General features: G+C 38.7%; 24 protein-coding genes and 5 long non-coding RNA genes across 42 annotated transcripts; 18 read left to right on the top strand and 11 right to left on the bottom strand.

The window, feature by feature from the left end:
- Positions 1-68054: 68054 nt before the first annotated feature.
- Positions 68055-80015, bottom strand: LOC135717904 (uncharacterized). 2 transcript variants are annotated; one of them, XM_065240230.2, is made up of 10 exons: positions 78584-80015; positions 77688-77793; positions 77365-77511; positions 76969-77141; positions 76551-76687; positions 76327-76420; positions 75744-76076; positions 73164-73338; positions 72770-72891; positions 68055-70890 (listed from the first exon to the last, which is right to left on the bottom strand). In XM_065240230.2, the coding sequence occupies exons 2-10, from the start codon at positions 77770-77772 to the stop codon at positions 70570-70572; spliced, it is 1587 nt and encodes a 528-aa protein (XP_065096302.1). In that variant the 5' UTR covers positions 77773-77793; positions 78584-80015; the 3' UTR covers positions 68055-70569. The 2 variants fall into 2 exon arrangements, with proteins under 2 accessions (XP_065096302.1, XP_065096304.1); XM_065240232.2 differs by having other exon boundaries at positions 76969-77126; positions 78584-80013.
- A 10635-nt stretch (positions 80016-90650) lies between these two features.
- Positions 90651-93640, bottom strand: LOC135717905 (caspase-8-like). The gene is made up of 6 exons (XM_065240233.2): positions 93576-93640; positions 92783-93123; positions 92523-92563; positions 92323-92428; positions 91360-91858; positions 90651-91251 (listed from the first exon to the last, which is right to left on the bottom strand). The coding sequence occupies exons 2-6, from the start codon at positions 93093-93095 to the stop codon at positions 91116-91118; spliced, it is 1095 nt and encodes a 364-aa protein (XP_065096305.1). The 5' UTR covers positions 93096-93123; positions 93576-93640; the 3' UTR covers positions 90651-91115.
- Positions 93641-95455: 1815 nt separating this feature from the next.
- On the bottom strand, positions 95456-106725 carry atg9a (ATG9 autophagy related 9 homolog A (S. cerevisiae)). Its single transcript, XM_065240234.1, has 16 exons — positions 106588-106725; positions 106059-106117; positions 105408-105548; positions 105042-105085; positions 104413-104477; positions 104140-104289; positions 103888-104029; positions 101525-102273; positions 101280-101433; positions 101004-101183; positions 100588-100827; positions 100141-100376; positions 99844-99961; positions 97450-97627; positions 96953-97115; positions 95456-96864 (listed from the first exon to the last, which is right to left on the bottom strand). The coding sequence occupies exons 3-15, from the start codon at positions 105508-105510 to the stop codon at positions 96967-96969; spliced, it is 2508 nt and encodes an 835-aa protein (XP_065096306.1). The 5' UTR covers positions 105511-105548; positions 106059-106117; positions 106588-106725; the 3' UTR covers positions 95456-96864; positions 96953-96966.
- A 2652-nt stretch (positions 106726-109377) lies between these two features.
- LOC135717907 (NLR family CARD domain-containing protein 3-like) lies at positions 109378-123690 on the bottom strand. Its single transcript, XM_065240235.1, has 5 exons — positions 121648-123690; positions 117070-117243; positions 116816-116992; positions 111131-111177; positions 109378-110688 (listed from the first exon to the last, which is right to left on the bottom strand). Exons 1-5 carry the CDS (start codon positions 123627-123629, stop codon positions 110162-110164), a joined length of 2907 nt encoding a protein of 968 aa, XP_065096307.1. The 5' UTR covers positions 123630-123690; the 3' UTR covers positions 109378-110161.
- A 10732-nt stretch (positions 123691-134422) lies between these two features.
- Positions 134423-200410, top strand: myo10l1 (myosin X, like 1). The gene is made up of 39 exons (XM_065240236.2): positions 134423-135088; positions 157096-157194; positions 167733-167891; positions 172413-172600; positions 173130-173264; positions 174013-174137; positions 174808-174821; positions 175042-175126; positions 175218-175324; positions 175413-175542; positions 175622-175740; positions 175896-176042; positions 176153-176253; positions 176364-176430; positions 179043-179135; positions 179222-179290; positions 179377-179459; positions 179677-179785; positions 179958-180038; positions 180395-180519; positions 180604-180840; positions 183045-183300; positions 183384-184190; positions 184500-184623; positions 184736-184979; positions 185115-185210; positions 185300-185393; positions 185481-185536; positions 186664-186806; positions 187601-187795; positions 188596-188753; positions 189447-189570; positions 189672-189969; positions 190062-190269; positions 190410-190546; positions 190624-190747; positions 193169-193645; positions 193937-194128; positions 196168-200410. The coding sequence occupies exons 1-39, from the start codon at positions 135068-135070 to the stop codon at positions 196270-196272; spliced, it is 6132 nt and encodes a 2043-aa protein (XP_065096308.1). The 5' UTR covers positions 134423-135067; the 3' UTR covers positions 196273-200410.
- Positions 200411-201131: 721 nt separating this feature from the next.
- Positions 201132-207630, top strand: pttg1ipa (PTTG1 interacting protein a). The gene is made up of 7 exons (XM_065240237.2): positions 201132-201492; positions 202043-202095; positions 205267-205375; positions 205644-205746; positions 205988-206053; positions 206657-206703; positions 207293-207630. Exons 1-7 carry the CDS (start codon positions 201294-201296, stop codon positions 207337-207339), a joined length of 624 nt encoding a protein of 207 aa, XP_065096309.1. The 5' UTR covers positions 201132-201293; the 3' UTR covers positions 207340-207630.
- Positions 207631-207807: 177 nt separating this feature from the next.
- Positions 207808-210116, bottom strand: LOC135768823 (uncharacterized). Its single transcript, XR_012337101.1, has 3 exons — positions 209986-210116; positions 209712-209859; positions 207808-209002 (listed from the first exon to the last, which is right to left on the bottom strand). It is a non-coding gene; the product is annotated as an uncharacterized lncRNA (long non-coding RNA).
- A 1045-nt stretch (positions 210117-211161) lies between these two features.
- LOC141282400 (uncharacterized) lies at positions 211162-212303 on the top strand. Its single transcript, XR_012337017.1, has 2 exons — positions 211162-212051; positions 212093-212303. It is a non-coding gene; the product is annotated as an uncharacterized lncRNA (long non-coding RNA).
- Positions 212304-212688: 385 nt separating this feature from the next.
- Positions 212689-215353, top strand: sumo3a (small ubiquitin like modifier 3a). Its single transcript, XM_065240241.1, has 4 exons — positions 212689-212842; positions 213684-213812; positions 214064-214135; positions 214320-215353. Exons 1-4 carry the CDS (start codon positions 212822-212824, stop codon positions 214380-214382), a joined length of 285 nt encoding a protein of 94 aa, XP_065096313.1. The 5' UTR covers positions 212689-212821; the 3' UTR covers positions 214383-215353.
- Positions 215354-215489: 136 nt separating this feature from the next.
- Positions 215490-241530, bottom strand: abcc6a (ATP-binding cassette, sub-family C (CFTR/MRP), member 6a). The gene is made up of 31 exons (XM_065240240.2): positions 241191-241530; positions 240170-240346; positions 237608-237733; positions 231291-231428; positions 229875-229994; positions 228606-228667; positions 228366-228497; positions 227698-227904; positions 226657-226834; positions 226412-226573; positions 225520-225612; positions 224693-224896; positions 224396-224542; positions 224176-224263; positions 223547-223616; positions 223322-223448; positions 222906-223082; positions 222651-222818; positions 222378-222570; positions 221490-221568; positions 221156-221273; positions 220864-221071; positions 220449-220759; positions 219534-219733; positions 219287-219413; positions 218871-218972; positions 218585-218731; positions 217457-217615; positions 217124-217290; positions 216758-216952; positions 215490-216547 (listed from the first exon to the last, which is right to left on the bottom strand). Exons 1-31 carry the CDS (start codon positions 241230-241232, stop codon positions 216439-216441), a joined length of 4533 nt encoding a protein of 1510 aa, XP_065096312.1. The 5' UTR covers positions 241233-241530; the 3' UTR covers positions 215490-216438.
- Positions 241531-257962: 16432 nt separating this feature from the next.
- coq7 (coenzyme Q7 homolog, ubiquinone (yeast)) lies at positions 257963-259809 on the top strand. The gene is made up of 6 exons (XM_065240242.1): positions 257963-258147; positions 258590-258768; positions 258876-258990; positions 259084-259223; positions 259342-259410; positions 259502-259809. Exons 1-6 carry the CDS (start codon positions 258057-258059, stop codon positions 259577-259579), a joined length of 672 nt encoding a protein of 223 aa, XP_065096314.1. The 5' UTR covers positions 257963-258056; the 3' UTR covers positions 259580-259809.
- Positions 259810-276344: 16535 nt separating this feature from the next.
- On the top strand, positions 276345-284394 carry notum2 (notum pectinacetylesterase 2). The gene is made up of 12 exons (XM_065240342.2): positions 276345-276564; positions 276957-277288; positions 277860-277912; positions 278562-278657; positions 278762-278822; positions 278906-278982; positions 279079-279178; positions 279758-279946; positions 281136-281236; positions 281325-281472; positions 281754-281801; positions 283280-284394. Exons 2-12 carry the CDS (start codon positions 276978-276980, stop codon positions 283578-283580), a joined length of 1485 nt encoding a protein of 494 aa, XP_065096414.1. The 5' UTR covers positions 276345-276564; positions 276957-276977; the 3' UTR covers positions 283581-284394.
- An 8862-nt stretch (positions 284395-293256) lies between these two features.
- On the top strand, positions 293257-296311 carry ccr7 (chemokine (C-C motif) receptor 7). Its single transcript, XM_065240343.2, has 3 exons — positions 293257-293453; positions 293561-293601; positions 294834-296311. The coding sequence occupies exons 1-3, from the start codon at positions 293438-293440 to the stop codon at positions 295887-295889; spliced, it is 1113 nt and encodes a 370-aa protein (XP_065096415.1). The 5' UTR covers positions 293257-293437; the 3' UTR covers positions 295890-296311.
- An 8659-nt stretch (positions 296312-304970) lies between these two features.
- LOC135717914 (uncharacterized) lies at positions 304971-308497 on the bottom strand. The gene is made up of 4 exons (XR_010520454.2): positions 308400-308497; positions 307524-307738; positions 306583-306799; positions 304971-305515 (listed from the first exon to the last, which is right to left on the bottom strand). It is a non-coding gene; the product is annotated as an uncharacterized lncRNA (long non-coding RNA).
- A 3499-nt stretch (positions 308498-311996) lies between these two features.
- Positions 311997-313777, top strand: cycsb (cytochrome c, somatic b). Its single transcript, XM_065240243.2, has 3 exons — positions 311997-312141; positions 312965-313145; positions 313247-313777. Exons 2-3 carry the CDS (start codon positions 312977-312979, stop codon positions 313390-313392), a joined length of 315 nt encoding a protein of 104 aa, XP_065096315.1. The 5' UTR covers positions 311997-312141; positions 312965-312976; the 3' UTR covers positions 313393-313777.
- Positions 313778-317722: 3945 nt separating this feature from the next.
- LOC135718050 (uncharacterized) lies at positions 317723-323071 on the bottom strand. The gene is made up of 10 exons (XM_065240345.2): positions 322311-323071; positions 321557-321742; positions 320877-321050; positions 319845-320417; positions 319590-319754; positions 319313-319407; positions 319128-319178; positions 318594-318975; positions 318330-318494; positions 317723-317837 (listed from the first exon to the last, which is right to left on the bottom strand). The coding sequence occupies exons 1-10, from the start codon at positions 322501-322503 to the stop codon at positions 317800-317802; spliced, it is 2022 nt and encodes a 673-aa protein (XP_065096417.1). The 5' UTR covers positions 322504-323071; the 3' UTR covers positions 317723-317799.
- A 2385-nt stretch (positions 323072-325456) lies between these two features.
- On the bottom strand, positions 325457-327641 carry LOC135718051 (uncharacterized). Its single transcript, XR_010520539.2, has 3 exons — positions 326710-327641; positions 326365-326468; positions 325457-325527 (listed from the first exon to the last, which is right to left on the bottom strand). It is a non-coding gene; the product is annotated as an uncharacterized lncRNA (long non-coding RNA).
- A 4322-nt stretch (positions 327642-331963) lies between these two features.
- On the top strand, positions 331964-340767 carry nfe2l2b (nfe2 like bZIP transcription factor 2b). Its single transcript, XM_065240244.2, has 4 exons — positions 331964-332064; positions 335028-335249; positions 335875-336027; positions 338492-340767. The coding sequence occupies exons 1-4, from the start codon at positions 332029-332031 to the stop codon at positions 339656-339658; spliced, it is 1578 nt and encodes a 525-aa protein (XP_065096316.1). The 5' UTR covers positions 331964-332028; the 3' UTR covers positions 339659-340767.
- Positions 340768-341524: 757 nt separating this feature from the next.
- On the bottom strand, positions 341525-345754 carry mtx2 (metaxin 2). Its single transcript, XM_065240264.2, has 10 exons — positions 345586-345754; positions 345150-345197; positions 345016-345062; positions 344786-344858; positions 344602-344678; positions 344430-344522; positions 343966-344004; positions 342289-342414; positions 342122-342198; positions 341525-342041 (listed from the first exon to the last, which is right to left on the bottom strand). Exons 1-10 carry the CDS (start codon positions 345623-345625, stop codon positions 341837-341839), a joined length of 825 nt encoding a protein of 274 aa, XP_065096336.1. The 5' UTR covers positions 345626-345754; the 3' UTR covers positions 341525-341836.
- Positions 345755-350241: 4487 nt separating this feature from the next.
- lnpk (lunapark, ER junction formation factor) lies at positions 350242-358630 on the top strand. 2 transcript variants are annotated; one of them, XM_065240245.1, is made up of 14 exons: positions 350242-350301; positions 350756-350804; positions 350899-350940; positions 352911-353098; positions 353203-353261; positions 353361-353401; positions 353500-353583; positions 353696-353747; positions 353843-354043; positions 355856-355961; positions 356089-356159; positions 356276-356440; positions 356695-356772; positions 357470-358630. In XM_065240245.1, exons 2-14 carry the CDS (start codon positions 350778-350780, stop codon positions 357661-357663), a joined length of 1308 nt encoding a protein of 435 aa, XP_065096317.1. In that variant the 5' UTR covers positions 350242-350301; positions 350756-350777; the 3' UTR covers positions 357664-358630. The 2 variants fall into 2 exon arrangements, with proteins under 2 accessions (XP_065096317.1, XP_065096319.1); XM_065240247.1 differs by lacking the exon at positions 356695-356772.
- Positions 358631-359153: 523 nt separating this feature from the next.
- On the top strand, positions 359154-362241 carry atp5mc3b (ATP synthase membrane subunit c locus 3b). Its single transcript, XM_065240248.2, has 5 exons — positions 359154-359230; positions 359441-359528; positions 360241-360318; positions 361278-361468; positions 361946-362241. Exons 2-5 carry the CDS (start codon positions 359490-359492, stop codon positions 362058-362060), a joined length of 423 nt encoding a protein of 140 aa, XP_065096320.1. The 5' UTR covers positions 359154-359230; positions 359441-359489; the 3' UTR covers positions 362061-362241.
- Positions 362242-366502: 4261 nt separating this feature from the next.
- chrna1 (cholinergic receptor, nicotinic, alpha 1 (muscle)) lies at positions 366503-375296 on the top strand. Its single transcript, XM_065240254.2, has 9 exons — positions 366503-366661; positions 368537-368679; positions 369131-369175; positions 372799-372908; positions 372999-373194; positions 373284-373521; positions 373752-373975; positions 374079-374318; positions 374445-375296. The coding sequence occupies exons 1-9, from the start codon at positions 366613-366615 to the stop codon at positions 374571-374573; spliced, it is 1374 nt and encodes a 457-aa protein (XP_065096326.1). The 5' UTR covers positions 366503-366612; the 3' UTR covers positions 374574-375296.
- Positions 375297-375651: 355 nt separating this feature from the next.
- Positions 375652-397545, top strand: wipf1b (WAS/WASL interacting protein family, member 1b). The gene is made up of 9 exons (XM_065240253.1): positions 375652-375724; positions 376010-376090; positions 388266-388348; positions 388464-388593; positions 391929-392072; positions 392420-393166; positions 393362-393568; positions 395499-395612; positions 395762-397545. Exons 3-9 carry the CDS (start codon positions 388301-388303, stop codon positions 395812-395814), a joined length of 1443 nt encoding a protein of 480 aa, XP_065096325.1. The 5' UTR covers positions 375652-375724; positions 376010-376090; positions 388266-388300; the 3' UTR covers positions 395815-397545.
- A 544-nt stretch (positions 397546-398089) lies between these two features.
- gpr155b (G protein-coupled receptor 155b) lies at positions 398090-410689 on the top strand. 4 transcript variants are annotated; one of them, XM_065240249.1, is made up of 17 exons: positions 398090-398229; positions 398685-399137; positions 401252-401430; positions 401512-401732; positions 401813-401981; positions 402064-402219; positions 404098-404181; positions 404560-404680; positions 404891-404975; positions 405674-405764; positions 407776-407983; positions 408063-408134; positions 408219-408322; positions 408900-408995; positions 409079-409143; positions 409220-409357; positions 409703-410689. In XM_065240249.1, exons 2-17 carry the CDS (start codon positions 398720-398722, stop codon positions 409749-409751), a joined length of 2256 nt encoding a protein of 751 aa, XP_065096321.1. In that variant the 5' UTR covers positions 398090-398229; positions 398685-398719; the 3' UTR covers positions 409752-410689. The 4 variants fall into 4 exon arrangements, with proteins under 4 accessions (XP_065096321.1, XP_065096323.1, XP_065096324.1 ...); XM_065240251.1 differs by having other exon boundaries at positions 409663-410689; XM_065240250.1 differs by having other exon boundaries at positions 398101-398229; positions 398621-399137.
- Positions 410690-412122: 1433 nt separating this feature from the next.
- Positions 412123-416455, top strand: ola1 (Obg-like ATPase 1). 2 transcript variants are annotated; one of them, XM_065240257.1, is made up of 11 exons: positions 412123-412241; positions 412842-412939; positions 413191-413334; positions 413422-413549; positions 414174-414349; positions 414443-414523; positions 414972-415069; positions 415151-415291; positions 415616-415712; positions 415824-415946; positions 416097-416455. In XM_065240257.1, exons 2-11 carry the CDS (start codon positions 412842-412844, stop codon positions 416196-416198), a joined length of 1188 nt encoding a protein of 395 aa, XP_065096329.1. In that variant the 5' UTR covers positions 412123-412241; the 3' UTR covers positions 416199-416455. The 2 variants fall into 2 exon arrangements, with proteins under 2 accessions (XP_065096329.1, XP_065096328.1); XM_065240256.2 differs by lacking the exon at positions 412123-412241 and adding an exon at positions 412597-412750.
- Positions 416456-419467: 3012 nt separating this feature from the next.
- sp3b (Sp3b transcription factor) lies at positions 419468-424455 on the top strand. 2 transcript variants are annotated; one of them, XM_065240258.2, is made up of 6 exons: positions 419468-419904; positions 420207-420304; positions 421111-422287; positions 422383-422563; positions 422654-422850; positions 423207-424455. In XM_065240258.2, exons 1-6 carry the CDS (start codon positions 419898-419900, stop codon positions 423482-423484), a joined length of 1938 nt encoding a protein of 645 aa, XP_065096330.1. In that variant the 5' UTR covers positions 419468-419897; the 3' UTR covers positions 423485-424455. The 2 variants fall into 2 exon arrangements, with proteins under 2 accessions (XP_065096330.1, XP_065096331.1); XM_065240259.2 differs by having other exon boundaries at positions 419470-419943.
- Positions 424456-427653: 3198 nt separating this feature from the next.
- On the top strand, positions 427654-497211 carry dnah9l (dynein, axonemal, heavy polypeptide 9 like). Its single transcript, XM_073815272.1, has 84 exons — positions 427654-428363; positions 428508-428651; positions 429124-429272; positions 429393-429609; positions 430640-430739; positions 430833-431044; positions 431141-431383; positions 433494-433661; positions 433750-433866; positions 433946-434083; positions 434355-434479; positions 434685-434880; positions 435389-435493; positions 437366-437538; positions 447134-447356; positions 447627-447956; positions 450521-450775; positions 450919-451088; positions 451211-451433; positions 451507-451623; positions 451741-451827; positions 453816-453974; positions 454166-454249; positions 455325-455483; positions 455592-455714; positions 455792-455914; positions 455992-456216; positions 456418-456509; positions 456610-456736; positions 456824-456982; positions 460071-460196; positions 460282-460389; positions 460473-460604; positions 460689-460849; positions 460934-461090; positions 461258-461403; positions 461483-461599; positions 462064-462202; positions 462296-462388; positions 462926-463120; positions 463211-463288; positions 463569-463701; positions 464221-464348; positions 467802-467950; positions 468075-468225; positions 468747-468878; positions 468962-469135; positions 469407-469611; positions 469793-469958; positions 470054-470156; positions 470249-470488; positions 470764-470925; positions 471016-471209; positions 471506-471668; positions 472547-472670; positions 472747-472889; positions 473040-473201; positions 473490-473723; positions 475244-475390; positions 476843-476956; positions 477070-477213; positions 477406-477588; positions 479617-479718; positions 480159-480293; positions 480382-480555; positions 481123-481358; positions 481657-481779; positions 482029-482233; positions 482439-482603; positions 486055-486195; positions 486331-486501; positions 486622-486744; positions 486824-487017; positions 487306-487454; positions 489418-489545; positions 489623-489850; positions 490052-490243; positions 491298-491417; positions 491580-491822; positions 491901-492083; positions 492658-492773; positions 494724-494836; positions 496665-496805; positions 496920-497211. Exons 1-84 carry the CDS (start codon positions 427998-428000, stop codon positions 497165-497167), a joined length of 13542 nt encoding a protein of 4513 aa, XP_073671373.1. The 5' UTR covers positions 427654-427997; the 3' UTR covers positions 497168-497211.
- Positions 497212-502369: 5158 nt separating this feature from the next.
- Positions 502370-560000, bottom strand: kcnh7 (potassium channel, voltage gated eag related subfamily H, member 7). Of its 7 annotated transcripts, none has more exons than XM_065240260.2 (17): positions 559635-559991; positions 557976-558206; positions 534305-534460; positions 526767-527228; positions 524258-524278; positions 523665-523688; positions 523272-523486; positions 516064-516489; positions 515582-515981; positions 515298-515497; positions 513622-513874; positions 509190-509395; positions 507085-507190; positions 506478-506681; positions 505961-506105; positions 505667-505814; positions 502370-502655 (listed from the first exon to the last, which is right to left on the bottom strand). In XM_065240260.2, the coding sequence occupies exons 1-17, from the start codon at positions 559708-559710 to the stop codon at positions 502371-502373; spliced, it is 3558 nt and encodes a 1185-aa protein (XP_065096332.1). In that variant the 5' UTR covers positions 559711-559991; the 3' UTR covers position 502370. The 7 variants fall into 7 exon arrangements, with proteins under 7 accessions (XP_065096332.1, XP_065096333.1, XP_073671462.1 ...); XM_065240261.2 differs by having other exon boundaries at positions 513622-513865; XM_073815361.1 differs by lacking the exon at positions 506478-506681 and having other exon boundaries at positions 513622-513876; positions 515297-515497; positions 559635-559992.
- Positions 560001-560086: 86 nt separating this feature from the next.
- LOC135717927 (uncharacterized) lies at positions 560087-565641 on the top strand. The gene is made up of 3 exons (XR_010520455.1): positions 560087-560215; positions 565250-565304; positions 565571-565641. It is a non-coding gene; the product is annotated as an uncharacterized lncRNA (long non-coding RNA).
- Positions 565642-575167: the final 9526 nt, after the last annotated feature.

Genomic DNA, 575167 nt, shown 5'->3' with positions numbered 1-575167 from the left:
CATTTGAAGAAATATGTAGGTGTTTATGTTTGCAATAAGCCCTTAAACGGACAGACTGGAGCGATGAAATCATCTGAAAATCTATTAATAATTGGAATAGAAAATAAGTAGAGAAGATGTCCGGTGTTCTGTCGAAGTCTGTTCCCTCTGTGTTTCTTATAGCCTTTTTATCACGTTATGTTTATAATTTATTTAGAATAAATGTTTTTTATACTGAAAAAGCAATATCACAAATTTTTAGATTTAATATTTTTTTCATTTTCTATTATTTCTTTTTATTTCCGTATATCTTAGCTTATGTCTTCTTCCTGTTTGTTCTAAAATTATGTTTACCAACTTAATAAATATATAAATATAGCCCACACACAATGTAAAGTTTTATTTAAATATAAACGGGCATTTTTAATTATAGTTTAAACATAATACTTTTATAATAGTTTTAGAACAAACACGTAGGCTATAAATGTAAGGAAGAATTAATAGAAAACACGAAAATGATGATTTTTTTTTTATAAACGTTATTATATACAACACATGATAGTATTGCTTTATATGTACTTTAGCGATTCAGACTGTAAAAATTATTGATTTAGCAAAAAAAAGAACAATACATATACATTACATACATGCATATTAGTTGCCAAGCCATTTATTTTTTATTTATCTAAAAAATAAACGTAACGTGATTAAAACGCTATAAGAAACATTGCACTAAAGGGAAACAGGGGAATCGGACTTCAACAGAAAACCAGATCCATAACAATCACGGTTTAATGCTAAAACACTTCTCACCGCTACTGCGGAGATATCACTTTCTGCAACCAGTTATAACCAATATTCCCAGCACTCCTTTGGCATTTTAAGAATGCGTCAGTCACCAGCTAAGCAAGCTTAGCTACCATCGAATCACAACACCCTAAACAAACTACACAATCAGAACTTGATTCGTATTTCTGAAGGAGGGACTTCATAGAACAAGGAAGACATCAGCCCGTTTTTGTAAAAAATACCGCGTTTTTTTACATGTGAAACATGAAGACATATTGCGCACTGTAAACACAAACAAAGCTTCAAAAACACGGCAAGAACGGGACCTTTAAAAGTCAGCCTGGAATCCATCCATAATCCCAGATACTTTATAACTTTAACCCGTTCTAGTACCTGCCCATATAGTTTGTTTTTCATTTCGGGGATATGGTTTTTCTTTTTTTAAACTGTTAGTTGAGTCTTGGATATTGACAACCGGAAACTCCACTTATTGCCCCGACTCTCCACTTCATTAACTGTCGTTTGTATACCTTGAGTCACTCAACCCTTCATCTGTCATTTATTACACAAGAAAGTTGATGTTTCTTCATGGTGTTGTAAGGATTGTCAGATACAGTGGCAACAAAAGTATGTGAACTTTTTGGAATTTCATGGTTTTCTGAATAAATTTGTCTTGAAATGTGATCTGATATTCACCTAAGTCAAGGCTATTGACAAATATGTCTAAAAATAATTACACAAAAAATTCTGATCTTTCATGTCTTTAGTGCTTGTGGAAAAAGTATGTGAACCTTTGATTTAATGACCTTCTTACCACACAGCAAAAATTGGAGAGTTAAAATTTCAGTGTTAAACATTTCTGAGTTGAATTCAACACCTAAAGTGTAACTTAAACATATTTGGAATAAATTGTTTTTCAGAGTTGGAGTTAATAATGCAGGTGTTAACCCAACTCTTTGGAGATGTATTTACACTCAGTCTTCATTTCCATGTGTCCTGCAGATTGAACGATAAGTAAAACTAAATTGTTTACACTCATTTTTAATGCACCTCTGTAAGTTTATCTTCTCTTTTACCATCTCTGTTTAAAACCTAAAATTGCATTTTACATCTAACTTGTTAAATTTGTTGGCTGTTATATTTAAAGTCACCATCATTGTGATCAGTGTTTTCATTTCATTGGCTCATTTGCATTTTAATGGTCACAGCTAAAGATGGCAGACTTTTGCTTGCACCTACAAAGTCTGGGAGTTCTAGGAGATGTCTCACCAATCTGTAAAAGGGCCGAGACCTCAAAGCTCCTTGGTGATTTATAAAAGAAACCACCATCATGCTAGTAGTTGTATCAGATACTATCTGTCAAATGATTTATGGCCCCCGTCAATCAAAATTAGACTCTTTATAGTTAAGGCTCCTATCCTCCAAAATTCAAACATACCAATGGTAGGGTTATTTCAATTACAATCTGCATAGCTTATTTATGAGATCATATTTAACATCAACATTCAAATATGAATATTAGGATCTTCTTTATCCAGCTCCATTTTCATTCTGAAAACCAACGAGAATCTTAAGACATGTATTCAATGTAATATCATTCAATATTTTCAATGCTTGAGCTCCTCCTCCTTTGGGATGGTATAGAGGGGTTGCAAGTTTACAAACATTGCAGGGTGCGCGCGCAACCAAGGGGCAGAAAGACCGATTGGTGAGCTGATCTGCTACTGCAACAACCTTAATTATTGAAGCGTTCTTTAATGTTTGTACATAAATAAGACTTGATTTTAGTTGTATCTGTTTTTCTGTCTTTATTTTTGCAGTGTTACTGTGATACATGTATGAATTATAATTTTATAATTATAATGCTAGTAACGTAATAGTCGCATCTACTGGTATGTTAACATCAGGCACCCAGCACTGACTCTGTTGGTACTATTTTCCACGCAAAAATTCCTTGGCATTTTGACTTACAGACACCGCTACTAGCATACAACACAATGCACGTCTCTTCTTTCTGCCCCTCGGTTGCGCGCGCAACCAGTTAGTGACGTCGCCGTGCAACCCGTCTATTAGTAAAGCTTCTTGTTTGCGGGCCCCTCCTCTAAGGAAGTTCCAGGAAGAAGGTAAGTAAGGAATAATTGAAGACGGGCTGTTGAATTACAGTATAAGAAAATAATGCACGCCCACACCGCAGGTGTGCATTATTTTCAAATAATTCAAAGGACCAGAGTCAATTATTTTACTTATACTACGGTTACCACAAACATTATGTTGGTGTCTATTTTCAAGACATTTGGCAGGTCAGGTGTGCGGTTTACAGAAATATAATCAACACCAAAGGAATATTTCTCATCTAATCAGAATAAAGCTTTCAAAAGCCCCTGTGATCTAAGACAAAGAGAATCAATATTAACTAACAAAAATCATTATTTTTCTAATTTTCATTCATTTTTTGTTATTTACAGGCCCAAGAGTTTAAAGGTGCAGTGTGTAAATTTTAGAAGCATCTAGTGGTGAGGTTGCAAATTGCAACTAACGGCTCAAAACACTGCTCACCCCTCGCTTTTGAAACCCATAGAGAAGCTACAGTAGCCGTCACCGGTAAAACATGTCATCGTCTGAGACAACTTAGTAAAATAAGTTTGTCTGTTAAAGGTTTCTGTAGAAACATGGCGGCACAAAATGGCGACATCCACATAAGGGGACCCTCTGTGTATGTAGATAAAAACGTCTCATTCTAATGTAATAAAAACATAACGGTTCATTATAAAAAGGTCTTTATACACCCCTGATAATATAGTTTTGTATATTATTTTGCATTTCTGTCAAGAGATCCTTCTAAAAATTACACACTGCACCTTTAAGACTGACAAACTTTAATCACAATGGAATGTGCACCTTCCATCTTGTAAACAAAACCCATTGTTTGGTTCTTTGTATTGAGAGTTACATCCCTCACTTTATCACAATGATAAATTACATGTTGCATGTTTTAAGAAAGACATTGACACAATTTTTTATTAAATGTTTATTGAAAAAGTTATTATAACATGTATTAGAAAGAATAATGCATTTAACCTATAAAGGAACAAAGAGTGACTTACCATCAGATGGGATGTCTTGGAGATACGTCAGAGAAGAATACAGCGAAGGTGAGCCTGAAGATGAAGAAAGAAGGAATACCATTGCATTTATGCATTTCTTTTGAAGGCATTCCCAAAAGACTGTGACTTTACCAAGAAAAAATTTGGACTTGGCAACTTGTCAAAAAAGTTACTTTGAAATAGGGTATTAAACTTTGTACTTTTATTTTTTACTGGAAAAGCTCATTTCTATACGATCATTAAATTGTATTACTAAAACTCATAAAAGGCAAGAAAAGGCTGCTTGCTTCCATTTGAACCTTAGCTGTAACGAATGACCCACGCAGGAAGTCTCCGGAGTCCTGACCAATTGATGTTTATGTAATTTATCACTAGCTTGCCAGATAGATGGGGGTATAGTGATTATTGTTCTTATTACAGACAGAAATTGCTAGGTTCGACTATCCAAGTCTAACCTAAATAAATAATGAGGCTAAAGGAGTTTTTAACCAACAACGTAAAACAGGACCTACACAATATAAGGCAGGTGGTCATAATGTTATGGCTGATCGGTGTATATTTATAAAAATACATTTAGACAACGATTGCTATCCGGATGTAAGGAAACTTTTTACCAGCATAACTAAAATGTTTAAGAATCAAATCAGCTACCCTGCCTATAAATAATTTAATGTAAGAGCAATTGAAAAATAAGTATAAGATATAAGTTATACAAGTATAAGTTGGTGAGATCTTTTCTTTAAAACCCACTAAAAAAGTAATTGCAATACTATTATCTAGGCAATACTTTACTTTTAAGTGACTTTGGCCTCATTAGGAATTACATGTTTATTAATATCTGACGATAAATTCTGTAAGAAAGGGAAGTGTAAGGTCTTCCATTTCACCATTTCCTTAGTTAAAAATTTTTCCTTTGTTTAATATGTTGGTGATATCAAGATAATTAGTTTTTATCACTGACAGAAATGCCTCCAATAATATTGACGTGGGAGAGAAAAAAATGACAGACTTATCTTTTATTTTTAACCAGATGAAAAAGCTTAGGGGAGAGACAAGGTAAACACGTTATTTGAAGATAAACTAATCCGAGTTGTTCAAGCACTGATCCCAGAGAGACCTCAGTGACCATCTGGTGAGCTGTGAATAATGCACCCTTCCACGACACCCTGAAGGATCTCTCAGAGAGAGAAAATTTGAACCATTGGAGGGGAGCACCTGTGATGCCTAGCGATGATAGGGTGGCAAGTAAGATCTGATGATTGGCTGTGTCAAAGGCTGCCGATAGGCCTAGTAAAATCAGAGATTCCAACTTAGCTAGCCGTAATGCTTCTGTGGTCGCTAACAGCGCTGTTTCGGTGAAGTGGTAGTGTAGAGTTATTCTTATTCAACCGAAGGGTGGGAAAATACACTTTTGCTGTGCTTTGCACATACAATAAATAGCAAGGGATTCATGCACACAACAAGAAAATGCTGTAAATGGCTAATTTTGTAGAGGAGAACCTCAGGTAAAAGATGATTTAGCATTTGTGGCTCCTGTGGCAGTTCACGGTCAAGTTTCATGTATGTTTAAAAAAGGCCATTTCATACCTCATTATTCATTCGAAGATTGTTGGATATGTGATGATAAAAGAACAAAAATAAACAACTTTTATTTGATATAAGACTTGCACATGTTTGTCATATTTGACCAATATGAAAAATATGAATATTAAATAATATACAAATTCGGGGGGTCATGTAAATTAATTGTAAATAACTTTCTTACAGTAAAATATATGTCAAAGCGATGCATATCTGCAGAAAATAGACATTCTACCATACTGAAAATTCCAGCTAAGAACAGCATAGGATGGTGGGCTGGTTTTAGCTGGTCTCCCAGCTTGGTTTTAGCTTGTTTTGATGGTGTAGCGAGCTGGTCTAGCTGTGTTTTGGCCACTTTTTAAGCTGGACTTATCTGATCAGGATGGGAGACCAGCTGACTCACCAGCTTGACCAGCTTTGCCAGGCTGGAAGGACCATCTTAAACCATGCAACGACACCACGACGCAGTGGTATGTCCAGAGATGGGAAACATTTCAAAGACACGTATGGCCAAACCACCCAAACACACACTCACCCTATCATCAAACGTGTCAGCATTTCATTCTTAAGACAAAGACTGAGGCCTAGTGGGTATTATTACTTCCAGGTGCCCCTTAGACAAAGTATAACAATCTCTAATGAAAAACCCAAGCCGCTTCACCACAGTAGTAGTGAAAGCGCCGATGTTGTAAACCAAGGTGCTTGCCATTACACGCTTCTGCGTTTCAAAAGCAGGGCCCTTCCTGTTTCCCGACCGCGCCCACCTTACAGTGCAGGCCCTACTTCTAACTCTAAAATGAGACCCTGGGGTTGACTTCGGCCCGCGCCCACGAAGCCGGGTCCGTGAAGCCGGGGTCGCCAAGCCGCTAGTCCCGCCCAGGGTGCTGCATCCAGAGTTAGGAAACAAGCGAATCTAATGGAAGCACCTGGGAGCGACCTAAACCTGAGTGTAAAAAAGGCTAATCTTCCTGCTAAACTGCCGAAGCAGTTTTAAGCTACTTAAAAACGGGCCACGCTTCTTATGAAACTATGCCCATCCCCCGTACGCCGACGACTTAAAAGTGGAGCTACTCACGGCGTGCGGTGGCGTCTTCGGCATCATCACTGGATCCTGGCAGGCGAGGGGTCCTCAGGCGGGAGTCGTCGCTTGCCGGGTACTCCGCAGCGCAGCGTCTCAGCCGAGTTAGCTGACTCCCTGTGAAAGAAACGAGGAGCTGCGTCATGGTGTCGACGGATCGACACCACAACGCAGTGGTATGTCCGGAGATGGGCAACATTTCAAAGACGCGTATGGCCAAACCACCCAAACACCCGCCCACCCGCCCTATCATAAAAACGTGTCAACGTTTCATTCTTAAGACAAAGACTGAGGCCTAGTGGGTAGTATTACTTCCCGGGTGCCCCTTATACAAAGTGTAACAATCTCTAATGAAAAACCCATGCCGCTTCACCACAGTAGTAGTGAAAGCGCTGATGTTGTAAACCAAAGTGCTTGCCATTACACGCTTCTGCGTTGAGCTAGGAAACAAGCGAATCTAATGGAAGCACCTGGGAGCGACCTAAACCTGAGTGTAAAAAAGGCTAATCTTCCCGCTAGGCTGCCGAAGCAGTTTTAGGATACTTAAAAACGGGCCACGCTTCTTATGAAACTATGCCCATACCCCGTACGCCGACGACTTAAAAGTGGAGCTACTCACGGCATGCGGTGGCGTCTTCGGCGTCATCACTGGGTCCTGGCAGGCGAGGGGTCAGCAGGCGGGAGTCATCGCTTGTCGGGTCCTTCGCCGCGCAGCGTCTCAGCCGCGTGAGCCGGCTCCCTGTGACAGAAACGAGGAGCTGCATCATGGTGTCGACGGATCGACACCACGACGCAGTGGTATGTCCAGAGATGGGCAACATTTCAAAGACACGTATGGCCGACACCACCCAAACACCCGCCCTATCATAAAAACGTGTCAACGTTTCATTCTTAAGACAAAGACTGAGGCCTAGTGGGTATTATTACTTCCCGGGTGCCCCTTAGACAAAGTGTAACAATCTCTAATCAAAAAACCCATGCCGCTTCACCACAGCAGTAGTGAAAGCGCCGTTGTTGTAAACCAAGGTGCTTGCCATTACACGCTTCTGCGTTTCAAAAGCAGGGCCCTTCCTGTTTCCCGACCGCGCCCGCCTTACAGTGCAGGCCCTACTTCTAGCTCTAAAATGAGACACTGGGGTTGACGTCGGCCCGCGCCCACCCCCCACTACAATTCCGGGTGCGTCGAAGGGCGTAGCAAACACGAACAGCGCACACCGGGTGCGCATCAAACGGCCGCCGCGAAGCCGGGTCCGCGATGCTGGGGGCGCCAAGCCGCTAGTCCCGCCCAGGGCGCTGCATCCAGAGCTAGGAAACAAGCAAATCTAATGGAAGCACCTGGGAGCGACTTAAACCTGAGTGTAAAAAAGGCTAATCTTCCCGCTAGACTGCCGAAGCAGTTTTAGGATACTTAAAAACGGGCCATGCTTCTTATGAAACTATGCCCATCCCCCGTACGCCTCACGGCGTGCGGTGGCGTCTTCGGCGTCATCACTGGGTCCTGGCAGAAGAGGGGTCCGTAGGTGGGAGTTGTCGCTTGTCGGGTCCTCTGCCGTGCAGCGTCTCAGCCGCGTGAGCCGGCTCCCTGTGAAAGAAACGAGGAGCTGCGTCATGGTGTCGACGGATTGACACCACGACACAGTGGTATGTCCAGAGATGGGCAACATTTCAAAGACACGTATGGCCGACACCACCCAAACACCCGCCCACCCGCCCTATCATAAAAACATGTAAACGTTTCATTCTTAAGACAAAGACTGAGCCCTAGTGGGTATTATTACTTCCCGAGTGCCCCGTAGACAAAGTGTAACAATCTCTAATCAAAAAACCCATGCCACTTCACCACAGCAGCAGTGAAAGCGCCGTTCTTGTAAACCAAGGTGCTTGCCATTACACGCTTCTGCGTTTCAAAAGCAGGGCCCTTCCTGTTTCCCGACCACGCCCGCATTACAGTGCAGGCCCTGCTTCTAGCTCTAAAATGACACCCTGGGGTTGACTTCGGCCCGCGCCCACCCCCACTACAATTCCGGGTGCGGCGAAGGGTGTAGCAAACACGAACAGCGCACACCGGGTGCGCATCAAACGGTCCCGCCCAGGGCGCTGCATGGCGAGCAAGGCCATTCCTGTTTATCCAGTGCAGGCCCTGCTTCTAACTCTGGGATGAGACCCTGGGCGAGCTGCGGCCCATGCAAATCTAATGGCAGCAACATGGAGCAACCTAAACCAGAGGGCCTTATGGGCACAACGGCGGTCAGTGTAAAGTGGGCACATTTTGAAAAGGCTCACCTTTGCCCTTGACTGCCGAAGCAGTTTTAGGGTATTTAAAAAAACGGGCTACATTGTCATGGAACTGTGCTCATCTCTCGTGCGCCGAAGACTTAAAAGTGGAACTACTCACGGCATGCGGTGCATCTTCAGCGTCATCACTGGGTCCTGGCAGGTGAGGAGCCCGGCGAAAATCTTTGGTCGTCGGATCCTCCGCCGCGCAGCGTCTCAGCAGCGCAACCCGGCTCCCTGTGAAAGAAACAAGGCGCTGCGTCATGGTGTCGATGCTTCGACACCACGACGCAGTGGTATGTCCAGAGATGGGCAAAATTCCAAAGACATGTATGGCCCGACCAACCAACCACCCTGTCATTAAATGTGTAAGCCTTTCATTTTTAAAAGAAAGAGCAAGGCCTAATGACCATTATTTTCGTGTGCCTCTTAGACAAAGAATAACTATCTCTAATAAAAACCCATGCCGCTTCACCACAGTATGAGTGAAAGCGCCGGTGCTGTAAAAAAGGTTCTTACAATTACACGCTTCTGCCTTTCAGAAGCAGGGCCATTCCTGTTTATCCAGTGCAGGCCCTGCTTCTAACTCTAGGATGAGACCCTGGGCGAGCTGTGGCCCGCGCACGCCCTCCATCCCCAACTGCCTACTCCGTTTCAAAAGCAAGGCCATTCCTGTTTATCCAGTGCAGGCCCTGCTTCTAACTCTGGGATGAGACCCTGGGCGAGCTGCGGCCCATGCAAATCTAATGGCAGCACCATGGAGCGACCTAAACCAGAGGGCCTTATGGGCACAACGGCGGTCAGTGTAAAGTGGGCACATTTTGAAAAGGCTCACCTTTGCCCTTGACTGCCGAAGCAGTTTTAGGGTATTTAAAAAAACGGGCTACATTGTCGTGGAACTATGCTCATCTCTCGTGCGCCGAAGACTTAAAAGTGGAACTACTCACGGCATGCGGTGCATCTTCAGCGTCATCACTGGGTCCTGGCAGGTGAGGAGCCCGGCGAAAATCTTTGTTCGTCGGATCCTCCGCCGCGCAGCGTCTCAGCAGCGCAACCCGGCTCCCTGTGAAAGAAACAAGGCGCTGCGTCATGGTGTCGATGCTTCGACACCACGACGCAGTGGTATGTCCAGAGATGGGCAAAATTCCAAAGACATGTATGGCCCGACCAACCAACCACCCTGTCATTAAATGTGTAAGCCTTTCATTTTTAAAAGAAAGAGCAAGGCCTAATGGCCATTATTTTCGTGTGCCTCTTAGACAAAGAATAACTATCTCTAATAAAAACCCATGCCGCTTCACCACAGTATGAGTGAAAGCGCCGGTGCTGTAAAAAAGGTTCTTACAATTACACGCTTCTCCCTTTCAGAAGCAGGGCCATTCCTGTTTATCCAGTGCAGGCCCTGCTTCTAACTCTGGGATGAGACCCTGGGCGAGCTGTGGCCCGCGCACGCCCTCTATCCCCAACTGCCTACTCCGTTTCAAAAGCAAGGCCATTCCTGTTTATCCAGTGCAGGCCCTGCTTCTAACTCTAAGATGAGACCCTGGGCGAGCTCCATCGCCAACTGCCAACTGCGTTTCAAAAGCAAGGCCATTCCTGTTTATCCAGTGCAGTCCCTGCTTCTAATTCTGGGATGAGACCCTGGGCGAGCTGCGGCCCATCCAAATCTAATGGCAGCACCATGGAGCGACCTAAACCAGAGGGCCTTATGGGCACAACGGCGGTCAGTGTAAAGTGGGCACATTTTGAAAAGGCTCACCTTTGCCCTTGACTGCCGAAGCAGTTTTAGGGTATTTAAAAAAACGGGCTACATTGTCGTGGAACTATGCTCATCTCTCGTGCGCCGAAGACTTAAAAGTGGAACTACTCACGGCATGCGGTGCATCTTCAGCGTCATCACTGGGTCCTGGCAGGTGAGGAGCCCGGCGAAAATCTTTGTTCGTCGGATCCTCCGCCGCGCAGCGTCTCAGCAGCGCAACCCGGCTCCCTGTGAAAGAAACAAGGCGCTGCGTCATGGTGTCGATGCTTCGACACCACGACGCAGTGGTATGTCCAGAGATGGGCAAAATTCCAAAGACATGTATGGCCCGACCAACCAACCACCCTGTCATTAAATGTGTAAGCCTTTCATTTTTAAAAGAAAGAGCAAGGCCTAATGGCCATTATTTTCGTGTGCCTCTTAGACAAAGAATAACTATCTCTAATAAAAACCCATGCCGCTTCACCACAGTATGAGTGAAAGCGCCGGTGCTGTAAAAAAGGTTCTTACAATTACACGCTTCTGCCTTTCAGAAGCAGGGCCATTCCTGTTTATCCAGTGCAGGCCCTGCTTCTAACTCTAGGATGAGACCCTGGGCGAGCTGTGGCCCGCGCACGCCCTCCATCCCCAACTGCCTACTCCGTTTCAAAAGCAAGGCCATTCCTGTTTATCCAGTGCAGGCCCTGCTTCTAACTCTAAGATGAGACCCTGGGCGAGCTCCATTGGCAACTGCCAACTGCGTTTCAAAAGCAAAGCCATTCCTGTTTATCCAGTGCAGGCCCTGCTTCCAACTCTGGGATGAGACCCTGGGCGAGCTGCGGCCCATGCAAATCTAATGGCAGCACCATGGAGCGACCTAAACCAGAGGGCCTTATGGGCACAACGGCGGTCAGTGTAAAGTGGGCACATTTTGAAAAGGCTCACCTTTGCCCTTGACTGCCGAAGCAGTTTTAGGGTATTTAAAAAAACGGGCTACATTGTCATGGAACTATGCTCATCTCTCGTGCGCCGAAGACTTAAAAATGGAACTACTCACGGCATGCGGTGCATCTTCAGCGTCATCACTGGGTCCTGGCAGGTGAGGAGCCCGGCGAAAATCTTTGTTCGTCGGATCCTCCGCCGCGCAGCGTCTCAGCAGCGCAACCCGGCTCCCTGTGAAAGAAACAAGGCGCTGCGTCATGGTGTCGATGCTTCGACACCACGACGCAGTGGTATGTCCAGAGATGGGCAAAATTCCAAAGACATGTATGGCCCGACCAACCAACCACCCTGTCATTAAATGTGTAAGCCTTTCATTTTTAAAAGAAAGAGCAAGGCCTAATGGCCATTATTTTCGTGTGCCTCTTAGACAAAGAATAACTATCTCTAATAAAAACCCATGCCGCTTCACCACAGTATGAGTGAAAGCGCCGGTGCTGTAAAAAAGGTTCTTACAATTACACGCTTCTCCCTTTCAGAAGCAGGGCCATTCCTGTTTATCCAGTGCAGGCCCTGCTTCTAACTCTGGGATGAGACCCTGGGCGAGCTGTGGCCCGCGCACGCCCTCCATCCCCAACTGCCTACTCCGTTTCAAAAGCAAGGCCATTCCTGTTTATCCAGTGCAGGCCCTGCTTCCAACTCTAAGATGAGACCCTGGGCGAGCTCCATCGCCAACTGCGTTTCAAAAGCAAGGCCATTCCTGTTTATCCAGTGCAGTCCCTGCTTCTAATTCTGGGATGAGACCCTGGGCGAGCTGCAGCCCATCCAAATCTAATGGCAGCACCATGGAGCGACCTAAACCAGAGGGCCTTATGGGCACAACGGCGGTCTGTGTAAAGTGGGCACATTTTGAAAAGGCTCACCTTTGCCCTTGACTGCCGAAGCAGTTTTAGGGTATTTAAAAAAACGGGCTACATTGTCATGGAACTATGCTCATCTCTCGTGCGCCGAAGACTTAAAAGTGGAACTACTCACGGCATGCGGTGCATCTTCAGCGTCATCACTGGGTCCTGGCAGGTGAGGAGCCCGGCGAAAATCTTTGTTCGTCGGATCCTCCGCCGCGCAGCGTCTCAGCAGCGCAACCCGGCTCCCTGTGAAAGAAACAAGGCGCTGCGTCATGGTGTCGATGCTTCGACACCACGACGCAGTGGTATGTCCAGAGATGGGCAAAATTCCAAAGACATGTATGGCCCGACCAACCAACCACCCTGTCATTAAATGTGTAAGCCTTTCATTTTTAAAAGAAAGAGCAAGGCCTAATGGCCATTATTTTCGTGTGCCTCTTAGACAAAGAATAACTATCTCTAATAAAAACCCATGCCGCTTCACCACAGTATGAGTGAAAGCGCCGGTGCTGTAAAAAAGGTTCTTACAATTACACGCTTCTGCCTTTCAGAAGCAGGGCCATTCCTGTTTATCCAGTGCAGGCCCTGCTTCTAACTCTAGGATGAGACCCTGGGCGAGCTGTGGCCCGCGCACGCCCTCCATCCCCAACTGCCTACTCCGTTTCAAAAGCAAGGCCATTCCTGTTTATCCAGTGCAGGCCCTGCTTCTAACTCTAAGATGAGACCCTGGGCGAGCTCCATCGCCAACTGCCAACTGCGTTTCAAAAGCAAAGCCATTCCTGTTTATCCAGTGCAGGCCCTGCTTCTAACTCTGGGATGAGACCCTGGGCGAGCTGCGGCCCATGCAAATCTAATGGCAGCACCATGGAGCGACCTAAACCAGAGGGCCTTATGGGCACAACGGCGGTCAGTGTAAAGTGGGCACATTTTGAAAAGGCTCACCTTTGCCCTTGACTGCCGAAGCAGTTTTAGGGTATTTAAAAAAACGGGCTACATTGTCGTGGAACTATGCTCATCTCTCGTGCGCCGAAGACTTAAAAGTGGAACTACTCACGGCATGCGGTGCATCTTCAGCGTCATCACTGGGTCCTGGCAGGTGAGGAGCCCGGCGAAAATCTTTGTTCGTCGGATCCTCCGCCGCGCAGCGTCTCAGCAGCGCAACCCGGCTCCCTGTGAAAGAAACAAGGCGCTGCGTCATGGTGTCGATGCTTCGACACCACGACGCAGTGGTATGTCCAGAGATGGGCAAAATTCCAAAGACATGTATGGCCCGACCAACCAACCACCCTGTCATTAAATGTGTAAGCCTTTCATTTTTAAAAGATAGAGCAAGGCCTAATGGCCATTATTTTCGTGTGCCTCTTAGACAAAGAATAACTATCTCTAATAAAAACCCATGCCGCTTCACCACAGTATGAGTGAAAGCGCCGGTGCTGTAAAAAAGGTTCTTACAATTACACGCTTCTGCCTTTCAGAAGCAGGGCCATTCCTGTTTATCCAGTGCAGGCCCTGCTTCTACCTCTAGGATGAGACCCTGGGCGAGCTGTGGCCCGCGCACGCCCTCCATCCCCAACTGCCTACTCCGTTTCAAAAGCAAGGCCATTCCTGTTTATCCAGTGCAGGCCCTGTTTCTAACTCTGGGATGAGACCCTGGGCGAGCTGCGGCCCATGCAAATCTAATGGCAGCACCATGGAGCGACCTAAACCAGAGGGCCTTATGGGCACAACGGCGGTCAGTGTAAAGTGGGCACATTTTGAAAAGGCTCACCTTTGCCCTTGACTGCCGAAGCAGTTTTAGGGTATTTAAAAAAACGGGCTACATTGTCGTGGAACTATGCTCATCTCTCGTGCGCCGAAGACTTAAAAGTGGAACTACTCACGGCATGCGGTGCATCTTCAGCGTCATCACTGGGTCCTGGCAGGTGAGGAGCCCGGCGAAAATCTTTGTTCGTCGGATCCTCCGCCGCGCAGCGTCTCAGCAGCGCAACCCGGCTCCCTGTGAAAGAAACAAGGCGCTGCGTCATGGTGTCGATGCTTCGACACCACGACGCAGTGGTATGTCCAGAGATGGGCAAAATTCCAAAGACATGTATGGCCCGACCAACCAACCACCCTGTCATTAAATGTGTAAGCCTTTCATTTTTAAAAGAAAGAGCAAGGCCTAATGGCTATTATTTTCGTGTGCCTCTTAGACAAAGAATAACTATCTCTAATAAAAACCCATGCCGCTTCACCACAGTATGAGTGAAAGCGCCGGTGCTGTAAAAAAGGTTCTTACAATTACACGCTTCTGCCTTTCAGAAGCAGGGCCATTCCTGTTTATCCAGTGCAGGCCCTGCTTCTAACTCTAGGATGAGACCCTGGGCGAGCTGTGGCCCGCGCATGCCCTCCATCCCCCACTGCCTACTCCGTTTCAAAAGCAAGGCCATTCCTGTTTATCCAGTGCAGGTCCTGCTTCTAACTCTAAGATGAGACCCTGGGCGAGCTCCATCGCCAACTGCCAACTGCGTTTCAAAAGCAAGGCCATTCCTGTTTATCCAGTGCAGGCCCTGCTTCTAACTCTGGGATGAGACCCTGGGCGAGCTGCGGCCCAAGCAAATCTAATGGCAGCACCATGGAGCGACCTAAACCAGAGGGCCTTATGGGCACAACGGCGGTCAGTGTAAAGTGGGCACATTTTGAAAAGACTCACCTTTGCCCTTGACTGCCGAAGCAGTTTTAGGGTATTTAAAAAAACGGGCTACTTTGTCGTGGAACTATGCTCATCTCTCGTGCGTCGAAGACTTAAAAGTGGAACTACTCACGGCATGCGGTGCATCTTCAGCGTCATCACTGGGTCCTGGCAGGTGAGGAGCCCGGCGAAAATCTTTGTCGTCGGATCCTCCGCCGCGCAAGGTCTCAGCAGCGCAACCCGGCTCACTGTGAAAGAAACAAGGCGCTGCGTCATGGTGTCGATGCTTCGACACCACGACGCAGTGGTATGTCCAGAGATGGGCAAAATTCCAAAGACATGTTTGGCCCGACCAACCAACCACCCTGTCATTAAATGTGTAAGCCTTTCATTTTTAAAAGAAAGAGCAAGGCCTAATGGCCATTATTTTCGTGTGCCTCTTAGACAAAGAATAACTATCTCTAATAAAAACCCATGCCGCTTCACCACAGTATGAGTGAAAGTGCCGGTGCTGTAAAAAAGGTTCTTACAATTACACGCTTCTGCCTTTCAGAAGCAGGGCCATTCCTGTTTATCCAGTGCAGGCCTTGCTTCTAACTCTAGGATGAGACCCTGGGCGAGCTGTGGCCCGCGCACGCCCTCCATCCCCAACTGCCTACTCCGTTTCAAAAGCAAGGCCATTCCTGTTTATCCAGTGCAGGCCCTGCTTCTAACTCTAAGATGAGACCCTGGGCGAGCTCCATCGCCAACTGCCAACTGCGTTTCAAAAGCAAGGCCATTCCTGTTTATCCAGTGCAGGCCCTGCTTCTAACTCTGGGATGAGACCCTGGGCGAGCTGCGGCCCATGCAAATCTAATGGCAGCACCATGGAGCGACCTAAACCAGAGGGCCTTATGGGCACAACGGCGGTCAGTGTAAAGTGGGCACATTTTGAAAAGGCTCACCTTTGCCCTTGACTGCCGAAGCAGTTTTAGGGTATTTAAAAAAACGGGCTACATTGTCGTGGAACTATGCTCATCTCTCGTGCGACGAAGACTTAAAAGTGGAACTACTCACGGCATGCGGTGCATCTTCAGCGTCATCACTGGGTCCTGGCAGGTGAGGAGCCCGGCGAAAATCTTTGTTCGTCGGATCCTCCGCCGCGCAGCGTCTCAGCAGCCAACCCGGCTCCCTGTGAAAGAAACAAGGCGCTGCGTCATGGTGTCGATGCTTCGACACCACGACGCAGTGGTATGTCCAGAGATGGGCAAAATTCCAAAGACATGTATGGCCCGACCAACCAACCACCCTGTCATTAAATGTGTAAGCCTTTCATTTTTAAAAGAAAGAGCAAGGCCTAATGGCCATTATTTTCGTGTGCCTCTTAGACAAAGAATAACTATCTCTAATAAAAACCCATGCCGCTTCACCACAGTATGAGTGAAAGCGCCGGTGCTGTAAAAAAGGTTCTTACAATTACACGCTTCTGCCTTTCAGAAGCAGGGCCATTCCTGTTTATCCAGTGCAGGCCTTGCTTCTAACTCTAGGATGAGACCCTGGGCGAGCTGTGGCCCGCGCACGCCCTCCATCCCCAACTGCCTACTCCGTTTCAAAAGCAAGGCCATTCCTGTTTATCCAGTGCAGGCCCTGCTTCTAACTCTAAGATGAGACCCTGGGCGAGCTCCATCGCCAACTGCCAACTGCGTTTCAAAAGCAAGGCCATTCCTGTTTATCCAGTGCAGGCCCTGCTTCTAACTCTGGGATGAGACCCTGGGCGAGCTGCGGCCCATGCAAATCTAATGGCAGCACCATGGAGCGACCTAAACCAGAGGGCCTTATGGGCACAACGGCGGTCAGTGTAAAGTGGGCACATTTTGAAAAGGCTCACCTTTGCCCTTGACTGCCGAAGCAGTTTTAGGGTATTTAAAAAAACGGGCTACATTGTCGTGGAACTATGCTCATCTCTCGTGCGACCAAGACTTAAAAGTGGAACTACTAACGGCATGCGGTGCAACTTCAGCGTCATCACTGGGTCCTGGCAGGTGAGGAGCCCGGCGAAAATCTTTGTTCGTCGGATCCTCCGCCGCGCAGCGTCTCAGCAGCGCAACCCGGCTCCCTGTGAAAGAAACAAGGCGCTGCGTCATGGTGTCGATGCTTCGACACCACGACGCAGTGGTATGTCCAGAGATGGGTAAAATTCCAAAGACATGTTTGGCTCGACCAACCAACCACCCTGTCATTAAATGTGTAAGCCTTTCATTTTTAAAAGAAAGAGCAAGGCCTAATGGCCATTATTTTCGTGTGCCTCTTAGACAAAGAATAACTATCTCTAATAAAAACCCATGCCGCTTCACCACAGTATAAGTGAAAGCGCCGGTGCTGTAAAAAAGGTTCTTACAATTACACGCTTCTGCCTTTCAGAAGCAAGGCCATTCCTGTTTATCCAGTGCAGGCCCTGCTTCTAACTCTAAGATGAGACCCTGGGCGAGCTCCATCGCCAACTGCCAACTGCGTTTCAAAAGCAAGGTCATTCCTGTTTATCCAGTGCAGGCCCTGCTTCTAACTCTAGGATGAGACCCTGGGCGAGCTGCGGCCCATGCAAATCTAATGGCAGCACCATGGAGCGACCTAAACCAGAGGGCCTTATGGGCACAACGGCGGTCAGTGTAAAGTGGGCACATTTTGAAAAGGCTCACCTTTGCCCTTGACTGCCGAAGCAGTTTTAGGGTATTTAAAAAAACGGGCTACATTGTTATGGAACTATGCTCATCTCTCGTGCGCCGAAGACTTAAAAGTGGAACTACTCACGGCATGCGGTGCATCTTCAGCGTCATCACTGGGTCCTGGCAGGTGAGGAGCCCGGCGAAAATCTTTGTTCGTCGGATCCTCCGCCGCGCAGCGTCTCAGCAGCGCAACCCGGCTCCCTGTGAAAGAAACAAGGCGCTGCGTCATGGTGTCGATGCTTCGACACCACGACGCAGTGGTATGTCCAGAGATGGGCAAAATTCCAAAGACATGTATGGCCCGACCAACCAACCACCCTGTCATTAAATGTGTAAGCCTTTCATTTTTAAAAGAAAGAGCAAGGCCTAATGGCCATTATTTTCGTGTGCCTCTTAGACAAAGAATAACTATCTCTAATAAAAACCCATGCCGCTTCACCACAGTATGAGTGAAAGCGCCGGTGCTGTAAAAAAGGTTCTTACAATTACACGCTTCTGCCTTTCAGAAGCAGGGCCATTCCTGTTTATCCAGTGCAGGCCTTGCTTCTAACTCTAGGATGAGACCCTGGGCGAGCTGTGGCCCGCGCACGCCCTCCATCCCCAACTGCCTACTCCGTTTCAAAAGCAAGGCCATTCCTGTTTATCCAGTGCAGGCCCTGCTTCTAACTCTAAGATGAGACCCTGGGCGAGCTCCATCGCCAACTGCCAACTGCGTTTCAAAAGCAAGGCCATTCCTGTTTATCCAGTGCAGGCCCTGCTTCTAACTCTGGGATGAGACCCTGGGCGAGCTGCGGCCCATGCAAATCTAATGGCAGCACCATGGAGCGACCTAAACCAGAGGGCCTTATGGGCACAACGGCGGTCAGTGTAAAGTGGGCACATTTTGAAAAGGCTCACCTTTGCCCTTGACTGCCGAAGCAGTTTTAGGGTATTTAAAAAAACGGGCTACATTGTCGTGGAACTATGCTCATCTCTCGTGCGCCGAAGACTTAAAAGTGGAACTACTCACGGCATGCGGTGAAACTTCAGCGTCATCACTGGGTCCTGGCAGGTGAGGAGCCCGGCGAAAATCTTTGTTCGTCGGATCCTCCGCCGCGCAGCGTCTCAGCAGCGCAACCCGGCTCCCTGTGAAAGAAACAAGGCGCTGCGTCATGGTGTCGATGCTTCGACACCACGACGCAGTGGTATGTCCAGAGATGGGCAAAATTCCAAAGACATGTATGGCCCGACCAACCAACCACCCTGTCATTAAATGTGTAAGCCTTTCATTTTTTTTTTTTTTTTTAATATTTTATTTATTTACATTTTCAATTTTAACAAAAAACAAACAAACAAAACAGGGCTCAGATGCAGTAATTGCCAGTTATTACAGTCACATTTAGTACAGCAGTAGAAGGAAAAGTTATTGATAGAAGAACACAATTAGTTGCTACAGTTTGTTTTTTCAAAATGAGTTAGAAACGGATCCCAAGAACGTGAGAACGTGTCCATTTGAGTAATGCGAAGTCTTTCCATTTGGATTATGGATAGCATATCAACTATCCATACCTTAAAGGAGGGAGGAGAGGGGGACTTCCATTCCTTCAATATCAGTCTCTTGGCAACTATCAATCCCAGTTCCAATGGTTGCCACATTGAAGTTGGAATTGCCCTTGTTGCTTGTGAACAGCCAAAAATAGCAAGTCCGGGTTCAGGCTGAAGGGGCCTCTGATATGCTTTAGAATACCAGTCAAATATTTTAAACCAAAAGTTTGTCAGTGAAGAGCAAAACCAAAAAGCATGAGAAAGTGTTCCCTCTGACATATTACATCTGTCACACACTGGGGAAACTGATGGAAATATTCTATGTAGTCTGACTTTGGAATAGTGCAAACGGTGGACAATCTTAAATTGAATTAGTTGATGTCTGCTGTTTATAGAGCAGGAATGGATATTAGACAAGCAGGTGTCCCACATAGATTCAGGTAGTTCCACACCTAGCTCTTCTTCCCAAACATCCCTAGTTCTCAAAGTGTGCGCAGTTATACAGTCATCAAATAGACATACAATTTTTGATATGAGATGCTTGGAGAAAGGAGGGCTCTTACAAATATCATAAATGTCATGCTCCAGGGGTAGGTTTTGAAAATCTGCAATTTCTGATTGAGTGTAATGCCTAACCTGTAAATACCGAAAGAAATGAGAATTAGAAAGATTATATTTTTCCTTCAGTTGATCGAATGATGCAAATTTGCTGTCAATGTACAGGTTGTTAAGTGAGGTCAAGCCCTTCCTTCTCCAATCATGATATGCTATGTCATGCCATGGAGGTAGAAAACCATGGTTAAAGCATATAGGTGTTTGTACTGATGTATTTGGTAGTTTTAGAAAACACCTAACCTGGTTTAAAATTCTTACTGACTGTTTTACCACAAAGCATAAATTCTTATAGGGCTGTGAATTTTTGAACTTGGAGAATAACATGGCTGACAACGAAGAGCTATTCACAGAGTTGGCCTCCATCTTGAGCCACAAGGGGGTTGCAGGCGTCTGACTATCCAAGGATCCTTGCCAGAACATTAATGCCCTAATATTGGCAGCCCAGTAATAATGTTTAAATACAGGAAGGCCCAACCCTCCCTCTGATCTAGACTTCTGCAAGTATACCTTGGAAATTCTGGCTATTTTGCCATTCCAAATATAGGACAGGACAATTGAGTCCAAGTCCTTGAAAAAGGCTGCGGTGAGGTAGATTGGGAGATTTTGACATAAGTATAAAAATTTTGGAAGGGAGATCATTTTAATTGAGTTTATACGTCCGATCATTGATAAAGGAAGAATTTTCCAACGTTCAATATTTTGCTTTAATTTTGAAATAAATTCTGCAAAATTTAATTTAAATATCAGTTTTGGATCCTTAGGTATGGTTAAGCCGAGATAGGTGAAATGATCATTAACTATTTTAAATGGGATACTTTGTAGAAACCCTGGTGAGTAAATATTGGAAAGAGGCACAAACTCACTTTTTGACCAATTGATCGTGTACCCCGATATTTTACCAAAAGACTTGATCAGCTCAAGAAGAGGGGGAACTGATTTTTCAGCATTGTGCAAATACAGTATTACGTCATCAGCATACAGACTGATAAGTGTTTCCACACCTCCAACCTGAAGCCCCTCCACTTGTGGATGCTCTCTTATTGTTACAGCAAGGGGCTCCAGTGCAATAGCAAAAAGTGCCGGAGACAATGGACATCCTTGCTGAACTGAACGTTGCAGAAAGAAAGGGGCTGATCGATCGCCATTCGTCAGAACAGAACAGCACGGTTTTGCATATATCAACTTCACCCAAGAGATAAAGGTTTCCCCAAATCCGAACCTGCGTAGTGACTCAAACATATATGGCCACTCGACCTGATCAAAAGCTTTGTGTGCATCAAGGGACAAAATAGAAGCTCCATTAGTGCCACTAAAATCAGAGTAAATAGTATTGAGCAGCCGTCTGGTATTAGAAAAGGAGAGTCTGCCAGGAATAAACCCTGTCTGGTCAGGGTGGATAATAGAAGTCAGATATTTGTTCAATCTGGTAGCCAGGATTTTAGTTATTACTTTGCGATCAAAATTTTGAAGTGCAATTGGCCTGAAATTTGCAGGATCAGTCTCGTCTCTGCCCTTTTTTAAAATTAAAGAGATATTTGCTTCATAAAGGGTTCTTGGCAGCTTCCCATTGTTTTTAGAATTATATATCATCCTGAGCATAAGTGGCGCAAGAGTATCGCAAAATCTCTTATAAAATTCTGCACAGTAACCATCAGGTCCAGCAGCTTTGCCTGATGGAAATGACTTTATGGCGTTGATGACTTCCTGCAGTGTAAAATCTGAATCAAGACACTTAGCAGCGTCATCGCTCAATTTGGGCAATGATATGGAGTCAAAGAAATCATTCAAATTGGATTGCGAAACATTGTGTTTGGAGGAATAAAGCTCAGAATAGAATTCACTAAAACGACGGTTTATGTCAGAAGGATTGGTTAGGAGAATGCCTGTTTTAGACTTAATACTACGAATTGCTCTTGAAGCCTGGGCACTTTTAAGCTGTTGTGCTAACAGTTTACCTGGTTTATCCCGGAGCTCAAAGTGTTTTTGCTTCAATTTCAAAAGTAGATTCTTAACTTGGCCACTCATAATGTCATTATATTCATATTTAAGCTTCAATATCTCTTTGTAATGATCCGGTGATTTAGAATTTTGGTAAGTTTTTTCCAAAATAGGAAGAGCGTTGTTAATTTCAAGCAGTCTCCTCTCCCTTTCTTTTTTAATGGCTGAGGTATAGGAGATTATATCACCACGCAGAACGACTTTTAATGTTTCCCATAGGGTCTCGTCAGACACTTCACCGTTATCATTCAATTCTAGGAAGTCTTTCAATTTAGAGGTTATATTCTTGACAAAGTTGTCGTCGTTTAGAAGGTTTGGGTTGAAACGCCAGGAATAAGTCCGTTTTGGAAGGGAAATATTTAATGATATTGTTAAGGGGCTATGGTCAGAAATCAAAATATTATGGTATTTGGAATCGGCAATTTGAGGGATAAGGTTGGAGCTAGCCAAAAAATAATCAATCCTACTGTAGGATTTATGCACATGTGAGTAGAATGAGTATTCTTTATTTGTAGGATGCTGAATCCTCCAGATATCTACCAGATTTCTAGTTTTCAAAAGGTTGTTTAGAAGCTTTACAGATGCAATTTCAGGTGCTGGTCGTGTCGATGATCTATCTAGGAAAGGATCCAGATAGCAATTAAAATCCCCGGCTATTATAATGTTTGAGTCACTATTGTCTGGGAGCAGATCGAAAACCTTTCTGAAAAAATTTGGCTCATCCGTGTTCGGCCCATATATATTAAGCAGGGTTAATGAGAATGAGTTTATCGTGCCAGAGACCAATAAGTATCTACCAAGAGGGTCATTGAGGACAGAGGTTACCTGGAATGGGATATTTTTCCGAAACAATATTGCCACACCACGGGCATGTGAGGTAAATGGCGATTGATATATCTGAGATACCCAATTACATTTCAACCTATGTTGCATAGTTGCTTTGATATGGGTCTCTTGTAAAAAGATTATATCTGCAGAGAGAGATTTCAAGTGTTTAAAAACTTTCCCCCGTTTGACTAGACTGCCAAGCCCTTTCACGTTCCATGAAATTAGTTGCAAATCTCTGCCTCCTACGTCTATATTACCTTGTATTTGAGTCATTTTGAAAAAAATGCGAACAAGTACAAATGCCGTTGCAATACTGAATACAAGTAAATAAAACAAATGCATCTGAGCCAAACAAAAACATCAATAACATCAATACAGACCCATAACCGCCCCCCCTCCCTCAATTCCGCGCCCCCCGAACTTGGCACGCATCCCCCCCAATTGTTCAAAACAGGAGCTGCTGGACAAATAGTAGGCCGATCCAGGTAACGCCCCTCACCACAACGTAATACAATTTTGAAAATGATAAAACTGGTAAAAGTTAACACTCTTGAAAAACAAAATAAAATACGCCTTTGAAGAAAGTTGTCTTGCGCCCTAATGTATATATAATTGTTATATATCTGGGCAGTCGCTTAATGACACGCAATAGGAAAAGTGGTAAACAATGTGGCGTCTTAGCACAAAAAAGCGAACACGCTCACCTTAAATAATAATGAAAAATAAAATGTGTTCACATTTTTAACCATCTGCCGCAGTGCTACGTTCCTTCAGTGAACGAGCCGCCTCGGCTGCCACTGGATCGCTGAAGATCTCCGGAGTGTTCTGCTCATCCCAGTAAACGTGAAGCCTGGCCGGGTAGCGCAGGTGATGTTTAATTCCTCCGTCTCTCATGGCTTTCATTACGTCTCGGAAGGCACGGCGTTGACCCATCACTTCACTGGTATAATCAGGGAAAATCAGAACTTTGTTTCCCTTGTACTCCATTGATTGTGTCCTGCTGAGGCGTAGAATTAGCTCTTTCTCTTGAAAGTGATGTATCCGAGCCATAATGGTGCGCGGCTTACCGCCCGCCGCTGGTTTGGGCTGCAAAGAGCGATGCGCACGATCAACTTTCACTGGATGTGGAAAGTGCTGCTTACCTAGCAGTTCAGGGATAAGTTTGGAAACAAAGTCAGTTGGTTTTCCTTCTTCTGTATCCTCTTTTATACCAACGATTTTGATGTTGTGTCTGCGGGACCGTGCTTCTAAATCTAGTAATTTGGTTTGAAGCTGACTGGCGTGCTTTGCTAAATCTTCACATTTAGTTTCAAGCATTTCCACACGCTCTTCGAGCGCACTGGTCATTTGCTCTTGACTAACCATGCGGTTTTGCAGGTCAGTTTGCACGGAGAGTACAGACTGAAACTTGGTGTCGAATGCATCAAAACGCTCATCAAGCCTCTCCAGAATCGTCTCTGACATTTCTTTACATATTTCCTTGCATATCACGTACATGTGGGTTTTGTCGATGGACGTGATATCTGACGTGACAGCTGGAGGTTTAGCGGAAGGCTCGTTGGGGCGACTGTCATTAGCACTAGCCCCGCTAGCATTAGCACCGCTGATGTATCCATCCATAGTCTTGGACTTCCCAGGAGGGTTTCTTTGCCGCGACATTTCCAGATTAGCAAAGTTCAGCAGATGAGATAGGCGAACGAGCAAAAAGTGTCAACTTTTGGACAGCTTTATTATGGTTTTCGGTGAATTTGCAAAAGTTGCGGTGAGGAGCACAAGCCAAACACGTCTACATCCTACTCATGCGCACTAGCGCCCCCTAAGCCTTTCATTTTTAAAAGAAAGAGCAAGGCCTAATGGCCATTATTTTCGTGTGCCTCTTAGACAAAGAATAACTATCTCTAATAAAAACCCATGCCGCTTCACGACAGTATGAGTGAAAGCGCCGGTGCTGTAAAAAAGGTTCTTACAATTACACGCTTCTGCCTTTCAGAAGCAGGGCCATTCCTGTTTATCCAGTGCAGGCCCTGCTTCTAACTCTGGGATGAGACCCTGGGCGAGCTGCGGCCCATGCAAATCTAATGGCAGCACCATGGAGCGACCTAAACCAGAGGGCCTTATGGGCACAACGGCGGTCAGTGTAAAGTGGGCACATTTTGAAAAGACTCACCTTTGCCCTTGACTGCCGAAGCAGTTTTAGGGTATTTAAAAAAACGGGCTACTTTGTCGTGGAACTATGCTCATCTCTCGTGCGTCGAAGACTTAAAAGTGGAACTACTCACGGCATGCGGTGCATCTTCAGCGTCATCACTGGGTCCTGGCAGGTGAGGAGCCCGGCGAAAATCTTTGTCGTCGGATCCTCCGCCGCGCAGCGTCTCAGCAGCGCAACCCGGCTCCCTGTGAAAGAAACAAGGCGCTGCGTCATGGTGTCGATGCTTCGACACCACGACGCAGTGGTATGTCCAGAGATGGGCAAAATTCCAAAGACATGTTTGGCCCGACCAACCAACCACCCTGTCATTAAATGTGTAAGCCTTTCATTTTTAAAAGAAAGAGCAAGGCCTAATGGCCATTATTTTCGTGTGCCTCTTAGACAAAGAATAACTATCTCTAATAAAAACCCATGCCGCTTCACCACAGTATGAGTGAAAGCGCCGGTGCTGTAAAAAAGGTTCTTACAATTACACGCTTCTGCCTTTCAGAAGCAAGGCCATTCCTGTTTATCCAGTGCAGGCCCTGCTTCTAACTCTAAGATGAGACCCTGGGCGAGCTCCATCGCCAACTGCCAACTGCGTTTCAAAAGCAAGGCCATTCCTGTTTATCCAGTGCAGGCCCTGCTTCTAACTCTAGGATGAGACCCTGGGCGAGCTGCGGCCCATGCAAATCTAATGGCAGCACCATGGAGCGACCTAAACCAGAGGGCCTTATGGGCACAACGGCGGTCAGTGTAAAGTGGGCACATTTTGAAAAGGCTCACCTTTGCCCTTGACTGCCGAAGCAGTTTTAGGGTATTTAAAAAAACGGGCTACATTGTCGTGGAACTATGCTCATCTCTCGTGCGCCGAAGACTTAAAAGTGGAACTACTCACGGCATGCGGTGCATCTTCAGCGTCATCACTGGGTCCTGGCAGGTGAGGAGCCCGGCGAAAATCTTTGTTCGTCGGATCCTCCGCCGCGCAGCGTCTCAGCAGCGCAACTCGGCTCCCTGTGAAAGAAACAAGGCGCTGCGTCATGGTGTCGATGCTTCGACACCACGACGCAGTGGTATGTCCAGAGATGGGTAAAATTCCAAAGACATGTATGGCCCGACCAACCAACCACCCTGTCATTAAATGTGTAAGCCTTTCATTTTTAAAAGAAAGAGCAAGGCCTAATGGCCATTATTTTCGTGTGCCTCTTAGACAAAGAATAACTATCTCTAATAAAAACCCATGCCGCTTCACCACAGTATGAGTGAAAGCGCCGGTGCTGTAAAAAAGGTTCTTACAATTACACGCTTCTCCCTTTCAGAAGCAGGGCCATTCCTGTTTATCCAGTGCAGGCCCTGCTTCTAACTCTGGGATGAGACCCTGGGCGAGCTCCATCGCCAACTGCCAACTGCGTTTCAAAAGCAAGGCCATTCCTGTTTATCCAGTGCAGGCCCTGCTTCTAACTCTAGGATGAGACCCTGGGCGAGCTGCGGCCCATGCAAATCTAATGGCAGCACCATGGAGCGACCTAAACCAGAGGGCCTTATGGGCACAACGGCGGTCAGTGTAAAGTGGGCACATTTTGAAAAGGCTCACCTTTGCCCTTGACTGCCGAAGCAGTTTTAGGGTATTTAAAAAAACGGGCTACATTGTCGTGGAACTATGCTCATCTCTCGTGCGCCGAAGACTTAAAAGTGGAACTACTCACGGCATGCGGTGCATCTTCAGCGTCATCACTGGGTCCTGGCAGGTGAGGAGCCCGGCGAAAATCTTTGTTCGTCGGATCCTCCGCCGCGCAGCGTCTCAGCAGCGCAACCCGGCTCCCTGTGAAAGAAACAAGGCGCTGCGTCATGGTGTCGATGCTTCGACACCACGACGCAGTGGTATGTCCAGAGATGGGCAAAATTCCAAAGACATGTATGGCCCGACCAACCAACCACCCTGTCATTAAATGTGTAAGCCTTTCATTTTTAAAAGAAAGAGCAAGGCCTAATGGCCATTATTTTCGTGTGCCTCTTAGACAAAGAATAACTATCTCTAATAAAAACCCATGCCGCTTCACCACAGTATGAGTGAAAGCGCCGGTGCTGTAAAAAAGGTTCTTACAATTACACGCTTCTCCCTTTCAGAAGCAGGGCCATTCCTGTTTATCCAGTGCAGGCCCTGCTTCTAACTCTGGGATGAGACCCTGGGCGAGCTGTGGCCCGCGCACGCCCTCTATCCCCAACTGCCTACTCCGTTTCAAAAGCAAGGCCATTCCTGTTTATCCAGTGCAGGCCCTGCTTCTAACTCTAAGATGAGACCCTGGGCGAGCTCCATCGCCAACTGCCAACTGCGTTTCAAAAGCAAGGCCATTCCTGTTTATCCAGTGCAGGCCCTGCTTCCAACTCTAAGATGAGACCCTGGGCGAGCTCCATCGCCAACTGCGTTTCAAAAGCAAGGCCATTCCTGTTTATCCAGTGCAGTCCCTGCTTCTAATTCTGGGATGAGACCCTGGGCGAGCTGCGGCCCATCCAAATCTAATGGCAGCACCATGGAGCGACCTAAACCAGAGGGCCTTATGGGCACAACGGCGGTCAGTGTAAAGTGGGCACATTTTGAAAAGGCTCACCTTTGCCCTTGACTGCCGAAGCAGTTTTAGGGTATTTAAAAAAACGGGCTACATTGTCATGGAACTATGCTCATCTCTCGTGCGCCGAAGACTTAAAAGTGGAACTACTCACGGCATGCGGTGCATCTTCAGCGTCATCACTGGGTCCTGGCAGGTGAGGAGCCCGGCGAAAATCTTTGTTCGTCGGATCCTCCGCCGCGCAGCGTCTCAGCAGCGCAACCCGGCTCCCTGTGAAAGAAACAAGGCGCTGCGTCATGGTGTCGATGCTTCGACACCACGACGCAGTGGTATGTCCAGAGATGGGCAAAATTCCAAAGACATGTATGGCCCGACCAACCAACCACCCTGTCATTAAATGTGTAAGCCTTTCATTTTTAAAAGAAAGAGCAAGGCCTAATGGCCATTATTTTCGTGTGCCTCTTAGACAAAGAATAACTATCTCTAATAAAAACCCATGCCGCTTCACCACAGTATGAGTGAAAGCGCCGGTGCTGTAAAAAAGGTTCTTACAATTACACGCTTCTGCCTTTCAGAAGCAGGGCCATTCCTGTTTATCCAGTGCAGGCCCTGCTTCTAACTCTAGGATGAGACCCTGGGCGAGCTGTGGCCCGCGCACGCCCTCCATCCCCAACTGCCTACTCCGTTTCAAAAGCAAGGCCATTCCTGTTTATCCAGTGCAGGCCCTGCTTCTAACTCTAAGATGAGACCCTGGGCGAGCTCCATCGGCAACTGCCAACTGCGTTTCAAAAGCAAAGCCATTCCTGTTTATCCAGTGCAGGCCCTGCTTCTAACTCTGGGATGAGACCCTGGGCGAGCTGCGGCCCATGCAAATCTAATGGCAGCACCATGGAGCGACCTAAACCAGAGGGCCTTATGGGCACAACGGCGGTCAGTGTAGAGTGGGCACATTTTGAAAAGGCTCACCTTTGCCCTTGACTGCCGAAGCAGTTTTAGGGTATTTAAAAAAACGGGCTACATTGTCATGGAACTATGCTCATCTCTCGTGCGCCGAAGACTTAAAAATGGAACTACTCACGGCATGCGGTGCATCTTCAGCGTCATCACTGGGTCCTGGCAGGTGAGGAGCCCGGCGAAAATCTTTGTTCGTCGGATCCTCCGCCGCGCAGCGTCTCAGCAGCGCAACCCGGCTCCCTGTGAAAGAAACAAGGCGCTGCGTCATGGTGTCGATGCTTCGACACCACGACGCAGTGGTATGTCCAGAGATGGGCAAAATTCCAAAGACATGTATGGCCCGACCAACCAACCACCCTGTCATTAAATGTGTAAGCCTTTCATTTTTAAAAGAAAGAGCAAGGCCTAATGGCCATTATTTTCGTGTGCCTCTTAGACAAAGAATAACTATCTCTAATAAAAACCCATGCCGCTTCACCACAGTATGAGTGAAAGCGCCGGTGCTGTAAAAAAGGTTCTTACAATTACACGCTTCTGCCTTTCAGAAGCAGGGCCATTCCTGTTTATCCAGTGCAGGCCCTGCTTCTAACTCTAGGATGAGACCCTGGGCGAGCTGTGGCCCGCGCACGCCCTCCATCCCCAACTGCCTACTCCGTTTCAAAAGCAAGGCCATTCCTGTTTATCCAGTGCAGGCCCTGCTTCTAACTCTGGGATGAGACCCTGGGCGAGCTGCGGCCCATGCAAATCTAATGGCAGCACCATGGAGCGACCTAAACCAGAGGGCCTTATGGGCACAACGGCGGTCAGTGTAAAGTGGGCACATTTTGAAAAGGCTCACCTTTGCCCTTGACTGCCGAAGCAGTTTTAGGGTATTTAAAAAAACGGGCTACATTGTCGTGGAACTATGCTCATCTCTCGTGCGCCGAAGACTTAAAAGTGGAACTACTCACGGCATGCGGTGCATCTTCAGCGTCATCACTGGGTCCTGGCAGGTGAGGAGCCCGGCGAAAATCTTTGTTCGTCGGATCCTCCGCCGCGCAGCGTCTCAGCAGCGCAACCCGGCTCCCTGTGAAAGAAACAAGGCGCTGCGTCATGGTGTCGATGCTTCGACACCACGACGCAGTGGTATGTCCAGAGATGGGCAAAGTTCCAAAGACATGTATGGCCCGACCAACCAACCACCCTGTCATTAAATGTGTAAGCCTTTCATTTTTAAAAGAAAGAGCAAGGCCTAATGGCCATTATTTTCTTGTGCCTCTTAGACAAAGAATAACTATCTCTAATAAAAACCCATGCCGCTTCACCACAGTATGAGTGAAAGCGCCGGTGCTGTAAAAAAGGTTCTTACAATTACACGCTTCTGCCTTTCAGAAGCAGGGCTATTCCTGTTTATCCAGTGCAGGCCCTGCTTCTAACTCTAGGATGAGACCCTGGGCGAGCTTTTGCCCGCGCACGCCCTCCATCCCCAACTGCCTACTCCGTTTCAAAAGCAAGGCCATTCCTGTTTATCCAGTGCAGGCCCTGCTTCTAACTCTAAGATGAGACCCTGGGCGAGCTCCATCGCCAACTGCCAACTGCGTTTCAAAAGCAAGGCCATTCCTGTTTATCCAGTGCAGGCCCTGCTTCTAACTCTGGGATGAGACCCTGAGCGAGCTGCGGCCCATGCAAATCTAATGGCAGCACCATGGAGTGACCTAAACCAGAGGGCCTTATGGGCACAACGGCGGTCAGTGTAAAGTGGGCAAATTTTGAAAAGGCTCACCTTTGCCCTTGACTGCCGAAGCAGTTTTAGGGTATTTAAAAAAACGGGCTACATTGTCGTGGAACTATGCTCATCTCTCGTGCGACCAAGACTTAAAAGTGGAACTACTCACGGCATGCGGTGCATCTTCAGCGTCATCACTGGGTCCTGGCAGGTGAGGAGCCCGGCGAAAATCTTTGTCGTCGGATCCTCCGCCGCGCAGCGTCTCAGCAGCGCAACCCGGCTCCCTGTGAAAGAAACAAGGCGCTGCGTCATGGTGTCGATGCTTCGACACCACGACGCAGTGGTATGTCCAGAGATGGGCAAAATTCCAAAGACATGTATGGCCCGACCAACCAACCACCCTGTCATTAAATGTGTAAGCCTTTCATTTTTAAAAGAAAGAGCAAGGCCTAATGGCCATTATTTTCGTGTGCCTCTTAGACAAAGAATAACTATCTCTAATAAAAACCCATGCCGCTTCACCACAGTATGAGTGAAAGCGCCGGTGCAGTAAAAAAGGTTCTTACAGTTACACGCTTCTGCCTTTCAGAAGCAGGGCCATTCCTGTTTATCCAGTGCAGGCCCTGCTTCTAACTCTAGGATGAGACCCTGGGCGAGCTGTGGCCCGCGCACGCCCTCCATCCCCAACTGCCTACTCCGTTTCAAAAGCAAGGCCATTCCTGTTTATCCAGTGCAGGCCCTGCTTCTAACTCTAAGATGAGACCCTGGGCGAGCTCCATCGCCAACTGCCAACTGCGTTTCAAAAGCAAGGCCATTCTTGTTTATCCAGTGCAGGCCCTGCTTCTAACTCTGGGATGAGACCCTGGGCGAGCTGCGGCCCATGCAAATCTAATGGCAGCACCATGGAGCGACCTAAACCAGAGGGCCGTATGGGCACAACGGCAGTAAGTGTAAAGTGGGCACATTTTGAAAAGGCTCACCTTTGCCCTTGACTGCCGAAGCAGTTTTAGGGTATTTAAAAAAATGGGCTACATTGTCGTGGAACTATGCTCATCTCTCGTGCGCCGAAGACTTAAAAGTGGAACTACTCACGGCATGCGGTGCATCTTCAGCGTCATCACTGGGTCCTGGCAGGTGAGGAGCCCGGCGAAAATCTTTGTTCGTCGGATCCTCCGCCGCGCAGCGTCTCAGCAGCGCAACCCGGCTCCCTGTGAAAGAAACAAGGCGCTGCGTCATGGTGTCGATGCTTCGACACCACGACGCAGTGGTATGTCCAGAGATGGGCAAAATTCCAAAGACATGTATGGCCCGACCAACCAACCACCCTGTCCTTAAATGTTTAAGCCTTTCATTTTTAAAAGAAAGAGCAAGGCCTAATGGCCATTATTTTCGTGTGCCTCTTAGACAAAGAATAACTATCTCTAATAAAAACCCATGCCGCTTCACCACAGTATGAGTGGAAGCGCCGGTGCTGTAAAAAAGGTTCTTACAATTACACGCTTCTGCCTTTCAGAAGCAGGGCCATTCCTGTTTATCCAGTGCAGGCCCTGCTTCTAACTCTAGGATGAGACCCTGGGCGAGCTGTGGCCCGCGCACGCCCTCCATCCCCAACTGCCTACTCCGTTTCAAAAGCAAGGCCATTCCTGTTTATCCAGTGCAGGCCCTGCATCTAACTCTAAGATGAGACCCTGGGCGAGCTCCATCGCCAACTGCCAACTGCGTTTCAAAAGCAAGGCCATTCCTGTTTATCCAGTGCAGGCCCTGCTTCTAACTCTGGGATGAGACCCTGGGCGAGCTGCGGCCCATGCAAATCTAATGGCAGCACCATGGAGCGACCTAAACCAGAGGGCCTTATGGGCACAACGGCGGTCAGTGTAAAGTGGGCACATTTTGAAAAGGCTCACCTTTGCCCTTGACTGCCGAAGCAGTTTTAGGGTATTTAAAAAAACGGGCTACATTGTCATGGAACTATGCTCATCTCTCGTGCGCCGAAGACTTAAAAGTGGAACTACTCACGGCATGCGGTGCATCTTCAGCATCATCACTGGGTCCTGGCAGGTGAGGAGCCCGGCGAAAATCTTTGTTCGTCGGATCCTTCGCCGCGCAGCGTCTCAGCAGCGCAACCCGGCTCCCTGTGAAAGAAACAAGGCGCTGCGTCATGGTGTCGATGCTTCGACACCACGACGCAGTGGTATGTCGAGAGATGGGCAAAATTCCAAAGACATGTATGGCCCGACCAACCAATCACCCTGTCATTAAATGTGTAAGCCTTTCATTTTTAAAAGAAAGAGCAAGGCCTAATGGCCATTATTTTCGTGTGCCTCTTAGACAAAGAATAACTATCTCTAATAAAAACCCATGCCGCTTCACCACAGTATGAGTGAAAGCGCCGGTGCTGTAAAAAAGGTTCTTACAATTACACGCTTCTGCCTTTCAGAAGCAGGGCCATTCCTGTTTATCCAGTGCAGGCCCTGCTTCTAACTCTAGGATGAGACCCTGGGCGAGCTGTGGCCCGCGCACGCCCTCCATCCCCAACTGCCTACTCCGTTTCAAAAGCAAGGCCATTCCTGTTTATCCAGTGCAGGCCCTGCTTCTAACTCTAAGATGAGACCCTGGGCGAGCTCCATCGCCAACTGCCAACTGCGTTTCAAAAGCAAGGCCATTCCTGTTTATCCAGTGCAGGCCCTGCTTCTAACTCTGGGATGAGACCCTGGGCGAGCTGCGGCCCATGCAAATCTAATGGCAGCACCATGGAGCGACCTAAACCAGAGGGCCTTATGGGCACAACGGCGGTCAGTGTAAAGTGGGCACATTTTGAAAAGGCTCACCTTTGCCCTTGACTGCCGAAGCAGTTTTAGGGTATTTAAAAAAACGGGCTACATTGTCGTGGAACTATGCTCATCTCTCGTGCACCGAAGACTTAAAAGTGGAACTACTCACGGCATGCGGTGCATCTTCAGCGTCATCACTGGGTCCTGGCAGGTGAGGAGCCCGGCGAAAATCTTTGTTCGTCGGATCCTCCGCCGCGCAGCGTCTCAGCAGCGCAACCCGGCTCCCTGTGAAAGAAACAAGGCGCTGCGTCATGGTGTCGATGCTTCGACACCACGACGCAGTGGTATGTCCAGAGATGGGCAAAATTCCAAAGACATGTATGGCCCGACCAACCAACCACCCTGTCATTAAATGTGTAAGCCTTTCATTTTTAAAAGAAAGAGCAAGGCCTAATGGGTATTATTTTCGTGTGCCTCTTAGACAAAGAATAACTATCTCTAATAAAAACCCATGCCGCTTCACCACAGTATGAGTGAAAGCGCCGGTGCTGTAAAAAAGGTTCTTACAATTACACGCTTCTGCCTTTCAGAAGCAGGGCCATTCCTGTTTATCCAGTGCAGGCCCTGCTTCTAACTCTAGGATGAGACCCTGGGCGAGCTGTGGCCCGCGCACGCCCTCCATCCCCCACTGCCTACTCCGTTTCAAAAGCAAGGCCATTCCTGTTTATCCAGTGCAGGTCCTGCTTCTAACTCTAAGATGAGACCCTGGGCGAGCTCCATCGCCAACTGCCAACTGCGTTTCAAAAGCAAGGCCATTCCTGTTTATCCAGTGCAGGCCCTGCTTCTAACTCTGGGATGAGACCCTGGGCGAGCTGCGGCCCATGCAAATCTAATGGCAGCACCATGGAGCGACCTAAACCAGAGGGCCTTATGGGCACAACGGCGGTCAGTGTAAAGTGGGCACATTTTGAAAAGACTCACCTTTGCCCTTGACTGCCGAAGCAGTTTTAGGGTATTTAAAAAAATGGGCTACTTTGTCGTGGAACTATGCTCATCTCTCGTGCGTCGAAGACTTAAAAGTGGAACTACTCACGGCATGCGGTGCATCTTCAGCGTCATCACTGGGTCCTGGCAGGTGAGGAGCCCGGCGAAAATCTTTGTCGTCAGATCCTCCGCCGCGCAGCGTCTCAGCAGCGCAACCCGGCTCCCTGTGAAAGAAACAAGGCGCTGCGTCATGGTGTCGATGCTTCGACACCACGACGCAGTGGTATGTCCAGAGATGGGCAAAATTCCAAAGACATGTTTGGCCCGACCAACCAACCACCCTGTCATTAAATGTGTAAGCCTTTCATTTTTAAAAGAAAGAGCAAGGCCTAATGGCCATTATTTTCGTGTGCCTCTTAGACAAAGAATAACTATCTCTAATAAAAACCCATGCCGCTTCACCACAGTATGAGTGAAAGCGCCAGTGCTGTAAAAAAGGTTCTTACAATTACACGCTTCTGCCTTTCAGAAGCAGGGCCATTCCTGTTTATCCAGTGCAGGCCTTGCTTCTAACTCTAGGATGAGACCCTGGGCGAGCTGTGGCCCGCGCACGCCCTCCATCCCCAACTGCCTACTCCGTTTCAAAAGCAAGGCCATTCCTGTTTATCCAGTGCAGGCCCTGCTTCTAACTCTAAGATGAGACCCTGGGCGAGCTCCATCGCCAACTGCCAACTGCGTTTCAAAAGCAAGGCCATTCCTGTTTATCCAGTGCAGGCCCTGCTTCTAACTCTGGGATGAGACCCTGGGCGAGCTGCGGCCCATGCAAATCTAATGGCAGCACCATGGAGCGACCTAAACCAGAGGGCCTTATGGGCACAACGGCGGTCAGTGTAAAGTGGGCACATTTTGAAAAGGCTCACCTTTGCCCTTGACTGCCGAAGCAGTTTTAGGGTATTTAAAAAAACGGGCTACATTGTCGTGGAACTATGCTCATCTCTCGTGCGACGAAGACTTAAAAGTGGAACTACTCACGGCATGCGGTGCAACTTCAGCGTCATCACTGGGTCCTGGCAGGTGAGGAGCCCGGCGAAAATCTTTGTTCGTCGGATCCTCCGCTGCGCAGCGTCTCAGCAGCGCAACCCGGCTCCCTGTGAAAGAAACAAGGCGCTGCGTCATGGTGTCGATGCTTCGACACCACAACGCAGTGGTATGTCCAGAGATGGGCAAAATTCCAAAGACATGTATGGCCCGACCAACCAACCACCCTGTCATTAAATGTGTAAGCCTTTCATTTTTAAAAGAAAGAGCAAGGCCTAATGGCCATTATTTTTAGTGTGCCTCTTAGACAAAGAATAACTATCTCTAATAAAAACCCATGCCGCTTCACGACAGTATGAGTGAAAGCGCCGGTGCTGTAAAAAAGGTTCTTACAATTACACGCTTCTGCCTTTCAGAAGCAGGGCCATTCCTGTTTATCCAGTGCAGGCCCTGCTTCTAACTCTAGGATGAGACCCTGGGCGAGCTGTGGCCCGCGCACGCCCTCCATCCCCAACTGCCTACTCCGTTTCAAAAGCAAGGCCATTCCTGTTTATCCAGTGCAGGTCCTGCTTCTAACTCTAAGATGAGACCCTGGGCGAGCTCCATCGCCAACTGCCAACTGCGTTTCAAAAGCAAGGCCATTCCTGTTTATCCAGTGCAGGCCCTGCTTCTAACTCTGGGATGAGACCCTGGGCGAGCTGCGGCCCATGCAAATCTAATGGCAGCACCATGGAGCGACCTAAACCAGAGGGCCTTATGGGCACAACGGCGGTCAGTGTAAAGTGGGCACATTTTGAAAAGACTCACCTTTGCCCTTGACTGCCGAAGCAGTTTTAGGGTATTTAAAAAAACGGGCTACTTTGTCGTGGAACTATGCTCATCTCTCGTGCGTCGAAGACTTAAAAGTGGAACTACTCACGGCATGCGGTGCATCTTCAGCGTCATCACTGGGTCCTGGCAGGTGAGGAGCCCGGCGAAAATCTTTGTCGTCGGATCCTCCGCCGCGCAGCGTCTCAGCAGCGCAACCCGGCTCCCTGTGAAAGAAACAAGGCGCTGCGTCATGGTGTCGATGCTTCGACACCACGACGCAGTGGTATGTCCAGAGATGGGCAAAATTCCAAAGACATGTTTGGCCCGACCAACCAACCACCCTGTCATTAAATGTGTAAGCCTTTCATTTTTAAAAGAAAGAGCAAGGCCTAATGGCCATTATTTTCGTGTGCCTCTTAGACAAAGAATAACTATCTCTAATAAAAACCCATGCCGCTTCACCACAGTATGAGTGAAAGCGCCGGTGCTGTAAAAAAGGTTCTTACAATTACACGCTTCTGCCTTTCAGAAGCAAGGCCATTCCTGTTTATCCAGTGCAGGCCCTGCTTCTAACTCTAAGATGAGACCCTGGGCGAGCTCCATCGCCGACTGCCAGCTGCGTTTCAAAAGCAAGGCCATTCCTGTTTATCCAGTGCAGGCCCTGCTTCTAACTCTAGGATGAGACCCTGGGCGAGCTGCGGCCCATGCAAATCTAATGGCAGCACCATGGAGCGACCTAAACCAGAGGGCCTTATGGGCACAACGGCGGTCAGTGTAAAGTGGGCACATTTTGAAAAGGCTCACCTTTGCCCTTGACTGCCGAAGCAGTTTTAGGGTATTTAAAAAAACGGGCTACATTGTCGTGGAACTATGCTCATCTCTCGTGCGACGAAGACTTAAAAGTGGAACTACTCACGGCATGCGGTGCATCTTCAGCGTCATCACTGGGTCCTGGCAGGTGAGGAGCCCGGCGAAAATCTTTGTTCGTCGGATCCTCCGCCGCGCAGCGTCTCAGCAGCGCAACCCGGCTCCCTGTGAAAGAAACAAGGCGCTGCGTCATGGTGTCGATGCTTCGACACCACGACGCAGTGGTATGTCCAGAGATGGGCAAAATTCCAAAGACATGTATGGCCCGACCAACCAACCACCCTGTCATTAAATGTGTAAGCCTTTCATTTTTAAAAGAAAGAGCAAGGCCTAATGGCCATTATTTTCGTGTGCCTCTTAGACAAAGAATAACTATCTCTAATAAAAACCCATGCCGCTTCACCACAGTATGAGTGAAAGCGCCGGTGCTGTAAAAAAGGTTCTTACAATTACACGCTTCTGCCTTTCAGAAGCAGGGCCATTCCTGTTTATCCAGTGCAGGCCCTGCTTCTAACTCTGGGATGAGACCCTGGGCGAGCTGCGGCCCATGCAAATCTAATGGCAGCACCATGGAGCGACCTAAACCAGAGGGCCTTATGGGCACAACGGCGGTCAGTGTAAAGTGGGCACATTTTGAAAAGACTCACCTTTGCCCTTGACTGCCGAAGCAGTTTTAGGGTATTTAAAAAAACGGGCTACATTGTCGTGGAACTATGCTCATCTCTCGTGCGCCGAAGACTTAAAAGTGGAACTACTCACGGCATGCGGTGCATCTTCAGCGTCATCACTGGGTCCTGGCAGGTGAGGAGCCCGGCGAAAATCTTTGTCGTCGGATCCTCCGCCGCGCAGCGTCTCAGCAGCGCAACCCGGCTCCCTGTGAAAGAAACAAGGCGCTGCGTCATGGTGTCGATGCTTCGACACCACGACACAGTGGTATGTCCAGAGATGGGCAAAATTCCAAAGACATGTATGGCCCGACCAACCAACCACCCTGTCATTAAATGTGTAAGCCTTTCATTTTTAAAAGAAAGAGCAAGGCCTAATGGCCATTATTTTCGTGTGCCTCTTAGACAAAGAATAACTATCTCTAATAAAAACCCATGCCGCTTCACCACAGTATGAGTGAAAGCGCCGGTGCTGTAAAAAAGGTTCTTACAATTACACGCTTCTGCCTTTCAGAAGCAGGGCCATTCCTGTTTATCCAGTGCAGGCCTTGCTTCTAACTCTAGGATGAGACCCTGGGCGAGCTGTGGCCCACGCACGCCCTCCATCCCCAACTGCCTACTCCGTTTCAAAAGCAAGGCCATTCCTGTTTATCCAGTGCAGGCCCTGCTTCTAACTCTAAGATGAGACCCTGGGCGAGCTCCATCGCCAACTGCCAACTGCGTTTCAAAAGCAAGGCCATTCCTGTTTATCCAGTGCAGGCCCTGCTTCTAACTCTGGGATGAGACCCTGGGCGAGCTGCGGCCAATGCAAATCTAATGGCAGCACCATGGAGCGACCTAAACCAGAGGGCCTTATGGGCACAACGGCGGTCAGTGTAAAGTGGGCACATTTTGAAAAGGCTCACCTTTGCCCTTGACTGCCGAAGCAGTTTTAGGGTATTTAAAAAAACGGGCTACATTGTCGTGGAACTATGCTCATCTCTCGTGCGCCGAAGACTTAAAAGTGGAACTACTCACGGCATGCGGTGCATCTTCAGCGTCATCACTGGGTCCTGGCAGGTGAGGAGCCCGGCGAAAATCTTTGTTCGTCGGATCCTCCGCCGCGCAGCGTCTCAGCAGCGCAACCCGGCTCCCTGTGAAAGAAACAAGGCGCTGCGTCATGGTGTCGATGCTTCGACACCACGACGCAGTGGTATGTCCAGAGATGGGCAAAATTCCAAAGACATGTATGGCCCGACCAACCAACCACCCTGTCATTAAATGTGTAAGCCTTTCATTTTTAAAAGAAAGAGCAAGGCCTAATGGCCATTATTTTCGTGTGCCTCTTAGACAAAGAATAACTATCTCTATTAAAAACCCATGCCGCTTCACCACAGTATGAGTGAAAGCGCCGGTGCTGTAAAAAAGGTTCTTACAATTACACGCTTCTGCCTTTCAGAAGCAGGGCTATTCCTGTTTATCCAGTGCAGGCCCTGCTTCTAACTCTAGGATGAGACCCTGGGCGAGCTTTTGCCCGCGCACGCCCTCCATCCCCAACTGCCTACTCCGTTTCAAAAGCAAGGCCATTCCTGTTTATCCAGTGCAGGCCCTGCTTCTAACTCTAAGATGAGACCCTGGGCGAGCTCCATCGCCAACTGCCAACTGCGTTTCAAAAGCAAGGCCATTCCTGTTTATCCAGTGCAGGCCCTGCTTCTAACTCTGGGATGAGACCCTGAGCGAGCTGCGGCCCATGCAAATCTAATGGCAGCACCATGGAGCGACCTAAACCAGAGGGCCTTATGGGCACAACGGCGGTCAGTGTAAAGTGGGCACATTTTGAAAAGGCTCACCTTTGCCCTTGACTGCCGAAGCAGTTTTAGGGTATTTAAAAAAACGGGCTACATTGTCGTGGAACTATGCTCATCTCTCGTGCGACCAAGACTTAAAAGTGGAACTACTCACGGCATGCGGTGCATCTTCAGCGTCATCACTGGGTCCTGGCAGGTGAGGAGCCCGGCGAAAATCTTTGTTCGTCGGATCCTCCGCCGCGCAGCGTCTCAGCAGCGCAACCCGGCTCCCTGTGAAAGAAACAAGGCGCTGCGTCATGGTGTAGATGCTTCGACACCACGACGCAGTGGTATGTCCAGAGATGGGCAAAATTCCAAAGACATGTATGGCCCGACCAACCAACCACCCTGTCATTAAATGTGTAAGCCTTTCATTTTTAAAAGAAAGAGCAAGGCCTAATGGCCATTATTTTCGTGTGCCTCTTAGACAAAGAATAACTATCTCTAATAAAAACCCATGCCGCTTCACCACAGTATGAGTGAAAGCGCCGGTGCTGTAAAAAAGGTTCTTACAATTACACGCTTCTGCCTTTCAGAAGCAGGGCTATTCCTGTTTATCCAGTGCAGGCCCTGCTTCTAACTCTAGGATGAGACCCTGGGCGAGCTTTTGCCCGCGCACGCCCTCCATCCCCAACTGCCTACTCCGTTTCAAAAGCAAGGCCATTCCTGTTTATCCAGTGCAGGCCCTGCTTCTAACTCTAAGATGAGACCCTGGGCGAGCTCCATCGCCAACTGCCAACTGCGTTTCAAAAGCAAGGCCATTCCTGTTTATCCAGTGCAGGCCCTGCTTCTAACTCTGGGATGAGACCCTGAGCGAGCTGCGGCCCATGCAAATCTAATGGCAGCACCATGGAGCGACCTAAACCAGAGGGCCTTATGGGCACAACGGCGGTCAGTGTAAAGTGGGCACATTTTGAAAAGGCTCACCTTTGCCCTTGACTGCCGAAGCAGTTTTAGGGTATTTAAAAAAACGGGCTACATTGTCGTGGAACTATGCTCATCTCTCGTGCGACCAAGACTTAAAAGTGGAACTACTCACGGCATGCGGTGCATCTTCAGCGTCATCACTGGGTCCTGGCAGGTGAGGAGCCCGGCGAAAATCTTTGTCGTCGGATCCTCCGCCGCGCAGCGTCTCAGCAGCGCAACCCGGCTCCCTGTGAAAGAAACAAGGCGCTGCGTCATGGTGTCGATGCTTCGACACCACGACGCAGTGGTATGTCCAGAGATGGGCAAAATTCCAAAGACATGTATGGCCCGACCAACCAACCACCCTGTCATTAAATGTGTAAGCCTTTCATTTTTAAAAGAAAGAGCAAGGCCTAATGGCCATTATTTTCGTGTGCCTCTTAGACAAAGAATAACTATCTCTAATAAAAACCCATGCCGCTTCACCACAGTATGAGTGAAAGCGCCGGTGCTGTAAAAAAGGTTCTTACAATTACACGCTTCTGCCTTTCAGAAGCAGGGCCATTCCTGTTTATCCAGTGCAGGCCCTGCTTCTAACTCTAGGATGAGACCCTGGGCGAGCTGTGGCCCGCGCACGCCCTCCATCCCCAACTGCCTACTCCGTTTCAAAAGCAAGGCCATTCCTGTTTATCCAGTGCAGGTCCTGCTTCTAACTCTAAGATGAGACCCTGGGCGAGCTCCATCGCCAACTGCCAACTGCGTTTCAAAAGCAAGGCCATTCCTGTTTATCCAGTGCAGGCCCTGCTTCTAACTCTGGGATGAGACCCTGGGCGAGCTGCGGCCCATGCAAATCTAATGGCAGCACCATGGAGCGACCTAAACCAGAGGGCCTTATGGGCACAACGGCGGTCAGTGTAAAGTGGGCACATTTTGAAAAGACTCACCTTTGCCCTTGACTGCCGAAGCAGTTTTAGGGTATTTAAAAAAACGGCTACATTGTCGTGGAACTATGCTCATCTCTCGTGCGCCGAAGACTTAAAAGTGGAACTACTCACGGCATGCGGTGCATCTTCAGCGTCATCACTGGGTCCTGGCAGGTGAGGAGCCCGGCGAAAATCTTTGTCGTCGGATCCTCCGCCGCGCAGCGTCTCAGCAGCGCAACCCGGCTCCCTGTGAAAGAAACAAGGCGCTGCGTCATGGTGTCGATGCTTCGACACCACGACGCAGTGGTATGTCCAGAGATGGGCAAAATTCCAAAGACATGTTTGGCCCGACCAACCAACCACCCTGTCATTAAATGTGTAAGCCTTTCATTTTTAAAAGAAAGAGCAAGGCCTAATGGCCATTATTTCGTGTGCCTCTTAGACAAAGAATAACTATCTCTAATAAAAACCCATGCCGCTTCACCACAGTATGAGTGAAAGCGCCGGTGCTGTAAAAAAGGTTCTTACAATTACACGCTTCTGCCTTTCAGAAGCAGGGCCATTCCTGTTTATCCAGTGCAGGCCCTGCTTCTAACTCTAGGATGAGACCCTGGGCGAGCTGTGGCCCGCGCACGCCCTCCATCCCCAACTGCCTACTCCGTTTCAAAAGCAAGGCCATTCCTGTTTATCAAGTGCAGGCCCTGCTTCTAACTCTAAGATGAGACCCTGGGCGAGCTCCCTCGCCAACTGCCAACTGCGTTTCAAAAGCAAGGCCATTCCTGTTTATCCAGTGCAGGCCCTGCTTCTAACTCTGGGATGAGACCCTGGGCGAGCTGCGGCCCATGCAAATCTAATGGCAGCACCATGGAGCGACCTAAACCAGAGGGCCTTATGGGCACAACGGCGGTCAGTGTAAAGTGGGCACATTTTGAAAAGGCTCACCTTTGCCCTTGACTGCCGAAGCAGTTTTAGGGTATTTAAAAAAACGGGCTACATTGTCGTGGAACTATGCTCATCTCTCGTGCGACGAAGACTTAAAAGTGGAACTACTCACGGCATGCGGTGCATCTTCAGCGTCATCACTGGGTCCTGGCAGGTGAGAAGCCCGGCGAAAATCTTTGTTCGTCGGATCCTCCGCCGCGCAGCGTCTCAGCAGCGCAACCCGGCTTCCTGTGAAAGAAACAAGGCGCTGCGTCATGGTGTCGATGCTTCGACACCACGACGCAGTGGTATGTCCAGAGATGGGCAAAATTCCAAAGACATGTATGGCCCGACCAACCAACCACCCTGTCATTAAATGTGTAAGCCTTTCATTTTTAAAAGAAAGAGCAAGGCCTAATGGCCATTATTTTCGTGTGCCTCTTAGACAAAGAATAACTATCTCTAATAAAAACCCATGCCGCTTCACCACAGTATGAGTGAAAGCGCCGGTGCTGTAAAAAAGGTTCTTACAATTACACGCTTCTGCCTTTCAGAAGCAGGGCCATTCCTGTTTATCCAGTGCAGGCCCTGCTTCTAACTCTAGGATGAGACCCTGGGCGAGCTGTGGCCCGCGCACGCCCTCCATCCCCAACTGCCTACTCCGTTTCAAAAGTAAGGCCATTCCTGTTTATCCAGTGCAGGCCCTGCTTCTAACTCTAAGATGAGACCCTGGGCGAGCTCCATCGCCAACTGCCAACTGCGTTTCAAAAGCAAGGCCATTCCTGTTTATCCAGTGCAGGCCCTGCTTCTAACTCTGGGATGAGACCCTGGGCGAGCTGCGGCCCATGCAAATCTAATGGCAGCACCATGGAGCGACCTAAACCAGAGGGCCTTATGGGCACAACGGCGGTCAGTGTAAAGTGGGCACATTTTGAAAAGGCTCACCTTTGCCCTTGACTGCCGTAGCAGTTTTAGGGTATTTAAAAAAACGGGCTACATTGTCGTGGAACTATGCTCATCTCTCGTGCGCCGAAGACTTAAAAGTGGAACTACTCACGGCATGCGGTGCATCTTCAGCGTCATCACTGGGTCCTGGCAGGTGAGGAGCCCGGCGAAAATCTTTGTCGTCGGATCCTCCGCCGCGCAGCGTCTCAGCAGCGCAACCCGGCTCCCTGTGAAAGAAACAAGGCGCTGCGTCATGGTGTCGATGCTTCGACACCACGACGCAGTGGTATGTCCAGAGATGGGCAAAATTCCAAAGACATGTATGGCCCGACCAACCAACCACCCTGTCATTAAATGTGTAAGCCTTTCATTTTTAAAAGAAAGAGCAAGGCCTAATGGCCATTATTTTCGTGTGCCTCTTAGACAAAGAATAACTATCTCTAATAAAAACCCATGCCGCTTCACCACAGTATGAGTGAAAGCGCCGGTGCTGTAAAAAAGGTTCTTACAATTACACGCTTCTGCCTTTCAGAAGCAGGGCCATTCCTGTTTATCCAGTTCAGGCCCTGCTTCTAACTCTAGGATGAGACCCTGGGCGAGCTGTGGCCCGCGCACGCCCTCCATCCCCAACTGCCTACTCCGTTTCAAAAGTAAGGCCATTCCTGTTTATCCAGTGCAGGCCCTGCTTCTAACTCTAAGATGAGACCCTGGGCGAGCTCCATTGCCAACTGCCAACTGCGTTTCAAAAGCAAGGCCATTCCTGTTTATCCAGTGCAGGCCCTGCTTCTAACTCTGGGATGAGACCCTGGGCGAGCTGCGGCCCATGCAAATCTAATGGCAGCACCATGGAGCGACCTAAACCAGAGGGCCTTATGGGCACAACGGCGGTCAGTGTAAAGTGGGCACATTTTGAAAAGGCTCACCTTTGCCCTTGACTGCCGTAGCAGTTTTAGGGTATTTAAAAAAACGGGCTACATTGTCGTGGAACTATGCTCATCTCTCGTGCGCCGAAGACTTAAAAGTGGAACTACTCACGGCATGCGGTGCATCTTCAGCGTCATCACTGGGTCCTGGCAGGTGAGGAGCCCGGCGAAAATCTTTGTCGTCGGATCCTCCGCCGCGCAGCGTCTCAGCAGCGCAACCCGGCTCCCTGTGAAAGAAACAAGGCGCTGCGTCATGGTGTCGATGCTTCGACACCACGACGCAGTGGTATGTCCAGAGATGGGCAAAATTCCAAAGACATGTATGGCCCGACCAACCAACCACCCTGTCATTAAATGTGTAAGCCTTTCATTTTTAAAAGAAAGAGCAAGGCCTAATGGCCATTATTTTCGTGTGCCTCTTAGACAAAGAATAACTATCTCTAATAAAAACCCATGCCGCTTCACCACAGTATGAGTGAAAGCGCCGGTGCTGTAAAAAAGGTTCTTACAATTACACGCTTCTGCCTTTCAGAAGCAGGGCCATTCCTGTTTATCCAGTGCAGGCCCTGCTTCTAACTCTAGGATGAGACCCTGGGCGAGCTGTGGCCCGCGCACGCCCTCCATCCCCAACTGCCTACTCCGTTTCAAAAGCAAGGCCATTCCTGTTTATCCAGTGCAGGCCCTGCTTCTAACTCTAAGATGAGACCCTGGGCGAGCTCCATCGCCAACTGCCAACTGCGTTTCAAGAGCAAGGCCATTCCTGTTTATCCAGTGCAGGCCCTGCTTCTAACTCTGGGATGAGACCCTGGGCGAGCTGCGGCCCATGCAAATCTAATGGCAGCACCATGGAGCGACCTAAACCAGAGGGCCTTATGGGCACAACGGCGGTCAGTGTAAAGTGGGCACATTTTGAAAAGGCTCACCTTTGCCCTTGACTGCCGAAGCAGTTTTAGGGTATTTAAAAAAACGGGCTACATTGTCGTGGAACTATGCTCATCTCTCGTGCGACGAAGACTTAAAAGTGGAACTACTCACGGCATGCGGTGCATCTTCAGCGTCATCACTGGGTCCTGGCAGGTGAGGAGCCCGGCGAAAATCTTTGTCGTCGGATCCTCCGCCGCGCAGCGTCTCAGCAGCGCAACCCGGCTCCCTGTGAAAGAAACAAGGCGCTGCGTCATGGTGTCGATGCTTCGACACCACGACGCAGTGGTATGTCCAGAGATGGGCAAAATTCAAAAGACATGTATGGCCCGACCAACCAACCACCCTGTCATTAAATGTGTAAGTCTTTCATTTTTAAAAGAAAGAGCAAGGCCTAATGGCCATTATTTTCGTGTGCCTCTTAGACAAAGAATAACTATCTCTAATAAAAACCCATGCCGCTTCACCACAGTATGAGTGAAAGCGCCGGTGCAGTAAAAAAGGTTCTTACAGTTACACGCTTCTGCCTTTCAGAAGCAGGGCCATTCCTGTTTATCCAGTGCAGGCCCTGCTTCAAACTCTAGGATGAGACCCTGGGCGAGCTGTGGCCCGCGCACGCCCTCCATCCCCAACTGCCTACTCCGTTTCAAAAGCAAGGCCATTCCTGTTTATCCAGTGCAGGCCCTGCTTCTAACTCTAAGATGAGACCCTGGGCGAGCTCCATCGCCAACTGCCAACTGCGTTTCAAAAGCAAGGCCATTCTTGTTTATCCAGTGCAGGCCCTGCTTCTAACTCTGGGATGAGACCCTGGGCGAGCTGCGGCCCATGCAAATCTAATGGCAGCACCATGGAGCGACCTAAACCAGAGGGCCTTATGGGCACAACGGCAGTAAGTGTAAAGTGGGCACATTTTGAAAAGGCTCACCTTTGCCCTTGACTGCCGAAGCAGTTTTAGGGTATTTAAAAAAATGGGCTACATTGTCGTGGAACTATGCTCATCTCTCGTGCGCCGAAGACTTAAAAGTGGAACTACTCACGGCATGCGGTGCATCTTCAGCGTCATCACTGGGTCCTGGCAGGTGAGGAGCCCGGCGAAAATCTTTGTTCGTCGGATCCTCCGCCGCGCAGCGTCTCAGCAGCGCAACCCGGCTCCCTGTGAAAGAAACAAGGCGCTGCGTCATGGTGTCGATGCTTCGACACCACGACGCAGTGGTATGTCCAGAGATGGGCAAAATTCCAAAGACATGTATGGCCCGACCAACCAACCACCCTGTCCTTAAATGTTTAAGCCTTTCATTTTTAAAAGAAAGAGCAAGGCCTAATGGCCATTATTTTCGTGTGCCTCTTAGACAAAGAATAACTATCTCTAATAAAAACCCATGCCGCTTCACCACAGTATGAGTGGAAGCGCCGGTGCTGTAAAAAAGGTTCTTACAATTACACGCTTCTGCCTTTCAGAAGCAGGGCCATTCCTGTTTATCCAGTGCAGGCCCTGCTTCTAACTCTAGGATGAGACCCTGGGCGAGCTGTGGCCCGCGCACGCCCTCCATCCCCAACTGCCTACTCCGTTTCAAAAGCAAGGCCATTCCTGTTTATCCAGTGCAGGCCCTGCATCTAACTCTAAGATGAGACCCTGGGCGAGCTCCATCGCCAACTGCCAACTGCGTTTCAAAAGCAAGGCCATTCCTGTTTATCCAGTGCAGGCCCTGCTTCTAACTCTGGGATGAGACCCTGGGCGAGCTGCGGCCCATGCAAATCTAATGGCAGCACCATGGAGCGACCTAAACCAGAGGGCCTTATGGGCACAACGGCGGTCAGTGTAAAGTGGGCACATTTTGAAAAGGCTCACCTTTGCCCTTGACTGCCGAAGCAGTTTTAGGGTATTTAAAAAAACGGGCTACATTGTCCTGGAACTATGCTCATCTCTCGTGCGCCGAAGACTTAAAAGTGGAACTACTCACGGCATGCGGTGCATCTTCAGCGTCATCACTGGGTCCTGGCAGGTGAGGAGCCCGGCGAAAATCTTTGTTCGTCGGATCCTCCGCCGCGCAGCGTCTCAGCAGCGCAACCCGGCTCCCTGTGAAAGAAACAAGGCGCTGCGTCATGGTGTCGATGCTTCGACACCACGACGCAGTGGTATGTCGAGAGATGGGCAAAATTCCAAAGACATGTATGGCCCGACCAACCAACCACCCTGTCATTAAATGTGTAAGCCTTTCATTTTTAAAAGAAAGAGCAAGGCCTAATGGCCATTATTTTCGTGTGCCTCTTAGACAAAGAATAACTATCTCTAATAAAAACCCATGCCGCTTCACCACAGTATGAGTGAAAGCGCCGGTGCTGTAAAAAAGGTTCTTACAATTACACGCTTCTGCCTTTCAGAAGCAGGGCCATTCCTGTTTATCCAGTGCAGGCCCTGCTTCTAACTCTAGGATGAGACCCTGGGCGAGCTGTGGCCCGCGCACGCCCTCCATCCCCAACTGCCTACTCCGTTTCAAAAGCAAGGCCATTCCTGTTTATCCAGTGCAGGCCCTGCTTCTAACTCTAAGATAAGACCCTGGGCGAGCTCCATCGCCAACTGCCAACTGCGTTTCAAAAGCAAGGCCATTCCTGTTTATCCAGTGCAGGCCCTGCTTCTAACTCTGGGATGAGACCCTGGGCGAGCTGCGGCCCATGCAAATCTAATGGCAGCACCATGGAGCGACCTAAACCAGAGGGCCTTATGGGCACAACGGCGGTCAGTGTAAAGTGGGCACATTTTGAAAAGGCTCACCTTTGCCCTTGACTGCCGAAGCAGTTTTAGGGTATTTAAAAAAACGGGCTACATTGTCATGGAACTATGCTCATCTCTCGTGCGCCGAAGACTTAAAAGTGGAACTACTCACGGCATGCGGTGCATCTTTAGCGTCATCACTGGGTCCTGGCAGGTGAGGAGCCCGGCGAAAATCTTTGTTCGTCGGATCCTCCGCCGCGCAGCGTCTCAGCAGCGCAACCCGGCTCCCTGTGAAAGAAACAAGGCGCTGCAACATGGTGTCGATGCTTCGACACCACGACGCAGTGGTATGTCCAGAGATGGGCAAAATTCCAAAGACATGTATGGCCCGACCAACCAACCACCCTGTCATTAAATGTGTAAGCCTTTCATTTTTAAAAGAAAGAGCAAGGCCTAATGGCCATTATTTTCGTGTGCCTCTTAGACAAAGAATAACTATCTCTAATAAAAACCCATGCCGCTTCACCACAGTATGAGTGAAAGCGCCGGTGCTGTAAAAAAGGTTCTTACAATTACACGCTTCTGCCTTTCAGAAGCAGGGCCATTCCTGTTTATCCAGTGCAGGCCCTGCTTCTAACTCTAGGATGAGACCCTGGGCGAGCTGTGGCCCGCGCACGCCCTCCATCCCCAACTGCCTACTCCGTTTCAAAAGTAAGGCCATTCCTGTTTATCCAGTGCAGGCCCTGCTTCTAACTCTAAGATGAGACCCTGGGCGAGCTCCATCGCCAACTGCCAACTGCGTTTCAAAAGCAAGGCCATTCCTGTTTATCCAGTGCAGGCCCTGCTTCTAACTCTGGGATGAGACCCTGGGCGAGCTGCGGCCCATGCAAATCTAATGGCAGCACCATGGAGCGACCTAAACCAGAGGGCCTTATGGGCACAACGGCGGTCAGTGTAAAGTGGGCACATTTTGAAAAGGCTCACCTTTGCCCTTGACTGCCGTAGCAGTTTTAGGGTATTTAAAAAAACGGACTACATTGTCGTGGAACTATGCTCATCTCTCGTGCGCTGAAGACTTAAAAGTGGAACTACTCACGGCATGCGGTGCATCTTCAGCGTCATCACTGGGTCCTGGCAGGTGAGGAGCCCGGCGAAAATCTTTGTCGTCGGATCCTCCGCCGCGCAGCGTCTCAGCAGCGCAACCCGGCTCCCTGTGAGGCGCTGCGTCATGGTGTCGATGCTTCGACACCACGACGCAGTGGTATGTCCAGAGATGGGCAAAATTCCAAAGACATGTATGGCCCGACCAACCAACCACCCTGTCATTAAATGTGTAAGCCTTTCATTTTTAAAAGAAAGAGCAAGGCTCTTATGGCCATTATTTTCGTGTGCCTCTTAGACAAAGAATAACTATCTCTAATAAAAACCCATGCCGCTTCACCACAGTATGAGTGAAAGCGCCGGTGCTGTAAAAAAGGTTCTTACAATTACACGCTTCTGCCTTTCAGAAGCAGGGCCATTCCTGTTTATCCAGTGCAGGCCCTGCTTCTAACTCTAGGATGAGACCCTGGGCGAGCTGTGGCCCGCGCACGCCCTCCATCCCCAACTGCCTACTCCGTTTCAAAAGCAAGGCCATTCCTGTTTATCCAGTGCAGGCCCTGCATCTAACTCTAAGATGAGACCCTGGGCGAGCTCCATCGCCAACTGCCAACTGCGTTTCAAAAGCAAGGCCATTCCTGTTTATCCAGTGCAGGCCCTGCTTCTAACTCTGGGATGAGACCCTGGGCGAGCTGCGGCCCATGCAAATCTAATGGCAGCACCATGGAGCGACCTAAACCAGAGGGCCTTATGGGCACAACGGCGGTCAGTGTAAAGTGGGCACATTTTGAAAAGGCTCACCTTTGCCCTTGACTGCCGAAGCAGTTTTAGGGTATTTAAAAAAACGGGCTACATTGTCCTGGAACTATGCTCATCTCTCGTGCGCCGAAGACTTAAAAGTGGAACTACTCACGGCATGCGGTGCATCTTCAGCGTCATCACTGGGTCCTGGCAGGTGAGGAGCCCGGCGAAAATCTTTGTTCGTCGGATCCTCCGCCGCGCAGCGTCTCAGCAGCGCAACCCGGCTCCCTGTGAAAGAAACAAGGCGCTGCGTCATGGTGTCGATGCTTCGACACCACGACGCAGTGGTATGTCGAGAGATGGGCAAAATTCCAAAGACATGTATGGCCCGACCAACCAACCACCCTGTCATTAAATGTGTAAGCCTTTCATTTTTAAAAGAAAGAGCAAGGCCTAATGGCCATTATTTTCGTGTGCCTCTTAGACAAAGAATAACTATCTCTAATAAAAACCCATGCCGCTTCACCACAGTATGAGTGAAAGCGCCGGTGCTGTAAAAAAGGTTCTTACAATTACACGCTTCTGCCTTTCAGAAGCAGGGCCATTCCTGTTTATCCAGTGCAGGCCCTGCTTCTAACTCTAGGATGAGACCCTGGGCGAGCTGTGGCCCGCGCACGCCCTCCATCCCCAACTGCCTACTCCGTTTCAAAAGCAAGGCCATTCCTGTTTATCCAGTGCAGGCCCTGCTTCTAACTCTAAGATAAGACCCTGGGCGAGCTCCATCGCCAACTGCCAACTGCGTTTCAAAAGCAAGGCCATTCCTGTTTATCCAGTGCAGGCCCTGCTTCTAACTCTGGGATGAGACCCTGGGCGAGCTGCGGCCCATGCAAATCTAATGGCAGCACCATGGAGCGACCTAAACCAGAGGGCCTTATGGGCACAACGGCGGTCAGTGTAAAGTGGGCACATTTTGAAAAGGCTCACCTTTGCCCTTGACTGCCGAAGCAGTTTTAGGGTATTTAAAAAAACGGGCTACATTGTCATGGAACTATGCTCATCTCTCGTGCGCCGAAGACTTAAAAGTGGAACTACTCACGGCATGCGGTGCATCTTTAGCGTCATCACTGGGTCCTGGCAGGTGAGGAGCCCGGCGAAAATCTTTGTTCGTCGGATCCTCCGCCGCGCAGCGTCTCAGCAGCGCAACCCGGCTCCCTGTGAAAGAAACAAGGCGCTGCAACATGGTGTCGATGCTTCGACACCACGACGCAGTGGTATGTCCAGAGATGGGCAAAATTCCAAAGACATGTATGGCCCGACCAACCAACCACCCTGTCATTAAATGTGTAAGCCTTTCATTTTTAAAAGAAAGAGCAAGGCCTAATGGCCATTATTTTCGTGTGCCTCTTAGACAAAGAATAACTATCTCTAATAAAAACCCATGCCGCTTCACCACAGTATGAGTGAAAGCGCCGGTGCTGTAAAAAAGGTTCTTACAATTACACGCTTCTGCCTTTCAGAAGCAGGGCCATTCCTGTTTATCCAGTGCAGGCCCTGCTTCTAACTCTAGGATGAGACCCTGGGCGAGCTGTGGCCCGCGCACGCCCTCCATCCCCAACTGCCTACTCCGTTTCAAAAGTAAGGCCATTCCTGTTTATCCAGTGCAGGCCCTGCTTCTAACTCTAAGATGAGACCCTGGGCGAGCTCCATCGCCAACTGCCAACTGCGTTTCAAAAGCAAGGCCATTCCTGTTTATCCAGTGCAGGCCCTGCTTCTAACTCTGGGATGAGACCCTGGGCGAGCTGCGGCCCATGCAAATCTAATGGCAGCACCATGGAGCGACCTAAACCAGAGGGCCTTATGGGCACAACGGCGGTCAGTGTAAAGTGGGCACATTTTGAAAAGGCTCACCTTTGCCCTTGACTGCCGTAGCAGTTTTAGGGTATTTAAAAAAACGGACTACATTGTCGTGGAACTATGCTCATCTCTCGTGCGCTGAAGACTTAAAAGTGGAACTACTCACGGCATGCGGTGCATCTTCAGCGTCATCACTGGGTCCTGGCAGGTGAGGAGCCCGGCGAAAATCTTTGTCGTCGGATCCTCCGCCGCGCAGCGTCTCAGCAGCGCAACCCGGCTCCCTGTGAAAGAAACAAGGCGCTGCGTCATGGTGTCGATGCTTCGACACCACGACGCAGTGGTATGTCCAGAGATGGGCAAAATTCCAAAGACATGTATGGCCCGACCAACCAACCACCCTGTCATTAAATGTGTAAGCCTTTCATTTTTAAAAGAAAGAGCAAGGCTCTTATGGCCATTATTTTCGTGTGCCTCTTAGACAAAGAATAACTATCTCTAATAAAAACCCATGCCGCTTCACCACAGTATGAGTGAAAGCGCCGGTGCTGTAAAAAAGGTTCTTACAATTACACGCTTCTGCCTTTCAGAAGCAGGGCCATTCCTGTTTATCCAGTGCAGGCCCTGCTTCTAACTCTAGGATGAGACCCTGGGCGAGCTGTGGCCCGCGCACGCCCTCCATCCCCAACTGCCTACTCCGTTTCAAAAGCAAGGCCATTCCTGTTTATCCAGTGCAGGCCCTGCTTCTAACTCTAAGATGAGACCCTGGGCGAGCTCCATCGCCAACTGCGTTTCAAAAGCAAGGCCATTGCTGTTTATCCAGTGCAGGCCCTGCTTCTAACTCTGGGATGAGACCCTGGGCGAGCTGCGGCCCATGCAAATCTAATGGCAGCACCATGGAGCGACCTAAACCAGAGGGCCTTATGGGCACAACGGCGGTCAGTGTAAAGTGGGCACATTTTGAAAAGGCTCACCTTTGCCCTTGACTGCCGAAGCAGTTTTAGGGTATTTAAAAAAAACGGGCTACATTGTCGTGGAACTATGCTCATCTCTCGTGCGCCGAAGACTTAAAAGTGAAACTACTCACGGCATGCGGTGCATCTTCAGCGTCATCACTGGGTCCTGGCAGGTGAGGAGGCCGGCGAAAATCTTTGTAGTCGGATCCTCCGCCGCGCAGCGTCTCAGCAGCGCAACCCGGCTCCCTGTGAAAGAAACAAGGCGCTGCGTCATGGTGTCGATGCTTCGACACCACGACGCAGTGGTATGTCCAGAGATGGGCAAAATTCCAAAGACATGTATGGCCCGACCAACCAACCACCCTGTCATTAAATGTGTAAGCCTTTCATTTTTAAAAGAAAGAGCAAGGCCTAATGGCCATTATTTTCGTGTGCCTCTTAGACAAAGAATAACTATCTCTAATAAAAACCCATGCCGCTTCACCACAGTATGAGTGAAAGCGCCGGTGCTGTAAAAAAGGTTCTTACAATTACACGCTTCTGCCTTTCAGAAGCAGGGCCATTCCTGTTTATCCAGTGCAGGCCCTGCTTCTAACTCTAGGATGAGACCCTGGGCGAGCTGTGGCCTGCGCACGCCCTCCATCCCCAACTGCCTACTCCGTTTCAAAAGCAAGGCCATTCCTGTTTATCCAGTGCAGGCCCTGCTTCTAACTCTAAGATGAGACCCTGGGCGAGCTCCATCGCCAACTGCCAACTGCGTTTCAAAAGCAAGGCCATTCCTGTTTATCCAGTGCAGGCCCTGCTTCTAACTCTGGGATGAGACCCTGGGCGAGCTGCGGCCCATGCAAATCTAATGGCAGCACCATGGAGCGACCTAAACCAGAGGGCCTTATGGGCACAACGGCGGTCAGTGTAAAGTGGGCACATTTTGAAAAGGCTCACCTTTGCCCTTGACTGCCGAAGCAGTTTTAGGGTATTTAAAAAAACGGGCTACATTGTCGTGGAACTATGCTCATCTCTCGTGCGACCAAGACTTAAAAGTGGAACTACTCACGGCATGCGGTGCATCTTCAGCGTCATCACTGGGTCCTGGCAGGTGAGGAGCCCGGCAAAAATCTTTGTTCGTCGGATCCTCCGCCGCGCAGCGTCTCAGCAGCGCAACCCGGCTCCCTGTGAAAGAAACAAGGCACTGCGTCATGGTGTCGATGCTTCGACACCACGACGCAGTGGTATGTCCAGAGATGGGCAAAATTCCAAAGACATGTATGGCCCGACCAACCAACCACCCTGTCATTAAATGTGTAAGCCTTTCATTTTTAAAAGAAAGAGCAAGGCCTAATGGCCATTATTTTCGTGTGCCTCTTAGACAAAGAATAACTATCTCTAATAAAAACCCATGCCGCTTCACCACAGTATGAGTGAAAGCGCCGGTGCTGTAAAAAAGGTTCTTACAATTACACGCTTCTGCCTTTCAGAAGCAGGGCCATTCCTGTTTATCCAGTGCAGGCCCTGCTTCTAACTCTAGGATGAGACCCTGGGCGAGCTGTGGCCCGCGCACGCCCTCCATCCCCAACTGCCTACTCCGTTTCAAAAGCAAGGCCATTCCTGTTTATCCAGTGCAGGCCCTGCTTCTAACTCTAAGATGAGACCCTGGGCGAGCTCCATCGCCAACTGCGTTTCAAAAGCAAGGCCATTCCTGTTTATCCAGTGCAGGCCCTGCTTCTAACTCTGGGATGAGACCCTGGGCGAGCTGCGGCCCATGCAAATCTAATGGCAGCACCATGGAGCGACCTAAACCAGAGGGCCTTATGGGCACAACGGCGGTCAGTGTAAAGTGGGCACATTTTGAAAAGGCTCACCTTTGCCCTTGACTGCCGAAGCAGTTTTAGGGTATTTAAAAAAACGGGCTACATTGTCGTGGAACTATGCTCATCTCTCGTGCGCCGAAGACTTAAAAGTGGAACTACTCACGGCATGCGGTGCATCTTCAGCGTCATCACTGGGTCCTGGCAGGTGAGGAGCCCGGCGAAAATCTTTGTAGTCGGATCATCCGCCGCGCAGCGTCTCAGCAGCGCAACCCGGCTCCCTGTGAAAGAAACAAGGCGCTGCGTCATGGTGTCGATGCTTCGACACCACGACGCAGTGGTATGTCCAAAGATGGGCAAAATTCCAAAGACATGTATGGCCCGACCAACCAACCACCCTGTCATTAAATGTGTAAGCCTTTCATTTTTAAAAGAAAGAGCAAGGCCTAATGGCCATTATTTTCGTGTGCCTCTTAGACAAAGAATAACTATCTCTAATAAAAACCCATGCCGCTTCACCACAGTATGAGTGAAAGCGCCGGTGCTGTAAAAAAGGTTCTTACAATTACACGCTTCTGCCTTTCAGAAGCAGGGCCATTCCTGTTTATCCAGTGCAGGCCCTGCTTCTAACTCTAGGATGAGACCCTGGGCGAGCTGTGGCCCGCGCACGCCCTCCATCCCCAACTGCCTACTCCGTTTCAAAAGCAAGGCCATTCCTGTTTATCCAGTGCAGGCCCTGCTTCTAACTCTAAGATAAGACCCTGGGCGAGCTCCATCGCCAACTGCCAACTGCGTTTCAAAAGCAAGGCCATTCCTGTTTATCCAGTGCAGGCCCTGCTTCTAACTCTGGGATGAGACCCTGGGCGAGCTGCGGCCCATGCAAATCTAATGGCAGCACCATGGAGCGACCTAAACCAGAGGGCCTTATGGGCACAACGGCGGTCAGTGTAAAGTGGGCACATTTTGAAAAGGCTCACCTTTGCCCTTGACTGCCGAAGCAGTTTTAGGGTATTTAAAAAAACGGGCTACATTGTCGTGGAACTATGCTCATCTCTCGTGCGACCAAGACTTAAAAGTGGAACTACTCACGGCATGCGGTGCATCTTCAGCGTCATCACTGGGTCCTGGCAGGTGAGGAGCCCGGCGAAAATCTTTGTTCGTCGGATCCTCCGCCGCGCAGCGTCTCAGCAGCGCAACCCGGCTCCCTGTGAAAGAAACAAGGCGCTGCGTCATGGTGTCGATGCTTCGACACCACGACGCAGTGGTATGTCCAGAGATGGGCAAAATTCCAAAGACATGTATGGCCCGACCAACCAACCACCCTGTCATTAAATGTGTAAGCCTTTCATTTTTAAAAGAAAGAGCAAGGCCTAATGGCCATTATTTTCGTGTGCCTCTTAGACAAAGAATAACTATCTCTAATAAAAACCCATGCCGCTTCACCACAGTATGAGTGAAAGCGCCGGTGCTGTAAAAAAGGTTCTTACAATTACACGCTTCTGCCTTTCAGAAGCAGGGCCATTCCTGTTTATCCAGTGCAGGCCCTGCTTCTAACTCTAGGATGAGACCCTGGGCGAGCTGTGGCCCGCGCACGCCCTCCATCCCCAACTGCCTACTCCGTTTCAAAAGCAAGGCCATTCCTGTTTATCCAGTGCAGGCCCTGCTTCTAACTCTAAGATGAGACCCTGGGCGAGCTCCATCGCCAACTGCGTTTCAAAAGCAAGGCCATTCCTGTTTATCCAGTGCAGGCCCTGCTTCTAACTCTGGGATGAGACCCTGGGCGAGCTGCGGCCCATGCAAATCTAATGGCAGCACCATGGAGCGACCTAAACCAGAGGGCCTTATGGGCACAACGGCGGTCAGTGTAAAGTGGGCACATTTTGAAAAGGCTCACCTTTGCCCTTGACTGCCGAAGCAGTTTTAGGGTATTTAAAAAAACGGGCTACATTGTCGTGGAACTATGCTCATCTCTCGTGCGCCGAAGACTTAAAAGTGAAACTACTCACGGCATGCGGTGCATCTTCAGCGTCATCACTGGGTCCTGGCAGGTGAGGAGGCCGGCGAAAATCTTTGTAGTCGGATCCTCCGCCGCGCAGCGTCTCAGCAGCGCAACCCGGCTCCCTGTGAAAGAAACAAGGCGCTGCGTCATGGTGTCGATGCTTCGACACCACGACGCAGTGGTATGTCCAGAGATGGGCAAAATTCCAAAGACATGTATGGCCCGACCAACCAACCACCCTGTCATTAAATGTGTAAGCCTTTCATTTTTAAAAGAAAGAGCAAGGCCTAATGGCCATTATTTTCGTGTGCCTCTTAGACAAAGAATAACTATCTCTAATTAAAACCCATGCCGCTTCACCACAGTATGAGTGAAAGCGCCGGTGCTGTAAAAAAGGTTCTTACAATTACACGCTTCTGCCTTTCAGAAGCAGGGCCATTCCTGTTTATCCAGTGCCGGCCCTGCTTCTAACTCTAGGATGAGACCCTGGGCGAGCTGTGGCCCGCGCACGCCCTCCATCCCCAACTGCCTACTCCGTTTCAAAAGCAAGGCCATTCCTGTTTATCCAGTGCAGGCCCTGCTTCTAACTCTAAGATGAGACCCTGGGCGAGCTCCATCGCCAACTGCCAACTGCGTTTCAAAAGCAAGGCCATTCCTGTTTATCCAGTGCAGGCCCTGCTTCTAACTCTGGGATGAGACCCTGGGCGAGCTGCGGCCCATGCAAATCTAATGGCAGCACCATGGAGCGACCTAAACCAGAGGGCCTTATGGGCACAACGGCGGTCAGTGTAAAGTGGGCACATTTTGAAAAGGCTCACCTTTGCCCTTGACTGCCGAAGCAGTTTTAGGGTATTTAAAAAAACGGGCTACATTGTCGTGGAACTATGCTCATCTCTCGTGCGACCAAGACTTAAAAGTGGAACTACTCACGGCATGCGGTGCATCTTCAGCGTCATCACTGGGTCCTGGCAGGTGAGGAGCCCGGCAAAAATCTTTGTTCGTCGGATCCTCCGCCGCGCAGCGTCTCAGCAGCGCAACCCGGCTCCCTGTGAAAGAAACAAGGCACTGCGTCATGGTGTCGATGCTTCGACACCACGACGCAGTGGTATGTCCAGAGATGGGCAAAATTCCAAAGACATGTATGGCCCGACCAACCAACCACCCTGTCATTAAATGTGTAAGCCTTTCATTTTTAAAAGAAAGAGCAAGGCCTAATGGCCATTATTTTCGTGTGCCTCTTAGACAAAGAATAACTATCTCTAATAAAAACCCATGCCGCTTCACCACAGTATGAGTGAAAGCGCCGGTGCTGTAAAAAAGGTTCTTACAATTACACGCTTCTGCCTTTCAGAAGCAGGGCCATTCCTGTTTATCCAGTGCAGGCCCTGCTTCTAACTCTAGGATGAGACCCTGGGCGAGCTGTGGCCCGCGCACGCCCTCCATCCCCAACTGCCTACTCCGTTTCAAAAGCAAGGCCATTCCTGTTTATCCAGTGCAGGCCCTGCTTCTAACTCTAAGATGAGACCCTGGGCGAGCTCCATCGCCAACTGCGTTTCAAAAGCAAGGCCATTCCTGTTTATCCAGTGCAGGCCCTGCTTCTAACTCTGGGATGAGACCCTGGGCGAGCTGCGGCCCATGCAAATCTAATGGCAGCACCATGGAGCGACCTAAACCAGAGGGCCTTATGGGCACAACGGCGGTCAGTGTAAAGTGGGCACATTTTGAAAAGGCTCACCTTTGCCCTTGACTGCCGAAGCAGTTTTAGGGTATTTAAAAAAATGGGCTACATTGTCGTGGAACTATGCTCATCTCTCGTGCGCCGAAGACTTAAAAGTGGAACTACTCACGGCATGCGGTGCATCTTCAGCGTCATCACTGGGTCCTGGCAGGTGAGGAGCCCGGCGAAAATCTTTGTAGTCGGATCCTCCGCCGCGCAGCGTCTCAGCAGCGCAACCCGGCTCCCTGTGAAAGAAACAAGGCGCTGCGTCATGGTGTCGATGCTTCGACACCACGACGCAGTGGTATGTCCAAAGATGGGCAAAATTCCAAAGACATGTATGGCCCGACCAACCAACCACCCTGTCATTAAATGTGTAAGCCTTTCATTTTTAAAAGAAAGAGCAAGGCCTAATGGCCATTATTTTCGTGTGCCTCTTAGACAAAGAATAACTATCTCTAATAAAAACCCATGCCGCTTCACCACAGTATGAGTGAAAGCGCCGGTGCTGTAAAAAAGGTTCTTACAATTACACGCTTCTGCCTTTCAGAAGCAGGGCCATTCCTGTTTATCCAGTGCAGGCCCTGCTTCTAACTCTAGGATGAGACCCTGGGCGAGCTGTGGCCCGCGCACGCCCTCCATCCCCAACTGCCTACTCCGTTTCAAAAGCAAGGCCATTCATGTTTATCCAGTGCAGGCCCTGCTTCTAACTCTAAGATGAGACCCTGGGCGAGCTCCATCGCCAACTGCCAACTGCGTTTCAAAAGCAAGGCCATTCTTGTTTATCCAGTGCAGGCCCTGCTTCTAACTCTGGGATGAGACCCTGGGCGAGCTGCGGCCCATGCAAATCTAATGGCAGCACCATGGAGCGACCTAAACCAGAGGGCCTTATGGGCACAACGGCGGTCAGTGTAAAGTGGGCACATTTTGAAAAGGCTCACCTTTGCCCTTGACTGCCAAAGCAGTTTTAGGGTATTTAAAAAAACGGGCTACATTGTCGTGGAACTATGCTCATCTCTCGTGCGACGAAGACTTAAAAGTGGAACTACTCACGGCATGCGGTGCATCTTCAGCGTCATCACTGGGTCCTGGCAGGTGAGGAGCCCGGCGAAAATCTTTGTCGTCGGATCCTCCGCCGCGCAGCGTCTCAGCAGCGCAACCCGGCTCCCTGTGAAAGAAACAATGCGCTGCGTCATGGTGTCGATGCTTCGACACCACGACGCAGTGGTATGTCCAGAGATGGGCAAAATTCCAAAGACATGTATGGCCCGACCAACCAACCACCCTGTCATTAAATGTGTAAGCCTTTCATTTTTAAAAGAAAGAGCAAGGCCTAATGGCCATTATTTTCGTGTGCCTCTTAGACAAAGAATAACTATCTCTAATAAAAACCCATGCCGCTTCACCACAGTATGAGTGAAAGCGCCGGTGCTGTAAAAAAGGTTCTTACAATTACACGCTTCTGCCTTTCAGAAGCAGGGCCATTCCTGTTTATCCAGTGCAGGCCCTGCTTCTAACTCTAGGATGAGACCCTGGGCGAGCTGTGGCCCGCGCACGCCCTCCATCCCCAACTGCCTACTCCGTTTCAAAAGCAAGGCCATTCCTGTTTATCCAGTGCAGGCCCTGCTTCTAACTCTAAGATGAGACCCTGGGCGAGCTCCATCGCCAACTGCCAACTGCGTTTCAAAAGCAAGGCCATTCCTGTTTATCCAGTGCAGGCCCTGCTTCTAACTTTGGGATGAGACCCTGGGCGAGCTGCGGCCCATGCAAATCTAATGGCAGCACCATGGAGCGACCTAAACCAGAGGGCCTTATGGGCACAACGGCGGTCAGTGTAAAGTGGGCACATTTTGAAAAGGCTCACCTTTGCCCTTGACTGCCGAAGCAGTTTTAGGGTATTTAAAAAAACGGGCTACATTGTCGTGTAACTATGCTCATCTCTCGTGCGACGAAGACTTAAAAGTGGAACTACTCACGGCATGCGGTGCATCTTCAGCGTCATCACTGGGTCCTGGCAGGTGAGGAGCCCGGCGAAAATCTTTGTTCGTCGGATCCTCCGCCGCGCAGCGTCTCAGCAGCGCAACCCGGCTCCCTGTGAAAGAAACAAGGCGCTGCATCATGGAGTCGATGCTTCGACACCACGACGCAGTGGTATGTCCAGAGATGGGCAAAATTCCAAAGACATGTATGGCCCGACCAACCAACCACCCTGTCATTAAATGTGTAAGCCTTTCATTTTTAAAAGAAAGAGCAAGGCCTAATGGCCATTATTTTCGTGTGCCTCTTAGAGAAAGAATAACTATCTCTAATAAAAACCCATGCCGCTTCACCACAGTATGAGTGAAAGCGCCGGTGCTGTAAAAAAGGTTCTTACAATTACACGCTTCTGCCTTTTTAGAAGCAGGGCCATTCCTGTTTATCCAGTGCAGGCCCTGCTTCTAACTCTAGGATGAGACCCTGGGCGAGCTGTGGCCCGCGCACGCCCTCCATCCCCAACTGCCTACTCCATTTCAAAAGCAAGGCCATTCCTGTTTATCCAGTGCAGGCCCTGCTTCTAACTCTAAGATGAGACCCTGGGCGAGCTCCATCGCCAACTGCGTTTCAAAAGCAAGGCCATTCCTGTTTATCCAGTGCAGGCCCTGCTTCTAACTCTGGGATGAGACCCTGGGCGAGCTGCGGCCCATGCAAATCTAATGGCAGCACCATGGAGCGACCTAAACCAGAGGGCCTTATGGGCACAACGGCGGTCAGTGTAAAGTGGGCACATTTTGAAAAGGCTCACCTTTGCCCTTGACTGCCGAAGCAGTTTTAGGGTATTTAAAAAAACGGGCTACATTGTCGTGGAACTATGCTCATCTCTCGTGCGCCGAAGACTTAAAAGTGGAACTACTCACGGCATGCGGTGCATCTTCAGCGTCATCACTGGGTCCTGGCAGGTGAGGAGCCCGGCGAAAATCTTTGTCGTCGGATCCTCCGCCGCGCAGCGTCTCAGCAGCGCAACCCGGCTCCCTGTGAAAGAAACAAGGCGCTGCGTCATGGTGTCGATGCTTCGACACCACGACGCAGTGGTATGTCCAGAGATGGGCAAAATTCCAAAGACATGTATGGCCCGACCAACCAACCACCCTGTCATTAAATGTGTAAGCCTTTCATTTTTAAAAGAAAGAGCAAGGCCTAATGGCCATTATTTTCGTGTGCCTCTTAGACAAAGAATAACTATCTCTAATAAAAACCCATGCCGCTTCACCACAGTATGAGTGAAAGCGCCGGTGCTGTAAAAAAGGTTCTTACAATTACACGCTTCTGCCTTTCAGAAGCAGGGCCATTCCTGTTTATCCAGTGCAGGCCCTGCTTCTAACTCTAGGATGAGACCCTGGGCGAGCTGTGGCCCGCGCACGCCCTCCATCCCCAACTGCCTACTCCGTTTCAAAAGCAAGGCCGTTCCTGTTTATCCAGTGCAGGCCCTGCTTCTAACTCTAAGATGAGACCCTGGGCGAGCTCCATCGCCAACTGCCAACTGCGTTTCAAAAGCAAGGCCAATCCTGTTTATCCAGTGCAGGCCCTGCTTCTAACTCTGGGATGAGACCCTGGGCGAGCTGCGGCCCATGCAAATCTAATGGCAGCACCATGGAGCGACCTAAACCAGAGGGCCTTATGGGCACAACGGCGGTCAGTGTAAAGTGGGCACATTTTGAAAAGGCTCACCTTTGCCCTTGATTGCCGAAGCAGTTTTAGGGTATTTAAAAAAACGGGCTACATTGTCGTGGAACTATGCTCATCTCTCGTGCGAGGAAGACTTAAAAGTGGAACTACTCACGGCATGCGGTGCATCTTCAGCGTCATCACTGGGTCCTGGCAGGTGAGGAGCCCGGCGAAAATCTTTGTTCGTCGGATCCTCCGCCGCGCAGCGTCTCAGCAGCGCAACCCGGCTCCCTGTGAAAGAAACAAGGCGCTGCGTCATGGTGTTGATGCTTCGACACCACGACGCAGTGGTATGTCCAGAGATGGGCAAAATTCCAAAGACATGTATGGCCCGACCAACCAACCACCCTGTCATTAAATGTGTAAGCCTTTCATTTTTAAAAGAAAGAGCAAGGCCTAATGGCCATTATTTTCTTGTGCCTCTTAGACAAAGAATAACTATCTCTAATAAAAACCCATGCCGCTTCACCACAGTATGAGTGAAAGCGCCGGTGCTGTAAAAAAGGTTCTTACAATTACACGCTTCTGCCTTTCAGAAGCAGGGCCATTCCTGTTTATCCAGTGCAGGCCCTGCTTCTAACTCTAGGATGAGACCCTGGGCGAGCTGTGGCCCGCGCACGCCCTCCATCCCCAACTGCCTACTCCGTTTCAAAAGCAAGGCCATTCCTGTTTATCCAGTGCAGGCCCTGCTTCTAACTCTAAGATGAGACCCTGGGCGAGCTCCATCGCCAACTGCCAACTGCGTTTCAAAAGCAAGGCCATTCCTGTTTATCCAGTGCAGGCCCTGCTTCTAACTCTGGGATGAGACCCTGGGCGAGCTGCGGCCCATGCAAATCTAATGGCAGCACCATGGAGCGACCTAAACCAGAGGGCCTTATGGGCACAACGGCGGTCAGTGTAAAGTGGGCACATTTTGAAAAGGCTCACCTTTGCCCTTGACTGCCGAAGCAGTTTTAGGGTATTTAAAAAAACGGGCTACATTGTCGTGGAACTATGCTCATCTCTTGTGCGACGAAGACTTAAAAGTGGAACTACTCACGGCATGCGGTGCATCTTCAGCGTCATCACTGGGTCCTGGCAGGTGAGGAGCCCGGCGAAAATCTTTGTTCGTCGGATCCTCCGCCGCGCAGCGTCTCAGCAGCGCAATCCGGCTCCCTGTGAAAGAAACAAGGCGCTGCGTCATGGTGTCGATGCTTCGACACCACGACGCAGTGGTATGTCCAGAGATGGGCAAAATTCCAAAGACATGTATGGCCCGACCAACCAACCACCCTGTCATTAAATGTGTAACCCTTTCATTTTTAAAAGAAAGAGCTAGGAAACAAGCAAATCTAATGGAAGCACCTGGGAGCGACCTAAACCTGAGTGTAAAAAAGGCTAATCTTCCCGCTAGACTGCCGAAGCAGTTTTAGGATACTTAAAAACGGGCCACGCTTCTTATGAAACTATGCCCATCCCCCGTACGCTGACGACTTAAAAGTGGAGCTACTCACGGCATGCGGTGGCGTCTTCGGCGTCATCACTGGGTCCTGGCAGGCGAGGGGTCCAGCAGGAGTTGTTGTAAGCAAAGTCCAAGGACCTGGGGCCCCCATGCCCCAACATTTGAATTGCACAACAGTAATATTTAAAACATAATTAAGTTAGACATATATAAACCTGATTAATTTTTTTTTGAACAGCTTAACATTATACAAAATTGTTACAGTTTGGTATAAGACAATTTTTTTGTTTCAAAAAATACAACTAGTGCCTGTGTCTTATTCAAAATGATACAAAATCATTCTCTATAAAAAAATAAAGGTTTTGGTTTTACCTTAAGCCAGTGGTTCCCAAACCTTTTTTACCAAACTTAGATTACGATTCAGACTCATCTAACAAACTGAACTAACAAATACAAATTGGTTATTGCCTGGATTTATAATGTGAATTACATAGCTCTGATTTTCATACTTACTGTGAGATACAACAAGCATATAGACTAGACAAACACTACAGATGACATTTTGATGACATCGATGAGAGAATATTATTTATGTATTTTTTGTGTGATTTAAACCTCTGCATGGTGTCTTTATAGCCTATCATGTTTCTACTTTCTACTAATTGTGGAACAAAAGATTATGCTTGTCACTGTTCAAAAACCACACCACCAATCACAGTGTAAAGCCTAAAGTTACAAAAGGCAACCTGACATCCAAGTACATTTCTTGCAGTCGTGAGAGCATAGAGAGAGTCGAGCGCTCATCCCAGCACTTGCATGTGTGACTAGATTTGTGTGCCCTGAGCAGAGGTGCACTTTTGCGTGGTATTTTTCGCCCTTGAACTAGCCTATATATGCGCCCTCGCAAGGATGCTTTTCCGTGCATGAATATTTTTCTGCATGCATATTCGCACATCTTTCACTAACGCGTGGCTTATATGAGTGGCTTAGATTTGGGTCTGAATAAAAGCAGCATACTTTCGAAGCTATGCTTTCCACGCCCCATTTTAATTACTCCGTGCTCCCCAGTTGAAAAACAAGCCTTAAGCAAGAGTCTTCTTTTTGTCCGTTGTCTGTTTGGTTTTTTCTATGTATCTGGGGCGAAATCATTAACCGCTTGTGGCCCACGCAATTGAGTGGTTTGCGTGGTGGATAAACACGCCACTGTGTTTAAGAATTGTGCATTATTTTGTATATTTCTTTTATTATAATGTAATCGGAATCAGAACTGGGAATCGTTAGGCAGAACTGGAACCTGAAAATGTCTTACGATACCCAACCCTAATCCTGCCTGTAGGTTTGTGCACATATTAATTTTACATATTCCCTATTTTTAATGTACTGTATGCATAAATACAAAATACAGTGCATATCTAAAGTAGTCTATAACTTAATAACTGATTTAAAAAGATGATTCTGTCTATCAAGACTTAATTTGCTGTTATATTCCGGGCATTTAACTCTATCTTTAGCCCATATTATAACTGTGGTGAGCATTTAGTTAAAAGCTGTAGTAAGTGGCAAATTTCTGCAAGTTTTTATATTCCAATAACAATTTAAACTGAAAAGCATAAATACTCTGAAATAAACCGTTTCTGTGAAATAAAATGACTCATTCCGTGAAATGAATTTATGGTCATACCGAAAACCCTAATGTGTGTTAACGGATATGTGTTGGCCCTTTCATGTTTTGTTTAAAGAGCCCCTTTCAACTTTTTAACTCTAGTTACAGTATAATGTAGCAGTTTGAGCATAAAAGGGATGTGCATATTTAGAAGATAAGAAGATATTCCCTTGACCGAAGGCATTTTTAATGTAAATTAAAATGTTTTAGATGTCTCCTTATATGAAACACCTGATTTCACTCATTAGGCTCCTTAATAAACACACTAATGAGCTGATAAACTGAATCAGGTGTTTTTATATAAGGAGACATCTAAAACGTCTGGGGGGGGGGGCGAGGACTGGAATTGAGAACCACAGTACTACAGTAAACGCCTGAGATGTAGTTTTAAAGTTATTTCCATGACCTGATTACGTGGATGTGTTAATTTGAATAATGCCTGCCCACTAGCTGCTTATACCCACCCACTGGCTGTTGCCAAGGAGACCTGATTTGTTAACTAGTCCAAATCTGTTTGCTAACGGAATTGCAGAGTTATTGATTTCAGTATGTCTATAGAAGAAGCTATTTTTTATATGAGAAGGTAAAATAATATTGTACAGTATGCAGTTTGTAGATTTATTCCTAGAGTTGTGTACCAATCCCATGCTGAAAAATGTTTGTAAGCATATACTGTATGTGAGTTTTGTCACGCGTATTTACACCTTGTTGTGTGGAAAATTCAGTAAATCATACAAAACCATATATGTTAGAGTGTAATCATTTCAAATCATAAAGTACAATGTTAGTGTTTGTCTTTTCAGAGGACTGTAAAATAGATCATCTAGATCAGTGATTCCCAACCGGGGGTACGCGTACCCCAGGGGGTACGTGAAGAGTTTCCAGGGGGTACGCGAAAAGATTTAGATTTTGCTTTGATCTCATTTACTTTTAATTAAAATGTCTTTCGTTTGTCCAGTCATTGACATAAGATTGATTTTTGTGAGGAAAGCATTGTAAAAAGGACAACTTTAAATGTCGTTTTAATCTTATCATTAATATTATTAGCCGTCCTGAGTAAATGCGCTGCATGCTCCAAAACGCATTAGCGATGTCCAACTCAAGAACGATTTGCGTGTGATTTACTGCAAAAGCGCAAAAGAGACCTTGCCAGGACATCGCAATGAAAATGCGGACTGCGGAGTGTGAAATTCCAGCTAAAAGCACACTAAGAACCGGAGGACGAAAGATGAAGGGTAAAATAAGTTTTGAAAAACCTGATTTGACTTCTCGAAGTTTTGAAAAACCTGATTTGACTTCTCCTCGTGACTTCTCCTCCTCTTTTCTCCAGCAAATTAAACATAGCATAGGTTTGGCAAAACTATATATATTTAAAAAAAAAAGTATGTTCCTCTGGCAAAATTTAATACTCTCCTCACATTAATGTTGCTCGTAAAAGGAAAACTTCTTCAAATGCATATGCAATAAGGTCGCAAAAGTGACACCTTTTCAGAGATAAATTTCTACTGCGTGTCTTTATTCAGATCAGTCGTTATTAACGCCAAAATTGTGGTTTGCGCAAGCTGTTACTAAATCTGGCCCTTAAAGGGGTCATATGATGAAATTTTTTACATTTGTAAAATAAGTCTTTGGCGGTCCCAGAGTCCGTATGTGAAGTTTTATCTCAAAACACCCTACAGATAATTAATTATAGCATGTCAAAATTGACATTTTATAGGCCTGAGCAAAAATGTGCCGTTTTGGGTGTGTCTTTTAAAATGCAAATGAACTGATAAAATGCAAACACTGATCGCAATGATGGTGGTTTGTTGAAATAAACATGCTTCATCTGTCAGTGATTTTTACTTTAATGTTTAAAATTAATTAATTAATTTTACTAATTATTTGTCTTTAAATTACAATTTTGGTTTAGTTTCGATGAAGGGGTACTTGAGCCTTACTGATAGGGCTGTGGGGGTACTTAGGGCTAAAAAGGTTGGGAACCACTGATCTAGATTTTGTGCGCACGTTAAATGAAGCCTGTTCACGTATACGAAATATTTTTTTACTTCCTTTTAATAGACAATCTATTTATAAATAAGTATGAATGTATATATAAACATGCCTGTAAGAAATATGGATCCACAAAAAAACACTGTCTACCAATTCAGCACCATTCCCATGGACAGCAGCTGCTAATGTTATATGTGAGAAAGGTGTTAGTCTTCAAAGCACGCTATGTTGAATTAGAAACAACGTTATTGAGAAAGGCAGCACTGAGTATAAATGTAACAGGTATTATGAGGTTTTAAGTAGCTCTGTCTCTCAACACTTACTACTTGTCGAATTAGAGCTACACGGGTTTAAACAACGGTTCAGTTTGGTGTCTGGAGATCAACTGTGTTTAACATTGTAATGCAATTCTGCACCAAGGTTTGCCGTCATGCTTTTGCACAGTGAAAGAGGGTAACAGGCAGGGCTGGACTGGTAATCTGGCATATCTGGCAAATGGTATATAAAAAAGTGATAGACCAATGGCTGTCTGCAAAATGACGGTGATTACACTGCAATAAAATACATTGTGGGCAGAATTTTTAGGTAGCTACATCAAACTTTTAATCACAGTTTTTATCAAACATATTTTACTAATTCCAAACCAAATTAATTTTAATAACTAGACTAAAAAAAAAATAATTCATTTAATTTAATAATTTTTTTAAGGTAAGTGGTTGCAATCAATTTATTTAAGCTACATTTAAACAAAAATGTTATATTTTATTTTACTTTACTAATTTTTTTTTTTAAATGTAACTTAAATAAATTGATTGCAACCACTTACCTTAAAAATTTATTAAATTCAATGAATCATTTTTTTTCAGTGTACCATCAATTTTGTAAATAGAGCATTTATAAGTAATAAATTATTGTTATTGATGGCTGGCTGGAGAAAAAGCACCTTATATTCAGGTGTGCAGAATTATTACCAGTAGTCACATTTTCTTTTACAGGTAAAATGGGCCAAAAAAAGCTTAACACACACTGGACATACTGTCCATAAGAAAGATGCCATGCATGGAAATTTGCAAAATTGAGGTGTCACCATTAGACAAGAAATCCTGATTCGGGCAGCAAGGTTATAAAAATAGGATGAAAGGAAAAGATATATACAAAAATGAATGTTAGTTTTAAAATTACTGTGGTTTGGAATTGGTAAAAGGTGTTCAGGAAAAAGTGATCAAAATACTCTGCACACACTGTAATGGGACTCGTGGTTCTGCCGCAAGACTGCCACTTTATTGTAACATTTATCAGGTCTCAGTGTTATCATACACAGCAAAAACGTCAGTGTTAATTCAACTCCCATAGTGTTAAATTTAACACTTTTCCAGAGTTTATATAATCGACACCAGTTCAGAGTTAAAATAACACTTTGGATAGTGTTAATATTTTAACACCATAATAGTGTTAAAAATTTAACACTCAGAGTGTAGTTTCTTAACACATTTAAGAGTTCTTTTTACACTAAACATGAGTTATTCCTTTTCACTGGGGGTGTTAATTCCTAATATTCACGGTGTTATTTTATGACACTTTAAAGTGTATTTTTAACTCGATATAGTGTTACCCCTTACTCTTAAAGTGTTAATTTATATCATTGTGTTTTTAACACTTTAAAGTGTATTCATGACAATTGTGTTACATTCAATGTTCTGAAAATGCTTTTTCACTACAAGAAAAAAGAAACTTGCAAAGAATTCATCGTTTTTAATAAAAGCAAATATCCAAGCACCACACAACTTGAACTCTATGCACATTTACAGAGAAAATAATGGTACAATATAAAGACTTTCATCTCCACCATAAGCACTTTGTAAGTCAAAAGGCTTGTAAATTTGAAGACAGTCTGCTTTTATCACATCTTTTTCATCACATTCAAACACATTGTAGGCATGAAAGTGCTCACTGAAATGGTCAACCATAAGCTTGTTCACTATGAAGTAGATCACACTATTGACTAAAAGCATTTTTTTTATTCTGCAAAACACAGGCATTTCCTGTTCTGTACCACTGCAAATTACTAACCCGGGTCTGTACTCTACCCCACTGATCTTTACCCAGTTAGTAGAGAAAATGTCTTTTGCTACAGCGGGCAGGGCTTGGGCAAACATTTCACCATTTTCATCATTGTCCACATTAAATGTTTTCAAAGGTCCGTACTCAACATGGTTTAAACGAGATGTTTCCCAATTGGATGCTATGGATATTTGATGTTTTTTGGCAAGTGATACTGTGATGTTCTTGAAGTTTTTAAGTGTGTTTTTGAAAACCCTGTGTTTTGCCTCAAATCTCATACTCCACATATGTATTAACGGTCCAATTTTTCGAATACAAGACGGGTAATGTAGCATAAAATGATGTTTAGGAATCAGGTTTCTACTTGGATACAAGTGTTTGAACAAGTCATGATGTTCCATTATTAAATGCTTCAAATGCACAGTCATGCCTAGTGTAATAGATGGAGAAAATATGATGTTAATTATTTGCAATAAGAGCAACAGCAAAGTCCAGTTCTGGTTTCCTTCTGGCACAATGTCACCAAAAATCAAAGGAATGTTTCTTACCAGACAAAGAGTCTGAATAGAGTTGAGTCCTATATTATTGCCTATACTGTCCAAGTTGACCCTTGTCGGACGATTTTTGCGCTCCAAGTAGCCATAGTCAAAAGCATAGATTCATGACAGAAGACCAGGTTTTGACAAAACATTTTCAGAGAGATATTCAAACAGTAACTTTATCTCATACTGAGCCACCCCTTCAAGTATGTCATGCATAATGTCCAAAGAAAAGTTGTGGCAAACATGGAAGTACTTTAGGCTGTTAAGAGTTGAATTCTTCTTTAGACCAAACACACACATCTTTTGTGGATCTGATTGCAACTCACTACAGTGCATTTCAAAAAGCTCTTTTCCACGCAAGATTATCTTTGGGTCATCCTCTTTGTAAACATTTTGAGAATCATCTTTTTCAATCAAACACAAACGACAGAAGTGACGTCCACTGAAAGACTCTGTAAAACCCATTATTCCATGCATCCCCAAGTTGTCCCCAGTTATCTGACAAATAGTGCCATAGACCTTTTCAGATGAGAAAGGCAAATCAATGCCATGACTCTCCAATATTTTGATGTCATCAATCAAAGGCTGTAAAATAGGATCAAAGCCATATTTTTTCACATCTTCCGTGTGAAACAATGCAACCAAATGAATGTTCATCAATATGGAGTTTAACTTCGGAGGCAGATTTCGGAGGACAAAATAGAGAGCACCAACTTTGTGAACACCACGTTTTGAACCCAGTGGGTTAGCAGTCTCAAAGTCATCATAGTAAAGTTGAATTTGCAAAGAAGTCTGAGTTTTTGAGAACAATGGATGTGACTTAAAATAACTTCCATCACAAAAGTCTTCATATCTGTCTTTTGATACGCATGGTTTTGAAAGTAGTTCACAAATATAAGAATTGCGGCAGATAAATTTAATGGTTTCCAAAATTGGAATGTAAACAAAAGTGTCTTTCACTGGTACCTGATCATAAGTACCTGTATTTTTATTTCGCCTTGTATCAAATCGAACTCCTAAATTTTTTTCCACTGGCTCCACAATTCCCCATTTTTTGTTGAAATACTTCATTCTTTTAGTTTCAGTATTAAAACTTACAAATGGGTTTTCAAAATTCTCAAAACTCTTTTCCAGTGTAGATCTTACAGGGTTATCTGTTGGCACAGCGGACAGTATTTCGTGCTTAACTTGGGAGTGCAGTCCACCAGCAAGTTCTTCCAAATCACTAACAATTGATGAAACTATACTATTTGCCATACCACCACCATGGAGTTTGGCAATAATTGTAGCACAGATATCTTTTGTGTTTTCTGTTAAACTTTGACCAGATCCATTGTTGTCAAAAAACCCAGCATCAAGGCTCTGCATAACACTTGTTCCTGCAACTTCTGTACTATTTTGTAAACTGTGAAAATCAGCCTGAAATGACTCTGAGGTTTCTGCATCACCACTTTGACAATAACACTTATGAACACTAACTAAATGGTTTTTTAAACCTGAAAATGTTGAAAACTGACGCCTACAATCATCTTGTGCACAAACTAACTTAAACTTGGTGCCTGGATAGAAACTGTGGCCGATTCGCAAATGAGTTATTAGGCCCTGGCTGGTAGCATGCAATGCATGACAAATGAAACATTTGAACATATTCATATGTCATTTAAAAGTTTGGCCCGCAACTCACGAACTCTTGGAGACTCATCTGTTGTGGTAACATCAATGTTGAAGACAGTTGTTTGCAGAAAAGTGTAGAAATGGACCAAGGACTCGTCATAAGACAAGTTAAAAACGTAGTGGGATTTAAACAGTTCATCAAAAGCACCCAATGAGCTGGTGGCTTGGCAGAGGATGAGCTGTTTGTCAACGGCGATGTAGAAGGTATCAATCGTCTTCCGAGTTCGGCCAACTGCAAGGATGTACGGTTGTTTACCCTCTCTTTCCTGCACATATTCATTGATGCCGCAGCATGACTAAAAGAAGAAGAAAAAATTATTATAAATGTGTACATCTTCAAGAGAATCTGGTACTTGCTGGTCCATGTTAATGTAATAGACTTTGTAAACTGTCCCTGTGATTCAAGATCATTTGCGTCGCTGGAAAAAACATTCCTCCCAAATAATTGGGACATACTGGTCAGTAATATCATTTAATTTGGAAGGAACTAGACTTGCTGCGATAGTCGGTGTTACCAGTGTTCAGCTGCAACACCGGTTACGTGCACTTGACCACCACAGCCCCGACCGTCGTTTTGATGTTGTATAGTAATAAAAACAATTTAGTTCAGTTAGAAATTACACTACAATTAAAAACTGTACATGTCTGCTCCATGCAGTGTAAGCTGAACGAGAGTCGCAGCACATATCAACAGCAGGAGTCAGATTTTACCTCACGGTCTGACAAGACAATGGTGTAAGATTTGGTTTCAAAGCAAACATTAAAGTGCATATTTAGGCGAGTATGTCTTTATACTTAAAGCGTAACTAAACCCCTGGTCAGAGGCTGACTCCACCCACTGCAATATTTGAAAAATGCAAGAAAAGTGGGCAGATCCCAACGGAGATAGAGGGGACGAACTAAGCTCGTATCAAGTGTGTGGTGAGATCGTAACAAGGGCGTGGTGAGCTTGAACCTGCTTACGTCACGAGTCATTTCTTGGACCCAACATCCAATAGGAAAATTCAACTGCAGTAGCCACCGTTCAACCTCAAGAGGGCAGCACTCAGACGTTTTTACACCATATATTGTAGTATTGAAACACTTTATATGCAAATGTAAAAAAACTTACTAAAATCAATGAACAGCACTAATAAAGCATCATTCTTACAGATCATTATTTAAAAAAAGTTGGTTTGGGGTTTAGTTACTCTTTAAGAATAATAATTAACCCAACACTCAAGCAATTGTTGCCCCCTAATTGGCGCTAATTTAAAAGTGAAAGTAAAATGGTCACGGCCATTCATAATGGTGCGTTACCACTGGAGGAAACCGCTTTTAGCGATGCACTTAAAGGACAAGTTTGGTATTTAACACTTAAAGTCCTGTTTTCAGACTCTGAAATTTGCGGCTGCCCCGAGAATTTTCGTGTGTTTGCCGTTTCACCTCCCACCTCTATAATGAGTTTATAGGTGCACTGAGACAATCCTTCCTAAAATGCATTAAACTTCCATTTACAAAGACATGAAACTCACCGAGTGGTCAGGGGTGTTCACTGATATGCTCACACAAAAATCGCTGCAAAAGATGCTTTTCAACAGGTTTTATCGTAGTTTTTACCAACTCCATTGACTTGTATTGGATGTGCTGTGAGGTACGGTATTACTCTGCCTCGGGAACCTTCTTTGTATTCTTGCAATTGGCAAAGGTGGATTATCGCCACCAACTGGGCTGGGCTCTATTATTCAAGCTCTCAGCGGAAGAATGTACGGGTGTGAGGCGTTTGGAAAAATAGGTCCACAACTTAACAACGAATGCTAAAACACCTGTTGGAAAGCATCTTTTGAAGCGATTTTTGTGTGAGCATATCAGTGAACACCCCTGACCACTTGGTGAGCTTCACGTCTTTGTAAACGAAAGTTTAATGCATTTTAGGAAGGATTGTTTCAGTGCACCTATACAGCCATTATAGAGGTGGGAGGTGAAACAGCAAACACCCAAAAATCCTCAGGGCAGCCGCATATGTCGAAATTTCAGTAAAAATTGTTCAATTTCATCATAAACGATCTGAAAACAGGGCTTTAAGTGTAAAATACTGAACTTGTCCTTTAAAAGCAACATATAGAAAGGAAAATCTATCAAGTGCATATAACTAAAAACTTGCCTGGAATGTACAATTGAGGCATAATAGTGTACCTTATGAAAATGCACCATTTTGTCCACTGCATCACTTGGACTTATTTTGGTCCTCTTCCGTCCAGCTGTGGGTGGCAAGAGATGGAGAAGCAGCAGCATAGAAGCGATGTCACTGTCCCAGTCTATCAGGAGGAAAAACACGGCATTAATAAGGAAAAGATAAAACTAGCTAACTAATTTGTATTATGAACCAGCGTTTCCGCTAAATTAATTCTGCCGTGGTGGTCTGCCACACAAAAATCATAACACCATGGCTGCAGCTTTAAAGTGAGATCCGATATTGTGCATTCTATTGTGTTATGTTTAAGCCCCACTAAAAGCATAAAAAACATTCTTGCACTTTCTAAATCATATTCCTTTCACAACACTGAACCATGCATGCTGTGTAGCTTACCTGTTTCATCGTTCTCTGCAAGTTTCTCAGCAGCTTTTAGAAGTCGGCACAGCTCAGTTGTCTGAGTCAGTTTTTTGGCCTCTTTGATGACCTTGGGCTTGAATGACGTGTCCCACTTCTCAAGCATCTTGGAGGCTGTTTCAGCACCAAATAGCAGCAGGAAGTCTTGATTCACCTGTTGATTATACATACATATACACATATATATGGGATATGTAACTTCGGTCCTGGAGGGCCGGTGTCCTGCAAAGTTTAGCTCCAACCATAATTAAACACACCTAAAGCAGCCAATTAAAGAACAAGTTCGGTATTTTACACTTAAAGCCCTGTTTTCAGATTGTTAATGATGAAATAGAACGGTTTTGACTGAAATTTCGACATATGCGGAGGCCCCAAGAAATTTCGGGTGTTTGTGTTTCACCTCCCACCTCTACAATGGGTTTAATGGTGCACTGGAACAATCCTTCCTAAAATGCATTAAACTTTCGTTTACGAAGACGTGAAACTCACCGAGTGGTCAGGGGTGTTCACTGATATGCTCACACAAAAATCGCTGCAAAATATGCTTTCCAACAGGCGTTTTAGCATGCGTTGTTAACTTGTGGACCTATTTTTCCAAACGCCTCACACCCGTACATTCTTCCGCTTAGAGCTTGAATAACTCTTTCATCGCCAGCGTTTTTAAAAAAAGTTGCCAGCCAGCGCCAGCGGTTTTCATGATTTTCACCAAAGTTTAATGCCTTCCAGAAAATATTCTTCTTTAAATAAATAAACATACAATATACCAAATGAAAGAACAGACCCTCTGCTTTCAAACAAAAAAAAACGTTTCATCCTACCTTTAGTGGTTCTTTTGCAATCAGCTTTTGAATATGGGCAGGTTTTTGCAAAAACACCATATTTTGAGCAAAAAGCAAAAATAATTCAATTTTTGTGACGGACTTTTCATAGAGATCCCATCCAGAGCGATCTTTAAAACAGACACGGACATGCAGCCGCTTGCCATAGGGCAATACTTCCGGTTTTAAAAAGTTGCGGAAGGGCCCAACCTGGTGGATAATAGCGGTATTGCGGAAAGACGGAAAATCTCGTCATTGGCGGGGAAGCGTTTTCTCTTAATTGACGAGATATCTCGTCAATGGCGGGGAAAGAGATAATAGACACTCCAGCCCAGTTGGTGGCGCTAATCCTCTATTGCCAATTGCAGGAAATAAAAACAAAGTTCCCGGCTGGGAGAAATACCGTACCTCACAGCACAACTAATACAAGTCAATGGAGTTGGCGAAAACTACAATAAAACCTGTTGGAATGCGATTTTTGTGTGAGCATATCAGTGAACACTCCTGACCACTCGGTGAGTTTCACGTCTTTGTAAACGAAAGTTTAATGCATTTTAGGAAGGATTGTTCCTGTGCACCATTAAACCCATTGTAGAGGTGGGAGGTGAAACACAAACACCCGAAAATTCTCGGGGCAGCCGCATATGTCGAAATTTCAGTCAAAACCGTTCTATTTCATCATAAACAATCTGAAAACAGGGCTTTAAGTGTAAAATACTGAACTTGTCCTTTAAGGTCTTACTTAGGGCTGGGTAAAAATATTGATTCATCAATGCATTGCAATTATTTGTCTCAATTCAATATCGATTCATCAAATCCTATGAATCGATTCAGCCCCCCCGGCCAGTGGCGGCGCTGTGGGCAACACTGTAGTGAGAGCGTTCCGCGTGCTCGAACTGATTTTGCCAAGGGGTTGATGTCCTCAGGGCAACATATTGTGTTGACCCAAGGACAAAATTTTTCTAAATAAAACCTAAACCTACCCCAAACCCCAACCATAACCAAACCCTAAAATCAGAGGGACATGATAAGTGAAAAACAATGGTCTAGAAACAGCTAATCCTTGTCGTAAGCTTAAACTTAAAACAAACTGTAAACTTATTTCTGAAATTCGATTGGTTGATTGAAATGTTGTCCCAGGGTCAACTTAATGTTGCCCTGAGGACATCAACCACTTGGCAAAATCAGGAGAGCCGTTCCGCGTTGTACAAGATGTGCTTTATCAAAACAGAAAGATCAAAGATGGCAAACAGCAGCACTTCTTTCAAGCCTGCACCATCAACGTGATCAAACATTAGTAATACTACACACATTATTTAAAAATATACTCGGGTACTTAATTGCTTGTGTATTTACTTATTATTGAATCGATACCAAAGCAAGCAAATCAATATCGAATAATCAAGAATCAAAATCGAACGGAGTTGTGAAATTCCTAACAATACCCAGCCCTAGTCTTACTAGAAACTTTTAGGCAGGTGTGGTGAGGCAAGTTTGAGCTAAACTCTGCAGGACACCAGCCCTCAAGGACCGAAGTTATATATGATGGCAGGGCTCAGTGCATTGTTAATGGCCCGCTTAATGATTTTTATCAATGTGTGGTATATTAAACCTGTGTAAATCAGAATAAAGATCTTGGGAAAAATAATACAGCCAATAAGACAGGAGTGTAAATGATTATGGTGTTTTCATGGCTAACATCCGGCAAAACATTGGATAATAAAACAAATATACAACTCACCAGTCCTTTGACATCTAAAAAGCGTGGAAATGTTTTGAAGACATCTGTGCTTCTTTGTGGGTCATGCACTAGGTCCTGACGGTGCTGAAACGTCATCTTCATCTTCTGAAATACACTTGCTTCATCAGGAGAGTGAACAAGAAATGAAATGGCCTCCCTGCAGGCATCTCCATCAAGCTGCTGAGGCAGTGTGGTTGCTGATCTTCGGCGCTTTGGTCCTTGTGCTTGATGCACTGAGGCTTCCTTGACTGGCCGTTTTCCTGAAGCCCTGGAAATGGTTTTAAGGCGCCACGCTAAATATCCAGTGCCCTTTTCCCCATCATAAAAATGCTCCTGTTCCATTTAAATGAATAAACACAAAATCATCTTACAGAAAGTGCAGATGCAGCATTGTGAAACAAAAGAACAATTACTTTAATTTTAAAAAAATCTATTAATGTAGGGCACTATCATCGATATTATTGTTGATGACTTTTTTTTACTTTATAAGCAACTGTAGTTATTTTATAATGAACACTACATTGCCAAAGCCCTTTTCTGTAAATCTGGTGCTGTGTTTTCTCAATAAGATTGTAAAACTTACATAGCCCTTTGGAGAAAAAGGATCCTTCAGTGAGGGAAAGAGAGTAATAATTCCCAGGGCATACTTCTCCTTCTGCTGACGGGAAGGAATCCTACTATAGAGTAAAGAAAGTCAATCTTTAATATTTTTTCTTTATATAGTACAAGAAACATTAGTTATATCATTAACAAGATTACAGCCTTTTTTAACATTCCTTTGTAATAAAAACCTTTTTTAAATCATACCCATGTCTCTCAGTAATATCACTCGCCAATATGTTGACAAGCTGTCTCCGAGTGCGGTGCATTAGTGAATTTTCTGACTTGTACTCTTCAAGAATATCCTCTCCTCCAGGCTTCTTAAGCAAGGCCTTTTCGACCATCTATTCACATAACAGGAAAAGAAAAATATATTTTATTGTTCAATTCTTTCTATTAGATAAAATCATTAGAAAAAAATATACCACAACGTGTCTGTAAAGAGGGTGAAAGTTCAGATGAATGTCGAAAAACAGCAGTGTGGTGAAAGGTAAAATTCTAGGAAGGGGCAAATTAATAAAAAAAATTTATTTTATAAAAAAGCAAGTTTGGAACCAAATGCTTTGATTGGTGATAATCTCAATTTAGTGATAGTAAATCAAAGTCGTTTTCAGGTCTCAATTACCTCCTTTGCTGCCTCTGACATCGAACCCTTTGTTGCAGAACTGTTAGTGTCTTCTTTGCTGGATCTATTTCTGCCTGTGGAAATACCCAGTTCTGTGGGGTCACAGTCACTTGAAGAAAGTGACATGGTATCCGTGAGGGAAGATGGTGTAGAATGATCTAAAGGAGAAAACTCTTTAAAAAGAGATAATTTGATTGACTTAACCTTTTGTGGCTTTATCCATTTTAGTATAAACATTTTAAGTAACCCTGAAGTATTTAAAAAAATATTTTTAGTAATCAGTAACAAACTTGACCCAACCTTGCCCACTGCCATGTTCGTTCCATAAAGAAAGGTCAATGTAAGCTGCATCAAAGAGCCCTGGCCATTAACATAAGTTTTCTTAATGACACCTACCTTCATCTGAAATGCTGTCACGTACTGTCAGGCATATGTCTGGATTGGCCTCCAACAGCTCTAGAAGAATGTCTTCCTCTACTGCTGTGTCAGTTTCATCAAAAATGTTAAGTTGAGCTGTGTCAGGAAGCCCAAACTTGTTTTTGACTATAAAAAGAGGTAATGTAACCAGATAAAGTCACCTGGACCAAGTTGTAAATCACACATTTTAATAAACTGTTAAATACAGCCAAAAGTATTTAAATACACAGACAATGTTGTGCGGTGATTTGTCGCTAAATTGGCTACATATTTTGTTTGCCCTTTAAAGGATGGCTATTTACCTTCCCTGATGAATTCTAAATAGGTGAAGCCTGAGTGCAATTTGATGTACTTCTTGATACTGTGGTATTTCACCTTCAGCAACATGGTAACATCCTAAAACTGCACCTAGTGAAAAAAAGCAATAAGTGGTTCAATCTTAACTGCAAGGAGATGTTAGCTTATGTTTAAACAAACAGTGAAGATTGCTTATCATATGCAGGAACAAAAATTCTGGTTTGCAAGCATTATTAAAAGTTGAAAACTTGTCGTTTTGTAGACACTTGTCATTTTTCATGCTTTTAATCTGGATCATGATGTTGCTGTTTCAGCATACTTTTAACCATTTAAACCTACAGTCGGCAACTGTGGAGGATTGAGAAGATTTCAAATGTTTACAATTTTCATGCCCCTCCCACACTACCACCGAGCAACCCCCCATCGAGCTCGTCATCATCAATGCGTGTGAACCAGTATTACCCATAGATATGTATTGTTACAGCGGAGTCTCTAACGTCATCACCTGGCAGCCATCTTACCTCAGACAGCTCGCCCACTCGTAGCATTGAGTTTAATGGTGCTTGTACTTTTAAATGACCATAACTTGCTCAGTTTTCTACCGATTTTCAAACAATTTGGTTTCTTACAAACGTTATTAGCGTGGCTATAATTCTGGATACTTAAACACGTTTCATGAAAATTATTCATAAGTATGCAGTGTCATAGGTACATCTCTGACGTTTTTAACAAACCAAACCGTTTAGAAATCGGTAAAAAATTGAGTTAAATTGAAGTTATGGCAATTTAAAAGTACCTGCATCATTAAAACACAATGCTACGAGGGAACGAGCTGTGAGGTAAAATGGCCGCCAGGTGCGTACGTCGAAAATACAATCGATGGTTAATAAAGCACAATTACCTGTCGAGATGTGGCAAGCTCTGCATCCAGCTTGAACCCTTTAAAATCTCGTAAATCCGGATTCAAATGCCGGTCCGATATTGATCCTAGTTTTATTCCGGGCACGGTCGCTTTCTATGTTTGTGTTTTTTTCCTTGGTTGTTCTCCTAGCTCTGGTTGTTAACCACCGAGGAATCGGAAATTTGTTAGTGAATGTTTTCTCTGCCATCACGCTGCGTTTAATCCAACACACCGGTGAACTTCAGGCGGATGCACGTGATATTGTAATGCGCGCGAGGGGGAAGGGTGGATCTATGGCGTGTGTAGGAACTGTGATTGACAGGCAAATTTACACAGCCCTGCGCCGATTGAACCGGGAGCAGTGGATTTTTGCCAACCTAATAATATGCTTTAGTCTAGGTGGAAGTAGAAGCGCGGGGTTTTTTCTTAAACAGTCTAATTGATGTTATTATATCGGAGCATAGTGTCGGTTTCAGTTAATATGATAAAAAAATCTTGCCGACTTCAGCATTAAGCAAGTAAATCACAGCAGAATTAGTTTATTTTGGGTTCATACCACTTGTACCGTTATTCGTATTTTCCCCGCGTCACTGCACGCGGACATGCATCAAGCATTTTAAAACTGACGACGACACCACATAAAATGGCGTTCATTAAACGTTACTAGACAGAAAACACCATTAAGTTGTTAAAACACTAACGTCATTTCACCGTTTTACAGTTGTTGAACTTAGACTGTTAAAGACTAACGTTTAAGCTTCCTTATAAATTGGTTAATGTTCTCAACATTAAAACAGAATATTCCTGACAGAAATGTACTCACACCCCTTAACCGTCCGCAAATTAAAAAAATTAAAAGCAACTATGGACTGCATCACACCCCACTTAACATTAAAACATTGTAATAAAGACTAACATTCTTTATAAATTGATGTTTCTTACCTTTTAAACCGAATAACGTTATTCCTGACAGAAATGTACTCTCTCACACCCCTTAACGTTAACCGTCCGCAAATTAAAAAAAAAATAAAGCAACTATGGACTGCATCACACCCCACTTAACGTTAAAACATGGTAATAACGACTATCATTCTTTATAAATTGATGTTTCTTACCTTTTAAACAGAATAATCCTGACAGAAACGTACTCTCTCACACCCCTTAATTAACTTAACCGTTCGCAAATTAAAAAAATAAATAAAAATCAACTATGGACTGCATCATACCCCACTTAACGTTAAAACATTGAAATAACGACTAACATTCTTTATAAAATGAGGTTTCTTACCTTTTAAACTGAATATTCCTGACAGAAATGTAATCTCACACACACCTTAACCGTCCGCAAATTTAAAAAAGCAACGATCGATTGCATCACACCCAACTTAACCTTAAAACTTTGTTTAAATAATGACTTACAACCTTTATAAATTGATAAATGAGGTTCTTACCTAAGAAACTTTGAATATCCAAATCCCACACGGTTTTCTTCAGTTCGTTAAATTCACTGCCACGGTAACTTGGGTGTTGTGACGACAACTTCCCGCTCGTCGTCTTTGAGCGCGAAAAAAGTAACTCAAAATTAGTGTATGCTCCTGACTCCTTGAAATAACGCCCCCCATAGAGCTTTTTTAGCACTGCAAGTGTTAAAATAACACACAAATCAACACTCATTCACTCTGAATAATTTACACTGGGAATTTAACTCAAATTAACACTATAGATTTTGCTGTGTAAGGTGGTCAGAATGGTTAGTTTAAACATTGTGCACACTCACAGGCTAAGACAATTAGCCGATTTTTAAAACCTGCAAAGCCTTTTACAGTGCTTGCATTTTTGTAATGTCACGTGTCAGCTCTTATGCTTTTCTACTTAATCATGGGCCAGTCTGGGCCAAAATGCCAGTACTTTATTTTTTGCTTCTGTCATTTTTGAATTGTTGAAACCTAGCGCTTTAGGATCACAACCAGTATAGATTATTATGTGCATATACAGGTATGTGAGTTTTGTCACACGTATTTACACATTGTTGTGTGGAGAATTCAGTAAATCATACAAAACCATACAATGTTACAGTGTAATCGTTTCAAATCATGTTAAATGAAGCCTGTTCACGTATACAAAATATTTTTTTACTTCCTTTAAATAGACAATCTATTTATAAATAAGTATGCATGTATGTATAAACATGCCTGTATGAAATATGGATTCAGAAAGATCGCTGTCTAGCAATTTAGCACCATCACCATGGATAGCAGCTGCTAATGTCGTAAGTAAGAAAGGTTTTAAAGTCTTCCTAGCAGGCTATATTCAATTAGAAATTAAGTTAATTAATTAATTGAGAAAGGCAGCACTCAGTATAAATGTAACAGGTGTTATGAGGTTTTAGGTAGCTCTGTCTCTCTCCACTTACTACTTAGACTCGCACTTTTACTGCGGCACGGCTCTTGTCAAAAGTGTTTGTATAAGCGGGAACTGCTTTATTCGTTTTATACACTTTTAGGCATTTACTTGTCGAATTAGAGCTACACAGGTTTAAACAGCGGTTCAATTTAGACATACAGTAGGCTACACTCGGATAAATGTAGTGTGTTTACACAATAGAGTTTGGGTTGCGCTGCGGAGAACGCGTTATGGTATTTTATTTTAGCGCAGATGTTTGGAGACCGACTGTGTTTAAAGGAGCATTTCCCCCATAGAAACATAAATTTTTATTGAATGTGTGTCATATTTGTAGTCGAAATGTAACATACATTTAGAATTTGGTGCCTATTTGACCGAGAAAAGGGGTGTTTGATTTATGATTTTAACATCATTAAAAGAAGGAAGTGCAACACTGAAATCTATATGTCTCCTGTCTCAGCGGCAACTGAGGAAACGATGCATGACCATTAAAAAGCATGACTGGGGTTCTAACTCGCCAAAGCTTAATGCAAATTGGTGAAGTGTCCCTTTAACATTAGCCTAAAAAGAAATTCTGCACCACGGTTTGCCGTCATGCTTTTACAGTGAAAGAGAGTAACAGGTTACGTGCCAGACAACTAGTCCAGTTCTCTTCAGTACACAGCTAAGCTTCACCGAAAATGACTACAAGTGGCCACGATTAGACTGCTGCACGGTGCTCTCACTCACTCTAAAGCCCCAATGTGACATAAAGCGGTTTTACAGTACAGACACTAAACATCTATTATATATGCAGACACTTTTTTTTTAAAGTTTTAAAATACTGATTATTTATTCAGGGGTTTTACCTTTATTTCTGAATATGGAAAGATTACAGAAGTCTGAATTTTTGTGACCCCGTTGCTGCGGCCATTACAACACATCCGAAGTGTAAGGTGGTTACAATATTACAATTGTGAAGCATCTTACTCAATTCGTCCTTGGGAATGTGTTTCTGTTATATTTGTTTCTTTTTTTAATCTCTTTGAATCTGATTCAGGCTCAAACTGTAAGACAATACCGATGACATAGGCAGTTTACAGAGACAATTTTGGCACATATGGTGTATGTATACTGCAACTAACAAGAAACACTACTGTACTTAAAAATTGTACACGATACAGTAAGTGTATATACACTTACCTGTAGGCCAGTGTAAGTTAATGACCGGCACATATGGTGTATGTATACTGTAGCTAACGAAAAACACTACTGTACTTTCAAATATTAAACACGTTAAGTGTGTGGTACCTGCAGGCAAGTGTAAGTCATACTTATACCATACGTATATGATAACTAAGAACAAACATTACTGATGTGATATTTTGGTACTCAGTATCTTTGTCCTTTAAACCAAGCATTAAATAACCGTATGCATTAACTACTGGGTACATTCACTAGTACGTCCATGGTAACTGTATGGAAACAGGACTGTAAAATAAAGTGTTGCTTTTTACACAGTTATTTCATAGGACCTACCACCTAAGATATAGCATCATATACATGTCACTTAAAGTAAACATTGTTTACTTAAAGACAGAGTACCAGAAAATTACAAAATTATTACATTATGTAGTACTAAGTACTTTGTTTTCCTCTCCAGAATTTTCCACAATTCGTAACATTTTAAATCAATATACAAAATATACAAGTACAATAATACTTTCTATTTATGACTGTAAAACTTGCCAATCAATATTACAGCGCCACTCTCAGGCTGAATTACAGAATTACACCAAACCTCTGCCAACTGTTCTGTCCAGTATGTGTTTAGTTTTGAATGTAAAACTTAAGACTTTGCCCCCACCCCCCCAAAAAACTATTAAGCACCAGCCTCCACAATATACGGTATATATAATACAGTACTCAGTATTTCTAATGACATTTGTTAGAGTTATTAAAAATTGTTGGCCTTTACATCTGCTTTTTGGGTCTATTTACATCAAATTTGTGGACATGCAAGTGAAGTTACACCATATGATATGTTGAAAAGTATTATATACAGTATATACTACAGTATTCAGTATTATTGGTTAGCATTTCGAAAAATGGTTGGCCTTTAAATTTACTTTTTGGGTGAGTTTACATAAACTCTAACAAAATCATTTTAATTAATTATGTAATGCTTTGTAAGGTTTCTTTTTATACCTTACTGACATTTCATGAATATAAAAGTGAAGTAACAGCATGTGACATGTTGAGAATATAGTACAATATTTCCAATCACTTGTTACATAAACACAAAAAAAATGACCAAGAAAATTCACTAATTATTATATTACCCAAAGCAATTGGTGTCTAACACGTTTCTATTGTAATGCTTGGTAAGGTTTTCTTTCCTACCTCCCTTGCAGTCTCTCCCTGAGTGTTGTCAACCTTACTGTTCTGAGGCTCACCCTAGAATGACCACACACACTGCAAACTGCGTTCCATAAAGCCTGAGCAGAGTTCTCTGTGACGTCACGCATTCTAATATAATGTCTGGTTCCTAGCGAAAGAAAAAAAAAGGGAAAAAAGAAAAAAATCTGGTTCAAAGCGGTTCAGCATAATAAAAATAATGAATAATATGTGCTTTTACATTTATATTTACATGGTATTTGTTTGTCTAGGAGAAAACTTTTTTACCGATTTTATTATTGTTTCTTTATTATTATTATTTATATATTAATAAATAATATAATATAATTTTTTAACAAGTAGCCTACCATGATGCTGCAGTACAGGTAAACCCCGGGTCAACTGAATCCCGGTTACCTTCACTATTCATGTTTCACAATGCACACACATATACGTTTACATTACTGTGTTAAATTAGTGCATATTTGCAGTGTCGGCAGAAACGATTGGCTAAATAACAATCTGAATAAATATAAAAATCTTAGATTATTAATTATTATTAATATATTATTAATTCAGATGTTTTCCCTCACCTTTGACAGTATTTCAATTCTCTGCTGAACGAATAACGTTAAACGACTGCGGCTTGAGTGAGTTGAATGCGTGAGTGAATCCGCTAAATGTTTCGTATCTGTGCCGGAAAAAACGAGAAGGGTATTCCTGCACAACTGGAAGCTGCAGTTTTAGGACCCCAGTTCTATGACCGCAGTTCTATGACCCTACGTTTTTGTGACAGCGCCAACTACCGAACTGGATGAGCAAAACCATTCATTTGAGATGGACGACATGGAAAGCAATCAGACTGTGAGTACCGATTTAATGACGTTTTATTTTATAACGTTTAAACGATGCAAAGTTTACATAGCGCGAACTGAATTAATAATTAATTCCCACGAATTAAAAATTTGTGTGCTAGTTTTATAAATAACTACGACATTCTTAGTCCGTGGCCATATTTCATTTCATAAATCCTTGTTGAGTTTAACGTTAAATGACTACATTTATCTAGCCAGCACATTAATTCAACTTAACAAGATAATAAGAGCATGTTGATGTGCAGTGTGTAAGATTTATCTTTAGTTTAATGTGTTAGTGGGAAAACCAGTTAATTATAAAATAGCAGTTCATAAATAAGTCCTTCCAGAAAAATGCAGAGTTTTTTTGTCATTGTTGCGGGCAAAAATCCTTGATCTTTGTTTTCTTAAAAAATGCGATGGAATATGTGGGATATTTATGATATTTTATGCGATGAAAGTGCTGGAACTTGCAAAAATTGCGGGAAATCACGTCACCTCATAACGTTCCCATGGCAACAGGGACAGGCTGCGCTTGTGTGAAGTAAATGCAAAATTTTTCAACTTTCTGCTAAGATATATGTGACTTTTTGCTACGAAAATGTGGAGATTATTAAATCATGCAAGCCCCGCATATTTTGCGCACGGAAATCTGTAATTTATGCGGCGAAAGTGCGGTGTATTTGAAAAAATATGAGGACTTTGGCTAATTATGCACTAATCTTTGGTTAGTTTTGCTTTTCTCTTTTGTGATATGTTATGCAATTTCATTGGTAATGTGTTGAAGTAAGTGTAAAATAATATGAGGCCTATAATAAATAGGCCTTCTAAAATTAAACAATCTCTCTCTCTCTCTCTCTCTCTCTCTCTCTCTCTCTCTCTCTCTCTCTCTCTCTCTCTCTCTCTCTCTCTCCCCAACAAGTACATAGTACATAAGTGTTAAATCAGAGATATATATTTCAGTTGAGCATGTTAAACAAATGTTCCTTATTTAACATTCTCTCTCTCTCTCTCTCTCTCTCTCTCTCTCTCTCTCTCTCTCTCTCTCTCTCTCTCTCTCTCTCTCTAGAGTTCAAGCCTGCAGCCATTCTTTAATTGCAGCAGCTGATGGATTGACTGATTGCATTGTTATTGGTTGCATTGTTTGTTGCAATGTTATTGGTAAAATCACATGTAAATATATAGATATATACATATAAATATGCATTCTTGAATGATTCTTGAGTCTTGTCTTGCCTCTATACAACCTTAAAAAATTGGCTGTAATTTAGTGACTGCATATGCTGATTCCATCTTTATTTTACCTGATAATTAGGTTTAGGGTTATAATTCAAGAAATTAAGACTAATACATTTTAAAATATACATTTTTCATTTATAGTTTGTGTAAATTTGTTTACACTGAAAATTGTCACTTAAAGCACATTTGGTAATTAACCTTACATTTAAAATTACATTTATGAAGAAATAGTACTGAGATTACTATATTGATATAATTATGTACAAACGTTATTACAAACTAAACCACCAGGGGCCCAGAACTGCGGACCTGAAACTGCAGCCGCCGCTATATCATCCAGTTCGGTAGGTGGCGCTGTCACAAAAACGTAGGGTCATAGAACTGCGGTCATAAAACTGCGGTCATAAAACTGCAGCCTCCGGTTGTGCAGGAATATACTATTGGAAAAAACTAGTTCTAGACCAAACAAAGCGGTAACCATAGCAACGTTCTGCCTTCTCGCGTGGCTAATATTTACTGCTTTGATGAAAATAATATTACAGCGATATGTTTTGCAATAAACCTCCATCTTGGCGTTGTACACATTTCAGCGCTGTCTTGCAGTGTTGCCAGGTTCACGTGTTTATTTACAATATATTACTTATATATTTTTTTTGCTTAACGTGATTTACCGTTTTGGCGCTCGACCGTTTATGGCTTTGGCTCATGAAGCGAAGCGAAGTTTTTGGTGTTATTTAAATGGGAAGGTGTCGATTGAGAATGAGGACATGCGTCACGGTAGCTTGCTGTCACGTGACAAATTGAGCCCGTCCACCATTTTGGGAGGGCACGCTAACGGTTGCCAGGAGCAACAGTGTATGATCAATTCAAAGACGGAGCGGGAAAGAGCAGAAATTGTAATATAAATTTCGAGGAAAATTTAGCAGAAATGGAGAAGAATGCGGCAAAAGGGTCCTTACAGGGAGAAGCTTACAACCAATGCCAAACAGAGGTATTTAGAGAAGCTTTGCGGATATTAAAAACGTTGATCCATACGAGGTGCCTGCAGCTGAATGGAAGAGAGACCTAGACTCTTTACCACTGCACGTATTTGGAAATTGTTAATTACTTGGTTTTCGGCATCAGTTATTACACTATGCAAGAATTTAAAAGCCTGAAGTCATTGGAAAGCTACGAAACATTCTGCTGCGGCTGGGTGCGCGACTTGGTCATCTAACGTTACAAGCCTTCAAATTGTGAAAAATAACATTGTACTGGCAAAGGTAAGTTGCTTCACCTTTAGTCAAGTCACTTTTATTTATATAGTGCTTTTTACAATCCAGATTGTATCAAAGCAGCTTAACAGTAATAACAGGAAAATAACAAAGTTTGCTTCTGTGGATCAAACAGTGATGTATCATCCAGCTCAGTTAAGTTCAAATGAAGTAGTGATATATATAATGTTCGTTAATGTATTACATGCAGTGATGTACATTTTATGTCTTTGTAAAAGAGTACAAAAATAGTGTCAATGCAGGAAGATGAATTATTTTATTGAATATAAGGTGAATATTACTTTGTATGTTAATGAGTTTTAACACACTCTCATCGACTCGGAGATGCGGTCAAAAGTAATGTCCTTTCTTCTTACATCCACCCAAGAAATCCGACGTCGTCTTGTCACATCGGAGACATGCTCTCCTTGAGTCTTTTTCCATTTAGGGAAACGAAAAAACCGTAACAAATGGTTCCTAGACTTTCCACGACAATCGTGGGAGACACTGGTGCAAATTTTTTACACAGCAGTGTTTTCCAGGCATTCTAAAATAGCGCGACAACCTCCTCTACTACCAATACAAACAATGAACGAGTTTGGCGGGTTACCACCCAAAATGGTGGAAAGGGGAGGATGACTCGGTCTCTGGGGGCGGGGCACTGTGTCGTGACGACATCTCCTCATTCTCAATAGCAATTTTTGATATTTGAGGTAAAACACTTTGATTTACTTCGGTTTGTAATGGGATCTTTCTTGTCCGCTGATTTTTCGTGCAAGATCTTGCAAACCTAGCGCTCGTGCCTTTATTTTCTGCACCGTGCATACAGAAAACTTTTTCCCATTTTAGGCATTTTATTTTCAAAAGAGAGACATGTTAATGTCCATGATATACTTCATCAACAACTATTCTTCAGTTCGGTTATGTACACTGCGCAGATTTTCTGTATATGCTAACAGTCACCCCCTGCATTTTGGGGGGAGTTAATTAATTTAGTGGTAACGTTAGAATTCGGTTGTCACTCCGATAAATTACTTATTAAGTGTGTGTGTAACCACAGGCCGTAGCTTGAACATTTGGGGACCAAAATAATTTGCGCTATTTATCAAAACATACCAGATAGCAATAAACATATAAGTTAACGTACGTCCATCTGTAGCATATTAAAGTGTACTTACCAAAGGCGATGGGTCTCTGAGTGAAAAATCCTAAAAGCTAAATCTCTTCAATCATGTAGTTAAACAGTCATGTAGATTCTCAAACGCGAGTTGTATGAGATGATGACAAAACCGCCAAAATTTGTTTTAAGACTGCAGGCAATGCAGCTTCGCAGAAGGAATCATGAACGAACCTACAATACTGTATGCTTACTGTAACCATTTTATATTATTTATATTTACCATATATCATATTACAACCACACTGGATATTCAAATTTTATTAAACAGACAGAGCTGCTTTTAAAACATAATGAAAACATTCAGGGGGCGTGCACTTGGAGACTTGCTATTGGCTGTTGTATTTGAATCAATAATGAGTTCCCAGCAAACACAAAAACGTTATAAATACGTTTTTTTCAAGTTATGAAAAGGTTGTGATAAAGTTATTTTCCGACGTACGAACAGGACAAATGTCTTTTTTAACGTTATAAATACGTATTTTCACAACGTTGAAAAAACATTTTAATAACGTAATTAGCATCACACCACAGCTTTTAGAGGCGTTAATAACACATTTAGCTACAAAGACAAATCACAAGAAATATAAATGTAATCAAATTTCCAAGAACTACAAAAGGATTTAATTTAATGCAACATAATATGACAAAACATCTTTAGATAGCAGTGATATATTATAAATATTATGAACAAACAAATAAAACCTAGCAAAAAATTAACTAAACAAAATGAAAAAGAAATGTAGCACTTGGAACGGTAATTAAAATTATTGTAGTCTTCATAATGATATAATTGTCAAACAATATATCATCACTGTCGGACAGAAACCTCTCATTGGGTCATTGTTATTTTATTTCAGAAATTGTTGATCACACTTTATGAGGATTTTACGTATATTTACCAAATTAAAAGATCCTCAACAAACTATCAATAAGAACACAACCATACCCAGGACTTTCTGAGACTAACTTTATTAAACACTGCTATATAATATTTTATTTAAAATAAATGAGAAAAATAAAGTGGGTTGAATCCAAGCTCTAGAAAAATGAAGTTAAATTGAGCCTTACATTCAAAAAGGCTGAGATGCATTTCTCTAGTCCAGACCTTTTAAAAAAAATTAAATACAGAAAGCGGGGTATACACAGGTCTTTCACATAGTTACACAGGGCCAAGCAATTTGTGGTTTTGGTATTTTTCTCTCACTGTCAGATCTCCTGTAAATTTTTGAAAAGTTTTGATGTGTTTTGTTAGTCATTTACTTACTCTCATGTTGTTACAAACCTGTATAAATTTCTTTGTTCTGATGAACACGAAGAAAGATATTTTGAGGAATTCATCGTAAAGTCTAGAAATTGTATCTAAAATATAGCACAATTTTCTGCACTGAGATTTTTTAATCCCGTGCGAATTGACCATCAATATTACAGAAGTCCTGTGGTAAAATTATAGTACGCCACCTACCCCCTTTAAACTAATCCTGTCCGAATAGGGGCTTAATTTTAAATAAATTGTTAAATAAGTTATTTTGAGGTGGGTCACAGACACACTGTTTACAGCTATTGTGAGCAATTGAATTGACATGACTCATGCCTACAAGGAAGACACATCAAACAATATCATGTTTCTTTTAAAGTTTTTGATTGTATTATTGATATTTCATTAACTGAATAATCTTTGATCCTTTATTGTTTTATATCCTGCTAATTTTTGCTCAGCATGGATCTTTAGAGGCATCTTGAGATTGATGAAGACCTGGAGAAAGATAAAGTGGCTCAGCTTAAGTTTCTCTGCACTGACCTATTTCAGAAGAAGCGTTTGGAGACAGTGACTGATTTTAAAGACCTCTTTTAAAGATTTGAGGAGCAGCGACTGCTCAATGATGGGCTGCTTATCCCTGAGCTTTTCATCACCATACGACGCCCTGACTTTCTCAAGATCCTAAACACATCCAAAAAGGAGGTGGAGCATTATCTGGCATGTGATATCTATAAGGGTGTCTCACCTGTAAATATGGGTCTGTATCTTTCTGGCCGGGTTTGGGTCAGCCATCAAACAATAGATGTGTCTGCGGCGAGTATAACATTTTTGGCACGCCTTAGTTCTGCACGGGTCCGGGTCCAACTTTCATAGGAGGGTCAGAGAGCTTTTGTATTAATTTTAAATGCTAGAGTCTGATCTTTATTATTACATGACATTTATGAAATTAGTTTTTATGTATGTACAAGACCTTTAAAGGATTATTTCATGTCATTGCCACTTTTGTTTAAAACCTTTAGGGAAATTAACCTATAAATGGCTTGTTTATATTGGCACTGATATTTTTTAAAAATATATAAAAAATAGAATTTTAAAATCAAAATATACACCATATACAGAATAAACAGATGTGGTAACATCTTGATATAATTTTCTAAGTGGATTAATGTGTCTCATGTTATTCAAACCCTGTCTCATTTACTTCATATATTCTGCATTAGTTGTCTTGTTCATTGTTATTCTCTGTTATTGTAATGATTGGAGTCTGCTTTTTTGACCAAATGCCATGAAAAATAATCATGCACGTGCACACAAGGCAAAATATTATTCAACTATAATACTTCTAACAAGAACAAATTCATAGGATAGGTCAACGGTTGTTGAGGATCAGAACTGATAAATATCCAGTTTGCATCAAAGACATTCTGAGAAAAAAAACATGATATAAACCCCCTCTATGATTATTTATATTGTGTTAATATGGCACATATGATATTATCGTAAATAATTTAGCAGCTGTTTAAAATTTTGCCTTAAGAGCCACAATGGTTGCAAACTCTCTTTCTGCCTTCCTTACTCGTCTTTTAAGCAGAATACATTGGCTAAAAAGTGAATAAAATTAAATAGACAATAAAGATTAATTGGACTGATAATATTGTTTATTTGCCAAACAAATCCCAGTTAATACCGTGATAATTCAGTTATCATGATGTCATCTGGACACAATAGAATGGATAGAAAACAGGAATCACATTTTTTACAGTTTGTGTAATTTGTCAAAACAATTGAAAAAATTTAATCTTAGCCCCTTTTTAAAAAAAAAACATTAAAATGTTTTTTTTAAATCGTTAAAAAAAAAATATCATGGCTCAAAATTCCCATCATGTAAACAGTATTGGTTCTCATATAAAAAATGAAATATTTCTATAAAGAATATGTTAAAATCCTCTGTTGGACTTCATTCATTGTTTCACTGTGTATTAGGTACAGGAAGAATCAGTTTCTTCCTCATGGCAACTTCATGGACAGGCATTTGTTTGCACCTAAACCCATGTTGGCTGACCTCATCATTCACAGAAAGTAGTATTGTGTAGATGTCTGTACCCCTGAGAAAAGAAAAAATTAAACAGATGTTTTTAATATTACAAACAATTCTGTGCATTTTCTACATACAATAATTGTATATTCTTGAAATGGAAAATGTAGTAACTTACTGAGGACAGTGTGTTTCTAGCTGCCGGCAAAGTGATTGAATAAACCAAGAGCCTGTTTCTGCATTTCTATAAGAGTAGTGACCGTCGGTGGTTGATCTGGCGATGAGGAAATCTGAGTCAGCTGGGATTGAGACATCAAAACCCTCAGCATCCACCTCCAGCTCCAACTCCTCTCCTGACGGGTCATCTGCTTGGACTTTCACAATGTTTTGTTTTCTATTCCCACGACAAGCTTGTATGAAAAACAGTTTGGGCTTTCCAGCTAGGCTCTTACAGTTAATGCCATTGAAAGGTTCACGTATTTCATCAACAGAAACAAGGCCCACATCGGTTCCATAGACTCCGTCTTTGCTGCCGTGGCTAAGGACGCAGCATATGAAGCAGTCCCCATCTACTCTCTGGCCAAGATCCATCAGGAGATCTTTCATTTGTGCTGCAGTTTTATTTCGGTGTACCACCACACGAAATCCCAACCAGTTGAAAACTTTGTCAAGAGACTCTGAGGGTTAAAAATATAATGATTATCTATTTTATATAGATTAATTATTATTATTATTAAAACTAAATTTCATGGCCACTGTTATAGTCAAAAATTTAAATCTGAATATTTCACATTCCTTGAAAATTCTGTCATCACTTACTCACCCTCAAGTTGTTCCATATTCTGTATAAATGTATTTGTTTTGCTGAATGCAAGAAGAAATTTTGATCCATGTTTGTAACCAAAAAGTTTTAGAGCACCATTGACTTATTTTATCCTACTATGGAAGTCAATGGTGCTTAAAACCTAACATTCCTCAAAATATCTTTCTTAGTTTTAAGCAGTACCAATTAATTTATGCACGTTTGGAACAAGTTGATGGTTGGTGAGTAAATAATAATGGGACATTTTTAAGTGAACTATCCCTTTAAAATAATAGTTTAAATAGCAATGTTAAATAAATGTTTAAAATAAAAACAAACTTTCGTCCATATCTGATCCAGGCCTGTCATTCATGGTTGCAAAATGTACATTGTTGATGATTACACAGGTACCACGTGGAATTTGCGATATTTGGTATTGCTTGATCTGAAATAGACACATGTAGATACATTGGTGTACAATAACTAAACATACTTGACTCTTTTATACCTTACTCTTAAATCTTTAAATTATAAGTCACCTCTACTGATGTTTCCTGGTTTGGATATTTCAAGCTGGTGTCTGTAAAACAAAAGCAGGTGTCAGCCTAAGCCACCAGTGTTACTCAACCAGGGACCTTATTTAATTTTTAAATAATTCAAATTATTATTATAAAATGAAGACTAGCATTAAACTTAGCATTAGAACAAACATTAAAATATGCAATATCAAAATATTTGTTAGTGGTTGGTACATTTTATAACAAAATGAATGGAAAATGGACGTAAATTTACCATGTACCCCGGTTTGAAGGTGCAATAATGCAATGATCCGCCAACAATGGAAAAGTCTCCACTATATTGTCCTGTTTTAAGAGCTTTATGAATTTGCAGCAGGTTTCCTCTCCTTTGCTCATGAGTTTGTCGAGCAGATCGATGATCATGGTCTCTCTGGATCTCTTCCCGACATCTTTGAGGTTCCTGTACTCGCGCTGAGTTATAAGTTTTTCTTGCTGTGCGTGCTGCACGATGACGTCAGCTTCTTCACATAAAGTCTCCACGAGGAAAACCTTATTTTGACGAATTCGCTCGCAGAACTCTCGTTTTGAGGCCATTGGTCATAATCAACTGAACTCTAAATACCTGGAGAATAAAAGATGTTCTGTACAGTTACGCGATCATATTTACTTATAATGATATAATAACTTGAAGTGCATAGAGGACATCATACAATGCGTTTATTAAGTTATTCACAATACGTAATTTTTTCAACCAAGACTGTATTAAAGTTTACGCCGTTACAATGTTTCATAATGTAAGACTTTTTTAATTCCTCGTAAATCAATAAAATATAACTCGGAACTTCTGATAACAATCTGTCAAAGTACGTTAACGTTAAACATCTTCAATGTCTTCCTGATATTTCTTTCGTTTTCTTTGTCTCAAACAAACTTGTGAAAAAACGCTCTGTGGCTTATTTGCAAACATCTTTTTTTTCCACAATTAAGTTTCGCAAATGTCGATCTGTTTTGCTTTCAGTCATGTTACCATGTAGTAGCATATTTTATGGACACATTTGATAATTTACCGCTCACCTTAGGTTTTCCGTGTAGATACCCGGAGTCGCGGTGTCCCGCCTACATGGTTAGCGTGGTTGCCAGATATTCAGTTGTTGCCAGATATTGTAAATATGATTTTACAGTATGTATGCGGTTTATTCCAACAAGGGTAATACATTGTTAAGCTTTGAAAGGGTATAAACTTTTGTCATCAAAAGTCATTTTGGTTTAGAGGGTATATACTTTTACTTTTTTTAAATAAAGAGAAGATATTATGATGGTTTAATGTGGATTGTTTAGTATTTGTGTGGTACCATAGATTTGGCAAAAGTTAAAATATTATTAAAGACACAATTTTTAATAATAATTAACACACTCAATAAACCCCCAATAAACCAACAATAACTTTTTATTATTATTATTATTATTACTATTAATTAATTAATAATAATAACAACAATAATAATAAACTATTTGCCTGCCAAGTTATCAACTTAATTATTTTAACTGTATGGCTATTTAATACATAATGCACTGGTGAAATACTGAGCATCTAATTCTTTTTAGGGACAGTATTAGGATGTACAAACTAAGGTCTGTAGGAATGAGGGATCCCTGCCATTACAGACTTAGATATGCAAAGCAGCTTCTAATTTACTGGTATAGATCAACTTACTGTTCCTGGTGGAGTATACTGCACTTAAAATACTAACTATACAATTAAATAATGACATATTATATAAGAATTACATTATTTTGTGGAGAAAAACTGATCACTGACCACAGTTTCTACATTTCAAAAGTACAAAATAACATCCTGAATTTCTGGGTAACATTTAATACAATGTTATAGGGTGTAATAAATAAATCTGTTATTGTAGAAACGTACCTAACACTTTTTTCTTTTATAATAAGGAAACTACAAGCCTACTTAGACTACTAAAAAGTATACATGCAGAACCAAAATGTTCATCTCCTAATCAGTTGCTGCTTTTCAAACCACAAATGACTATAGCAATAGATAATATAGTATATAATTATGAAGGTTTTGGTAGTTTCTGTTGGATATATTACTGATCATATACTGGATTAATACTACACTGAATTCTTTTGATTATTATGAGAAACAAGGCCGAAACAACCGATAAACATCATTTTAGATTAGAGAAGTCGTCCAGCTGTCATTGGCTATATTAACAATAAGTTAGTTGTGGTAGGGAAAGCCAAGGCCAATCGAAGTAATAAACAGAGTACGTCATTTTAAGATTTGAGGAGAAGTCCAGCTGTATTTTGCTATATTAACAATAAGGTATCTGTGCAAGCTAGGCCAAGGCCATGAAAACCAATAAGCAAAATACGTCATTTTAGATATGAGAAATGATTCAGCTGCACTTTTGCTATATCAAACAAGTAAATTAATTGTGGCAGGCTGAGACCAATGAGACAAGTGTACATCATCTCAGATAAGAAGTGTTTGATCTTTGAGGGGTGTTGATTGTCTCACTTTGTTGGCCCGAGCGAATAAAGTAATTTTTGTTTGGCACCTGGAACCTTTGTCTCGTGAATATTTTTCTTATGAAGATTCAAGCTAAGGCTTTTTGCCACCACAAGGTCCATCTATAAACCTTAGACCAAGAAATGTAAAGCGATCAAAAATGCCCATAGTGGTTTCAAAATGGCCCACTAGTGTTCTTCTGAGATCAAAACTGGCCTCGAACTTCAAAGCAATGTTAGTTCAATATCATCAGATGGCGATTTAACATACAGTACTTTAAACATTGATTGTCTCAACCAAAATAACAATTTGAAAGAAATATCATCTTACTCTGTGGAATCCTAAAGTTATATATTTAGGTTTTTTATATATTGAATGAAGTGTGAATAAATTGTGAATAAGTGTGAGAAAACACACAGTATTATATTTAAGCGTAAATAATTTTATTTTTGGGTGAACTAACCCATAAAATACACAAACTATTAAATACATTTTATTGATGAATTTACAACTGTACAAGATGCAAATATACAACACAGTCTAGAAAACTCTAAATATAGATGATGATGATGAAGAACATTATGGAAAATGCATAATTGCTGATGAGTAAGTTAAGGTCACAGAAGCTTTTTGCAGGCCAAATTTACCAGCACATACTGATTCAAAGTCATGCACATTATACACTCTCTACACAAGCATGATGTATGCGAGCAATATGAAAGATGGTCAGTCACATTTTGCCTTTCTATAGCATAATTCTGTTCTATAAATAAGATTTACACAAGTAACATAAGTTACACAAAGTTTTCTCTCTACTTCCCCTTAGCAGTCCGATTGTGAAAATGAAGTGTGCAGAGACCTGCACGTTTCGCATGCTTTTTGGACAATGTCAGTAAAAACAAGACAGTCCTGAGATATCTGAAAAATAACCCAATACACATCCACATCTAGTCTCATCAGACATTTTATTTTATGCACCTGAGCCAAGGGTGCTAACTGAACTGTTATTAACAAATGTTGGGATTTTGCTCTAAACACACAAAATACTGAATCTAAAACAGTATGTTTATAAAAGTCCAAATATTAGCCCACTGCCTTTAAACCATCCTTTGGATTAATAAAAGATAAAGTGCATTCTTATTTAATATTGTGCAAAAAATAACAAGAGAGAAAGAGAGAGCATGCGCCATTTTTATCAGTGCTTCAAATGACCCTAAGTGGTTTCCCCTCCCTCATAAATATCTATTTCTGAAAATAAAATCTTATTTTGCACAGCTTTAAAGCTTGTAATGGCACATTGCATATTATAATTAATTGTGTTCCTCTGCACATTTCCTACAATAACACAGATCAGTTTTGACAAGAGAACTAAAATGTGAAGGTTAAATAAACACCAACTAATAACCTGTATTTGACATTTCACTCAATGTTCCTTTTGGGAAAGTAATGTCAACACCCCCGCTTAATATTTCATTTTGTAAACAGACTTTTCGAATTACAATGAAAAGCCAAAAAACATCTTAAAAGGACAAAAAAAACGATTAGTATAATCTGAAACTATTAGTAAATCTTTACAAGAAAATTATTTTACAGTATCAGAATCTGTCAGTTTTGTAATTGCTTAGTTTGATGACTATTTGGGTATCTGATGATGTAATCCAATGTAGTGGATTAAAGTACAAATCCCTATTAAGATCAAATCTAACATGATGTCATGGTGTGACATAATGTCTGAACTCTTCAGTGCTGTCCAAGAGTAAATAAATATAACTTGTGGTCAGTGTCCAAAAGTAAATGGATCCTATGACTTTCTCTTCATCCATGATTTGCCTGTTAATTCACCAAAAAAAAGTGTATGAGAAAGAAAATAAATATGAATCACGTAGATTCCTTGCAAGCATTGCTTTAAAGTTTATACCTGTCGGTTGTAGGTTACACCTTATGGATCTGAGGTGGTAGCTCCTCCTCAGGCCCCTCTTCGGGCACTGGAGCGTGCTGCCGGCCAGTTTGCGTCTCCTCAGACCACCCTCCCATGGGCATGCGAGGTGTCCTTTGGACTCGAGAGCTTCCGGAAATAAAATCTGTGGGAATGCAGATTATCCTTCAACATGGCTCATCCATAACAAATATCTATATTTTACATGTTAAAAGCAAAATAATAGACTGAAAACATGATTTGTCAAGTATGATAGCATTAACGTCTGCATTAAACCAATCCCAGTAGTAAACACAAACACACCCAGAGCAGTGGGCAGCTTTAAATCAAGGGCATCTTAGTCGCAACCTGCCGGACATGAGACTCAACCTTCGGGTTACAAAACTGACTCTCTAGCTATTATGCTACAACTGCAGCATAGTTTCGAAACACTGCCATTTCTTGTGCACATTTCAATCGCAAGAATTATATTGAAGTACCTCTGCTCTGCTGTGCCGCCCCTTCCTGGTGTGAGGTGGAGGTACAAGGAAAAGTGCTGGAACGGGGAAAGTTGCGTGTCGACTCCAAGTCCTCATTGACACTCTCGCAGCTCTCGTCACTCTCCTGCCGGTGCCAGGTGTGTCGAGATAGCTCACCGCGAGACTGCTGCTTATGCATCTAACCAAATACACAAGCATTTTCATATAGTCACTTATAATAATAATTACATGTGACTGTTTGTAAATGAGAATTGCATTAGCAGCACAAAAGGGCATGGGTTCAATCCCAGGGAACACACATAGGGGTGTGCGTGGCACAAACTAACATGGGGTTAATTGTAGCACAGACAATTTACATTGTTGCACAGGGTTGAGTGATTTGTTTTTCAAACTGCCACAAGAGTCACACAAATTTATGGAAAGGTATAATGTTTTTTGGTGGCATGCAAGTAAATATTTTCATCATATGTTTTTTTCGGTTTCTAAGTTGGGTGTGTAAGATACTAGGGATGCTCCGATCAAGATTTTTGCAGCCGATACCGATCATCGATTTGTAATCTTCGTGATCGGCCGATACCGATTCCGATTTTTTTTAAAAAAGCTGATATGCAAGCTCTTTGATGACTGTAACTGTTACATTTTTTCTAGATAAAATAATACCACGGATGTTGCCTTTGTTATATTACTTGCAGTAATTAGGTATATTATTGTTTTAATAGAGACTCAAATAAATAAGCACAACAAATATTTATTCGGCAAAGAGAAATTTAATATGGCTTTAAAAAAGCTTATGTCTCCTAAAATTACTGAAAATAAAACACTTCACAGTCTTTAATGTATTAATTAAATATACATGCATTCGTATGAAGTATAAAAGTTCTTTAGTCAAGAGCAGAGAGTGATTTTATTGAGAGATGAATTAGGTTACTGCAGCTTTAAGACATGAGAGAGAGAGAGATCGCTCTGTTCACGTGCACTGATGACAAGCTGCTGTGTGTGGGCGGCGGCTGAACGCAGACAAGCAGCTGTGAGGAAAATAAAAGTTTAAACGCTCAAAACTTTAAAACGCATGCAAATAATAAACTTTTGGCATGAGGATGCAATTGTCCGTGATAGATATGTGTTGTATACACTGTTTGATGGGGATGTGAAGACGCCTCGCGCTGTTGACCGGTGTCTCTGTAAAGGCAAAGAGAGACATACCAATCTGCACGCCGCACATGAGCAACGGGTTGTAAAAATGAGCAACGGGTTGTAAAAATGCTCCCGCTACATAAAAAATGTCTTTAATTGCAGCCGCATTCAGGATCCTTTTGATGACAAAAGTAAACAGAAAAATCGGTTTATGAGATCGGCAGATTTAGCGAGCACCGATCGAGTTATTTAATGCCATTATCGGCCGATACCGATCGGCGGCCGATCGATCGGAGCATCCCTATAAGATACCAAAGCCAATGTTATGTAATCTTAATAAGGGTCTTGTTGACTAAAACATAGCATAATTTGAAATTTGTCTGCAGCTCTTAGCAACTGTTTTGGTAGGCTTGAAAATATTTTCACCCAGCGGGGTTAGTTGTAACGCTGTGTTACAACTAACCCCTCATTACTAACCATATGAAAACAGCCAATGTTAGCGTAAACGACATGAAAACAGCTAACATTAGCATAATTCTTGTATTTGTTTTAAATAGGCTACACACTAATGATTGCTGGCTGCTAACAAAATAAATGTGCCTGTTTTATCAAAAATTGTGTGTCAACATTTATTTTTGTTTATGTCTTTAATATTGATAGAATAAGGTCACATCAAAGATTAAAATCACAATGAAATTAATGGCTAAAATCAGATTTTGATGATCATTATCTCAGAATTTGATTTTGAGACTTTCGTATGGTTTTTACGAACTGGATCACATATAAAAATGTTACATATTTAGACATTTGTATCCATTTATAATTGAACTATGTTTAGATGAGGGATGAATAGTGTAGATACCCATTTATTATAGACAGATATATAGACAAGTCCCACTTCAAGTATATAGACAAAATAGTATTGAAATATTTGCCTGCAAACTTAATTTTTAGCAAGTGTTACAACTAACCCCCTGCCTGTTACAATTAACCCAACCTATGGGGTAAGTTGTAACGTTTGCACTTCTGTCATGTTTGGTGTAATTGTCAAAGAATGGTAAGAAATAGAAACAAACTTCAAATGTTCATTTGTAGCAAAGATGTGTGTGTTGCTTGTGTAAAAATAGAATTAAATCAAACTCAAATATTTTTTAATGATTGAGCCAAAACCAAAAAGCGTTAGGTTGTGCCCCACTCTCCCCTACTATTAAAATGTATACCTTGAATACAATTTCTCAGTCCTAATGAAAAATGCTTTACCTCGTGCATGACAAGAGCATGAATGCTCATCTCTGTAGAAGCATATTCTGATAAAACCATACTGGTCAGCTGACCTTCCCAGGCACTACTGCCAGAGCTGATAGTACGGGCATCCGTCCTGCATGGGGACAAACAGAGAACAGAGGCAGAAATAAAAAATGTAATTATACAAAATAAAAAAGATTGAAACAGTACTCTAGTCAATAGTCCAAGCTACATGATGTACGTTTCCTTAAAGTGTATAATATTGAATATTTTAGATGTCAATGCTTAGCACCAATCAAAGTGCCCTCTTACCCTGAGCCTGTCATGGCCCTACCGGCCGCTACAGCTGGATGGTCAGGTCGTGGGAGCCTGGCAGATGGGTAGCTGCCACGCAGATGTATACTCGCGCTCATGGGAGAGAGAGATCGGAGGGTGGATGCCCCTTCACTCACTCCAATGGATACAGGATTGATGACGCCGTCTCGACCCAGATGTATTGAGGACAGAGAGGGGGGTCCCATCAGAAGATTCGCTATAAGACTGCGAGGCTGGAATGGAAAGAGAAAGGTTGCGGTTCACCATATAGTAAGATTCATTTTGGAGTGATCATATGTGATCATATCACAGTGTCAACTTCAGAAATACCCGTGACCATTTGAAGGAATTTTTTCATTTATGACTAAAACCTCCTTTCTATGCCAGATATTAGATGCATGTAAAAAAAAAAGGAGATCCCCAGTCATCATAAGCATTTTGTACCTCTGAATCAGACTGTATTGAATGAGTTGAGGCAAAGATAGGATTTTCTGGTATGATTCCCTGCTGCCCCCCAGTGGCTTCTCTGTGCACCTTCTCTTTCAGCTGGCTGATGAAATGGGTGCTCTCTCGAGGGGGTTGCCAGTGTGGGTTTGTGATAGCAAAGTGCATGAGCGACAATTCTGTCTTCCCATCCTCAGCTTGCTGATAGATGGAGGCCTCTGTTTTCCCAGCAGACATCCACTACAAAAGACCAAATAGGAGGATATCAGTCACATTTTGGGTTAATCTGACTGTCTGTCACATGAAGCCAGACTTTTGATGTGGCACTCACAAAAAACAAGATGTTGTTTTCTGGTGGACCGAGAAAAACGGCATGAAACATTTAAAAGTTGTCAAACTAGCTTGTCCGCCCTTACCGCTGGATGACCATGTTGACGGACGTCCATCTGTGCAAAAGAACAGGTGTCACCCACGCCAACCACATCCACAGTAAAGTTTCTGAAGAAATCGATGATCTCCAAAGATTTGCGCCGCAGGCAAAAAATGAGAATAAAGGGAGTGATGACAGGACTCAGTAGCTCTTCAAGAATGAATACCTATAAGAAACAATAAAAGAGTGTGTGAGGTGGGGTGAGGTTGCAAATGTTTTTGTTAGGTGAGAAATGTTTTATTCAAGGCACGTCATGACTTACAGCCTTGTACTGAAAGAGCTGCGCAAACTCATCTCTGGTCTCGTAGCGGTGGGCGTTACCCTGCCAGTGATCAGGCATGTAGTGGACGTGTGCCAGGATCACTTTAAGCAGCTGCTCTGGACAGAACACCATATGCTTATCTGGGATAAAAGACCTGGAGAAGAATAAAAAAATCAATGATTGGATATCACAGACAGGGTCACATATTCCATAGTCCATTATCCTGCACAATGTTATTTTCCCACCTGCAGACTGTGATGCACACTCCAAGTAATGTAATACTGCTTAGCACGTGCTCCACGGCCAGTACGTCTTCATCATAAATGGTCAGAGCGATCAATACCGCAAGTATGGATCCAGCAAAGAATGCCACATTTTTGGCCACCACTGTGAGTAATGGTGACATGAAGCAGTTCATGTACTTGGAGGAGGCCTTGTAGCCCTTGCTGAGGCGTGACATCAGCTCGTGGTCCAGTTCGTTAAAGTGTCTGAGGTAAAACCGGCCATACAAGGACCAGCATCGAGCACCCAGACTTCCCGGCTCGCGCTTGATCACCTCGGTGTAGCTGAAGAACGCGTAGAGAATCTGCCAAATTAAAATGACTGGGCACAGGAGAAGGTTGGCAATTCCGATCCACAAAATCCTTGAGCTTAGACGATCCGCCAGCTCCAAACGGTTTCCTCCACGTTTGTACTCTGGCTTCAGACTCCACTCGTTCTCAAACAGAGATCCAGGGCCCCAGAAGAAAATCAGCTCAAAGTTGTACTTGAGGCCACGGGTGTAGAAAACCGTGTCGCCCAACAGAGGTAACTGAAAACGTATGGGTAAAAGTGACTTATTGACCATAGCAACCATGTAGTTCTTAAAACGCAGTATTCGGTGATAAATGTCGAGCTCTGTCAGTTCTTTTTTGTGGATGCAAATCTGATGCTCTTTCTGTATCTCCACAATCCGTGCTTGCACCTCCTGCCAGGTGAAATATGGAAGGTCTGTCTGCAAATACACAAGGAACACAAACTCAGGGACAGTTTACATGATAAGGTTTACAACTGTAAACAGTATATTTTTTGTGGTTTGGCTGTTCGTTTACAGGACAATGACGCTTTAGGGTCCTGAAAACACAAACTTTTTATAACAGCACCTTGTTGTCCCCTATTGTAGACGCGACGTCATGCACATGTGCTAAATTAAGTCTATAGGCATGCGCTAGTATAACTGAAACAACAATGGCTGCCTAACTTGATTGTTTGTATTTATCGCGTTGTAAAAGAATGATTATGTGTGCAGGCTTGTAGTGTTTCTTTACAAGGTAACATCGCCATCCACTGGCCTGGCATGCATAATGCAACGTATATTCGTGGATCAGTGTAACCTAGATATGAACCGGTATTAAAATTTTCCACCAATACCAATTATTCCGACAAATATCTGCCAAAAGTGATAGTTTGGTGGTTATATTAACTTGCATTTGGTACATTATGAAGATGTTATTCATTCATATAATGACCATTAATATTGAACATTAAACTAGTGATGTTTCTTTTTCATTTTCAATAAGTTCAAATTCATTGCTTTTTCTTGTTCTCTTTTGATTGACATGATAACTCCATGATAAAGGCCATAATTATCGACTGTTTTTAAACTTTTGTCCGATAGCATTTAAAATAGCTTTTTCCAACCGATACCAATTATTGGCCGATATATCGGTGCATGTCTAGTGCAAACAGTAGTGCTGGGCAAAGATTAATCGCATACAAAATAAAAGTTATTTTTAGCGTAATATATAAGTGTGTGCTGTGTGTAATTATTATGTATATATAAATACACACACATTCATGTTTGTGAGGTAACTGAAAACATACTCCTTTTTATTCTTTTTAACATAATCAAAAGTGTTTTTATTGAAATTTGAAATTATTTTTATTGTTATTTTTAAATTCTCATTTATCTTTGTTTTTATTGTGATTTTATCGTGTGTCTCTTATTTTGAATGACCTCTGTGTATGAAATGTGCTATACAACTATATATATATATATTTTTTTTTTATGTAATATTTAGTATATACAAGTAATATATATATATATATATATATATATATATATATATATATATATAAACATGTTCAGAAATGTATACATGTATGTGTGTGTGTTTAAATATACGTTATAATTACACACAGTACACTACACACATATATATTATGCAAAAATTCAGTTTTATTTTGTATGCAATGAATCGCTATCAACCTTTGCCCAGCACTAGTAAACTTTTTTTTGACAGCGTTGTCATGTGTAAATGTAAAAAATCTTTCAGCAAACGCTTTTTGCTACAATGTCGTTAAATAAACGTAGCCTCAGTCTTTATATTTACCAAAGTCTAAAGGTTTGGGGTTCGATTCCCAGGGACCACACATACTGATAAAAATGTATACCTTGAATGCACTGCAAGTCGCTTAGGATAAAAGTGTCTGCCAAATATGTTAATGTAAAGTATAACAAAAAAAACTATATACATTTTTAGTTAACACAACAAATGAGAATTATATTCTTTTCCACTGCTTAAACTTTTAATAAATGTGCAATGAAAAGAAGTAGCAAAAAGCTCACCGTGGTGATTTTTAGGGCATTGATATAGAACGAACGGATCTCCCAGTAGCAACAGATGTTGTAGAAAAACTTGATAAGACGATGGAGCCAAAAGACCCCTGATATGATAATGATGAATATGACCAAAACATTGTTCCGGATCCTAAAACATAAGTAAAAATAGACATTCTATGATAAGCCAATTATAATTGTATTTATAAAATTAATGATCATGTCATGACTCATTTATAAAGTTTAATAATATTCACCTACCTAGCACTGCACACATCCACTGGAAGAAAGGCATCTGGGAGTGTAACCTTTGACGAATCGGTGTGATTAACAAACTTGTTTGCAAAGAGTATGTCATAGTCCACACAATTACCCAGGAACACTGTAAATGCCACCACAAACACCAGTTGCCTGAAACAAAGATTGGACATATTATATAATAGTTAGTTTGGATGTTTATGACACCTGGAGACAATAACAGGCATTCATTGTATACTAAGAATGTAAATAAATAAAAAATTATCAGTTACTTACACAAGCTCAAAAATTTCACCCAGGAGCATACAAGTAAATCCATTCTTCTGGTGTAGATTATAGACGTGTTAAACGTTAAGAAAAATATGATTTACATTTTGATTGCAGCACATTCATGTAAATATTAGTGATGCACCGATGTATCGGCCGCCGATATTTATTGGCCGATTTTTGATGAATTTGAAACCATCGGCATATCGGCAATAGCAAGAGAAAGGCCGATACCGATTGTTTATTAAGTAACTGCATAAAGAAATCCATTATATGTAAAAAAAACGAGTTAATGTTGTTTATAAAAGAAATGCTGAATAGCAAAAACCACCTTTGAAGGTTGTCATGCTGTCTTATTATATTTGTTTTAGCTTAATTTGTGCCTCTCTTATTATGTTGGTCAGTTGAATGTTAATTAGATCAAATCCATGTTCAGTAAAAATAATTTGATGCAGAAATAAACTAGCTAATATACCAACTGTATAGTATTGTATACAAGTGTTTAATATCGGTATCGGCCAGAAGTTTTTTGTTTAAATCAGTATCGGTCCAAAAAAATCCTATCGGTGCATCCCTAGTAAATATAAAAATACATTACACCCATAATCAAATTGTTAATTTGAATGCATAAAGGATATTCTTTGGAAGAACAGGTCCAGATTTTCAATGTGGTGCCATGGAGCTACAATAAAAATAAGGCATAAAAATTAAATACAAAAACTTACAATTTATTGTATTGTTTGAATACTTATAATTTGTGTTGGACTGGACTAAGTCTTCTATTTGCATGGCTTTGTTAGTCAATCATTTTGTGTAACTGTAAACATGTTTGTATTGATCTATGACTCTGTGACAGTGCCTGTGTGTGTAAACGTGCACTTCTATAAACAAACTGCTTTTAATTATAGACATTACATGGTATTGTAAGATGAAATACACAACATATATTTTGGCAAACAAACTGTCTTGCTTTATTTATAAGTGTGGGGTCTTGTCTAACTTACATTTGGATCCCTCGGGAACATGTACCAGCAGATTCTCTTCTCCTGGAGGTGAGTCACTATAGGACGCCTCCAGGCGCTGGTACTCTGTGTCAAAGTGGGCCATCCCCTAAAACTCCAGTCAGACACTATCCCTTCTGATGCCTTAAAAAAATGTTTCAAACATGTGTTTGTTCAACTATAGCATACTAAACTGTACAGTTAGCATATTGTAGACAGTTGTTGTATAGATATTTGTTAACGTATACTGTATTCTGTAATAGCTACAGTGAATTGTTAAATTATAATGTATACAGTGTCAAGCTTTAGTAACTACTATAATAAACTGTAGTAAATGTGGTATAATGTAGTGTATTATAGCAATTACTACACTATGTTTATAACAAGTGCGGTGTCTGTAGTGAAACACAGCAGCCCACAAAAACATCTCAGGAGTCAGGACACTACACTGACCTCATTGCACAACACAGCCGGACGACGCTAATAAACATGAACTTAGCCTTATGACAAAAATATATGATGAAACCCCTGACCTTTAACGTTATTAGCAATGTGAACAACATTAAGCTAGCTTTGTCACAGCTTTGTTACCGGAAGGAACATCTCCAGGTTTAAAATGTAAATGTATTATTTATCATCAGGGTCGCAACTTACCTTGTACCTCCCGCCATTTCATAGAAACCAAAAAGATTACAGTGGCAATCCCGCTGTCCCTATAGATGAAATAGCATACATGTAAACACATGCAGTCCGCTGCTAACTAAAAGCACAAAATCACGCTAGGTACAGTAACGTTTTGTTCTTTATAAAAGTGGGTGTATATATACACACATTCCCCATGGACGCAATCCTATAGTACCTCATTTTAAATCATATTAACACTGACTGAAGATATTAGGTGTGTTCGACTTCAAAAGGCGCTGCGCAGACCAATAGAGCTTAATATCTCAAAGTACCGCGAGAACAAATCAAAAGCTGAACACTTTCCAATTCCTCTCGCGGTATTTTGATGTCACGCCACGATCGGACTGCGCAACCAGGAATGAAATCGAAAAAAAACCCCACTTAATGTTAATGTCAACAGACGGTTTAGGAAAAAATACGAGGAGCGTCATCATTTTTGGAAACACCTACAAATGCAGCAAGAAACAGATTCAAAAGAAGATGAAATTGGAATGCTTACCTCATGCGAGTTTGAGAAACAGTAAATTATAATCGCCCTCTATTTTGAATGTCAATTTCTCTTTTGTTTTTCCATGTGAAGCATTTTTGGTTTCGTTTCTTTGCGCAATATACAGATGCGGCGTCAGCCGTGTGACACATTTACTGTCCAATCAACAGCAGGATTGGGTGCGAAGGAGCCAATAGGATCACGAGGCGGGTGTTCCGTTCAATGGTATCAAAGAAAAGTATGAAATCAACATTATGAATTTACTTTATTCCACATGTACAACCATCATAGTTATTTGTAAAAAATATATATATAATTGCACCACGTAATTAAATTAAATAGTGGGTACTTGTTAGATTTTCAGAAAGTTTTCATATCAGTGCAACACATAAAGTGAAAATTTAAGGTTATGCTGTAAAAAAGCCATTTTATGTAGAAATGTTTGGTTTTATATTGGTGGTTTGATGATATTTTCTAAAGTTCATTACTTGTAGATAAAATGTACTAGTCTTTACAAGGACTGAAAAATGTCAAATGCTTACATTTATGGAATGTTCTTAACTCAGTACTCCATCCTGTAAACATAATTGGAATGTTGCTCAGATTCAGACATCAAATTTTTGGATAAGGTCTGTGCATTTAACCTGAGTATTATTTTATGTAATCTGACAGTGATTATCAACTTAAAAATAAAGTTTTTTTGCAAGAACAGGACTATGTAACCATGGTAGCCTACTTAGAAAATGTTGTGCGGAAAAAAAACTGATCCAAATAGTCTGCTGTGCGCGTTCTCGTACTCCCAACGTCAGTAACACAGTTTGGCTATATCCGACAATCGTGCAAATAAATCTGCGATCAAATAAGCTGCTGACATACCAGAGCCCACAGCCAAGATGGCCGCAGCCATACCAGAGCCCACAGCCAAGATGGCCGCAGCCATACCAGAGCCCACAGCCAAGATGGCCGCAGCCATACCAGAGCCCACAGCCAAGATGGCCGCCGCCATACCAGAGTCTGAGGCTGTTTCTCAATTCCAAGAACGCAAAGAACGGACTTGTGTTCTCGTGGAGACTGGTCTTGCCAGGCGACCTCGAAAGAACGAACTCAGAAGGTCGCGAGAACACAGAACGCACTTGTGAGAATTGAGATGTGTGCGATCTTTCTGCTGGTCACGTGACCTCCCCAGATTTCAGCGCGCAAGTCTGCACTCGATGCATCCTCGATATCAAGAACTCATCCGGGTATTTTCATGCGTCCTCTGTACTTGTGTTCTTGAGAATTGGAATTGAACTTCGACTGTTAATGATGACGTAGAGCGAGGACACAAGGACGCAAGATCGCTAAAGAACGCATATTGAGAAACAGCCTGAGACTGAGTCCTTTGTTCGAGAAATATCCCATATACAGGAAAGGATGCATATGTATCCTTTGCGCTCTTCGCATGCTGAAATCACCCACAATCCTATACGCGCAGCACCGAAAGCACACATTTCATTGACGCAATGACCTGCACTTGCTAGCCTGTTCCATTTAACGTGTTCTCCGAATGCTTAAGAGCCTCTGAAGGAAGTGACTTGTAAGGACTAGTCCTGCCAAGGAAGTATCCTTGAGATTGAGAAACGGCTATCGTCGCCATGCCTTAGCCCTCTCACGTTATGGCCGCTCTCTTAAAAATATTTGTGGGAGAGTAGAAAGGAGTAAGGCCAAGAGGACAGAGTATGCCGGCAGCGAGGCTGTGAGGACCGAGTACCCCACCAGCGATGCTCAGTGTAGTGAGGATGGGACCAAGAGCATTGAGGCATTTTTTGCTCATCCAAGACCCACCTCATGGCTACAGAGGGTGTTTTTTTAAACCCTGTATTCCCTGATAGGTCGAAGCCAATTCATCCATGTTTCAAGCCCACGCCAGTGCTCCACTGCCCAGGTTCTCCAGTGCTCCACGGACCAGGTCCTCCAGTTCCACGGCCCATGTCCTCCAGTTCCACAGCCACGTCTGCTCAGCCAATAATGCCATTGACCCACCCAGCCCACCCCTCCATTCAATGTACCATGAATGGGTTAAGGAACACCCAGAGGTGTTCCTAGAGTGTACTGTAATGAATGGGAGTGTTCTTATTCATCCCACCATAATGTGGACTATGACCATTCACACTCTCTTCTCATTCTACATCCACTTCCTGTTTGTTATACAGTATATGTTTATTTGTTTATATATAGCCATGCTACTGTAACTTTGAATTTGTTAAATAATTATTTTATTTTATTGTTTTTGATTTATGATTTTATAAAAACAAAAAGGGAAAAGAGCTTATGTTTAAACACTTAGAGTTATTTAGAAATGTTTTCATATGCCTTGTGCATATATATTTCTCTGTAATACTTTGTAGTGCATCTGCCCCTTTAAGGGAAGTGCGCATGTGTAAAAAAAAAAGAGAGAGAGCAAAAAGTTTGTAGAGTGTGTGCGTTAGGCAGCTGTTCGTGCTTCTCTGCCGATGCTTCCGAATAAAATATGAAACGTGAATTATTACCGGTGTAACCCGTGTTTTATTTATGTTTATCCACGCCGAAGAGACTGGAGTGTTACAACAGAAAATAAGGGTTACACTATTTTCATATTACCATTGCGAAGTATTGTCAGTGTTACTGTGTACTACTGAGCATTTATGTTCATTGCCATTGTTCATTCTTACCATGTTTCATGTTTCCACAAATCATGTTATTGCCTGTTATTTGATTAGTGCTTTTAGATTACCCTTTTGGATTGGTTGTTTTAAATAAAGTCTGGCTCATTATGCTGTGGTTATAAGGATATTTTTGCTGACTCTCTAACTTACAGTAAATACACTGGAGCAGATCTGTTGTATTTAAACTCATCTGACTCCTGCACTTATCCATTAATGTAGTGTATGTCACATCTGTATATAAAATATAGATCATAAATCATACAGATTCATGAAATGTCCACTTTACTGTATGTGGTCCAACTCAAAAGCCTTTTTATTGATTTATAGTAGTTTTCTGTATTCATCTAGTTTACATATGCAATATTTTGTACATTGACAGTTATATTTATACATTTTATACAAATCAGCTAAACAAACACGCCCCTACCCCAATTGAATCTTGACCTTCTTTTGATAGACCCGCCCCACACATACACAAACCAGGCAACAATGTTAGTTAGAAACGCCCCTTACTGCTGATTGGCTACAAGTGTGTTTTGGTAGTCGGCCCGACTCCATTTTCCAAAGTGTTTTTAAAAAATCATGCACCGCGCCCTTTAATTATGAAAAATATTACTAAATAAATAATTAAAACTTAGATGCAAGGGTGTTTTGAGTGTACACGCTAGTCATCCAGAGTCAAAATATCACACCCCATATCTCCACAATGTTCTTGTAGGGAGACACGGCTGGGACCCTACAATGGACTGTGAAAGTCCTAATCCTGCAGTGGTCTTAACAAAATGCACCAACTAAAAAATGCTGAAATAGAAAGTCCTACTTATTTGTTTACAATATTTTACTGATGAAATGATTTTTATGTACTATTCGCATCACTGCCTGCTCGGAAAGCTCACATGAAGTTAAATCTGACATAGAGACGCTCCGTAACGAACCATAAATCCAGCATATAGAGGTTCAGTGAATTTTGTGTTGAATGTGTGTAAGTGTTTGAGTGTTTGTGTTTCTACTGAGCCGCTGTAGAAGGACAAAGTGCCAGCTGACCAGTCTAGATAAACTCCTACTCTATTAGAGCAAGGTGAAGGAGCGGGTATGTCTGTTTTCTTACTATCATGCCAGGTGGTAAATCCATCATGAGTACAGAAAAGACACCAGGATTTATCATCATTCCCAAACAAACTATTCATCCCTTCTTTTCTGTTAACATCTTTATGGGTCACTGCTACACGAGTCCAGGTATCCCATTCAACCTCCCAGTAACAGCGTTCAGTCAGAGTCTCTTCACACATAACCTGAGCACACTCATTAAATCTCTCTGGATGATCAGGATACGGCTGTGGATCATGCACACATGTCACTTTTCTGTTTTCCTCAGACAGCATGAGATTAGAGTTTGCTGTGTTTGGATTCAGTCGGAGATCACAGGCATCTGAACACAAAAACAGACATTTAAAAACACAACATCACTACACTGTAAAAAGTTGGATCAACTTAAACAATTATTTCAATTGGTAACACCAAAAAAATTAAGTTGTTTAACTTAAAATTTTACTTAAGTAGAAAAATGTAAGTTGAAGAAAAAAAAACTTACATTTTTAAGGCGTTACCAATTAATGTAATTTTTTTAAGTTGATCCAACTTTGCACTTTTTACAGTGTAAATACATTTTGTGTAATGTGCATGTGTGTGTGTGTGTATTATTTGCATGTTTTAGTATATCGGTTGTGTTGCTAAATGCACACCAAGTCCAGTACAGTATAAAAACCATTATGTCTAAAAATCCCTACAAAGAAAATAAACTGTGTGTGTGTGTGCACATGCGTGCGTGCGTGTGTGTGTGTGTGTGTGTGTGTGTGTGTGTGTAGACTTACACTTGCGTAGTCCTGCTTTAATTCTGAATGCTCCTCCATGTTCCAAACTGTACACACACAAAACACACAAACATGATGGGTTTCCACTCTGCGAAATTATCATTTTCACGTTTAGCGCCACGTTGTTTAAATAGCAAATGCATTCGCGCCCCCTTTTGCGCCCATGGGCATTCTGGTCTGAAAACGAGGTGTGTTCAGGCGCATTGTTGGGGCGTTGCTATTTTTAGGCAACTAAAATAGACTACGCCATTGAGCAACAAAAACCTGGTCTAAAGTCTAAAGTCAATGGCGCAATATGTTTTTGTTATTTAAAGAGCACATTAGTAATATGCGCCTATAAACGGGACGACAACGCAGGTTTGCTTATCACATACATGAATGTGCAGCAGCACAAAAACGCTTTTAAATATGAAAGATTAAAGGATTGAATGTAAAAGATTATTATTGAGTCTCTTGGACATAAATGAGGACTAATTATGAGACGTTAGAAGGCACAAAGAGCTGCTTCACCTGTAGCCTGGTAAGTAAATAAATGCTTTGCTTTAAACAAATGCATCTATTTTTAAATGCTAACTTACGGATTTATTGTACATGATGACACTGTACCTGTGGATATGGTGAGATGAGAAACATTTTAAGAAATGCTTTGTAAAAATCCCATGGCGATGTTCTAGTGCTGAAACGCCTTGACTCTCTGCACGTTTGTAAATCCTTTATCTCTTGTTTGTATTTTTAGAGTACAAACCTTTTCTTGCATATTTGCAAATTATTTAACAAGATTACATTGATTATGTAGGATATCAATACATTTACAGCAATTCAAAGCCTGCTATTTGTACTTCTATGACTGAAAGAAAAGGGCTTTTAAAGGTTTTAATTCAAAAAATTAAAATGTCAATAAAAATGAAAACAACAAATTTATTTTACATTATTCTTTAACTGGTCTTCTTCCTCCGCTTAGTTTTTCAGTTTACAGGGTCCGTCATCTGAATAGGGATTAAGCACAGCACCAGCGCAACTGGCTTTTGAAGGGGATAAGAGATAAGACTCTCATTGGTTTATTGCACGTTACGCCCAAAACACACCCATTATTCATTAGGAAAATTTGTACAACCCTTTTCGACCATGCGCTCTGCGCACAAACCATTTTTCGCGTCGTTAAATTAGCAAAAGTGGCATCGGACACCCATTTAGACGATGCACTTAGATCGTTAAAATAGGGCCCGATGTCTGTGTTTTTCTGTTCCTCTCTACTAATATAAGAGTCAACATTTTATATTCAAATAGAATTTAAAATATATATAAAAATATACAGAAAATGCTGAATACCTATTTTTAAATATGTTTACAAAATTTATTTTTCACCAGTATATTTTTTGCCATTTTTTGTATATTTTGAAATATATTTGAAAAAGTAAATATATATATATATATATATATATTACAGTTTTTCTTGATTGCTTTGACGCAGCCGTCAACTTAAACTCCACATGTTCAAAACAGTTAACACACAGGCATAAACAGTGGCACTCGTGGTCAAACTGACACATTTTGTTTGCAAAAGACTCTAACCGCACCAAAACATTTAAAATATGCAACAAAAGCAAAATTTGCCTTCAAACAACACAACTTGCACACAACTATATGAAGCTATAGTCATTCATTACACAGTGGACAACAAAATACAAAATACTCTGCAAATCAGTTCACCATTGCCTGTCCATGTAGCCTATTGCCAGTGCCATTTGTTGTCTTATATAGACTGTGTCAAGTTTGCCTTTTGGCCAAAAAAATTGGATCCAGAATTAGAAATGCTGTGATACATTTTTTATTGATTCCATGACACACATTTTTGTCAAACCATATCTAAAAAAAACTAATACTGCAAATATTATAGAGAATACATCTAAACCAAAACGCAATAAAAGACATAGTCACTATTGATACCCAGTCTCTTCTGTCTTGACGATGGGGCCACATGGCCTCATCCAGATCACAAGATCACATTTAATATCCTCTCTTGCAAGGCACCTTGCAAAAAATCTTTTTGCATTTCTTATCCAACCTTGAGCAAAGGATTAAACTTTCCACCTCCAAACACTGAAGAACTCCTCTATGGGATTCAAAAATGGGGAATATACTGGGAGGAACAGCATCATACGAGGTTGTACACCAAACCACACATTGACACGCATGTTTATGACATTACATAAAGCCTTAGACCTCCTCCATCCGTGCTGGCAAAGAACAACACAGACGTGATATCTTTTTTATAAGGCATGCAGATTGATTGCTACTTGAAGATTTTTGTGAAGGAGTGTCAAACAGGTGCTTCAGTGAGTTTATACTGATCTAGGTAGTTTCTTATAGTTAGGAAAAGATGGTTTCTGATTGGTTACCATAACTAAAAGAATGGACTTTGGACTGCTTGAATGACATCCGTGTTTAATGTTTTGCAAGAGGGTGGGAAAAGGTGTCAATCCAAAGAGAAAGTGCTGAGAAAGTGATGATGAAAACTGAGTTTCTTTAACTTTGCATGTTACAAACCTGTATACAAGTAGAAAGTATTAAGTAATTTTCAACTGCAAAAATTTATTTTATAAAATTGTACATTTCATACATACTTAACAAACATTTATATTTTGGAAAAATATATATTTTGCCATATGGGTTGTAAATTTGGAATGTATTTGTTGCCCTTGAACTACATTTTTGAATATGTTAATATATGAAGGTTAACTTAACTTTGACCTGGTTAAAGAAACTAGGATCCACTCAGTTTTCATCATCACTATCTCAGCAAAGCAGAAGGCACTTCTTGCAAATGTGTTAACTCTTTCTCGTTGGATTGTTTCACCATCTCTCCTCGGTAAAGCGACTCGTTCAATTCCTACATATCGTAGGGAAGCAATAGGGTGGTTAAATTCAACAAAATGAGCAGCCAAGGGATAATTCATATTTTTACATCGGATTGTACTGCGATGCTCTGAAATACGTGTTTTCAATTCACGCGATGTTTTGCCAACATATGATTTACCGCAAGGACATGTTATGAGGTAGATAACTGCTTTTGTTTTACAACTTATAATTCCTTTAATAGGAATCGGTGTCCCAGATTGCGGATGTTTAAATGAAGTACAACGGTAAGTGTAGCTACATTGACTACATGAGCCACATCGATAGTTACCTTCAGAAATTGGTGTTAATGTCGTTTGTGTTGTGACAGGTGGAGAGGATAGATATGATCTTAGATGATCTTTCAAATTACGTCCGCGCTTGAACACCGTGAGAGGCGGATCCTGAAAAGATTCAAGACTTCTATCAGTTTTTAAAATGTGCCAATGTTTGTTAATTATTTTCTTAATTTGTTCCGATGTTTTAGTATATTTTGTAGTAAAAACCACAGAGAATCTTTTTTGATGTTTTTCCTTCTTTCTTAACAGATCAAGTCGAGATCGTCCCTCAATTTTTTTCTCAGCTATTTGAATTTATTTTTTTAGGGTAAATTGGCTCTACAGTGAAAAGATTCTTTTAAAATATTAAAATTCCTATTAAGATCGTCTGGTTTGCTGCAAATTCTTTTTATCCGGCACATTTGGCTATAAGGTAGGCTGTTCTTTAAAGGTAAAGAATGATAGGAATCAGCTCTCAAGAAAGTATTACGAGCTGTAGGTTTTTTGTAAAGATCTGTATAAAGATAGTTGCCTTCTTTGATTATCCACAAATCCAGAAAACTAACCTTATTTAAATCAAACTCCATAGTAAATGTCAAAAACTTTGAACAGCCATTTCAATATTGAAAAAAGGAATGGAGTTGTGTAACATCACCTTTGAAGAGACAGAAACAATCATCCAAATATCTCTTCCAAATCAATATGTTGGTCGAAAACCCATGATTGGAGTAAACAAATTTCTCCTCAAAAAGAGCCATATAAAGATTCGCAAAAGAGGGTGCAAATGTACTACCCATTGCCACGCCTCTCTTTTGAATTTAAAAATCATTCTGGAATATAAAATAATTATAGGAAAGTACAATTTCCGATAGTGTCTTAATACATTCATTAGAAGGAATTAAATCAGTACGCTCAGATAGAAAGTGGACCATAGCCTCAACACCCTCTTTGTGTGGAATACATGTATATAAAGATTGAACATCAAATGAGACCAGTAAAATGTCCTCAGGTATTGGATTAATGGAATCTATGAAAGACAACATATGCATAGTATCCTTCAAAAAAGAGGGCACGAGTCACTTTACTGAGGAGAGGTGGTGATCTTGACTGCATTCTACTTAGGCGTGAAGCATATTGGATACATACATTAAGAACTCTTGTACCTTACGGTCTAAATGTTGACTTTAAACAAACAGAAACCATCTATTCCTACCTATTAGAAACTGCCTAGATCAGTATGAACTCACTGAAGCACCTGTTTGACACTCCTTCACATAAATCTTCAAGTATAGCAATCAGTCTGCAGGCCTTATAAAAAAGATATCACATCTGTGTTGTTCTTTGCCAGCATGGATGGAGGAGGTCTATGGCTTTATACCGCTCTCGCCTTGTCAATGTGTGGTTTGATGTACACCCTTGTATGATGATGCTGTTCCTCCCAGCATATTCCCCATTTTTGAATTCCATAGAGAAGTTCTTCAGTGCTTGGAGGTGGAAAGTTTATGATCACCATCCTTAAGAGCAAATGCCCTTGCAATGCCTGCTGCTGCCCAAGAAATAGGTGCAGGGGAATGTCAAGGTTGGATAAGGCATGGAAGAAGATTTTTCCCTAGGTGCATTGCAAGAGAGGATTTTGAATGTGATCTTGTGATCTGGATGAGGCCATGTGGCCCCATCGTCAAGACAGAAGAGACTGGGTATCAATAGTGACTATGTCTTTTATTGCGTTTTGGTTTAGATGTATTCTCTATAATATTTACAGTATTAGTTTTTTTTTTTTTAGATATGGTTTGACAAAAATTTGTGTCATGGAATCAATAAAAAATGCATCACAGCATTTCTAATTCTGGATCCAATTTTTTTGCCTAAAGGCAAACTTGACACAGTCTATATAAGACAACAAATGGCACTGGCAATAGGCTACATGGACAGGCAATGGTGCATTAATTAGCACTGAGTATTTTGTATTTTGTTGTCAACTGTGTAATGATTGACTGACAGAGCTCATATACTTGTGTGCAAGTTGTGTTGTTTGAAGGCAGATTTAGCTTTTGTTGCATAATTTAAATGTTTTTGACCATGAGTGCCACTGTTTAGGCCTGTGTGTAACGGTTTTGAAAACGTGGATTTTAAGTTGACGGCTGCGTCAAAGCAATCAAGAAAAACTGTAAAACTAAGTAAAAAATATTTAATTTAGCTTTATTTTCTGCAAAATTTATTTAGCATATATTTAAAACATACTGTATTTTTTTGCCCAGAAAAAAATATATATTTTTGCCGTATGGACCTCTTGTCTTAGGACAACTTTGATTAATCTTTTTGATCCACTTCAAATGTTGACTTCAAATGAACATTGTGTGAATAAATGTGAATTATTTATAAAAGTTTCTATATAAATAAATATAAAAAAACAATGGAGTCACATTTAAACTCTCTGTTTCTCTGTCACACACACACGCACACATGCACACACATACACAGAGTATTGTGAGTATTAATGTTGAGTTCATACTTGAGTGTCTCCAGTGTACACTTCGGATCATTGAGTCTTTGAGAGAGCACCTGAACTCCTAAGTGTTGTGGGTGATTGTAGCTCAGATCCAGCACTCTCAGGTGTGATGATGGGTTTGAACTCAGAGCGGAAGCCAAACAACAACAACCTTCATCTGTCACCATACAACCTGATAATCTACAGAGAGTAATAATACTGTTTAGTTTGTCTTTTTTCTGTTATAAATAAGTAAATCAGTATATAAAGATGAATACCTCAGTGTGTGTAGTTTACAGTTGTGACTTTTGAGAGCATCAGAGATGAGCTTCACTCCTGAATCCTTCAGGTCATTGTTACTCAGGTCCAGCTCTCTCACGGGTGAGTTTGAGGATTGCAGAAATGAAGCAACAATTTTAAAGCACTCAACCGTGAGATTACAGTCAGTAAGTCTAGAAGAGAGATGAAAAACAGCACGCAAGGACATGACAGTTAAATCTTTAATTTCTTAAAGGATTACTCCAAATTCCTTAAAAAAATTCAGTTAATTTACTCACCCCCATGTCATCAAAGATGTTCATGTCTTTCTTCAGTCAAAAATAAATTACTTTTTTAAGGAAAACATTCCAGGATTTTCTCCATATAGTGGACTTCAATGGACCTCAATAGTTTACAGTTTCAATGCAGCTTCAAAGTGCTCTAAACAATCCCAACCAAAGCATAAGCAGTGGCGGCTTGGAAAGAGAGGCACAGCCTACTCATACATTTTAGGTTGAAAAATGAAAGAAGTACCATACAATACATTTTTAATATCATTTTCAGTTATTAATTTTGTCTTCAGATTGTGTGTTTATTGTAATTTCCCCGTTACAAACCATAATATATTATTGAAGTCGAAGTCCCCCTTGTGGTACTACTGCTAGTCCACGTAAATGGACAGAAAGGGGAGAGACACAATCTATAGCAGACTTTGGCTTCCATTGATGAAAAAAATCAACCAATCACCATTGAGCATTTTCCTGCATCAGCAGTTTCTCTGTGGTTAAAATACAGCCTCCCTAGGTTTATTGACCAATCACCATGGAGACGTCAAATACGCAATTTCATTGTAATATGTTTGAACGGCACAGCACTGTCACTCTGATGGTGTAGTAAATATGGATGAAATAGTCAGAAAAAATGAGCAAAAATTCTGTGACTATCCCACGGAACTTTGTGAGATCACGTTGTCTTTTGTTTAACTTTAATGACTTCAACAGGTATACTGTTTATTAGGCAGGCTTTAGACCGAATGCATTAAAATGTTTACATTCTGTTAAGACATAATCAGTTGTTTACCATGATACTCACTAAGACAGCTACATTCACAAATGTTATGTGAATTTGTCCGTTTAAGCCAAAAGACGAACATGGGCTTATTTAAACTCTGTGCACACGCCCTACGGGTGGATGAAGCGTTGTCCCGCGCACGATGCATCGGGTCTTCAAGTTCAAGGCAGTGAATTTAATCATTATTCAGCTGTATAATAGTCAGCGTTTGACTACTTACATCTTTCTTGCACTTCCACTTTCTGAGGAATCGCGCAGCTTTTCTCCTTTGAGTTGCACCTCTGTCTGTGATTTGATTCGTCATCTGGGAATCATTTTGACTTTATCTTACTTTATGGGGCGCAGCGCAGCTGTTGGCTTGTGACATCACACTACCGCGAGATTGATTTAAAAGCATACTGAGGCCCTGTCCCAAATGGCGCACTTCATGTGGACTTTCGGTCTCGTGGCCTTAAATTGCGCGTGCTTGCTTAGTCTACGAGTCCGTAGGGTGTCCCATCTGTCATTTTTACACTCCGAAGTGTGCTCATCAGTGCCCCCTTTGAACCCTTGATGCGGTCTTTGGCGAAGCCCGCACTGTAGCAGGCGGACTCTACCAAACCAGAAGTCCTTGCGAAAGACAAATCAGACCAATCAGACGACGGAAGGGAGGAGTTCACACTGATTGGCAACTTATTTTGCTATTTCCGGTGTGAGGCTCAAGTCTGTCCCAAAATACAACTTCGGTGCACCCTCTTGGACTCGCGCCAAGGGTCCCTAGGGTCTGCACTTCATGTAGTCATCAAAGCCACAAGTCCGGAATGTGCCATTTGCAGTGGCGGAACTAGAATTTTTTTAATGGGGAGGCCAGGGGGTGGCCAAAGCTACTTTAGGGGGTCCATAGTCCATTAAAGAAAATGACGTGTAACCATATATCAAGAAAGCATAAATGATTATTTTGATTGCATTAGATGTAAACATAATAAGGGTGAATTTTAAATCTTTCTACTGTATTTCTAACATCTGATTTACTGTCTGGAAAAAGGATTCACCCAAAAATGAAAATTCTGTCATCATTTACTCACCCTTATGTTGTTCTAAACCTGTATTTTATTTTAATAAACACAAAAGAAGATATTTTGATAAATTATGGTAAGCACACAATGAATGGTATATCCATTGAATTCCATCATGCTGTTTTTATTCCTACTATTGAAGTCAATGGTTATAGCTGTGTGTATACCATCATTTATCAAAATATCTTCTTTTGTGTTCATCAGAAAAAAGAAATTCGTACAGGTTTAGAACAACATAAGGATGTAAAAATGATGACAGAATTTTCATTTTGTGAACTATCCCTTTAATGAAGCAAAAGATCAGGAAATCTAAACTCCATGATAAACCTTAAACTTATTTCAAATAGCAGAGCTCAACACAAAGGATGTTTGGATTAATCTTTATTTACGAAGATACAGAAGATGCAAAAGTTTTCTTTTTTCTTTTGATATTTAATTAACTTTAATGACAGAGAGACTTCAACAGGTTAGGCTAGGACCGAATGCAATAAAATGTTTATTCGTTTAAGACGTACATAACCAAATGTTTAGTATGAAAATCACCAAGACAGCTATTTTGACATATGAGCATTTGTCCGTTTAAGCAAAAAGACGCGAACATGAAGTCGTTTAAGCTAAACTCTGGCTGTGCACGCGCACTATCGGATATGCGCAACGCGCTTTCAAGTTCAATGTGGCAATCCAGTCGAATTAATCATATGCAGTAAAGATCACGTCAAGAATGAAAACATGGTGCTGGGTTTTGTTGTAAAAAAAATTGGCAATCTTAGACTTTATTCAGTCCACAAGAAAATTACCACACTTCCAGCATATACGGTGAAATCATGTAGTATTAGCAATGTATGACGTCACTTACATCATTTTAAAGAGAATCCAAGCATTATGTAGACATGACATTTATCTTCTGATGTATGAAAAGTATTCGTTAAGTTACAGTTATTTTTCTGACGCGTTTTGAAAAGACATCACTGATGGACAGATAAGAACGCGCATTATTTTCTTAATTTTGTGAAAAGCACAACATTCAGTTTTTATAGACACACAAAAAAATGACACTTTAACGTTTTAAATTATGTATAAATCATATCTGTATGTCCAAAATCAGAAGAGTAATCCAAGTCTCTTTGCGCAGTGATTGAAAAATAAAGAGTTTGCGCCGCGGCAGGGAAGGTTAATATTCAGAATGTTTTTAACAATGTGCTGCGCTGTCACACGTCGAAAATAAACATAGCGATTAAGTGAAAGTAGCGCATTAAATTTGGGGTGGCACACGGGGTGGCCAGTGCCATGTCAAGGGTGTCCAGTGCCACCCTTGACACCCCTCTGGCTCCGCCACTGGCCATTTGGGACAGGGCATGAGTCAATAGGCTTCTTCATGCGGCACCGCAAGAACCGACAGCCGGATGACAAAGTACCGTGAGAATGATTCGAGAAATCATACAAAGTCTAATTTCGTCTCGCGGTACTTTGACGTCACCCGGCTGTCGGTTCTAGTGGCGCCGCATGAAGTCGAACAAGCCTATTTACTACTGAATCGGTCTGCGCGGCGCCCCAAGAAGCTAAACGAGCGCTGAGCGTTGGGTTAAATAAGACGAATGTCAGAAAATTACAGAGGTCCGGACTTCAGGGACCTCAATGGTGGGTACAGCCATGCACATGAGGGAAAAAAATAGGGCAGAGAAGAATGTCTATTTTAGCAATGCATACCCTCTATTATGAAGTCCCTCCTTCATAAATAGGTAATAAGTTCTGATTGTGTAGCTTGTTTAGTGTGTTGTGATTCAACAGCAGCTTAGCTTAGCCAGAGCCTTTTAAGCTTAGCTAGCGACTGATATATTCCTGGCGGCAGAGGTTAGTCAGAAACTCTTATTTTGACGTCATTCAACCAGAAAATAGAGGGCTGTAGTCCAAACCGGCCTTTCGCTGTAGTCTTTGAAAGGGGACTTCTATTAAAGAAAATATATAGCTTGGCATTGAACTTTGAGCTTTATCATTTTGCAGGTATTATTTATGCTCTAACAGCAACATTACACTTACACAATATCTAAAATGGGACCTTTAAACTGTATAGAAACTGTAAACTATTAAGGTCCACTGAAGTCCACTATATGTAGAAAAATCCTGAAATGTTTTCCTCAAAAAACTTAATATCTTCTTAACTGAACAAAGAAAGACAAGCATCTTGGATGACATGGGGGTGAATAAATTATCAGCAGTTTTTTTTATTAAAGTGGAGTATTCCTTTAATAACTGACCATTATAACCACCTGACTAATTTCCCATTTTAAATCTACAGTTTGACCAAATGTATGTGAACAACTAATTTCTGTAGCTGTTTCTTCATCTTAATTAAAAAACAGATGTTTGGTGATATGGTTTGGCTCTCAGTTGCAATTTGTGTTCAACCAAATCAGGTCATCTTTGTGCAGTCAACTTTTTACTCAAATACGGGAAACATAAATGTACACTCACATAGCTCTTGTGCAGTTGCTGACAGCTGGTATGAGTCTTATTTTCCCCTCCAGTGTTGTGTTGTATTTCTTCAGATTCAGCTCATCCAACACCTCCTCTGACATCTGAAGCATGTAGGCTATTGCTGAACAGTGAGCAGCAGAGAGTTTCTTCTCTGAGTGTTTATCCGATCTTACAAACTCTTCAATCTCTCTGTACAGAGTCCGATCATTCACTTCAAGAAGACACAGAAACAGATTGATGGATCTTTCAGCTGAGAGATTATTCTGTTTAATTTTATCCTTGATGTAATGTGTGGTTTTCTTCATAGTTTCTGTGGTGTCAACCATGTGTGTCAGTAGATCCTGTAAGAGTCTCTGATTGGACTTCAGTGAGATGCCCAGCATGAATCGCAAGGAAAGATCCAGATGTCCAGTTTTACTCTGAAGAGCTTTATCTACTGTATCTCTATGCAGACTATGAACAACATCATGAAACTGTAGTGTGTCAACATTTTTTGTGACATAATAATAAAATGCATAGAGAGCAGACAGAAATTCCTGAAAGCTTAGATGTATGAAGCAGTAGATTTTCCTCTGATGAATCCCAGATTCCTCCTTAAAGATCTCTGTACAAATCCCAGAATACACTGAGGCGTCAGTGATGTCTATGCCGCATTCTCTTAGCTCCTCCTCATAAAACATCACATTACCCTTCATTAGCTGTTTGAAAGCCAGTTCAGACAGTTTTAAAATCAAGTCTCTGTTGGACTGCAGGAGTTTCTCTGGATCTCTCTCATCATACTTCTGATTCTTCATATTCATCTGAATCAGCAGGAAGTGGATGTACATTTCAGTCAGACTTTTGGGGATTTCTGCTCTCTCATTATCTTGATTCAAGATGTTTTGAAGAACAGTGGATGAAATCCAACAGAAGACTGGTATGTGACACATGATGTGCAGACTTCTTGATCTTCCAATGTGTGAGATGATTCTGTTGGCTTGATGTTCATCACTGATTCTCTTCATGAAGTATTCCTCCTTTTGCATGTCATTGAATCCCTGGATTTCTGTCACACGGTTGATGTATTTAGATGGGATTTGATTGGCTGCTGCCGGTCTGGAGGTGATCCAGATGAGAGCAGAGGGAAGCAGATCTCCTTTCAAGAGATTTGATATCAACACAGCCACTGATGAAGTCTCAGTCACATCAGACACTTTCTCACAGTCTAAAAACATCTGTGTCATTCTGTTTTCATCCAGACCATCAAAGATGAACACCACTTTACACTCGTGATACATCTTTGAGTCCAGATCTTGAAGTTCGGGATGAAAGTCAACCAGAAGTTTGTGAAGACTGTACTGATGATCTTTAATTAAGTTCAGCTCTCGAAATGGAAACACAAACATAAAATCGACATCCTCATTGGCTGTTCCCTCGGCCCAATCCAGAATGAACTTCTGTACAGAGACGGTTTTTCCAATTCCAGCGATGCCTTTAGTAAGAACGTTCTTGATTTCTTCTTTTCTTCTTCTTTTCTCTGGTTTATCTTCTGGTTCAGGTAAGGGTTTAAAGATGTCATTGCAGTAGATTGTTTTGTCTTGTAATTGTTGTGTTCTGATGTTTTTCTCCATGTGTAAAAGCTCATGTTCTTCATTCACTCCTTCACTCTCTCCCTCTATAATGTACAGTTGTGTGTAAATCCTCTTCAGGAGGGTTTGATTTTCTTGTTGTTTGATTCCCTCAAATAAACTTTCATATTTGTTCTTCATGCTGGTTTTGTATTGGTCTTTGACTCTCTGCAGAACGATTCTCACTTGTTGATGAGAATCCTGATGCAGGTCTTCAGTTTCCTCCAGCAGGATTTGTTTTGTGCAGAGCTGCCTGGGCTCAGAGTTCACTGCTTCATCACTGAAATTAGGACGATCTAGCATGGACTCCTTACTCTTTATAGACACACTGCTTGGTTCTGGAGATGCTGCAGTGCCCTCCTTCATCTCCATATTTTTGAGATGGTGGTCCTTATTTTCTCTCTTCTTATAGAGATTTCTCCAGAGAGAGGTTTTATGGGCAATGCTGTTCCCTTTTCCCTCTGCAACATAAAGTCACCATTAGACACACACATACACTGTATATAGAGATGTATGTATGTACAATCTTTTGGCGGAGCATAATGCTAATAACACAATAAAGGTAATTGGTTTGAATACCAGCGAACACATGGTCTGATCAAATATATTCCCAATTGCAATAAAGATAAATAAACAAAGCACATGTCATATAAAATGTCATGTTAAAACAAGTTACTAACATACTACAAACTTTAAAATAAATCACAGCTATACACAATAATTTTGCATAATAATTTATGTCAAAATATCCAAGATATACAATTTGTTCAGCTTGACGCAGAGGATCACATGGATTTTTTTTATTGTAATATGTTGTGGCGATATAAACAAAAATGTTAAAGCACTTATTATAGCGCCACCTGGTGTGTATGTGCACCTGAGTAGTGGGGAAATTTGGGACCCTAATAATAAAAAAATAATAATCATCTTCATCATAATAATAAATATAATAATAAATGAATAATAATAATTAAATCTGTATGAATGCAATAGGGTTCTGGCACCTTCAGTGCTTGGGCCCCTAATAACAGATTAACACAGAGTATTAAACAACTCAGAAACTATATATACACAATAAATAAAATTGAATTGAATATTTAGGTGTTTGAAGTGATTTAAACAGTGAATAATTTTTCAATGCTATTGGTTCAATTGATTTAAAGTTTTGAAAAGCTTTCCATCACTAATTATAACATCCACAATGACGCAAGTAACCAGATATCCCAGATGATAAACATCCAACTGAGAACAATGATAAAACAAGGCATTAAACCAATGGCAAGCTACATTGAACAACTGAAGAACATGGGACTGGCAGGGCAATAAATTCATAGCAAGAACAAATGACAAAGCAGAAATCAATTAACTGATTAATCACTGTGGAAACAAATGGGGAAGTGGATTTCAGTGAAAGGGAACAGAACAGCTAGGAAAACATGAGGAGAACTGAGAAACAATGGAAGAACAAAAGTCTGAAATTATTGCGAGCATACAATCTGCTGCCGTTAATATACAGGTTGTTTACCTTATTTTTTTCCAATACGCTTGAAAATGGAGGTAAACAAGTGCATACAGGACTTTGGTAAACACATTAAATGGAATGTATTGAAGTAAAGGTCCATTTCAGACTGAGCTTTAGACCAGTGGTAACTACTGTATAAACTGTGGTTTAATAAAAGTTTCCCAGGGGTCACCAAGCTTACTCTAGTTTGAGGGTTACAGCAGAAATAAAATATTTAATTTAAATGTCAAACAACACAGTGAGGACACATTCACCCATCAGCAGCAGAATATGGTTGCCAGTCCTGTATTTTAACATAACATGTAATATGGTTGCATTCACACGCAGGTTGGTTATTTTCAGAACTGAAATTAACAAAGATGTTGATATGAAGTGCGCGTCATATGCTGCCCTTTGCAAACAAAATATTTGAATAATAAAAATAAACTAAGCTGCGGTCACTGTGTGTATAGGCATTGAGGAAAAATGTACACTATAGAGTTATGTAAATCCATAATAGTAGTCGACATTGCTGGTTTTAAAATCAAGGACACAGCAAAATGTACATTTCTTGTTCTAATTCTACACTGCAATGCTCAAAACAACAGGGGAACAAGTCAAACATGAACAAATATGGCAAAGTAATATAGGGAGGAGAGAAAAATGTATAGAAAATATTTTTTATCTCACATTTGGTAAAAAGGGCAAAACAACATTAATTTAGTTAAATTATTAATCTTAAATGTTTTGGTGTATGTTTATCAATTTTACACGTTAACTTAAGTTAATCATAGAAATAATTTATGTTAATAGAAATAGTTCATGCTATTTTATCTAACCAATCATGTAATCAATTTGTTTTTACTCTTTATTCCTATCAGCTTTAAACCTGTAGTAGTAATGGACATGTATTGTAGTTATATATTATTAAAATCATCTCACCAACAAACATCTATCTATTAAAAAGGTTTTAAATCTACTTGCCGTTAGAAATTATCCCGATGCTTGTCAACCATTCAACCTCACTTCGCTCTTCTTTCACTTTTAACTCGTCCAACCTGTTTTGAGTAACTCCCTCCATATACACCTGCCAGGTGTGATATGAACAGATCTGATAAGAAGGATCATGTGTGTATACTGTACAAATATCTGCACTTCCTGTAGGAATAACTTGTCAAAATGAACATCTGATGACACATCCCAACAAACCCATTTGAAACTGACCTGTTATGTGAGTTTTGTATGAATTGTTTAGTATAAATATGAAGAAGGTGTTAGGAGATTAACCCAAAACCAATGCTATAACTCTATAGTTTACAGTGTTTGGGTTAGTTACTCAAACAATGTAATATATTACTCATTACTAGTTATTCCTTTCAAAAGTAATATTATTACTTATTCCTGCCAGCCAACAGTAATTAGTTACACTTCTAGTTACATTACTTTTCCATTACACTTCCCAAAATTGATAATTGCATATTTCTTGCAGACTGTGAAACTATGAAGAGTACAACTGGCTCAAACAATTTTTTAATCAACTTCTGGAATTAAATAAAGCAGTAACATACTAAAATCTGCAACAGGGCTTAAGCAGATGGAAGGAACCAAACATGTTGGCAGAACAAAAAAGACCTTCTTGTGTTGGTGACGTTGGGACAAAAAGTAACTTGTAACAATATTGTAACTGTTATGTATTATTACAATTTTCTTTAGCAATTAGTTACACTAGTTACCAGGGAAAGTATTGAAGTAACTGCAGTACCGGTAGCTTTTAGTATTAGCTTGTGTATTCATAAGAGCATACCTGCACAAAGACTCATCATGGAGAAAATTGGCCATCAGTTGAATCCTTTGAAATCAATCTTTAATAGGCTATGACGGCCATTATTGTTTTCACTTTAAAATGCCCTTCGGAAGAGGAAATATATCCCATTTGAAATGTCTTACTTGCCTGTCAAACTTTTTGTTTGCATATCTCTGAGCACTCTGCTAGTTTTGATAGGCAACACTGCATCCTACATTAACACCATCCAGACCAATGAGAATGGAAGGCAAACAGCGACTACCGTATGTTCCTCCTGAACCGACTAAACGTGGCACCAAAAAAGGACGTAAAAACCAAAGACGGCTATGAAGTAAAAATGTCTGGATCAAATAACAGCTAAAAGCAGAGTTCATGGCTTTTAAAGCTAACTTGCTATGGCTAGCCTCTAGGAACTTGCCCATTCTACCTTAAAATTGGAATAGAAGAATGGGTGTATAAAAAAACACACACTTGCAACTCTGGAAATATGAAAACAGCTTTGCCTGGTTATGTAATGTCTCCCCCGTGTGGACAGTTGTTGCATCATCAATTGACTGTCTTCTGTAAAAACAAATTCAAACTTGTGTTCACTTGATAGTGATTTATCCATTATATAGACCATTTTACAAGATGTAAACAACACTGGTCCAGAAGCACTTCCTGTTTCCTTTTTTTAACACTAGATAAACGTTGGGATAAAATAAACCAACAGAACATATAAACCTGAATTAACTGAAGTTAAACAAACATCTTAAAGATACTAATACATGTGAAATAAAATAAATAACTGTCACAAACTGTAATAGGAAGTGTTTCTGGACCAGTGTTGTTTACATCATTTGAACTGGTCTATATACACATATATATCTATATCTATATATATCTATATCTATATATATCTATATCTATATCTATATCTATATATCTATATATATATATATCTATATATCTATATATCTATATATATATATATATATATATATATATATATATATATATATATATATATATATATATATATATATATATATATATATATATATATATATAGTGTATATATAGGTTGTGGCTAAAGGAATATGTGATCTGTCTGACCGTAAATCCATCTTTCATAATCCTAGTCATTATGAAAGTCAATCCAAAACATGCTAATTGAACTCAGAGGGTGTGGAATGTATGCTAAAACACCATTTAGAAGAACAGTACCACTTAGGGTCCACACATGCTTAAACCACACTACACACAGTAACATTTAACATGTTGCATATGTCCTGAATGACTGTACCAAGGTGACCTTCATCTGTTTATTAGCGTTATTGAGAGCAGATTCAGATGAAATCCTGTCACACTGAAATTGACAAGCGCAAGGATGGGGAAAGAGGGTAAGTGGAGACCCCTTTTACCCAGCATTGAAGTCATTCCTCTGGGGACACTTAATTAAATTGAACTCCAGCTGGCTAGTGGTAACAACATGCATGATCCATGCACACACGGTTTTATTCTTTTAGTGTCCTGTTATCCTTCACCCGTAAAAAGTATGAAGCAGAAGCATTGGTCTGGATATGTGCATGTTTCCTTCCTACTGTAAATCTCCTTTTAGAAAAAGAAATTATGTTGATAAAGAAATCTTAATTGACTTTAGTGCTAAAAGTTTCTTCTGTTTTAGGTTTTGGGTTAGGGTTAGTTAGTAGCTATATTAGCTATAGAAAATGATAATAGTATTATATGAAAAAGCTGATAAGAGTTACATAACTTTCTGTTCACACATAACGTATTCATGTATGATCTTTCCTTTTGGCTTCATATATAATATCAGAACATGCACATACTGTAAAGAGAAACTATTGTGAAAAGCCATAGAGAAACTATTTAATCTCTTTAGTAGTTTACGTAATTGTGTATCTCTAAATAAGCATACATTGCGCACATTTGATAAACAATCTCTCATAAGCCGCTTTAAATAAAAGCATCTCTTAAATGAATAAATGTATATGAGAAGGAAGCATCTGCTGGAGGAATAAATGAATAAATGTGTACCAATATAATAACACTTTCAGATTTTTTTGCAGATTCAACATGATGATCAATGACAATGATGTCTGAGATCATAAAACACCCTCAACCTGTCTATCGCACCACCATTATATTGTACTTCCAGACACAACTCCAAGCACTTAACTAGCATGAACAGTCTCATGGCTGTCTGGTCCAGTAATGGCTATTGATTCATCCAAGATCAATACTGAAAGAGTGAACAGGCCTGTGGATCTAAAATTGTTATAAAATTACCAAAAAGTTATATTTGTTTGTTTGACTTTCTGTCTTATCAGACTCTAAATGTATGATTTCTGCCATGTTTTTTGTGAAAATGTTTTACTGTCTTTGTTTGATTCTTTCCTTGCCTGTGCACACTCAAACTGATTTTGCCAAGTGGTTGATGTCCTCAGGGCAACATATTGTGTTGACCCAAGGACAACGTTCTTCTAAATAAAACCACAACCCTAACCATAACCAAACCCTAAAATCAGAGGGACATGATAAGTGAAAAACAATTGTCTAGAAACAGCTAATCCTGGTTGTAAGCTAAAATTATTTCTGAAATCTGATTGGTTGATTGAAATGTTGTCCCAAGTTTAACATAATGTTGTCCTGAGAACATCAACCACTTGGCAAAATAAGGAGAGCCGCTTGGGCACAGACACACATATACTGCCCAGATTGCAATCACAGAATTAATTGGTTCTCTGGTGTGTTTATTCTATAAAATGGAAATTAAACAGAAATGATATATTTCATAATGCATATAGTGTAGACAGATATGGGAAAGAGGGAAATATCGTATCGCTAAGAGCACTATGAGACTGAAGTATCTGTTAATTCACAGTATTCGAAGGATTTATAGTAATGGGGATTGGCTACTGCCTTTGATTGATAATGATCTGTTTGTTTCTCACCCAATGACAAGAAGAGTATCGACAGGCTTCTGGGCACAGATACAACTTCAGCCCTGAAATGTAAGAATGCAGAGAGAACAGAGAGCACAAAGAAGAAAATTAAATGATTTAAAAAAGTAAATAATATAAGTTTCATAAAATTAAAATGTGAGTTTGCACATGTACATTATTGTTGAATGTTTAGGGATTCTTAAAAGGGTCACCAAAAAAATTCCAATTTAGGGTCAATCCCTGATCCATAATGGATAATATGCGATGCATAAAATGATAGTTTAGCCAAAAATAAAAATGATGTCATCATTTTCTCATCCTCATATTGTTCTTAATCTGTATGGATTTCTTTTTCTGATGAACACAAAATAAGATATTTTGATAAATGATGGTAAGAACTAGTGATGGGGCTGACCGCCTATGCCTATGCCGAGTCTGAGTCAAGACTGAGCCCTTGAAGGGTCGAGATAGAGTCCGTTGGTTTTCAAATAGAGTCAAGCCTGAGTCAAGACAGAGTCTTTGAGGAAGCAAGTCAGAGTCGAGACCGAGTCCTTAAGGAGTTAAGACCGAGTCGAGACCAAGACCATAAAAAACATGTCAGTTTTCATATTCATGATTTAATATCACCCCAGTTAATAATCAACAGTTAGGCCTACAGACTAAGCTAGATTGGGAATTGTTTAGAGGAGCAGTCTTAACGTCTTAATATGGACTATGCTTTTACTATCATAAAAAAATCCCTACCACATGCATCATCTTCTGCCTATAGATAAATAAACAACTCTGATGGCTGTATCTTTGCATTGCACAGTGGGATGTCATTTTCAAATAATGCCCATCAACATTGCATTTTATTATTATTATTATTATAATTATGTGTTGTGTGGTTTTTTAAATGAACATAAAAAAATGCGCTGGTCTCGAGGACTCGGTCTGAAATTACGAGTCCTTCTCCTCGGTCTCGGGCCACCCCTGCTGAAAAAACCAGCATACCAGCAAGACCAGCATATGTTGTGTTTTGGTGCTGGTTTGCTAGTGAACACCAGCTAAACCAGCATCAAACCAGCATCAGCACCAGCATTAGCACCAGCTAAACCAGCACCATACCAGCATAAGCACCAGCTAAACCAGCACCATACCAGCATAAGCACCAGCTAAACCAGCACCATACCAGCATTAGCACCAGCTAAACCAGCATTAGTACCAGCATCCCATGCTGGTCATACCAGCATATGTTGTGTTTTGGTGCTGGTATGCTGGGACCACCAGCTAAACCAGCATAGACCAGCATGATTCCCATGCTGGTCCATGCTGGTTTGATGCTGTTTTTTTCAGCAGGGTACTAGTGATGTCTTTGCAGGAACGAGTCCGAGACGAGTCCGAGAAAGCAGAAATCAGACTTCAGTACTACATCACTAGTTCTTCTGCTTTCTCAGACTCGTCTCTGACTCGGTCTCGGACCACAGTGGGCGACTCTTTTTATGGTCTTGGCCTCGACTCTGTCTCGACTCCTAAAGGACTCAGTCTCGACTCAGACTTGCTTCCTCAAAGACTCGGTCTTGACTCAGACTAGACTGTATTTGAAAACCAACGGACTCGGTCTCGACCCTTCAACTCGGTCTCGACTCAGACTTGCTTCCTCAAAGACTCGGTCTTGACTCAGACTTGACTAGATTGTATTTGAAAACCAACGGACTCGGTCTCGACCCTTCAAACACTCGGTCTTGACTGGGACTCGGCATTAGGCGGTCTCGTCCCCATCACTAGTAAACACACAGCTGATTGTAACTGACTTCCATAGTAGGAAAAACAAATACGATGTAATTCAATAGGTACCGTCAATTGTGTGCTTACCATCATTTATCAAAACATCTTCTTCATCATTTATCACATTACTTCCATAATATTAGTTCCAAAGGGTCTCTACTATGAATATACTATGGATACTCCATGCGCCTACAGGAGAATGTATGTGTCCAATGCACATGCGTCCAATGTCTGTGTACATGTACGAAATAAACTATACTCCGTCTCTCTGATGAGATAACAAAAAGTCACTTGAAGGGATAGTTCACCCAAAAATGACAATTCTGTCATCATTTACTTACCCTCAAGTTGTTTCAAACCGGTATAAAGTTCTTTGTTCTTCTGAATGCGAATGAAGATATTTTGAAAAATGTTTGAAACCAAGCAGATCTTGGGCACCATTGATTTGAAGAAGAAAAATAATACTATGGAAGTCAATGGTGCCCCGGATCAGTTTGGTTTTAAATAAAATTCAAAATGTGTAAATAATAACAGAATTTTTATTTTTGGTGAACTATCCCTTTAAAGTTACTCAACAGCATTATATTGCCATAGAAACATGGCATCTGCAGTTACATAGCTTGTCAATGATGGTAAATTGTTATGATTATCTTCTTTGTCTTTCACGTTGGAAATCAAGTTGGAAATGGCTAGACCTCACGCTCTAAGAAATGTTATTTCAAACCCAGCGTTGGGTCAAAAAGGGCGACAATCGCAACTCTTGAGTTAAAATGACCCAGAAAATGTTTATATTTGACCCCAAAAATGTGTTAAAGCAACCCAGCATTTTGCTTTAAAAGATCCCAGCATAAGTTTAAGAGATGAGTGCACAGGATGTTTAATTGGAATTTTAAAGATGGAAAACTATTCAATAATGTTTTAATAGCAGAAGCATTAAAATTTCATTGAGCTTATGAAAGAGCATTCTTCAAAATGAATGTATTTCGAAGTGGTCCAAAAAATAAATTCAGCCATTTAAATATTATAAAATGTGTTTTAAAAGCCATTTCTATATGTGCCATTTCAAAGATTAAAAAAATCTATGCTGCATAATTCTGAAAGTTGCACAACCTGTTATTCACACAGTCCAAGTGCATCCTCCTATTGCACAAAAAAAGTTGAAATAATGATAGTCCTACCTCAGGGCTTGTCATATAGCATATCAAATTCTTCTCATCTATCCATTAAATGCCACACAATGACATCACCCTGGGTATCCAATTGATAGCACATTAAAATGACATTTGATTCCTATGTCCAGATTGTCCATACAACTCTTGCTGTTTATGTATTGCAGTTTTGGGACCTTCCAGTGTATGTGTTTCTTGTTTTACTGTTTTAGGGCACCTCATGGGCATCATGAAACATGGGCTTGTTGAAAACAAAGCATCAGGTGACTTATTAACTGAATTCTTTTCATCCTGTATTAAGATGTCACAGTAGGAGAGTGATGACAGTGAAGGGGGAACCATATGTAACAACCCACCACACTTAAAAATAGTCCAGCCCCATTCAGCAGGATGGAACAAAAGATACAGGCTTCCTCTGAACGTGAGGCTCTGTTACTGTGGTGTGACCCTGGCCCGTGTCCCACAACAGGAGGCAGGGGATAAAAGACCAGAGGAGACAAAGAGGCGGCTGCAATCCGGGTGTTATGCTGCAGGCCAGACCGCTGACTGGGAGAGGCCCCTAAAACCTCCAGGGCCTCCATACAGTGACAGGCAGGGGCCACACAATAGAGGGGCCCAGGCAGGGGAGGCTCACACTTGGGTAGAGTAAGCCACAGCTGGGCCACTGTAATCTTACCATCTGGAGGACAGAAGAACATGGGTAGTTTCAGTAATAGTTAAATGGATAAACAGAAATGTTATTTTTGGTTCTTTGTTGCAAAGAAAATCTTTCAGTATTAATTAAGAAGTTAAGTCTGTGGTTCATCTTTCATGTGCTGTCACTAACAGTATAACTGGTATATGTATTATGAGAAAAAGAAGAAATCTGAAAAGGTGTATTCGTTTATATGTTGTGAATGTCCAACCCAAAATGTGCCCTGATATTTCATCTTTATGTAATATACCCAATAAATACAAAGAAAAACCTAGTTCCAAAATTCAAATGTGTGTGTTTGTGGTAAGACTGTTTAAAATGAATTATTACATTATTTAATGCTAATATTATTTTAAAAAGTAGAGTAAGCATTTTCTTTTTATCTGACAATAATACAATAAAAAATATATTGAACAGAGACAGGACCCTTGTAGCCTTACACTCTCAGAAAAAAGGCACAAGACAAGATTTACCTTTTTAAAAAGTACACTTTTGCACATAAACGGTGCATATTAGTACCTCTAAGGTACACATTGGTACCTTCGAGGTACATATTGGTACCTATCTGTACCAAAATGTTACATATTTTTAAGTCCTTTTTTAAAAGTACTGTCCCAGTGACAACTTATGTAACTTTTATTCTGATAGTGCACTGACTGTACCTTAAGGTCTGTACATCTTATATAAATATAACATTATAAATAATTTGACCTTTAATAGCATGACATAATGTCAGGTTGCTAAATTAATTGGTATAACCCTTCAAAAATTAATGATGACCTTAAAAAGTCATACCCTAAGTGATACTATTTGAAAATATCTTTGAAAATAATTAAGACCCGTACTAAAAAAAAGCTATTAGTTTTTTTTCACTTCATTATTTATTAACCCTTGAGACTTTCATAGTTCTTCAAAATGCTAATCTAGAGATTAGGTCGATTACTAATACCTTAACTGTGCTGCATCAGGATTACAGTTTTCTGTCTAGCTGTGAGAGATAAGAGTTTAATTGTTTAATTCCTTTTCCACCTGTTTTGATTTGCATGCTCATTGACCAAACTCACATACGCATAGTTTATTTACATTCACATTTATAAAGTTATTTGCAAATATTTGTATTTCAGAGGCAGTGACACTCTCATCTCTCTAAACATGCAAATATGTATTGATAAGTTATCATCTCTACCCCACCCACTGCACTCCATCATCACACCATCTGTGACTAGAGGATGCAGAGATATGTGTCGCTAGCGCTACCATGGAAACTCATCTGAGGGGCATGCATGGCAGTACCACCAACACACACAAACCAACCAACCACACAGATGAACAATATTTAGATGTTATTTATGTAGCCTACTTTACTGTATTGTAAGCCATAGCTGGTTTTATGTGTCAACAAGGCTTGAGGGCGACATAGGTATTAGAATATAGCTCGATGCTTGATTCTTTTATTGGCAGTAAGCTTTGATTTTATAGTCTTGCAGACACTGCATGTCATGAAGGCGTATTTCCTCTAGTTTTACCTCAGGTATTCACGGTAAAAGCGCGAACTTGAGGGGCCGTCTTTACGCACGGTGCGCCGCCCCACCGGAGACGCGCGTGCGGACACGGACTCATTCGCTCTCGTCCGGATGCCGGAGTCATCGCGGCACGCGCGTGGACAGTGGTTTTTGATTTACTATAAAGAAATATACTGAAACGAAACACCTGACCGTTTTATTTTTTATACCATCTGTCGTTTCCCTCGCTACACGCTTTGCCAGTTCACACAGGAATGCAGTGCCCCGTGCTTCATACACGTTCGTGAATGGAAAGCATCTGCATAACAGACATAAATCTTGTCGAACGTTTCTCAAACCCTCTGCATTTTTGTGATTGATCAGCTGGGCACCGGGACAGCGTCCTCCTGCAGCCTTTTTAAGGGAAGATGGAGACCTTCTTCGCGGAGGTGAGTTCTTTTTTTTGATGGGTTCGTTTAATCTGTCGTGCTTTCTGTGCAATATGCAAAGCAACAGATTATGTGCAATATTCAAGAATAAAACATATTAGATAATCTTGTGTGTGCAGTGTACAGAATGCACATCTGGGTCCACACCTACCTTATTGGTGTGTCATGCAATACCACTAATAAAAGTACCCTACCCTTTATATACAATTTAAGTGCACCTGTCATTTCACAGGCTGTCATTTTCAGGTTTATTAAAATGGTCCAGTGATTCATTTGACACAGTAGTTGATGGTTTGGTGATGTCGCGTGCGTCGGTGTCTCGCGCTCGCCCCTTCGGAGGGGGGAAGGGGCTCGCGTTGAAGCAGAGGCAGGGTCTTTAACTGCCATCATAATATCTTTGCAAAGATACTCTGCAAGGTTTTAAATCTTTGCACATTTTGCATATTATGCATGCTTGTTGTCCTAATATATTCCTAAACCGGCGCGTGGCCGTGTCACGAAGGCTTTTTGGAAATATTTGAGATTATTTCCAAATGCCATATCTAGAGCACTCACCTTGAGCCTCATATTAGGAATGGTTGAGAAACGTATGATCTGCAAGTTTGCTTCTCAGCCTTGATGTCTTCATGTATGGATGATGGTGGTTCTGTGCTCTGCAGAATAGGCCTCACATGAGCATTTTCAGCTTTTCGACCTCTTTTAAAAATAGATTGCAATTCCCAAAGCTTACTTAACTGTGATATACCACGCTTTCCCTTTTTTCTGTAAATTGAACTCTCTTAAACTGAAACACCTGCATTCTGTCTTGTACCTAATGCAGAATTGCAGAATCTTAATAAGCCATTTATCCTCTTGAGCACATGCTATGTGTCTCAAATGGTTTTAAGCAGTCAGCATTTAATCTGTGTCAGAAAGAACAGCACACCAAAACAAGGCTTAGAGTAAATTACATTAAATGATGATTATATTAACCAGGAAGTGTATGTTATGTTTACAGCCTTACATGGGTGAGAGGTACAGCAAAAGAAGCCCATCTAATGGTGCATTGGAAACTTTAAAGGGGACATATCATGAACATCTGACTTTTTCCACGTTTAAGGACTATAATTGGGTCCCCTGTGCTTGTATAAACATAGAAAATGTGAAAAAGATCAACCCAGTTACTTAGTTTTGGTAAACTGGTCTCTACAAGCATGTGAAAAATAGGTAATTGAAATAAGGCTCCCCCTGTGATGTCAGAAGGGGATAATTCTGCCCCTTAATCTGCACTATCCAACCACGACACTGCCATTTAGTGCAGAGATCAGCTCATTTGCATTTAACAGGGGACACTCAAAAATGGCACGTTTTTGCTCACACCTATAATGTGGCAATTTTAACATGTTATAAAAAATTATCTATATGCTATTTTGAGCTAAAACTTCACATATGTACTCTGGAGACACCAAAGATTTATTTTACATCTTATAAAAAGTATTGTGAAATGTCCCCTTTCCTTTAATTTTGAAACAAGGCAGGAGAACATGATTTCAGTATATCTTTCACTGTATAGTATGTGGAAGGACCATTATTAATAATATAATTTATGGGGCATAATCAATGCTACCATATAGGATTTTGTATGTTGACTGAACAACGTGCCTTCAGTTAACTAAAATAAGTACAGTTAGATTTGTAGGGTTTCCAAAAAATTTAGTACTTGCAAGTTTAGATGCTAGGGAAGGAGTGGGGAACCCTGGGTCCAGGAGGGCCACTGTCCTGCAGAGTTTAGTTCCAACCAACCCTGATCAAACACACCTGAATTTCATTTCCAAGTAATCCTGAAGACTTTAATTAGATTTTTCAGGTGTGTTTAATTAGGGTTGGAACTAAACTCTGCAGGACAGTGGCCCTCCAGGACCAGGGTTCCCCACCCCTGTGCTAGGGTGTTGTTTGTGGTTGCCATTGTGTAGTTATGTGATTTCTAAGACCCTTACACCTGGTATTAAGGTGTGTTTTTAATTGGATCACAAGTGGATGAGAAAAGCACGTTCCCATTCACACCTGGTGTTATTCTGTCTCTTTTGTCTACTTTCGACCACTTCTGTCCTGAGTACTGTGAAGGGATGGACTTTGGGTGAGTCGTTAAAACATGAGCAGGAGAAATGATGGATTTAAGTTGCGCGCTAATATTATGGCAGAGTTCCGTTGCTTGTGTTGATAGTAAACATGCTGCACAGTGTTTCGTACATGTATATGCCAGGGCGTTCTCAGATATTTCAGAGCAATGGACTGAAATAAGCTCATGCAACTTGAAGCAAAAATGAAAAAGGCAGAGAGTAGACGCTTTCGTTAAAGTAATGATAGCCTAAATATCGCACCGAACACTGTGGGTTCGCACTAGAAGTCAGGACCCATGTAAAAACATTGTACTCGGTACATCAAACATTAGATCAATAGGCGAAGAGAAGCCAGGCTTTTGTGGCTATTCGAACACATTCAACCACATTTGAAAGCATTTTCGACTACCTCTGAAAAGTTTACAAGCTCAAAATAGCTGAGATGCCACCTACTTTACACCTGTATTTAGTGTCGTCGACTTATGATCTGATCAACCAAAATGCATAACAATACCAGGTGTAAACTGGGTCTATAAGGTATCCTGACTGGTTATTGGTTCTTTGATTGCTAAGGTGCTCTGGGTGGTTGTTAAGTTGTTCTGGGTGGTTGCTAAATCAAAGGAGCCCACTCTCCGTCTATATGACATTATGGTTCCTGAAACTTGAGTGATTTTAAAGCTAACATTTTGAAATCATATAATACATTTGAAATGCAATGGAAATGTAACCACCTGGCCATACAGGCCCGACCAGCCTGTACATTTTCTTGTCTTGGCCCAAAACCCTGATGTGTCAACCGCTCAACAGCATCTAAAGGGGCCCAAAGCATCATTACAGACTGAAAGCTTGGTGACCCCTTAAAGCAGAATACACAAACAAACTATTACTCATTTTCATTCTCTCTCTTTTGCATCTTTTTGTGCATCCTCTTTTTCTGCTGTCTGCTCTCTGTAGTGACAGTTCAGGTTATCATCTTGATGACTCAACACACCTCCTGTCCGCACAGCAACATTGCATGGGAGACCTGTTTTACTGGGTCGCATGGTCCTAGTGCCAGTTAAATTTAATTACATACATAGTGTTGTACATAGATTAACTACATTTCTATTATCAGAGAGGATTTAAATTGATCCGTCAATAGGAATAGGTTGATGAAGACGTGTGTCATGATGTGGACGTCATTAATAATTCTCTAGGAAACTTGTTCCTGCTTGAGACTTTGATTTAACTTTTGGTCCATGAAATAATAACAGAATTTTGGCAATATTGGTCCACCTGCTTACTTTTTTATAGCCATTAATTCCATGTTTCATTTCCATGCAGGACAAATTTCACAAAATCAAGCACTGCAAAATTGCCGTAGAAATAGCAGCAGGTTTTGAGCTCAAACCTAGGAAACACTAGCCTGACTACGTCAGACTTTGTACTTCCGCTAAATTTCATTACGCTTCTGTACTCAGTCTGAGATACCTCCCATTCAAACCGTTTTCCTCAGGTCTCAAAACAACCGGCGAATCAATGAACAGAGGGCGGGCTGAGAGCCGTGACGTAGACGCTAAGCGCCGAATGTACGGTTGTAGTTTGTAGTGGACATGGAGGCACAGAAAGCTATTTGCTCTGTTGTGGAGAACCGGCACTTGCCAACTTAATCCCGAACAAGAAAAGTGTTTGTTAAACATTTTGAATGGAGATTATGTTGTTGCCCTACTCCCGACAGGTTTTGGGAAAAGTTTAATTTATCAACTATTATCGATCGTCAGCAAGAAACTGTGTGCAGCACAGCTTGACGTGCACAACAATCGAGATATCATGGAAGGAAATTTCATTGTTCACAGTTAATGGTGGAGGACGCGTGGGCAAACATTCTTTGGTGACGTTCCTGATTAACCAGAAAAAAAGGTAGGAAGATTTAATTTACATATGGCTATGGCCGTCTGGTGGAAGAGTTTGAGAGGAGAGAGGGGCGTTCCTCCACTTAGACGTGAGTGGAAAGACACCGTAAGGATAGTGTTCAACTAGCTCTGGCCCGATTTACTTTACATAATCTGCAGAAGTCGTTCATAGCCATGTTAACTTCGGTATTTCGCTCGATGGGTTTGTTTTCACATCATGCGTGTGTTTTACAGCAGAAATTTGATGCGGCTGAGCTGGCGCATAACGCACATCATATCCAAACGTTATGTGATTGGCTTACGTTTAGACCAATGATTTTAAACTTCAGACAAGCCCCTCCCATGAGAAGGAAAACGATTGTCAATTATGCCCAGCCAGACTCTGTCTATGAAGCGAAGCAAAATAGCAGAGGATGGTTCTACCAGGCTAAGGAAACACATATACTGATAAAAATGTAAACCACCGTAAGTCACTTTGGATAATAGCATCTGCAAAATGCATCAGTGTAATTGTCTGATGTCATTACAATGCTCATTCCACTTCAAAGTAGGAGCATGCTGTTTCAATGTAACCGTGTGTGATAATATTTTACAGCTATAAAAAATCTAATTTAGAGATCACCAAAGAGTTGATTCTGTGGACTGTTTAATAAACTGGCTTATGCTGCATGTCCATTCAGTCCATTCAGTGATGCTGAAAATGCCAGAACTAAGTTGTGAAGACTAAGTTGTGTCTGGAACAATTATATATAACCCGTGGTGTTTAATACACAACCAGTTAAAGGTGCAATGTGGGACTTTTAGCAGCATCTAGGGGTGAGACTGTAACCAACATCTCTGTCCATCCCTCCCCTTTAAAACCCATAGTGAAGTAATGGTAGCCGCCACAGGACAAAGACGTCATCGTCTGAGACAACAGTGACAAAACATGCTCTGTAGAAAAGTTTGTCCGTTTAGGGCTACTGTAGAAACTTGACGGGACAAAATTGGGACTTCCATGTAAAGAGACCAGCGGCGTATGTAGATATAAACGTCTCATTCTAAGGTAAAAAAAATACAGTTCATTTTGTAAGGTCTTTATACACCACTAATAATATAGTTATGTATACAGTATATTGTAGGGGTGGCACGGTCCATGAAAAAAATCCGAACCGTTCGGTTCGCTTGTCTCGGTTCGGAGCGCGTGTGTACCGCACGGTTCAACGGTCCATGGCATGCGCAATGTAGTCTCATGCCCTGTATGTGACCTCAGATAGCGTGTTTCCCTTTCGCGCGAAAGAAGAGGTGACTCGTTTGGAGTATAAGTACTGCGGGTTATGTTACGTGTAGAAATGGCAAGTGGGAGAGAAAAGGAAGTCTGCCCGCAGTTGGAGGATGCGCCAGCGTCGTATAAGTTTGGTGTGTGGAAACATATTTTTATTTCATGTTACTTATGATGACAGCGGAAATAAAACAATAGATAGAACTGCAGTCTATGGGTTGAATATGCTCCAACAGCCACAGGAGATCGCCTTCTCTCCGACCATTTATCTAATCTGAGGTACTGACAACAATGTTTTACGTCTTTTCATATTCAGCGCTATTTTTAGCCTTTCATTGATAAAATTAAAGCGGCTGATTTCCGCGTAGTTTCATTTTGCTAGCGTGTGAAAGTTGCGCGATCTTATTTCAGAAATTGCCCCTCAAAGTAATCAGAAGTGGTCAAAAGTGGACAAAAGAGACTTAAAGAGATTTTAATATTACAGGTGCAAAGGTTATGTTTCTCTCTCGTCCACATAAACTCTCAGTATTAAAGCAGCCTCTCAGTGATAAATCTAAGAGCTACACTGAAGTTGGCATTTTAATAAATGCAAGTTATCTTTGTGTGCTAAAAATGCACATAAAGTTTATGTAGATGGCAATACACATTCTCTTTTTTGCCAAATAAATGAAAAGCATGTTGAAATCATCAATGTCTTCCCTCTTGCTCTATCAAAATCTCATCTGGCTTTCCTCAGAGATGGTCCAATGTGCTTAAAGTCAAATTCAGTTTGTGCATGATTACATGATATAACTTTTTTTAATACTGTATCCTAAATTATGGATAATTAATACATTAATAAGATAATACATTTCTGGAGTGTTAAAAATTTAAAGAAAAAATAACAACAAGAACCGTACTGAACCGTGAACCGTGACCATAGAACCGTGATACGAACCGAACCGAGGGTTTTGTGAACCGTGCCACCCCTAGTATATTGTATTGCATTTCTGTCAAGAGATCCTTTTAAAAGTCCCACACTGTGCCTTTAAATACTCCTTTGCCCAGACTAAGGGTGTCACGATTTCAATTTTAAATCGAAATTGATCGAAATTAAGTCACAAACTCGAACTTCGAATAAAAAAATGTAATTGTCGATGCTGCCACGCCCCCATGTCACGTCCAGTTGGCTTGTCAAGCGGAAAAAAAACATGTTGAGTGCTGCGAGTCAACCTCCTTTAACTTAGCTAGCTACAGCCAGTTGAAGGCGGAGTCCACGATGTTTGAAAAACGCTTTGGAAAAGGAGACGGGCCGACTACCAAAACACACTTATAGCCAATCAAATCAAATCAAATGCCGGGTTGCGTATGTGTGGGGCGGGTCTATCAACAGAAGGTCCAGATTCTATTGGGGTAGGGGCGTGTTTGTTTAGGTGATTTGATTCAAATATCAACATTGGCTTTCAAACATCATGGACTCCGCCTTTAAAAGATAGTAGGAGACACCACGCGAGCTGCTCTTTACATGGGAAACAATAAACAGTAAGCGCCTCCCGCCTTCAGCTGAACTCAATTAGAGCACACGCGCGTGCACAGAACGGCGTCTGGGTCTGGACCAGTTGTTTCTTTGAACTGAGATCTGTTTAAGTTTCACAACAACTTGTTGCTTAAGAGTTAAGAAAACAGCATTTAAACAGGACTTATTGGGGTATAGTTTACAATCTCGTCTGACGGTAATAAAAGCACTTTTTTAAGTGCAAAGTACTGACAGGAATGTTCGTCTGACAGGAAGTTTTGTTTTATCAGGTATGTGTGTCGTGCATGTACCATATTTTTACTGGCAGCATGACTAACATGGCAGGGCTTCTCTGCTTTCAAGGTCAGATATTATATTTCATAAAAGCCTAATCTAATATGGCATAGCATTTTTTGTGATTTCAAAAAAAAACAAATTCAAAAACTGAAAATCGAATCGTGGCCTTAGAATCAAAATTGTAATTTAATTGAGGATTTGGAGAATCGTGACACCCCTAGCCCAGACCCAGCCAGTCTAGTAATCACAATAAAAAAGTCTATTCTGTACTGTACTGCACCTGATTTCTTCCCGGTCAGAGCAGAATTCATGTTAGCTTGATTTCCTCTTCATGGTGCCATGGATTGCGTGTTCTTCCATCTCTCTTTCTCTTTCTCTCTCTGGTACTGGTACTAAGTAAAGCAGTCACTGGAGATGTGTGACCTATATTTTCTCAGTAGCTTCATCTGAAAGTGGGTGCCTTGATTCATTCCAGTGCGAATCACTTTCTTCTGTATCTCGCTCTCCCATACTGTTCCCTTTGCTGCAATGCACTAATTTCACTGCTTGTTTTTGAAGTGGGAGCTCTAGCATTGCCTTTTAACTCTGGAGTATCTCTTGTGGCAGAATTAAGAACAATTCTTTATTGTTTGATTTCTATAGTATTATTTATGGTTTAAATAAAATGTATTATTATTACTAGTAAGTCAATGCTTTAGTGATTTATGTTTTCATGGATTAAATAAATCATGTTTTAATGATTCAATGAGTCATGCCCTTAATGATTCAATGAGTCATGCCCTTAATGATTCAATGACTCATGTTTTTATTGATTTAAAGGGATAGTTTACACAAAATTGAAAATTCTGTCATCAATTACAGACCCTTAAGTTGTTCGCCTGAAAAATCCGCTCCCCTTCTCCCTCTCATAATGGGAGAGGGAGGGTGTTACTGCGCCGAGTCGAAGTACTCCCAAAAGTGCTGTTCGCAATACAATATAGTTCCTCTTTTAAATTCGCTTAGAAAAGCGCTACGTTTTATTTTGTACCACCAAACTTGCTCGTATAACTACTCGTCTTAAATAGGAAAAACGTTGATGTGTTTGGTCACTTCTAACTTTATCTCTGAGTGGTACCATTGAATGAATAGGGCTAAGCTAAATGCTATCGAAGTGTCGCAGATAGAGGGATGTATCAACTCTTCTTAGTTAAGGTAATAACATATTTTAATATTGAAAATGAGTAGACTATTCCTTTAAATTTTTCTCTTATATCTAGGTAAAAGGCATCTGACTTAATTAAGGGGTAAATGATCCAGAAACTATTTTATATGTCAATTTACAACCATAGGACGTTTTCCTTAAAATGAAAGGTAGTGATATTACCTTATTTGGAAGGGTAATGAATAATAATGATGAGCTCTGCTCTGATTGGCTGTTTCACAGTAAGGCTCACATTTGTTTTTAGTCATTAGTCACAGATTTTGAGGAACAACCGATTGTTTGGAGAATGGAAATAGATGTTTCTGAGTGGTTAGTTTATTTGTGTTTTTTCAGTATGGACCTGCAGAACATAACTGTGACGTCAAAATTAAAACCTCAGCCTAAACGCTGTTTTTAGCATTGTAACAACGTTGTAATTAATTTAATGTGTAATTTAAAGGGATAGTTCACCCAACAATGAAAATAATGTCATTAATGACTCACCCTCATGTCGTTCCAAACTCGTAAAGACCACAGTTTAAAGGGATAGTTTGGCAAAAAAAGATATTAAACCCATGGATGATAAACAAAGGTCTTCTGAGGGTAATCCGCGCGGTGTTGTTGTAGAAATATCCATATTTAAAACTTTATTAACTAAAATAAATACCTTCCGGTAGCGCCGCCATCTTAGTCGTGTCCGCATTCAGGATGAGAGCTTACGCAGCCTACGGAGGCTACTCTGCTGCTGCTCTGTGCCCCCGCCCTCCGAATTTGTCATACGTCACTAAGAAAAGTGCGTACACTACGCTAATACTCTCTCCTGAATACAGAGGAGTCTAAAATGGCGGCGCTACCGGAAGGTAGTTATTTACGTTAATAAAGTTTTAAATATGGATATTTCTACAACAACACAGCGCGGATTACCCTCAGAAGACCTTTGTTTATCATCCTGGAGCCGTTTGGATTTATTTTGTGAAGGATGGACGCACTTTTTTTGGACTTGAAGGTCGTGGACCCCGTAACATTACATTTAATCAACTGAAAGATCTAAAACATTTTCTAAAATATCCGAAAATGTGTTTGTCTAAAAACAATGGACATATGCAACTCGGACAGCTTGGGGGTGAGTAAATCATGGGTTTAATATCATTTTTGGCCGAACTATCCCTTTAAGATGTTTTAGATTTAGTCTGAGAGCTTGTTGACCCTTCATTGAAGATCTATGTACAGTATACTATCCATGCGAGACTAAAGTCACGTGACTGCAGTGATGCGGATGACTTACGACATGGCTGACGTGTTATCTGGTGCGCCCCAGCAGGGTTTTTTTGTGCGCCCATGCTTCGTTACAGTCTGAGGGAAATGCACACTGTAAGTTTGAAAAAAAACTTTGCAAACATGTCAACCCGCGTCACTGCAGTCACGTGACAGACGCGGAAGAGAAGACAATGCAGAATAAAGTCGTAATTTTTGTTATTTTTGGACCAAAATGTTTTTTTGATGCTGTAAAACTGACCCACTGATGTCACATGGGCTACTTTGATGATGTTTTTAATACCTTTCTGGACATGGACAGTATATCCTACATAGATTTTCATTGACGATATGTCATTACCATGCACAGGACTCTTTAAATTCATCTATGGCTAGACAAATACAGTTTTACATTTTATGACACCTTTAAGTTTGACAGCATGAGGAGGATATGCGGAAACATTAAATGTTCATCAAAATCAAGATGGAAAAAAACACAGACAGACTGAGATCTGACAGTGCATGCATGTGTGAGTGTTAGTTAGCACAGAGAAGCAATGAGAAAAGTTCTCCTGACCCAGATCAGCCTCCTCTGCCGGCCTGAGAAGAGCAGATCTGACAGACCGCTCCAGGGAAAGTGCAAATCTCTTTCCACCAGAGTTGATGCATGTGTGCCCCTTGCTCTGACTCCAAAACCTCCCTTTTCTCTCTCTCAGCGCCTTTATCAGGTCGAGTCATTCTTCACGTCCCTTGTGTATAATTAGAAAGGTCTTTCATACTGTTGCACTTGTCTGGAGCAGTAAGCTTTGTATGAGACAGTCAGAATATGTGAGAGAAGCCGGGATGTTTCAACCACAAAAGTCTCTTATGATTCCAGGGCTTTAATCTGGCTACAGCCAGGGGTTGAAGATATGATAATAATAATAATTCGTTACATTTATATAGTGCTTTTCTGCAGCACTCAACGTGCTTTACATATGAAAGGGGGATGATAAGTAATTTAAAGATATTGGGGGCTTTTGACACTTTTTAATTCAAAGCTGAGCTTCGATTCCTGTCTGGAGCATGCATGTGCATGCATTATTTAAGTTATTTGGTAAGTGACAACGAGACATAGACAATAGACAGTATGGACGTATGATATATGCAAAGAAATGTGTAAATGTGTGACAAAGGAAAAAAGAGATTGTGACACACCCATCAAAAACAAACTGGGTTGGCTTATGCAGCACACATATATGCGAGCTAAAAATATACACTCTTGCTGCATGTGACCTTTTCATCCTCTGTATTGGCATTCAAACATCAGTTCAGCTTTACTCTATATCCCTATTCCAATCTACTGTATCTAATTCCACAATGCAATATTTTAATATTCGTCCTACTGCCCTATCCACTTCACTATTGCCTATATATACATATATACAACTAGCACCTGCTGTCACGACCCTGTTGCCATAGCAGCCGTTTATGCCTGAACTAAACCCTCTGATGGAGATAGTAGCAGCTTGATGGGATTACAGTAACATAATAGGTTAGAATTGTCAATTTGTCATTATTGTATATTGTAAACCTCTCAGATTTTCAGGTCATCTGTTTGAATGTTTCCAGGAGATCACTGTTATGTGGCACAAGCCTGACTGTAGTCATTTGGTAGATTACCATCCTGTTTTCTCCTTCTTGCTTGCTGTAAGCTATATCATTATCAGAACGCAAACAGCAAGGTCTTCACTATAATTAACTTCCTTTATCATTAAAACCCCAGTTTCGCCTTTCCTGATTTAGCACCAGTTGATTACACTGTGATTTCACCCTGCTGTGATTAGAGTCGAAATAGATGACTTAAAGGAATAGTTCACCCCGATATGAAAAAGTATTTTCTAGTAATTTACTCACTGTCATGCCATCTCAAATGTACTGTATATGACTTAATTTCACAAATTAATAATTTTATATTCGAATGCTATCATGCTATCTTCTCATATGGGGGTGAACATGTCAAAGCTTCAAAAAGCACATCCTTCCATCATTAAAGTAATCCATTCAGTTAAAGGTGCAGTGTGTTGATTTTAGTTTCATTTAGCCGTGAGATTGTTAATTGCAACCAACTCGGTCCACCCCTCACCCATTCCTTTCAAAACACATAGAGAGGCTATGGTCTAAGACGGGTGTAGGCAAGTTCGGTCCTACAGAGCTGCAGTCCTGCAGAGTTTAGTTCCAACCCTAATCAAACACACCTGAACGAGCTAATCAATGTCTTTAGGATTTAGACAGCAGGTTAGATTATCAGTGCTTAGGCTAAAATATGCAGGACTGCGGCTCTCTATGACCGAACTTGCCTACCCCTGGTCTAAGACAACACAGGGGCTGTTTACACTTGGTATTAAGATGTGTTTTCATCGATCGGATCACAAGTGGACGAGAGAGACACATTACGTTTACACCTGGTATTTAAATCCGTCTCTTTTGTCCACTTTCGACCGCTTCTGTCCTGAATACTGTGAGGAGACGGTCCGTGAGACGGTGGGCGAGTCTCTCTGCTGTCATTCAAACGCGAGCGGGAGTAATTATGAGTTTATATGGACGCAAACTAATATTATGTTGGAGTCCACTGCTTGTTTAGCAAGTATACATGCTGCACAGAGTTTTGTACGTGTATATGTTAGAGCTTTCTCTGAATTTTCAGCGCAATTGATGAAATAGGATCGGGCAACTTTCACGCTTTCAAAACGAAACTACGGAGAACACCCGCAGTAGTTTTATCAATGAAAGACTAAAAAAGCGCTGTTCACCGTATGTTCACACCAGAAGTCAAAAAAAGACGTAAAACTTGTGTTTAATACCTCAGATTAGATAAATGGGCGGAGAGAAGGCGGTCGCGTGTGGCTATTCGAACACATTCAACCACATTTGCATTCTGCAACTCCAAAGCGATCCGATCGAAAGTGGTTTCGACTACCTCTGGATGTGATCCGATCGACGAAAACGCATGTAATGCCAAGTGTAAACAGCCTCACAGTGATGACACTCGCCTGTGGTGTGAGAGACCCGGGTTTGAATCCAATGTATAGATCAGTGCGGTAACATATGGTGGCACTTAAAAATGTCAAATCTCATTGGTGTGTTTTGTCACGTGACACACAAGAACCAATGAAATGTGATGTTATTGACGTGCTGCCATATTTGGACTTCTATCCCACCCTTTCCAGGCCAGAAAACATAAATCTCCCTTGATAGTCGATTAACTCCTCTACTACCCTGGTGAACTGTCTGACCGCTTAAAGTTATCTCCGCCTCACATCACTTGCAGATGCATAAATCTGTCAGCAAGACATTGAAAGAAGAGATACAGGCGTGGGGGAGAGGTGGTCCTTCAGTCAGGTGTCTTATTCGTCGGTCTCCAGGGTTAATAAGTGGACTTGCTTTTAAATCAAAGTGAAAAGGGTGAGAGAGATAGGGATGAACAGAAAGAAATTAAGACGGGACCAAAAGAATACTGTAAGTGAACACAGCTAAGTGCAGAATTCAAAAAGATTACCAGTTTTTAATTTCTGTTGTGTTAATGTCACACTACACTGTCAGGAAAAAAGGTGTACCCTTTTTCAAAAGTAGGCTACTCCTTTGCACCGAAAGAGCTCATATTAGTATCTTAAAGCTACCAAATATCTGTACCTAAATGGTACATATTAGGACTTTTTTAAAGGGTGCTGTTAAAGTGACAGCTTGTAACACAACAATTGAGTGTGAAAAGGCTTATGCCTGGAGTAGGCCTATAGTTTTTTTTTTTTTTGCGAGCGTACATGCACAGTCGAACACACAGCCACCTCTGCAAGCCAGCCAGGGCTCGATTAATCAAACCGCGCCCTGCACGGTACAGTGCGATCACACTAGTCAAAAGAACCAGGCTTTGGGGGTCAAATGCACCTAGGTGTGGCTTGGATAGCGTGAGTGTGCCCTGAAACAAAATGTGACTGCAAAAAGTGGGCAATTTGGGTTTTAGGGTTGGGTCTGGGTTTAAGCGTGTTGTGTTTGTGTCAATGAGAGGAAGCAATAGGAGGAAGCAAAAAATAGACTTAGAAAGGACCAAATCATACCTAAGGACCAGAATATTACAGTTTTGGGATGACCACCCAGTTTAAATATCTAGCAGCCTTGTACATCTAGATTGTGTTGTTAAAATTAATAAAGAAATGATGAAGCAAAAGCACTAAGATGTGCGTGTCTTTGGTGAATGGATATTAAAGCCATAAGTTGAAGACAGATCAAAGATGAGCAGCAATGTAAGATGTCTAATTTTCCTAACACACAATTTTTCGCACAAAATTTAGTTCATCCACTTTATCTATTCATTTCCTCTCTGATTCGCTCATTTTTCTCTCTCACTTGCTCGTTTTTCTCTCCATCTCCTTCTGTCATGTATAATTGATACTGTATCCACACAGGAAGTGCAGTGTAATGGGATTTTCACACTATTGTGGGTGAACATACATGAGGTTGGGAAACATGAGTGAGGTTATTTTTTATTTAAATATTATAAAATATTAAAATGTTTACGAGGCTATTATGTGATAAAAAAGTCAGATAAAGTATAATAGAGAAATAGAGAGAATAAAAAAATGGATGAAACCCAACTAGAACCTAAATATTAAACAATATATGAAGAGTTTTCTTCTCTGAAGTAACTCTGACATAGATTCAGACATAAAAAACAAATTTCATACCGTACAGATATTTGGTTACTTCACAGGTTTCGTTCGGCTTCTATCTTTCGAGCTTCAATTTCTTCTGCATAGCTGCCAAAATCAAAGCCTGGGAAAATGTGACAAATACCTGTGCCAACAGTAACTACAGGAGCGGTTAAAGTTCTCCCCACAGGGCAGAAATACAGACAAAGTGCTGTATAGTATTATACTGTAAGAAAGGGAGGCATGCAACTGAGATCTTGATACATAAATATCTCAGAATATCTTCACACATGAATTTCTGCTCTCTGTTTTTGACAAGTTGCCAAGCTTGCCACTTCCTTAGTTGTGTGAATCCAGATTTTTTCAGGCACTGAATCTCACACTCTCTTTTTCTCAGTGTGAGTGTTTTTGTTTCCGCTCATGAAATTTGTGAAAAAGTAGCCCTTCAGATTGTTTTAACCCTTGTGGTAGCATTGTTCACAAAAAGGTTGGAGACCCCTGTTATCGAGGTTATAACTAGGGGTTTCGCCATGCTTGTGCAGTTGCCAGTTAATTTGAGGCTGGTATACACTACATGACTTTTGCTTAGTTTTTCACCCTGATTTGCAGTCTGGACAAGTAAACAATAGTTAAAGGTACAATTTGTAGAATCCGCCACTATAGGGTGCGCGATCAAAACAATAACAATGACATAGATTAATGACGCTCTGAAGCAGTGTGGAATGATGGGATTTGTTTTCTTTAACTCAACCACTGATGCCCATCAATCAGACAGGAATGAGAAATCATGTTAATGGATGAGGTAATCAAGTTCAATGACGAACATTAATGACAGTAATGTTCAAGACGAAATTGTTAGTCATAGATGTTATAGTATTAGTCCAATTCGATGGTGTGTTAACTAGGGGCAGTGGCGAAGCTACGGGTGGGCCTGGCCGGGCCTGGGCCCGCCCACTTTGAGTTGTGGCCCATCCAATCAGAAGGCCATTTTCCAGACAAATGTGTAAATAATTTAACAAAAATAAATAATAGTACTACGAATAGACGTCTTATCACACTATAATTTCATATATGTAATACAATTATAAATATAATTAAAATATAAGTGCAAGTTTGCATGTTCAAGCAGTTTCGCAGTTTTCTTTTACCCTATTGGTGCACACGCTTGTCAACATGAAACGTTGAATATGATTCGTCAGTCATTGTTAGTTCCGCCTACGCGCGATTGAACTGAATTTGAAAACAGCGAGTCGCAAATCATCAAGTTTAACAACCTTTCCACGATGAAATCTGCTTATGCCTGTTTACTTTTGGAGACGGAGACTATTACATCACTCATGGAAATGTTGGATTACTGAGGACATCTTTTCAAACGTCAACAAAATGAAACGAGCACGTATTACGTTGATAATGACTTCATGCTGTGTTGAAAGACCTATAACGTTACGCTCATCGATGATAAATGCTCGTCTGAGAAATGTATTTCTGCTTTTCTTTGCGCGAAGGGACATTATGATCATATTGGACTTTGTTATTATGAACCAGAAGCCCCGTCTCAGACTACAGGACATGTAATGGTGAGTTTAGACATTTTCTTAATGTTTATAGTGGTGTCATTATTATTTACAGTTTATAGTCAGGAGTATTACTCCAATCAACTATTTAGGGGGCTGTATGATTTAATGTTGTTGGAATATTTACACTTAAATGACAACACATGCAATTTTGTATTGCGCCATGTTGTTTGATGGCCATTGTCTCATTACATAACAATCTTTCGAACGAGTTCTTTAGTAAAATCACTATCTGTTGAATCTGTCGTAGCCTATGACGCTTTCACGTCATGCATTTTGCTGAGGAGGAATGACATATTGTTCGGATCTACGTTCACGCAACGTAAATAACGTAAAAACTAATTCCGTTACTAATTCAGTTTATATTGAGTTCTGTGTTTTCAAGTGGGTTAATAATTTGGTGGGGCACTGCTCATAGACTGTATAAAACAGGCACAGCCCCACCTGCCCATATACTGTAGACAAGCTGGTTGGTTATTTAAGTTGTTTTATAAATTTCCCCTTGAAACATTGTGCTGCCTGCATGGCATTAAGGTAACTTGGCTTAGGTAGCGTGCACCAAAGCTTTTAAACCCGGCTGAAAACGCCTGGAGGACGCCAAATGCCAGCTGTTTTTTCAGCCAAGCGCTTTGGTTGCTGTGATACTTGAGCTGTGAGCCGGTTGGTTGTTGTGATATTAGTCCCGCCCTTTCACCCACTGTGATTGGACGGCTGTGTGAGAACTTACATTGACAAGCTAAGCTTTTCATCCAGAGTTGAATATTTTTAGACCACAGCACGGAAAAAATGGACAGCTGCTGGCTGTTTTGAAAAAAGCCGCACTTACATTGGGGAAAAAAATATACGCCGGCCATGGGCGTAAACACTCCCAATTTATGTACATTCTATGCTTTGCCCACCCTGTTTTATAAAGGCCCACCCACTTGAACATTTCTGGCTTCGCCACTGACTAGGGGTGTGCCATATCATACCGTTCACGAATCACGATAATAAAAAATTGTAAATGATAAAAAATGTCATATCATGATATCAATGATACAGTGACGCGATGACGTATGACACATTTACGTTCCCTAACGTGCAGAGCAACAACACCTGAGAGCAATAGCAGCGAGGGGGAGATACTAGCAGCGGGTGATATGCGGCCAAAAAGTAAACTAAGGATTTAACCGAGCATCGCTGTGCAAATTACTTTAGTTACTGTTAAACTGAAGTGTTAAGGAGTTGTGTTATAAAGAGAAAACACTGTACAACTGTGATGACAGTAACTTACTTTACTGACTGAATTTAAATCCAAAAAATTTTCACAAACGTTCACATTCTAGTTGTACTGTACTACTGACGCACGTTTACTTAATATTTAATTAGACAGGTTCATCTTTTCTATTAATTTTCTATTAAATTATGTGATCTGATGAGTTTAAAGCTCCGTTTAACCCTATTTGTTTCACGACTGCCGCTAGGCGTGAGCGCATTGTCAGCTACTGGGTCCTAAAGTACCTCCAACAGACCTTAGACACAGACAGATGACTTGCTGATTTCTCCTGTGTTTATATGAAAATCTGATTTATTCACTTGTGTTTTTATCTGAACTGGATTAACATTTATCTCATGACCCCAAATGTGCCATGCTGTGTGATTGTGTCACTACTATTACACTTTAATGCTGCTTCTACCACCTTATGACAATGGATTTAAACTTGAAATTAGGTAGTCTGTCATCAATGACAGGTCATTGGATGGAAAATGCCCTTCCTTTTCCATAACTTTGTATATTGTCAGAAATATCATTACCGCAAAAAATCTTAAAATATCATGATATAACTTTGAGGCTGTATTGCCCACCCCTAGTGTTAACACAGCACAGAATTAAGTGTTCAGATCAACAAACTTACCATAAACAAGCGAGTAGCCTGACAGACACTAGACACTAACACATACTTCCGCATTTGTCCATGGCACTGTTTTCATCTGGTTTTTATGTCAGTAAAGGTGGTAACAAAGGGTAACGTGGATATTAACGTCATTGACAGGCGACTGCACTGCCCCGTGCCACTGTTTAGAATGGCAATTTTCTCATAATATACAAGTAGTTGAAAACATTAGATATATTTTTAGTAATAGGGGCGGCAGTGGCTTAGTAGGTTCATGTAGGTTGTCTGCAAATCAAAAGGTTGGTGGTTCAATCCCTGGCTCCACCTGACCAAGTGTTGAGGTGTCCTTGAGCAAGACCCCTAACCCCAGCTGCTCCAGGTGAGCTGGATGGCGCTTTGCATGGTTGACACCGCTGTCAGTGTATGAATGAGTGCGTGAATGTGAGACAAAACTTGTAAAGCGCTTTGAACGGCCATTGGCTAATTTTAGAAAACATTGTGGCTTATGACTCCCATTATATCTAAAGAATCTGTACTGACATCCAAATGCATTGGCTTGCTTTTTCTTTTGTGTCTCAGCACAGAATATCTACAAAAGTAGATATTCACAAAATTAGATATATACAAAACTTCTGTAGTCCACACTTTAATTTGTTTAAATCTGGTAGTGTGCAATCCTAAGTCACGTAGTGTGATGCCCGGTTTTCTATGTAAACGTTTGCATAGCTGGCAAGTATATGATGTCTAGTGTTTTAAAATCTGTTCAGATTTAAAGAGTTGTGTTCTCGTTACTTAATGAGTGTTGAATGAATCTTCAAGCTGCATTTTTACTAGTAATGAAAGAATTCATAGGGGTGAGGGTAGAACGGCAGACGTATAAAGGTGGTCAGATCATCAATACCACTGGTTTCTCTGGGGCTTTATGTTCCAGACAAACTGTGTTACATCCCTCCCCCAACTACACCATGCTCACTTCATATTACCTCAGGGATTTTGTGTGTATATGTGTGGCGATGGTAGGTGTGGTGAAAAAGATAACAGTTCAACCTCATGCCATTCCAGATTATGTGACTTCCTTTCTTTAGCTGAACACAAACTATTATTATTAATACATGATGGTAATGTATGAGTTTCTTTATTCTGTTGACCACAAAAGAAGATATTTTGATCATAGACGGCTAGCACATAGTTGAAGGTACTCATTGACTTCCATAGTAGGAAAAACAAATACCATGGAAGTCAATGGGTACCGTCAACTAGGCTTACCATTTATGATCAAAATATCTTCTTTTGTGGTCAACTCATACAGGTTGGAACAATACGAGGCTGAGTAAATTCTGCCAGAATTTTTATTTTTGGTTAAACTAAGAGACTTTATAAGGCTTTATAAGTAGACCTGCAAAGTCTGGACTTGCTGTCATTTAGGAAGACATTTCTTTTTTTTTTTTTTTTTTTTTTTTTTTGCTGTTCCGAGTGCTGAAGGCTCTCCTCACATTTGTTTTTTTTTTGTTTTGTTTTTTATTATTATTTGCCCATAGAATTACATTGATAGCAACAGTGTCAGGGTACAGCAGTGCCAAGTACAACTAAAACAGTGGCAAGAAAATCCGAAAAAACAAGCGAAAATGACAACAAAAAAAGGTAGATACAGGGAAAAGTAAAAAAAGCCAAAGGAATTAGAAACACTCAACCCCGAAACAACAACACCGCCTCACAACATTCCAAAAGTTGTAAGTATTGGATAAAGGAAAAAAAGAAAAGAAAGAACAAAATATCATGTATAATTATTCCTTAAACCTTTTCATATATTCCCAAAGGGGAGACCAGAGCAGCCAAAATTGTTCCGATTTTTGCTGTTTATCATAAGTGAGCTTTTCAAAAGGTAATAGTGTGGCAATTTGTGATATCCACATTTTAAGGGATGGAGCATGTGAATCGGACCAAAGTAACAAAATGCATTTCTTTGCTAAATATACCTAAATGATAAATAACTGTGTTGTTTTTTTATTAAACAGAGTATTCACCTTAAAATTAAGTAGATATACTGCTGGGGTCATATCAAAGTTCACTCCAGAGAGATCTTTCAATACATGATGCACTTTTTCCCAATAAGGCAATATTTTGTCACAGTACCAAAAACAATGAATGACAGTGCCCTTATGTTTGTTACACTTAAAGCACAGGCCTGAGGTATTGGCAAACATCTTTTTAATACGCATTGGTGTAAAATATACCCTATTAAAAAATTTAAAGTTGAGCTCATGCACCCCAAGAGAAGTGCATTTAGGGTATACATTATTGCATACGACATCCCAGTCATTTTCCTCAATAGGCTGGCCTGTGTCTTTTTCCCATACTGCCTTAAGTGCTGGAAGGCTTGAGATGCAGTTATTAACTAGAATGTCATATATCCTTGATATCGATCCCTTTAACTCAATTGGGTTTTGTAAAAGGTCCTCAATAGCAGTTATTTGCATGTTCAGCTCCCCTTTATCTACAATTGTTTTCAAAAAATGACGTAACTGGAGATATTTATAAAAATCTGACTTTGGAACTTTGTATTGATCCACAATTTGCTGGAAAGATTTTAAAATACCCTCTGTAAATAAGCAAGATAGTTGGGATATTCCCAGCTTTAGCCATGTTGAGAGGCCAATATTTTGCAATGTTAAAGGAAAATCAGGGTTAAAACAAATTGGAGAGGATAGGGAAAGGAAGGCGGGAATTTTTAAGTATGTCTTAACATCTCTCCAGACTCGGAGAGTGTTTGCTGTGGTAAAATGTTCAGAAATTGTTTTAATCTTAGTATACTTTTTGATAAAAGGTAAAGATTTAATTGGAAATGGGGTGCAAATTGATGATTCCATATTATACCAAATAGAGTTTGTTCTCTCTGTACTCCATGTGATCATATTTTTTATCTGGGCTGCCCAATAGTACAATTGCAGATTTGGCAGAGCTATCCCACCCCTATCTTTCGGCTTAAGCAATTTTGAGAGTTTTATACGGGGCAATTTGTTATTCCAGATAAACTTTGAGAGGTGTTTGTTAAGATCCTTAAAGAAAGAACTAGGTAAATAACTAGGTATAGATTGAAATAAGTATAACAATTTGGGAAGAACATTCATTTTTATTACATTTATTCTGCCCAGAAATGAAATTGGAAGTAGACACCATGTTTTCAAGTTAGTCTTGATTATTTCTGTAAGTGGAGTGTAATTGTTATTTATAAGATCATTAAGTGAGGCTGTAATAAAGATTCCTAGATATCTGAAGCCTTCCTCTGATATTTGAAAAGGAGATATTAATTTTAGATGATCTAGTGAAGGGAGATTTAAAGGTAATGCAATGGATTTAGAGAGATTTATTTTATAGCCAGAAAGACTACTGTACAAAGAAATGCAGTCCAGAAGTGTTGGTATGGACTGTTCTGGTTTAAGCATAAATATTAGAACATCGTCAGCATATAGTGAAACTCTATGATTAGTTTCACCCAATGTAATGCCGTGGAAATTTTTACTTTGCCTAATAAGCTCTGCAAGGGGCTCGATTACCAAAGCGAAAAGCAGGGGCGAGAGAGGGCATCCCTGTCTTGTACCCCTCCCTATACTGAACGGAGTTGAAGTGGTACCATTCACGACCATTGTGGCCTTCAAGTTAGAGTAAAGCAACTGGATCCATTTAATAAAGTTATGACCCATGTTAAATTTCCCTAGAGTGGCAAACAGAAAGTCCCCCTCAACTCTGTCAAAAGCTTTTTCGGCATCGAGGGAGAGAACAAGTGCAGGGTGCCCTTTGGTTTGAACAAAATTAATAATATTTAAGAGTCGGCGTATGTTGTCAGTGCCATAACGTGTTTTCACGAATCCAGTCTGATCTGGTTTGATTAACTTGGGTAGTATGTTTTCCAGTCTGTTTGCTAAAAGCTTTGCCAATATCTTATTGTCTGTGTTGAGTAAGCTTATTGGTCTATATGATGCACAGTCTTGAGGATTTTTATCTTTCTTAAGAATTACACATATATTCGCCATTTTCCATGAATCAGGTATATTATCCTGCTCTAAAATAGCTTGTAAAGCAGGCGGAAAGACATTTCTAAGAAGGTCTTGAATAATTTTTTTTGAGTGCAGAACACAAACAGTGCTTACTTCATTGTGTGTGTGATACTTTACTTGAAAAAGAGCTGGTTAGATATGTGGAGGTCAAACAGTTTAAATCAGGCTATATTCTGCATCTGGGCATTGTGTGCATGGGGTGTATTGTGAGTGTGAAAAGCCATCCACACTTCACCCTGAAAGTTGCAAATTTAAAGTGGTGAATAGCAATGTACAGATTTTGTTTTGTTGGACAGGTCCTTATAAATCTTGTGTGTCTGACTGTTGTGTGTGTTTCACAGGGTGCTCGGGTGTGGGTGAATCATAAAGATCAGCTGCTTCCGTGTACTGTGAACTCATGTGGAGATGCGACACTGGTACTCACCACTGACTACGGCGAGGTAAGAACCTGTAAAAAAAAACACACACAGATGATGGCCTTTATGGATAAATGTGTGCTGCGTGAGTCAGATTAAACTGGCATTGCATTGTGCTGTGAATGTCATCAAAACAGAACTAAAGATTGTGTATGTGTGTGAATATGTAAATGTTTGTGATTGTGTGGGTCGGGTTCTCTCTACATTTGGGAATTAAATGTCACTGCAAAGTCTGTAAATCACACAGTATATTGCGGGGTTTTATCATTTATAATTCTTTGGAAATCACAGACATGTGCGTTCTTCAACAGGGTGTCTTAGTGACTTGAGCTTAAATCAATATACCCACCCTCTTACGAACATTCATGTGAAAGACTGTGTTCAGCAACTGAATCTTCAATATGTATTATATGACCATCAAATGCACTTAGCTACTTAGTTTCTTTTGGCTGTTCTGGTGCAATGTGATAGTATATTCAGAAAAATAATCACTCTGCAGAGTGTATAGAAAGAGCACCGGCCCTAACAGAGTTATCTACTAATACATGTTGTCATGGCAACTGGGTGTCTTGCAGAAAACCGCCCATACATCTCATATGATGCGCAGTGAACTAGTTCATCTAAAAACCTTTTATAATTGTGGGCAAGTAGCAGACGTTCTTTTAAAAGTTTATTGGTTATGTCTCTCAAATTGCAAATTCCAACATTTTCTCGGGAAAGATCCATGCTTGGTGTCTACTTTCAAGCAGGTCATTCAAAGACTAAATAGATTGTTTCAACTGAAAGTTTCTATAAAATGAGAGAAATCTCTCAAATTGTGCACCGATCTCAAAACATTACAGCAGGCAGAAGTTGTTCTTCTGTTTCTGGGTTTAATTGTAATTAAACAGTTGTATCAGCAATTAAACAACACACGCTCAGTGCTAATGGAGGTACTGTAAGTAGTTGTGATGACTGTGGGTTGTTGGCTGTGATGCCAAGCTAATAATAACAGCTGCACTGCTCTGGATTCAGTTGAGATAAAGAGACTGTACAGCAGAAAAGTTATGTATACACTCACCTAAAGGATTATTAGGAACACCTGTTCAATTTTTAATTAATGCAATTATCTAATCAACAAATCACATGGCAGTTGCTTCAATGCATTTAGGGTTGTGGTCCCGGTCAAGACAATCTCCTGAACTCCAAACTGAATGTCAGAATGGGAAAGAAAGGTGATTTAAAGGTGCAGTGTGTAATTTTTAGAAGGATCTCTTGACATAAATGCAAAATATTATACAAAACTATATTATCAGTGGTGTATAAAGACCTTTCACAATGCACCGTTATGTTTTTATTACCTTAGAATGAGACGTTTTTATCTACATACACCGAGGGTCCCCTTATGTGGAAGTCGCCATTTTGTGCTGCCATCTTTCTACAGAAGCCCTTAATGGGCAAACTTTTTTTACTAAGTTGTCTCCGACGATGACATGTTTGTCTGGTGGTGGCTAATGTAGCTCCTCTATGCATTTTAAAAGCGAGGGGTGAGCAGTGGACTGAGCCGTTGGTTGCAATGCGGAACCTCACCACTAGATACCGCTAAAATGTACACACTGCACCTTTAAGCAATTTTGAGCGTGGCATGGTTGTTGGTGCCAGACTGGCCGGTCTGAGTATTTCACAATCTGCTCAGTTACTGGGATTTTCACACACAACCATTTCTAGGGTTTACAAAGAATGGTGTGAAAAGGGAAAAACATCCAGTATGCAGCAGTCATGTTAATGCTAGAGGTCAGAGGAGAATGGTCCGACTGATTCAAGCTGATAGAAGAGCAATTTTGACTGAAATAACCACTTGTTACAACCGAGATATGCAGCAAAGCATTTGTGAAGCCACAACACGCACAACCTTGAGGCGGATGGGCTACAACAGCAGAAAACCCCACCGGGTACCACTCATCTCCACTACAAATAAGAAAAAAGGCTAAAGTTTGCACAAGCTCACCAAATTTGGACAGTTGAAGACTGGAAAAATGTTGCCTGGTCTGATGGGTCTCGATTTCTGTTGAAACATTCAGATGGTAGAGTCAGAATTTGGCGTAAACAGAATGAGAACATGGATCCATCATGCCTTGTTCCCACTGTGCTGGCTGGTGGTGGTGGTGTAATGGTGTGGGGGATGTTTTCTTGGCACACTTTAGGCCAATTGGGCATAGTTTAAATGCCACAGCCTACCTGAGCATTGTTTCTGACCATGGCCATCCCTTTATGATCATCATGTACCCATCCTCTGATGGCTACTTCCAGCAGGATAATGCACCATGTCACAAAGCTTGAATAATTTCAAATTGTTTTCTTGAACGTGATAATGAGCTCACTGAACTAAAATGGCCCCCACAGTCACCAGATCTCAACCCAATAGAGCATCTTTGGGATGTGGTGGAACGGGAGCTTCATGCCCTGGATGTGCATCCCACAAATCTCCATCAACTGGAATATGCTATCCTTTCAATATAGACCAACATTTCTAAAGAATGCTTTCAGCACCTTGTTAAATCAATGCCACATAGTATTAAGGCAGTTCTGAATGGAAAAAGGAGGTCAAACACAGTATTAGTATGGTGTTCCTAATAATCCTTTAGGTGAGTGTATGTACAGATACATGTAGGTTATGCATGCATTTACTGTATACACTATATGAAGAGCTCAGATGCAAAAGCCGCTTAACGCCATCTCTGTCAGCAAAAGGAGATAATGATATTGGCTCTCATGGATGCTCTCAGCACATATTATACATTCATCAAATACTTTCGCTTTAAATCCACTGCCTCGGGTCATGGAAAAATTCTGGTTTGTTGGTAGAGTATAATAAGAATTGGTTATTTACAGGAAACATGTCAGAAACACTTAGGGGGTTTTGCATCTGAACTCTTCATTTATTATCACAACCTTTTCACAACCTTTAACATACTTGAGGTTTCATTGTGTTGAAGTTTGATTCTGTCATTGGCAGATTGCATTGTAAGCCCTTCACATTGAATATGAGGATATGGAAAAGTTTGCTTGACGAATTCAATATTCATTTGAATTTACTATCAGTATATCTGGAAAAGTATTGTGTGTGTGTTTTGTGTGCAATGTGTGGGTTTGTGGCCTCATTGGTGCATGAGTATCTGCTTCCTACCATTCATCTAAGCAAACACATTTTTTACAAGATTTAAGATGAACTCTGAGGCACAAATATAGACTATGACCTAAATTTGAGAAACGAATAAGGACTAAAAAAAGCCCACACACAACTCTGGGCTACATGGCTGGAAGGCTTCTACACCGCATCTGTCCCTAAGTTTCACCTGAAAATGAAAATTCTGTCATCATTTACTCACAGTCATGTTGTTTAAAACCTGCTTTATTTTGTATTTTTCTGAACACAGAAGAAGACACTGGGATCATAAATGGTAGGCATACAGTTGACTGTACACATTGATTTTCATAGTATTTGTTTTTCCTCAACTGTGTGGACACCATCATTTATGAAAATATTTTCTTTTCTGTTCAAAAGAATAAAGAGTTTTAATTAACCAATATTAGGGTGAGTAAATAATGAGAGAATTTTCGTTTTTGGGTAAACACGTATGACGGTCAGTGGCTTACTCACATGGGTTAAATGTATAGTTGGGGATGGCATGAAGCAATGCAAAAGTTCTTCTGTTCTGTATCCCTCTGATTTTGGGGGAAATATATGTGTTTCTCTGCTGCTGGTATGAATGTAGGGCACTGGTGCTTATAGTCTTTCGCTCTCTCTCTCTCTATTTTTTTCTGCCCTCTTCTGAATCATGCAAAGAGGCTTCAAACATCAAACAGCTTTGCAGGGATATCCATGTGCTGAGGAGAGAGAGAGATGCCAAGTCTGTGTATGTGTCTCTGTGTATGTGGGTGGGTGGAGAAAATGGAGCATGAAGGTGTCCTCATCTCTCTTTTCAAGCATCCACACTTATAATCATCACAGGCTCGCAACCAAAAACACACACATGCTTATACTGTATTTAAGGGTTACAAGCAGTGTTGGGCAAGTTACTTCCAAAGTGTAATACATTATATATTACAAATTACTGTCATTTGAAAGTAATTAGTTACATTACAATATTACTGACTCTGAACTGTAATGAGTTACACTACTTTTGCGTTACTTTTGAGTTACTTTCATCAAAATAACAGAAGTATGACTAGGCATTATAAAAGGTTAAAATGCAGTTTATTGATGCTTATAAATCTAGAAGTTATGTGTTGGCCCTCGAGCTTTGAATAGGCACAGTGAAGACTTATGGCAAAAAAACAGTAACAATGACTGTCAGAATCATAAACATGGACAAATGATCTGGTAAAAGTCTGGTAAATTATGGTAGACATACCAAACACAATAAAGCTAGAGCCCACTATAATGCAAACTATAGACTAATTACATGGCAAGACAGGCGACCTCTTTTCATTTCTATTCTTTAATTCACTTTTAATTCAGATTCACAGCACAAACCTGGCATGCATTGGGTTGACACAACTTATCAAAAAGTGCTATTGGAGGATCAGGCCTCAAGGAAAACAGCTCATTTCAGTACAATATAAGGATTACATGTAGACTAACATATAAAACATAGACAAACAGAGGAACACTGCTTTTTGCCAAACATTGCATATAGGCTCCCATACAAAGGCTGGTAAAAACTTTAAACAGTGATGTTTAAATATACTATTTAAATAACCATGTTTAAGTCTACATTAATGTTATGTTGTAGTTTAGGTTGCTGTTTGTAATAAAACTGTAGATAGCATAGGAATAGCCTAGCAATCTATTATGCATATGGACTGTAACCATAGCAACGTTAGCTTACCTTGTCATTGCTGGTGTGGTGAAATGGATTTTACTGGCAAGATTTTTAAAAGTCTCTTTACTTCTGAGGTTCAAGCAGCACAGGAGACCGATAGAAACTTTCTGTTGCTTTTACTTAGTGCTCTCATTCGCAGAATTTTGCGTGTGCGGCGCTACCGGACCTGATTGCGACCACTTTAGTCAATGCTTATACAGCCGCGGACTTCCCAGATTCGGCTCTTTAAGAAACGCGTCAAATACAAAATTAAAGTAAAAATGAACATGCTGCATACAGCACCTGGAAACAGACATACGCTGCGTCCCAAACCGCCTACTTCCATACTATATAGTAGGCAAAGAGTACGAGAAGTAGGGCTTTTCGCCTACTATATAGTATGGAAGTATGCTGTTTGGGACGCAGCCATTACTATTTTACCCGCAGCTTTTTCCTGTGTGGATGCTGGTCATGCGCATTGGTCAAAAATAAAAAAAATAAAATAACACGTCTATTTTTGAAATGCATTGTTGTAACGCGCTCGTTACTAAGACTGTAACGAGTAAAATATTACCAAAATTTTATTAGTAATGCGTTATATTACTGCGTTACAGCAAAAACTAATATATTACTGTAATATATTATATTTTGTAATGCGTTACTCCCAACACTGGTTACAAGGACATTCATTCCATTGGGGTTTTTTGTTTTAACCCAAAGTAAATGATCAAACATTCTGGCACTTTTACATTATACATTAAACAGAATGAATTATGGGAACCCCTTTGACGTGTGTAAAAATATGATACATATGTTGATATATATGTTGATCATAAAGAATTGTGTTGTATGTAACGTGTTCAATCTCAGGGAAAGTTACAGTATTACTGGCAGCTGTTTGCCAGTAGATTTAAATGTGTGTTATTACTGGCAACATTTTGTTCAAATTTAAATAAACATTAAACATTAACAAGTCTTTATTTTAAGGAAAAACAGAAAAAAGTTGATGAGGATTGCAGGTTCCCAGAATGCTTTCCATAAGGCTGTTATTTTATAGTTTTATTCTGTAAAGACAAACTCTGTTAAAGTCGCCATGAAACGGAAGTAGCGATTGCCTTATTTTCCCCGTGGTGACGTATATCCGAATGAAACGGCTTTTGAGATGAAATAAGGCAGGGCTGGATTTGAATTTGTCCATCGAGATCTGATTGGATCGTTTGAAGTTGGGTCGTGTTGCTAATTGCTAATCGCTGCGATCTTCTCCCGGACCCCGCCCACCTGCCATACTTTTGAACGGAAGTGAAGAGAGATCGTTTTGAGGAGGGGAGGAGATTTGCATTTTTGATTAAAGATTATGAGCACACACGAATTTTAAAAAAATAATGAAGCTCACAGATAAGTCATTTGTTAATAATACCACAATATTAAAAAAATATATATAGTTTTTCATTTCAATTTCATTGCGACTTTAATGTTTAATGCTCATACAACTTTGATCAACTGTTGCCAGTAAACAACATACATTTCAATCTACAGTTAGTTACTGGCAAACAGCTGCATAACTACAGCTGATATTTTACAGCTGCTTTTACATTTGTAAATTTGCTATCATGTGACCCTGCCCCCATATTTATCACCTGGTCTATTAAAAGGACACTGCTGTTTATTAACAAGATCTCAGATAAGTATTTTAACCATTATAGTGCCATAGCTTTGTTTTTCAAACCATTTATCGATTTCTCACTTATTTTTAAATTGATGGTTCACCCAGAAAAGAATTCTGTCATCATTTACTCATCCTCATGTTGTTTTTAACCTGTTCATTCTTAAAAAAATAAAGGTGCTTCGTTTACATTTAGGCATTAAGCAGATGCTTTTATCCAAAGCGATTTACAAATATAAGGAAACAATCAAGGTATTTGTCAATGGGAGGCAATAATAAATGAAGTGCTTATACCAAGTTACAAGTTTTTACAATTCCGAAACAATACGTTTTGAGAGAGAGAGTTAGCTCTCTTTTTTTAAGATAGAGGTTTGTCTACAGTCAGTATCAATCTGTCAAGTATTTTTGGAAAAGATGTTTTTTTTTAATGTAGCAAGATATGTGGCTGATTGGACTCCTATAGAAAGATCATTCCACCAGCAGGGAGAAGTAAATGAAAATGAGCGGGAAGTTCCGGGAACGTGATTTAGTGCCCTTTTGTGAAGGTAAGAAAAGGTGCCGCTCCTTCGCTGTATGGTTCTAGATAGGGTGCAGGAAAGTGTGAACAATTCCATAGAACAGAAAGTAGGCAACATCAGTCATGGAGTGCCCATGTCCTGCAGAGTTTATACACGATTCACAAATCGATCTTTAGGATGAAAAAAGGTTCTTCCGATTATAAAAATGTATAAAAGAATTGCTTCTTTAAAGAACCTTTGACTGAATGGTTCTTTAAAGAACCAAAAAAGGTTCTTCTATGAACACAAAAAAAGATATTATAATGAATGATGATATTCCCACAGATGCACACCAGTCCTAACATGTGAATGAGTTATTTTGCTGAACTAAATTTGCCACAGTTTATTATGAGGATGATGCAGCATTATCACAATCTGGCATCCTTTCTACAGCATCCACAGACTGACACCTGAATCAGCTCTTTAAAATGACAAGAGTGTGCTCCACTGCACCTTGACTCTGGATATATGCATAATTTAATGTTATTGCAGCAGGCATAATAGAATTTTGTGTTTTTTAAATATTTCATAATAAAAAATCTCTCTATAAAGAGCTCCTATGGTCCGATTTACGTTTTTAAATTTCCTTTGGTGTGTAAGTGTGCATTAGTACATGTTAACGATATGCAAAAGGTACATACCCCAAATTAAATGATGACGTTAGTTATCGTCGCCAACGTAAATCTCTTTTGTTGGACTACAACAAACACACGGATTGGAGGCAACAGTTTACTTCTTGGGATTGTTGATGTAGAGAAGACCGACATTATCATAATTCCTCCCGCTTCGGACTCACAGCCTGTAAGTTAACTCCTGTTAGCATTGCATTGTGAGCGAATCTTTCAAACATGGTAAGGAGCGTCACATTTCTGGCTGACATCAGAGGTATTCAGGCCAATCACAACGTACAGATTAGCTGTCGCTTTTCAAATCAATGAGTTTTGTACAAAATCCATCCATTTTAGAAAGACAGTAAATCTGGGGCTACAAAAATGTAAGGTATGTGGAAAATAATGTGTTTTTTGAACCATAACACAATGATAACACGCGAACACATTGTATTATACCAAATACACAAAATAACGTTGTTTTTAGCAGTGAAATAGGTACACTTTAAAATCTATTATAAAGCCTTAATTAGGTAGGTTTGCTCTAAAAGGAATTTAAATACAGCCCTGTGCTGTTTCAGAGCTTAAGCACCTGGTTAAGCTGGATGGCGCTTAAAGTACTCTTCACATAATTGCTATAAAAGTGTTTATTGGATTCGACTTCTTTAAACACACAAATACCCACAAACACACAAATATTCCTAATCAGACTTGGGTTTTAAATAATGTCTGATTTTGAGCCGATTCTGGAAGGTTAATGTTATTATCGTCAGTCGTATTGATCAGCAGTGACTTGTCTCAGCTCATTACCTTTGACCTTTACTACCCAATCACGACATCTGCCAGCTTCAATATAACAGCATGTAACTAACAGCATACATCAGGCCCTGTGTCTAACCTTCCTGCGGGATATTTTAAAAGTGTGTGTGTGTGTGTGTGTGTGTGTGTGTGTGTGTGTGTGTGTGTGTGTGTGTGTGTGTGTGTGTGTGTGTGTGTGACTGACATGTGACTGACTTAATGGACTTGAGTAGAAACAGTACATTAATGTATAGCTAACGTATGCTGTACACATACAAGATGCACACATGCATTAGTGGCTGTATTGATGCTTAATCTAGTTATTTTGATCTGGGCCATGCTCTTTGGTTGCCATGGCAATGGGTGGAACAAAAATGAGACTGCTGCAGAACTGAGAGAGAGAGAGAGAGAGAGAGAGAGAGAGAGAGAGAGAGAGAGAGAGAGAGAGAGCACATGGGGAAGCTGGTGTCCCCTTTTGTTGTACAGAATGATGTCATCAAAAATTCATTTTTTTTGGTGTATATGAGAAACACAAAACTTCAGTCCCCAAAACTTAAAATTTTGATTTCATGGGGACTCTAAATAGCAAACATGTATAAGTGATTAACCAAATTTTTGAGTGACATTTTACCATTCCAAAAATCCTTAAATTGGATATAATCTAAAATGTGGTACAAGATTCAGTCATTAGCATTCTTTTCCCAGTTTGTTTCCCAGGGGACAGTACATTTCAAATATGCATATCCGGTGAAAGTAAATGTCACATATAGCATATAAATGACCTCAAATCTAACAAACATTGGCTAGAAGCCAAAAAAGTATTATTTTAATTTTATGGGATCTATAATATAACCTCCTCCAACCAGACACACAGTTATAAATATATCTTTATTGTTAAAGGAATAGTCAATTTTCTTAAAAAAAAATTTTACTCACCACCATGTCATCCAAAATGTTGATGTCTTTCTTTGTTCACTCGAGAAGAAATTATGTGTTTTGAGGAAAACATTGCAGGATTTTTCCCATTTTAATGGACTTTAATAGAGCCCAACACTTAATACTTATCTCAACACTTAATAGTTTTTTTCAACTGAGTTTTAAAGGACTCTAAACGATCCCAAACGAGGCATAAGGGTCTTATCTAGCGAAACGATTGTCATTTTTGACAAGAAAAATAAAAAATATGCACATTTAAAACACAACTTCTCGTCTAGATCCGGTCGTGATGCGTCAGCGTGACCCCACGCAATATGTCATGACGTCAAGAGGTCACAGAGGACGAACGCGAAACTACGCCCCAGTGTTTACAAGTGTGGAGAAAGAGGACCGTTCCTGATACTAATTAATGTATTTGTGTCAGTTTATTGTTTACAATGGTACAATGTGCGTTTCATATATGTAACACGTGACCTCTCTACGTCACTACGCATTTACGTGAGGTCACGCTGGGGCATCACAGGACGGGACCTAGAAGAGAAGTTGTGGTTTAAAAGTGCATATTTTTTTGTCAAAAATTACAATCGTTTCGCTAGATAAGAGTCTTATGCCTTGTTTGGGATCGTTTAGAGTCCTTTGAAACTCTGTTGAAAAAAACTGTTAAGTGTTGAGTTAAGTATTTAGTGTTGGGCTCTATTAAAGTCCGTTAAAATGAGAAAAAATCCTGCAATGTTTTCCTCAAAAAACATAATTTCTTCTCGACTGAACAAAAAAAGACATCAACATTTTTGATGACTTGGTGGTTAGTAAATTATCTGGATTTTTCTTTTAAGAAAATTGACTATTCCTTTAAGACTTATTCCTTTCAGCTGGATTAAAACTAGGCCACACTGTACTTACTGCTTTATAAGAAATGGCCTGGTGGGTATAAAGTGCAAAGAAAAGCCAAACTGCACATTGAAACTGTAAGAAACAGAAAAGCTCCATCCAGAGGAAACCCTGCTGTCTGACTAATGCATTATTCAACTGCAGGCATTCCCTTTAAGATGACCCAGTAAGGCCTCCCCGCCCTTTTTTGATGTACTAGTCACGCATGTTGGCATGTCAGCACATTGTAATGTGTGCGAGCAGGTTGTAATCTGTCGCTCTGTTTCAGGTGGTATACCTGCAGCATGCGGAGGTCAACAGGGAGAAGGTGTTCACCATGCACCAGAGCAGCATTGATGGAGTGGAGGACATGTCAACCCTGGCGGATCTCCATGAAGCTGCTATCATGCACAACCTCCATCAGCGATACCGGAAAGACAACATCTATGTAAGCATCATAAAAACACATCACAGTGGACCACCAGAGCTTAAAAAGTGTTGTTGTTGCCTTGTCTCAGAGAAAGCATACATTTGTGAGGGTGAATAATTCGTATTTTTAGCTTACTTAGAAATCGGTAAGTCTTGTTTAAATGCGAATGATCTATACGTTGTGTATGATCTTAAGTGCTGTCACGTTGGCTTCACGTCGGTACGTAAGACGATAATTGGTTCTCACGTTTTGCCACCATTTTAGGTATACAGTACACCTAGGATGGCATTAGGGTGAGTAAACGATGGGCTTATTTTCATTTGTAGGTGAACTATTCCTTTAAGGCATGGTGCCGATTTGGGTACTATGAATGCAAGTGTAGCAAGTGTAATTTCCTGATCCTGTCCCTCCTTTTTCTTTCCATTTCCTGATCGCCCATACCATTAAAAAGCAAAAATGCCACACATCATGATGTATATATTCAATGATTTATGTCAATCAGGGATTTATATCAATGATTCAGGCATTTTTAGGGATTCTCTAGACTTTTGTTTTGGTAGATGTTATGTGTAAAATAGGTCAGGATGGCCGTTAGCACAAAATAGGGTCAGTGTGTATTTCCTGTGTAATCAATATTGTATTATTTTGTAGTTTTGAAGTTTAAGAGGGACGGTTTTCTGGTTAGATCTGAGAGGAACTGAAGTTTCCTGCTTTAGTTCAGGAGATTAAGTCGAAAAACCTTCGTCAGAGACCGAAAGGAAAGACTGTTTGATTAAAGCGTTTCCCTTCTTCAAGAAAAACATCCGAAACCTATTCCCCGAACTTGATTTTCCAAAGAAACAGATATGATTTACAATAAATGATAGGCCAAAAGTGGATGCAGTAATGCTCCTACTATACAGAGCACAGTTTTATTTAAACTTTTTAAAATAATGACTAACAAGACCATTTGAAATAGAGAAAGCCAGATTTGAGTTTGGATTTGTGAGACACTTCAAAAACAGTTAATGATTTGGAATCCTGGAGGCTCCAACGTGACCGGGAGCAGCAAAAACAAAACAAAAAATCATCTGTGGTAAAACACTAATCGGGACATGGCCCCTTTTGATTGCAGAGGGTTCAAATCAAACTTAAAATCTATGTGTGGCCAGCCTTAGCCACCTCGTAAAATACATACAAATTGCTATGAGATTGTGTCTGACACAGCCAAACACACCTTAGTATTGATGACAATTCACACAATGTGGACTTGCCACCTTAAAAGCAATTGTAAAATGCCTATACTGTATACACCCCAATGACCGCTCATCATTAATATGGATCTATTTGCAGCAATGAGCTAAGATAATGGGCCCTATTTTAACGATCTGAAACGCAAGTGCGAAGCGCAACGTGCAAGTGACTTTGTGGGCGGATCTTGGGTGCTGTTGCTATTTTCCCGGCGGGAGAAATAACTTTTGCGCCAGGCACAAATCAATAAGGGGTTGGTCTGAAGTAGGTTCATTATTCATAGGTGTGGTTTGGGGGTAACGTCAAATAAACCAATCAGAACGTCATCCAACATTCCCTTTAAACGCAAGGGCGCAAGTTCCATGGCGGGTTGCTATTATTATGACGGATTTACCAGGCGCACGCCAGGAGCGGTTCACAGCCGAGGAGACCCACGTTCTTGTAAGAGCAGTCAAAGACACAGAAGTTGTTTTGTATGGGGATGGGAGAAACCCGCCCAAATCAGCGTAGGTTAAACAGACGTGAGAGGAAATAGCTACAATTGTCTCATCAGCTGGCATCCCCATCGTTGCCCCAAGCGCTACAATGATGTCAGGAGACGGGGGAATCCCAAGCTTGCCAGCATAAATCGGGCACGCCGTGTAACGGGAGGTGGATCTGCCTCTACACAGACGCCAGCAGAGGACATCGCTGCGTCCACCCTCACCGCTCAAAGGGTTTGGGGGCTTTGAAATTGGACCCAAGAAACGCAAGCAAGGTCCAACCCCAAAGTACTCTTACAAATCAAGTTCATATACATTAAGGTTTCTTATGAAAACATTTTAATTATTATTTACATAAAATAAACAAAATACAGCCACACAACAAACTTATGAAAATATTTTAATCGTTACTTGCATGATAATTTTTTAACGCAGCCACACAATAATAAAAACTATCACCACAATGCTCACCACTATGATTCCCCTTATCTCGTGTATTAATATTTTTTTGTGTAACAATTTATGATTTGCAAAAATAACTGTTGCATCTTTGTAGATTAGATGCAAAGTGTATGTGCGTTGTGCACGTTATACATTAGTGTCAAGCATGCGCCCTTAAAATAGCATAATGAACAACGCGCAACGCGCCACTGACTTTAAACTTTTTTTTTCTGGTCAGTGGCGCAATTGTTTTTTGAAACTGCAAAATAGCATCAGGGATGGTTTGCGCCGGAACACGCCTCTTTTTTTGCGCTGAACCGCCCAGGGAGCGCAAGCTCATTCCCTAGTTTGCCGACGTGCATCTGTGGAGGGAAAAACCAACTGTGCACCGGTGCAAAATACGAATGATACATGCGTCACTGAAAAAGTCAATTGCGCTGGGTGCAAGATAGGGCCCCTAGAGTTTGACTAATAACTATATTACTGTACATACAGTATGACCCTAAATACCACAATGCATCCTATTGTTTTCCCTATATTATAAAAGATCATATAACTCAACATGAAGGACTGCCCGGTGGCCTGGGGTAAGTGTGAAAGAAGTCTGGGCCAGTAAACAGTATTGTCACTAAATGGCAATGGCCCTCAGTCACTAAAATATGGCCATATGTCTGTATGTATTCTTATGCAATGTTACCATCGATACTTTTCATTTTATGCGTTGCACATGTTAACTTCTCAGCAATGTCATGAGGTTTGTCCTACCTAATTGGTTGTTGTGAACAAAAATGAATGTTGCTTGTTTACGTCAGCTGGTAGAGCAAAGATGATGGGGGCACCGGCTAAAAACATAATTATTTCACATCTTGGAAGCAGACATTTACTTGAGTAAATCACAACGAAAGAAACAATGCAATGTTTTGCACAGTTTGCCATCATTTTACAGGTAAAGCAGAAAAGCCAGGAGCCTTTTTTCATTGGAACATGTCTGTTGTATATGTATACAATTATATTTGACTTTTTAATTATTATTTTTAAATATGTGACAGACACTGACATTTTTTTAGTGGGGCCAGTGAAAATTTTGGCAGGGCAAGTGAAAACCTGAACCACTGTCCCAACTGGGCCAGTATAAAAAATTATTTTGAGCCCTGTATAAGAAACCATGCATTATATTTATCCCGAAATTGGGAAGAAGTTTTAGATATTTAACTTGGAAAGCCCCGTGGTGCACTGCTATAGTTTGTAAATGTGCTGTAGATATAAAGTTGTATTATATTACAGTTTGGGGCTATTCCAGCACAACAAAGCGAGGTAGATCAAGCAATCCAAATACATTTCATACTATAATCCAATATCTCTCTTTAACAACTCTTGAGTATGTGTTGGGAATGAAATGCCAAGTTTAATGAGACACGGGTGACCTTTATCTCTGTTGGTCAGTCCCTAATCTAAATATTATGCATATCCCACAATGGTGTAGTTATTGCACCTGTAATATCTTGAGCAGATCTTGAACAACATTGAAAATAGACGATCAAATTTTTAATTTGAAGGCTTTGTTTATAGGGAGTATTATGGATCTTTGCATTGCACGTCACATGTATGGAGTGAATGTGAAGGAGCTGTGTTATTACATCTCTGTAAATGCATACTGTAATTTACCTTTCCCAGAATGCATTGTGCTGTCAGTGTCTGGGGTTGATGGCTAATAGCAATGGTTATCTGCTTTATCTGAAAAACACAGCTTTATGCATGAGAATGGCTGTTCTCTCTAGCACCCTCTTGAGGTTATAGTGTCAAAAACATTGATACTCTTCAGTCCAGTTTTAAGTGTGCATTTAGACTGGATTTTTACAAATAGGGTCCCATTGTAACTAAGCTTTTAGAAAAATAGGTTTATATCCTAACAGCATCCTTTTTGGTTTATGATGGGATTATCTATTTAACTGACCAGCAGAAGCTTGGGAATTTTTTTTTCACTATTTTTGCGTTCTGTTGTGTTACGTATGTCTAGTCTCACTTGGCTTCTCTTCAGCCTTCCAGGAAAGTCTCAATTTAATTTCATCACGTTGTCGTTGTTAACATCAGTAAATCATATTACTGCTAGTGGCCGGAGGGTATCTGCGTTGTTGGTATCCTTGATGTATAAAAATTATTACACAATCACACACACATATGCCCACCCGTAAGCACATTAATAATTCCATTATCTCCTTATGCCGTCGATATTACATAGGATGAATTTTGTGTCGTCACACACTCACAGATAAGGACACACAATCCTCCTGTGGCCCACTGACCCTGAAACAACCAACGTCTGATGTCAAAATATATGACCCACCGATTATTTATGACTCTGTCTGTCTCTCTCTTTCTCTCTCAGACTAACATAGGTTCAATACTAGCAGCTGTAAACCCATATAAGCAGATCAAAGGCCTGTACGAGATCTCTGCAGTGGAGCTGTACAGTCAGCATCATCTGGGCGAGCTGCCGCCTCATATCTTTGCTGTGGCCAATGAGTGTTATCGCTGCTTATGGAAGAGACATGACAGCCAGTGTGTACTGATCAGGTAATATAAACCCCATTGAATATTCGGGCATTTCATTACATTGCCCTTTACAATAAATGGCAATAATAAACACTGACATTTACATAGATGCATTCACCAGAAGTCTTTGTGTGCATTAACGCTATATATTTTAATAGTATTTGTGCTTCTCCGTAAATAAATACATCAAGCAATCACCCGTCCATGTATCCTCATCTCTGCCAACACTGTCTGTAAAATATATATAATTGGTTTGTGTCTGAATCAGTTTGTTTCTTGTTTGAGAGAATCTGTAAGCACGTCTGAAAGAGATACATATTAGATATTTGCTAATCTTATTTGCGTTAAACCTAAATGCTGAGTTTGAGTGCTTGTGGCTAAGACTGTCTGCCCCAAACTGCTATCAGCTTTCACAGCATTGCAAATTTAATCATTCAGACTCACAAGTAAATAACGCAAATGTCACTAGAAGGTCAATTATTTGTGTGTGTGTGTGTGTGTGTGTGTGTGTGTGTGTGTGTGTGTGTGTGTGTGTGTGTGTGTGTAACAGTGGTGAAAGTGGAGCTGGGAAAACAGAAAGCACCAAACTATTGATACAGTTCCTGTCCGTCATGAGCCAGAACACAGCCGGGGCGCCACCTACAGAGAAGAGTACACGTGTGGAGCAAGCCATCGTACAGAGCAGGTGCATCCCTTCTGAAATCAGTGCTCAGTGTTCTCAATAATGATTCATTTGAGGTTTAACTTTATCTCAGACATTTTTCTTAAAATTCATTTTTCAAAGAGAAATAATGTGAACACAAATTAGATGAACACAGATTAGAACTGTCGATATACAGTAGAGGTATAGAGTTATATGCTGAAACTAATAATAGTTCGATTTTAGAAGAATACTGAAAAATGTTCACAAGCAAATCTTTTGCAGAATATCTTTAAAAAATCTGAACAGGTTGTGGCATTGTTCACATTTTTAAGATCTCTTTTAAAACTACATTGAAGAAAATGGTTGGGAACATCATAGGCGAAGTTGGGGGGGGGGGGCAGGGGGGGTGTTTCCCCCCAGACCAGAGACACTTATGATTTTGTTTGAGCTATTAATAAAATAGCAATATAAGAATTTATATTTTATTTGTCTAATCTTTATAGTTTAATAGTAAACTGAGTAACTTGAAATTGATTTAAACCAAATTTTAAAACGTCTTTCGCTAATCTCAAAGAATTGCAGTACCATTGTTTGGCGGAACTTTAAAAAAAAAGTAAAACTCCGCCTATGGGTAACATATGGACAAACCCAACCACTAGGTTAAATTAATCCAAAAATAATTCAAATGTGACCCAGCCATGGGTTGAAACAACACAGCATAGATAAATTTGGATTGTCGATTTTTGCCCAGGCATGACTTGACATTTACACTTTTCTCTCTTTTGTTCAGCCCCATCATGGAAGCCTTTGGAAATGCCAAAACTGTCTACAACAACAACTCCAGTCGCTTTGGGAAATTTATTCAGCTTCATTTTTCTCAAAGCGGGAACATTCAGGGTGGATGCATCGTCCACTGTATCCTTCCTACTGTAAACATATGTGACCCAGGACCACAAGACTGGTCAGAATGATCAGTGTTTTTGAAATTGTGATTTATACATCATCATCTGAAAGCTGAATAAATAAATTTGTTAAGGTAGGAATATATATGGCCGAGATACAGCTATTTGAAAATTTTGAATCTGTAGGTGCAAAAAATCTATATATTGTGAAAATTTTTCATTAAAGGTGTCCAAATTAAGTCCTTAGCGACACATATTACTATTGGTAAATACATTTTTTATATATTTATGGTAGGAAATTTACAAAATATGTTCATGGAGCCAGATCTTAATATTTTTGGCATTAAAAAAATACATAGTTTTGAGCCATAATGTTTTTTTTTTTTTGCTATTGCTACAAATATGTGTCTTATGACTGTTTTTGTGACCCAGGGTAACATATTTATACGTGTTTTATGTTTAAAAAGACCTTTGTTCCTTTAAAATTGACACTGCTTTTTTTGATGTGGTCAGTGTAGCTAATTAAAATATTTCAGTGTAAATTAACAATCTTTCTAGCCAATCACTGTACAGTATCAGCTTGTGATCAATCCAAAATCTTGACTCATTAAATAATTATATTGTATAATGTACTAAAACTTACTCTATCATGTGCCTGTATTTCCTTAATTTTTTCTCTCCAGATTTGCTTGAAAAGGTAAACCTGCCCCCCTGGCCATAAGAAATCATCTTAGCTTATCTGTGATAACTTATCTGTTATAACAACTGCCAATTGTATACACTTTAATTTGCAATCGGAAAGTAAGCTATTTTTGGCAAATGTGAAAGACTTCTCATTGGCCACTAGGTAAATAAGTGACTATTGTCTGTGCTATTTGTAAAGAAACTCAGCATCTGTGATCTGATCTGTGTTTTAGAATCGAGTGGTCAGGCAGAACCCAGGCGAGAGAAACTATCACATATTTTACGCTTTGCTGGCCGGAACAAACAAAAGCCAAAAGGGTAAGCAAATACATAATATGTTCACAAACACGTATTTAAATAAAGATGCACTTGTAGACCTATTTATTTATTTGCCCTCTGTCTGTTATAGAAACATATTTACTGGAAGACTCCCCTGAGATGTTTCACTACCTGAGTCAGTCTGGATGTGTAAAGGACCGTAGTCTTGATGACAAGAAACTTTTTGATGATGTCATGGTACAATACTCAGTAATAAACCTAGTGAAGTGATGAATGTTTATCTTGACATGTATTTTTTCAATTTTATTCCTTTGTACCTTTGCAGGAGGCTTTGAAAGTCATGGAGTTCACAGAAGAGGAGATCAGAGATATGTTCAAACTGTTGTCTGGAGTTCTGCAGCTTGGCAATGTGGAGTTCATGACAGCAGGTGGCGCTCAGATCACCACCAAGCAAGGTGAGAACTGATATTCATTTCTTAATGGAACATTGACACCTCAAATGTGTTTATTAGTCATTTTATCTGTTTCTTGCAGTTCTCAGTAATGTGAGTGATCTTCTGGGCCTGGACTGTTTCCAGTTATCTGAGGTTCTGACCCAGCGTTCAATGATCCTCAGAGGAGAAGAGATTTGCTCCCCATTGACAGTGGAACAGGTATGATCCTGTGTAATAGTTAGATATGAAGAGTTTCGTTACAAAACACGATAAACACCATTAGTTACCACCAAAATAGACTTACAGCAAATAAAAACTAGCATACTTCAGTGGACTTATCGAACCAGTTTACATATCATAATTCTGATTGGCAGGCGACAGATTCTAGGGATTCGGTTGCCATGGCGCTGTACTCACAATGCTTTTCATGGATCATCATGCGAATTAACCAAAAGATAAAGGGCAAAGACAATTTTAAATCCATCGGGATTCTCGACATCTTCGGCTTTGAGAACTTTGAGGTATGAGGCAGCTTCACACAATAAGACACAGATCATCCATATCCATCCAGAAAAGACTCATACATTCATATATTTATTGAAATATAACCCAAGTCTGTGTGGTTTTTAAGGTAAACCGGTTTGAACAGTTCAACATTAATTACGCCAATGAGAAACTACAAGAATATTTCAACAAACATATCTTCTCGCTGGAGCAACTGGAGTACAACAGGTAAAAGTGTGAAAACAACCCCAGTACCCAGTTGGTCTTCTTCCGTTTGCCATTTTGCATTCATATAGTTTGCAATACTTGTGCAAAAACTGATAGACTGTTTCCTACAGGGAAGGGATTCATTGGGAAGCCATTGACTGGATGGACAATGCAGAATGTCTGGATCTGATAGAGAAGGTAAACAAATCACAGTCTCCTGTCAGGAGACATTCAGTTTTATTTAGCCGGACTTTATTGGTTTAGGTTGTTTTTTTAGGTTGGTTTGGTTTAAGCAAGGCCACTGCTGAATCATAGACCGTAAAAAATATGGACGTAGTGTTCGTGACGTTGTAAAGATCTTTACTATTGTAAAGCCAATAGTTTGCAGGGGCCTGCCATCGTCATCTTTACTGTGCGTCACCGCACATCACTTGCGGATAACCGAAAATGGGTAAAGAGGCCAGATGTGGGTGAAGCTGAGGTGGCTGGTTGATGAACCACGCCCACCTAGCTCGACTGAAGTGACAGACGTGGCGTGTCGTTATGATTGGCGTGGTTGAATTGGGTGTGCGCGCGTTTTGGCAGAATTTTGATACCGTGGCTCCGCCTCTGGCTACACGGATGATTCCTTCTGTGCCTGCCTTGGCTCACGGGTCGTTTTGATGCAACATGGCAGCACCCCATGGTCAGACATTTTTGGCTTCAATTCATTACAAACTAAGGAAACGATGTAGTGTGATCCATCTTGTTTTTACAGTCCATGGTTGCCCCTCGTGCTATACAGTATTCTGGAAATATTTGCAATAACTTAATACCATGTAAATAAAAATAAAACAAAAATTAAATATGTAAGGAGGAATAATTGAAGATTCCAAAATAATGCACACCCCAGTAGTAATGCGGCCAGCGGTAAGCAGGGTGTGTAGTATGTCTGAATTCATAGTATTCAAAAAACTTTAGTCGAAAAGTACCCAGATGGCCTATCACTTCCGGCAAGATTTTGAAGTGTGCATTCGATGGACACTTTATTATCCCATGTGAGACCCAGGAAAGGAGTCACCCAACGCAGAAGAAGAATGAGAGGTGTTATCATAAGAGCATCCAAGTTAATAGCAGATGTGCTATGTCCGAAGTTCATTCATACTACCCATATTCATACTGTATTGAAAGCACTGTTTTAACGAATAATGAGTATGTACTTCATCTAATTCAGTACGTAGTGTCACAGTATGCGATTTCGGCCGCAGGGACAGTGGTTCATATAAAAAATTGTATCTGAGCAACTGAGATGGTGCCACCTAGAGGTTTGGAGTACATGCATTGCCAGGGGCGGATTTAGTGATTTGGGGGCTCAAGGCGAACCATTTGTCGGGGCCCTAACTATGCACCCTTTATGCACCCTTTACTGTATTTTTCTCTTTTTCATCGCTATCTCTTTTTTCCTCTGAGTTACATAAGTTTCAGCCCCCAATGAGGTTGAGATTAATACTGTTTGATAATATGATTGGATTTTATACTAACCGCAGTACTACATAGTAAAAAAGACGTGTATAACAATTATGTACTTTTTATTTTACTTTGTGTACTTAATTTCTTTAATACATTTTCATTTAATGCCACATTACATACAAAATATATTTTAAATTAAAATACTTTGTATTCAAATGAACATAATATGATGAGAAGAAACATAATATGGTTTTAAAATAATGCAATCATAGGTGTTAAGAACTCGAAATAAGATAAACAAGGGGTGAAATTTGACTTTCTATATGGATGGTAAAGTGTCATGTATTGCTTCTGCATTACATTAGGTAAACAGTTTTTATATTATTGAACTATACAGATGTCATCTATGTACACATCTTGTACTTTGATGTTCGCTAGTGATATGCAGGGCAAAGCCGAAGCATGCTCCCGTTTTCATATGAGATTTAAATGAGACTAAAGCGATCACGAATTCGTGTGCAGATTGGGGATGAATTACAATCTTTAGTGGTGCTTGGCAGACATTTCGGCGGACTAAAGCTTACTGTACCTGAGATTACACGCTAATATTATATAAACTGTAGATCCTGTGTTATTTGCGGAGCATACTTACCGGCAGACTATCAGTGTCCGTGGCCGAGAGAGAGCTGTGTCTGACGGAAAAGAGGTTGCTGAAAGCAGCACAGACCGTGGCAGTGTTTGTGTGGAGAAAAGCGGAGACTTTTGCAACATTTTTGTGTGAATCATCTTTTCTGCTCCATTGGTGTAGCTACGTTTCACTCTTAGTTTATTTCCTTGCAGCTTCGCTCTTTAATGTATCAAACTCACTCGCTGCTGCCTGCAGCTCTGCTCGCTTTGTTGATTTGAGCTACGCGCCGATATATCCGGTAGTGCATGGAATGATCCACTCTAAACTATAATGGGGGGCGCATTCATGCAGATGTAATAATAACGTTCAAACCTTTTATGGGAATATACTGAAAAACACAAAAGATGTTTAAATAGAATTCGTAATTAAACAAAATTATGATAGTTTTCTGGGAATCTTGATGATAAGCAGGGGCAAAAAGTGGCAGCTCACCAAGTACACCCCTGCATTTTGGGGCCCCTTGGTAAGGCGGGGCCCAAGGCAACTGCCGACCTTTGCCTAATGGTAAGTCCGCCCCTGTGCATTGCAAACCTCTACAAAAGGGAGTGGTGGCCCTGTATTATTGTCACATTAATACATTCATCCATACAAAATGCAGTTTGATTTAGTATTACAGTTGTTTACAGTTTCAGGTTTGTATTGACTATCATGTTTATTTAATGTGTTTGTGCAGAAACTGGGCATGTTAGCTTTGATTAACGAAGAGAGTCGATTCCCAAAAGGCACTGACTTTACGCTGCTGGAGAAACTACACAGTAGACACTCTGTAAGTTGTATCTTCATCATTTTCAATGCTTTTACCGTGATAACTTAAAAATGTTCAGGAAAAGCACATCCATTTTTTTTCCACAGACAAATCCCTACTATGTGAAGCCCAGACTGGCAGACCATCAGTTTGGTATTAAGCATTATGCTGGAGAGGTATGACAGAGAGAGTGTTAATGTTTGATGTATTTCAGTGGCACCATTGTTTTTCTTGTTTTCCCTAAATCTGTTCCTCTCTGCAGGTCTTGTATGATGTGAGAGGGATTTTAGAGAAGAACAGAGACACATTTCGAGATGATATCCTGAACATGCTGAAGGATAGTCGGTAAGATGCACAAATGTACAAACATATCATTGTGAGACAGTTATGCTCTTATGTACACACACACACACACACACACACACACACACACACACACACACACACACACACACACACACACACACACACACACACACACACACACACACACACACACACACACATGCATGTTGCATTTGTGAATACCTGTGAGTAATTATTTGTGTGTGTGTGTATGCAGACTGGATTTCATCTATGATTTGTTTGAGCAAGTGAGCAGCAGAAACAGTGAGGAGACTCTTAAGATGGGCACGGCCAGAAAAAAGCAAACCGTCAGCTCTCAGTTCAGAGTGAGTTTTAACTGACACAAAAACCTATTTAACCTCTTTGAAAACCCAGCTGAAGTCATTTTTTGTGAAGGACATTTAGTGAAATATAACATTGATATCTTGTTCTCAAACAATAAATCACTTCACATAAGACTTTTCAATCTTTTGATTGGTTGTCTCACTTGACACTCAGGACTCTCTTCATTCCCTAATGGCCACTCTCAGCGTGTCCAACCCATTTTTTGTGCGTTGCATCAAACCCAACATGGATAAGGTGAGAACAACCAGATCAACCAATGAGACGCCTGAATATTAGTAATGGCAAGACTGCTCAATAAAAACAGTAAGCGGGGCTTTGACCACGTACAGATAAAATGTATTTTATTTAAATGTATTATGTTATGGAAGCCAAATCAAGTGTATACTTGATTAAGTGCTTGACAAGTGAATACCTACCTACTTTTAGTACTTTTGGATAAAGCATTACCCAGCAAGCAATTTTGGCTTTAAAAGACGTCTAATAACATGACTGCTATTGCTTGCTCGGTAGCAACTCAACGCTAGTTCAATAATATGCTATTTCTCACACATTATATATTTATTAATTCATTCCTTTGTGCTCCCCTATAGAACCCAAGCAAGTTTGACCCAGATGTGGTTCTGAATCAGTTGCGCTATTCTGGTATGCTGGAAACGGTGAAGATCCGCAGAGCTGGATTTCCCGTCCGGCGCACATTTAAAGATTTCTTTAGCAGGTATTGTGATATCACACACAACTTTAGTTTCTAGTAGCTTTGCATTTTTTTCAGAGGGTTAATTGTTATGTTTCTGTACATCAGGTACAAAATCATTCTTAAAGAGAAAGAAAAGGCAGCCGTGGCCTCCAGTGGAGATGAGAAGAAGAATAGCACAGATCTGCTGACGCGCTATGACTGGACCAAGAAGGGATGGCAGCTTGGGAAAACCAAAGTGTTCTTAAAGGAGCCCCTAGAACAGAAGCTGGAAAAGGAAAGAGATGAAGTGCGGAGTAAAGCTGGACTCGTCATACGAGCCTATCTTCTGAGATACACCGCTAGGTGTGTGTGTGGGGGGGATTTCTTGCTTTGTGCATCAAATTAATTTGCTGACGATTCACTGACTTCATTCATTTGTAAGTAAATTTAGCTGTGGTCAGGTTTCTAGTAATAGGGTAAAGTATTTTGCTCATTTGCTCAGATGCAAAACCCTCTAAGTGCGTCTGATGTTTTCTTGTAAATGGGCATGTTTTATCAGATTTTTAACATTTTCCTACCAGCTTTTTTTGATGCCAGCCAACGCCATCATTTTTCATGATTTTCATAAAAGTTTAATGTCTTTCAGTAAATTTTCTTCTTTAAATATATAAACATACAAAACATCAAACAAAAGAACAGACCTTCTGATTACAAACAAAAAATCCTAGCATCATTTGGTCTCTTTTTTCATCCTATCTTCATTGGTTCTCTTCTATCACCTCTCAAATATGGGTAGGCTTCTTTAAAAATACTAACTTCTGAGCAAAAAGCTAAGATAATTGCATTTTTGTAAAGGCTTTTGTTAGAGATTAGATTCAAAACAAAGAGTTTTTACTGTTTTTGAATCAGTGGATGCTTCATTGTTATATAAGTTGTGTAAGAGTGCCACCTAGTGGAAATAGTGGAAATATGGATTGCCGTACTCGTCATGGGCAGGGAAGCGTTTTCTTTATGGAGTTAATGGCACCTTAAAGATTTGATTTGACAGGAAATATGTCGGGAAGCTAAAGTGTAGGAAGACGTCAATTTTTTATACTTTTTTTTAGTGTACATGCCAAACTGTACATTTTGAATTTTATCAGTTTATCAGTTTATATATATTCTGAATGCAAAAAATGACTTTGTTACTAAGTGTTTTTGTTTTGTTTTCAGTAAAAATATTTAAAATGACCTAGGAAAATAAGTTTTTAGACAAAAAATGTAACCTTCAAGTAAATTAGTGCCCAAAACAAACATAAAACATTCTCTTGAAATAATTGTACTTTTTTCATAAACGCCCAAAACAAACAAAAAACATTCTCTTGAAATAAGTTAACTTTTTTCATAAACACTTAATTCAAGGCAGATTTTTTTGCTTGTTTAAAGACTTATTTTCCTAGGTCATTTTGTTCATCAAGAAAATGCACTGAAAAAAATTATTTTTAAGAAAAAAAAATCTTTTTTGTCTTGTTTCTTAGTAAAAAATCTACAAATTCTTAAATTAAGATGCTTTTTCTTAATGAACAAAATGACTCAAGAAATTAAGTCTAGTTTTTAGACCAAAAATATAAAATTTAAGTGATTTTGTGCATAAAACAAGCATAAAAAATCTGCCACTTGGGTAAGCAAAAAAATCTTGAAAATTTTTCTTAAACACTAAATTTAAGAAAAAATCTAGACAAATTTGCCTACCTCATTGGCAGATTTTGTTTTGCTTGTTTTATGGACAAAATCACTTAAATTTGACATTTTTGGTCTGAAAACTAGACAAATTTTCTTGGGTCATTTTGATGATCAAGAAAAAGCATCTTAATTTAAGAAATTTGTAGACATTTTTACTGAAAACAAGACAAAAACACCAAGTAAGAGTCATTTTATGCAGTGCTCAAATCTTCACTGCAAACAAATTATTTTCAAGAAAAAAATTCTTAGTATTTTTTTTTTTTGTTTTCAATAAAAATATCTAAAAATTCTTAAATTAATATGCTTTTTCTTGATGAGCGAAACGACCCAAGAAAATAAGTCTCGTTTTTAGACCAAAAATATCAAATATAAGTGATTTTGTGACAAGCAAAACATCTGCCAAAGGGATAAGCAATTTTTTCTTGAATTTTCTTGAATTTAGTGTTTTTAGATATTTTTATTGAAAACAAGACAAAAATACTAAGACATTTTTTTCTTGAAAATAATTTTTTGCAGTGTAACATATTAATACTAAAAGGAAAATCTTTAATTTTGATTACATGGGGCCTTTAAGGTTGTGGCGGAATAAACATCTTTTGTGTGATATTTTAGCTTTTAACTAAATATGGTAACTTATTCTAGTACTGTCATAATCAGCTGTGATAAATTATCTGCACCAAGTATGTTTCATCTGCTTTTACACATGAAACAGTTACAGCCAATGTGATTTCGGTAGGGGTGGAGCTACGGAGCATGATACCACAGTAGAATACAAAACCAAATTTACATGCTTACGATCACGTCATGTTTTGTAAAGCCGCTTGTACTCTATTTCCTTGCTACAGAAAGAACTTTAAAAAGGCTCGGGCCAGCATTATGACAATTCAGAAGAACTATCGCGCTCATCTCTATCGGCGGCGGTTTCTACGAAAACGTTCAGCCGCACTGGTCCTTCAGAAACACAGGCGAGGGCAGGTGGCCCGAGGAGTCTGTCGCAAACTACGAGAGGAGAAGAAGAAGAGAGAGGAGGAGGAGACGAAAAAGAAGGAGGAAGAGGAGAAGAAAACCAATGTGAAGGAGGGAGAGAAAGAAACAGCACAGGTAAGACAAGCTCTAGTGTTTAATGTTACAATTATAAACAGTATTCTTTTTTTATTAACCCCACCTCACTCTCTTTTTCTCAGTCTCCACAATCCATAGAGGAGGAGACCCGGCAGATGGAGGAGATCCTGCGTTTGGAGAGAGAGATCGAACGTCTACAGAAGCAAAGAGAAGACGGCGTGTCCATGCTGTGCGAGACCTCAAGACAGGAACTTTGTTTACGTCGTGATGCTGAGGCCTTGCGTCAAAAAAAGCAGGCTTCCCGTGCCGCCACGGAATTCCTCGACCTGCTAGACACCGGAGGACCAGAGGTCATCCCTGGTGAACCTAAACAATCCACCTCCAGACCGACAACCACCACTGAGGAAGAGGTAGATGAAGGCTTCCATGCCGAGGAAGAGTGCATTCCACTGCAGGAGTTCCCTCCTCCAATAGAAGGTCCTGTAGATCAGGAGATCTTAGCTACTCTGCCACCTCCACCTCCTGACTTTGCCGAGGGCATGGTGGCACCGTCCGCTCCCAACCTTCCACCTGGGGCTCCTCCCCCACCTCCTCCACCACCTCCGCCTCCTCCTCCACCACCTCCTCCTCCACTCCCTGGTGAAACCAAACAGGAACCTCCAAAGCCTGCTGAGTCAAAAACAGTTGATGATGCAAAAAAGGAGGCAGAGGACGTGGATCGCACCAGCAAGCTGACCGCAGCCGAATCTCTACCGGACACAGAGGAACCCATCTATAGCCAGGTTGAGACAGGTGATGGCGAGTCAGACTATGACCAGGATGAGCTGGAGGACGGACAGAGCAGCACTGCAGCGATGGACGGAGAACACGCACGCAAATCTACCTGCACCAACGCAAGCCAGGAGTCCTACAACCGTAGTTCAGATTCAGTGAGTTGGCAATGCTCCTGAAAACCACCCTTAAGTTCCCAACACATATGCTGATATAGTTTCGTGGAACCATAAAAGTTTAATAAACGTACTTGTCTATGTTAAAGGAATAGTTCGCTGAAATATGAAAATATTTAATCTTGTGACCAGCTTTCATTTGAGTGTTTTGGCATGAGACACGCAAGAACCAATGAGATTTGGAGATATCGATGTGCCGCCCTATTTAAATTTACAGTGCTTTTTATTACCAGGTTCAAATAAGATTTTAAATCCTATTTTGACCATTCGTCCTTTCTGTGTCTGTCCCAGTATGCCGACAGTGATGAAGATCATGACGGTGGTGCAGACACAGACGAGGAGGTGTCCAATGGTAGAGTCAACATCTTGAATGGGAACGGACCTCCATATTTCCACAGTTACCTTTACATGAAAGGTAAGAAATCGCGTGATGACATCATCACGTACCCCTAAACATCATCAGATTTTAGGAAGAATTGTGTCTATTACATGCATCATAGAGAAACATGCTTACATTCTCTCCACAGCCGGTCTGATGATCCCGTGGCGCAGGCGTTGGTGCGTTCTGAAGGACGAAACCTTCATGTGGTTTCGTTCCAAGCAGGAGTCTTTAAAGTCGGGCTGGCTGTATAAAAAGGGAGGAGGTTTGTCCACGCTCTCCCGCAGGAACTGGAAAATGCGTTGGTTCGTCCTGCGTGACACCAAACTCATGTATTACGATAATGACAGCGAAGAGAAGCTGAAAGGGACCATCGACATCCGCTTTGCCAAGTATGAATTTGTGGAATGCAATTCAGTAATGTGATATCATTAGGTGGTGGTTTTAAATTATGATGTATGCGTTGCTGTGCCGTTATGTTGTAAACTGTTATTTGTAACTAAAGAATTTGTTTGCTCTATTTCCAGAGAGATCGTGGATAATCATGAGAAGGAAAATGCTCTGAACATCGTGACAGATGAGAGAACGTACCAGGTGTTTGCCGAGTCGCCAGAGGACGCCAGGTATGCCGACAGCATCAACTATCATGCTTGAGAAACAAATCAGTTTTTTTTCATATCGTCACTACAACTGTTTGCTCTATTACACTTAGCGGCTGGTTTAACGTGTTGAGTCGGGTCGCCACCGCCTCACCAGAGCAACTGCTGGAGATGTCTCACGAACAGGCCAACCCGAAGAACGCTGTGGTCTGTGTTCTCATCCTCCATGTAAAGCTTTCATGGTAAAAACTCACATGCCTATGACAAAATCTGTTGTTGGTTTCTCTCTCTCAGGGCACATTGGATGTTGGACTAATAGACTCGGTGTGTGCTTCGGATAATCCCGACAGGTAAGGTTGTGTTTTATAAAATTCATCTGTAAACACTGGCTATGAAATGACATCTGTAGGTTGTAAAAGTGAAAATACTGCAGCGCTAAATGACCAATAGAGAAATTTTTCTCGAATGCTACAGTAATAAGCATCTTATGTCTTACAGTATATAATTTTAAAGGAATATTCCATTTTCTTAAAAGAAAAATCCAGATAATTTACTCACCACCATGTCATCCAAAATGTTGATGTCTTTTTTTGTTCAGTCGAGAAGAAATTATGTTTTTTGAGGAAAACATTGCAGGATTTTTCTCAATTTAATGGACTTTAATAGAGCCCAACATTTAATACTTAACTCAACACTTAACAGTTTTTTTCAACGGAGTTTCAAAGGACTATAAACAATCCCAAACGAGGCATAAGGGTCTTATCTAGCAAAACGATTGTCATTTTTGACAATAAAAATAACAAATATACACTTTTAAAGCACAATTTCTCGTTTAAATCCGGTCGTGATGCGCCAACGTGACCCCACGCAATACGTCATGACGTCAAGAGGTTACAGAGGACGAACGCGAAACTCCGCCCCAGTGTTTACAAGTGTTAAGAACGAGGACCGTTCCTACGTTGTTGTATGTCAACTGATACTAATTAATGTCTTTGTGTCAGTTTATTGTTTACAATGGTCCGCAAATGTGCGTTTTATATATGTAACACGTGACCTCTCTACGTCACTACGCATTTACGTTAGGTCACGCTGGACCGGATTTAGACGAGAAGTTGTGCTTTAAAAGTGTATATTTGTTATTTTTATTGTCAAAAATAAAAATCGTTTGGCTAGATAAGACCCTTATGCCTCGTTTGGGATCATTTAGAGTCCTTTGAAACTCCGTTGAAAAAAACTGTTAAGTGTTGAGTTAAGTGTTAAGTGTTGGTGTCTACTAAAGTCCATTAAAATGAGAAAAATCCTGCAATGTTTTCCTCAAAAAACATAATTTCTTTCCGACTGAACAAAGAAAGACATCAACATTTTGGATGACATGGTGGTGAGTAAATTATCTGGATTTTCCTTTTAAGAAAATGGAATATTCCTTTAATATTATCATTTTATCTCTGGTGTAAAAATTATGTTTTCTCCCCATTAGGCCTAATTCATTTGTGATCATCACGGCCAATCGTGTGATTCACTGTAACTCAGACCTGCCGGAGGAAATGCATCACTGGATCAGTCTGTTGCAGAAACCCAAAGGAGAATCCAAGAGTGATGGACAGGAGTTCCTGGTCAGAGGTGGGCTTTTACTTTAAACCATAGTCAGCATTCAAAGTGGACATTATTATCTGTTTTTGTGCTACAACTTTTAAACTTCTTAAAAGGTACCCTGACTATGAAGACCTTTATGCTTTAATACTTTATATTTGCCTACTACTACTAAAATTCATTGAAAGAAACATTAAATATTTTCATTACTTAAAAAAACCCAACATGTAATACAAATTTTATCCTATAGAGGCCGCCATTAGGTTTCACCTCCTGAAATTGATAACGCATAATGATTGTTGTGAAATATTATACAGTTAACTTTAGTAAATTCTATGGTAGCTTTCCCGCACACACATTCTTACCTCTTTGATTTTCTTTCCTTAGTGTTTTCTGTTTTATTTGTAATTTATGTTAATCTGTGAAATGACTAAATAGGAGACCTGATGGTGTATTTTTAATGAAATGCAAACCAAATGCCGCCACCTGCTGTCTGTTTGCGTTTATAACGCTCTTTTTCTATTTCACATTATTTTATAATCTAACCATTTGACATCATGTATAGTGACGAAAAACAAAATGATAGCCTACAGCCCGATTACATAGTTTTTTTCCAAGTTTATTAAAACTATGACATTTGTACTGTTTTTATTTTCACATTCATATTGCCAAGTGTAAATCTATTAAACCATACATGTATTTATAACCGGCGTACCTTTCAAGCCCTAATATTTACAAATAAAGTGTTATCATTATCATGTTGCCACCACCTAAAGGTTAAGCAAAACCTCAATGTACTGTATGTTTGTTTGTGTTTGATTCAGGTTGGCTGCACAAAGAGATGAAGTCTGGGGCCAAGAGTTCTGCTCTTAAACTGAAGAAACGCTGGTTCGTCTTAACCAGCAACTCTCTGGACTACTTCAAGTCATCTGAACGCAACGCATGCAAGATGGGCACTCTGGTTTTGAATAGCTTGTGCTCTGTGGTCCAGCTCGAGGAGAAAAAGTTTAAAGAGACAGGTGACCAGCAAAAAGTATTATATATGGTTATATTTTAAATCATTTTAATAATTTGGTACTCATTGTCATGGATCACAAAATGCTACAGGCCATTACAATGTAATATTTTTCTGTAAACTTGCCTTATAAAGACACTAACTGTGTCCCCATAAATCATGGTAATAGCATAGTTAACATGTCATTATACACTATTCATGTACCCTTAAACCACATTTGCAAACCCCCCCCCCCCCATACACACACATGCATGACTGTCAACACTGTTACTCTACAGCCCTTTATACACAGAGATTATGGAAAATACACGGAATACTGCCAATGATTTTCCAGAATCTGTGAGTGTGTGCATTCACACACATACCGTTTAGATCCCGTAAAGACATGTGACGTATTTAGTAGATTTTTTCCACAGCAATGTTACTAGGTCCTCTTTACGGGAGCGATACCAGAACACTTACAGGACGTGTTTGTGTTCCCACAGAAGCCTCTTTGCCAATTTTATGGAAATTGTCTGGGAAAGGGTGCTGTGTGAATGGGGTTTCCCTTGGTAACAGAGGTTGACGGTAACAGAATTGACAATGATTTTCAGCTATATAAGACCAATTTACAAAAAAATATTATATTGTATGGCCTGTAGCATTTTGTGATCCACAACAAAGCGTTCCAAATATTTGAAAAATTAAAAATATAACCATTTAAAAAAGCAGAAAAGATAATGAATTTGGACACCAAATGTACATGCAATTACTTTGTAAAATCTTCTATAAACTCGGTTTACTTCTTGCTGATCTGGATTGCAGGTTACTGGAACATCATAGTTCATGGTCGTAAACATTCTTATCGTCTGTACACCAAGATGCTCAATGAGGCAATGCGCTGGGTATCTGCCATTCAGGGTGTCATTGAGAATAAACCACCCATTGAAACACCCACCCAGCAGCTCATAAGAGACATCAAGGTAAAGATACTTGGACTGTTAACTCTTTCCTGCCAGCGTTTTTTTTCTTCTTAAAGTTGGAAGCCAGCGCTAACATTTTTAATGATCTTCACAAAAGTTTATGCCTTCCATAAAATGTTTTTTTATATATATATATATATATATATATATATATATATATAAACATACAATATATAAAATGAAAAACCAGACCCTCTGCTTTCAAACAAACAAACAAAAACGTTTCATCATATCTTCGTTTGTTCTCTTTTTATCCCCTCTCAATTATGGATAGGTTTCTTAAAAAAAAATCAAATTTTGAGCAAATGATATTTGCATTTTTATAGAGGACTTTTGTTAGAGATCAGATTCAGAGCAATGACCAAAACATACACAGAGTTTTTACTGTTTTTGAAGTCATGGATACTTCAGTGTTTTATAAGTTGTGTAAGAGTGCCACCTAGTGGATAATAGCGAAAATATGGATTGCCGTAAAAACCTGTAATTGACAGAGAAGCGTTTTCTCTTAATTAACAAGATAACTTGTCAATGATGGGAAAGAGTTAAATTTATTAAAGCTATTTTTAGCTTTTATGTTTTGTTATGTGCATTTCCTGGGAATTGAACTTATTACCTTTTGTAAGCACCTTGCTCTACCATTTAAGCTACTTACAAGCCCTATTATGACTATCTTAATGTTTGACACTTGTACAGGAGAACAGTGTGAACTCTGAGGCTGTGGAACAAATGTATCGTCGAAACCCCATCCTTAGATATACCCAGCATCCCTTGCATTCACCTCTCCTGCCTTTGCCATACGGAGAGGTCAGCGAACCTTGTAAGTCTATCTCAGCTTCATTTCATAAACTTAACATGTATTTGTATCCTTTTTTTGACATTTTCTCACATTTTACTGACATTCGATTCTTCTCTCCAAAGTGCAAAAGGAGAAGGGATACGGAAGCCTGCAGGATGAGGCAGTGAAGATCTTCAACTCGCTTCAGGAGATGGAGATAGTCTCAGACCCTGTCCCCATCATCCAGGGCATCCTGCAGACCTGCCACGACCTGCGGCTGCTGAGAGACGAGGTGTACTGTCAGCTGATCAAACAGACCAATCACGTGCCCCAACCCAACAGTCCGGCGAACCGCGCCCACTGGCACCTTCTCACCTGCATGAGCTGCACCTTCCTGCCTAGCCGTGCCATCCTGCGATACCTCAGATTCCACCTAAAAAGGTAATTGAGAAGCACCCTGCTCTTTTTCTTAAATAATTCCATTTTGTGGGTCACCCCCTTCATTTTTGGCATCTCTTGTAAAAATATTTTAGGGTAAGGGAGCGCTACGCTGGCACAGAGATAGAGAAGTATGCACATTTCATTGGTGAGACCCTGAAGAAGACAAAGACCAGGGAGTATGTGCCCTCTCAGGAAGAAATCGCCGCCCTGCTGATCAGGCAGGAAATGACAACTACTGTATATTGCCATGGAGGGGGATCTTGCAAGATATCCATCAACTCGCACACAACAGCCGGAGAGGTAAGATGTCGGCTGTATTGCTGACCAAGCCTCTTCTCTTTGTGCATTGCTTTGTATTTTCCTTGCTTTGTAAATGAGACAGCACACACAGCATGTTATAATGAAAGTTAACCATATATTTTAAATGTTACCGTATCAAGGTGGTAGAGAAACTGATTCGTGGTCTGGCGATGGAAAACAGCAGAAACATGTTCTCACTGTTTGAGCACAACAAGGTGGAGAGTCGGGCCATGGAGAGCCGTGTCATTGTGGCAGATGTTCTTGCCAAGTTTGAGAGGTAAACCATGACAATTTATCACAAAAAAAACATGTTATGGCATTTTTATTTTTATAAATGCTGCTTTGGGCCCTTAGGTTGGCAGGTGGTGAGGAAGAGGATGACGATGGTCCCTGGAGGCTGTATTTTAAGCTCTATTGTTTCCTGGATGTTGAAAGCATGCCTAAAGAGGGAGTAGAATTTGCCTTCATGTTTGAGCAGGTGAACAGCAAAAGTATATTTAGTTTAACAATCAGAGCATTATTAAAATGACATTTTAATTTAAAAATGTTGTTAAAGCAACAGTAGCTGTGTTTATTATCCTATAAATTGCGCAAATTGAAAAAGCAATTTTTTGCGGCCAATGGAAACATGGCAATTTCGCAAATTCATATATATTGCTAAAAAGATTTTACGCTTGGGTGACTCTGAAAGGCAAATCTAAAAAGGAATATTTCAAAAAACTGCAATGCAAAGTGCTGTTTTTACATTTACAGTTTACTTGAAGTACGTAAAAGTCACTATATCATTCTTTTAAAATTATGCGGTATGTTTGGTCGGAGGACAAGACAGAAGAGCTGTGTTCGACTTCATTTGGTATCACAAGTGATCAAGTCGCACACTGAAATATTTTGTCAAGCAAAAGTAGCTGCGGTTCCATTTCTATTCAAATTGCGCAAATTGAAATAGCGAATTGAAACAATGCTCAATGGAAACACGGCTATTTCCATATATCGCAAAAAAGATTTTCCACTCGGGTGATGTGGTTTTTCAGGCAATTCGAAAAAGGAATATATCACAAAACTGAAATGGAAACCATTAGGTGTGATCGAGATCATCCGGCGCTGCGCAGACCGATCGTCAAAGATTGCCGCTTGCAGTCGTGGGAGTAGCAGAAGACGGAGCCATCAAGCCGGATACCTGCTGCTTGCCGTGTTTCCTTTTTTTAATCGCGAATGAAGTGAATTAGATGGTGAATTTGATAAAAACAAACCTTTTATTATAAAACGGTTAGTTCCAATCCTTGATTCTGATTGGTCAATAGGTGTGCTTTATTCACGATAAACCACTGATATGACCGCTTCACCCAACGGTTCTGTTTATCACTGCGCCCTTAGCAACACCCTTAGCAACCACACGTATCGGTTTGTTGTTTTTATTTGAGCTTTCATGCATATTACACATTGGAACACATTTTTGTTCATGGTCAGGGACTATTTTTTTTCTAGCGGAAGGAATGCTTTTTATTGATTTAACTTCATGAAAGTTGCACAATTTGTTTTTTACTTTAATATTGTGTGGTAACCGTTTTATAAAAGCAATAAGGTACTTGAGGCAAGTGCTGTATCGTGAATAAGTAACGGCTGACATTTTATAGCGAATATTTTTATTGCTGCTTTTTTCCTGTTATAAAAATATGAATTTATAATGTTTATTAGTTGAAGTGAAGGTTGGATCGCATGAAACGCACGTGATTGTTGTCACGGTTACCCTCGAAATGCTCCCGCGGTACTTTTAAACCATACATAAGTCGGACAAAATTAGTAACCGGCATGCACTGCTTTAAGTCAGCCGCCGATCGGTCTGCGCAGCGCCGCATAAGGTTGAATACACCTATTGTTTTCGCATTTACAGGTCACCTGACGTGCTTAAGTCACATGATCATTCTTGTCAAATGGCGTCGTATGTTTGGTTGGTACGTTTTAGTCGCATAACATCGGTTAATGGAAGTGGCATCATTTCTCAATAGTTTTTTGTCGACATTTAAAAAATAACGTTAAAGTTTTGCACAAATATTTAATGGAAACGCAGCTAGAGTTTAAAGAGAATACTTTAAAATATATAGTAATTTACTTTCATCAGTTACAACACATTATTGTAATGTAACATTGTAATGTAAACATCATTACATTAACATTATAACAATGAAGTGTTCCTGTAGCTTAACAGGCTAGGTTCGATTTTTAAATAACACACAAACTGATAAAAAAGAAAAGCTAGTGGAGTCGCAGAAGCCCCTCCCTTGATGCGATTTTCTGCATGAATGTCTTAATGACTAGAATACCACACAAGGCTTTCACATGCGAATGAAGCGAGTAAAATCAAAATGTTCAAGCGGCAAACTAGACGCGGTAGACACGAATTTGACGTCTCAAATGCGGCTGTGTGAACCCACAGTAAAAATATATAAACATACAAATATTTCAAATGAAAGAATAGACCCTCTGCTTTCAAACAGACAATAAACAAACAAACAAAACGATTCATCCTATCTATATTTTTTTCTCTGCTTATAAACTAAATATGGGTATTTTTCTTTAAACATACATTTTTTTGCAAAAAGCTGAAATAATTGCATTTTTGTGAAGGAATTTTGTTAGAGATCAGATTCAGAATGAGTACCAAAACATATACAGTTTAAAATTAGTAAAATTGTTTTGGCTTCAGTTTTTTCATAAATTGGGTAAGTGCATCCATCTAGTGGATAATCACGGTATTGCATATAAATTCATCAGGAACACGTTTTTTATGCAAATGTTTTCTCTTAATTGATAACTCGTAGTAATAGTCTGTTTTTCTTTTCATTGCTCATGCTGTCTCTCTATCTGACGTTCACTCTCTCTTTTTTCACATTTTTCTAAGGCTCACGAGAGTCTCATCAGTGGTCATTTTCCCGCCTCTGAGGAGACCCTCCAGCACTTGGCGGCCCTGCGCTTACAGTACATCCACGGCGATGTGGCCCGTACACCCTGGAGCCTGAGCAGCGTGTACCCGGTCGGGCGTCTCCGAGCGCGGATCTTTCAGTCCACTAAAGCAGGGGTCGCTGGCGCACAGGCTGGTATCTCAGGGCCAGGAGGTCATACTTTAGAAAGACGTAAGCCCAACTTCCTGGATGGAACCCTGAGACGCAGCTTAAAGACCGGGTCGACGAAGAAACAGCGTGTGGAGGAGGAACAGATGCTGGAGATGTTTGTGAAGGAAGAGATGTCGGCCACTCTCACAAGTGTGTTGGAGAAATGGAGTCGCCTGCAGGGGATGCCTCAACACCAGGCCATGCTCAGTTACATGACCATCATCAAAGAGTGGCCGGGATATGGATCAACACTGTTTGATGTGGAGGTGCTGATCATTTAAGACTCAAAATATCCTTAAGAAAAGACCAGGTTACCTTTAACTGATGTTCCTGTTGGGCTTTATTATCAGGAAGTGGTTCCACAAATGTATTGCCGGAAAATTCTTATGTGGCCCTGTCTGTGAAATCCAGGCTTAAGTCTCGTAACGATAAAAAGAATTTGCATAATATTACTGTAGCAATTTGCTGTAAATGCAATGTTAAGTCTTGGTATTTGTCTAGTGTCAATAATCAGCATAATAAATTGTGTATGTGTGTTCTCATGTGTCTATGTGCAGTGTAAGGAGGGGGGCTTTCCTCATGACCTGTGGTTGGGTGTAAGTGCTGAAAACGTCTCGGTGTACAAACGTGGTGATCCCAAACCACTTGAGACCTTCCAGTACGAGCACATCGTTTTCTTTGGAGCACCTCAGCCCAGCACATACAAAATCATTGTTGATGAAAGAGAGATGTTCTTCGAAACGCCTCAGGTAACCGACGACAACATATACATTTGGAAAAAAATGGTCCCTAGCTGTTAAATAACTGTACGTTCACACCGCCACAGACTTAAGCTTTCAAAGTTACCGGAAGTCATTCATTTACAATGGAAGCTAGCTTCTCTCAGCTGCAAGGAGCGTCAAATCCATCTGCGTCGCGTTTTGAGCGACCAGAGCGTCAATCAGAAAGTTGAAAGAAGCTCAACTTTATGGTAATTAGCTATTACACGGGTCAGCAGCAAGCAGCGGTAAAATGCCAGCAACCATCGGAATATAGCCTAGACGTTTTTGATAGCTGATTCTGGAGAAACATACGATGTAAACTTTCATTCCTACAAAAACATTAGTTCCGAGAAACAGAATTCAGAGCGGCCAAAGCATCAATAAGCTTCCCTGTACTTTTTTACAAGCGTCCTTGATTCGGCGGCCTGAGCTTCTTTGGAAGCTCAAGTCTGCGGCGTTGTGAACGTACAGCTAGTACACCGTTGTACCTTAAGAGTTCGTATTAGTACCATGACTGTAAAAAATATGGACGTAGTGTTCTTGACGTCAACCATAGGTTTGTGAAGAGCTTTTTTAAAGCCAATATTTGACGGGGCTTCCCGTCGCCATCTTGCCATCGCGTCACTGCGCATCACTCACGGAAAACCGAAAATGGGTAAAGAGGCGGGACTTGGGTGAAGCTGAAGTGGCTGGTTGCTGAAACCATGCCCGCCTAGCTCGACGGTAGGGACAGCAGTGGCAGTTCACCTGAGTTACACAAACTCACAGTTGTCATGAAGGGAAAAATTAGCTATATAGACCAAAGCACATTTTGTACCAGACTGTAAAAAAATTTTTTGCTGTAAAGTTGGGCATTTTAACATGGGGGTCTATGGGAATTAACACCCATTAGGAGCCAGCTCTAGTGGTCAGTCGATGAATTGCAGTTTAAATCTCTTCCGTATTGGCTTCATCAGAGAGATCGGAAGGTTTCCCCTTGATTAGTACCTCATATTGGTTTCCGAATGTATACATATCTGTACCTAAATGGTATATATTAGGACCTTGTTAAAGGGCACCTATTATGCAAAATCCACTTTTACAAGGTGTTTGGACATAAATGTGTGTTAGCAGTGTATGAACACATCTGCCCTACAATAAAAAAAATCCAACCACTCCTTCTTTTTTAATCCCCATTAAACCAAAGCAGTCATGCGGTTTTAACTATCTTGTTAATATGACGTCACACTGATAAAGCCCCCCCACAGCCACTGACAGGCAGTCCTGCATTACCATAGTTTCCGCCCTCAGTGAGTTTTATGCTGTCTGCCTTATCTCAATACTAATAAGATACTATTGTCTCAGACTGTTTTAATCAGATCTATTTTAACTAAAAGCGTTCACTGTTTTTTGTAAGGGAGTGAGGAGCAGTAGCTTATTTGCATTTCAAGGCACAGACACGAAAACAGCACATTTTGCTCACGCCCAAATCGGGGCATTTTGGACATGCAATAACAAATTATCTGAGGGGTATTTTCAGATGAAACTTCACAGACACATTCTGGGCACACCTAAGACTTATATTACATCATATAATAATATGTGCCCTTAAAAGGGTACCGTCCCAGTGACAGCTTGGGACTATTTTTTGACCAACAGTGTACCTCTGTATGTTGTTAAATCATAAAATTGAAACGATGACAAAAACTATTACAGTGGTTGCTATGAACTACTAGAATGACTAGTTCACCAAATTATCAAAATGTATAATTTACTCACTCTCATGTCATCTTAGTTGTATATGACTTTTTTCACCCAAGCTTAATCTTTTTTTTTATTAAAATGCTAAATGTGAGAAAAAAGATTCATATTTTGAGCTTAACAGCAAGTGATGTTTGTCAAACCCATGGTTAACAGATTTACAGTATAGTGACCTATGTGTCAAACTGTCTTACCATTATTCAAATTGGTTTAATTTGCATGAAGAGTCAATGAGTTGCTGTTTTAATAACAGTGATTAACCATTGTGTTTTATTTTGTGCTTTAAGGTGGGTGAAATCACAAAGATCATGAAGGCGTACATCAACATGATAGTTAAAAAGCGCTGCAGTATCATGTCTGTCACCAGCAACAGCAGTGCCTGGATGAGGTGATCAACACCAACCAGAGATCTTAAAGCAGCCAGGAGGATGATAGTGTGTTTACGGTGGAATAAAGGGCTGATCGTGGATTCAGAAGAGTGAGACAGCAGAGATTTCAACTCTATGGGGATTATAACTTAAACTCCCTTTGTCGTACCTGTCTCGTATACAACAGCACACTCCAGCTATTTAGTTGTTGTTTTTTTATTTCACTTTTACGAAGCACAATGACGCCTCACTGTTCTCACCCACCCTACTGCCAGCACTAATAACTAATAACCAAACCCGGTTAGTTCTCACTATCCTTATTTTTCAGTCTGTGATGGTGCAGTTAACAGTTAACAACCTGTAACTTTATTAACCAGTAGTTTTCCTGAGGTGTGGATGTCATGTTTGTGTATAAGAACAGAGTATGGATTATAGAGTTCCTGGTTCACCTATGGAGCCATTTTGCAAGTGCGGTACGCAGCGATCACACTAGTCAAACGAACCAGATTTGTGGGTATGGTTCGGTACGCATAGTGTAAGTAAACCCTAACGCCATGACTGATGATGGCCGTTTGGAGAGCTTCTGGAGTACAGGCAGTAAGCCAATCAGATACCAGTATATTTGGAGTGCCTGTTCTGTGGCCAGCATTTTGTGGAAATCAGCCAACAGAGCCCTTACAGCACTGACTGTGTGCACACATTTAAGACTATTCACGCATTATCAATGTAACAACAAACGTCTTGTTTTGTATTAAATGGCAGAGTCTATACTTAAATATGCTAATGTGTTACATTTGAAAGTGAGTTGATGTATTTACATGCACCATTTTCCTTCTTTTTTACTGTAATTTTGCCAGTCATGCAATGCTTGTGTAACTTATGCTGTACCAGTGCACAAAAGCATACCCAGTGAGTGCAACATTGGCCTAAAAGCTTAACGTTAAAGAGAAACGGTCTATGCTACAACTTGGGTAACTTGGGTGCTGTATTTCGGAAATGTGAACAGAGATTGGATTATTGTTGAGTATCATATAAAGCAGTGCCAAGCCTGTATATCCATGCAAGGAATGCAAAGGCCCCAAACTATTATTTGTGGCATGTGGTATTGGGGAACGACATTTAAAAAATATATGTGATATATATAAATTGAATTATCTTAACATTCAATATAAATTACTTGTTAATATTAATAGGAATATATTATGAAAAATCCACTTTTACAAGGTGTTTGGGCATAAATAAAATACCCATTTAAAGGTGCTCTAAGCGAATTCACGCGTTTTATGCCATAAAACATTTTTTGTTTCATACAGTAAACATCTCCTCACTATCTGCAAGCTGCCTGTCCTCTGAACACACTGTAATGTAAAAAAACGCGGTCTCTGCAGACAGCCCGGGCTCTGCAAACTGCAACAAAAACAGAGTGGTCAAACCTACCACTACGAAACATAAAAAAGTGTTCCAGCCAATAAATGACAAGAAGGATTTGGGGGTGGGGTTGGGGCGCCTTCCTGACTCGTTCAGAAAGCACAGAAGGGAGGGGAGGAGTTAGCTACGCTCCATTTTGTTTGACAACACTTTGAACTTCAACAGGAAGGGACGTCAAACAGATTCGCTTAGAGCGCCTTTAACCAAAGCAGTCTCATTACTGTGCGATCACACCAGTGGCGGTAGAGGCGGCAAACACGTGCTATTCACGCAAAGTTGGACGATTGAACATTTTGAGTTTTCTCGCTTCATTCGCGCATCATTCCAGACATTCACGCGGACATTTCTCCACTCCCTCCCTGTAATTACATCACTATTAACTCTTTCCCCGCCATTGACGAGATATCTCGTCAATTAAGAGAAAACGCTTCCCCGCCAATGACGAGATTTTCTGTCTTTCCGCAATACCGCTATTATCCACCAGGTGGCGACTTCCGCAACTTTTTAAAACCGGAAGTATTGCCCTATGGCAAGCTGCTGCATGTCCGTGTCTGTTTTAAAGATCGCTCTGGATGGGATCTCTATGAAAAGTCCGTCACAAAAATGGAATTATTTTTGCTTTTTGCTCAAAATATGGTGTTTTTGCAAAAACCTACCCATATTCAAAAGCTGTTTGCAAAAGAACCACTAAAGGTAGGATGAAACGGGTTTTTTTGTTTGAAAGCAGAGGGTCTGTTCTTTCATTTGGTATATCGTATGTTTATTTATTTAAAGAAGAACATTTTCTGGAAGGCATTAAACTTTGGTGAAAATCATGAAAAACACTGGCGCTGGCTGGCAACTTTTTTTTAAAAACGCTGGCGGTGAAAGAGTTAAGGTGCGAATATCCGCCAAAGTTTAGATTTTTCAACTCGCCCATTTTCCGCGGCAACACTCAATTCGCTCAGTTCCTCGCTATTCGCACTGTGCCATTCGCACGTACCATGCCGCAGGATGCCCATTCGCGTATTTGCATTGACTTTAACATGTAAATCACTCGCGCTTGCCGCCTCTTCCCCGTCTGGTGTGGATGCCACATTAGACATGCTGTTTTGATTCTCTTCTTAATGTTACGTCACACTGATAAAGCCCCACCCACAGTCACTTTTTGACTGGTTAAATTTACCCAAACGTTTGTTTGTTAGCACATTGTAGCGCTAATGCGTCTAAATATACTATAGTCTCAGGCTGTATTCACAACAATTACATCACTTTTTAACCAAAACCGCTCACTGTCTGTTGGTAAGGGAATGAGGGGCTGTAGCTCATTTGCATTTAAAGGTACACACATGAAAACAGCACTTTTTTGGACATGTACAAATAATTTGTGGGATATTTTAAGCTGAAACTTAACAACTTTCTAGGCACACCTGAGACCTATATTACATCTTTAAAATAATATGTGCCCTTTAAAATCTAGCACAAAGACTAAAAGCCACACAACTCGCATTTTGATTTCATGAGGACTTTAAAGAACAGCTTGACCAACCAGCAAAGGATCTCACGTTTGGCATATCGGTTTCTCAGATGGATCAACTGCTTTGTACCAAACCTGCCTATCAAACATCACCATTAACTTTTAATAACATCTCGTATACAGAGACACACATTTAGAAGTTTGCAATCTTTTATCGTGAATATTACTTTGCTTGTTGGCATTTTGTCATCTACCGCAAGGCCCAAGCGAGTTTGTTTCTCGTCATGGTAGATCTTCATACATTAGGTGTTCTTACCCATTTTAGACTGTTGCCAAGCAGCCACAGAGAAACAGGCAAGAGACTCTTGATCTACACAGAATGAGTTTGTCTGTTGTTTTTTTGTGCGAGTATAATCCTGCAATAGTATCTGTGAAATGTTGCTGTTTGATATGCAAATGATATTTGTCAGTGTAATGCAATTATTTTGTGAATGTGTATGTCTGAATTTACCAGTTATTGAAAAACAGAAGAGAAAGGGATTATTATGAAGAAAGTGTTTAGATGTATGGCTATTTCCGAGTGTGAATTATGATCATATTTATAAAATATTTAAATATAGAAGGGGTAAGGGTTTGGTGTATTTATCTGTTATGATTTGATATACAGTATTTCTTGTGATGAGGTGTAACAAAGAGTGTGTATGTGTGTGTTAGAAGCAGGTGGTGTGCTCATTTCTGTTACCTCACAATCAACAGAACAAGTAAACAGTATGACTGACAGAGAACAGCCGAGAAGATGTGCTAGTTTCACCCTGCCTCATACAAATATACTAACACACTCACACGACACACACATGCACACACTTCACATAAAGATCAGTATTAAACAAACACACATGGCATGGTTGGTTCTGTCTCTCTCACACATTCACACAGGGGTCCTTGCTCAGCTGCAGGCAGCCAGTACAAGGCCTGAATGTAATTTACTCAACGTCATTGTTCGTGTACAATAAATTATACAAAAAGGAATAATTGTGCTTATTAGAACATACAGAGAGAAAAGATGTTTCTTTTGTAACTGGCTTTACAAAATAAATTATTGTATGTTACTGCAAGTTGTGATTTATTTTGTGCTTTTGTGTAATATCATATTATAAGTTTCATGATTTGTTTACCAATTGTTTGACAATTTTATTATGCTGCCTGTTTTTTGCTATCATACACCAGGGGACGCCATTTCTCTTTCATTTTATTAATAAATTCATCTGGATACTTGTTTTGAGTTGTCATTGTATTTTGTTGTTTTGGCATTGTGTTTTGAGATACAGCTAACGTTAACGCTTAAATCTCGCGAGATGTTGGGTTTAGGCTTGGGAGTAGGATTAGGATAAAATAGCGAGTCTGGCTAGATTGGATAAAAAACTAATCCCATTAAATGTTGGGTTTATGGTTAGGTTTTGAGGTTGGATTAGGATAAAAGCGTTAATTTTGCCCGTTGCTGTATCTCTTCTAGCCACCACCACGATACAGTAGTCACGCAAGGAACTTATTTAATACGTTTAATGACATATTATACAATAAAATATAGTATAATGCGTAAAATATTATTAAATTACCCAAGCACTTGTAGTTAAACTTGTAGTTAAGTAACTTAGTTAAAAGGGCTAAGTTTTCTATCTAAACCGATGCACGACAATTTTTTATATTTCTTTTATTAATTAGAGAACAGATAAACATCCTTACAGAAAAACCGTCATCAAAGACAGAAACTTCTTTGAAGAAATTTTAGGGAATAAATAAAAAATAAATAAATTAAACAGAAGACATTTACAAGAATCGTAGTACCACATGAATAATATAATAACAACAAGTAATTGGACTATCGTCATTGGAAGCGAAACACGACGTCATCATTATCCGATTAATATTCATAAGCCACTCCTTCACCATAGTAGGAGTTGTATTTCAACCTCCAAAATCCTGTTCCCTTCCCTGCTGTTTCATAAAAAAACTACATAACCTGTTCGTAACTGCTAGGTCGCGTTAAGTTTCGATTGTTTCGCATTGCCACAATTCATTACAACAAACATTATCTCGTTTTTGGCTTTCAGTAAATAGAATAGTTGATCTTTTTAATATTACTCATTTGGAAGAAGGGAAGATGGGATTTATTTGTTTTTTACTACTTGTCTTTGGTTTAAGTTCAACGCTGGCACAGAATAACGTTACTAACGCTACCCAGGCACAGCCTACACCAGTGGCCAAGACTTTAACACCGGCAAAGACTACACTACCACCGGCAAAGACTACAGCACCGGCAAAGACTACAGCACCGGCACCGACTACGGCACCACCTCCAAGTAAGATAAACAAAACAATGTACATTTTAATTTACATTTTATAGAAAATGCCTATAAATCAATTAACACATTTAATTAATATGTCTTTAGTTTTAGTATACATTTTTCTATTACATTTGTATGTTGGTTAGTAATATTTGTAGAATTATTTATATTCTAGTTGTTTCCAGAGCCTGTATGTTAGTTTATTACTGTTAAAGTTTAATACTGAACATTTACTGCCAATGGAAGGCTAATACACTGTCATCCCTAGTAAATAATACCTAGTAACAACATTACATGGAATTCCCAGGCATAGGTTTCATAGCTAGAGATGTCCTGGGAAACCATTGTCTCAAAGGGTTAATTAAACTATAAAGTCATGCACTCAGTGTCACTGCTAAGGATATTACAAAAAAGTAAAAACAACATATTAGAATTGTAAGCATTTTTAGGAGACATTGGTATGAGATTTTTAACTTAAACATAAAAGATAAGAGTGTCTCCAAAAATGCACATTAAGAAGAAATATAAACTAATGTTTGTTTACCCTTTCTCCTCATTTGTTTAGGTTGTGAACGCAAAAATGCCACTAATTGTGAAGAATGCTTGGCAAATGTGTCTGTGAGTTTGGAAAAACGTTGTATTTGTCTTTCTTTCACTTTCTATCCTAATCCTTATTTTGGCCTGTTTCATTGGGATTATGTGTGCACTGTGCATGCTTACTAAAGGGTAAACATGTTGGTAAACTGACCTAAATTAATCTATATGTGAAATATCTGACGACACCAAAAACAAATGCAAACACAATAACATTAAAAAGCATTAAATCACACTCAGAGCGTCAGAAGAAAGAAATGTACTGGATTGGCTGGATGTTTTCAGACTCGTGAGATTATCACCCATCTTACCTGTGGAACAGGTTTGGGCTGTTCTGGATGTTTATAGCTCATAACATTCTTTTCTGGAGCTCAGTCACAGGAAACTGCCAGTGCCTCCCCCTCCAAACCCTTACAAATGGTGTGTATAAAGTCAGTCATGCATCATTAAGGCAGCCAAAGCAAGCATCAATATTATTTTGTTCATAAAATCGTCCAAAAAGGGAAAACATTTCACTACTGTACATATGTACCTACTCTTTTACCTTCATTACAGTCGAGATAGTTTCATAATCATTATTTACATTTAAACTTACTGTAGGCATTCAGCAGATGCTTTTATCCAAAGTGGCTTCATTTTACGGGAAGCAATACTATATAATACAATGTACATCTTACAGTCATAATCATAAAGGGACAGTGTCCAAGACAGGGCTTAAAGCAGGATTTATAGTCCTGCATAGGACCTGACATGCAATTCTCCAAAATTGTAACCAAGCGTCTGTTCTACTTTTCTGATGATGAAATTTGCATCATGTGCACTGTATGCGGACCCTCTTAAGCCAGGACTATGCCTTAGTTATAAACATACCTTACAAAAAACATGGTATGCATCTTGAGACAAAGCAATGGCACTGATATATTTCATGCAAGCTGTTTTCAGTTAAAGGGAACCATTCTCTGCAGGCATGTGAAAAATAGGTCATTGAAATTTGTCTCCCCTTGTGATGTCAGAAGGGGATCTTATTATAATAATACCGCCCCTTAATATGCAACTATCTAACCATGGCACTGCCATTAAGTGCAGAGAGATAATAATTGATAGCACAATTGAGTTTCAATTTCAACAAACTACCATTATGGCGATCAGTGTTTGCATTTTATCAGCTCATTTGCATTTTAAAGACACACCCAAAAACATATTTGCTCACACCTACAAAGTGGCAATTTTAACAGGCTATAATTATCTATATGGTAATCACATAAGTACTCTGAGGACACTATCTTAAAAAAGTATTGTGAAATGTCCCCAGATTTTAACATACATCAATGTTATTGTTTTGTCTCAAGATGCACACCAGTAATGTTTTTGTAGTATAACTAAGGCCTAGTCATGGATTAATCTAAAACTTCCGGGAAACTGACCCTTCGACATGCATTTTAGTCAAGGGCTTAAAGGGACAATTTACCCAAAAATTAAACGTTTGTGACTGCTTAATTACCCTCATGTCGTTTGAAATCCCAGTGTCTTTCGTTGTTTTCAGAACCCAAGGGCAGACTTTTTAAAAAGGAGTGGATGTTGACCACCTTGGTGCCTCAACTTGTTGTGGATATTGTGTGTTGTTTAAGTTGTTACACTTTATTTAAAAGTAGATTGCCCAAATAACAGTTTAGACCACTTGAAGATATACTATAGACTTACATTAAAGAAGAGACTTGAGCTATATGTAGGGACTAGAATATTATAGAGACTTGCTGAGCTCTTGTGCAGGGGCGTCGGACTGGGGGTAAAACCAGTACTGATTCCCAGGGCCCCAAAGGCAAATAGGGCCCTTGATAAGTCTGGAATATATTATGGGGGTGGGGCATGGGGGCCCATCAGGACTGCCTATGCATTGGGCCTGAGATCTTGTGCAACGCCCCTGCTCTTGTGAATACCAGATTCCAAACTGGCAATCGGCCACAGCATTTGAGCATTGTAAACTTAAGGGATAATTAAAATTCTGTCATCATTTACTCATCCTCTTGTTGTTCTAAGCCTGTATGAGTTTTTTTTTCTGAGGAACACAAAAGAAGATATTTTGAGAAATGATGGTAAACACGCAGCAGATAGTCACCATTGACTTCCATAGTAGGAAAAATATATTTTGGAAGTATTGCGATAAATGATGAAGAAAATATTTTGATAAATGATGGTATGCACACAGTTGACGGTACCCATTAAATTCCATCATTTTTTTTATTCCTACTATGGAAGTCTATGGTCATTATCTGCTGTGTGTTTACCATCATTTCTCAAAATATCTTCTTTTGTGTTCATCAGAAAAAAGAAATTCATACAGGTTTACAACAACATGAGGATGAGAAAATGATGACAGAATTTTCATTTTAAAGTGAACTATCCCTTTAGTTAAGTTCACTGCAAACTCTAAAATCCAGAAATTGTGTAATATAAAACATACTAGCATTTGAAATAAACTGTCAACAGCTCATGTTAAGAATTTAACTATGTCTTGCTTGTTCTCACGATCTGTTATCAGGTCGAGCAAGGCATTTCTCTGTGTTTTTTTTTAAGCTATGAAATGACATTTGACGTTGACATTCCATATTTGTGAATATGCACACAGATGTTTAAATACCAGAAACACAGGTTAATGACGTACGTTATTCTATTGAGTTGCCATTTTTAACCATGAAAGCTCATCACTACTGATGTCATTTTTATTGTTGTCATCACAGTTATCTATTTATACATTTATAAATAAATTATTAACGCAATTCCAGCATCTACAGCTATATTCATGGCGATAACCAGTTAAGCTATATACAAGTTAAAGGTGCACTGTGGAACTTTTAGAAGGATCTCTTGACAAAAATGTATATAACTATATTATGAGTGGTTTATAAAGACCTTACAAAACAAACTTTTATGTTTTATTAACTTAGAATGAGTTGTTTTTATCTACATATACTGTGGGTCCCCTTACATGGAATTCGCCATTTTGCACTACTTTCTACAGTAGCCCTAAACGGACAAACTGCACTGTTATCTCGGACAACGACATTTTTACACACATTGGGGAAAGGGCAATTTGACATGTCCAATTCACATAACCAGCATGTTTTACCAATAACTGTTATACTAAATGCATCTTCCTACACTGTTTAAACAGTCTTTGTTTTCAATACATTTTAGTGTCTATGGTGCATCAAGACTAAAAGTTGTTTGACATACCCTGCCAAAAATATCTTGCCTCCCCAAACCCTCTGCCCACTCAATGATGCTCGCTGGGGTCTTTGCTCAAGTAAGACATTTTTCCTACAATTTCTGTTCTTCACTATAATATATTATTGATGCATGGTGCAAGTATTTAGAACAAAACTTAAATAAATAATTCACCCCAAATTGAAAATTAATCCATATTTTACTAATTTTTAAGCCATCCTATGTGTGTGTATTTTATAGAAAACAAATATAAATTCACACACTGGATTGCATATGAGTAGATACCACATCACCTGGTGATGATTTTAATACTTAATAACCTTTCTTCTTTTTGTTATGAAATTTAGTGAACTTCCAGAGCTTGATAATTGCATTGTCAGTGATTGGGGCGATCCTCATCATTGCCCTTTTTATCTGCATATTCTGTTGCTGCAAGTGTGAGAACATTGGGTAAGTCTGAACACATAAAATTTGGTAACCTAATGCATGTCATATGATACAGCATAGCACTGCATTGATAAACTTATACCCTCCATTTGGGCATTACTTGTTCCCCACCTTTATGTATGAGTAAAGAGAGATAAGTATGAAGGAAATTTAGTATTATGTTATTTAAAGGAGGTTATCATGCTGAATAGTAGACATTGAAGGTGTCAGTTTTTTTTAATATAGGAAGCTTTGTCTTTTACAGATCCTCTCGATTTGACAACAAGATGAACCGGCGGGCAGATAAAACAAAGACAAAACAAGAGCAGAGGTAAGAGACCAGAATCAAATGAAGATCAGCCTCCTATAATGCTGCTTAGTGGTTAAACATCATGGCTATTAATTTTAAAAATTGCCATTTTAAACCCCTGGAAAGGTGATTCATTAACATGCTTATTTAAAGCATTAAGCTTTGTTTTTATTCCATAAGAATATACTTAGATGTGTCATTATTTGGGTTATACAATATTATTGACCATGCTGGGAACACTGAGCCTCTTAGTGGTCACTGGTCAACCAAATATACAAAGTTAAAGATGTCAATTTTATGTCTTTGAGAGGAAGTTATTTCATCTTGGGTCATTAGCTGAAAGAAATTAATATATTTGTCAAATATATTTGCCATAATTGTCCTCGTGTACCTTAAACAAGCATATATTTTGATTTATTTGAAATCATAAGCAACATAGCTAAGGTATTCAACCTCTTTCCTTGCAGACAAAAGACATTTTGTAATGAGGAACTTAGATGTGACAAAAGATGTGAAACCTGTTTAACAACTTTAAAGGGCACTAACTGTCACCCTTGCCTGAAGGGTGTGTGTGCGCGTCATTTTAGTTTAATGAATTCATGTCCTTGTCTTTTTGTGCAACAGAAAAGAAGAGTTAAAGACAAGACATGACGAGATTCGACAAAAATATGGTGAGTTATACCATCAAAATTTATACACACAGCACCATGACAGAAAAAAACTAATGTGATTGTCACAAATTTTTTTGTAGTTGTATTTTAACATGTTCTAAGAGGGGTTGTGGCTAGAAGGGATACAGCTACGGCCAAAATGCTGTTTTCGTCCTAATCCTACCCCCAAACCTACCCCTAAATCCATCATTTCACAGGGTTAGGCCATGGCTGTATTCTTTCTAGCCAAAACCAATGTTTTTCATCCTGATCCTACAACCAAACCTAGCCCTAAGCCCAACAACTCAGGAAGAATTGGCCGTAGCTGTATCCTCTCTAGCCTTTGCTTACAGGAGAAGCCATTTTAAAGTGTCTTTATGTAGTTGTGCGCCCTCTACCGGTGATAATTCAATGTGTCCTATCGATTTACAATTTATTTATGTGACTTTTTATCATTTTTGATTACTAAAATGTATCTTTCAAAGATAAATTCTTAGAATAGGATCAAATTAAATTAAGATCACGAAAAGCCACAAACATCTTCCAAAAAGGTATTTTAGATTGTATTGTTTGATTTGTGTTAATTTGGTCTTTTCCCTCTCTCCGTCAGGTCTCAGCAGAGCAAGTCCGTATGCCAGATTTGAAAATCCCAACTAATCGGTTTCAATGTTTTATGGATAAATTCTTTAACCATTTAAAAAGCATTAACAGGAATGAGATTCTTCAGTCACAGAATACAACTTAATGAGCCATTCCACCGAACCGGTGCCATTTGCATGTTGTAACTCGTCAAAATTGAAGTTCATTTTTATCTTTACTAAACATTGAATGTAGGAACACTAGAATCTCTGCTTTTAACATGATTTCTGAATGGAAGATGTACGTATTTTAGTTGAAGGTAACAAGATTTTTTTAGCATAGATTTAGCAAATACATAAAATATAACTGAATATACACTGAAAAAAAAAATCCTTTCAATTTACGTAATTTTAATGTGTACATCGGTCCCACATAATCCGATTGTGTAAAACCAACATAATTTTCCTCATTTAATTTTTATGTGTCAGACCAAAACATTTTAATTGTTTTAAGTAGTCTAATATAAATATGTTGACTCAAAGTGCTATTTCTCTTTACTATAACACATTTATTTTGTAATGTTTAAGTAATTTTATTATGTAAGGGGACAAGATTTTCATCTGTAATTCCAACATGCTTTTTTAATGCTTATATTATGGGATTATGTAACTCTAAAGCAATTTCATTATGTCTCTGGCCCCAGAATAATCACCCATAATTATCCAAATGTTATTTATTTCTTTTTTAAATACAAAATACATTTGCATTGGCATAAAAAGCAAAGAGTTTTGAACAAATGTTTAGTGATATTGAGGCAAACCACTGCTTTCAGATCATCAATTAATTTAAATCACTACACATTAATTCATTAACAGTCAATAACTATTACAACAATCAGCACATGCAGTACATACAAAGGGGCAATTTCCCAGACAGGTTGTAGATTAGTCCATGACTAGGCCCTAGTTATATTAGAATATTTTTTACAAAAAAAGTTTACAAACAAACCTACATTACAAAAACAACACTGGAGTACATCTTGAGACAAAACAATGGCACTGATATATGTCAAGATATGTCAGTGCAATATGTTTTCAAATTAAGGCATTGCAAAAGTCTGGGACTAGGAAAAGCCCCATCTGTGAAACTGACCCAAATGTTTAAAATAGTTACTATCACAGTAGATTTAGAAGTGCTAAAGCACAAACACTGCATTCCAAAGAGACATGCAAAACAGTAAGTACTATTATTTTTTAAATGGATTTACAAACTGGAAAATATCAATCCTTCAGAAAGTCAGAGCTACAGCATTTGTATAAACTGATAATCAAAGATTCAACAAAAACAAAATACAACAACCATTTCCAAAATCAACTCTGAGCAGCAAACTGTTAATGTTTTAATAAGAGAAAACACTTAAAAAAGATAAATAAAAGGAACATAAATGAGCAGCACAGTCTTTCTGATCCTTTCACTGAAAGAAACGGTTCGTTTAAGTTACGCTCAATGCAGTTCCATTAAAATCTTTTGGATTTCCTCAAAAATAAAGCGGAGATCAGGATAGCTCAGGTTTAAGGCATACATCAGCTCAAACAACATGGCATGATGTTGCAACACCTTCATGGCTTCCAGGACTATACAAAGATCCTCTTCTTCATCACAAGAAGCATGTTGTTTGAGAGCACAAATCCCAACAGTGGTGTCTTCAAATGACCTCACTGATGCTGACTTCATCCATGCCCTGTACAAAACAGACCAATTTAGTTAAAGAAACAGAAAAATGTTACTGTTACAATAAAAGTGTCATTGGAAATTAGTACAATGCAAACAAATATAAATGTAAGTATACAGACCCATGTGCATTGCCACAGCATGTTACAATTGGTTACAAATATATGGGTTACAAAGCAAGGCAGCTGCACTGTCCACTGCTCTGGGTGTGTGTGCGCGTTTACTAGACTGGAATGAGTTAAATAAAGAGGCCACATTTCGAGTGTGTGCTACCATACCTGACAATCACAGCAAAAGTGAATTCTCTCATTCTCACTCTCATGTTGTTATAAACCTGTATAAATGTCTTTGTTCTGATGAACACGAAGGAAGACATTTATTTTGAGGAATGTTTGCAACCAAACCGTTCATGAGCCCCATTCACTTCAATAGTATTATATTTCCCCACTATGGAAGTGAATGGGGCTTATGATTGGTTTGAGTACAAACATTCCTCAAAATATCTTCCTTAGTGTTCAACAGAACAAAGACATTTATAAAGGTTTGTAACAACATGATAGGGAGTAAGTGATGAGAATTTTTATTTTTGGGTGAACTACCCCTTTAAATCTTCCCAGGTGTTTTAATGACCCTTGTGCCATGTAACTAAAACATACTACATTTTCTGTACTTCCAACAATGTTTACACATTTTTATGTCTATGAATCTATATTACTTACTTCTGTCATTTGATCATTGATTGTTCCAAGCCTTTTTGCTAGCTGTCCTCCTTTCTGATAGAAGAGTTTCGTCAGGTTTTTGGATTGGAGGTCCAGGTGACACGCAGGAACATTAGACAGTAGTGATTCTTTTAAATTCAGCATTTATCTGAAAACAGATTAACCAACCATTGTATATTTGAGTACTGCGAGTCAAAGAATAATACATGTATATTAGTTACAAAAATAAGATTTAGCTACTAACAGCAGTAAAACAGTGATAGGAATTACTTACCAATGCTTTTGAGTGTGTGCAAGGATGATAGACCTATAAGAGGAAATATTCAGAGGTGAAATCAACACATAACCTCAAATGATGAAGGTCACACATACACAGAGCAATAATTAAATAAGTATTAACGTTATATCAGTCATACAAAATTTTGACAAAATGAGACCTTAAAACAACAAGGTGCTCTTCTGAAAACGTCAGCTTTAAGGTGTGGTCACTTCAAAGCGATTTTTTTTCAGTTAATATAACAGACGTCACGCGAGGCATTTAAAAAAAAAGCTTTTTCTAATAGAATCAAGTGTTGCTCGTGGCGTAGCGAAGTCACGAATAACTGACGCGGGTCTGTTCATCTGATTAAGCAGACAGTTTGTTTCATACGCAATGTCATTATTAATGTAGTCAATTGATATCATCTGGTAAATTACTTACATGGATAACTTTACTCTGGACAGAATAACGTTTGGTTAGCGTTTTATTTGTCCTGAACCGTTTCCATAGAACAGCTGAGTAAAAAGTGCCTCAAAAGTCAACTCAGAGCTGACAGTTTTCAACTCAGATAAAACTACCAAACGTGAAATAACGTTATACAGCTGACATTTTTAAAACGCTGTTTTTCTTTATGAGCCTTACACTTACTGACTGACTGACTGACTGACTGACTGTAACGTTAACTTACTCCACCAACCTCCTCCAAACTAATTTTTACTACAAGTCATTGCAATGGCTACATATTGTAAAAAAACCTGTCTATCTAGTGAAGATGTATCACGTATAACGTGAACATAAATAAATAATAGAACTTACTTTAATAACGTGGTGTCCGTCTGAGAGAGTTCTTCTGACTGACTGCTGCTGAGTCTTCATTTTGGCGCCCAAAACAAACGATATTGATTCTCCTTTTATGGCAATTGACGTCCTTTTCATTGAGCTGTACTGCCACCTTCTGCTCAGGAGGTGCCATTTTGTGTGCAAACTCAATTTTATTGCTTTAAGTATTCAATTCAATCAATTTTAATCAATGTGAGAATAATGTGTTCATTTTACATTTAAACAAAACATTTTAATCCTAATCAATTAAATTATGTTTACACAAGGAATATAAATATTTTGTGTTGCATATACATGTTTATTTTATTTAAATTCAAAGACCCACCAAGTCCATTTTTTTCAGTGTATAATGGGATGTGTGTTAATAGTAGAGAGAGTTGCAGTGATTTGCCTGAAAAACCATACATCAAAAAATGTATATAGGTAACAGGAAAGTATGTTAAGATTGATTGTCACAGTCATAGCTACAATATTTTAAAATATAAATACATAAAAATAATAACTTTTGATCCTCTCATGGCCTTCAGAAGGTCCAGATGATGTAACTTCCTGCTGAAAATCTGTCTAGTGGAATATTCCTATATAGTTTTTCAGAGGGGAGAGCGATTTGGAATGACAGGATGGAGTGAAATTCTGGGGACATGGCTAAAATGTGTATTTTATCTAAAGTATTATGATTTTTTAAAATATTTAAAGCAAAGATGAGTTATGGAGACACAAAAATTGATAAAATTTTTATGCTTATATTTAAAGGTTAACCTTAGATAGAGAGCGGGGATGCATAACAAATGCTATTTTTTCAGTGTTCTAGGTAGTTTTTATTCATGTTTTAAATTAAATAGTTAAAATCTGCTGTTAGATTGGTGTGAAGGACATTTTGCTTAATAATTAAATGTATTTTAGAGTTGCATTTATACATATATGTCCTGAAGACACAAATGTTACCAATTCAGTGGAATGGCTCTTATAAAGATATTTCGTATTCAGTTATTTTATTCTGTATATTTTTACTTTCTAAGGTAGGCTGAACTTCCAGAATGATGGTTACCTTTTTATATATTAATACAAACTGCCTGTATTTATTTATATTAATTTAACACCTATGTTTTAAAGTTGTTATAATCCTAGTTGTTTCTGTCAGATAGTGATAGATCTTTAAAATGCTGATTCAGCAGAGTCCCACTAGCACTGAATGGGATCAGCATTCGGGGGCTGTGTGGCCATTGACACATTTTTCTTATGTCGATTGGGCTGTTTAGTGTCCATGCCTTGTGAATGATAGCACATTCATTTAAAATTAACAAAATAAAAACGTCTCATTATAATATGAAAGTAAACGCTAACTATGGCTCTGTCTTTACATGCGTAGGAAAGAGATTTCAGTAACCTGCCTTGGTTTTATATCTCTTCCACTTGTTTTGAATGACCACTTTTGTAAAAATCTATATGTATATGTCGTGAATTAATGTTTTCAATAAAATAAATCAATGTTGTTTGTTTGTCAATCTCTAATCAATGCATGGACATATAAGTCTATTACTAAAACTAGGCCTTCATCTATGTTACCATTTGTTATACCAGTTATAGTTATAGTAATATGTAATCTGAGTTTAATGTCCATCACATAAAACATGAAAACACAATTGGGGATACTGCATTATTGTTGATTTCTAATATGAAAATATTTGACCTCCACTATAATACAAATAACTTTGAAACAATACTTTCACATGTATGTCTTTTATGTAAAGTTTCTATGTGTTATAAATCTATTCACGACAACAGGGAAATTGCTCAATGGCTGTGCATAAACGGGCCTGTGCACAAATTCGCGGGGAGCTTTGCGCGCTCTCGCGACCGTGAGGAGCATCACGTGACCCGAAACGATCCAATCATAGTAAAAGTAGGTAAAGGAAGCGCGTCCCCGTCGGCTGTGTTGCTCTACGGTGTGGAGAGAGCGCATCTTGTGTTCGGTATATCTTAATAATACAGCCTAACAGACATCTTCAAAATGTCCGAAGACAAGCCCAAGGTGAGTATCTGATTTACAATGATAATATATTTTTAAAACGTGGCTTAAACGGTGCCGATTGCTGTCGAGTTTTGTGCAACCTTGCTGTGATAGTCAGATTGCGCATTTATGCGCGAGAAAGGCGGTCGGCGAGCAACCATTGTTTTATTTTCATTCAAACCCCATCAGATTTCGTTCCCGTGTTTATTTTTATTAGTTCGTGTTTTTTAACGGCAGGTTAAAGTGTAGTTCATTCAATGTACGCCATTGTTGTGTGCGTACCGCGCATTTTCTTCCCGGCGTAATTTAGCGTTTGCGGGTTTTTCCTTTGTGAGAGCGGAGTGGCGCTGACCGGCCACGTTACGCCACTGGCGTAAGAAAAGCCACAAGAACATCGTGCCAAAATGTGTAAAAACCCAGTAGTACAAAACGGAAAAACTCGACGGATAAGTGATATTTTTACGTCAATCAGACGTATACAAAAAGTTTCTTTCGATTTGTCGGTGGCGGAGTCGCACCTCGTTGCGCCAGATGCTTAAAAATGGCGCACAGACAGAGCCACAACAGTGCTTGGCAAGGCGGTGAATATTCGGTACAAATACGAAACGCGCTATATTTGTGCATTTGGATTAAACGTAGCCTACCGGTCTTGCACGTGCTAACTTGATGGTCATGATGTACAGTACTGCATGTATTTTTCACAACAAGAAAACTTTTCGCATCTCCTGTATTTTAAAGGCCTTCTGTGCCATTCCACAGCATTGACTCTTCTGAAGTACATTTAACTTTTGAGATGCATAAACCATGGTTAAGTTTTGCACAGTTTGATCTTGCCTGATCACTAATATGTTAAATATTGCAGGAAGGAGTGAAGACCGAGAACGACCACATCAATCTCAAAGTGGCAGGGCAAGATGGCTCAGTTGTCCAGTTCAAAATTAAAAGGCACACACCTCTCAGCAAATTAATGAAAGCGTATTGTGAGAGACAGGTAAGGCCGCTTCACATATCTGTACTACTTTTATTAAATGTCCTGTATGTGGTAGACACCTGGCAATAAGAACTACAGTGTAGGCCATCCATGCAAATGAACCATTACATAAATTGCATGTTTTTGAAACAATCACACAATAGGCTAATTGCTTCTACATAACTACACGCTTTAGTTTATGATCGATATATATTCATTTGTTTAAACCATATGACTAAACTTATGTAAATTATGTTGTTGCTTTTTTTCAGGGTTTGTCAATAAGACAGATTAGATTTAGGTTTGACGGGCAGCCAATAAATGAGACAGACACACCGGCGCAGGTAAGTGCAATAAAATAAATATTTTTCTTGCATTTTTACTGAATTACTAATTCCTAGAAAGAGTTAACCATCAGAACCATGTTCTTAATATGAAAACATACAAATCTGCTTAAATACAGGAGCGTAACCATTTGATTCCCTACCTTAAAGTTGCCATAATGGTTTTCTCCTTTGTTTTTAATAGTTGGAGATGGAGGACGAGGACACGATCGATGTATTTCAGCAACAAACTGGGGGCGTCTGCTAAAACTCCACACCACCCGGACCCCGCGCCTATCTATTTTATTCCTCATGTTTTCATCCAAACGTTTTCACATTATTCCACCCCCCTCTTTGTCTCTCATCTGTCAACTCTAGCTTTCCTCGAGCGGGCATCAAAATGTGTTTCCAGTAATCAATATTTATACGCATGAATTAGACAGCTACTTTGGTGGGGAAACTCAAGATGGCTGCCGGGGGTGCAGTTGTTATGATTGTCCACAAGCCCCATCAGCTACCTGTTTTGGGCTCCACATTGGTCTGAACACTGATCCGCAAGCCCCCGGATTGATCGAACAGGGAACCGTTGACCCCCATAGTTATTTTGCCTGATAAAAGGAGGGGAAGTTTATTTTTTCCTCAAATTTTTAAGAGCTTTAAGTAGGGCTGTTTCAACTCGGATTCTGTTTGTATGTTGTAGAAATATGTTCGACCAGTGTTGTATTCATCTGCCTTTTTAATTGGGGCTGCTTCTCATATGGACTCACTGCGTGGGTGGGAGGGTCTGTTCTTATTGGCCAATTGAAACTAAAGACACAATTTATAGCGACACCTTCTGGACCAAATCCCAAAGGTACTCGGATTGGCTGACTTGGGGGCGAGATTATACCGACTAGTTTATACTTTTAAATGTCTGTAGAAATATATCCACTTAGCATTCCCATATCCTCATCTTGATTGAGGGGGCAGGAATGATGTAAGACCAATATATCTTTTCCTTTTTTTTAAATCCCCAAAACTGCAACCAGGTCTTGAAGCAAAACAAAAGGGAATCCTTTATGGCTTTGTTGTGAGGGACAAACATCTCTGCAAGGTCTGCTCTTTGAACATCCCTACTCTAAATAAGAGGGTTTTAAAGGTTGACACAAAGGTTTCCAGATGTTGGCATCCTTCTGTACTGATTTGTACATTTTTTGTTGTCCTTTACTACTGTAAACAATAAATATAGTTTGGTACTCATTTTTTGCTGAGGCTTTTTCATGTCTGGAAAAAAGTGTACGTTGTTTTTCAGGTACTGTGTAGCATGTTGTAGAGAAGCTTATAAGCACCATGCATTTTTTCAAGGTTTTCTTTATTCAGTTATTTCACATATATAAACATACAAAACATGAGATTAAATATAAAACACATAAATAAGTTTGGTCGTGTCACAAAGGCACTTGAATGTCTTGTAAGACAAATTGCAATGTTTTTATGCCAACTTGTAAAATATATTTCTCCAAAAAATCTCTACAGTAACAAAAACACCTTGGGACTTAAAAGTGCTTAATAAAAATCATGCCTTCAAAACTGTAAACAGTTTTTTCTTAATGTATTAAAGCTGCTGCTATCAGATCAATACAATAGTAATGAAATTATAACAATCGTTCATAGTATGTACCATTACATTGCTTCATCCAGCCATTGTTGCTTATTTTATGTGTTTACTTTGGCTGAAAGGAACAAACACCACATCCTATTTAGGCGGTCATACTGTTTCTCTCTAGATCCTCTTGTAAAAACTTTAATTAGTGTCTGGAATTTTGAGGGAATTTCAGGTCAAGTATGTTGGTAAACATTTCTCCTTTTACACATGTCCTATGTATGGAACTACTGGAGCTTGTAAATTGTCTCCTAAAGCCAGACTTAATAAAATTGACTTAAAACATGTTAGCTTTCACATTCATGTTTCACCAATGGTGCTAAAACATGGGCAGTAAACACATGTAAGTGCGCTTTGTTAAATGCAATATATTTACAGGATTCTGTCAGTGCACTTTCTAAATGATAAAGAAAGTGCAAAGCACCAGTCTTTAACTTCTGACAGAAGAGGCTGAGTTTCTATGCCCGTGGTGAAGGCAGTAAACCTGAGTTTACATCTTAGCTTAAAAACAGATCACGCAAAAGCATTTTTATTTATGTGGGGAAAACTACGTCAAGTTTTCGTTCTTTTCCCATGTTAGGCACCAAATCTGGGCTCCTCTATGTGCACTGCGCTTCTTTGCTTTGACCACGAGAGGGCGCAAGAAGTCAGCCGGTGTGTGACGTCGCATCAGTAGACGAGTTTACAGGATCCCGGCTTCTCGACACATGTAGTAAAACTGTCCTCTCTTCTCAATCAGGTTAGTAGGGGAATCCATCTCCACGATATGTCCTTTATCCATAACAATTACTCTGAGAAAACAGTGGAATAAGGTAATATGTTAAAAAAATCCTCTCAAAATGAGGTGTAATAATATTGGAAACGATGCGAAACGAAGTAACGTTACTCCAATAACTTAGACATGCGAAACGATAGGTTTGTGAGAGAAAACATTAATATTTTGAGGATATACCGCAAAAATTATCACCAGAACAAATGCATATAAATGTAAAATGACATACTTTGTGTAATCCATAATGGTGTTGAGTCGATGTGCTATGGTAAGTACCGCACAGTCCTCAAACTGGCTGCGGATGGTAGACTGGATCAGGGTGTCTGTTTCCAGGTCCAATGCAGCCGTTGCTTCATCTAGCACCAGAATTTTTGTCTTTCGGAGGAGAGCTCGTGCGAGGCATACCAGCTGCCTCTGACCAAGACTGCAGAATCAAAAGATAAAACAAATGTATTACTTTTAAGTAATTCATTAAAATGTCATCTTAGTGATTCCATAATTCTTAAATGATCAGTTTATTACTGGCACAGTTTAAGTACCAGATCGAGATTCTATATTTAAAATCATGCATTTGAGCATCTTTGTACGTTCATACCTGAGATTTTCTCCTCCTTCTGAGCACTCATAGTTGAGTTTATCTGGAAGTCCAGACACAAAGTTTTTAAGGTGAGCCAATTCCAGCGCATTCCATACTTCCTCGTCAGAATAGGCATCAAAGGGGTCGAGGTTCATACGGAGAGATCCAGAGAACAGCACTGGGTCCTTATTGAATGTTAAAATTGCGAAAAGATTCATGATAAATTGAAAAAGCTATTACATGTTGTCACCATCAGAATATTTGCAACTTTACAGTCATTTTATTTCTTTATTTGAAACGGAAAACTAAAAACACTACTTTATTAAGACCTACAGTCACGGTTATATCTACCTGTGGAATGATGGTAATGCGGGATCTTAGGTCGTGAAGTCCAAGTTCTGATATGTTGATTCCATCGATGTAAATCTCCCCTTTTGCTGCCTCCAATATCCGGAAAATTCCAAGAGCCAGAGATGACTTTCCGGCTCCAGTTCTTCCCACAATACCAATCTGCGAGGATAAAAGAAAACCAGACTGTTCTGCATTGCTTCATCTACAGGCAAAATAAATTGCTTTTAAGTTATTATCAGTTATAATTTGCATTACCAGAATCCGACCAAATGTTTATGAAATTAAAGTCTTTTAAACTATTTTATTTCTGTTACATCATCGAATGCTTTGTCTTTCCTTAAACTTTAAAAATAATTGTCAAAAAACGATGACTTGTATGACTTTATAGTTGTACAAACATAAAATATGTCAGTTAAAATCTTCAAGCTACTCTTTTTCCATTGGATAGTTAAATTTATTGTTCATTGCCCTAAAGCAATCATTCGTATGAGCATTCAAACTGGCCACATAAATATGCGTTTGCACCAGGGATTAAAGGACCAATGTGTACATTTTTAGCAGCATCAGGCAGTGAGATCGTGAATTGCAACCAACGGCTCAGTCCACAGCTCACCCCTCCATTTTGAAATGCATAGAGAAGCTACGGTAGCCGGCACAGGACAAACACGTCATCATCTGAGACAACATAGTGCCAAAACTCGCTCTATAGAACAGTTTGTACATTTAGGGCTACTGTAGAAACACGGCTGCACGAAATGGCAACTTCCATGTAAGGGAACCCGCGCTGTATATAGATAAAAGCTGTTCATTCTAAGGTATTGAAGACAAAAGAGTTCATTTTGTAAGGTTTTTTATAGACCACTGATAATATAGTTATGTATATTATGTTGCATTTCTGTCAAAAGTTTCTTCTAAAAGTTGCACAGTGCACCTTTAAGTTCGATTATGCACCTGTGCAAATGCCATTTTAGAGCTATGGTGGATCAGAAGTTTAAAAACGGTCAGTTTTAGTCTTTTTCTTACACAAAGCTGTTGTATTGCTTCTAAAATCTATAAATACAGTGCATAAGTCAATTGTTTTCCAAAGTAAACAGCAGCCTATTAAAGTGTTTTAAATTCAACTCATACCTTTTCGCGCTCTTGAATGCGCACAGAGATGCCCTTCAGGGCCAACTCAAGGCCTTTGCGGTACTGAAGGCCATAATCACGAAACTCGATAGTCCCAGTTTGAGGCCAAGATGAAGGCAAAGAACTTCCTTCTATGGTCCAAGCTGCCTGTAAATGATAACATGGATGGCAAATGGGTATGACTATAAATGCTTTTATTATTATCTATGCTATGGACCTATAAAAAACACAATGGCTGAGAATATAAGCCTATCTATTGAAAGAAATCTGTCTATATTTGTCTTACCTCTTTCGGTGTGTCTGCATACTCTTTCACTCTTTCAACGGACACTATGTTATTTTCTACATCTGTCCATGACCTCACAATCCAGCTTAGGAAACCAGTCACCTGAGAGAGAGAGTAAAAACAATTCAGCAGTTTATAATGAAAGGGTTGAAATATCTGGTTTGTTTGGTCTCGATGTAACCCAGCCAAACTACGATTAATAGCTGTATTTTCTTCTCTACATTTTAATTTGAAAAAGGCTGACCACAAATGAAAAAATATGCTACAGCAGCTCTTGTGCAAGACGGCTATTTTGAAGCTGAGGTTTGAGGGTGAATGTTGCAAGTGAGAGCCACATGCAATCGCTTCGGTCGCTCTCATAATATTTGTGCTTCTGGTGTTTGATTTTGCCTAGAGACATTCATAATGATTCACACCTGAAGTGAATGTGACACTGCCAGGCCAACCATCCCAGGGCTTAGCTTCCCTTTCGCCATCACCGATAGAATAGAAGCAGCAAGAACGATTCCGTTGCCCAGAAACTCCAAATTCACACCCAGCCACCTGCACAAGAAAACATCAATGAATACTTCATGAAAGAATGCATCCTGAATTAATGATATTTGTTGATGACCATAGATTGGTATTGTGAGTGTACGTGGATGAATGTTGGTGGTGTCTCACCTTGTGGCTACGAAACGGGGAAAGTAAGCAGTTTGGTTGTGGTCCACCTTGTGATTGGCATCCATGATGAAGCGTGACTGCTCATTAAATGCCCTGATGACGCTGACACCCTGCACCGTCTCGTTCAAGTGTGTGTAGATGGGAGAGCGACTCACTGACTCTAACCGCCGCAGCTGGCAGGACGTGGCCACGTAGAAACTCTTTAAAGGGAAAAAAATTGTAGTGTAAAATAACAATCATGCCATCCAGGACTTAAGATGATTTTTAAAAATCCTGGTTTTCCAATGATTTGTGTATTGTTAGTGTCAGCAGGTGGGATCTAAAATATTCTAGAATGCCAGCAATTGTGGTTCGCAAACCAGCCTCCTTTACTTAAATTCCTTAAAGCATTAATCCACACAGCTCCAAGGGGTTAATAAAGGCCTTCGGCGGGTAATAGAAGCAATTTTGTTTAAAAATATCCATATTTAAAACATTTTCTTGGTTTAGACTTATTCGTGACTGGCATTGTTTTGGTCTCTCCTCTATTCGTCACTACACCACTACATATCATACGCTTTTTACGACAAAACTGTCATTGGCTTCTAATGGAAGCTAGTTATTTTAGTTTATAAAGTTTTAAATATGGATATTTTTCTTACAAAATCGCATTGATTATCCTCAGAAGGCCTGTATTTATCCCCACAGAGCCATGTGGATTACGTCTGTGAAGGATGAATGCACATTTTTGTCATTGACCCTGTTTTCCAGCGTTATAAAGCTTGGAAGAGCCAGGGCATATACTAAAATAACTCAAATTGTGTTCGTCTGAAAGATTATGTATCTCGGATCACTTGAGGGTGAGTTAATCATGGGGTAATTTTCATTTTTTGCCAAACTATCCCTTCAAACCCTTGAATGCTGATTCAGTTGTACCTGTATGAAACCATAGATGAATGCCATAGGGAGGATGATGACAGCAGCGAAAGGAGTGGCCATCAACACGATGATACAGACTTCCATTAGTTTAAAGAAGTAACTAAGCATCATTTTCAGCCCATCTGGGATCATATTGTCTATGGCATCTGTTTCCTTTGCAAAGCGATTGAGGAGGTTGCCGCTAGGCGTAGACTCAAAGAATGACATGGGGGAGTGAAGTACGTTGTTCAGAAGGTCTAGGTGAAGGTGACGAGAGGCAATGATGCACCCTAAGGAGATGGCAATAGTGGTGCCAAATATGGCGATTCCTGAAACAAAACAAAATTTTGAAATTTGATACTGTAGTGAGGCAACTTTGTGTAATCGAATCAAAAGAGAAACAGTTGGGGGAAGTCCCTGGGACTGTACTGACCTTGGGTAAAGCCGAGAGCTCCGTAGACTCCCAGTTTCATATCTGTGTTTAATTGGGTACCATTGATGACAGGCTGATCAGCCCACAAACTTAACCAGTAATTATTGGACAGGGATGCCGCTTGTTGAAAGGCATACAGGAATACAATGGAAACTATTAAAGGCAAACCAATGGTGCGGAAGTATTCCACATACATCTCAAGTTTGACCTGTAGCAGGCGTAAAAAGACGTGGTTAAGATGTGGTTCATTCGTGGGGGTATTAAAAGCAAGGTTTTGAAATAATGTTCTTACTCTGCCTATGCGTGCTTTATCAACCTTGGTTAGCTTCCCAAGGTCTTCTGGGATTTGGTCCTCATCAGAATCAGGTAGTGGCTCAACGCTCTGCATGGTAATGCTGTTTGTGTCACCACTGAAAGAGATGCAAATGCTTACCACATCTGAGTCTGTAAATGCTGCAGCTGTTAGTGGTATTGTTACTACAGTAATAATGTCTGTGCTGACTGGTGCACTGCCACAAAGCTTGAAAATTAGTTTCATACTCTTACTTTAATGAACAATCCTGGTCAACCTGGATAACCACAGCCATTCAGTACAAATATCAGAATTGTAATTTGTTTTTTCATACCCAATGAGCTGCTCCTGGGACAGATCCCTAGAGAATGGCATGAAGTCAGTAACACTCAGCCTTAAGGACTTTCTGGAGCCTGCAAGTGAGCAATTTCAGCATTAATAAAAAATACTACAAACTTGGAAAAAACAGATAAAGGATCGGTAGCCTGAAAAGTTGTCTATCTAATGCAGAGTTCACACTGCATGATTTTCAAACTAATCGGGTCACAGATGTTTTCATACTGCGTGACTATTTGGGGTAGAGTTCAGTCGCTGCTGTTTTAGACTGCATGACGGATTGGCGACAGGAGGAACAAGAACTTTGTCCCGGTCCGCAAACTACGTCTCACAACCAAACGCACGCAAGGAGTGACGCAAAGGAAACAACGCGAGGTCACACATGCAAGTTCTCACGTGAGACTGGGATTATTATTAAAAATGGTAGCCCGCAAGAAGCTTACCATACAAATTGCATGTGTGCTCATTTGCAGCAGAAAGAAGAAATAAAGATTATGAAGGAGAAAATAGTTGGAGAGACTCCTCCCCGAACTTCCAGCTGTCCTGTAAGTTGCTCTCTCATTGACTGTAGGTCATCGCCGATGTTATTTTCCGTCAAAACACATTTCACCTGGCATGATTTTGACAGGTGTGTATGCCAAATATCTCACTGTTTGCAACTGGTGTTGGCGACTCGTCTGCGATTCTCTCAGAACGCGTCTTTGATCATCACACTGTGTGATTGTCACTTGTGTGACTGGCACACAAGCATCGATTTATCTGTGATTTCAGGCATTTGTCTTCGAGTCAAAATTAGGGCTAAAATCGTGCAGTCTGAACTCGGCATAACTAAGAGCAACTTGGCAAAGGAAAACATGAAAATGTTTAACAGCACAGTAAAAAATACCTCTCTGAATGGCTTCTGAAAGGCACTCTTTTCTGTCAGAGCTCGCAAACGTGTGAATGAAATCAGCAAAAGCTCCATTCCTATTCAGAAGCTCCTGGTAGGAACCCCGTTCAGTGATCTCCCCATCTTCCAGAACCAGGATCAAATCCGCCTGAGGCAGAAAGCTCATTCCATGGGTCACCAAAACCCGTGTCTGTTAAAAAAAACCTCATCATAGGTATTGCAATATTTTTTTTTTGTTTTTTGTAGGTAGAACCTTACAATAATAATCACCTTGTCTCTTAGTATGCCTCTTGGCCCAATTACTTTGTTAAAGATGTGCTGACCAACATGTGCATCTACAGCAGATAAGGGGTCATCGAGCAGATAGACATCAGCTTTTCTGTAAACAGCACGAGCCAGACTCACCCTCTGTTTCTGTCCTCCTGATAAATTCAAACCCTGGTATAAAAGAACACAACAGATTTATATATATATACACATGCACTTTGACTAATGGATCTTTGTAACTTGAGGTGAGGGTCTTACCTTCTCTCCGATCTCAGTGGCGTCTCCTGCAGGCAGATTGTCTAGATCGGGCAAAAGAGCACATGCCTCGAGGACTCGCTGGTACCAGCTTTCTTTCTTTTCACGTCCAAACAAAATGTTGTCCTGCAGGCTTGCATTCTGAATCCAAGCTTGCTGGGGAACATAGGCAATGGAGCCCTAAAAACAAAGATGTGATGAAATTCAGAGAAGACAGTTAGTGGTGAACACAATAATAGGTGACATAATTCCTGGCATGCAGTACATCCTATCGCCTGTATAGCTCTGCATCTCAAATGTCTTAGGCCACCATCAGCTTTGCAGTTTTAACATTAATTTAAATGACCATGCATATATATATTTCTGAGTCTCTTTATTACGATACAAATATAGTGATTTCCAATGATTAGTGTATTTACCCTAACGGAAACTGTCCCGCTTCTTTTTTCAGTATCTCCAAGCATGGCAGACAGGAGCGAGGATTTCCCACTGCCGACGTGGCCGACAACAGCAACCAGTGAGCCGCATGGCACCCTTACACTGATTCTACACACAAATACAAGTAAGTGAAGCGTTGCTGAACCTTGGACACTACTTGCCTGATTGTATTTTCAGGTGCCCATTGAAAACCTGGGTAATGATACCTTTTTAAACATGGAGGACCATCTTTAGACCAGCTGAAGGTTCCATTCCCAAAAACAACACCATCCCCATCTAACAGAAAAAAAAAACAAAAATATACAATGACAAAACTGCTATATTATGCTTTAATCACTCGCAATAGTATATACTTTCTATATTACACTTCAAAGACTGCTTCCGAGAAACTAGACTTCCCTCTAGCTTGTAAAATCATACACTCTCTTCAATTGAGTCTAATTAGCTTAATCTTCAAAATAACAGTTTTCAGAAGCTATCCCAAATGCTTATGATGGATGGGACCCACAAAATAAATAAAATCAAAGCAATAAAAATGTTATTTGGACTTAGTGTGGCATAGGCATAGAGATGCCACACATTTCAGTGCAGGCTGATCCATTGAGTGTTCAGAGATCTCTGATTGCCCTTGCCATTCAGATGAAGTGAGATAGCACTAGCATCTAACTGTGACATTCAGAAGCTATTACCAAACTGTTGTTAATCTCACTTCCGTTCATACTTTTATTGACTGAAGGAAAAGAGGGGCAGAGGGAAAGTTTCACAGGGCACAGAGTTTGTTTTTAGATTCACTGAAATGTTGAAAGAAAAATTATGTCATCACGTGGTTTCTCACCAGATTTCAAAGTTTCTCTTGTCACATTGTCTAGTTTGAGTTCAGCTTGACAGAGAAACTTTCCCAGACGCTTAAGTGATACGATAGCCTGCAACAGAGAAATTAAATGATAAGAATTTTCGATTAGTTATCTATCAGAATTGTATTTATAAATAGCAATACTCTGTAAATAATCAGGACAGATTGATAAATGTTGAAGTGGTGTTCATGGGAGCTTTACCTGCATGGTTGTGCTCATGGCAAAAGGAAGCTGGCTTAAGGGAGTTTTCAGTATGTTGATAAGAGCCATTGACACAAAGATTTTCTGAGCATCCAGAACATTTTTATCATCAATGAGCACGTAGACTCCAAACATGGCGAAAGCAATCTAGCAAAGAAAGAAATTTGCAGTCAAAACTCAACTGTACTGATACAGTAGTGATTTAATTTTACAGTGAACACTCCTATGCAATTTGGGTCTTTTCCACAATTGGTCCTTTGACAGCCCTAGATACACTTTGACCCTCTATTTTCTCACCAGGAATGATGAAGAGTTGAAAGATGCAAGGGACACTGAGTATAAGATCTGAGATTTCTTTAGAGTTTTCAGCTCCTTCTCTCTGTATCCCAGGACTTGTTCCAGAAAAGCCTTTTCCCAGGCATAGAATTTGAGGATCTTAATACCGTTCAGAATCTCGTTCATTAACTTCACCCGTCCATCTATGTACTTCATTTGTATCTCCTGTGGAATAAATATATACTGGTCAACAGTCATCAAAACAAGTACTTGTAAGACAATATTATTAAAACTAAATAAGTTTAGTTATTCGTTCAACACTTGAACTCTTTCTACATAAACTTGAATGCACTGGCTGACCTCAAACCATATACGTTTTACTACTGTGAAATGCACAGATTGCTGACAAGAAATTCCTAAGAACACAATAGCTTTAAGCTGACTTAAGCAGATTTGCTTAAGCATCGTGCCAAAAGTGTTTTGTTTTCTGAAATGAAAATTTTAGCCTCTATTGCTATTTGCCAGCACTGCGGTTTGCTTTGCTTCTGAGGGAAAGTAGGGAACTTCAAAGGAGCGAGAGAAGTTAGAAACCTGCCCGCACACTCACTTCACTATCTAAACCAGCTGTGGAGCCTTGACGCTGGCTTACTTCAGCACTCAGAGCTCCTCCACAGGCTGCTGTCTTAGAAAGCATCTTAGTGGTTGAGCTGATCGAGGATCTAAACTAATCTTCACCTCTGTCTTATGTAATCAGAATTTTATTCAAAATCAGCCATTCCTTTGGAAGACAGAGCATCAGGTAACAGGTAAGTGGAAGTTGTGAAACGTGTGTTTCAACTCTACAGTACCTGGAGTTTGCTTCTCTTCCTTGCAATGAATCCATTCAAAGGGAAAATGAAGATCACTATGGCGATGCCTGCTAGAGCAGATGGTCCTAAATGCTAAAATAAGCAAAACATGATAAAGCATGAAAAGGCTATTTTGGTGCATCACATAAGTCTTAATAACACCTATTAAACCTAAAACCAAAAATGGTAAGATTACTTAAAGGGATGCTCCAGCTCAATATCAAAATTGTCTATCGTCTTTCGGACTAGCACATTTGGAGTTATTTTAGTAAATGTCCTTGCTCTTCCAAGCCTTATAATGGTAGAAAACAGGGATCAGGGAACAACTTCTGACTTCAAACAAAAAAAGTGCATTCATCCACTACAGAGGTAATCCACACGGCTTCAAGGCGTTAATAAAGGTCTTCTGTGTGTAATCAATGCCATTTTGTTAGAAAATATTCATATTTTAAACTTGTAATAACATATTTTAAACATCTGTAATAACTTGCTTCCAGTAACAATGCCATTTTGGACTCACATGAAATGTGTTCGTCTAAAGGATGATGGACACGTGTATATCGGATTGCTTGAGGGTGAGTAAATTGTGGGGTAATTTTGATATTTGGCTGGAGTATTGCTTTAAAGCAGGGGTGGGCATTCCTGGTCCTGGATGCCACTGTCCTGCAATGTTTAGCTCCAACCCTAATTAAACACACCTGAATGATCATTTCCAAGTCACCCTGCAGCCTTTGATTAGATTTTCAGGTGTGTTTGATTAAGGGTTAAAACTAAACCTTGCAGGACAGTGGCCCTCCAGGACCAGGAATGCCCACCCCTGCTTTAAAGATAGGCAGTTTATTAAGAGAGAAGAATAATAAAGAATGAAAATAATGATGTATGGTGCCCTCACCTGCCAAAGAAAGAAGAGGCAGAGAGTGACCTCAATAGGTGCCAACCACACTGCATTGAAATACACCACAAAATCCATCAACTTCTGGGTATCAGCAGAGACCAGATTCACTATCTCTCCTACTGTGCACGTTCTGCGTGCTGAACTGTTCATGACAAGAGACTGGGAGGAAAGAAAAACAAAATTACAATAAGGACTGAAGGACTTATTAATCAAAGGAAAGTTAAGCTGGTTAGATGGCCTACCTTTCTGTATACCAGCCCCATGACAGCTGTTTTAACCCTCATGCCCACAGTAAAGCAGGTGTATGTGTATTGATGGTTGAAGACAGACTGTAAGCAGGACAATAGGAACATAAGTGATGCGTAGAAATAGCCCTTCCACAGCGGAGCGTCCGGGTCTTTCATGAAGCCCAACAATAGACTTGAAATAAATGAAGAAAAAACAAGTAAATCAATACACTACATGAACTAATGTGCTGATGTAACCAAATATTTTGGTTAATTCCAGTCTAAGAGACCATAGTACCACTGTGGTTGAGATAAAAGTTTACGGTAAAGTTCAAACCCACAGCTTTCTTTGAAAATGTAGAATGGTTGATCTGTTGGGCCTAACAAGTAGAACCATGTTTGGCTGGGAAAATGTTATCTGAATGTTAACCAAATGCTACAACGGTTGGTTACTCTGAAAGCAGAAGACCTTGAATTTTTCCACAGTTCTCACCTAAGTCCGCCTTTTTTTTAACACTGGTTCCCAGTACAATAGATGTATCTGCAACTGCTTGGATGTCCCTGCTAAAGACTGCGGGTAGCTGACCGAACCTCCCATTTTGCTGGCTGCTTTCCTATAGTAACCACAACCCCAACAGTGTTCTTTTACCCTCCCTGAAGCTAACACGTCTACGGCTGTGGTCATCACTTACTCTCCTAAGCTTTCAGACATAAAGCCAAAATTGCTTCTCTGTGGGCATAAACAGCATGATCTCTGTCTAGCTGGTGTGGCGTCTCTGACTCGAGCACCTGCCACACGCCGCCACTTCCTGTTTTCGTCCCAAGATATTGTGAACCATAAGATGTCTCTTTTAAAAATATTTTGATAACCTTGCGAGCTGTCTTTAAAGGCACAGAGGGGCCATCTGTGTTTATTCAAAGGCAGAACTTTGCATAAATAAACCCCAGAGCCTAACTTTCCCTAGATATACTAAAAACCAAAGGTTCATGAACAAAAACTAAAGACCCCGCCTAGGTGACTCATCCCTCTCATTGTATAAGCTTTGACTTTCTCACCTTAAAACCTGAGGAACAGCAAACATGAAGGCATCATGGACCATGAGGCACAGTGTCCCGGTTAAGAAATAAGGTCCAAAGCTACGTGCCAATGTTCGTAAAAGACAAAATCCAGAACTCTGCTCTTTCTGAATCTTCCTGAGAAGTTGGGCCTGGTCTGGTAGTCGGGATACCAAGGCAACGCTGGTGCTTAGATGTTTTTCTTGTCTGTTGATGATGAAGAGGCAAACAGGCATGTGAATAAAAATACTTCTAAGGTTTGAACATGGTTGTTAAGTAACTCCATTGTTTTACATTCTAATTGAAAACAGAATGGTTGCGAAACAAGTTTCCACTAATTATAAAACGCATGTAACCTGTGAGGGTTTAAAAAAGAGGACTTTAAATTTTTAGAGGACTTGAAAACACTGCATGTTCAAAGCTGCAATGGGTTAACAAGCCAACCAATTGACATGGTCCTGCTGTCTGAATCATGTACGCAGAAGAGCTTTCGCTGACCTAATTCAGGCCAATCCCTTTCAGAAGGAAATGTGATCGCTTTGATTAAATAACACAAGGATGCCCTCAACATCAACAACCGACATAAAAGGACACGTGCCTCAAAATGTCACATGTAGAAAACCCACAAGATGACTTAATGTTTCAAAAGTGAGCCTTAATATACTCACTGCTGTAATTTGGTTCGCTCTGCTGTCCATTCCTCCTCCAGGTCAGATATGATCTTCTCAGATGTATCCTCTTCCCTCAGACTCCACAGATCCTCTGCTTGCAAGGGAGATCGATATCCCTTAAAAACTAACCTGAAAGCACACACAAGCCAACATAAATTTAATTTCACTACAGTTATTTCTGACTGCAATACTTGTACTGGGCCAAGAAGTATTGAGAATCAAATGATAATTCCCTACCCGCTGAACCACCAGAAGAGGATCTTTGACAAGAATGAGGCATCTTGAACAGGGCATGAGTTCTAAGAAAAAGACAGGCAGATTGACTACAATAATTATCAAATGTATATGGAGTCCCTAAAAAAACACCCATGTGTGCTTAATGAGCGATTTAATTGTTAAACCAGATCCAGTAGTATCTGTGCAAACAATATCCCCTCATCTAAGAAGGCTTATATGCGGACAGGTAAGATGAAGTTCAACATCAACTCAATTTTTATGGACTTGGGTTTGTGCACAGGAGTATTGCCATGCGGGAAAAAAGCAGGCCCTACTTAAACTACAAACCACAAAGCTTCAGTCAATTCTCTAGATTATCACTGTAAACTGGCATAAAGATTTGTCGTCAAGAATTAGGAATTGGTGGTCTACAAAACCCTTTTCAGTTGTAAGGGGACTTTAAGTTTTGTAAAAAGTATAGAACAAATAAGTTCTTACATAGTGTACAAAAGGACAACCAGATGTGAAACTGTGCGTTTCAGAAAGAAGATGAATGTAGGTTTGCTTTCTTGGATGAAGAAAGCAGGGGCTAGAAATCTGGCAACAGTAAATTGATAGTCAACAGAGAAACAGATTCTGTGTGTCTTTGTGTTGTGTCTTATGTTGTGTCCACCTACTTCTGACCTAAGCGCTGCCCCTACACCCTTCCACCCAAACATACTCTCTCTTTTGCTCCCTTTTTCCTGCCTTCTCACCGGAGGTCTCACTCTTCAGGAGACTGTGAATAACCCTGCACAGGAAGTGACTGAGCCAGGAGGGGATCAAGGGGTGTGGCACCCACGTCTGTGGCAAAAACTTCATCACAAACACGATAATTTCTCTGAGCATGTTTCCTTGTTTTTTTCTGGACTGCCATCTCACAAGAAGAGGTTTGTGGGTTACGTTCAATTTATTTTGGTTCTACGTGCAACGTGTGTCATTTGCATACAGGACAACCAAATCATTGCCAGATTGAATCTAGTGGCGAAGGAAACCTGTGTCTGTGTAGATGACTCAAGTTGAATCCTAAAAAACATCACTTTTAACCAATCATGTGTTTAGCTAATATCCAGGCACTGCATACTTGTGGGAGATGCCAGGAGGATGTGCTAGCCATTACCATAATTCACTGCAAATGGATGGGTTGCAGATTATGTAAAACTAAGAGTAAACAAAGGCAAATCACCACAGAATTGTTTGTGATGTTTTATTTTGGGTGATGATACTTTAAGCTGTAGTTTATGTGCGTACCTTGAGGACAGCTTTGCCTGAGGGTGCCTGGTCTGCAAAACAGCTAAGGAACAGCTGTGCCAGCAGCAGGGCAAAGTAGGAGAAAAACGCCAAGTACCGCACTATATCCGGAGAGAGACCCTGGGAAGCAGATACATCGAAATGAATACTCAAAAAATCACATATAGCAGAGTTTCCATTTGGAATGAGTACCACAGGATTTCCCAATATCCTAAACCGATACTATTCTTGATCTGCAGACTTCCCAGCATTGTTTACATGTTGTTGAACATTTTGTTCTTATTGGAGGCTTTTGGAATATACCTTGCTGATTTGTATTAAATCCCAAGACTTCATTTCCGAATGAACCCTGAAGCTGAACGTTTTTGTTTGGGATATTAACGTTAGTCAATCGAATCGCACCGTGACTATGGGGAGAAGAACTTGTTTATGAAGAAAGCTGTATGATGCCATTAATACCCAAACTATGTATTAATGTAAAAAATAGTATCTGCTGTTTATTCTATAGGAAATGATGCAGCGCTGGCTTGCCGCTTTCACTGACTATGCCTAATAGGTGTGCACTATCATTAACAGCATAGTAAATCTTATTTTAAACAGTTAAGGCAAATCATAAGCAAAAACCAACCTCCTTAACGGCCTGCTTTATATAAATGAATTACGTATGTAAAGAGCCATAAAAGGCTTCAAGTCACGCTACAATCTGGAAACTTGTATATTTCTGCTGTTAAAGCCTCAAGCCACTATTTGTTTGTGAAAAGCCAAAAGTAGTTATATTTACAAACCTTTATACATATGCCATTCATATGGAGCTCATGAAATTCATAACACTGAGTTCTAAGTTTGGCTTTGTGCTGTTCTGCATGCATCTGAAATCCTGGCTACCCTATTGGAGCACAAGACAAATGTGTTGTAAACATCCACTCGACCGTGGCGGCCTTTGCCAAGATACAGGCTATATTCATAACCACACCAAAAAAATTAAAAACAAGGCCAAAGTGGTTTTGGTGGTCAAAATGTAGGTCAGTTAAAATGACCCAATATTTTGAGGAATAGAGGGATATGGGTCAAATTCACCTAGTCTGGTTTTTAAAAAATGTTAAAGATACTTTCTGCTAGCTTTAATAATTGACTATGAAGTTATTATAAAAGGATGTTTTAGACGTGCATGCTTTGACATGGCTTTTTACATTCTCGATGTTTTACAATTTATAGTTCAGACACACATTATTAAGATAGGCATACATATGCATGTATGACCAAATACATGTGTGCGTCTAGGTTTGCGTACACCCATATGTCAATGTTTGCTCTGCTGAAATGTGTGGCTGTATGTTACTGTTTATAGGTTCTGTCCAGGATTTTGAGAATGTACTGTGAAATTGAGCTGCTCTGCGTCAGTGTTATTTCTCTCACCTGATCCACAGCCAGCTGGATCTTTGAATGAAGCGGAATCAGAGAACAGACCACGCCCAGCAACCAGTAGAGGAACAGGAAGGCTGAGGACCGACATCCCCGCACTCTCTCCCAATGAATCACGCACACGGCTAACACCTGTCAAACACACAGCTGTTAATAATCACATCCGCTGTTGATTCGAAAAACTGCAAAGACGATGGAGAAAAATCTCTATGATAATAAGACCTTAATGCAAGTTTACTTAAAGTCCCTATAAAGTGATACAAATATCAAAATTACCCCGTGATTTACTTACCCTCAAGCCATCCAAGATACATATGTCCATCATCTTTCAAACAAACACATCTGGAGTTTTTTAAGTAAATGTCCTTGCTTTTCCTAGCTTTTTAATGATAGAACACAGAGATCGGGGAACAACTTCTGACTTTAAACCCCTAAAAAGCCATCCATCCTTCACAAAAGTAATCCACACAGCTTCAATGGGTTAATAAAGTTCTTCTGCATGTAATCGATGCAATTTTGTTAGTACTATGTTAACTCACTTCTAGTAACGACACCCATCTTGTACTCACGCAATTTAGTGTTTTAGCGTGGGGAGCGTTTGTTGCAATATGTACGTTGCGCAGTGACTCTCGTGAGTCGCAAATGTCCAAGATGGCATTGTTACCAGAAGCTAGTTACCGTAAAACTTCAAATAATAGCCCGGGCTTTTATTTTCCCAAACCTATTGTCACACGAGGCGTCTAAAAGACACAGGCGTCTATAAGAGACAGGCTTTTATTTTAATTGTTCCAGCATGACAGCAGGAGGTTACCACATATTACGTTTTATTTATTATTTGAATGTGTTTAACAAATGAGTTCGTGTAAGAATATAAAGCAAACGAGGTTATGCTTTTTTATTGGTTTTTGCGTGAAATCTTACCCAGATACAACAGTGCTATTTTCTGATTGGCTATTGTGTAGCTTCTTTCTTTTTTTTTTTTATTGGCTCGCTTGACTAGAACTCCAGGGGAGACGGGCTTGATAGAGAGAGCAGTGCGGCCAGATACATTTTGGGCGCTGCAGCATAATATTAAATATGATAAATAGTGTTTCCGCGTGAGAAATACAATGTGTGGTGGGAGTGCATGCATGACAAAAGACTGAAAGCCCGGCTATTATCAGCGGCCTCAAAACACTACCGGCCCATCGGGAAAACTCTCCCGATTGGCACTTCGCTACTGTCATCATCACTTCAATCCTTGACAATGAACCTTGTTGTGTTGTCATAGTGATGAGTAATGGAACGACTGCGACTGTCACGTGACATCTACCGGTAATCAAAACTTTAGCGTGTGCAATCTGCACCATAGAACTGGCTTAAACAGACGATCTGACGGGTTTTAGAAGATTAAATACAACCCGAAAATAAAAAAGACCAGGGCTTTATTTAAGACAGGCGTTTATTTACCCAAACCTGTCGTCACACCAGGCGTCTAAAAGAGACAGGCATCTATTTGGGACTCGGCTATTATTTGAAGTTTTACGTTATTATAGTTAATAAAGTTCGAAATATGGATATTTTTCTCACAAAACTGCATCGATTACCCGCAGAAGATCTTTATTAATCCCTTGGAGCCGTGTAGATTACTTTTGTAAAGGATGGATGCACTTTTTTGGAGTTCAGAGTCCGCAGAAGTTCCCTGATCCCTGTTTTTTACCATAACAAAGCATGGAAGAGCAAAAACATTTACTGAAATAACTTCAAATGTGCTTGACTGTAAGATGATTGACATGTATCTCAAATTGCTTAAGGGTGAGTAAATCATGGGGTAATTTTGATATGTGGCTGTAGTATCCCTTTAAGGAAGTTGCACCACTAAGGGCGCACTCACATTATCCCAACCAAACCAAACCATGCCTGGGCGCGATTGCCACCCCTCCCTACTCCCCCAGGTGCACGCACTCACACTGTACTTCTTATCGATCCGAGTCCGGGCGCGCTTTCGTCATTAAGATGCGATTGTTTTGATAAAAGCAGGAAGTAAAGCGCTCTCTTAACACTGGAACCCACCGTAATGATAAGTCTGTGTTTTTTATTCGGAGTCGTTCGGTGCGCGATTACAGACAGCCCTCTCACATGTCATCATATTGCTTAGTTGATCTGTCACGTGTGCAGCTCGGACATTCACGTAACCCCGCTGCGCGCATCAAAAGGTTTTTACGGAGGCAGATGAAGGTGAGTGGTCGCGCAACTGACGTCTTCACCTTTTGAATCGCGCTCAGGCGCGAATGCGCTCACACCACAGCCTTCCGCGCCTGAGCCCAAGTGAACCGCGCTCCGGCCCACCTCTGCAACCCGGCCGCGGCGCGATTAATCAATCCGCGCCCGGGCACGGATCAGAGCGATCACACTAGTCAATCAAACCAGGCTTTGGGGGTCAAACGCGCCCGAGCGCGGTTTGGTTTGGATAATGTGAGTGCGCCCTTAGGATTGTTTAATCGCGCCGCGGCCGGGTTGCAGAGGTGGGCCGGAGCGCGGTTCACTTGGGCTCAGGCGCGGAAGGCTGTGGTGTGAGCGCAATCGCGCCTGAGCGCGATTCAAAAGGTGAAGACGTCAGTTGCGCGACCACTCACCTTCATCTGCCTCCGTAAAAACCTTTTGATGCGCGCAGCGGGGTTACGTGAATGTCCGAGCTGCGCACGTGACAGATGAACTAAGCAATATGATGACATGTGAGAGGGCTGTCTGTAATCGCGTACCAAACGACTCCGAATAAAAAAACACAGACTTATCATTACGGTGGGTTCCAGTGTTAAGAGAGCGCTTTACTTCCTGCTTTTTCAAAACAATCGCATCTTAATGACGAAAGCGCGCCCGGACTCGGATCAATAAGAAGTACAGTGTGAGTGCGTGCACCTGGGGGAGTAGGGAGGGGTGGCAATCGCGCCCAGGCATGGTTTGGTTTGGTTGGGATAATGTGAGTGCGCCCTAAGCGGCCATGTGTGCATTGCAGTTGTTTTAATCATGCAAGAATAAAGTACTGTCTAACTGGATGGGGAAAGAAAGATATTTCTAAAATTGCATGCCAAAATTAAACAACAGATTTGAAGTCGCTTCAAAGACCTTTCTTCAATGTCGCTTCAGCTATTGCACATGTACGCAGGTTTTAAAAAAAATCAAACGAGAACCTGTACAGAGTCCCTCCCCCAGATCTATGATTGCTTCTTTTAACTGGAAGGCGGGATTTCCATCTTGCATTGTGTCCTATTCATAGTTACAGCAATGCTTAATCTTGTTATATCCAATATCTTTGGTTTACTGTACTTTATAATCAACTAAAATCCAACATAATTGTAGCCAGTTTGGAAAAAATTATTAAAGTATCTGGATGAAACAAGCCCTAAAGATTATTTCATGCAGCCTGTTACATAAAGCTGCGTTGGCCTTGGATTGGGATCCCTGTAACCCCACAGAACATAGGATACACGTATGGTAAATGGATGGATGGATGGATGTTATGGAAACCCTAACTCTAAATTTTAAAATTGTACTTTGCCTTCTTTTTGTCCCAATGACTAATCCATCAGTAAATAAAGAGCAGATTCGTAGAGGTTATGGGATTTCCCTGTCTACCACCACAGCCGCCTCTTTTAATAAAACACTAGTGTGGTCTCTGTTGATCCCACGTTTCAACATCCAAGACGATGATCCAGCGGCTCTTACCGAAACCGAGCATAGCGTGATGTTTTGAGCATGTCCATTCTAATTTAAGTGAAGAGAACATCATTTGTTGCAGTATCTCCAAGGTAGCACAACATCGTTTCATTACATAACAAAAAGCCTCCTGGTGTGATACAGATGAGGCATCAGGGAACATACCACAGATGCCTCCACCAAACCAAAGCATTAAACTTCAGAGTAATGAGGTGAAAGTTTTAAGAGAACTCTTAATCTCTTCCTAATAATAGACGTCTCCTGAGGTTTCGCTCTACCTGGAAACTCAGCTTGTATGCCACATGTAACATCTGCACTGTTGTTGTTGTTGAATTTGGACTTCATGTCCCATGAAAGGAAGGCATGGCTCTCTTCTTGACAGTGGGAGGAAGCCAGCCCTTTTTCTAACCTTAGACGTGGTGGACAGCCAGTAATTATATTGGATAGTTGGGAGTGATAGAAGACAGAGACTGATCTGTACCCTGTGACACCGAAATGACAGCACAAAATTAAACCAGCAGAGGCCTATGATGTGTAAAATCTAGCCAACTACTGTGGCAGTCTTCAGAACGGCATTATTCCTGAGACCCCGCATGTTTGTCTCAAACTGGTTACAGTTAGTATGGTGGTTGTGGAAGCTGGTGAACTTCAAGGGTAGGAACTCTATATCGGGTTGTGCCACTTAAAATACACGTTGGTTTAAGTAAGGGTTAATTCACCTTATTTACAAGAGTCAATTTGTACAGTATGGCAGGCTGTGGTCAGCAAAATTAGGAATTGTTCAGGTTTTTGGGTTGTGTTTGGGCTCAATTTGCATAACTTCTTAAACAAATAATGTGGCTTTCATTGAGCCCAATTCATTCTGGGTCCTGCTGATTACAAAAGCCCAGATATTATGCAAGAGAAACCAGAGGTGGTATAGGAGGTTTGGCAACAAAACTGTTTTCATAATTCAAAAGTTTATGCGCATAAATAATCTCGAAATGTTGAGGTTGTTGAGTTCAGACATGCATGCCGGAGCTCGGCCAAGTAAATAAGAATAGAGAATATACTTATTTTAGTCCTAGTCCAATTAAGATCACAATCTGTTTGGGAGGAGGATAGTGTTTAAAGACAAGAGTGCACTGTTTAACTTTTTAAGAGTTTCTTTTTTCAAGTAACCAATGTTGACTTAGGTGTCTGAGTAGACCGCAAATGGGTCATGGGTCTGGTCTGGAGTCCATCTCTGGGAACACACAGACCAAAAGCGATGATGAGATCGTGTTCATTAGCCCGTGTGTAGGCTTGACTCTAACCAAAGTCACCTCGAAACGTCACAGTCTATTAGATGAAAACAGCTTCTCCTATGCAAAGGTTCGGGAGCTGTTTTACAAGACATAAGCAGTGTTTTGAGGAATGATGCGATGGATGACCTTTTAATATATATTTGCATATGTGGTCAATGCGTGCTTCTTTAAGCCTTCTTTTATACCCCTGCTAAAACACAGGGGTTGATAGTCACCAGCATACATTTGGATTCTAGTGTGCTTTATAAAGAAATAAGCTTCAAAGAACATGCTGGTCATACAGATTCCCTAGCTATATTTTACATATCTATGCTGGTTAACAAACTAGACCAGTATGCAACTGGCCTGCACATCAGTTGGGCACCAATTGCCAGGGCACCAATCTCTGTCCTCGTACATACTGCAAGTTTTGGGGACTGACAACCACATTTAAATGTGGTAGTTAATCCTTTAAACGATTGTTCCATGTCTGTACGGAACAAGACTTACTCCCGAAAATGCAATGATTGACACAAAGGTAACCATAGCAATGTCAACTCTCATGGTTATCATTTACTGCTTTGACCAAAATAATATTACAAGTTTTATATTCGCCAGTTTTTATAAATCGCCGTCTTGACGTTGTACGTTGGATGCATTTGTAAGGCTGCTTTGCAGAGCTCTGTCTTGCAATGTTGCCAGGTCCTTACAAACTTTTTGGGCTTACAAACCGTTGTGGTGCTTAACGTTTTTTGGCTCATTAAAGCGATCAAGTTTTTGGTGTTACTAAAGTGGGAAGGTGCTGGTCCCAATATTTTGGTCTTTGAGGTAAAGCAATTGTATTTATTTTGGTTTATCATGTTCACTGTTTTTTCGTGCATGATCTGGCAACACTAGGCAAACGTTTGTGCCTCTGATTTTCTACACCGTGCACACAGCATACTTTATTTCCCCTTCTAGGCATTTATAATTTTTTAGATGAGAGACAACTAGTTGTTCAGTTCACTTTTGTACACACATGCAGATATTCTGTAAATAGGGTTGTCACAACCTACATTTTGCGGGTGTTGACTCGATAGTAGAAAGCGTCACTCGTGTAAATTAAGTGTGTGTGTACAGAACAGCATTAAGCATTAAAAGGTGAAGTGACAACCAAATTTAGATGCAATGTGTACAAGGCCTTTATCATGTCTACATTTTAAAAAAGTCGGATAAAATTGAGAAATCAATTTTTATCATTATAGAGATACAAAACTGGCATTTTTATTCAACGTAAGCAACAGAAAGCCCTTGGTTTCTGTATTTGTAATACACAAACATCATAAGAATGGAACCTAAGGTTTACATTACCACAGTGAGACTTCGTATGATGGGACTGAGCAAGAAGACAAGATGATTTTGGATTTCCTCTCTTCGTTCCAACAGGATGTAAAAGAATTCCACAAAACCAAAGGAGGCCAAGAAGAAGCCCAGCAACTGCAAAAGAGCAAAGAAGAATTCAATTCATATCAGGGTGAGAACTGAGTCACCCTTCCGGAAACTCAAGTGGTCACCTACTGCAGACAAGAGCTGTTTACATTACATTATGATGATATTATTAGCCGGAAGTGTGCGTGACTCACGGAGAAACAACTGTATTTCAAACAAACGGTTTTCGAGCAAAAAAGCAAATATCACAGCTTGCTGAATTGCTAACCACACTTTCACACCACAGACCGAGGTTACGCACCACTCTGTGTGTTACTGTCTTTAGCAACTAACATACGAACTCGACCCCCTGGTCTACCCTGACCACCATGTGCACTTTGGTGTTGTTTACACCTGGTATTAAAGTTGCCATTTTTCATGATCTCTTTTTTTAAACTTTATTTTGTGTGTAAGGTTGTTGTAAGAGCATAAATAATGCCTGCAAAATTATAAAGCTCAAAGTTTTATGCCAAGTGATATTTTCTCTAACAGAATTCACTTTTCAAGGACTACAGAGAACGGCCGGTTTGGACTGCAGCCCTCTACTTCCTGGATAAATGACGTCAATATAAGAGTTTCTGGCTAACCTCCGCCCACAAGAATACGCCAGTCGCCAGCTAAGCTAAGCTGCTATATTGTATCACAACACACTTGACCAGCAACACAATCAGAACTCGATACATATTTCTGAAGGAGGTACTTCATAGAACAAGGAAGACATCAGCTCGTTTTTAGAACAGTATAGAAAAAGCGCTATATAAATGTAACAAATTATTATTAAATAAACACCGGTAAAAGGGGCCTTTAAGATGCATTTTGGTCGATCAGATCACAAGTGGATGATGCTAAATACAGAATTGCTTTTGTGGTGTAGACGATCATGTAGTTGAATGTGTTTACCTATTGATTTTGTACCAATGTACAGAGCAAAATGATTTTATATCGGTCCTGACTTCTAGCGCAAACCCACATTGTTTGCCGCGTTCTTTAGGCTTTCTTTTAGTTGCTCTCCGCCTCTTTCATTTTTATTTCATTTTTATAGTGGCCATCAACTTTAACCCGACATTTCTTCTGCTCATGTTTTAACGAATCGCCAATAGACCACCTCCAGCGGTCAAAAGTGGACAAAAGAGATGGATTTAAAAAAGGGGCCCTATTTTAACGATCTGAAACGCCAGTGCGAAGCTCAAAGCGCAAGTGACTTTGTGGGCGGATCTTGGGCGCTGTTACTATTTTCCCGGCGGGGGAAAAAACTCTTGCGCCAGGCGCAAATCAATAAGGGGTTGGTCTGAAGTAGGTTCATTATTCATAGGTGTGGTTTGGGCGAAGCTCAAAGCGCAAGTGACTTTGTGGGCGGATCTTGGGCGCTGTTACTATTTTCCCGGCGGGAGAAAAAACTCTTGCGCCAGGCGCAAATCAATAAGGGGTTGGTCTGAACTAGGTTCATTATTCATAGGTGTGGTTTGGGCGTAACGTCAAATAAACCAATCAGAACGTCATCCAACATTCCCTTTAAACGCAAGTGCGCAAGTTCCATGGTGGGTTGCTATTATTATGACGGATTTACCAGGCCGTGTAACGGGAGGTGGATCTGCCTCTACACAGACGCCAGCAGAGGACATCGCTGCGTCCACCCTCACCGCTGAAAGCCAAGAAATGCAAGCAGTCCAACCCCAAAGTACACTTACAAATCAAGTTCACAAACATTAGGGTTTCTTATGAAAACATTTTAATTAGTATTTACATAAAATAAACGTAATACAGCCACACAACAAACTTATGAAAATATTTTAATCGTTATTTGAATGATAATTTTTTAATGCAGCCACACAATAAATAAAAACTATCACCACAATGCTCACCACTATGATTTTCCTTATCTCATGTGTTAATATTTTTATTGTAACAATTAATGATTTGCAAAAATAACTGTTGGATCTGTGTAGATTAGATAAGCAAAGTGTGTGCGCGTTGTGCACGCTACACATTATGGGCAAGCATGCGCCCTGACAATAGCATAATGAACAACGTGCAACGCGCCACTGACTTTAGACTAGTTTTTTTTTGTCAGTGGCGCAATTGTTTTTTGAAACTGCAAAATAGCATCAGGGATGGTTTGCGCCGGAACACGCCTCCTTTTTTGCGCTGAACCGCCCAGGGAGCGCAAGTTCATTCCCTAGTTTGCCGACGTGCGTCTGTGGAGGGAAAAACCCGCTGTGCGCCGGTGCAAAATACGAATGATACATGTGTCACTGACAAAGTCAATTGCGCTGGGTGCAAGATAGGGCCCAAGGTGTAAATCGGAATGTGTCTCTGTTGTTCACTTGACCAAAACGCATCTTAATACCAGGTATAAACAGAGCCTTTGTTATAACACTTTGATTTAAGTTTAATAACTTCTGAGCCCAGAATAACATCGGCTTGTATAACATCGGTTTCTCTTACCAGCTTGGCACTGCAGAGCGAAGAGAGAGGCAGTGGACGGCGGCCGTGGCAGTACAGATGAAGGAAATAGAACGGTGAAAGGACCCACAAGTAGATGCATGGAGCCCAAACCAGGACCGTGTTCTGGAAGCAATCGCTCAGTTCAGGGTTGTGTGTATACCATGTCTGATTCCAGTCCTGAAGATGAAGAAAAGTTTGTGGTATTGGTAAGTTTTCAACTAGTTATGTTATAATGAGAAATTAGATACAATAGCTCTCCACAAAATCATTGTGGACCCAAACCCTCTCCACACACCGACCATGGTCTGAATTTTCTGGGACATCCAAAATTAGGCTACAGTTTTCAACTTTTTGTGGTTGTGCAGTTGTATAAAACACTGGTAATTAAACATTAAACTAGAAGAAGGATCCTAAACAGGTCCGGTGCTTGCAATTGATTTATTGCTTGTCTTGATCAAGCACTTGCCAGATAAATAGTAAATGACATGTACAGTTTTACTTCTGGTCTTTATATTGTTGGGTGTCAAACTCCCTCCATTTATTTGTCCTGTCTCAAGTATTAAAGAATTAAGGAATAAGTCTTTAAAAAAGAAGTGTGACAATTGGTAAATATTGTAAAGTCCCCAAAACAATGTTAAAGATACAATGCACTCTGCAATGTGTTTAAAAATATCAAATGTCATATACAGTAAATCAAATGTTTAAATCTTACCACAGTACAAAATCTTTAATTATTATGACACATTTATTCAACATTTGAACTGTTTAAAAAGTCATACAAATTAAGCAGTAGGTGTCCTGGTTCTAAGTTTGGCCATGGCATAAATGTCTAATTTATTTTTGACAACAAACATCTTGCATAACAAAATAACTATTTACAGATATAAACATAACATCTATAAAAGTACTCTATATGCTATATATATATATATATATATATATATATATATATATATATATATATATATATATATATATATATATATATATAAAATCTGGATAATATTAGATGTTTACTCACCCACAGTGGGTCAAGTCCACTTAGACTGCAGAAAGTATCCATTCACACGTCTGGTCCTGAGGCTGCGTTTTATCCTCTTTCTCTAGATTGTTCTGTCACTCTAAACTCAGTGTCTGAATCAAACTCTATACCTTACTTTTATCCTTGTGTATATACACTTTTACTGTTTTTACTCCTTGCTTCTGAAAGTGTCTGCTTTTTGACCACAAGTCTGACAGCTGCTTAGGTGGGTAGTTATATTCACTCTCTCCTCCCAACCTCCTTCCTTCAACTCTCTGTCTGTCTTTCTCTTTCTCTCTCCCTATTTATCTCTGTCTCGTTCCCAGACTCCCACGTACTTCAGGTTCTTTATCAAAACAGCGCTGTGGTTTGTACAGCGCTCTGTAACGCCACCCGAAAAACAATCCCCACCCTCCTCTCTTCTACTCCTTTGCCCCTTAGCACACTATTACTCCCCAAGAATTCACCCACACCTTGGATCTAAATACAGAAAGTGCTCCTAGTAGCACTCCACTGCTATTTGTTTGTCTTTATGGATGTGCTATTTTTCACTTTTCTCACACATACCTGAGAAACACTTAGTAAGATCAGACACGAGCATTCGCCACCTTCTAACCCTGAAGTATGTCAGTACAATCCAGATACAGTATACACTATTTACTTCACACTTATACTGTATATAATCTAAGTGACTGGCTCAAAGGCACGATTTATCATCTCTAGTAAGTTTAGAACCTACAAATCATTAGTTACCAGCCCATATTGTTAACAACTAAGCCAGTGGTTTTCAGCTGATAAGACAGTAGGGACCAAACAACGTTTCATGTTAATTATTGTTATATAGCTATAGGAAAGTTTTAAAAGAGAGGAGAAAATGCCTTCCACATGTTTTGTTGTTGACATCAAATTTTATAGTATTGTGGCTAAAATTCATCCGTCAGTGGTAGAACTGCAAGATTTAGCAAAGTTGCCAAAATCCTCAAAAACAAAACAATACAAAATTAAATACCAAGTCAGATAAAAGTTAATTTGCCAATTGATGGGTTCTTTTATGGGCGTTTATTTTGTACAATAAAACTTTAAACTGTGCTGGGTCATTATCAAACACAAATGAAATGTATACATTGAAAGCAGCACTGTAAGTCACTTTGGATAAAAGCATCTGCCAAATGCATAAGGGGGATTATACGCATAAGCAGAGAATGGAGGGGGGGCAGGGGGGCACTGCCCCTCCAGACCAGAGCCCATTATGATTTTGTAGTGGCGGCCGGTGACTTCTGTTTTCGAGGGTGCTCGATGCGAAGTTCGTCAGAACATGTATGTAGCCTGTCGTGTGTGGTTTGTTAATCCAAAATATGTGTTCTGCGCGTCGAGTGATACTATGTGCATCACGTGTCTTGTCAAAATAAGTGCCTGCTGCAGACGCGTCTAAAGGGTTTATGATAAAAGAGACGCTCGCGTTTGCCAGATACTCGCATAATCTCATGGGTAATCAGAGTTTACTGTTAAAGGAATAGTCTACCCTTTTGCCATATTAAACTATGTTATTACCTCAACCTAGACAAATTAATACCTATACATACCTATCTTTTTTCAATGCGTGCACTGTACAGCGTGTTGTGAATGTGTTAGCATTTAGCCTAGCCCCATTCATTCCTATGGTACCAAACAGGGAAGCCACCAAACACTTCCGTGTTTTCCCTATTTAAAGACTGATACATGAGGAGTTATACCAGTAAGTATGGTGCCACAAAATAAAACTTTTTTTTGGTAGCATAGGAATGAATGGGGCTAGGCTAAATGCTAACACATTCACAACACGCTTTACAGTGCACGCATTGAAAAAAGATAGGTATGTATTAATTCGTTTAGGTTGAGGTAATAACATAGTTTAATATGGCAAAAGGGTAGACTATTCCTTTAAAGGAGTGTCATGCGTGTATTTTGTGAACGTGAGCGTCTCTATTTTCATAAACGGTTTTGACAAGTGTGCAGCAGGCACTTATTTTGACAAAACACGTGATGCACATGGTTAACATGACGCAACAAACACATATTTTGAAAACAAGAGCAACACACATGACACTCCGAACGCATATTTCTCGGATGAGCAGTCACAAGCCACCGCTGTGATTTTGTCTGATTTTGTTAAGATTTTCTGTCTATCAATTAAATGGTCCAAAGTAAATATTTTTTCAGGTGGTTATATTTTTTATTATGTGGTACTCATTGTCATAAATCAAAGTTGTTACACGCCATAACAACAAAAGTGTCTTATATAGCTGAAATCATGGTTTCCTGTTATTCGAATTAGTTAATGTCAATTCTGTTATCGTCAAAATCTGTTGCCAAGGTAGAGTAACAGTGTTGACGGTATGTAACTGAACACCAAATGTACCTGTGATTATATAATTGCCCATAAATTTAGATGTGTGTGTTCTCAGGCAGAAGCACTAAACAATCAATCTTTTTTATCTCAAATGAGGCTGTGGAAACTAAAAATCAAACAGCCATTAAAGAGACAATCCACTTTTTTGAAAATATGCTCATTTTTCCAGCTCCCTTAGAGTTAAACATTTGATTTTTACAATTTTGGGATCCATTCAGCTGATCTCTGGGTCTGGCGCTACCACTTTTAGCATAGCTTAGCATAATCCAATCTGGTTGGACCATTAGCATTGCGCTAAAAATGACCAAAGAGTTTGGATATTTTTCCTATTTAAAACTTGACTCTTCTGTAGTTACTAAGTGCACTAAGACCGACGGAATATTAAAATATACTCTCATTCTGGCATAATAATAATCAAGGTCTTTGCTGCTGTAAAATGGCTGCCGGAGGGACAATGATATTACGCAGCAGCCGAAAATAGTCCCCTTGGTTACTTTCAACGCTAGGGGACTAGACCTGCTGCAGCCATGTTACGGCAGCAATTACCTTGATTATTACGCCAGAATGAGAGTACAGTTTCTAGCCATATCTGCCTAGAATATCACAACTTTTAATTTTCTCTCTGTCTTAGTACACGATGTAACTACAGAAGAGTCAAGTTTTAAATAGGAAAAATTTCAAAACTCTTTGGTTATTGTTTAGCGAAATGCGAATGGTCTAATCAGATTCAATGGATTATGCTAAGCTATGCTAAAAGTGGTAGCGCCAGACCCAGAGAACGCCTGAATGGATTCCAAAACGGTAAAAATCAAATGTTTAACTCTAGGGGAGCTGAAAAATGAACATGTTTTCAAAAAAGTGGAGTGTCCATTTAAATAAAGATTGCGCATGCAACTGCAGCTTGCCGACACTTCAGACGTAAAGTTTGTAAAGAGCTCAAGCGTTCAGACAAGATGCATTTAGACATAGGTTCCCACATTCATATAGGCACATTCTCACAGACACACACCAAACACTAACACACAGGCACATTTGTATTACTAGACTGGCACAAGTTAAACAGACGGTCAGAGTGATATTATGTCTGTCTCTTTTGAAGCTCTCAGTAGTCTGTTATGAAGTAACATCAGTCCAACAGAAATCCTGGAAAAGGCCCGTACTGCTGGAAAGTATTAGGTTGAACTCGGCTTTTAAAAAAATGAAAAAATGCTAGATGGACAAATCTACCCACAAGTGCTCCCTGTGGCCACTCGGTGTGCAAAACGTGAGCTGTATTGTGCTATTTTTTAAGGTGAGGGAATAGGGGAGACTGGGTCTAGTTGTCACATGGGGAAGCTGTCTTAGAGGGTTGAAACCCCACTGGTATACATCAGGCAAGGATTAACTATAATTAAAGGTAGCTTCTAACTGAATGGTTGAACTGCGTTTTCACGACAATGGTATTTTTGTAGGTTGTTATTTTTTGTCTGGGTGTCTGTTCGGGCTTCATGTTTTTAATGTTATACATTTATCGAACTTATTTCTTATAACATTTCATATAAAATTTGTGAGCTAAACATTTGTTGACAGATGTCAAAATATGGTAATGAAATGTCTTTTCTGTATATTTTTTGTATAATGCTGCCATAGCTTTAAAGGAAAACACCACAGTTTTTCAATATTTTACTATGTTTCTACCTCAACTTAGATGAATTAATACATGCCTATCTTTTTTCATTGCGTGCATTTTTTTTATCTTTCTTGAATGCGTTAGCATTTAGCCTAGACCCATTCATTCCTATGGCTCCAAACTAAAGTTTTATTTTGTGCCACCATACTCGTGTAACTACTCATGTAACATTCTTTAAATAGGGAAAACATGGAAGTGTTTGGTGGCTTCTAAATTCATCCCTGTTTGGATCCTAAGGAACGAATGGGGCTAGGCTAAATGCTAACACATTCACAAGACGCTGTACAAAGATTTAAGTGCACGCATTAAAAAAAAAGGTTTGTAGTAATTTGAGGTAAGAACATAGTAAAATATTGAAAAACGGTGGTGTTTTCCTTTAAGGTACGTGTTTTTACAGAAATAAACTTCCTCAAGGTAAACAACTAGCCCTTATCTGTCTAAACACATTTGTAAGTCACATTTAAGTCGTACTGTACTTTTGTTTCCTCTTTGTCTACGATTTCCAAGAATAATTTCTAATTACCAGAAGGCTCTGTAAAGTACTCAAAAACAACAAGTCCTCGGTAAGGGGGCTGGAGTGAACATGATAAAGGACTTACTGCTTATGCTGATAATCCCTGAGAGAGGCACCGAAGAGATACAGATATAATCTGTCTTGACAGATTGTATGCGTGCCAAGTGCATCTTACATGTTTTCTCATAAATAAGCATTTTTTAGGCTCTTTTGTCTTGTTCATGTTAATGCAAGGTTATAAGTCAGTAACTGAAATGCCTTATTTTCACAAATTTCACTTTGGTATTTAACAAATTTAACTTTCTTTTGCTTCAAAACCTGCAAGCTTTTTTTGCAAAAACCTCCTCTTCTTAAAAAATCCATTTCGTTGGACAAGACATAGTAGTTGCAAAATCCCTAAAGATGCAAAATTTCAAATGATGATAGTCAGAATGTAAAAATGAATAAGCTTAACCACACGTTAGGGGGCGATATGATCCGTGTGACTGCCACATTTGCGTTGTATTCAGGTCCAAGTACTTAGAAGATACCCAAGTTTAAATGTGATCCATGGTCGCTTTGCCTGTCGTCGTTCATCCAATTCACATTCTGTGCACTTAGAGGTTTTTGCTGGCAAATCAACGTGGCGTTTAGCAGATTCTGTTTAAAAATAGCATGCATTCTGTTTGCATATATAAATGTTTACAAAAGTTGCACGCTCACTTTTCATTTGTAGACTCTTAAGTGACCGGACCACCTATAGAAAAGCCAAAACTCCAGAAACGTAGCATTAGACTGTCAAAGCAACTAAACAGAGAGATGAATAGATGCATTCTTCCTGGTCAACCATGAATCCACCAGAGGTTTGGCAAACGGACTCCAAACAACATTGGCCGTCTTATTCTGTCTATAGTTTTGAGCCGCTTATGGCAGTAAATAACCCCAAACATCGCAAACTGAAAAAAAACATAACACTTTCTAGCGATAACAATAGAGCGCATATTTACATCTGATGGTAGCTCATGCTTCAGAAAAGGCAAACAGCTGTCTGAGTTTCTCCTCTAAAAAACTCAAATCATCAAAGCTGCCCACTTTTGTTTTTGTTAATCAAGACCAGACAGCTAAATAACAGTCTTACAACCAAACATTCAGGAGCTATTATCGTTTTATGCTATGGGGTGGGGTCAAACGGTTTCCCACAGATGATTAGCTGGGTCCCGTGTATCAAGGTACCGTGTAGTGTCCATAGAGATGTGCATCACATCTTGTACTCACCACCGGAGCATACGGATCATTATGACTGTATGTTATATAACTAGTCTGTGGTATTGAGTGGGAAACTAAAAATAGTCAGGAAAACAAACTTAAACGAAGACGACACTTCAGATACATGGGAAATGAAATTTGGGGGTGGCAGATGTCTTCTGAAAGTACCGAGATGAACTCGTTGATAAAAATGACTTGGAAATGATGATAGTGGCCCTTTAAATGTGTGTCTTTACTTTTGGGTGTATGGGGACTGGGGCTCACCTTTACAATTTTTTTTTTAAACATAAAAATCACCAAATCTAGGTCCACAAAACTAGACCGTGACTATTTATAGACATGAAGAAGAGACCAGACTATGTGCCAGTGTGTGCCAATCTTGCAGAAATAGAGCCAAAGCGTTGGTTCAACCATCAAACTCACCTTTTAATTTTTCCTAGACTCTGTCTATCTTTCTCGTTTACTAAGGAAAAAACTGAGGAGAAAAAATAGAGAAAATAATAGTGTCATTTCCAACCTACTCTCTCCAGTACAGACAAATATAGCACTAACCACAGAGGTGCCAAACCCATTAAGACGCAGCTTTTGGTAGGAAGTAATAAAATATGTTTCTATTTTTTTAAGAACCATCATAATGCCTGTGGCAATCGGCCAAAGAGGATCAAATCCAGATGTGTCAGCCTACGCGTCCAATTTTGACTGTTTTTTGCCACACTCTTCCCTTCTTCTAACCTGATGTGTCGTCGTATATGCGCTGTCAAGCTTGTCTGAGAAGATGACACTGTATTTCAGCATCAGTTAAACTGACCAAGCTTAACCTACATGGTTGAAATCCTTGAAAAGTTAAAAGCTTTAATCAAGTTACAGTTTAGTTCATTTCATTATAAACAGATATCGGACTTATGTATCATAATGGCATTATATGACATTAGAGATTTTTGCTGAAAAAAAAAACAGATGGAACTCCACAGGAAACACAAAATAAAAACCACAAGAGGAAGAGAAATCGCCTGCTAAATTGCAGACGCTATAAATGGAGGGTACTTCTGTCTGGGTTCCTCTGCATGAGATGATAGTTTGCTCTTATCGGAAATGGATACGTCAAGATTTTCATCTCTTGAGTCATGCGCTTAATTACAGGATGGTGAAATGTGTCTTAATTTATGTCTCAACATATGTCCGCCGTATAATTATGTCCGAATGACGTGGCTATCAAATATTGTAACATCTCTATATCAGAGCAGCGGTTGTCAATCTTTTTTGATCTAGGTACTTCCTAACCGATTCGAAAAAACCCTATTGTAGATGTTTTTTATTTGTGGGCGGAGTTTGAAGTGAGGCAGAAAGATTTACGTGACCACTAATAGTATTAATAAAAACTTAATTTTCCAGCTCCCCTAGGGTTAAACATTTGATTTTTACCATTTTGGAATCCATTCAGCCGATCTCCAGGTCCGGCGCTAGCACTTTTAGCATAGCTTAGCACAATCCAGTGAATTTGATTAAACCATTAGCATCGCGCTAAAAAATCACTCAAGAGTTTCGATATTTTTCCTATTTAAAACTTAACTCTTCTGTAGTTACATCGTGTACTAAGACCGACGGAAAATTAAAAGTTGTAATTTTCTAGGCAGATATGACTAGGAGCTATACTCTCATTATGCCGTAATAATCAAGGACTTTGCTGCCGTAACATGGCTGCAGGAGGCACAATGATATTATGCAGCAGCCGAAAATAGTCCCCTTAGTAACTTCTGGCACTGTGTAATATCATTGCGCCTCCTGCAGCCATCAAGTTTTAAATAGGGAAAATATCTGAACTCTTTGTTTTTTTTTAGCGCAATGCTAAATGGTCTAATCAGATTCAATGGATTGTGCTAAGCTATGCTAAAAGTGGTACCGCCAGATCAGCTGAATGGATTCCAAAACGGTAAAAATCTACGGTTTAACTCTAGGGGAGCTGGAAAATTAGCATATTTTCAAAAAAGTGGAGTGTCCCTTTAAAAGCGGCTTCTCAAAGTGCTGACACTTCACTAACGCTAAATAAAAAAAAATTGTTAATTTGTTTTTAAACAATAATTGGGCAAAAGCCGATTTTGTCTGACTATGTAAGCTCACTCACTGCCCAGCACAGTGAATGCTATTTAGACAAAGTTAACTTTATCATACGAAACCCAAATTGGCCAACCCATTTATGTTTACTGGGACAGGACTGTGTGATAGGATTGCCTTCAGTTAAGTGGCCTGACATCTACACCTATCAAAGCATGTATAAGAGAAATTGAGGCCATAATAATCAAGTGGCGGCCAGTGAGTTCTTTTTCGAGGGTGCACGATGCGAAGCTCATCAAAACGTGTATTTAGCCCTTCGTGAGTGTCATAAAGCCTTTTGACATGTGTAAAGCAGGCACGTATTATGACATGACACATGATAGGTTCACATGACGCACATAACACATATTTTGAATTTGTGTCCCTCGAAAGAGAAGTCACCTCCCACTGATGCCTATAACTATGTGCTGAATGGGCACAAAAGTTAGCGCTACATGAGAAATCAATTAACTTGTTGAGAAATCTTTAGACACGTAAACAAACCAAAAATCATCAAAAAAGCGCAAGCATTTTTGATCATTGTTTCTGTCCATGGCGTATTTTATTGCAATTAACCACAGGTGTCGTCAGGTTTTTGTTGCCTGGCAGTGAAAGCAGGTATGCAATAAAATGTCTAATTGGAGCTTGTACTCCGTTGATTCTGGCAAACAAGAAGATAACCTTTGCGTTCCTTGTGTAGCCGACTTTGCTGGTTTGTATTGGCTGCCTTGCAACAATAAAAGTTTTCCTTTAGTTTTGCCTCCAGCTAGCGTCGTGACTTAATCATGATGTCGGCACTAAAAGGATCTATATATGCCCCAAATAGATTTTATTAATACATTTCCCCCAAACAATATATCATAATACAAAATTATTTTAAACACTTTTGGCATTGATTTATAGAATTCTAAATTCTCTGTTCACGTATGTGGTAGATCATTGCATTAGCAGCGCAAAAGGTCATGGGTTTGAACCCAAGGAACACACATACCGATTTAAATGTATACATTGTAAAGCACTGTAAGTCACCTTTGGACAAAACGTTTCTGCTGTATGCATAAAATGTAATGTAATGCAGAGGTCTTTAACCTTTTTCAGCCCAAGGACCTATTAATGGATAGAGAGGAAAGAACCCCCAGTACATAAACATTTTTGTTATACACAGTCACGTGCTGTTAACATATCACATAATATTTGAATTTTACTGAATAGATTTTAAACTGGGAACGTTATGCTCTTTATTTTAATCAAGTTTTAATTTTCATTATCAGCATAATAATGCGCTTTGGCTTGATGCTTAATTTCATTTTTCCAAAAGAATTATTTTGAATTCAAACAATATTTGGAGGTCCCCCATTAATACCACCCATAAATTATGCAACTTTCTTGCAGCTGTGAGTGGCCACTTAAAGGCGGGGTGCATGATCTCTGAAAGCCAATGTTGACATTTGAAATCACCTAAACAAACACACCTCTACCCCAAGAGAATCTGGACCTTCTTTTGATAAACCGCCCCACACATACGCAACCCTTAGTAGACATGCCCCTTACTGCTGATTGGCTGTGTTTGGTACTCGCCACGACTCCCTTTTCCAAAGTGTTTTTCAAAAATCATGCACCCCGCCTTTAATATAAAAAATTATTGTATTATTATTGGCGTTGATCATACCGTCCCTTTAAAGCAACACTAAAGAGTTTTTACTCTTTGCTCCCCCTACAGGTTAGAAGCGGAATTGTCCATTACCCCTGTCGTAAATATTTTAGCCTACTGCAGCAAAGCTGGCTCTGATTGGATTGTAGGTCTGCCGTAAAGCAAGTTTTTGTAGTTTTCACTCGAACTACAGGACCGCGACCGGACGGTTGGAAACTTCTTTAGTGCGGTTTTGGCCGATAGAGGGCTGCAAAGCGAATGCGAACAAGGCAACAATAACTTTAAATAAGGCAACAAAAACTGATTTCAAGAGAGTATTCAAAAGAGTCAATGGGTAGGCAGCATGTGTGTGCCACCTCAAAATGATGCATTACTTTGTCATTTAGACCAGCGTCTCTTATTTTTCTCAAATGGCAGATCAAAGGCCAAGTGAAAAACCACGATCAGTTCTCCCTGATTGAAGCCGCACTCCACTCACACAAACCTATATGGGTATCAACCCGGCGTACAGAAAACCTGCTTGCTGCACATGCTCACTGCAAGCATGATTGTACTCCTGCAAGGCTTTGTCTTTAAGTAAACACTGTTCAATTACTCAGCCATCCTTAATAGGATGTTGTGGCTTTTTACAAACTACAAGCAGGCCTCCTTGGTCCAAAATAGAAGCTTGTGGAAATCCGTGGGCTCGGCCCGCAGACAGCCTACTGGAGCCGGTTCTCTAATCTAATGGAGAATACCACCTACTCACCCGTTCTGTGACGTACATTCATTCATTTATGACATAAGTCGTGGTACGGACTCATGCTACACAAACACGGCTGAATGTTTATTGGCATATTTTGGCTAAAAATATTTTTGTAGGACTACAGAATAAGCGGCAGCCCTGAGCTCTTTATGAGTGTTCTTCCACAAACAAGGCCGTTTTTTGTGTAGTGTTGTCTTAATATTTTATTTCATTTCTTTCTGTAACTAATTGGGGTGCGATTGAGCTTTTTAAACTTTTGGAATAATGAAAACAATCTTGGCCTTGGTTTTACACTTCAAAGTCATACCTAATATCTAATCTCGATGCAGATAACAAAATACCAAACCAAGAATGTACAGCTGCTAAACCAACTTTTTTATTTAATTTTTTTTAAATTAGTATCATTACAAATGTTTTATAAGAAATGTTTTTGTTTAACAATGTTTTGAGTGCATACATTTTAATGTGTGGTTTAAGGACCTAAATATTTTATGGGGCTGCTGTGTCTACACACTGTACATGCACAGCTCTGGTATGTATGACTGTATCAAAAAAGTCAAACAATTGTATACTTTAATTAAACATCAAAGTTTTAAAATTCTAGCTAGTTTTTACTGTCTTTTTTCTTGGTTGTGTTTATAACAAATGGCACAGCTGTCATCCAGATGGGCCGCACCACAGTCTGTAATATAGAAGAGGAGGGACACAAGAGAACCACTATAACAAAACCAAACCCTTTACCGGGTATAGTTCACGTCATATACTGACTGTCCACACGAATCAGTCTTTGGGCAAAATATTTTTCCTCCTGTATAAATTTCTGAATACTATTACACATTGAGTCATGATTTAAAATAAGGTTATTTTGAAAATTCACAGTTCAGTGACCTCACTGTTTTCAGTGAGTCTCTCATTTTAAATGGCCCATCAAAGGATATTTCACTTTTTTATTATGACACAGATGTTCAGCCATCTCAGACACCCTGAGGGTCATGACACATTTCACAGAGGTTAAATTTCATAAATAAAAGACTAACCTCACAATCGCACCTTTTAAAATGTTAACACAAGACTGCATGCACTTTAGAATTGTGTTGTGTTGAGTCCAAATTTTGACCAAAATAAACTGGGACACATTGGGGTGGTTTCCCGGACAGGGATTAGTTTAAGCCAGGACTAAAAACATTACTTGTGTGAATTTTAAGGCAAAACAAAGGGCGCTGATGTGTTTTAATATATGTCAGTGCAAGTTGTTTTCAGTTTGGACAGCTCTTAAATATGTTTTAGTCTAGAATTAGTCTAATCCCTATCCGGGAAACTGCCCCATTATGAATTATAAACCTGCCCAAAATTATGGAGTGAGCCCCCATGGGACATACAGTTGTGGAAAAAAAAAATTTGATTAATTTATTTGTTTCCATGGCATAAAATTCTGAATTTTTTCGTGTCAGTCAGCACAAATTTCTATAAATAGTTTTTTTGTGTCTGTGGCACGACTTTCTTTTCGTGTTATTTTATGTATTTATTGTTTTTTCATTGTTTTTTCTTATTTTCTTATCATTGTCTCCTGGGGTTAGAATCACTTTCTGTTACATTTTTAGACATCCTAACCCAAACCCCAACTCTAACCCCAACCCACAGCGACAATGATTTAAAAACAGGGGAAAAAAGAGAAAACAATACATAAAATGACACGAAAAAGCTGAATTTCGTGATCATGGACAATTTTTTTTTAACTATAACACAACTTTCTGTGAGATCATGTTAGGAAAAAGTAAGGAGACCACTTCAGTTTTGCCATTGTTCACCATTTATCAGTTATCACACAAAATATTCATTTTTGATCTGTTCCTAAAATACATATAAAAACATAAGTATTGTTGTTGAAAAATGAATTTGAACTTCATAAACTACTGAATTTCTTGAACTGAAAATATTGCATCATTTTTGTTATTTTAACAAATTTTCCTTTTGGCCGAATGAAACAAAAATGACCATTTACTTAAACACACACCTTAAAAAAAAAAAATTACAAAACTGAAAATAATCTTGAAGTGGCCCCTAAACTTTTTTCAAGGCTGTAGAGGACCTTAATGGATCTAGAAACAAAGCAAACAGGCTTAGCTAGAACAAAAGCGAAAATGTGGTTCTTTCACTGAGGATTTCGGTTGTGTGCTTTGTGTATATAAGTGTGTGTGTATATAAATAAACGGGCTAAAATAAGCAATAAGGTATGAGAGGCTAAGAGGTAGTGTGAATAAATCGTGGCTAAAGGGCGTTGTTCTTCAGCTGTGATATATTCACAACACACCACTAACCTCAAGCACCTTATGCTGGGTACACACCAAAAGATAATCGGGCTGATTTTGGGCCGATATTCCCCCTTCTGACATTCCTAGCTATGTCCTAATTATCTTGATGGTTCTACAGATTATTTTAGCAGATTTTCCCTTGGTGTGAGGTGTGTTAAGAGTGTCCGAACCTGATTGGAAGAACGTCGGAGCCTACATGTTACGATCAGAAATCCTGATGTGTGGACAAACGCGCTTACGCTCTTGAGTCTTTAGATTATCATGTGAAACGAAACAATATCTAATCAGAAAGCGAGATAATGAAAGACTGAGCAGTAATGGGGTAGCACAAAGTGAAGTTGATGCAAAGTAAACTTCTATAGACCATGTTCCCACTGTTTTCACAACTTCACCCAAACCATTTTCTTTTTTTTCTTTGGATTTTCTGTAAAAATCATTCCAAACACTATCATTGAAATTTTAGACAGCGCAAGTTTTCATTTGTGTGCAATGGAAGCGCTGTGTTTTTCAAAAAGCCAGCTGGCATTTTTCCTCACACGCTGAGTGGCGAGAATTGAAAAATATTCAATTTTGGGTAAAAAGCTCAGCTCGTCAATGTCAGTTCACTTCTCACACGGCTGTCCAATCATAATGGAGGAGAGGCGGGACAAATATCACAACAACCAACCAGTCGGCTGAAAAAAAGCTGTCAGTCGCCGTCCGTCTGCCATTTTCAGCTGCGTTTAAAAGCTTGGTGTGCCCACCCCTAATACTTTTATAAAAGAGTTACCACACAATACAACTATTAAAGTAAAAACAAAAAAACAACAACACAACTTTCAAGAAGTATATTTACTAAAAGTCTTCCTTCTGCTGGAATTTTTTTTTGCGTCGATTGCATTTTGTCGTAATGCGCATGTGTCAAACGTTTATGTCCATGAACAAGTCAAACTATACTTTTCAGGGCAGTGTGTTCGACCGTGCACGTACACGTAAAAAAACAGAATTTACTCCGGGCTTAAGGGTGCTGCACAGTGATACACAGAATCATTGGGTGCAGCGGCCATAGTTGCTTTTTTACGTAAATAAAACACATCTTCACCAATCAGAATCAAGGACTAAATTAAGCTAAGAAATATTTTTCTTTCCGTCCTCCCAGCCTTTGAAATCAGACAGAGTTTGTATACTATCCTGTCTATGATACACATATTATTACTTGTTTGCTGGCTCATGTGAAATCTGATTCATCTCAGCCAACCACATGCAGGTTTGTCTGGACGTGAAAGCATGCGTCCCACAGCCAGGTGCAGATGCAAAACATGCTGGACGAGCCCCTGACACCTTGTCTTCCCCCTTCAATAGTGGACTTGTTAAAAGATCACAGACAGACGCAGCGACATGAATTAGCTTGCATCGGTCTGCCGAATTCCCGCAGTCTGCCACAACGGCCTGTTTTCGATTTAACAACGTCTGCAGATGACGATAAACAATTCGGAGGGTAAACTTTTCAATATTGGCAGTAAAGCCTCGCTCTCCCTTCTTAAATAGCAGACTATAAAAAGAGGTGTGCGTCCGCAGGGAGACAATGCAAATTGAAATCTGAATTTGATTTTGGGATGTTGTCCTTACTTTTACGAGTCAGTTTGCCTTTTCCAGGGGGATACCACTGAGCAGCAATAAAATGAAATGTGTTGGGCCAGTGTTTAAACCGAACCATTGTTATGTAACAGCCGCAAACCAGTAACCCGGTTTCTGACCACGGACTATTATTTACACAAGTTTTTCCTCGAGTCCGCTGTGCTTTGCAGGTGTTTTTAAATCTATTAATTCATCTATTATTTTAATGTTTAAATTTCAACATGAACAACATCATAAAATTGAATGCATCATAGAATCCCACGGACACAAGGCAAGAGTTGTCATGACTCCCACATCAATGCAAACAAAGTCAATTTTGCATGAGGCTCTTTTAGACATTACCACAGCTATGCTGTCTGACCATAGCCTTGGAAGAGAAGTGAACACATCATCTTCTTCCACACTTGTTGAGATACTTCTGCCAAATTTAAAGTTTCACTGTCAAAAAAAAAAAATCTGTCACTGGGGCTGTACCCTTTCAAAAAGTACAGCTTTTAGTACCTTTGACGTACTAATAATCTCTTTTTGGTACCAATATGTACCTCTAAGGTACATATTGTTGCCAAATACACATCTGTACCTATACGGGTACATAGTAGGCCCTTTATAAATGGTACTGCCCCAGAGACAGCTGAGTTACATATTATGATCACAGTGTACATAGCAAGTTGACTGAATATTTACCTGGGGAATGCTTTAAGCTGAAATTGTCCTGTCATGTTTATCCAGGATCAGATTCACATTATTCACACCCTTGACTCTTCAAGCCGAATTCTACCTACAGCTCGATGTTTATCTAATGCCAGTCGCAGTTCTATAGCAGACAGGACCTCCGGTCTTCAGATGGTTGGGCATAATTTTATCACTACAGTGAAATATATGTTGTGTGCCTTAATGTAAGTCCTAGTTACAGTATCCGCAGACTGTACCGGCCAACTTGGATGGAAAACTGCATTCTACACTTTCACCAAAGGCATTTAAAAATCCAGATCTACAGTTGACACACCATGAAAATGCATATAAAATTCACATACTGATCTGCAAAACTGTAACACAAATTACAGAGGGTAGAAAACAAGAGTCAGAAGCTGAACTTAAGACAGCAATTGTCTACGTCTACGTCAGTGAAGTGTAGCATTTAAACTAGTTTGAGACTTTGAAGTATGGGAATTTGTATGCTGACAGTAACTGCTACTGGAAATACACAGTGCTGGCCTATTTAGTAACATTAAAATATTAATGCTTCAAATTATTTAGTTACATAAAAACATTTAGTGTGATGAGTAAAAGAGCGCCATCCCAGACATAATTTCTAGGTTTAGGTGGGAGATATCAGGAGGGTGTCCAAGTAATGTATATTTTTAGTATTAGTCAAACTTAAAAAATGCATTTAGAAATATAAATATAATATAAATATTAAAGCATTTAAATTAAAGAGGATTAGTGGCATAAAATAGAGTATAAATTCTGCTGTCATACTGTATTTCCATTACAAAAAAAAACATGGTTTAAACCACAAAATAGCCATGGTTTTCAAAAACCATAGTTAAACCATTGTGAGTGTAATAAATACATGGTTTTGTTAAAAAAAAAACAAAAAAAACATGATTTATTTTCGTTAGGGTTTACTTTGGATTCTGAGAATGATACTAGTACTTAAAAATTGCGCTTCATGGAGACTGGATTTAAAACCTATTAATGGAGTGCCACCTATAGGCTACCGGGTAACATTTTTTAAAGCATACCTTGTAATACATGCAAAGCATGATAGTTGTTTTCGGTTTCATGCAAAGTTGCGCAAAAGAGTCGACGTGTGACATCAGAGTACCGCGAGAACTATGCTCTCCAATCGCTCTCGCGGTACTTTGATGTCATTCTCCGATCGGTCTGCGTAGGGACGCATGACGTCTAAACGCATTTAGTGATGTACAGGACGTGTGTGTTTTTTTCAACTAGCTTTTCTGTGAATAAAAATACGCAGTCCCACAACATCAAACAGCTGCCAGTGTCTGCGCGAACACGACCGTTGGCCGTTTCTCAATCCGAATCCTGCAGCCTCCGGAGGTCGCATATGCAGGTTGCATACGTCATCAAGTCTGGTTTATTTAAGTTAACTGAGCATTACATTCGCAAGTCAGAAGCACATGACAGCAATTTACGATTAACTACGAAAAATATTCAACGATATAATTGTTAATATTCTGAAATAATTTTAAATAAAGTCTTGATGCCTACAAATGCAGACTCCGAAGGTTATCATATACACAAAACAAAATGGGTCCTTTTAAAAAACAAACCTGTCATATTTTATGAATGATTTCAAATGATACAGTACCTCTTTGGAAAAAGTAAAAAACTAAAAAGCTCTGAAAACGTCATATTTCAAACGTAATCATTTTTTTTTCTTTCGTTTTTTTCTTATATCATATGTGACTAATACCTCATGTTCATGTATGATTAAACATAATGTGTTAAATACTTGATGTTGTTATTCAATAAAAAAATAGGCTGCAGCCTTCGGATTGAGAAACACCCGTTGTTCCCGATGACGTCATCCGCAAGCGCCACAACCTTTCACAACACTGTAAATGTAGCATATGATCTTTAAGTATTAATTTTTATCGTTTCTAGACATGCAGAGAGCAGTGAACTGTGCTCTGAGACACGACTACGGGCGCGTTTTCTGTCCGTCGCACGTACGAAAATGTTTAGCTGTAAACAGAGGTAAAACCTTCAGACAAACACACATGACAGCTGCTCATTCTACACTTCACACAATCATGTCTAGCAAGCACTTTTTTAAATAAGAATATGTATGTATCTGTGACAGTTACTTAAAAAATGTGTGATTTATGCTAAACTTAAATGTATTTTGCTGCCTAGATGCTTTATTGAGTTTGTAATTTATGATCTTATTCATGGTCTTTTGATCTTAAAACCTAATGCTATATATTGCGATTACATATGCATTACTTTATCATTAAAAATGTCTGTATATGTCAATACAGTTCACGTGGCACTTGATCCCATTATGTGCAAAGCTGTAAAACTTTTAGAAAGTCTCAAACAAATATTGTCTCTACATGAATTCCCATAAAAAGAAATTGTGATATTTTGATGACTTCTTTGTTGTTTAGTGATTGTTATTGCGTTTGGGTGCTTGCAGTAAATGGGTCCGTGTTAAGCAGAAGATACAGTGTCCTTCCTCCACCACTGGATGAAGAGGAAAAGGCCATGTTGGCGAGTATGCTAAGGGTTGACCACGCAGGAGAGTATGGTGCCAATCGTATCTACGCTGGGCAGATGGCCGTTCTCGGAAGAACTCAGACAGGTCCTCTAATCCAGGTATAATGGCATTAAATGTACATACGCTGAGTCCACTGCAAATGTAAATGTACGCTAAGTCCACTGCAGCACAGAATCGATGTAAATGCTTTTCACGTCATCGACAGCATATGTGGGACCAAGAGAAAATGCATTTGGAAAGGTTTAACGAGATCTTGGGTGAGCAACGGGTTCGACCAACATTAATGTTGCCACTGTGGAACATCTCAGGGTTTCTATTAGGTACGTTATTAAATATGCATGCTTATTTGTTTAGAATGGTCAGGTGTACAAATGCAGTTTAATGGACTTTGCTTCTTTCCTCTGTGGCTGCAGGGGCCTGCACTGCTCTTCTAGGTAAAGAAGGGGCTATGGCCTGCACTGTTGCGGTAGAGGAAAGCATCTCGGAGCATTATAACAGCCAAATCCGAACGCTGATGGAGGTCGACCCAGAGAGATATAAAGAGCTACTTCAGGTATTGTTTGTGTCTTGCACTTATATATCATCCTATAATCGATAATGGGCAAAAAAATTATGATTAGGGCAAATCATATCACACTGACATGAAAACTACATGTTTTTGATTTAATCAGGTCATTAAAGAATTTCGTGATGATGAATTGGAACACCACGACACAGGATTGGAGAATGACGCTGAATCTGTGAGTCGTATATGTTGGTTTAAACAATGTGACGTTTGTTTATGGTGTTTTGCAATATTTCTTAAAATATTTTTGTATTCTCCATCTGCAGGTGCCAGGATATTTGGTTTTGAAAACACTCATACAAACCGGCTGTAAAGCTGCCATCTATATTTCTCAGCGTATATAAAGTGTTAACAGTTTTAACGGTGCATGACATGTAAATATTGTTTTGTTTCTGTTATCCATGTACAGTAAACAGTTGATGTGGAAGAGCACTCTTTAAAAGAGTCACATACAGGTTTAACTGATGCTGAAAGAAAGTTGTGACAGTGACAATGTTTAAAGCTATTTTACAAAAAATTCAAATCATGACATGGCTTAAGTATTTCAAAAATGAATATAAAAGTGCCAGCTTGAGTTTGTGTGTGTTCAATATTGAGGGGTGAATAAGACCTTTGCTTGATTTTTTTTAGTATGGCGCCACCTGTTGGTCATGCAAATGCAACATACAAACACGGCTGTTTGCATCTGGATGATGTCATAGTTTTTTTTTTCTGAAAAAATAATGTTAATGATCTTATCTGTACCAGTTCCACTGGCAATAGCTCCACTTTCTATAGAGACAGATATACTGTATGTTCAGCATATGTGTACCTGTACAGTATGTGTCTTTAATAGGAGTCAAATTCGTGTCCTTGGCATGCTAGCACCATACTTAACTAAGAGACACATGAAAGTTAGAGCAGAACAATTTATCTCTGCTGTTAACCCTTTGCTTCACCTCACAGTAAATCAGATGTTTCAGTGCTTGGGTGACATCACCTTCCACCTATATAGCGCCCTGTACTAAACTACGGGTGAGCCCTAGTTCCTTTGTATAAACAGTGACGTGTATGTTCATGAATCGTGTCCCCTAGTTTAGCTCCTGCTGCAAAATAATGGTTAAAAATAAGTTGAAACAAGTCTTGTTATTGATTTGGTTTTAAAATAGGCATTAAATGCGACTGTGAAACTATTCAACTTTCTCGTCTAGCGAGTTGGTCAATTAAAAAAATAAAGTTGGAATTTTTTTTTGAGGAATAAACAATAATTCAGAGATTAGAAATTGACTTTTCTGAGTGGTAAGGAGTGTGTTTTTTCAGTATGGACCTGCAAAAGGTAACTGTAACGTCAGTAGAATTTTAGTCTAAGTAGCATATCACGCTAACTCAGCAGTCAAAAGTTTGTTTTTAGCATTGTAACAACACTGTAAATCATTTAATGTGTAATTAAATGCTGGGGCATACATCACTGCTGTAACTTCACAGTCGGTGTTATCTTGAGATTGGTCTGTTTTCCAACAGTCTTTTGAATGCACAAGGTAAGAAAAGAAACAGTAGTGTTTGAGGCTCACATATGTCATTACCAAGCACTTGTCAAATCAACATATTTTTATGTTACTTTAACATAACAAATTAAGTTTAACAATTTCAAATTGTTTTTCTAAGTTATGTCAACTTAACACACACAGGTTAAAACTTAAAACAGTAGATTGAAAACTTGACTTGCAAAACCAAGTTGTTTAAACTTAATGCTGCATTTTTTTACAGTGATGTACAGAACTGTTTTTATTCATCTATGCCTAGGTAAATGTAGTTTTACATTCTATGGCACCTTTAACTTAGTTTGTTAATGGCATTAATGCAAACATACATTGATTTGTTGGTTCAACTTAAAAAGTAAGTGTTCGTGCTGCCCTTTAATTTACAGTTAATTAATTAAACTTTAAAAATACACGTAAAGTTAAAAAAATGTTGGGTCAACTTAATTTGTAATAAAGGCAGAATTTTAAGGCAGCACGAACACTTACATTTATTTAAGTTGAACCAACAAATCTATTTTACAGTGTACATAATGCCTAAAAGACTGTCTGTACAAACTAACTCATTTAAGACTGGTGCTAAAGTTTTACTTGCATAAAATATTATTTTACATTGCTGCAGTATTAACAGATAGCCTTTGTTTACCCATCAATTTTCTAGACGACAGCAGAATTTGCACACCTTAAAGACGACATGAGTCAGGAGATTATTTCTGTTTCAGATTAATAGTGCCGACAGCTTCAAAGCATGATGTAAGATGTTTAAAAAAGCAACAAGCATTGAACCGCATATTTGGCATCCATACTGGATGACAAAATTACCATTACAAACTATGAGTGATGACTCCAGCATGCCACAGGTGTTAATAACAGTAAACCATAAAACCGACATCTATATTAAATCACTGTTTATAAAGGAAGAAAGAGTGCAGTGTTAGCACAAAGATGTTTATAAAAATGACGTGAAAATAGTAGGGTGTTTAAGTTTACATAATTGTCATGGACTATAAAAGTATTGTTATGTACCGGAACACTCTGTTAAGCAGATCTTTTTTTAACTTTGCAGTAGTTAAATGATAGTCCATGCACAGCAAAATCACCAGTGTTAAATGTACACTCCTGGTGTACATATGGGTTCCACCAGGTCTGGTGGTACCCATATAAACACCAGCAGTGTAGATTTAACACTGGTAATTTTGCTGTGTGGTATTACAAACAAGTTGTCATTTGTCAGACCTGCTTTGTAACTATATCAGCTAACTAATTTAACTTTTTGCAAGGCAAATTTTGTTGCTTTTTCTACTTCTTTGGACTTAAGAATGGCGATGTATATTGTATAGTTTGTCGCACATGTCATTGCTTTTTCCCCAAATCTTATTGTTATTTTTATCTTGGTTCTTGCCTACATGTAAAACGCTTTGAGAAGTAACATTGAAAGGTGATATGTAAAATATATTATTATTATTATAAAAGAGAGTAACAATCGTGAAACATTCGAACAGCACATGTAATCCTTACCTAAATAATAAAACTTTTTTAATAATAAATCATTGCGTTCATGTAGCTCTATTGCATTAGTTATGCAAAAGATTATGGGTTTAAATCCCATACACAAGAATACACATACACTGTAAAATAAAATGCAAAGTTAAAACAACTTGGTTTAGCAAGTCAAAGTTGGAATTGTTTAACTAAATTTGTTTAATTAAAGTAACATAAAAATATGTTGATTTTATATCATTTTTAGAGTGTACTGATAAAAATGTACACTGTAAAAAAAATGCAGCATGCTAAAACAACTTGGTTTTGCAAGTCAACCTACTATTTTAAGTTTTGCTTGTAAAAGGTTGACATAACTTATAAAATCAAGTTGAAATTGTTTAACTTAAATTTTTAAGTTAAAGTAAAAAAAATTCACAGATTGAATGCACTGTACGTTGCTTCGTATAAAAGTGTCTGCCAAATGCATAAATGTAAATCTTAATAGCTGAGTACTCACAAGTTATTTACAATGTGTCATCTGTTGTCGTTTAAATGAATAAATAAATGAAGCTCTTCTGCGCTTACATTTACGAGGAAACGCATTAAATCACAGGCTGCCTTTCCCACAGACAGACAGATGTTAATTCATAAATAATCTGTCTCACAGTCCATGTCTTTTGGATACTGGAGTAATGTGCAGGTGTCTGGGTATGAGATGCTTTGCCTAAACTCACCTCTCAGAGGAATTCACTTTATATTAAGGAAATCAAGACTTACAAAAATTCAAAAGATTATGGCTCCTGTATCTGTGAAAAATTGTTGCTATAAATTTTACGTGCATTGGCCATATAAATCCACACAAACCATAAAAACTTTCGGATACAGTTCATTTTGTTTCTTGGCAGCATAAAAGGCACCCAATGAATCATTGACTATAGCATTAAACACTCTCGCTGGCTCGAATCTATCCGGTCCAATAAAATGAATATGTATCAGATTTTTGTACTGAAACTCTTGTATTGTTCAGTTTGTGGTATTTATGGAAATTAGGTATGTGGCAATACAAAAAGTATTACCGATATTTGACTACTTGGAGTAGAAATCTATCGGTTACGTCAGATGTCATTCCATGTTTTAAATTATGTTGTAAAATTCTAAAAGTGGATTCTGTTGTCATTGCGCCCCTTTTGACTGTCAGGATTTAATCTTCCCTGTTCATTGGTTGTTTTTGAAAAATCAGCCGATATCCAATAGTGGAGAAAATTTGCTGCTGATACTGCAACAGTGCATCATTAATGAAAATATCATACTGAAAAACATATACAAATATAATTTAAGGTCAAAGTCATGCAAGTGTGAAATGTATGTACTTGTATGCACTCAGTGATCCTTTTATTGTACGACAATTAGCCTCTTTCACACAGTAACTTCGGTAAATTACCATGAATTTACCAGTAAATACAAAAATGTGCTGTTCACACACGCAGTGACATTTCGTCTTTTTCTAGTAAGACCTCATTCACACATCAGTATCAAAATACCGGTAAACTAGGAGAGAAAGTGGAAGTTACCTATGACACGTGGGGAGCTTATTACTTCATATCCATGGTCCTAATTTTGTTGTTTTCACATCTGTGGCAAACGCGGAAGGTCGCAAAATTGCTTGTGACCAAACAACATTGCAATAGGTGACGTCAAACGAAACATGCGTCTTAAACAACAGTACTGTTTGCACATTAGGCTTCACAGATGGTGTGCTAAGGATGTCAGCAATTTGGCAAATAGATGTTAAGCTGTTTTTAACAAATTTGGTGAAGAAATGTGGATGTTAACTTCAGGTGTGCTTGACTTTTAAACAGCTTGTGTGTGGAAACGTCCGTAAATAGTGCGGGGGAGAACGCGTCATCTGTATCAAGCGCGGTCTGACGTCATCCGTTTTAAATGCCGCTAATCTATATTTTTTGTTCACACATATAGCGCTTAGCCGTAAATTACTTGTAACCTTACAACCTCTCTTACTGGTAAATTGGCAGCACTGATTTACCAGAAAGGTTCTGTTCACACATGACCTGTCAACTGTAATTTACCAGTAAATTTTCAGTAAAGACTGTATGTGTGAAAGGGACTAATGAGTTGACATTACTATCTGTATATTTCACTAAGTTTTAAAGGGTCAAACAGAAAGCGTCCAAATACTTGACATAAATTTAAACAGTATGCCTTTAAGTTTATTATTTTAATCTTATGAACTTCTCTTTGTGGTGAAATACACAGGAATGTGTTGATAAAGGTTTGTATTATTGACAAGCTATATCATTATAAAGTCTAACCAATAACACATATTAATATTTAATAGGCTTTAAAAGTAAAACACAAATGAAAATAAATCAAACCAATGACAAAACTATGGATTTGCCACAAATCCATCATGCATAAGAGCATGGCTGTAACCTTAGTATATGGAACAGGCATATGTACTTATGTATGGATGTTAGTCTTTGTAAGTCATGACACTGTTGGAGAGCTTACAGTTGTGTTGGCACCTCCAGCGGCTATGTTTCTATTCAGATGGGGCAGCTTATGTAAAGTCCCGGAGGGTGGCGTGACCCCAGGGAACATTAATCAGCGCAATTGACAGGACTGTGGCTTCACCAGCATAACTTCAAGGCCGTGTTTCTGCTCAGCTCTGTCATGAGCTTGTGCCGGCTCTTCAAGTTATTTGCCCAAGCATTTGCTGAGGCCCACATGGATGAACTGATGATCAATAACAAACCCTTACTGATGGATCCCACCACTGCCTAAATCAGGACTTGGAGACATGTGACATGCGAGTAAGACATAGAAGACATTGTGTGTTGGCATTGTTAAAGATCTGGAATGGTAACTTAGAGTTTGTAGGTTGTACCAGGGAGGTTCATAATATGTGGAGAAACCATTAGTATTCCTGTAGCAACACAAGGGTCATAGGTTTGACCCCCAGGGAACACACATCCTGCTAAAATACGGCTTGAATGCACTGTGTGGATAAAAGTTTCTGCCAGATCCATACATTTAAATATTAATCAGTATTCCCTTATAACTTCAGCAAATGCATGATGGTCACGATTTGACTGCCATCTTTGCTCATGACTACAAAACAAAATGCCTGTGCGATGAGACCAATTTCCGTTAAACTGCAGGAATATTGTTGCATTACAAGGATATGCACAGTCCCAAGACGTTCACTAGGGGCAACTATTATATATATATATATATATATATATATATATATATATATATATATATATATATATATATATATATATATATATGAAATGTGAATAAAGCACTGGTTAAACATCTTTGAATCTAAGAAAAATGTAAAAACATTGGCGGTTGGCAGTGCAGTTACATGACCCACCAGTTGGTGCTAACGGGGTTCAAATTAGCTATCATGGTATGGTACAATTGGGAAAAGCACTTCACCTAAGATGCTCATACAGTGTATATATTTGTAATAAAGTGTGCATATTCGTCCCTCAGAGTTACATAATAGTGCCTTGAAGGTACATATTTGTAACAATGTATCCATATTTATACCTCATAGTAAAATATTATTTCCTCAAAGGTACATATTTGTAAAAAGGAAGTGCATATTAGTGCCTCATAGTAAGATATTACGACCTCAGATGTACATATTTGTGATAAAGTGTCCATATTAGTCCCTCAAAGTTACATAATAGTGCCTCAAAGGTGCATAATTGTCATAAGAGTGAATATTAGTGCCTCATATTTGCATATTATTACATATTTGTGATAAAAAGTATGTATAGTACTTCATGGTTACATGTAAGTACCTTTAAGTTACATATTAGTACCTCAGAAGTACATTATTTAAATAATGATTGCATATTATTACCTCATAGTTACATATAACAGCCTCAGAGGTACATGTTTGTAATGAAGAGTGCATATTAGTACCTCAAAATTACATATTAGTACCTCAGAGGTACATTTTAGTAATAAGAAGTGCATAAAGTACCTCAAAGTTACATAATAATGCCTCAGAGGCACTATTTTGTAATAAAGTGTGCATATTAGTACCTCAAACTTACATATTAGTGCCTCAGACGTACATTTTTGTAATAAAGAGTGCACGTAAGTACCTCAAAGTTACATAATAGAGCCTCAGGGGTACATTTTTGTAATAAAGAGTGCACGTAAGTACCCCAAAGTTACATAATAGAGCCTCAGAGGTACATTTTTGTAATTAAGAGTGCACGTAAGTACCTCATAGTTTCATAATAGAGCCTCAGAGGTACATTTTTGTAATAAAGAGTGCACGTAAGTATCTCAAAGTCACATAATAGAGCCTCAAAGGTACATTTTTGTAATAAAAAGTGCACGTAAGTACCTCAAAGTTACATAATAGAGCCTCAGAGGTACATTATTGTAATAAAGAGTGCACGTAAGTATCTCAAAGTTACATAATAGAGCCTCAGAGGTACATTTTTGTAATAAAGAGTGCACGTAAGTATCTCAAAGTTACATAATAGAGCCTCAGAGGTACATTTTTGTAATTAAGAGTGCACGTAAGTACCTCAGAGGTACATTTTTGTAATAAAAAGTGCACGTAAGTACCTCAAAGTTACATAATAGAGCCTCAGAGGTACATTTTTGTAATAAAGAGTGCACGTAAGTATCTCAAAGTTACATAATAGAGCCTCAGAGGTACATTTTTGTAATAAAAAGTGCACGTAAGTACCTCAAAGTTACATAATAGAGCCTCAGAGGTACATTATTGTAATAAAGAGTGCACGTAAGTATCTCAAAGTTACATAATAGAGCCTCAGAGGTACATTTTTGTAATAAAGAGTGCACGTAAGTACCTCAAAGTTACATAATAGAGCCTCAGAGGTACATTTTTGTAATAAAGAGTGCACATAAGTACCTCAAAGTTACATATTATTACCCCATATTTACATATTTTGGGTCAGAAGTACATATTTGGGCTAAAACGTGCATATTATTATTATTATACCTCAGAGTCACATATTAGTGCAGAAGAGGTACATTTTTGTAATAAAAAAGTGCATATACCTCATAATATTAGTATCTTAAAGTTACATATATTAGTACCTCAGAAGTACATGTTTGTAATAAAGTGAGCATAAAAGTACCTTAAAGTTACATATTAGTGCTTAGAGGTACATATTGGTACCAAATCTATACATATCTCTACCTAAATGGTACATATTAGGGCCTTTTAAAGGGTACTGCCTGGGGGACTATTTTTCTGACAGTGTTTAGTCTTATGTTAATGTAAGCTGTTTCGTATAACCGCATCAACTGTAATATAAAAGGAATCAGACAATGATTCTTTTACACAATGAAAGTGACCTTTAAGTCCTGCGCTTGCTGGGGAACCTCAGAATTTAAGTCATGCCATTTATTCTCAATGGCTATTACATCACAGCGACTGCATGGTCCATTAATCCCATTGACAGAAGGTTAGCATGTCATCTGCTTTAGCATTTAGCTTGAGTGCTGTAGCCTTCAGTGGGCGTCTTGCATTTTGCACCAATCCAGCAAAGCCTGAGGTGTCAGTGTTGGTGACAAACAGCATTTCAGCAAAAATCATCACATCGTGAGCGTGCAAGTCACCTGCACCTTTGCGTACACATTTCTCTCTTGAGTGCACTGATGACAGTCAAAGCTGTCTAAGATTTACAAATGATCCCATCGCATAGTTCAATTCAACCTATAGCTCCAGCTTGGATCTTCGTGTGCTCAACGATCCGAACACCTGCCTGGTGTATGAATTGTGGATGTTTAAGTCTCTGGCATTCAGTTTAGATGTTGATACCCTGTGGATCACGACCCTTTCACATTACCGTGCACTGAAAATCACATGTATTACGCTTCTCAGAGGTGCGGCATGCTTTGATGCCTGTCAGTTGAGAAATGTTCTCGCCTGCCTACAGCTTCAAATGCAGCGATGACACACAAACACATAAGGCTGCAAACAACATGTCGAGTCCTTAATGTCAGAAAATGACCTTGGGTGTATATTCAAAAAACACGTCCTAGTTTTGCACCGGCCAAAGACTTGGTCACGAAATTACACTGATAATTGAATAAAATGAGATGTTGCAGGCATCTGTTCCTCTTAGTGTCATTCTTGGTCAGGAGCCGTTTCAGGTTCAGACCCACAGACAAATTTTTGCAAATCTGCATCTGTCTTGCCAGTTTCTTCAAAATTCTATTGAAGCAGATATCAAAGACAAGCAATGCCATCTAAAAGTTTTTTTCAAAACGTTCTGGCTGTATTGGAAAATAAAGTGAAGGATTTACACCTTCTTTTCTCTGTTGTTCTGCATTTTCAGGTCTGCTACACAGATTGTTGCAATGAATTCTGGGAAGACATAAGCATTGCGTGCTTCTAAATACAGAAGGAATGAAGAATGGTTTCAGCTCAGTAGATCAAATTCACAAAGCGATGTCATTTGATTAGCTGTTTAGACATTTTTTTATCTAAATATTTTCACGTATCTGAAGCATTTCTGGCAAAACTTTAAAGCCTCCAGCTCTTTCAGCACAACGAAAGGTACAAACATCTCGAGCTTTAGTACCTGCAAAACCTAAGAGAAACACAGTCGCATCAAAAAATACAAAACAATGTATAAAACCTTTTTCTAGTATAGTTTCAAAGTATAAAACTTGTATAGTAACACTTACAGTTAACAGATTGTGAAAGTATATCCATATTTAAAGGTGTTGTGTGTAGATTTTTCAATCCTCAGCTAACCCCTCCTTTCCGAAACGCATAGTGAAGCTAGGGTAGATGCCACAGAACAAATATGTCATCATCTGGGACAATCATCCCCATGTAGAGCACTTTGTCCGTTTAGGGCTACTGTAGAAACATGTCGGCACAAAATAGCGACTTCGATGTAAGGGGCCTGCTGTGTACCGTTTTTTCCGGACTATAAGTTGCTTCGGGGTATAAGTCGCATCAGTCAAAAATGTGTTTTGAAGAGGAAAAAACATACATAAGTGGCACTGGACTCTACGTCGAAGTCGAAGAACAGACATTTAATCTGGAAATGCAAGTTATTCAACTAAACAACAGCACAGAACAGCAGGCTGAATAGGTGTCCGTACATGTAAAAATAAACAGTTATTTACACGATACACAATAGCATACAGAACATACCTGAGAGGCTGAATAGGTTAAATTAACACGACAAGCCAAGTCAAGTTCAAAAAGGTCCGAAGTCATTCCACATCACTGAATCCATAAAATTACATAAATACAGGAGCAGCACAGAGCGTACTCTCGCGGCTGTAGATGGTTTCTCTTGGTTCATATGAAATAATTTTACGTATAAGTCGCACCTGACTTCAAGCTCCAGGACCCGCCAAAATATGAAAAAAGTGCGACTTTTGGGGGTGGTTTCCCAGACAGGGCTTAAGCCTAGTCCCAGACTAACTTAAATGTTGTTGTTGTCTTGACCCAAAACAATTTGCTCTGACATATCTTAAAATATATCAGTGCGAGTGTTGTGTCTCAAGATGCACACCTGTAATGTTTATTTATATATTATGCTTTTAAAAATGACTAATATCTTAATATAACTAAGGCATAGTCCTGGCTTAAGCTAATCCCTGTCCGGGAAACCAACCCATAGTCTGGAAAATACCGTATGTAGATAAAAAATGGGGTAACACTTTACAATAACAGTACATGAATAATCATGTACTAATACATAAATTAATAATTACTTTAATATGAAGTAATGATAAGTTAAGCCATGTACTAATCAATAACTAACCATAACTATGTCATGAGTCATATGAATTCATGCCTGAATTACAGCCACCTTAACTACACATTAATACATGTTTGTTAGTTAATGCATTAATTAACACTTTGGGTAACCGAAATCAAACATGCTCTAGAACAGTGGTTCCCAACGGTTTGCAGGATCTGATGCTTTGTTTGAGGTCAAATAAAAATGCATAAAATGTTCCACTTATAATTTTAGAAACAAAAGATATTTTTCAAATTCATGTGCTCACAATACCAAGATAGCAGGTAGTTAAAGTATTTTATTATGTAAGATAATTGTTCTCTATTTTTGTGTGCTTGTCAATGTAGATTGCAAAATCAAAAGGAAGGTGGATGTAAACGTTACGGCCTACAACAGGCTGTCCGCTCGTTACACTTGTGGTCTGCTGCTTTTGGCGCTGTCAAAATATTTCAGTTAAAATCATTCTGACTATTCCTCAGAAATGACAAACATGTTAAAGCAACACCAAAGAGTTTTTTTTACCTTAAAATAACGCTTCCAAAACAGTTTCAGTCGTTCATCCACTCTAAACAGGGTGAACAGCACTTTCACATTCGCTTTGCAGCCCTCTATCGGCCAAAACCGCACTAAAGAAGTTTCCAAACGTCGGGTAGTGGTCCTGTAGTCCGAGTGAATACTACAAAAACTTGCTTTACGGCAGACCTACAATCCAATCAGAGCCAGCTATGCCTCAGTATTTATGACAGTGGTAATGAACAATTACGCTTCTAACCTGTAGGGGGAGCAAAGAGCCAGAGTTCTTTAGTGTTGCTTTAACCAAAGTCACAATGCCAAATGTATAGTGTTCATATAAAGACCATCAAACCGTCAATCATACCAGTTTATTTGTGAAAGCTATTAAAATGTTATCTTGATGTTATTTTAATTATTGTTTAATTAATTTTTCGCATTGTATCACGATCAGCGTTCAGCCAGAGGCGGATCTACGGGTGGATTGACAGCTTGCCCACCCAATCAGATTTATGGAAATACATTATGTTTTTTCATTCAAACCGTAATTCTTCAACCATTTGAACTATCAAAAAATTAGAATTGCTCCTAAAGAAAACAAATTGCGCTTTTTGGCAATATATGGTTTATTACGGTAATGTCTTGCTTTCCGTCCACCAATCGCTGCTGTCATCTAGAGCGGAAGAGGCGGGTTTGAAGAGAGCGCGGTAGGTTAGATTGCACTGAGTAGCAGATTCGTGTGTGAACGTGTGGATCACTGCGGTAAAGAAAAGACTTCTAAATAAAAACGGTGTACACCAGCAACACTTAAGTTAACTCGCTCTTGGTGGCTCGGGACTCGACGGCCCGACTGGACTGTTTAAGTTGATTTTCAATAAAGCAGTGTTGATTTTTTTTGCTTCTGGGTCCTCTATGTTTCAGAACCAGTGCTTAGGTAAGCCACGGGCATTTAGCTAAATAAATGCTCAATGCTTAAAGGAACAGTATGTAGGATTGTGGCCAAAACTGGTATTGCAATCACAAAACGTGTGGCTAAAACTGGTACTGCAATCACACAGCTGGTGGCCAATATACCAAACGACAACATAAACATCAGTTGAGGGCTGCAACTCCACTTTTTAAATGACAATATCCTGGCCGGACCGCTGTTGTGAGTGATAGAAGTATTTGAAATGAAAATGATTTCTTAATGTCTAGTGACATTTCAGGGCAATTTAATGATTTATTGATATAAATTTCTTACATACTGTTCCTTTAAATAGTTCATCGTAAATCGTTGTAATATGCTTATGACTTGCGAATGTTATGCTTATTTAATTAAAATAAACCAAGCTTAATGACGTATGCAGCCTGCATATCCGACCTTCGGAGGATGCAGCCTTCTGTTTGAGAGACGGTATACAGTTAGATTGAATAACGTAATTCCATCTAAAATGTACAAAACTGACGGAAAAAACACAGTCATTTTATCTTCCCAATTAACGCAAGTTAAAAAAAAGTATGTGAGTTTTTCTGTCCCGCAGATGTATATATGCCCACCTATCAAAAACACTTTCTGCCTCCACCACTGTGTAGCTTATATTTTTATTTGTTAATGTATGATAAGGTCATGACTTTACTAAGGAGGCACATCATTACTAACTCATCGTTAACTACTCATAAACTAACATAAATTCATGATTTGTTATGGTATCATTAGGTCATGACTTTACTTGAGGGGGCACATCATTACTAACTCATCGTTAACTACTCATAAACTAACATAAATTCATGATTTGTTAATGTTTGATTAGGTCATGACTTTACTTGAGGGGGCACATCATTACTAACTCATCGTTAACTACTCATAAACTAACAAAAATTCATGATTTGTTAATGTATGATTAGGTCATGACTTTACTTGAAGGGGCACATCATTATTAACTCATCGTTAACTACTCATAAACTAACAAAAATTCATGATTTGTTAATGTATGATTAGGTCATGACTTTACTTGAGGGGGCACATCATTACTAACTCATCGTTAACTACTCATAAACTAACAAAAATTCATGATTTGTTAATGTATGATTAGGTCATGACTTTACTTGAAGGGGCACATCATTATTAACTCATCGTTAACTACTCATAAACTTACATAAATTAATGACTTGTTAATGTATTATTGTGTAGGCCCTACACAATGACTTTTATTGGAGGGGTACACTGTTAAAAAGTTATCAATTACACATTCTATACAAATTCAGCTCATCAAAATCCAAATTTTTGGTGGTTTTAAAGGAGAGGAGCAAATGTGAAAATTAGTCAGACATTTGGAAGGGGTAATAATGGCTTAAAAGAAGAACAAAACAAATACTGTATGTGCATTTTGATATTAAGACAAGCCAGTTCACACAATAACCATCGTCTGTAGGGTAACACTGATTTAAATTTAGAAAGAATAGCGTCTGTCACTCTTAATGGCAGCAGTGGAACTAATTTTAATTATTAATCCATAATTGCACATTTAATGATTAAAGTTAACTGTAAATGTTGCAAGAAATCCAGTGCCATTCAATGTTTTTAGCTCAGCTGGAGCAAATATATAAACAGTTTTGCATTACAAACCTAAACATTTTGCATTAACAAAAGTTATTTTCGTTCTTCTAGAGAGCTTGTTTGATATGGAGTACGCAAAGTTATAAGTGGAACATTTTATGCATCTTTATTTGACCTCAAACAAAGCATCAGATCCTGCAAACCGTTGGGAACCACTGTTCTAGAGCATGTTTGATTTCGGTTACCCAAAGTGTTAATTAATGCATTAACTAACAAACATGTATTAATGTGTAGTTAAGGTGGGTGTAATTCATGCATGAATTCATATGACTCATAACATAGTTACGATTAGTTATTGATTAGTAAATAGCTTAACTCATCATTAGTTCATATTAAACTGATTATTAATTTATGTATTAGTACATGATTATTCATGTACTGTTATTGTAAAGTGTTACCAAAAAGGGCTTATCTTGTTTACTTATCATGTTGTGAATTGAGAGAATTTCATATTTTTACCAGCACTCCTTGTCAGTCACTTCTCAGTGGCGTCACACCTGGGTTATCCTTTCTTCTGCATTTGCTGCAATAGAAACCATATCCCCTTTTGACATCAATGTATAATGAGAGTGATTCAAAGGCAGTACAGCTGTCCCTAAAGGTGTTCTCGGGTCCAAACAAATGTCTCGACCTGAAGTGACCCAAATCACTTTTTACCTGAACTCAACATGCATTAATTTAAAGAAAGACCCGACCCGAGACAAACCCAAGAAAATTAGACCCGAGTCCACACAAACCCGTGGAATTTTTTTTAACCCGACTGGATCCGAATGTAAACCGGACCGACTTGTGTGCAGTCTGCATCCAGGCACGCACCATTCAGGCAGAAAGAAGCCCCGTTGGCCTCGCATCCAATTTGGCGCAAAGATCTCTACTTGTGTCACTGATACGTTGATGTAATTTGCAAATAGATCTGCGCAGTGCTGGATAGAAAAGTAGATGCATATCAAATCTGTTGTTGGCAACTTGTTGCTTCTACAAAGCCACACTGTCGGCTTACATTATAATGTAATGGTTATAAAACTTTTTTTATTACATCATCCGCCCACATTTTTTTGCGAATCCTGTCAGACTGATTTCTATCAACAGTGAAAGTGAAGACTCAGATTGGTCAATTATTGAGTCATTATTTATTTGAATTTTTACTAAATAAAATAGTAAACTAGGATGTACTTAAATGTATTGGTTTCTAGATGATTTTCTTCTGCTTTTAAAACTATTCTCGCCTGGAGTCGGCGTTAGAGTTGGGGGGTTTGGGTTAGGATGTCTAAAAATGTAACAGAAAGTGATTCTAACCCCAAGCGACAATGGTAGGAAAATAGGAAAAAACTATGAAACAATACATAAAATGACACGAAAAAGAAAGTTGTGCCACGGACACGAAAAACAGTTTATAGAAATTTGTGCGAGTGTCACGAAAAATACATTTGTGCTAAAGACAAGAAAAAGCTGAATTTCGTGCCATGGAAACTAATAAATTTTTTTTGATTATAACACGACTTTCCATGAGAACAGTATGAAATACACACACATGCATGTATTTAAGAAACATTATATATATATATATATATATATATATATATATATATATATATATATATATATATATATATATATATACATATACATATATTTATATATATTTAATTAGATTTTTATATATTATGTATAAATAAAAAATATATATACATAAATGACATTTTTCTTAAATGTATAAATGTACACACAAATATGCAAGCACAAACTTTTATTTTGTATGCGATTAATCGCAATAAATCTTTTGACAGCCCTAGTTTACACTCAAATCATTATTTCATATTCATGTACAGTAATACAAGCTGTGTCCCAATTGGAAGGCTGAATCACAGCTTGAGGAAATTTTAAGCATCCTTCAAATTGGGATGGCCTTACTAGCCTTTAGTCAAGCTGCTATAATGGAAACGGTCTTGAAATGCAGCCTTCGAGCCACAGTCGCTTTCCTGTTTTTCCTTTTCTTTTGTAAGTTGCTTTGGCTAAAAGGGTCTGCTTAATGTAATACTGGATAATGCACAGTCAGAATGTAAGAAAAAATAAACAAGTGATTCTTTATACATCATTTCAGTGTGGTGTGGTGTTTCCTTTAAAACCCATTTTTACATTTATTGCCTTTTTTCAACATCCATTCTCCAGAATCTCTCGATTCATCTCTCGATTCAAATAATCTAATTTGCCGTGGTCATTTTCTGATGAAAAAATATTATTTGAGTAATATTATATGCATTGAGATCACACTGTGATAAAACATTGAGGCTATATTTTATCTTGTACCTGGAATGATTCACCTGGAAGTGAACAAGCATCTTAGAGAACAAATGGACTATAAATAGGTTTTCACTACCCTGGAGTTTTACTGCTAACCCATTACTAGACGCTCATTACTAACACGATTGACGGATGGAGGGGTGGTGTACATTTCATTGTTGAGACTTTCACAGGCCAGACTCGTGATCTCTCTCGCCGATCACTACGTCAGCCTAAAGCTATTCCAGATAGCTTTCAAAAACTCCTCCCCTGCACCGTCTCGCTGTTCTGGATCCAAAAACAACCTGTGCAATAATATTTTTTTTTTATTGACAAATCAATCATTATTATTCTATTTCTTTTAAAGCAATATGTGGCCCTGCCCCTGAAAAAAAGCTAATTCACATTCTGTGAAAATTTTACCTTGATATCTTTAATATTGACTGAGGTCATGTAAATGTGAAATCAATGACTGAATCAAAGTTTGATGCTCCTAATCCCATCATTCAATTATGTTTTTTTACCTGGATTTCACATATATATTCTATATCTGTTGACCAAATTGCTTTACAGAGGAGAAATACATCAAAATGGTGGTGGTTGAGGAGCTGGTGGAGGAAAAGCGCTATATAAATGTAACGAATTATCATTATAATTATTAAAATTATTTCAATTTTGAAATCAGACACTCATTGGATTATAGAAGTGAATGAAGAGGTTCTCCACATTAGAGCGAGCGGGTAGAGGTCTGCTCCACTGACCTGGAGCTGCATGCTATGTAGGTATTTCAACCATGTAGGTGTTTAAATCAAAGTCAAACTTGGTCTAGGAAAGGGAGGGAGGCTTGTTGTGGGACCGAGTTTGGTGGGGAGGGGAATTCTTTGAAAGACGTTTGGGAGAGCGCCTGTTATCTTTTCTCCGTGCCATTAGATGCCCAGGTTTAGTGTGTCATTGGTTACAGCACAGAGTTGGCGTTAATTCAAAGGGAATGTTGAGAAATGCAGTCCATATGATGGCACTATAAAATCTAGCGCGGACCACAACCAAAGATCAAGATCGCTTTGGGACGCCAACACGCCAACATCAGTCGCAGCGCCTGCAGTGGTCCATAACGTTGAGGATTTACAAGTTACAAGTTGCCTGAAGTGGTGAGTTTGTTCACTCTAAAATTGTGGTTTGATACACTGTAAATAAAAGTTGATTTAACTTAATAAGGTGAGTTATCTGGTTGTCTCAAAATATTGAGTTAATTCAACTTAAAAATAGTAGTTGACCCAATTTTTTTTTAGTTGAATTAAAAGCCAACCAGTTGATTAACTTTTTTAAGTTGAACTAACAAATATTTTTTTACAGTTTAGTTGATTGCTCATAGATTAATTTGTGGTGACAGAATTACAAAGCCGATTTAAGAAGCGTTTATACAATCAATCAAATCAGTGAATCTATAATTGAGTATTTTCAATACCTTCATGATAAAAATCAATCTGTTGCAAGTCTTCTATAAAATGTATTTGATCATTTATCCATTTGGGTTTTGCAGGGAGGTGCTGTTGAATTTGATATGAATATTCTGTGTCATATTATGTACCTGCTTCTGCTGGGAGTCATTTCTTGCCAGAACAACCGAAATGCAAAGCCAAGTGGAAAAGCTCAGAAAAAGGTTAACAGCCAGGTGATAGAGACATCTCACCATGGCCATGAAGATGATACACAACCTGGGCCGGCAGGTGCTGCCGATTCCAATAAAGAGACAAACCCTGGAGGTCGTGGCACAGCCCAACAAAGCGCATCTCCCAATAAGCCTGCAGATGAAATGAAGCTGTACTTTCTTAAGAACACATTGGTGACATGCAATGACGGTACCGCTGCTGGGTAAGAAAGTTATGACATCATCACAGTTTGATGGAGTACACTCTTAAAAATAAAAAGTCAATTCAACGTGCTATTTTAAGTTTGGACCTGTGAATAGTTGACATAACTTAATTTTTAAGTTAAAGTAACTCCACTTAAAAATATTAGTTAACACAATTTTTACATACATTTTTTTAAAATCAAAGTTGAATGAAATCTAAATTTTAAGACAATCAGGTAACTTACATTTTTAAGTTGAAACAACAAATCTTTTTTACAGTTTAGAAAAAAACGTTTTTTTTTTTTTTACTACAATGAACATTTTGTAAAACAGAAATGTATTGATTTATTTATTGATTTTTAGGCCTTTTATGGAACCATTCAGTCAAAAATGGTTCTTCTATGGCACCTTTATTTTTAAGAGAGTACTGCACAACCAATTTGATTATCTTCAGAAATTCTTTTAAACCGGTTAATAAAAGCTGGTAGAAAGTAGTAGTTGCAATAAAATAATGGTCTTAGAAATAATGACAAAAAATGCCCTCATAAGGTTGTGTTCCCTTGACCATCTATGTTTATTTGCGTCCTGCAGGTTTTACCTAAAGGAGTTCAAAGGAAGCAAGAGATGGCTGATATTTTTGGAAGGCGAGTATTTAAAACGCAGTTAATTTTGTCAAGAGGTCAGCAAGCTTCCGTGCTCTGCGTTATTTTGACACCTCGTCTTAGGCGTAATTTTTTTGTGCGTTTGTTTTAAACATATCACATCACCCACGCTCACAGATAAGCAACAAACCACATTGTTAAATTAGATGTCAAATCCAACCAGTAAATAAATACACTCTTAAAAATAAAGACGGGCCTTTGCAGTGATGCCATAGAAGAAACATTGGGTCTCCAAACAACCCTTCAGGTGAAGGTGCTTTAAAAACTTTATAGTCATTTATCCACTACAATAAAGAAACATTAAGAAACCTTTATTTTTAGGAGTGCATATAAAACATCTCTGTTTCTAGACTCACCATAAGGAAATAAACCCTGTGTTCAGCCTGTTTTTTAATAAATGTATGAATAATTATAATATATAATTATATGAAAATAAATTATGTATTTTAATTAATTAATTTGAATTACATATTTTCGTATTTATTCAAAGTTCGAAAGGGGTGGAAAAAGCTTCTGAAATAATGTAAATCATTCGGGCATAAAGCTGTCTCATCTTTAAAAGCCTGATCTAAGGACTGTGAAGTTTTTAGGTGTAATCATGTTTTCTGAAAATAAGTAATCATGTTTTTAGGTGGCTGGTGCTGCTACAACAAAGAGACGTGCGATTCTAGATACAAAACTGTTCCCCGCCTCATGAGCTCAACAGATTGGCCACAAACACGCAAAGGTAGGCTGACATTTTCCAGACAGACAGCAAGACATCTTACTTTCTAGACAGTCATACAAACCACACATTAGCAGATAATGAATACACTGTCTGATGCATTACAGGAAGTGGTATACTTTCAGCACAATCTGATGAAAATCCTCACTGGTATAATGCTAATATTGTGTAAGTTCATCAATTCGAAAGTCTTTATGTTAATGGAGTCTTCTGAATGATACACAAATGGCACATTTTTTGTGTGTGTGTAGGTTTGTTCCTTACTGTTCAAGCGATGTATGGAGTGGAAACAAAGCAGCTTCAAAGCCTAAACAGGGGAAAGAAACGGGTGAATTTATCCTTTATTTTAAGTGAAGTCTATGAAGTCTTTGTCACCAAAATAAGGACATATTCATTAATGATCTTTGTCTTTATTCCACATAAGAATACACTTTTATGGGATCTCTGATTATTCGGGAGGTGATCAAGGATCTTGTGATGAAAGGTTTAAAACAAGCCAAAGTTGTGATGTTGGCAGGGACCAGGTAAAAACTTGATGGATCCATTACCCCTCCTGTTACCCCTTTGTAATTTCTCAAAAATTAAATAATAATGATTTGCTACATCTATAGTGATTAAAGATTTGTAATACAGTGAAATTATTTGCTTCCACAATCTGAAAACCGTAGCTGTTATAAATCCCCTAATTGGATTTGAATCCACTGGTAAGCAAAGATAACACAAGTCAATCATTACACCTGTTGCGGCATATTTAGATCTAATAACAAGATGCCTTGAACAATTGAAACCGAGCCATCTGGTCAGGGAGCTACGAAATCCTACACCCTTCTATTGGCCACCCCCTGAGTTTCACCACAATGCAGCTCAACACATAACACTGTCCGAAGCACTGTTTTTAGCGCATCCTGTTGTCTACCATAAAAATGTTTACTGCAGCGTGTAATGCTATAGACAATGACATAATCTCTATATGCATCAGCCACTTGAGCAAGAGGAGTTCTGGGGATTCTTCCTAAGTTAGCAACATGTTTTGTTGGGTAAAGCACATGTTAAGACTAATGGGTTTTTTTATCCAGCAAATATGTGTTTGTCCTTTCTTACAGTGCTGGAGGAACAGGTGTGCTCCTGAACATCGATAAGGTGTCCAGTCTCCTAGAGCAGCTGGGTGCAGATGCACAGGTGCGAGGTCTTGTCGACTCAGGCTGGTTTCTGGAAAGCAAACAGCAAAAATCTCCCGACTGTCCCAGCGGCGCATCTTGTACACCTGTTGATGCCATAAAAAAAGGACTTAGGTAAAGTCTACAGTCTAAGCGCATTTCAAAAATTTGCATAATTTTGTGCAACATTTTACGTTCCAAAGTACAAATCAACCTTATTTGTATGTATTTTATTAGGTGGCTAATTTGTACGACTACATTTGCTTTCACCCATGTGAGGTTGGAGTTAAAGAAAGTTCATTTACTCACTCTCTTTTTGTTTAAAACCTGTATGAGTTTTTTATTCTGTTGAACACAAAATAAGATATTTTGTTGACTGTACCCATTGACTTCCATAGTATTTAAGTCTATTGAGGGCAGGGATGGGGATTCAATATTGTTTTTTGTTCTAATAATTGTATGTTTTTGTGAACTCACGAAAACTTGCAAAACACAAAAATGCAGGTTACTATACATACTTATCTTTACATTAGTTAAAAACAATATTTTTTACCACTACATCCGACCTGACAGCTTATTTTTTAAGGGGACATATCACGAAAAATTTAAGTGTAAGTGTTATAATTGGGTCCCCAGTGCTTCTATCAACATAGAAAATGTGTAAAAGAACAACCCAGTAACTTAGTTTTGGTAAACCATTCTCTGCAAGCATGTGGAAAAATAGGTCATTGAAAGGAGGGACTTCATAGAACAAGAAAGACATCAGCCTGTTTTTAGGACAGTGAAAACAGCGGTATACAGATAAGTAAATTGTGTGAAAAATACCGCGTTTTTTACACGTAAAACATGGACACGTTATATTGAGCACTGTAAACACAATCAAAGCTTCAAAAACACAGAAAGAACGGGACCTTTAAAGGCGATGGGAGATAAGACTCTCATCAGTTTATTGCACATTACACCCAAAACACACAAATTACTCATTACGAGAATAGGAACAACCTATTTGTATACATGAGTGACTTGCTCGTGAAGGATGTACCTTAGCTGTACCAAGAGACCATGTTTTATTGATTGAAGGCCAGTATGTGAACATAGCAATCACCCAGAACTTCCTAACAATGCCCTAGAAACCACTCTGGCGACACCTTTGCATTGTGACAGCAAGTTGATAACAGAGCAGCGGCAGTGATATCTTATGTATCAAATGTAAAACGTTACCACTGTAGAGTATTGTAGTCATTCTAATGAACCATCGTTTATGTTCTAATGTAGTATGCCACAAGTCTTTGATATTTTATACTTTATAAAATATCACTTTAAGGTTCTGGAATGGTGTTGTACCTGACAAGTGCAAGCAGCAGTATAAAAGAAGCGAAGATTGGCAATGTTTTTTCGGACACAAACTGTACTCCTACATAACCGGTAAAGGCTTGATGTTAATACAAAAGGAAAATACAAAAGTGGCTAAGATTATGTGCTACAGAATAACAAAGGCTGTGTCTCTTTCCAGCTCCGCTGTTTGTGGTGCAATGGTTGTTCGATGAGGAACAGTTACGTCTGGAGAATATTTATATTGGAGGTCAGTCACTTGCCGAACAACAGTGGACTTACATGCAGAATCTGGGAAAGGAGCTAAAAAACTCACTCAAAGATGTTACGTGAGTACATTACTATCAAAATATATTAGTACATTACTACATTAGTACAATACATTTTCAGATGGCCAGCCAAGTTACTTTTAGAAAATGTTCGAAATTACAAATAAAAGTTAAATTAAGATTTTATTAAGTATCATTTAAGTAATGTCTTACATAGCTAAAGTCAACAGTCAACCACACTGTTAAAAGTGAACCTAAACTTAAATTTTAAATAGAACAAAAATATTTTTGCTCAAGGCTGTGTATTTTATATATACTAAATATGCTGTCTATTGCTTTAGAGCTGTGTTTGCCCCATCCTGCCTTTCCCACACATTGATAACCAAAAGGTAAGCAGTCACCCTGAGACACACTCCTCAAGGGTGAGCTCATACACCCGCATTTGACCACTCGTCCATCACAATGCATTCTGAGTGTCACCAGTATGCCACTTCACGCTTTCACAACCTTAATTAATAGCCTTCGCCGCGAGCTCAGCTGAGAGAACACAAAGGGTTAGATGATTTGCGAGATGAACCGCAAGGTTACGGTAAAACATGGATGAGGTCACACTCACAGCAAAGGTGGCTGCTTATAAGGAGAAGGACTGATTTGTCTCTTACTGAATGTACAGGACCAAAAGTCTATATAAGCTTAGATTTTTTTTAATACATTGGGCCAGATTTACTAAACAAGGCAAATTAGCATGAGAGTGCCATTTTGAAAAAGCAGCAATGGGAGTGAAAATTTACTGACAAGGCGCAGGTTAAAGAACACAGGTGCAAAAGAAAACTCATTTCCATAATTACCAATACAATTAATTATTAATTATATAAATGTATTATATTATTTATTTATTATAGTATTAGCTATATTAAGTAATTGTCACATTTTTTAAATTAAAAGTTGCAACTGTTACCACAATTATATCAAGCTTTAATAAATATTAAAAAGAAAACTACATTGCTTATTGTTATATCAGGTTGGCTAATGCATTAACTAATGTTAACAAATACAACCTTATTGTAAGGTGCTGCCATTTGTACTATACACTGTAAAAGTAAAAGTTGCATCTACCTAAATTAATTACTTCAATTGGTAACCAGTGCTGGGAAAAGATTAATCGCAATTAATCGCATTAAAAATAAAAGTGTTTTTTTTATAAATGTGTGTGTTTACTGAGTGTAATTATTATGTATATTTGACCACACACACATACATAAAGCATTTTCAGATTTTTAAATTTATAAATACGTTTTTTATTTATATATAACATAGAATATATAAAAAATATAAATAAATATACACATGTAAATGTTTCTTAAATACATACATGAATGTGTGTGTGTATATATATATACATAATAATTACACACAGTACACACTTATATATTATGCAAAAAATCACTTTTACTTTGAATGCGATTAATCTTTTCCCAGCACTATTGGTTACAATTAAAAAAGTTTTTTCAGCTAAAAAATTTTCCCAAAGTGAAAAAATTCTGTAGAAATTACAGTATTACTGGGTATTGGCAACTAGCTGTCAGTAACTTACTGTAGATTTTACATTTATGTTATTTACTGGCAACAGTGTGTTCAAAGTTAAATGAACAAGAAACATTTTCAGTCTCTATCTTCTAAGTAAGTTACTGGCAACCAGCTGCATAATTACAGCTATTTTTTTACAGTGTATATTGAAAAAATATATACATTTTTAGGTGTAACCACTTAAAGTAAACTTTTAAGTTAATCCAACTTTTACTTAAACCAACAACCTTTTGATGACAAGCCTACATTATTGATCCTGCCAAATGTATCTTTCTTACAGTAACTGGATGGATTTCCAGATCAAGGGAACGTCTCTGTCTCGTGCTCTGCAGTGCTGGGACAGAAGTCTTCAGGAGGCCAATAGGAACAGCAAAACCGCTTTAAAAGGCTGCCCATTTCATCTCATAGATAACTGCCAATGGCCACAGTGCAATCCAACCTGCCCAGCACTGATTGATCAGGCCACACAACAGGAGATGACTCTTCTCCAGGTACTGGCCAGTATGGGTTTGGACCTCAAAAAGCTTGGATTGGATGGAGGAGAAGATATTTCCGCCGGGATGGTCAGCAATGGTGGCTAAATCGTTTAAAAAGCAGTGTTTTCGTCGACACAATTCACATCATCCATTCTTTAGAGATTGTTCAGTGGTTTTCTTTGCGACCACTTTGCATTCTGTTACGGACCTGGCACGCCTCTCTAGCATGTTGCCGGATTTCAGTAGAGACAGTTTGCCATTCAAATCGTGTTCGGGAATCACCTGGGGTTTTCTTATGTGAGAGACTCTAACGGTCCAAGTGCCTATAGTAAAACAGTAATCAATGGTTATCACTATAACTAATCTACTTCTTCAGTAAGAGAACTAGGTCTGAATTAAACACTGTCTGATAAGACTTTAAACTACTTTAAAGTTTCAATTACAAAGTTTAATTACAAAAATGCTTTTGAAGGGATACTTCTCTTTTTATCACATTTTTGGAAAATCGAGTTACGTAAAAGAAATTTGAATACATAATTGCATCTAAAGCTTTACAGACAAGACATCACAGTTTTTACATAATCATGTCTGCAAGCAATACTAACACAATTTTGTATTATATTTAACACATGCATGTTATTTTAGGATGCTGTAGTCCATTTTGCAGATGAGAGTGATTGGAAAGTTGACATGCAGTGATGGTTAAAATGATTTTTTGCCTTGTATAGGAAATGTGTGATTAAAATATTTGTAAAATATTGATAGCCATCCTTAAATGCCCCATTACAAACTATGCCATCATACCAAACTATATTGTTATACTTCCTACCGATTTTCATGAAATGTAATATCTAGTTTATTTGACATGTGTAGTTGGTTTGACTTATCTAGAAAACTAATAAAAGAACAATTAAACTTTTTATAAATTTTTTTTACAATATGACTCTTTGACGCTCTGTGTGTGTGTGTGTGTGTGCGTGCGTGCGTGCACGTGTGTGTGTGTGCGTGCGTGCGTGTGTGTGTGCGTGTGTGTGTGTGTGTCTAGACCAGTGGTTCTCAAACTGGGGTCCGGGGCCCCCAGGGGGTCCGCGAGATGGTGCCAGGGGGGCCCCAGTTTTATGACATTTTATAAAATACATTCATTTATCATGAATTCTGTGTAATTAAACCTAAAAAAATAAGGCTACTAACCAACAGCACTACTCTGTATAACTTAATATGTTTTGTTTAATTAAAATGTTACATTTTTGAACAGTTTTTGTCATAAATTTTCAGTGGGGAACCACTGGTCTAGACAATATGACTCTTTGACACTGAAAGGACAATATGACTCTTTGACGCTCTCTGTATGTGTGTTTGTCTAGACAGTATGACTTTTTGACACTGAAGAGACAATATGACTCTTTGACACTTGCTGTGTGTTTGTGGTAATCCCTTGTGAGGACCCCACAAAGATGCAATATCAGTCATTTTTGACATTGGGGGAATTATGGTCCCCATGAGTAAAATGGCTTATAGATTAACCAAAATCAAGCATCGCGTAATTTCAGGTAGGTCATGTCAGTCAAGCATGCATCAGCTGATAATCACCAATCCAGTTCCTAAACCCATCACAACCGATCTTTTAAATTCCCATTCATTGAGCCGCGTTTTGGCGCATTGCTGATACTAATTTAAAATCCCTCCTCCAACCTATCCACCTATCCGGAACCTGTTGTTTATGAACCAATATTGAGTTAGAATTCTTCCTATGTATTTTTAAGGGGGCTTTTTCTTTATTTATTTTCTTTTCAAATATGTTAAGTGTGAGGATATTATTATGCATGATTAATGGTTCTGCTGTTATCCTAAGGGAGTTTTTATTTTCTTATTGTATGTGCACGGACAGGCCCATGGAACTTTTGCCCAAAACAGAACCATACCGCCAACACTAACTGTATGCATATCATTTAATCAATCTTCATTTGACAAAGTGGTCCTGATGATATTTTAGTCATTACTGTACGTCTATGGAAAGTCTCAATTAAACAATGAAACACAACGTGTGTGTGCAAGCGTGTAGTTTATGACATCATAAATTTGAATAATAACCAGTGGCGGCCGGTGTCATAATTTCAAAATATGTGTTCTGCGCCTCGAGAGATCCTGTGTGCATCACGTGTTGTCAAAATAAGCGTCTGCTGAAGATGCGTATAAAGGGTTTATGATAAAAGAGACGCTCACGTTTGCCAAATCCTCGCATAATCTCATGCGTAATCAGAGTTTACTGTTCGGGGAGTGTCTTGATGTGTATTTTGTGAACATGAGTGTCTCTTTGGATGCGTGTGCCGCAGGCACTTATTTGGACAAAACACGTGATGCACATGGTTTATATGACGCAACAAACACATATTTTTTAAATGCAATCAACACACATGACACTCCGACCACTTATTTTGAATAAGCACCCCTCGGATGAGCAGTCACGAGCCGCCACTGATAACAACATGGGTAGTATTTACACTCTAAAAATGGATGTGTTATAAACAACACAATCTGTGTTATTTTTGGGACAATGCATTTAGTGTGTTGTCCCAAAAATAACACAGATTGTGTTGTTTATATAGAGTGTAAATACCACCCATGTTGTGATCAGTGGCGGCTCGTGACTGCTCATCCGAGGGGTGCTTATTCACACATCTGTGTTATTATTGAAACTACTTAAAATAATTTTTTTAATAACTTGTTTTGTCACTTTTATTTATTTTAACACAAAATCAACACAAAATGACACATAATGAGCTAAATAGCATTTTACAAAATGAACACATCTGTTTTTAAAGTGAAGGTATTTGTACCTGTGTCATAATAGACTGAAAGCTTTATTTCTTTATTTTTTAAATACCAAAGGTTTTCTGTGAAGATTAGGTTTAGATGTGGGGTTAGGGATACAGGAAATAATATTTGATTTTAAAGAAATTGTTATTTCATATTATAAAGTGAAAGGTGAGCCGTACAAAACACTGCGGTTAGCTTTGTCAGAGGCACTGATGCACAACAACATTGTTTGAAAGGAGGTTACAGTGGTTCAAATTTAAACCAAGAATGAATTATCAGTATTAAAATCACATGCTGAACTCTCACATAATATCTATCTAGGTTGACAGTTTCAACCATACTAGATTAAGGTGCATGGCTTCTTATGTAAAGTGATCATATCTTGCTAAAGTAACTGAGATTGATACCAAACGATTTAAAAACCAACAGTGCAGGTATATAAACCACTTTTGCAGGAGCTGTAAGAACTTGCAATTTCTGACTACGGCTTCCATGTTAAATAGCGATGTTGAACTTTTTGGCTTTGCGGTAATTGCTGACCTATCTTAAAAATAAACTGCACACAGGTGTTGTTTCCCATGCAAGTATAAAAGACGAACAAAGAAACCTCGAGTGGGAGTTTCAGGGGTAAAAAAACATCACCTGTTGTTTTCACATAAGCAGTTGAGTAAAATGTGACTAAGAAACTTCTTGGGGATAAAAATGCAATATGTTAAAAGGGGAATTTCATGATTGTATCAGTGAATAGTAAAAAATCATTATGAGAGAAGAATGGTGTTAAGAAAATATATCTATACAGACAAGACTAGTCTGGCTTCCTGTGTTTGTTTGTGCGTAGTATGACTTACTACCGGAATTAGCATAAGGTCATTTAACTGTCGACTTGCTGTTGAATTTATTTATTTTTTCTAAAGCCTCATCATCATATAGCTCAAATGCTAAACATCAATAATGTACTTGAAATGGATGTTGAGTTTAATAATGGAAAAAAATAGATTTTTAATAAACTTGAATTTACAAGTCATTTCAACTTATTTTTTATGAGTTTATGAGCTTAAGTTACTTCAACTTTATTTTTTATAATTTATAACAACTCATCACTAGTCAAGAAAGTTGAAATGAATTGTACTGTAATTTCAAATTGATTAAACTTAAAAACTTCAAGTGTAACAAGGAATTTTTACAGTATTCAGATTGAACTTGTTTATGTGGCACATGTTTGTTAAATTAAGTAATATTTTAATTGACACTCTTTGATTTGATTGATCTGAAAACAAAATAACACAGCTAATCAGACATTCTTAATTAAGAATTGGTAATTCGAAGGAAGTTAAATTTAAGTTCAATAATATAGATGTTCTTGGTGGTTGTCGTTTTTTTCCCTTTTTTTGCAAGAAAATGGTCTTTGGCAAATCTTGCATGATCAAAAAACAAAATATTATCCTTTATCAAAGTTATTGTCGGGTAGAAATAGTTTTGTCATTCCATCTTTAAAGTGGCAATTACTAACACCTTAACTTTTTTATTTTTTTAGAAAGTTCAATTTAAGATCAATAATATAGATTTTCTTGATGATTGTTGCTTTTTCCCTTTTTTTTTTTTTTTGCAAGAAATTGGTCTTTGACAAATCTTGCATGATTAAACAAACAACATATTATCTTTTATCAAAGTTATTGTTGCATAGAAAAAGTTTTGTCATTCCATCTTTAAAGTGGCAATTACTAACACCTTTACCTTTTCCTGATTTTTAACGCAAGAAGTTCAATTTAAGTTCAATAATATTGATTTTCTTGATGATTGTTGCTTTTTCCCTTTTTTTCTTCAAGAAAATAGTCTTTGGCAAATCTTGCATGATAAAACAAACAAAATATTATTCTTTACCAAAGTTATTGTTGCATAGAAATAGTTTTGTAGTTGCATCTTTAAAGTGACAGTTGCACCTTAACCTTTTCCTGTTTTTAATGAAACCTCAAATATTTTGCGCTGGCACTGTGAATTGATATGGCACATGTGATGCAGAGTGGCAACCACGAATTTAGGTGACAAACTCATTCTAGCAATAACCTTCGTACACTATTTAAAACTGCATATGCTTGCGTGCACTTTGACAAACTTTCCGTGTAACTGTGAGCGAGGGGTTTGTTTTTACTACAGATGCTCTGAGAAAAGGGAACTTTTTTTGTTTTGTTTTTTTTAATTTTTTAGGTTGGGTATGGGTACGTGTATGTGTGTGTGTGTTTTCCTCTTGCTTTCTTTGATCTCTTTATTCAAGTTTCAAAAGCTAGTTGCAAAGTATTTCTACATTCTTCTTTTTTCCCTCATCTTATCTTTGTAAAATCTCTCCTTTGTTTGTCTTTTGATATTAATACTTTTTATAAAATGTCAGTTGCAACTATAGGCTATATATGGAATAAAATAACATAATAGGTTCACAGTAATTAACAATTTAAAAAAAAGTATTAACTAGTTTAGTTTCCACTACACTAAAAAAAAATGGTGCTAAAAAGCACTAAAAGCTCGTAATCATAGGGGAACTATTTTAAGTGCTATATAGCACCTACTATATAGAGTGGTGTGAAAAAGTGTTGCCACCCTTTGAGATTTTTTTGTCACACTTTAATGTTTCAGTTCTTGAAACAAATTTAAATATTAATCAAAGACAACACAAGTAAAGACAACATGCAGTTTTTTTATGAAGGTTTTTAGTATGAAGGAAAAACAAACATGGCCCTGTGTGAAATAGTGCTTTCCCCCTAAACCTAATAACTGGTTGGGCCACCCTTAGCAGGAACAATTGCAATCAAGCGTTTGTGATAACTTGCAACATATCTGTCAACCGTCCCATTTTTCCCGGGATTCTTCCGTATTTGACCATTCTTCTTCCCCAGTTGTTGACACCCGCCAATAAAACAAGAAGAAGAAAAGCTTCCCCAGGATGGCTGGAGGATGACGAGCTGTGCACAAAGCTACAGCCACGCACATTATAGCGCACACGTCCGCCTGCCAACTTACACAATTTCGCACATTTGGATGTGCGGACTGATGCGTGTGGCGTTTTTGTAACTTTGCATGTAGGTAAACACTGCTGTTTGTGCCTTTACACTTAACTCAGAAGGTGTTAAGCAATTCAGCATCTGCAACCTATGTGTATAACAAGTCATTTGCAGATGCAAGAGAGCCATACAAATAATGATACAAGGTATACACTGAAAAAATACTTTGTTACTTAGTATTTTTGTATTGTTTTCAGTACAAATATCAAAAATTCTAGGATGCATTTTCTTGATGAGCAAAATGACCTAAGACAATAAGTTTACTGTTTTGACAAAAATATCAAAGTTAAGTGAATTTGTGATTAATCAAAGCAAGAAAATCTGCCAATGGGGTATGAAAATGTTACATTAATTTTTCTTGAATTCAGTGTTTTAAGGCGGGGTGCACGATCTCTGAAAACCCAATGTTGACATGTGAAATCACCTAAACAAACATGCCCCTACCCCAATAGAATCTGGACTTTCTTTTGATAGACCCGCCCCACACATACGCAACCCAGACAACAATGTTGGTTAGTAGACGTGCGTCGTACTGCTAATTGGCTACAAGTGTGTTTTGGTAATTGGCCTGACTCCCTTTTCCAAAGCTTTTCTCAAAAATCGTGCACCTTGCCTTTGAGGAAAAGGAAACTTATTTCAAGATTTTTTTTCGTACCCTATTTGCAGTTTTTTGTGCCTGTATTAAGCACAAATTCACTTAAATTTAATATTTTTGTCTAAAAGCTAGACTTCTTTTCTTAGGTCATTTTGCTTATCAAGAAAATGCATCTTGATTTAAATAAAAAATTTTAGGTATATCTAAGTAAGAAAGTCCTTTTTGCAGTGTATATCTTGTATCATTGTTTGTATGGCTCTCTTGCAAGTGACTTATACACATACACCTTCTGAGTTAAGCATTAAGGCACCCATCCATTCCCTTGCGTAGTGAAAACAGAAGGGGGGGGGGGGTTGTGGTGTTAGGGTTTAGAATATTTCCCTTATTTTCAAATCCAAATGTTGACAAGTATGACTTGCAGTAAGTCTGTTACAGCACTGTGGAGGAATTTTGCTCCACTCATCTTTGGAGAATTGTTTTAATTCAGCCACACTGGAGGGATTTTGAGCATGAACCGCCTTTTTTATATCACAGCATCTTTTGGCCTTTGACTACGCCACTCCAAAGTTTTTATTTTGTTTTAATTCAGCCATTCAGAGGTGGACTTGCTGGTGTGTTTTGGATCATTGTCCTACTGCAAAACCCAAGTTTCAGCTAGAAATCACGAACAGTTTGCCGGACATTATCCTTCAGGATTTTTTGGTAGACAGCTAGATTTAATGGTTCCATTTATAACAACAAGTCTTCCAAGTCCTGAAGCAGCAAAACAGCTCCAGACCATCACACTACCACCACCATAATTTACTGTTGGTATAATGTTATTTTTCTGAAATGCGGTGTTAATTAATTTTTCTGAAATGCGGTAAGAGGTATAGTCTCCCTAACTACATGCCTATATGTTTGCTTTGTCAATTTTCCAAAATACTGGAGAACATTTTTGTTAAAATTTTAGATTGTTTCCATGAGAACCAATCATTGTTATCCGATAGTCAGTATGGTTTTCAGAACAACCATTCAACAGCCTTAGCTTTGATGAAAATTACAGAGGACATTACAACAGAATTGGAAAATAAAAATTTTACTGTCTGTGTCTTTATTGATGTTAAAGAGGCCTTTGAGGCCACTGACCATGGTATTTTAAAATCTAAGTTACATGCACATGGAATCAGGGGTATAGTATTAAAATGGTTGACTAGTAATTTAGAAAACAGGGAACAGTGTGTTCATTATGCAGGACATGTATCAAAATGTAAAAAAAAATCTATGTGGAGTCCCACAAGGTTTTGTATTAGGGCCAATACTTTTTATGTATACATCAATTATTTTTTTACAGATGACACAAATGTTTTTAGTTTTAAAAAAGAAATTTAAAAATACTACTTACCAAAATTCAAAGAGAAATGGTCCTACTTCAGAAATGGTTACATTTAAGTAGAACAAAGTTTATGTTGTTTACAAATAATAAATGTTCAGAAAAAATCAATTTGTGTTTAAACAGAACTTTTCCTCAACCACTCTCACCGCAGAAATGTATTGTATTAAATAGAATTAAATAGAAATTAAAAAATGTAAAAACATATTTTTATTGAATACTATATTATTTATTATTTATTTATAAAAAATCTTTTTATTACATTTTTAAGGCCTTCTCTGAAGGCGTAGAAGGCCCTGAAGGTTCCCCACTGGAATTTAGGTTTTTGGGGGTTCTCATAGATGAGAAATTAAAATGGAAGCCACATATCTCCTATGTAAAAAAGAAAGTTTGTAAAAACATTTTTGTATTGAGCAAAATCAAGTATATGTTAAACTACAATGCGAACTTTGTATTGTTCACTAATTTTACCATATTTTATGTATTGTTTGGGGGTGTGGGGTAACTCATATGTCACAAATTTAATGCATCTAATTATTCTACAAAAAAGCCATAAGAATTATTCATAGAGTGACTCCAAAAGACAACACTTCTGAACTGTTTATGAAGTCAAGACTACTGAAATTGAAAGAATTGGTTGTTCTGCAAATGTTATTAATAATGCATAAAGCAAGTGTAACCCACACAAGGGTAGAAATGCTTTATAACCTTTTCCAGACTGATAGATCTCAATTACTTTCTTTCTCATTTGTTCCTGAATTTCTTTGGATCTCAACATGATGCGTAGATTTTGAGGATCTTTTGGTCTACTTCACTTTGTCAGGTAGGATTTAGGTGATTTCTTGATTGTAAACAGGTGTGGCAGTAATCAGGCATGGATGTGGCTAGAGAAACTGAACTCAGATGTGACAAACCACAGTTATGTTTTAACTGGAGAGGAGGGCAAGAACTGTTTCATACAGGGCCATGTGGGTTTGAATTTTGATTTCCCTTTATAATAAAAACATTCCTTTAAAAACTGCTTCTTGTGTTTACTTGTGTTCTCTTTCATTCATATTTAAATTTGTTTAATGATTTGAAACATTAAAGTGTACTACATAGGTACTACATAAATGCTATATGGCAGTAAATTGTTCCCCTATGATTACGAACCAGTGAACATTGGTGCTATTTAGCACTGTTTGTTATGAAATTTGATACTATGAACTTGTGTGCACTCTCTACAACATTTCACCTTAACATATCAAAATACACAGGTGATAATACAAACTGAGGTTTATTCACGCTTTCTCTGAGCCGCAGTTCCTTTACCACGCAAATCACCTGAGTTGTGGCCGAAAGCACTTCTTCCTGCCTGAGCCTCTTTTCCTGGCAGTAATCTACACACCAAGCCGCAAATGCACACGTGCAGCAGTGCGTGTACCTGTGCAAAGATGAAACTGGGTGAGGGGAGTGTCGGTGGTTGGGGACATGGAGCTTTAAAAGAGCAAATGTTCATCCTGTTGTTTTGTGATCTGAATGTGGTTTTCATGTGACACAAAGTAAGTGTGTGATCATCTCATTCTTTACAAACATTATTCTCATCAACAAATAAATTGTGCTTAGTAGATAACTGTTACCTGTATGTTATCCACATACCTACCACATGTAGATAGGTCACACTGCTTTAAGTTTGCCGAGGCGAACCACAGTTTAACCACGTGGCACAGTACTATATTCCATCAGTGCCTCATTGAATAAAAATGTCCATTAAATGACTCGTCATCTTTTCAAAATAACTCAGATCTGCTACTGCTGACTTATTCTTATGTATCTTGAACACCCATCATGTTTAAAACAGATTATATTGTACACACTCGTGGAATATTAAAAAGACCGATAAACTAGTCTTTAGTTGGCGACAGTGAATAAAAATATTTGCAGTGGATACCTGTTATGAGGAATCATTTTACGGTTGTGCAAAGGTGAGTAAAGATCTTGTTTTTCAACACGACAGAGGCTGTGGTGAAAACCCTTTCCTCTGGTCTTGGCTTCAAAGTTAAAAGCACTACATCACCGAGATCTCGTGTTCACTGTGCAGAAAGCGGTCCTGGGGAAACGTTCAAAGAGAAACAAAACTGCAGTCATGAATGCATTTACTGGTAAGCAAATAGGTTTGCATGATTTTTTTAAAGAAGATAAACTGTTTTATGTATTAGTCGTTTTCATTTACATTTATGAATTAAATTTGGTTTTTACTCTCTGACAGTTTTTTGTCCTGCTTTGCTGATTTGGTCGTGCCACATAAAGGTAATTTTTTGGCATATAGCAGAACAAGCTACACAACACGTGTTTCACAATTTATGCGTTTGGCAGATGCTTTCGCCCGTGCGACTTGCAGTGCTTTCTAGGTACAGATTTTATCAGCTTGCATATCTCTTGGGAATCAAACCCTTCAATGTGGCATAGCTCGCATCTTGCTATACTAGTTGAGTTACAAGTTTAATTGAATCTCTAATTAAGACCTGATTATTTAATGGGAAAACAAAGATTGAGAATTTGTATTAAAGAAATGGATTTACTATTACAATATAAAATTCAGGCAATGTACTGTGGATGGATTCAAACAAAAGTTACACTGTAAAAAATGCTGGGTTACTTTTTTTAACCTCATAACCATTTAAGTAAACCGGATGCATTAGACCATTTAAGTTTTAAAACACATAAATATAAGTGCTGTTAACTTGAGTCATCTGCAATTATGCACCTATATTTAAGTAGTGTGAACTTAAATATAAGTGCATAACTGCATATGACTCAATTTGTTTAAGTTCAAAGTACTCAAATGTATGTGTTGTAAAGCTAATGCAACCGTTTTACTTAAATGGTTTGAGTTGAGTTAACTTTTAGGTTTTTTATGTTTGCACCATAATACTTAATTCTTTGTAACTGGAACCTGTTGTACACAAACATGGACAAATACACTGCTTCGTGTTCTTAGAAAACAATTTGGTTATTATATTTATTGGTTCTTCCTAACCCCAAAATAGCTGGTAGAAATCTGAAAAAAAGACAAACCAAAACCCGGGTCTTAGGGGTTTAACCCAACAGGGGACGAACCCAGATGTTGGGTTAAATTACCCCGAGATGTTTACATTTGACCCAACACTGGGTTCAAAAATAGCATTTTGGGTTGGAACAACTGGGCATGGACTCTCACAAAAAAGGTACAAAAGCTTTCACTGGGACTGTTCCTATAATATGTACCAATTTCATACAGATTTGTAACTACGTTGTACCCTAATGTGTACCATTGAGGTACAAAAGTGCTCTTTTTGGAAAGGTTCCATCCCAGTCACAACTTTTGTACCTTTTTGTACCTTTTTCAAAGTGTAGGTTTAATTACAACCCAGTGGGTTGTGTTAATCCCTTTCGGACCCAATGCTAGGTTGTTAAAAACAAATTTCAGCACTCAATATAAGAAAAGGAAACTTTTTTGGTGACTCATTTCTTGCAACCCTCATGTCTTACCTTTATTACAGACAAGTTGGTCCAACTCAACCATCCCGTACTATGAGGAAAATTCAACAAATTATGAGATGTCCACAGAGATGGATTACAGCGGGCTCGAATTCATGTGCACAAAGGACTCCAACCGAACTTTCCGTGCCTTGTTTTTACCCATCATGTACACCATCATTTGCCTCCTGGCTCTCTTGGGAAACTTTCTGGTCCTCCTGACCTACCTTTACTTCAAAAGGCTGAAAACAATGACAGACGTCTACTTGTTTAATCTGGCCATTGCTGACCTACTGTTTGCGATTTCTCTCCCCTTTTGGGCAGCTAGTTTCATGAGCAAGTGGCATCTGGGTCAGTATCCATGCAAGACCATGTTTACAATCTACAAGGTCAGCTTCTTCAGTGGCATGTTTCTTCTCACCTTTATCAGCGTCGATCGGTATTTCTCCATAACAAAGGCCGTCTTTGCTCATCGTTGCCGCACCACTGCGGTCTACTACGGTCAGGTGTCTTCTCTGATTACTTGGGTCATGGCGGTGATCTTTTCGATACCTGACATGGTGTTCTCTGAAGTCAACATCAATGAAACTTGTGTTGCAAATGGGAAAGACTATGAAGACTACCACAGTAAAATGCTAGTAAGTCAGATGGTTCTGGGGTTTATAGTTCCAGCGGTCGTTATGATGTTCTGTTACAGCTGCATCATCAAGACTCTCATCCAAGCCAGGAACTTTGAGAGGAACAAAGCCTTCAAGGTCATCATTGCTGTCGTGGCTGTCTTTGTGTTGACTCAACTACCCTACAACGTGGTCATGGGGGTGACTACCCAGGAAACAACGGACTGCCAAAAACATAACAGTCGCCTTTATGCTATGGATGTGACAAGGGCTGTGGCTTTCCTGCGCTGCTGTCTGAACCCATTCCTGTATGCCTTCATTGGGGTCAAGTTTCGCAATGATCTCCTGAAGCTATTAAAGGACCTGGGGTGTCTCAAAAAGAGCCATCTCATGTACACCCGCTGTGGAAGACGAAGATCCTCTGCTGGCCTGGAAACCGAAACTACATCATTCTCCCCCTGAATGATGTTTTTTCACTCAGATTCCCACATTTTGCTATTTACTCAATGTACTTCATGTATTTAGTGCTAAATTGCTTCTTTAGCTCTCTAAAGATAATACTGAGTGAGGCTGTATGGTGATTTTTTTATTTATGCTATGCAGTGCTGCCAGTATTTTTTGTACAGTAAAAAGTTCCTGCTTTGTAACAAAGAGCCTTTGACTTGTTTTTGACTTCTTTTTAAGAAAAAGTTAAAATTTGGATAGTTTGCTGTTATACATACATGTACATATGGTTTCAATTACATAAGATTATGCATCATTTATTTCATTTACCACAACGACATATGGCCCATTAGAAACAAATCAATCAACACATTTTTTATACTTTTTTATTTACATTTTCCTTGTTGATTTACTGTAATGTTGTTAAATTTAATAAATATCAATTTCTTAAATAAATGACTGAATTTTCTACTGAATTTTACAGAATCATAAAGACCTCAGCTATATATTCCACATTAAAACACACGTTAACAGTTAAAACATATAGATTCCACTTTCCTTTGGCTCTTTTTTTAAATACATTTTCTTAATCCTACACATTTTTTTGGTTTGTCACCCAGGTTATAGTGTGAAGTACAAAAGCCAAGAGAGGGTGTGTACTATTATTATTTTTGCTTGTTTGTTTCCTTGTGATCACAACTTAATTTCTCATGACCTCGAGATAACCATAAATGTATTCTTGTGATTAAAGCTTAAAGGTCAGGTAATTTGGGCGTTTTATTGATTTATACGGTCTACTTATGACCTTGCCGTGGTTTTTACAATCAAAAACATAAAAAGCAATAAGTAATAAGCTATTTGTGTACACTGGTTTTGAGGCTGGTTTTGATGGGTGGGCCGCATTAAAGATTTGGAAGTAAATGCCCACTGCTATAATTGCATAACAGTTTTAGTAGTAAACTAGCACAACTCCTCGGTCATTACATGTAGGGAATTGTTTAAAAACTTCAGATGTGGAAAAATGGCAGCCGAAGGGATTAACCCATATATGTTCAAGCTGTAACATGTTCTGTTCACAAGACATGATACACATAAATGCGTATGGGCAGTGGTGGCCGGTGACTTCTTTTTCGAGAGCGCACAATGCGAAACTAGTCACAACATGTATGTAGCCTGTCATGTGTGTGGTTCGTCATTTCAAAATATGTGTTCAGTGCGTCATTGTAAACTTCTGTGGATCATGCGTTATGTCAAAATACAAGCCTAAATACACCCGGTTCTGGCTTTACCATAGCAATACTAAACATTCACTTGTGGCGTAAGCGTTGACGCTTGACAGAAGGCTTGTCTGAAGCATGACCAAAAGCCAATCACAGTGGCCCCTACACATGTTTCGGTCTTCCATAAATGTAATTGGCTGGCTCTGCCTAGGTTATTTGCATAAGGCGATCTGTTGCCTGACGCACACGTTGCCGCTTGAAAAGTAATGTTGAAATGTTGAGAAGCGTAATGCTATGTAACACCAGCCGCGGTAGAGGCGGCAAAAACGCGCTATTTGCGCATAGTTGGACGCTTGAACATTTGAGTTCACTCGCTTCATTCACGCGTGAAAGCCGCTTGTGAAATTCTAGTCATTCAAGAAATTCACGTGGAAATTCGCGTCATGGGAGGGGCTTGGTTAACACGGCGCAAAAAGATTTTTCTACTCGCGCGTTTCCGCCGGCAACACTCAATTCGCGCAGAATGCGGCATCCGTGCCGCGCATTCTGCGCCGCGCTTACCGCATGTACCACGCTGCAGGATGCCTAATTCCGTCTTTGCATTGACTTAACATTCACCCGGCTTGCCGCCTCTACTGTGGCTGGTGTAAACGCAACATGAGCGTTAACGCTTCCTATTCACTTTTAATGGGTGACGTCATCCATTGCCGAACTGAATTGGATCCGTTGGTCCCGCGTCAGTGTCGTTGCTCACAGCAATGTGTGCGTCAGCCAATCAGATCACCTTATGCAAATAACCTAGGCAGAGCCAGCCAATTATGTTTAGCGAAGACCGGAGCATGTGTTGCGGCCCCTGTGATTGGGTGTTGGCCACGCTTCAGACAAGCCTTCTGTCAAGCGTTACCGCTTTTCACCCCGTGTGAAAGTCCTATTACTGTGTGTGTGTGTGTGTGTGTGTGTGTGTGTGTGTGTGTGTGTGTGTGTGTGTGTGTGTGTGTGTGTGTGTGTGTGTGTGTGTGTGTGTGTGTGTGTGTGTGTGTGTGTGTGTGCGTGCGTGCGTGCGTGTGTGATGCGTGCGTGCATGCGTGCGTGTGTGTGCTTGCATGCATGTCAGAGGTCACGTTAACTGAAAATTTTCTGTCCCCAGACCAAAAGTAAAACTGCAACAAGACGTTGTCTGTCTGAGGTAAAGACACAGAATCTAATAGAGTCTGCATTCAGGCGTTAATTACACAAGATAGTTTCAGATACAGTGTCATGTTTAGTTCAATTCAGATTTTTATACGTTTCTAAATATTTTAATCGCAATAGTATTTTGTGATTTGATTTGTTCATATTTGCCATTTCAACACAAAGGTTGCGTGTTTATCGCCTTAGCTGTCACTGCGAGAAAAAAAAACATTCATTCATCTGCTTCATGTGATGTTAAACATATAAAATAATGCACACTTTCTGTTTATCTGTTTTCTTCACAAATAAATAAACACATTTTACACATGTGAATGAAAAAAAAAACGCTGTTCATCAAAAACGGATGGAGGTTGAAAAAGTCAGACGCAACATCTGGTGTTCACAGTCAAAGATTCATAGTATATTTATTTTATGCTTAAACATTCTATGTTTAAAAAAATCGACTACTAGGTCATAACTAGGTACGTTCCAGAACCTGTCGCTTTCCGGGCTTGGTGTCAATAACAGTTGCTATTTCAGTAACAAAGATGTTTTCTGTTCTAAAACTTACAGGATGTTTGTTCAAGTACAATCATATATTTAAAACAAAAGTTAAAGTTAAATTTAATCCTTTCACTGCTCATTTAAGTTAACTCGATAGAACGTGTTGTTTTGTTTGTAGACAGCAAAAGCATATTTAGCAAAATTAGCATAGATTCGATTTTACTTGGATCAGGGATTCGCTCAAGCTAAAATAGATTTAAATTTAGGCACCATCTCTAAAGTTACACCTTAATATACACGTTTTAACTTTAAACAACATTTATACACTAAACAACGTTAAAACCAGCTCTACAGTGTTCATGTAGATGTCAGCTATAATGCACACTTTTAAGATTTTTGATTCTTATTAAAATAAACTGCTAAATGCTATTCAAGACAGAAACATGTACATTATAACTTCAGAGATGGTCTCAAAATTCAAAACATTGATCTCCAACTTTATTTATTTAGTTAGTTTATCATGGGCAATTATTTGCTACACGTGACAATGAAGACCCCAAATCATATCTGCAGTCCACTTCAAAATTCACTTAATATCATTGAGAGGAAATTAAATCGTGAGATTTAAAATAATGTCAGGATAATGAGAAAACAACTTTTTGTTATCTCGAGATCACCAGTAAATTAAGTTGTGATCATGAGAATCCAAGCAAACACAAATATTATCACACGTCTCTCTGAGCTTCTGTAGTGAAGAGGGCAGGTTTTGTCTGTGGCCAGACGTCATAGTAGGTGCTATAACATATAGTTGTGGTTGCGGTAAGTCTCCAACTTTAAATATGTATACTGTACAGTCATTCAACCCCTCCACATATGTAGACGCGTGCACCATTTTGGAACGGTCCAGTTGCAGACATCGACTTTTTCCATGATGCCACGATATTGTGCAGCTTCTGGTTCACAAAACCTGCAGAGATTTAGGTTTATATTCTTCCCAAAAATTGGCTAATCTTTTATAGGTGAGAATATGATGGTTTTTAATATGTATTAACTTAATATTACAGGTTTTTAAACTATAGGAACTTTTAAAGTTGTCTTAGCACACACTTTAGTCTTGGTGTATTGTTAGTTTAACAATTATAATGTTTGGGTCTACAACATTTGATCAAACATGGTTGCGAACACACAGTCCTCTTGCTCTGGAGTGTTCACGGACCGCCGTTGCAGGGTTGTCAGAATTGTGCAACAAAACCCAATGGCCAATTAAATCTAGCCGAATGACCATAGCCTAAATACCAACACTTTATTTTATTGATAGTTGATAAATAAAATCGTTCAACATTTATCACGCATGAAAAGCAATCCACATTACCAGTTTTAAAGTGATCACCGCAGACTTGGCAACACTGATTAACATACCACCTTGAACCGTTCCAATATGGCAGACTACTTGCGTATACACTTTTAGAAAGGATTTACACATCTTTGTGCGTTAAGCTTTTAACACATTATGTGTCATTTTGTGTTGATTTTGTGTTAAAATATAACACAAGTTGTGGTAAATGTAACACAAAATGTTTTGTTTTAATAATAACACAGAGATGGGTGGATTCTAATGTGTTGTTTTTAACACATTCCTTCTAAGAGTGTAGCGGCACATAGAAACTGCCGCTAATGACGTACAGGTATATATATATATTATATATATTTTTAATTAATTTCACGTACACGCCACAGTTTTGTCAAACTGATTCCCATTTACACGTTTCATGAAAACAACTAAAAACACTGTATTATCCTGTCCATGCCAGGCCAGTATGGGTGCTGTTATGCACCTATGCACATATGTATTCTTCTACGAAGCGATAAATATAAAAATTTAAATGCCCCAAGCTTCGAGAAAATTTGTTTGGACAGACGAGGATGTACTATAGGTTATCACTACAAGTGACCCTGGTCTATAAAGCATCAAAATTGTGTAAACTAGTTTTTTGTAAATGTTGGAAATGTATTAATAAACTCAGTATCTTAAGTAGCAGTGTGTGTTTTCCATTTAATCCATTTAATGAAAGTAAATTCAGGGTTCCCACACCTAGTTAACTTCAAATTCAAGGACCTTTCAAGGACTTTCCAGGTCCAATACCCTCAAATTCAAGGACTAAATGTGGGGACACATTTCAAGTGAGAGCAAGATTACATCATGTTACCTTTTAAGATACATTGTTACAGTTCCCTTTTAAGGGAACTCACGCTGCATCACTGCGGTGACACTTTGGGGACGCCTCCAGGGGTGTGTATATCAAATTCAACCAATGGTGAGGCTTAACAACAAAGACAGGGTGACCCAGGAGCCAGGAAGTATATCGCTATCTGAAATATTGACAAAGACTGCGTTATAGGGACGCAGGAATTATGGCAAGGGAGACGCAGCGTCTCGTTCCCTTCTCATGGAACAACAGTTACATACGTAACCCGAGATGTTTTCATGTGTGAAACACAACTATGCAAAAAAGCATTTTGGTATGAATCAACGTTTGCTTACAGAAGATATAAGCATTTAAAGTGAACAGTTAAGCATGTGTGCTTAAAAAGTCTAGAATTTTTATGATATTATCCTACACTACACAGGGAATAATATTATTTTTTTCAGAAAACTTTAATTCAAGCACTTTCAATGACCTGTATATATGCATGTATATTTTCAAAAACTTCCCAGGGCCTTTAATTTTTTTCCCCCAGATTCACAAACTTTCAAGGATTTCATGGAGCCATGGGAACCTTGTAAATTATGTTTGAGGATGTCAGTCATTTACATTAAAGTAACATTTTCTTTAGTTTTTTCAGACAACAGAAATTCTTAGGTTTTAAATGACATGAGGCTGAATAGAGAATTTTCATTTTTGGATTAACTCTTCTCTTAAGGCATTTACTTTTTTAGCCACTGGGGAGCACCCTTGCGAAAAGATATTTTAATACAGAAAAGCAAATGCACAAACACAGTGCTTTTCTGTGCACGTGCAGCAGATGTCGCTGTTAGTCTGCAAACACAGCAAATATTTCAGAAGAAAAGGAAGCCGTATGGAGTGGAGATGAAGGAAGCGTGACAAACACACTAGGCAAACACAGTCACCTCTAAACCTTTATGGGGAAAACTGGCAATTTAAAATCATGATATATCTTTTAAAACGTGTTAGAATTTAGTTTGATCTAAAAGGTGTATAGTTCCCAAGGAAGTATGGATGAACAGTGTTTATAATTAATAAATAAGGCCATGTTCAAAAATATGCACAGAAATACTATTGTTTACTTTGTCTCACTTCACACACAATGTTTCACATATCACTTCCTAGATTTAAGATGTTGTGTTATTAATAGAATGGTATTACACTAAGCTGGCCCAAGAAATCTGTGTACTCTTTTCTGGCCAACAGTAGTAGGGTTACCCTACAATACGATATGCTGGTGTACAATGCATTAAGAAAGTATTCAGACACCTTCACCCTTCCACTTAAATTTATTAAAATGATCTTGCAGCCTAATACTACAATCGTTTACATTCAGGGTTTTTTCTTAATATCTACACTCAGTACCCCATAATGAGAAAGTGAAAACAGAATTGTAGAAATGTCTGAAAATGTATTAATACTAAATTAATAAAAAATAAAAAAACCATCTGACATATCCCATCAGTATAAGTATTGCGACTAGGCCTGCACGATATTGCTGGGGGACTGAAATTGTGATATTTCGTTTTTCTGCGATGTAACTTGCAATATGAGAAATACTGGATGACTTCACCAAATGACATAAAAACCTCTGTTTGAGAGTGTTTTGGGGTATAATTGCAGCAAGCTTTACACACCTGGTTTGGGATTGGGATTTGTGCCATTCTTCTACCGTTTTAGGCAAAAAGTGTAGATTAAGGGACACTCAAATGACTGACATTACCCACAACTCACTGTGAAAGAGTTTAGTTGCACTTCAAAGAAGTAACAAATTTAATAAACTATACGTCACCTATGTCCCAGTGTTGATCTGCATACATCAACAGTATGTACTTTCCCAACACAAAAGCACATACTATTAGGACATGTTATAAGTATACGAATTGGGATGCAGCTTGTTGTTTTAAAAGGAATGAATTCTTATGCAAATATGATGTTTTTCCTTTTTCTAACATTTGTAAAAATTCTGTTTTCACTAGTCATTATGGGGTGTTGTGTGTAGGTTAATAAGAAACATATGAATAAACGACTGTAAGGCTGCAACATAAAACTGAAAAAAGTGAAGGGGTGTAAAGACTTTCTGAATGTACTGTAAAATTTATGTATTCACCTAAAAAGAGGAGTCTGGACTTGGTTTCTTGTCCTGGCAACAAGCGCAGCAGTATATTAAGCAAAAAGGTTTGTATATTAAAAATACTTCATAGTACATCAGATGTTTTATTTAAATTGTATGTGCAAAGTATTTTGGGCAATTGATTTTTTTCCAGCAATGTGTGTCAAGATAAGCTGATTATTTTTTTTAGCATTTTTTTTTTCAAGCATGAATGCATAAGCTTACTGTTATTTAAACAAGAACAGCTGTGTTCTGTGTACACACAACTATGCAACAGTCTCTTTTAAGTAAAAGACCTAACATTTGTCATTCTGACAGTCGGACGCATGTATAGAATCTTATCGTAATCTCTAACTTAGTCACCTGTTAGTCTCTGTTGTTGAAGGGGAACACCAGAAAACCGGAAAATCAAGTCCTCGGAACACCTCCGTTTTCGCGCCAACAGGAATAGTGAAAATGGCTACTTTCACAATCGGAAGGTTGCAGCCTCTGGAGATCGCATTAGTAGGCTGCATACGTCATCAAGACTGTCTTATTTCAGAATATAAACAATTATAAAGTTGACTATTATTCTTATTTAGTAGTACATTGTTGTTATATACGTATGACTTGCGAATGTAACGCTCAGTTAAATTAAATAAACCAGGTTTGATGACGTATGCAGGCCTGCATATGCGACCTCCAGAGGCTGCAGACATCCGATTGAGAAATGGCCTTCGTATGTAATGAAACTGCAGTCACGCAGTCAGGTCAAAATCTTATGACGTCACGTCAATGTCATATTATTTATCTGTGAAAGTCGGAAAGCCTTGTGGCAATAGATGAGGCTTTAAATAATTTCTGTGATAATCTTATACTATTTATTATTATTATTATATTTGTTCATTATTATTGTCTTTATTGTGTTCATTTATCTCTTTCACTGCAATCACACACTTGCCCTTCAACCTTTTTATGCACTACACACACTGACTGTGACTATATATATTATATACTGTCTGCCTCGGCTCCATAGATGGTATTTCAGAGAAATAGGAGATTCGTCGAAATGTATGGAAGGCCAACAGGGCAAAAACGTGTTAAAAATACGTGTTAACACGCACTACGTGTTAACGCGTAAATCACGTGTTAACACGCACTACGTGTTAACGCGTAAGTGCGTGTTAACACGTAAATCACGTGTTAACGCGTACCTACACTGTTTTCTTTACCACCACCTACTGGTGTGGAGCTTTGAAAACACAGAAACAAAGAAGGCTTGGATATCACAGGATGTAATCTAAAATATATTTTGAGCATTTTATAAAAGCATTAGTAGGCTACAACTACATATTTTTAAACAGTTAACTATAATCATTCAACCCTTGAAATTCATGACCACTTTCACAAATTTCTTCAAACTATATTTTTAAATACACTTTAACTTTATCATGTTTCTAAAGCCTAACTGGTAACTGACAAATGAAAACAGGACATTATGTTTTCACAGGTCAACCCATATGCATTATATTTGTTTGTTAGTCCCTTTGATAACCACCTTAAGTCTTATGAAGCTGCTATTGGTTTAGATAGCTTTATAGTAAATATAGTAGTTTTGCTTTATCCTTCAAAGTATAATTGATCAATTATAATTTTTTTATTATCATTAGACACACACAGGAAAAAACAATAAATAACACTGGTGAGGATCATATACGTCCTCCAGATGCTGTGTTGTCTGTGTAAAATGTGTCGCGGTTGTAAAAAGAGGAATACTATGTGAATGAGTCCTTTTTCTTAGGATGTTTTTATCTTTGCTGGAGATTGAGCAAGCAGTACTGTAGACTCTAAATACTCATCCTTTTCAGTATTGTTAGGAAAACAGAGATGTATACCATAGTTTAATGTTGCATGTGCAAATAAACAGTTGTTTTGATATGATGCTCTCTATTTTCCTTGGCTTTTTTCATAAGGGTTAAAGTGCCTGACACACTACTAGTAGAATACATTAGGAATGAAAAAAGATACATGATGCTTTTAAAATAATATAATATTTAACTTTTATTTATGCCATAAAACAGTAATTACTAAATTTAAGACTCAAATTCCACAGGAAGAAATATCTTTGCATTTACATAGCATTTCTTCATTTAATAATTGATTAGTTCGTAAATTGTTGAGGAGACAGGAGCTTTGCAGTATCCAGATGTGATAAGGAACATGGCCCTTCCATTGTATGGCACATCGCATGGAGTATGAACTACCCTATCTTATGTGATTTTGTAAAATGGTTTATGAAGCCTTTAATGGACAGTGGTCCCCTGCTTCAAAAACAGCAGACCTCCAACATCAAGCTTAGCAGAGCTGGGGTGGTTGGTGAGAATCATTTTGGTTGGCTGAAGAAAGATGGTGATGACCTCAGAAGTGCAATGCCTGCAACACATAAATGGTAAAGTTTATTGTGCTGCCCTGGGAAATGGGTGACCTAGGAATGTTAGTATATGTAGGCTTAATGCACATCACAGCCTGTAAACTGTTAAGTCTTATAACTTCATACAATCAGAATGTACTGTAGTAAAAACATAAATGAAAAAGAAAACAGAACTTTATTACATGTACTCTAGTAAGAATTAGGCAAATTATAATAGAATATAAACTCCAAAAGGATTTTTTTTTGCTCAGTTATAAATGAATCTTATTTAATATTTGATTATTAACTCTTTCCCCGCCATTGACGAGATATCTCGTCAATTAAGAGAAAACGCTTCCCCGCCAATGACGAAATATTCCGTCTTTCCGCAATACCGCTATTATCCACCAGGTGGCGCCCTTCCGCAACTTTTTAAAACCGGAAGTATTGCTCTATGGCAAGCGGCTGCATGTCCGTGTCTGTTTTAAAGATCGCTCTGAATGGGATCTCTATGAAAAGTCCGTCATAAAAATGGAATTATATCTGCTTTTTGCTCAAAATATGGTGTTTTTGCAAAAACCTACCCATATTCAAAAGCTGATTGCAAAAGAACCACTAAAGGTAGGATGAAACGTTTTTTTTTGTTTGAAAGCAGAGGGTATGTTCTTTCATTTGGTGTATTGTATGTTTATATATTAAAAGAAGAACATTTTCTGGAAGGCATTAAACTTTGGTGAAAATCATGAAAAACATTGGCGCTGGCTGGCAACTTTTTTTAAAAACGCTGGCGGTGAAAGAGTTAATAAAACCCATAAACCACAAACATTGGCAACAAAGGGATATAATTGTTTTCAACCAAAAACATTGTAATAGGTAGTATTGACATAGGAAACAGAAATACAGACTCTCTAAAAAATGCTAGGCCCATCATAAAGACAACTGTGTAACTAGAAATCAATATTAAAAGGTATAAAGTTGAGACCTTAGTTACATCACTTGGTCAAAAAAAAAGTCACAGACTCAACTGTAGGCACAAAACAGTTTATTGAATGGGCAATGAAAATCTCAATTCCAGAATGCAGAGACTCACCAAGCAGCAGGGTGGCACTAAATTGAGTCACTGCTGAGAATGGCACCTTGCAGAAAGAGTCAGAGTGCAAGGCATCAGTCAGGAAATGTTATCAGGGAGAGCAGCGAGGCAGGCAGACGGGATGAGGGGAGCCAAAGAAGAGCCAATCGATGTGAAGCTAGGCATAGAGAGGGAAGATGAGGCTGGGAGAACGGGGCAGATGGCATCAGGGCACAATCTGGAGAGAACAGAGAAGAGTCAGAAAGAAAATTATACAACATGCTTGTCGTACCAAAGTTTAAATGATCCATGTCGCACAGTGTGATAAGGTAATGATATTATAGGAGAGCAAAAATCCTCCAGTGTATCCTGGGCTTAAGACAATGACTGGTACGTGCATGGCCACCTGTCAAAACAAACCAATGACAAAACACACAGCGTACAAAACACATAAACAGAAACAACCGATCAGAACAAAGCTGTTACACACGTTTAGCTATAGTATTCAATCAGATACTGGTTGCCCAAATTCATTGATTGTTTCTATCTAATGAAACAGGTTTTGGAATGTTTGGTGTGATGGTTGCTGTATCGGTCAGGTTAACAAGTGAAAACTCTTCTGTAATCATTTCATGCTATTTGGGGCTGAATATTTTATTTAGTATGAAAAGTAAAAGTTACACTCTGATTTTGACCTTAAATGCTTAAAAATGTCTAAATTAAGTGCAGGTGCAAAGTCATAGATATATTCATTTGTGACAGTTCTACTGTTTGCACTTGAAATAAACACAGACATGACATGTAGATAATACAAATCTTTAACAAAAATATAATCTGAAAAAGGATAAAAATATTTTAACAATTTAAAACAAAACTGTTTACTAATAATAAAACAGACAATAGCAGAAAGAATAAGCATGCATGTTTAAGTTAAGAAGAATAATGAGATTTTTAAAAAGTACCTGTATGTCCAGTTGTGCGGTCTGGAGTACATTGCTTTGCATGTAGTCCTATAAGGATCGCTTGGTCTTCTTGAATATATTAAGTCCTATAACTGCTTCAAGTACGCATTCTCTCATCAGGCACACTCTTACAGCCTCAGGGTGGGTCATTGTTCATAATTTGGTCATCTAAATAAGATTTGGTCAATCTTGTGAATAAACACTGGGTGAATAATCTGTGAAAGACAAGCATATAGAAAACCATAAAAAGTTGCTTGTATTAGTAATAACTAGAATCAGATTTGTTTTTATGATTTTTGAAACAATGGTTATTCAAATGTAAAATCATAGTATTAATGTAAAATCAACAAGGAAATTATATAGACCAACTTACTCTAATAATGCTACACAGTAGGCCTACAAAGGAATATAGTTTCCCTCATATTTGGACAGATCTGTGTTATTTACTCTCTTGCCAGTTTGTCATGAGTCATAACTTTATGTTCGTATTTTTAAATGAATAACAAACACAACGCATTCATTTAAACAGCACTAAAATGTTACCTAACTATATTGTCTCCATCTGGGAAAGCCTGCCACTGTTTCCACTAACTTATGTTATTGCAGTTATAAAGACTTTTGCCCAAGGCCATTTACATGACAAAACTGCTGCTTCTTTTGTGTTTGTATTCCTCCATAGTACTTTTTGGCTCTTCCGTGTGGTTACGTTACCCTTCCGTCAGCGTACCTGGCTTATGATGGCTATGAGGTAAGCTTACGGAAAACTCGACGTAATGCTTGGATCACTATATCATTAATTATTCACACAATGACAGTGCCTGTCGTAACGCATTCGCTGCAATATAATTATTCATAAGCTTGTGAGCGAGCACTTACCTAATGCTTACGATGAGCTGACGTTACAATCTTCTTCTTCTTCTTTTGGTTTAATGGCGGGTTACGAACCAACTTTAAAGGTGCATACCGCCACCTGCTGTGATGGAGTGTGAAAATAATGATCTGCCTCTTCTATATCCTGTTATATAACACACTATTCTTAATAAATCTCAAACTGCATTTGACTTCCTGATTTTGGATCTTCATTTAAAAAGTTGGCTATAGTAAAATCATTGCATGCTATTGCTTGTAAATCTTCCTTTAAAATACAACTCAAAATTATAGTGGCGAAGAAGTCATCTGCCATCTTGTGCTCATTAGTGGTAACGACATGCAATGCACAAATGACTAAAACGAGTTATTGTTTTTAAAGCCAGTTTCATTGAAAGCATGGCTTACCGACAATGCATTAATGATCTTATCATTTTAATAATATATTAATAAAGCTATGTCCAAAGTTAAGAATATGAACGCAAAACACTAAATGACAAACAAAGTGGTGTTTTCCCGGACAGGGGTTTTCTTAAACCAGGATTAAGCCTAATTAGTAAAAAATAAACAAACATACCTTACTAAAAACATTACTTGTGTGCATTTTAAGGCAAAACAAAGAGCACTGATGTATTTTAAGATATGTCAATTCATTTTTTTTTAGTTTGTACAGCTCTTACATTTATTTTAGTCTAGGACTAGTCTAATCCCTGTCCGGGAAACCGCCCCTAAATTGCTCCCAATACAATTTTGCTGTGTTCTCCACTGTACATTGATTGTACTGATTATAATCCAAAGGTCAGACGGGCCAAGTAATTCCCACGTCATTCATTATAAAGGGAGTTTTATTGTGCAGTGTAGCCCATTTCTATACAATTTAGTCCAAGTTTGAAAAACCTTTTGTTTTCATGTCACTCAGAAAGTCAGTGTGATGTCTTGAATTAGTAAGCAAGCAAAAACCAGTCAAACCTTTTAGCCTATAAAATGAATTACCTATAAAAATGCAATTAAGCATTTTAATGTAGTTTATTAATCAACATTAATTATCATGATTATCGAGGGCATAATCAAAAAAATATATTTTTGTTTTATTCTTGCAGCCCCCTGTAGTGAGTAGCCTATCTGTCTCATATCTGCTTGGAGTTTGAAAGACTCTTTTGATGCTTTTCTATTAAGTTTATTTACATATTTGACATTGAAGTAGTCTAGGTAAGTCTTGATTACTTTCATTTTGTGATACTTGAATTAGGTTACTGCATCTCTTTAAGGTTATTTGTAACTGTATTGGAAATTATGTTGAAGTAGTTCTCCCAACCCTGTTCATACTTACACACAAATATAATAACAAAATTACAGAAATCAAAGTATAATCAGTTCAATGTAAGAAGTTATTATGATTACTAATAGAAGTGTACTCTTTGTCCTGTTATTTTCCTTACCTTGCCACTCAGTCCTTTAGGTTAGGGTAGTTGAAACTATTTCTAATTTCAGCAAAAGCTCCATGTTAAATCAACACTGGTTAGATCCACACCCAAGGTGTTAAAAATTACCACAGAAATTTTTGTATTCTTCCTACGAACTATCACAATGCATCAACACAAACAATAAAATTTTTGGGGTCAAGTGCTCAGCTAAGTAAAGATAAAACTAATCACTGTTAGGATGACTTCTTCTTTTTATCTTTCTTGTTAACAGCAAGTGTTCATCATAAATATTCATTTCATTATTTAACTTATCCTAGGGGCTTATCCTAAAATTATTAGACTAAAATATATGTTTTATTTAAAAACAACTTGCACTTACGCTTTTACTTTGTATCAATATGTGAAACAATGAATTGTTGATAAAAGGCTGTTAACAGTTACCAAAAAAGCTTAACTTCTTAAATATAACATAATATTTACATCATAAGATAATAGGCAGTCATGGTCTAATAGTTAGAGTCGGTCTTATAACCTGAGAGTTTTGCTGGTTCGAGTCTCACGGCTGACAGGTTGCGACTGAGGTGCCTTGAGCCAGCCACCTGTCTCCAAGTGTTTCCCGGGCACTGCAGTACTGCTCTGGGTGTGTATGTTCACGACGTGCAGTGCGTGTTCACCACTCACTTGATAGGTTAAATACAGACGTCACATTTCAAGTATGGGTTATCATACATTGGTCATTATGTCACTTTTACTTTTCCTTAAAAAGGATCAGATGGGAAAAAAATAAAGGTGAAAACAAGAAAGCACTTTTTTTTATTCCAATCAAAGCTATAGACATGTGTCTTATTGCCATTCTTCTTTTTTTCCAGTCATCACATATGCATTTATTCATTTAGCATATACATTCATCCAAAGTGTCTTATAGATCAGAAAATACACAGAAAAAAAAAGCATCAAAAGTTTATTACATTTGCATAATTGTTCTAGTATCTGCTGCAGAGTAGTTCTAGTTACTATGACAAAGAAACGGTCTGAGCTTGACTAATCCATTGGAAGCCTCAGATTGATCTATGACACATACTTTCTGATATGGAAACTTTGTCTGAGGCAACGCGTGCCAAAAAGTAAAAAAAAAAAGCTTAAAAGGTTTGTAGTAGAGAGCCTCCTTCACACAAAATAAGATTATTAATTAAACTCAAAAAGCATGTTTTAAAGCCTAACTGCTCTATACAATGACATTGATGTTCTCCCATTAGGCCATACATATAGAGTTCCATCTGTTGTTCATATGCTAAATTGGTTGTAATTATATGTGGTATTGCTATACTGTATTATTAAGGATATGTGTATGACACTAGTGAAAAACAAATTTTATAAGGCATTTATAAACTAGCTGAACTAGCTTTAAGTGCAATCAGATCATGATGGCAGGTAGTCCAAAGACTTCATACGTAGAACATCATAATGTGTGTGTGTGTGTGTGTGTGTGTGTGTGTGTGTTCACAAATGATGCAGATGTACCATCTGCTTGAGCATACATTCCATTTACGTTCATAATCTTGCTATTAACCAATTGTTATTAACATAAACTTAATTAGATTACCTGTGGTTAAGTAGTGTTTAAAGAAATTTTTTCTTGCAATATTAATCATCCTCTACTGTTTATAAGAATTGTGTGACACTACTGTGTCATCATTTAACACCTCTATTTTTAAGAATATATTTCTTTCCATAGGCAGGTACTAAAAGAACAAGACATTAGACAAAGTAAATAGAAATTGGGACTATTGCCTAATTCACAAAGCTAACAAAATTATTTATAACAAAATTAAATGATACTATAATTATTATATATAGTCCAAGCTGTAACCTATTTATGATCATTATTCACTGTTAATTACTTTTAAAAATATATATTTAGGATAAAATACTTCAATTTACAATCCTATCTATCTGTCCGTTCTGTGTATTTAGGTCAGATTCGCCACACCACTAGATGGTGGTAAAACTCCATGTCCATGATTTCTAACGCGTTAACACGTGATTTACGTGTTAACACGCATTTACGCGTTAACACGTAGTGCGTGTTAACACGTGATTTACGCGTTAACACGTAGTGCGTGTTAACACGTATTTTTAACATGTTTTTGCCCTGTTGGCCTTCCATAATGAGACACGTGATAGCGCAGCGCGTGTGTGTGACGTCATAGACAGGAGCCCTTTCTTGCCTCTAAAATGAAGTGACCTTCCTCTCACTCCTTGATACAGAGGCGATCCGGTGTCGGAATACCACAGTCCGCAAGGAGCTTTCTCACTCGGCTTAAAAGGTAACTTTCACTGCGATGTCACATCGTGTCGAGATCTATTGACGCGTTGACGTTTACATGTGTGAGATTTTAAACGAAGAAAGCATTTTTGTTTCGGTTTTCCTGAAGATTAGCATAGGATTGCATAACTTGCCGGTGTTCTCAAAGAAGGACGTTACAATATAACGATGCACTCTGTATGTTTTGTAATTTTATCAGAAACAAGATTTTCGTCGTAATTGAAGTGTTACAAACGTTCAATAACTCAATGAAAACCAGAATAGGGCCTTTATGGGAGGCTAGCCACAGTTGCTAACGGCTAGCTCTGCGTGAGACTACAACGTGGAGGCCGGTTTATGGCTTTGATCATTGTGTTTTTAAATCAATGTTTGCTTGTTTTGAAAATCACTTGATGCGTTTAATGCATATTTTGTCGTGCAAAGTCATGTCTAGCTTCTTATCATTTTGATCTCGTAGGCTAACGTTTGTCGAGCTGTCTGTGATTTTGTTTTGTTTTTATATATAAATGGCGATTTATTGTTAGATAGCCATCAAAACTCGGTGGTAATATGTTTACGTACTTCAGAAGGAATTCATACCAAAGAATTGACAAGGAGTCAAACCACGTCCTTGAAATGCCTACCCATCTACCCAGAAACTGAAAGTCAACGTATGCTTATGCCTCTTCCTGAATGATGCACTGACCTTATTCAATGCATATTATGTTTTACAGCTTGAATTGGTTAATCTAATCATTTGACTTGGTTAAATTTAATAGTGCAATAGGCAAATGTTTGATTCTCCTTGAATGACCTTCTGTTCATACTTCAATTGTCTTTCCCAGGTCTAGGAAAATATGGGTGACGTTGAAAAGGGAAAGAAGGTTTTCGTCCAAAAGTGTGCCCAGTGCCACACGGTTGAGAACGGAGGCAAACACAAAGTCGGGCCAAATCTTTGGGGTCTGATTGGTCGCAAGACCGGTCAGGCAGAGGGCTTCTCCTACACGGATGCGAATAAGAGCAAAGGTGAGAGCCTTGCCAATAAACTTTGCTTTTTCACTTTAAGGGTTTTTTTTCTATATGAACGATTTGTTGCTACTTACCACATGATGTCACTCATTCCCCAGGCATCGTTTGGAGTGAAGATACCTTGATGGAATATTTGGAAAACCCAAAGAAGTACATTCCAGGCACAAAGATGATCTTCGCTGGCATCAAAAAGAAGGGAGAGAGAGCAGATCTTATTGCATATTTGAAGTCAGCAACATCATAATGCTGATGCAGGAAGAGGGAATATTTAACTTTAAATGTTTGTAGTTTGAATTTGCAATATGTATTGAAACCTGTGGCAGATCAAATAACGAGGAAAATGAATTTTAGGTCTTGTAGGTCCATTTAAGTCTATTTCAGTAGTGGCGATTTTTAATTTTTGTCTGTCCATCTCACATTTAGAGTCAAGTTACTGCAGTTCCTCAGTGTTTTCACTGAAAGAATTAAAATGCGTCCCCTGGTTTCACAGGAGCTGTTGGTTAAATTATTGAACTGTGCTGAAACCTGTCGTATTTGAATTGCGATGAGTGACTGTGAAACAAGCTAATTGCAAACTATTGTATTTACCAGGTGGATTTGAACTGTCAAATAAAATCAAAACCGTCTTATGTTGCGTTTCATCTGTTATTTTCTAATGTGCTGCTGGCTATGTGTTTCTTCCATTTGGAATTTAAAGTGACAGTAGCCATTTATACTGTGGAGTTGTCAGGAATGCTCTAAAAATATTTTCTGGACAAGCCCAGACAAAGGCATAGAGAATAATGCTACAAGTATATCAGAAATTGAACTGGAGCTGGAACTTTTCGTATTTATTGCCAAGACAAGTTTCCAAGCTTGTCCTGAACCTTGGTCATAGTTCAAAATCCTAACAGGTGCCATCTTTTGATAGTGAAAGCCAAAGCACTTTTCCAGTAGCGTAGATGAACACTTTCATATCAATACAAATTGTCTTTTCATAATATTATTACTGAAAATTTGATACCACTAAAATGCATATGTTATCATTTAGATATTTAGATAATTTGACGTCTGAAATGTGTTTATTATTTGACTATAGATGAAGGCTACTGTAATCTTGATATTCCTGTAATATGTCAAATTTGCTTACATTATCTGTGGAAATTATTTTCCTTAATTACCCTCTGTTTGGTTATTTAAGGTCCTAAAGTCATCAGAGCACTTTTATAAGGGAATTAAATTAAACCTTATCACGTGAAAGTACGTCATCAGATTAACCTCTACTGTACTCCTGACAAAAATGACGTTGTTTAAAGAACGTCACGTGTGAGTACGGTTTGAAAGGTCATTTAAATGAATTATGTAATAACTCTAGGTAACCCTGCCAAAACTTGCTGAGATAACCTAATGTGTGAGAAATATCGTGTCCTTATCATCACTTAACTTTAGTAGGCTACGTTATATGGAGGTTCGTGAAGTACACATCAGAGGGCAAAGGTCTAGAGGTCTGAGTTCCTTTTAGTCTTTTTTATTTAACTCGCAACCGATGTAGTCTGGCACAGAGCCTATAATTTTATCTCAGTTTGTGTGCAAAATGCTTGATAGAAATACAACCGAAACGAACCATTCACGCGTTTTGTTTTACAAATTAATAGACTAATGCCCGCTACTGTCAAGGTGCCTCATTTGCGGTCATTTCAAATGAAAATGTCGCCACCTGGAGGATACAAACGCTTTTATCAGACGCTGGTCGCACACTTGTTGTAGCACGTAGGATATGACGTCCATTCAAGTGGAATGAATGTATCAAATTTATGTACTTTAACAGGTTCACTAAAACAGTATGATTACTCACTTTTGATACTTTCCAAATCTATCAATAAAATAAAATCTTCACAGGGCTCCAGACTGCCCCCAAATGGTGGCATTTTGCCCTTAAACTTTGAGAGTGTGCCACTGAGCGTGCAACCAGTAAATTTGACCTTTTTTTCCAAAAGTGCACAATAAAATGTGTCACTGAATTTGAAATAGCACATTGTACTTTCTGCATCTATCATTAAAGTATTTATTAGTAATACAGTGGAAATTAGTAGAAATGTGAATATTTGGTTAGCATGTTGATTTACGGTGTGTGCCCCTAAATTTTCTGGTTGCGCCCCTAAAATTTTCAGTTGGGGGCCACTGTGCTCCTAGTGAAAAAAGTTAGTCTGGAGCCCTGCTTCAGTAAATAAGAAAATAACCGTTATTGACAGCTCTAGAGAAAACATTTGAAAATGCACCTGCATTGATTTGCATTTTGTGATTAAAAGTCAATTTTCCAGTAATATATTGCACATTTCTTGAAAATAATAGGCTATTAAAATACATTCTTGTTGCCTTCTCCTGAAAACAATATTGGACATCGTCTGAAATTGTGAGCTAGTGTTTTCAATTCAGTTTTATTTATATAGCACTTTTCACAATTGTTTATTATTCCAAAGCAGCATGAAAAAGAAATGAAGAAAACACAGATTTGCCATTTTGTATGGTCAACTGTGTAAGTAAAATTCTTTCCTTAATTAAAAGTAAAAGCTCAGAATGGCACAATACTGTAATATTGATTTAATATTGATTTATACGACAGATTAACACAATGGGCCAGTTGTTCAAAAAGTTTAATCTGGATCAAAATAATCCAGATTTGGAAATCCCATGTTTTGCTTTGCAGGAACAGGTAAACCATTTCACTTTTGTCCTGGTTTTTCAAAGCAAAATTGGATTGGATCACCCTGATCCAGATACACACTTTTTCAGATTAGCAAATCTGGATTAAATGGGATCACCTGTCAGTGTTGACTATTAGCTATGTAAGAAACAGCAAGTAGTTTGGTTTGTATGGGGTCAATATGGGGCGGTTTCCAGGACAGGGCTTAATCCAGGACTAGGCCTTAGTTTAATTAGGAAATATAACTAGTTTTAACAAACATGCCTTACTAAAAACATGATGCCTGTGTGCATTTTGAGGCAAAACAAAGGGCACTGGTGTATTTTAAGATATGTCAGTTCAAGTTGTTTTCAGTTTGGACAGCTCTTAAAAATGTTTTAGTCTAGGACTAGTCTAATCCCTGTCCAGGAAACCGCCCCTAAGTGTTTTTACTTCAAAAGACAACAAAACAACACAACTGTCCCTTTTTATTTCAATTTAACATTTAGTCGGTTCATCTGGCCCTCAAAAAATAAACATAGATTATACACAAACACATTGAAACATGGTAGTTTACATTTGTAGAAATGCCGGTTGTTAAAACTTTTGACTGTTTGGTTTCTGATGATTGTGATTTTAATGAATATACTGTACAGTGCCAAATGACAGTTAAAGTTAATGATGACTTTTGTTAAAATTAAATGGTAAATATTTTGGTCTGAGGGATTTATATGGGCATTTTCTTTCTTAATTGACTGGAAGGTTTAAATGGTGGCCCAATGTTATACTTTGAATACTTTATCATTAAACTGAACTGAACAAAATTTCAACAAACAAATGATAAATGTATAATATTACATAATAGAAATATTGTATTGTAGACTAACTGAAGGTTTCTAAGTTTTAGTAACATTTTATTAGAAGTTTTATTACATTTTTGTTCCTGAAATCCACCCTTCTGATGGGATCGGAATAATCCTACTTTTTGGGATCAAACAAATCCCAATCTTACTAAAATGTTTCGAACAACACAAAGTGACGATCTGATCCAGATCAAAGCCTAGATTGGATTTTGTGATCCAATCCAAATTCAGAATCCATTTTTTTGTTTTGAACAACCCATTTTAAAATTTTGATCTAATCCGACAGCCAAAATCCACTGGCCCCTTAAAGTTACTTTTTTCACAAAAAAACTTTATTAAATGTAACTTTTTATTTGTCAAAATATTGTTCAAAAAGCTTGCTTTGTTGGTAAGCTTATTTATAATTGCTTTAGTGCCCTTATTAGTGATGAATTAAAATGTCTATGTCAGGCTAACCCTTACCTAACAATGGGCTTGTTCGACTCGAATGCACTGCCACAAGAACCAACAGGCGAAGGACGTCAAAGTAACGCGAGAGCGGTAAGAGATCATACGGAGAAGTCTAATTTTGATTCACTCTCGAGGTACGTTGACGTCACCCCCATGTTCTTACCGCAAAGCATGAAGTTAAGTCTAATTTATCTGACAAGCAACATGTGAAACTCACTTAAAAAAAATTCAGACCAATCAAAATTGCTGTTACATGTCAACATGCAAGATAGTTCAGTCATTGTGATTGGCAGGAAAAAGTTTAAGAGATGACGCTACAACCTTATTTGGCCCATTTTAGCTGATAGCCAATTTTAGCTGACTTTCGCCCCACTCACTTTGTATCAAGAATATTCAATGTCATCAGAACACATGGGAAAAGTAAATGGAAAAAAATAAACAATTATTGAAAAAAGATAACAAAGGAAAGATAAGTCAAATACATTTATTTTTATTGTATTTATTAATATAGTTTTATTGCAAGACAAAAGAAATACAAATACAAAATACAATACACAATAAAAAATAATGAAATAAAAAAGAAAACAATAAATCATTCTTTCAGTATAATATCATCATAAGCCTTAATAAACTTGTTATTCTTATTATTAACAATGTGAGGTCTGGTCTGGTTTGCTCAGTCCTGTGTAGTGTCCAGCACTTTTAGATCCAACCCTAAGGAAGAAAAAGCAGGAAAATCTTCATTTAGTCAGTCATTATATGTATGATATGATCAAACAGAAACTCTGACTGAACCATGAGCTCCGTTGACTTCAACAACTGTTTTCAAACTTCATCTGAACCTCTGACTACTCTGTCTGTAACACTACCTGACATCTGACAGCAGTGATGAACATTCTGAAACCATCTGTGCCGTAAGATCTGACGTAATGTGGGTCGTGAAGCTGGATCACGTGCTAGACACTGTCTAATAATACAACAGCATGCTGAAGATGTTTAAAGAGGAGAGCTGGTTAGTCATGACACATAACTCAAGCATAACTAATCATTCTTATGTCATCATCATGGCATCAGATGACATAAGCGACATGACCTTTAAGTTCAAAGAGTTAACATTTTTGGGTTTGTCCTGTTTGTCTGTTCCTGCATGTGACACTCTCCCAGATTATTTCTGTCCATGTTTATCAACATTTCTCATTCACTCACCTATTGATAAGTCAGGATTCACAAACAGGACTTCCTCCGACTCTGAATACGGCAAACATCCGTTGACCATTTCAAAGAGGACCAAACCAAGAGACCAGACGTTGGCAGAGATGGCATGAAATCTGTTCATCTCTGTGACCTCGGGTGGGCAGTACTCTTGTTTTCCTGTAAGTGAGACAGATTGAGTTTAGCCAAACTGTTCAAGTGTCACATAATAAATAAGTTTCCATTACTGTGCTACAGGGACACAAAAAACCAGCTCACCTACATACTGACTACTGTCATAGGCATCACTGGTAAACAGCTGACCACAACTGAAGTCAATTAACTTCATGTCTAAAGTGCTGGTGTTGATCAGGATGTTACCAGGATGGATGTCAGTATGAACGACACCGTGGTCAATGCAGTCTATTACTGCCTTCACCAATTTATGCATTACTATACGCGCCATTTCTTCACATAACATCTCATTGTCTGTTATGTAATCCTCTAAGGTTATGCAGGGCTGGGGGTACTCCATAACAATTGCTATTTTCTCATCGTCTTCAAAACTTTCGAACATCTGGATTACATTTGGGCTTAAGGGAGGTTCACTCATCTTAATCATGAGTGCCACTTCTGTAATCAGAGGATCAGAATAGCCGGGCTAGAAAAAAACAGGAAAACATGTTATCACTTTAATATATTCAGATGTCTTTATTCTCTACAGTATTTCAGTCAAGTCTCATGTTAGCTACAGGTTTATTCATTATATTGTATCATAAGCTATTAAATAACTAAATATGTTTGGTCACTCACAATAGCAAGAGTACGCTCATCGCCATACTTAGGTATGAGTTTGATGGCGACCTGCAAAGAATAAAAAAATCTATTAAAAACATGACCTGTAAACTTTAAACACATAACCATCTACAGTCTGTACATAGACAGATTTCCAAGTGCAAAAAAGGGGAACAATGTTGAATTTGGTAAAAGTCTGCTACCTGTTGGCCATCAGATATACGTGTGGCCTCACAGACACTTCCAAAGCAACCTTCACCCAAAATATTCCCCAAGTTATAGTAAGTCTCCACATCATCTGAAACGCACACACATAACATAACACATGACAATATATACAGTACAGTACCATTGCTTGTCTTGCATGAACCACAACTGATGCGGTTAATGTCTGCAGTTACTTTAAGTGAGGTGACATCAAAATGAAAACTGAAGCAATAATATTTAGACAATAAGCAGTAATAATGATCACAGACTCACCATCAAGACTTTCTTGATAAGATGGGGAAGTGTCTGGTCGCAGTGGAGGCACAAAAGGCTCCACTTTGGTACTGCCGCAGGAGAAGAAGGTTCGCTCTATAGCCTTGCAGGTTCTCTTTAAGAACCCCCACTTTCCTGCCTTCTTTTTCTTTTTGGCACATTGTTCTAAACACAAACAGTAAAGCATTAAAACATCTCTGAATGATTTATTACAGGTGTTAATAATGACATCATATATCTATCATTTCATCTTACCTTCTGGGCAGATCTCTGCCATATTCATGCCATATTCAAAGTCCAGGTTTGTGGCTTCTAATGACTCATCTGTCATCTCACTGGACCTACTGTCAGCTGATAAAGATCTTCTCTTCACAGCTCTACTAGATGCCTTCACGGCACTGTGAGCATCGAGACTTAAGGTCTCTATGGAACCTGATGGGGCATTCATCAGTTCTTCAACGCCTTTCCTGTGATCGGCACTGTCATCTAAGGAAGCGGACGCTATGTCCGATGTATTCAATACATGCGTTTCCTCAAATGAATCCGTGTAAGAAGTCTGGTCAGCCATAGACCAAACTTTGGCTGAACTTTTCACTTGAGCCGGACATGCATCTGATGTATCCCCGACCCAGTAAGAACCTGAGTCCAAACTGTCCTTGGGGCTGGATGCATACTGGACAGACAGCCCTGAAGAAGATTTGTCCGGCTTCAGTGGAGGAACAATAGGTTTTACTTTGTTCCTCCGGCAGCTGAGGAAGGGGCGCGCTACAGCCTTGCAAGCTCTTTTGAAGAGCCCACGGATCCTTGCCCCCTTCCCCTCACTGCCTACTGAAACAAGAAGAACCAGACAGTAAACGGTTAAATCTCTCATCACAGATTAAGTGTAAAAAACTCAATAAAATTTTATTTTATCTGCAACACTAAAAAAATATACATAAAAATACATAATGTTAGTTTTTAATTCCACAACTGATCGAGTCTTTCCAGAAAATACAATGACACAAAAAAACTTTCTTCAGAATAAAACATCAAGATAGAAATAATGAAGCCCATTAATCTACATTAGATGAAGACGTTACTTTACATTTGTGTCTTATATGTGAACAGTTCATTTTAAAATGACACAGAAATACTTTGATATTTAAATACTTTTAATATATTTGAGACACAGATAAGCAGATCTGAATGAATGATAAACGGATGTAGTTCTCTTTAGTGTGTTAATCTATTAATAGTAAAGATCTTCTATTTAATATAAATGTAGTTTAGACATTCAGTTCATCTCACCTTTTGGGCTGTCGTCCACAGTGTCTATAAAACGTTCTCTCACAATCTTTCTTTCAGCGAAGAGCGATGAATCCCGTGACTGACAGGTGTTCAGATCAGGGAAACGATCGCTACAAACGCCGACCTTCAATCCATCAACAACTCCACCCTTGGTGTTGTTGAGGGTCAAACATGCTGAGGACATGAAGTTAGATAAGAAATCAAATGAGAAAACACTACAGTGCACTTTTCTCTCTGAACCGCCAAATGTAAAAAAGTGAATAAATTATAAAGTCAAGAAAACTGTGAGCTAGGCGGCTCTTCTTAAATGTATGTGATATATGTACCAGCTAATGTATTTCTCATGGTTAACATTAACACTCCATACAGCACAAACACGACGCAGGGACGATTTTTTTCAAGACATGACTTTTTGGTTTAAAACAATAGAAAGGCATGCATTTACAGTATTAAAAATGCTTAGTAACTGCTTAGTCGCTGATCAACCAATCACAATAAAGACATGATCTCTAATTTAATTTGCACTGTAACATATTTACAGATTTTCACAAGACTTCCCCAAGACTCTGATTTTCTTACAATAAAATATTTACTTGTTTTACTTTAATATTACAGTAAGCTGGACCATCTGCTGTCATGATTGTACAATAAATGTATTTTAAATATTCAGATCATCTTACCTTTTGGACTGTCGTCCAAGGTGTAAATAAAAGGTGTCTTAGACTTTCCATCGGGGAACAGCGATGAATCCCGTGACTGATGGATGGTCAGATCAGGGAATCGATCACTACAACCACCGACTTTTGGTCCGCTGACACCTCTGCTCATATTGATGCGACCCTCGGTGTTACTGAGGGTCAAACATCCTGAGGACATGAAGTTAAATATGAGATTAAATGAGTAAACACTTATGTTTTTACATTTCCTGCAATAGTGCATTTACACATAATTTATGTCATCGAAATAACACAAAAGCAGTGTCCTGGACAGAGTTTACCCTGCTGAAAAAAAACTATAAAACCATTACAGAAAATTCTAATGGTTTCCATTAAAATACCAATAGGAACCATTAGCTTTTACCATTAAAACCACTACACTGTAGTGTTTGGGCCATATTCCATTAGAACCAATACAAGTCCCAATAAAACCAATTGAATATCTGTGATGGTGTCTATTGTTTTTTAGCAGGGTAGATAATCCAGGACTAGGCCTTAGAAAAAATCAGACATTTAAGTAGCTTTTACAACTTACAAAAAACAATACTGGTGTGCATCTTCAGACAAAACACTGGCACTATTATGTTAAGATTATTCATGTCATTTTTACATTTAGATATGCATTTTAGTCTAGGACTAGGATAAACCCTGTCGTAGTTAGTCTGAGATTTAATCTAAGATCATCATAAATGTAGTTTACACGTCGAGTTCATCTTACCTTTTGGACTTTCGTCCAGAGTTTGTATAAGAGACGCCTTGACAAACTTTCCACCAGCGAAGAGCAATGAATCCCGTGACTGATGGATGGTCAGACCCGGGAAACGATCGCTACAATCGCCAAATTCATGGTCGCCTCTCTTCTCATCGGTTCCGCCCTCGGTGTTACGGAGGTACAACCTGGATGAGGCCATGATAAAGTTGAGTGGACAAGCAGTCAAAAAACACTTGTGAACAAACACCAATACTCTTCAGTAAAAGTGGTTGTAGACTTGTGTAATTCGTAACTTTCACACTCTCAATGCTTTTGATCGCTTTGTAATCGTCTCGTCTCTTTCGATGATTTTCTTTGCTTCCGCTCAGATAACCAGAAAATGAGTGAGTGACTGCAGTTCTGCGCGCGCCCTTTATATACACGTCTAATGGAACGCGAGCATTATGATGTCACAATACCCGACGCCAAACATCATCGCCTATGACATCACTTTAATAAACGCTTGATTAAGCGTTACATCATAATATTAAAGCAAACTCACTGATGCTATGCACAAACATTATAGGAAATTATGTAATTTCCCATTGGGAAGCATTCCCATTTATAACCAGCAGCCACTGCACCTCTGACTGTTTCATCAATCTGTAATAAAAAAAAAACTGCATTTATACATTTAATTAAAAAAAACAATTGCCAACAGGCTAAATATTTTAGGTGACCCTGCTTTAATGCTGGCTGCAATTCCTGCTTATACTCATTACTGGGTGTGACTCACATTAAAGCAACACTAAAGAACTCTGGCTCTTTGCTCCCCCTACAGGTTAGAAGCGTAATTGTTCATTACCACTGTCATAAATACTGAGGCATAGCTGGCTCTGATTGGATTGTAGGTCTGCCGTAAAGCAAGTTTTTGTAGTATTCACTCGGACTACAGGACCACTACCCGACGTTTGGAAACTTCTTTAGTGCGGTTTTGGTCGATAGAGGGCTGCAAAGCGAATGTGAAAGTGCTGTTCACCCTGTTTAGAGTGGATGAACGACTGAAACTGTTTTGGAAGCGTTATTTTAAGGTAAAAAAAACTCTTTGGTGTTGCTTTAAGTGTGTCTGTCAGTATCTAAAGTTGAGACTTTTTGTCTGATATTTTTTGACCCCACACCATCCGTTGAAATTGTGTAACACACCTTGCATTTTCACAACATTTAGTTAAAAAGCAACAAACTGTAATAAGCAAACCAAAGGTGACGTTTATATACAGTAGATGAAGAAACCTTATACAAAAAGTGAATACACAATAGACATATTTATTTGACCAGGTGTAATCCAGAGTCACAGCATGAATTATACTAACTAGTTTGTTTACTAAATTAAATTTGAATCAAATGTTTAACCTATGTGATAATTGGTCATACAATTACAGCCACAGTGTTACAAAAATACTGCAAAGCTATTGATCACATTCTCATTATATAACTTCACAAAACCCAGAGCTGATCATGAGACTTTAAGAGCACTGTAACGTAGTAACTGCTAAAAGAACCGAGTTACACTGTGAATATAATGACAAACCACAAGACTTAGATGTGACTTTATTTAATTACAACTCAACATCCTCTTACACCGGGGTTTTTAAACTGTGGCTAAGAATCCACTTGTGGGCTGAACTGTAAGATAAGGAGTGTTGCATTGAATAACGACTTGCCCAAATAATTATTAGCAATGGCTTTGATATACCATAAGTTATTTTGGTATAGCAAGTATAGAAAATAAAAAGAACCAAATGTCCCAAATGTAAGATTACCATTGTAAAACAATTGTTGTGTGTGTAAAACAATGGAGTTTTCTGTGATCATGGCTCTTAATCGGTGGTCTCATGTCGTACAAGTGAGAGAGGTTCAAAGACGGACGTTTTGCTGGTCTTGGTACCAAAGACAGCCTACGATAATTTTCTGACAGTGTCAGAAATTTAGCATGATCAACGTGTTTGCTGCTACAACCTGCAGACCAGTGGCGGCTCGTGACTGCACTTCCGAGGATGCGCTAATTCATAATAAGTGTTCGGATTGTCACATATGTGGTTCCCTTGTGCAAAATATGTCTCATGCGTGTGTCTCATCCTGCAATGTATCCCGGGCTTAAAAGGTTGTGGAATTAAAGGTTTGGAAACCCCTGCTTTACACAAAGTCTCATTTAAAGTTTATAAGAACTTTTGCAATAGACCGACACTAAATGAAACTGATGGGCAGATGAGGTGTTGGGATGACAATGGGCCAGAGTTGAATCTGTGCATCTCAGCCGATTACAGCCTGGTTTATCCTGAAGTGCTGCATGAAGAAAAGAAAGGAAAAAGATGTTAGAACATTAAGGAAAATTTTAATAATCCTCACAATCAATATTTGACTATGAACTTCAAGTTATTAACAATGCAATTACATGCAAACAGACCTGTCAACCACCTAAATAATAGATGCTACCCACCGTGATACATCAAGATTCTCACAATGTTTTAGGTCTAGCTCAATACCACAGTTTTGGCTATTCTTCATGTTCTGTATGGCAAATATTTTGCACCAGTGACAGAAATCAACTTTTCATTAACATTAATATTTGCTAACTTATTTCCATAAGAATAGTTATGCACCACAGTTTAAATATTTCTTTATAAACACAGATATATAGACAGGGGATATATTATTATTTTGGAATAGGAATTCTTCACAAAAGTTTTATCATATGTCATGGTCTTAAAACCGCTGGCATAAAAACAATCAAACACAGTTCTAAAACTGTATATAAAATAATAATGCAAATAATGGTTCTCTAATCATCCCAGTCCTATTTTATGGTGCATATAAACAAATGCAAGTGACCATAGTATAAAGTCAATAATCAATGAGTAATAAGGTATTTAGCATTCATTTTAAATCCTCTTTCATTTGTTGCATTACCTACATTCAAACATATCTGTTTGTTCTCATAGTCTTCAATTCACATTGTATGATAAACATTGGATGTGGAACAAGTTGTTTTTCATATATATGTAAAATCAAATGTGACTCATCTGCAAAATAATTTAATAATTAAAATAATGCACCCCAATAAAACAAAGCTTTCATTCAGCATATTTTCAAATAATTCATTACCTTATCTACATAAGAGACTCACAGGTGGAGGAAGATGTTTGTCCTGCACTTTTCACAGCTGGTGCCCATGGATTATGCTGGCCTAGTGACAGAATGAAGATCATCAGTTTAAAATCTGCTTTACAACCAAAGGTTGCATTAAACTTTCTTAATATTGTCATTTTGACAGACAAGGGATGTAAGAAAATTGTCATTATCAATTATAATACAATAATTAATATGAGCCAAACAATTACAACTTAACTCAATCAACTTAACTCTCTTAATCTGCTTGAACTCAAATATTGTGGTCTATATGGACATAAAGTGTGTGTTTATCTGTGTTTAATTCAACCATCATGTTAGACTGTTGGAGTTGCAGTTGTTATTAGATTTCACGACTGTTCTGGACAAACGACTTCTTGCGCTAACTGTGACTTGAGACACAGCCAGGCTAAACAAAGACATTGAGTATGTTTACATGCACATGATAAGAGGAAAACTATCAAAAATCAGCTTATAACAAAAACACTTTTCAAGCTTTTTTATTTACTTCCATTTGTGACGTTTATCTTTTACAGGCGGAGACATGTGCACATAAACATGCAACATAAAAATCTGTGTGAAAGGCAACAAATGTGCAGATCAGTTTTTGCCATTTATAGGCTTTACCCTATAAAAGAAAAATTATGTGTTTAAATGGCCTAACACATTGTCAGTTTATTAAATGTTTAGATGTAGACAGACTTACTAAGATTCAAAATATTTGGTTAACATGACCACTCGTGGTGGCCTTCATTCAAAGGATGGAGAAAACTGTCAGGCGCCAGTGCCAGCCAACAGGTGGACTAAACATCAAGCAGAATTCTGCACAATTCAGGTAAGCAGAATAAAATACACTGCAAATAAACATTATTAAAACAGACTTCCTATGACTCACGGCTTTCATCTTTCAGAATTAAGACCTTTCAGATAATCTCAGCAGGAAAGCCCCAACTTTCTCCAAAGCAGATGAGCAATCAAATGCTTGGTATGAACACAACCCTAACAATCAAGGTAAAAGAGCATTAAATATTATATGAAACATTTATATAGCATGAAGCTTATAGATAGTGTGAAAGATAATCTATGTGATCTGCCATTCATATCCTTCAAAGAACTTAACAGAACAACTGAACATGTATAATGCAATTTAATATGCAAGTTATTAATAATTGCTAATAATATTTAATAATTATGAAATTCATATTTATAAATGAATTCATTGTGTTTGTAATATTTATACCTGTTTAGGTGAGCAGATTATCCATCAGTGGATGCCATGCAAAAAAATAGCCTTAGGCTCTGTAGAAACTATAATCTTCATGTTTCTGAACAAGTTTAACAGGACACACTAAACAGAAAACAACATAAATCAGTATTAAACACAAATTTCAGTCAGATTAATTAACGTTTTCATATTCAATCAATATAAAAAGAATAAACGCAATAAAAAACAATGTCATTGAGGTATATGTGTACATTTACATGCATCATTTAAGTAGGGAGTCGTTATGCATTTGAAAAAGCAACACTGGTCAAACATAATCATTACACATATTCTTTATTATCAACAAAATACCTGAAAAGGTTTGAAGAACAGCAAAATATAAACATATGCTTTAGCCATTTTCTGGAGCTGCGTGTGTAATGGTTCTTCGTCTGCAGCGCATTGAGTTTCTGAACGAGAGAGCCCTCTGGCTGTTGGGCAGTGGTTCTTAAACTTTTTTAAGCCGCTGTCAAATCAAGTACAAGTTTATTAACGTGATGTTTTATAGAATTTGGGTAAAACATCGCTACTGTCAACGAGATTTTTTAAACACTGAAGTACTGACTGTGCCATAAAAAAAACTGTATTCAATGTCACACGGCGTTGCGCAGCGCAGACTGTTCGGTGTATGACATCAAAGTACCGCGAGATTCGATAACGTTTAAAGAAGCTGTCTGCTCTCGCGGTAATTTGTTGTCACAAGAGACCTCATTATTATTGACTGCACCAAAATTCAGATTAATTCAGTGATATCACGCTCCTTATAGCATTGTATTTAGATTATTGTCTGTATAACAATGGCATTTGGTGACTTTCTAAAAAAAATTGTTCACATTAAAACTACTCCAATGCCCACTAAAACCCTGTACGCGAGCCCCTAATTTAAAAAAAAACAAGCAATCATATTCGGTGTCAAATAGGGTGTGTTTATGTAGAAAATAGGGTAAAATATTATTTTTTTACTTGTAGGATCAACGCTGTAATTCTGTTTCGCTCCATGCATCAGAAATGCACCTGTTGCTGAATGTAATACCACCACAGATTGCAGGGTGGCGTAAATTCACGACCAAGCACGTAAGTGACTGACTGTAATTAAAATATCGTCCTGTGGTAGAAGTTGACAAAGAGAGCGTGCATCTCTCTTTGGACCATTCATAACATTTATTCGTCGAGATTTTGGTTTCAGATCAGCTCTAGAGACACGGATTCTTTGGACGGAAAGGGTAAGTGACCTTGATATATAACATCTTCTCATGAAGGACACAGTAAAGAATGCTGCTCTTTTTGCAGTTCGTGTCGCGAGGTTTCCGCGCGCATTCCACTGAGCGTTGCCGAGGTAACAGTCATGACAGCGCGCGCTCGAGGAACTTTTACACGTAATGTTTAACACATACCACACATTAGATCTTATACACACATTAAACTTGAACAACTGTAGAACAGGTGACACACTATGTGCTGCTATTCATATCGTTTTTTTATTATTGTTGTAGTGTTACTGCGCATATTACATAAGACTGTTGGTACACCTGCGTGATTACGCATGTAGTGTATGTACGCATTAAATGCCGTAAAATGAATATAATTAATTGAAATATTTTAAATAATTAAAAGTAATTTAAAATCTAAAGGTTTTAAAGGAAAATCACGTGGAATAGTTTTATTCACATACAAAGCAAAGTCATTGATTTTTTTCCTTTTTTGTTAGGAATGACGTCAACATCAAGATGAAAGTGTCTGGTACAAAACTGATAAGAAACTTGGCCTGCGTCCTTATTCGCTTATTATGTCCTTTGCCCACAATGTATGTACTGTTTTTTTTAATGGGAAAGTAGAGACATTTGAGTTTTTTTTTTAAAATGGATGGGACATAATGTATCTAATTTCGACTATTATTTACTGATAGACGCAGGGACATAATTTGGGAGGGCTGGGCCAAAGCGTGAGAACAATACCATAGGATTACACTAGAGGTCAGCAGTAATCTATTTTTGTCTTTGCTCGTGCATGTAATCTGAAAGTTTTTTTTAATCAACATCCGCATATATAAGCAAAATAATGAATCTCTCTATTCGGGAATTTTGTAAAAGTAACATACCTAAAGATAAGTAAATTAGTAAGCTAAATAAATGTTAATTCTGTAGTAAAATACATATAGGGATGGTTTCCCAGACAGGGATTAGACTATTCCTAGACAAACTGAAAACAACTTGCATTGACATATCTTAAAATAAACTAGTGCCCTTTGTTTTGCCTCAAAATGCACACAAGTCATGTTTTTAGTAAGTCATGTAGTTATATAGGCTACTAAAGCGCTAACAAATTAAATATAAAATTATATTTCCTAAATAAACTAAGACCTAGTCCTGGTTTAAGCTAATCCCTGTCCGGGAAACCACCCTGTAGGCACATACTACATTGGGTACAGTAAACATAACTGCAACACATTATTCACTCACTTTATTTAAGGCGGGACAGTGAAACAGCGTGTGTAGTTTAGAAACTTTTAAATAAATGTATTTATTTAATTAAATAAATTAAATGAAACAAAGATATATTATTATGAACTGACTTTTCTGCAAACACAACACACTCCCACAAGTATAGTACTTTATTTTACATTGTGTCCTTGTTACAGTGTAATTTTATACATTTAACTACTGACTATTGATGATTAACATCATGTACTTACTAAAAGCTTCAGGTTAGGTTTTGGTTTAGCTGTATGTAATTATGCATAATTTACTGTTGTTACTTTAGTAATTACATGTGTAACAAACACACTACAAAATAAAGTGTTACTTAATCTATCAATATAAACCTTTTTGAGTACCATATTGCAATACTATAAGCAAACTGCATACTTTCTTACTTGTTTAATATGATTGACGTACAGTTTAATTCAAAACAACACATACAATTGGAAAGAAACACAGAAATGCATATTACATATTCTAAAATCCTCCCCATTTGATCATCAAGGATATTTATGTCCTTTTTTTAATATTTAAAAGGATAGTTCACACAAACATGAAAATTGCCATCATTTACTCACTCTCATGTTGTTATAAACCTGTATAAAATGCATTGTTTCGATGATCACGAAGGAAGATGTTCAAAAGCCCCATTGACTTCAATTGTATCCTTTTTACTACTATGGAAGTCAATGGGGCTTCTGATCGGTTTGGTACAAACATTCATCAAAATATCTTCCTTTGTATCAGAACAAAGAAATGCATACATGCTCGTTACAACACAAGAGTGAGTAAATGATGACAGAATTTTCATTTTTGGGTGAACTATCCCTTTAAGTAAAACTTGAATATAGTAGTAAAATCCTAGTAGTTACCATACACTGACTTGACTGCAAAGTGAAATGTTTGGTTTATTTTACCTGAAAATGTATGTCCTCCTGTAAATCCTTTATATTTGTACATCGAGACTCACAACTGTTACCTCAGGAGGGTCATAAACGATAGTGATTTAAACTGTGTAGCTCATTTAAACTAATTACAATTTACAGTATATAATCCACATTACAGTATATACTTCAAACCACTCAGAAGTCATAAAACCAAGACTTTATTTTTACTGAGATCAATACAGGATGGGTGGAGCTTCTAAAGCAAAGTTCTGTAATGCACTGACCACACACTCACACAGCCAGAGTGGACCACAGAACTTTCCCTGAGGAGCCATGCATTTGTGTAAATATGTGTGATGCAAATATGCGTGTTGACCTTTACTGGTATGCAACTATGCCGAAGGATGTTTCATGGAGTTTAAAATGTGTTTATTAAGTTTAAAAAATGTACTCCCATCTGTTTGGGCTCGCTCTGCTGTGCTTGCAGTTGCCTTGCTTTTGCTGGTAGCCCACTCTGGACCAATCAGATCATAGGGTTCCTGGGAAGTAAAACACATGCTGGAATTTATGTCCACTCTCCAGAATTAGCTGACGTGTCTCAATGAATTAACAATTTCTATTTTTTACGATAAAACAAACAACGCTATCTGAAATATGGTTTAATTTTAAGCAACAGCAGCACAGATCTATTTGGGCATGATGAGCCAAGAAAGTACATGGAAAAAGTTTTTAGATATACAGTGTAACTTAAAATTAAAGTAAATTAAGATGAAAATAGTGTTTAAATGAATTTAACCAGCAAGTTTGTCTTACAATGAACTTACTGGCCCATTTGAATTAGCAAAGAAAATAACCTTTTTTTTTTACCAAAACACCATGTCCAGATTATTGCACAGGTTTCCTTCACGAGACAGACTCAAAAGGATCCCTCACATATTGTAAATCTGGCATCCCTTTACTAAAGCAATATTATTTAGCGTGCAACGCTCTCCTGCGGTTAATGCATCACCCCCCAAAAGACAAACTAGGTCCAGAAGTCACTACTGAAAGTTTAATAGTCTACAGTAGTGCTCAATCTCTTACCTCAGGGCTCGACCGGTGCCTGTCCTGTCCGTGTCTCCAAACAGACTGTGTGTATCGCCGGACCCCCTCTTTCAGTCGCTTAGGAATGTCGACGTGGAGCTGCCAAACGTGAACGTGTAGGGCACTCATGAACGCGCGCGTTGGAGAGGCTTCTCATTTCTTTTCACTGAGCTCGTACCCCTGGCATAGGTAACGAGGGCACGGCGCTCCTCACAGTTACCTGTCACATTTCGTGAAAGCTAAAGGGAGAAATTCTGGAAAGGCATGCAATGATTGAACAAAAGCTGTATTTAAAAAATATAAATTATGCTTTGTAAATTGTATATTATGGGTGTTTAATTTTGAGAGTAGTTGACCTAAACACGTTCTTTTATCCTTTTTAGAAGTTTTAATTAAAATTTATTTAAAAAAATAAATAATGATATTTAGTTAATTTAGTTAAGAAAATGAGTTGAAGTCTACTTTGTTAAATAGCAAACTCATTTAACGTTTCAAGGCTCCAAACCTGTTGTTTTTCAATAAACTTTATTATTGATGTAATTCAAAGATTTTGTTATGTGAGAAGACGACTTATGAAGTAATGTCAAAGGCGTGTCTGCTTCGACGCCATTACTGTGATTGGCGTAAGCTGTAGTAGGTGGATCACGTCTAATTTTGAGTTGCACCGTGTGATTGGCTGCTTCTAACAGTGGGTGGGTCATGCGTGGCTTTTGTTATCTGTTTACTGAGTGGTTGATGGCTGTAGTAGGCGGGGATTGGCAATATCAGTGGGTTTTTTTTACACTTGTGTGTAGTCAAATGTCACGAAACAATCATTACTATCACCATTCTAACATCAACTACACGACATGGAAGACCCTTCTGTCAAGTTTCCAAACGAGCCGGTAAGTCTTTGTGTGCATTTAGTGTAGCGATAGAAATATAAACATGCATGTCAAGTATTTATTTTCTTATTAGCGAACATTAGGTAATAATAATAATAATCAAATATTAAAATACATTTTTATTAGTTCATCACTGTATACACTCTTAGAACGGTTGTGTTAAAAACAACACAATTGGTTTTAGTTTAGGGACAACACACTAAATGCGTTGTCCCAGAATACACACATACCTGTGTCAATAATACCATATTATTGGAATTAATTTTAACACAACTTGGGTTTTATTTTAACAGAAATCAACACAAAATGATACTTAATGAGTTTAATAGCATTACACAAAAAATGTATAAAAAATGAACACATAGGATCTTACAGTGTATGATTACATCATAAACATAAAGAAATCATATTATGGCAAAAACTGGACCCAGACACTTCATGTAAACTCTCAAAATTATACTTTAACCTGACCATGGCATGTTATTGATATTGCAACTTTTTTCACACCACAGACTGAACAAAATTAAGCAATGCTTGGTAATTGGTTGATCTAAATTGGTATTATCTAATTGTGTACTTACATTTAACAGCTGACAGCTAACCAACCTGTAATTCATTTGTGATAGAGTCAAACAGAAGGATTGCCAAAACCAGTGAAATATCTCTTGAGTTCTTGCCATATTTAACTAAACTATAGCGATAAAATAAACCGTGATAATGTGAAAATTTTGAAGGTGTCTAAATATATAAATATAGGGAGGGACAGAATAAAATGTAAATGTAAATCAAAATATAAAAAATGGAAAAGCTAATAAAATGTTGTCTGGACCATCATGGGTTAATGTCATCTGCCTAGTTAAATAAACATTTTAACCTGTTGCATCTGTGCCAGACACACCCACTTCTTCATGTTTTCGGGAGGGGAACTAAGGCCGGTGAATAGAGTTCAGATAATTTGTCCTTTATACACACAAGGCTCTATCTCTCTGTCTACACTTTCACACAATTGCATCACCACACTCACCGCCCAGCTGTAGGTGTGTACGTTCACCCTTTACCCAACTCACCTTTATACCTTTTTTTAGTCCCAGTCTTTCTTGTTCTGGCTTTTATCCCCTATTATCTGATGGTTTGTGTTCTGTATGTTGGCGAACGAGACAAATTACTTAAATGCATTCACGGTGTCCCATGTGATCGGGAGCATTTGTTTACTCGTGTGACTCGAACGAGAAGGCAACGAGTTCAAGGTCATTGTGGCTGACTGCATTTGAAAATGCTTTGTGTTCTGCATGGTTGCAAGTTTTGTTTTTACCTCGCCACATTTAATATTTACCTATTCTTAGAGCGCACATGTAACGTTTTCTGATTCCCAGACTACCATTCACAAGCCATACTTGTAATAATATACTTTTCTGATAGTGGGCTTGTTAAATTTGAAAAAAACAGTGAAAACAGGTTACACATTAAGTTTTAAACTACAGTTAACAATAATAGGACATCTGTTATTCCTTACTTTGTGTGATAAATACCAACTTCACCATAACAAATAATAAAAAAATTTAAGATATCTCAGATGTTAATATTTAGTGTCTTTAATACCAATCCAAGGTTTATATTTAAAGGAAAACACCACTGTTTTTCAGTATTTTACTATGTTCTTACCTCAACTTAGACAAATTAATACATAACCATCTTTTTTCAATGCTTGCACTTAATCTTTGTACAGTGCGTCGTGAATGTGTTAGCATTTAGCCTAGCCCCATTCATTTCTTAGGATCCAAATAGGGATGAAGTTAGAAGCCACCAAACACTTCCATGTTTTCCTATTTAATAATTGTTACATGAGTAGTTACACAAGTAACCATGTTTGTTAAAACCAGTTATATTTCCTAATTAAACTAAGGTCTATTCCTGTCTTAAACTAATCCCTGTCCCGGAAACCAACCCTTGTCTACAATGCATGTTTGAGCTGCTTTAATTTAAAAACATCCTGCCCTAACTAGTTTTAAAATTTAGGGGTAAGCCCTGTTTCCCGGACAGGGTTTAGATTAATCCAAACCTAGGCCTTAGTTATTTTAAGGCATTAAAGTCGTTTTTACAAACCGGTTTTACAAACATACCTTACAAAAAACATTACTGGTGTGCATCTTAAGACAAAGCCATGGCATGGATATATTTTAAGAAATTTGAGTGCAGGCAGTTTTTTACTAAGACAGCTCAAATAAGCATTTTAGTATTTAGTTGAAAATAAAAGAACTGAACATGTATTTATCCACATACGTTGATGTCATCAATGTTTACTTTTACCTAAAAAAGCAAAGCAGAACCACAGTAAAGTATTTAATCGGCTTGGTGTTGTATATCATTACAGATAAGCTTCCTCAGTGGCAGCCCAACCTCTGAACACACAAACAATCTGAACTCATAAATACTCCAAGTTTGATTTCAAGCGTGATATCATTTAACTAAATTGTACCTAAGGTTTGCCTTTGTGTATTTGTTCTGATAAGGGGGGAAATACATTCAGGCAACTTGATAGTATTAACGTTTTAATACAAACACCCTCACAGAAAAAAGGTATAAATGTTTTACATTTTTGTCACTTGGGGAGTGCCATTTATAAAAGTCCTAATTTGGTACAGGTACAGATAGGACCCTTTTAGGTACAACGTGTACTTTTTGAAAAGGTACCGCCCCAGTGACAACTTTTGTACCTTTTATTCTGTTAATAATGAAATCTGATGTGCTCTGTTGTATGAACATATTTAGGGTGGCACTGGCGAGAAAACACCTGCCAAGCAAATTAATGTAAATGCATAGGTTTGGCATGCCAAAGACATGACTGATGAGAGTGCGCAGAAGGTTTATGCAAACATTTACTTGTAGTAATATGAGTACATGTCAGCAAAGATCGTTAACATGGTGAACGATCCGTTTACAATACATTATGTCTGTCTGTTTAGGATTTGGTTGAGATTTTATGGAGGCAGGATATTGATTTGGGGGTGGAGCGAGAGATCTTTGATGGATGTCTACGGCAGAGGACGGAGGAGGCGAGGAGAGCGAGGGAGAGAGAGCAAGAGAGAGAGCAGGAGAGAGAGCTAGAGAGGATTGTGCAGAGGTTACAGAAACTCGACAAGGAGACTGGAGAGTTTTTGCCAAGTCCTTCATCAGTGAACACTCAGGTAAAAATTTCGCCTACAGATGCAAAATGTTCTTTAAAATAATAAGGGCTGCAGTGATACATCACAATATAACGTGTATTTTTGCTACAAATTCAAGCTAATGTTGTAATGAATATAGTTAAATACTTAACAGTAAAGGTTAAGTTCTGGCATGAATACAAAACCTTACATTGCATTAAAGGAATAGAAGAATTAAAGATTAAAGAATCTCTACCAGTTAAAACATTAATACTGCCCAGTCAAAGACCTCCCCTGAAATAATACAGATGAACAAATGTACACATAGAGCACGTTAAAAAGATAAAAAAAAATTCTGTCTTCACTTATTCACCATTATGTTGTTCAAAATCTGTATGACTTTTTTTCGGTGGTAGACAAAAGAAAATATTTTGAGAAATGTCCCCATGGTTTTGTGTCCAGACAATGGAAGTCAGTTGGCTACTTAACGTTTTTCAAAATGTCTTCTTTTGTCTTCGGCAGTAGAAAGTAAGTCATACAGGTTTGGAATGACATAAGAGTACATAAATGATGAAAGACTTTTCATTTTTGGGTGAACCGTCCCTTCAAAACTCCCACGCATTCATTAATATGAAGTGTTGACTATGAAGTTTCCATTATATTTCAGGCCATGCCCTTCTCGGCGACATTACCTTCTACATTGTCCACCCAGCATTCACCCATTACCCAGAATCCCCTGCTGTCTGCCCTGCTGTTCTCTAAGTCTCAGAAAGCTTCTTTTGGAGAGCAGGCTGAACTGCCATCAGTGCCAGATTTACAGGTACTTACACAAACACACTGCAGATAGACGCACACAGGCACGTCTCAACTGGCATTTGGATTTTGGAATGAATTTTCTTTCTTGGCAACTCCACACTTAAAATTAGGAGGAAGTTAAAATATAATATCGGAACTTAATTGCAGACTCTATTCCACATGTTAAAGCCCAATGCTACCGAATCTGAAAATCAAATACAGTATATTTAAAGGGGTCATGTTTTTTTTTTATTTTTTTTTTATTTAATATGGGATGTACTTATAATATCACTCAAGGTTTTTTTGCCAAAAAACATACAAATTTAAGTAATTTATGAGCATTTTCCACCATGTTTTTCATCCTCTGATTGATGTGTTTCCCCTTTAAGAGCGTTCGGCCTGGCTAGGTGTCCCGCCTACTACTATGATTGACAGCATGCTGCAGCTACTATACAGTTTTAGTACGAATACAGCTTCTCAAATGGTTTTTTAAGCACATTGTGTGTTTATTCATGTCACAGGCACAACAATTAAAGTTTTCAACACTAAAGGAAGCATATAAATTAATCACTAGCGAACATTTATACTCTTTTAAAATATAGAATTGCACCTTAATCCATGTCACTCATACAGCAATTTTTATTCAGGTTTTTTTTTTCAGATAATGATTATATGAATGCTTTTATTATTGATAAGGAGGGCATTTTAAGCTACACTCTCAAAACAGTTGCTGGGTTATTTTCAACCCAGTATTGGGTAAAAATTGATAAACCGAGCCGCTGGGTTAAATTTACCCAGAAAATGTTTAGATTTGACCCAACAATGGGTTAAAACAACCCAGTATTTTGGGTTATAACAACCCCGCATAAATTAAATTATAATCCACTGTGCTGGGCCAAAGCTGGGTTGAAAATAACCAATTTTTAGAGTGTATGAAATCGCAGGATGTATTAATGAAACCAAGACTGTTCATATGTCAATAGATCAAGGCAAAACTGATTTCTAATGTCATGACACTTTTAAAGGTTGGACCTTTGAAAAATCATAACGGGGCAATTATAACACATACATTTCTTCAATCACAAAAATTTTACAAAAAGTTTACATTCTTAGTAGAGTTTCTCTCTGCCTCAATAAAATTGTTTAACTATGAGAGAAGTTAAATGTAAAAGATTTAGATTTTTATATTAAATTTTAAGTGGTTAAAAGTTTTTATATTTAATATTTTAGTTTATTTTTATTTTATTTAATATATAATATTTTATATATTATATAATATTTTTTATTTTATTATATTTTAGTTTAGTTTAGTTTAGACAAAGAAAATACAGAATGACACAACATTACACCATAATACCAACAAAAACTCCACAAACATAAGATATATATTTTTACAAAATATTTACTATAAATTACTTTAACTACTAAAATGTTATATTTGGTAACATTAGTGAATGCATCAGCTAACATGAACTAACAATGAGCAATATAAAAGTTTTCTTAATTTATTCTTTTATTTATCATTTATTGTGTATTAACTTATATTAACAAATTCAAACATATTGTAAAGTTTTACGAAATGTGTGTTTTTATTTTCAAAAATTATTTATTAACAACCTGGCTGTGAGATTGAAGGCAATTATAACAAGTCGTGAAATAAGAATTATAAAAAAAGAACGATTTCATTACAGTTTTTAGTTAAATGTTGTTCCTGACCTATCAGCAGATCAGCACAACAGTAAACATTAATACAATGAGATCAATTAGTACCCTAAAACTATTAATAAGTAATGATATTAGTTTGAGGTGTGTACTTATCTGAGATACCAAAGGTTTAAAGTTCTGTAAGCAGTTTTATTTATGGAATAGCATGCAGATAATGTCTTTACTACAGTACCTGGCTTATATCGCTGAAATTGTGACTAAATGTCACACCTATCAACGCTCTGTTAATGTCACATCTGTTGGCACTACTGTTTAGACAATGCCGTTAATGCATTCTCTACTGTAGCTGTCAATCATTTTGAGCATTCTGCTTCCACTTCTTACAAAACCTTTAATCTCTTTTATCTGCTAAAACTTGTTTTACAAAGACACTTAAAAACCTTTTTTTACTTATGTCAATTTTACTGTCCATGTTGATCGTTGCTCGTAAGTTAATCCTGATAATACATTCATAGAGTGTTATAATGTTTCTTATACCATACATTGTCAGTTAAATGGTCAAAAAACGCCCCCCAAGCTTTTACTGGGCTGGTACTATTTCAAAAAGTACCCCACTGTAAATATTGGTACCAAATACATATCTGTACCTATAATGGCCTATAACGGCACATACTAGGTGCTCTTTAAAGGGTATTGCCCCAGTGACATAGGGACCATTTTACTGACAGTGTATGGCAGATAGATTAGTGAGTAAGAGAGAAAGTAAATTTTGTTACTGTTGCTGTATAATAACAATTCACTTTTTTTATTTATTTCTCCGTTAGTATTATTTGGATCTCTTGGAGTCTGAACACCCGGATTCGCCCTTAGAGGATATAATGGAAATCTGCAACCACAACCTGTCACCTAAGGAGAACTCAGTGTGTGATCTAAGTGAACTAACACAGACAATTTCGGACTCTCTTGAGGTTGTTCAGCCTTTGTTATGCACGCCCTGTAATCCAGTCCTGGAGGCATGCATACCAGCACTCTCATGTGATTATTCACCTATAAATACAAATTTTACCTCCAGTCCATCTGAGAATCTTAATCAAACGAGTTTGACTGAATGCCAGCTAAACTCAAACCAGTCAACCCTCAGTGAATTTTGCCCTGAACTTACAACCACATTCACCGTTAATACCACAGAGTCATGTGGTTCACCTGAATGGAGCACCACACATGCCGCTGACAGCCCTGTCTTGATTGGAAGCTTCGACGACTCTACGTCTGCTGGGTCTGTGGATCTGGACACATCCTTCTACGCCACAGACACCATTAGTAGCCAATCAGAAGATGAGGAGTTAAAGAGCGTCCAATCAAATTATACCGATCTGCTGCCTTTATCGCTGGACCTAGAGGCCGTAGAAGCACTATACGAAACTGTTACGTGTACAAAACACCAAACGCAAAGTAAATCAACCAAAAAAGTCACACACACAGAACCTTTACCCAACTTCAAAACTACAAGAGGAATCCGGCGTGTTTGCAGAGACGAACAGCGGGCACGAGCGTTGGGTTTGCCGCTCACGGTGCGTGACATCATCGGCCTGCCCGTGGAAGCATTTAATGAAGCCATCAACTCTAGCAAACTCAGCAACGCTCAACTTACCCTCATAAGAGACATTCGAAGGCGCGGCAAAAACAAGATGGCCGCCCAGAGCTGTCGCAAACGAAAGATGGATGGTCTCGTCGATCTCGAAGAAGAGGTTGAGGCTTTGAAGATGAAGAAGGATCAAGGTGAAGAAGAACAAGAGAGGAACATCAGAGATCTTCGAGATACTAAAGAAAAGCTTCGGAAACTCTACGACGAGGTGTTCAGCCAGCTCAGAAATGAAGACGGAAACCCCTACGACCCCAAAAAATACAAACTGCAACTTAGCACAGACGGAGCGGTTTACCTACTGCCACGTAACATAGTTAACAGGAAAAATACATTGTCGGAGAACTAACCTGTTGCTGTGTAACCTAAATCATTACGATTTGCAGGGCCCTGGATGAAATTGGACTCTCAAGTCCTGATTCCCAATGAGTGGGCTATTCCATAAAGGAATCACTACAAGGTTCAGGATGACATTCCCAGTTTTTCTCCCATAAAAGCGGTCTGATTGTTCAGTATGTACAGCAAATCTCACTAACTAAAACAAACACTGTCAGATGTACACATATTTCAAATACATACTGGGCGGCTTCCCGGACAGGGTTTAGATTAATCCAGGACTAGGCCTTAGACATTTAAGTAGTTTTTACAAACAAACCTTACAAAAAACAGTACTGGTGTGCATCTTGAGACAAAATAATGGCACTTATGTATGAATAGATGTGTCAGTGCAAGAGGTTTTTTAAAATTAAAGGGGACAGAGAATGAAAAACCCTTTTTACCTTGTCTTTGTTGAATAATGGTAGTCTACCCGCATTCACGAACATACAAAAAGTGCTAGACATGCTAAACATCTCAGTCTCATAGAAATTCCTCTTTTAGAAATGTCAGCCCAATCTGAAAACTGATGCTTATGACATCACAGGCACCTCACTGCCCCTCCACTTTAAAATAATTGGCTACAATTTTTAAGTGGCAGCAAAGTCAGCCAATCAGTAATGAGATTGCAAGTTAAGCCAGTAGGGGGAGCCAAATAGGTGCAAAACCACTTGTTTAAAATCCCCCACCCTAATAGAGCTATCTGAGAGAGGTTTTTAGGAAGCTTCTAAGGCATTACAGAGCCAAACAAAAAAATTTGTCTACATGTCACATCACAGAACAAGGATAAATACCCCGATTCAATCATTCTATGTCACCTTTAAGGCAGCACAAACATGCATTTCAGTCTGGGACTAGGATAAGCCCTGTCTGAAAAACCGCCCCATACTGTATAAACTGAACATTAATACCAGATCTCAATATGTGTGAATCTCAATGTCTATTTTTTAATGTCAATGTCCATTTTCTTTACATAAACTGTTTTTGTGTTGGAAATCCATTATTTTTACCAAGGAGTGTATGTTTTGTGTCTGAAAAATAAATTAATATTTTATGCGTATTTGTTATATTCTTATTAATATGCATGTTTAATTAATAAAGTCTTTAGCATCTAATACTCTCTCCTGCAACATTCAAAATCAGTACCAGACCAACATATATGTTTAGTATTTTGACAACAATAAATTCCTTTTCAGTGTGCTGTTACTGCCCCCTTTTGGAGAAAATAGGACAATCATTCCATGTCAAAAGCCATTGGAAGTCTGGTTGACACTAATATGTAAACTGTTAGATCTATAACTATTGTAAATTCAACCCAAAGCTAGAAAGAGTGCACAAAGCCCAGTAGCTTAACAGATATTTAAGCATGTTAAAGGCGGGGTGCACGATCTCTGAAAGCCAATGTTGACAGTTGAAATCACCTTAACAAACACGCCCCTACCCCAATAGAATCTGGACCTTCTTTTGATAGACCCACACATACGCAACCCAGGCAAAGATGTCGGTTAGTAGACACGGCCCTTACTGCTGATTGGCTACAGGTGTTTTGGTACTTGGCCTGACTTCCTTTTCCAAAGCTATCTCAAAAATCGTGCACATATCCGACATATGGTGCAGCCGCACTTCTGGCAACCGTGAGTTCAAATGTCGGCTCAAGGTCCTTTGCCTATCCCATAACCCTCTCTCCACCCTGTTTTTTCCTGTCGTCTCCTTAACTACTTTCTATCAAATAAAAGGCAAAATGGTCCAAAATTTTTTTTTAAAATCGTGCACCCCGCCTTTAAACACAAAAATACCTCGGATGAAGGTGCATTCTTATAAACACAGAAACAAAACGGAGGACTTCTGACTTGATATTTATTATATTTTGTAGGCACTTCCCATTTACAGATTACATCACACAGTGAAAAGAGTTTACATCAACTTAAATCCTATACACAAATCTAAATGTGTTCTGGCAGGCAAATTCCTTTAATGGCATTCTGACCAGGCATTTTTGGAACTTGATTAACAAACTATTTAATTGCATGTATCAATATCACCAGAACTCTTAAATAGCAATACCATATGTAATACCTTCTATACAGAGCTGTAGGATGAGCTGTCAATCATTTTGGTGTGAAGGGAGTAGCATCTGTCAAAGGGGCGTTGTTTAGGGGAGCGAGCCTTTGGAATAACGTGAGGACCCGGATTGGCTATCTCTGTCGTGTTCTTTAAAATAAGTCTGTTCAATACGGTGGCAGAAAGATAATAGGTTGGTGTAGGATTTAACCTTCTCTGCTAGCTCATCGTTGGTAAGCTGTGTGGTAAGTATGGTGAAGAGATGACCAAACACCAGAGCGTCCAGTTCAGTCGGCCTGCCACAGTTACAATGCAATGATTAGCATAATGCAGTGATGTCATCATTTATGGTTTGGTTTATGTCAACAACACTTACTGTTTGTTGAAAAAGTAGGGCTGGGTTCCCAGTCGCTGTGACAAAGCCTGACAACACTGACTCACATCTTCATATACCTGAACAAAGGAAACATTATGTAGTTAAAGGAAAAAATGCTTGTACACAAAGACTGGTGGATCCCACCTTTCTACTCCATGGAAAAATACCTGCTGCAGGCTTTTTCCGGCCCATCCAATCGCGTTCATCTTTCTCCGCACCTCCCACTGCTTCTGATAGGCCAGAATGTGATTGAGTGGCCATGAGTATGGACTACTATATCGGGGCCTGGAGATCTGAACACATGCACATCCATCATTAAATATGTAAAATGGCCATATCCAACTTTATAAATGTAAACTTTAAAGTCCCCTGTAATTGATCATTGTATCACTTAAACTTATCGTTGAGCATCAGATGTAAAAGTTTTTCCTGTGACAGTAATTTCTTTATGCTTTAAAACAGCTTGAATGTAACTCTACACCCTTGCATTATTTAGTATACGCTTATCTTTAAATATGAAAATTAGCCCCGCCTCTACTCAATTACACAGCTCAGACCATAGACACACGAATATGTGAATTAGTCCCCGCCTCCACACTTTCAACCACCTCGGAACATACATATACGTAAATAGATGCTACGTTCGGCAGTTTCAGACACAGCTGCTATATATGGTTTTACACAATGCATTCACACTGCACATGTGAGCATCACAGAAGTAGAGTTGAAGTGTCAGTGCTGTAGTTGTTTCAGCGCATAAATAATAATCTCGTTCAACTGTGATCATGTTATTGTAACATGTTTGTGATGCCAAAAACCAAAGGAATGTCAGAGACTCCCAATTTATGGAGAAAATACTCGTCAATGGTGTTGAATGAAGAATTTGCACATGGTTTGTCTTAAAGGGACACTCCACTTTTTTGGAAAATGGGTTCATTTTTCAGCTCCCCTAGACTTAAACACCCTAGAGTTAGGGCAGGACTTTGCTGCCGAACCATGGCTGCAGCAGGCCAATGATATTACGCAGCACCCGAAAATACTCCCCTTGGTAACTTTCAATAACAAAGGACTATTTTCGGCCACTGCGTAATATCATTGCGCCTGCTACAGCCACGGGGTCGGCAGCAAAGTCCTTGATTATTATGCCAGAATGAGAGTATAGTTCCTAGCCATATCGTCCTAGAAAATCGCAACTTTTAATTTTCTGTCTGTCTTAGTACACGATGTAACTACAGAAGAGTTGAGTTTTAAATAGGTAAAATAACGAAACCTTCAGTTATTTTTGAGTGCAATGCTAATGGTCTAATCAGATTAAATGGATTATGCTAAGCTATGCTAAAAGTGGTACCGCCAGACCTGGAGATCGGCTGAATGAATTCCAAAAAGGTAAAAATCAAATGTTTAACTCGAGGGGAGCTGGAAAATTAGCCTTTTTTCCCCTTTAAAGCAAATTAAAAACACCACATAGACAACAATAAAAACTTGATTTTTCCTACAGGGGGACTTTAAAGGGATAGTTCAAACAAAAATAAAATACTGTCATCATCTCATGTTGAAAGACGTTTTGAGGAATGTTTGTAACCAAACCGTTTGCGAGGGGAAAAAATACTATAGAAGTGAATGGGGCTCCTAAACGGTTTGGTTACAAACATTCCTCAAAATATCTTCCTTCGTGTTCATCAGAACAAAGAAATGTATACAGGTTTGTAACAATATGAGAGTAAGAAAATTATAACAGAATTTTCATTTTTGGGTGAACTATTCCTTTAAGATTTTATATATTGTCTTTGCTAAAAGTGAATGGTAGATTACGTGCGGACATCCTCATACAAGACAATACAAACCTCTGCAGCAGTAAAATCATCACACCACTGGATATACAGCTAGAAATAGACAAAACAAAGATACGGAGTCATTTGTCATAGTTTATATGACATAACATATTTGTGAAAACCCAGCAAAAGTCATGTTTTTACTGGTTTGCTGTTTTATACATCAAATCATCCTACATAAAGTAAAGAAAATATAACCTTAATATCTTTAATATTGACTGAGTAGGATCATGTCAAAGATCGAAATCAATTAGTAAAATCGAACTTTGACACCTCTCATCTCTAAATGTGATTATAAGACTTAAGCCTGGATTTTACAAACAGGGTCACATATATATACAAATATGAAAGTATATAACATATTTATTACATCTATATGATTATTATTTTTTTGTTATTTATGAATGAGATCAGAATTTTCTATGCATGTTGACTAATATATATGTATCACAAGGAGGGTATGTGCAAGTCTATACCTCTGCAGTCAATAGCATGTTATTGACCAGCTCCATGTAAGCTTTCATCTCTGCCCTCTGGACATCATCTAACCCATCACTCAGGGAATGACCCTATGAATAATCTCAACAGTCAGAAATGATGATAGCATCCGTTTATTCATATCCTGTTCATAAGGTAAGCGTGATATACCTTTGCCTTTGCAAACTGCACAGTCGGCCCCAATTCTGACACAACCTGATTCCCGACATGGATGAAAGGAACCTTACCTACAAAAAAAAACAACACTTATAGTAAAAAATAAACTGATAAGAATAAATAAATCTTAACCATAACACATGAAACAAAAATATTAGGAAGAGTTGTGTTCATTCACCTGATGGTGACATGTATTCAGCATTGGATCGGCAGCACACCTGTACTGGCAGACCACACATCCTCAGGAATGTCTACAAGATAGACTTCATTAAACCCAAAATAAACAACTCACACAAATTTAAAACATGTCAAATTATTTGAATGTCAAGTCTTTATTGTGTGACATCCTGCAATATGTGCAGGTCTTTAAAGTATGACTGAGTTGTGTATGATGGCATAACATTTTACCTGGACTGCCAGGGAGGATGCTGAATCTGACAGCAGGATTTGATCCTCTGCAAAACAGCACAGAACAACACATTAACAAGTGTCCAAATGATGTTCTTGTGTGGTTGTAAAACATTTAAATCTGTGTGAATTACCCTTAAGAGGTTGATACAAAGCAGCATTTTCAGGCCATGGCTCTGCAGCTGGAAAATAGATAAAAGATTGGAGATAAACTACACAGATGTAACGCAAAGTCATACACATGTCTGTGTTAACTTGTCCAGGTGCGCTTTACTATAACAAATATTTAATGGCATGAAACTATGTAAAATAAAGTTAGCTCAAAGGCTTTGCGTTGGATCGATTCTCAGACAAGTGTCTTCCTTATCTCTGACCCTGACAATAAAACTGCAACTGATATTTAATATCACACATGAAAAGAATCAAAACGTACAGTTGTAATGTGTCAAACGGATATGCCGACAAAATGATATAATCAAAAAGACAAAAATACTGATGATTTATATCCTGCCTCCTAACAAAAGTCACATACAGCAGGCTCCATTTATTGCGCACAAATGTGAACATTACCTGCAATTTGAGAGACGAACGCCTCTGCAGCAAGAGACATGACAGCACTGAAAAAGTTGAACTTAATAAAACCCACTGACTGTTTAATAAAACCGAGACCGCATTAATTCGCAACACAAGGGCAAAGCGAGCTCTTGTCCCACCTCAGTGACGTCACGCGGAAGTTTTCCTGCTTTCTAACCAATCACGATCTTTCACTTCCGCTCGCGTAATATGAAAGCAGATCGATATTTTAAAACATTTTTACTATATTTTGCATTATTCTTTACATATTCAATCACGTTTTGCTCATGTATTTAGTTCTTAAAATAAGTTTTATTTGATTTATTATCATGTGATAATATATTTTATAATAGACGGCCAGGGCTGCGTTCAGCCCCGACAAAACGTTGCACAACGTTTATTAAACTGAAACGGTGATGCATTGAACACCCTGTTGTGATGACGCAAGAGTTGCAACTACGGTAGCTGAGAGGCCATGCTTTGTGTTCTTTTTTAAATGTTTCTAAAGCCTGATGAAATCGTTATAAATGTGTGTTTAATACTGTAAAATACCCTCGATGTTACAGTCACTGACCTTGCCGTCCAGAATGAAAGACAACATTCCAACTTGAACCCATTGAGAGAGCTGTCTCTTTACTATCGCGTGGTTTTATACATCTTGCCGCTGATTGGGCTGACATTTCTGACACACCCACCAAACAAGAGAAAACGCTTCTAAAACCTGTTGGATTCCGTTGCACACCGTTTCAAGGAAACATGTCGTTCAACCCGGAAACCGTAGCAAAACGTTGCGCACCGGTGTGAGATTGAACGTGCCCCAGGTGTCTGCATGAGCCCATAGTAGGACTGTGCGCTGGCTCATCATGGGCGCGGGCAGCAGCGGGGGCGCGCCCTTTCTCAAGCGCTGAATCTCAATTGTTTCTTCTTCATATGATGCTACTCTATACATGTTTGTTAAAATCACTACTTAAATTAGTGTTTCTAAATGGCTCTATATAAATACATATGTTAAGTGTGTACCTGGTAATTATCACGTTCCCAAAGATAGGAATACGAGTATTTTTTTACCTTGTGGGAACATGAGGTCCCCATGAGGAAACAGGCTTATAAATCGAATAGAATTATTTTTTTGAAAATGTGAAATAGGAGAAAGTTTTGTGATGGTTGGGTTTAGGGTTTGGGTTAGGGGAAGGGAATAAAATATACAGTTTTACAGTATAAAAACCATTACGTCTATTGCATGTCCCCACAAAACATAGAAACCAGAATGTGCGTGCGTGCGTTTGTGTTTGTGCGTGCGTGCGTGCGTGTTTTATAACCACCTTTAATTAAGTCCCAAGCATTATTTTGTTTAATATTTTCTAAATGCAAATATGAATATTATTAATATTCATTATATTGATAATATAATTTACGATATTAGCTATGGCTACTTTAATATATGGTAGCATATTATAATATTGTGAATGATGAATGAACAATCAGCACGAATAATTGCAGTACACGATTGGATACATACACTTAAAAATAAAAGATCACGTTTGTACTTAGTTTTATTAAAGCTCGGATTGCATTTTGTCAGAGATATTTTTAAACAACATTTCAGTTCATCATTACACGGGAAAGATTCCTTTGTGGTGCAGTACTTTTTTCAAGGTTACGAGCAGAGGGTGTCAAATCCATTTCTCTGAAAGAAAGAAAAGTCTCACGGAAAAGTACTGAGATACAGTGCAGCAATACATACAGCGCAACAATACATACAGCAATTATATATTTATAATATTATTTTATTATATTATTATTTATTATCTCCAGAAAAACCGTGATTTTATTACACACACAAAAAAATTCTACATTCATTTTAATATTTTTTTTTTCATTTGCAGTTACAAAGTATTATAATGAATAATAAAATATATGAATAAATATTATATAATAAAATTTATAATAAAATAAACTAAAAAATATAAAAATAAAACAGTGAATAAAATCAATTCAATTTCTGCTAATTCATGAGACCAGACGATTTTGCATCGTCCATATACTCCCCTAAAACCGAATCTGTGAATGTCGTGGGAAAACACACATTCGGTTCTACAGGGTATATATAGACGACGGGACAAAGCTTGCTTCTCATAAAAATTAATTTCAAATAAATTAAAGGAACAAAGTTCTTTGAGTGATTGAAATAAAAGGCGTTCACCAACACAGGTTTGCAGCCGTCTTTGGAGTCGCAAATCGAATATACCCTGTGAAATACAAAGAAACAATTATTTTTTAGAAAAAAAGAAATAAGTTACGATAGAATTACGAATATTACAATTATTGTTTCTACCACAGTTAAACAAACAAATAAAAATATTATTATACAATGTGAATCGTATAAAACTATATGGATTTTATTCTCCATTGTGCATTTGATGTTGCCAGTTTTAGATTTGTATAGTATTTTTTTTCTTTTTGAAAGAAAGAAAAAATATATATATTTGATAAACCTGCTTACTTAGAAGGAGAATCTTTTTTGTCTCTGTTTGCCCCTCTCTTCGTCCATCTCTCTCTTTCTCTCTCCCTCTCTTTATCTCTCTGTCTGTCTCTCCCCCCTCGCCGCAATGCAGTAAGGCAGTAAATTAAGAGAACACTCTCGCTTTCAAATTTAAATGATTCGTTAACAAAGCAAACCAAGATTAATTCAAGTTTACTCATATAAAAATGTGCATAACACACGTATTTTATCCAACATCAAGAATAATAGGCTACTAATGCCTTAATATGTTTTATTTTAGATTTATCTCACTCAACAGTCTGAATTTGTCCCTTGCATTCAGAAAATAAAAATGTGAATGAACCACAGAAAATAAAATTGTTATCAAGTTAAAATGCACAATTTCTTATGAATTAAAACATCAGCAAACTAATTTAATCAGCAAAAGGCATTCAAATGTTTTAAAGAAAAAATTTCGAAATTACGGCTGAACTTACCATTGACCATGAGGCAAAAAACCGAGCAATTTATAAATGTAATAAAAATACTACATAAACAAAAAATTTTTTTTTTTAAATAAGAAAAATCAAATGTAAATACAAACAGATTCCAGACGATCCTCTTTCCGCGCTTCCCAATGCAACAGAGCGCGTGGGAAGGAAAGAGAGGGGCCAATATCACCTCGAGCCCGTACCGCGTCTCATCTGTGATACCCAATGACGGGCGCGCGAGGCTCGTAAAAACCATTTTACAACCTGAGCTGTAAATCAGCTATTGAGCTGGGAAAAGCTTAGAAACCGCAGATTTTCTACCCAACAGTGGCGTTGCCAGCTAACCATTTGCATTTTTTTTAAAACACGAAAAGCTAAAGGGAACAGAAACGCATAGCACACTTGTTCATTACATCAAAGCATCAGGCAGGTGCCACTTTTTCTTTCAAATATCTTTATTTAGTTTTATATAAATGTCTTGCGTATATATGTTCCTCTTATATAGATATTTTGATTTGTATAAAGATTTATAAAATAAAAAACATAAAAATACTATTTTCGTACAATATAGTGAGCTTTTATATAGAGAGACTCTAGTTGGGAAGGGGAGACGGATAATGGGTGGGGTAATTTTAGATGACCCCTTAGATGGATGTAAAATAAATCTAATAACATAAAAATTATTTAATTATTCTTGAGCATATATGTCACACAAACCTTAAAAGGGACAAAAAATTGTCCCTATAGGTTAAATATTTTTTTTTAGAGTTTAATAATTTTTTTTAGAGTTTACTAAAAGCACCATATTTTTATTTAGCATGCATATCTTTTCAAATTTGATCAATTAGATGGATGTTTTAAATAAGAGGAAAAATCTAAAATGAACATTAGTCATACACTGCCACTGTGACTGTATGAGTGTCGTGTGACAAGCTTGAGGATGCATTATAAAATAGTCTAATGGTTGCAGTAAAACAAAAAAAAAAAATACTGGGTGTCATTTTTAACTTACGTGTGAAAAGGTTGAAGACCCACTGAAGGTCTTGAATTTAATTTTATGTTTTGGAGCACATCATTCATGCTAAATACCAAATAACGTCTGATTTCATGGGGACTTCAAGCAAACAAAGCTTTGTTTTACATTTTATCTACATTTCTTACTTCCACATTCGACAGTTTTTGTGAGTCTTAACCTGTCTTGTTTGATAATGCAAACCGTTGTTTGTGTTTAATAAAAATGAGAATGATCTCAAGCCTTTCATATAAACTTCCATAAAATCTTTACAGTTAACAATTACAGGTTAAAAAGTGGATATTTTAAGAAGCATCAACATTTGTTTGTACTTGTTTACATTAACATTATATATATATATATATATATATATATATATATATATATATATATATATATATATATATATATATATATATATATGTGCATGTGTGTTTTCATAAAAAAATAAAACAAAAATACAATTATGCCTACGATTATAACATTTGCATCTATTAATTGACTAGATGAGAATAATAATATAACTATATATAACATATAATTAAATAACAATCCCTCATTGATCCATACAGAAAATGCCGCTGCATTTTTACTGCGGGGTTACATAAAATGATCATTACTGTGCAACAATGCGTGGGGCTTTTATTTTGAAACTTCAATTTAACTTCCGAAAATCTATAGTGACGTCAGCGTCACACGCCCAGCCTCCGTCAGATCCAGCGCTAAAGGCAAGTTAAACAGTTATTTTATGCAGATTATTTTATTACCTGATTCTATACTTTAAGGCAATGATCGTGTTGTAAAATAACACGTGCCAAATGCGTGTTGTACTTGGGCAAGTGCTTATATTCTAAAAACAGTGTTTTGACTGTTGAAAGCACATCAGATATGGCAGGTGTTTCTAGACAGTTTCTGTATAACGTTATTAGTGTTCTCGTGGTTACCTCGGCAATAATAGATTTGCATAGTCTTTCTTTAACCGAACTTGTTGAGTGGATTGTTTTCAGTCCCCTACATATTGTCGTGGGGCTGTTTGCTGGATTGTTTTCTTTCACATTTCCACGTTGCTGATAAACTGGTTAATCCTAAACGTTACGCTAAAGGAGGATCTTTCTTAACATGAATTTTTTAGTGGGGTGTGTCTGTTTAGATTAATTTAATGCGTTTGGTTTCTGTTTTAAGGTGTGGATTTGCATTGCTGACGATGGGAGCAATCATTTCACGGTGGAAGGTGACTATTGGACATTTATTTAGTTTCACAATCATTATCTTGTACTACACTTTTGTATTGAGCACCTATAAATAATAATGTCTGTGCCCCACAGTCAAAAGCTTCCACTGTGGAAGTTCTCGAGTCACTTGATAAGGTGAGTTCTCTGGTATTCTGACCTTTCAAATCAACAAACATTATGACCTTATGACAAATCACAGAGCTGTATATATATAATCATCTGAACCTCAGCCCTGGCTGTATTCATTCACCCCCCTCTTTGAGACTCTTTACTACTGGCTCTACTCCCAAAGCTACTGTCTGTCTCAGATGGTATTGACAGGACCATCTGTTTGCTGGGTTGCTGCGGTTGACCTTCTTTATCCAGTAGTGGTCACTGCTTGGGTTTAGAGTGAGCTTCAGGAATTAATTGCCATCCCAGAAGGCTTTGCATTTTATTTCACCTTGATCTGTAACCAACAGAGCTTATGTCTGGTAGTAATGTGTTCTGCATTAGCAGGGGTCACTGGCTCATGTTTTTGTCAGAGAGAGTTTACCCAAAAGTGAAAATTCAGTCATCATACTCACCCTTAAGTTGTTTCAAACCTGTATACATTTCCTTGTTTTAAGCAATGTTTGTAACCAGACTGGTTTGGGGCACCATTGACTTCCATAATATTTATTTTCCTACTATGTAAGTTAAAAGTACTTCTGCATTTTACTTTGAGTTCAGCAGAACAAAGAAATGTATACAACTTGAGGGTAAGTAAATGATGACATAATTAAAGCTTTGGGGTGAAATATTGCTTTAAGTAAACATTGAAATTATAATGTATATATAATACATAACAGTGTCTACATATTAAAGCAAACCCTCCTCCATTTTCTTCATCTTTCCATAGTACTACATACACTGTGGCTTTGCAGACTATGCTTATTGTTGGCAAAATGTTGTTGTTGTGTCTGCTGAATGAATAAATGTAATGTAATGTAATTTAATTTAATACAATAATAATATTTAATAATATCCTGTAGAAGATGAAATTGTGCAGTCCTTGCCTAGATATAAAATAATGTATTTAACTAAATATTGATGTTATCCTATGTTATGTTAGCATATAAGCACATTTTTTTTTATGTTACATAGTGTTTGTACAGTGTAGCAAGCCATAAATCCTTTAAAGGGATAGTTCATCCAAAACTTTTGTCATCACTGAATGTGTTTACATGCACAGAATAACTGTCAAAAATCTGGTTAATATAGGAACCAGTTTTCATGCATTTACATGAAAATCAATAAACCGGCTATGCAGAAAATTGCATTTACATGGGATTTTGAGATTTGTCAGGTTTCTCGCAGGCAGCAACGTCACCACCTATAGTACTGTACATAATAGCCATTTAAAAAGCGGATGGATCTGTCTTAAAGGAAAACACCACCGTTTTTCAATATTTTACTATGTTCTTACCTCAACTTAAACTAATTAATACATACCTATCTTTTATTCAATGCATGCAGTTAATCTTTGTACAGTGTGTTGTGAATGTGTTAGCATTTAGCCTAGCCCCATTCATTCCTTAGGATCCAAACAGGGATGAATGTAGAAGCCACCAATCACTTCCATGGTTTCTTTATTTAAAGACTGTGACATGAGTCGTTACACGAGTAAGTATGGTGGCACAAAACAAAGCGTGACGATTTTTTAAGCGGGTAAAAATGAGAACTATATGGTATGGTGGAATAGCATTTAGTTTGCAGCACTTTGACCTCAGGCGGGGTAATGAGCAAAAAACTACCCTTGCCGATCAGATTTTTGCTTGCGTCGTTTATGGGCTTTATCCTATAAAAGGAAACCGTTTTATGTGTTTACTTTACCTCACACATTAGAGACATTTCAGACATTTAAAGACATTTACGAAAAACAAATAGTATGGAAGTCAATGGGTACCATCAACTGTGTGCTTACCATCATTTATCAAAATATCTTTGTTTGTGTTCAACAGAATAAAGAAACTCATACAGTTTAATGAAGGGGGTGGGGTGAACTATCCCTTTAACTTTAAAGCATTTGAATAACAATACAAATGATAATGCAATGTAATTTTAATTGTGACATAACTCTGTAGGATATAAAAAATCTTGAGGAGTTTCGCACAAAGAACCAGCGTTTGCTGAAGCTGTGGGTGGGTCGACTTCTCTTCTACTCATCTGCTCTGTACCTGATCACCTGCTTGTTTGTCTATTACCTCTACTTTCCTGAACAATGGGGTGCCCGAATCATCACTGCCCTCCCTTTAATCTTCTTTCCAGTACTGTGAGTATTATTTCTGGATAATGACATTCATTCAGAGTGTATTTTATTAAAATCTGCTTTGACGTTCAATTTTATTGAATCGCTTTATGTTTCTCTCTTCATAGTGTGTGGTTGTTAAGAAAGCTGTTGATCTTCCTTTTCTCTAAACGGACAGAAAGAAACAGTAAGCTTTGTTTCTCATCTACCCCATCTCATTGTGTTTTGTGCACAGGAGTTTTTGATTGGGATCTGTATTTAGATTTTTTTTCTTTCTGTCCTTCAGATGAAAAATTAGAGGACTTAAAAACACAGAAACGCAAAATAGTAAGTTGGAACACATCAGTTTGAAGCTAAAAGTTTTTCAAAATGTATTTTTTTTTTCAAAATGCGAATTACATTTTTTAACATGATTTTTTTTTCAGCTTGAGGACGTAATGGAAACGGAGACCTACAAAAACGCTAAACTCATTTTAGAAAGATTTGACCCTGAGTCTAAGAAGAAAACAGTAAGTGCAGTATTGTTGTATAATATCAGATTTAAAGTTCACAATCAGTAATTTATGCTCTGATGTGTTTTTGTTAAGTTGAGGTAGATGAACACTTGGTTTGTTTTAACAGGAAGCAGAAGCCACTCCAGTCAGACCCCTTATGACCCCTAGACCAGGACAAGGTTTGTCTCTGCTTCTAGTCTTTGATTACTAAAAAAAGTGTTTTTAAGAGTGTGTTTTTCATTTATAATACATGTGACACTCTCATTACATCCAGATTTACGACAGCGCCATGTTGCCATGGTTACTCCAGGACCGGTGCCGATGACTCCAGGAGGCACGCCCCTCCGTACCGCCCCAGGTGGGCCTCCAGAGAATGGAGGAGCTGCATCTATGACCACTCCTGCAGGAGCCAGCCTTGCTGATACACCACAACAAATGATGAGACGGAGTCCATATTCACCAGGACCTGGACCAGGTACGAAACGCATACAGGCTTAAATAAAAGTAAATATTAGTAACTCTAATAAAGCTATTATAAAATAGTTTATATAATCACACATTAAAGAGATTCACCCAAAAAACAAGCTGGGTTTCACAGATAGGGTCACACCTAAATAAAATACATATCATTATATGCATTATACTCATATTATATGCATACCATTATCAAATATTATAATGTGCGTGTGGTATTTTTTGGATCTCCATCTTATTTCAGGGTGTTAAAGGGACAATGGGTAGTTTTTTAGTAACTTTATTAGTCAAAATCAATCTCTTTATTCATAAATATGTCCTCATTGGTGTCAAATGACCTCTGCCAATGATCTGACTTTCTTTGTAAGCTTAGAATATCTTCTCTTTATTTATAACGGGTAAGTCCAAGAAGTATTCCATGTCGTTCCGCCATATTGAAAAACTATTATAGCAGAGACGGACAAAAAGCACTAGCCTACCGCAATGTGTTTCCACAACGCGTTTTCGTTCAGAACATGTGAACCAGCTGAAACGGACAAGGAGATCAGTGATCATACAACGCTACCATAGTTGCAACACATTTTGGAAAAGTGAGACGCTAGAGAGCACTATTCGTTTGAATGCAAAATACAGATTCACCACTAGGCGGAGGAAAATCTTACTTGCTGTCCCTTTAACTTTTTTAATTAAAAATCTTACTTACTGTCCCTTTAACTTTTTTAATTGACAATAACTTTCCTTAATTATGATCATTAAATCAAGTGTTTCTCAACAAGTGGCCCGAAGCCCACAGGGGGGCCTCAACAGATTTCTAAGAGTGCCTCAAAATGAATGAGTTATTCAGACAAAACAAGGGTATAAAAAGCTAAAACAACCATAAATCAAAATATTTCTTATTGTTTGATTATCTTGTAACAAATTTAACCCCCGCAAAATGCAATAAACCCATTACAAGTTTTTTTTTCAAAATGCTATAAATGGCCAACATTAATGGCATTAATCAAACAATTACTTTGTCATATTAATAACACTGTCATTGCAGTTGTCATCCAATTTTTTGGTCCTGCTCGATTTTAAATAATAGAAAGTTTTTCATAAGATCCCCTGGGGTCAATGTGTTAGCATGACAGAAGCTTGATGCTGTCGTGTGAGAACAAGCAACAGCCTTTCAAAAAGTGCCTTTCACGTAAATTATTCGATTTTGATGGCTTACGTTTCCCCCCCACAGAAAACCCCCACAGGTTTATCAGTGCCATCAAAGTATTATTTTGTTTATTTTGTTTGTAGTACAAAGTACAAAGTCGACGAGGAAAACTAGGATTCCGTGTGTATTCAAAGCGCCGCCCTTATTGTTTAAAATGCGTGGAATGGTGTGTTGTGATTTGTTGTGCGGATTTATTGCATTCTGCGGAGAAGGAGGAAAAAGGGAGAAAAGATGACAGAATAACTGGATTTTGCATAAAATAAAATTTTTTGATCCTGATTTTGGCTGTAACTTTTTTCAAATACCGTTTATCACGTTTTGGAACCAATTTCTTATATTGTTATGGACAATTGGGAGGCCCTGAAATGAAAAAGGTTGAGAACCTTTGGTTTAAATGATTTTATTTAAATAATTGGCTTATGTATTATGTGTGGTTATAGCAGCCGGTGGCGAGTATATCACAATAAAAAGTTCACAATATCATGTATTATTCCAAAATGACAGAAATCTTTTTCGTATGTATTAAATTAAATGTATTAAATGAGTTGAATCTAAAGACATAAGGTATAAAAAATGAATCATGAGATAATTAATAATTTAATTTCTCAGGTATGCGCCCCCCTGGTCCACCTCTTTGTAGGCCCATCCTCCCTCGAGAGCGCAGCTCTGTGGACAGAATCATTGAGTATTTGGTAGGCGATGGACCTCAGAACAGGTAATCCACTGGTATAACATTTATGGGGTTGTAAAACAAAATTGGAAATTAGCCAGTGTCGTATAAAGGGTGAAAATTTCTTCCCCTCCTTTTTATTTTACAATCTCTTCCTCTCTTATTCTTTCAGATATGCATTAGTCTGCCAGCAGTGTTTTTCCCACAACGGCATGGCTTTGAAAGAGGAATATGAATATATAGGTAAGAGCCTGTCCAAACACATTCTTTATCCAAGGATACTGAAAACCGTTGGATGTTTTTTTGTCTGGAAATACTCATATTTCTAAAGTACTCAAGTGTGCTATTTCACATTGCAGCATTCCGATGCGCTTATTGTTACTTCTTAAACCCGGCGAGAAAGACCCGACCCCAGGCACCCAGACTCCCTGAGTTCAGTTTCGAGCGCAAACTTCGCTCCGAATCTCCTGAAACACAGTCTTCAGCGGCCACAGAAACCCCAGAGGACAGCGACGCTCCTGAAGGTATTTTATGCCCCTGACGGCCAGTGACATCATAATCAAGTCCTTGTAAACTCACCATGTCATCTTGTCATGTCATCTGTCAATCATTTGGTCAACTCCCCATTCAAGTGTCAAAAATCAAGACGTATGAGTTTTAAAGGAATATACAGTCATACAAAAAAGCGTTTTTTTTTTTTTCTGTTTGTCTGTTTCATACTTCACAACCTGCAGTATGTACAAATGCGCTTTTTGATGACATTTATGTGTTTCTGTAGTGGCGGCCCGCTCCACTCGTGTTTCACACACTGGCACCCCCTGGAGCAAAGTTCATAATTTCAGCAGAACTCATTCAGGTCCCAGAACCTCCACGCATACACACATTATTCATACATATACACCGCATGATGCTTTGGTTCTGGTAATATTTCTTCATACAAAAAACAAAACATTTCTCAAAAATCACCATTAAAAGGCCCAAAAGTTTGTTTATACTTATTATCAGTTAAAGAAAGGTCTTATAATGTGTGGTTTCAGCTTTATTCTCTTTGTTTTCTTTATATACTAATAAAAAAAGTAATCAAAAGGATGCTTTTGAGGTGCAACATAATTTTTTGAATTATAAATAACAAGCCATTCTCATGTCAACAGTAGTCTCACAATCTTGATCAGGTACTAACAATGTACTGAATGGCTACAATGCCTTAAGTATCATGATTAAGATCTTTATCTGCCCTGCTGATATGACCTGCATGGCCTATCATCTCCATGTTGTTTTCAATGCTGGTTCCTACGATAGTTTGCTGGTGCCCCCACCAGGAGACTTTTAAACCTGCTTGAATTTTAACCAGATTGATCAGAAAGACAATGCTGGTGGTGGTCACACAATTTCAGCAGCTGTTTTGTTTTTCAACAGCAGGAATGATGCTGTTCCACCAACTAGATAAGCATCTAACCAGCATTAGCTTTCCTGGACCAGCATAAAAATAAAAGCTAGTCTGAACTGGTGTGTGTATGTTATATAATCTAAATTCTTATTTGATTTACTTGCAGATGACACAGAAAAAACTACATCAACTGAACCGCAAGACACTACCACTGAACACGCACCTGCCACACATGAGCCAGACACTGAGGTGTCAGACCCCCAATGTAGCTCCGCCCCCTCCGAGGATGCTCAGGCAGAACATGATGATGCTGCTGTTAATGGGGAACAGCAGAAAGAGGAGTCAGTAAATTCTGAATGAATGAAATTTAAGCATAATTAACATTTATTCAGTTGTTGCTTTTTTCAAAAAAGCATGTTTGTTTATGTCTGTATAATTCTGTTGGCTGGTAAGAATTTTTACTGCTAATTTATTTATGTAAACTATAGATGCACAACAGGCTCTTCTTTGCAGTGGGATAAATGTTGTCTCCCATTACATTATGGAATGCTAATAATCTGGTGTGACCTTAATGTCAGCATCACCCAGTAAGATCATTGCATGAACAAACTGCAGTTGCTATAAATCAACATATTAAGATTTAGTTTTATTTTACAGTGTTAACATTCAATAGTACATAGAAGAAAGTAATTTGACAGTGTTTAGTTCTCTTTACTGTTTGTTTACAGAATCACTCAATGACAGTGCAGTCTGAACAAAAATACTCTATGCCAAAAGTGTTGTGCTATTTTGATTCTTAAATATTTATTAGTTTTATTTTGAATATGTTTGCTTTGTTTTTTTTGCCAACAGTTTATTTACATTATTCAATGTTCTTGTGCCTTTCTGGTTAGGACTATGCCTGGGACTTGTTGTGTTTCTTTTTACAAGAGTACAAACATGAAAAATCTGATGTTTGTTATGCATTGGTTGTGTTTTTGCATTTGTGGAAGTTTACACTGTACAAGCAATTACCATGGTATTTATTAAGTCAGAATATTGTTTTGGAGTTAGTATGGTTTTTTTGTATTCTCCATACATTATTTCATTTTCATGTTTTCTTGTTAATAGATTGTCCCAGCTTAATGGCATCACAGGTTTTATGTGCTTGGTTGCTATTACAGAAGTTGTCTGTGCACATGTCTTGCATTTACAGACTTTTGTGTGTGCATGAAAATTCCAACAAATAATTACTTTTCAAAAGCATAGTACTTTAAACATTGTGATGCAAAAAGCAAACTTCGCTATCAAATGATTGTTTAAGATTAAAAATTGTGCAGACCTGAAACCATTTGAAATCTTTATTTGTATTTATATGAAGATAGTTTTCCCAGAAAATGAAAATTCTGTCATGATTTAGTCACCCTCATGTTTAGTTGAACACAGAAAATATTTTGATAGATGATGGAAAGCACACAATTGATGGTACCCAATAGTATTAGTTTTTCCAACTGTGGAAGTTTTAATTTTTTCTCAATACAGGCCATTTTAATAAACATACTTATGTGTCCCTTACGAAAATTAACCATGTTTATTGTTGTCAAACCCATGATGGTTATTTTGTGGTCTCCGTGGTTTTACATCAGTAACAGTGTTTTTTTTACTGTAGTAAAACCGTGGTTAATATTCGTAAGGGATATGCTTATAAACATGTAGATTTGTCCTTTTACCCAAGTAAAAAATCGAGGAAAAACCTTGAAACCTATAGTACGTGCACAAGGGCCGTAAAAGTTTTACGTTTCTTTGTCCTCTGTGTCTGCTTCTGTTTAAATAAAGCACTATCGAATGACCTTGAACGCGAACGCGTCAGACGCACATCCGGGTTCTTCATTAAATAGAGGATCGGGCATGCGCAGTAGCTCCTGAGCGGTTCGACCTCTGCAGCCGGGTAAGTGAAGGAGAGCTACACGGGAGCCGGTGAAGCTAAATCATTACAATCTTTTACCATCGTTACACTTTAGATTAAATTATTTAAATTATTTGCGTTATATCATACTCTACTGCTATTGTTTATATATCAAGAGGAGCTATTTATTCCAAGCTGCATTCTGAACGAGCCGATATCGCATTGACCTTAAACTGTCGGCTTTTTTCACAGAGACAGACGCGGGTTTATTCCTCACCATACACAGCGAACTGAATTAAACATGTACGCCTGTGCGAAGTTCGTTTCCACACCCGCACTGGTGAGTATACGTATGAGAACATTTACAGATTTAATGCAACGAAAATGCGCAGCTGAGGTATTGCGCTTCCTTGTATTGCAAATTTGGGAGGGTGCTAAAGGCCTGGTGTGTTTGACTTCATGTGCATGCTTTGCCTGTATGCATCAAAACCAGAAATTATTGCACAATTCGTTTGTCTGTGTGTCATTGTGCTTGAAAATGTCATTGGACCGTTGATGTTTGCTGGGTTGCTAATGCTAACATCTGAATGGCTGTTCCACTGAAGTCAAGGTCATTATAGAAATCTGACAACAAACCATCAGTGAAACATAACTTCTAAGATGTTAAACATAAGCAGAGCTCATAATAAATCTATAAGTCCAGCTTTAGGATAAAGTTAGTTCTGGTTTACCCAGGCCTCTTTGGTCATGTCCTGGTTTGTTGGGGTCCTTTGACAGTGAAGTGGATGTTTTAACACTTATTCATTCAAATGTGTTTTTGTGATCATGACAATTTGATTAATGGTTGGTAAATGCTAAAGAGCTATGTTTTAAAAATGTAGTTTTAAACTTAAATGTGTGGGTTTGAATGCGTTGCCACCCACTTCATTCTAGTGTTGTTGATTATGCAATAGTTGACTTGTTTTATTCCGTATAGCACACAATGAAGGCAAAGTAGATTTTTTATGCGGTTTCGTCGTGTTAATCGTCATCTTTAATTTATCTTTTCTAAGGTCCGCTGTGGCTCAAGGGCGCTGTACAGACCACTCTCTGCCACCGTGCTCTCCAGGCCAGATGTCAACACTGCAGAGGTGAGCCCATGGTTTTCTCTAAAGTAACGTAAAGCATTGGCTTATTTTAGACTAGACAAAGTTTCCCCGCCAGCGTTTTTGAAAAAAGTTGCCATTTTTTTTGATTTCCACAAAGATTAATGCCTTTCAGAAAAATGTTTTTTTAAGTATGAAAACATTCAATGGGTCAAACAAAAGAACAGACCCTCTGCTTTCAAACAAAAAAGTTTAATCCCATCTTCATTTGTTCTCTTGTTTTCACCTCTCAAATATGGATAGGTTTCTTAACTCTTAACTCGCGCAAAAACACCATATTTTGAGCAAAAAGCAGAGATAATTCCATTTTTGTGACGGACTTTTCATAAAGATCCCATTCAGAGCGATCTTTAAAACAGACAGCTTGCCATAGGGCAATACTTCTGGGTTTAAAAAGTTGCGGAAGGGCGCCACCTGGTGGATAATAGCGGTATTGCGGAAAGAAGGAAAATCTCGTCATTGGCGGGGAAGCGTTTTCTCTTAATTGACGAGATATCTCGTCAATGGCGGGGAAAGAGTTAAAAATGACATATTTTGATAAAAAATCTGAGACAATTGCATTTTTTGTAAAGGACTTTTGTTAGAGATCAAATGTAGAACTATGATCAAAACATACATGGAGTTTTTACTGTTTTTGGATCAGTGGATGCTTCAGTGTTTTATAAGTTGGGTAAGAGTGCCACCTAGTGGATAATGGCGGAAATATGGATTGCTCCTCCAAAAATAGTCATTGGCAGAGAAGCGTTTTCTTTTAATTGACGAGATAAATCTTTATTTGAGAGGAAAGAGTTAATATCTGTTGTATTGGCTGCTTTTTAAATAGATGAACTCTAGCAATTATTACTTTTTTTTGTTTAATTAAAAGTCTAGTTCATGTAGCTTTGTGGTGCGTGACTTTATTATACACATGCTTGTATTGTGAACTTGTTGCTATTTTACTACAGGCCAGCCCAGCCTTCCTGCCACAGTCCGCCCTTTCCCAGGTTGCAGTGCGGGGTTTTCAGACAAGCGCAATAAGCCGTGACATCGACACAGCTGCCAAGTTCATCGGCGCTGGTGCTGCTACCGTCGGAGTGGCAGGATCAGGAGCTGGAATTGGAACTGTGTTCGGCAGCCTCATTATCGGATATGCCAGGTAGACTGGAATCTATCACCGTGGTTCTCAAACTTATGTGCGTGCGCCCCCCACCCTTGTGTAGGGTGCATCCCTTCATGCCCCCCAAAGAAAATTGATCACACAAAAAATAGCAAAATTATCATTTGGATTAAAAAATACATTGTATAATTTAATGTAGTGCTGTTGATAAATTTATGTATTTATTAAAATGTTATAAAACTGGACACAATCTTCTGTCACCCCCCCAGTTTGAGAACCACTGCTCTCTCAACAGAGAGGTTACCATTACCAGCCTTGCTTGAAGGATAATGCTGTTTTCTTAATGTTTCGCTGTTGAGAGTTCATCAACTAATATGAAAATATAAATGTGAAAAGGAAACTTAAAAATAGCACATCCTACCTTGCATACCTTGCCCTTGTGACTCATCTCACATGGCCAGTTCCCTTCAAGAATTCCGTGATAAGTGACCTCTGTCTTGTATTTCTCTTCCACAGGAACCCATCTCTGAAACAACAGTTGTTCTCATACGCTATCTTGGGGTTTGCCCTGTCTGAGGCTATGGGTCTCTTCTGTTTGATGGTGGCTTTCCTCATTCTGTTTGCCATGTAAATACTGCTCCGTCCACCCACAGCTGTGACGACACGCATTTTACACTGGCTACCAAAAGTTGTGTTGGTGTCATTAAAATTGTACATTTTCCAAGTTTTTGTTGAAGGCTGAGAAGGTAAAAACATGTATTGTAAAAATGTATCAAGTTACAGAATAAATACATGTATTTCACTATTTAAAATGTTTGATTTTTGTGGGTGTGTAAAATCCTGCACCAGTTGAAAATGGTTAACCTTTTTTATATTGATTTTGCTTTTCTAATGTTACATTTCGACACTGGTCCAACTTAAAATGCTACCTAATTGTTCACCTTTATCTATGTTAGTTGTGTTTTCTTAATCACTTTTCCGTTTGAGTTTTAGGCTTAAGGGAATAGTTCACTCAAAATTAACTCACCCTCATGTTTTTATGTCTTTGTTCTGCTGAAAATGCAAGAAGATATTTGTAATGAAACAAGGAAACGAAGCACCGTTGACTGTCATAGCAGAAAAAAAATACTACTGTGGAAGTCAATGGTTCTCAAAAACGTTTCGGTTACAAACATGGCTAAAAATATCTTTTTGTTTACTAGTACAAATAAATTAATACAGATTTGAAACATGAGGGTGAGTACATAACAGAATTATCCTTTTTGGGTGAGTTATCGCTTTATTGTAATTTTAGCTGTCGATAGAAAAAAAACTCTTAAAACTCTGGGTAAAATAACAGGTTCTTGTTACATTGTGAGGATGCTTTTTTGCATCTGTGCTACCTAAATTGTGTGGACATTTAGAAGACCTGAACAAGATTTTCGAACCATAAATGGAATGAGGTAATAGAAAATCACAGATGGTCCTAAAAGAATGTTTTTCATGTTTGATCTGCTGAACTATGTTAAAAACTGTTGAAGGTGAATTAACAAGATTATACTTTAACCGGGATGTTTGGCATTACATATTAAAAGAAAAATTTAGTCTAAACCTACACTAATCTTGACGAACTATATAGTTGAAAAGCTCTAATGATGTAGTTGTCATATTTATCACAATTTTGCAAAAAGGTTTTCTAAAGTATTATGTTTTTTGTGAATATCCATATTTTTCTTTTGAAAATATCCTATAAACCGGAAATAATCTTCACAAACTATATATTGTTTGAAAGCTTTAAGAATGTAGTTTTAATATATCAAGGCCATTTGATAAAAGAAATTGTATAGTGACAGTCATTTTGTTTAATATCACTGACCATATAGGAATACATTCATAATTCATTCATATTTCTAGTATTCGTCAAATGAATCTGAATTTTTTTGTTGACAACCTACATATTATTAAGCTCTAAGAATGTATTTTATAGTAGAAGCTTGTGGCTTTGGGTGTAACCATTTTCTTTTTTTTTTTGTTAACTTCTTACACCCTGAAGCTATTTTGGGGATTTTCGCCTAGATTTGGCCTACCCAATTTCAAAAGCATCCCATACCCACATGCAGAGGTTTACATACAAAAGTTTGGTATCATTTTACAGGTAACCCTTTGAAATTACATAAAACACTGTTAAAAGTGCTCAACATGGTTGTATGTCATATCAGTCCTCTAATAAACACAAAAATAAATAGGCGCTTTTTGATGTTTTTTTCTAAAGTTTTTATTTGAAAGTATATAACTCTGGCCCTGGGTATCTCAGGTCCCTGCAGTCAGTTTTGTTTGATTCCAGCAATTGTCAGCTTACCGAGGAAAAAGGAATTTTTTCTCTATCATAATCTATGCAAAAGTTATTTTACTCCAACTGAAGGGAGGAATAATACCCTTTTTGTATACAATTTCTGCCTAAAAACATTTGAAGTGCTCCCATAACCACATACAGTGGAATAAATGCAATTTCTTTATATCATTTTAAAGAAAACCCTTTGAAGTTACATAAAAAGCTGCTGTTTGTGACAAATATTGTTATTTATGTTGTTTTTCATATGATGAAACACCAAATTTTCTTTTTTATGTTGTAAACACTGTCTTTGATAGTGTATAACTCTGGTTCTGTGTGCTCTAGCAGACTGCAGACAGTTCTGGTTGTTAGCAGCAGCAGACAGTAAACACCCAAAAAAAGAATGAACTCTTTAGCATGTCGCATTCAAAAGTTATTCTCATTTTACTAAAGGGTGTGAAAATAAATTTTTCATATAAATATTAATTTTTTGTTTTGCACATATAATAAATAGCAAGGGATTATATATGCACACAACCAAAGAAAATGCTGTGAATGGACTCATTGTTTAGAGTAGGACCTAAAATAAAAGATGGTGTATCATTTGTGGCTATATGTGCTATCTGAGGCAGTCCACACTCAAGTTTCCCATATGTTTACAAAAGACCATTTTTTACCTTATTATTCATTCAGCGATTGTTGGATATGTGTTGATAATAGAACAAAAATAATGCTGTAGTCTTATTCCCGAGAGTGAGAGCTTTCATTTGATATAAGACTTGCCCATGTTTGTCATTTTTAAAAAATATGAAATATGTAAATATTAAATGATATAATAAAATATTGGGGGGGTGATAGTGTAAATTAAGTGTAAATAACTTTCTTACAGTAAAAGATATGTCAAAGTGATGCATATCTGCAGAAAGTAGAGACTCTAAGCTTTCAAACAGTATCTCATGTGTGTTACTGGGGTCCATGACGGAGCATCAAAGATTAAAAGAATATTTTATATTAAGTCAAAATACGAAATTCTGGACCCGGGACAGGGTCCTCAGGGTTGAAGAGGTTAATATACTTTATTACTTTACTATTTTTTATATTCACAACTCCAAAAACGTAAAAAAACTTTATTTTTTATTTTGAACATGTAAATGCAATTACAAAATATAAATAATAGAGAAATAAAATCTCAATTTACATTAGGAATTTTTACATATGGTATGTACTCCTACCACTTTAAAACCCTACTTTACTCAATGTTTAAATTTATAATTTATAAATCTCCATATTCAAAAGTTCTACTTACATACATATATTAAACATACATTACATTATACACATAAGTTTAACACCCTAAATGCGTTGTCCCAGAATCCACCAGAGATGATTGTTGATGTTGTTTATTATTGAAACAACACATTTTAACACAACTGACACATAATGTGTTAAAAGCTTAATGCACAAAGATGTGTAAATCCTCTCTAAGCGTGTAATATGTTTGTACATTGCTTTTACTCATTATTCAGCTTATTCCACAATTTGACACCACTGACAGATAAACAAAAACTTTTCCTAATAACAAAAACTTTCCTTTTAAAAAAGACACTTTAACGTGTCTTCTTTAAAGAGAGACCAGGATTTTGCTTCTAAGCCAAAAGTTATTAATTTGAAGGTGCAAATCACCCCCCCCCCCAAAGTTAAAGGGTTAAAGTGTTTGTATAGGGTTTTTGTGTTAATCTTTTCAGTTAAACTTCTACACCCCTGCTTCACTTTTAATATATTCATTAGAGGTTAATCTATTTAATAGCATGTTTTCATGCACCTAAATATATGATATGATCTATACTGATATACCTGGTATATGCCAGCTAATAAATGTAGTCTTAATTTGGGGTTGTCTGTCTGCATTTGAAAGTGAATCTGCATCTAAACTAAAGTCATTTAAGGATGCCAAAGAAAACCAAAATGTATTTTACCAACAACAAAATTTTGGCCAGTGAAAATGCTGAGTGGCTAGTTACTTTTGAGAACAACCAGCCACTTTGGCTGGTGAGCAGAAAGTTAATGTCAAGCTCTAATTCTCAGAAAAGTTGGGTTCTGAGTTACTCCATTTGACCTGGTGAATATAACATACACCTAATAGCAAAAATAAATCAATAACAAACATTTTTCCTTCGGAAAAGTCATGAAGATAAATTTAGATTGCAGTTCAATTTAACACTTAAAAATTGTGACATCTTGTACCAACAGAATTGAGTAGGGACATTCATAGAAAGTGTAAAATAGGAAGCAGCGTTCGAATCGCTCTCGCGGTACTCTGATGTCACACGCTGATCGGTCTGCGCAGCTCTAAAAAATGTCGAACCTTTCTCATTTCAGTCATGGGAAAATAATGTAGTAGTAAGTAGGATAATTACGCAAAATACATATACACTAGTCAAAAACGTTTTTCAAAGTTGTCCTAAAAAAGAACGAGTATTGTTTAAAATTTTAGACAACTTTCATGAATGGTTAGATATAGGTTTGTTGCGTACGAGAGCTGAGTGTAATTATCTCGATTAGCTGCTAGGGGGCGGCACTAGAATGCTAATCATCTAAAAACTACCCGGCTTTCCAGATTTTCAAGATAAAATGTATAATAATACTGGGGTATACACAGGCGCAATCAAATATCAAAATGACTTCCAAGTCATTTAGCAGACACGTGCTACTGCAGCTTTAAAACACTGTATAAACCCTGCACGTGCTGCAATGTTTTTCTCTTGACAGCTGCAAGCTCGAGCCACATGCATGTTTAACAAAAGTGTTACGGGATCACTTGACCATTTCGTCCAGTCTACAGCACGGACGTCTCACGCTCATAACCAGCAAAATGAATTACTATATTTTGATTATTCAAATATTTTTACTTTCTCTATTTGGTGAGTAACTGCGTTCTTTCTAATATGATTGTATAATATATGAATATCTATTAAATAGACAACAAACACTTTAAAATTACCATGCATATTAACGCGTATTTAAAGTCAACTGTGTATAAAAAGAACAAACATTGCGGGGCAGAGTGCATACGTATACCTAATAATTGTTACCTCAGCAAGAGTATTTTGTCACCCAACGTTTTTTGAGACACTATAAACTTATTTTCAGACGGAGGTTGACAAAATGTTTAAATGCTGTTTATCTTTGCTGCTTACAAAGTTTATAACGCTTAAAAGCTTTTTAAAGTTATGTGGGTTACTGTAAGTGGTATGCGCACTACGCGTCCTTTTTGATTGACAGGTGCAAGTGCGCGGCCTGTCGGTTTCATTCAAGGGGTTTGTTTGTGGCCAATATATGTCATCTGTCGGTCAGTGGCCTGTAATCTGCTATTTCTGGTTAAATGTTTATATGACGTTTCTCTTGCATTTATACATGACCTCTTTTACATAAAAATATTGTAAAACACTGTAGTATATTATTGCAATTACCATGTTAATAGGCCTACTTCAGTTCAGTATACTATAGAATGCAAGTAAACAGAAAATCTAATAAATACTGTAATATTATTTATTTTACATTATGGTACGATTCAAAAACTAGTAATTGTACTATAGTAAATTCTAAATTAGTAAAAGTAAATGCTGTATAAAGTTTATGAAGGGTGAAATGATACTGTGCTGCCAGTTGGGGTCAAACTTAAACAGGAACTAGCACCTCCTTTGATTTCTCTATCTATATAACAGGTGTATCTGTTCATGACCTCACTCACCCACCTGTGAGATCTGTTTGACACAAACGAAATCAAATTATCAGTGCTTATTTCGTTTTTTTAATGGCCCTGTGTTATGATTTGCATGATGCGCAAAGAGATCTTACACTGTTAGAAAAAATGTTTAAAAACTGTACCTTTCTGTCGCTGGGGTGGTACCCTAAGGTTATGTTTTGTACCTTTACAGGTATACTAAACATAAAACAACGTTGTACTATACTAAGGACCTATAAAGGTTCAGTTTGTACCCCTAACATTAAACTGGTACAAAATTGTTCAAAAGGTACACAATAGGTCTTTAGGGTATAATATTTTACCTAAATAAGTACACCATTTCAATATGATGTACTCATAAAGGTAACTTTTGGGGGTACCACCCCAGTGACAGAAAAGGTACAGTTTTGTGTTGGGGGTAACGCATTACAAGTAACGTGCATTACGTAATAATATAACTTTTCTGAAGTAACGAGTAAAGTAACTTTACTTTATAAATGTACACATAAATATATCAGTTACTTTTTGTAAAAAGTAATGCGAGTTACTTTTCAGTTGAATTAATTTGATAAAAAAGGTACTGAATTAAACTGAACATAGTCATGTAGAATTACGCACTCTCATGCGTGCGCGCCTTAGTGGAAACAGTTTGAATCAGAATAAGAAAAAGTATCACAAAAGTAACTTAAAAGTAACATAAGTATTACTTTCCATAAAAAGTAACTAAGTATCGCAATTAGTTACTTTTTTAGGGAGTAACTTAATATTATAATGCATTACTTTTAAAAGTAACTTTCCTCAACACTGATAATTACATTTATTATCAAATTTGATATTGTTTTTGTAAAAACGGAGTACTGATGTATCACAAACTCCAGTCTTTGTGACTATGTATGTCCTTGTGTGTGTGCACAAGTGTCACATGCAGTTGTTAGTCTCCATCAGCTTTAATCCTGAGTGTGTTTCAGTATAGTGCGTGTTTGTGTGTGAGTAATAAGAGTGGGGTGATAACTTTTTCTCACATAGCAACTGAGCAGTGTCTGTGTTGCAGGACCAGGATTGTGCTCGTCAGATGAGACCAGATTAGTAAAGACTTTATTTACTGGATATAACAAGGTTGTTCGTCCGGTCAGCCATTTTAAAGATCCAGTAGTGGTAACTGTGGGACTACAACTCATCCAGCTCATCAGTGTGGTAAATTCTGTCTCTTTATATCCCCAGTATTGAATCATAGATATATAGTCAGTGCTGTGTTTACCATTTTGGGGGCCCTTGGAAAAGGATCTGGGCCCCCCATGCCCCAACATTGCCTTAGGTTTTCTTTTGAATTGCACAACGGTAATATTGAGTATGTGGGACAGGGATGGGACGATAAACGCAGATACACACTAATAATGCCCGATAACAATTCTGAATCGCAAAGCCGATAGCGGCATTTCAATTTAGTTTAATTCTGTAAAGATAAAGTAAATGTTTATTGTTAATTTAACTTTGTTGCTAGTAAATAACATGAGTTTAAATCTACAGTAAGTAACTGGCAAACATAACTACAGCTAATTGTTTACAGGGTTGCTAACACATGAACACATCTGCTATCCTACTCTTTTTATTTTTCTAACATCTTCCCTATCTTTTTAATTAACAGGATGAAGTGAATCAGATTGTCTCCAGTAATGTTCGACTAAAGCAGGTGTGGTTTCAGCTGGTGTTTGTGTTCCTGTTAGAGTAAAATCATAAAATGTCACAACTTGATCGGGATGTTTACTGTGGACGAGCAATCCAGATAAGTGGTTCTCAAATTTAGTTGTAAACACCCACAGATGGCCACTTTTTTGATGTCTAACATATTTAATCTGCCTGATTGTAAATATCAGCATATTAGCAGAAAGCCCAATGAGCAGATAAAGCACACATACATAGATAAGAAGTGCCATCGGCCCCATGGACCATAATTAAGATATACAGTGGCAAGAAAAGTATGTGAACCTTTTGGAAATTTCATAGTTTTCTGAATAAATTTGTCATAAAATGTGATCTTCATCTAAGTCAAGGGTATTGACAAACATAATGTATCTAAAAATAATAACAAAAAATTCTGATCGTTCATGTCTTTATTAAGAACAACCTAAAAAACTGATAGTGCTGCTTGTGGAAAAAGTATGTGAACCCTTGAGTTAATGACCTCAAAAAAGGTAATTGGAGTCAGGTTTAGTCAGGACACCACAAAGGAAGCCACTGCTTACTAAAATAACATTGCTACATGCCTGAAGTTTGCAAAAGAGCACATTGACACTCCACAGCGGTATTGACATAATGTTTTGTGGACTGATGAACTAAGATTGAACTATTTAGAAAAAAAACTCATCACTACATCTGGCGTATCATCCCAACTGTAAAGTATGGTGGAGGAAACATTATGATTTGGGCATGCTTTGCTGCATCAGGGCCAGCTTGCAATCATTGAGGGGAAGATGAATTCCCAAGTATATCAGACAATTCTTCAGGATAATGTGAGAATGTCTGTACGTCAGCTGAAACTGTGTAGAAGGTGGGTGATGCAACAGGACAGCGACCCAAAACACCGGAGAAAGTCCACAACAGAATGGCTTAAAAAAACGAAATCTGCCTTTTTGTTGGTCGACCAGTTATTAATTCTAAGGGTTCACTTAGTTTTTCCACTGCCATTTTGAATTTTGAATGAGTGTGTTCAGTAAAGACATGAAAGATCAAGGCCCGGTTCCCCGATAACGCTCACTCTTAGCGCGCTAAGAAAGATATATATACTCAAAAAGATATATCTTACCAAAGTTGTTTATGTTCCTAAGTGTGTTCCCGAAGTGTCCCTTAGGAAGCTTCTTAACACGCTGCCTCCAAGTTCGACGTAACAATGGCGCTGTCCCAAGTGAAGGTGCTGAATTATTTGCGATCGATCGCTCAGGGATCGGTTTTCCGCTTCTTGCGAAGGTGCATTACGGCGTTAAGAAAGACAACACGTTATATGCAAATGGAACATTACTCAAATTATTCCAGTAACATTTATTTTAACATAGTTTAAGTTATTTGTAAAATATAGACTATTAGAATTATTTTATATAGACTATTTTTTCTAAATAAATTATAAACGTAATGTGATGAAAACGCCATAAACATAGAGGGATCAGATTACATTTAATGATTTTTCATTTTTCAGAAAACCATTAAATTCCAAAAGGTTTATATATTTTGCTTGCTACTGTATGAATAAAAAAAAATTATGAAGACATTAAGAAAATAGAAAAATTAGGCACTCCTGATACATATATAAAAGCCTTTAATCAAAAATAGCTACATGCCATGGGCCTATTTTTTCTATTTTCTTAATGTTATTATAGGCCCTTTTTTGAAGAGCACCCTGGATTGTTTATACATTATTTATATAATTTTGACCCAGAGAAGCATTCCTTTTTCTTTTTTCTAAATTATGAAGACAGTCAAGAGACATACAGTGAGGAAAATAAGTATTTGAACACCCTGCTGTTTTGCAAGTTCTCCCACTTAGAAATCATGGAGGGGTCTGAAATTGTCATCGTAGGTGCATTTCCACTGTGAGAGACATAATCTAAAAAAAATCCAGAAATCACAATGTATGATTTTTTAAACTATTTATTTGTATGATACAGCTGCAAATAAGTATTTGAACACCTGTCTATCAGCTAGAATTCTGACCCTCTAAAAACCTGTTAGTCTGCCTTAAAAATGTCCACCTCCACTCCATTTATTATCCTAAATTAGATGCACCTGTTTGAGGTTGTTAGCTACATAAAGACACCTGTCCACCCCATACAATCAGTAAGAATCCAACTACCAACATGGCCAAGATCAAAGAGCTGTCCAAAGTAGTGATGGGCAGTCCGGCTCTTTCCATTGATTCGAGTCTTTCGGCTCAAGCTCCGGCTCTACATTTTAGTGATGGCAGTCCGGCTCTTTTCATAGATTCGGCTCTTCTGGCTCGGCTCCCTTAGAAGAGCCGGCTCCCCTGCCTGCGTCTGAAGATTCGGCTCTGCTCGTTCGCTACAAAGAATCAGCTCTTAGAGCCGGCGTTCGCGAACGACCCATCACTAGTCCAAAGACACTAGAGACAAAATTGTACACCTCCACAAGGCTGGAAAGGGCTTTGGGGAAATTGCCAAGCAGCTTGGTGAAAAAAGGTCCACTGTTGGAGCAGTCATTAGAAAATGGAAGAAGCTAAACATGACTGTCAATCTCCCTCGAACTGGGGCTCCATGCAAGATCTCACCTCGTAGGGTCTCAGTGATCCTAAGAAAGGTGGGAAATCAGCCCAGAACTACACAGGAGGAGCTGGTCAATGACCTGAAAAGAGCTGAGACCACAGTTTCCAAGCTTACTGTTGGTAATACACTAAGACGTCATGGTTTGAAATCATGCATGTCACGAAAGGTTCCCCTGCTTAAACCAGCACATGTCCAGGCCCATCTTAAGTTTGCCAATGACCATTTGGATGATCAGATGAGTCATGGGAGAAAGTTATGTGGTCAGATGGTCAGATGAGATCAAAATATAACTTTTTGGCCATAATTCCACTAAACGTGTTTGGAGGTAGAAGAATGATGAGTACCATCCCAAGAACACCATCCCTACTGTGAGCATGGGGGTGGTAGTATCATGCTTTGGGGGTGTTTTTCTGCACATGGGTCAGGGAGACTGCTTTGCATTAAGGAGAGGATGACTGGGGCCATGTATTGTGAGATTTTGGGAACAACCTCCTTCCCTCAGTTAGAGCATTGAATATGGGTTAAGGCTGGGTCTTCCAACATGACAATGACCCGAAGCACACAGCCAGGATAACAAAGGAGTGACCCTGTAAGGAGCATATCAAGGTTCTGGCGTGGCCTAGCCAGTCTCCAGACCTAAACCCAACAGAGAATCTTTGGAGGAGCTCAAACTCCGTTTTTCTCAGCAGCAGGCCAGAAACCTGACTAATCTAAAAAAGATCTGTGTGGAGGAGTGGGCCAAAATCCCTCCTGCAGTGTGTGCAAACCTGGTGAAAAACTACAGGTAACTTTTGCTTATTTGCAGCTGTGTCATACAAATAAATAGTTACAAAAATCATACATTGTGATTTCTGGATTTTTTTAGACTATGTCTCTCACAGTGGACATGCACCTACGATGACAATTTCAGACCCCTCCATGATTTCTAAGTGGGAGAACTTGCAAAATAGCAGGGTGTTCAAATACTTATTTTCCTCACTGTATACTTTGAGTTTTGTTACTCTCTCAAAATTCTTCATTTCTTTTCCCATGCTGTATTTAGCAATGGAAAGATGTGAATCTGCAATGGAATCCTGATGATTATGGTGGTATCAGAAAGATCCGAATTCCCTCCACTGACATCTGGAAACCTGATTTAGTTCTTTACAACAAGTATGTGCCTCTCTTTATAAGTTTGGGAATTTAAAAATGCATGTATCTCATTATATCTATACATGGGTGTGTATGTTCATGTGCGCACAGTGCTGATGGAGACTTCGCCATCGTCCACGAGACAAAGGTCTTGCTTGAGCACACAGGTATGATAACATGGACCCCTCCAGCCATCTTCAAGAGCTACTGTGAGATTGTGGTCCTTCACTTCCCTTTCGACCTGCAGAACTGCAGCATGAAACTTGGGACGTGGACCTACGATGGCAACCTGGTCATCATCAACCCGGTAAACTTGACATCACACCTGATCCTTGAATTCTATAATCACCCGTATGTATCTATTCTGAAGCATTCTTTGCACATTTGTGTCTGTAGGACAGTGATAGGCCCGATCTCAGTAACTTCATGGAGAGCGGAGAATGGGTGATGAAGGATTACAGGAGCTGGAAACACTGGGTGTATTATGCCTGCTGTCCGGATACGCCCTACCTAGACATCACCTATCACTTCCTCATGCTCCGCCTTCCACTCTACTTCATCGTAAACGTCATCATCCCCTGCATGCTGTTCTCCTTTCTCACTGGGCTTGTGTTCTACCTACCCACCGACTCTGGTAATCCAATGTGAATGGCCATGTTTAGGGATCATAATATTAAATATAAGGAGTAAACAACCACCCAGAACAACCTAAAAACCACATATAAACACCTGCCAACCTATCACAGCATCCTAGCATTGTGCACTTGATTTGCACAGATTAATTATAAATTGTAAAGATCTAGTAACTTTTACACGTGCTCCTATATGATGTGCCTTTGCCCTGACTCATGTGTTTACATGCAGGTGAGAAGATGACCCTCAGCATCTCCGTCCTGCTTTCTCTTACTGTCTTCTTGCTGGTTATTGTCGAGCTGATCCCCTCCACGTCCAGCGCCGTTCCACTTATTGGCAAATACATGCTCTTCACCATGATCTTTGTCATCGCTTCCATCATCATCACGGTGATTGTCATCAACACACATCATCGCTCGCCCAGCACACACACCATGCCAGCCTGGGTCCGCAAGGTATGTATGGAGTGTGCATAATTGAAAAAAAACCTTTTTGGATCCTTTATGTGCCCCTCATACTAGACTTGCATGTTGACCTTGTATCTCATCTTCTCGACAGATCTTCATAGACACCATTCCAAACCTGATGTTTTTCTCCACCATGAAGCGACCATCACAGGAACGCCAGGATAAGCGCCTCTATCTCACCGATTTTGACATCTCTGACATTTCAGGAAAACCAATGCCAGCTTCCGTCACCTACCACTCTCCCATAACCAAAAATCCAGACGTGCGTAGCGCCATCGAGGGTGTCAAATACATCGCTGACACCATGAAAAGCGACGAGGAGTCTAACAACGTGAGACCATTTCGTCCCTCTCCTTATCTGTCTCTGCTCTGCATATTTCCCCTGCATTACTCTCTCGCCTGACTAATTTTATTCAGCTTCCTCTTTACTTTCGTATTGTGTTTTTGTGTTTTACAGGCTGCTGAGGAGTGGAAGTTTGTCGCCATGGTGCTGGATCACATTCTTCTGTGCGTGTTCATGGCTGTGTGTATTATCGGCACACTTGGTGTGTTTGCCGGACGGCTGATTGAGCTCAGCATGCTGTGAGAGCACCAAGGCCCGGATGAAGCCACGGACCGGAGTGAAACTCCAGCCTTGTCTCGCGATTCTGCTGAGCTGTAGCAGAGGGGTTGCCTGCTCAGACCAGATGTTAATGGAACAGAGGGCTTAGTAAACAACCGGAAAATACTTTCCTGTACTGCTCTTGTACATTATTTCTGTATTACAGTTGCTGCATTACTCCCTCCAAGTTTGTCGGTATACTGTATGCATATTTATGCCTTAAAGGTGACATGTTTGATTTTATTTTATTTATTATAAATAATCTCCACTATCTAAACAATACAATGTTCAGCTTGACAATGTTTTAAGTTTGGGAAAATGAATTCTGTTTGAATAACAATTATTATTTTCTTTTTGGTGACATTACAGCACAGTTATAAAATGTGTGAGGCATTATTTATGTGTGACATCACTTATATTTTATTTAGATATGAAATTTTATTTGTTAGAAAATTTTCCAGTGTTTCAATGTTGGCTGTCACCGATTTTAGTCAGTGGTTTCCGTTGTTTGGTAATCTGAAGGGGGATTAGGTCATTTGGAAAACTTTTTGACATTGAGATGACAGTCAGTTTATCTGGGATCACCCCACTTGAATGGATAAACATTTAGAAAATCAAATGAATATGTATTTGGTTGTTTGGTTTGTAAAAACAGCACATTTAAAAAAAATAACTACGGTAAATAAAAAAAATTAATAGAATGTTTTTCTCACACTTTGTGTCCTTTTTTGTACAGAACAGATTGCTACAAATAATGATTCAAGTTTAGTTTAAGAGGTGTTTATGAATAATCAAACAGGTGTAAAAAATATAATAGCTAAAAATAATATTTATGCATTTCTTATACACGCACACACTTTCTTTCATCAGCAGTACAGTGCACGTGAATCAGTTTAAATTTCACGCGTCTGTTTTTCCACACATGTAAGTTACAATGAGCTCGGCTTTCTGTCACACACTGTACACACATGACAGATGTGTCAGTCTCTCTCTGTCTCTCTCACACACACACACACACACACACACACACACACACACACACACACACACACACACACATCTGGAAACATTGCATCATAGGCGAATGTCCCGGATAAAGGGAACGAGGCTGTTTTGTTGGAGGAAGAAAAACTTGGGTAAAGAAACGAATTAGACATTTCGTCTTATTGAAAACTAATATCGACCTCTACTTCCCACATCTGAAGAGATGTGATACTAATCTCAGTTAAAAAAAAGAATCCAGTAAATGTGATGTGGCTGCGAGGGGATCGCGCGCTTGGGCGGAAACAGTGGGGAGAAGTTATGTGTGTGTGTGTGTGTGTGTGTGTGTGTGTGTGTGTGTGTGTGTGTGTGTGTGTGTGTGTGAGTGTTTTATGCACGAAGGAGTGGCCCTAAACTTGTGTTCCTCTGTGTTTGTGTAGATGCTTCATGATGATGATCTGCCGCTGCGTTTAGGTCATAAGCAGCTCTGCAGAACGCAGAGAAAAAGACGCACGCCGCCGGTAAGTACGCGATATCATTACGCTTACCAAACGTCCAGACTTAAATTTGTGTGTGATGTGACCGTGCGTTATTTACTTACAATCTTTAAACCACTTGCTCTGTCTGTTCGGATGAAGTCATGTTGCTTTAAAACACTTTTCATCCACAAAAGCGTGAACGTTGCCAACTTTTAGGGGAAGCATGTCTCCCCACTTCCTGGGCTGCCAGTTTGTGCGTGTGCATGTGGCGGGGTAAATGAGTTTCAACTGTTCTCTCTGTATTATAATGGATGCCGACAAATCCGAACTGTTTTGTCTGACAAGCAAAATTATTGTTAAGGCCAGTTGTGACGTCACACGGACTGATACGTTTGCGGAGGCTCTTGAGATGTATGATTTTTTCCTATTTATTTTATATTTGTTCAAATTGTTTTGTCTAATTTTTTCATAAGTGAATTATTGTCTTGTTTATTGATAAAAAAAGAGGTTCCAGACGTGTTCTATTAAATGCAGCGCTGCGCAGATTGATTGGGGTATTACATACCGCGTATCGCGAGAGTGATTTATAAGCTATGCTTTCGAATCGCTCTCGCGGTACTTTAGTGTCATAAGCTGATCGGTCTGTTCAGTGTCGCGTGAAGGCACGCTTTCCGTTTCTTAAAAGAGCTTTTTGTTTCTGAAACAGCATGTGTTTCTAATTGAAAGGCCAAGGGGTCTTCGCAATGGGAATAAATTCAAATCATGTGCCTTCTTTGATTTTTTTTTTACTTTCTTTAATGTTGTGAATTAAATACCACAGTATTTTGTGCAGTCTGTCAATGTTGCTACTTTATCGTTTTGCTCATTAATTCTCCCTAAAGTGGATCCCTTGAAGTTTGTGTGTCTACTGGTTTAGTGTTGTGCGGGTCTATGCATTTACTTATGTGGAATGTCTTGTTAAATAAACAAACTGGACACGTGTCTGTCTGACAATTTAGTACTGTGAAAATGACAAGGCTGTATATTTTTAGCCAACAACTTGCTTTATAAATCTACAAAGGAATTTTAGAGAACAAGACCGCTACTGTCAACCCCAACTGGTCCTGAGATTTATCTTTTTTTAATTGTGTGGGTTTTCTGCAGCAGTGAACTGCGACACTATTAGGCAACTAATGGTTTAAAACCACAGTTGTCGCTTGTGCCGTGTCGATAGGCCCTGCTGTTTTTAGTTATGATAACTTGAATAGAAACAAGTCATTTGAGCTACATAAGATACAAAAATGACATAAAAAAGACAGGGATAACTTCCTCTTTGATATAAGTGGTCATAACTTCTACTTCTCTGTTGGCTGGTTAAATGTTCTTTTTTACCAACAATGCAAAGAGATTCAGAAATCATGTGATGGGGAGTTGAGGTCACTTATTAGCTTGCCTATGGCCAGTGGTGTCAACATCATGCTGAGTTTCAAAAAGGAAGTGGATAATAAAACCTACAAATGGACGGAAAGATAGATTTAGGAAAAAGTGAGCACATTTCTTTTAATAATATAACCGTGCTAGCTGAGCACTTTGAGGCTACTGATGTGGTATTGTAAGCAGACATGGTAAGCATCGCAAAGAGCAAATAATAGGAATTCTGCTTAAATGAACTTTGTGAAACTTTCAAAAAACATAACAGATGGTGCTTTGTGGCTTTCTACTTCCTGTGTGAATCTGCATGTATGTTGTAGCAGGTTGCAGGTTCTTCGGTTGAAGGACTCCACCCATCTCTTCAGTTAATCTACTTAAATTAACATTATTAAGTGATAGATAACTTTGGTTTAGTGATAAAAGACAATTGTCCCAAAGGGTCTTTAGTGTTGACAATTGTTGTTTTCCTGTGATCCTGAAGCTTATTGGTAAAGCATTGCGTTAGCAGCGCATAAAGTTGTGGGTTTAATCACAGGGGATACACATGCCGAAACATGTAAACGTTAAAAAAAAAAGTGTCTGCCAAAATGTAAATTTCCAATGACACAGTGTTTCTCCCTTGTTTTTAAATAATTGATAACATTTAGTTTACACCCCACCTGCAATAATTAGTTAAAAGTAGGTCTAGTTTATATTAGTGGGAGGTATTTTTTATAGACTTCACATTTTATTAGTCTTAAATATAGATACTCCTTTGAGTGCAAGATGAGTCATCAGATTGTCATCTGTTTTCCCAAGAAAAGACTATATTAAATTGTATGTTTGTATATTTCCTTTTCGTAAACTTACACCAAAATAGAAATTACTTTAAGGTCCCCTTTTGGTGAAAATCCAGTTTTTACTGTTGTAATGCGTAAGCACGTCGAAGGGTCACGCATGACATATGCAAAAATACCGGCCCAGCGTTTACAAGTGTGAAGAAAGAGGACGGTTCCGATGTTATTGTATGTGGAAAAATACAAATTAATGTTTTGGCTTCCGTGTATTGTTTAAAATGGTCCGCAAATGTGCATTTCACATTTGTGATGGGTGACCTTTCGACATGCTTAAGGAATACTGTACGTGAGGTTACATTTGCACGTCAGCTAGTGCAAGAAGAGAAGTTGTGGTTTAAAAGTTCTTATTTTTATTGAAGAAAATGACAATTGTTTTGCTTGATGAGACCCTTATGCCTCGGTTGGGATTGTTTAGAGCAGTGGTTCCCAAACTTTTTCAGCGTGCGGCCCCCCTTGTGTACAGTGCATTTTTTCGCGGCCCCCCGAAAGAAAATGTATGACTAAAACTAATGTTGTAATATTTTAATTCTTTCACCGCCAGCGTTTTTAAAAAAAGTTGCCAGCCAGCGCCAGCGTTTTTCATGATTTTCACCAAAGTTTAATGCCTTCCAGAAAATGTTCTTCTTTAAATATATAAACATACAATATACCAAATGAAAGAACAGACCCTCTGCTTTCAAACAAAAAAAAACGTTTCATCCTACCTTTAGTGGTTCTTTTGCAATCAGCTTTTGAATATGGGTAGGTTTTTGCAAAAACACCATATTTTGAGCAAAAAGCAGACATAATTCCATTTTTATGACGGACTTTTCATAGAGATCCCATTCTGAGCGATCTTTAAAACAGACACGGACATGCAGCAGCTTGCCATAGGGCAATACTTCCGGTTTTAAAAAGTTGCGGAAGGGCGCCACCTGGTGGATAATAGCGGTATTGCGGAAAGACGGAAAATCTCGTCAATGGCGGGAAAGAGTTAATTAAACAAAACATATAAAATTATACCTAGTAGTGCTGTTGGTTAGTTGGCTTATTATTATTTAGGTTTAATTACACAGAATTCATGATAAATTAATGTTTTTTATAAAATGTCATAAAACTGGGGCCCCCCTGGCACCATCTCACGGCCCCCAGTTTGAAAACCACTGGTTTAGAGCCCTTTGAAGCTGCGTTGAAATTGCAATTTTAAACTGCATTCCTGGTCCAATAAAGTCTATTAAACTGAGAAAAATCCTGGAATGTTTTCTGCAAAAAACGTAATTTCTGATCAAAGAAAGACATCAACATTTTGGATGAGATGGGGGTGAGTAAATTATTGGGATTTTTTTTAAGAAAGTGGAGTAATCCTTTAAGCTGTTTTAAAGGAACATTCCACTTATTTTTGAAAACATTCTCATTTTCCAGCTCCCCTAGAGTTAAATATTTGTTTTTTTACTGTTTTGGAATCTATTCAGCTGATTTCCGGGTCTGGCGGTACAACCTTTAGCATAGCTTAGCACAGGGGTGTCATGCACCAAGTTTTTTTAAGGGGGCACAGTGTGCACAGCTCACAGAAATTTGTGCATACACAAACATCAAACGAAATATTATAGAGCTTTCAGTCTTTTCCATGGCACTTACATTTCTAACAATCTGAACACCCCTGTTTTCATGCAAAAACCTCCAAAATAAAAGTGTTGACTAACTTTCATATCAAATACTATTTAATTGGAATAATGACATATTGGTATCATATTTACATCTGAAACGGCATGTTTTATTTATTTAAGTTTTAATAAATGACTTGTTTAATTGTCAATAATGCATTTTGCACAACAACTGCATTATCCTATAAAATCAATGTAATTTTAAATCCATTAAGTATATAAACAACAAAAATGACATAAGCTATAGCCACGTGATTGATTTTAATGTTCAATAATGATTTACTTTTTTTTTTTTTATAAAATTATTAAAGTAACGCCTTTTTGCATCAAATTTGACCTCATATGTGAGCATGTGTGATTCCGCGCCCCAGTGAACTCTGCCAAACTTTGGCATTGTACCAAGATGAATCTAGAAATCTACTAATATAACGTCGAGACGGTGACCTTTTAAACCATACATTTTCTACACACAGGAGGTTAACTGCACATTACCGTACTGGGGTTTGGGAAAGTTGTGAGTCTTTCTTCAACTTTTTAATTCCTCAGATAGCAAAATGTAGCAGCAACAGCAAAGAGCCCGTGAACGCGCTCAGACACTAATGACGTCTGCGACTGCGCAGTCTCCAGCTCCTGCTGCCAGAATAAAGTAATGTAACAAAATCAAAACGGCGAAGATCTCAGAAATGTGACATGGATGCAGCACAGAATTGATAATATTGTGCATATTACACAGATTAAAAGACAAATAACAGATTAATGGACGCTTTGATTTTGAGGTTGCATGCAAAATCCATTTGGCTCAAAAAAATGGATGGGCATCACACCTCTGGCTAAGCATAATCCTTTGAATCTGATTAGACTATTAGCGTCGTGCTCAAAAATAACCAAAGAGTTTTGATATTTTTCCCATTTAAAACTTGACTCTTGTGTAGTTAACATCATGTACTAAGACCTACAGAAAATTAGGTTTTCTAGGCCGATATGGCTATGAACTATACTCTCATTCTGGGATAATAATCAAGGTCTTTGCTGCCGGAGAAGGCTCGGTGCAATGATATTACGCAGCAGCTAAAAAAAGTCCCCTTGGTTACTTTAAATAGCAGAGGGCTAATTTCAGTCGCTGCGTAATATCATTGCGCCTGCTGCAGCCATGTTACGGCAGCAAAGTCCTTGATTATTACTAGGGATGCACCGATAGGATTTTTTTGGGCCGATACCAATTTAAACAGACAACTTCTGGCCGATACCGATGCCGATACCGATATTAAACACTTGTATACAATACTATACAGTTGGTCTATTAGCTAGTTTATTTCTGCATCAAATTATTTTTACTGAACATGGATTAACATTCAACTGACCAACATAATAAGAGAGGCACAAATTAAGCTAAAACAAATATAATAAGACCGCATGACAACCTTCAAAGGTTGTTTTTGCTATTCAGCATTTATTTTATTAACAACATTAACTCATTTTTTACATATAATGGATTTCTTTATGCAGTTAATTAATAAACAATCGGTATCGGCCTTTCTCGTGCTATTGCCGATATGCCGATGGTTTAAAATTAATCAAAAATCGGCTGATAAATATCGGCCGCTGATACATCGGTGCATCACTAATTATTACGGCAGAATGAGAGTATAGTTCCTTGAGCGTGATGCTAAATTGTCTAATCAGATTCAATGGATTATGCTAAGCCATGCTAAAAGTGGCAGTGCCAGACCTGGTGATGGGCTGAATGGATTCCAAAATGGTAAAAATCAAATGTTTAACTCTAGGGAAACTGGAAAACTAGCATATTTAAAAAAAAGTGGAGTGTCCCTTTAAAGCATGAAGGAAAACGTTTACATATACTATTTTTTATGCTCAAAGTTAACATTTAGTGATAAAAATATCGACTACAGGGGAACTCTAAAGAGAACAGTCTTGGAAAAAAAGGCCACAATTTAAAAGTCAATACAGGTTATAATCCAAATGCATCCCAATTTTATTTTGTCCATACACACAGTGATGCCAAGATGGAAAAAGTATATCATTCAGGTCTCTTTGGTTTACCATTTCACCATAGTTTGGGAGTACTACAGTCTGGCATACTTTTTCTGGACAGATAGTATGCAAACTCGGACACAGGGTTTGTCTTGTCTGCTACCGATTTAAAATGTATTTTGAGCTTGTATATGAGACTGGCACACTAAAACACAGACATTGACTAGTTCTAAGAACATAATGTTCAGCCAAAGTGTCTGTTTAAGACGTGATTACTTCTCAGACTGTTGTATGCAGAGGAGCATTTAGACAGTGCAGTCGTATCAGTGTATGGACCGCAACATATTCTCTATAATCCATCTCTAGTGTTCACTTTCAGAACACTGGAATGTAAATATAGTCTCTGTCCAAGAACTTTCCGCCATGCATGACTCCTTCATTTCTTTTATGTGTGTTACAAAAAGCCCATTTTACTCTGAGAGTGAATGTTTCCAATAATAGTGCAGTTATCAAGATTAAGTTGGCTGGTCATGTGATCTCATCATGGTGGCACCCGTTGGTGTTTGTTTTAAATAAAACAACTTTATTGGGCAACCTGAATTGATTATTTTTATATAAGTGTTCATACGAAAAACCTTTCTGTTTCAAAGAAGGTTCTTTGTTGTGAAAAAGGTAAAAATGGATGAACCCAACCCGCTGGGTTGTAATTTAACCTATCCTGGATTGTTTTAAACCATTGTTGGTTCAAATATAAACTTTTTTGGGGATTTATTTAAGACAAAGGCTGGGTTTGTCCCATTTTGACCCAATGCTGGGTTTAATATATAACCCAGCATTTGTAGCGTGTATATTCAGTTATGTGCACATCTGTGTTCCAGTGTATAACAAGTTTTCCACACAGCATTTTTTTTTGCTCACTTCCCATTGCATTTGCATTAGTGAGCAGAACGTTTGCCAAGCTGACCAGATGCCTGCTTACCTCTGAATAAAAAATGAAGAGGAAAAACATACAAGAGGGGAGAGGAAGTGAAAAAAGAAAGAAAGAGAGAGAGAAATTAAATGGTAGTACATGACCGTAAGAACGGAAAATAAACTTGTTGAGAGATCTTCATGGATGAAAGAGCAGATGGTTTAATTGGCTTATAAACTCTGCATGTGTGTTGCCATGCATCTGTGCATTTTCAGTCTCTGGCTTTAAACCTTTAACTGTGTTTTTGTCACCTCTGCCTCAACAGTATTAACTCTTCTTCACGTGTGTGTGTGTGTGTGTGTGTGTGTGTGTGTGTGTGTGTGTGTGTGTGTGTGTGTGTGTGTGTGTGTGTGTGTGTGTGTGTGTGTGTGTGTGTTTATGAAAGGGAAGTGAGCGGTATATCTGCTCAAGCTCTTCCTGTTTATTGTCTCATCCTCCGGATGTTACCAGTGAGGGGTCTTCATAAAACCTGCTCATAAAAAGTGTTCCTGTGGCTTAAATGGTAGAGGATTGCAATACTAACACAAAGGTCATGGGTTCAGCCCAGGGAACGCACATACTGTGTATAGATTAAGGCCCTGTTTACACAAGAACGCTCGAGGGTGAAAACGTAAAACTATTTTTTCGGATGTGCCTTCGTTTACACGGCGCCGGCATTTTGCTTAAAAACGCAAAAAAGTGAAACCATCCTTCAGAGTGGAAATCTTAAAGGCGCTCTAAGCAAATTCACGCGTTTTAGACCATAAAACATTTTTTGTTACATACAGCAAACATCTCACTATCTGGTTGCTACCTGACCGCTGATCAAACTGTAAAAAAACGCGATCTCTGTAGACAGCCCAGGCTCCACAAACTTCAATGTACACATAGTGGCCAAACCTGCACCATGAAACAAAACAAAGTGTGACAGCCAATAAACGCCAAGAAGGAGTTGGGGGTGGGGGTTGGTCGCGTTCATGAAAGCACGGAAGGGAGGGGGAGGAGTTAGCTACGCTCCGTTTGTTTGAAAACAGTTCAAATATCAACCACAAGTGACGTTGCACAGATTCGCTTAGAGAGCCTATAAAAACGTTGCGTTCCCGTCTAAAGGGTAGAAACGCAAAAGTCTGCTCACGGTGGCTCTCGTCGCGTATGCGTTGAAGTCACAGGCATGCGCCAGTTCAGGAAAACAACAACAAAAATGTTTGATTATTTCCATACTGACCTTGAAGTTGCCATAGCAGCTCTGATAAATATACAAAAGTCTTTCCAGCAGTTGTACGAAATATTCACAGCTAGTATAAATGATCAGAGAAGGTGCATTAATTACCTCCTTCAAATTGTTGATGCGGCAATTAGTCGGAGGCAAACCAGACGGCTTTGGATGAGACCTGGGAGAACAAGGAAGAAGGTTGTACGCAGGCGTGTGGACTTGGTGTTGTTGTGTGTCAGTGCTTCACATTGCCACCTAGCCGCCTGGAGTGCATATACCACATCTATTATCACACACTTTGTGGTCACCATTTCCCCCCAAAACGCTTGTATGAACACGGAATAAAAAGTGATAATGCAACGCCACTTTTGCGTTTTCTCTTCAGATCATTTATGTGTAAACGTAGCCAAATTCATAAATGTAAACTGTAAACAAATTAAGAGAAGAGAAATCTCATTATGTATGCGAGTACGGTTGCACCGAAATTATTCGGCTGAATATGGCAAAGAAATAATTTGCGGTAATCGGCAGGACAAGTGAAAAGGGCAAATAAATTTTACCGAATAAAAATGTGCATTTTGCCCGAGCATAGAAGATCGCAGGGTTTCCCGCAGCACATTTCAGTTAAGGCGGCCCGCCTAAGCTTGGAAACCCTACCGCCTTAACTAGGTAGTCCAAAAAAAAAAAAATCGCTGCACATGCCGTCAAGTGCATCTCGGAGAATAGCGAGCGGGGACGCACGCCACACGGCCGAAATGAGAAAGACGTGGTCCGGACCGTCACTGTCTGGAGGATAACTAGCCAGTTGATAAAACATCTCGAAGAATAGCATGGATGCGCTTCACAACGCGAGCGTGCACGCGCACCACTCGGTTGAAATGAGATAAGACGTGGTCCGTCATGTCTGATAGCCAATTGATAAAACGCGTGTCCGTGAGAACTGTGTGGAGTTATGTTTAACTAACAAATTTTCTGCGGGAAACCATGAGATCGGATTAATATCCATTAAGCCAAGACTTATTTATGTGGTTGAATGTAAAGGAACAGTTATTTGACCAGAGAACTGACCAGGTGTAAGGCCCTGTAATGTTAAAAAAAATTGTTTTTTAAATAATGAAATGAAATGAATATAGTAAAAAGGACATTCTGAATAAAACTTGTGCAATGGTGAGAAAATTGGCAAAATAATTAGGAAAATATATATATATATTTGGTTGTTCGATATTTGGCAAAGTTTTTCATTTTATTCAGCTTCGGCCAAGAATTTTCCTTTCGGTACATCCCTATATGCGAGTGATTCTATTTCATAAAATATCTTTGGAAAACCGTGTTACAATCTACAGAATTCAAAAGGTATATTAAACTTACTAAACAATGCTATAATGAAGGTTTTGGGGATTAACATCAGTTCCGTATAAATGGAAAGTCCCCAAAATAAAAAGAATGCCGTGTATGTATGTGGTAGTATAGTAAGAGTGTGCATGAACTGGTCTAGTTTGTATTTGCCACATCTTAAAATTCACCTATTTGAGTTTTCTTGCCCTTTGGTACACTTTGCAATCACACAGATCGATGTGTAAGATCATGTAAGCGTGTAAGGTCATGTGCTGTGGTTAGTGTTGTCTACTGTGATTTGGTGTGATTCAGGCCTGTGTGTTTTTAGCCTTTAGAGAGAGGTGCTACATTTAGTTGCTAATCATGCTACAGTTTGGTTTTTGGTATATGCCAAGTTAAAAATCATTATTAGTCTTGGTTAGGGTTACAGGTATTTTCATAGTGAAACTTGTCCGATGGTGCTTGTCCGTGGTACAGGCATGAGGATATCTCTAAAGTGTTAGCTAGAGAAAGGGTAATGCTGATTCTTTTCTTACTATTGTCAAAATAATGCACCTGCAAGGGTGGGTATTTGACATAGGCTAGCATGCAATCTGTCAGAGTAGCGACAGTCTTTTACCAACGTTTTTACCAAATGTTTTAACTGTACTGAAATGTCTATATTTGGTGTCTTGCCAATAGATAGGGTGACCATACGTGCCATTCTTCCCGGACGCATCTCGTCCAGGATTTTGTGTTCGTCTTCTGGAAGTCGTATTTGTCGACCGCATACGTCATAGAGGATTATTATTATTATTATTAGAGAAAAGAAACCGTTACATTTTAAGGTAAGAATGAAACTACGATTGTATATCTTATGTTTTTAACTGAATGGCGTATGCGGTCAGCAAATACAACTTCCGGAAAACGCACCGAAATCCTGGACGGGATACCAATGTGAGATCTCAGTTTAAAGAAAATCACCACCGGTTTTCAATATTTTACTGCGTTCTTACCTCAACTTAGACAAATTAAAACATACCTCTCTCTTTTTCAGTGCGTGCACTTAATCTGTGTACAGTGCATTGTGAATGTGTTAGCATTTAGCCTAGCCCTATTCATTCCTTAGGATCCAAACAGGGATAATTTAGAAGCCACCACTTCTTCACACTTCCATGTTTTCCCTATTTAAAAACTGTTACATGAGTAGTTACACGAGTAAGTATGGTGGCACAAAATAAAACGTGGTGATTTTTTAAAGCAGATAAAAATGCTGCAAACTAAGTGCTGGATCCCAAGGAATGAATGGGGCTAGGCTAAATGCTAACACATTCACGATGCGCTGTACAATGATTTAGTGCGCGCATTGAAAAAAGATAGGTATGTATTAATTTGTCTAAGTTGGGGTAAAAACATAATAAAATATTGAAAAACGGTGGTGTTTTCCTTTAAGTTTTCAAACTTTTTTTAATAATTTTCCATAGTTAGGTAAGTGTTACATACCTAACAGTGAAATGTCACATTTCATAAATGCACACACGAAAGTGAAAATAAATATTATTCTTTGAAGAGAGCCATCACTTTCCCATTTGTTGGGTAATATTACATTTTAATTCACATAATTCCTACAAAGAAAAACTTGATCTTGTGCACACTGCAAACTTTCGGCATGCCCAACTGCATTTAAATGCGGGAGTGAAATCCTGTCTGTACGGAACAAAACATACTTCCGAAAATGCGAAAATTGAGACAGATGTAACCATAGCAACGTTCTGCCCTCTCACGTGGTTATCATTAACTAATACCTAAATAGTTTTACAGCGTTATGTTTTGCTATTAACCTTCGTCTTGGTGTTGTTTGTCATGCATTTGAGGCTGCTCCACAGGGTGCTGTTTTGCAGTGTTGCCACCTCTTACATACCGGTGTGGCGCTTAACCGTTTATGTATTTGACTCATGAAGTGATCAAGTTTTTGGTTTTATTAAAGTGGAAAGGTTCCAGGTTCCAATATCATTTAGATTGCTGAGATACAGCATTTGGATTTATTTTGGTTTATCATGGAATTTTTCTTGCAAGATCTGGCAACACAGTAAGCAAATGCACGTGCCTCTTTCATGTTCTGCACCGCGCATACGCAAGACATTTTCCCCTTCTAGGCATTTATTTTTTCAGAAGAGAAACCTGTACAAGATGCCCACATGTTTAAATACTTCATGAACAACTAGTTGTTTAGTTTGGTTCTGTACACATTGTGCAGAGTTTCTGTAAATGGTGTTTGTCACGACCTCCATTTTTGGGAGTTAATTCGGTAGTAGATTGCGGTTGTCACTACCATAAATGACTGAAGCGCGTGTGTGTACAAACAAGATTAAGCATTAAAAGGTGAAGTAACAATCAAATTTATATATTGTGTGTATGAGGCCCTTGTGTCCTTAGTTTATTTCTCTTCTCTAAAATAGAGAACATGAGTGTATATAGACTGATAATTTTCTCATGTCTGGAAAATTAAAACTATTGGTTCAATATACTGGTATTCACGAGTTCACATTAACATGAACTCGTCATGGGAAACAGAGGTGAGGGACGACTATTAATAGGATTGCTTCACGCTGATTGGTTGAATCACATGACCATGCTCCCCCTTAACTTAGTTAAATAAACTTCATTAAATACATTCTCTGAGAAATTATATTTAAATTTTTGACAAAAAAATTATCCTGGAGACTGGAATTGCTCCTAAGTAACCACCCAGTAAGACAATCGCATAGTAAACCTTTGCCAACCGCTACACCCATGTAGTGTGAAGGCAACCCACATTTTTGTTTTAATTTTATTTAAAAATTCTCTTTCTGTTCGTCAGGTCCCAGAGAGAGGAGGTGACGCCGAGGACAAAACATGCCGGTCCCTCCTCCTCCGCCTCCCCCACCCCCCACCTTCTCTCAGGTACGTGTTCAAATAACCTTGTACACAAGTATAGTTTCTCATGTATAGTATGGTGGGAAGATAGATAACATCAGTGTTTTATGACTTCTATGTTTGTATTTGTATCTGCTCGCAGGCGAACACAGAAAAGCCTGCGTTGAATAGGTCAGAGCAACAGGGCAGGAATGCTCTACTGTCAGACATCGGCAAAGGAGCAAGGCTAAAGAAGACTGTGACAAATGACCGTAGTGCTCCCGTACTTGACAGTAAGAATCTGACCATCATCATTTTCTACCCTCTCTCTGACCCTTAAACTTATGCATCCTATTATTGGCACTGTACCTTTAAGACATTTATGGAAATATATGGACCCCTGTTATGATTGGCTAACCCCTATATTATAAGAACACCTGCATACAGCCAACAACAGCATGTTTTTTGGTCTTCCCCAAATGAAACGCTTATTTTGTTAGTTATGTTCAGAACTGTGAAATAGTTTGCATCTTTACCACTTCCTCTTCATTACTTCACTCTGCGGCTCAAAGTGCTGAATGCTAAATAAAGTGGCATTCACACTGCCGCCAGCTATAAAGTGACTGAGAGTGAGTGACGGTGATGGTTAACAACATTTCTGTGTGTAGCACTGCAAACATTGCAAACTTTATTGCAGAATGCTTTTGAACATTTTCAGTTATCAGTGCATAGTGAAGATATCAAAACTGGGTGGGTTACTTCTATAAAGTGACACATTATTTTGTAATATATGACACCATAGCATCCGGTCAATCAGTATTGAGAAATTCACAAATTGGATAGTTTAAAAGGGATAGTTCACTTGAAAATGAAAATCTGTCATCATTTACTCATCCTTATGTAGAATTTCTTTTTTCTGATGAACACAAAAGAAGATATTTTGAGAAATGATGGTTAACACACAGCATATAGTGACCATCGAATTCCATAGAAGTATTGTGATAAATGATGAAGAAAATATTTTGATAAATGATGGTAAGCACACAGTTGACGGTACCAATTAAATTCCATCATATTTTTTATTCCTACTATGGAAGTCAATGGTCAATATCTGCTGTGTGTTTACCATAATTTCTCAAAATATTTTCTTTTGTGTTCATCAGACAAAAAGAAATTCATACAGGTTTACAACAACATGAGGATGAGTAAAATATGACAGAAATTTCATTTTAAAGTGAACTATCCCTTTAAGGGTCCATTTACACATAATTTCTACCAAAAAAGGTACAGTTTTTTGCAGTTTTGCTGCCTGTAAACATGACAGCGGTGTTTTGGGGTCCTGAAAATGCAAACTTGATGCCTTAACATCTCAGTGTAAACTACATAACCATATCTTGCGCATGTGTTAATTCAATCTATAGACTATTTTAGCAGTGACAACATAAACAAACGGCTTTCGTGAAACTTCCGGTAAACATCCATAAAGGAGCAAAAACAATAGAGTCCTTTTAAAGTAGTTTATTTCAACATGGCAGATGTAGTACGTCCGAATTCATTCATACTATCCTATGTAGTACTTACTTTTTTAACCGTCGATGAGTAGGTACTTCATCTAATTCAGTACCTACTGTTACAGTATGCGATTTCGGACACAGCCAAAGTAACATTTGGCATGTGACTGTAACATATGGCATTAAAGCGTAACTAAACCCCGGGTCAGAGCCTGACTCCACCCACTGGCAATATTTGAAAAATGCAAGAAAAGTGGGCAGATACCAAGGAGATATAGGGGACGAACTAATTGTGTTGTGAGATCGTAACAAGGGCGTGGTGATTTTGAACCTGCTTACATCACGAGTCATTTTTTGGACCCACCATCCAATAGGAAAATTCAACTGCAGTAGCCACCGTTCAACCTGAAGAGGGCAGCACTCAGACGTTTTTACACCATATATTGTAGTATTGAAACACTTTACATCCAAATGTCAAAAAACTTACTAACATCAATGAACAGCACTAATAAAACCCCATTCTTACAGATTATTAACTAAAAAAGTTGGTTTTGGGTTTAGTTACTCTTTAAAGAGCACCTATTGTCCAATTTACGTTTTTACATTTCCATAGGTGTATAAGTGTATATTAGCACATTATAGCTCAACTCCTGTTAACATTGCATTGTGAGCGAATCTTTCAAACATGGTAAGGAGCGTCACATTTCTGGCCAATAATCAGACCAATCACAATGTACAGATTAGCTGGCCAATCAGGGACACAGAGCTTTTCAAAACCGTGCGTTTCAGGAAGAGAGTGAAATCTGGAGTTAAAAAAATGTACATTATGTGGAAAATAATGTGTTTTTAACCATAAACCACGCAAACACATTGTATAATACCAAATACACAAAATAACGTTTTTTTCAATCAAATAGGTGCTCTTTAAAGAACAGCGAGAGCAATTCTGGCTCAGCCGGAACATTTTCTCTTGAGCGGCTGCACGGACAATGATCACGTGCGTTTAATGTTTAATCCAAGCTTTAGTTCAACTAATAAACATTATAAATTCATATTAGTGTGTAATGTTGCTATAATATCATAAATAATACCTGTAAAACGATAAAGCTCAAAGTTCACTGCCAGGCGATTATATTTTCTTTAACAGAATTGCCTTTTAAAGCCTACAGCGAACGGCGGTTTGGACTACAGCCCTCTACTTCCTGCTTTAATGACGTCACTAGAACAGTTTTTTGACTAAACTCCGCCCACAGGAATACGTCAGTCGCCAACTAAGCTAACGGCAAGCTAAGCTGCTATTAAATCACAACACACTAAACAAACTACACAATCAGAACTCGATACGTATTTCTGAAGGAGGGACTTCATAGAACAAGGAAGAAAAAGACTGCATTTTTTACACGTAAAACATGAACACATGTTATATTGCGCACTTCAAACACAATCAAAGCCTCAAAAACACAGAAAGAATGGGTAATAAAAACAAAAAATGAAAAGAAGCGAAAGGCGAAAACGTATTGGTATTTTATGTTTTCCATTATTTTCAGGCAAACAGTATAAACAGCAACTAAAATATTCATTATAAAGGGTTTCTGGTTGCAGCTTCTATTAAAAGATGTGTTTTTGGACAAATTCATCATCTAATTCAATTAATTTGCAAAAAAAAGGAAACACGGCGCACACATCACTACGACAAGTAGCATAGGATCTGAAACCACTGTGAGGTAATTCATGTCTGCATTGATCTTTATATCAGATCCGCAAATTAAACATCATCTTCTCCACTTTGGTTTTGGTGTCTAATATTACACAATCTTCTTGCATCAATTATTAAATAACAGCCTAAAATATTTTCTTTTTCAATATATTTTTTAAAAATGTTTGTTGCACAGTACATAGAGTATACCAGATATATATTTCACTACAGGTTGTATATGCATAAAACTGTGTATGCAACAAATACAAATCTTGAATATTCTAATTTAGAATGTATAAGTTTGTCAGCATTTGTTTGTTGGATCAGTGTGAATCATTCTTTTATATGATAATGCTTGTCTTAAGTTTTTTTGGGAAGTTTTTAGATGTAAGAGTACTGAGAGATTGTTTTGTATTGACAGAACCCAAAGTTGGTGGAGGTGGAGGAGGAGGCGGACCTGGAGGTGGTGGTAGTGGAGGCGGAGGAGGGTTTGGAGGTGGAGCCCCAGCTGGTCTGGGAGGGCTCTTCCAGGGAGGAATGCCAAGGCTGCGCTCCACTCGAGATGGTAATATTTCTAGTCCATTCAAAACATTAGTACACCATTAGTACACACACATCATAAAGAGTACACCGTTTAAATGCAGTGCTTGTTAGGATAAAAACTCAGATTAACATGAAAAAGATACCTTTTATCGCTTGTCGTGTGGCATCACGGGTAGTTAGGATAACATGAATCACGTAATTAAAAACATAATTCAAAATGGTGTTTTGTAGTTTGCATCACTGAACACTAAAGTTAAAGTTATTTAACATTTCTGCTTTTTTACACTAGAGAAACACTCTGTGGTGTGCATGGACCTGCTCAAAACCCATCTAGATTACCTATATGACTATTTGTTTTTGTTTTTTCAGATTCTGGCAGCGTCAGGCCACCGGTTCTGCCACCTGGTGGTCGTAGCTCTGGTCCACGGCCATTTGGAGGATCCGTCTCTGCCCCTCGTTTCCCCACGCAACGCAGTGAATCTTTAGACCCCCCACGCCCACGTATGACGCCACCACGGCCAGAAACACCTGGAGGGCCTCCTCCCCCTCTTCCTAGTGCCCCACGGCCATTTCAGAGTGGCCCACAGAGCAGGGGACCGCCCTCGCTTCCAACAGCCCTCCGCCCTGGTTCCACACCAACCCCCCCACCTCCAAACCCTCCTGGACGACAGCCCGCCCCTCCACCCGTACCAGGTGGCTTTTGTCGCTCTCCCACCGTTCCTTCACTCCCCGTGGGCCATGCGGGACGACCACCTCCACCGCCTGCCCCTGGTCGCGGCGATGACCGTCCTCCACCTCTTCCTCCTGGAAATCGTTCTTTGCCTCTCACACGGGACAGCCCACCTCCTCCGCCTCCTCCATCAGTGAGTAGTAAACCAACTCCTCCTCCAGCTCCTTCTCCTGCCTCATTCAGGGCACCAGTAAGCGCGGCACCTCCATTGCCACCTGGACGCCCAAGCCCATCTATTCTCGATGAGCATACGCCACGCCTTCCCGAGCGAAACCTGTCACTTGCCTCACATCCCCCCGCCCCACCACCCGGGCGATCCGGGCCCCTTCCTCCACCTCCTTCTGAGAGGCCACCTGCGTTGGGCAGGAGTTCAGGAGGACGAACAGGTAAAGTTTCAGGTTTAGAATGTTTGACTCAAGTGCATGATCAGCTTTAACCCAATGCGTCATTTTCATGAGAGATGAAACTGTTTATTCTTTTGTTTAGTGTATGAACTGGGTTTCCAGGTCAAAGTGACTCAAAATAATTTAATCAAAATCACTTAATTTAACATCTGCATTAATGACTGTGTGTATCCACAGGTCCACTTCCACCCCCACCTCCTTCTGGACGTCCAGGAGGAGGAAGTATGAGGTCATCACCAGCCCCACCCCCACCAAACAGACCAGGTATGGAGCCCCGTGGTGTCAGCAGACCACCCCTACCACCAGACAGACCAAGCTCTGGACCACTACCCCCACCTCCGCCACCCATGGGCAATGGTTACCACAATCAGGGTCATCAAATAGGTATTACGTGTGAGAGTGATTTTGTTGCACAGAAAAGACCACAGAGGTCAACCGTTGGTTGTTAGATGAATGAAGTATACGTTGTTATTTCATGTTTCATTGTTTCTCTTCAAAAGGTTTTGTCAATAAAAATATGCTTACAGTATGTTAAAGAATTATTCCACTTGGGTGATTCTCACGAAATCCAGATTTAGAAGGTGTCCAGCATCAGAATTTTTAAAAAAGCCCTTAAAGCCAATTTTTTTGTTTTTGCACATATTAGATTAAGGTCTGAACTTTCTTTCTATAACCATTTCCTATAGAATTATTTACATATTTTAGATTATCATTATCAAAAATTGTCATTACCGCAACATAATATTACATAAAATATATGGATTTACAAACTCATGTTTCGGAAATGAGAACTAAAAAGTTGTCTAGGTACTACGACAAACAAAATTTGGAAGAGAAAAAATAAGAACTGCTTACCTGGTGGCCATCTTGAGTATCAGAGTCAATTATGTCCCTTCCAACAATTTTTTTTGAAAATGTTAGTTCCTTGAGGGCTTAAACAATGATTGAAAATTGTTGCGGAGGATGAGAAAATTGGTCTTGGACACATTTATATTCCTTATTATTGTCTCTACATTTACCAATGATCACCAAATACCACGTTTCTTCACTGTAAATGTTTATAGTATAACATGCACTGAAGCTTTTTATTTTTTTAATTATAAATATTCCCTTGTCAAAGAACCCAAATCCAGTCATGGACATGTTGCGGTAATGAAAATTTACCCTTTAATGTGAAAAAAAGACCAAATTGGTTTGTTTGATGTCATTTGAAATCATATGCAAAATAGTACATGAAGAGATGTTTGTAACGGTATGCTTCTTATTTTGATAGCATTTACTTTTTTATCAAAATGTTTCATGACACCTCATAAGTCTAATTTCGCGAGAATCACCCGCTTTCGTTACAAAATTCTGATAGTTTACTCACCCCCATGTCATCCAAGATGTTTATGTCTTTCTTTGTTTAGTAGAGAATAATTGTATTAATTTTTTTGTAGCAAAACAGCGTATTACGTAATCTCTGTGAAAGGTCACGCGTTACATACACACTTGCGGACCGTTTTAAACAATAAACTGACACAAAGACATTAATTAGTATCATTCCACATAAATCAATGTTGAAACGGTCCTCTTTCTCCACACTTGTAAACGCTAAAGCGGTAGTTTCGCATACGTCATGCGTGACCTTTTGACATGATTGCGTAATAAAAAAGGTCCTGCTGGTGCGTCACAAGGCTAGTGCAAGACGAGAAGTTGTGGTTGAAAAGTCCTTTTTTATATAATAATTTTTTTGCGAAAATTATCGTTTTGCAAAATAAGACCCTTATGCCTTTGTTGGGATTGTTTAGAGCCTTTGAAGCTCCATTAAAACAGCAATTTTAAACTGCATTAAAACTGTAAACTGTTGAGATCCACTTAAGTCCACTATATGAAGAAAAATCCTTGAATGTTTTCCTTAAAAGTAAGACATAACCGTCTTGGATGACATGGGGGTGAGTAAATTATCAGAATTTTTATAAAAATTGAATATTTTTTAAACATAGACCTTGTAAAGTCACTTTAAAGTCCATATACTGTATAGTCACCATCAACTTTACTTCTGTATTGTGATATATTTTAGAGTGAAACATCAAATGAGTAAAATAGTGGGTGTGGCTTGGGTTTTCCACTGTGAATTGATTTGATATTAGAAAGTAGGCGTTTCATTTAGAAGTGAAATTCGCAAATAATTGGAAATATTGGGCTGGGTTCATGGATTCTCCCACCGTCAAGCTGATCAGATCCATCAGAGAACTTTGAGCAGTAAATAACAATGTAACTTATAAGCAGATTAATGTTTACAAAATCCATTTGTTTGACTTGTTCCTCCTAGATGAATGGGAATCTCGCTTCACGTTCCGACCCGTCTCGGACCTTCCTCCCCCCGAACCCTACATCCCCTGTCAGAAGACGTATCCTAGCAAAATCGCCAAAAACGAAAACCGAGGTAACCAATCACAGCCGTTTTTACCAGTCTTCTCTGTTACTGTTGCCATGCACAAAGACTAAACTGACCCACAGCTGTCATGAAACATTCAGCCCTCTATGCACAATCATCATGGTCTTACCCTGTGTTTGTACATGTGTCTGTCACAGGTTCAGGAAAGAAAGAAAGAGGAGCACCCCCCCTGCCCCCTATTCCTAGGTGAAAGCGGAAAGCAGTTTACTCAGGGATTGACGATTCTTCCCTTCTCCGATTATATAGTTTTCTCTGGTACCGTCTGTATTCATATTTTTCTGCCAGAGGAGCTGAAGTATAAATGAAGTATGAAAAAAATAACAGCAAATGGCATTTTATAGTGAATGACTTTGCTATTGTAATACTCCCCTGATGTTTTCGACAACGTTTTGTGTTTGTGTGCTGGAGAGATGAAGAAAAACATTGTTTTCTATGTTGACTGTGTCAAATGGTTTGATTTAAAGAGAAGCTACAGCTAAATTTAGCCTTATTTGTAAGTTTTCATGTCCGTGAGGAAACATAATGGATTCAGCTGTTTGTATGTCTTTTTGCAACTTTGGGATTTTCTGACTGAAGATGCAAATACTTACAGAGTGTAAATGTTTGTGAAAGTCTTTGTTATAGTTATAATTTGATTTTAAAGTGCCGTCATTAAACAAATTATCTGTTAATGGGTGCCTGCCAGCCATTGAATGCCTGAGATTTTTGGCGCCTCCTACAGTCCAGTAGTCATATAACACAAACATTAATAAGGCATTGCTCTAGCCTAGCACACTTGAGATAAAGTGTCACTTGAATTTTGACTATGTTAGACAAAAACAGTTATGAAAGGACCCTAACAAATTTAAGGAGATAGTGTGTTTGCTTCAGTCAAGTCTGGTTTGTTTGTGTATGTGGCGATGAAGGCCAAAAGCTGTGTTTTTAGCACTCTATGTTGATTCTGTAACCGTCTGGATGATGACATCACCAGATTTGTTGACCTATGCAATCACCAATGTGAAGCCAATGAGAACACAGTTAAGGGAAAATGAAGATGTCCTGCATTTAAAGGGATCGTTCACCCAAAAAACTCACCTTTGTCATTCACTGACCCCTATTGTATGGACACAAAAATCTCCATAAGATTTTTCTCAAAATATATGTTTAATATATAGATTTTGAATGACATGAGAGTGTATAAATATTGACAATTTTTATTTTCGGGTGAACTGTCCCTTTAAGGCTTTTAAAGTCAACTCATTCCAACAGGTTTGTAGGTGGATGCATACTCAACGGTGTCTGTATTATATTATGAGATTGTATCTGTGTTGATAATTTCGGAAACAAGCCAAAATATGTTTAAAACCTATTTTATGATGTATGTATGCACTTGTTTTTGTTTACGTCAGTATTGCTCAGTATATAGTGTATATCAGAAAGTGTACTGTTATATTTGCTTAAAGCACCTGACTGAATGTGTAAACATGTAAGTGGGAGATTGTGTTAAATTCAGCACAGCTTTTCTACATTAAATTTGTTTTATGCATTTATATACTTTTTGAAAAAAGCAAGTAGACTTTTGTGTTGCCTTTTGTTTGTTTACATTTAAAGAATGCATTGGCAAGGGTAATCAAAAGTAAAAATAAAAGTGGGTGAAGATGGAAATTTTCATTTAAAAGAATGATATAAAAATTGCATTATTTTTTGCTTAACCAAAACGATACATGATTTGACACCAATATAATTTAGACTTTTGATTTATTATGTTGTTTGCACACCTGTCACCGTGTGACCACATGCTTAATGCGGTACTATTTGCATATTGTGTTGTTCAAATTATGTATTTTTGTTCATTACAGCATTCTGCTACTCTGTTGTGTGCCAAATATGTTATTTGATTGTTTTTTTTTTTTTTTTTTTAATAAATATCTAAATAAATAAATTTGCGTAGCTAGTCTTTTAATTTTACACATGCTCCTTATAAAGTTTCTATTTCCGGCACTTGCAAATACAGTGTAGTATACTTTTTGTAATGTCAATGCACAAACAAAAAAATAAACAAACAAATATATTTGAACAAATATTGGCCAATTTCTCTCCCTACCTTTCTCCTGCTGTTTTCTTACGAAATACATGATTGATACATTTTCAAGATTCATGTTTTGCTAATATTAGAAAAAGTATTACAGTCAACTACTAGAGCGCATGACCGTAACCAATCAAATGATAACGTTCCATACATTTCCACCAATCAGCGACATGAAGAGACCAGCTAGGGCGGGCTTTTTAAGTCATAGGCGGACTGATGCGTCAATCATTCAGTGATTCGTGTTCTGTGTGTTCGACTTCTTGTAGCCCTGTGCAGACTTATCTGCTTATGGGATCGAGATATCGCGAGACCGATCAAAACTAGATATTTTAAATCGCTCTCGCGATATCTTGATGGCAGATGACAATAGGTCTGCGCAGCGACACAACAAGTCGAACTCACCTATTGGAAAGTAACGGCGTGTGCGCCTGAGATGCGGCTGTTGCAGGGTGAAAACATGGATGTTTGTAGCGTGTTTCTTCTTTTACAACATAATATCCAGGTCATTTATCGATCCGACCAACACGTGAATATATGGTACGCCACGAATAACTTTTATATTTCTGTAATTTATTGCTAGACGTTGATAATCGCATGTTGATTAAGCTGTGCATTCATGGCCTTGATTATCATAAGACGTTTCTTTTATTTTGTATCACATATTAGACATAAGAGTTCCTCTGATTCTGTGTTTTTAATTAATAATCAGTGTTATTAATAGTTTTTATTATTAACTATTTTATTTGAAATGTATTTTACTCGTATATAAATAACGTTAATAAATTACTAATTTTATTTTCTTAGCGTCAAAAATACATATTTTACCAATTAAAATATTTGGTAAGGATTATTTTGTTTAAATTAATTTTCAACTGAATCTGTTTGCCCCTTTTGTAATACAAATATGTCACTTGCATCCCCTCTGTAGGGAAGATTGTTTAACATCCATTGCAGTACACTTCAACTCTGTTTCCTCTGACCTTCACTCTTAGATCCTCGTTCAGAGGTCAACCTCTGTGACATCATCATGCAGGACCAATATGTTAGCATTCATGGGCTTAACATCACCCACAGCCCTCTTGCAGCACCAGCAATGTCTATCGACAATCTCTTCCCGGCCCTGCTGGAATGCTTTGGCATCATCCTGTGTGGGTATGTGGCGGGTCGCAGTGACATCATCAGCGTGGGACAAGTCAAAGGCCTGGGCAGCTTTGTGTCATGTTTTGCACTTCCAGCCCTGCTCTTTAAGAACATGGTGGAGCTGCGGTTCGAACACGTTGTCTGGTCTTTTCTATGGAGCATCTTAATCGCAAAAGTGTGTGTGTTCTTGTTGGTGGGTGTCTTGACCCTGTTGGTGGCGAGTCCAGAGAGCAAATTTAGTAAAGCTGGACTGTATGCTATCTTTGCCACTCAGAGCAACGACTTTGCACTGGGCTATCCAATAGGTGAGGATACCGTAACATAAAACGAATATAAGGGACACATATTGACATAATTGGAATAATTCACCCCGAAATAATATTTAGCCCATATTTTACTCGCCATCAAGCCGTCCTGTGTGTATTTGTCCTTTTACTTTCAGCCAAACGCCCGCAGAGTTAATAATATTTGGCTCTTTATAGCGTTATAATGACATTGGATAGTGCCCCATTTTTAAATCTCCGAAAAAGTGCATCCATCCATCAAAAACTTACATATTAAATGTTGTCCGAAGTCATGGATTTTTGTAACGTTGGGGCAGAGGTCAACCTTTTCTTCTGAACTCAACTCTTTCGTGATCATGCAGGTAGCCATTGCTTATAAAGTCGCGAAGCTAAAGATGCGAAACCCTCTAACTGTGCATTCACACCAGACGCAAATAAAGCAAATACATTGTGCTATTTGCTTGTAGGTGGACACTTGAACATTTTTAAGTTAAGTTAACCAGTGTCATTCGTGCGTGAAATTCACGTCATTCGCACGTGAAATTTAGACGCGAATACGCTCATTTTGCCAGTTTAAAGGTATAGCGAAAGATTTTCTTTTTCTGGGTGGATCATCATGACTATTGGTCATCCTAGTTGTCAATCATTCTAGTGATATGTTTACGTAACGCCGTCATACGTGCTTGTCCCTGGGTTCGCTTACTGCACATGGGCACTTTCAGGTGTTTATGTGTGGTGGTCTACGGTTTCAGCCATTCATTGAAGCTCGCATTCTCATCATGTTTTTAAAAATGTCTGAGGGTCACAAGAGAAAAAGTGTCTACGAATTGTATGACAAGAAGAGAAAGGCCTCGGAAGAAAGAAACAAGACCAGAGTGTTTTTGGGAGAATATTTCACACGCTAGTGTGCGCTAAAAGCACAGGTTGGGCTTCCCACTGACGCATCAGTCGCGAAGTTTCTACTCGACAGGTAAAGTTTGCCCTGCTATATGAAGAAATCCATTTAAAATCACTGCTAGTAAAAGTTGTAAGCTATGATTAGCGATGCAAGCCCTGGCACAAGTCACGAACCGCGCAGACACGGTAAACATCTCAATTTATGAGTCATACCGACAGCAACTTGTAAACAAGGGTGCATGAGAAGGACTAGGCTCGTGCATGCTCTCTCGTGCACATGTTTAATAGCCGTTCCCTCTCAGGAGCAGGTAAAGTGTTGCGCAATTGCATTTTTTTTTTTAAAGTGGTGGGCGGTTCTTATGTGTGGTACAGCTCCGATGATTTTGTCCTCCATCGTTGTTTCGTATTTCTGCCTCATCTTCCTACATCGTAATCACATCACTACTAGAGCAAGCTCCTAATTGGTTAACGTTGCCCAAATATCCATCAAAGTTTAGATTTTTTTACTGGCACGAATCACGTGTTAACGTGCATCAAATGCCAGAATAGCTCAATTCATACGAATTGCGCTGCAGGACATCTATTGCGTCTTTGTATTGGCTTAACATTTAAATCACTCGCGCTTAATGCGTTATTCGCGTCTGGTGTGAACGCACCATAAAGAGTAATTTATAGTCATGTGTAAGTTCCGCTCTGTAGCCGTACGTGTACCTCACCAAAAATGTAACAACGCGTTCGTTCTACACGGACTGCAAGTGCTGTGATTGGTCCTCCCATCAGGTCAAAAATGTCTGCGTTGCATTCCTACATAGGCATTTCCATTTGCAACGAACAAAGGTTGGCCAAGTTAAGGAAAGTCACAAAATACACAACAAGCTGCTGCTACTTTTACGCCGTAGGACCTACACACAACAATTAAGTGTGAATTGTAACTTATGATTTTTTTTATCCGGCTTTTGTGTTTAGGTTCAATACTTTCACTTTAATATCAATTAAAAGGCTAGTAGTCAGTACATGAAAGCCTAATTTACACAAATGTCAATTTCTTTGCAAAACCCTCTGAATACATTTCAGACTTTTTACATTTCCACTTCAATAAAATCTCCAGTCTTCACTGTTCGTTCTAAATAAAATGGGGCACTATCTAGTGCCATTACAAAGCTGAACAAACTCGGCAAATTGTCATTTTGGAGTGAACTAATCATACAGTGACGTATACATTCCTATTCCCCATACAGTGGATGCTCTGTACAGAAGTTCATACCCGGAGTATGTACAGTATATATATCTGGTGGCCCCTGTGTCATTGATTTTGCTAAATCCAGTGGGCTTTGCGCTGTGTGAGATCCAGCGATGGAGACAGACCACCGACTGCAACTACAGCAAACTACACGTGATGTTTACTGTCGTACTGCAGGTGTGTAGTTGTCCCCATGCGTATTTAAGTTTGAGAGCATGTTGACTATGTTATGCATCATTTCTTTTATCCTATTTTCAGATTTTGAAGAATCCAATAGTCTTCATGGTTATTGTAGGAATTCTCTCCCATTTTCTGTTTGGTGGGCGTGTCCCCGTTTTGCTCGGGGAGTTTGTTGATGGACTGGCAAACTCGTTCGGTGGGGCGGCGCTCTTTTACCTGGGACTGAACATGGTGGGACAGATGCGCAAGCTCACGCGGACAACAGGGGTTTCTCTCATTTTGCTTATCACTGCCAAACTGTGAGTGAAATAGAAACCATTATAAATTTTTTGTAAAGGCAAATCTTTTTTTTATGTAACGCTATGTGGTTTTCTTCTAGGCTGGTTATGCCGTTGATGTGTAAAAACATGGTGGAGTTATTAGATGCTGGTAATTTCAGTTTTGTGAATCACTCCAGTCTGTCTGATTATGCTTTCTTGTATGGAGTCTTCCCTACCGCACCCAGTGTGGGCATTTATGCTGCCCAGTACAACATGGAGCTGGAGGTGGTAAGTGCATGTGCATTCTCCTCTGTTTACTGGAGGCTGTGTAAGAGTACTGTACTGAGTGTGTGTATTTTGTGTGGTATAGGTGACCTCTGGGATGGTCATCAGCACATTCCTGTCAGCGCCCATCATGTATGTGTCGGCATGGTTACTGACAATTCCATGGATGGAGGCCACGTCCCTTGTGACGGAGTTACAGGACGTGAGCTTGAACATCAGTGCTGTCAGTCTAATAGCCCTGGTGAGTGTCAGAATGCATAAACATGTAAAATTTTTTAATAATGTACCTTAAAGGCGGGGTGCATGATCCCTGGAAGCCAATGTTGATATTTGAAATCACCTAAACAAACACGCCCCTACCCCAATAGAATCTGGACCTTGTTTTGATAGACCCCACCCACACATATGTAACCCAGGCAACGATGTCGGTTAGTAGACATGCCCCTTACTGCTGATTGGCTACTAGTGTGTTTTGGTACCCGGCCCGACTCACTTTTCTAAAGTGTTTTTAAAAAATCATGCACCCCGCCTTTAACTCTTTCACCGCCAGCGTTTTTAAAAAAAGTTGCCAGCCAGCGCCAGCGTTTTTCATGATTTTCACCAAAGTTTAATGCCTTCCAGAAAATGTTCTTCTTTAAATAAATAAACATACAATATACCAAATGAAAGAACAGACCCTCTGCTTTCAAACAAAAAAAACCGTTTCATCCTACCTTTAGTGGTTCTTTTGCAATCAGCTTTTGAATATGGGTAGGTTTTTGCAAAAACACCATATTTTGAGCAAAAAGCAGAGATAATTCCATATTTGTGACGGACTTTTCATAGAGATCCCATTCAGAGCGATCTTTAAAACAGACACGGACATGCAGCAGCTTGCCATAGGGCAATACTTCCGGTTTTAAAAAGTTGCGGAAGGGCGCCACCTGGTGGATAATAGCGGTATTGCGGAAAGACGGAAAATCTCGTCGTTGGCGGGGAAGCGTTTTCTCTTAGTTGATGAGATATCTCGTCAATGGCGGGGAAAGAGTTAATAAGACAGTGAATAATAAACATAGATGGTCATTAAATATTTGCTAAAACAACAAAGCCTGTGGTGGCCTAAAATGTACATTTATGCATTTGGCAGGCACTTTTATCCGAAGCGACTTTAAAAGGTATACTTTTTAGTATGTGTGTTCCCTGGGAATCAAACCCATAACCTTTTGCACTGTTAATGCAATGCCCTACCAACTGAGCTCACTGTGCTCTCAATGGCTATGTTTACATGCACAAAGTTTGTCAATCCAACTGAAATTACATGTACCCTAAACATTGCAATCTGATTGAAATGTTATAATGTATAATCTGAACCAAATTTCTGCCCAAGCGTACAGCCAGGGTTGCCAGATTTGTGAATCAAAACCAGCCCAGTAGACATTAAAAACTAGCCCAAAGCATCCCAATGACTATTCACAGCACAAATAATAAGGCCATCGCCTTGCCCTTGCATTTTTCTGTGATGAAAATCATGTGATGTGTGTTAAATATATAAGATGTGAATTTAAGCACAATTCTGCTGCGCATGTGCACAAGGTATTTTTGCATCCGATTTGAGAAAATACTACGATTCACACGTTTACATGCATACTTTATTGATTTGGTCATTGGACTATGCCACCATTTTCAATGCGATCAATATTTGCATACAATCAACCTCAATCGTATTGATTACGGTGTTTACATGAAAGCTTTTCAATCTGATAAAGATATCAATATGATTACAAACTGATTATTTGGTTGCATGTAAGGGTAGCTATTGAGGTCCTAAAGTGTAAATTTGGGGGGAAACTGCCAGGTGAGAACACTATGCAGCACAGCGATTGGCTGAGTTCCCTGTGATTGTCTTAAGTCAGTCATCATATTTAATCAAATTCTTAATCCCTCTGAATATTGGCCTGAATGGATCAAACACTTGGATATCAACACCTGAACAATGGCAGACTTTGCTTTGTAAAGTGTGTAACCGTAGAGAATGTGTACATACATGTTAATAGGATTACAAATCTAAGGAATTGCATTAAACAGAGATGAAATATCTGATCCCTAAAGAATTTGGATTATCAAAATGTGTGTGTTGTAGGTTTGGACGCTTGCTGTCATGCTGCTGAGTAAGAAGTTTAGGACACCACCACATATGTTTGCCACAAATCTGTTCTTTGCACAGGTACAATCGTTTGCACAAAGACAAACAACATGTTCATAATTGTTTTCACTCTTTTTTATATAAAATTGTTTTTTAACGACTCATTTGTGCTACGGGCATTGTTGCCACCTCAGTTTCTTTTGCTTGTTGTTTATGGATGTGCTATTATTTTTTATAAGCAAACATAATAAAATGTTTTGCAATAAAATGGACCTACTTTAAAAAAATGGATTACTATAATATCATAGACACCTGGCTGTAGGAACCACCTATATCATCCTAAAAGTCCCTTAGCATTATGCTAGAATCGGCCAAAACAACTTCTTTCAGAATTGAATATATTAAAACTTTGAATCTACATTTAAATGTGTTACTACATTTATTTTGTCTCTTGTGCAGCTCCTAACATGCGTGTGGATGATCATCTGGAAGTTTGTGCTTGAGCAGGGGAGTGCGTTTGGCCAGATTGTCATCTTTACTCTTCTCTACGGGTGTCTGTACAGTACCTACATGTGGACAGGTAACAAATCACCAAACATAAACAACACCTGATAGATACACTGTAAAAAATTCCTTCTTGCACTTACATTTTTTAACTTAAACAACTTGAATTAATAAGTCATTTCAACTTTTAGTGAGTGTAGGGGCTAATTTCGCTTTGTGATCTTAAGTAACATTATTGTGTTGTGCAGTAGAGGTGTTTAGTAGTTGTGTAGATATTGTGTTGTAGGTCTTTTGGCGTTTTCTCTCACATTATTGAGGAGAAATGAAAATTTGAAGGTGAAACCGTGGATTTTCATGGTGTTCGGATGGGGGTGAGTACAGTATGTGTGTTTTGTGTACACTTATTGTTTGTACATTTTGCATGAATTTTTGCCCCAGTCAACCCACTTTTATTTACAGTACCGGTATATAAAAAAGTGGTAACACTTTACAATAAGGTTCATTAGTTAATATTAGTTAATGTATTAACTTAATGTATTTATTAATCTTTGTTATTGTTAGTTAATAGAAATAAAGCTGTTAATTCTTTTTTCATGTTGGTTCGCAGTGCATTAACTAACGGTAAGAAATTTTTTTAAATAAAGTATTAGTAATTGTTGAAATTAACATGAACAAAGATTGATAAATTATATATAAGTGCAGTTCATTATTAGTTTTTGTTAACTAATGTAGTTAACTAATGTTAACTAATGTACCTTATTGTAAAGTTTCACCAAAAATGTTATTCCTGGAAAACAAAGCAACACACCAAAGCAATGCAAACAAAGTATTAAGTGGCTTATTGTTTTTATGAAATGGTGGACACAAAAATGACGATAAATTGTAAATATTCAATGTACAATTATATATTTAATTAATAATAACTACTCTTTCTCTGACAAGTTATATAGTTTTTATATTGTTTGCAGTTGGCAAGCAAAATTTTTAAATAAAAATGTCTGTAAAAATCTACAGAAACTGCTTTAGTTTATTTATCTAATTTAAAATATTTGTATTTTTATTCCCTTAGCATTCCTTTTGTCGTTGTGAGTGGTTTGCTTATAGTAGGACAAAGAATGATGGACAACTTTGACTCTGCCTTCTTTTACGGCAAAGGGCAGGTATGTTGAAATCGAAGCAATTATAAAACCTTACTCATTTACACTTTAAAGAGCACCTATTATGTTCGTTATTTTGTGTATTTGCTGTAATACAATGCGTTTGCGTGGTTTATGGTTTAAAAAGACACACTAAAACATAAAAGCATGTCTGCATTTGTGATCGTAGAAACGACAAACATCAAGCCCTACTCTACACTGCACAAAACTTGCGTTTGAATCATGGTTTAGTCAGTAGTAAATTCTTTAAATATGAAAACATAGACTACTTACAGGCCAAGAGTTAGAAGCGGGTAGAATTATGAAAATGACCGTCATGTCCACGTCAACAGGCCGAGAACGTAAACTGTCGCCTACAATCTGTGTGTTTGTTGTAATCCAAGAGAAGAGATTTAAGTTGGAAACGATAACTCACTTCATGGTTTACTTTGAGATTTGTACTTTTTTGCATATCGCTAACATGTACTAACACACCGTAGGAAATGTAAAACCATGAATTGGATAATAGGTGCTGTTTAACTCTTTCCCCGCCATTGACGAGATATCTCGTCAATTAAGAGAAAACACTTCCCCGCCAAAGTATTGCCCTATGGCAAGCTGCTGCATGTCCGTGTCTGTTTTAAAGATCGCTCTGAATGGGATCTCTATGAAAAGTCTGTCATAAAAATGGAATTATCTCTGCTTTTTGCTCAAAATATGGTGTTTTTGCAAAACCTACCCATATTCAAAAGCTGATTGCAAAAGAACCACTAAAGGTAGGATGAAACATTTTTTTTTTTTTTTTGAAAGCAGAGGGTCTGTTCTTTCATTTGGTATATTGTATGTTTTTATATATTTAAAGAAGAACATTTTCTGGAAGGCATTAAACTTTGGTGAAAATCATGAAAAACGCTGGCGGTGGCTGGCAACTTTTTTTTAAAACGCTGGCGGTGAAAGAGTTAATGGTCCACTGTGTAGATTTTTAGCAGCATCTAGTGGTGAGATTTTGAATTGCAGCCAATGGCTCAGTCCACAGCTCACCCCTCTATTGGGCGCTTTTCCATTGCATAGTACCCCACGGTTTGGTTTAGTTTGGGTCGGGTCAGCTTACTTTTGGGAGCTTTTCCATTAGGTGCAGTATGTGGTACCCGATACTTTTTTCGTACCACCTTGGTTGGGGTTCCAAGCGACCCGAGCTGATACCAAACGTGACGCGAAAACTCTGTAGATCACTGATTGGTCTTAGAGAATCGTCACTACCAGCTTAATTGCTATAATATAAAAGATTAGCTTTACCTTTAGTGCTAGCTTGTGCTGTCTCGAGCAAACATGTTGTCATCTGTGCTCTGCTATAAGTTCCCAAACTCCCTTTTAGCGATGAAAAACATCCACAGGTTGAGAATCAGGAACACGATAACAGTTTTTTCCAGACCTACAGTCTGTGGCGGAACATTTGCGACGAGCACGTCAGCATTATATGCTTAAATGCAACTTCAATGAGGCACAGCGGAGCGCCGTCGGCTGACGCCACCGGTGTTTGAACAGAAACTGTCATGTGAGACAGATGTAGTGATAAACGCGATGTGCAAACATCTATTTGTGGTGGTCAATTTTAATTTTGTGGCGGACTGAGGAATAAATAAATGTATGGGAATGTACAACAACGCTCTCACTTGTATGATGTCACAGCAGTTGGCAGCGCAAATATAACGACACGTCTATAATCCCTCCCACTACGAAGTGATACTAAACTCGATGGAAAAGCTAACCACGCCAAAGTGAGGTGAGCTGACCCGACCCAAACTAAACTACACCGTGGGGTACTATGCAACGGAAAAATGCCATATTTCAAAGCGCATAGAGAAGCTACGCTAGCCACCACAGGACAAACATGTGATCGTCAAAAATGCTCTCTATAGAACAGTTAGTCTACTTAGGGCTGCTGTAGAAACATGGTGGTGATCTTCTTTCGAGATCTTTATAAAAGTCACAAAATGCTCATTTTAACTATTGATGGATATCCATGTCGTTTCAGATGGTGTGTACTCTTCTGGTTTTGGGCTGCAGCATCGTTCTGGGTGGCCTGTCTCTGATGGGTTTGGGCCGAGGGGTCCAGGAGGAGCAGAACTATGAAGCCCTTGTGCAGAACTTCATGACGGGTACAACAGAAGATGTGAGACACCCCCAAACAGACAGCCAGTACTCACCAGTGCTTACACCAACCCACAGCAGCCTCAACACGGGTATAGTCGATATTCTTTGATATCGATATGTATTTTTTTTTAGTATTTATGTCTATTATACCTTCTCTGTTGTTGACAGATGGTTTTGGTAGCGAACCAATGCCAGATATGATAGTTGGACATCTGAACGACCCACCAAGGCCATCAACAGGTTATATATTATAAATGTCTTGTAAGTTATTAAATGCATTACGTTTCAGTAGTGTATATGCGTATACATGTTTCTGTTTTTTAGGGGTTCTGCTGAGCGAGGCGTCAGGCTCTACTCGCGTACAGGAGGGGAGACAGATAGCTCGGCATGTACTCCTTTGTCTGCTTCTGATTATCAGCTTGTTGGCGGTACGCACCCATTTAATTTTTTTAAAGGGGCCATGTCTCAATAATTTTTTTAAGGTATCAAATAAATCTTTGGTGTCCCCAGAGCACATATGTGAAGTTTTAGCTCAAAATACCATATAGATAATTTATTATAGCATGTTAAAATTGCCACTTTGTAGGTGTGTGCAAAAATGTGCCGTTTTGGATGTGTCCTTTAAAATTTTAATAAGCGGATGATGTGCAAACACTGATCACAATGATGGTGGTTTGAGGCAATTCAAACTCCAGTGTGCTGTCAATTATTTTTTCTCTTTCTCTCTGCACTAAATGGCTGTGCTGTGGTTCGATAGTGCAGATTTAGGGGCGGTATCATTATAATAAGAGCTCCTTATGACATCATGCCATGGCCCCTTTAATAACATGCAGAATATTAATCTTAATATTAATATTAATGCCTCAGGCCATTCAGAAATAGATGTTTGTTGGCGGTACCCATAAACTTTGTAAGTCACTTTGGATGCCAGCGTCTGTCATACTTATTAATGTACAATAAATTAGACTGTATAAATATTTTAACGTATTTATTTCAATATTTCAGAACCTGTCCAGCTGCCTGTGGTGGTTGCTCAATGCAGATCCAGGGCGACTCTACCTGGAGTTGCAGTTCTTTTGTGCTGTAGCCAATTATGGACAGGTGACCACAGTCTCACACGTCGTCTTGCAAGATTCAAATGCAAAGTCGCTGTAAATGTTTAAAATACCTTTCTTTTCGATCAGGGTTTTATATCCTTTGCGCTTTTTGGGTTGGATGAACATTTTATCATTCTTCCATTCAAAAAGAGGTAAATACTTGAAAATTTACCACGGTTGTGTTTTTACGCTTAACTCGGACAACGATTTCACCAGGTATGTTTGTAGGCTGGCTGCTCTGTGTGGTTTCGGGCAGGGTGAAAACCCAGAGCCAACCGCAGTGCAAGAGGAGATTCGACTCACCTGTACGCAGTTCGTGCGCTACCACAAAGATCAGTGTGTTCAGGATGTCGTACGTAACAGAGGGTGAGTGTGTGTAGGAGGGCATGTGCTTAAATATTATATTAAAATGCAAAATGTACATGTTTTCAAAAGAGTATTAATGGAGGTCAGCATATTTTTTTATATGAACATCATCTATAAACATTTGATTTTCTTGCATCAGTCATTTTTTATGAAAATATGCGAAGTGACTTCACTTTTTTCAACTTCTTATGAAATAACATCATGGGTGACAAATATCCCTGCGAATAAACTATTTTAATTGTATTTTTATGTGATGTTGCATCCATATTTGTGTATGCTTACTCTTTATTATTTGTTCTGTCCAGTTTCTTCCTCTCTTATCTGTTCCTTTCACTTCCTTCTTAGTGGATCTTCTGAATCTCTTACCGGACCAGTAGGAGAATCCTTTCTTTGATCGACAAAGTGTGGTCAATGGTACCTGCGCTGTCGGTTCATTTTGTGGGTGTGGTCAAAGATAGCTGACTTGTTGCTTTCAGAAGATTTGCTATATCTGTGTGGTTTACAATATCCTGGAATACTATTAAGTGATCAAGTAAATGGGTGCCCACTTTAGGTGATGTGACACAATTTCAAACAAGGATTTTAATCACCTGGACAAGGACTTAAATCAGCAATCAACTGGAAAACACTTAAAATGGAGCACCATGATGTTTTGTATTTCCTAAATTTCTATGCATGGCATGTAAGTGCCATAGGATTCTTTTTTATCTCATGCACAAATGTTCAAGAGCTCATAAACGTCTGCACTGATTACTGCAATGGTGATTTAATAGTAAACACTGAAACCCTCACAGGCCAATTGTCTACAAACTTACTTGTGACTGGAATTTTGATAGTATGCTTTGTGTTACTTGCGAGTCTTGATGGCATTGTAGCAAAGGAATACATGTCATGTTTACAAAGCTCAGCTTTGAGATTTTCCCACAGTTATGTTTTAAGAGTAGATAACTGGACATTTAGCTCATTTCTACTGATCGAAGTATGTCTGGTATTTATAATAGTAAATTTTTTCAACCTATAGCACTGTTTACCTGCATGTTCTTATGTGTTGCTGATGTGAATCTGTTTAAGTCATGAAAATTATCTTTCTGTGACTGAGTACCTCATAGCCTCATATCTAGATGGCATTAGAAAAAAAAAGAAAGTGGTCAGTGGTAAAAACTGTACTGTATTGTTTCCTTCTTTATTGAAGTCAATCATTGTTTATGCAACATACATTGTTTGTATAATAAAGTTTAACTAGTGTCATAAGATGGATGTAAGTGCCAATAGTTTCTAGACTGTAGTAAAGCATTTCAGACTTAAAATGTATAATTTCGTAAATAATAACATAATTCCATATATATATATATATATATATATATATATATATATATATATATATATGTATGATATAAGGAATTATGTAAATATTTCAGAATAAAAGTATGAACGTTAACAGGAAAACATTCATGTATGATAAATATAGATTTATTATATATAAAAAATAAACACACACGTATTTAAGAAATATTTAGTTTAGTTAAAAACAACCTAATATTTTTTAGAGTGTATGTATATATTTATTTATATTTTTATATATTATATATACAAATAAAAATGTTATAAAATATGTATACGAGTGTGTTTAAATATACATAACAATTACACACAGTACCCACACACATATTATGCAAATTAATCGCGACTGAACTTTGCTCAGCACTAATTTACATATAAACGCTTATTTCACACAATACATTACATTTATCAATCAAATATTTTAGTAGATATAAACAACAATTGCAATAATCTGTTGTTTTATATTATTATGCATAAATCAAAGGGATGAAGATAAATATTTGTATTCAGGAAAAATAGTGGATGACGCAGTGTTTTTAAAGGGATAGTTCACCCAAAAATTAAAATTCTGTCATCATTTACTCACTCTCATGTTATTATAAACCTGCATAAATTTGTTCTGATGAACACGAAGGAAGATATTTTGAAAAATGTTGTAACCAAACCGTTCGTGGACGCTGTTCACTTCCATGGTAGGAAAAAATAATACTATGGAAAGAAATTGGGTCCACAAACTGTTTGGTTACGAACATTTCTCAAAATATCTTCCTTCGTGTTCATCAAAACAAAGAAATTTATGCGGGTTTATACTAACATGAGAGTGAGTAAATAATGAAAGAATTTTCATTTTTGGGTGAACTATCCCTTTAACTAAATTTGTTAGTAAGACAGTCTTGTTTTTTGTTTGTTATTCTATTCTATTTTTTTAATTTATCAATTCCTAAACATTTTTTACAGGTTTACAGCATACACTCATTTGTAACAATAACAAACAGGAATCAAAATTTGAAAGAAAAAAATGTAAAAAAGAAAGCAAGGCCAGAGGGAAATTATGAAAAGTTTAACAAAGCAGTCTTTGACTTTTCTGGGATTTTTGTATTTAATGCCTATCGAAGACAAAACGTAAGAATTTTAATCTCAAAGAACTATTGACAAAAGGGGATCTTTTCCAGAAATTTGCATTTGGGGATAAAACATTTGCTAAGTAAAATTAAAAGACCTTGTATTTTAAACGGATGTCCTGGATTGTCTACGTCATCTTTTTTTTGCAAGACAAAAGAAATACAAATATAAAATAGTAAATTCATTGACATTCAATAAAAATAAAAAAAAACATTAAGTATAATAGTCTTCGTCATCTTGTCTGCGTTTACCATAACGTCATCATTGCATCATAACTCGTCTCGACCAATCAGAATGCGCGGATTCCAGACGCTTCCGGTATGCGCGTTCTTTCCGTTTCATCGGCCGACGTGTGGAGCAGCGTGTGTTAACTAAGCACATCTAAATTCCCCTTCGTATAGGGAAATTGCTTGATATCAAGGTGATACAAACATACGTTTCATTTGTTTATATATACATGTCAAAAAAATCTTCATTTTTATTCGAACTGTCTATTTGCAACGTATTTTATGTCCATTTGACCGGCATGCTAACTGCTATAACGTTACAGTAATGAATTAGAGATCGATGTATTGATGCTCTCAGGTGGACATGCAACGATTCAGTGCTTTATTTAAACGGCTATCACTTGGCTCCGGTGCAGGGGTGTGATACACTTATAACTTCTATTACTTGTCCAGAGAGTGGCATATATTTTTACCCCTGTACTGTGAATCAGGCCGGTCAGTTTACACTGCATGTGTAGGCTATTTTGGGATCGTGATGGGGTGTCCACTGGCACTGGGATCACTGTCGTGAAATGGCAACCAGACAGACTTACCGCAGTTAGCTTAGCGAATAAACTGCCTATATTTTGAATAATGCAAAGTAAACTTCATTCGTAATATTGCATGAAAGTATTGACAGCATTAAATCATGGCTCCTAAAAAGGTGTGGTGGCTGAAGATCTGCATTTCTAGTTGTGTTGTGTTGGTTATGTCATGCATTAAAGACAGTGAAAGTATGAATTGTTTTTACGCAGATGGCTCCAAAGAAGGGAGAAGAACCAAAACCACCACCTCTGATTGGACGTTTTGGGACTTCGTTGAAAATTGGAATTGTTGGATTACCAAATGTGGGGTAGGACAACTGTTAGCTTATGCATTCGTGGAATACAGTTTTTGCTTGATGGTAACTCATCCTGCTTGCTATCCCATGTGAAATGATCTGGATGATGCGATCTGTTATAAAAATGGCATTGGTTTTTGAATGGCTGCAATCTGGCATATTCATTTATGTATGTATTAATTTTTGCATGTAAAATGAACATCAAATGTCAATGCATATCATATTTTCAGTCCACTTTATCTATTCATTTTTTGTGATTGCAGAAAATCAACCTTCTTCAATGTTCTGACAAAAAGTCAGGCAGCTGCGGAGAACTTTCCCTTCTGCACCATCGACCCAAACGAGAGCCGAGTGCCCATTCCAGACGAGCGCTATGACTTCCTGTGCCAGTACCACAAACCGGCAAGGTGCCCACTGCGTGTCTATTTAATGCAGATATACAAAAATCTTCTGCCAACAGTTGTCTCATGACCTTAATCTCCTTTTGTCTTCAGTAAGGTTCCAGCGTTTCTGAATGTGGTGGATATTGCAGGATTGGTGAAGGGTGCTCATGAAGGCCAAGGTTTGGGAAATGCCTTCCTCTCCCACATCAGTGCTTGTGATGCCATCTTTCATATGACACGTGAGTAGATCACCAAATTAAACTGATGAAAAGTGATGGAATCATCAGGATTTTTTTGGGTCCATTGTGTTTTTTAAAGGTGTCCCATTATAAACTTTTACAAAGTCTTAATTTTGTTTTAGAATTAGCCTTTTTTATCTACATACACACGGGCCCCCTTACATGGAAGTCACCATTTTGCCGGCATGTTTTTATAGTAGTCCTAATCTGTTCTATAGTGCACCTTTTGTCACTTTGCTGTCTCAGACAATGATATGCTTGTCCTGTGGCGTCTACCGTCACTTTTTTTTAATACGTTTTGAAAGGTCTCACCGCCAGATGCTGCTAAATTTGTTGGATAGTGCAGATTAAGGGGTGGTATTATCCCCTTCTGACATCACACGGGGAGCCAAATTTTAATAAGCTATTTTTTCACGTGCTTGTAGAGAATAGTTTACCAAAACTTAGTTACTGCGTTCATTCTTTTACACATTTTCTAGGTTAATAGAAGCACTTGGGACCCAATTATAGCACTTAAACGTGGAAAAAGTCAGATTTTCATGATATGTCCCCTTTAAAAAAAAGCATTTTAACATAGTGATTTTTTTTTCTCTTCTCTTAAAAATTGCAACTCTTTGTGTGCAGGGGCTTTTGAAGATGAAGACATCATCCATGTTGAGGGCTGTGTTGACCCAGTGAGAGATATAGAGATCATTCATGAGGAGCTGAGGTTGAAGGATGAAGAGATGATCGTGCCAATCCTAGACAAGCTTGAGAAGACCGCCGTAAGGGGAAGCGACAAAAAACTGAAACCTGAATATGTGAGTAAACTAAACATTGAAATATTGTTTTTTGTTTGTTTGTTTGTTTTATTCACTTTTATTTGTTTTTCTTACTATTTATCTTTCTTGCAGGACATCATGTGTAAAATAAAGTCATGGGTGGTCGACGAAAAGAAACATGTTCGATTTTACCGTGAATGGAATGACAAAGAGGTTAGAATCCTAATCTTTGTATTATAAAATTGAGTAAGAATATAACTCAAATAGACTAGTTGTTTTGTATTTAGGTTAAAATTGTATTTTATTTTTTTTTAGAGGAAACTACACTTTAAAATATTGCACCTATAATGTTGCTCCTCTGGACAACCTTAAATTTTATATCATGCCTTCTGTCTATTGATGTTTTTGCACATTCTTGATATTTTTGCACAATCCCATCTCATAGTACACTGGCCATATATATTGAATATATACCTCATCTCTGTATATTGCACTTTCTGTACTATACTCTTCTACTCATTGTCATTTGCATTGAGCTGGACTCTACCTCTTTACCTCCTAGCATCGCACTTCATAAAAGTCTTTATTGTATATACAAATATACTATTTATATAATAATGCTATTTGCATTATTTGAATCTAATGTTTTCAATCTTTTCAGATTGAGGTCTTGAACAAGTATCTATTCCTGACGTCCAAGCCAATGATCTATTTGGTAAACCTCTCGGAGAAAGATTACATCAGGAAAAAGAATAAATGGTGAGACGTGGTTGTTCACCAGCTGTTAGTTAATGTACTTCATGTATTCCAACAGCTGTCATCTCATCTTTTTTTTCATAGGTTGGTGAAGATCAAGGAGTGGGTTGATGCTCATGATCCAGGTGCATTGGTCATCCCATTCAGTGGAGGATTTGAGAGCAAGTATCAGGACATGAGCGATGAAGAAAAACAGAAATATTGTGAGGAGAACAAAACGCAAAGGTTTTCATTTTATCTTCTTTCTCTCTCACACAACACACAAACACGCCCTTTGCTGGATTTAAGTAATCTTCAAAGCAGAATTATTAAGAATAAATCGGGCCTACTGATAACATTGGTTATTTGTACCGGCCGCCAGTTTTAACACAAGAGTCATTAAAGAGATGCAAATTGGGTATCATCTCTGGGATTTGCATCTGGTTAAACTGGAATGGCGGGTGGTTTAGTTGTTTTGTGAATTTACCTCTCAATACTTTTTTACATGCAAATAGTGCCTCACAATGCGGTAAAAAAGCATGCTTTTAAGCCATTTTTTTTTTGTTTTAGTATTTTGACCAGGATCATCAAGAGTGGGTATGCAGCCTTGCAACTGGAGTACTTCTTCACAGCAGGACCTGATGAAGTCCGTGCATGGACCATCAGGGTGAGCCATCTACCCATGAACTCTCAAAGACACAGTGTTGTGTATCCATACATCTGCTGCTATTTCTTATGAACCTTAAAAAAATGTGTTTGCATTTTGTTCGGCTTGCAGAAAGGCACCAAGGCCCCGCAAGCAGCCGGAAAGATCCACACAGACTTTGAAAAGGGCTTCATTATGGCTGAAGTCATGAAGTTTGTAGACTTTAAAGAGGAGGGCAGTGAAAACGCTGCTAAGGTGAGAATTTCTCGTTGCTGTGTTTATTGAGTAAAACGAATTGCGATTGTTTCTTACGCCATTGTATTTAAAATTACACCAATTTTTACATAAAAAATTATTGATAATAAGGTTCTATGTTGAATTGATAATATTATCGTATACTTGCAGGCCGCAGGAAAGTATCGACAACAGGGACGAAACTACATTGTGGATGACGGTGACATCATCTTCTTCAAATTTAACACACCAAATCAGCCCAAGAAGAAGTGATGTCAGCATAAAGCCAGTTGGATGGACTTTACCATATGGCCTGTGGGCAGCATTGTGTCGCAACTTTGCCGAGTCTCTTCATTTTTGGCTTTGGAACATTCAGAACACACTCACACCCTAGCGGTGTCTAAGTTTCTTTTTATTTTATCATGTTGGCTGATGATTGAGATTACCATTATGGCTCAACTGTTTACAAGAGTTGCATATTACACAGCAAATCAGGCTTTTATTTCAATAAAACACTTCTTCAGACCAAAGTGTGTTAATCTCAAAGTTATTTTACAATGGTCTTAGTATTTATATTCAGTGTGTTTGTAATGCACCAGTTTCAGGTGTTCAGCCAGTAAGAATTTAAAGGTGCACCATGTAACTTAGGAGGAACTAATGACAGAAATGGGATATGCATAACTATATTATCAATGGTTTATAAACAGGGGTGCACATAACTGGTAAAATAAAAAGTGCGCACCAGACACTGCTCTAAAAGGCAGTGGATGAAATTATGTTCCAACATGGTTACCTAATGTACTACAACATATAGGATTTCTCTATGGATCATTGGTAAGATAATTATTACAAACGTGTTAACATGATGTGTGTTGTTAGCAGTGATGCAACAGTCACTGGCCATATTGGACAATTTAAAGCGATGGTTAACTTTAAAATGAAAATTTTGTAATAAAAAAAAAACACACAGCAGATGGTGACCATTGACTTCCATAGTAGGAAAAAAATATTTTGGAAGTATTGTGATAAATGATGAAGAAAATATTTCGATAAATAATGGTAAGCACACAGTTGAAGGTACCCATTAAATTCCATTATATATTTTTTATTCCTACTGTGGAAGTCTATGGTCACTATCTGCTCTGCTGTGTGTTTACCATCATTTCTCAAAATATCTTCTTTTGTGTTCATCAGAAAAAAGAAATTTATACAGGTTTAGAATAACATGAGGATGAGTAAATGATGACAGAATTTTCATTTTAATGTGAACTATCCCTTTAAATATTTAAGATTTCAATATTTTACTCGCAACGTTTTTACATTTCCATTTACAACCCGAGGGTTTGTTCCCAAAATGGAAATGGTCTATGTTTCAGCCTGTATCAGATTAAGATACAACATTTGAGGAACAATTCATTATTCTGAGATTGGAAATGGAAGTTTCTGAGTTTGTGGGTTTTTTTTAGTCTGGACCTGCAAAACGTAACTAACGTCAATGGCAGAACTTGGCAGCCTTAACCCTAGCAAAAAGAATTAACTAGCATAGCGCTAACTCGGCAGTCACAACTTAGTTTTTGCATTGTAACAATATTGTATCCAAATCTCCAAAGTTAAGGTCATTTATTGTCATATATGTTGTAAGTACCATGTATTAATACAATAAAAACCTCCTTAAATACTTTTCCACAGACTACTGTATATACATTTGACATCATTGCTATATACACAAATGATAAACACATGTATTACAAAGATAAGAAATAATTGCTTGACAATAAGTGACCAGTTGCAAAGGTGGCATTATAAAGTGTTATTATGCATTAATGTGTGTTGAACAGTCTTATGGCAATGGGGTCAAACTATTTTTAAAACTATTCTACATTTTGAACAAAATAGTACAAAATCTGAGGAACCCCAGGTGAAAAAGTAGTACACTTCCATAGTGTACTTAAAGTGCTTTATTTTCGCACACTAAAATTGTACTTAATATACTAAAAATTCCACTTTAGTACTTCTTGAGATGTTCTTAAGATCATCTAAGTGTACTTCACTGTGCTATTTTGAGACACCATAAATATGAACTAAAATGTGCTAAAAATGTATTTAGGTACCACTTGTAGTAAACTTGAACCCATCTTTGTATGAAAGTGTTAATACATTTTTAAATACAGAGATAGTATGTTAGAAGTGCATTTTAGTTCATATTCATGGTGTCTCAAAATAGCACAAATAAGTACACTTAGATAATCTTAAAGATTTGTAGTATTTTAAGTACAAAATTAGTGTGCGAAACTAAAGCACTTTAAGTACACTATGGAAGTGTACTACTTTTTCACCTGGGACCTAATGGTCAATCTTTCTCATGCAGCTACAATGAATAAAAAAAAACATTATAGCAATATAACACACTGTATCATGATTGGTCCATACAGTATGAGTAGTGTGCGTATCCAAGTTTCCACAAACCCTATATTGTTTTGTCTGTTGAAAATCTTGTCACAGTTCTAGTTTTTTCTTTGTGATGATGAGAGGAATAAAGATTCAAGTCAGACAGAAGTTGTGGATCCGGTTCACAAAACTGGTCTGAATAATTTGCTGGCAGATTAGACTGACCTAATTTTCAAGGTTACTTACTTATTAATCTGCTTAATAATGACTTTTAGGTGTTTCTTTAGCCTGACACCATTACTGTACATTACGTGCCAGTTTGAAATGTTAAAATGAGACTGGATGGATTTATATCTATTTTTAATTGATCTAAAATCTTTACCAATATGATAAAAATGCTCAGAAAACTCTGATATAGTTACTAGTTTGAAGCAACCAGTTAATATATGTTAACTTTAAGGGAGAAGATTTGAATTTAATAGATTTTGATTTTAAACATTTGAAGTGTCTGTACAATTGTTTTCATTCATCACTGTATAAATATGGGGCAGAGGGAGGGGGGTTGTAATTGCTAGTTTTGATTATTGGGGGAGGGGTCAGCTCCCCATCCCCCCAAAACTACCCACCTGGCTTACCTGGCTGTAAAGAATAACACTGAAGTTGATTCTTGTCTGTTGTTTAGGGTTGGGGTGTTTATAGACAGTGGTTTTTAGTTATTTGTTATTATACTGTAGTTATTAAGACTGTGTTTTGATGTTAGGGAAAACTTTTAGATGTCTTGGTTTCCTTTGCTATTAATTGGAGGAGAAAATTTGTAAGAAACATAAATATAATATAATTTTGTAAAAAAATTAAAGTGTGCAAAACAAAGAGATAATAAACACAAAGTGGCAGATTGATAATACGGGGCCTTGAGGACATCCGGAGCCACAGCTGTTTCCGCAAAGCTCTGTTTACCCAGGTGGCTAAACCGTCACGTAAATTCAAGCAAGCTGTGGCTAACAGCACTGTGGATCACATCTACATTATAAACAAATAAAAAATCTAACACTTTGGCCCAATGTCATTTTGTTTTATATACTTTAATATTAACCTGAAATGAGCCCGTGTAAAAAGTTACGACGATCATTGGAAATCATACTGAATGTGTTACAATTATAGATTACAATACGTATAGTGTCATGTTTTCGTTGTAATGGCCAAACTGAAGTTGCAACGAACTTCCTGCCATATGTTAACAATTCCAGCCTTATTTCCAAAGTCTCCGCATCTGCTAAGAGAGGAACAACAAACAGGAAACGCTTATGCGTTGAAATTGACAGACATACGGCTCCACCACTCAAAGCGCGAGGGGTCGAATCACACAGCCAATCGCGTCGAAGAAGAAAGGCGGGTCTTCCGCCTACGTGACGCAAATTTCACTGGCACTCTACGAAGCCCCACCTTTTGTGTTTCCCGCACCGTCAATCAAAAATAAGAAAAAAATCGACTCGAATCTCCGATCACAGCCCGCCTTTGATTAAAACAATCATGTTTGGAGTTTAAATGAAAAGATAAACCTCCGATTTTTTACCTTTTCACGCTATGACTGGTACGTAACACTTAGCCCGATCGAAGCACAGCACCGCCGGTGAGTTTGGAGAGCCATTAGCAAAGCGAGCTAGCTCAGTTGTTTAATCTTTCTCAGCGGCGACGCTAACCGTTAGCCAGCTAGCCTTTACTTTAACAAAATAAACATTTCTAAAGCTGTTGCTCGGGCAACGGAAAAGCCAAAAGAACCGCCTGGTTCGTTTGAATTCCAGGCGGTTTGGTGTTTAATCTCCGCCTTTTCGAGGTGGGAGTTCGTTGAGCATGAATTTGTTTTGAGTTTTTTCTCTCGCTGTGTCTCCTTAGCCCCAGAACAGCCAGCGAAACAGCAGGAAATGGCTGCCTTGGACGTGGACAGCAGTCAGAGTGACTTTCTGCAGACCGCCAGCGGCGCCCAGGACCAGGTATTAAATCCCCCTTTTGGTTTCTCGCTTTCCCGTCGCTGAGGGGTTGCAAGGGGTTGTGATGTTTTGGTCAAGTTCACACGTTTTAAAAATAGGGGAAAAGTCGAACACTTCCTGTGAGCCTTCGGCTTGTACGGCCACCCACTTTCTTACCCTTTTAAACCCGCCCATTGTGGGTCGGATAGACTCGCCACCGTCGCCTTGCCCGCTTTACCTGCGGTGATCCCGGGTCACCCCCACGATAGGGGAGGACCCCTCCACCGGGGAAAAGCCTCCACCCCTACCCAGGCTGATACAGATCCTCCACAGCTCCACCATCCCCCCTGGAGCGACTACGTGCTCGGAGCTGGCAAAAACCGAGCTCTTTGTTACAAATATTTGACTTAAAAAATATTTTTTTTGCCTTTAGCGAAGATGCATAGCTGTTAAACGACGCCATTGTTTGCGATAAAACAAAGAAATAAAAGCCTGTGTGGCAACCATTAACAATAAAGATCATGCAATAATGAGATTATTTTTTCTATATAGATTTGTTGAACTTTTTTTAATTTAAAAATTACCACAAAGACCGGTTAAATTATGAATTGTATCCATTGCTTTCTTTAATTCTGAAATTACTATTGGTCTTTCCTTTTTACAATGGTTTGCATATTTTACGAATCATATTAATGTGCCCAAATGTCATGGGTTCGATTTCCAGGGAACATGCATGCTGAAAAAATGTATACCTTGAATGCACTGCAAGTAATTTTGGATAAAAAGTCTGCCTGATGCATAAATGTAAATGTTTTCGCCACTTACAACAGACCACAGACCTCACAGCAATCCAGTTGACGGGCTCCTCTGATCGGTGGGAGGTTCTAACACCCGTTAGTTCAGCGAAAGACGATACAACGGTAGTGCATGTATCCAGCGGAGGACTCCTGAGCAGCAATGGGCAATATGTGGTGCCACTACAGACTATGGCCGGGCAGACCCAGCCCATTTTTGTTACAGCTGGTGTAGATGGCACCAGTGCCAATGGGGTGCAGTACCAGGTCATACCGCAGCTCCAGGGGACGGATGGGGCGTCATTAAGCTATGCAGCACACACTGCAGACGGAGGCACCCTGGGAGACATTGCTATCCTTCCGGATGGAACGCAAGGAATCGCCACCAGTGCTAATGACCTCCAGGGCCTACTCAGTCAAGCAGGGCATGTACAACAGATTCCTACCGTCTCACTGGCCGGCTCAGGGTTTGGTGCGCAGGGCCAGGTTGTCGCTAACATGGGGCTGCCAGGCAATATCACGTTGGTGCCGTTAAATAGCTTGAGTAACATGGATCTCGAGTCCCTGGGATTGGCTGGCGCTCAGACCATTGCAACAAGTGTAACGGCAGATGGCCAGCTCATCATGACCGGTCCCACCACTGCAACAAGTGAGAACCAGGGTGAAAACGGAGGTGGAAAATGTGCCGAGCACCTCAACGCCAACAATGCTAATGCCTTCGTGCCAACGACCACCTCTTCTACAACGACGTCGCTGCCCGAAACAATAGACGGGACCGGAGTTCTCACGCAAGCTACTGCCGTGTCCGCCGGCCAGCAGGATCCGTCCTACATCCAGCAGAACCACAATGCTGGCACCGAACCGGTAGTGCAACTTTTACCTGCACAGTCGGCAGATGGATCAGCGCAGACACTACAAAGCGTGCAGCTGCTGAATGCTGGTACATTTCTAATTCAAGCCCAAACCGTCTCTCCCACCGGGCAAATCCAGTGGCAGACCTTCCAGGTCCAGGGAGTTCAGAACCTGCAAAATCTACAGCTGCCGACTGCTGGTGGGGTCTCGTCCCCTCAGATAACCCTTGCCCCGGTGCAGACCCTTTCTCTTGGGCAGTCTGGTACCACGGGGGGAGTTGGTCAGATCCCGAATCTTCAGACAGTTACAGTCAACTCTGTTGGTCAGTACCAGCAAGATGATAACACAGAAGGCCACTCGGGTATGCAGGAATACACACATGCACTTTTAATCACATAATACATAATAATGTTATTTGTATGTATGTTAATTGTATACGCTCTTTCTTTTTTGCAGATATTCATATTAAAGAAGAGCCTGAGTCAGACGATTGGCCAAATTCCACACTGAACCCCAGTGATTTGTCACATCTTCGTGTGCGGTTGGTTGAGGAGGATATGGATGGGGCAGGGCAAGAGGGAAAGAGGCTGCGTAGGGTAGCCTGCACGTGTCCTAACTGCAAAGAGGCTGGAGGAAGGTAATGCACACTTGTTCATGCAAAACCACAGATTTTAACAGCCAGATTAACTCGTCCCTATAATTCTGTATATGTGTGTTCCCATTTCAGAGGTTCAGGTATGGGGAAAAAGAAACAACACATTTGTCATATCCCAGGGTGCGGTAAGGTGTACGGTAAGACATCTCACCTGCGAGCTCACCTGCGCTGGCACTCAGGAGAGCGACCCTTCATTTGCTCATGGAGTTACTGCGGAAAGCGGTTCACCCGCAGCGACGAACTCCAGCGTCACCGCAGAACACACACAGGTACAGATACGCTGGAATATTTCGGACAATACAAGCATTCACACCGAAGGGTTCATACAGTTTTTATGTCATGCATGAGAAAGCCGTACAAGTATAAACTGGTTTACTCTCGTATTGGCTTTCCGTAGAGCGTGTGAGAATGTTCCCCTATGGAAAAAGAGCAAAGTCTGCTGGTTGCACTCGTCTTTCTTTCTCTAATTGGCTGTTTCTCATTGCTGCCTTTAGTCAGATAGTGTGCGCACTTGATGATTGGTTAAGTCTAGTCCACAATTTAGGGCTCTCTGTTGCAAACATTAAAGAGGGGGGCAATATTATTCTTTTAATCATTGTTTCAAGCTATTTGATTTGTTTTTCAGGAGAGAAGAAATTTGTGTGTCCAGAGTGCTCAAAACGTTTCATGCGCAGCGACCATTTGGCCAAACACATTAAAACTCACCAGAACAAAAAAGGGCTAAACACCAACGCTGTGGCTGGTCAGACAGACGGTGCACCCCCCTCGGACACCATCATCACGGGGGGTGGAGCCACACTTATCCTGACCAATCTGCAACAGGCTGGCGCCCAGGACCTCCTTTCAAACTCCGACCTCCCGCTCCAGCTGGTCACTGTGTCTGCCAGTGAAGTTATGGAGTGAACGCAATCCCGCCCACTTTCACAGCTCGTCTGCTTTTCACTATCAATTTTTATATATATGATAAATATATATATATATTATAAATATATATATTTTAAAAATGACTTATCCATTTAAGTTCAATAGCAGTCTTTTGTACGAGCAAGGCAAAAAAATGACATTAAATGTGGTTCCAGTTTCCACGCATACACATACACGCAAGCATCTACGTGCTCATGTGAACTCGCTCTCGTACAAACAAAAAGACATACACGGAAATGCCTTATTTTGTATCATAACCTGTAGTATAAAATGCTGGAGTTGCATGTGTTTTTACTTTTGCTCATGTATTTGTTCAGGGGCCGAGCATTTGAGAGAGTGTTTTGTGAATTGGACGTTATGGTACACGGAAAGCCAGGATATGTGCGTGTTTGAGTGAGTGATGTCAGGGAGGCTCTGTGAGAATGTTGGCAGGAGGAGGACACGGTCCGCTGCGAGGGAAACTTACTCATGATCTGTCCATTTTAATCCCATTCCCTCTCAGCTGGCCTTCGTCCAATTGTGTCTTCGCTCTGCATTTATTTTATTTGATGTCATGTTATTGGTCTTTGCGCTCTTGGTCTTGTCCTCCGGATCATGTTGGAGGGATTTTCTGTGTCTGCCACCCACGTGCAACTCAAACAAGACATCAGGCAGCGAATGCAAACACAATCGTGTAATAAACTTTCTTTTCTTGTATCGTTCTTATTGCTCTTCAGATTATACCTATAACATTCATAACGTCTCTTCTTCCGTTTCTTTTTGTTTTCTTCAGCCCCAAGCTGTTTATAGCCACAATTTATGTAGTCTAATATTGATTCTGTTGTATCAAAGACTCCTCATTTTGATTACTTTTTAAACATGTAAAATTTGATGTTACTTTTGTACAACTTCTTTCTTTAAATGGAACACAATTAAAGACAGAAACCTTCCTACGACTATTCATAACTAAATGTGTGTATCCAAATAATTCATTTTTGTGTTAATGTGTGTGTGTGTGTGTGTGCGTGGTGAAAACAAAATATCTTAACACTACTGTTCAAATACAAAATTTATATATTAATGGTAAGTGGCGGCTGGTAATGAATTGTTTTGGGGAGGGAGGCATCAAACTTCCAAGTTTTGCATTCAGATAACTTGACAGAACACTTGTCAAACGTTTAGGGGTGGTTTCCCAGACAGGGATTATTTTAAACCAGGATTAGGCCTTAGTTTAATAAGGAAATATTGCTAGTTTTAACACACATGCCTTACTAAAAATATTACTTGTGTGCATTTAGAGAAAACAAAGGGAACTGATGTATTTTAAGATATGGCAGTGCAAATTGTTTTCAGTTTGGACAGCTCTTAAATTTATTTTAGTCTAGGACTAGTCTAATCCCTGTCTGGGAAACCGCCACTTTCTGTCGTTATGAAATTAAACCCGAGGGTGGCGCTGTAATGTTGATTGGCAGGCTCTATCATATTGAGGTTATCTTCTACACATAATGTAGTATTAAAGCATTTGAATGTTAATTTAAAGTATCACGAGTTGTGAAAAATTTAGAAGATGAAAACAAAGCTCTATAAATTCTCACTAAGTGCCTTGGGAGCTTGGTTATTTAGCAAAAACACAACATTATTAAAATATTTTTTATATTTATCTTTTGTAGGTTGTTCTTTTGCAATTGTTTGTCTTTATGTAATGTAAACACTTTGTGTTTCTCGTTCATTTCAAAGTTTTCACAAGAACATGTTTTAGCTAAATGTTTTATGCTTTCACTAATTTCATAAGAAATTATTTTGTCGAGTATGTTTTATGTAAATTCAGGGATCTCGTGTATTAAAAAGCGCCGCTGATATTGAAACACCTAACGTTACACGAAAGTTAACTATGATTTAATTATAGTAAAATTGTAATAATAATTATAATAATAAAATTGGTTTGGCTACAATGTATAACCAGTTTTACTATAAATACCATGGCAAAAATAGCATTTATTTGTAGTAAAACCATGGTCGTAGTAAAAACATTGATTTCACATTCTCTATTATATGGCCTTATTCAGTCAGTATTAAAGATAAAAAAAATAAGTTATTTTTCACAGAATATTATTTGTGCTATATAGGATGATTGTATGCAGAAAACAGCAAATCACAAAAATTAAACATGCGCAATAGTTTATAGTTGTGGCTAGAAGGAATACAGCTACGGTCGAAATCTCGCCGGATGAGCGCTGTTTTCATTCTAATCCTACCCACAAATCTAACCCTAAACCAAAACCTTTACGATATTAAGGCCGTAGTTGTGTTTATATCTAGCAAGAACCGCTGTTTTCATCCGTATCCAAACCTAACCCTAAACCCAACATCTCGCGAGTTTTGGCCTTAGTTGTATCCTCTCTAGCCAGAACCGCATTTGTCATACGGCAGAAGGTCTGCGCAGGCGCAGCATCTCGTGAAGTCGAAAAAACCTATCAAAGCGGGCCAAAATAGGGCTCGCGGGTGACTTGGCACAGCCGGGCACTTTTATCCGGCCCGCAAAGCAGTTTACAATTATATTAAACAATGTAGAATTTTGGTCTCTTTGACTCATTTGATGCAATACAATCAACGTCCACAAGATGTCGCTAGCGCTGAAAAACTCGACTGGAAAATTAGCGCGCGGCAACAAAAAAGAAAAATAAACACTGAATGTTGCGTGTTTAAAACAAAATGGACAGCATAAATACCTCACCAACATCAGACAGAAGCCGGTATGTGTTATTTGCCATGTTTAAAGACCAAACACTGCTTACTTCTGTTCTTAACATCATGTTGATATGTAATTTATTATCTAGCAAAGCCTATTTAGTGATTTGCCCTTAAGAAAATAAAGCATGCTTTAACTACATTAAGCATATTTATTATTAGTTGTAACCACAAATTTAGCTTTTAAAAAATAATTTTCTGTAAAGCATCTTTTATTTTGCTGTTCAGTCAAATAATAATAAGTCAATAAAGATGGGGTGTAAAGGTAAGGGTCCACTATAAATAAAAGTAAATAAAAGAAATGTGCCCTAAATTTTAAGATAAATAATGTTATTGTTAATTGTAATTTCTTGGTTAATCCATTTACAACAAAAGTTAGCATACTTATATGTGTACACAGTATACTTAACCTTACGCCCCATTCAGACAGCCAGTGACAAGCAGTAGCAGATCAATGGAAACCGGGCGACTTCCGGCGGCACGAGCGAAAGTGACCGTTGGCGACCGAATGGGCGTGTCCAGCGACGCCAGAAAGTTTAGAAGTTTAACTTTATGCAAATGTCAAGCGAATTTCGGGAGCGACTACCAATGAGAACCAAGCAGTGGAGTTCACATCCTTCTCTCGTCAGTTACTGGCGTGGATGTTACTCATTTGTTTTTGACAAGCAGATTTAGAAACGCCTCATTGAAAGACGCGTTTCAATGAGTCTGGCTGTCTGAATGCGGCTTTAAAATACTTTAAGAAAATAATTAATGCACCTATTTCATTGCTAAAAACAACATTATTTTGTGTATTTGGTATAACACAATGTGTTTGCGTAGTTTATGGTTAAAAAACACATTATTTTCCACATACCGTACATATTTGTAGCTCCAAATTTCACTCTCTCCCTAAAACGCACGGATTTGAAAAGCAATGTGTCCCTGATTGGCCAAGCTAATCTCTACGTGGTGATTGGCCTGAATACCTCTGACATCATTCGGAAACGTGACGCTCCTTACCATGTTTAAAAGATTCGGTCACAATGCAATGCTTACAGGAGTTATCTTACAATCTGTAAGTCCGAAGCGGGAGGATTTATGATAATGTCGGCCTTTACTACATCAGCAATCCCAGGGATCAAACTGTTGCCTACAATCTGTGTGTTTGTTGAAGTCCAAGAAAACAGATTCACGTTGGAGACGGTAACTCGTGTCATCTTTACTTTGGGGTTTGTACCTTTTACATATCGTTAACATGTACTAATCCACACTTACACACCAAAGGAAATTAAAAAACGTGAATCGGACAATAGGTGCTCTTTAATAGTACTTTTAATCAATGCACTATGCCTTCATCATCTTAAAATAGTCTTAATTTGTTTCAATATTGACTGCGCATCATATCTAAGCTATACCACTTGATGTGTCTGGGTATCAAGTTGCACAGTGCATGTATGCCAACATGATACCTTTGAAGGTATTTCAATTGCACGCTCAGGTTTCATTAACACCAGTTGTGAGTTTCTTACAGGCACACGCACAACACAGGTACAGGTACAAAATGGCCATTGATCCTGTTGCCATAGTGACCTGACTGACCTACAGGAGGGTTTCAGTTTCCCACAACTGAAGACAGCAGATAACTCCCAGTATATATGTGCACATGAAGACTTTTCGTGGTGGAAAGGTAATGATAATATTTTGACAGCAAGATCAGACTCAGAGAGACGCAAGTCTGGTAGAGGTAAATATTCACTCCCTTCCAGTTTGACACTGAAATTGCATGGTGTTTTTTGACGGAAACATCTTCAACATCAACTTTGTCTTTGTCAGCATGGCAGAGCCTGGTGTCCGACTTCCTTTGGAGCAGGTGAAAATGAGCGCTGTCTCTGATGAACGTGTGGACTTCCTTAGAGAACAGGCCTTCAGTGTTCTACGGGTCAAAACGGACAAGTGGAACCGTTTTATCGGTCTGGAGGAGAACCAAAGAACCCTCATTGACTTCCTGGACCAGAGCTGGCGAGAGTATTTGATTTTGTTCATGGGACCGGGAGGAACACTGCATGCAGGAGATGAACAGGTGAGTATATACCACCAACGCACACAGACATTCTTCCATGTTGTCCTGCTTTCCGAACAAAAAAAAAAACAGATTATCTGACTTTGTTCTACATGTTGCAAGTGTTTCTCATGTTTGGTGAACTGATCGGCTTTTGGTATTCGAAATAAGTTATCACTTGTTTCGAGTGCTTTCGCTTCTGAAAGCACTACATCCGTCTTTTCGCCCCATAAGAGCTACTCTTCCTGGAAGACCAAGCATCTGTGTGTGCTTAAGAAAAGAAAAGGTGTCATCTCCAAAACCTCATTTAGATCCCAGCTCTGGCTCGGAGAGGTTCCTGCGCAACCCATGGATTTTGCTCCTGTGATCATCTCGCAGGTAACTGGAATGAAGAAGTTAAAGTTGTATATTATGATGTCATTCAATCTGCAAATTAACCATGGTTTTACTACAGAATGGCGACTACACAGTTTAACCATGGTATAAGCAGTATAATAGACTCCGGTCCTTTGAATAATTCAAAGGACCAGAGTCTATTATACTGCTTTTACCACGGTTACATTGTTTACACAAAAACATTGCTCTGGTGTCTATTTTTAAGACATTTGACAGGTTTACAGAAAAATAATCAACACCCATTTCTCAACCAATCAGTATAAAGCATTCAACAGCCCTGTGGTATAACACAAATTAACCAATACTCCCCAAATCACAGTTACTACGCTTTTACTATAATAAAAACCTTGGCTAATTTAATAGACACTAGGAAAACTTTTAAATCATGCAGTTTTACAAGTGTAGAGTTTTCATGTAGGTGTTGGTCTCCATCCTTGGATGTCCACTGAATCAGTCTGCCTGGCCTCGGGTAGTCGGTCAGGATGTTTGCAGACACCTTGAGCATCTGCAAGGTCAAGCAGTCACACTGAGAGGACGAGCTCAAGGTCAAATCCTTCTGCCCCTGCCGCTGTGTGTGGAAAGAAAAGACCAAGAACAGCTCAGGTATGATTGAGTGGATGTCAGTTCATCATCCTTAGCTTTAACATTAGAAAAGTTTATAAAAGCCTGTAACATTTGTTTGTTTGTGTGTGTGTGTGTGTGTGTGTGTGTTTGTGTGTGTAGCTCGGATTTGTGTCTGATAGACAGGGCATTATTGTACTCAATTGAGACCATGGTGATTCAGTGGTGTCAGCTGATGGGCTCTGTGCTGCAGCAGGACTCTTCTAAGCTCCTGCACGACGGGGACCACCCGGGCCCCACGGTGGAGCTCAGTTTCTGGGCTAAGCAGAAAGCAAATTTATTAGGAATCCAGAAACAGGTGGAAATGAAGAGCAATTATGTGTGTCTTTTGTGTATTTTTACATTACTGAAACTAAATGTGCATTGTGTTTTTGTATCTTTTTAGTAAAAGTTGAAAAAAGAAACTTAAAGGATTAGTCCATTTTCTTAAAAAAAAAAACAATCCAGATAATTTACTCCCCACCATGTCATCCAAAATGTTGATGTCTTTCTTTGTTCAGTCGAGAAGAAATTATGTTTAAAAAAAAAATATTCCAGGATTTTTCTCATTTTAATGGACTTTAATAGATCCCAACACTTAAGAGTTTTTATACAGTTTAAAATTGCAGTTTCAAAGACTCTAAACGAGGCATAAGGGTGTTATCTAGTGAAATGATTTTCATTTTTGGCAAGAAAAATAAAAAATATGCACTTTTAAACCACAACTTCTCATCTTCCTCCGTTCGTATGACAAGCCATTGCGACCTCACGTAATACGTCATCACGTCAAGAGGTCATGGATGACGTATCGAAACTACGCCCCAGTGTTTACAAGTGTGGAGAAAGAGGACCGTTCTGACATTGTTGTATGTTGAATGATACTAATTAATGTCTTTGTGTCAGTTTATTGTTTAAAATGGTTTGCAAATGTGCGTTTCATATATATAACACGTGACCTTTCGACAACATTACGCAATTACGTAAGGTCGCGCTGGCTTGTCATACGAACGGAGGAAGATGAGAAGTTGTGGTTTAAAAGTGCATATTTTTATTTTTCTTGCCAACAATGACAATCGTTTCGCTAAATAAGACCCTTATGCCTCATTTGGGATCATTTAGAGTCCTTTAAACTGCAATTTTAAACTGCATTAAAACTGTTAAGTGTTGTCCATTAAAATGAGAAAAATCCTGGAATGTTTTTCTCAAAAAACATAATTTCTTCTCGACTGAACAAAGAAAGACATCAGCAGTTTGGATGACATGATGGTGAGTAAATTATCTGGATTTTTTTTAAGAAAATGGACTAATCCTTTAATGTGTGATATATTACATTGTATAGACTGTAACTGAATCCAGCTTTATGTGTGTAGCTGCAGAACCCAAAGGTTGATCAGGTGCTCGAAATTTTGCAGAGGATAAACAGCAGTTATTACGCTCCTTTCTTCGACATAATTCAGAAAGTCAATCACGGTAATCACAGCTTCTGAAATGTATTCACACACTCTTTTTTTATGTATAATGCATGATTTGCATGTGGTGATATATGACATGCTTACTATGTAGCGGTGGTGGAGGCTGAGGACATAGATCTGCACTTGCGTACATTGCGGCGACCCATAGCTGCATTTGAAGAACGGATCTTCACCGATCTGGAACGTCTGATCCCCGCTCTGTTTCACACATTTTCTCTCATCTGGACACATTCACGCTTCTACTGTCACCCTACACGCATTGTCATTTTGCTTACCGAGTTTTGCAACCTGCTCATAGAGAAGGTGCGTATTTTATGTGAATTCCTTAATGTTAGAAGTATAAAATTTGAATGAAAAGGAAACAAAAAAGGATTTTATCTTGTGTGTGTGGTTCTGCAGGCATCTCTGTATCTGATTCCTGAGGAGCTCTTCAAAATGGAATTAGAGGAGGGTGTGGAAAGGGTTCGGAAAGCGATCCAGGTGTTTTGTGCGTTCAAGAGGAGTTTTCGGCAGCACAGGGACAAGCTGACACCCACTGGACCCTACGGCCGCCCAGGACACACAGTCAAACCCTGGGACTTCCCATCTGAGCTTGTGTTTCATCGCACTGACTGTATCATGAAGAGACTGCACATGATCGAGGTGTGTTTGTGTGTGCAATATTGAGAATTATCTGATAAAGATGAACGTAAGTTGAACGTAATCAAATATCACACTATTACACTAGGTTAGGTGAATAGAGTACCTGCACTGCAAATATGAATCTTACTTCCCCAGTACAAATAACTAAAATACTTTAAAATGACCTAAGATAAAAAGTTGTTTTCTTAAAAAATTTATAAAAAAAAAAGTATTTGCAGTCATTACAAAATTATGCATATTGAGTTTACTGTATGCTTAAAGTCGCCATGAAACTGAAGTATAGATTGCCTAATTTTCCCCGTTGTGACGTATATCCGAATGAAACCGGTGTCAGAATCCTGCCAGATCCTTGTTGGTATTTAGATCTAGTTTAGCATGGCAGGGTTCCGACAGTACATATGTTCTATGTGGGAGATGCGTGGTTTAGTATTGGTTTATTCTGACCACGCATTTGCCGGGTCTCGTCACTTTTTCCCCGATCCCTTACTTGTGATTATTTTCCAGGTGTATGTAATTTGCTCTGTCCCTATTTATTGTCCTTGTGTTTGCTGTTCTGTGCACGTTCGTCTTGTCACATATCTTGTTGGTTGTAGTAAGTATAGTCAAGTCTAGTCATTGCCTGTTTTATGTTTTGAAAAGTTTATTGTTTGATTTGTTAAGTTTAGTGTTAGTTTAGCGTTGTGTCTTCCCTTGTCTTGTTTTGCCCCCTCATGGGTTTTGTTTTTCTGCTTTACCCTCTCTGTTAATAAATCCCTTTGTTGTCAAAATGTCTGCATTTGGGTTCGTGTCTTGTGTCCGCAAATCCTGACAACCGGCTTCTGAAATGCAATAAGGCAGGGGTTGATTTGAATTTGTCCATCAAGATCTGATTAGTACGGAGCCCCTAAGGGGACATAGAGCAAAAATTAAATAAAGTTTAGTTTCATGTGCTCACGTGAAACTTTCATGTGCTCACGTGAAACTTTCATGTGCTCACGTGAAACTTTCATGTGCTCACGTGAAACTTTCATGTGCTCACGTGAAACCTTCATGTGCTCACGTGAAACCTTCATGTGCTCACGTGAAACCTTCATGTGCAGAATTTTTTTTAAAAGTTTAGTTTCGTGTGCTCGCGTGAAACTATTGCGTGCTCGCGTGAAACTATCGCCCGTGCACGTGAAACTTTCGCTTTCACGCGCGATAGTTTCATGTGCTCGCGCGATAGCTTCACGTGAGCACATGAAACTAAACTATAGATTTTTTTACTCCAATGTCACCTTAGGGGCTCGGTAACAAATAATTAATTTAGGTTTCTTAAAGTTTTCAGAGAATCATTTATTTTAGATGACTCTTAATTCATATTTTTATTATTATTTTAATTTATTATTTTGGTTTTAATTACATTTAATATTTAATTGTATTATTTATAAAATAAATTATGAATTTGTTTCTTAAATTATTAATTTTTAAAAATTTAAATAAATTTTATTTAATATCTATTTTAATTATAGATGGCGGTATTCTTTAAAAAGGTCCTAATATGTATAATTTAGGTACAGATGTGTACCTGTGAGGTACCAGTATGTACCTTTGAGGTACTAATATGCACACTTTGGGTACATTGTGTACGTTTTTTTTAATCTAAAAGTATAGTAGTAGAAGTAGACAGAAAAGTAGGGAGGGTCATAAAAACAGGATCGTCATATGACCCTGGCCAGCATTTAACCTAGGGTCTCTGTGAACCTGTTGTATTTTTAAACAGTTTTTATTATTTATATGTTTTATTTTTATGTATCAGTTTTTATTATAATTTTCAATCATTCCCTTTTAAATATATTGTTTTTTGTTCTTTAAAACAATTTTATGTAAAGAACTTTGAATTAGCTTTGTGAATGAAATTTACTTAAAAATGTGACCCTGTCTGTAAATGAATTCATAATCTAATTATTAGATTAGACTGATTTCACAATGATTTCAATCTTTGACATGGGCTTAGTCAGTATTAAAGATATCAAGGTCATATTTTCACATAATGTTTTTTACATTATATAAGATGATTTTATGTAAAAATGGATTTTCACAGACTGGGTCACAAATACCGGTTTATCTATGATGTGTTTGTCTATATCAGGAGTTGTTTGCCTCAGCTCTTGACTTTCTGAAGTTGGAGCGGGTGGAATTGGGCGGCTCCAGAGGGAAAATTCTCAGTGAGATGGTGTACAGCATGAATGACGAATTCCTGGACAGCTGGAGAACTCTAAGAGAGAGCAAATATGATCCACTCGACTACAACAATAAAGTATTGATTGACACACCTACACAAATATATGCACTCACATATTTTACACATATTCATATAGAAATAATCTATTTCTGTTGTGTTTTAGGAGTTTGTGCGTGATTATAATCGATTAATGGAACAGTACAGAGATTTCGATCAGAGACTGGGAACAGTAATAAACCTGGCTTTCCAACATTCTCTGGGCTTAGAGTCTGCTTTTAAGGTAAAATGGGTGTTTGTAATCGTTCCTCTCTCTATCAAAATCTTTTGGAGTCCATGCTGTTTAAAATCTGTATGCACAGCTCCTGCAGATCTTTGGTGCTTTGTTGGAGAGGCCGAGGGTTCACCAACTTTTCGCACCAAACTATAATCAGCTGGTGGTGATGTTTCAAGAAGAGGTGGACCTCTGTCAACACATACTGGACACACAGAGAGAGAAGGTCTGTGAGGACACGAATTTGTTATTAATAGCAAACACTAAATCGCAAAAGCTGGGTTTTCATGTACTGGGTCACATACAGTATGGTGAACTTAATATATGGGTATTAGTACATGAAACTATTCTGGGATCTGGGCTGATTACAGAAAGGTTGCAGGATCTTTGATGGGATATCCTCTCTAATGTTTCTTGAAAGACGCTTTGAATCTTAAATAAAAAACATTTGCCGATTGACTTTTGACTTAGTGCTGCTGTTTGTGTTTTGTTTGTAGTTACGGACTGGCTGTCCCATTCTTGCTAAAAACATGCCATATGTTGCTGGTAACCTCAAATGGTCTCAAGAACTCAGAGAACGGATCTTGTCCAGCCGCAGTAAACTCAGCCAGCTTACGCATATGTAAATAAGCCCACCCCACACATACACACACCATTTTGATACTGGTACCATATTAAATAATGTAACATATGTTGTACCTGTATCACTGTAAACAAAATTGCAGCATAAAATTAAAACAACTTGTGTGTGTGTGTGTGTGTGTGTGTGTGTGTGTGTGTGTGTGTGCGTGTGTGCGTGTGTGCGTGTGTGTGTGCGCGTGTGTTAGGCCACTAGACAGTCCTGAAGCAAAGCAGGTGTTGCGGGTGTGTGAAGGTGTACTGGAGGTTCTGGATCAGCTCGATGAGGAAATCTACACTAATTGGAGCACTGGATTGGACGAATTGTGTCACGCCCATCTGAATGACCCATTGCTCTTATTGGATAAGGAGAGCAGACTGTACAGCGTGAACTTTAACCCTGCTGTAAGAACATATGTTTAATATTGTATTTATATAGAAACTTCTCATCCTTAAGCAAACCACTGTAAAAAAAATTGCACTTTATGTTTTAATATAAACAACTTGGATTTACAAGTCATTTCAACTTAGATTTTGAATCTTGACTGGTGAAGTTGCTGTTACTTTAACTGTAAAGTTAAAAATAACATAAGCTTATTAAACTTTATTTTATAAGTTACAGTAACTCATCACTTGTCAAAAAAAAAACAAAGTTGAAATGACTTGTAAATACAAGTGGATTATACTTAAAATTTAAGTGCAACTTAAAAAAATTAAAGTGTAGAGAATTGAACCCTTTTGGACACTTTTAAAGTCTTATGTCAATAAACCATCAATAGTGAGAATCTAAAAAAGCCAGGATGACCATCAACACCTCAGCATCTTGGCAGCAAGTTACACATATATAGATATACACAGGTCAAATATTTATGTTCTTTTTATGTGTTTACATTGTGTTGTGTGCATGCTGTAGTTGACATCGGTATTAAGGGAAGTTAAGTATCTTGGAATTTTGAAGAACGACAACATTCCCAAGGCAGCTGTGAGTCTGTACTCTAAACGGGAAACACTTCACATGGTAAGACATATGTGTCATTATGGTTGGCCAATATTTTAAGAAACCATGTTTTCTTTTAAAGGTGCAATGTGTAACTTTCAGAAGGATCTCTTGAAAGAAATGCAATATAATATACACATTTTATCAGTGGTGATATAGCCCTTACATAATGAACTGTTATGTTTTTTTTTACCTTTGTATGAGCCGTTTTTATATATACATACAACTAGATGGAAGTCGCCATTTTGTATTAGCATGTTTCTACAGTAGCCATAAAGAAACTAATGCAGAGTTCAGACTGCACGATTTTAGCCCTGATTTTGACTCGCCTAAGGCCAAAATCAAAGGCAAACCGAAGCTCGTGCACGCGAGTGACAATCACACAGTGTGAATTATCAAAGACGTGATCTGAGAGAATCGCAGACGAGTCGCCGACACCCGCGAGATATTTGGCATGCTAAATATCTGGACCTGTCAGCGATTCAAAATCATGATGTGTAAAATGTGTTTTGACTGAAAATAACATCGGCGATGACCTACAGCCAATGAGAGAGGAACATACAGGACAGCTGGAAGTTCGGGGAGGACCATTTCCTCCTTCGTAATCTTTATTTCTTTTTCTTCTTTCTGCTGCAAATGGCCGCACGTGCAATTTGTATGGTAAGCTTCTTGGGGCTGCCAATTTTAATAATAATCCCAGTCTCACGTGAGAACTCCGGTCTTGCACGCGTTCCCTCACATTGTTTCCTTCGCGTTTGGTTGTGAGACAGTTTGTGGACCGTAACAAAATTATCAGCTATTCTTCCTATGGTAAAGTCATGCAGTGTGAAGCCCCCTGTCACCAATCCATCAGGCAGTCTGAAACAGCAGCGACTGTACATTACCCCAGAAAGTCATGCAGTGTGAAAACATCTGTGACGCGACTAGTTTAAAAATCATGCACTCTGAACTTGGCATAACTGTTCTATAGATTGTGTTTTGTCACTACGTTGTCTCAGACGATGACATGTTTGTCCTGTGGCGGCTACCGTAGCTTCTCTATGCATTGTGAAAGGGAGGGGTGAGCTGTGGACTTAAGCCCGATTTTAAGTCGTGCGTAAGTTGCGTAGGCTATCCATAGCCTGTGCGTAGCTCTGCATAGCCTGAAGTGCACCTTGCAAAAATTTTAACAGCACGTCAGATCTACGCGGACCACAAGCGCTGTGATTGGTCCACCAGAACCCCTCCCGTCAGGTAAAAAAACTGCGTCATAGGTATTTCCGTTTGTGACGGTGAAAACAAAGATGAGCCAAGTTGAGGAGTGATTTAACTCAAACTGAAACATAAGTCGCTGTTTATTTACTTCCATCATTGCTGGTCTTCTCAAATTATACACAACAAGTTGCTGTTTCTTCTTCGTTTGTGGGTTAACTTGCTATGCTTCTTCTTCTTTGACGTTCGCGCTGCTACAGTGGTTACACGCGTGGTTACTGCCTACCAGCGGTTTGCGCGTGTGTTTGCACGTCGACGCGGACGACGATGCAAAAGTATAAATGAAAAACGACGCGGAACCTACGCCGTCGCGGCTATGCCGTAGGACCTACGCACAACTATAACGAGCCCTTTAGCCGTTGATTGCAATTCACAATTTCATATTTTGATCTTGCTAAAAACCTACACAGTTGATCTTTAAAAATTACTTCTCTTGTCAACTATGTTGTGTCCACTGTACTTTCTGTAGGCTGCGTAGAATCTGAACGATCCTAAACAAATGTTTCAATGAATAGACCAGATGGCTATATTAAACTGTTTTCCCAAACACTCATTGCCAGTCTCCGCACTTATCAGTCTAGTTTTGCACTGTAGATTTTCTCATTCTTTTGTTCTAATCTTTGTGTGTTTTGGTGTTTTTAGTACACAAGCACTTTGTCCCAGATCTGTCAGTGGTACAATAAGCTACACAGCACAATTCTCACAGTTGAGCTTCGATTGGTTGAGTCTGAGCTGGAAGAAGTAAGGCGGACGCTGAGGCCAGCATTAAAAGAAATGCAGTGGAGTGATGAAGACCTTTCTGACTACATCAAAAGGTGACACAAGTGGCACACAAAATGTATTTGTTTATATCAGGTTTAGAAAATTTGAGTTTACTTGTGACCCTAGTAGGGGTGACCCCGAATAGTCAAAGATTCGATGCTTCGATAGAAGAAGCCTGATTCGATTACCAATCTCAAGGTCGAATAGCTGCAGATGTTTTATGAAATGAGGATCATTAAATTTTGGCTATATAAGAGTGCGTTTTATCTGATTTCACATATAACAGCTTTCTCACAATATATTAACATACAGCTTATTATCATTATGATTTACTATGCAAATAAAATGTGAAAAAGTAGCTTTCAATATATATTTTTAAAGTGCATTATTAAATCCAACAACCATCATGAAAAGGCTACACGTCAATATGGTAAGAGGTTTTTAGTTTAATAAACCATAGCGATGCAGTTGTCTCTGTGTTTCTGCAGTTAAAAAGACTAAGCTGTCAATTCTGGCTATACTGCCCTAGAAAGGTAGCCTGGTTAGCCAGACCTACATCAAGATGTAAGGTCTGGCAACTCTTCACACAAACGGCTCAATGCAAGGGGCGGGATATAAGGTTGTCCCTCAAAATGCCTCTGCACGCAATAGGATAGCGCTATGACGGATCAGAGCAACGAAGAAGGTGACGTAGTTACCGTAACCAGTCGGCAAAACTCCAAACACATCTTTCTTGCTTAAAAAGGACTTCAGTAGGGTTTATTTGCTCTTCTCTCAAAGAAAAACATAAGTCTAAGTCCTCCAGAGTCGCGGCCAAAGCCGCTTCAAAAGATAGCTGTTCGCCAGCAGCAGCAGCCATTCTCTGTTTTCAAGTAGGAACCGTTGCAGCTCTGTCGTCATCATGTTAAGCCCGCCCCACAGACGCTACACACGATGTGATTGGCCTGACCAAATTTTGGTTTTTGGACCGGTTAAGTGTATTGAGAGTGCCTAGACTAAACCAACATTATCTGTCTGCACAAGCGGAGGCTGCAGTTTCAGGACCGCAGTTTCAGGACCGCAGTTTTAGGACCGCAGTTTTAGGACCCTCGTTTTTTTTAACAGCGCCATCTAGCGAAACTGTAGCCTCTGGTGGTGCAGGCAGATGCTACTTGAAAAAAGTGCCACAAATGCATATTTTCACTCAATTTAAACTACTTTTAAAGTTTTAGATGTTTTTAAAGGTTTATTACACCCAAATACTGCTTTCTTTATTTAAATTAAATCTGATTTTTAGGAATGTTAAGTAATTATTGGCTCTACGTTGCATTATTTAATAACTAATCGAGTAAAATAAACAAGGAATCGTGTACTTTAGCCTTTTTAGTCAATCACATATTCAAGAACAGAGGGAATACACAAGGATGACTCTGGGGTAGATTTAAAATTTTTGTATTTATAAAATTATATATTGCAACAGTTGAATTTTAACACACACAAAAAAAAAATAGTGTAACACTTTACAATAAGGTTCATTAGTTAACATTAGTTAATGTATTAACTAACATGAACAAACCATAAGCAAAACATTTGTTACAGTATTTATTAACCTTAATCTTTAATTAAGCTAAATAAAGCGTTTAATTGTTTTTTCATGTTAGTTCACAATTCATTAACCAACTATCAAGTATTACTAATTGTTGAAATTAACATTAACAAATATTAATAAATGCTGTATAAGTGCAGTTTATTATTAGTCCATGCAATTAATGTAGTTAACTAATGTTAACTAATTAACCTTATTGTAAAGTGTTACCCAAATTTGTTAATGATGTGAACAACATAAGAACTGCATGGACAACGTCTTCACTGACTCCTAAGTGAGAGAAAGATAAAGAAATGAATGAAACCAGGAACATTTAGTTAAACATGTTCAACAACTCTTTAATTTTTGATTTCAAACTTTAAAGATTTTAGTCACCACAGAGCACACACATTATATACGGTACAAAATTATATCAATCTTCATACCAAGTAATGTTCATATTAGTATTGCATAGTGTTCATTACAGGATCAAAGGTTCTTGAAACATTCATGTCAATAAAGCACATCTGAGCAGATAAAAAATAATAATAGAGAGAGATAGATAAATATAAATATTAAATATTTAAAGCACACATTGTGATGTATGCAGCAGCAACTGGATGCTCTCCCCTCTTTTTTTCAATTGTTTGTCTATGATTCGATTAAATTCCTCCACTTCACTGAAATAGTACATAAAGAACATAATCACTGATTAACAAAAATGCTGTTAAAAAGTGGTACACAGTACAGTACAGTACAGTAAACAGTACATGACACAATCTAACACATGGTATTTTAACAGTCAATTATTATGATGGCCTACTGTTATGTCTGACTATAAAAATGTCACAAGTCTCAATCAACATTAAAACCACATCTAAATGAAGAGACATATTCATAACATGTATTGTGTGGTAACGTCAAAAAGGCTGACTGTGATCATGTGACAGTTAAAACATATTTATATTATTTTAACTAAAAAAAAAAACGAGTAACTAACTAACAAGTTTTTACAACCAGCGTAATACAGTTTTCGGTAACACTTTACAATAACAGTACATGAATAATCATGTACTAATACATAAATTAATAATTACTTTAATATGAAGTAATGATAAGTTAAGCCATGTACTAATCAATAACTAACCATAACTATGTCATGAGTCATATGAATTCATGCATGAATTACAGCCACCTTAACTACACATTAATACATGTTTGTTAGTTAATGCATTAATTAACACTTTGGGTAACCGAAATCAAACATGCTCTAGAACAGTGGTTCCCAACGGTTTGCAGGATCTGATGCTTTGTTTGAGGTCAAATAAAGATGCATAAAATGTTCCACTTATAATTTTAGAAACAAAAGATATTTTTCAAATTCATGTGCTCACAATACCAAGATAGCAGGTAGTCAAAGTATTTTATTATGTAAGATAATTGTTCTCTTATTTTTGTGTGCTTGTCAATGTAGATTGCAAAATCAAAAGGAAGGTGGATGTAAACGTTACGGCCTACAACAGGCTGTCCGCTCGTTACACTTGTGGTCTGCTGCTTTTGGCGCTGTCAAAATATTTCAGTTAAAATCATTCTGACTATTCCTCAGAAATGACAAACATGTTAACCAAAGTCACAATGCCAAATGTATAGTGTTCATATAAAGACCATCAAACCGTCAATCATACCAGTTTATTTGTGAAAGCTATTAAAATGTTATCTTGATGTTATTTTATTTATTGTTTAATTAATTTTTCGCATTGTATCAGGATCAGCGTTAAGCCAGGGGCGGATCTACGGGTGGATTGACAGCTTGCCCACCCAATCAGATTCATGGAAAACATTATGTTTTTTCATTCAAACCATAATTCTTCAACCATTTGAACTATCAAAAAATTAGAATTGCTCCTAAAGAAAACAAATTGCGCTTTTTTGCAATATATGGTTTATTACGGTAATGTCTTGCTTTCCGTCCACCAATCGCTGCTGTCATCTAGAGCGGAAGAGGCAGGTTTGAAGAGAGCGCGGTAGGTTAGATTGCACTGAGAAGCAGATTCGTGTGAACGTGTGGATCACTGCGGTAAAGAAAAGACTTCTAAATAAAAACGGTGTACACCAGCAACACTAAAGTTAACTCGCTCTTGATGGCTCGGGACTCGACGGCCTGACTGGACTGTTTAAGTTGATTTTCAATAAAGCAGTGTTGATATTTTTTGCTTCTGGGTCCTCTATGTTTCAGAACCAGTGCTTAGGTAAGCCACGGGCGTTTAGCTAAATAAATGCTCAATGCTTAAATAGTTCATCGTAAATCGTTGTAATATGCTTATGACTTGCGAATGTTATGCTTATTTAATTGAAATAAACCAAGCTTAATGGCGTATGCTGCCTGCATATCCGACCTCCGGAGGATGCAGCCTTCTGTTTGAGAGACGGTATACAGTTAGCTTGAATAACGTAATTCCATCTAAAATGTACAAAACTGACGGAAAAAACACAGTCATTTTATCTTCCCAATTAACGCAAGTTAAAAAAAGTATGTGAATTTTTCTGGCCCGCAGATGTATAGATGCCCACCTATCAAAAACACTTTCTGCCTCCGCCACTGGGTAACTTATATTTTTATTTGTTAATGTATGATAAGGTCATGACTTTTACTAAGGGGGCACATCATTACTAACTCATCGTTAACTACTCATAAACTAACATAAATTCATGATTTGTTAATGTATGATTAGGTCATGACTTTACTTGAGTGGGCACATCATTACTAACTCATCGTTAACTACTCATAAACTAACATAAATTCATGATTTGTTAATGTATGATTAGGTCATGACTTTACTTGAGGGGGCACATCATTACTAACTCATCGTTAACTACTCATAAATTAACAAAAATTCATGATTTGTTAATGTATGATTAGGTCATGACTTTACTTGAAGGGGCACATCATTATTAACTCATCGTTAACTACTCATAAACTAACATAAATTAATGACTTGTTAATGTCTTATTGTGTAGGCCCTACACAATGACTTTTCTTGGAGGGGTACACTGTGAAAAAGTTATCAATTACACATTCTATACAAATTCAGCTCATCAAAATCCAAATTTTTGGTGGTTTTAAAGGAGAGGAGCAAATGTGAAAATTAGTCAGACATTTGGAAGGGGTGATAATGGCTTAAAAGAAGAACAAAACAAATACTGTATGTGCATTTTGATATTAAGACGAGCCAGTTCACACAATAACCATCGTCTGTAGGCTAACACTGATTTAAATTTAGAAAGAATAGCGTCTGTCACTCTTAATGGCAGCAGTGGAACTGATTTTAATTATTAATCCATAATTGCACATTTAATGATTAAGGTTAACTGTAAATGCAGAGCCGGCCCTAGACCTTTGGGGGCCCTAAGCAAAATTTAGTCGGGGCCCTTTTGACCATTTTAAGTAAGGCCTAAAGAAAAGCAATGACTACCTTATGACTATACTGCACATATTATATCTAATATGTTATTTTTTTTAAGTATTTCGTTCTTATGTGGCAACATGTAGCCTACAGAATGACAATAAAAGACCTTGGGGTGGTCCCGGACAGGGAATATCTTAAGACAGGACTCGGCCTTAGTTTAATTAGAAAACATAACAAATTTTAACAAAAATGCCTTACTAAAAAACATTATTTGTGTGGATTTTGAGGCAAAACAAAGGGAACTGGTGTATTTTAAGATATGTCAGTGCAAGCTTTTTTCAGTTTGGACAGCTCTTAGCCTACTTTTATTTTAGTCTAGGACTAGTTTAATTCCTTTCAGGGAAACTGCCCCCTTGAGTTCTTGATTTGAGTTCCATGTTTGATGTCTAACAGGAAAAATATGATACCACTGACTGAACTGAATGGCAGTGCAGTGCAACAAACACACACTGATGAACTTGCTGAATAAAAAGACTGATAAAGTGATTTTCACTGACCATCAAAGAAACATTTTTAATTGACACCAGAGTTTAAGAGGCACAAACAACAGCCTATATATAATTCAAATGAAATAGATTAAATAGAATAACATTTAAATAAAATATAATATAAAATAATAAATACAACACTTAAATGATTAAATTTTTCAAATAAACTTCATTAACAATACTATCTAAAACCCAACAAACAAGGTTAATAGTACCTAACATTCGCCTCACTATATATTATCCCTTACGTAAATAGCATAACAAAAGTTAATAGGCTTGTTTGAGATGAGCTAAATCTGACACAAACATAGGTTTGTGGATAATAACAATTCACTTGCAAATAATATTAATAACTGAAGATTAACAATTAACATTGCATTCATAACATTAATCTAACAAAGCTGGCTACTGTATGTCATATGCATTGCTATAGTTTAAATATTAAAGACTGAACAGTGACATTATACACTTTTGCAAAGGCTAGCAGGTGGTTTAAAATCAGTGCGCTGTCTGGACATGTACCACGCATATGCGCATGAGTTTGTTTACTCTTACACATAAAACACTTTAAATTCAGACGTTTAACAATATAATTACACTAATGACATAAATATGTAGAAATGACTATGGCATACGTGAAATATAAGCGTAACAGAATTAATTTACCACGTTAAACCGTTTAAATATTAATTATTAAGCTTAATAAACCAATTCACGTTATGATGGCAAATATAAGAAAGAGAAGTCAAACAGAACACAGGTTTGGTCATTACCGAAGTCAAATAAGATCCACTTACTTCGCATTTACACACAAACACACATAACATTAAAGAAATTGTCCTTAAAGCAACAGCAAAAGTTCGCGTCTGTATCAGGGATCCGGCCCAACTCAACTTTGCGTTCTGTGGGCGGGATGCTCGCCTGCACATAGTCGCGGGCACTGATTGGCTGCTGCGCTGGATGCTGTGTGTCAATCAATCTCGGCAAGAAAGAGATCTTATTAGCGAACTTTCATAATAACTATAATAACAAGTAACAGCCTTTTTAACATTGCCATAATAATAAATAATGAATATTTATATTTATTTTATGTTACTTTTGATGAATGATTTCATTTTTTTCAACTCAGTCACTAGCTGAGTGACTTAAGGGGGCCCTCTGCTGGCCACGAGGCCCTTTGCAATTGCAAGTGTCGTTTAGTGGCTGGGCCGGCTCTGTGTAAATGTTGCAAGAAATCCAGTGCCATTCAATGTTTTTAGCTCAGCTGCAGGAGCAAATATATAAACAGTTTTGCATTACAAACCTAAACATTTTGCATTAACAAAAGTTATTTTCGTTCTTCTAGAGAGCTTGTTTGATATGGAGTACGCAAAGTGTTAGTTAATGCATTAACTAACAAACATGTATTAATGTGTAGTTAAGGTGGGTGTAATTCATGCATGAATTCATATGACTCATAACATAGTTACGGTTAGTTATTGATTAGTAAATAGCTTAACTCATCATTAGTTCATAATAAACTGATTATTAATTTATGTATTAGTACATGATTATTCATGTACTGTTATTGTAAAGTGTTACCCAGTTTTCTTGTACTGTCACTAAGTCAAAAGCTTTTATGCAACAGTTTAATTAAACGAATGTGCTAACAAGTTATTTACAGCATTATTCTATAAAAAGCACGTTGAATGACCTCTGTGTATGAAATGTGCTACACAAATAAACGTGCCTTGCCATATTACGTATGATGGATATGCAAGACTATTTAGCAAATCACAATCACTATGTTAATCGGCTATGTTAACTTTCCAATGAAATGCATCACGATTGTATTTAATGTTCAAATAAAAATTGATTCAAACGTGATACTCACACTCTGCTTGTCATCCATCTTTGTTGGTCCTCTAGTTCGCTAGGTGGCGTTGTCACTAAAAACCTAGGGTCCTATAACTGCGGTCCTACAGCGGTCCCGAAACTGCAGCCTCCGCTTGTGCAGGCAGATGCTACTCGACTAAACCCTGGCAGCAAATATATTTTGCGGCCGCTAGGGTGCGTCTAGATTTCTAGGCTACTAGAAAGGCTAAGTGCAGTAACTATGCAAACACTGAAACCGAGAAAAATGCCCTTAAAGTTTTTTTACACCAGCCAGTCAAACATGTTACTGCAATTTTGGCGCACACGTTTTCCTGAAATTTGACAAAATTGAACCAGGAGACTTTGTCACAAGACACAACAGATCTCACAAAGCCCATTTCAAACCTTAACTCAATCTTGACCAAATGCGTAGTTACTAGCTTTGTAGGGCAGTATACTTTCGTTATTTTAATAATTTCTTTATTTTATTTATAGGGTTATTTAATTTAAATATTTGTGGCTTGTGTTTTGTTCCCCTGCACTTCAGCCATTTTGCACACATGTTCTGCACCTTGTTACTTGATTGTGACCTTATTTTTATTTTATTTATTATAAAGGTAAATTCTGCTCTAGTTTAAGTTTTGGATTGCTTTTCTTTGTATCGATGTTGCGCTGTTGCATGCTGGCACATGCAATTTAGTCGAACGTGCTAAGTGCTCTGCTTGTCATCATGAAAATTTGAAGTGTTTCTATCGACCTATGAAGTGTTTAAAAGATTAAACCATTAACTTAGTTTTGGAAAACCATTGTCTGCAAACATGTGAAGAAATAGGTAATTGAAATTTGGCTCCCCTTGTGATGTCAGAGGGGGACAATACCACCCCTTAATCTGCACTATCCAACCACGGCACTGCCATGTAGTGCAGAGATCAGCTCATTTGCATTTAAAACGACACACCTGAAAATGGCAAATTTCTGCTCACTCCAAGAAGTGCCAATTTTAACATGATATAATAAATTATCTATATGGTATTTTGAGCTAAAACTTCACATACATAATAATTAATATTATTGTTGGTGTTCACTTTCAAATGATAGAACAGTGATTCCTGAAACAAATGATTTAAGAATCATCAGGTGTTTCTGTACCTAAAGTGAATACAGAGATGATCAAAGTCAAAGTAAGCAAGCAGGTATTTCTGTGCAAAATAATAAAGCGTAGTGTCTTTAAAATTACTAAAAATATTCCTTTTATTTTAACTTAAAAAATATAAAAATGCATCGTCAGTTTCGTCTTCGTTCATCACTTGAAAGGCAGTTTTGGTCACTTTATCAGAAAGTTGTTTCTATGTGCTAGCCTGGCTCCGCCCTCCTACGTGCTTCCGCTTAATTTTCATTTCGCTTCAGTACAACGTCTGGGACTGCTGTGTAGAGTTTCGTTTTCTCCAATCGTTCATTTCTTTTGTTTCGTCCAATCAGCGAACAGAGGGGGGTGGCTAAGCACGATGACGTTGAGGTCGTGCGTCAGTTTGAGTTGTAGTTCAGTAATGGCAGAGGAGAAAGACGTGAGAAATGCTATTCGGTCCGCTATATACAGAATATACAGAAGTTAAAGCCGGAGCAAGAACAATGTTTGCTAAGTTTTGTTGGTCTGACATTCAGACTTGTTGTTTCCGGCCGGTTTTGGCGCATGATATACGTAACGACTACACGTTAGCGATGGCAGATCCTGAGTGACTCTGGGCAGATCCAATAGTTTTTAACTTCAACAGAGGACCCTCCTTAACGGAAGTAACGCTTTGCAATGGAGCGTGGCCAGACTCTCTGTACAAATGAAATGAATGTACTCTGAATGTGTCTGGTTGGACCAGGCTATCTATGTGCTGCTTGTAAAATAAAATAAAAGTTAACCATTAGTTGACTACCTGCTCTGGTCCCCCCAAACCGTGCACACACACATGGATGATTCGACTATCAGTCAACTAAAGAAAGATTCGACATTGCTGATTCAAGTATATTCATAGTCGGTGGCACCCCTATACCCTAGGAAGCGATTTTTAAAGATAGCCGTCTTCTCCATTCAAGCTAATAGGACCTTTCAACCCAGAGATGTTGCAAATATGGCCGCCAAGTGAGGAGACTATCTTTGATGTTAGCTTTAGTCTTTGGCCAGAAAAGAGCATCATTGTTCTTCAAAATATCTTCTTATATTACAAGTTTACATTTTTTTATGGTTTTGGTTGAACTAATCTTTAGCATGTTGTGTGTTTTGTAGCACATGTGATCTGGTGCGTGGTGTTTCAGAGCGTGTGCAGAAGAGCAAGGCCAACCTTGACAAACTACAGGGGCTGATGGGAGTTTTCAGTCACTCTGCCTGCATTACACGCAGGACAAGTCGCCATGGCAACCTGCTGAACCTCGACGATGTAGAGGAGAATATCCATCGGCAATACGCTCTTATCGCACAGACAGGAGAGAAGATACATGAGCTTGTGCAGGTGTTGTTCTAACTTCTTTAGAAATCCATAAACACAAAAATTTGGATAAACACAAATAACTTTATATTAAAATCCCATTAATGTCTTCCTACATGGGATTCAATATGGTAAAGTTCCAAAAAATACATCCATTGATCATTAAAATAATCCAGTGGGTTATTATATGTCTTTTAGAGAGAAATTATATAATATTTGATTATTTTGTGCATAATAAATTAGCGTTCTTCGAACGCAACCTCATTCTTTCTTTATTTTTCTCATTTTGTACAGGATAATGCTGTTCTGCTTGGTGCAGATGTACACTCGGAGGCTTGGGAGGCTTACACAGAACACGTGGACAGAACCGTTCTTTCTGGGTTCTGCAGTGCGGTGCGATGTTCCCTCCAGTACTTAGTCGAAAACACAGATCCAGCACCCCGCATCGCTCCTCTGTTCGAAGTTCAGCTGACCTTGACCTCAGACATGACCTTTTGCCCCTCCCTAGACCTGTCCAAGAAAGGCAACTTCTACGACATCATTGACCAGATGGTGGCAGATATTTTTAAAATGGCTTCTTTCATGAAAAGAGTGTCCAAGATCAAACAGTTGGAGACGTATCAGGTGTGTGATATTTGTGTATTGTTGAAATCAAATGTCTTTGTAAGTGTATTGTGTGTATTGGTACCTTTACATCCTTTTTAAAGTTTATATTTATATGTGACCCTGGACCACAGAACCATAAGGGTACATTTTTGGCTGAGATAAAACTATTTGAAAATCTGTGCCAAAAATATTGAGAAAATCACTTTTAAAGTTGTCCAAATGAAGTCATTAGCACTGGTTCCACTCACCAAAAATGTTTTGATATATTACGGTAGGAAATGTTAAAAATATCTAAAAAAAAATTTCCATAATATCCTAATGATTTTTGGTATAAATGAAAAATCTATAATTTTGACCCATACAATACATTTTTGGCTTTTGCTACAAATATACCTATGGGACTTTTATTTGTTTCATTACTTCCCAATAAACTAAAGAAGCTTTTTTTAATATTTAAAGGTGCAATGTGTAAATGTTAGCGGCATCTAGTGGTGAGGTTGCGAATTGCAACCAACGGCTCAGTCCATTGCTCACCCCTCACTTTTGAAACGCATAGAGAAGCTACGGTAGCCGCCACCGGAAAAACAAGTCATTGTCAGAGACAACTTAGAAAAAGTTTGTCCGTTAAGGGCTTCTGTAGAAACATGGCGTCACAAAATGGCGACTTCCATGTAAGGGGACCCTCGTGTATGTAGATAAAAACGTCTCATTCTAAGGTAATAAAAGCATAATGGTTCATTATAAAAAAGTCTTTATACACCCCTAATAATATAGTTTTGTATATTATTTTGCATTTCTGTTAAGAGATCTTTCTAAAAATTACACACTGAACCTTTAATACTAAAACAAAATGAATACCACATTAGGTGTGTATCTAAAATTTTATCTAAAATTGCCACATAGAGTGATGGGAAGTGTAGTTTTGTCATGGCTGTTAACTAGTAAATATAAATAAATAGCTTGCTTATAATATAATAGTATTTTCATGGCTCATGGCTCTTAACTAAAAGTACAAAGATACCTACAGACTACATATTTTGCATACAGACTACATTGAATAGGCAAAATTGTCCAATTAACTTCTATCATCATGTGGTGTAATATGGCGGCGTAAATGCTGCCCGAAATCGCTCCATCAAGATATTATGGTAAAAGGGAATTCAAGATATTATGGTAAAAGGGAATTCCCAAGTGCGTTTTTCCCACTATGGTAAATTGTTTAGGGATTTTATATTGAATATTGCTGCATCACAGTGTCATAGAAACAAGGGGGTGGGCTTATTTTACTCATTTTTACTTTAAATTATGTTAACCTCATGCTAAATCATGCTAGCTTCGTGCTAAATCATGCTAGATTAGGCGAGGCTTTGTCAAGCCAACATATCACAAACTTTACTATCTAGTCTAATTATGAAATTAGGAGCATCAAATATGATTTTATGTAGAAACAGTAAATCACTAAGATTACTTTACCTACTCTGTGTAAATATTTTCCCTACATTTTACAGTAAGTTACTGGCAGCATGGTTGGTTAGCAGCATGCTGCTGTATTTCGATTTACTGTACTGTAATGCAATTACAGTATGCAAAACAGTACCGTAAAACAGTATTTTACTCTATTTTTACAGTAATTTATTTTATTGTATCTATTTATTTAATTCTATTTTATATTATATAGTAATATATTGTTTTATACATGATTTATTTTTAAAATGCTTTTTAATTATTATTTTTATAATCATTAAAATATTTTCACAAAATATTTTTTTTGTATGCAAAAGTTTGGGTACCCCTGACAATTTCCATGATTTTCATTTCTAAATATTTGGGTGTTTGGATCAGCAATTTCATTTTGATCTATCAAATAACTGAAGGACATGATATTTCAGTAGTGAAATGAGGTTTATTGGATTAACAGAAAATGTGCAGTATGCAATATAAACGAAATTAGACAGGTGCATAAATCCAAACACCCAAATATTTATAAATAAAAACCGTAGAAATTGTCAGGGGTGCCCAAACTTTTGCATACGACTGTAACATTGACTATAGTTGGGTTTACACTAGTGATGCACCGATGTATCGGCCACCGATATGTATCGGCCGATTTTTGATGATTTTGAAACCATCGGCATATCGGCAATAGCACAAGAAATGCCGATACCGATTGTTTATTAATTAAATACATAAAGAAATCCATTATATGTAAAAAATTAGTTAATGTTGTTAATAAAATAAATGCTGAATAGCAAAAACCACCTTTGAAGTTTGTCATGCACTCTTATTATATTTGTTTTAGCTTAATTTGTGCCTCTCTTATTATGTTGGTCACTTGAATGTTAATTAGATCAAATCCATGTTCAGTAAAAATAATTTGATGCAGAAATAAACTAGCTAATAGACCAACTGTATAGTATTGTATACAAGTGTTTAATATCGGCATCGGTATCGGCCAGAAGTTGTCTGTTTAAATCGGTATCGGCCCAAAAAATCCTATCGGTGCATCCCTAGTTTACACAGACTGCTGCACATGTGATCGTTCCAGCATTACTTTGAGGCAGAATGTGTTTGTTCTTTTGTAGGCAGACGTATATCAGATACCCGAGTTAGAAGAGTTGGCTCAACTGGTGCGTTGCCGTGCACGCAGGGCCATCGCCAAAGTCAAAGACTTTCAACATTCCTTCGATTCCTATCGCTACCTTTGGACTGGAGACAGGGCAGAATTCATGAGGCAGTTTCTGCTCTATGGACACGCCCTCTCTGCGGAGGAGGTGGAGCTTTATGCAGATTACGAGCTGCGTAAAAACCCACCCAAACTGCAGAACTTCAGAGAGCAGGTAAACGCTCTTTTCGTGTATGTATATTTTATAAATGTGTGTTGCCTAGGATTGAACCCACAACTTTGGCGTTGCAAGTGGCATGCTTTACCACTTGGTCTTGCATATGGTTTAAATGTAAAAATTGCCCTGTTTGACTTTAGATCAGTGAGTTTGAGGATCTTTACATGAAGGTAGATGTGTTAGAAGAGAAGAGAGTGTTCTGTGGCTGGTGTCAGGTGGACATCAAACTTTTCAAAATCTCTCTCATGAACAATATCAAGAAATGGAGCTGGATGTTCAAAGAGCACCTGCTTAACCATGTCAACGACAGGTAGCAGCTTTCATCGTACTTATATAGTTCATTCACCATCTCTATCTCACTAATGAACATTCATGTGAGTTAATGTGCACATTACCCATAATGAAACAGTCTACCACATCATTCTGTTTTAGTGTGCAAGAATTGGCATCATTTATTGAGAATACAGAGCTTGGGTTGGCAAAGACTGTTACCGACGGGGACTACGGCAAACTGGTGGACATCATGGGTCACCTAATGGCTATAAGAGACCGTCAGCTTAGCACGGAGCAGCATTTTAAACCCCTCAAAGCGACTGCAGACCTGCTCAAAACATACAACCAACAGCTACCAGAGCATAACTACGAACTGTTGGAGGTAACAGTCTCATCTACGTTCATCCATTTGTTGCTGCTTTGTGAACCGCACTAACATGCCAATACTGTTTTAGTCACTTCCAGAAACTTGGAAGAACCTTAAAAAGGTGGCATTTATAGTAAAACACGAGGTTGCTCCTCTCCAATCCAACGAAGTTGCGGTCATCCGCAGGAAATGCGTACGGTTTGAGGTGAGGAGTTGGTATTGAATCAAAAAGCGTGCTTGCTAATTCATCAGTGTAATGAATTTAATGGTGACAGTGAAGGCACCGCAGGGACTGATGGAAACTGTGTGGTTTGTTTTGCAGATTAAACAGCATGAATTCAGGGAGCAGTTTCGCACCGAGTCGATCTTCTACATTAGCCTGGAGGAGCCGTACAAACTCATCGACAAGGTGCTCTGTTCTTGTTCAGTCTTTCTGTTTTTAATCTTTTGTTTTAACGAACCGGTTCTTCCAAAAATTCTCTCAAAGTTCAAATCTGTTCTTTCAAAATTTTCTAATTTCCATATTTTACACAATCCATAAAATGCCGCAAACAACACGTTGCTAGTATCAAGTCATGACGCCGCAATGCAACCAATCAGAGAAACTGGTCTATTTTATTTTAAAAAAGCATATATAAACTATATTAATTTATGAAACATTCAATGTTTAATTTACTTTAATTATTCTTTTGATATATTAAGTTAATAAAAAACTGTGTGGGGGCACAACAACCTCTTTGGGGGGGCACGGCCCACGAATGCCCCCCCTTGACACCGGCCCTGGCACTGTGTAACTTTTAGGAGGATCTCTTGACAGAAATGCAATATAATATACATAACTATATTTTTAGTGGTGTATAAAACCTTACATAATGAACTGTATTGTTTTTATAACCTTAAAATGAGCTGTTTTTGTCTACATACACCGCTGGTCCCCTTACATAGAAGTTTCTACATGGACAAACTGTTCTATAGAGCGCGTTTTATCACTACAGGTGCATCCCAATTCAGGGGCTGCGTCTGGGGCGTCAGGGGCTCTGAAACCAAGAATGGATCCTTAACGGCTATCCCAAGATTAAATTCGCGCCTGTGATGTCTGGGTATTTTAAATTAAAAAATTCATAACAGTAGTTAAATAAAAGTGTATAGTTAGCAAATTTAAGATCTTTGTTACTGTTTTAGTATTATAAATGATGTTTTATTGAGGTGAATAAATATTATTGCTGCAATATTGTGCATGATGTGTTTTACTTTTGTATATTTTTTAAGGTTGTTAAATTTGATATACTGTTAGGTAGTTTAATCTGCATCAACGCATCATATTCTCTAAAATAAAATAAAATAATTTGGCTCCATATATAAGTCTAAAAAGTCTCTGCTGTGATGTCCCGCTGAGAGACCCTAAATTGGGATGCGCCCTACGTTGTCTCAGACAATAACATGTTTGTCTTGTGGTGGCTACTGTAGCTTCACTATCCGTTTCGAAAGGGGGGATGACCTATAGACTGAGCCGTTGGTTGCAATTCACAATCTCACCACTAGATGCCGCTAAAATTCACACAAAAAAGCGCTATATAAATAAATGTGACTTGACTTCAAATGAACATTGCGTACATTGAATATGTACATTTGCATAAAAAAGTGTTCCTGATGAGGTTTTATGTAATTTATTATTATCCACTAGATGGCGCACTTACCCAGTTTATAAAAAAAACTAAAGCAAAAAATGTATGTCTTGTGGTGGCTAGTATAGCTTCACTATCCGTTTCGAAAGGGAGGGATTACCTATAGACTGAGCCGTTGGTTGCAATTCACAATCTCACCACTAGATGCCGCTAAAATTCACACAAAAAAGCGCTATATAAATAAATGTGACTTGACTTCAAAGGAACATTGCGTACATTGAATATGTACATTTGCATAAAAAGTGTTCTTGATGAGGTTTTATGTAATTTATTATTATCCACTAGATGGCGCACTTACCCAGTTTATAAAAAAAACTAAAGCAAAAAATGTATTTACTAAATTTACAGTTTTTATTTTAAAATCATTCTGAATCTGATCTCTAAGAAAATTCCTTCACAAAAATGCAATTATTTCAGCTTTTTGCTTAAAATTTTTTGTATTTTTGAGAAAAATATCCATATTTAAGAGTTTATAAACAGAGAAAAATATATAGATAGCATGAAACTTTTTTCCCGTTATGTTTGTTTGTTTCTTTGTTGTTTGTTTGAAAGCAGAGGGTCTGTTCTTTCATTTGAAATATTTGTATGTTTATATATAGGGAAAAAAAACGCTGGCGTGCAACTTTTAAAATATGGATGACGGGGAATGAGTTAAATGAGAATATTCTTACACCATGCTGTGTTTCGTATATGTTTGTGTGTTTTTGTACAGTCGAATCGTGCCGTAGCTCATTTAGAGAGTGAGATGTCAAAGCTTCAGCAAACTGCCAATCTGTTTGAGGTCAGTTTTCCTGACTACAAACAACTCAGACAGTGTCGGTCAGACCTCATCCTGGTTAAAGCAGTCTGGGATATGGTTATGTTTGTCAAGGTATATAAGTCGTTGATTATCTTTATAAAACCTGCACTAAATTTCATTAACATCTATTGCTGTAATATTGAATATCAATATTGACTGAATATAGTTGCTGAAATCTAAATTCAGTAGCGAACACGTTTTGTGGAAATACATTTTTGCTTAAACATTACTGATTGGTGTATTGCATTGATGGTTCATTGTAGTCCAGAATCTCAGACTGGACTAAGACACCATGGAAGGAGATCAATGTGGAGCAAATGGACATGGAGCTCCGGAGGTTTGCTAAGGTAAAATTCATATCCATTGACATTTATGCATTTGGCAGATGCTTATTTATCAGTATGTATATGTTCTCAGGAGTCGGACACATGATCTTTGTGTTGCTATGTGGATTTTCATGAGTAATAAAATAAAAAATATTACAAAACAATTTACTATTTGCCCTGAACATTGCCTAAAGCTGCAATCCATAACTTTTGTCTGTTTATCGCCATCTCTGTTTGAAACATTAAATTGTCGTTATTTGCAGAGTAATTTTCTGTACGTGTGTTGTGCTTCACCGCACTACTGCGCGGATGACTCTGATTGTGCGTTCACACCAGACGCGGAAGAGGTGGCAAAAACACGTTATTCGCGCGTAGTTGGATGCATGAACATTTTGAGTTTACTTGCGTTGTGAAATTCTAGTCATTCGAGACATTTACGTGTAAATTCGCGTCATGGGAGGGGCTTATAAAGCTAAAATTTTCTACTCGTGCGGATCACGTGGCAACGTTCAATTCGCGATTACTGCGCCGCAGGATGGCTATTCACATGTTTGCATTGACTTAAGCTTTAAAGATGTAAATCACTCATGCTTGCCACCTCTTCCGCGTCTGGTGTGAACGCACCATAATGATCACCACATCACAGTAGACTTATCATTACATCGACAGAACAATCTTATGTGATTGGATGACTGGATAAAAGCAACCTTACCGAGCGCCACGCTTTGATAAATACAAATATTATTACTAGATTAACAATTGGTTTAAAAAGCATTTTACAAAGTAACGTTTTAAAATTGAAAAGAACCTAAATTAATATGTATATTTGTTGTGAAATATAATTTATTCTATAAAAATACTTTTAGCCAATGGAAGCTCCGCCTATGAACGTACTGTCGCGAATCGGGTGAAGTTTTGTATGTATTTATTATATGTTTAACTGCAAAAAATTACAAACTGCAGCTTTATTGCCTCAATAAACTGCATTTTAAATGTTAAATATCAGTTAAGCTTCTTTGTTAATAAGTTTATTTGTTGACCGATTGTTAAAACAAGTTTATTTATGCTCTGATGTTATTTATTTGTTTTTGTGTAGCAAATGAAGACTCTGGATAAAGAGGTACGTGCGTGGGACGTTTACAACGGTCTGGAATCCATCGTGAAGAACATGTTGACATCATTACGAGCCGTAAATGAGCTTCAAAACCCTGCTGTCAGAGAGAGACACTGGCAACAGCTCATGCACACAACAGGGGTAACAAACACATCAATAGCTCAATGAAAAAAAATCCATTGTGTTTCTCGCTCTCTCTTTCTTTCTTTCACTGTATTTATTTCTCTCTCTCTGTCGCTATCTGCATAGGTGAGTTTTGTGATGGATGAGAACACAACACTCGGTGATTTGTTAGAGCTGCAGCTCCACCGTGTGGAAGAGGAAGTGAAGAACATTGTGGACAAAGCCGTGAAAGAGATGGGCATCGAGAAGGTACACACAGTATAATGCCCATGTGTAACAGCAGACTTTTTTGTCTATAATGAAAATTATTTTGCGTGTGTGCGCAGATTCTGGGTGAGATCCAGCAAACATGGTCTATGATGTCTCTGTCGTACGAAACGCACACCAGTACCAGAACACCTCTTCTTAAAGCTGATGAGAACCTCATTGAAACCCTGGAGGACAATCAGGTAACTTTTTGTTTCAGTTTTCACACATTCACTTTACAATTTCAGTTCAGTAAGGTCAGTTTGTCTGCATACTTCAGGTTCAGCTCCAGAACATTCTTATGAGTAAGTATGTGGAATATTTCATGGTGGAGGTGAGTGGCTGGCAGCGGAAGCTGATGATAGCTGATCTGGTCATCGGCACATGGCTGGCGGTCCAGCGCACGTGGGCTCACCTCCAGAGCATCTTCACAAACTCTGAGGATATCCGAAATCAGCTGGCCCATGATGCTGAACAATTTCAAGGCATTCACCAGGACTTCCAGGTATCTATGAGAATAGATATGTACCGTATAGGGGAGAGCGGGGCACAACCTAACGCTTTTTGGTTTGGGCTCAAATGTATGTTTACAACTAAGCCCACGTTAGTTTTTGCCCCGCGAACCCCTATATATTTATATATACATAGGAGTGCATGAGATGCCAAAGAGATCTCAAATATTTAGCACTTCTAATGTTTTTTTCAGGGTTTAATGGTCAATGTTGTGGAGACAAATAATGTGATTAAAGTCACAAACAAGCCAGGCTTCTTAGAACAACTTGAAACTCTTCAGCAAAGGTAATTTGAAAGAACATGGAGATGGATGACCCCCCCACTATGTGTCTTCTCAGCTTTTATGTTTTTGCATGAATTATCAAATGATATTTGTGTCTTGCAGATTGTCTGTGTGTGAGAAGGCTCTGGCGGAGTATTTAGAGACGAAGCGTTTGACATTTCCGAGGTTTTACTTTGTCTCTGCTACTGACTTGCTGGAAATTGTTTCCAAGGGAACTCAACCCAGACAGGTTTCTGTTGTTTAAGTCAATAAATGAATACATAAGTGTGTGTGATTATGCTTTATTTGTGTGTTCATGAATGTGTATTATGTGCAGGTGACACGGCACCTGCTGAAGCTCTTTGATAATCTTGCTGATCTCAGCTTTAAAGAGGAAGATGAAGCTCTGGAATCAGAAACAACGATAGCCTTGGGAATGTACAGCAGAGAGGGAGAGTATGTGGCATTCTCACAGCCCTGTGTGTGTGAGGGACAGGTAACACACACACATTCATATGAAACATGTTGTGTTTAAATGTTTTATGAAGACTTTCTATAATGTTATGACGTTAATATTGTACATAATATAACAATATTATATTATTATATAAGTATATATTCTAGCCCCTTCCCCAAATACACCCTCTGAACATAACCCTCACAGAAAACTTTCTGCATTTTTTAAATGTTCAAATACACATTATGTAGTATGATTTATAATCCTGTTTCTTGTTTTCTTTCCTTTTTCTTCCATCCTTCCTTTCTTCCTTTTCCCTACATTCCTTCCTTTTTCCTACATTCCTTCCTTTCTTCCTTTTCCCATACATTCCTTCCTTTCTTCCTTTTCCCTATATTCCTTCCTTTCTTCCTTTTCCCTTCATTTCTTCCCTTTTTCCTACATTCCTTCCTTTCTTCCTTTTCCCTACATTCCTTCCTTTCTTCCTTTTTCCCTGCATTCCTCCTTTCTTCCCTTTTCCCTACATTCCCTCCTTTCTTTTTTACCCTACATTCCTTCCTTTCTCTTTTACCCTACATTCCTTCCTTTCTTCCTTTTCCCTATATTCCTTCCTTTCTTCCTTTTTCCCTTCATTTCTTCCTTTTTTCCAACATTCCTTCCTTTCCTCCTTTTCCCCACATTCCTTCTTTTCTTCCTTTTTCCCTGCATTCCTTCCTTTCTTCCTTTTTTCCTACATTCCTTCCTTTCTTCCTTTTCCCTATATTCCTTCCTTTCTTTCTTTTTCCCTTCATTTCTTCCTTTTTTCCTACATTCCTTCCTTTCCTCCTTTTTCCTACATTCCTTCCTTTCTTCCTTTTCCCTGCATTCCTCCTTTCTTCCTTTTCCCCTACATTCCTTCTTTTCTTTTTTACCCTACATTCCTTCCTTTCTTTTTTACGCTACATTCCTTCCTTTCTTCCTTTTTGCCTTAATTTCTTCATTTTTTCCTACATTCCTTCCTTTCTTCCTTTTTTCCTACATTCCTTCCTTTCTTCCTTTTCCCCACATTCCTTCTTTTCTTCCTTTTTCCCTGCATTCCTTCCTTTCTTCATTTTCTCCTACATTTCTTCCTTTTCCCTATATTCCTTCCTTTCTTCCTTTTTCCCTTCATTTCTCCCTTTTTCCTACATTCCTTTCTTTCTTCCTTTTCCCTACATTCCTTCCTTTCTTCCTTTTTCCCTACATTCCTTCCTTTCTTTTTCCCTGCATTCCTTCCTTTCTTTCTTTTCCCTATATTCCTTCCTTTCTTCCTTTTTCCCTTTATTTCTTCCTTTTTCCTACATTCTTTCCTTTCTTCCTTTTCCCTACATTCCTTCCTTTCTCCCCTTTTCCCTGCATTCCTTCCTTTCTTCCATTTTTCCTACATTCCTTCCTTTTTTTCTTTTTCCTACATTCCTTCCTTTCTTTCTTTTTCCTTCAATTCCTTCCTTTCTTCCTTTTCCCCACATTCCTTCTTTTCTTCCTTTTCCCCTGCATTCCTTCCTTTCTTTCTTTTTCCCTATATTCCTGCCTTTCTTCATTTTTTCCTACATTCCTTACTTTCTTTCCTTTTCCATACATTAATTTCTTTCCATCTTTCATTTTCCTTCCTTTTTTCGTACTTTTTATCCATTTGTCCATCCATCAATTCCTCCTTCCAACCCTTCTGTTCTGTTTCTGCTCTCTTTTCCTTCATTCCTTTTTATCCCTCCTTTTTTATCCTTCCTTCTGTTCATCCCTTTCTTTCCATTCTTTCCTACATCCCTTCCCTCTTCATCATCTTCTTTTCTTCTTGTCCTTTTTCTGTTTCTCTGTCCCTCTTCCTTACTTTTCATCTATATGTCGTTTTCTTTTTTCCTTTTGTCCTTCCTGCTGTCCTAATTTACTTTGTTCCTTTCCATCTTTCTTTCCTTCCCTCCCTCCTTCTGTTTTTCTCATCTCCTTCTTTATTCCTTTTTATTCTTCCCTTTCTATCTTTGTTATATTGCTTCCTTTCTTCTGTTCCTTCTTTCTTGTTTCCTTCCTTTCTTTCCTCCTTTTCTTTTCTTTCTTCCTGTCATTCTTTCTTTCATTCTTTTTTTCTTACTTTTCATCCATACTTCCTTTCCTTTATTGCTTCCTTATTTCCTGATGTCCTTATTTCTGTCCTTTCTTCTTTTTCTGTTTTCCTCTTTTTCTCTTACTTCCTTTCCATCCTTCCTCCCCTCCTTTCATTCCTTCCTTCTATCTTTCTGTTCCTTCCTTCACTCCTTTTCATTCATTGCTTCCTTCCTTATGTTCCTTCTTTCTTTTTCCTTACTTTCTTTTCTACATCTCTTTCAATTTTACCTTCTTCTTTTCTTCCTGTCTTTTTTCTCCCCCTGTCTTTCTTGCTTTCTTTCCTTCCTTCCTTTCGTTCCTTCTTTCTTACTTTTTATCCATACTGCCTTTTGTTCATTGCTTCCATCTTTCCTGTTGTCCTTATTTCCTTTCTTTCTTCCTTTTATCTTTCCCTCTTTTTTACGTTCCTTCCTTTCCATCCTTCATTCCCTCCATCCATTGCTTCCTGCCTTCTTTTCCTTCCTTACTTCCCTCCTTTCCTTTCCTTCCATTGTTTCCTTCCTTATGTTCCTTCTTTCTTTTTTCCTTTCTTTCTTTCGTTTCTTTATCCCTCCCTCTTGTTCTTCCTTCCTTCCGTCCTTCCTTTTGTCCTTGTTTCGTTCTTGTTTATTCTTTCCCTCTTTTTTCCTCCCTGTTCATTATTACTTTCCAACCTTCATTATGTTCCAAATGTTTCTTTCTCCTCCTCCATTCTTTTTTATTCCTTTTATTCTACATTTTCTATCCTTCCTTCCATTGCTTGCTTCTTTCGTTCTTTCTATTTCTTTCCTTCCTTTCTTTCCTACATTCCTTTCATCTTTACCATCCTCTTTTCTTCCTGTCCTTCTATATTTTCTTTCCTTTCCTTCTTCCTTAATTTTCATCCAACTTCCTTTGCACCCTTCCTTCCATCATTCCTGTTGTCCTAATTTTCTTCCTTCCTTTCCCCCTCTTTCTTTCTTTCCTTCTTTTCTTTCCATACTTCTTTCACTCATTCCTTCCTTCCTTTCTTCCATCCTTCCTCTTACAGGCAGAGTCTTGGCTCAATGCTCTGGAGCAGGCCATGCGTTCTACTGTTCGCCAGGAGATCTCAGAAGCTGTGGCAGCTTATGAAGACAAACCACGAGATCAGTGGCTCTTTGACTACCCAGCGCAGGTGTGTATACTGTACATTCTGTGTATATTGTAAAAAAAAAATGTTCATCTCATGTGACTAATGCATATCTACGTCTTTGTATTAGGTGGCACTGACAGGCAGTCAGATTTGGTGGGCGACTGATGTGGGAATTGCTTTTGACAGGGTGGAAGAGGGTTTTGAAACTGCACTAAAAGACTACAACCGAAAACAGGTTTCTGAACATATAAACAGAACCACAGTTACTCTGTTACATTGATGGTAGAAAAAATGAACATAGTTTGTAATCATCTGTAGATCAATCAGCTGAACTCTCTGATAAACATGCTACTTGGTGACCTCACCCCTGGAGACAGACAGAAGATCATGACCATCAGCACCATCGACGTCCACGCTCGTGACGTAGTCGCCAAACTTATTTCACAGAAGGTTAGCGAGGTGAAAAATCATATTCTTTCAAAGTCTAAAAGTAAGTGAAAGAAAGTAATTGTTTTATAATGGGCTGTGCCCTAGGTGACCAATGGGCAGGCGTTTGCATGGTTGTCGCAGTTGCGCCACCGATGGGACGAGGCGCAGAAACACTGTTACGTCAACATCTGCGATGCACAATTTCAGTTCTCATATGAGTATCTAGGCAACACCAATAGACTGGTCATAACACCGCTGACTGACCGGTGAGCACATCATACATCAGATTACGTATGTGTCGGTTTGAGAAGATTACTGACTCTCTGTTTCTCTACGCTGTCACTCTGCAGATGTTACATCACTTTAACCCAATCTCTGCACCTCACCATGAGTGGCGCCACCTCTGGTCCTGCCGGGACTGGCAAGACTGAAACTACCAAAGACTTGGGCCGCTCTCTCGGCATCATGGTCTATGTGTTTAACTGCTCAGAGCAAATGGACTACAAGGTGCATACAAGTCAATGACAGGACATGAATTTGGCAATTTAGTAAAACTAGATGGACCATAATTTAAATGCACCCTACTGTTATTATTTGCTAAGAAATTTAAAAGAATGAATGAGTACATCACCTTAATTTTTGTAAATGCTGTTATGTCTCTTTCCCTCTGTCAGTCCATAGGTAATATCTATAAAGGTTTGGCGCAAACAGGTGTCTGGGGTTGTTTCGATGAGTTCAACAGGATCTCGGTGGAGGTTCTGTCTGTGGTTGCCGTACAGGTGAAAACCATTCAAGATGCCGTCCGCAACAAGAAACACAGGTTAGAGTCTAAAAACTCAAAACAAAAAAATAAATGTGATTATGTCACCTCATTTCCTCTACATTTCCTGTGTTTCCAGGTTTCACTTCCTAGGGGAGGAGATAGAGTTGAGGCCAACAGTTGGGATTTTTATCACTTTGAATCCTGGATACGCAGGGAGAACCGAATTACCAGAGAACCTCAAAGCGCTCTTCAGGTTCCACTCTTTTCTCTGTGGTTTTATCTGTGGTTAATGTGCTCCTCCTTCCTTCGATTGTGTGGTTATTGTTTAAATGAATGAACATGGACAATAATATTTGATTTTTCTAGGTGTTTAACTCTTTCCGCGCCATTGGTGTTTTAGTCAGTTAAGAGAAAATGCTTCCCTGCCAATGACGAGTTTTTACGCCAAACCATATTTCCCCTATTATCCACTAGGTGGCGCTCTTATGCAACTTATAAAACACTGAAGCATACACTTATGCAAAAACAGTAAAACCTCTGTGTATGGTTTGATCATCGTTCTGAATGTGATCTCTTTAAAAAAATCTCGTTTTTGTGCTCAAAATTGGTTATTTTTGAAGAAACCTACCCATATTTGAGAGTTGATAAAAAGAAATTTTTTTGTTAAAAAGCAGAGGGTCTGTTCTTTTATTTAATATATTGCATGTTTATATACAGGCCGTGTGCGATGGTGATACCTGACTACGAGTTAATCTGTGAGATCATGTTGGTGGCTGAAGGTTTTATTGATGCACGCCTGCTTGCAAGGAAGTTCATCAGCCTTTATACACTTTGCAAAGAGCTGCTCTCCAAACAGGTGAACAAACACATTCATTTATGAATACACACTTTATGGGTTAAATTATTTTCTTATCCTAATTTTTATATTGAGATATCATTATTGTTTTAGGATCATTATGACTGGGGCTTAAGGGCCATAAAGTCAGTCCTGGTTGTTGCTGGGTCACTTAAGAGGGAGGAGAGAAGCCGTCCTGAAGAGCAGGTGCTCATGGGAACTAAATAGATTTTATATCACACTTTCCTACATTAACATTTACGCTTTTATCTAAACAGAGTTACAGTGCATTCAGTCTATATATTTGTTTTATCACTATGCATTTTCCTTGGGATCAAACACATGACCTAACGCAATATTGAACCCTGGACCACAAAACCATTCATACGGGTAAATAGTTAGAAAAAAAGTAAAGCTTTTTTTGACGTATGGTTTGTTAGGACAGAGCTACATTTGGCTCTATATTTTACTTTCATATATTTACAGTAGGAAATTTATAAAATATCTTCATGGAACATGATTTTTACTTAATGATTTGTGGCATTTTTCAAAAATTCATTTTGACCCATACAATGTATTATTTGCTATTCCTACAAATACCTGTGCAACTTATGATTGGTTTTGTGGTCCAGGGTAACGTTTATTTAAAAAGTAATTTAAGTGAATTAACATTTACAAATGAACAATATATTAATTTCTTATGTGTTGAGTGTGTCCTGTAACAACATGCATTGCTCGTCCTAGGTGCTGATGCGTGCACTGCGAGATTTCAACCTGCCGAAGGTCGTGACGAGCGACGTGCCGATCTTCCTGGGACTAATCAGTGATTTGTTTCCTCTTCTGGACATCCCACGCAAGAGAGACCACGTGTTGGAGCAAAATGTACGGCAGTCAGTACTTGAGCTCCACCTGCAGCCTGAAGAGAACTTCATACTAAAGGTTTGTGCTTGAGAGAACGTGTGTGACTTGTATGGGAGAACCATTTAAAAGTGATGCCATTTAATGTTTTTTCTTCTCTCATTACCTAAGGTGACCCAGCTAGAGGAGCTGTTGACGGTGAGACACTCTGTTTTTGTAGTGGGTGGAGCCGGGACAGGAAAAAGTCAGGTGAGACCAATAAACAGACCAGAGAGAAGAAGCCAAAATGGTGATGCCCTGCGTCTCAATTCACCTTCTATGTCTACTATAAACTGTACATAAGAAAGTATAGAAATTTGAGTGCATTAACAGAAATGGGACATACTGAATCTAATTTTGACTACTATTTAGTACTGATAGTATTTGAATTGGGACGCAGAGATGGTGTTTGATATAAATCAATTAAAACAGATTATGTTGTCAGCTCAAATCTTTTTGTGTATTTTAACTAAAATAATTTATATGTTAGATTCTCAAGACGCTACATAAGACCTACTCCAACATGAAACTGAAGCCCATCTGGACTGACATCAATCCCAAAGCTGTCACAACCGATGAGCTGTTCGGCTTTTTGCACCCAGTCACACGAGAGTGGAAGGATGGTCTGTGTGTGTGTTTGTGTGTGTGTGTTACATTATTGTTTGTTTATGGGACTGCCGTTTAGGTTTTGAGTATGTGTAAGAGTTTAATTGTTTTGTGGTTCATCTCTGTTGATAGATCAACTTTATGATTGTGTGTGTGTGTGTGGGCTTGTTGTAATGACCAATATTTTGGGTACTGGTTGTTCAAAAATATGTCAAAATATGGGTAGGTTGGAGATCATGTGGGATATTATAATTAGCTTAATTTAAGAATAATAGGAGTAAAGGGACGTCCCACATTTAATGCGATTGGGGTGGCAGGTGTAGTCAAACAATATTAGGGGGCAATCATTGTCGACCTAAAAACTAAGCGGTTTTTGCCGTTCATTTACATGACAACAGCATTTTAGGGGCAAAAAAGGAAAAATTCCTGATTTTTGTACATCCATTTTTAGGACACAGTGTCATGTAAATGTACCATAAGTTAATAAAAAATCTCACTATAATTAAAAACAATGTGTGTGTGTTGTTTGTTTTCAGGTCTGTTTTCCTCCACTATGAGAGAACTATCTTCTATACCACATGATGGACCTAAGTGGATTGTTCTCGATGGAGACATCGACCCGATGTGGATTGAATCCCTGAACACCGTCATGGATGATAATAAGGTTGGTCATCACAACAAGACAATAATATTTATCATTTTTAGGCCACAGGCCCCTTGGTAGAGATAAAGTAGGAGCCCTGAATGTTGTGTTTTGAGCCGGGCCTATTACATAATTTGGTAGTATTGCAAAGTCATAAAAAAAATCACAGAGTTGGAAACATATTAAGGGCTGTCAAAATTAACAGTTAACTCAAATTAATATTATCTCCACTAGTTTTTTAATGTGCGATTAACGCAACACGCAATTTCTTTACGACCCTTAGTCTAGCCCATACAGTAGTTGGATAAATTAAGCCACAGCCTTAGACAATAAATGTGACCCGTGCTGTCTAAAGGTTTTCATAAAAATAAGAACATTAAGCTCTCATCCAGCGAATCCAATGCTGTAAATGGTCATTGTAAATGTAACGTCTAAAATTATTTTTAATGTACGTTTTCTGAGAAGTGTACCATCCTGAATGCTTAACTAATACACAAACGATGGTTGTCCATTCACTTGCGCGTCTGACATTTTGATTTTGGTTTTAAAACATGCAGGAATTAGAAAATAGAGTCCAGGACTTGCTTGATGTTAAATGAGTCATTAAGAGAGATAAAGTTCGGGACTTGCTTGATGTTAATGAGTTATTAAGAGCAACAAGACTCAAAACCAATCTTTCTCATGCTCTCTGACACATCTGAAGCACGTGCACGCAACCCTGATATAAAGAAATTTATACAGAATTACAGTTTTGAAAATATTTTGACAAGAATTCACGCATATACTGTATAATCTCTCTTAAAGGAATAGTCTACTCATTTTCAATATTAAAATATGTTATTACCTTAACTAAGAACTGTTGAATCATCCCTCTATCATCTGTGTGTGTGCACGTAAGCGCTGGAGCGCGCTGCGATGCTACGATAGCATTTAGCTTAGCCCCATTCATTCAATGGTACCATTTAGAGATAAAGTTAGAAGTGACCAAACACATCAACGTTTTTCCTATTTAAGACGAGTAGTTATACGAGCAAGTATGGTGGTACAAAATAAAACAGCGCTTTTCTAAGCGGATTTAAAAGAGTAACTATATTTTATGGCGTAATAGCACTTTTGGGAGTACTTCGACTTGGCGCAGTAACACCCTCCCTCTCCCATTATGAGAGTGAGAAGGGGAGCGGACTTTTCAGGCGAGTCAAAGTACTCCCAAAAGTGCTATTACGCCATAAAATATAGTTCCTCTTTTAAATCCGCTTAGAAAAGCGCTACGTTTTATTTTGTACCACCAAACTTGCTCGTATAACTACTCGTCTTAAATAGGAAAAACGTTGATGTGTTTGGTCACTTCTAACTTTATCTCTAAATGGCAGCATTGAATGAATGGGGCTAAGCTAAATGCTATCGTAGCGTCGCAGCGCGCTCCAGCGCTTACGTGCACACACACAGATGATAGAGGGATGATTCAACAGTTCTTAGTTAAGGTAATAACATATTTTAATACTGAAAATGAGTAGACTATTCCTTTAAAGGAATATTCCATTTTCTTAAAAGAAAAATCCAGATAATTTACTCACCACCATGTCATCCAAAATGTTGATGTCTTTCTTTGTTCAGTCGAGAAGAAATTATGTATTTTGAGGAAAACATTGCAGGATTTTTCTCATTTTAATGGACTTTAATAGACACCAACACTTAACACTTAACTCAACACGTAACAGTTTTTTTCAACGGAGTTTCAAAGGACTATAAATTATCCCAAACGAGGCATAAGGGTCTTAGCCTGGTAGAACCATCCTCTGCTATTTTGCTTCGCTTCATAGACAGAGTCTGGCTGGGCATAATTGACAATCGTTTTCCTTCTCATGGGAGGGGCTTGTCTGAAGTTTAAAATCATTGGTCTAAACGTAAGCCAATCACATAACGTTTGGATATGATGTGCGTTATGCGCCAGCTCAGCCGCATCAAATTTCTGCTGTAAAACACACGCATGATGTGAAAACAAACCCATCGAGCGAAATACCGAAGTTAACATGGCTATGAACGACTTCTGCAGATTATGTAAAGTAAATCGGGCCAGAGCTAGTTGAACACTATCCTTACGGTGTCTTTCCACTCACGTCTAAGTGGAGGAACGCCCCTCTCTCCTCTCAAACTCTTCCACCAGACGGCCATAACCATATGTAAATTAAATCTTCCTACCTTTTTTTCTGGTTAATCAGGAACGTCACCAAAGAAGGTTTGCCCACGCGTCCTCCACCATTAACTGTGAACAATGAAATTTCCTTCCATGATATCTCGATTGTTGTGCACGTCAAGCTGTGCTGCACACAGTTTCTCGCTGACGATCGATAATAGTTGATAAATTAAACTTTTCCCAAAACCTGTCGGGAGTAGGGCAACAACATAATCTCCATTCAAAATGTTTAACAAACACTTTTCTTGTTCGGGATTAAGTTGGCAAGTGCCGGTTCTCCACAACAGAGCAAATAGCTTTCTGTGCCTCCATGTCCACTACAAACTACAACCGTACATTCGGCGCTTAGCGTCTACGTCACGGCTCTCAGCCCGCCCTCTGTTCATTGATTCGCCGGTTGTTTTGAGACCTGAGGAAAACGGTTTGAATGGGAGGTATCTCAGACTGAGTACAGAAGCGTAATGAAATTTAGCGGAAGTACAAAGTCTGACGTAGTCAGGCTATAAGGGTCTTATCTAGGAAAACGATTGTCATTTTTGACCAGAAAAATAACAAATATGCTCTTTTAAACCACAACTTTTCGTCTAGGTCCGGTCCTGCGTGACCTAACGTAAATACGTAGTGACGTAGGGAGGTCACGTGTTACATATATAAAACGCACATTTGCGGACCATTGTAAACAATAAACTGACATAAAGACATTAATTAGTATCAGTTGACATACAACAACGTAGGAACGGTCCTCTTTCAACACATTTGTAAACACTGGGGCGGAGTTTCGCGTTCGTCCTCTGTGACCTCTTGACGTCATGACGTATTGCGTCGGGTCACGCTGGCGCATCACGACCGGATCTAGACGAGAAGTTCTGGTTTAAAAGTGTATATTTGTTATTTTTCTTGTCAAAAATGACAATCGTTATGCTAGATAAGACCCTTATGCCTCGTTTGGGATCATTTATAGTCCTTTGAAACTCCATTGAAAAAAAAACTGTTACGTGTTGAGTTAAGTGTTAAGTGATGGTGTCCATTAAAGTCCATTAAAATGAGAAAAATCCTGCAATGTTTTCCTCAAAAAACATAATTGCTTCTCGACTGAACAAAGAAAGACATCAACATTTTGGATGACATGGTGGTGAGTAAATTATCTGGATTTTTCTTTTAAGAAAATGGACTATTCCTTTAAGAAAACATGTCACACGCACTTAGAGGATTTTGCATCTGAGCTCCTCTTAAGATGTGTTTGTTTATAATCATATGCTTTTGTTTGTCATGTTTTTTAGGTACTTACACTGGCCAGTAATGAACGGATATCATTAACTCCTTCCATGCGATTGCTGTTTGAGATCAGCCATCTGAAGGCTGCCACACCGGCAACCGTATCTAGGGCTGGAATCCTTTACGTGAACCCCCAGGATCTGGGCTGGAGTTCGTAAGTGACAGTATTCATTTATAACACAAACCCAATTCCTGCTTAATTTGGTTTCATACCACATTCTGCAATGTGAATTAAAATTTTTGAATGCAGATGCTCAGCCTATTATTGTAATTGATAGGTATGTAACAAGCTGGATTGACACCCGTCATGCCCAATCCGAGCGAGCCAATCTTACTATCTTGTTTGATAAGTATGTGCCCTACTGTCTGGAACAAATCAGATGCAACCTGAAGACAATTACGCCCATCCCTGAGTCGAGTATGGTACAGGTCAGAAACACTAAAAAGTTACATACGGGTGATTATTTAGGTATATTTGGTGTTCAAAGTCATTATTTGTTCATCTTTTTTCAAATGGTTATATATTTAATTATTTAAATTATTTAGTACTCCTTGTCATTGACCACAAGATGTTACAGTTCATAACAAAATAAATCATGATTTCCTGTTGGCCAAATTACCAAGGTACAGTAACAATGTTGACCAAATTATTAAAGGTCACCTATTATTCAAAATCCACTTTTACAAGGTGTTTGGACATAATGTGTGTGGCAGTGTGTGAACACAACCACCCTAAATAAAAAAAAATCCATGCGCTTCTTGTTTTTCAACCCCCATTAAACCAAAGCAGTCATATTAGACAGTATCTCATTTGCATTTAAAGGTATAGACATAAAAACAGCATGTTTTGCTCCCACCCAAATAGGGGCATTTAAGGCAATAATATGTGCCCTTTAATATTAAATATAACCACTTGAAAAAGCAGAAAAATCCTCTTGTTTTGTTATCAGACCCTGTGTTGCCTGCTGGACTGTTTGTTGACCCATGAAAATACCCCTCCTGACTCTCCCCGTGAGCTATACGAAATCTACTTTGTGTTTGCATGCGTCTGGGCCTTTGGAGGGGCTCTGTTCCAGGACCATGTTAGTCTACATTACTTAACTTAGTTTTCTGTTAACCATACTGCCAATGTGACCTTCACTTTGTGATACATACACTTTTCCAGCTCATAGACTACCGGTCAGAGTTTAGTCGTTGGTGGTGTAAGGAAATGAGAGCCGTGAAGTTTCCATCGCAGGGCTCAGTGTTTGATTACTACATCGACCCAAAGACTAAACGCTTCACCCCTTGGAATGAACGCACCCCACCCTTTGAGCTGGAGCCCGACATCCCGATACAGGTCAGTGTTGAACTAAACATAAAATACACCTTCATGCCATCTCATCTTATCATTAAAGTAATATCATCTCATCATTAAAAGAATCATCCATCATTAAGTTATTATTTATAATAAATTGTAACTCCAGTGGGTTAATATACAGGTTAAATCTATGACGATAAATCATAAAAATGACTTTGGATATCTATTCATTATAAAGTAGTAGAAATAAAAGCCTTTTTGTTTTTTGATAAAAGACCCTGGCCCAGTAATATGTTATTTGTATGTGCAGACAATGTTGGTGCATTCTGCGGAGACGATCTCTCTGACATACTTCATCGAGTTGCTCCTGCAGAAGGAGAAGCCAGTAATGCTGGTGGGAAATGCTGGTGTGGGCAAAACCATCTTGGTCTGGGACACTATCTCCAAACTCAAAGAGGAGTTCATGGTGGCCAAAGTGCCATTCAATTATTACACGACCTCGGCCATGTTACAACGTAAGTGAAAGGATAGACTAGCCCTCAGACCTGCACAAAATATCTATACACATAAATATCATCCATGGTTTTAAAGACCATTCATATTTATTTTTCATTTATTAAGATTAAGACACATTCATACAGACAAAGACATGCCCACATGGACACGCTCTGTCTTTTGGGGTATTTTGTCCTCTAGGTGTGCTGGAGAAACCATTGGAGAAAAGAGCTGGGCGCAACTTTGCTCCTCCTGGCACTAAAAAGCTTATCTACTTTGTGGATGATTTGAACATGCCCGAGGTAGATGCCTATGGCACTGTCCAACCTCACACCCTTATTAGACAACACCTGGACTACTCTCACTGGTATGAGAATGTGTGACAAAAGCTCAAGATGAAACTTTGAACATGCTTTGGCTTAACCTTGCTTCTGTTTGTATGTATGTGTGCGTATTTGGAAGGTATGACCGTCAGAGGTTGGCCCTCAAAGAGATTCATAACTGTCAGTACATTACCTGCATGAACCCAACCGCAGGAAGCTTCTCCGTCAACCCTAGACTACAGGTAACGATAGCAATAACGAAACATCCATATCGAAAACTAAGTACAGTACGTGCAAATATTACATGCCCTCATTTGTTTTTCTCTTTCTCCAGAGGCATTTCTCTGTGTTTGCTGTGCATTTCCCTGGTGCGGAGGCTCTAAACACTATATACAGCAGCATCCTGAGCGGTCACTTCCAGCAGGGCGGTTATAGTTACGGCGTGAGTCGCATGGTCAGCACACTGGTCCAGGCTGCCATCTGCCTTCATCAGAAAATGAGCCAGAACTTTCTGCCAACTGCAATTCGCTTTCACTATATTTTCAACCTTAGAGACATCTCCAACATCTTCCAGGTGTGAATGTGTTTAAATGCACTAAAACATACTGTGTGAGCCCAAAGCACTTTTATCCAAATGTACTGTATCTAGGTTGAGCTTGACACTAACAACACCAAAATCAAGACGATGGGATGGATTAACAGAAACACAATGCATTGTTTTCTTTGAGTATCCCTGCATAAACAGCATGAAAGTTTGTGTATTTGATCCCAGGAAACACACATACTGATAAAATGTATAGGTTGTTATGTAATTCTGTTATACAAGTTTTTCTGTTTGTGTTTATTTAGGGGATTCTCTTTGCCCAGCCTGAGAATATGCGGTATCCTATAGATCTGGTGCACCTGTGGCTACACGAGTCCTCTCGCGTCTATTCAGACAAACTCATGGAGGAGAAAGATGTCGAGCTGTTTAACAAGATCCTGCTTGACACGGGCAAGAGATACTTTGAGGTAGAACTTCCCGAAACCCTGGTGGGGTCACCTGACCTGTTACTTCCGGATGACCAACTCTCACTAAAATCTTACTCTCTTCCTCCAAAGGGAATAGATGAGTCTATCTTCATCAACCAGCCGTTGATCTACTCTCATTTCGCTTACGGTGTGGGCGAGCCGCGTTACGCCCAGGTGACCGACATCGAGAAGCTTCAGAAGACCCTGATGGATGCGCTGGAGCATTACAATGAGCTGCACTCCGACATGAACCTGGTGCTGTTTGAGGAAGCAATGCAACACATGTGAGTCTCAGTACGGACAGTAAAGTAGCAAATTTTCCTAGTCACACTAGTCCATTGAAAGTATATACAGAAAAATATTTACCAAAGCAAAATTTTTCAGCATTCTCAGACAATAGCTGGGAGACCTAAATTATTGGGCATGCAAAAATACATGTCACCTTTTATTATTTAAACAGACTTTTTTGCAGTAAATTCAGACTTGGTGTCCATTACAGCTGTTTTAAATGACTATAAAACTTTTTTTATTAGTAAATCATGGGTTTAATATTATTTTTGGCTGATGTTTTTGTGTGTAGCTGCAGGATCAGTCGCATTCTCGAGTGTCCTGTGGGAAATGCATTGCTGATCGGAGTGGGCGGAAGTGGAAAACAAAGTCTCTGTCGACTGGCTGCTTTTCTAAGTGGCCTAGAAGTGTTTCAGATCACACTGCGCAAGGGCTACGGCATCAGCGACCTAAGGGTTTGTCTTTTTTGTTTTCCATCTCTTATGCACGCATCACCTGTGCATGTGCTGTGTAAAGAGCTCATTTTATGAACTATTGAAATTCGTGCCACCTTTTATTTGCAGAACATCCCTTGCACATCCATCCATTGTCTGTGGGTGCATACCAGTGGCTGCTGGTGACTGCCCTTTCGAGGGGCACAAATTCAAAATATGTGTTCGGGGTATCATGTGTATTGCTCGTGATTTCAAAATATGTGTTGAACCCTGTACATCACATGTTTTGTCTAAATAAGTGCCTGCTGCACACGCATCAAAACAGTTTATGATAAAAGAGACGCTCACGTTCGCAAAATGGACACAAGACACTCCTTTAACAGTCAACTCTGATTACGCATGAGACTATGCGAGTATCTGGCAAACGCAAGCATCTTTTTTATCATAATCCCTTTAGAGGCGTCTGCAGCAGGCCCTTATTTTGACAAGACACGTGATGCACATAGGATCACTCGACACGCCGAACACATATATTGAAATGACGAACCACACACATGACGGCTACATACATGTTGTGATGAACTTCGCATCGTGCACCCTCGAAAAAAGAAGTCACCGGCCACCACCGGTTGCACACACAGACCTGAGTGTACTTTTCTTATGGTGACAATTATGTCACATGGATTACCTATTATTTTTATTTTATTTTAACGTTTTAATAAATGAGTACAATTAAAATTACGCCTGAAGACGGTAATTTTGCCGAAACTATGTATATGTATGTATACTGTACTTACAGTAGAAGCATATAAGTATACACAGTATATGCATTTATGGGATCTCTTTAATTTGATACTTTATATGTAAAAGTGAATGTCTCTCCTCCTCTTTCTCTATAGAGTGATATAGCAGCTCTATACATAAAAGTGGGAGTGAAAAACATTGGTACAGTCTTCCTGCACACAGATGCTCAGATTCCTGATGAAAGATTCTTAGTGCTGATCAATGACATGTTGGCATCAGGTACACAACACAAACTCCTCTCACATTTTTCTTTCCTCCGCCTTAACCTATTCAGTAACTCTGTGTGTGTGTGTAGGTGATATCCCTGACCTATTTGGTGAGGAGGAGATAGATATGATCATCTCCTCTATCCGCGTGGAGCTTAGGGCAATGGGCTTGCTGGACACACGTGAAAACTGCTGGAACTTCTTTATTGACCGCATACGCAGGCAACTAAAGGTGTCCTCTTTGTATCGGTGTATATCAATCTCTTTAGCCTTTAGTTTTCCTAAGTAATGAGCTTGTTTAAGTCTGGTTATCATCACTGATAAAAGTTACTAATTTATATATATATACTAATTCATGAGTAAATGTCATTACGCCCTGTAGGTGGTGCTGTGTTTCTCTCCAGTCGGTTTCACTCTTCGCACACGTGCACGAAAGTTTCCTGCTCTCGTGAACTGCACCGCCATCGACTGGTTTCATCCTTGGCCCCAGCATGCACTACAGTCTGTCAGCAGCACTTTCATACAAAATATCCCTGACCTAGAGGTAAAATAAGCTAGAGAGGGTGCTTATCTGTACTTTGTATGCTACCACTATATAATGTATACTACTTTGCTGGTGATGGTAAGCAGTACTTAGTAGTATACACTACAACACACATGCTATCCATGCACCTATTAGCATACTATTTTCATAATACTACTGTAAGATTGGAGATGTAGTAATCCTAAATATTATGCGAATATCATGTAGCTATGGCTATTAATTAAAAACTTGATAAACTGATGTTTATTGTTATTGTCATTAAACCAGACATGTGTTTCTACCCTGTAGCCAGCGGTGCGAGCGTCCATCAGTGACTTTATCTCATTCGCTCACACTTGTGTAAATGAGGTGAGCGTAAAGTACCAGCAGAATGAAAAGCGCTTCAACTACACCACACCCAAGAGCTTCCTGGAGTTCATGAAGCTCTACGACAACCTGCTGGGGACAAAAAGAAGAGAACTCATCCAGAAGATGGAGCGCTTGGAGAACGGCCTGCAGAAATTACTGACCACAGCATCGCAGGTCAACAGAACCGAACCTTTCTTATGAAATCTCCTTGGTCTTATTAAATTGATACTCTGGCGAATAATGAAAATTACCCTACGATTTACTCACCCTCAATGATTATCTTTTCTCAGACAAGCACAATCAGAGTTACATTAGAAAATGTCCTGCCTTTTCCAAGCTTTATAATGATAATAAACAGGGATCAGGGAACAACTTATGACTTTGAAGCCTAACACAGTGCATCCATCCTTCACAGATGTAATCCACACAGCTCCAGGTGGTTAATAAAGACCCTCTGAGGGAAATCGATGCGATTTTGTTTAAAATTTCATAAATAACTAGCTTTTGGTGGCGCCAATATGCATTCACTAGGTAATATCAGTGTAGGCAGGGGCGTCACTAAAGGCGGGGGACAATTCTAAGCCATTGGAGCCCCTCACTTCTATTATAGCGCTTTTCCATTGCATAGTCCCCCACGGTTTAATTTAGTTTGGGTCGGGTCAGCTCACCTCACTTTGGCGTGGTTAGCTTTTCCATCGAGTTTAGTATCACTTCGGAGTGGGAGGGATTATAGGCGTGTCGTTATATTTACGCTGCCTACTGCTGTGACATCATACAAGTGAGAGCGTTGTTGTACATTCCCATACATTCATTTATTTCTCAGTCTGCCACAAAATTAAAATTGGCCACCACAAATAGATGTTTGCACATCACGTTTATAACTACCTCTGTCTCACATGACAGTTTCTGTTTAAACACCCGACGGCGCTCCGCTGAGCCTCATTCAAGTTGCATTTAAGCATATATAATGCGGACGTGCACGTCACGAATGTGCCGCCACAAACTGCAAGCCTGGAAAAAACTGTTATGGTGTCCCGGATTCTCAACCTGTGGATGTTTTTCATCGCTAAAAGGGTGTTTGGAAACTTATAGCAGAACACAGATAACAACATGTTTGCTTGAGACAGCCCAAGCTAGCAGTAAGCTAAAGCTAATATTTACATTATAGAGATGACGCTTCTCTCAGACCAATCAGTGACCTACAGTGTTTTCGCGTCACGTTTGGTATTAGCTCGGGTCGCTTGGAACCCCAACCGAGGTGATACGAAAAAAAGTATCGGGTACTACGTACTGCACCCAATGGAAAAGCTCCCAAAAGTAAGCTGACCCGACCCAAACTAAACCAAACCGTGGGGTACTATGCAATGGAAAAGCGCCATTAGTAGTAACACGGGTGTGGTAGAGGGCCCAACCTCCTGTTCTTTCATAGGGCCCAAAATTGCTAGTGCCAATAGTGGCAAGAACTAATGAGATTTAATCACATTATTTGGCATACTGTATTTAGTAACCGTTTATCTAGTAGTTTTAGTGAACCTTGCACAAAGGTTAGACTAATATGTTTTGCAAGGACATTTACAATTTTGACTTCCACCAAGGTAAACATATGTTATATAAACACATACTGGATATAGGTTTATACAGACACTCACTCCCACCTGTCCTCCTACACTCTTAAATGTCTCTCTCTTTCTCAGGTGGAGGATTTAAAGGCTAAATTGGCCACACAGGAAGTGGAGTTACAGCTGCGGAACACAGACACTGAAGCTCTCATCGCTAAAATTGGCCAGCAGAGCGAGAAATTCAGTCATGAGAGAAGTGTAGCCGATGCGGAGGAACAGAGAGTAAGAGACTTGCATTTCTGTCACATTATCAATACTTTTTTGTGAATTATTCCTTTAGTTAGCAATAAGGTACGACAGGCTGTGCTATTGTGAAATAAGTCACTGCTGAATGGCGCTCTTTAGTTGTGACTTATTTAAAATACAGCATTAGCCTCGAATGTTTGAAGTGCACTAAAATACACTTCTTTAAGTACACTTAGTAAATGTACTATGTTCGCACACTAATTTTGTAGCTATATATATGTATACCAATATACCAAATTTGTCTTTAGTACTTCTTAAGATTAATTTAAGAAAATCTAAGTGTACACAACTGGGCTATTTCGTTAATTTAATAAACTTAAAAATCTATTAAAGTATTACTGGTATTTTTACTAAAGTAGAACTTTACTTCTAATTAAGTGTAGTTTTTAGTAGATTCAAGTATAGGCTACTTTATTTTTACCTGGGATCTAATGTATTCTGCCTAAACCTTTTTGCCATTTTACACTTGGAGGATGGACTGTTGACTAAAGGTGGATTATTTATTTATTTTTTAATAAAAAAATGCTTTTGTCTTACCGAATGTAGTATCCTGTCAGCAATAACCTGCCCGTGCTGAATGATGCGCCTTATTTTATAACTGTCAGTTTAGGAGCCTGTCACCCAGTGTTGCCAGATATTCATTCAAAAAAATAAAAAATAATAGGCCATAAAGAACAAAGTAGGTTTAAACCATAGACTGTAAAAAAAGATGGACGTAGTGTCTCTGACGTCACCCATAGGTTTCTGAAGATCATTTTTATAGCCAATAGTAGGACGTGCCTGCCGTCGGAATCTTGGCCCCGCGTCACCCCGCATCACTCATGGACGTGGGTGAAGCTGAGGTGGCTGGTTGCTGAAAATTAGCTATACAAACCAAAAACAATTTTTGTACCAGGCTGTAAACATATTTTTTTTCTGCTCTAAAGATGGGCATTTTATTATTGGGTCTATGGGATTGACTCTCTCTTGGAGCCAGCCTCTAGCGGCCAGTCGATGAATTGCAGTTTAAGTCACTTCTGTATTGGCTTCATCAGAGGGATCGGAAGGTTGCCCCTCGGTTTAAACCTTGTTTTTCAGAAATAAATCAGAGAAATCGATAACACTACACCTAATCCTCACTTTAAAAATATCCCTCAGTGTCTCATTCATTGCTAAAACACTACGTCTAAAGAGGATTTTTAATAATGGGATCTGGTAACACTGCGAAAACTGTCCAAACTTAATAAAATATGTGGATGTATGAAATATGAAAAATACAATGCATAGGTTGCTGTGCAGTGATACACAGAATCATTGGGTTCAGCGGTCATAGCTGTGTTTTGTCATAAATAAAACGGAGATATTGACCAATCACAATCAAGGCCTGACAGAACTATATTTATGTTAAACATCATCATAATGTTTGTGAAATATATGTGTCTGTATCAGGTAGAAGCGATTCAAGCTGAGGTGACAAAGCAGCAACAGGAAACTGAAGCAGACCTGGCAAAGGCCCAACCAGCGTTACAGGCGGCTAATGCAGCACTCAACACACTAAACAGGGTACATGTTTGTTTGCTGTTTAGATTGACCCATCCTCAAACCCACAATCAGCCTCTTTATATATTGAGATGCTTTTATTTTTCTCCAGAGTAATTGTATGTTTTTGTGCCTAGCTGAATCTAACCGAGTTGCGGACTTTTCCGAACCCTCCCGTCATCGTGACTAACGTTTCTGCCGCTGTGCTGGTTCTTCTGGCCCCTAGCGGCCGGATCCCTAAAGATCGAAGCTGGAAGGCAGCTAAAGTCGTCATGAGCAAAGTGCGTGTGTGTTCAGAGTTGACATTTAAGCACAAATGTTTCTATTTTAATTCCACTGACATTTAACGTTAGCAATGTGCAAAAGGCCCTTTATTTTTATCCTGCAACTGAAAAATCTTTAAAAGCTTTAAATAGCATATTGGTTGTCAAGATGAATTGACACTAAAGATGATTTTCTTTGTGTATGAGCAGGTGGATGATTTTCTGCAGGCGCTGGTTAATTTTGATAAAGAGCACATCCCTGAAGCTACAGTGCGGGTGATTAAAGACGAGTATCTGAGCGATCCTGACTTCAACCCCGAGTTTGTGCGTCTAAAATCATCTGCAGCGGCCGGGCTTTGTGCCTGGGTCATCAACATCATCCGTTTCCACGAGGTTCTTCTCACATTCACCTCCACCATCATTCAAAACCAGTAGTATTAATGTTATTACAGTGACTGATGTACATTTGTAGCCTACTGTATTAGCACCATAATGGGTTCAACTGGATTCTTTTAGTTATTACTACAATAGTTACAAAATAGGAGCTTAATTGCTTAAAAAAAATTTAGTTAAAGGATATGCTTATCCAGAAAATCCTGATTATCAACCTTAAGAAGTAATTATATTATGAGATTTTTATTTTATGAAAGGAATGTGGATTTTCTAATGCAGCTGAATGAATAACATGGTTCTTGGCACTTTGTTTTAAATCAAATATTAGTTTATGGATATTGTAAAACTTACAATTCATGTAAATTAAAAACGTAAATAAAGTAAATAAGTATAAGTGATAATTCTTTACACCACAAACAATAGGCAAATAGATAAATAATTCATATGAATAACCTTACAGTGAATTATTTGGATGTGTTAAAGGGGCATTGTGTAACTTTTAGAAGGATCTGAAATGCAATATAATATACATAACTATATTATCAGTGGTGTATAAAGACCTTATATAATGAACTGTATTGTTTTTAATACCTTAGAATGAGTCGTTTTTATACACCGCGGTTCCCCTTACATGAAAGTCGCCATTTTGTGCTGCCCTGTTTCTACAGTAGCCTTAAATGGACAAACTGTTCTATAGAGCACGTTTTGTCACTAGGTTGTCTCTGACGATGATGTGTTTGTCCTGTGGTGGCTACCGTAGCATCACTATGCGTTTCAAAAGGAAGGGGTGAGCCGTGGAGTCTCACCACTAGATGGCGCTAAAAGTCCCACATTGCACCTTTAAATGATTGTGTTGCGTATTCTTGTGTGTTCATGACTGTATTCTCATTGAGTTTGTGATGTGATTGTATGTTTACAGTGTGTTTCTCTGCTTCTCTCCCTCATGCTGCTCTTTCCAGACATATGTGAGTAAACTGCTTTACTAATTCACACAGTCACAGTTAGGAACCAAAGTGCAGAGCCTTATTTAAAGGGACACTCCACTTTTTTTGAAAATATGTGCATTATCCAGCTTCCCTAGAGTTAAACATTTGATTTTTACTGTTTTGGAATCCATTTAGCTGATCTCCGGATCTGGTGGTATGACTTTTAGCATAGCTTAGCACAATCCATTGAATCTGATTAGACCAATAGCATCGCACAAAAAAATGACCAAAGAGTTTTGATATTTTTCTTATTTAAAACTTGATTCTTCTGTAGTTACAGACTAAGACCGACAGAAAATTTAAAGTTGCGATTTTTTAGGCAGATATGACTAGGAACTATACTCTCATTCTGGCGTAATAATCAAGGACTTTGCTGCCGTAACATGGCTGCAGGAGGCGAATGATATTACATAGTGCCCAAAAATAGTCCCCTGCTATTGAAAGATACTAAGGGGACTATTTTCGGCTGCTGCATACGGTAATATCATTGCAACATTACAGCAAAGTTAGAAAAGAGACAACAGGTGTATTCACTTTAAGCGGCGCAGCAAGAACCGACAGACACATGACATCAAAGTACTATGAGAGCGATAGAAATCATAATTTTATGTTATCTGCCTATCGGTTCTTGAGGTGCTGCATTAAGTCGAACACACCTAATGGGAAAATAAGGGTTATACAGACAATTGACCAATCAGAAATGGGTATGTTCATTTTATGCATCTCATAAGAGTCTAGACCAGAGGTCTCTAACCTTTTTGTGAGCAAGGACAACCACAATGGATAAAACAATCTGGAGGGCTACTTTTTTATAATGTTTCCTCAAAACCTTTGTTGATATGTTTTATTATTGTTTAAAATGTTTAAAAAGCCAAGCTAATATAAAAAATATGTTATAAATAAATATTATAATTGATGCTAATAAACAATGTGCTTTGGTGGGCACCTCACAGACTGTGTGCGGGCATCCTGGTGCCCGTGGGCACGATGTTGGAGACCACTGATCTAGACCATCTAGAGGTTCTGATGTTTGTTTCCTCAGGTCTTCTGTGAGGTAGATTTGAAGAGGATGTGTCTGTCTCAAGCAAATGCGGATCTGATCGAGGCTGCAGAGAAACTGGAGATCATCAGAAAGAAACTGGCTGTAAGTCTCTCTAACTAGGGCATAGATTTGGTTTGTACATTGGGGGATTGAAATGTCAGCTGTAAAAAAATTTGGCATTAATCATTATATAAATATTGAGGGATTACTGGAAACTGCAACACTGGCTGGAATACGCTCTTCTGATTGGCCAATCATGCCATTCGATATTCCACTATGTACCACACAAACAGGAAATAAATAATATTGGACCGCTCATCTGGGCTACCAGTGCTACCGTCATGGTTCAAATTATGAAATGTTAATATTTCACAACTTACATGTTGTATGTAGCAAGTTGGCAGATAATGTTCTGTATAGTCAGCAAGTCGACAGAATAAACCCACCAAACAGGATGATCGGGACCTTAACGGTGGGCTAACTGTATGTTTTTCCACACTTAACCATGTACTATAGAAGTCATATTTGTTTATAATGTGAAGGAGTTGGACAGCAACTTGGACATGCTAAAGGCAGCGTTTGAAAAAGCCACATCAGAGAAACTGCGCTGTCAGGACGAGGTGAACCGCACCAATACAACCATTCACCTGGCCAACCGCTTGGTCAAAGGCTTGGAGGTCAGAACAAAACAGCTCTGTAATATCATACAATACTGTGCAGCAAGCATCACTGAATATTCAGAGAAAATATTTGTTTTTGTTTCAGTCAGAAAATGTGCGCTGGGTTCACGCTGTAGCTCAGTACAGAGAGCAGGAGTCGACTCTGTGTGGAGACGTTCTCCTCACTGCAGCCTTCATCTCATACGCTGGATCCTTCTCAAAGAGATACAGACATGAGCTACTGCACAACCTCTGGATGCCTTACCTGCGCTCCCAGAAGGTCTGTGACCTTATCTATGTATGGCTACTATATTGTGTCTATTTTCTTATTTATACATTAACATTTAGCAGACGCTTTTATCCAATGTGAGGAAAACAGCAAAGTGATTCTAAAGTGCGCTATTCCGGTTAATGTGCCCATATAAGGACTTCCACTGTACTTCCTGCACTGAAATTGCCCATAAAAGAAATAAAGCAAGATTGTTGTTTATGAATCTTTCTTATTCGAAAAAAACTTCTATGAACCCTATGAAAGTACATTCGGCCCAGAAATACCGTCCATCTGCTTTTTTGACACTTTGTATAGCATGAGGAATTCTCAGCATGAGGAATTACCCCCCATTAAATTTAATACATGAAGCAACTGGTAACCAATGATAAATAGAAATAAGGAAAGGGGGCACATGTGCTCTTCTGGAAGATATTGCTGCATTTCTAATATTAGTCCAATTGTCTGTGGCCAAATTATTGTTTCAGTTGTTACAGTTTAGAAACTTTTTTCATCTTTGATTTCAGTTCAATAAATGAACAAAATGATATAAAATGTATTCTGTCTTTGTCTTTTAAGGTGCCCATTCCCATGACTGAGGGATTAGATCCCATTTCCATGCTAACAGATGATGCCACAATAGCTAAGTGGAATAACGAGGGCCTGCCAGGTGATAAGATGTCCACCCAGAACGCCACTATACTGACCAACTGTGAGCGTTGGCCTCTGCTCATCGACCCTCAGCTACAGGGCATCAAGTGGCTCAGGAGTCACTATGGCAGCAACCTCAGAGTCATTAACCTCGGTCAGAAAGGGTGAGTGATTTATATAAATGGTTTAAGCAGTAACAACATAAACAAATGGCATTCTTGGAACACACGTAACACACATACTAATAAAATGTATTGCTTGAAGCAATGTCACTTTGGATCAGCCAAATGCATAAATGTCCAAAAATGTTTAAGTCTAGATAGAAAATCTAAGACAGCTGTGATTTTATGCATGGACATGGACACTATTTAGTAATGTAATTTATTTTATTAATTTAATGTATTAAAATAATTAGTTGAATGTGTTTGCATTAATCGGTGTATCTTTGTGGTGGTGTTGTAGGTACGTGGATGTAATTGAACAAGCAGTGGTCTCTGGAGAACCCGTATTGATCGAGAATCTAGAGGAGACAGTTGAACCAGTTATTGATCCACTGCTGAGTCGACAAACCATCAAGAAGGGCAGGTAGACAAAACAGGACACACCAATACACAACACCACACAACTTGAAATACATACCATTACTTTGTAGAGAAATACTCCGTGGGCTGGTGCTCATTTGAACCCACAGTGCTCCTTGTTCAAATCTGGATATGTCCTGATTTAATTCCCTTTCTCTATGCCAAAAATAATCTTTTGTTGCCCGTACTACCTGCTGTAAATAAGCACTAATCTGCTCACTTTAAAAATGTGCTACTCATCTTTCCCTTGCAGATGTATTAAAGTTGGGGATAAGGAGTGTTACTTCCATCCAGACTTCCGTCTGCTTCTGCACACCAAGCTGGCAAACCCTCACTATAAACCTGAGATCCAGGCCCAGACCACTCTCATCAACTTCACTGTGACCCGCGACGGGCTCGAGGACCAGCTGCTCGCAGAGGTGGTCAGCCTGGAGAGACCCGATCTGGAGCACCTAAAGGTGAGCGAGTGTGTGCACCCAGCCATACAAGGCTAAATGGTATTAGACAAACACAAATGCTGCTTTGTTAGACCACTCAAACGAACAATCATGTATAGTTGTGTAATGCAGAAAGAGTTTTTACACAAATATTGAATATTTAATAATTATTCGGCATGTGTTACATGTGTGACGTGATTCGTGTATGTCTGTTATGTGTATGCAGTCAGAGTTGACAAAACAGCAGAACACATTTAAGATCGAGTTAAAACAGCTGGAGGATGAGTTACTGACGCGTCTCTCTGCGGCCGAGAGTAACTTCCTAGGGGACGACGTTCTGGTGGAGAAACTGGAAAGCACCAAACATACAGCTGCAGAGATTGAGATGAAGGTTTGAGATTTATACATATGAAAACTAATGCAACCTCAACTTTATTTTCAACTTCATACTTATCAGTAGCTGACAACATAATCAAAATAATTAAACATGAGTGACTGGTAGATGTAGAAATTTGGGAAATTATTTGCTTTTGTTATTCAAAACTTGGGCCCTACTTTAAAGCTCCACTGTGTAAGATCTACTCCCATCTAGCGGTGAAAGTCTATATGACAAGCAACTGAATAATACTTTCTAGCCCTCCCCATTCGGAACGCGTTTTAACTCGTACGGTGGCCCGGCCGTGTCATGCCAAGGTTAACATGGCTTCCAGTAGCTACAAAGCAAAGGCAATGAGAAAAAATGAACAATTTGCAATGTCCTTTGCCTGTGATCCATCAAAGCACACAGATTTATGTTTAACATGAAAAAAGTCTGATTGTCATGATATGTCCGCTTAAAATCACATACAAAAAGCAACCATGACGGGTTTAAATGGACGCGAACTAATATTATGTCAAAGTACAATGCTTATGTTTTAAGTAAACGTTACATGTCCGTGTATATGTAAGAGCTTTCTCTCAGATTGGTGAAAAAAGATCGCGCAACTTTCACACGCTTGTAAAATGAAACGAAAGACGCTCAGATCAGACGCTTTTATCAATGAAAGGCTAAAAATAGTATTATGTCAGACATTATGTCAGAGTACAATGCTTATGTTTTAAGTAAACATGTTACATGTCCGTGTATATGTAAGAGCTTTCTCTCATATTGGTGAAAAAAGATCGCGCAACTTTCACTTTATCAGAGTATTATGTCAGACATTATGTCAGAGTACAATGCTTATGTTTTAAGTAAACATGTTACATGTCCGTGTATATGTAAGAGCTTTCTCTCATATTGGTGAAAAAAGATCGCGCAACATTCACAAGCTTGTAAAATGAAACGAAAGACGCGCAGATCAGACGCTTTTATCAATGAAAATCTAAAAATAGCGCTGTCACCGTGTGTTTGTGCTAGAGGTCAGAAAAGATGAAAAACATTTATATCAGTACCTCAGATTACATAAATGGGCGGAGAGACGGCGTGTGTCTGTACCAACACATTAAACCACATGCATGTTTACACTAACAAGTGTTATGCATAATCATGCTAAAGTTAGCCAAGGAACTATAAAACTTCAAGTTTACAACATGGACTGTATAGATGTAAACGAATATGCTGAATTACCTGTGGAGAATATAGAAAGTGCAACTTCAGTGTCCCTTGAGCCCATCTTGGAAAACTAACTCCAATAGTGACTTTGGTCTTGATGTTTTTCCTGTCACGTTGTCGTTTAAAATCCCCGTTTCGCATCCTTGGCGATTTGTTTTAATGTCCTCGAGAATATGTCTTCAACAGGCTTTCAAATCAAAGCATTAGATCGCAGGTTCATCACGGTGTGCGGTTGTTGTAAAATCCGAAGGATTCAGCTACGCAGGTCACAGGCTGGATACGTCATCAAGCCTGGTTTATTTAAATTAACTGAGCATTACATTCGCAAGTCATACGCATATTACATCAATTTACAATTAACTAAGAATAATTGTCAGCTTTATAATTGTTAATATTCTGAAATAAGACTGTCTTGATGACGTATAGCGCCTACACATGCAACCTCTGGAGGCTTCAGCTATCGGGCAGCGTGAGTGTAGAGTGAAGCGCGAAAGGCGGAGCTTGAATTTCAGGAATGTCCCTCGTCGGCGAATGTATTTCAAAGATGGAGGCACAACATGGATTCAGCCAGAGAGCGCTTCGACGGTATGCATTTTAAATAGCAGATTCTACACTTACGAGAATACTTTGATTAGTGGGTGGGAAGTAATTACACATGAATGAGCACATACTTTTGAAAGAAAACATGGGTTTTTGTTAAGAATTAACTCAATAAAGTACACAGTAGAGCTTTAACGATCTGAAACGCAAGTGCGAAGCGCAAAGCGCAAGTGAGTTTGTGGGCGGATCTTGGGCGCTGTTGCTATTTTCCCGGCGGGAGAAATAACTCTTGCGCCAGGCGCAAATCAATAAGGGGTTGGTCTGAAGTAGGTTCATTATTCATAGGTGTGGTTTGGGGGTAACGTCAAATAAACCAGAACGTCATTCAACATTCCCTTTAAACGCAAGTGGGCAAGTTCCATGGCGGGTTGCTTTTATTATGACGGATTTACCAGGCGCACGCCAGGACCGGTTCACAGCCGAGCAGACCGACGTTTTTGTAAGAGCAGTCAAAGGCAGAGAAGTTAAACAGGCGTGGGAGGAAATAGCCGCAATTCATCAGCTGGCATCCCCAGGACGTTGCGCCGCAAGCGCTACAATGATGTCAGGAGACGGGGGAATCCCAAGCTTGCCAGCATAAATCGGCCACGGCGTGTAACGGGAGGTGGATCTGCCTCTACACAGACGCCAGCAGAGGACATCGCTGCGTCCACCCTCACAGCTGAAAGCCAAGAAACGCAAGCAGTCCAACCCCAAAGTACACTTACAAATCAAGCTCACATACATTAAGGTTTCTTATGAAAACATTTTAATTATTATTTACATCAAATAAACGTAATGCAGCCACACAACAAACTTATGAAAATATTTTAATCGTTATTTGCATGATAACATTTTTAACGCAGCCACACAAAATAAATAAAAACTATTACCACAATGCTCACCACTATGATTCCCCTTATCTCATGTGTTAATATTTTTTATTGTAACAATTTATGATTTGCAAAAATAACTGTTGCATCTGTGTAGATTAGATAAGCGAAATTGGGGCACATTGTGCACGCTATACATTATGGTCAAGCATGCGCCCTTAAAATAGCATAATGAACAACGCGCAACGCGCCACTGACTTTAGACTAGTTTTTTTGGTCAGTGGCGCAATTGTTTTTTGAAACTGCAAAATAGCATCAGGGATGGTTTGCGCCGGAACACGGCTCCTTTTTTGCGCTGAACCGCCCAGAGAGCGCAAGTTCATTCCCTAGTTTGCCGACGTGCGTCTGTGGAGGGAAAAACCCGCTGTGCGCCGTTGCAAAATACGAATGATACATGCGTCACTGACAAAGTCAATTGCGCTGGGTGCAAGATAGGGCCCATTGTCTTATCTTAAAACTGAAAGTAAACTGGTTTTTCCTTACGGAAGGTCAGCATTCATTAAAAATTAGCTCATAAAATACCTTACTTATGAGGTAAATAGCCATGTAATAAGCGGGATAATGTACAGTTGTTATCGTGAACTAAGACCTTTCAATGTAATACAAGACCTTGTGCTTCAAGGCGAGGGTTATTTCTGCGATCACAACCTGCTGGCTATACATTTTCCCTTACATGCTATTTTTCACACAGTTTATCTTAAAATTTGGAAAAGCCAGAAATCTGAGTTTATCTTTGTATTGTTTCTTCTCTTCCCGTCTCCGATTTGGCATTTGTGTAGGTGTTGGAAGCAAAGGTTAATGAGGTGAAGATAAATGAGGCTCGTGAACACTACCGGCCCGTGGCTGTCAGAGCGTCTCTCCTGTACTTTATCATCAACGACCTAAACAAGATCAACCCCATGTACCAGTTTTCCCTCAAGGTTTGTATGTGCGTAGGAGCATCTGTGCAAATTTGTTCTGTTAAAATGATGTTTAGATCTGTTCAAATTGTTGTTTACCTGACACACTGATAGATGTGATGTTACTTCGCTCATGCTGGATTTTTCGGCCCTCAGGCGTTTAATGTCGTGTTTCACAAGGCTGTGCAGAGTGCAGATGTCTGTTCTGATGTCAAGACCCGCGTGAACACACTGATAGATTGTATCACATTCTCTACATTTAATTACATCAACAGAGGCTTGTTTGAGAGAGACAAGCTCACCTTTGCTGCACAACTTACATTTCAGGTAAAACAGACACACACACATCCAGATACAAAACGGTCTGCTACACATATTAAATCAATGTGTATGAAGTACTTGTAATGTCATTTTTCCTCACTTTATTTGTGTCTGTTTGTGTATCAGTTGTTGTTAATGAGTAAAGAGGTGGACCCTCGGGAGCTGGACTTCCTGCTGCGCTTCAACATTGACCACAGTTACATCAGCCCACTGGACTTTCTGTCCAACGCTGCATGGAGTGCCGTTAAAGTGAGCATGGCCCCAGAAACACATACATATACCTATATACTCTGATAAGAGACGTGATGTTCCTGATATGTTCTCGCAGACTATGAGCTTCACAGATGAGTTTCGTGGCCTGGATCGGGATATAGAGGGTTCTCCCAAACGGTGGAAGAAAGTGGTGGAGTCTGAATGCCCAGAGAAAGAAAAACTACCACAGGAATGGAAGAACAAAAGCTCGCTACAGAAGCTCATCCTCATGAGAGCTTTTCGACCTGACAGGATGACATACGCCGTCCGGTTAGTGTGGAGTGTTTGTCAGCATTTCGCAAGCCTGTTTACTAATGTAATATTAGTATAATGGTACACTTTTCAGGCTTATTTGTCATTTAGCTTATGTTTTGCAGTAAAGGTATAATTTACTATAATAAATGTCTAAATCAAAGACAATGGTGATGGATCATCCGTGTTACTTCTCAGGCCAAATTTGAACCACTAGCTGACATAATTTATACTGTATCTGTATCATCTGTGTGGGGATGATGATGTGCAGTATGTGATTGGACAGTATTGTGTCTGTGTATGTAGGAACTTTGTGGAAGAGAAACTGGGCGTGCAGTACACAGAGGGGAGGAAGATGGAGTTTGCACGATCATTTAAAGAGTGTGGTCCTGCCTCTCCCGTCTTCTTCATCTTGTCACCAGGAGTGGACCCACTTAAAGATGTCGAGTCCCTGGGTAAAATACGCACAAATATATTTTGAAATATATTTAATATATATATATATATATATATAATATATATATATATATATTTTTTGGAATGTTTACAAAAATATATTTTTCGCCGATATATTTTTTGGCCATTTTTGTAAATAAAAAAATAAAAAATTTAAAGCAATAAAAATATATTTAGCCCTCAATATATTTCAGTCCAAGGAAATATATTCATGTCGCATTCGAAGAAAAACTTTGTTTATGGTGTGAACCTGTAATCAAAACTTTCAACTTTCAACTTAAAAAATATACTTTATGAAATTAACTTTATTTAACATATAACTTTATTTAACATATCTTTAAAATTTATTTAGGCAAAGAATAAATTTTTTCCATAATGGATGTAAAATTTGAAATGTATTTGCTTGCCCTTGAAATACATTTTGAAATATATGTTGATATATGACAGTTATTCAGTTGAGCATTTCTTTTTACAAAATGTATTTAGCATATATTTGAAATATATTTTTGACCAGATAATTTTTTTGCAGTAATTTAGATATTTCATCTAAATTAAAATAAATTAAATTAAATGACTTTTTATGTAATTTTTATGTCAAAAATGAACACTGAGATTTTAAGTTAATATTTCAATAATTTAATAGCACATTTGCATATTTAACCATTTTTTTCATCTATTTTAAGTTTTTATAAGTAGTATTGTACATAGTTAATGTTAATATTACCTTCAACTGGTAATTTAGCAAACAAACAACAAACAAATATATATATATATATATATATATATATATATATATATATATATATATATATATATATATATATATATATATATATATATATATATAGTTAGTAAAAATCTACTTTATTAGTAAGTGTTTTATTTAGATTTTTTATTTTAAAATAATTTATTTGCATCTTATGATTTAATTGCAAGTAATAAATTAAAGATTTTTCAGGAACCCACAAACACCCTGCAATTCCCTCGTGAACCACTAGTGGTTCACAGACCCCAGTTTAGGAAACTTTGACACATACATAGTGATGAAAATGTATACTTTGAAAGCATTATAAGTCGCTTTCTGGCAAACGCATGCATGTCAAATGTAATTGTTAATTACTGTATAATTACAACTTATATAGGTGGCATCCTGACACCACTATTTGTGAATGAGTTTTGTGTATTTCAAGATGATGTAATGTATTTATGAAGAGCTCAGATGCAAAGGCCGCTGAACGCCACCTTCCTCAAAAATGTGATAGCTTTGTGGGCAGAATCCGTTAAACGCCACAATAATTATTCAGCAAAGTCCTCTAAGTGCACAGAAGAAGAATTGGATGAACGATTGACAGCGTGCGTACGTCATGGAGCTCATTACCCAGTTAAAGGACGTTTACAAATTAAGAGTTTCGTTGCAAAACGAGATAACTCCGTTTTTTTCATGAAATCTGGTTTTTTGGTTGTGCATTCCAATTAATATCAATTCAACTGCAGTTTATTTGTTTTGATTTAAACCTTCATAACTTAAAAAATACAGCCAAGTAGCACCATAAAACAAAATAATAGCATGATAACATTATAATAAACATAAGACAAAAATTTTAAAAACGGATTTATCTCGTTTTGCAACGAAACTCTTCATATATATTAGGATATAGACCAAATTATTAAGCATTTTATTTTTATTCAGAAAGGACAGTGAAGAGTGACTGGAGACTTTTTTAGAAGAGGAGATTTAGCATGTACTTAAATGGTTTTGCAGCAAAGACTTTTTCAAAGAGATTTTTTAAAATGAGGCATTTCAATAGCTGACGAATAATAACCTTTTCATTGCCATTAAAATGAAATTACTGAATTGAAACATAAGAGTTGAATAAAAAATGTCCATTTACAAGAAAACATGATGCACTTAGAGGGTTTTGCATCTGAATTCTTCATATACACCGTTTGTATGTTGTGTAGGTAAGAAACTGGGTTTCACTATAGACCTTGGGAAGCTCCATAATGTGTCCCTAGGACAGGGCCAGGAATCTGTGGCCGAACTCGCCATGGAAAAGGCTTCACATGAGGGCCACTGGGTCATTCTACAGGTGCATTTTCACATCAGTGTATATCGGTTCTATATGTGCTTTGTACTCGTTTGTAGTTTTATATGCTTTTGTTGTAGAACATCCACCTGGTGGCCAAGTGGCTTGGCAGTCTGGAAAAGCTCCTAGAACGTTGCTCCGAGAACAGTCACCAAGACTACCGGGTGTTCATGAGCGCGGAACCTTCTCCGACCCCACAGGAACACATCATTCCGCAGGGCATTCTGGAAAATTCCATTAAGATCACTAATGAGCCGCCAACGGGTATGCTGGCCAACTTACACGCTGCTTTGGACAACTTTGATCAGGTGAGCAAAGTAAACAACAAGTTTTCGCAATTTAGTTGCATATAAGTGGTCACATCTCATTCATGTTATTAATCCGAGTGCTTAATAAAAAAATTTTATTGCATTGTTCTCCCACAGATAAGTCTCACTGATCTAAAATCCACCTCTATGTACTTTAAGTGTATATTGTTTGTACTGTGAGCATTGCGTATGTTTGTGTAGGACATCCTGGATCAGTGTTCCCGTGAGCAGGAGTTCAAGACCATCCTGTTCTCGCTGTGTTATTTCCATGCGTGTGTAGCGGAAAGAAGGAAATTTGGCCCCCAGGGGTGGAACAGAAAGTACCCTTTCAACACAGGAGACCTCACCATTTCAGTCAACGTCCTCTATAACTACCTGGAAGCAAACTCACAGGTGTGTGGAGATAACTGGGGTGGCCAACAATATAAGCTAACAATAGAAAGTTAATGCTCAGAAACCCAAATTCTCATTTAACTCTTTCACCGCCAGCGTTTTTAAAAAAAGTTGCCAGCCAGCGCCAGCGTTTTTCATGATTTTCACCAAAGTTTAATGCCTTCCAGAAAATGTTCTTCTTTAAATATATAAACATACAATATACCAAATGAAAGAACAGACCCTCTGCTTTCAAACAAAAAAAAAACCGTTTCATCCTACCTTCAGTGGTTCTTTTGTAATCAGCTTTTGAATATGTGTAGGTTTCTGCAAAAACACCACATTTTGAGCAAAAAGCAGAGATAATTCCATTATTGTGACAGACTTTTCATAGAGATCCCATTCAGAGCGATCTTTAAAACAGACACGGACATGCAGCCGCTTGCCATAGGGCAATACTTCCGGGTTTAAAAAGTTGCGGAAGGGTGCCACCTGGTGGATAATAGCGGTATTGTGGAAAGACAGAAAATCTCGTCATTGGCGAGGAAGCGTTTTCTCTTAATTGACGAGATATCGCGTCAATGGCGGTGAAAGAGTTAAAGGGCACCTATAAAGCAAAATCAACTTTTGGACATAAATGTTCATTGGCAGTGTGTGAATAAAACCACCCTACAATTAAAAAAATCTGTGACATCACACTGATAAAGCCCCGCCCATAGCCACTGACTCACAGCCCTGCATTACTATAGTTTCAACTTTAGGGAGTTATACACTGTCCGCCATATCTCAATAGTGAGATACTATTGTTTCACAGGAATCAAATATATTTGAACTGAAAGTGCTCACTGTCTCTTTTGGTAATGTAGGAGCTATAGCTCATTTGCATTTAAAGGTACACACATAAAGAAAAGCACACCCAAATCGGGCCATTTTTGGAATGCTATAATAAATGATCTGTGGGTTTTTGAGCTGAAAACCTAAAACTTATTTCTCGGGCATAATATGTGCCTTTTATTTATTAGATATAGTTGTCTGCTCCAAATAAAGAAAATATATTTAAAAAAAACATGCTCAGGTACCATGGGAGGACCTGCGCTATCTGTTTGGTGAGATCATGTATGGTGGGCACATTACTGATGACTGGGACAGAAGATTGTGCAGAACTTACCTGGAAGAGTACATGCAACCTAACCAGGTACATACTGTATAAACACAATGGTGTTTTGTTCTAGACTAGAGCTTTGTGCATTTATAGTGATATAATGTAGAGCTTGAGTGGACTGTAAGTCACTTTAGATGAAAGCATATGCATGTAAATGTTAAAACATGCTTCTGAGTTTAATCTCACTTTCTACAGTTTGACCGAAAGTTGTCGCTGGCCCCAGGATTTGTTGTTCCTTCCAACCTGGATTATCAAGGTTACCATGCTTACATAGATGAGATGCTTCCCCACGAAAGCCCAGTGCATTACGGGTTGCATCCGAATGCCGAGATCGAATTTTTAACCGTGACGTCAGACAGCCTCTTCCACACCCTGCTGGAGCTGCAGTCCAGAGACTCCGGCATGGGCGAAGGATCCTCACATACTACAGAAGAGAAGGTCTGCTTCTGAACTTAACTGTATATTTTCATTCGTTTTGCAATAACACGCAAAAATGTAAGTCTTTTGGTATTTCAGGTGAAGACGATCTTGGATGACATCCTGGAGAAATTACCGGAAGAGTACAACATGTCCGACATCACGTCCAAAACAGCCGAACGTTCGCCTTACATTCTAGTCTGCCTCCAGGAGTGCGAGCGTATGAACATGCTCATTCATGAAATAAGACGTTCGCTCAAAGAATTGGATCTGGGGTTGAAGGTGAGTTGGACCCACCCACTTCTTAAGACCAATGATATTGAACCCACTCATTTTTTCTCGTATTTAGCGCATATGTCTGTTCACTTGTGCCGCCAGTCAAATCCATTCCACTAGAGGAATGCACTTTTAAATTAAACTCCAGTCCGCGTTTTACCTACAACCTTGCATATCCAGATCCTGGGTTTAAGGTTAGGTTTGAGGGTAGGATTAGGATGAAAAACAGCAGTTCTGGCTAGATATGATACAGCTATTGACTAACTCTCATGAAATGTTGTTTTGGTAGTGGCTAGGTTTAAGATATTTTGGCCATAGCTGTATCCCTTCTAGCCACAACCAATCCATTCCCCTTGGCTCCTTTAGAGTCTATATATAATTTAAACTACATTTCGTGTTTTGACTACTTTTGCCTGTTGCACCATCGCAACACAGCATCTACTACAGAAAATGTTTTGGACCCACCCACATTTTTTTTGTTGTTGCTTCCGACACCCATTGTGTAATGTGTGTGTGTGTGTGTGTGTGTGTGTGTGTGTGTGCACGTGTATCACAATAATCTTTGTATGTTCTCCGTCAGGGAGAGCTGGCGATATCATCAGAGATGGAGCAGATACAAACAGCTTTGTTTTTCGATAATGTTCCTGATACCTGGGCCAGGCTAGCCTACCCCTCTACATACAGTCTTGCTCAATGGTAATGCACACACATTCAAAATATTTGACCCTGGATCACAAAAAAGTCACACGGGTATATTTGTAGCAGTAGTAGGTTAAAATTAATTTGACTTTTTAATGCCAAAAATCATTAGGATATTTAGTGAAGATCATGTTCCATGAAAATATTAAACAATTTCCTACCATCAATCTATTTAGTTATCGAGTTATCGTCTCTAACATAAATATCTTTATTGGACTAAAACAAACACATGGATTGTAGGCAACAATTTACTTCCTGGTATTGGTGATGTAGACATTAAAAATTATCAGACATTATCAGAATTCCTCCTGCTACGGACTCACAGCCTGTAATTTAACTCCTGTTAGCATTGCATTGTGAGTGAATCTTTCAAACATGGTAAGGAGCGTCACATTTTTGGCTGACGTCAGAGGTATTCAGACCAATCACAGTATACAGATTAGCTGGCCAATCAGGGACACAGAGCTTTCTAAATAAGTGCGTTTCAGGAAGAGAGTGAAATCTGGAGCTACAAAAATGTACAGTATGTGGAAAATATGTAAACCATAAATCACGCAAACACGTTGTATTATACCAAATACACAAAATAACGTTGTTTTTTAGCAATGAAATAGGTGCTCTTTAAAGGCGATTGTCCTCAATATTTAAATTTTTTGCACCCTCAGATTGCAAATATTCAAACTGTAGTATCGTGGCCAAAAATTGTCCTTTCCTAACAAACCATACATCAATGGAAAGATTAGATGATGTATTAGATGATGTTTAAAAAAGACTGGTTTTGTGTATATACCGTATTTTCCGCACTATAAGGCGCACCGGATTATAAGGCGCACCTTCAATGAATGGCATATTTTAGAATTTTTTTAATATATAGGGCGCACCGGGTTATAAGGCGCATAGAATAAAAGATACTGCAGTCAAACGTTTGACTGGGTTTGCGTTATGCAATTAAGCCTTCTGAAAACTTAGTTCACCATGGTGACGTTGTTCAAACGTTGATGTGCATATCAACAATATCTCCGAGCCTTGCTCACTCTTCTCCCAAACGTGGAAGGGAACTTTTCCCTAATTCAGTAAACACGTTGTAAATGAAACAGTCTGATACTCGCGCGAGCCGCCCGCGGAAGCGTCCTCGCGCGAGCCGCCCGCAAAACATTTGACATTGACCCTGATTTTGCCTTGATCCATATATAAGGCGCTCTGGATTATAAGGCGCACTGTCATTTTTTGAGAAAATTAAAGGCTTTTAAGTGCGCCTTATAGTGCGGAAAATACGGTACATGTTGGCTATAAGGTAAGATAAGCTGTTATCCAATAGCTACCTCACCTTCCATGTCAGTAGCCTCTTTCACACAGTAGTTCTGGTAAATGACCATAAATTGAACAAAGCTGAAAAATAATATTTCATAAACACCTTTAATATTGCTAAAGATGTAAGGTAACACCAGTGACAAAAAAAGGTCTATGCAGTCTTGAAGTACATGCATACAAAAAATAAAAAATTAAGCTTTAATTTATGTGTACTCATAAAGTCAAGGAGTAATCTAATAATGTGGTCTAAGATTGAATGTTAGAAAAAGTTATTTAAGACATCTTGCCATACCAAAAGTGGATGTTCTGTAGAATGACCCATTTATTTTAATTTTAAACCTTAAAAAAGTTATTATTTTAGATGCAATTTTTAATATTTGCAGCTTTATATCTTTTTAAAACATTTAAAATCATTCCGCAGATTTTCCAAACAAATTCTGAAGAAAAAGCTAAAAAGTCAATCTTGGATTTCTTTATCATCTGTTTTTTGCAATATCTGTATATCATTTCTTCCCAATACCAAGCAATAGCCTTTATTTCCATTAGCCATTAGTGACTGCTAATAGAAAAGTTTTAAATATGAATATGTGTTGTATCAACCTTTGTGTGTGTGTGTGTGTGTGTGTCTCAAATCAGGTATAATGATGTGTTGCTTCGCTGTAGAGAGTTGGACAGTTGGACTCAGGATCTGTCTCTGCCTAGTGTGGTCTGGATCTCTGGTTTATTTAACCCTCAGTCTTTTCTAACAGGTAACACATATAATATATAAACCTATGTGTGGACTTCACATTAAACCCACAATACGTAATATTTTTGTAATGAAATAACCAGAAACCACTGATCTGTGTGATATATTTAATGGAGTTTTTGTACTTACAATATCCCAAGGTTTTGTAAATCCAGAGAAATCCCAATTTTTTTTTAAATAAATAATGATTCGTTTCATGTCTAGCTTAATTTTTTCACCCTTTTAGTGATTTAACCCTTATGGGTTGTTGAGGCCATTTTTGTTTTTTGTTTAGTCTTAATTTGGCCACAACTTTTTCTATGTTCCAGCAAATGGAATGATTTTTGCTGACAAATCTTATATTGATACATATTTTGAGAAAATGCTTTGAAATTTTCAAAAACTCAACAACATACCGTGGGAAAATTTACTACCCTTTCGGGTTGTCCGTGTACAAAAAAGCCACTAAATAAAATAGCTGTAAAAATGTATCAGTTAAATTAATTTATTAATTTCTAGGGCTGTCAGAAGATTAATCGTGATTAATCACATCTAAAATAAAAGTTTGTGTTTACATAACATATGTGTGTGTAATGTGTATAATTATTATGTATATATAAATACACACACATTCATGTGTATATTTAAGAAATATTTGCATTTATATACTGTATAAACATTTATATAATTTATATTATATAGAAATATAAATATTTTATATATAAATATAACCAAATTTTCTTAAATATATACATGACTGTGTGTGTTTTTATATATAAATATTAATTATACACACTACACACACATATGTTATGTAAACACAAACTTTTATTTTAGATGTGATTAATCACGATTAATCTTTTGACAGCCCTATTAATTTCATAAATCTGTTAATCAACCTCAGTACTAATCAAAACTACGAAATGTTAACAAAAAAAAATCCAGGATTTTAACTCTTTAATTGCCAAGTTCATAAGTGATGTCACCGATTTGCGAAAAAAAAAAATCTGACAAAATGACTGATTTTCAATATTAAAGTGATTGTGTACTCGATTTTTTAAAAACTTTTTCCACAGTCTTGGGCATGCCAAAGATTGGTAAAAACATTGGCTTTCATGCATTTTTAGTTTTTGTGTAGCATCAGATTAAATTGTTTTGAGTCACATGCATAATTGTGTAAAACACTAGGCTACATTATTCATTCCCTCATCCATGAACACGATTAGCCAATAGGCTTTATGCCCAGCTGCACTACTTCCTGAACTTCAGCCAGCTCCTTGTTTCCTGTCTGCCATTATTGGACAAACTGATTAATCCAAGTGTTCCTGACCTCAGTAGTCACAAACAAACTGATTAATCCAGGTGTGCCTGACCTCAGTAGTCACAACAACAACAATCAGACACACCTGGATTAATCAGTTTGTCCAATAATGGAAGACAGGAAACAAGTAGCTGGTTGAAGTTCAGGAAGTAGTGCAGCTGGGCATAAAGCCTATTCCATACCTCTTTGGACATCTCCCATCGCTCCACTCTTCTTCATAACGTCATTAAGCTTCGCCTTTGTTATTGTGTTATAGGGACCTCTAGTGGTGAAAATCAATATATTGTGGCTTTAATGTTCCTATAATCACTATAGACCAGCATGCTCAGTCATGTTGCTGTAGTATAGATCCAGCTGGCAGGTGTTCAAATTCAAAGTGATTTCTATTAAGCTGCTTTGCTATAATACAAAATTGTGAAAAGCACTAGATCACATGCATATTAGTAGTAGTATAAACATTATCATATTGTGTTGGGCATTAACAGAATTATTGTTCCCACAAGAACTTTAAACACGTTTGTTTTTGTAGCTGTAATGCAGAGTTTAGCACGTAAGAACGAATGGCCGCTTGACAAAATGAACCTCACGGTGGATGTTACCAAAAAGTTTAAAGAGGAATTTAACCAACCTGCCAGAGAGGGAGCTTACATCTACGGCCTTTACATGGAGGGTCTGTATTTTCCACTTTAGCTTTAGCCAATCACAGGCCACTATCAAGATTGAATTTTACCAAATTTTGTAAGATTGTTATTTGAGTCATACTCTATGTTTGCATTGACCGCAGGTGCACGCTGGGATATTCAGGGTGGAACGATTGCAGAGGCTCGACTTAAGGATTTAACACCCAGCATGCCTGTTATAGCCGTGAGAGCCGTCCCGAACGACCGTCAGGAGACGCGCAACACCTACGAATGCCCCGTCTATAAAACCAAACTACGTGCTAACACGTATGTCTGGACCTTCAGTCTTAAAACCAGAGAGAGACCAGCGAAATGGGTTCTTGCAGGTGTCGCCCTGCTGCTTAGTGTTTGAGACTGAAGACTACTGTAGTGATGTGAGTGTGTGTGTGTGTGTGTGTGCTTTATATGATGATGGGGTATGATGAGATAACATCTGTTTTCTCTATAAAAGGGATGTCCGATCAGAAGCCCCACTGACATTCATCGTAGAATAAAAGAACACTATGGGAGTCAATGGGGCTTTAGTTCGGTTACAAATATTCTTCAAAATATCTTCCTTTGTGATCATTAGAATAAAGAAATGTATACAGGTTCATAACAACATGATGATGAGTACATGATGACAGAAATTTCATTTTTTGGGTGAACTATCCCTTTAAGGCAAGATTTATGTTTACGTTTATTTTAGTCAAAATTGTGTCTGCTACCCCTCTCGTTTTTGTATTAAAAGTTTTTGTCTGCGAGTGAGTTCAGTCTCCTGCAATTCCTGACAGGCTGGGTCACAAATTTGTAAATAATCTTATACAACATTGTAAATGAAGCATTCTGTCCTTTATTAATTTACACAGTTCTTATATTATTCACAATATACAGCATAAATATAATACATACCAAATATACCCAAGGAAGAAAACATTCTAACCTGCTTTTATATTGCATTATATAAAATACAGTGTCAAACATTAAAAAAAATGCATAAAAACAATTTGTGAACAGCACTAGTTTTAAAAAGTGACACTGTACAAGATGTTTCGAAGAGTTTGTGCAAAAGATCGCAATAGTATCGCATCCCTCTCTTACCATCGCCTCTCGCGTCCCATCCGCTTCAGGCGCCGCGAGACGCGATTTGAACCATCTCGCAGGAAAACGTCGGGTCGACCCCCGGGTCGACAGCCAACACCCTGCCTAGCTACGTTTCTGCGTGATGTGAGACGAGAATGTAGAGCTTCTTTCAAATACCTCGATATGCCACAATGCCCCAGATTTCAGCTTTTCAGTGGGATTCATTCGTTTACTTCGAAGCTCTAAATCTGGCGGCCTTATGAATAAATTACTAGAATAAATTAAGACATGCATACATTTTCCGACGCTAGGAAGACGCGCGTTTCGATGCATCTCACTAATTGTGGATTACATGGTTAATACTACTAGCTAACTTTGGTTAAAACATGCAGTTCTTCTACACATGAACTCAAGTCATGTTACACTGCAAGACTATTGGCGCTTTTCCATTGCATAGTACCCCACGGTTTGGTTTGGGTCAGGTTAGGTCAGCTCACCTCACTTTAACTCGTTTAGCTTTTCCATCAAGTTTAGTGTGAAAACACGTTGACGCGCGTCTGGAGGTCTCACCCTAGACGCCTCATTTGCGCGTCTAGTTCACGTGAATGGCATAATCACGCCACGAATTGAGCGTTGCCGCGGGCAACACGCGAGTTAAATTTTTTTATTTTTGGTGAAAAAACGTGCCGCGTTAACCAATCAGGAGCTTGCTCTAGTAGTGACGTGTTTACAGAAAGCGAGCAGAGTCGCAGAAGCCCCCCTCCCATGATGCAAATTACCGCGTGAATGTCTCGATGACTACGCGCGAATGAATCGCGTAAACTCAAAATGTTCAAGCAGCAAACTAGTTGCGAATTTGACGCCTCAAACGCGGCTGGTGTGAACCCACGGTTAAGTTGCATTAAAGCAGATATGCGGACGTGCGCGTCGCGACTTGCTAATGTGCCGCCACAAACTGCAAGTCTGGAAAAAACCTGTTATGGTGTTCCTGATTCTCAACCTGTGGATGTTTTTCTTTCCCAAAAGGAAGTTTGGGAACTTATAGCAGAGCACAGATGACAACATGTTTGCTCGAGACAGCGCAAGCTAGCATGAAGGTAAAGCTAATCTTTGACATCATAGCGATGATGCTGGTAGTGACGATTCTCCCAGACCAATCAGTGATCTACAGTGCTTTCGCGTCACGTTTTGGTATCAGCTCGGGTCGCCTGAAACCCCGACTGAGGTGGGACAAAAAAAGTATTGAGTACTACGTACTGCACCCAGTGGAAAAGCTCCCAAAATTAAGCTGACCCGACCCAAACCGTGGGGTACTATGCAATGGAAAAGCGCCGTAGGAGTGTTGGGCTGATGTGGATTTGTGTCCTTTGGAAAGCCAGGAATGACTGTGCAGTATGTGTTCCTGTAGCTCACTTGGTAGAGTGTTGCGTTAGGTTAATAGGTTGGATCCAAGGGAACACATACTGATCAAAGTAATGTATAAGACCACTCCGGACCGGATCTGACCCGGCGTCGTCTGCCGTCTGGGTTGAATGCTTTTGATAAAAGCGTCTGTCACATGCATAATTGTAAATTAGACTGCTGCTACAGTTGCTGGAGGTTTAAGTTACGCTGCATCTCTCGCATAACATGATCCAGATTTACATCTATAAATGATAACACTGCTACAGCTTCAAACCAGCACATCACCTTATCAAAGGAAAAACATGCTTCCCAGACAGCACATGACTCTGGGCCGGATCCGTACTGGATCCATGCCAAAGTCTGCAGCTCCGGTGTGGATCCGGTCTGGAGTCGTCTACTTTCTGGGTTACTTCTAAAGTGTCGCTGGATTGAAAATCAGATGAATTTGAAGCACAAACTGGAAAAGCAATTCTGGAACGGTAAAAAGATCGCATGTGGTAATCATTATAAATCAGTTTGTTCAAACACAACCGGGCTTTGTTCAGACAGGCAGCAAAATCTGATTTGTTAGCATCGAAATTTCAAGTAGTTTTCGACACGTGGGACCTGAACTATCGGTGTTGGTGTACAGTGACCCATGTGACATTCATTATTCAGTGAACGAGTGATCGTGTCAGTGGTTTTGCACACAGTATAGACATAAAAGCATAAAATATTACGGTCACTTTGTTCTCATATGTGCAGTGAGAGTTAAACCCTGTAGCCATGAGACATTTTTGTCTGGTCCTGTCCATGAGAAAGCCGTTTGGCATTGTGCTGATGCTTACGTGATTTTTTCAGCAACTTATATTTATACAAGATACAGACTACACTGTTAAATGATAGGTCCGAGGACCCTTGGGGGTCCGTGGTTGTATAACTAGGGGTCCTCCAAATATTATTTAAATGCAAAATCTTTTTTTTACTTAGGCATTAAAAAATTGCATAATAGGCAAATAATAAAAAAATTATGATTAAAAAGAAGAGCATAACATTCCCACAATAAATTCTATTCGGGTAAATTACAATGTATATGTAATACATTTGTATATGTATGCCAAAATTATTATTGTAATATCTTTGTAACATACCCATTAGAGGTCCTCACGGGTCAACTTAGATCCGAAAACCCGAGGTCTGAAAGTTTCAAGTGTGCCTCGGACACAGGTCGGGTATAATATTAGTGGCATCGGGTCTCGGGTAATTTAAAATAAATGCATTTTTGCCGAACGGACCCAAACTATTTTGCAGGTGTGCATCTTTTCCAACGACTGTTTGCGCATTGTGTAGGTGGAAGGTTAATTTTCACTGAGACAGACCTGTCAATCTATTTTAAATGCATATTATCTTTGTGTCGTTGTCAAACAAAAAATGAAAACAAATGGAGCAGCGCGCCAAATTGGTTACAAGGCCACCGGGTTTGTTTCTGCCGACTGGTGCATGCGGGGCTGCAGACTGCACACACGTCTGTGCGGTTTACATTAGGGTCTAGTCAGGTTAAATATTCGGGTCTTTCTTAAAAAAAAAAAAGATTTATAAAAAGTGAACAGGTCGGGTACATTTTTTCGGTCCCGAGAACACCTCTATATGTAAATGCAGTCTTAATTTGTTACATGTACTGGGGGTCACCGCTCCTCATTGGCCTGAAAATTTTAATCCGTAAATGCAAACTGTCCTAAAGATCCGATCTGAAGTCAAACCGGATTTGTGCGCAATGTGAACAAAGCACTGACCCAAGTTTTGTCAAATTCAATACTGAGACACAACTTTGCAATACTGACAATGTTAAACCGTTTAGTTGGCTCGGCGTATACAAGCATTGTTAAACGTACCAGGCCTGATATGGGTAGAATAATGTGATATAGTGACATGATGACGTGTGATCGTGAGGCTTTGCTTTGCTGAGTTCAGTTCAAGTAAAGATTCATCCTGAATACCAGGAAATTTATAGTAAGTAAGTAAATAAATAAATACATATATAAATCATCTCAAATAGGTGATATAAGGACAAAAACAAGCACTTGATTAACAATGCAAGTGTCTTTGAACATGCAAAAAAATATACGCTGCATCTTTTCCCAGCATGCATCTTTCATTATCATGGCTGCGTGTCCAGCTCAAGTTTTTATATTTACAAAATGAACAACTCTCTTCTAGAGATTCACACAGAGCTGGTGCTGCATTAACGCATCTGTTACCTGCTTTCATTGCGCTACTGAGTATTAAAGGTACAGTTCACTGGAAAATTGTAATTCTCAGTGTTTGTTTACATTTTGATTCACAAATTTAGCTAAAGATATGAATCGTTTCGCTTCAGAAGACATACATTTAGTTACTGGAGTCATTTGGATTACTTTAATGATGGATGGATGTGCTTTATGTAGCCATATTAAAGGGATAGTTCACCCCCCAAAAAATGCTAAATACAAAACATAATCTAGCAGCAAAACATTGACTTTTTTCTTACTATGGAAGTGAATGGGGCCTCTGATTGGTTTGGTTTCAAACAGTCCCCAAAATATCTTTCTTTATAATTTATACAAGTTTGTAACAACATGAGAGTAAGCAAATGATGACATAATTTTCATTTTTGGGTGAACTATCCCTTTAATAAAAAATGGCATTTTATATAAAACTATTCATTTCATCATTTGTGTTTAATTGAAAAAGGAAGTCATACATCTGAGATGATGTGGGGATGAATAAACGATGAGAATTGTCATTTTCGGGTGAACTATTCTTTTAAAGTACCTATATGGGACATGGAAGGTCTTTTTCAATTCTTTGCATATGACTCTTGCATTCTCTACCCTGAGTCAAGATTTAGATACTAAGGGAAGAGGTTGAGCTTTCTGTATAATTCGTGTGTTTATGCATAGTTACATGTTAGAAGTATACAGGAGACTCCTCTATGAGGCATTCTTATCATATTATTACTCAAACCTCAAAATTATCATGAATTGTTATATATTATTCTCACTTGTTCTTAAAAATGTGTCATATTTAGCTTTACTACTGGTTGTAATACATTAAATCTGTCTGATGTAACGTTACTGCCCTGGAAGCCCAGGATCGGAGAAGGGCCTGTGGAGATCCGGCTTTGTGCCGTTGCCGGGCGATGAGTCGGGCAGGGAAGCTTGCCTGATTGACAGCTGGAGTGATCTTGGCTGTTGTGATGCCGAGGATGAGTCGTTTTCCATTGGTTTCAGCCTCAGCCCCGCCTCCAACTGTTGGTTCGGCAACAATGCGGTCGCCATGCTGACATCACAGCTCATCTCAGGGGTAACGGCAGGCACGTCTTTGGCTTCACTGCAGACTTTCTCTTGATCGGGACTCTGCAAAAAAGCAGACATGGATGTAGGATGTATCCCATAATGCAACTTGGCCTAGGGCTGTCACAGTTATTATATAAACAATAAATAAATAATTGCTATGTTGGCCAATAATTGTGTTTCAAGACTTTAAAGGTGCACTGTGTAACTTTAAGGAGGAACTAATAGCAGAAATGCGATGTAATATACATAACTATATTATCAATGGTATACGAAATAAACCGTTCTGTTCTTATAAACTCAGAATGAGTCGTTTCTATCTATATACACCGCGGGTCCCCTTACATGAAAGTTGCCGTCATGTTTCTACAGTAGCCTTAAATGGACAAACTGCTTTACAGGGCGTGTTTTGCCACCATGTTGTCTTAAATGATAACATATTTATCCTGTGGCAGCTACTGTAGCTTCTCTATGCGTTTCGAAAGGAAGGGATGAGCTGTGGACTGAGCCTTTGGTTGCAATTCCCAATATCACAGCTAGATGTCACTAAAATCTACATACAGCACCTTTAACAATTACGATGATTAATTTTTATACAAATTGTCAAATTTTTTTGTGTCTCATTTATTAAATAATTGTCACAAATAACTGTTTATTTAAATAATCCTTTAAATTGTCACTGCAGTATATAATTTTAATACTCAACACTCTTAAATATAAAATAATTTATTCAGTGAGAAAAAATATCCTCCTGAAATATGAAAATTCTGTAAATAACAAAAACACTCACTAAGACTGATGCAGCGATGTATCGGCTGTTTATATATATATATTGGAAGATTTTGATGAATTTGAAACCATCGGCATATGGGCAAATGCACGGTAAAGGCCGATACCGATTGTTTATTAATTAACTGCGTGAAGGCAATAAGTTGCATGTCTGTTGCATAATACAGCATTTAAATATATATATATATATATATATATATATATATATATATATATAATTCCCAAAATAAAATCTATACAAATAATTACTCATTCATGTGAGGCATGCTGTCAGAGTAATGGTGCGTTCACACCAGACGCGAAAAAGGCGGCAAGCGTGAGTGATTTACATGTTAAGCAGAGGTGTAAAAAGTACTCAAAAATGTTACTCAAGTGAAAGTACAAGTACTGAGTGTAAATTTCACTCAATTAAAAGTAAAAGTTTCTGGCCAGAATCATACTTGAGTAAAAGTTAAAGTACAACATTGTAAAATTGTACTTGAGTATTAAAAAAGTAAAAGTAACAGAACAAATGAAAACTAGAGATTCTTGTTTAAGCTTCTAATCTCTAAAAACAAAGTCGATGAACCACATAAAAGGTTTTATCCTGCTTTACAACTGTTGGTATTTAATTGTATTTATATATCAAACTTTAAGACTACTACCTAACTTCAGTATGCAACATGCTACTCAAAGTTGTAAAACCTTGAATTTAACTTAAATTTCAAGATCTATCAAGCCTCTCACAGACAGCCGATGCAGGAAGAGGTGTATTAGACCTGGTTCACACTGTCAGTCCAAATCCAATTTTGGTGCATATCCGATAGGAATCCAATCAAATTTCGAATGTTGTAACGGCCAAAAACCACATGAAATCCCTTTTTCCTAATCCGTTTTTAGGCTACATCCAAAAATCCTTTTTAAATCACATTTTCGGAAATACATTTCAGTCTGACCGCCCTGATCGCATTTATGTAGCTTTTCGGTTACATCATGCTGTCACGCCACGTAAACACGTCAGACGTTGAGCAAGCATGACGTCATTGCCATAGAAACAGTGCAGATAATCCCGAAAACGGCAGAATGCTACAGGAAGCACACATCAGATCTACACAGTTGTGATACACAATATGGACAGAAAGACTGTCAAATTGGATATGCATCAAAATCAGATTTGGACTGACAGTGTGACAAGGTCTTAGTCTTGATAGAGAGGCTACAAATAGCAGGGAATGTGTCACACGGGAACACACTTCATGTGTTGTCGGTTTCAAGGAAGCGTAAAAATCTTCATCATCAGATGAACTGTTGGCCAATTCCTTAGAGTGGTCCAAATGCTCCAGAATAAATAACATTTAAATTAAACTGGCCATCAACGCTATTCAATTGGTTTGGTAAGAGCAAGGAAAATAGAATGAAGTAATCTCTTAAAAAAATATGTACTTTTTGACTGTAAATAAAAGTGTAAGGAGTAAAAAGTACTTCTTTTTCTTAAAAAATTTAATTAAGTAAAAGTATTGACTTTTAATTGTACTCTAGTAAAATAAAAATCCCCAAAATAAAAATCCCCCAAAATAATACCCAAGTACAGTAATCAAGTAAAATTTTCTCAAGTACTTTACACCTCTGATGTGTTAAGTCAATGCAAAGACGCGTATATTGATTTTAAAAAAAAACGCGTAATTGAAATTTTTTTAAAAAGTTGAAAAATCTGAACGTTGGTGGATTTTCGCCCCTCCCATGACGTGAATTTACGTGTGAACGTTTCGAATGACTAGAATTTCAAGCGCGACTTTCACACACAAATGAAGAGAGTAAACTCAAAATGTTCAAGTGTCCAATGTTCAAGCGTTTTTGCAGCCTCTTCTGCGTCTGGTGTGAACGCACAGTTAGAGTATTCGGGAAAATGTCAGTGATCTTGGCTTTTTTCAAAATCTCAAAAAAAGACCAAAAATCGGCAAAATTTGTGCCTCTCTTATTATGTTGGTCAGCTTAATGTTAAATAGATCCAATCCATGTTCAGTAAAAATAATGTGATACAGAAATAAACTAGCTAATAGGCCAATTGTATAGTATACAAGTGTTTAAAATTCATATGGGGCACTAGTTGTCTGTTTAAATCGTGCCCCCCCAAAAAAGAAATAATATCAGTGCATCCCTAATCACTAAAAAGTACACTAGTATTCTGTTCTGAAAACAGACGACTCTACAGTTTACATGTGTTTTACGTAGGATTTGAACCCAAAACCTTACTGTTGCTGTCATTGTGTTCTTGGTTGTGCAACAGGAACCCAGTTGTCTGTTACCTGTGTCTGTATAGCAGTGACCGGCTGCACTGGTTTGTGGTATTCAGGGCTGACAGCCACCGTGCTGTACGCTGGAGGTCCCAAAGCGCTTTGCCTCTGAAGCAACTGTAAAATAGCCTGAATGTCTGATGTCATCTGAACTTCCAGCCTACAAATGCAATACAGTCCGTGACCAGCAGATGGCAGCAGGCACCATTTTTTCAACAGCACACGTTCTGCATGTTAAAGTTGTTTGCTTTAACTCTTTCGTTCTTGCCATTAACCCTTTCGTGCGTCCCACTTTCTCTCTCTCACCTGTTCAGATGTTCCTGCAGCAGGTCCAGTCGCTGCTCCATTTCTCCGAACGTAATGTCACTTTCACAGTCGTCTCCTCCCTCTTTGTCCTGAGATTTCGCTGAGTCATCTGCATTCCCACAAGGCCGTTCTTCAGCGCACACGTCTGGAGAAACACGAAGCACAAGGGCCTATTAATCACAGACGTACACGCACACACACAAATGTACCTGCTACATACATACCCAATGCATCATGCGCACAGTCGCTATCTGTGTATGAGCACAGGGTTTGTGAGTATCGGGTGTGAAATTTACTCGAACATGAAACGTGCACATGCAGCGCCAACAAGAAAAATTAGACATCCCGTGCGGATACACAGTCATTTATTATCTCCTCACTGCACCGGTATACTCCAGTTTAACCACCTCAATACCCAAAAGTCAAAAAATTGCCTTGCTCAATCAAGGTTATATTTACAGAGATGCTTTAGTTAAAGTGTTAACACGCCTGTAAATAAACATGTCATGTGTTATACCTTTCTGATAGTTAACAACACAATCTCTAGTGTATGCGTCAGGTATGGTGTTGAGGTTGAAGGGACGAGGTTGACCCAGAACCCCCAAACCCAGTGGCCTGGTTGTCTCTTCCTCGCCCTCCTCTTCCTCCTCTCCTGGGAGCGTGTGAACCTCTCTCTCTCTTCCCCTTCCCCTGTCCGGCCTGCTCGATCTGTTCGGCGTACCTGCGTGAACACACAGTCCTCTGAGAATTACATGCACGGTTGCTGTAATGTTCTCATTGTCCAGATGCGCGTTGAACTGATATAGACTCAGAAGAACGTGCCAGGGAGAGAGAAAGGGCGAGAGACATTTGTGTCGGGATAAATAATCCAAGCCGCGAGTCACACAGGGACGGGGGATAAAACGGCTCTTGACCGTTAGGGTGAAATCTGGTACAGTGCGACTACGGCATAACAAACATCTGTCTGTGACGAACCATCACTATGGCAACAGCTTGAAAGCCATCGAGGAGAAAAGAGATGGATGGAAAAGAGGGGGAGGTGACGGGTGGGAGCCGAAAAGAAGAGCAGAATGAAGATGGGGAGAAGGATTTATGGTGAAATGTATAGAGGAGAAGCTCCTGACCTGCCGGGTGTTTGTTTTTTAAGCAGGGTTTAGTCCTGATGTCTGGATCTTCTTCATCAGAGTCACTCTGTGCCATGTAGAGGTTTCTCTGAGGGGCTGTGGCACCCTGCACCCACACAAAAACGTATCACATTTAGCAAGGATTTCACACAGACTAATCTTGTATATTGTATTTCTGCCACATCAGTGAGGGCAAATCTGATTGGCCGAGTTATTGGAGTTTCTTCCATCCATCAGAAGATAGCAATGAGGTTATACACTTAGGTGACCTCTGTCCACACCCATAACTGAAAACATTCAAAAAGGTGCCGTTTTTTATTTATATATAATAACAAATATCTTTTATTAGAATCATTCGGATTACTTTATTGATAGATGTATTTGCATACAAGATGACAGCATTTTAATTTGTGTTCAACTTAAGAAACTCAGTCGTATACATCTGATAAAGTACTGTATAGTTTAAAGGATTAGTCCATTTTCTTAAAAAAAAAAAAATCCAGATAATTTACTCACCACCATGTCATCCAAAATGTTGATGTCTTTCTTTGTTCAGTCGAGAAGAAATTATGTTTTTTGAGGAAAACATTTCAGGATTTTTTTTCATTTTAATGGACTTTAATGGACCCCAACACTTAACTCTTTCACCGCCAGCGTTTTTTTAAAAAGTTGCCAGCCAGCGCCAGCGTTTTTCATGATTTTCACCAAAGTTTAATGCCTTCCAGAAAATGTTCTTCTTTAAATATATAAACATACAATATACCAAATGAAAGAACAGACCCTCTGCTTTCAAACAAACAAAAAAAAAAGTGGTTCAGTGGTTCTTTTGTAATCAGCTTTTGAATATGGGTAGGTTTCTGCAAAAACACCACATTTTGAGCAAAAAGCAGAGATAATTCAATTTTTGTGACGAACGTTTCATAGAGATCCCATTCAGAGCGATCTTTAAAACAGACACGGACATGCAGCCGCTTGCCATAGGGCAATACTTCCGGGTTTAAAAAGTTGCGGAAGCCACCTGGTGGATAATAGCGGTAATGCGGAAAGACGGAAAATCTCGTCATTGGCGGGGAAGCGTTTTCTCTTAATTGACGAGATATATCGTCAATGGCGGTGAAAGAGTTAACAGTTTTAATGCAGTTTAAAATTTGCAGTTTCAAAGGACTCTAAACGATCCCAAACGAGGCATAAGGGTCTAGCAAACGAAGAAAAATACAAAATATGCACTTTTAAACCACAACTTCTTGTCTATCTCCGGTCCTGTGACGCACCAGCATGACCTCATGTAATACGTCATCACGTCAAGAGGTCACGGATGACGTATGCGAAACTACACCCCAGTGTTTACAAGTGTGGAGAAAGAAGACCGTTCCGACGTTGTTGTATGTGGAATGATACTAATAAATGTCAGTTTATTGTTTAAAATAGTCCGCAAATGTGCATTTTATATATGTGACAGGTGACCTTTCTACGTCATCACGCAATTATGTGAGGTCGCGCTGGCGCGTCACACAGCCAGAGGAAAAAGAGAAGTTGTGGTTTAAAAGTGCATATTTTTTATTTTTCTTGTCAAGAATGAAAATCGTCCTTTGAAACTCCATTGAAACTGTTACGTGTTGGGGTCCATTAAAGTCCATTAAAATGAGAAAAATCCTGGAATGTTTTCCTCAGAAAACATAATTTCTTGTCGACTGAACAAAGAAAGACATCAACATTTTGGATGACATGGTGGTGAGTAAATTATCTGGATTTTTTTTTAAGAAAATGGACTAATCCTTTAAGGGTGAGCAAATCAGATAAGAATTTTCATTTTTGGGTGAACTATTCCTTTAATATTCTCTGGGACGTTTTTGCCTAGTGGTTAGAGTGTCGGGTATGTAACCCGGTTCGATTCTCACGGCCGGTGGGTTGCGACTGTTTAAGGGATCTTCTTACCCTAATTGCTCCCCGGGCGCTGGACTAGCTGCCCACTGCTTCGTGTGTGTTCACTACTCACTGGGATGGGTTAATTGCAGAAGTCAAATTTCAAGTATGCGTTGCACGTTGTCACTTTCACTTCACTCAGTATCAAAACTGTTTTGCAATACTAGCAGAAAAAGCTCTACCTTTGCGATGTCATCGCGCAGGTTGAACGTAAGCTCCAGGTTGGTCAAAAAGGAGTCCGAGAACTCGGGATACATTTCTAGAACTTCCAGAAGATCCTCTCTGTGAATGGTGTGAAGATCGCAGTAGCTCAGAGCTCGAACGTCCGCATTGGCTTTCCCCGGCTTGGCGTACAGATGAATCATCTCCCCGAAAATATCATTTTTACCTGAGAGGTGGGTGTAGAGAGATCAGAGGGGAGGAGAAGATAAAGCAACAACAATGAGGAAAGTAAACTGAAGTCAACAACATAAGAAAATGCGCCTGAATATGCTTATGCTTGAGCTCAGTATCTTAGCTTTGTTGTAAAAAAAAGAATCTTAATAAAATACAAATATATATAATACTTGATAAGACTGGTTATATTTAAAGGAATAGTTCACCTTAAAGATTAAAAATTGTCTATATTTTACTCACCCATAAGACATCCTACAATGTAAAAAAGATTTGTTTGTTCAACTTAAAGGGACACTCCACTTTTTTTAAAATATTCTCATTTTCCAGCTCCACTAGAGTTAAACATTTGATTTTTATCGTTTTGGAATCCATTCAGCCGATCTCCGGGTCTGGCGGTATCACTTTTAGCATAGCTTAGCACAATCCATTGAATCTGATTAGACCGTTAGCATTGCGCTCAAAGTGACAAAAGAGTTTTGATATTTTTGCTATTTAAAACTTGACTCTTCTGTAGTTACATCGTGTAGTAAGACCGACGGAAAATTAAAAGTTGTGATTTTCAATAGCAGGGTACCATTTTCAGGCACTTATTACGTCAGAATGAGAGTATAGTTCCTAGCCATATCTGCCTAGAAAATCACAACTTTTAGTTTTCCGTCGGTCTTAGTACACGATGTAACTACAGAAGAGTCAAGTTTTAAATAGAAAAAATATCGAAACTCTTTGGTTATGTTTTAGCGTGATGCTAATGGTCTAATCAGATTCAATGGATTATGCTAAACTATGCTAAAAGTGGTAGCTCCAGACCCGGATATCAGCTGAATGGATTACAAAACTGTAAAAATCAAATGTTAAAATTTTATTTTTATTATTTATTTATTAGTTAATTTTAGATAACTACTCCTGTAATGAATTTAATTTTAGCAATAACCAATACAGTTTAAAAAAAAAATAAAAAATAACGTTAACATTAGCACTTTTTTACACAGGACCATGTGTGTTTGGATATGTTTGACCTTCATAATAAAAGCCTTCATTAAAAAACTGCATGTTGTGTTTACTTGTGTTATCTATGATTAATATTTACATTTGTTTGATGATCTAAACCATGTGTGTGACAAATATGCAAAATATAAATAAATACAAATAAAAAATTAGGAACGGGCCAACACTTTTTCACACCAATGTATATATATATATATATATATATATATATATATATATGTATATATATATATGTATATATATATATATATATATATGTATATATATATATATATATATATATATATATATATATATATATATATATGTATATATATATATATATATATATATATATGTATATATATATATATATATATATATATATATATATATATATATATACACACTTGCAATTGTCTATTCCCAGTAATGTTTATATAAGTTCTAATCATCATAGTTAATTGTAATCCGTCATCTCTCCTTCTTTCTCCACCACATAACTATTACAATTGTAATTATTACCAAATTCTTTTGAATACAACAAAATAATTTTGTGATTTTTTGCATTAACTCCATGTTGTTATATTATAGTGATAATTAACCCAAATATTAAAATTCTGTCATTATTTAATCAAGTTGTTACAGACCTGTATACATTTATTTGTTTGCAAAACACAAAGAAAGATATTTGTAATGGAGCAGGAAACAGAAGCACCATTCGCTTCCATAGTAGCAAAGAAAAATACTATGGAAGTCAGTGGTGCTTACAAACATTCTTCAAAATATTTTCCTTTGCGTTCAGCAAAACAAAAAAATGCATATAGGTTTGTAACAACTTGAGAGTGAATAAATGATGACATAATTTTCCTTTTTGGGTGAACTATCTCTTAAACGATTAATCATGATTAATCGCATAGAAAATAAAAGTGAGTTTTTGCATAATATGAGTGTGTGCTGTGTGTAATTATTATGAATATAAAAATACACACACATTTATGTATGTATTTAAGAAACATTTAAATGTGTGTATATATATATATATATTAGTGATGCACCGATGTATCGGCCGCCGATTTTTATCGGCCGATTTTTGATGAATTTGAAACCATCGGCATATCGGCAATAGCACGAGAAAGGCCGATACAGATTGTTTATTAATTATCTGCATAAATAAATCCATTATATGTAAAAAACTAGTTAATGTTTGTTAATAAAATAAATGCTGAATAGCAAAAACCACATTTGAAGGTTGTCATGCTGTCTTCTTATATTTGTTTTAGCTTAATTTGTGCCTCTATTGTTATGTTGGTCAGTTGAATGTTAATTAGATCAAATCCATGTTCAGTAAAAATAATTTGATGCAGAAATAAACTAGCTAATAGACCAACTGTATAGTTTTGTATACAAGTGTTTAATATCGGTATCGGCATCGGTATCGGCCAAAAAATCCTATCGGTGCATCCCTAATATATATATATATATATTTTTTTTTTTAACATTCTTTATTATATATAAATTAAAAACATTTATATATAACTAAAAAAAATCTGAAATGTATTTGTGAAATGTATTGTGTTTAAATATACATAATAATTGTACACAAAACACACACACATTATGCAAAACTCTTATTTTGTATGAGATTATTCGCAATGAATCGTTGCCCACCACTAAACAGATTTGCTCATTTATTGAATCTGACTCATTGTATGTACAATATGCTTATTTTTGTGTGTGATTGTTCATAACATGCATATTTATTTCATCATCTCACCACAATCGATCAAACTACAAACTTTGTTTTGCAGATTCAGCAGTGACGCAGTGTAGTTAAAGCCTTTGCGGTCTGTATGTGTTCAGTACACGTGTGAACAGAAAGGTCAAGGCCTGACAGCTCATTTCTACTGTGATACATATCAAAGGTCAAACCTGATGGACAAAAGACAGCCACCTGGGCAGCAGCCACCTGCGCGGGATCTAAATCTGGCTCAGGGTCACCGCGAAACCCATACGGCAGGTATCCTACTCTGTTCGTAGTTTTAAGGTGATGCTATAGATAATAAGTTATGGTACAGTATTACAATAATAGAGCCTGCGCTGCCTGGAGAGCCAGATGATGAAGTGTCCATCCGCACACCTTTTGTAAGACAATACATTCTAGCTGACGTCGTACGGTTTTTTTTTGTCTGGGACTCGAGAACATTAGTAAGTAAGAGAGGGATCTTCTCTCAGCAACTTCTGGAATTCTGCTGAGTTGCACGAGGGTATGCGTACGCATGTGTGCATCTTTTCCTCCGCTGGCCTTATTCTGTTAAAGCCAGCTTGCGGGGGAAGAGAAATGGGCCGTTTAAATTCGGCTTACCCTGCTCCACCTGCCCGCTGCACTGATGTGTGTGTGTGTGAGAGAGAGAGAGAGAGAAAGAGAGAGAGTTTAATAAATGTGGCTGTAAATAATGAAGCCGATGTTGTCACTTGGGGCTCTCCGGCACGCAAAGTGACACTTGGCAAATCTAATGAACATAGGAAACGTGTACCACACGCTGTCAATCCTGTTTCTGCGTCTTTCTTCCTGTTATTTAATTACGACCCCCCTCCCTCATTATTTCCCTTTCCCGTTCCATCTCTGTCTCACTCCTGCTGTATTTCAGTCTCCATCCATCTAAAAGAACCTGATGAGCTCATCATACTGTATGATGAACAGCACTGCTTTCATTAAATCTCTTATTACATGTGAGCCTCTGAGCTGTTTATATTAAATTTAGATGAGCATGCAAGTGCAAGTCAACCCATTTTTCGGCAATCAGCAGTGCGATTCAGATGGACACAGTCACACTATACAGTATATATAATTGGATGTATATTTTTATCTACCAGCTGATGTACCTCTGTCACATTTTGTGCAGTGGTTATGTGCATCATAATGCACAACTCGCAATGCATTTCTGGACACATTCACAATATTATATTATCAAAAGTATCTTATTTCTGCCTGTGTGTCTTACATAAGCAAGAACGAAGACTCATTTACATTTTAATGAAAAATAATAATTTTCTTTCTTTGAAAAAATAAATAAAAAATCAATGTTGAATCATTCAGAATAACCTGAAGGAGTTATGTGGTTAAAAATCAAGTTTAAATCACATAAGGGGCATTTTCTATCACTATCGTAAACTTTTGGTTTATTTATTTACCAGAATCTCTTTTAAATGTGCATTTGATGTATTGCTCACCCAGGATGGCCACCACAATGTCATCTCTGAGGATCTCGATGGAACCTCGGGCGAGGAAGTAGAGGGCCGTGAGAACATCACCGCAATGCACCAGCGTGTCACCCGGCGGGGCGTGGGTGGTCTTGAAACGCATCGCCAGTGCCCGTAGGCATCCCTTGGATGCCCCGTGAAATGCCTTACAGCTCTCGAGCAAAGTTTTGTTCAGATGAAGACAGATATCAGCCTGGAGGCACTCTGGAAAACCCTTCAGTACCTGTAGAAAGAGAGAGAAAAAGAGAACGAGGAGAAGACAGTGTTCCCCGTGAAGAAGAGAAGGAGGGCAAAATGATTGCAGGTTTTCACGAGCTCAGATTACACGAAACTCTCGCCCTCTACAGCCGATAACCTCACTTTCGTTTTTTCTTTCTACGTTGGATTTTGCTTTTGCTTTATATGAAACCGTGTGCAAGGCATCAGGAAATGCAATTGACACCTGACTAATATGATGCCTAATAAAACAGAATATGACCTGACCTGCAGTCCTTCAAAGTGAATGCCAAGGATGAGACTGGCATCGTCATTTGCATTACCTGTGCCCAAGTGAAGTCTATCTAACATGTATATAAGACATTTGGCGCATGGTTTTATCCAAAGCGACTTACTGTGAATTCAATCGATACATTTTATCAGAACGTGTCGGAATCAAACCTATGACCTTTGATACACGACAACCAAGCTACACAGTTAGCACAGCGTTGTGTTAATTTTAAAGGGACACTCCACTTTTTTTGAAAATATGCTCATTTTCCAGCTCCCCTCGAGTTTAATATGTGATTCTAACTGTTTTGGAATCCATTCAGCTGATCTCGGGGTCTGGCGATAGCACTTTTAGCATAGCTTAGCATAATCAATTGAATCTGATTAGACCATTAGCATCGCGCAAAAAAATAACCAGAGTTTCGATATTTGGAGGTGCAATGAAAAATAGTCCCCTTAGTATCTTTCAATAGCGGAGTACTATTTTCGGGCACTACGTAATATCATTGCGCCTCCTGCAGCCATGTTGCGGCAGCAAAGTCCTTGATTATTACACCAGAATGAGAGTATAGTCCTAGCCATATCTGCCTAGAAAATCGCAACTTTTAATTTTCCGTCGCTCTTACGACACAATGTAACTACAGAAGAGTCAAGTTTTAAATAGAAAAAACATAGAAACTCTTTGGTTATTTTTTTGCGCGATGCTAATGGTCTAATCAGATTCAATGGATTGTGCTAAGCTATGCTAAAAGTGCTAGCGCCGGACCCGGAGATCAGCTGAATGGATTCCAAAACAGTAAGAATCACATATTTAACTCCCTTTGAGTGTCCCTTTAAATTGCATCAGTTTTAAGATATTAAATTAACTGTTTAGCTATGACATTGAGTCGATGTACCTTATAAATCAATGTACAGTATAATACCAACACTGCACTTGTGCATATTAACAGAAATATGCATAAAACACATTTCAGATAATGAAGCAAACATTAATCTATACCTCCTGTTCTTACCAGGGTGTTGAAGACAGGCCGTTTGAGTGCGTATAAAAAAAGACAATGCTTATCAGATCAGTGTGTAGACTTATGAATACATTTAGTGCATTATTGACACTCATTCAAAGCCAACAGTCCGGATTAGGCCTACACACAGGCTCATACCATGTTCATATCGATGCCATTGGTGTAGGTCCATGCGTGTTGAAAGTACTCCTCCAGTCTCTGTCTGAGCGGGTTGGGAATCTGGTGGAAGCGGATGAATTCCTTGACCCGGAGCATCTGCAGATGGTACCGTGCAGTTCCCGAGTACAGTCGCTGGATTATGGCAGACACGTTCCCAAAGATACTAGCATACATCAGAGCTAAACACAAGAGAAGAAGGTTGAAATCAGGATTTACACACAAGATAAACATACTGTAAGGTGTTTTGAAGGTGCGATACCCACAGCCAATGAGCATGACACAGATGGAGAAGATCTTCTCCGAGTTGGTGTTCGGCGAAACGTTTCCAAAGCCCACGCTGGTCAGACTGCTGAACGTGAAATACAGCGCGGTAACATATTTGTCCTTGATTGACGGGCCGGAGGCGGGATCGCTATAATTATACTGCTTTCCGATAGACATGCCCAGATTATCCAACCAACCGATCGTGTGCCCGAGATATGGCTTCTCCACGTTGCCAATCGCGTACCATATGCAGGCCAGCCAATGGGCGATAAGTGCAAATATACACATGAGGAGCACGAGGACGGCCGCCCCGTACTCCGAGTAACGATCCAGCTTTCGGGCCACACGGACCAATCGCAGTAGTCGGGCAGTTTTCAGCAGTCCAATCAGAGTTGTGGTCTAAAAAATATGCAAATCGTGTTAGAAGATAAAAGCTATAACTCACTTTTGAACTGAATCCACATACGCAAACCCATCTCACCTCCTCAGATCCTGACCCAAAAATGAGCAGGTCAAAGGGGATGGCCGCCACCATATCTATGAGGAACCAACCCTTAAAGTAATGCACGGCTATCTTAGCCGGATGGCTGACCACCTCCTCGTTGGTGTTGACGTATGTAGTCCTGAAATTAATCAGAATGTCTACGATGAACATGATGTCTACCATGAGGTCCACCACGTTGAGAGGACTGCAGGAGTAGCCGCACTCGCGCCTCTTCTGCTCCTCCAGGTCGTTGAGGAGGAAGGCGGCGCTGTAGGGCGTGAATATGGCGGTGTAGATGACGAGCAGAAGGATCAGCCAATCCCAGACGGCCTTGAAGGGGCTGTAGTGTAATATGGTGAACTTGTCGATACGTGGCGTCTGAAGCTTATATTCTGGAAGCACGTCGGCGCCTAACGACAACACCTGAAGCAAAGAGATGGAGATTGTTGGTTACTATGAAACCAATGGTGCATTTATATTGGTACATTAATGCTGGGTTGCTTTAAAGGTGGAAAAGAGGATGTTTCTGCCGACTGAGAATCCAAAGACCGTTACTGAGTTTTTTAAATGAGCGCATGCGTAAGAACAGCCTCCCTCCTTCACAGCTCATTTCTAGGGAACGCCTTCCAAAACTCGTGCACGAGTATTTGAACACGAGTGTTTGTTTAACACCGGCATATGCTGTGTCGCGTGACTCGCGTCAGTGGATTCATTATGTGAAATGATATGATAATAAGACGTAAAGTTAGATCATTCGACGCTACTCCCCATTTCAACTAGCATTTAGCAGACTGGTCACTGCCTTACAACTACAGTACACAAACAACGTCAATATACCTGAATAACAGTACAACAATAATTATTCCCCAAAGAAAGAATAATCACTGTTACCTGTCGGGAAAAATTTTTGCGAACTGCGCGTCTGTCTTGACACCTCTCTGTTCCTTCATTGCTCTCCAGTGTTGAAATGTTTCTCCAATAACGACTCTGGTTACATTAAGTTACGTTCTTAAGCGATTTTCTCCTCTTCTCAGCGACTTAAAAAGTCTTTCTTTTACGTCCTCCTTCGGGTTTCTTCTCTTCCGTGGTGCAAATTCAATGAGGAAAGCAGGATCGACAATGAAAACAAACCGAAACTTAAGACGGAGTTTCATGCGCTCTGCGCATGCGTCACTCGTGTAAAGTTACTGGAGCGTGCACGTCTCTCACAAGGAACGTAATGGCAGTGATTGACAAGCCAGAGGGCCAATCGCTCATGCGATGATTACGTCAACGAGTGGCTGATGTTTTTAAGGCCGTACCTTATGCACAAATGACATATATTAAATTTATTACTTTCAGTGCACCTAATAAATAGTCTTTTATCATTTAGTAAAGACAGTTTCAAGTAATATTGCAAAAATGTATTAAACAAACATCCTCTTTTGCACTTTTAACCCATTGTTGGATTTGTACATTTATGCATTTGGCAGACACAGTGACTTACAGTGCATTACAAGCTATACTTTTTGTCAGTATTTGTTTCCTATGTCCGAACCTATGACCTTTTGCACTGCAAACGGAACAGGAACAACTAATAATATTTTTCTGAGCATATTTAAAGCAGGATTTGTCCCTTTTTGGTCCAACGCTGCACAGAACCCAGTATTATTTGTAAGAATAATACGCTGGAAATTTCATGATCCAGCTCTTAGATGACAGTGAGGTGACTGCAGGGAATTTATCACGGACCACAGCACAAAACCCAGTTAGAGACGAACGCACATACAAACAGTCTGTTATGTCCTTCCCATCAGGGAACCAGTTTGAACAGACAGGACCAGTCTTGCGCTTGACTGAGCAAATGTATGCATCATTATTTGCATTATATTATGTCTCACAGAAAAACACTTATTACTGTATTATGAGAGAGAGAAAAGATAGCGAGAGAGAGAGAGAGAGAGATAGAGAGAGAGAGAGGGAAAATAAAGGCAATGGGATTCTATCCTTGACAATTTTCCATTTCTGTCTTTGACAGTAATTGCCATGCCTTCAGCTAGTCAGTGTGTGAGTCTGTGTTTGAGCTGGGAAGCTCATGGGCGGCAGAAGCTAGCAAGTCAAATGTTACGCTCTGAATAGATACCTGCACAAATCAAAAAGTCAATGCTACATACATGTACATTATCGGTACAGTTCAATCTGATACAGTAAAACATTGTCAAAGAGTCAAAATAATACAATCAGAACGCATCGTGACCGTGATATCAGCACATTAAAGGGATAGTTCACCCAAAAATGATAATTCGGTCATCATTTACTCACCCTCATGTTGTTACAAATCTGTATAAATGTCTTTGTTCTGATGAACACGAAGGAAGATATTTTGAGGAATGTTTGAAACCAGGTATTTTTATCCTACTATGGAAGTGAATGGGGCTCACGAACGGTTTGTTTAATATCTTTTAGATGAATGTTCGGTTTGGTTACAAACATTTCTCAAAATAACTTCATTCATGTTAATCAGAACAAAGAAATTTATACAGGTTTGTAACAACATGAGAGTGAGTTAACTCTTTCTTTTTTGGAAGGCATTAAACTTTGGTGAAAATCATGAAAAACGCTGGCGCTGGCTGGCAACTTTTTTAAAAACCGCTGGCGGTGAAAGAGTTAAAACAGACACGGACATGCAGCTGCTTGCCATAGGGCAATACTTCCGGGTTTAAAAAGTTGCGGAAGGGCGCCACCTGGTGGATAATAGAGGAAAGACAGAAAATCTCGTCATTGGCGGGGAAGCGTTTTCTCTTAATTGACGAGATATCTCGTCAATGGCGGTGAAAGAGTTAAAGATCGCTCTGAATGGGATCTCTATGAAAAGTCCGTCAAAAAAATTTAATTATCTCTGCTTTTTGCTCAAAATGTGGTGTTTTTGCAAAAACCTACCCATTTTCAAAAGCTGAATGCAAAAGAACCACTGAAGGTAGGATGAAACGTTTTTTTTTTTTTGAAAGCAGAGGGTCTGTTCTTTCATTTGGTATATTGTATGTTTATATATTTAAAGAAGAACATTTTCTGGAAGGCATTAAACTTTAAAATCATAAAAAACGCTGGCGCTGGCTGGCAACTTTTTTTAAAAACGCTGGCAGTGAAAGAGTTAATGATGACAGAATTTTATTTATGGGTGAACAATCACTTTTAATTTAAAGCGTACTGCTTCATGCCTTAAAATAGCTTGAATGTAACTCTACATCCTTGACTCATTAAGTATGCGCAGATCAATAAATATGCAAATGAGTTCCCACTTCCACTCAATAACACCAGCTCAGACCATAGATATATATGTACATAGATGCTGCTTTCGACAGTTCCAGACACATAGCTGATAGTTTCACAATGCGTACGAGAGTTTTTCGACACTGATGTGAACAGGTTACGCCTGTTTCACACTGCATGCGTGAGCAACGCGTATGCGTAGCGTGAGCAGCGCGTGAGGAGAGCGTTTGCTGCGCGTGGCCATTGTACTTTCACACCGGCTGCGTTTGCAGCCCATACTGTGCAGTTTAAATAACAGTATAAAAATCTCAAGTTCACAATACTTTATTTTACATGCATTTATGAGCAAAACCTCTTTAAGACACTTTTTGAAGGTCAGTGTAATTTATATAACTGTGATTTGTTTAATCCACATTGTTTTCGTGCTGTTCTGGTCCATGTAAGTACAGATATAGACACAAAACACAATTATAGACATAAAAAGCCCATGGCACATTATAAAATCTGTTTCTCTGAATTTTTACGATAAAATAAAGAATTCACTCAGTGATTGACAGCATGAAGCAGTCGATCGTGTTTCCCTTCAACACTTTTAGCATAAGATTTAAATTTATAAATTAATCTATTTCTCTGAAGATTATTAAGATAGATGAGGACTCATTTGCTGGGCAGAAAGTGAATGAACGCAGTCTTCTGGCAACAGTGTGTTAATATTTCATTGCTTTCTTTTAAATTGCTCAAAGTCATGACTGTTTCAAACACACTTAGCTTCACATTCGTGATTTTATTGTAAAATTACCCTTTTTCGCGTCAATCCATGACCATTTAAACTATAAACAATGCCCTGTCACTTTAATTGAGCGTGAGCAGCGCAGCAAAAATAGAGCCGACGCCGAAACGATAGCAGCACTGCTGCTTCAGCAACGCTCCTGCCACGCAGGCACGCGCTGCTCACGCGTGCGGTGTACATGCTTTAACTTGTTAACATGGGCGCCAAAAAAAACACGCGCTGCTTACGCGCTGCTCACGCATGCGGTGTGAAACCGGCGTTAAAGCATTCACACAGCACGTGTCAGCAGCGTTTCAGTGCCAAGTCTATGCGGCATATATATCTATGGCTTGGCCTGCCTGATCCACTCATTCATTTGTTTGACGTAATTGGTTGTATGTTTGTTAAGTAGGATTTTAAACCCCTGTCATCGGAAAATTGCAATTTTATGGCGAAAATACTCCGCAATGCTGTTGAATTATAAATTTGCACACGGTTTGTCTTCAAACATATAAAAAAACGCAACAAAGATTGATATACAACAACAATAAAAATGTTCATTTCAACACAGGGGAACTTAAAAAAGAAAATGGTATCGATCAAGAAGAGTTAAGTCACATTCGGCACAAAGGTTTATGTGAGTGGGAGGCTGTGTTTAAAATGCCAAGACCCAAGTCTTCAACCAGCACGATACAATGAATGAATAAGATGAAACGAGCCATCTGTGTGTGTGTGTGTGTGTGTGTGTGTGTGTAACTGGCCATCTGGTTAGTTATAGGCAACATGTCTATAATGTGACAAACAAACAAATACTGTTACTGAGAAAGGTGGGAGTGAAAGAGAAAAAAATGATAGAAAGAGAGAAAATTGAGCCAAGTCTATTAAAACATTACTAAAACAGACATATTTCTATGAATTAGCCACCATGTGAAATAGCTCTGAACTGACATTGTGTGGGTTACTTGATAATTTGTTGCACTGTTATGAAGAAACAGCTTATAGGGGTGCGTGGGGCAAAAACTAACACAAACTGTTGCACAAGGTTGAGTGTTTTATTTTTCTGGTATTTTTTCAACGCTGCCAAAAGACAATCTCCTGCAAATTATTGGAAATGTATAATGTTTTTCCAGATAGTTATTGATGAACGAGTGTTTTGGTGGCATGTAAGTAAATTTTTTCAACACATGTTTTTTTCGGTTTCTAAGTTGGGTGTGTAAGATACCAAATCCAATGCTATGTCACATTAATCAGTGTCTTGTTGACTAAAACATAGCATCGTTTTGAAATTTGTCTGCAGCTCTTAGCAACTTTTTTGGTGGGCTTGAAAATATTTTGACCCAGCAGGGTTAATTGTAACGCTGTGTTACAACTAACCCTTCAGCACTTACGATATAAAAACTCTAACGCTAACGTTAGCGTAATTCTTGCCGTTGTTTTAAATAGGCTACACACAAATGATTGCTGGCTGCCAAAAAATAAATGTGCCTGACTTATCAAAACTGTAGTATGGTTATTACAATGTTTTGTCATAATTGTGCTGCTTTTTCTCACATATTTAGACATTTGTATCTATTTATAATTGAACTATTGTTAGAAAAGGGCTCTGTTATAGACAGATATATAAACAAGTCCAACTTCAAGTATATACACAAATAGTATTGAAATATTTGCCTGCAAACTTAATTTTTAGCAAGCGTTACAACTAACCCCCTGCCTGTTACAATTAACCCCACCTATGGGGTAAGTTGTAACGTTTGCACCTCTGTCACATTTGGTGTAATTGTCCAAGAATGGTAAGTACTAGAAACAAACTTCAAATGCTCATTTGTAGCAGAGATGTCTGTGTTGCTTGTGTAAAAATATAATAAATCAAACTCAAATATTTGTTGAATGATTAAGCCAAAACCAAAAAGCGTTAAGTTGTGCCCCGCTCTCCCCTACTATATGTCTATTTTAACTGAAACTAGTTAGGTTTACTAAAATGATTTCTTATAGGACCTCATGGACCAGACTGTGAAAAACAGCAAAGGAAAAATCATTTATATCATTTATAATATTAAGCCTAACCTGAATATGAACCTGAAAATTTTCAAAGCAGTGTATGGAGGCTGAAGGTCAGGTTCACCTTTAAGAGCATCTCAGTAACTGCACTAACAATTATTTTTCCTTTTTAAATCTTTATTTATTTTTATACCATAACATTGATTGTAGTCATGTTAAGATTACATTACAGCATTAAATATTAACAGGATTTAAGAAAGACTGCAATACCCTGCAGTAGTCTAAAACCAGACTATAGTAAATGTATGTCCAGTAGTTTTCAAGGACATTCACTTTTATTTATTCAGTAGTTGCTTTTATACAAAACAATTTACAAATAAGGAGAATTTCACATTTTGTCTTTTAAACTGAATAGCCCTGGTTTAAATAATAATACCTAAATACCTATTTAGATATTGGTACTGTATTTATTGAACATTTATTTTATGTGTTTTAATGAAAGTTAAAAAGACTTTTTAAAAAGTTTTTTCTCTGGAATAAGGTTCATTAAATATAAATGTGACCCTGGACAACAAAACCAGTCACAAGTAGCATGGATATATTTGTAGCAATAGGCAAAAATACATTGTGTGTGTCAACATTATTGATTTTCTTATGCCAAGATCATTAGGATATTCATATAGGATAAGTAAGTATCATGTCCCATAAAGATATTTGTACTTTTTCTACCGGAAATACATAAAAAATGTATTTATCATTAGTAATATGTGTTGCAAAGAACTTCATTTGGACAACTTTAAAGGCGATTTTCTCAATATTTTGATTGTTTTGCACCCTCAGATTCCAGATTTTCAAATAGCTGTATCTCGGCCAGATATTGTCCTTTCTTAACATCATACATCAATGGAAATCTGATTAGATGATGTACAAATCAAAATATAGATTTCACAATTTCACAAAAATTGACCCTTGTGAATGGTTTTGTGGTCCAGGGTCACAAAAAAGTACTGGTTGCAGTTCATTCCCTTTACTTTGGTGAATCTTTACATACACTAGGTTTAATCTAGTTATCAGTGAGTGATAAAGTGCATGTGTTTCCTCATAAGTGCCTCTTCTCTCCATAATAAAAAAATTGGGATTTGGGGTTTACCAGATTTATACAAGTAAATAAATGTTTGTCTCTCACCTGTGTGACCTTCTCTGTAACGTTGTGTGTCCGATCCTTGACCTTTGGTGCGATAATGGTTTTCTCAGAGGAATGCGGAGAAGATGCTCGCTTGTCATTATTGGTCTCGGAGAAGTTCAGGGTGATGAGAGGGATCTTGTTGATGGTGCTGTACTTATTGAGGTTTGAGTCAGACGTGGAGCCCAACAGACTGGACCTGATCTGATTAAATGGACCTGAAGGACACATGCACACCAAAACGACACACTCTATTTACAATCTATGATGATCAAAAGCAATATTTTTAAACCATCAACACAATATAGTCAATCGTAAACACAAAATACAAAGACGGCAGACGAACAGACGACAGAGACATGCAAACTGATGAATAAAGAGAAGCTCTAGCCATACCCCCAGCCATCCAAGAGCGTGATACTAGCCAATGAGAAGAGAGCAAAAGAAAGAGGAAGGGGAAGTAAAGAAGCAATTTAACGTTTGATAGTCAAAAGGTCAAAGGTCAGGAGACAATTTAGTATCAAGAAATGTATGACGTAAACAGGTCACTGAATTGAAATGAAAGGATTAACAGTACAACAAAGTCACAAGTATTTAAACAAACCATTCAGAATACAAGTGGAGAGGTGGAAAACCGCTTCAGTGTAAAAAAAGACAAAGAGAGAGAGAGAAAGAGGAGAAAAAGAGAAAGAAGAAGCTGCAAAAAGCTCATTCTTAGCTCTTCAGTATTGATTTAAATACTGTACAGCAAATGCTGTATTTCATCCCATGCACTTTCAGGTGTGATATTTATAAAATGCATGCAAATCTCTCTTCGAGCGTCCGTTTGTTATACACACAAACCTATTATTCGGTAATTTCATAGGTGTTTGTGATGTGTTAGAGCATTCTGGGTAATTCAGTAGCATTCAGTTTCAGCCTGAGCATGCTTCACACAGGCAGGCAGGCAGGCAGACAGGCAGGCACGTGCTGTTTATCAGCTCTGTTACCTTTAATATTACGCCCATTATCTGAGACAGCAATAGAGTACGGATGGTGAAAAGAGAGAAATATAGCAACAGACAGTGAAAGGCAGTTCCAAGCAGCAGTGACGGGTGAGATTTGAAAGAGTGCTTATAATGTTCGTGAGTGTAAGCGTTTCAAAGTTGATATTTTTGCAACATTACAGAAAAGTCCCCAGAATAGAAAAACCTAAGAAAAACATCTTGATATACAGAGACATTTAAACCCCATAAAAGCATTATTTTTGCATTGTGGCATTATTTTCATGACAATTACTGCATTTTGTGTATTATTACTATATTAAGAATAATATTAATAAATCATTAAAAATATATTGTTTTTATACATCATGGTAATTTGTCACGATGTCTTTATCACTGTAAAAAGTGAAAGCTGCTCTACTTAAAAAAGTTCAACTTGAAAAAATTACGTTTTATAAACGTACATTTTCTCAAAATTTAAGGTGAATTTTTTTACTTCAATTGGCAACACCTTAAAGGAACAGTATGTAAGAAATTTATATCAATTAATCATAAAATGTCCCTGATATGTCACTAGACATTAAGAAATAATTTTCATTTTCCTTTTCAAATACTTATATCACTCACAACAGTGGTCCGGCCAGGATATTGTCATTTAAATGAAGTTGCAGCCCTCAACTGATGTTTATGTTGTCATTTTGTGTATTGGCCACTAGTTGTGTGATTGCAAGTACCAGTTTTAGCCTCAAGTTTTGTGATTGCAATACCAGTTTTGACCACAAACCTACATACGGTTCCTTTAAATATTTAAACATTTTCAACTTAAATTGTTTACTTAAATTCTACTTTAATTTTTCACTTTAAGTCATTCTAAGGTGTTACCAACTGAAGTAATCGTTTAAGTTGATCCAACTTTTACTTTTTATAGTGTAAATGTAAGGGTATGCTTAAAATACAGCAACAAAAAAACTCAAAGGCAAAACATCACTGTTAAAGTAAAAGTAAAAAAGCATTATGGTAACGATAATTGTAGGAAAATTTGTGCTTAATTGTTATGAAATGTCAAAATGCAAAATAGCCTTCATTTTTATGCTACATTGAATTAAAAAAAATTTTTTGGCCTGATTTAAAAAAAATTGTGACCAAGAAATGTTTATTTTTGACAACAAACCCAAAAAACAGGCAGGCATTTAATTTATAATTTATATTGCATTAACTCTTTTCCCACCATTGAAAAGTTATCTCATCAATTTAGAGAAAACATTTGCATAAAAAAAATTCTGAATAATTTTTATGTTAATCTGCAATACCGAGATTATCCACTAGATACCTAATTTATGAAAAAACTGATGCAAAAACTTTATTTACTAATTTTAAACTCTTTGTGTGTTTTGATAATTGTTCTGAATCTGATCTCTAACAAAATTCCTTCACCAAAATGATTTTTTCAGCTTTTTGCTAAAAAAAATTATTTTTAAAGAAAAATACCCATATTTAAGAGTTTATAAGTAGAGAAAAAATATATAGATAGGATGAAACGGTTTTTCCCCATTTTGTTTGTTTGTTTATTGTTTGTTTGAAAGCAGAGGGTCTCTTCCTTCATTTGATAAGTTTGTATGTTTTAATATTTTTTGAAGAACATTTTCCTGGAAGGCATTTTGTTGAAAATTTTGTGAAAATCACAAAAAATGCTGGCAGGCAACTTTTCAAAAAATGGCTGGTGGGGAATGAGTTAATCAATTATATCAGCATTAATTCAAATAAATAGTATATATGTAATAATAAATATTTGTATATTTAAATGAAACCGGTAAAAAAAAACAATTAAAACAACAGTTTTTTATGTGTATTTTAGCATATTCGTATGTAGCGTTCATGTAGCTCAATTGACAAAGCATTTGAGCAACACAAATGTTAAAGGTTTGATTCTCAGGTAACACAGATACTGATAAAATGTATATCTTGAAGGCATATCTTAAAGGTGCAGTGTGTACATTTTAGCGGCATCTAGTGGTGAGGCTGCAAATTGCAACCAACGGCTCAGTCCACTGCATACCTATCACTTTTGAAACACATAGCCGCCACCGGACAAACATGTAATCGTTGGAGACAACTTATTTAAAAATTGTTGTCCGTTAAGGGCTTCTGTAGAAACATGGCAGCCCAAAATGGCGACTTCCATGTAAGGGGACCCTCTGTGTATATAGATAAAAACATCTCATTCTAAGGTAATAAACACATAACGGTTCATTATGAAAGGTCTTTATACTCCCCAGATAATATAGTTTTGAATATTATTTTGCATTTCTGTCAAGAGATACTTTTAAAAAGTACACACTGCCCCTTTAAATGCTTTGGATAAAAGCATCTGACAAATGTGTAAATAGTAATGGTTCCAATAGTTTTAAGAGGCTGAGTTTAGGGCTAACTTATAATAATTTGCGAGTCACAATTAGCCGCATATCAAATAATGCTTAAAAAGTCTGTGAATTTATACATGTTTGAGTGTGTATACCTTCACTAGCATGCCGATCACGGTACGTCCTCTGTGTTTGTGTGCCGAGTCCTTCTAAATCATGTGTAGATGACGCTCTCTTAAACGTGCACATACTGGCCCGCGATGCCCTGCGTGACGCAGAAAACATAGGCTCCCGAGGGTCCACCCGTTCCCAGGGGCCCCGTGGAGACGAGTGATCCTGTGGCCCTGAGATTGGTGAGCACGACCCCAAATAACTCTGGCCAATTAGTGCCCGGGTGTCATTTCCGTAGGAGGGGCTACAGCTTTCACCGGTGGGTGGGTGGAGTTCACGTGGAGAGAGGGAAAGAGAGACGGATGACGAGCAGGACGAATGTTTCTCATTCTGATCGGCTGAATGGATGGTCACCTCGTCCGGGTCTTCCTGGGGTAGAGACTGCTTACTCACTCCCAGCATGCTTAGCGGAGCCAGCAGACGAAAACGAAAGAAGCGTCCCTTTTCTGCAAAATAAAAAGAGATTTGTGTTTGTAGGAGGTGAAGAGAAAGAAAATATATCATAATCCTGTGCTCATTTTTTAAAGCATATTTTCTCAGTCTACCAATGTGAGCTTATATCCCTACTGACTGGTCCAGAATCAGCTAAGATTTCCTCTAAAAATTTTATGTAAATCTATCATCCCTATAACAGCACAGTGTAGATAACTTGAGCAGTTTGGGCTTGTCTATCAAATGAGGCAGTTACCATAATTGACGTGATTTACAACAGACTATTGAAGAAGACCGCAGCTCATGAAGGTTAAAACTGCAGTTAGTAATATCTAGACCATTAGTTAAAAATAATTACTCCCATGGTCTTCCTTAAGGTCCAGAGGTTTAGCAAGCAGACTATAGTTCAAACAAAGCAATAATGAAAGCAACTTGTAATAATAGTTATCTATGCACAATAAATGGAAATAGAAGTATATTAAAGTCAGGAAGACACACTTTCATTGAATTTTTTTTGCTACAGTACACTGCCAGAAAAAATATATTTAAAAAATGGTCACAAGGGAGGTCCTATTTCTCAAAAACGTCTCAATAGTACCTCAAATGTACATATTGGTACCTTTTATTGGTATATCATTAAAATTGGTATACAAATTAATTTTAAGGGGTGCTGCTCCAGTAACAGCTTGGGACTATTTTTTAGTCAAAATGGGTTTTGTGATAAAATCATGGGTTTGCAAATGGTAACCAATAGGTTAAAACATGGTTAATACACATTTACTATAATAAAACCATGGTTAATTTTCCTAAGGGTTGCAACTTAATACTAAAATATTTTTCATTATATTCATATATATATCCCATCATATATCCCATTATAATCTTACAATATAGAGTAAATGTGACCCTAGACCACAAGGGTATTTTTTTGGAAATTATAAATAAATCGAATAAATAAGCTTTCCATTGATGTACGGTTTGATAGGATAGGACAATATTTGGTCGAGATACAACAACAATATTTGAAAATCTGGACTCTGGGTTGCAAAAATATTGAGAAAATTGCTATTGAGAAAATTGCCTTTAACTAATTCCTGGCTAGCCATTTTTTGAAATGTTGCCAGCCAGCATTTTTTTGTGATTTTCACAAAATGCCTTCCAGGGAATTTTTCTTCTATAAATATATAAACTAGGGCTGGGCATAGATTAATCTAGATGAATCTCATACAAAATAAAAGTAATTTTTTGCCTAATATATAAGTTTGTGCTGTGTGTAAATATTATGTATATTTAAACACACACACGCACGCACGCACGCACGCGCACACACACACACACACACACACACACACACACACACACACACACACACACACACACACACACATATATATACACACACATCTAAGAAGTGTTTTATTTATATATTGTTTTTTATTTATATATAATATAGAATATATACAAATATAAATAAATATATATACACATGTAAATGTTTCTTAAATACATACACGAATATGTGTGTATTTATATATACATAATAATTACACACAGCACAAACCTTCTGCATTCAAACAAACAATAAACAAACAAACAAATCAGGAAAAAATGTTTCATCCTATCTATATTTTTTCTCTGCTTATAATCTCTTAAATATTGGTATTTTTCTTTAAAAAATCAAATGTTTTAGCAAAAAGCTGAAATAATTGCATTTTTGTGAAGGAATTTTGTTAGAGATCAGATTCAGAATGATTATTAAAACATACACAGAGTTTAAAATTAGTAAATAACGTTTTTGCTTGTTTTTTTATAAATTGGTTAAAGTGTCATCTAGTGGATAATAACATTATTGCAGATTAACACAAAAATTAATCAGGAACACGTTTTGATGCAGATGTTTCTTTTAATTGACAAGATAACTTGTCAATAGCAGGGAAAGAATTCAAAGTTGTCCAAATGAAGTCCTTAGCATCACATATTGCTAATAATACATTTTTTGATATATTTATGAAAGCAAGTTTACAAAAGATCTTATACTTAATATTCTTATGATTTTTGGCATTTAAAAAAATACGATGTATTGTTGGCTATTGCTACAAATACACCTGTGTGACTTATGACTGGTTTTGTGGTCCAGGGTCATTTGTGCACAGATGATGTTAGCTAAACACACACACACACACTCATACATTTATGAATGATATCGTTTTCTATTTACTTGCATGCTTTAAAGGATTGCTCATATGACTCTGTCAATATCATCTACTAGGGGTGTGTCGAGACACTTAATCCACGAGACGAGACTAGGGATGTTCACATTGACCGTTTAACCGTTAACCGAAGGTAAGAATTTATGACCGATTAACATTATCAGTTAAAATTAAAAAAAAATTGTTAATACTGTCCATGTGTCGTCATGAGCCGACAGACATTTTCTATCTTTAATTTGTGAATGTCCTGTAAATGACACATATGATTGCTGCCCTGACGGTCTGATAAAGTAATCATTTGTATGAGAAATCATTTGTATGCATGTTTGGAAGCTGAACGGAGACGCGCGCGTGTCTGCGCAAGATGACGCGGTCTGTCTCGCGCACATCCGGACAGACATTCGCTGATGGCCTCTGACCCTGAACATCTCTCTTTTTGCACAAACGGAGAAAGACGACGCAAAACCAAAACTTTCTGAAAAGCGTCCTGCTTTAGAAATGACCACTGTGTTAGATGAAACGGAGACAATCTGCCCTTTGGATATTAATCCTCTGGACCGATCGCGTGCTTTTTAATAAGGTAATGTTGCGTGAATATCTCATAATGTATGAATCCTGGTTCTGTTGTTGATCTGTCGCTGCTGTTTGCACGTTCAAATTAAATGTTTTGTTTTTACTAGTTCACAGACAACCGTCAACTGTATTTTTACTCAATGACAATTTCATATTAAAATCTTATAAGTTAACGGTTAATGTTCGGTTTAGAAGCTACGGTTGTCGGTCGGGAAAATTAACTGATATGAGCATCCCTAGACGAGACGAAACACGAGATTGGGTTCACGAGAACGAGACGAGACGATATTTTTACACTTTTTAAAAAACCCTCAATGATAAAATAAATAAGAAACTGAAATCACATTATTTTTAAATGTTTTAACTAATCAAGGACTGGCCCTAACAATTATTTTGCTAACTGATAATGAAGTAATTAGTTATTTTGGGGTAATAAAAATAGACCCAAGTGAGCAGTAGCATTTAAAATTACATACAGTAATAACGAAGATGCAATAATAATTGTTTCAAATAAAGTATTAAAACCAAGTTACATTAAACAACATTTTGTGGCCTATAAATAAAAAGCCTTATGTATGTATTATAACAAATGCCTGCAGGGGGCGATAAAGGACTCTTCTCGCGGAAGCGGTCTTCACTTTCACTTTAGACGGAGAAAAACGCTTATTTTTAGTCAAACAATGTTTCAATCCATATTAATATTTGTCCATTTCTTTACACTAGAAATGATACAGCCACTGTCATTTTTTGAGCAAGAACATGCAGACATTAAATGATTTAAACTCTGTGTGAGGGTTTAATCTGCTGAGACTTCACATCTGACACTGATCAACAGACAAACACAACGCATCTCAGACTTCACACGAGTTCACAAACGAACATTATTGGAAACCTAAACAAAAAAGCAAAAGCAGTAAAAGACAAATATAATGCATGCACAGTAAAAGGGTCAAACAGAAAGCTGCATCCTTCGGAGGTCGCATATGCAGGCTGCATACGTCATCAAGGTTTATTTCAGATCATTAACTGAGCATTACATTCGCAAGTCGTGAGCTTATTACAACAATTTGCGATTAACTAAATAATTAGTGAACTTTATAATTGTTAATATTCTCTAATAAGACGGTCTTTATGAAGTCAATGCAGTTTAAAAATGCGACCTCCGAAGGATGCAGTCTTTTATTTGAGAAACAACCAGCACCTCCACAAGAAATCTCGCGAAACACATTTAATCTCGCGAGATCTCGTCGCACAAGATCTCGTCACATACCTATCATCTACTGTAACTGTACTGTACCTTGCTGCATTCAGTAAATGAGTTGATGTACAGTATAAATCACAGCGCGACAGCAGCCATCAAACACGGTTACACTGGTGGGGTCTCTCCAGCCGCACGACGTGACCCACAGTGTCTGTCTGAACTTTAAACAAGCAGATTTGCCTCTGATGGAGGAAAACTGGGACATCGGCATCAATAAAATTAGATGAGAGGAGACGTGGTTCAAATAAAACTCTCTCCTCTGTGGGGCGAGAAAGCCCAAGGTCTCTACAAAGATGTTATTACCTGAGCTGCCATAGAGAAAATACACTTAAATAATTTATGGTCCATTGAGGCCGGCAAGCTTAATCGAATATTACAGTACCACAAGACGGACTGTGGGAGAAGGCCGACTGTTCATGCCCTTCAACAACAATACTGGTGTCATAAGAAAGCTCATGCCTTCTCATGCCTTGGGTGTTTTATTTGAAGCTGTATTTTAAACTTTATTCATTATTTACTATGGCGTCCATAAATAAATTTCAAGAATTCAGATATAGAAGTTATTCAATATAGTATATTTTTGCGTAGTAGGTCAATTCATTATTTATATAAATTATTTCATACCAAAAAAAATCATAATGTACTACTTCCTTCTTGTACTTTTAGGATTAAAAAAGTACTATTGTACTTGTACTTTTTAAGATTCTTAATGCGGAAAGATGATGTGCAAAAATTTCAACATCAATATCTAACATTGGAAAGATGTTGGCATCATAAAGCACTGTTTTTTTAAGAGTGTGTTTTTTTAAGAGTGATCTTTCGTCCGATTTCTTTCTCTATCTATCTATTTCCTGGAGTTTCAATACCAAGCCAGCACTAATTAAAAGTCTCCAAACTGGGCTATTTATATCACTACTTTATATAAACAATCTAAACAAAGCTAAATGAGGCTTTGAGGGATTGAACGAGTGTCTTTGATTTTATTTGATCAGATCTGATAAATCATTGCCAGTGTTTAGACACAGTGACAAAAATCTGGATGGAAAGCTCGTAAATACCAGTCGGTTTTTACTTCGCTGCTTTAACATGCTTCCTCTCTCTGTTTAGCCCTGTGCTTTGCTCTCATAGGGAGAAAGATGTTGGAAATCTGAATTCATCCCTGGTGAAAGTTTTCTCTGATGCTTTTTAAAGCATCGTGATGTGTGTCTCAGCAAAATACAGATTGCCATGGCAAACCTTCTGTTTTTAGCAGCCCTGACTTAACAGTTTTATCTAGCTCACATACACACACACACACACACACACACACACACACACGAATACACAGATGTCCTCTTCAAGACATTTCTAGTTGCTATGATACTGAGAAGATGGTATTAGGATATTAATTGGATTGCATAGTTCAGATGCAACTACAGAGTTATAAATAGAGTATTGGAAAGTTAGGAATGAAAGAACATCAGAAAGAAAGAAAAAGAAATGAAAGAAAAACATTAATAAAGTAAGGAGCGAAGAAAGGAAAGAAAGAAAGAAGACGGGAAAGAATAGAAAGAATGGAAGGAGGAAGAAATGAAGGAAGACAAGAAAAAAGAAGAAAGAAAGGAAGGAAGACAGAAGAAAGGAAGGAAGAGAAAGCTAAGAAAGGTGGAAATTAATGAAGTGTGGAGGGAAGGAAGAAAAGAAGACAGGAAAAAAGGAAGAAAGGAGGAATAAATTAAGAAAAAACAAGAAAGAAAGAAAGAAAGAAAGAAAGAAAAAAGGAAAGAAAGAAAGAAAAAAAGAAAGAAAAAAGTTAAGGAAGAGAACGACAGGAAAGGAAGACATTAATAAATTGAGGAGGGAAGGAAGACAAAAAGACAAGAAAGAAAAGAAAGAAAGGAAACAAAAGAAGGAAGAAATGAAGGAAGAAAGCAAGACAGAAAATGACAAACAGAAAGACAGACAGACAGACAGACAGAAATAAGAAATACAGGAAGAAAGAGAAAGGAAAGGAGGCAGAAATTAAAACAAGAAAGAAAAAAGAAGACAAGAAAGGAGGGAAGGAAGACATGAAGGAAGGAAGGAAGGAAGGAAGGAAGGAAGGAATGAAGATAGAAAGACATTAATGAAGGAAGAAAGGAAGATGGAATAAAAGAAAGAAATAAAGAAATGAAGAGAGAAAAAAGGAAGAGAAAGACAGGAAAGGAGGACATTAATGAAGTTAGGAGGAAAGTAGGAAAAGAAGACAGGAAAAAAGGAAGAAAGGAGGAAGAAATTAAGGAAAAACACGAGAAAGAAAAAAGAAAGAAAGAAAGAAAAGGAGGAAGAAATTAAGGAAAAACACAAGAAAGAAAAAAGAAAAAAAAGAAAGAAAGAAAGAAAGAAAGAAGATGAGGAAGAGAATGACAGGAAAGGAAAACATTAATGAAATTAGGTGGAAAGGAAGACAAAAAGACAGCAAAGAACAGAAAGAAAGGAAACAAAAGAAGAAAGAAATGAAGGAAGAAAACAAGACAGACAAAGACAGACAGACAGGCAGAACGACAGACAGACAGAAAAAAATTAAAAAAGAAGAAAGAAAATTAAAGAAAAAAGGAAATGAGGCAGAAATGAAAACATAAATGAAAACATAAATGAAAACATATATGAAAGAAAGAAGACAAGAAAGGAGGGTAGGGAGAAATTAAGTAAGGAATAAAGTAAGGAAGGAAGGAAGGAAGAAAAAAAGAAAGAAAGAAAGAAAGAAAGAAAGAAAGAAAGAAAGAAAGAAAGAAAGAAAGAAAGAAAGGAGGGAAGGAAGGAAGAAGAAGATAAGGAAGAGAATGACAGAAAAAGAAGACATTAATGAAGTGAGGAGGGAAGGAAGACAAGAAGACAGGAAAGAAAGGAAACAAAAGAAGAAATGAAGGAAAAAACAGACAAAACGACAGACAGACAAAAAAAAAGAAAAAAGAAAGAAAGTAAGAAAGAAAGAAAAAAGAAAGAAAGGAGTCAGAAATAAAAAAGATTATAAGAAAGTAGGCAAGAAAGGAAGGAAGGAAGGAAGAGGAGGAGGCATTAATCTCACTTTGTTCTGGTTTGGATGGAGAGGTGTGGTTGAGTCGGTCTAATGAGTCCATGCTGCCGTCATTCAGCACATAATCAAAGCTCAAGATGAACATCATGACCACGCCCTCTTGATTCTTTACTGGAATGATGTGTGTTGTGCACAAGAAGTCTGATCCTGTAGAGGCACACAAAGAAAAAAATAAACATTGATTATTACAAAAGGTTTTTTTTTAAACCATTGAAGACACACTTAGCAGAATTAATTAATAACACATTTCAAATAAAACATCAATTAATCCTAATGAAACAGGCAGAAGTTTGTGCAAAACTATGCAAAAAAACCCAACATGCACTTTTTTTGCGTGTAGACATCGGCATGTATGTAGTTTGACAGCTTCAGGAATCATTCCTGACAGTCAAAGACATGCGTCGCCATGGCAACTAAAGGGCAAGATGGCCCTCGAGAAAAGCAGAATGTAGCCGTGGCTTGAAAAACCTGTGGATATACGTTGATCGGTGCAGGGGCCACATCACTTTAACGGTGATGGTAATGAGCCACGGGCTGCCTGTTCTAATTACCCCTATCATTGCCATTATCATTTCCATAATTATAATTCAGCTTTTCAGGACATTCATATGAGCAGTTAACTTTACAGTAAAGAGCCGCTAGCTACAGTCCAATAACCGGTAATTATCAAACAAGATTACTGTGTCCATTTTAGTGAACACTTGAGATCTTGAGAGATTATTAGACTTCTGATAATTAAATCGCAACATTTCCTGGCATGGTCCACTTACAGGATTTAGTTTAATCCAGTGTTTCTCAACTCCGTCTGTTTTAATGGCTGCTTGTGTCCGTATTTTTTGTGAATCATGCCGACAAAAATCCGCGAGCGGTGCGGATGATGAGAAATCCCCGTTTGATCATTCTAGCCTGCAGGAGCAGCCATCCCGTGAGAGCGTTCTATTCACAAAATGAGCCCTGATATCCATTACATAGACACACATTTGAAAGAATCAGTGTTTCTCAGTGTGATCTATAAATAGACTGAGCACTGGTCCAACATGCTGACTTGCTCTGTCGATCTGTGATATTTTTAGCATCATGCAGAGCTTTTTCCATCAGCACCTGCAGAAAAACATCTATAATACACACACAGGCATACAGAGCAGCGTAACACCTGGAACAAACAACACATGTCAGCGCTTAAAGAGTCTGAATGAAAATCATCATTATTTCAGCAGGGAAGATACAGCTTGCAACATCAGCTGCATTTTTCTATATCATTTCTGAGATACAGACAAAATTTGGTAAATATTTATTATAGGGGAGAGCGTGGCACAACCTAACGCTTTTTGGTTTTGGCTCAATCATTCAAAAATATTTGAGTTTGATTAATTATATTTTTACACAAGCAACACATACATCTCTGCTACAAATGAATATTTAAAGTTTGTTTCTAGTACTTACTATTCTTGGACAATTACACCAAACGTGACAGAAGTGCAAACGTTACAACTTACCCCATAGGTGGGGTTAATTGTAACAGGCAGGGGGTTAGTTGTAACACTTGCTAAAATTTAAGTTTGCAGGCAAATATTTCAATATTATTTTGTCTATAAACTTGAAGTGGATATTGTTTATATATCTGTCTATAATAGACAGGTATCCACACTGTATTCATTCATCCAGCCCTTTTATAACAATAGATCAATTATAAATGGATACAAATGTCTTAATATGTGAGAAAAAGCAGCACAATTATGACAAAAAATGTATATATATAATTTCAACTTTGTGTTGAACTTTGTATATATATATATAATGTGATTTCTTCTCTTTCTGTAGATGATGAATAAAGTAAGAGAGTGACGGTCACAGGAGTCTTCAACAGGAGTAATCTGACTATGACCCTCAGCTACAGTACATCACTGTCAATATAACCACATAACACAATAAATCCTGCGAGACAGAGAGAGAGAGACGCGCTATATCATCCAAGGCTGAGCTGAAAAAAGCAAGCGAAGCATTTCGACCTCTACTGCTTCTTTTTAATGCTTAGAAAAGAGGTTTTTAACTCGAGATCCACTTTCCTGCAGAGTTTAGCTCCAGCCCTGATCAAACACACCTGAGCAAGGTAATCAAGGTCTTCAGGAATAGAGGAGATGCACGTGACCTCACCTTCAGCGAAAATGACTGCGGTTACGCCCACTGAGTGGCAAAAAGTCTGAGCGACAGCATTAGCATAACGTGAAAAACGCGTCTAAAATGGGAAAAGTAGTTGTGTGATCGACTGGGTTAACAGATTCAGCAACAATTTGGAGAGGTCATTTTTCCAGACTGCAAAAAACAGGAGAAGTAAATCAGTAGCAGTAGCCATATGTCAGGTATGTAAAATTTGGGATAAAAAATCGTATAAAAATATACCAATGAATACTCTTATTCTGTGTAATTGCAAAGTTTTGTCAGTGAGCCTTCATTAAGTCATTCTGACTTATTAACACTGTTTAAGAGTTGGTTTCCTCATGCTAAAGGTAGGCAAAGTGTCAAAAAAGCAGTTGAGCGTGTTACAGAGTATTTCTGTGCCAGATGCACTTCACCAGGGTTCGTACAAGTTTCAGAAAGTTTTTTTTTATTACGAGTTTCAGGGGTTTCTACTAGGGCCGGGACTTTAACGCGTTAATTAAGATTAATTAATTACACAAAAAAAAACGCGTTAAACATTTTTAACGCATTTTAATCGCACTTATTTTGGCACCGCGGAACATTTCTCATTGGATGAGTTTCGGCGGACCGGTTATTCTGGAGCACCAACTAGCGTTCATGACTTCAGACAACAACAAACCACAGTTGAACATGAACGAAGAAGCTGATGAGATCGCTTTGGTTGGCCCCCGTGGATGGGAAATTCTTTTATAAAAAACGAACGGATGGAAGCGTCGATAAGAGCATGGTTGTGTGTAAGCTATGCAACAATGAATTCACATATCAACGCAGCACATCGAGCCTCAAGTATCATCTCAATGGAAAACATATAGCAGCTAGCGTGGACATTAGCCCGACTCCGGGTACAACGACTAGGTTGAACAAAAATAAACAATATTTTGTTGCTTAAGCTTATGTATTCAGTCATCATTATTCATGGTATACTAAAAATCCATGTGAAAAAATAACTTTAATTTCGATTAATTAATTACAAAGCCTCTAATTAATTAGAGTAATTTTTTTAATCGAGTTCCGGCCCTAGTTTCTACACGTATTACTTATTATTATGGGCACTTCTTCCGAAAAACCCTTCCACCCGTCAATCAGCGGGAGACGCTAGAACTTACAAACATTATATCACACGGCAGCTTTGTTTAATATCAAGACAATGGCATGAATGCATAAGTGTGTTTTTGGATGAAAGTCAGCCTTATGGAAACGATGGATATAGTTTGTTGGGTAGCAGCAGAGTTTTGCGTGTGTTTGTGACTTTTGTGTTATTTTGGAAATAGGCGCGCAAGTGCATATTATATAAACGACACGAACATGTAGTGAATCATAAGTTAACCAGTGTTGTATAGTGTTGCATGACTCGTACTCGCTCCTCCCGCGGTAGTAACTCCTTCTTCTGAATTTTTTCGTACGTTATCAGAAAGATTCGGTAAAGATGATCTGTCTTTTATAAATTTAAATAAAATGAAAACTCTTTGGAGATATAAAGGATGTAATACTACTCTATAGGTACTTCAAATTAACATCAGAAATACAGAAACAGCGTTACGTGAGCTTTTAAAAACATCCATTATGATGAGCATTGTGTTTTAAAAAGGTGGGTTGGTTTAATAGTGTTAGGAAAGACAAAGATATATGTCAGGAAAAGCAATTTCTGGTCATATGCAAATGTCCACAGACTACTGGTTGTTTGGCAAGTTGTTAGGGTCACTGTTAAGGCCAACTAAATTCAATTTAAGCTAATAATAGGCAGTTTTACTGCAGTTCGCAGCAGCCGCTATGAAAACCAGTAATTTTGTTGAATGTTTTGCTACTTAACAGGGCGAGCTCTAGCGTGGTTACGTGGAAATGTGACGTTGCTGCATATCCTCTATACCAGAAAATTGCAGGCAGGTGAGTTTGATCAGGGTTAGAGCTAAATTCTGCAGGAAAGTGGATCTCGAGGGCCAGAGTTGAGAACCTCTGCCTTAGAAACTCTCCGCTTACGCAGGAAAATATTTTTTATTATTGAATTCCTCACTATTCCGGAAATTTTCAAGACAGGAAACTCTCCATGGGAATTAACGGGAATATATGGAAAAAATTGGCTATTTGAAAAAAATGCAGAGCTGCCTGAAACTTAAATATAGTTTAAAAAAATCTTGCAGCATAATTTTGTTTAAAACAACAAAATTTAATACAATTTCAACCCTGAACATTTCTCATGCACACTGCTTACTGAAGGGCCATTGAGGCCACACCCCCTGCTTGTACATCATTTCAAAACATGCACAGATAATTTCTTGAATCCTGCACACAAAACTATGTCAAAATGTCCATCTTTGCATGTATTCACGTAAATAACAAATTTGTTTAAAACTTTTTTGTGCTGTGTATAAGCTACTGTGCAACAACATTATACCATTGTAAAGACATTGACTGACTAGAGGTCGACCGATAACAGATTTTACAGATACCGATAACTAAGTTGGTCTTTACCGATTAATCGACTGATAGTTTTTAAAATGGATACTGGATAAAAAAACAAACACAACACTAAAAGTGAAACAGTGCTGAAATGTATTACAAAAGTTCTGAGCCATGAAAATGTGCTAAATTAAATAATGTATAAATAAAAATATATTACTTATATTAATAAGTATTGAAGTAAATACTTCTGTGAAATACTCCCACTGGAAAACTGAAATTACATAAATGTCTATTATATGTGTAGTCTTTATTTGCTTCCGTTTTAGATTATCTAATCAAAATAACAAAAGACGTATTGCAGTGATGAAAAAAAGAACTGAATTCAGATTTTGATTAGTTTGATATGTTAATAGCCGACAGCTGCATATAACCGATTAATCAGTCTACCTCTAACGCTACTTATTTAGGTAAGAAACTTCTTTAGGTAAGAAACGTCTTGAAAAAATGACCGTCCCGCTACACACACCTACTCCCCCCTAAAATAAAAAATCCTCCAAATATCACTTGGGGGGGGGCATGCAAGTGACTATAGTGCATTCAAGCTATAGATCTCTATCAGTATGTGTGCTCCCGAGGAAACCCATGACCTTGCTGTTAATGCAATGCTCTACTAATTAAGCTATACTGTCCGAAAAAAATTGACAAAAAAGTACGCCTAGGTATTGGTACTAATATATATATATATATATATATATATATATATATATATATATATATATATATATATATATATATATATATATCTAAAGGGTACTGTCCCAGTGACAGCTTGGGACCATTTTCTCTGAGCATGAACAACTAAAACATACATTCAAAGGATATCTTAAAACAGAAGATAAAAAAATATTGCACTTTTTACCATAAAAGTAAAAGTTCTATATATAAACTAGCCTGCAGTGTGGTCTTCCAGTGCCTTTAATGCTGTATAGATACAGTACGTTGGATGTTGGCATAGCTGAGTGTGGAACAGAATTTATCGCCCGACTGAGCATAAATATCCGTTTTACAGCAGGAATGTTTACGGAGGGTAACAACCTGTCAGTTCTAATCTGGTTTGGTTATGTTTGGTATTAACCCAGGTGAGAGGCGAATACAGTAAAGTGGAGAGGGAATCCTTGTTTGTGTGACCGAGTGTGTGTGTAGACCGAGAGGAGAAGAGGAGCTTAAGAGATTAGCCCTATGAAAACGAATAAGTGCTTAAAACTCTTAAATTTCACGCTGCTGGTTTAAGTGTATTAACATACGGCACACACACACATACACATACAGTATAAACATACTATTAGTATAAATGGCAATGCATTATTGACTTTTATGGTTTTTACATGAAATGAAATTCTAGTTACTCTAAAGACATATTGTGTTGGACGTTTTAAAAATGAAAGAAATAACATGTCAAAGATAAAATCAAACAGGGCAGTCTATGAACTTCCTAAGACCAACCTTTCAAACATCTTCATACAGTATTTTTAATACTGCAATTATATTTGTACATATTTGTGACCCTGTCTGTGAAAATCTCAATCTATATGAGGAAATTAGAAGCATCAAAGTTTGTTTTCATTCATTGATTGACATAACTTTAGTCAGTATTAATATCAAGGTTTTGACAGAAAGTTCTTTACATTGTGTATAGTGATTTTTGTAAGATAAACAACTTTGACCTCACTGTTTGAGAGATGTGCATGTTTGTGACCTCAACCCATAAAGAATTAATCTCTTGACCCAGTGACGTCTTAAAGGAAAGGTGATCTTGAGTGTTTAAAACAGGAGAAACCACAGTCAAACTACTTAGATAAACCGAGAGAGGTCAGCGGGTCATACAGAGCTCTCAGCAGTAATGAGTTTAAACTACTCAAGAGTTAAGACATGTCAAGGTGGTCCTGTAGCTCAAATTCAAGCATTTTGAATGCAGTGTAATGGCTGTGGGTTCAATTCCCATATAACACAAAATCTGTTGAAAGAATATAAAGCATTGAATGCACTGTTGCTTTGGATGAAAGTTTCTGCCAAATGCATTAGTGTACTTCAATGAAAAGACTGCCACTGTATATTGTACACATAAGTGTTGCACATTTAGATCTTACTGCTTCTGAACATAGTAGTAGTATTTGGTCCGATGTCGCAATATAATGTGAAAGATGCTACATTTTATTTGTGTTTTTTTTGCTGACAGCTTCCATGTTGGTGTGAACTTGAAGTCGTTCATGTGACAAGCATTTTATCATGGCTGGCATCAAGCTTACCTACATAATCTCATGGCAATTCATATGTACAGTATTTTACGAGGTGGCTTTTTTTCTAACAATAATACATTTTTGTAAGCCTCACTTAGTATGAATTAAAACCAATTAGCCAACTCGTAAATGCGTAAAATACGTATAAATTCTTGTGAGATCAGTTTTGGATTACCTTTGTAATGTGTCAAATACAATATATTTATTTGCGTATTTCAGTAAGTAAATATTTTTACATAATTTAGGCTGTGCAAACTGATCTGGGAACTGCTGGTAATAGTGATCAAAGCCATAATTACACTGTAAAAAATTGGTTGCCGGTAACTTACTGTAGAAGATAAAGACTGAAAATGTAATATATATAATATATAACATAAAAGTAAAATCTACAGTAAGTTCCCTACTGAAAAATCCAGCTAAGACCAGCATAAGCTGGTGAGCTGGTTTTAGCTGGTCTCCCAGCTTGGTTTTAGCTGGTGTAGCAAGCTGATCTAGCTGTGTTTTGGTCACTTTTTAAGCTGGTCTAATTAGACTTAGCTGGTCAAGCTGGAAGACCAGCTGACTCACCAGGTTGACCAGCTTTGCCAGGCTGGGAGGACCAGCTTAAACCAGCTACTGCCACCTTAAACCAGCAAAAAACAGCTACTGTACCAGCTTATGCTGGTCTTAGCTGGATTTTTCAGTAGGGTTAGGTAATGAAAACTAGCTGCCAGTAATACCCAGTAATACTGTAATTTCTACAGAAATGTTTTAAAGTGTAGTACAGCGTATAAAACAGATGATCAGGCATGTCATAAAATGGAAGAGCTAATCAGTTACTTGAACTATACAGTGTGGATAAGTTAAAAACGCCTTGATATGTTTCTCTAACTAGCAGCTGCATCTGTCAGAACATTGTTGACATCACAGCATCAAAGACTGCGTCTCTAAAAACAAACACAATGGGTATTGCTCAGGATACGATCATTATTTCTCGCACCACTGGTAATCTGTCTAACTATCCTGAGCTGAAAATGTGCTTTACAAAACCGTGTCTAAAACTTTTACCCATTTATTCTGACTTCCAGTCACAGGAGACAGAGTCCACAGTTCACTGTCTGCATCTCACCTTAATCTGTTACGTGAGATGTTAATCCCTGACTGTTGAAGTTTGATGTTACACAGGTTACAGGAGACCTATGACCACATAATGCACTTACAAAGTTGCACCGTTAAAGGTAATCTATGATAAAAACGATGATGACAGCGGACAATTTACAAAGATTATTCTTAACATATTTCCTCTATTTCTATAAAGTCGATTACATTATGAACTGAAGGAGGTGTATTCTATAGAATGTAAATTGCTGAAATGTTTACAATATATCAGAAAGTGTGTGTGTGTGTGTGTGTGTGTGTGTTTATGTTCTTTTGCATATGAACAGAAATAATATATTGAGCTCACTTTCAAGATGATGGAAATTTCCATAATCAATAATTAAACCTACAGAGCCCGTTGAGACTTCTTTAGACAGAGTAAACCATATGCACACACACTCACATACACTCACCGGCTACTTTATTAGGTACACCTTACTAGTACCGGGTTGGACATCCTTTTGCCTTCAGAACTGCCTTAATCCTTCATGGCACAGATTCAACATGGTACTGGAAACATTCCTCAAATATTTTGGTCCATATTGACATGATAACATCATGCTGGAAGTAGCCATCAGAGGATGGGTACACTGTGGTCATAAAGGGATGAACATGGTCAGAAACAATACACGATGCTCAATTGGTACTACAGTAATGGGCCCAAAGTGTGCCAAGAAAATATCCCCCACACCATTACACCACCACCACCAGCCTGAACCATTGATACAAGGCAGGACGGATCCATGCTTTCATGTTGTTGACGCCAAATTCTGACTCTACCATCTGAATGTGGCAGCAGAAATTGAGACTCATCAGACCAGGCAACGTTTTTCCAACTTCTACTGTCCAATTTTGGTGAGCCGAATTGTAGCCTCAGTTCCTGTTCTTAGCTGTCAGTAGTGGCACCCGGTGTGGTCTTCTGCTGCTGTAGCCCATCCGCCTCAAGGTTCGACGTGTTGTGCGTTCAGAGATGCTCTTCTGCGTACCTCGGTTGTAAGAGTGGTTATTTGAGTTACTGATGCCTTTCTATCATGCTCAAACCAGTCTGGCCATTCTCCTCTGACCTCTGGCATCAACAAGGCATTAGCCCCCACAAAACTGCCGCTCACTGGATATTTTCTCTTTTTCTGACCATTCACTGTAAACCCTACAGATGGTTGTGCGTGAAAATCCCAGTAGATCAGCAGTTTCTGAAATACTCAGACCAGGGCCGGGTTTCCCGATAACGATTGAACTTAGCACTTAAGAGCGCTTTCTACGAGCTACTTAACGAACATTCGTTGTTCATTTACGTGCGTTTCCCAAAGATGCACGTGAAACGATTGCTCGCAGCTGGGTTTTAAGTGCTACTTACGAGTCGCTATCCATTTGTGCTGAAATGTCACCAATAGAATGACTTGAATTTGTAGCTGAAGCTTGTTTAGGCTAATGATCTACAGCCGATGTGCAGTAATATTTTTAATAATATATTTTCATTATTGTTCAATGACTTTTTAAATGTTTTAATAATTTATTTAATATTCTTTTCCGTATTTAGTTAGGACTCGTCCCACTGCGAAATGCCTTCTGCGTTTCTATTATAGTTTAGATTATTATTATTATTTGTTGTTTATTATCTATGTTTATTTATTATTATGGATTATTGCATTTTACCGTAAATATTTATTTGGTTTCTTTAATTAGATACCATTTCCCTTCAAAACAATGTTTAGATTAATTATAGCAGCAATCGGTATGAACCATTTATCAATTTGCTAAACCAACTTTTACCAAAATACAAAAAACTTTTACCAACTTACGTTAAACATACGTTTTCCTTCTTTATAAATGTATGTTTAGCCATTTAAATTTGATTTCTCATTTGAATTTTAAATATATTATATTATATATTTAATATAAAATAAACAAAGACAAACCCAATAAATAAATATAGCCTACATTGAAAACATTACATTATCGTCATTGCAGGAGTGCAATTTGCTGGTTGTCCTGTAGGTGACCTTGTAACTCTGTTGTCTTACGATGCACTTATGAATGAACGATTACTCCAGACCACTCGTAGATCTACGATGATTTTCAAGTGCAACTTAAGTTACGAAGCTTTTGGGAAACAGCCCGTAATTCTAAGATGATTTTTACGATCTACTTAGCCTTACGATGCTTTTGGGAAACCCGGCCCTGCCCGTTTGGCACCAACAACCATGCCATGTTCAAAATCACTTAAAACGCCTTTCTTCCCCATTCTGACGCTCGGCTTGACCTTCAGCAGATCGTCTTGACCGTGTCTACATGCCTAAATGCATTGAGTTGCTGCCATGTGATTGGCTGATTAGAAATTTGCATTAACGCACAGTTGGGCAGGTGTACCTAATAAAGTGGCCGGTGAGTGCACAGTATATCAATACAGAGCATTCACTCATTCATCACTTTATTCTCTTAAAGGGCACATATTATGCCCATTTTTACAAGATGTAATATAAGTCTCAGGTGTGCCTAGAATGTGTCTGTGAAGTTTCAACTTAAAACACCCAACAGATTTTTTATTATAGCATGTCCAAAATGCTATAATAATGGATGTGAGTAAAAACTTTTTTTCATGTTTGTACCTTTAAATACAAATGAGCTACAGCTCATCACTCCCTTACCAAAAGACATTGAGTGCTTTGGGTGAAAAATAGATCTGATTCCTGTGAATACAGTTTGAGACAATTTGTCGACCGCATACGTCATAGAGGATTATTATTATTATTACAGAAAAGCAACAGTTACATTTTAAGGTAAGAATGAAACTACGATTGTATATCTTGGGCCCTATTTTAACGATCTGAAACGCAAGTGCGAAGCGCAACGCGCAAGTGAGTTTGTGGGCGGATCTTGGGCGCTGTTGCTATTTTCCCGGCGTGAGAAATAACTCTTGCGCCGGGCGCAAATCAATAAGGGGTTGGTCTGAAGTAGGTTCATTATTCATAGGTGTGGTTTGGGCGTAACGTCAAATAAACCAATCAGAACACTAGCCAACATTCCCTTTAAACGCAAGGGCGCAAGTTCCATGGCGGGTTGCTATTATTATGACGGATTTACCAGGCGCACGCCAGGAGCGGTTCACAGCCGAGGAGACCGACGTCCTTGTACGGGGGAAATCCCACGCTTGCCAGCATAAATCGGGCACGCCGTGTAACGGGAGGTGGATCTGCCTCAGGACTTGACGCCAGCAGAGGACATCGCTGCGTCCACCCTCACCGCTGAAAGGGTTTGGGGGCTTTGAAATCGGACCCAAGAAACGCAAGCAAGGTCCAACCCCAAAGTACTCTTACAAATCAAGTTCATATACATTAAGGTTTCTTATGAAAACATTTTAATTATTATTTACATAAAATAAACGTAATACAGCCACACAACAAACTTATGAAAATATTTTAATCGTTATTTGCATGAGAATAAATAAAAACTATCACCACAATGCTCACCACTATGATTCCCCTTATCTCGTGTATTAATATTTTTAAGTGTAACAATTTATGATTTGCAAAAATAACTGTTGCATCTGTGTAGATTAGATAAGCAAAGTGTGTGCGCGTTGTGCACCCTATACATTATGGTCAAGCATGCGCCCTTAAAATAGCATAATGAACAACGCGCAACGCGCCACTGACTTTAAACTTTTTTTTTCTGGTCAGTGGCGCAATTGTTTTTTGAAACTGCAAAATAGCATCAGGGATGGTTTGCGCCAGAACACGCCTCTTTTTTTGCGCTGAACCACCCAGGGAGCGCAAGTTCATTCCCTAGTTTGCCGACGTGCTTCTGTGACGGGAAAAACCCGCTGTGCGCCGGGGCAAAATACGAATGATACATGCGTCACTGACAAAGTCAATTGCGCTGGGTGCAAGACAGAGCCCCTTATGTTTTTAACTGAATGGCGTATGCGGTCAACAAATACGACTTCCGGAAGACGCACTGAAATCCTGGACAAGATGCGTCCGGGAAGAATGGCACGTATGGTCACCCTACTGATTTGGTTTAATGGGGAATAAAAAAAGGAGAGGGTGTATTTTTCATTGTACTGTTGTGTGCTCACACACTGCTAACACACATTTATGTCCAGACATAAAAGTGGATTATCTTTTCTTTATCTTGGTAGAATTTATTTGTGACATCTTGTCTTGAAATATATCTAAAGGGTTGATCCAAACAGAGACAAACACCATAAGTGTATGTGCAACATTGTGTGTGTTTGTTTGTATCTGTTTACGCGTATAAGGTATGGGAATTTCTGGCCGAGTTGGTGAAAGGTCAGTTATATCTGTCTGAGAGTGTGAAAGGTCAGTTATTATTAACCCACTACAGAAGAGAAATCATACTGTTACACACACACAATGGATGGTCAATGTGCCAGACAGACCATAACTGGCTTCTAACCTGAATTCAGTGAGGCTGCATAAGCAAGTGTATTATTCTCTTTCAGTGTACAAGTACACAATACACAAAACGTTTCAGTGGCAATCCAATGGCAAGGACGTAATACCATAGAATCCGTGTTCGATCTCTCATACTTACAACACAATGCCACAAATCACTTCCTGAGATGCTTCATCTTAAATGCAGGATCATTTTTTCCAGAATAATTTATTTTTATACTTTTATAAAAATCCCTTCACATCCTGATTCCATACCAACCCATATATCTTCTTTGGAAGTTGCAGGATCATAAAATGTTTGACCATAGGATGTCCTACTTGCCCGGCAAACTATGTATTTGCATACCACTGCGAACCCTGCTCGTGCAAACAATTGCTGTGTCCAAAATAGTCTTCTATCCCCTCATTCACTATTCTCTACATTAGTTCACTTATATAGTTCACTCGAATGAGTGAATTCGGACACTTAAGTGCTGCGGGCATCATCCTCCGTCAGTGGACGAGTAGCTGCAAGCTTTTAGTGTACATCTGTCGTACACTCATTATTGCGGTGCATTGTGCGGATGAATTAGTGTACTCAATAATGTTCTCTATGGTTTCAGACACTACTAAAAATGGTAGCTATTACAGACACAGTCTGTGTTACCACAGTAGTGTTGCCAAAAATCCTTAGATTTACCATAGAATTGGACTGCTTGTCAACTGCTGTGGTTGATTGTTTTTTTTTGTGTGGGTTAAATCAGTTAGTTGTCAGCTGTTTATCAGCTGTTAATCTTAAAGGGATATCGAAAATACATTTTGGTCCAAAAAAACCCAACATTATTCAGCATTTTCTTCTCTTCTGCGTCTGTTGTGAAGCGTATGCGTAGGGCTGGGTATTTTTTTTTAATCTTTCGACCTGGTGTCAATTTCGATACATCTGTTTCGATGCCGGTTCCTAGCGATACTTTTTTCGATACCATATGTTTTAAAATCCATTTAAACATTAACAAAAATACATTAAACACACAACTTTTATTTTTCACATTAATTAAAACAAATTCTGGTAACACTTCTCACTCAGGGTAATATTATTAATAAAACTGGTTGTGCTTTTTGGATAGAGGTGCACCAGCAGACACACTTATCAGCTTTTTTTAATGAAAATAAGGAACACTACTCAACAATACTCAACTTTATAATTATCAAAATATTAATTACATTTGGGATTTTTAAAATGAGTTGAAAATGCATTCAATGTCATTTCATCCAAGTGAAATTAGCAAACCCGTTAAATTGAATTTTTTGTTGTTTTAAATAACGGGTCAGGCTTGTAAGGAATGTTGGGCTGCGCGTGTGGGTCAAGTTTAAACCATAGACTGTAAAAAATAGGTTTAAACGCAGAGAGATCTCTCATTTGGGAGATGAGGGCATCAAGGCTTTGCGATGCGGAGAGACAGCCGCGAGTATTTCATAAGCATTGAGAGACACAAGCTGCGCGCGTGGGTCAAGTTTAAACACCTTGTTGAGACTGTTGTGGGAAGTCTTGCAATGCGGAACCAGGTGCAAGTAAAACAAGCAGAGACACAGGCTGCGCACGTGCTTTAAATTGAAACCCCTCGTCTCTTTAGGAGAATGCCTTTCACGGAGACAACACAGCCATACTTGCGCTAACTCTATTGGTCACAAAGATATAACTGTCACAAAGACTTTCTGTAAATTTCTCATATTGCATCCTTTCTACACTTGTGTTGGTTGACTGCGAGTTGGACTGCAAATATTCAGAAATCCTCTCCGTCACGTGGTGGTGGACAGCCAATCGCCGGCGCTTTAGGTCCTTACACGCAAGTACAGGCTCACACAGGCGCTTGGCTTTTGGAATCGAAATTTGGCACCGAAAGATAAATACTTTTTCGATACTTGAAGCATCAGAGTTTTTAGTTCGATACCATAAAAGTATCGATGTTCGGTACCTAGCCCTACATATGCGTGAGACTAACGTTTCTGACAATGACGCGGATGACGTGTTATCCTCAGACATGTTTGCGAAGTTTTTTTTTCAAACTTACAGCATGCGTCTTCCTCAGATTGTAAATGAAGAACAGCTGGGGCGCCCCAGATAACACGTCAGCTGCGTCATACATCATCCGCGTCACTGCAGTCACATGACTTTATTCTCGCGCATGTACTTAACAACAGACGCAAAAGTGAAGACAATGCTGAATAAAGTCGAAATTTTTGTTATTTTTGGACCAAAATGTATTTTTGATGCTTCAACACATTCTAACTGACCCACTGATGTCACATGGACTACTTTCATGATGTTGTTATTACCTTTCTGGACATGGAGGGTCAGAAAGCTCTCGGACTAAACATAAAACATCTTAAACTGTGTTCTGAAGACATGGAACGACATGAGGGTGAGTCATTAATGGCATTATTTTCATTTCTGGGTGAACTATCCCTTTAAGGTAGGATGACTTTATTTATGAAAGCAAAGTTTTGAAATTTAAAGGAATAGTCTACTCATTTTCAATATTAAAATATGTTATCACCTTAACTAAGAAGAGTTGATACATCCCTCTATCATCTTAGTGCGTGCACGTAAGCGCTGGGGCGCGCTGCGACACTTCGATAGCATTTAGCTTAGCCCCATTCATTCAATGGTACCACTCAGAGATAAAGTTAGAAGTGACCAAACACATCAACGTTTTTCCTATTTAAGACGAGTAGTTATACGAGCAAGTTTGGTGGTACAAAATAAAACGTAGCGCTTTTCTAAGCAGATTTAAAAGAGGAACTATATTGTATGGTGGAACAGCACTTTTGGGAGTACTTCAACTCGCCTGAAAAATCTGCTCCCCTTCTCCCTCTCATAATGGGAGAGGGAGGGTGTTACTGCGCCGAGTCGAAGTAGTCCCAAAAGTGCTGTTCCGCCATACAATATAGTTCCTTTTTTAAATCCGCTAGGATCATTGTGCTAGTTTTAAATGGCAATTGGGCTAGCTTTGTTATGCAGATCTGGCAACCCTGCATGTTTCATTACGCTCAGTGTTGCCAACTTGATGGTTTTGTCGCCAGGTTTAGCTGCTTTTTATACAGATTTAGCGTCTTTTTTTACCAAAAAAGTGCCTAGCAACAAATCTAGCGACTTTTTGGATGAGCCATAGCTTAAGATCTGTAGGGATTTTGTGTGGCCTGTACTGCCAAGCGAGGTCTTGCTTTCCAAGAGAATGCGCACATATCTCTCTCTGTGTCTGCTCTCCGTACAGTAACCTTACTCCATGCACAGCATGGAAGGCAAACAGCGACTACCTTACGTTTCTGAAAAGACGGCACCAGAAAAGAGCATAAAAACAAAAATGGTAAGAGTTCATTTGTTTTGGAGGAGGTGTGGTTTTGGAGAACACACTGATTGGATGGTGGGTTATTATGCTTTCCATGGCTAGCCTCACCTAAATTACATATCCTACCTTTAAACTATTTCATCCAAATGTGTCAAATTGTTCTAAAAAAGCATTTATCATCTCTTATATAAACACTAGGAAGTCCTAATATGGTTTATTTCTGCTGTATTGTTGTGTTGCACTCCATTGTTGTTAACAGTACAGCAGTGCAGACTCTGTCTCTCTCTGTTCCCTTGAGCTGCATTTCCAAACATCATACCTACCAAAAGCACAAGAGCTATAAATATCTCTTTCTCTGTGTGTGTGTCCCTCTCTCTTCTGACTCTGCCAAAGCAAAACTGTAAAATTTAATCTGTAGTGTTTCATAATGGAAAAATGATTTGTATCAAGAGATTTCATTTTCACAGAATCTGAACAAAGAATGAAGGTCTGCAAGTCCAACTCAATCCCATGGCAATTTGTACGAATTTTACCAGGTAGCTAATACATATGAATTTGTATGAATTGCTTTCACCCCTGTGTCGTTGGATTTATGAAAGGAGTTAAAGGGATAGTTCACCCAAAAGTTTAAATGACATCATCATTTACTTACCCTCATGTCATCAAGCAGAAAACAACAGCACCATTGACTTCCAAGTAGGAAAACAAATACTATGGAAGTCAATGGTGCTCGAAAACATTTTTCAAAATATCTTCCTTTGTGTTCAGCCGAACAAAGAAATTCATACAGGCCCTAAATGATAACAGAACTGTATTTTCATTTTAGGTGAACTATCTCTTTAAGGGTATCATTCTTTTAATTTCTAATAATCATAAATGTCTCACTCATACAAATTAGCCACCCAAAATACGTTTGATTCCCGGTAGAAAAGAATATACATGTATCACAAATGCATTGTTCATAAGTTGCTTCGGATAGAAGTGTTTGCCGATTGCATAAAATATCACATTTTTATGTGTAAGTAATGATTGTGTGTGCAAAAGTGTATTTTGACACTCTGTAAGTACAAATAGGATCCGTAAAGCATTTGATATGGTTGTGTATGCTCTTTAAAATGAATGGTACATGAATCTGTGCTGCGTGCTGATTGGTGGAGCACATTAATCATACAGAGAGGCCTGCAGGGCGGCACGACGGCATATGTTCATTACTGAACCTTAACTGAAAAAATACAACACAACAGAGAGGAGAATGGGTCACTTTTTTACACAGAATTTCTCATTTGATTGACAACACACAGAAATCCAAACACCAACACTATTTGTTTATGCACTCACACTCAAACACAATGGGTAAAATTGGTTAAAAAGATGGTTGTTTTTAACACACTATGCTAGGTTCTTTCTCTCTCCATAGTTGGGTCAGTGCATCTAAAAATAACAGTAATATTTATTACAAGTTGAGATTGTTATGAAATTATATTTACTTTGTCAAGAACACTTTGAAAAGAACTCAGAACGGAGAATGGAGCAGAATTGTGTGTAACATTAGGAACATAAACGCACACAAACCGAATAACTCAGGAAATGGATTTTGCTGAATCCTATTGTTACTGAATGAAATGTGAAGAAAGATTTTGCCAAGCCAGCAGTGTCCTGTCACAGTGGTGTCCTGTTAGACGGGAAGTCTCAGAAGATTCATGCAGTGCTATCATATTCTACTGCAATAGAAACGCTAAATGAGGCATGACCCATACTCATGAGAACGTAGCATTGTTAGGTACAATATGGTGTGTATGTGTAATGGAATGAGGGCTTTGTTGTCCTTTATAATAATGTGCTGTTAAAATAGAGGTGTCATTTTTAGGCAATACAAATCTGCTATGCCAGGCCAATATGAGATGAGTCTCGCATACTGAAAGTCTGGGGACAATGGCCACTTTAAGGACCACCCAAAAGGCCATATGACTGACACGTAAAGCAACCAATAACATTTAACTTTTGCCGCGTCATGTTTAGGGGTGAGGAAATGTCTGATGTGCACCAGTTAACATCTCTGAAGTTTAAAACAACAATTATTATATGAATATACACTTACCTAAAGGATTATTAGGAACAACTGTTCAATTTCTCATTAAAATATCTAATCAACCAATCGCATTGCAGTTGCTTCAATGCATTTAGGGGTGTGGTCCTGGTCAAGACAATATCATGAACTCCACTCTGAATGTCAGAATGGGAAAGAAAGGTGATTTAAGCAATTTTGAGGGTGGCATGGTTGTTGGTGCCAAACGGGCCGGTCTGAGTATTTCACAATCTGCTCAGTTACTGGGATTTTCATGCACAACCATTTCTAGGGTTTACAAAGAATGGTGTGAAAAGAGAAAAAGATCCAGTATGCAGCAGTCATGTCGGCGAAAATGCCTTGTTGATGCTAGAGGGCAGAGGAGAATGGGCCGACTGATTCAAGCTGATAGAAGAGCAACTTTGACTGAATAACCACTCGTTACAACCGAGGTATGCAGCAAAGCATTTGTGAAGCCACAACACGCACCACCTTGAGGTGGATGGGCTACAACAGCAGAAGACCCCACCGGGTACCACTCATCTCCACTACAAATAGGAAAAAGAGGCTAGAATTTGAACGAGTTCACCAAAACTGCACAAATGAAGACTGTAAAAATGTTGCCTGGTCTGATTAGTCTCGATTTCTGTTGAGACATTCAGATGGTAGATTCAGAATTTGGCGTAAACAAAATGAGAACATGGATCCATCATGCCTTGTAAATGCCACAGCCTACCTGAGCATTGTTTCTGACCATGTCCATCCCTTTATGACCACCATGTAATCATCCTCTGATGGCTACTTCCAGCAGGATAATGCACCATGTCACAAAGCTCGAGTCATCTCAAATTGGTTTCTTGAACATGACAATGAGTTCACTTTACTAAAATGGCCCCCAAAGTCACCAGATCTCAACCCGATAGAGCATCTTTAGGATGTGGTGGAACGGGAGCTTCGTGCCCTAGATGTGCATCCCACAAATCTCCATCAACTGCACGATGCTATCCTATCAATATGGGCCAAGATTTCTAAAGAATGCTTTCAGCACCTTGTTGAATCAATGCCACGTAGAATTAAGGCAGTTCTGAAGGCGAAAGGGGGTCAAACACAGTATTAGTATGGTGTTCCTAATAATCCTTTAGGTGAGTGTATTTTTGATTCCACTAAGCGTGTCAAGCCAAACTCTTGGACATCTTTTACAGACTATGCCGTGAACCTACCTTGTCGGCTTTATGTTGCTTCCAGGCGGACTGTTAAAGATTGTGTCACACACGTCTCCAGTTTTTGCATTTAAATTGTTAATCAACTTGCATTTACATGTCTTTTTAATTTAAATTTTTTATCTTGACTAGTGATGAGTTGCTATGAATATCAGATGACGTCAACAACGTCTCCTCACTGATGTCACTCACTTCTGAAACTTGTCCGCCGCCATTTTGAGTAACTGATTCTGCAAAATCAATACATCAGTCTTTGTGTTTCTGTACTAATGTTTTACATCAAATATTCAATCAACAATCATAAACTTTGCATTAATTAAAAGCTAAAACACTCAAGATTCATCTTCTGAGCTTGTTTTTGCCATCAATACACTGGAGTAAAAAGGATTAAATGAAATGCAAACGGACAGCATATTAATATGAATGTCGGTACTCACATTTCTTGCCATATGGTTTTGATAATTTCTGACAAATCCAAAAAACTTCAGCGTACATTGCAACGTAAGGGTCCACTCTTCAAAATGCATTCAACATTTAAATCCAAAACAACAAAAAATAGGAAAAAAATCCCACAAGATCCTCCTTTGTTTACATGCGCGCTTACGGTTAGTATGATCTATCATGTTTGCACCGGACTGTGAGGCTGCGCTCGGATAAAGTACCTTTGTATTGTTATGTTCATCATATATTTACATTTTTTGTTTCATGTTAGCTGTTTTTGATTATAAAAATAACAGTGGAGATGACTAAGACACGAGTTTACATGGGCTCATTTTTCTATGACATGATAATAACGCATCATATTTAAGCTATATGAATCTAATGCATAAAATATACAAACTAAAAACAAGAAAATAAGATATGTGGGGGGAAATATGCTGTAAATCGTAGCAAGCTAGCTATAGACAGTACTCGGTAGGTACTCAAGATGGCGGCAGTCAACTGGAAAAAGAGCGGATGACGTATGAGGTCACGTGACTGATAATCATGAATAACTTAAAAAAATAAAGTTAAAATAAGTTAAGCTAATTGAACTTTATAAGTTACAGCAACTCATCACTAGTCAAGATAAAATAAACTTTTTAAAATAAACAACTTTTTACAGTATATAATTCAACCAATCAGAGGACAACTTTGCAGCTGCTAAACTGTTTCCAGATATGTGTGCCGGTATGCATCAGACAGTTTGCCAACGGTCTGTGAGGCTGAGACTAATATGATATAGAGTAGACATTTACAAGTAATCTGTTTGTCGATTTCCCTGAATTCACAGATTTGTAACACCAGGCACAACATACAGTATTACAAATGGTGCGAGATTGGGTCAAGACTACACGTTTGTCCAACCAATTATAAATGAAGGAATATTCAGGGAGAATTTTCAATAAACAAGCTATATTTTTGGAAATCCCTTTGGTGAGGCAGAAATTGCACCCCTCAGCTTTAAAGGTTACTCTTTGAAGATGGTTCTCTACATCCCTAATTAGATCTGAACCCTCTTCTAGTCAAAAAAACATTTTTACTGTACAGCGTCCTTTAGTTTGGAGATTTTAATATTACATTATACAATACGTTCTTCAAATAAGTGCATTGGTTGTATAAAGTACCAGAATATTTTACGTTTTTATAAGAGGAAAAGGGAATCATATAAACAAAAATGTTAGATACAGTCCAGCTTCATGCCTTTTTTAACTAGGCAGAATGAAAGTCATACAGGGTTGTGACAATAAATGATGACATAATTATCATATTTTGGTGAACTGTCCCCTTACGGTACAGTTTAAAAGGATCTCTTCTGGAAGGACAGGGAAACACAGAGAGAAAGACACCGAGGATTTTTTTAAAACGATGCACGCACCTGCTCATCGTTCACAGCTTAATGCATTCACAGTGGAAGCCGCTATGAAAAAAAACAGAGGACAGGTCCAGAACGTGCTGTGCTATGGCTCAGCAAGAGTAGAGCAGCCTAATTTACACCTCAGAGAGGGAAGCAAATTTATGTGCACTCTCCAGGGTGGAAACCAGTATAATGACATAACCATTATCTTCATATAATGTCTAAAAGACATGCGAAAAACTGCTGACAATAAAGCCGGGTTTATAACATAAGGTTTGACATTAGCTGAATGTTCCCCTGTGGCAGAGAAACCCAATGAATTGAAAAAGGCATGCCAGATTCTTTACATTGTGTATGACGTTAGATTATGATTGGCAGGATTATATGAACATTCTCTATCACTTTGCTCTATTAAAAAGACCCCTGAACAGCTATTACATTTTTAAAGGGCATCAATGATGGATGATGGCTCTAATGCATTACATCCACAATGCACTCTTGCGCATTTACACTTTCACTATTAAGTGTAATTGTTGTGGTTATGGCTTCCGGCTAAAGGAATGCGATCTGAACGGATGAAAGTAACCAATAAAATCTCCCATTAGAGTTCTCTAGAGGATGGATATACAGTTAATCTTGAGGATGGAAATATGAGATGGATAAAAGATGTGACTTTCATGCATGTAGTAACCAAATAAAAACAAAAGAGTAGAACATGCAGTTAATGTAGAATATGTCAATGGGGGCCTGGTTGCTGCTTTTATACTAGATTTTACAGGTTTATTTACTTAAAGCTAGGGATGCACCGATAGGATTTTTTTGGGCCGATACTGATTTAAACAGACAACTTCTGGCCGATACCGATGCCGATATTAAACACTTGTATACAATACTATACAGTTGGTCTATTAGCTAGTTCATTTCTGCATCAAATTATTTTTACTGAACATGGATTGGATCTGATTAACATTCAACTGACCAACATAATAAGAGAGGCACAAATTAAGCTAAAACAAATATAATAAGACAGCACTACAACCTTCAAAGGTGGTTTTTGATATTCCGCATTTATTTTATTAACAACATTAACAAATTTTTTACATATAACGGATATCTTTATGCGGTTAATAAATAAACAATCGGTATCAGCCTTTCTCATGCTATTGCCGATATGCCGATGATGGTTTCAAATTCATCAAATATCGGCCGATTAATATCGGTACATCACTACTAATATCGGTAATTTTTTTAAACATCGATTTCATTTTCAGCGCAGATAGTTGCCAAGCTCCCTGATCTACGTTTCATTCAGCCTGATCTAACGAGAATTTGTATGTATTTTACGAGCTGGCTTTGTATGAATTCGTATGAGGTGAATCCTACAAAAACATTCAATTATCATAAAAAACAATAACAAACCCTCACCCCTAGCCCCGACATTACAGGGGCAAAAGCAAACCGTACGAATGAATTAAGATTAGCGAATGAATTTAAATTAGCCACCTCGTAAAATAAAGAAAAGATAACGTTGGCTTGATTCCAGTTTGCAGACATTTTTAATTGTAAAACATTTATCTGCATGTGTATCAAAGACCTGAATAATAACTAGACTCTAAAAAAATGGTTATTAATAGCTCTAAAAGTGGTTCACTGGCTTGTAATCATAGGGGAACCATTTTTAGTGCTAAAGATCACCTATGTAGAACCTGTGTAGCACCTGTTTATATAACCATATTGTGCCATGTTGAACCATAAGTGTTGCTTATGGTATAGTTACACTTTAGCACCACTTATGGCCCTGCAGAGGTGCGTTAAGTGCTCTGTAGCGCTAAAAATGGTTCCCCTCTAATTACAAGCTTTTATTACTATTTAGAACAGTTTTTTTGTGACGACACATGAGTCCTCTCTACGACACGCCCCTTACGACATTGTTCCTGCCTTTTTCTAACACAGAATTAGTTCCAGGAATGTTATTAGGTCTCTATCCCGGGACTGATCCCAGGTATAATTCCAGGACATGTTTGTGTTCACACAAAAGGCTCTCTGGAAATTTAATAGCAATTTTCTGAGATCAACACATGGTGCGAAGGGCTATTTTGTCTCAAACTCATCTCCGCTCTCAGCAGTTTTTCAGTATTTTAAGGCAAAAGTGGTCCTACACAATAAGTGCAATCATTTCAGACAAGGCCTGCAATCAACTTCCTCTACAAAAATTCCTCCACACACTCACTCTTCCTCTGTTCATATTTTCAATTGCGTGTGAAAGATTAAATAAGCCACTAGTGAATACATCAAAGTGACAAAACATATGTACAGCCAGAAGTAAAACTGAACACAGAAACGTGCTGTCAGCTTATGTAAATGAGGGTTATTTGACCCATTAATCCTTAGATCAATCCGAAGGTCATAATCCTTATAAACCTTACAGGTAATTCGTCATTGAAACATCAATATGATCCAGTCTCATTCTGGCTTATGGTGGCATGGGATTTGCTTTAACTGCTCTGAATACAAAATCTATTATTTTTCCTAGTTATTATTTCGGCTATTAATAAGAGATATCAAATTTAAGTAAACACATTCATTGTAGATATTTGCATTGACACAAAATCCTCCATACATTTCATATCACACACCCCTCCATCCAAACCTATAAATGATAACTATTATACAGAACTCCATCTTAGCTTGCATTTTCCTTTTTTAACACATTGAGCACTGCAATATAACTGAACTTCTACAAAGAGTTTAGTCTCATATACTCACCGTCCTTGCGGTAATAAGTGATCTCCACCTTGCGTTCCTCCGAGCCCAGCAGAGCCTGTGCTACCTGCGCGATGGCATGCCGTTTCGTCAGCTGTCCATGTAGGAAGTCGCAGGTGCATGGCTTCTGCATGATGTCCGGCCTGGAAAACCCCGTCATTTCGCAGAAGGCATCGTTACAGTAGATGATGGCACAGTTCTGGACACGTGCATTGGCTATGACAAATTTCTTGTCTGTAGAAAAGAGAGTTAGATCAATGTTACAGATTTTATGCATATACAGACATTTATATAAACTGACTTGCGTTGCATTTAAGGTATACATTTGATCAGATTCAGTATTGTACATCCCATAAAACCTAAGTTCTTGGTGTTGCTAGTGGCATGCTCTATATACGATCAGAAGAAAATGTTACAATGATCCGTCACTGGGGCAGTAAACTGAATATGAATATGTAATATTTAGGTACAGATAAGCATACATTTGGTAGTAATATCATGCACCTTTGAGGTAGTAATATGCACTATTTGGTACCAATATGTACTTTTGAGGTACTCATATAAACTCATTATGTGCAAAAAGCTATTTGTTACCATATTTTACTGACAGTTTACAACTTTAATAAGATCCTTTTGGCAGTGCATACCTCTTCATTAAAATATAGGGGTAGATTCTTTTGCAATGTGTATATAAACAAAGTCTCTTTCTACCCAAAGAACCATTCAGTCAAAAGTTCATAGAAGAACCATTTCTGTCTTGCACTCTAAAAATGCTGGGTTGTTTCAACCTGATTGGATATGGACAAACCTAACTACTGGTTTAAATGAATCAAGAAAATTTTTATATTTGACCCAACTATTGGAACAACCCAACATATAAGTTTGTCCATATTTTACACAAAAATGCATAGTTAAAAAGAAAGGTTCTCAAAAACATTTTTTTGTTCCCCAAAGAAACTTTCAGTCAATGGTTTTTTCATATTCTAAAAAAACTATTTTTACTACGAAGTGAAAATAGGAAGTGAAAATGGGTTGCACAAAGGTTGAACAATTGTGCAAGTTCTTTAGCCTGACAAGACCATTTACTTTAAAGAGTGCTGGTTAAAATAACCCAGCATGCTAGACTAGAAAATTGGTGTTTATTAATCAATTAAAAGATTATGTGAATGCTGGTGGTTCTTTGTACAGTAGTATCACCTAGTCAAATGCCCTTGTCAACAAATGACCAGAAGTGCATTATGCTCTCATATTAACACATTTTGCCTTGTTAAATTCAACTTAAGACCATACTGTTTCTGTCATTTTGGTTTAAAAACTGCCTACTTCTTTATAAACAGTAAATAGTGCCTGAGGTGCTGTGAGTAACACATAAAAATGTCGCAAATGCTGAATAGATCCTGGCATGCAATTAGCAGAAACACAGGAGAACATTGACAGTCTCTTCCCTAACAGCTCATTGAAAGTCCAAACACCATCCAAATCTATTGCCCTCTTCACCACTTAACTAATCAATGAAAAACAGCAATTAGTCAAAGGTTATAAATCAAAGTATCTACTTCTAAATGTACACATTAAGGAAAGAACTGGTGCACATATTGCTGCAATAAATAAGCATTGTAAAGAAAAAGAAAGGAATGTTAGGAATGGAAATGTGATGCTTACTTTGACCCTCGAATTTGCGAATTATAATTCCCAGAAATGTATTTTGCGGCGCAACGTGACCCCGTCGCACCGGCATGATTGACGTCCGTTTGTGGTCGCGAGCCGCCTGATCGCGCGCCCCTTTGAATCCGTCTGTGAATGAGCTTCACGAGCGCAGCACGAGGAGACGTGTCTCTTTGTGTGGGGTCATTCCGGCGGAGTGTTTTCCTTATTCCCACCGCTCCCGTTCACGATAAATTCCCGCTTTTCGTTATTCATTCCCGTTAGCGTCCGTTGTTTGAGAGGTAAGACACGAAAACGAGGCGCTCCGCGAGGCTGCGGGTTCGAGCAGCATCTGAAGCGAACTGAAAGCCAGCACTGTGAAGAAACTGAGAGCAGTGACGTCCGTGTCTTTCCGCGAGGGGCCCTCGCGCGCTGCGCACGACGCCGTGCGATAAGAGGCGCGAGCTGGAGGACGGCACAGTTCACTCAGATCGCTCCCCGCAAACCACGTCAAACATGAAAGCACGTGGGGTTTCTTTTACCACCTTCAGGATATCAATGTCAGTGAACTTAGGTGCGGCCGGGAACAAATTATACAGGTGAATTAAAGACTTATCTAGAGTTATAAATTAAATAGTGTTTACTGCAAAGATGCAAACTTACCGTGTCACAATTAAATGCATTCGCGGTAACTCGATTCGTATATTATCGTTCGCACGTGTGGTAAAAATGTGGGACTGTCCATGGTGCTGGAAATATTCCTTGAGGAATAAGCTCATACAAGGAACTTTGACAGACATAGAAGAAAAATGTTTCTGTAACTTAGTTGGTAGAGAATTGCGTTAGCAATAGAAAGGTCATGGGATCGACCACTAGATCACACATATGGACTGTTTTAGTAGTAACAACATAAACGAGCGGATTTCGTGGAACAAACGTAACTTCCGGTAGACTCGTAAAGAGTCCTTTTAGAGTAGTTTTTTCTGATAACAAGCAAAATAAACATTAAGTAGATTTCATTAGTTTAAATCATTGCTAAAGCGTCTCAAAAACTACACTGAGCTAATGTAACTGTGTAAAATGTTAACTAGAGATCAGATGCCAAACACTGCAGTTCAGACACTGGCCAAACCATTAAACATAGACCGGAAGTTAAGTTCCGCCCTGACGCGAAACCGCGACAACGCACCGTGAGTCTGATGAACCTGTCTATAAAGAATGATGCTAGAATAGTTGCAATGAGTATATATAATATATATAATTAATACAAATCGTTTAAATTACTAAATGTTATAATGACAATCACATAGCAATGCTGACATTGCGGGCACACACATCGAAATTCTGAGGCAAAAAATATCCACTTCTCGCCGCATGGTTGTAGTATGTTTTTACTAAAAACTGCAATAAATACGTGAAGAATAAACACTGGAAGCGTTTGATTTTTTTTGAGCTTTCAACCCGGAGGTGTTTTTTAGTTCACAGCAACTGTTTGAAAATTTGTGTCACTTTCAACCGATAGGTGTGCTTCCACTAAACTTTGGACTCTAATGAAAGGTAGGTGGACATGAATATATATCTTTTATCTTGGTACTGAAACATGGTACTCTAAATCTAGAAGAGGAGAATGTATTTAAATAAATCATGGAAATTTGGTAGTCACATTTCTAATAGACTACAGTGAACGTCCTGTCAGAACATCAGAACTGCAGGCATCATTCTAAAAACCATGGTTACCATGGGTCTGATGCCCATTCCAACTAAAACAGTAAATGTTCATGATTTAATTTGAAAGAACTAACAAAAAAACCTTCTGTTCAAATTTCATGCAAATATCCGATAAAATCAGAAAGCAAAACCATGTAAATAAGCACCATTTTCGGTTACACACCTTCCATAGACTTTCATATATAACTTTTTCCTCTGATTTTTAATATTAAAAATATCATTACTTTCTCAATCCTCAGAAAGTTATCTTTATCAAAGGTATGTAAATGGGGATTTCTGCTCTGTCTAGTCATGTGATAAATTTGGAGCTTTGGGGTTTTTGAAAATTGTCATCATACCTACATCAAACGGTCTCACATCAGTGGCACCCACCAATATTTAAAGGACTTCCACTCACATTTTCTATTTCATATTCTAGACCTTGGTATAACTAAATATATATATTTGTTCTTCTAAATATCTTTTAGTTACTTTATTTTAATGCTTGGTTTGTCTTTTTTTGAATTAATGTAAGGAGATTTGTTAAAGCACTCTACCCTCAACCCAGCATTGGGTCAAAGAGGGACGAGCCCAGCCTGCTGGGTTGTAATTTAACCTATGCTGGGCACTTTTAACCCCAAATTCTGAGTTGTTTTAACCCATTGTGGGGTCAAATATACAATGTTCATGGTTAATTTCAGCCTAGCTGCTGGGTTCATCCATTTTTGACATAACCATTTTTGAAAATAACCCAGCATTTTTCAGAGTGTAGTTTGCCCTGGGCCCTGATTGAGAAACACTGATATTTTTAAATATAATAAATAATTATAATAAAAATATTAACACCTAAACATTATTAAAATATAATAAAGGGCCTAATACCATAGTCAGGTAAATAAATATGCACAAACAGCACATGCATTTACATGCTTTCATCCTCCTTCTCTAACCGTAACGCTACGACATCACGTCAGCACTTTCCACTATTTTAACGCTGACTGGTTTACTGCACTTAAACATTTGTTCAGGAATCATTAATGCGTCTGCTTGATCTCTGATGTCAAGGAAACATTGAGCAAACCACTGAGGGCTGAGATAAAGGGAAATATTAATTCAGTGCTGCCATCTATTGGTGACAATGAGTATTACTGTAAATAATTGGATGTAACCATTATTTCAGAATTGATGGGGATCATGTGAAAGTTCAAGAGTAGCTGTTGAACAATATTGATCCGAATAGTAGTATGATGTGTGCCCTTTAATGTCTATAATGATTCTGTTAACATGGACGCATTGATTTTAGTTCAGGAGTCAAAATGTTTACTCTTAGAGATAAAACTGCAAGTTTTTATTGACCTGAGGGCAGTGGATCTTAACCTTTATGACTTCAAGGCCCCCCCATTGTCCACAACAATATTTAAAGCCCTTCACCACAATTACAATTTCTAGTATGGGTTAGATTAGGCAATTTTTGTATTAACTTCCTCTCCTCTTTAGCAATTACAGAGTTTATGGTATGTATGTGTGTCTGTGTGATGTGTCAGGAGTGCTTTGGAACATACTGTAATATAAATCAATAAAGTGATACTATAGAAGCATCTACTGTAAACTAGTCCAGCGCCTTATGAATATTCAGTTTGATCATCAATATTCAACTGCATGCATCAATATTCACAAGACTGAAACTTAGAAAGTGACACAGACCCCTGTGGTAATGTCTGCTTGGCTGTAATGAAGAGGATTGTTGGCAACGTGTGTAAGTGTGCGGAGACATGTTTATATAACGTGCAGTCATGTGTCCATGTCTATATTATATGTGCATGTATTAGTCAGTTTGACTTTGACATATTGCTCTTTTATCTCAGCTGGTAGAGCCTTGTGTTGACAGCACTAAGGTTGTGGGTTTGATTCCAAGGAACACAAATAGGCTACTGATAAAATGTATATCTTGAATGCAGCTTTGGATAAAGTGTGTGCCAAATGTGTAAAGGTACTTTAAAAGTAAAATGAGAGGTGGTACGACAATGTTTTTACTTAATGGACCTTTTACATTTTATAAAGTTCTCACATTTTTTTATATGCACAATTACTTATGAACAGACAGACAGCTAGACAGACAGATCTATCTTATCTAAAGTTTGCGGTTAAATAAATATTTACTGTGTGTTCCAAAGAAACCTTACACAGCCTCTTAGATTTCGTCTTCCAAAACATTATCAATTAAACACAGCCTCGGTCCCACACGTTTCTTAAGCACTGTTTTGGTGGTATGTCGGTATCACTGAAACACGGTCTGACATCTAACCTCTACGCTCAAGCCGATACCTGTCTGGTGGTGACAGTGTAGAAGCCAGAATAGAGTTTATATGGTTTAAAGAGATTGCTTACATTAGTAACAGACATGTATACATTATTATACATACATAGGTATAATGTATGCAAATGGATTTTTTTTGTCTGGGGACTTTTATCCACACATACTTTGACTACAGCTTACTATTAGACACTTATCTATGTGTTGTTTTGGAAGGAATCTTTCTAATAAAATTGCTTAGAAACAATCTGATATCAGATTAATGAGATATAAAATATGTCCAATAGCAAATTGATTTCCATTAGTTAAAGGAATGGTTCAGAAAAAAGAAATAAAATTATTTGATTAATATTTAATTACACTTATGTTGTTCCAAACCTGTATAAATTATTTAAAAATTATTATTTTATTAAAATAATAAAAAAAATCTTTCTGTGGAAGTCAAAAGTGCCCCAGATCTGCTCGGTTACAAACTTTCTTCAAAATATCTTACTTTTTATTCAGCAGAAAAAAAATACATTTATGCAAGTTTGGACCAATTTGTGGGTGAGTAAATGATGACAATTTTTCATTTTTCAGTTAACCATCCCTTTAATATTATTCACAGTAACATGTTTCACCATTTTTAACAGCAGATGGCAGCACATTTACATCTAATATACTAATCGTATTATAAGTCATGTTTGACAAACCCTTTAAAGTGCATTTAGTATTTTTTGTAGTTACATAAAGAATCATGCATTTATAATATAAATGTTAAATTTAAATGTTAATATAAAAACAATAAAGAATTTAAAAATGAAAAAATAAAATGTTTTTTTTCTGTTTTACATTGCGTGGGTCACCATATAAAGACATCTTCAGGTGATGACTGTTTTAATACTAACTATATCTGTGTAAGCTCACTGTTATTGTGTATTTATGAAATAAATGATTAATGACTGCAATTAGCATTTCTACAATTACACAGTTATTACCTACGGAGCCCCTAAGGGGACATGGAGCAAAAATTAAATAAAGTTTAGTTTCGTATGCGCACGTGATACTTTCGTAACCTAACTTTTAAAAAACTGATTTTGTACAAAACTCATCGATCTAAAAAACGCAGTGTCCCTAATTGGCCAGCTACTCTGTACGTTGTGATTGGCCTGAATACCTCTGATGTCAGTAGGAAATGTGACACTCCTTACCATGTTTGAAAGATTCGGTCACAATGCAATGCTAATAGGAGTTAACTTACAGGCTGTGAGTCCAAGTGGGAGGAATTATGATAATGTCGGTCTTGTCTTCATCACCAATCCCAGGAAGTAAACTGTTGCCTACAATCCGTGTGTTTGTTGTAGTAAAAAAAGAGATTAACGTTGGAAACGATAACTCGCATCATCAATTACTTTGGGGTTTGTACCTTAATACACACTGACACATCAAAGGAAATGTAAAATCGTGAATCGGACAATAGTTGCTCTTTGAATAGTTTTTGAACAGATCGTAACTTTTTTTTAGTTAGTCTAACATAATCATAGGTTCTATTAAAATATTGTCTAATTAATAAATAATGAAGATTGTTTAAGTAATTAGTATGATGACATTAACTGTTTTGGTTGCACTGTAGGAAGAAGCAAAGCCACAGGAAGAAATCGAAGACATCTAAATAATTCAGGATTAAGGTATTTGCTTATCCTTGCTTCATTCGCAACATTTCAAACAAACAGGCATAAACACCCACACACAAGACCTGCACTTTCATTTGCACTTAAGAGTTAAATGAATTATAGGCTTGTTTTTAATTATAATTAAAATGGATGTTTTCGCCCAACTTGCTTATGACAATTGACAATTATATAAAATTATTATATAAATAAAAACCATTTTACAAAGAATATTTAAAGAGAAGATTTTATTGAAACAGTTTGATTGATTTTTCTTTTTTAAGAGAGAACATATAATTAAAAGCCGCCTACAGCAGTTACAGACACGACAGTCCAACCTTATTTTCATCAAGGTGAGGAAAATCATTTGTTTTATTTTAGATTTTATTAAGCCACCAACAGTGGTTCTGTTGTTTAGGATATTAATAAAAAAATGAAAAACACTGTATTTACTTTGCATGCAACTGGAAATGCTAAACTGTATCTAAAACTATTGTGATTATGTTGTTAAAGGCGGAGTGCACAATTTCTGAAAAACGCTTTGGAAAAGGGAGTCGGGCTGACTACCAAAACACACTTGTAGCCAATCAGCAGTAAGGTGCGTGTCTACCAGAGTCGTATAATAACAGAGTTACGAAACGCTTTGATCTCGCCGCCGCGCGGTCACGTGATTCATGTAACGTTCTACAGTTCCAAACCAAGCAGGGCTGTCAATCTGTTTGTATAGGTTTTCAGCTATTTTAGATAAATATTAGCTTGTAATGGGAATTGATCACTATACTTACTATGTTTATAACGTTTTTTTTACTAGGGAGTGATGGAAATACAGTAAATCAGTTAATAAAGATAAACAGTTAATTGTGACCCAAAGATAACTGTGGTTATCTATACCAACTACAGCAACACAGTTTATCTTTTATTTTTTTAGCAAAATATGGCTATATAAATGGCTATCAATCTGCTAAAAACATAATTCCTACACTTTTACTATATTAAAATCACAAAAAAGATCGCCAACGCGGTTATTTGTAACAGTGAAGCATAACAGAAACACACTAAATTCATATTTAATTGTATTTATAGTACACATTAAATGTTAATATAATTATACATGATTTTCGAGGATACATCACTCGTATTACTTACCAAACACAATGAAACACATAGCAGCATTGTGAAGCAGTGTGACTTTCTTATAAGGCATTTAGCTTGTCGCTGTTGCCCCCTATAGTGTTACTCGTAATATATAAAAAAGATAAGTATAAAGTAGATGGCCACCAGTAATAAAATATTAAACCATTTAATCTATATTATTCACACATTATACACAACTCATTAAAATATAAAAAATTTACTAGTTATTATTAACGATAATCATTACCTACAGCAGAGTTCATAAAATATCACTGTTGACTATATTAATGAAATGTCCGAAAATGTAAAGAGAAAAGATAATTTCATCGATTTACCAGCAGGTGCCATTGAAATGAATGGGCTTCAGTGCTGCGTTTGGAACTATGCGTCACTACCGGTCACTACATGAAACGCTGTTACTTCCGCATTCCATTCTTACAACGGACGTTTATACCATGGTCTATTTAAATACTCGATTCTGATTGGCTGGAAGGTGTGCATTAAAACCATTTAATGCACAGGTAGTTCCAGTCAGTTTAATTACAGTTAGAAATTAATCTGCTACTATAAACATTGGTAACCATAGTAACACAGTTACTCTTGCAGAGAGAGAGAGAGAGAAACATAAGTGCGTCTCTCTTTAAAGTGTGCAGGTTTTATTTCAGCACTACTTTATTTAAAGCGGTCGGAGTGCGAGCCTTAACTTAAGAAAATGACCCTCATTTTTACCCGTCTGTTAAAAAATTACACTGTAAACATTAATTACAGCTTTAACTTGGCAAATAACCAAGGTATAAGCGGGATAATCCACGGCTAGCCATGCATTAAGGGGTTTTAATGCACTTCGCAGAGACAACCATCCTCCGCTACGCGTCGGGTGGTTTTTCGCCTCTACGTCGTGCATTAAAACCCTTTAATGCATGGCTAGCCGTGGATTATCCCTTACCTATGTGAGTGTCGTAACTCTATTATTATACGACTCTGGTGTCTACTAACCAACATCGTTGCCTAGGTTGCGTATGTGTGGGGCGGGTCTATCAAAAGATTCTATTGGGGTAGGGCGTGTTTATAGGTGATTTCAAATATCAATTTTAACACATTGTTTTGTTTTAAACTATTTATTGTAAACATTATGAGTCATTTTGTGTTGATTTTGTGTTCAAATAAATAAAAGGGACAACAAAAGATGTATTAAAACAACACAAAGTGTGTTGTTCCAAAAATAACACAGAGATGTGTTATTTTAACACATTAGTTTTAAGAGTGTATATAGACAGTGTTAGCGTCAACAACATAAACAAATGACTTGGGTGGCCCTCTAGAGTAGATTATTTCTTATAACAAGCAAAATAACATTACTACAACCTAAACTAACATTTCTTTGTAAAAAAGGGACACTCCACTTTTTTTGAAAATATGCAAATTTTCCAGCTCCCATAAAGTTAAACATTAGATTTTTACAGTTTTGGAATTCATTTTGAAAGTTGAAACTATTGAAAGTTACCAAGGGGACTACTTTCGGCCACTGTGTAATATCATTGCACCTGCTGCAGCCATGGTACAGCCGCAAATCCTTTATTATTATGTCGGAATGAGAGTATAGTTCCTATCATCTGCTAGAAAATCACAACTTTTCATTTTCCGTCTGTCTTAGTCACGATGTTACTACAGAAGAGTCAAGTTTTAAATAGGAAAAATATCGAAACTCTTTGGTTATTTTTGACCGCGATTCTAATGGTCTAATCGGATTCAATGGATTGTGCTAAGCTGTTCTATTATGAATAACTTTATATGCGGAAGTCTACGAGAAGTTAAGTCCACAACAGCTGTTTGTTTATGTTGTTTCCACTGAAAACGTCCAATCTGTTACGTCCTACCCGCTCTGGTAAAGTTAATCGATCAGCTTGGTCATCTGCATTTTCTAAATCAGATTGGGCTCATATTGATAAGGTAGTAAAGACGATATTAACTCGTGTCAAAATTGCACTGTGAGCTAATCTTCAAAACATGGTAAGAAGCGTCACATTTCCAGCTGACGTCAGAGGTATTCAGGCCAATCACATCATACTGGTAAACTAGCCAATCAGGGACACAGCGCTTTTCAGAACGATGAGCTTTGTAACAAATCAGAGCGTTTGAGGAAGGCAGGGACATCTGGAGCAACAAAAAATGGGTATCTGGAAAATAATGTGTTTTTTGAACAATAAACCACATGAACTTAATTACACCAAATACACAAAATAACATTGTTTTTTTAGCAATGAAATGGTTTATTAAATGCTCTTTAATAAATGGGGGACTACATTGAATATTTGTACTTAAATGATGAAAAAATCTATTTTGCCTAACATCTATGTCCTACAAAACTACATTGGTATAGACCAGTGTTTTCCTGCCATTCCCCACTTTGGAGGTAGGGAAAATGCTTCCAAGTCTCACCTGTCCCCAATCGCCTCAACAAAATGGTAATCAAGTAGGCTTTAAGTTTAACTGTTGAAATTTATTTAATCAAATCATATTTTTAAAACATAACAGCATTAAACACTTCCAATAGAGAAAAAAAAGGTGCAAATGTATTATCGCTTTGCATCAAATAAGACAAAGTAAATAATAATAATGCAACTGTGTTCGCATTTTGTCTCTAACAAAAGTCATCATTCTTTCTTTTCGGCTGGCTTTTTGGTTGATTGGGTCCAGTGTCTGTCTTGGTTTTTTTTGCTGGTGCCGAATCTCCAGTTCTCTCCCTGTGTTACAAACTTATCCATTGTTAACTTTTATACCCGCTACCGCCTATACCGCCTCTCCACATTAAAGTTTTTGTTCCGCTTCAATTAACATTCCACCGTTCATTCATTCTTATAGGCTATGGTTCCAAGTGACATTTTCTCCACAGTCTGATGTTGTTTTAAGTTAGACTTACATTTAAATGTGTAGTTTTGAGTGTATGATCAATAAATAAAGGAATTAATAGAGATAGGCACAAATTTCCTTCCTTTGTCACGCCCCACTTGTAATGTTTCTATTCCCGACCAGAGAAAAACTGCTGAGGTGAGGGTGAATGGAAATTTTTATTTTTGGGTGAACTATCCCTTTGAAACTAATGGTGACCCATCACAACACTTAAATGATAAACTTTTTCCCAAAAACATTCATAATTTAAAATCCAAATGTTGCTATTTATTCAAACTAAATGTTCATGAACATGTCGTATGTCATGTGTCATATGTTTTGCAGCTTAGTTTCTTATATGGACTGTTTTTACATGTAGTGTGATGCGATAAGCGTCTGGTCCGAACTTTACTTCTGGTTTCTGTTTGTTTAATGGTCTGACTATTTGCTGAAACTGAACTCTTAAACAAATACCTCGTCGAAAATAACATATGTTTTAGGTTCCTATGTAATCTGTGTGTTGTTTGTTTGGCTTATAAATAAAATACTTTAAAAGGACTTTGTTGTTATTTATTCCTCGCAGAGTTTACCGGAAGTTACGTGATGACCACGAAAGCCGCGTGTTTATATTGTTACTGCTGAAACCGTCTATAGATTCTATTTTATTAATGAAATCTGATTATGAACTCATTCAAAGGCTCATTTAACACGCTGTCAGTGAAACAGACTTAAAGGAATAGTCCATTTTCTTAAAAGAAAAATCCAGATAATTTACTCACCACCATGTCATCCAAAATGTTGATGTCTTTCTTTATTCAGTCGAGAAAAAATGATGCTTTTTGAGGAAAACATTGCAGGATTTTTCTCATTTTAATGGACTTTAATGGACACCAACACTTAACACTTAACTCAACACGTAGCAGTTTTTTTTCAACAGAGTTTCAAAGGACTATAAACGATCCCAAACGAGGCATAAGGGTCGTATCTATCGAAACGATTTTATTTTTGACAAGAAATATAACAAATATACACTTTTAAACCACAATTTCTCGTCTAGATCCAGTCCTGAAAGCGTCAGCGTGAACTCACGCAAAACGTCATGACGTCAAGAGGTCACAGAGGACAAACGCGAAACTCCGCCTTAGTGTTTACAAGTGTGTTGGAAGAGGACCGTTCCGACGTCGTTGGATGTGGAATGATACTAATTAATGTCTTTGTGTCAGTTTATTGTTTACAATGGTCCGCAAATGTGCGTTTTATATATGTAACACGTGACCTCCCTACGTCACTACGCATTTACGTTAGGTCGCGCTGGACCGGATCTAGACGAGAAATTGTGGTTTAAAAAATTAAAATCGTTTCACTAGATAAGACCCTTATACTTCGTTTGGGATCGTTTATAGTCCTTTGAAACTCCGTTGAAAAAAAAACTGTTACATGTTGAGTTAAGTGTTAAGTGTTGGTGTCTATTAAAGTCCATTAAAATTAGGGATGCACCGATACCACTTTTTTGGAATACGAGTACGAGAATGAGTACTTGCATTTCAGTACTTGCCGATACCGAGTACTTAATAAAAAAACATGATTTAAATTTACAGGTAACAGCTTTAGTCATTTAATTTAACAAAAAAACAAATGACTAGTTTTCCAGTTTGTTGTAAACTCTGCCTCTTTGGACAACACGAGGCATTAACCCCTTACAAGCCGCTCAAACATAGACATTTCTCAAACCGTGGTATCGATTCCAGGTATCGGGGGACTTTTAACGAGTACTTTCGAAAATGTGGTATCGAGGCCGATACCCGATACCAGTATCGGTATCGGTGCATCCCTAATTAAAATGAGAAAAATCCTGCAATGTTTTCCTCAAAAAACATAATTTCTTCTCAACTGAACAAAGAAAGACATCAACATTTTGGATGACATGGTGGTGAGTAAATTATCTGGATTTTTTTTTTTAAAGAAAATTTACTATTCCTTCAAGGGAGACAGAAACAGGGTGGAGAAGGAAAAACACACAGAGAGAGAGAGAGAGAAAGAGAGAGAGAGAGAGAGAGAGAAAGAGAGAGAGAGAGAGAAAGAGAGAGAGAGAGAGAGAGAGAAAGAGAGAGAGAGAGAGAGAGAGAGAGAGAGAGAGAGAGAGAGAGAGAAAGAGAGAGACTATTGAGACGCTGAATCAATTTAATTCATTCTCACAATGAGATTGATGACAAGACATGTTTTCTTTTGGTTCCATCTGTTCTTGTCTTTCGTAATACATCAAAGTGGCCGAGTCATAAAGACATATGTCAATCATCTTTTCATTGATGACACCACAATGGAACGATTCAACTCCTACTTGAACTCAGAGAGCTTCACAAACATCAGTCAATCTGTATTAAAGGTTCAATGGGGGATGTGTTAAAGTGGGATTTAGTTGTAACTTTATTGCGCTTTTCCATTGCATAGTACTTCACGGTTTAGTTTAGTTTGGGTTGGGTCAGCTCACCTCACTTTGGCGTAGTTAGCTTTTCCATCGAGTTTGGTACCACTTCGCAGTGGGAGAACAGATGACAACATGTTTGCTCGAGCGCAACCTAGCACAAAGTTAAAGCTAATCTTTACATTATAGCGATGACGCGTAGTGACGATTCTTTCAGACCAATCAGTGATCTACAGTGTTTTTGCGTCATGTTTGGTATCAGCTCAGGTCGCTTGGAATCCCAATCGAGGTGGTACGAAAAAAAGTATCATGTACTACGTACTGCACCCAGTGGAAAAGCTCCCAAAAGTAAGCTGACCCGACCCAAACTAAACCAAACTGTGGGGTACTATGCAATGGAAAAACGCCATTAGACTACCCCGTGATGGTACACATACAGTACATGTCCAAATATGTCGTTTGTGCAAGCACCATATTATGATGTAAAGTTAAGTATTAAAGGTTCTCTAAGCGAATCTGCGAGACGTTAGTTATTGTTGACGTTTGAAACTGTTTTCAAACAGACGGAGCGTAGCTAACTCCTCCCCCTCCCTTCCGTGCTTTCATGAACGTGCCCAACCCCCACCCCCAAATCCTTTTTGTGGTTTATTGGCTGGAATACTTTGTTTTGTTTTGTGATGCTAGGTTTGGCCACTTGTTGATATTGCCGTTTGTGAAGCCTGGGCTGTCTACAGAGATCGCATTTTTTTTACAGTTTGATCAGCGGACAGGCAGCAAACAGATAGTGAGGAGATGTTTCCGGTATGTAACAAAAAATGTTTTATGGTCTACAACGCTTCAATTCGCTTAGAGCACCTTTAAGGGATTAGTGTCCTCTAGCGGCAGTAGCTTATACAACCTGTTGTTACGTTTTAAGGTTTTTGCCTTATAAATCAGATTAGACATATTTAACTTTAAGAATTTGTAACGGTTTCATATACATTTTCGGTTTTAAAGCTATTTTGGAGCATCTAACCCCACCCTCACCCTAAACCCAACCACTTCTCAACCATTTAAAACACAACACACAAGTAAAAGTACAGTTAGGTATTTATTGCATAAAACAGTATAAAAGTATTACAAACCATTCGCGTTGCAAACCTTGCAAACTGAAGCCATACGATGACTTTATATGAAGAATTCAGTGATCAAAACGTACAGTCAGAACTCATTTAAACATAAACCAACATGACTTAGTCGGTCACAAGAGCCAATAGCGCTTCACATTCTTAGCTGACGAAATGATGCAATCGGTCACGAGACACATGAGAGCCAATGCCTTTTCACAATCATAGATGACGTCAGTTTTTGAATCAGTGTACAGCGGATTATCATCATTTTTGCATATTTTCTTCAAATAAATTGATCGTTTGACAGCAGTACACTTGGAATATTTTAAGTATATTTTTAAAAAGTTGTGACTGCTTTGTATGCTGTGTTTATATCATATAATAAATAAATGGGTACATTATTTGCCCTAAACAGTGTAATGTGTAATATTTACAATTAATCCTGGCAGTTTAAATTGAAAATCTTATACCAGTACATCTCATCATAGCAAAATTATACCCCAAAATATCATTTTATTCCCCATATATACTCTGTTCACCTGCAGCCAATGGAGGCGCTAATTTAGTAAACGCATCTATTGGTCGTATTTGGTGAAATGGACAAACGACCAAAGTAATCGTATGGGTTGGAAAATAGGATGCCTATTTCTAAATCTAAAACTTTTTGCATTATTAACATTAGTATGTTTGTGTCTTCAAAATGTGTTAAATGACAATCTTTGTTTCTAAGCCATTTTTTCTTGTATTCTTAGACTGAAAGCAAAGTGTGATTCAATTGATTTATAAGACTCTTCATTAAGTAATTTTTTGTATTGGTCATCATAAGTACAGCCAAACCTGTGCACCCACAAAAAAAAATGGTTCTTTTATAGCTTTTATTGCAACAAACAAACACTTTCATTTTCAGAATGTGCACACAAGTTTAAAATTACACCAGTAGTTATTTGTCCAGCACCAAAACTTCAAGCCTCTGCGTTTTAAAGGTTGTCCAGCCTTAATACGTTTCCTGTTCCACCCGCATGGCCAGCCAATCGGAACAGAGCTTAATGAATCCCCTGCAAGGTTAATTTGCTCAGTAATGGCATTAAACGGATATATGGAAACGATTTCTCCTCTAAATACCAATTCATTACATCTATGCTTATTAAGAGCGAGGACTATGAAATTATGGCCGGCATCGCCACATTAAGAGTCATTAGCTCCACATGCTCGTGTTTGCCTCGGCGAGGTTTGTCTGCGAAAGCGAAAAGGGGCTCCGCCGAACCCCCATAATTATTTCTCCCGCTAACCTTCTACGCGTACCTCATATTTTCATCATTTTGGCCCACATTTGCATCTTTCCATCCCTCCGTCGCATACTTAGTCAAGGTCCTGTGAGTGGGCCGACCCATTTGAGCGGGAAAATGAAGTGATTAACGAAAGAGCGCTTCCCGAGTGAGGGGTTCGGAGAAATGGATTCACGGTATGAAAAAAGGATTAAATACAGAAAAAAACTAATTATTTCAACCCACTCGTTTTTTATTAACGTTCTTTATATGCGAGGTTGTAGCGTACCTCTCTCTCTCTCTCTCTCTCTCCGAGAATGTGCCACTTCAAATTGTATCTCAAGGTTATGTGTGTCTAATGTTAAGCTTTCATTTTAATTTTCAGCCCCTCGTTCTCAATTAGATTTCTCTACCTGAGAAAGTGTGTGTGTGTGTGCACGCAAGGGCTTCATATATGCTTTATTAAAATAGTGCTGTTGTGGTTTGCAAGTCTGTAATTACATACTGTAGTTTCTCTCCCGGTCACCCACATCCGGCGATTATAATGGATCATAGATTCTTCTTTATTGGCTTTTGTTTTATAGAGCCGATTAAACAATAATAACAATAAAAGATGCAATTAATTGCAAAGGTAATTAATGGTAGTTGCGATGGCCATCAGTGTGTTTTCAGCGATGCAATTTCATAATTACTTACCGCACACGCGCGGGCGCACGCATGTTCAGAGTGCTTTAATAGATGCAGACGCGCTACAACAGAGACGAATTAAACTCATAATGTAATTAAACAAAACCGCTATGCGTAGTTATTAGCGGAAAGCTGATTGCTGAAGCTGGGGGTGTAATGATGTCAAACTTGGGCAGGCCGGGGACATTAAGCATAGGAAGATATTAACAGTCTTTTGGAAAAGCATTAAATTGACGTCCTTATCGACACAAGTTATTAAAGTGCTTCGGATTAGCCGCCTCTCAAAGATTCAGAGATACATTTGTGCGTGTGTGTTTCTGTCCTATACTGAAACACGCTGAGGAGGATTTGTGATTGTTCTCCAGGGTTAGTCTG

Source organism: Paramisgurnus dabryanus, chromosome 7 (assembly GCF_030506205.2).
Source record: "Paramisgurnus dabryanus chromosome 7, PD_genome_1.1, whole genome shotgun sequence".
Lineage (NCBI taxonomy): Eukaryota > Metazoa > Chordata > Actinopteri > Cypriniformes > Cobitidae > Paramisgurnus > Paramisgurnus dabryanus.
This window is presented reverse-complemented; position numbering and strand designations above follow the sequence as displayed.

Coding starts and splice junctions, on each gene's coding strand:
- LOC135717904 (XM_065240230.2), bottom strand. CDS start 77,772: ATGTTGCTGAAGGTGAAATACCACAGTATCAAGAAGTACATCAAATTG. Junction 76,688..76,968: donor TGTCAGAGGCAGCAAAGGAG/GTAATTGAGACC, acceptor TTATGTGAATAG/ATGGTCGAAAAGGCCTTGCT. Junction 76,421..76,550: donor GATATTACTGAGAGACATGG/GTATGATTTAAA, acceptor TTTACTCTATAG/TAGGATTCCTTCCCGTCAGC.
- LOC135717905 (XM_065240233.2), bottom strand. CDS start 93,095: ATGGCCTCAAAACGAGAGTTCTGCGAGCGAATTCGTCAAAATAAGGTT. Junction 92,564..92,782: donor TATTGCACCTTCAAACCGGG/GTACATGGTAAA, acceptor TTTGTTTTACAG/ACACCAGCTTGAAATATCCA. Junction 91,252..91,359: donor CTAGAAACACACTGTCCTCA/GTAAGTTACTAC, acceptor TTCTTTTCTCAG/GGGTACAGACATCTACACAA.
- atg9a (XM_065240234.1), bottom strand. CDS start 105,510: ATGGCCCACTTTGACACAGAGTACCAGCGCCTGGAGGCGTCCTATAGT. Junction 101,434..101,524: donor GTGTGCATCACAGTCTGCAG/GTGGGAAAATAA, acceptor ATTCTTCTCCAG/GTCTTTTATCCCAGATAAGC. Junction 101,184..101,279: donor AGCTCTTTCAGTACAAGGCT/GTAAGTCATGAC, acceptor TGTTTCTTATAG/GTATTCATTCTTGAAGAGCT.
- LOC135717907 (XM_065240235.1), bottom strand. CDS start 123,629: ATGGAGATGAAGGAGGGCACTGCAGCATCTCCAGAACCAAGCAGTGTG. Junction 116,993..117,069: donor TGTAAACTACACACACTGAG/GTATTCATCTTT, acceptor TACTCTCTGTAG/ATTATCAGGTTGTATGGTGA. Junction 110,689..111,130: donor TAAAGCAGGACTACGCAAGT/GTAAGTCTACAC, acceptor TTTTGTGTTCAG/ATGCCTGTGATCTCCGACTG.
- myo10l1 (XM_065240236.2), top strand. CDS start 135,068: ATGGAGACCTTCTTCGCGGAG. Junction 176,254..176,363: donor GAGCAACTGGAGTACAACAG/GTAAAAGTGTGA, acceptor TGTTTCCTACAG/GGAAGGGATTCATTGGGAAG. Junction 185,211..185,299: donor GAGTCGCCAGAGGACGCCAG/GTATGCCGACAG, acceptor TATTACACTTAG/CGGCTGGTTTAACGTGTTGA.
- pttg1ipa (XM_065240237.2), top strand. CDS start 201,294: ATGGGATTTATTTGTTTTTTACTACTTGTCTTTGGTTTAAGTTCAACG. Junction 205,376..205,643: donor TCGCTGGGGTCTTTGCTCAA/GTAAGACATTTT, acceptor TATGAAATTTAG/TGAACTTCCAGAGCTTGATA. Junction 206,054..206,656: donor AAGACAAAACAAGAGCAGAG/GTAAGAGACCAG, acceptor TTTGTGCAACAG/AAAAGAAGAGTTAAAGACAA.
- sumo3a (XM_065240241.1), top strand. CDS start 212,822: ATGTCCGAAGACAAGCCCAAG. Junction 212,843..213,683: donor TGTCCGAAGACAAGCCCAAG/GTGAGTATCTGA, acceptor TAAATATTGCAG/GAAGGAGTGAAGACCGAGAA. Junction 214,136..214,319: donor AGACAGACACACCGGCGCAG/GTAAGTGCAATA, acceptor TGTTTTTAATAG/TTGGAGATGGAGGACGAGGA.
- abcc6a (XM_065240240.2), bottom strand. CDS start 241,232: ATGGATACTTTCTGCAGTCTAAGTGGACTTGACCCACTGTGG. Junction 237,734..240,169: donor CGCTCTGCAGTGCCAAGCTG/GTAAGAGAAACC, acceptor GCTCTTTTGCAG/TTGCTGGGCTTCTTCTTGGC. Junction 218,732..218,870: donor ATGCAGACACACCGAAAGAG/GTAAGACAAATA, acceptor TATCATTTACAG/GCAGCTTGGACCATAGAAGG.
- coq7 (XM_065240242.1), top strand. CDS start 258,057: ATGCAGAGAGCAGTGAACTGTGCTCTGAGACACGACTACGGGCGCGTT. Junction 258,148..258,589: donor ATGTTTAGCTGTAAACAGAG/GTAAAACCTTCA, acceptor GGGTGCTTGCAG/TAAATGGGTCCGTGTTAAGC. Junction 258,991..259,083: donor CATCTCAGGGTTTCTATTAG/GTACGTTATTAA, acceptor CTGTGGCTGCAG/GGGCCTGCACTGCTCTTCTA.
- notum2 (XM_065240342.2), top strand. CDS start 276,978: ATGAATATTCTGTGTCATATTATGTACCTGCTTCTGCTGGGAGTCATT. Junction 281,473..281,753: donor AACTCACTCAAAGATGTTAC/GTGAGTACATTA, acceptor CTATTGCTTTAG/AGCTGTGTTTGCCCCATCCT. Junction 281,802..283,279: donor CACACATTGATAACCAAAAG/GTAAGCAGTCAC, acceptor TCTTTCTTACAG/TAACTGGATGGATTTCCAGA.
- ccr7 (XM_065240343.2), top strand. Junction 293,602..294,833: donor TTTGGTCGTGCCACATAAAG/GTAATTTTTTGG, acceptor CCTTTATTACAG/ACAAGTTGGTCCAACTCAAC.
- cycsb (XM_065240243.2), top strand. CDS start 312,977: ATGGGTGACGTTGAAAAGGGAAAGAAGGTTTTCGTCCAAAAGTGTGCC. Junction 313,146..313,246: donor GGATGCGAATAAGAGCAAAG/GTGAGAGCCTTG, acceptor CTCATTCCCCAG/GCATCGTTTGGAGTGAAGAT.
- LOC135718050 (XM_065240345.2), bottom strand. CDS start 322,503: ATGGCCTCATCCAGGTTGTACCTCCGTAACACCGAGGGCGGAACCGAT. Junction 319,179..319,312: donor GTATATCTGATGGCCAACAG/GTAGCAGACTTT, acceptor TATTCTTTGCAG/GTCGCCATCAAACTCATACC. Junction 318,976..319,127: donor ATGAGCGTACTCTTGCTATT/GTGAGTGACCAA, acceptor GTTTTTTTCTAG/CCCGGCTATTCTGATCCTCT.
- nfe2l2b (XM_065240244.2), top strand. CDS start 332,029: ATGGAAGACCCTTCTGTCAAGTTTCCAAACGAGCCG. Junction 332,065..335,027: donor TCAAGTTTCCAAACGAGCCG/GTAAGTCTTTGT, acceptor CTGTCTGTTTAG/GATTTGGTTGAGATTTTATG. Junction 336,028..338,491: donor CATCAGTGCCAGATTTACAG/GTACTTACACAA, acceptor TTTCTCCGTTAG/TATTATTTGGATCTCTTGGA.
- mtx2 (XM_065240264.2), bottom strand. CDS start 345,625: ATGTCTCTTGCTGCAGAGGCGTTCGTCTCTCAAATTGCAG. Junction 344,859..345,015: donor CATCCTCCCTGGCAGTCCAG/GTAAAATGTTAT, acceptor TCTATCTTGTAG/ACATTCCTGAGGATGTGTGG. Junction 344,005..344,429: donor ACATGCTATTGACTGCAGAG/GTATAGACTTGC, acceptor GTCTATTTCTAG/CTGTATATCCAGTGGTGTGA.
- lnpk (XM_065240245.1), top strand. CDS start 350,778: ATGGGAGCAATCATTTCACGGTGGAAG. Junction 353,099..353,202: donor TTAATCTTCTTTCCAGTACT/GTGAGTATTATT, acceptor CTCTCTTCATAG/TGTGTGGTTGTTAAGAAAGC. Junction 356,773..357,469: donor TTTCAGCAGAACTCATTCAG/GTCCCAGAACCT, acceptor ATTTACTTGCAG/ATGACACAGAAAAAACTACA.
- atp5mc3b (XM_065240248.2), top strand. CDS start 359,490: ATGTACGCCTGTGCGAAGTTCGTTTCCACACCCGCACTG. Junction 359,529..360,240: donor TCGTTTCCACACCCGCACTG/GTGAGTATACGT, acceptor ATCTTTTCTAAG/GTCCGCTGTGGCTCAAGGGC. Junction 360,319..361,277: donor CAGATGTCAACACTGCAGAG/GTGAGCCCATGG, acceptor ATTTTACTACAG/GCCAGCCCAGCCTTCCTGCC.
- chrna1 (XM_065240254.2), top strand. CDS start 366,613: ATGAATTACTATATTTTGATTATTCAAATATTTTTACTTTCTCTATTT. Junction 369,176..372,798: donor GTAATGTTCGACTAAAGCAG/GTGTGGTTTCAG, acceptor TGCTGTATTTAG/CAATGGAAAGATGTGAATCT. Junction 372,909..372,998: donor GATTTAGTTCTTTACAACAA/GTATGTGCCTCT, acceptor ATGTGCGCACAG/TGCTGATGGAGACTTCGCCA.
- wipf1b (XM_065240253.1), top strand. CDS start 388,301: ATGCCGGTCCCTCCTCCTCCGCCTCCCCCACCCCCCACCTTCTCTCAG. Junction 392,073..392,419: donor GCTGCGCTCCACTCGAGATG/GTAATATTTCTA, acceptor TTGTTTTTTCAG/ATTCTGGCAGCGTCAGGCCA. Junction 393,569..395,498: donor CAATCAGGGTCATCAAATAG/GTATTACGTGTG, acceptor TGTTCCTCCTAG/ATGAATGGGAATCTCGCTTC.
- gpr155b (XM_065240249.1), top strand. CDS start 398,720: ATGCAGGACCAATATGTTAGCATTCATGGGCTTAACATCACCCACAGC. Junction 401,431..401,511: donor TGTTTACTGTCGTACTGCAG/GTGTGTAGTTGT, acceptor TCCTATTTTCAG/ATTTTGAAGAATCCAATAGT. Junction 405,765..407,775: donor TCTTTTACGGCAAAGGGCAG/GTATGTTGAAAT, acceptor ATGTCGTTTCAG/ATGGTGTGTACTCTTCTGGT.
- ola1 (XM_065240256.2), top strand. Junction 414,524..414,971: donor GTGAATGGAATGACAAAGAG/GTTAGAATCCTA, acceptor CAATCTTTTCAG/ATTGAGGTCTTGAACAAGTA. Junction 415,070..415,150: donor ATCAGGAAAAAGAATAAATG/GTGAGACGTGGT, acceptor TTTTTTTCATAG/GTTGGTGAAGATCAAGGAGT.
- sp3b (XM_065240258.2), top strand. Junction 420,305..421,110: donor CCAGCGGCGCCCAGGACCAG/GTATTAAATCCC, acceptor CACTTACAACAG/ACCACAGACCTCACAGCAAT. Junction 422,564..422,653: donor TGCAAAGAGGCTGGAGGAAG/GTAATGCACACT, acceptor TTCCCATTTCAG/AGGTTCAGGTATGGGGAAAA.
- dnah9l (XM_073815272.1), top strand. CDS start 427,998: ATGGTGTTTTTTGACGGAAACATCTTCAACATCAACTTTGTCTTTGTC. Junction 469,612..469,792: donor GACCTCGGCCATGTTACAAC/GTAAGTGAAAGG, acceptor TTTGTCCTCTAG/GTGTGCTGGAGAAACCATTG. Junction 470,157..470,248: donor CCGTCAACCCTAGACTACAG/GTAACGATAGCA, acceptor CTCTTTCTCCAG/AGGCATTTCTCTGTGTTTGC.
- kcnh7 (XM_065240260.2), bottom strand. CDS start 559,710: ATGCCGGTGCGACGGGGTCACGTTGCGCCGCAAAATACATTTCTGGGA. Junction 534,461..557,975: donor CACTTATTACCGCAAGGACG/GTGAGTATATGA, acceptor GTGCCTCTACAG/GATCAGACTTCTTGTGCACA. Junction 509,396..513,621: donor CATTGTGGTGGCCATCCTGG/GTGAGCAATACA, acceptor CCCACCTCTCAG/GTAAAAATGATATTTTCGGG.